At 46.7% G+C, this 576,716-nt stretch overlaps 3 protein-coding genes across 5 annotated transcripts; 1 reads left to right on the top strand and 2 right to left on the bottom strand.

Moving 5' to 3' along the window:
- Nucleotides 1–118,227: 118,227 nt before the first annotated feature.
- Nucleotides 118,228–387,707, top strand: ASTN2 (astrotactin 2). The gene is given in 23 exon segments (XM_030461317.1): nucleotides 118,228–118,413; nucleotides 148,804–149,188; nucleotides 166,146–166,295; nucleotides 174,220–174,327; nucleotides 186,975–187,121; nucleotides 199,636–199,803; nucleotides 207,562–207,646; nucleotides 207,804–207,878; nucleotides 208,313–208,450; nucleotides 235,905–236,055; nucleotides 248,621–248,787; nucleotides 250,678–250,866; nucleotides 269,011–269,135; nucleotides 269,511–269,615; nucleotides 271,083–271,262; nucleotides 293,009–293,282; nucleotides 301,952–301,991; nucleotides 301,993–302,087; nucleotides 303,196–303,344; nucleotides 354,224–354,365; nucleotides 378,879–378,979; nucleotides 380,096–380,279; nucleotides 386,745–387,707. Coding segments are annotated over 23 exon segments (3,582 nt in total). The 3' UTR covers nucleotides 386,983–387,707.
- On the bottom strand, nucleotides 277,184–284,858 carry TRIM32 (tripartite motif containing 32). 3 transcript variants are annotated; one of them, XM_030461319.1, is made up of 3 exons: nucleotides 284,789–284,816; nucleotides 282,846–282,961; nucleotides 279,284–281,995 (listed from the first exon to the last, which is right to left on the bottom strand). In XM_030461319.1, the coding sequence occupies exons 2-3, from the start codon at nucleotides 282,848–282,850 to the stop codon at nucleotides 279,985–279,987; spliced, it is 2,016 nt and encodes a 671-aa protein (XP_030317179.1). In that variant the 5' UTR covers nucleotides 282,851–282,961; nucleotides 284,789–284,816; the 3' UTR covers nucleotides 279,284–279,984. The 3 variants fall into 3 exon arrangements, with proteins under 3 accessions (XP_030317178.1, XP_030317179.1, XP_008497551.2); XM_030461318.1 differs by lacking the exon at nucleotides 282,846–282,961 and having other exon boundaries at nucleotides 277,184–281,995; nucleotides 284,789–284,858; XM_008499329.2 differs by lacking the exons at nucleotides 282,846–282,961; nucleotides 284,789–284,816 and adding an exon at nucleotides 283,042–283,209.
- A 12,434-nt stretch (nucleotides 387,708–400,141) lies between the features above and the next one.
- On the bottom strand, nucleotides 400,142–574,317 carry PAPPA (pappalysin 1). Its single transcript, XM_008499328.2, is given in 23 exon segments — nucleotides 400,142–401,461; nucleotides 412,636–412,734; nucleotides 416,850–416,921; nucleotides 423,434–423,543; nucleotides 426,194–426,341; nucleotides 429,646–429,817; nucleotides 430,412–430,622; nucleotides 433,213–433,396; nucleotides 439,741–439,909; nucleotides 449,345–449,558; nucleotides 453,041–453,176; nucleotides 453,603–453,716; nucleotides 472,071–472,267; nucleotides 484,940–485,031; nucleotides 486,624–486,752; nucleotides 502,426–502,795; nucleotides 502,798–502,932; nucleotides 508,179–508,300; nucleotides 514,598–514,790; nucleotides 517,295–517,588; nucleotides 521,775–521,920; nucleotides 547,400–548,468; nucleotides 573,909–574,317. Coding segments are annotated over 23 exon segments (4,881 nt in total). The 5' UTR covers nucleotides 574,306–574,317; the 3' UTR covers nucleotides 400,142–401,353.
- Between the last annotated feature and the right edge of the window lie 2,399 nt (nucleotides 574,318–576,716).

The following is a 576,716-nucleotide window of genomic DNA, read 5'->3' as shown; positions in this document are numbered from 1 at the left end:
GGCTGGTTTTCAGGTTCTCCCCATGCTTAGAAAGGCAGCAGGCAGCTCTGTATCTGCTCCAGCAAGGACCAAGCCTGTTGCAGTGCTTTGGCCCAGAGGCAGTGAAAAACCTACTTTGATTAGAGATAAGCAGGATGGTTTTAATTCAAAACTTCCAAAGAAATACAAGACAGGATCAGTGGAACAAACTTGTTTTTAAACACAACCAGCAGAAGACAGAGATTCAGAGTTAACAGGAAAATGAGCTGTCTGACACGAAAGTACTGTCCTTTGATTTCATCTTAGCCCTGTGCCAAAGCAACCAGATCTTAGGAGCATAATCCCCTCTCAAAAGCAGATTGAACCCTCCCTGTGCAAGTGGGAGCTTTTGTTTCACGTATTTACAGAGGATGTCTGAAGGAGGGCTAAAACAAACCACCAGAGAACAAAGAGCTTGAGGGCTCTGCCAGACATCTCCTGCTACATGGAGCTGAAGCTGGACCTTGCTATCTGCTGGACACTGCCATCCCACTCCACCCAGTGATCCCACTTCAGATGGCTGCTGGAATCTTCGTTGCCCACACTGCCAGGAGAGGCAGAGGAAGAAACACGAAAGCATCACATGTGAGCTGCCAGCCACCCACTTGTGTCTGCCAAACTTCCCAGCACGTTCCCCCAGCCCAGCTGAATGGTGGGGGCTTGGTCACGCCACTGAGGAGCGTCACTGCTTCACATCATGAGACCAGCTTAAAAATAATAACTGATGGTAAGAGAAAAATCTTTGCTTCCTCTTCATTTCCCCAGAGCTTAGGAGGGTTTTGCAAGCCTTTAAACTCCTGTTTTCAGTTGGGGTTTTTTTTCTGTGATGGCTAAAATGTTTGTATTTGCTTTAGTGAAATTTAAGGATTGTCTTGTCATGAAAAGTCCCAGGAGCAGGATTTATAAATTAATCAAACTAAAGCCCCAAGTATTTGCAATGAAACCCACTGGAACAGGCTACTCTAAAAGGAGCTCTTTGGTCAAGCAGTTTGCTTGCTTGTGTATTTACAAGGTTTAATGAGGTGCAAGAGGAACTGATCTAAATTGACATGGGGACATGGATGTATTTTCAAGTTCTGTAAGTAATGCATCCAACTTCAGCAGGGGGTCTTGCTTTCTGTGCCACCCCCTTTCCACCACAACTTCATCAGCTGAATTGGTGACTGCCACCAGCATCACCTTTTGCATTTGCATAGCATGGTACAGGTAAGGACCCTGGCTTCCCTCCAAGCTCAGAACTGTAGGTACCAGAGGCAGAAGGTATCTGTAGGCCCACACAAGCTGATATACCCTGTGAAATCAGACTGTCCACTGCAGACTTACCAGTTCTAGTCTCCATTAGCCCAGGCACTTTATGTCTCTCCCTGTTTTGTGAGCCAAACATGTCCAAGGGATGGGAGGTCAACAGAGGATGATTTTTCACTGTCTTTTTAATGCAAAAGTTGGAAACATCGAGTTAAATTAATAGGTGATATGCTGAAAACAAAATGAGATATACAGCTTCACACAGGAGAACTGTGGGACTATTTGAGTGAAGAGTTTGTGGATGCTCAAAGTTTGCATAACTTTACAACAAAGGCAAGCTCGTGGAATAAAATTCCAGTTGGAGTTAGGAACCACAAAGATCTCCCTGGGCTGCAGATTTCAGGAGGCTGCTGGAGAAACAGCACTGTACAATTGACCTTTTTCCATCCAGTTCCCAAAGCACACACTATTGGTCACTGCTGGAGACCAGAGTACCTGGCTGAATGCACTTGTGCTCTGACCTAGCCTGGTCGTGCTTTTTCCCTATTTATACCAGGGTATCAGCACTTGAGGGAGGGAAGATCTATGTCAGGGAAGCTGTTTTCCTGTTTCTGAAAAAAAATCCTCCTTTGAGAGCAGGATCTCATCAGGAATCAGGGGTGGGACCTTAGCATAGCAAGTCAAGGGTCTGATGACTGTCTGAGCAGGAACATCCCCAACAGAATTAGCAGGGTTTTATTAATAGACATCACTGTCAGGTAGCTTGGACAGAAAACCACATTCCTGCTATGAGCTCCAAAGGCTCAGCCTGGCAAAGAGTATGACTGCAGATTGTGAGTGTCTGTTTCCTTTTCTTTGTTTCCTTGTTGTCTTTTTTAAACAATCTGCCAATTCATCATTAAGAAATTAAATATTTTATAGCTGCTGTGATGCTGATGACAGGTGCCAGATTGATTGGCTCTGGCAGAGGGAATTTGCTGCTCATTTCTTCCCTTTGCAGCATTAAGTTATGTGCACAGGGGTAAAGGAAGAGCTGAAGTCTCCAAGCTGTCCAGATCTGACCCAATAAAGAGTTTAAAAATAGGTACAATCTGGAAACATTTTGGTGCCAACAACAACAGTAACCAAAGCCCAGCTAGTGTCTGCATTTGCTGGTCCTTTAGACTGTGGGTGGAAGGGGTGAGTGCTTGGCACAGCTAACAGAGAAGTCAAGCTTGCCCTGACTTCCAGTACTGCCAGGATAGTTCTGTTTTAAACCAGCCACAGTGCTCCAAAGGGAGTAACCAGGTAATTATTCCACTAGCCCTAGAGCCAGAGATCTTTATCTCTCTGTCCTCTGCTATGTTTCCCATACAGCACTGTGTGACCCACTTAATCTCTGTCCTAGGGAAGTGGTACACCTCTCTTATTGAACCTGGCTTATTTCAGCCAGTTTCTGATTAGGAATGAGTTTATCTGTACAGCTTCTGGCACATCTGGGAGGCATCAACTGCTGTGGCCCAGCAGACCTCCCCTTCCCACATGCAACCTGCCTGCTCTCCCCTTAGCCTCACCCTGAATGGATCCCTTCTGGTGTCCTGGGAGAAAGTGGTTTAGGTGAGTTTGTGCCTGTTGTTTGGTTACCTCTGCCTCCTCCTTCTTCTCCTTCTCCACTGCCTTTTCTGTAAGCCAAGTTCCCCTGGGGCAACCTGGTTTATGCAGCACTTGGCTGAGGAGACAGACGAGACACATTCCCAGAGATGACACTAACAAGATTTACTACGTGACTAAGGCTTGCAATCAGTGGTGATAACTAGAGAATTACCCTGATAAATATTTGATATGATTTGGAGAGTAATAATGGATTTTTCTTGCCCACACTTTCCATCAGGAAGAAGCAATGGGAAAGAGCTGCTGAAAAGGGGAATGTAATTCTGGCATCCATCTTTCTGGCTGAGGTTACTTGTCCTGTGCAGTAGTTTAGTGGGGAATAGGATGTGGTGAGTCAAAAGGTGATAAGGCATCCCTCAGCCCCACAGCATTCAAGATCTGCTGGCAGGTCTGTGGCTCTGGGAGGATGGAGTGGATGACTCTGTGTATATGTGCATGTGACAAATGAATTGGAAAGATGGAAGGGGAGAAAGAAAATAAGGCCAGAAGAAGAAAATAGGATGGAAATATCCAGGGCAGCAGTGGAATTTCTTTCCAGTGTTTCCTCTGCCTGAATATTACTGTTCCCTTTGGAACAGAGGTTTGACAGTCCCCAGCACAGTGGCACCCGGATCCTCAGTTTCCACCAGGGTATAAATCAGTGTGTGTCCTCATTTCCAGAGAAGCTGCCACTGGTGGAAGCAGCAGATCTCTGTCTCTGAAACTGTGGGCTTCCTTTCATTATGGTGCCCGATTTGAGGCCTCTGACAGTAAGTGTTCTCCTCGTTCTTTATTCCCATCCTTATTTTGCACTCAAGTCATTACTCAGGCTGCATTTAGTGGCATCAGCTAAAGGAGGTTTTAAGCTAATGTAGAGAAAGCAAGAGAGAACAAAGATCACAGCAAGAAAAGTGGTACTTTGGCATGTTCACATAACAGCTACTCCATCAGGTGGAACATGACAGTTATTGTAGGAATGTCTTCATAAACCCTAATACACACTCAATTATATACTCTTAAGATTCCCTTTTTGTTCCATGTCATTCATCTGGAGAAGTGTCAGATGGAGAAAGGTAATAATCCACAGAGACCCCAATTCATTTTATCCACATACTCAGGGATAGTTATTAATAGCAGAGCTGCTGGTTAATTGCATGTGTCCTGTTACAGGAGATCAATCACATATAGAAGAGCTTGAAAACAATTTAGTATCATTTTACACAGAACTGTTTAGTCAGGGCTACCCTTTGTGTCCTTGCTGGACTCGTACAACCTTTTGTGAGAGTTAAGATTTGCCATGATGAACTGTCCTAGAAAATTGCTTCCCTCCTGGAGTTTACAGCTAACTCTGGTCTGTCTGCACAAGCTGGTGATGTGCTTAGATTGTAGTGTAGACACAAGCTGAGGGGCCAGGGCTTGCAGTATTGATATGCACAGCCTTAATGTCTTCTGTATTAAAAGGTAACAGGAAGAAAAAAACAAAGGGATTTTCCTCCACTAGAGGCTGTGGACAACATGGTTGAGTCTTCTGCAAGACAGCAACAGAAGGAGGAAGAGGAATACACAGCACCTAACAAACCACTGCTGTTGATAAATCACTCATCTTTTATTTAGGATCACATAAAGTTGCTAGGCAGGTATAGGGATCTTGTTGCATAAGATTCTGCATGCACATACAGATAAGAACTCAGGCTCATCTAAATTTATTTTTTAAAATAACATCCCCACAATAAAATCAGATGTGAAAAAGTGGATGAGAGGAGCCCCATCAAAGAGACTGCATTTCCACCTCTCTTCTGTGTCAGCAAAACCTAGTCCAGTTTCCATCACCTCCAGCTCCCAACAATCTTTACAGGTTCTTAAAAGGAACAACTTCCATCATCATGTTAGAAAGGTTAATCTTCCCTTCCAGCACTCATCTTCATAAGAATGACGAGTTTAATTTTAAGGGAAAGCTCCTAGACAATAAAGCTACAACTTCCACTGCTGGGCTGAACAGATTCAGACAACAAGGCTGTGTCTCCAATGATGTATTAATTCAAATCCAGAGAGATGAAGTCAAAAGAAAAATTCAATAAAGTCTTCTTGATTTTCCCTCTTCTGCCCATTGAGTTGTTGCCAGATGCCTTAATTAGATAGTGTTATTAACAAGAATGTAACACACAAATTAAACCTATTCTATGCTTTATCATGTTTGACCAGTAGGGTAGTTTTACCCAACTGTGTTCTCCAGAGGCCATGGGATCTGTTTTATGTATTCTCCTCATCTTTGAAATAACTCCAGATCTGGGCCCCAATTCTGCTGTGACTTTGAGCATCAGCCTTGCTCTAAATATGGGACTTGGTGAGAGTCATGTTTCATAGAATTCAGGCAGTTAGCAAAGACTTTTGTATCTCATCTTGAAACCAAGACATCAAAATCACATGGAAAATGTGGCTGCTAGCTCCCTGGACTAAATAATTATTTTTTTTTTATCTGAGTGATCCACATACAACCTGCTTTTGCAGTGCTGACAAGGGAAAAGTCATCCTTATCCTGACATGTAGTAAGATGTATAAAAGCCCTGAAATACAAATATAATTTAACTTTTGCCTTCATTTCATAGAAACATGTTGGCAAAGCATCTTTCTGAGAGGGACAGCATTGTGCATCACTTGCAAGTTCTGTTCTGGCCTCTTTTCCTACTCCTCAGCAGTGGTCCCATCCATGGCACAGGAAAAGACAGGCAGCTAAGCCCATCCCCTCTGCTTTGCAACCTCTGCCCGGATTTGCTTGTGTGCAGCTGGCTAATAGGAGTGGATAGCCCACTTGGAGAAGTCAGACATGGATCTACTTCTTATTCCTCATGTGAAGGGGTGAACAGCTATCCAAGCACCAGAGAGAGGAACACCAGACCCTTGGAGCATGATGAGAGAATGAGTCAAATGGTCTCACAGTGTGTGGAGGAACTAGAGGAGCATTGTGCAGAGAGGGGGAGAGAGCTGGCTGAGTGCTGGTGCAAGCACTCCAGCCACACCACTCAAGGCACTGTCTGTAAATCAGATCAGCACAGCTGAGGAGCTGGCCATAAATATCCATGTGTCTGGGAGACTTTTATGTTCTACCACTAAAGCAGGCTCCTAGAAAGTCTGCCAGCTGCCCTCCTGCCCTGGCTTTTCTCCACAGAGCCACTTCCATCTGTCTGGGCTTTGAAAAGGTCACGGTGCTATGGTTCTGAAGTGCTGAGAACTGACCTTTTCTGGAACCAACAAACACTGACACTCAGAAGTTGGCCATCAACTGCCAACATGGTGACCCTGCAGGAAAAGGAGGAAGGCTTCCTAACCTGGTAGATCAACACAGGCAGGGAGATAAAGGCTGACACTTTACATATGTGTCTGAAAGAGGATTTGGGCCTTAGCAGAGCTGTCTTCCCCACACAGACCTGCTCTAGGGAAAGCTCCTGAATGCCACGACAGGGAGGAGGGTAGGGGCAGGAGTGACAGACACAGAAGCACAAGGCAAATAGCTGTGTGCTGTGCTGAGACACCTCTGATAGAGTAGGAGAAGGATGCTCCTGTCATTCAGACACAGGGATTGGATAACTCAAACCTCATGTCATACTGGACGAAGCACCAAATGTTAAAAGCTCCTGAATAACTTTTACAGCAGTAAGCATTGACTTTGGACCACATTCAATCCCCATGTCTCAGTTTCCTGCTCTGATATATACAGATTATGATGGTTTTTTAAGAGGTGTGGCAAGGGTGGATCCAGGAGAGATTGAGGCATGCTGTGAACACCATCAGCCAGGACAATTGGCCAGGCAGGAGAAGAGAGCAAAGCAGCAAAAGTGCAATTTTCTGCCCTAACTGCATCCCCTTTGAAGCTAAACCATCTCCCTCAAGCCCATCCTGCTCACCAACCCTTCTCCTGTGCTGTATATGAAAACAACTTGGATTAAAAATTCTGGGAAGTGCAGAAAGGGAAAATAACACTGACAATTATGATTTAGTAGAGTTCCCAGCATATAGTGGAGCATGTACAGTAAAAGGAAAAGCTGTCCCTGAATGCATTTTAAAAAGCTGGGGCAGATGGGCAGGCAGAGCCTGTGCCCAAGGCATGATGCAGCCCTCCACCCCCTGCACACAGGAGTCACTGGCAGTTCCTAATCTACAGCTCCTGCTTCTCCCTTCCTCAGGACCCAACAGGTTCTCCAGTGCCTGGCACCTGCTAATGTAATTATCACAGCAGGGGGAAAGACTTGGTAAAAATTTCCCTAGAACAGCTTTCTCCCCACCATGCCAACATCTGCATGTAATTACAACATGTGTGCTGCTGGTACAAAGCTGTGAGAAAACCTGCAGGCTCACCAAAGCCTTCCTCTCTCTCCCTCCCAGCCACTTCCAGGGACATATCACCTTGATTGCTCAAATCTGACTGTTTCCCAATCTTCTTTCATTGCACATTGACCTCCCAGCATGGCAGGCAGCAATAATCAAGGCTGTGACACGTGTGACAGCCCTGTGCCAGACAAGGCATTAACAGTTCCTTTAGATTTAAGCCCAGTTCATATCCACCCAGTAAACAACCTTCCCAGCAAGCTCCTCAAATCTATAGTCAGTTCATCAGAAAACACTTGTCCCAGTTTTACAAAAGGCCTGAAAATGAGGCAAATAAAAAGAAAAAAAAAAAAAAGCCTGTGTTGGTTACAATGACTCTAAAGCAGGAGCAAAAATAGGAGGGGAAAGCACACACTGCGTGAATTTTATCAGCACAACTGATCCCAAATGCCAGCTTACCTTCCTTAGGCATCATTAGTCAGCAAAATGCAGAAGTGATTTTCTCATATCTTGATGTAAGTTAAGAAGAAAGTGTCAAGAAATGCTAAGCCAAGATAGCAAGCAGATCAAATGAACCCTGGACAGAGAGCTTGCTTTCTTGCACCATGATAACTCTGCTGCTGACCTATTTTCCCTGATTTTGTTTTCTGTTCCGGCTATGTTGGACTTGAGATCTTCTTGTGTGCTCTGCAATGATCATTTCAGTTTCTCACACAGATGTACTGACTCCCTAGCAGGAGCCTAAAGGGATTCTCAGGAATGAGAGAACTGTCCAGAATAGTAGGGAAGACTTCAGGGAGAAGCCTGGAAGCACATAAGGGTCAGGGAACTCCTGGGTTAGCGAGGAGAATCCTAGTCATCACAAGTCTAACAGGAAAAGTGCAGACCTGAAAACATTCTCCTTTTTCCTGTATCTTTCACAGGAATGATGCAGGGAACCTTGTGTCTTAACTCTGGTCTGACTGGGTTCCTGGCCTAGTTGCCTCATAAGCAGTATCCTATCAGCTCACGGAGTCGTTTTACCTCCCTGGAACTTCTCCCACGTCAACCTGTGTTCTACCAAATTAAAAATGCTGTTCTTGACTCTTCTGCTCCTCTCTCTGTGATCTGTTTTCCATCTTCTGTATAATTTCCAGCCATCCTTTGCATTCATGCAAGGTTAAGCTTTTTCATTTTGACCTTAAGAAGCCAGACACACAGTCAGTGACACCATTTTGGGTCTATATTTGCTGAAATATCCCTCTGGATACATCCAAGAATAGCATTTGCCTTCCTGTGCCTGACATCTCAGTCAGCCTGCAGTCACTTAGACCACACAGTCCTTGATGATTTGCAGTTCTTAAACTCCTGTATCCTATCTGAGCCTACCACAAGTCTTCAGATTGTTGACCTGTCATCTCAAACCTTTTGTTTTTCATCTCATTTCAATTATTCTTATTCTGAAGGTCACTTAGTTCTTTCAGATTTGTACTCTCATTTTCCTCTGCGTTGCCAAAACTTCCAGTGCTGTGTCACTGGGCTATGTCAGCCTCAGGATGCCACTTTCACTGCCAAGATCATCCACAAGAAGAAAAGATCAGTTCCAAAACTGTTCCATGAGGAACTCTTGATAAATTTCCTCCAGGGAATTGCACCTCACCTTACAGTTTACTAATCCTCCTTTCCTCCAGCTTCACTAATTATTTCCCACATGGCATCTATCAGATACCTTACTGAAGTCTAGATAAAGGGGATCAGCAGCATTTCCTTTGTCTAGAAAATCAGGTATCTTATCAAAACAAAGCTATCATGTTCATCTGACACAATCTACATTTCGTAAACCCATGTTGCATCTTATCTCATTTCCCCTCCATCTCTGGGTATTTAATTGTTCTTTCCTTCCAAATTCACTTTGAAATCTCATATCAAGGTTAGACTAAGAGGCTTGTTGTGAACTGGGTAACTTTTTCTCCACACCTTACTACTACTACTACTTCTCTCTGCTTGTATGGCATGACCTGTACAAGGCATTATTAACCACTTTTCTGCTGGAATCCACTCTAATGTGTCCATCCTTTCTGACTTACAGCTCCATGGAGTTCAGTTGACTCAGGTACAGTCTGACTGGGGCTGTGCTGCCAGAGAAAGGAGGTGCCCAGACAAACCCAGGAGGGTGGTGGGATGGGAAGGACAAAGACAGAAGTCTGTGGGAAAACTATTTTTGGAGTTGGACTCTGCTAAGATTAATCTTAACAGGGAATAGAAAGGAGGCTGGCTCTGCTGCTCAGGCAAACAGGGACCAGAGGGTATTAATGAGGTGTGGCCAGGCTGGTTTGTTTGGGAGCAGCTTTTAAAATGATCAGGTTCTTAGTGAGCGTTGTCAGAGTGCTGCTTGCAGAGTTCCCCACCGGTGCCAGTGACTGCCAGAGCTTTAATGTTAATTGGACAGATTGTCTCTGGTTTTGAAGAGACATTTGAAGATTAATGAAAGAACTGTTAACGAGGCTGGAGGAAAGCAGACCCTTCACCTTCTGTTTTTTAAGAGGAGGTAAACAACAACTGGGTTTGGTTGCCCTTAAGCAGTAGGTGACTGAGGGCTCTCCTTATGAGCAAGGCCAAAACCAAGCTGCAGATGAGAACTCAAGGGACTGAGAGGCATAAAATACAGCTTCTTTTGTAGTTTAATTCCTGGACAAATATTCTGTTTATCTGAGATTCAACTGAATAGAACACACAATCCTTGACTTAGGTACCTTTAGTCCTACACAGGTGCTCCGTGGTCTTCTGCACTCTGTGACTGTGCTGGTCTGGCAGAGGCACAGTTCACTCTCCTAATTCAGGAGTGACTTTTATGATCATACTGCCTGTGTGGTTCCATATTTACACTCACACAGTTGGCCAGAGGATTGGTATAATTCCTCCTTGGCTATAAATCTGAAGGGGATGGGTGCTTTTTTTATTCTTTCTTTATCACTGGATTTCCCTATCCATGGACCCTGGTTTCTCTGCCTACCACTCTCTGAATTTCAGATCTGCTTCCTATGGATTTCTCAAGATGCTCATCAAAGGACATAGAGCTTGAAACAGACAGGACCCTCACCCCCCATTATACACCCTTCCCTTCCACCCAGGGATGTAGTCCTTTAACACACACAAACTAAAGTATTTCCTATTGGTTTCAGAGGGAAAGCACATGATTGTGCACCAATGTATCCAACTCTCTTGACTTCAGTTTCCAACTTAGCTTCTGCTGAAGGAGAAAGTTGGAGCATTTGGTGCCTGAGTCTTCCTGGGAGCATCTCCATGGAGCCATCCAGCCCCATTACCAGCACTCACGTCTTAATCTCCCTCTCCCTGTAGTCAGCAGGAAAACTCCAGGCTGACTTCAAGGGGACAAAGATCAGGCCCCAGATGTCTGCTTTGAGCAGGGAACTAAGAGTTCTCCCCCCTCTCTCATGGTGTGCTTGCACTCTGAGGTCTCTGGTCATTACTCTCCTTGCTGCCTCATTACCAGAATGTGCCATTAAAGTTTCGCTCACTTGAAAATGATCTCTTATTATCTCTCCATGGAAATTGCCCCGGCAACAAGCTTCCTTCAATATCTATCAAGCCAAAGAAAGCCATTAGAGAAATTACAGTGAGCTGCATGGATGCTCACGCCCCTTCCCTGGCAGGTAGGATCCTCTGGCACATGGTGCCACATCTGCACGCTGCTCGGGCTCCATCATGAGGCCACTGGAAGAGCAGACAGTGTCTCTGTCAAGGTCCCTGTGAGGTTGGGGTGAAGGAGACCTGGATCCAAAGCCAAAAGTGGTTCCATTTGAAGTAAGACTGCTCCCCACAGAAAAGGAGATGTGCTGGGAGCATGGGCATCTGTGCCCAGCACCACAAGTGCTGCTTAATAGCTAAAGAAGAGAGGACTGGCCCAGGCTATCTGTACAAAGAGGGGTAGAGGTTCCCAAATAATCCTTTTGTCTTGCTTTCATTTTGGAGTGTTTCCTGGAGAGCCTCCTCTCTTCATTCTGCTTGTCCATATTGCTGTTTCTCTGCCTTCATTGCACTAGGCTGCCTTTCCAGTCCCTGGGCGAAAAAGGGATGTCAAGGGCATGATTCATTTTGCCTGCTTTAGACATCAATGCAGGATGAATTGCACCCCAGAGGTATCTATTTCTCTCTCCTGTCTAGAAAAGAAGACAAAATAGCTCAGTACTGTAGGTATCTATGTTGCCAGACGAAGCAAATTCTCAGTGTGTTATTTCCAGAGGTGCCAAAGCATTGGGATTGGAGACCTTGAAAAAAATCAGTAATATCAAGTGATTACCCATTTCCAAAATATCACCCAACCCTATGCAGAGGGAGGACCTTGTCTCATAATATCTGGATGTCTGACAGGGGAGGTATGGGGTTTCATAAGACTACTCAAGGCTGTATTTGATATTTAAGATGCTACAAAATCCTCTGATTTCAGATGGGGTGGCAGCAGACCAGGTCCCAGGTCTCTCTTTATTCTGTATGCCCTCCCATGGCTCTGAGCCACATTGAAGGCATCTGGTTATTATTTTTATTTCTATTTGTCTCCCTTGGCAGAATAACAGCACTGGCTTGTCTGCCACCTCTGACAACAACATACGTATAAAACACTCAGGGCATTTTCAGAGAAACAAACTAGAAACAAACTGTGGGAGCAGGGCCCTGCTCTGCCCTTTCTATCACTAAACTCTGCAGGTTGCATTTCCACACTTAGGAAAAGGTTTGATTTGCTACTTCTAGCCTGAAAAATGGTGAAGGAAAAAAAGAATAGGGCCATGTCTTCATTGCCAGTGGGAAGTCTGCCTTGAGCATGATTTTTATATTCAGAACTGCATTATAACATGGCCTTGCCAGGCACTGGATAGCAGAAGTGCAATGAGTCTCCAGTCCCAGGATTACATCTTGCCTTTAGGTAAGACATACTAGAAGGGAGGATGGCAAGAGGTTATCTTCCTGACTAGTGACAGGAGCACTGAGTTTGAGTGATCACTGTGCTGGAAGCATAGACTGATCTCCAAGGGGTATCTGCTTCCCTCCAGTCAGTACTGGAGTTCCTTCCCATGCTACCCAGCTCTCAGCTCTGTGTGTATTTCCCACCTCTGTGCCTCCCCTAAAATGACTAGAGCTTGCTTGTCCCTTTTGCCACCAGTTTTTGCAAACAGAGGACACTGGGCCATTAAACAAGGGCTGGTTTATCTGTGGCAGCAACTGGCTCCAGGGAGATCTGTGTTCTGTGCACTGCTTTTTTGGTTCTTATCCTGACTTTATTGTCATCATGTTGGACATTCACCCTGGTACCCACAGCCTCCCCCCAAACTGGAGCAGCTGCTCTGCTCAGTGATGGACCCCAGCATTAAATTCAGGTTCCCAAGGGCTGTAATTATGCCACTAAATATAGCTCAGATTCTGTAACCTCACCTTGTAGAGCTCCCCTTGTCAAACTGCCTGGGCAGAATGGTGTTATGGCTTAGCACAGGAGAGGAAGGAACAGAGAGAAAAAGGGAGATTGAAAGAGCAACAAGAAATTATTAAAGTCAAAGTGATGCTGGTGCTGAAAAGCAGATGAGAGATACGGGCAAAGAGAAGCAAACAATGGGCACGTGTCATGTTCTTGGTCACATCTGTTTGGAGACAACAGATTTCTTGGTAGTTTCTCAGAGCCTGCTGGGTGTGTATGTCTCCAGGGAGCTCCTTCTGGCTGGAGCTGACTGTACTGATGTGGAAGGTCTATGCAGGGGCACTGTTGGGAAAAAATGTCTGCATTTACCCTCACAGAAAGCTTCCAGCCTCAGCAAATTGCATCATGGTTTCCTTTGTCAGTGCCACTGAGAGGGAAAAAAAAAAAAAAAAAGGCTAATCTCACACAAGAGGGGACAGAGGGACAGGTTTTGCTAAGCACAAATCACAGAGAGGGTCTCTGGAGGCTCAAATAGTGTTTATGGGTCTTGGTTTGGGCTTCACAGCCTGCTCAGCTGCAGGAAAGTGATGTGGCTTGAGATTTTTGTGAGCTGGCTTGGTCATAAAACAGCTGATTAAGTCTGAAACTCCCATGAGAGGTTTTCATTTATTTCAGCTGGCCCCCATATGTGCTTTCTTTCTCCAGCTGGCCAGCAGCCAGGTCTGAGAGAGCAGCCTTAGTGCTCCTTGTACCTGCAGAGGTTGTAAGCACTCAGTTGGTTCCCACTTACACTCTATAATGGAGCTGGTAGTCAGGACTCCTCAGTGCCTTTCCTGCCTCTATCTCCACCTTGAGCCATGACTTCAAAGAAGTAATTTCCCTGCCCTGTGCTTGCCACCTGTGAAACACAGCTAGTGACACTCTCCTACCTTTCAAGATTGCTCTGAGATTCCCTACAGTGGCAGTGCTGTTGTAGCAATTGTTGTGGACTGTCCCAGTTCAAAAATGATTTTCTGAGATCCAGTTGTGTTGAAGGTTGGTGCTTGTTGGTCTGAGTCAGAGCAATGGCCAGAGGGTAAAAGATTGAGAGAGCAGATGTGAGAGGTCTGGGATCAGCAAAGATTGGAGCATCTAAGGAAGGGTATGGTGAACAAAAAGAGAGATCCAGCTTGGTCACTGAATGGTGCTTCCAATGTGTGATTCACCACCAAAGGGTTGGGATCATTTTCTGCTTCCTGAACCCTGTTGGTAATTCTGGTTTTGATACTCCAAAGTGCTCTGAATTAGTAAAGATTGTCTAGCAACTTGTTCAACTCAAAGTAAATCTTTACTGATTGGATCACATGAGATCATCAAAATTATGAGAGCAAAAGGCCCTTCAAATGTTTCCCTAGGCATGAGGAGACTGAGTAGGCAGGAATGGTACAGCCCTACAGCTTCAGGGAACAGAAAGAAATCTGATCTTTGGGAACTGGGATTTGAATTTTCTGTGTTAGGTAAAGAGCCACTGCCCATGTCTCCCAGCTGTTGAAGAAAAGATTTGACCAAATTTAGCCTGGATATACTTAGACTCTAGCACAGTATGTTCTGGGTCATTTCACACTGGGGAAGATGTCAGTGTTTAATTGAGATTGAAAAATTGAAGGGAAACAAAGGAGAGTGGAAGCCTAAATGGGATTTGTCTCTGACTACTCCATGCGGCCACAATTCTCAGAAGGTATTTAGCCTGGGGAGGAATGTTAATGGCAGGAGTATTTTAGAATTATATGAGTTATAGTGAAAAGGAATTTATTTCTCTTCTTGCCTTATCTCATAATATGAAAACTATGGTCTCATTCCATTAGATTAATGGTTAGACAAATTTAATATAGGTTAAAAGAAAAAAAAACCCACCACACCTGATGTACTGTGTAGTCAGTTCATGTAATTCACTACTGCAGGAGGTCAGAGGGTGATATGCTGTAGCTGGAGTTAAAAAAGAACTCTGTAATTTTACAGCCATTAAGAGCATGTCATTATACCTGCGAATGGGGAAATGGAAATCTCCAACTTCAGAATGCAGAGAAAGAATAGCCTTAGGAAAGAAATTTCCCCATCTTCTTCCATCACCTTTCACACTACTGGGGAATTGTATTAGACTGCATGATTGCCATTACCCTTGGAGTTGCCTGCTGGCAGCCCCCATAATGTATGCAGGTGTTCACTGGAGCAGTGAGGCACAGCAGTGAACATGGGCTCATTCAGTTTACTGAGCAGCACAACGTTTCCTTGCAGGCTCTGAGAGTCCATTTGTTTATTGGCTTGAGGAAATAACTTGCTGCCTGAACCCTGAAATGCAGCACTCACACCATTCTTCCATCTCTTTGGGTCTGACCAGCAGCACCCAAGAAGAAAGGCAGTGCACTGTGGGTGCCATTTGGTGCCCTTCCATTGGCAGTGCCTCTTCCTGTGGAGGTTCTTTTGAAGTTGGTATCTCAAAGACAGTTTCAGAGGAAGATGGGGGATGTGCCACGTGGCAGTTGTCCTGCAAGGACTCAGTCCTACAAAAAGCAAAACTTAGTGGGCTTCCTAAAAGGTGAAGGGAACTTTATTTCCATCGAGGCAAACAGCATCAGGAGCAGTCAAAGGCCTCCATGTCAGTCATGTCACCTTCTAGATTTTCTCAGGTCAACTTGGAAATCTGGAGCTTCTTTCACACTTTCCTTTTTCCCAGGGAGAACTGTTGGGGAAACAGTTCGGAAATATACAGGTTGTGAGCAATCCTGACTTACTTCAACTTAGGCTACATTGGGTTAATACTTATTGAGGCCTAGTTAGAGGCCTGAGAATAAGCTAATGGGAAAGAGATAACTAATTGGCAACAGGAGAGGAAAATAATTATGTAAGAAGGTTCCGTGAGAATGGTATGTGTGGTTGGAGTACAAGGCCACCTGCTTGATAAGATGGTGTAAACAAGGCTTCTCTATATAAAGTGAGTGCAAGTTGCTAATAAACGATTTCATACAATCATATTGATGTGCACATGGAATCCTTAAGCCTCCGCAGACTGTTTTCCCACAGAGAACCATGGCATTTGATTGTGAAAGTCAGGCCTCTGCTAACTAGCTCCTGTTTAGGTGAGGAAGGCTATCACAGAAGGGCATCTTGAGGAAAGCTGTCATAAATGTGGGAACTACACTCTGAGCAAATGGGATCCTTTCTTGAGTGATTTATCTCCACCTCCCTTAGTTCATGGTTCAGCTGCACCTTCAAGTGCCAAGCTACACCTTCCTCCCAGCAGCTACATGGAGAAACTTTGGTTTGTCCCATTCCTAAGAATTAAGCACAAGTGGGAATGCACTCCCTTTTCTATTTGTCTTTACCTTCAAAAATGGAATTAATCTGGATTTAAATTGGCACTGTTGTCTGTGTTGTGTGAGCAACTGGGGAATAGGTTTGTGTTTTCGTCAGGTTCTAATTTGGCAGAGAATTAAAGCCTCATAAATAAGGCACAGTATTTATTCAGCATGTTTGATGAAGAAACCCTTCCCATAGCTCCAATACAATCCTTCAATCCTTTTTTTTCTTTTTACAAGCAGAACACAGTGAAATGCAAAGTATTTTGTATGCCATCAGCACACAAAACTCGTGGCCCAAGTGTTCAGCTGGTGCAAACCAGCACAGATTAGTGGCTGGCAATGCAAATGCATGCACAGATACTGCACGAAGAGGTGTCAGAGCTGACCTTGCTTTGTTCTCCCATGGCTCTGTAACATGGCTCCCAACTTGTGCAATCACACTTGCATCTCCCTACAGCTTCCCTGTCTCCATGTGGAAGCCTTTGCCAGTGTGCTGGATGTGGAGAAAAGGGTTCACAGTGCTGCAGTGGTGCAGTGTGAGTTCTTTCCTCTCCTGCATGGCTGAAAACTTGCTGTGCCACTCTACTGCCTATATTTGTGGGGAAATACAGTTGATGCTAAGGAATAACAATGTTCTAGAGAGCATTGCCTGGGCAGAAGTGAGAGATCAGCCTTTAAGCCACCCAAAAGACCTTTGGCAGGAGCAGCCAGCTCAGGACCTGAAGTAAATTGTGGTTTGTCCAGCCCCATGACCCCTTCTTGCTTCCCTGGGCTTTCTGGCTCTGCTGGGATGACAAGAGGGACACACACCTCTGCTCTGTGCACTCCTGCTGCTGGCTGCTGGACTCTTCCACCAGCCTTGCCAGCATCCCAGGGTCCAAATGGCCTTTCTCCAGCTCAGCTAGTCTGTCATTGCTGAATCTGTCAGCTGGCAGATAATGTATGTGCACAAGCTCTGAGGTGGGCAGGGATGAATGGCATGGACCCAGGATTTACAATGCATGTGGCCAGGGAAAGGATGGTGGGGGGTAGTTTAAAAAACTGCAAACGTGGCGCTTTTCTTTCCCCATTTATAGCAAGGTCCCCAGCCCATTACAGAGGGAGCAGCCCATGGGAGATTTGTGGTTTTGTAGAGGCTTTTGCTGATACTAAATTAATCCCAGATTTTCACTGCCTGCCTGCAAAGTTCCCCTGCCCCCTAAGCATCCTGCATGGCTGACATCTGCCAGAAAATTAAAAACAAGGGGTTTGGGGAAAAGCCAGATTTCAGGAGTGTACCTTGTGCTCTCCCAGGCTGACCTGGGCAGCACTTCCAGCTCAGTGCCTGCCACTGTGGATGAGCAGATCTGCAACCACAGGGTCCCCTTATCAGATTGATCCCATGTTGTAAACCTACAAGATGTGTGCACTGTGCACCCTGGAGTCCCAGCTAAATCCCACCTGCACAGCACAGAGGAGCTGCAAGACTGGACCATGCATGGCAGGAGCCCAAGCTGGCACAGCTTCGGCTGGAGACCTTCCACCAGTGACAGCCTGGGTTAAGGCTTTACTTCACAGTTTGTGAATCCCTCTCAGTGCCTGGGTGATTCTGGGCTCTACATGGCAACCAAACCCACCACCCCACTCAGACCTCTTCCTTCCCTGTCAGAGCTCCTTATAATTAACCATCTCCAAAAGTCTTGCCTGACACAAGCCAGGCACCACCCCTGCCCTGCAGAACAAGCTGTCCATGTCAAAAGACACAAGTCAAACTCCAGGCAGAACAGTTGCAGAAAAACATATTCAAAATAATGCTAGAGCAAGTAATTATGACGATCTGAGCCTCAGAGATGAGTGACCAGCCTCACAGAGCAGTAAAGCTAATATCTTTGTGTCAGTGGTAGGATGAATCTGAGCTCTTGCAGCCATGTCCAGTTATCTGGGTCATGTTCCACCCTGCCCGGACCCACATGTGCTCCAGGATTTTGCTGGCTGTGTGCTGGTGCAAGCACAGCCTGGTGCACAGGGCAGGAGAGCTGGGAGGCTTGACACTGAGCTGATGAACTAAGCAACATGCAGCATCCCTGCAAACCCCACGTTGCCCAGGAAGACAGAGTGTGCCTTTGTAAGGTGCATTATGATTGCACGGAGCTGTGACAGCTCTTGTGATGCCATCTGAATTACTGTGTCAGTTGGACACTTAGCACCAAGAAAACAATAAACACTTAGGAACAGGGTACAACAGTGCTGTGGATGGCCTTCAAAACATGCTCAGCTCCCCAACCAAAGGAGCAGGTGTTTCTACTTGATGCTCTTCTTGTGAAGCCAGAGAGGCAGAATCCTGCTGCATGTTTCTGGTGACACAGAAAGTAAACAGTAATTTACCACCCACGCTGCTCTCAAGTCCTTGGTAAAGAATTGGGACCTGAGTTACCTCCTGACTGATAGAAATCAGGAGCTCCACAATGGCAATTTGGTTGCTGTAAAGCTGAGGACTTCCTATTTTTTTGTGGTGGCCCCAAAAGCTGTCAACCTTTGTTTCTGGATGTCAGGCCAAGGACCTTTGCTGATCTACACCTGCTGCAGATTTATTGAGGATTTAAATATGGTAATTACAGACAAACCAAGGAGCACCTGCTCCCTCTCTCCAGTTCCAGCACTTTGGAGCAGGATATCTGTGCATCCTCTGCAGGATTGCCTCCAGGCAAGGTTAGATCCTCAGCTGGTGTAGGGAGAACTGACCTGTCTGCTTCACATGGTAGTGCCCTCTCAAGGGAGATTCAGTGAGACCCATCAGCTGGCAAAAAATCACACATTACTATAAACCAATTGTCTGGACTTTTTCTCTGGTCACTGGAGAAAGATTGGCATGATTGGCAGATTTCATCCTGGCCTGGATCAGGAACAGCGTGGCCAGCAGGTCCAGGGAAGTGATTCTGCCCCTGTACTCAGCGCTGGTGAGGCCACAGCTTGAGTCCTGTGTCCAGTTCTGGGCCCCCCAGTTCAGGAAGGATATCGAGGTCCTGGAGCAGGTCCAAAGGAGGGCAACCAGGCTGGTGAAGGAACTCGAGCACAGACCCTGTGAGGAGAGGCTGAGGGAGCTGGGGGTGTTCAGCCTAAAGAAGAGGAGGCTCAGGGGAGACCTCATCACTCTCTACAACTCCCTGAAAGGAGGTTGGAGCCAGGTGGGGGTTGGGCTCTTTTGCCAGACAACTTTCAACAAGACAAGAGGACAGGGTCTTAAGTTGTGCCAGGGGAGGTTTAGGTTAGATATTAGAAAGAATTTCTTTATGGAGAGAGTGATCAAGCATTGGAATGGGCTGCCCAGGGAAGTAGTGGATTCTCCATCCCTGGAGATATTTCAAAAGAGACTGGATGTGGCACTCAGTGCCATGGTCTAGCAACCGCAACGGTGGTTCAAGGGTTGGACTCGATGATCTCTGAGGTCCCTTCCAACCCAGCCAATTCTATGATTCTATGTCCCAGGACAAATTATTGCCTTCATACAGGGGGTGTCTAGGGAAGAAAAGGTTGAATTAGCACCTCATTAAGGCTATGCAAAACAGCAAGAACATGAAACTTGCTTGATTTGGCTAAAAGACCTGGTCTGCCCCTGGGGTAAGTTAGTGAAGCTCTTCTAAACCATGCCAACAGCACATTTGGATGGATCAATAGTCCTGGCTCAGCTATCCTTGATATGCAGTAGTGCTCATCTACAGCAATTACCTAAAAGCCTGGGAAGGGGTGGAGATCAAGTAATTTAGCAAGGGGACAGAGCCTTTGCATTGATTAAAAAATGTTGTGGGATCTTTCAGATGGTTTCAAAATTGCCCCTGAGGTGCTTCATCATCTAGAGACAGAAGTCTCAGCACTGTTGGGACTTTGCCTCTGTTCTCCAGCCCAGCAAACCAGATGTAGCCAGGGGACCTTTTTTAGGTGAAGCCAGAGCTTCTCTGGGAGGGGCTGTCTGGATAGCCCAGTTACAGCCCCAGTGGATTGGAGACTGAAAAACAGAGATGTGCCAGAGATTAGAGAGAACGAGACAAGAAGAGGGGCAGGGCCAGCATGTTTAAATCGATGGAACAATCAGTGGGAGACTAAAGCAATTTTGAGATTAAGCTTCCTTTATGGAAAACAGTGATCTCTTTTTGATGAAAAAGCCATCCCAGACTATTGTTGTCATCTTACCTCTGCTCATCCAGTTTCCCTGTGTCTCATGGCTGACCCATTTCCTTCAGCTCCTTTCCTTGTTTCCTTCAAGTGCAGTTTTAGCTCCAAACCACATAAACACCTTGTTTAAATTGCTTTAATCTCCAAGTGCTCTTTCTATTGATTTGAAAGTTAAGCTGTCAATCAGCACTTTCTCTACACACTGTGGACACCAGGGAGGCAGATTAAAATAACAAACAAACAAGAGGTGGATGGGCTGGGATGTTAGGCTGAATTTCACAGTGGATGCTAACTCTTAGGAGTCTAGAAACAGGTGACTGTGAAGTCTTAGGAGCATGGAATCAGATGGCAATGAGGTCTTTCCAGATGCTGAACACTGTAGAAAGGCCCTATCCAGAATGGATACACACACACATCAGTGTATGGTGCCCTGTAATGCCCTGTCCTTTCAGCTAATGCAGGCACTCACACTGTTAATAGAGGACCTGGATATCTCTTCATGCTAAATCTTGTGCAAATACTTCTAGGAGACAACCTCAGTCTTATGAAGTTTGCAGTCCCCACTGATAAGACAGGTTAAAAAAAAAAAAAAAAAAACAACTATAAGATAAGATGGGTAAAGACATGCATGGAGACAAAAAGTAGTTTTTCCAAGGGCAATGCATGGATCCAAAGGAAAACTGTCTCCTGATGAGGATCTAGCACCTCAGCACAAAATCTCAATAAACACATTCAGAGTTACTTATTTTGTGCAGCATTGAGGGTGACAACAGAAGGAATATTGAGGGACCTGCACTCTTACAGATCCACACAGTGTCTGAAACCCAGCCTGCAGCTCTGCCCCCAAAGGCTCTGCAGGAATGCCACTGAGGAAGGATGTTTGAGCTGGAGCACTGAAACTGGGGATGCTCTTGCAGTCAATAGATAAACCCCCTGGCACCTTCCCTCTCTTGGCTAGCATACCAGGCCATCTGCACTCAGGACAATCCTGATGGCAAGCGTGGAGCAGCAAGCTATTATTTCATCATTACAGCAGGGATAATGACAGGGCCAGAGGAGCTGATTGCTGCTGGAGAGGTCAGTGGTCAAGGAACGAAGAAGGAGAATAAAGATGAGGCACAGCACATGTGGCTCTGCAAGAGGTGTGCAGCTGGCTTAGCTTTGCTCTAGTTAGAGTATTGATCACTAAAAGGAATCTGAGGGTCTCTAGTTAGAGTCTTCAAAGTAGAAATGCACTGAAGTCCAATCCAGTGCTCCTCACACACGCTGAAAATCCATCAATTAATCACATTATGCAAAGCCAATATTAGACAAAGCAACACTCAGATGTTACAAGGGCTTACTCTGCTCTGCATGGGCTTAAGGAGAAGCCTCTCTGGTGACACCCTTGTTTCTGCCCCTCCCATAAATGTTTTTTTTTACAGCCCCATGAGTGTGATCAAGACTCACCCTCTATTCAGCTCATCAGAGAGAAAACCAGTTTCCTAGGACTCCCCCTATTTGCAGGGGAACATTTTCAAGGAGATGCCCTCCTGCACTGGGTGTTGAAACCCTCTGAATGTGGTGGCCTGGGCAGCACAGATCAGGGAAATGACAACCCCAGAGGGACTGGAGGGACCCCAGGATGAGAAGCAGAGCTTGCTTTACTTTCTCAAGGGAAGAGCTGCTGGTCCCAGAGCTGAAGCAGAGAAAGATCCTGAGAAGGGTTAACAGAACACAGAGGCCTGAAATTGATTGAGTCATTCATTTGAATGTGTAAAATAATAAGAATAAAAAAAATGCTTTGAATGAGTTTTTTTCCCCTCAAACAATTCAAGCAGCTGCTCAATTTCCATTTGGCCTCAAGATTCTTTTATTGATATACTATAAAAATTTGCATGTGGTGGAAAGGTTGCTGGGGAGCTTGTGGCCAGAAGGTTGCACCTCTCCAGCCTCAGGGCCTGAGGGGATTTCACTTTCTTCTTCTGGGTGCAGAAGTGGGAATAAAGATTGGGGCAGAGAGGTCAGAGGAACCAGCACAGATAAAAAGAGAAAAGATCACTGTCTGCAAAAAATAAAGCAACTGCCTTACAGACAACAGTCTCCTACACTGCAATTCAGTCATCCACTCTCAAAAGGGGCCAGTGTTGGATACAGAGTAAGGCAAAGGTCCTGGGGGAAAATACCAGGTGGTGAGCAGAATAAAGCTGGCACACTGAATTTAAAGAAAGGGTAGATTTAAGGTCAGGTCAACAACTGGCCTTTCATTGCTGGCCATACAAATTCTTCCCTTTTAAAGCCTTTGGTCAAATGGGAGAAGGAGAAGGAAGACATCAGAGGGATTAACATCATTTGGGGCATGATAGGCAAGGCAGAGGGCAGGGGGAGGAAACTGCTGCTGCACAGGGGAGCTGCAGATAATCCTGACACTTCAGAGCAAACCTTCTGGAGGCTGGTAGAAGACAACCTTACACAGGGAGCAGTGTAATATGGAGAAGGAAGAATATATGTCAGCATTTCCTTTCTGATGATAGAGCAAAGTGTCATTGCAGGAAAGCAAACACCCTTCAAGGAGAGAAAAGAGGCATAAAACAAGCAGATTTTTATTTTTTTTTTAAATACACAAAACCCTGAGACTGGATTGATTTCATGTTTTCAGAGGACTTCAGTTCCATGAATAAAGATGGCTTTCCCCAGCTTCCCTCTTCCAGTTGTCCATGGCTGCCATCGGACAGATCAGCAAGGGCCAGAGCACAGAACAGAGCAGGCAGCACCAATGGGAAGAGGAAAGAATGAGGGCTGTGAGGGAGAGGTATCAACTAAAATAGAAAAGGACAGCACTAGGACAATGACTTCATTTGTGAGTCTGTTCTGCTCTGTTGGGGTGGGCTGATGTGACACCCACGCACTAAGCAACAGCTGGCAACATCTGCCACAGCTCCTCCTCTTCTTCAGCTTTCAAACACTTGCTGTCCTCATCAGTTCTTCTTGCTTCTCCTCCCCTTGCACTTCCTGACTGCTGCAGTTTGCTTTTTTATAATGAAGTCCCATATCGGGGCTTCAAAGGGGAGGTGCAGAGAAGTCAGGAAGAGGAGGGAGTTGTGCCTTCCCATCTTTCAGGTTAAAATTGCAAACACACACATATGCATGCACACTGAGAAAGCAAAACAAGGAGGGAAATAAATAGCCCTGGTCAAAAATAATTTTCAAATCTGAACAAAGTTTGTGATTAGTAGAACCCCACAGAAGCCACCATTTCCAGTCTTGATCTGATTCTTAGCTGTCAGCCTTTGCAGAATCACAGAAAATGAGCAGAAAAAGATGAGCAGGACTTCTAGCTGTTACCTAATCCATCCCCTTGTCCAACAGCCCCATTTGGATGAGATTCACCCAGTAATGGGAAATGAAAGCTCCTTTGTATGGCTTGGTGCTGTGCTAGGACTAGAAAAATGCAACAGGCAGAATCAACTTTCCTGAACTGACCTTACCCCTGAAGTGGGTCCCATGTTCTCCAGCATGATCAGAGTCATCACTAGGTCTGCTGAGGGGCTTTAGCACCTTCCCCACTGGGCTCAAAAGGGGTGGGAAGGGTTGGGAGGGATGATTTTGTATGAGGAAGAGTAAATTCACACAAGTCCAGTTTTGTCCCCAGAATCCCAGTTATTTTTTTTTTTAAACCTGTATTTCATCAAACGACACCTTAGCACCACAGTAAGTGGTGATGGGATGGGAGGGTGGACGACTTGGCAGGAGTAGATGGGGAGATGGGAGATGAGAATGAGAGAGGAAAGGAGGCAAATAAGTTCTGGCCACCTGAGCTCATTTCTGGAGGTGGACATAAGTGGTGATTAGCAAAGTCCAACCACTGCTATCTCCTTCCTTGCTTGCAATGTAAATGTCAGCTTCCTGCAGCAGGGAGAGGACACTGATGGCTGCAGCAAAGCAAGGAGGGGGGTGAGGAACATCCAAATGAGCTTGACATTTTCTTAACCTGAAACAAACAGAGGCTGTGAAAGGCCAGGGAGGGAACCTGTATGAGTGACTGAGAGGGCTGTAAATGAAGCGCAAGACCTTGCTTAAATACAACCATTTGTAATGGGCTGTTGAGCTGTGACAGAGGGTGAGTTGTGGGAGTTTGCTCTGGGAGAGGGTGCCAAGAGGGTGGGTGGAGGAGCAGATGTGTTCACACTCCCGTTTTACAAAGAGTATAATAACATTTGCCATCTTTAAAGGGAATACTGATGAATAGTAAGTTTGGGCTAGGCTGCTTTCCATAGGCTCACGATCTTCTCTGAGGGCTTTTCATATTGGAGGATTTGAGAAGCAGGACCTCTAAGCTAAATAGCTTTCAAAACTCAAAATTCAAAGAAATTTTTCATCCTTCTCAGGGCAAAAATGATCTCAAAATTTTATAGGCTAGGCTGGGAGGGGGACTACGATGAGCAGGTTCCATGATGAGTTAAAATATTGGTGATCAGCACAGCCACTGAGGACATTCCAAACACAGATTCAGGTTTTTGACTCAGCCTGGTTCAGAGTAAAGCTGATGTGAATGATGGCTTGCTTGCTCTCTGGGTGCTGTGTACCTCACCACTGGGACTCAGTTCAGCATCTCTCTGCCTGTTAGAGTTGTCCCAGTTAGGAATTAATGTAATCTGGCTCATTCCCTCAGAAAGAGCTGCTGTCAAGCTGTTAGCATTTTCCAATTGAAATACATTTCAGGGAAATAAGAACATAATAAAGCATCTGTGGTGCTGTGCCAGACCAAACCTTCAGACAGGTTCTAGGATCAGGGCATGTAAAGAATGACCCTTTCCCATCAGCCATTTGCAAGAAGTTATATCTCCAATTAAATGTAGTTTTGTGCCACTGGAAGAATTCTGGAGTTTGAGGTGAAACTCAACCTCCTAAGTCTCCTGGAAGGCAGGAGCACTGAAACTTTCCCTGAACCCACACATAATCACCATATTATTTTTGCTGCACATCAGTGAGTGCATGGTTTGGAAAAAGCTGCTTTTTACAGTTCAGTGGAGAAGGACAGAGGGTATTTTATCACAGATCTGCTTTTAAGGTTCATTATTGATTTTAATGTACCTGTGCCAAGAGGCAACGACGGGCACAGTTTTTTTAAGAGATGGAGGGACGATTAAATATACTCAATCCTTGTCACCTTAGCAAACATTTATCCATCCAGTTCTATGTGGTGAGAAGTCTCTATTCCAGAGAAGGAATTAAATTTTAATAGGACAGAAACATGTTTGTAAGGCTGTCATGGCCCAGGATTGGAACAGACAACAGCACTGCAGGGGAACACCAGAGGCTGCTTACAGAAGAAAACCAGAAAGCGATAACTTATGCCTGAAATGAAAAAATATGTGATGCAGGACAGGACTGATGTGGAGTGTCTCAGCCACAGACAGCAGATAAATTTCCAGCTCAGGAAGTAAGCAAAGCAGCCCCAGCATTGCCATGGCTGTAACTGCTGCTCTCCACTGTGATGCCAAAGTTACAATGAAAGCCAGAAAAATCTCAGCACAGATAACAAGGTTCCTCAGTCATGTACAGTCACTGCCATGGGCTTCCCCAACAGCAAGAATGATGTTTACAAAGTAAGCCTCTTCCCTTCTTTGCAGATGGACTTTGCTCCAGTTGGGGAATATTTAATCCTTCCAGGTACTGTCAGGCAAGCTGAGTGCTAATGAGAAGGTTAATCAGCTCCTTGCTTGGATGGAGAAAGGCTCCCAGCAGGTGAAACCTCTGCTGGCTCTTCAGGTTACAGCCCAGGGTCTTCAAGACCAGAGAGAAGTGGGTGATAAAATGTGTGTTAATGATCCTCCAGTGGAGGCTGGGAAATGGGGAGGTCACAGCTTCTCTGCTCTGGTGAGTTAGGGTTTAGGGTTAGGGGTTAGGGTTAGGATCCATTAGGTTTAGGATTTAGGGTTAGGGGGTAGGGTTATGGTTAGTGTTAGGGTCAGGTTTAGGATGCATTAGGGTTAGGGTCAGGGTACAGAGTGGGCACAGCAGAGCTGCTGCTCTCCCAGGGTCCCAGTGCACACCAAGCTTCTCTCCACACTCCACCAAACAACTGCTTTACCTCCTGCCCTTCTGTGGCCTCCACAGCTTCTTACTTCCAGTCATTACCAGCCACGGTCTGGATTTAATGAGGCCAGAGTTCATTGGATGAAATAAATGCAGGTCCCCAAACCCTCTAAACTAAAGCTAATGAAAAATATATGCTCCCTCACTCCTGCTCTCATTTTCACATCCTGTGAATTATCTGTGCTAATGCACGCGAGTCTCTGCTCCTCTGCAGCTTCAGATGCTGAACTTTGAGTCTTTGTCACATCAGCCAGCACCAAGTAATTCTATACAGAAGTCTGACATTTCCAGTTGAAAAAAATAAATTGATTAAAATTCAACAGGCATGTAGTGTTCAGCTTTTAAAGGTCGGCAAATCTAAGGAACTATCAACTGTAAAATAATTCAGCATTTAGTGGGGAGGGGCAGCTGGGGGTGGGGGTCCTGGCAAGAGGAAAGCGGCGTAGAATGTTCGGATCGTTTGCTGCCTGCATTTCATTGTCAAGAACATAATTACAGGCAATTTAATTATTGTATAATGAAAAGAGTCCATCTTCCTGAACAACACAGCCAGATCCTGCTTTGTCTCCCTGGGCCTGTGCACTGCAGGTGAGGGGAGGGCACTCTGACTGACCGAGTGCTCCTGTGGGTCAGTGGCTGCAAAAGGCACCCAAAGCTGAACATGGGTGATGTTGTTTCTGCTGCTTCTTGTGTTGGAGACTGAATCAGGCTCATCTGAAAGAAACTTCCAGTCATCCAGTAGTAAGAAAGAGGATAAGGCTGTTGGGTGCTATAGTGGCAGAAAATCCCTCCAATGAACTCCTGTCACAGGGAAAGCATGGATTTGCCCAGACACAGGTCCTCTTTCTGTCACACAGATGTCTATTTGGCCCTGCAAGTCTCCTGTGACTTCTCTGTTACTTGGAGGCTCCACTGAATCTGGAAGTTAAGACAGACAAGTACAACCCCATAAGAGAACTGCAGAGCTGAGTACTGCTCCCAAAACAAACCTGGTTATCCATTTTGCTTCACTAGAGGTGTGCCAAGACATAAATCCTGTATCTTCTACTTCCTCTCCAGTTCTGCCAGCTGGATTTTGCTTTTCAAAGTCTGTACTACTCAGTTTTGAGTAAGATCAGATTAGACCAACAAGAGGCAAAGCCCCATGGCACCAGCCTTGGATGACTTCCAACATTTACATGAACAAGAAACCTGGACACAGAAGTTTTCAGCCTGAGCCTTCTCTGACAGGTGGCAAGTTACTACTTAGGACATTGTCTCTTCCCTTCATTGTACTGTGCATGTGTCAATCATATTACCCAACACTTGCCTTCCCCTCTTCTCCCTTATTCCACCTTCTTGGAAAAATCTTTGTTCTTCAGACAATTTAGTGCATGAACTTGAGACCAGCTCTTTCCAGCCTGAAGCATGTTTGGTTTCACTGCTCCATTGAAATACAAGAAATCCATCCCATGGGAAACACCTCCCAGGGTCAGAGAGCAGAGGAGGGGTTGGAGCCCAAATGAGTTTGGTTTCCCCTTGGCTTTTGGACCTAGAGTGTAGCAGGAGGTGCACAGTGTGCTGCTTTGCTTGCTTTTCCTAAGGATGGGATCACTGCCTGCTGTACAATCCAACTGGGACCCCTCCAGGTCTCTGAAAGGAGAAGTTCTGAAAGGAGATCTTAGGATGGAATGAGAGAGAGGGAGCTCCTCCATCTTAATCACTCAGCAGCCCTGCATCCCAGGGCACACTTGAGATGCCTGTGATTTATTATTCCCTGTAATGTCAAGTTCTTCCCTCACTCACACAGGTGCCATTTTAGTGTGGACAGGATCACTGTGACTGAAGGGAAAAACACTGTCCATGAAGTTGCTGAAGAATTGTACTCCCCAGACCAGAAGAACACAGCCCCAGGAAGCAGAAATGCACATCAAAGGAGAGCAGGATGACTCCCAAGACAGGGTTGCTCCAGGGGAAGCTGTGACTCAGCAACAAGGCAAACCAACCCTGAAAAAATTGAAATAAGGGGAAAAGAAAAAGAGAAGGGCTAGCAGGCACGTTGTTGGTGCTCCATCAATTGCTCAAATGCTTCTGTGTGTCACCACAAAAGAGAGGCAGAGGAAAGGGAACAGTGGCCTCTTCATTTGAGCCTAATCTTTGCTGACTCAAACCCAACCCTGCATCTCTGTCTTGCCTTATCTCCACAAAAATCCACTACTATGCATCACTGCAAGCTCCTGCTAAGCTTCTGACCTCACTGGAAAAATCTCCAAGCAGGCACACAACCCACAGCATCTCCCCCTGTTCTTCCATCTCTGTGTACAAGACCTGGACCTTGTTTCTCCATGAGCACAAACAGCCAACCATGGGCTCCAACACACTATGAGCTTGCTCTGGACCACAGTGAACCAAGCCCACCACAAGTACCAGTACCCAACAGCTACATGGTATCTCCCAAGGGATTGAGACTCTCCGGATCCTTCCTCTTCTGGCAGGAAATCCCACGGCCTGAGACCTGTGCTGGGGACAGATGAGGAACCCCTGCAAGCTCCTTATCCCATCACTGTGGAGCTTGTACAGCCTGGAGCAGGGACAGTGGGTGCCTCAACTCCCCACTGAGCAGGACTTGCTGGTGGCAACACCCAAAGCTTGCTGGTGGCAACACCCAGGGCTTGCTGGTGGCAACACCCAGGGCTTGCTGGTGAATCCCCAGCAGCCAGGCTAAACTGCTCTGCCTCTTCCCACCCTCCCACTGATACACAGCAGCCAAAAAGCACCATGTTGATTATTCAAGAGTGGACTCTTAACAGCTCTAATCAGTTGATAATCCAATAACACACTCAGCTGAGCTGTGCTCTCAGCTCCCAGGTCCCCACCACAGAGAGAACATTTACAGCTGCCTCGTGTTGATAATCACTGCCTGGCAGTCAGGAGGAAAGCACAGTGGATGGATCCCAGCTCACTGCCACCTCGGGCCCCTTGGCCAAACTGGCAGACATGCACCCCCTTACCTCATCCTTGCCTTCCCAGCCCCTCTCTGCTCTGAGCAGACTGCAGAGCTGGCTGCTGGGGGGTCCTGTCTCTTCCCTTGCATGCAGAGATATGACAGCTTGGCTCCTGGGATCCTCAAGAAAATGAGTTGCCTGTTCTTTTGAGCTATCCTCCTGGCAAAACTGCTTTAAATGTAATAAATAAAAGGGGAAGCATCAGATCCATCATTTTGAGGGCATTTGAAATGCAAGATGCCAGGGACCAGCCAGCACAGCCTCAGGCCCTTCCCATTCTCCAACACTTCAGCACAAACTGTGAGCATTCAGCTTGGGTGGCCTGGAGCCAGCACACAAGGAGCTGACATTAAAAGCAGAAATATCCTTTCCTCTGCACCACCCCAGCTTTCCATCCTGCACCCCATCCTGAGGCAGGCAGAAAACCCTTAAACATCTGCTTTGTGTTGCTTTCACAGTTTAGTTTCTCAGATAGAGGCTGGCTGAGTCTCCTGGAAAAGTCCTCCCTCTTTGCCTCACCTTCCAGTCATCCATTTTGCATCTTATTCACCCAGACCCCTCTAGGGCATGCTCAGCACCTTCTGCCCCACCTAGGGTGTCCCTGGCCCTGTTCTTATTAGGTCTGCACTGGTAAAAAGGTGTGAAAACCAATTTCTGGGCCTCAATATAGGCTTTCCATTAAGAGATTAAACCAATTTCCCGATGCATTCAAATGAATAGTTAAATCTGTGTTTATGTGCTTGCATGTGCACAGGAGTTTGTGTGTTCAGAGAATATCACCCTTTATTTCCTAAACATTTAGGAAATAAAGCTGGTAAATTTACTAGACAGCAGGCAAAATGATGTCAGAGCTGTAGCCCTACTGTATCTCTTTCTTGGGTACATGAAGAAAAAGAGTCCAATGAAACAACCCAAAGCAGAGTGTTTCTTCATCACCAGCTCTGAAGGTGCCTGAATGACTCCAAACAGGTTTTTTTCATGGATAGCTCTGTGTAGCAGGAAAATGCATTGCTCCCAGTAATATTGAGAAGTTTGGATCTAATGAAAATTTAAATAGGGTTGGTTGTTCACTAGGGTGTGTGAAAAGTAGGAGGGCTGGACCTGGAGCAGAGGAGAGTGGCTCACATGGGTTTATGTTGCTCTTTTTTCTTTCTTCCCATGCAAAACTTTCTCCCACTCAAACCCCATGATGGAGCACACTGGACTCCTCTTCCTCCCTTTCCTCCTCCTCTTGGGATGCTGCTGGTTGCCATGGCAATGCTTCCAGCCAACCTCACACCCAGCAGGAACAGGTACAGTCACCCACCCCTCACCACAGCCTCCTCCAGCCACCCAGGAAGGTTCCCAGAGGGGCTGCAGAGGCAACAGTCACCCCTAATGCCCAGACCATGATGGACCTGCCCCTCTGCCCCCTTTCCACCCCTCCCAAAAATCCAGCTTGCTCTCTTCTCCTGTCTGGCCTTGCCTTCTCCCCTTTCCTGCAGTCCCCAGTTCATTCTGGATGTCAGTTCCCTGAATGAACTGTGTTCTCCTGGTCACAGTGCATGGGCCCAGCTGCAGCATCTCCTGTTTGGGCAGATCTCTGCCATCTCCAACCTCTCCTTGCTCCCTGCAAGGTGTTTCCCACAAAAGATCCCAACTAACAATTCTTTCTGTACCTTTGGTCCTCTTTGCAGTCTGTCTCCCCTGAGACAGACCTCCACGTGAGGCTACCAGGCTCAGGCACAAAGCAGCAACTATTTCCTCTTCCCCTCATGGCTGATTCTTGTCCCTGAAATATCATCAGCATTCAGGACCATGGGAGTGGGACATGAACATCCTGATGTAATGGGAATGCAGGGACCAAAAGAAAAGCTCATCAAAATCCAGAGCTCAAACTTTCTTCTTGCCTACTCAGGATGTGCAGCAAAGTTAGTTCAGTGTTTCCCCTTGTGCTGCTTATTTTGGGTAGAGTGCAGATCCCAACAGACTGTCAGACCCCTGATGGGGCTCTTCTGCCCTGTTGTGTGTGTAATCCCCACCTGAACACTCAGTCCTGACTGATTATCTGCTTAGGCAAGAGGCTAGAAAACCCCCAGGGGCATTGAGATTCTCTACAGAAAACTCTGGGACGAGATGGGGTTTTGGAACTGAAATCAAAATGAAGAAATGCCACTGGCATCACTTCTTCCCTGCTTTTGCAAAAATCTTCACAGCAATGATGATGTGGGGTGACTTCAGACATGTCTGGGAGACATCCTCACTGGATGGAGGGGAGCAAGGGGGTGAGGAGGTGAAGAGCTTGTGCAGCACATGTCCCTGGGAGGACTTTCCTGATGGAGGCTCTTCAGGGCTGCAAAATGCATCTGGCAGCAGCTCAGCACCAAATCTGCACAAATGAGCTCAGGCCAGATGTGAATCTCCCCACCAGTGGTTTCAAGGTCTTGGATATTCACTCCTCCCCAGTCCTTTCCAATTTCACATTAAATGGGTCAGTAACCACAATTTAGCATGATCCCACTGGGCCATGGAAGGTCCAGGTAAGTCCCAACCAGCTTCATTTCATGCTCCAGGAACAGGGATAACCCACAGGGATATGATGAACTGCCTTCACCCCTCTCTCCCAAGACCAAACGTTCTGATGCTTCTGGGGTCCGTGAGGGAGGGGAAGAGCCCCATCCATGCACCAAGATCAGCCCCTGCTTCTCTGACCCAGAACCCTTGAACCTTTTTTGTGGGGCTCTGGAGGTTTGTTATTTTGGCAGAGTATAAAGGGTGAGGATGGGCAGAGGGTATATGGACAGGTGTACCCTTAGACCTTGGCAGGCAGACGCTCTTCACCAGGAGTTTCTGCTGTGAAAAGTAAACAGGATGTGAGCACCTCCCCTGAGATGCCTCCAGATCCGTGCACTGGTTCCCAAAGCAGGGGCAGGGAAGAGCAGTGCTGGCAGGGGAATGCTGGGCATGGAAAAGGGGAGTGTCAGCAGTCAGAGATCAGGCAGCAGCAGGAAGGTTTTTGGGTAGTACCTCGAACATTTGGGCAGTGCCATGGGGACCTGATCATCTTCCAGGAGCTCTAAGTCCTGTGACAGCAGCGTCCCTGCTGCCACCTGCTGCACTGGTTACAGTGAGGAGCCCTGAAGGGACTCCCTGGCTGTCACCTGCCAGGATCGAGTCCTCATCTGGGCTGGGCTTTGTCATGGCCCAACCCACTGGCACAGATGTGGTTACTCCACCACCACACATCCAGGTCTCCCAAACTGATCCCAGCATCACATCCCCTTGCTGCTTCTCTGCCCCCTCCTTCCTGTCATTCGGTGACATAATGGAATCAAATTAAAGCCCCATTTACCAGTTTTATTGCCTATTATTTATAATACTCCAGCTCCAAAGTGCTGTTTTATAGAGTGCTTAAGCTGCCTTTGCTGGATAGAGTTTGCCATAAATGTCTCCACATGCACAGAACATAATGTCCTTGCGACGTGCAGGAAAAGGGAAGAGATTATTCTCAATTATTTCATATAGTCTGTTTTATTGTCTTATTGTAATAAACTGTCATACCCTACAACACTTTAAAATCAATAGTTTGCATTAAAAGTAATGAAAAGTAGTTATTAATCCTGCTCAGTGCTTCCGCTCTTCCGCTCATCGCGAGGCCCTGGAACAGGGAGTGGGTGATAATTATTCATTTCCAAACAATAGGAACATTTCCCAGCTTCTCATGTGTGTATGGCTGCTCTCAAGGCTGTGTGAGTTAATGGTAACTCAGGGTGGGGCTGGAGGTTGGGGCTTGGTCGTGCCTCAGTTTCCCTTCATTATCCATCTCTGTGAGACCACAGGATGTTTTTGAGAAACGAGCCTGGGTTTAAATGGAAACAAAACAGGGGGTTTATTTGGTTTGGTTTGGTTTCTCCACGAGCTGTCTGATTTATGGCATGTGAAGGATTTTTTTCAAACACAAATCAGATAGATGGTAGTGGCTCTTGGCAGTTTTTTACTCATCACTGGACTAACCCAGCTAACATCAAGCTCTCCTCCACCAAGTTGTGTGTCCCACACACTGGAGCAGCAGTGACCGAGTCATTACCAGGCATTTCTGAACCTCCCATCAGTGCTGTCTCACAGGTTCCTGTCTGAAGGGACATGTTGAATTTTCTGAAGCCCCAACATAGGCCCCAGAGCCCCTGGATGTGCTGTGGTGTCCACTTATTTACTCCACCTTACGAAATCTGGGTGTGTTGGGACATGAGAGGAATCAGTGCTTAGGGCTCTGCATGCAGCTTCATGTACAATGCCACAGATCTTGCAAAGATTTAGAGGAGCCTGGGCCCTGGATGTGAAGGAAGTGGCAGCCTGAGGCAGATCCAGTTTCTCTCCAGCACAGTGATGCATCCAAACAGCCAGCACTAGTTGTTTACAAAGCCTTTAGGTCTCCCCAGGATGTCAGCCCCTGGTTGTCTCAGAATCTCGGATTGCTCTGAGACACAAACCTTATCTTCGGCAGGAATGATTCCAAACCTTCATCTATGGAAGGCTGGACCTCTGTGCTCCTAAAACAACAGACTTTGTGCATTGCTCTAGGAGATGTAGCAGCCAGGGAAGGCAGAGCTGAGAAGAGGTGTGATTTTGCTGGTACTCATGGGCAGAGCATGATGAATGTAGAAAACAGTTGAGCTGGACTCCTGGTTTCATTGGGATCCTGCAGGGAGTAGGCAAATCTCATACTAGCTGGGCAAGATGAATCAAATTTGACCTTACTCACATTACTTTTCCTTGCTTCATGGCTCTTCATACTAACTGGGACATGTGCATTCTGATTCAATGCAGCTGCACATTAAAGGTAATGATAAACATCAAAATCATCCATCCCCCTGCACACACCCAGCTCCATGGCAAGCCCATTGTATCAGTATCAGAGCAGCTGCTGCTATAACAGAGAAATAGAGCAAAATAGAAGTAAAACCCAGAAGGGGTTATCAGGGCCTGATCAGATCTCAAGAGATACAATTTTTTTTTATGTTAATATTTTTAATGAGGTCCATCTTCCCCCTTGTTTGTCAGAAACACTTTGCTTTAAATGTTGTATGAGCAGAAGCAGGAGTTACCTGTGTCTGCATTCACTCAGGGAAGAAGACAGAAAACCAGGCACTTCCACTCCTTCTACCCAAAGATCTCAAAGAAATTAGAAGCATTCTTACTCTGGCCAAATGGCTTCATTTTTGTCAACCCCAGAGCATGGATCTGCAAACCCAATGCTGGAGGAGTGGAAGTTGAGGCAGGGTTCTGGAGCTCAGAGGATCTGGCTCTGACCCAACTTGTACAAGGGAGAGACCAAGGGAAGAAGAACATTAAACTGCCACAGCAATGACTTCCAAGGAAGGTGAAACATCCTCTGTGCATGCTGCTTCTCATTAGCTGTCAAGTACAGATCCAGGTGTCTAATTTAAAAGTCTGTTCCATTTGATGATGCCATTCTCAGTGCCCATAATTTCTGTGTGTCTCTGGCAGAGCCAAGAATAAACCCCCAGCTCCATAAGCCTTGTTGACTCTGCAGGCATCCCAGGAAGGGTACTGTGGGGCATCCAGGCACAATGTGGAGCTCTACACTCCTCTTACCACCCTGTTCTTTAATGGTTGACCCAATCATCTCTCACCTCTCCCTTCTCTTCACACACTCTCCCACACTGGCAGCTCATTTCACATTGAATGACAATGCAACTGTGCCTCACATACCCCTTTCCTTGTCCCCAGATCAAGAACCTTGGCACCATTCAAGCATCTTGGTTTCATGTATGTAGGATAAGGGGGCTCTGCTGCTCAGGGACAGGATCTGAGGAGGAGATGGGGAAAAGGGGATCCAACCTCCCATGCAGGAGCCTTAGCAGAATGCCAAGACCCCAGTGTGTTTGAAGGGAGAAGAGGGAGGGATGGCAGTCACCATCCTGGCAGCTCACTGAGATGGGTGGGAAGGAGGGGCCTTTTTTTCCTACCTAGATGATAGGGCTTTAATCTGGTTTTGACATTATCTGAAATTAAAATCAAACCTGACACACAGACAGTGGCAGAAATGAATTACACCTCTCCTGTCGGTAGATAATCCCCTTCTAATTCCCCCTTTTATTCAGATGGGAGGTGGTTTAAGGGAAGAGGGAGCAAGAAATATTTTCCCTCTTTCCCTTGCCAGGCAGCAGCTCTTCCTCTGCCTCTCCCTGGCACAGCCCTCCCAAGGTGCATCTGCTGCCTTCCAGAGCCACACCATGTCCCATCACTCAGCAAATTTCTCCATGTCACCACCATGCACTGACACAGCCCATCTCAAGAAACTGTTCCTGCCATCCCTTCTTCTCCCCATCTCTGCAAAGCTGTTGCCTTGGAGAGAGGACACAGAGGTTGATGGTAGCCCTTATTTCTTCTCATCTCCCTTGTTCTCTCAGGCTTCCTTGAGTCACTCATGTCCCAACACCCCATGTCCTACAGTGACCCTGTCAAATGCTCTCTCCTTCCCACCACTGTCCATCTTCCCAGGCTGTGAAAGACTCAAATCCCAAAAAAGCAAAGCTGAGAGACCTAGGAGCATACTCACAGGAAAGCATAACATCAGTGGGGATTTTCTTACCCTTGGACCCCCCCTTGCAGCTCCAGAGGGACATCAGGGCATGGCATTGAGGATAGACAAGATTGATGAGCTGCTTGTTCCTTGGTCACAGGTTCAAACCCACCTCAGAGCAGTATTGACTGAAAGCAGAGTACAGTCAGAGCTTTTAAGGGCTGTACAGCACCTGTCCCTTCCTCAGCCTGTCTGTGGTGAGAAAATGCTCACTGAACTCCTCCACCACAAATGACCATTGCAGCAGAGGAGATATGAGTAAGGGCAGCAAGATGTCCCCACTGCCCCCACAGCTGAATAGATGCCAGTGGTGCATGCATCAAGTTGGTTTGGCTTTATGGGGTGAAAAATAATTTTTACCATGGGTTCTTTGTCTGCCTGATGAAAGCTTCTGCAAGAAGAAATGATTTTCAGAACCCCTCCTCCCCAGCTGAATCCTCTCCTCCATCCACACTTTTCTTTTCCCCAGGTTTAATGCAATCCCTGACCGTGAGTGAGTGTGGGTAAAATCAGCTGGGAATCTGCAGTGCAATTCAATTTCAGAGTCATTCTAGCCAATAATGGCTCTAAACAAAATATAATATGTAATTCACATAGTAATATCACCTTAATTACATTTTTTTTGTAACAGTCTCCTCTGTCTTGGCCTCTCCACCCTCCAGCCCCAATAAGCATATCCAAAACTAGAGCAAGAAAGTCATCCATCTCTTCAAACATCACAAGGGATGGGAGGGAAATTGCAGGAAGAATAAATTAAAATTGCAGGGAATTTTACCTTTTCTGTGGAGCAGTGTTCTCGGCATCACCTTCGCATGCTGGGTAATTGATTTTCCATGGAACTCTTACAGGCATTTTTTTTCCAATTTAGTTTTTTAATTTTAAATTAATTTCATGGCAGTCAGCTGGATCTACACATTGAAATCTCCTGTGTTATCCTCAGAATAAGCATAGAAAAGAGACAGCATGGGTTGGGTTCTAATCCACTTGTCCTACAGCCAGGCCTGAATCCCACTGAATGCTGTGTAAATATTGATGCTTGCCCATCATCTGGCCCTCAAATGGTTGGGCCATACCCTCCCATGTAGCTCTTTGATATGATCTTCTCATGGAAACATAGATGCTAAGGCCAAAGGGACAAGTTAGTCCTCTCTGATGTCTCTCTATATATACTTTGACCTCTATAAATGGGATTTTCCTGCATCCATGCCTGTCAACAGTATAAACTTTGGAAAAAACGCCCCCATCCAGTCTTGATGAACAGGAGTGGGAAAATCAAGGACTGGAGAGCATGAAGTCTCCTGCACCATGGAAAGGAGCCCAGTTTTGCAAGAGGGATCTAATGTAGCTGTGTCCTGACCTATGTCTCAGCAGCACCCAGAGAGCATGGGCCCAGCCACACAAAGCCCTTCCCAGCAGAGGCTGCTCAGACCTTCACCTCCCCCCCACAACAGGACAGGAAATCCAGAGACAAACCCAGAGCCTGGGGTGCACTGCTGGTGTATTGCAGAGCTCAGCATTGCAAATCTGCAGCATCTGAGCCCAAAGATGCAGCTCCCACAGCAAAAGCTGTCAGGGCTTCAGCAGCAGCTCCGTGTGACCCAGCCTGCACAGCAAGGGGGGAGAGATTACAAATGCACCTTCTGCTGGAACAGCTGAGCCCATCCACAGCGGCAGGAAAACAGCTCCTAACACCTGTTGAGTGAGTGCTGGAAGGAGTGGGGTTTGGCAGCAGCTGCTGCACATGGGCTATTTTCATAACATGGACACGAGTTGTAATCTTGACTGAGATTCCCAGCAAGAAGCTAACTGGGAGGCTGCAGCTACCACCAGACACAGCTGTGCCTTACTGAGAATGAGCTGAGCCAAGAGCAAGAAGCCATTAGAAGGTAATAGTGTGAAAACACTAATGGCCTTGAGCCAGATTTGGATTAACAGTCCAGGAGAGAAGAAACCTATCAACACTTCCTACTTCCCTCTTTGCAGTCCTATGACTGCAGCACTGTCAGAATGCTGGAAGAAAAAGGTGACTTCTCCTGTCAAAGATTCTGCCCCCGACACTGCAGTGCATTAACCTCTGCTCAGAGGCTCCTCTGCTCACTGGTTTTCCAGGCTGGGAGGATAATGAAGAGAGGCACTGAACGGTGGACCTGAAAATGAAAGACCATTAGGGCTTCCCATATGAATCTGCAGGCAACTTTCAAATGTTTTCCTTTTTCTCTCTGGTTCCTCCACACCTTTCAGAAAACATTACCCTCTTTCCTAGACTCCAAAGCCTTCTCCTTCTGCTTCCCACAGTGGCAGTTCTTCCCATGTAGTGTTAAAGAGCCCCAGACAGAGAACCACCAGGGTTTAGCTGTAGAAGCAAAGCACAAGCAGCACACCTCCTCCTTTCCAAACCCCATCCCCATCAGCTTGTCCCTCTTGTCCCTTCCCAGCCTGAGCCACGGGCTTCCCACAGCTGCTCTTAGCATCCCTGTTGCATCATCCCACAGGTGCCAGATATATGTCAGGTGCTTTCTTTCTAACTCAGCTCCCTCTGGATGTGACTCTCCAAAGCCACATACTGGCCTGATTCCCTTCCACAGATGGTTTCTCCCCCTCCTTTCCCTCCTGTCCCCACAATAAATATGAGGCCTCTGTGATTCTGCATTCTGGTGTGACCAACAGCACTGGGGTGAGACCACTTAGCACAGATGGCAAATTATGCTTCCCAGCTGCTCCTGTGTGACGTAGACCTTTTCTAGCTTCAGTGCTCTTCAGCCTTGGGCTCCTCTTCCTCTGTGCTGCCAGTGGATCTCAGTGCCTGGCTGAAACTGGGTTCCGGTCCCACTGTGTCCCAGTAACTCCCAGGGATGTCAGTAGGGGATACACTCGACCTGAAAGGACAAGGTCCCATCCTCAACCTCTCTCTTGGGAAGAGGAAAGGGAGTTTCCATTCTCTAGCCTATGTGAACTAGATTTTACATTCTTTCTCTTCTCAGAAATTCTTTCTTCAATAGGGGCAGTTCACAAAGGTTGTCAGGAAGGACAGTCTTGTAAATACACGTGTGACACCTTGTATCTCTTCATTGAAAAATCTCATTTTACCATCAAAAAAGGTCGGCAAAACAGAAAACATTTCCAAAGATGCCCCCAAGGCCTCCTCATTCTGCCTGTTCTGAATGTTTCATCTCTTGCTGATGCTTTGTCTGTCTTACTTTGTTTTCCATCTGCAAGAAGCTGTTCCACAGCTATGGGCCCACTACAAGAGCACTCTCTGAGAAGATACAATACAGCCTTAAATAGTCTTACTTAAAGTTAAAACAGCTCTTCTCATTTCACTCCATCAATGACCCTCTTGTCATCATTCTGCTTGGAAAAGGTGACTAAACCTCAAGCTGAATGACAGATGAGGGGACAGATAGCTCTGCTTCATGAAGGGATTCATCTGCTGCCCCTGCCCAACATTTCAAAGTCCTCCAGGAAGGAAAATTCAAGGTAAAGGTGCTGAGGGAAGACCTTGGTTAGACCAAAAGTGAGGTTTATTCACACCTGCTGAGGAGCTGCCCTCCCCCTGAGAGGCAGCCTAATGACTGGGCTGTCCATGTCCATCAAGTGATGCTTTCAGTCACTGTTTGGTGCTTGCCATGGCCCAGTATCAGGGTGCTGACACACCAAAGAATGTGTTATCCACATTCAGCTTTTACCTGTCTTTCCTTTTCCAGTGCTGGTTGCATCCCAGAGCCCAGGTCCATGAGCTCTTGGTCATGAACCTCTCCCTAACCCCCCTCAGCACAGAGCTGATGGCTCCCTGGTGTGTGTTTGTGCTAAGCATGAAACAGGCTGCCTTTTGCTCACATTTCCAGCCTCCCAGATGATGATGATCCCTTAAGAGCTGCTTTAAATCACCTTGCAAGAAACAAAGTATGCACCATTCCTCCAGGGAGGGTCTGCATCCTGGCCCCTATATATTGCGGATCAAAGCTCCAGTCTACATTTCCTCAGAAAACTGCAAACCTTGGTAAAATGATCAAGAAATGCCATTCATTATTGAACGAGAACTGGGGAATGGGTGGAAATTGCCAGTAAAATGACTTGAAAGCCCTCCTGTTTTCTGAACATTTCTCTTTGGTTTCTTGCAGATTTAAAAGGTCGCTAGGAGCTAATGAACCTCAGATAGCAAAGCTGTCTCTAGTTTGTTTGTCATTTTGAGTTTTTCTGGTTGATTAAGATCCATGCTGGCAGTAAGGTATAAAATAGCAAGTTTCTGTGTGTAAAGTGAGGTCACGGTTCCTACCCTGAAAAGCTGCTGAATTTACTAGGAAAACCTGTTAGTCCAAAGGACTGACATGCCAGATCTCAGCAGAGGACACTTCTGTGTGGTTCTGTTACCCACATTTACTTTTTTTTTTAATTCCTGGTTCCATAGGCTTTTAACAGCATCCACCAGTGCACTGGGGGGTCAGATAATCTGCACCCTCAGACAGCCTCATTCTAAGCCTATCATATATCTCACAATGGTAAGATGTGATTTCTTTCTCCACCAGAGAACTTCATCTGGGTTTCTGCCTGATCTCTCACTTGAAGTAGCAACAACAGAAGTCCAAATGCACAAAGCACCTCCCCAGGTGCAGTGAGTTCTGCACATCTGGACACATCAGCCCTTTCACACCTGTGCTCTCTAGATGCAGTGCAGTGGGGCCACTCCTTCCACAGATGGAAGCCTGGTTGTAACTTCTTCTCACTCCAAGCTGAAAAATGATGGTACCTGCAAAAATACCCACTGTTCATGGAGCTACTGGATCTGAGAACCAATCCTGTCTACTGAGCCCTATGTGTACAGGACACACTGATCTGCACATACTCTGCATATGAACAAGAAATATGTCACAGCAGAGCTACTGAGTTATGTGAACTAGTAATGCAGGAGAGAAGAGGAGGCTTGAGGACTCCTGGATTTGCCAGATGCATCCTAGTTTGCATTCATGCTAGCAAATGTTAGTCAAAAATATGTTAATTTCCCTATTCACTACCATGACTGATGACTCATGTTAGTCCTGTCCTGCTGGAGAGTCCTTGAAGGCTGCTTCTCTTGCTTTTTTAAGTAGAATTATGCCTCTCCTCTTATAGCTCCAGCTCTGGACCCAAGTGGCTATGGTAAAAATAACAAAAAAGAAAGAAAAAAAAACAAACAGAAAAATCAAACTTTTTTTTTACTTGCTCACAATGTGGTTAGAGCTGAAGGACAAACACACCACTGTTCTCCCTCCTTCATTCTCCATGTGTAGGGGAGCTCAGGGCTGGAAGCACTCAGTGTTTCTGCTGCAACCTCTGGAGAAGCTGAAGGAGATTCAGCATTTGCTGAACATCAGGCTCCACCCAAGAGCTGTTGACTGAAGTGGGAACTAGCTGTTTCCACTCATACCACAAGTGAAATAACCCTGGGGTCAAGAAATCTCTCTTGGTGGAAGCTTTTCTCTCTGTTTTTATACCAACTGCACCAGTTTTGCAGGCACTTCAGTGAATCCTTCAGACAAGCTGGTGGGAGCTGGTTGCTTTCTCTCTGTCAGATGCCACATTCTGTAGAGATAAGACAAGCCCAAAGTAAGTGAAAAAGTGACCTTGCACATCCAGCTTAAAGTGTTTTAAGGGTTAAGAGACCTGTTCTCAGCAAACAACCAAGACTAACCAGCCTCAGAACTTGACATGGTCCACACCTACCTCCTCCTTTTTGGTGGGGAGCTATTTCAGGTTGGACTTGATGATCTCTGAGGTCCTTTCTAACCCAGCCAATTCTATGAATTCTATGATTCTTTGATTCAGGCCCCTACCACCAGCTCTGTGCTCCTTTCTCACCAGTGCCACCCTGAATGGAGAGCACACCTCTGAGAGCACCTGCAGTGCAGCCTGCAATCCACCCACAGCATTCCAGAGCTCCCCACAGAAACACAGGAAAGGTTTGGACCAGGGCACAGCCAACACCATCTGGGCCAGCAAAGCCTGACCAGCTTGTATGTATCTGAATTATACAGCAAAGCCCTGACTTTAATGGGCAGGGATGGGTGTTCTGAAGAGGAACAAGAAGCCAAATGTTAGGCACACAGATTTTGGAGCTTCTATAGAAACTCTTACCCAGCCCAGCAGTGAGCACCATGGAAAAGCAAATCCTTTTCCACCTACTCCATCAACTATGGCCCCATGACTTTTGCCTTTCCTTGCCCTGAGCAGACCTGTGTTGAGTGGCAATACTGCACCAACTCTGACCCTTCCACTGAAATGCAGCCCTGGGAACAGGGAACAGGGAGCAGATGTTCTGTCACACCTCCTGGCACTGCAGAGTGGGGCAGGCCAGGGGACAGGGATGGATTCCACACTCCAGTGGAGCTGCAGGATGGATTTTGGTAGACAGAATGCAATTATCCAGATCATAATTTACTCAAGATGTAAATCTTTTGAAATAATAACAACATTTAGCACATAAAGAATGTTATACATGTTCAAAGCACAAGCAGCAATGTTTATGTCAAAAATATTTGAACTTCCAATAATTAATAACAAGCAAGGAAACAGCAGAGCTGTAAGGGCTTTTTCCCAGCTTTAATTCACAGTAGCAGCATTTCTTTTTTTCCTGGAGAATTTTTCTCAGACTTTCCACTGTCTTCTGCAGATCCCAGCTTTCCTCTCAAAGCTGTGTCAAGAAATAAAAATAATAATAATAATAATAATAATAATAATAATAATAATATTCCCCACCTCATAAAAAAGACTGCTGAATCTTAGAAAAACAAAGAAAATTAAATGAAGATATTAGTCTATAAGTTGGTCACTTTTTAAAACTAAGTGGATATAAACAAATCAGACAAATACACACCCACTTATACACAGTTTTTATATATCCATATATATATATATATATATAAGCATATGTATATAAAATCTGCAAAATCCCACACTTTGGATACAAACCTTTGTCCCAGTGCAACCCCATCCAGCTCAGGTAATAGTATCCAGCTCATGGTGTTGTGTCCTATTTCTCAAGATCTGGGATTCAAAAAGCAACAGGTTGCATCACCCCAGAACTAAAAAACCATGTGGATTTATGGGTTAGTAGGTGAGTTTGTAGGCTTCCCCTCTGCCTCCTGCCACCACCTCTGCTTTCAGAAAAACCTTGGTGTCATTTCAGAAGAACACAAGGGACCAAACCTTGTATATGTGGGGAGTGAAAGAGCCCCAGCCCCCCATCAGCTGATCCAAATGGACACACTCTTGGGGATGCCTTGAGATTTAACCTTGCCTGTTCAACAACAGCTTGTCTGCAATTCCCCCCTCCCCCTTCATATGCAAAATCTGGGAAAGGGAATTTTGTTGCAAAAGCCTCAGCTCCACAGCCAAACACATGCAATGAGCCCTGGTTCTCTGAGCTTGACTGGGTCTGGGCTGAGCAGCCAGTTCTCACTGGGGCAGCTGGGGGAGCTTGGGTTGTTTTTTTCATGAGAACAGTAGTCATTGTGTTAAAAAAAAGATGAAGCCATGTCTCTGGGTAACTCTCAGAGCCAGAATTTGTCTCACTCTGTTCTCCTGAAGCATCAACAGTGGCCAATGTTCTGAGCACTTGTGGCACGTTGGCGAACTCACCCGAGCTCCAGGGCCTGTTTCTCATTTCTATATTTACATAAATTTCCATATGGCATGGAATAACAATAAATAGAGGAACTTTATTTTGTACTTTTCCATGTATTTGAATTTCTTTTCTTTTTCCCCAGCAAGTGTCCAAGCAATCACTGCTGGGACTCAGCACAAGGGCCTCAGCCTTAGCTTTAAATTAAGGATGTGCTGAAGTGTCAGGGGTTGAGCGTGGAACCCTCAGGGAGGCAGCCCAGGATGATGGTGAGGGCACAGGCCTTTTTTAACAGCTGGGTATATCTTCTTATGGATGTTACAGGGATAGGAAGCTTGGAAACAGGCTGGGTGGGAGAGAAAACCTGCTAGAGGAACAGAAGCAGAAGGTGCAGAAGCAGGTGGATGTCTTTTTGAAATACAGTTTGTGCCAGGGCACTGGATATGAACAGTGAGAAGGTCCAGCCCTGCCTGGCATGGAACACACATGTGTGCATACAGACACCACCCCAAGCTGGTTCTCTGAGTTGTCCTTGTCCCTCAGTTTTTATTAGCAGTGGAGATAGCTGAAAGCCTGTAGTATCTCAAGCCCACCTTCCAGACTGGGTCCTCAACCTGCCCCAGGCAGGGATTCAGAAGTAGGAAAGACAAGAGGAAGCCTTCTGGTTGTGGGGAGGAAAGATGCAGTAAGCATCCTGAAATGTATTATTTAGAAATTAATAAATAATGTATATCCAGGGAAACAAACAGAAATTCCAGACAACCAAGGCACAATCAAAGCAGCAATTTCAGTTTAAACACCTTTTCTGAGCACAATTAAACTGAGCAGGCTGCTTGAACTTTCCCTGCAGCAGGATCCCGGTGGGGTTAAGGACTTCTGAACTTGCCCAACTTTCCCCCCTTCTCCTGCTCAGAGCTGAAGGGGAGACTGACTCATTTGGTTAAAAATAAAAACACTGCTATCTAAACTTTAATAGCTTTGTTTCTCATTGCTGCAGGCAGTGGTTCATATGCATTCCAAACAGCACTTTGACTGCAAATGTACCGTTTGGGAAGCTATTCCACCTGAAAAACAATATCTTTCATCTCTCTGCCTTGCACTGTTGGGGGCTGGGAGAACACCAGTGGTGGACACCAGGGAGCTGTGGGGTAGAGAAAGGGAAAAACCAGCTCTGCTGCTCCTCACAGCCTGCCCCTGTCCTGGCTGGAGAATCTGGACAGGCTGGGAATGGAGAGCCCTGTGCTGATGCACTAAAGTGCTGCAAGAAGAGCTTCAACCTGTGCTTGAAGAGAAGCTATTTGAAATACTAGTATTTGGGGTGGGTGGTGGCAAATCCTGCCACAGCCAGGACTGAGTGAAGGGCCAGCTCAGCCCTATCAGAGACATTGCTCCTGCACACCTCCCATCCCCAAGGTTTCCCTTCCCAGGGGCTCCCCTGTGCACCCAGAGCAAACTTCTGCCTGCAGCATGCATCTGTGTCTGTGTACCTCACCCAGGTATTATAGAATCACAGAATTGTTTTGCTTGGAAAAGACCCTTCAGACCATCAAGTCCAACCACTAACCCAGCAGTACCAAGTCCACCACTAAATCAATGGCAAAGAAGAGGGGAAAGCTGGAGCTGGGGATTGCTCTACTAACCAGCCCCCATGCTGCAAGAGCACCAGCTGCAAACTCTGGTAGCCCTTATTGAAGCCTCTTCCATGACATCTTCCATGGTCTGTGGTTTTCTAGGGTCACTTCTGTCAGGAAAGTTGTGTTAGACCATGTGTGTTGTCACCTGCCCAATTGCTACAGCTTCATGTGGCTGCAGAGACAGAGCAGTCTTGCAAATCCACACCTGAGCCACTCTGCTGGGCTCAGAGGCCACCTAACAAAGGCATTTATATTCCCCTTAAACACACAAATCCCACATAACCCATGGGTTTGTCAGAGTTTATGCAAGAGGAAGGCCGCAGGAAGGTCTGGGATGGGTGGTTTGGGCAATGATCCTCACTTCATCCTGTGCTTTAAAAAAAAGCTGTGGCACATTCTTCTGACATCTTCTGATGTCAGGTTGCTCAATTTAAGAGTCTTCTTGCCTAACCAGTGAGTGGCAGATCCCTGTATCATTTCTCCTCCTGTGGCAATCAGAGATGGGCTTCTCACCATTATTCACATCGTAGGGATCTGATTTAAAAGGGACAAAGCAACCTGAGTTGGGGGGCACAAAGGGATGGTCAAATAGCCAGTCCTCCAAGGGGGGTTACATGTTCATCTCGTGCATATCATGGCTTTGTGGTGTTACCCTAGCAACAAAAACCTCAGAGATGATGCAATCAAATTTGGGAAGGATGTGATTAGAAATGACAGGCAAGGGGAAACAAAGGGAAGCAAAGTTGCTGCAGCAGCTGGGATGCAGCGCTCAGTGCGTGATGCAGGGAGCGGGGCTGCGAGACCTTCCCAGCAATTACACTAAATATCCCATTCTATTTGCCAGCTAATTACAGAATCTCATTCAGCACTTGCCTGAATCCAGCCTGTCCCTGTTCCCCCCAACTTTGGTGAAGCCAGGGAATGGTACTCTCATTAGCCTGCCTGTGTTTGATCTGCTCTTACATTTCCTCCTGCCCAGCACAAGCTAATATTTGCTTCCCCCCCATCTCTGAGTATTCCTTTTCTCACACCACAACCTCAACTCTCACCCAGGGATCTGCTGCTCTCCTTTGGCAGCTCTGCATCATAGAATCTTTCATCTTTAAGGCTGGAAAAGACCCTTGGGATCATCAAGTCCAATCATCATCCCTACTCTACAAAGTTCTCCCCTAAACCATATCCCCAGCACCACATCTAAACGGCCAGTATCCCTATCCATATCCCTTTCTTCAAAAGGATCCCTCTGAGGGAGAAGCAGTGCTGATGAGCATCCTAAAGAGGAGTCCTTTGCTTTGGGCTGCATGTGTTCAGCAGCCACAAGTGCTCAGCCAGCCTCTCACCCCATGTGCAACAGCCCCAAGTGATGTCTGCACAACCTGAAGTCTAATAGCACCATAATATAAAGCTTAAATATCATTTGTGTTTGAGCACATCTGTCCTGCTGACTCCACACCTGGGGGTTTGCATTGCTGAGCCATGAACATGCAGCTCCACTGCAGAGTGGGGGGGACACCCTACCCACCCCCTGAGAGACACCCTGTTTGCTGTCACTCCTTGTTGTTTGGAGGGCATGGGGGAGCCAGGGGTGCAAGATATCCCTGAGCTCCATCAGACCTGCACTTTGGGCTTGGTTGTTTACCTGCCATGGGGATGCACTCAACACTCTGCCTCTTTGTTCCTGGAAATAATTGCCCTGGAAAGGAGAGAAAAACAAGTGGAAATATAGGGAACCAGGAGTTGCACTGCAAATATTACTGATGATTCATAATGCCTTTTTCTCAGAATTTCAGGTTTCTTAACTATTATCCCTCTCTCTGGAAGCCCCAGCTGTTCTTCTGACAGGTTTATGTGGCCCAGCAGGCACTTTTCATTCATTTTCACTGAAAAAACAACAGGTTCAGTTCTCTATTGCTCAGTAGCTGGTGGTGTCATTACCTGGCACCGAGGATGAGGAGGGGGAATGGGAAGAAAGAAGAATCACTGCTGCTCTGATGTGACACCTCTTTACCACCATCCATGCTGTCCCCAGCTGTCATATGCATCTGACAGCAACCAAGAGTCACCTCAAGGATGCGGAAAGCAAATGTTTCCAAAGCAGTACTGAGGACACAAAACTGATGCCATTTCTCTTCCGGGCCCTCCAGCCTTGCCTCTGCAGGCAGAAAAATAAAAGGTGGTTTGAGATCTGTATTACCTGACATGTTTTCAGATCCCAGTGGTGACAGGATACCTTGGAAGATCTTAAAGGCCTTTTCCAACCAAAATGATTTTACGAGTCTGTGATAACATCAGTGAGGTACCAGCAGGAACAGTGAAGGGGGGCAAAGCTTGGGCTTCAGCTCCTTTCTGGGACACTTCTCCAGTCCCAGACATTCCTCTGCCTCACTGTCCCACAGAAAGCTCCCAGCTTGTCTCTCTTGGGCTGATGCTGCAGGTACCACTTCCATGCTGTGAGTTGGCAGGAGCTGAAGCAGTGCCATTTTCTGCAGAAAAGCAGCACTTCAACACCAAGCTCCTTCTCCCTCAGCCCTCTCCAGCTTCTCCCCATCTTGCATCCAAGAGCAAGTTGTTTGAAGTGGCTGGAGTTAGGATACCATGAGCCCCAGCGTGCACTTGTGGAGCACTGTGGACTTGGAAAATTCAGACAGATCAAACCACTGTAGGAGAGGGAGAGGGAGACAGCTGAGAAGGCAGCAAACAGAAACGGGGGAGCTGCTATTGCCAGATGGGGCACGGGGAGCAGAATTTAATTTGAATTGCTTGCAGGCTTAGCAGCCAGGCAGAAAGAAATCATCTCAAATCCATCTAATGCAAACTAATGTTGGTCATTAGAAAGCAGTCTAGACCAGCACTGCCTGCATCAGGGAGAAGACATTAAGACAAAAGGTTTCTGAGCCAAAAGGGATCACCTCTGAACAATTTACTCTGTATAGAATCACAGAATATTAGGGGTTGGAAGGGACCTCTGGAGATCATCTCGTCCAACCCCCCTGCCAGAGCAGGTTCACCTTGAACAGGTTACACAGGGTGGTGTCCAGGATCTTTCTTAAAATCTCTACCACTGCTCTGGGCAGCCTGTTCCAGTTCTCTGCCACCCTCAGAGTAAAGAAGCTCCATCTCATGTTCAGATGAAACTCCCTGTGTTCAAGTTTATTCTTCCTTTACTCCTGTTCTTCAACCTGGTGAAAGGAGGGCAACAAAAAAGGAGGAACTTCTTTCTCCCCACAAATTAAAAGTACTCCAGGGTGATTTCACTTGGCCAGCTTTTTAGCAATGCTGGGAAGAAGCCAATGCTTATGGGGTCAGTAAAAGGCCCAGTTTCTCCACATCACTTAAAAGTAGAGTATCTCTTGCCTCCATGTGTGCATCAAGGGGAATATTTGTAACATGGTTTATATGATTCTGGAATGAAAAACAGAACAGCCCTGTCTGTGATTGGTACTGACCACAGCCCTCCTCCCTGCAAATGCAGCTGCCACAGTGGTGATTTAACAAGAACAAAATGCTTTTTGATGGCCATTTGTAAAAAATAAGCAAATTAATGATTCCCTCTCAACTGCAGACCTTGGATGTGTTCTCCTAACCCTCCTGGCTGCTAATGGAAGGCAGCAGCAAGGCTGAAGGGACACCATGCTGTTTAGAAGTTACCTTTCAGAAATAACCTGTCTTCCCTCCAAACAGTCCCTTCAATTACTTGAAATGCCTTCAGTACCAAGGCTGTTTCCAAGCCTTTTTCTACATTTGCTGTCTCATAAACTACAGCTGGTTCATAGATCTTGAGATTGGACAGGACCATCTCCTCCCCTGTCCATCCTGTCCTGTATTCTGAACCAAAGACATCCATCTGTTTTCTCTGCCTGACATCTCACCAGCTTTGCATGTCTCTATATGCCCAGTATGGAGAGGTTTTGCTTTAAACTGGGTGAGCATTTCTTCACTACTGACATTCCTGCCCACCTACCTCCCAAGGAAGGGGGAATCTGATAAATCTTCCTTTCCTACATTAATTCCCAATGGACCTGCAGGCACTCAACAGTTGGTGCCTGCCTTAGATTCAGTCTCTGGAGCCAAGAGCAGCCAGGTAGCCAAAGGGATGCTGGAGAAGCCCTCTCAGAGCCAGCACTGCAGGCCATGGGCAGGACCACAGCTTTTATGGATCCATCTGAGCCAGTTTGAAACCATCCAGCTGGGGAGCTGGTGCAGCTGCAGCAGGAAGTTTCAGCAGGAGTTGTGGAAACCAGTGAGGAAGATCCTAAGGAAGGTGATGAAGCTTTACTAAGGATCACCCTGCTTACACTACCCATGTCAAAATATATAAAGTCTTGGTGGTACTGGGGTATGAATAGAGCCTTGGCCCATGCTGGCTGAGATCCTGAAGCTCTCACCTTGCCATGGCTTTAGGTTTTGTACCCCAGGTACATGTAACTAATCGTTAAGCTGTATTTTCTGATAATGCTTTTGCCATATTTTAAGGGCAACCAATTTTCTCCCTAGGTGTTCTGGTTTTTTCTGCTTGCATTGCACTTGTAGTGTTTTTCTATCTTCTCTCACCATCTTTAACCTGTCTCATAATAATTTGCAGACTGCCAGAGCTGGAGGTGGCAGAACCTTTGTCTTCTGCTGCTTTTCAGTACAAAATGTCAGAAGTCCCCCTAAACCAATCACAGCACTGGCCACAAGTGTGCAAACCCTGACCTGCACACCAGGACACCCTGTCCAGGCTCTCAGTGGGGAAGGAGTTGATAGATTTTCTTGCACAAAGGAGATTGAAGCCAGACTGGGCTCAGCTGGGGAGAACACTTTATCAGGAGAGGTCAGGAGAAAAAGAAACTCTTTAAAGACTGGCAGAGAGGAGAGTTGGGGGGAGTTGTGCTGTTGGGAGCAGGAGCTTGGTGTGATGGCCTTTGTTGTTGGCTTTTAGGGGCAGATTTCAGTGTCTGGAGGTCGTGGGTAAAGGAGGGTTTTGGAAGGTGGTGGCAGGCAGGGGCAGTGACACAGAGAACCATGCGAAACGTTTGATGTCTTCTGATGGAGGGCAGCTGAAAACCTCCATGTTCTGAACTCAATTATATTCCCAGATCAAAAGTGATATTTTTTTTTTTTAATTATATGATAAGATGTAATGATTTTTGTGTTTCTGGTCAATCTGCAGCTTTATTTTAAAATAGATTAAAAAAAAAAAAAGGAGACAGCTGGGCAGGCTCATCTAAGTACTTTTATCTCTTCAATTTTCCTTTCTTTCTGGTGTGATACGTACAAGTAGTGATTCTGCTAAGCACAAAGTTCTTTTTCTTTTCTAATGTAGAAAATTAAAAATTTAAATATAGGTTAAAAAATTCCTAGACTTGAGAAAAAGACTCAGATTGAGTGAGGCCAAGGCTGCAAGCAGAGTGAAGTCTGGGTTCACTACATCCAGGTCCTAAATCTGTATCTTCATGGAGGACCCCAACATAGCTTGTTGCTTCCCAGGAATTGTTGCCATGAAACTCACAATCTTATTTGCAGCCCAGAGTCTCTAAGAGTCTCCTTACCCACAGTCTCTCCTTGCAGCTTCTGTTTAGTCACCCCAAAATGAGCCTGTCTTATCTCTTGTCACCCAACACGGTGCTCCCAGCACCTGAAGGCTGCCTCCAATTGACATTTCCAGACCTCACCCTTTATGTGCAGGGCTCACATGCACTACTACTTTGGCTTTTTCTTGTATTTTTTGACTTAATTTATAACTCTTTTGCAACTACTACTCACCTCCCCCTCCTCCTTTTTTTCTTGATATACCAAAAAAAAAAAAAAAAAAAGGAAAAGAAAAAAGAGAGGAGCTTAAACATATTTTGTGGTTAAACCACTTTTTTTTTTTTTTTTTTTTTCCATGTCAGCTGGTTCCCACTGGGCTGCAAAGCAATAAAAAGTCAGGAAGAAGTATGGGCTCCCCTCTCAGCTTTGTCATGTGGATGAATAGCACAGTAAAAAGCGCTGAATGCTATCGGTTAAAACGAACTCGCTGCTCTTGCAAGTACATTTCACAGAGCTCTGATGCAAAGGGGTGGGGGATTGGGTGGTGAAAAACCTCTCCCTGAGATGGATCTTTTGTCGGGCTAAAGATTTTTGCATTAAAAAGAAATTCTGGTTATAATCACTCTACCCACAGCAACATTTCCAGTCCTCCCTTCCTCTGCCCTCACCCCCCCACCCCCCTCACTTTTCCGTGGCACTGAAATAAATCTCAAGGTAATGTAACTTGCAGCAGGGCTATCTCTGAGCATCTTGGAAGCTCTGTCAATAAGAGGCCAGGCAAGTAGTGGTGGAGTGCAAAGACCTTCTTATTATCTCAGTTTGCAGCCCTTCCTGGGCATTTCTCTCCCTTGTGGTCCTCATCAGGTCCCTGATTGTGCTGATAAGGTGGGGAAAAGAAAGAAAATTATGGGGAGAGGGGGAATAACAAAACTAGATGACATGGCCTTGTACTGTTTCACATGTTCATCTGGAAAATACTCTGGTCTGGAATGTTAATATCTAATTGTTGATAAAAGTAGATGAGCAATTGCTGGAGAATTTCCCATTAAGATGCTCAGATACTTAGAAATCTCTTCTTACTTGGGTTTTTGATCTGCTATTGTTGAGCAAGCTGAAAGCAGTTCAGTTCAGGAGAAAGCAGGCTCCATTGTGTAAGATCCTTTTCCAGAAGCAACAGCCAGACTGGAGTTTTCAATAAAATAGGTCTTTCTTTTCTTTCTCATTTTCTTTTCCCCTACACTCTCCCCCATCTCATACTTTTTTTTTATTATTATTTTTTATTCGAGTAAAGCAAATTTTTCAAACCCCAAACCTTCCCAGAGAATATCTCTATCCTGATAAGGTGGTTTAACATGGCCAAAAGTGATGGCCAAGAGTTAAATCCTCTTACAAGGGCAAAGAGACCTCAGAAAATCAGGAGATTATCCAGGGGTATCAGTGCCTGGTGCTCAAATCACCCTGATGACACAGATGCTGTGAAGGCCACATCTCTGTCAGGTTGATCAAGAGCAGGGATTTCAATCTGGGTCCCTCACATACCCCCAGGTGTTCTGGATGAGCTTCTCAGTGATCTCAGGTTCAGAATGGGATGACATTTAAATTTTAACCAGCTTTAGAGATTGGAGGAACCATTTGCTGCCCAAATCTACCCAGACCTTCTCACTTCTTTTGTGATTTTCTTCTTTTCCTGGAGTTGAAACCTACAAGTCTACCTGTTTCTAAGACAAAGAAGAGTCTCAGTCGAGGTGAAACCTGTTGTTTTATGGACAGAGCTGTGGGCAGGGGCTGGTTTTACTTCCTTACTGCACAGGTTTTCAGCAGGGCAGGTGTGGGCAGCCTCAGCCTGCAGGAGAAGCAGAGCTGTGTGTGCCATGGAGACAAGAAGTGCCTCTCACTGATGAGAATTTGACTCTTCTCCCAAGTTTTTTCTCCCTTGTCTAAATACAGATTTTCACAGATCTGCTTTCACGGGTGGGAGATGAAGGGTTAGATTTCAGGAGGTTTCTGCTGATATTGGGTTGGTCTCATTTCACTGGGGAAACAGTGAGGAAAAAAGTATGAAGTTTTATCCTGGGGTATCCTCCTAGCATATTTCTGTGCCCATCCCATGTCACAAGTCATTACACTGGACAGCCAGAGTAGGGGTTTTCTGGCTGGACTGGGGGGTTCTGACCAGAGAGGCACAACCCTGTGCCTGGCAGTGGCTGCTGTAGCTGACAGCGGGTACTGGAAGAGGTGAAAGGAGCTGACCCTCCCCTTGGCAGCTCTGGAAGAGGAGACACCACAGAGGAGGGATGTAGTGGGGTCCTCAGCCACTCCTGAGGAAAGTGACACATTGCAAAACCACAGGCTGAAGGGACCTTTGAAGCATCCAAGTCCTGCTCAAAGCTGATCTAACCTGGGCCAGGCTGCTCAGGGATGGTCCAACTGAGCTGTGAATACTTCCAGGGTTGGAGCTTCATCCAAGCTCTATGCAGCCACTCCTGTGAGAGTTTTTCCTCCTATCTAATCAAGTTTCCCCTGTTGATACTTGTGACCAATGCCACTCAGCCTTTGCTGTGACACAAGTCTGGCTGAAATCCAGGCAGGAGAAAGGGTCTGACTTGTGGAACTCTGGGCTACAGAAACAACCATGGAGGGCAAGGGCTCTGGAGGATTCAGAGAGTGATGGGCAGATAATGGACATCCAGAGATAAGCGGATAAAATGGTTACAGGGGATATAATCCTTTCTGTTCCTGGTGATAAGCCAGCTGCATACTGACAGAGGCAAGGAAGAAAACCCTTCTGGGAAGATTATTCCAAACCTGTTGAATTTAAGCCATGGATGCTTGCAGAACTGGTTGTGGCAATCTCAGATGCATTAGCAGTTATCTCTGGAAGCACCAGCAGATTGGAAAGAGACAAAAAATGCCAAACTTTTAAAAAGTACTGGGAACATGGAAAGAAGTAGGGAACTATAGAACCAGCAGTTTAACTTCAATCCATGAAAAATCCTGATAGAAACATACGAACACACCATTTAAAGGTGTCTGGAAAAAGTCTCTGTGACCATGGATCTTTCAAGGACAACCTTCTTCAAACACCTCCAAGATAAATGGGAGAAATGGCTGAAAAAAAAATAAGAGGCTGAGATTCAGCTGGGGCAGCCAGAAAGTAATATGCCCAGGGCTGATGGACTGTGCAGGTGAGCCAGGGCTTCAGCTCAGCAGAAAAAGACCTAAGGTTTATTTTGTACCACTAAGTGAACACATCAGTGATATCAAGCTGGTACAAAAATGGCAAACATCATCCCAGGGTGTTTGAGAAGGCAGCTGATGCAGGAGATGTGCATTAATCCCAGGGACTGGTGACACCATAGCAGGGAGGAGTTACTGCATCCCAAGAAAGAGGTGGGAGAATGGGACAGAGATCAGGGGAAAGCAACAGGAATGATGAGAGCTGGAAGAAACTATTCCCAAGGAAAAAGGTAGTCTAGAAAAGTGGAAAGTGGAACATCTCTTAGGGTAATACAAGGCTTGCCTGCAGAGCAAGTTTTGGAGGGAGAGTTTCATGACAATTTCTTTTATGCTCAGGTCTTGGATTGGACTGGAAGCTTTAGCCAAAATCAGTGCCTGGGAAGGGCAGCTCAGAGGAGACCTGGGAGAAGATATTATCTGGGGATTGGTGGGTGGGTGTAAATAAAGCTTGGGATATACCCAGGCTCTGTGTCACTGGACACTGCCCAGCATGGCCCCCAGCATCTGTTGCTCCCCTGAAACAGGATAGCAAACAGGCTAGGAAAATAATTAATTTAACAGTTTTCTTTTTGTTAAATGGCTCCTGCTGCTTCTGCAGACCTGATGGGAGGAGGGGGAATGCCACAGCTGTGGTCACCTGGGAGGTGACACATTGTCAGTCTGCTGGGATGGCATAGCTGAGTCCTCACCCTTGTCAGGATCCTGGCTGCTGCTGGCTGCTCAGCAGCACTGGCTGGGGAGGTTTGAAGAGAGAAGAAGGATCCCTTGTCCTTGGGTTCATCTGCTGCTTTTGGGTATCTTGCTTTTTATTTTTAAAGAAAGAGATCATTCAACACCAGTCATGACTGTCACATCTCACTACTTCTCTGGGTGAAGGGCTGGAGGGGCACAAAAGAAGAACATGCAAGAGTCTGGCAGAAAGCCCAAAAGCAGCATCTCCACCAGAGAGTGGTAGACAGCAGGGAAAAGTCCTGTTGGACCATCCCAAATGGATCCCAGAGTCTGAACAGAGAAACCTTCAGCTGCAAGCAGTCTGCATAGAGCAGATCCTTCCTGGACTCCATCTTCAATGAGTGCCTGGGGGGAAATCAGTTGGTTTGTTGGTTTGTTTTTTTTTTTCCCTTGCAGAATCACTGTTTGGTAGAGAAATAGGAGCACACAATAGCTACTGAGAGATGGGCAGAAACCCAAGAGAGGAGCAAAGAGAGGGCTCAGCCTTTCCCTGCTTCTCGGTCCCCTGGCAGGACTGATGCCAGACAGCCCCGTGCTGCTTCCAAGAGCCAGGCAGCAGAAAATGATTCATGTCAAGTGAGTGCAAAATGGTGTGCAGGCACTCAGCCTCCCATTGTCTGTGTCCTCGGATGGCTGCCAAGCCCTGGTGCCTTGGCAAAGGCAGGGGGAAGGAGCCCAGGTTGGTTGACATCTGCTCTACTCAAGCTACAGCAGAGAAGGTGGCTACAGAGCAAGATGCTGCTCTCCTTTCCTTTCATCAGTCGTTGTGCTGGAGATGTCAGGAAGCTTCTCTGTTCATCCTGAGCAGCTCTGGCCTCCTGGTGACAACCATCTCTGCTCATCTGGTAGATTGCACCATGCTTAAATCTTGACCCCAGGTGTCTGCACTCCACCACAAACCCCACCACGTGCATCTGTAATGGGCTTTCCAGTGGTATGAAATGCAGGAAGGAAAGGCTTCATGGCTTGTGGGGACCTTCTCCTCTCACACCACGAGGCTGGAGGGCTTGATGTCACCTAAGAGTACAGTGGCAACCAGAAGAAACCTCTGGCAAGACTCAGAGAACACCTATAAGAGAATGAGAGATGAGCATGGGGGATTTCTACATTAATTAAGGGCATAATATCCATACTGACATAAAATAAAAAAAAAAGCCTCTAGCACTGTTAATGTATGCTATGCTAACATATGCTAAGTCATCAGAAACATGCCAGTTTAAAAATACCCAGCGTGCTTGCAGTGAATCTCAGCCCATATGATACACACACTTTACCAGAGGAGACTTTCAGTCTCATTTAACGAAATCCAGGAAAGATTCTGCTTTCTGTCACCCAGGGGCAAGCCTCAGTATCAAGAGATAACATGCACGGCTCTAAAACCCTGGGTATATTTATCCAGACACTAAAGGCCATTTTTAGAACTTCAGTCTTCATTTACTTTTCAATACTCTTATCTTTTTTTTGGCCATGTTTTGGAAAATATATAAGGACTGGCTACTGGAACATTCAGCGTTGTGCAAAATATTTAATTGAAGCCCTTAATTGCAAGCTGTAAATGTAGTACTAGTGACAGATTGTAAAGCCAGAAACCATTTGGTCAATACACAATAGCTAACAAGAGGGTTTCAGCAGAGAGAGGGAAAAAAAAAAAAGTCTGTAGACTGTATTTTAGCACAGACATGAGTTTTATTGCAAGAAAATAAACCTTTAGGAGAATTTAGGAAAAAGAAGAACGTAGCAATATGATATCAGATCCATAAGGCACATGATAAAAAATGTGCTTCTTTTTATATAGGAAAAAAAAAAAATCTCTAAATCAGCCAAAAGAAGTGATATATTATTCTTGCTGTAAATAATTTTGTCTATAAACACTTGCAAGACTTCAAACAAAAACAAACTGAGGACTGGAAAAGAGTGTCTGGAAGCCGTTAGTTACTCCTGTTCGACTCATGTTTCCTCTTGTTGCTGTGAAGCTTGGCTGATTTCTTAAATGTCTGAAATGACAAGCTTCTCCTGAGATGTGCAGTTGCAAGTATTGTGGATTTGTGTGCAGACATTCACAAAATAACTTCCCTGCTGCCTTTGCTACCCGACTGCAGAGATGCTTCATGTACAACACAGCAAGGTCAGAGCGTGCTGCAGTTGGGTACTACTACAGCAGGAGCTGAAGCATGGAGTATTTATATTAATTGAGGAATTAACTACCTGTCAAGAGGCATCTCACTGAATGCTGTTAAGAAAAAAAAAGGACAATAACATCTTTAATGACTGCTCAAGTTCAAAGGCAGACTTGAAGAATTAATTAAATTAAGAAAACTGTTTTGAGGGCTTCGAGGGACTTAGGAGCACAAAAGTAAGGGGTTTTGGACTTACTGGAAACAGAATTTCAGTTAGTATTAAAGCCTGATGGAACTAAAAGGCTGATGGAGAAAATTGAAAAGAAAAGAAAAATCTTCAAATGCTCTGAGAATTTCCCAAGGCAAGAACAAAGGCAATTAGAAATGTACTGCACAGGCATGCAGCTGATTACATATTCATGAGCTTGAAGACATTACCAGGTCCTTCCCCCAACACCAGCAAAGGGATGACAGCAGTCAATTTCGTATCAAATGTCATGTTATTCTTTCCACTGAAACCTCTGAACTGAGCTGAAATCCCTGTATTTGTCCCATCCTTTGCTCTGGGGTCTCCACAGGCTCAGTGTTCAGGCCAGACAATTTATAAGAGCCAAGTCCAAGAAGGAGCAGCCACAGCAGGGTCTCTGCCCAGCCCTGTTTCACAGAGACGAAGCCATGAAATCCCACCACAAAGTTTTATTTGCATTTGTGAGCTGATTTAAGGGGCTATAAAAATGCTCTTATAATTCACAATACTGAGAGCTTTCCCAGTAAACAACAAATTGGTTAAAAGTGTTTTCTTGCAATTGAGAGACTGGCTAAATTTGTGTCATGGGACGGGGTAGTGTGGTTTTATTCAGCTGGAAGAATGTTGATATTCTTTGATATGCCTTCCTTAAGGAGGATCTTGCTATGGTTTCTTTTGAATAAGTGACTTAAATATTTGCACTGGCTTCACAAGGTTTACTTAAGATTATTCACGTTTCTTATTACTAGCTTTTTAGATTATCCCTGATATACCAAAATAGGATTTACAAGACTACCCCATACATATAGACAAGCCATGTCTGTGCCTTGTTTTTTATCTACCATTAAAACAAGATTACAACTCATTTTAGGAAAAAGGCATTTAGATCCTCTCCAAGGGTAAATCCACTCTTGCCATATATAATCTCTGTTACAAAGTCTCCTCAGAGAGAAGTACAGAGGAGAGTGTAACTGGAATAATCATCATTTATTGCTTATGATTGCCTCTAGATCAGACTTTGCTTTTGCTCTCTTTGCAATACAATAACCACAAGTCATTGACAAAAAATTGTTGCATTTGTTCTTTATTGAGATAACACTTAGGATGCTACAAATGACAGCATCACATCTTTGAACTGCCATGAAAAGCAATTTTAAAGATGGGGCCCTCCTTGTGCATCTTGCTTTCAGCTTTTAGCAGTTTCTGAGGCAAAGCCCAGTAACTGGAGACATTGTCATGTTGTCATGAGATTGAAAGGACCCTTCCTGGGCAAGGATATATTTTAACACCTACAGCTTAAAAAACCTTCCCCAGCCTTTGGGGTGAATGCCAAGGAGTAGCACTGCTTCTTGTGTTGACAGGAGCCCCAAATACAGAGAACAAAAAACTTCCAAAGCCTGGGTGTGCCCCCTTAGGGGACTGATCAGTCCCTGGGGACAATTAATCTCCCTCTTTGCTGGAGACTGCATTACAGAAGTTATCTGCCAAGCAGATGCCTGTGTGCCCTCTCCCATGGTGTCAGGGCTGGGAGAGCTGAGCAGCAGTGATGTTCTGAGCAGTTCCACCTCCCCAACCTTCACCAGCTCTTTTTAAGCCCAGGCTCAGGTCCAGAGCTTCCTCTGTGCATGGGGTTATCTCTATGCCTCTTGTGGTCCTTTTGCTGCTCCTCTGTGTCCTCTCCCACCAGCTGGTCTCCTGAGTGGGTGCCAGACCTGCCTTGTCCCTCAGCAGCTGTCCCCATGTGCTTGGGCACAGTGGGACAGGCTGGGAGCTGCTGTGGCTCTTGGCCCTGCAGAACCAAAAGCCCTTGTGGCACCTGGATCTGGGGCCAGAGGTGCCATCTGCAGAGCACCTCAGAGGAGCAGGGTGGGCAGGAAGGCAGAGGACAAGGGTTGCCCAGGTGTCTTGCAAGCCATGAGGTGGGGCTGGGTCAGGGCAGGGATCCTCAGGTGGGTCACTCATTAATGATCTGGGTGAAGGGATTGAGGGCACCTTCAGAACATTTGCAGGTGACACCAAACCAAGTCACCATCCCTGGGGGCATTTAAAAAGCTCTTGGACCTGGTCTGTAAGGACAGGGTTTAGAAGTTAGATGATGGTGTTGGTCAAAGGATGGACTGGATGATCTTGGAGGTCTCTTCTAACCTGAACATTCTGTGGTTCTGTGACAAGGGCTGCCCAGGTGTCCTGCAGGTCTTGAGGTGGGGCTGGGTCAGGGCAGGGATCTGCAGGTGGGTCCTTGTGGGTCCGTGCTGCACCGGGGTGCTGAGCCCTCCAGACCACCTCTTCCTGCACAGCTTTCCTCCATGAAGGAATGTGTTGCTGTGATCTCCAGAGCATGAGAACTCCGATCTCAGAGCTGTGAGCCCTCCTTGCAAACTGGAAGTGCTCACCCTTCATTGCCAGGAGACCCCAGCTCACCTCACTCACTGGGGTGCATGGGGCAGGAGATCAGCTCTGTGACCTGTTGGGCTGTGACAACAGCTGTGAAAGGTGACTGCTGTATAATTTTTTTTTAGGTATGTGTTGGAGGAGGTTTGGAGGAGAAAACCTTCATCTGCAAACCCTCTGTTTGCACGTGCTGCAAGACCCTGCTTGTCCTTCACTGCACATCACCCCTCGTGCTCTCTTTGCTCCTCTGTGACTCCTCCTGGAGCTGCTGACAGAGCTGATCCCTACAGAGACCTGCTGCTTCTGAACAACAGGACCTCTGCCCCTGCCTCCACCAAGAAGGATCCTGTGTACCTGGCAAAGTGAGCCCTGAGCATCTGCCTGCAGCCAGAGCAGGACAAGGTAGGAAGACTCTGCAGCTCCCTGCTCTGTCCTCTTTGCATTGCTGTGCTGCAAAGGTTGTGCAAATATTCCTTTTGGTGATGAATTCCTTTTCACCCCTTTTCCTTTAGGGCACTGCTGGCGACTGGGCAAGTGGATGCACAGGGACAAGGTCCTGGCATTTACTTTGTGCTTGTAAATTAGAGCCAGCACTAAAGGCTGTTCCACTCTGAGCAGGATAAAGAGTGGGCAAATTGCATAGATTTGAGCTACTGGTTTGTGTTTCTAATCATATTTCTATAAAATGCCAACAGAGGGCATCTGCTGCCAGACACAGCCTGCAAATTCCCTGCTGCAGCCCTCAGGCCTGGCTCTACATAGAGGAACTCAGGTTTTTTAACCCTCTCCCACTTGGGCTCAGGTTGAGCTTTGTCAGAAGTTCTAAGCGGGTGGGCTTTTTCCTTTTGTTTGCAGAAAGGAGGAGGGGAGGAAGCAATAATCCACAACTGCAATCTTTTTGTTAAAGCAGGACTTTCCTAGCTAGTTTCTAAGGGCACCACACAGCCTGGCAGAGCAACAGCCAGTTTCAAAGCAAAGGTGGATATTCTGTTGTCCTGTACAGCTGTAAACAAAATCAGAAGCACTGCTGTGCTGGGATTGGGGGACATCAGGAGCTTTCATGACAAATGTCCTGGCTTTGGTGGATTTAAACAGTCAGTTTTATTTATAGGTGTTTATTCTTGGCCTTTAATCTCCTTCTTTCATGTCTCTTGTGGACATTCAAAAAGAAATGGAACTTCTAAAGCCTGCTGCTCCCTCTGGTAAATACATATTGATGTTTAGGCTCACTCTGAGCACACTGTCATTCTTATTTTGTTAAGACCTCACACCAAAACATCTGAGATGTTCAAAGGCCAGGCAACCTGTCTGATGGCAAGCTTGCTAATCCAGTTTTAAGTGGGGCAGTAAAGGTCCTGAGGCAAGGACTGATGTTAGGCAGATCTCAAAGGGTTAGGGATGGAAGAAGTCTTACCTGAGGTTTGCTCCCTCTGCACATAAAACCAGCAGAAGTTTTGTATATGCTGGGGAGTTGTTCCTCTAAACAGGCTAGAAAGAAGAGTCAGTGTGAGCTTGATGAGGCTTTAGGTGTAAAGGAATTATTCCAGGTGACAGTTTTTGGTGGAAATTAAGAGGACAAGACAGATATTCTGCTGCCCTTAGTCATGTGTTTCATTTGAATCGGCCTGGATGGAGTGGGACCTCTGAGATCCAGCTGAAGCTCAACAGTGCTGGTGAGTTGCTGGTGATTTGGCTCCCAGAGTATATTCTGGTTTAGATTTTATAGCTGCTTTGCCTACAAAATGGGGCAAACATCTAAAGAATCAGGGTGGCTGGTGGGCCTGGCTAGGATACTCATCTCTGCTCAGAAAACAACTCTCTCCTCTTCATGAAGCTAAAGATGATTCCAAGGTGTTTCATGTCTAGCCTGGTCCAGCAGCATCTATCCTGGGAATGGCTTAACTTCATGCAGGAACATCCTTTATGTTCCAGAGAGTGCAGATATTCTCAGTGGTATAGCTTGAAATAAAGTAATGTGTTTTTTTGGTTTTGTTTTTGTTTTTAGAAAAGGTGCTTGCTGTATTTATCCAAGGTTTCCCAACTGGCCAACAAAAAAATAAATCTGCTCTGTACATGTAGGTCATCTCATATTGTATATTGGATAAGGGCCAGAAACATACAGCCAAATGTGAGTTATGGACTGCCACAGAGATTTAAGAAATTTATGATTAGATTAATTCATCCCATATATCTTTTTTTTTATTATTACCAGTAATTCATGCTATCTATCACCACCTTGCAGTAATTTGGCTGCATGCTGGTGTCTCCTAAGGGTTAAATTCTATGGGGCACCAACTATACAATAAACTGTCATGATCAGCTGGTTAAATGTGTATTCTGCAGTACTAGAGTCTGACTTACCCAGTAGATTTTTTACCAGTTTACCAAGTGAGTTGATAATTAGGGGACATACTACGTGGAGAAGAACATTACTGATGGGGTTGTTAGAAGAAGTCTTTGCAAAACATTTAAAGTCAGGGTGATCAGAGCTTCTAGAAAATGACCAGGCATCTGTAGAGCTCCTAAAAATGTATTCTGAGCCTGAAGACAGGATGACCAGTTCTTGTGCAGGGGGACTGCCTGCTGACATCTTTACTTAGCAGGGTGAGGAGCCTTGGCAGGGGGGCTGCCTGCTGGCAGTCTGCTTGCACTCAGGGAGGTGGAGGTTTGGCATAGGGCAGAGCAAGCAAATCAACTAATTAATTCAATGAGGGAATAAAAAATATTAAAAAAAAAACCCAAACCATACCTCAGATTGAATGAGGATGTGACCTGGGACTGTAGATGCTTTTACTGCTGGTAAACATGTTTTCTGTTTTTCTCTGTGACACTACTGATATTTTAAAACTATCAGACTATTTCAGAGCATATTTAATGAGACTGAAGTACTAGATTTCAGTACTGTCAACTCTGGAAAGCAGCAGGAGGGTCCTAAATTACTTTCAAAATTGTAACAATTTCAAAAAGTGCAATATTTTGCATTTGCCTTCTGTTTGTTTGGCTTTTTTCTTCCAGCTACACTAGGTCACCCAGCTTACCTCCTCTGCTGGGAGCAGGGTTTAAAAAGGAGGAGGAGAGGGGTGATTCTGGATGTGCTGGGGGAAGCAGCGAGCACACACCTGAGAGCCCTGGAGCACATTCCCCATGCAGGATCCAGGTGTGTGAGCTTCACCTGCCTGGCCCTGCTGAGGCTGCCTGGGGGCTGGGGCACCCCTCTCCCAGCCCCTACAGTCCTGGTTCTCTGCTGATGGGGAAGAGGATACCAGTTAGGGGGAGCCCCAGTTTCATTTTGCAGTGAGGGCTCCTGACTGTTGGGGATGGGTGAGAGTCGAGTGTGGTGTCACTCAGCAGCTTTTAATAATGCCTCAGCTCTGTTCAGCTGCCCAGAGTTTCAGCCAGCCACCTCTTTCAGAAAAGCCCTGCATCTTCATTACCTCTTCCCCTCGAGCCATCTGGTCCCCCACCTGACCTTTTGAAAAAAGATTGGGTAAAAAACTGGAGCAGTCCCTGAACAGAAGATCCTGTGTGTCATGTTTGAGCCCAGAGCGAATTTTTACATCCAAGCTGTAAAACTTGGAAAATAAGGATTTATAATTGAGATTCTGGCTGAAGCAGAGTGAACAGAGATGGACTAATTAAATTCTGTGGTGGGTATAATTAACCCATTTATTCATTTATTACCCTTTATATTCAGCTAATGCAGGCTACACCATCACTATTTGTTTGAGGAACCTGTTACCTGGCTGCTTGGCTTGGGCTGTGCAGCAGCCAGGTCTGTGGGAAGCTCTGGAGGTGCTGGTGGTTCTGTAGGAGTAGGGCTGGTCTGGTGGGTGCTTTTTCAGAAGGCACCCCAGCTCTCAAATGAGTTCTCTCAGAAGGAGCAGGATGGAAAGGAAAGAGCTGCTGAGTTCTGCTTTGGAGTCTTGTGCAAAGCTGATGGGTGATTTTGATTAGGTGTGATGGCTGGAGAAAAGGGGTTTGGGGCTTGTCCTAGAACAGAGTGATGTACACAGGTGACACCATGGTACTGAATTCTCCTGATGTGCTGTCAAGGGCTGCTGTAATATCCATGGTGACATATGTGGATTTCTGCTTTCTCTCCTTCATTGTTCCGTGTCCAAATGGCACTTGCAAACCCGTAGCACTAATAACTACTCACACATCCTTTGGGAAAGCCTCATCTGACTAAAAGCCTGGCTGGCTTTTCCAGAACAGAGCTGTTCCTCTTCACCAAAGACTCATTTTCTCTTTTTCTTGCAGCCATCACAAGATAAAAAACAATGAATCAACCAGAGATTATTTTTCATGAAAGTTTAATCAGGCACTGTCCCCTTCCTGTGCCTGTGTGAGCAAGCCTTGATAAGCATGTAGGGCTTGAACATGGAGTAAAAACCATCTGCTTGAGAGGCAAGAAGTGCAGGGGGAAGCCTTTGCTTGCTGGCATCTATGTGTTTGGGCACTGTCCTGCTGCAGATGCAGGGTCTACAGTGCAGCCTCTGGGTCCTTTAGCACATCCACCTCATCAGCAGTGAAAGCCCATACCTCCCTCACCACCACCCTCCCTTCCTCCCCTCCCTTCACTACTCAATATTTCATGCATCAGAGAAGTTTCACTTGTAATGCAAAAACTGATTAATTAAGTAGAGTGCAAGAGTTACATGCTTTTAAAGTTTCTTTCATCTTGGGAAAGAGAGGAGCCATGCTGGAGGCTGTGAGTGCTCAGGAAGGTGTAGAAGGGCAGGCAGGAATGGAGTGGCTACGTTTTACTGACAGAGGCAAAGGGCTGGCCTCATTCCCTAGATTTTTGCCTCAAGCAATAGGCTGGTTTCCATTTTCCCCTGGGTTCTCCCCTCCTCTGCAATGTGCTCTGCCCGATGCCTCCCTCAGGCAATGGGAGGTTTGGGGAGTGGACTTGCCACAAGGCACCTGCCTGACCTCTGGTGCCTAAAGAAGAGTTTGCCTAAGAATGTGTGAGCTCCCTCTTCAGTGTGGCTTTGGTCCTGGGCATGCTCAGCACCCTGCTGATCCCAGACACAAGTAACATCTGGATAAACCCCTGGTGTTCTCCGGGGTGAGTTACACGGCAGGATGATATCACTCAGAAGGAGAAAACCAGAAAATGCCCTAATGAGATTGTGATGGGCACCTGACCACAGCCTTCCCACCTGGGTAAGCCAAGGCTGTTATTTGCACTGTAACCATTCAGTCTGTACCTCCAAATGCTTAACAGCCTTTCCGTGCTGTACAAATTATGCTGCCACTCCTGACCTGAGCCCAGGGGTGGTCTCCCTGTGCCCAGTGGTTCTCCATGGCTACCAAGTAAAAGGTAGGAATCAACTACTTGCATTTGAGAAGGGAGGAAGAAATTCAGCTGCTCCTGGCTGCTAGCTTGAGCTTTCCCTGGGGTTTTTTGTTTGGGTTTTGGGGGTTTTTTTCAGCATAGCCCCTCAGGGTATTTGGAAGTGATCAGGAAGCTCCTAGTTTGATGACAACATCTCCTGCAGCTCTGGGAGCAGCAAGGGGGCTGTTTGCTTGCTATTAACCTGGAAGCAAGAAAGTCACCTCTTGAATTGCAAAGGGCACTTTCTGCATCCCCTCACTCCCCCAGAAGGCATTCTCTGAATTGCTGACCCAGCCTGTCTTGTGCTTTACCTCTGAGAGCTGACAAAAGCACAGCTTGAGCAATGTGGTCGTTGACCACAGTCAGGTACCAGATGGCTGCAGACCAGCATTCGTACACTTTTGTGTTGTTTCCTTCAGAATATATAAGAAAAAACCTTCTCACTTCTTTAGTGGAGTTACTGATGCTGATGTGACTCTGGCAAGGTGAAATATAAGCCTCTGATTACATCATAGCTGTAAGACTTACTTTCTCCTCCACTTGCTAGCAGTAGTTTTTGCAGTGTGCATTACAGACATAAATTGTCCTCTATATTGTAAATACATAGTGCATTTTAATGACTGCTGCTGTATGTACATATCTCTGGTAATAAGGCCAATTGAAAACCACTTCAGAAAGCTGCTATTGATATCTTTGCAATAACCTTCCCTTCAGTGCCAGCCAATAAAAGATGCATTAGTTCTGGGTGTCCAGAAATCCAGCTTACAGGATTGAAAGTCGAAGAATGCTTCATCTGTGACCCTTTAAACGAGAATGGATTTTTTTTCTCCCCATCCTTTTAAAACTCAGTATAGATATTTTAGCATTTTCCAGCAAAATGTCTGCACAAAGTTCTCCGCAGAGTCACAAAATGATGGGTTTGCCTGAATCCTACTTGGAGTATTGTCATGACCCTGGAGCTGAGCTTCTCTGCTTGGGAATAAGAAATAAATAGAAGCGTGCCTCAAAGTTCCTGCTAAAAAAATCCACTCAGGTGAATATTAGGAGTGCATATAGGCAGATAGAGACATAAGGTAGGCATGGTTCAGTGTAGCCAAGGTTCCCAGTTCATATGAAACACAGCATATGCTCTGCCTGCTTCTAGAGGCTGCTCCACCTGATAAGAGCCCACTACTGCTGCTCAATAGTGTAACTCCCAGCTCATGCAGAGCAACTTCTGTGCTCTTTGTATCCAAAATTGCACACTTAGGATGGTTACTGATATGATTTCCACAGCCCTCAGTATCTCTCTTTATCTGTTATGGTAGAGGCTAACTATTTTCTTGAGTTTCTGTATGTAAGAAAGGCTACAGACCCCAAGGGTGGAAAATAGAAAGGATTTGACCTAAACTGCACAGTCAGTTAGCAGCCGAGGTGAAAATGGAGCTGGTGTCTCCTGACAACCTGTCAGATCCCCCCTCCATCACACCCTACCCAGATGGATCTTGTCAACGTAATGTGTCTTCACTTGTAAGATGATTTCCACTTTAATCCTGGAGCTTTTGCTAGGAGCAGCAGGTTTTGCTGATTTCTTAGCCCCAGAGCTACTGAAATTGATGGCCAGGCAGTCACCAAGTTCCCTGAAGAAAGGCTGAATCCATGAAGCCTAAGATATTAAAGTAGGCCTCATTTAGAAATAGAAATCTGTGTTATGGACTATGCATTTGGCTTGAAAATCTGCATTTATATGGCCTTTAAATGCACTAAAATTAAGAAGTTCAAGCCAACTTTTCTAAGGGTTCCTAGACTATTTTGCAAGTGAAACTTTCTCAGTGCAATGTGCTCTGCCTTGTTTGTACCATTCAGTTTTCTGTTGGATGCTGCTTGAGGTGTAGGGGGAGTAATAGGAACCCATTACCTCAGTTGTAAACTGGGATTACCATATTTCCCTTTAGAGTTATGATTGGTGGTGTTCTAACAGTGATGTTTTGTGTTTAACTCAGGTCTCTGAAATTAACATGCAGGTGGAATCCTTTTCTCCCCAAAAAATGAGAACAAATTCACGTTTACAATGGGAAGTGCCAAGACTAAAGTGAAGCTGAGTGTGCCCATTTAAAGACAGAGATTTGCAGAATGTTCCCTTCATTTGTTGTGTCTGTGTTTGTAGAGGAGGACTCAGAGAAAGAAAAAAAAAAAAAGCTTTTGGTTTCTTACTATTCCAGTAGCTGGAAATTGGCACTGTACTTACAATGACACTTACAGCAGGATCTGCAGCTTGTTAGAGCTCTGAGCTGGAGCTGTGGCTGCTCCTGGAGCAGGGTCTGGCCCCCAGCAACAGGGTTTGAATTGTTTGTTTGCTGGATTTCACCTTCTTTGCCATTCTGCTCTTGTTGTGGTTATTCCATTTGATGACCTGGGATCTCACAAAGCTGTTTTGCCTCAATAGGCATGTGATGAATTGATCTTAATTAGCTTGTGGAAATAATATAAGCCTGAGCATTAAGCGTGCTTTGTTAGGGTTTTGACAACTTCTTTTATATGTACATCTACAAATAAAATCAGGTAGATTAGCAATCACTAGGAAATTGTTGTTGTGAGTCACTCACTGCCTCCTCGCTACTGTAGGCTGCCTCTGCTCCCCGTTAGTCATGTCCCACCGTGGGCAGGAGTCCACGCAACTCTGAGCCTGGCGTTATCTGTGTCCACTTTGCCCTAGGGACAGGGGTTGCCTCTAAGCTGATCCCCATCGTTCCCGTTTCCCGGCTGGAAGTGCCAGTTGGCTCTGTCGTGGCTCAAGGAGGAGCGTGAGCCAAAACCGCGGCAGTGGAGACAACCTGGGTTGTCTTCAAGCACGAACTCCAGCCCTCGGCTGGCACTGGGACATCCGTGGAAGGATGTAGGAATCTGCGAGCAGACCTCAGCATCATTTTTTTTTCTGGCTCTGCTCCTGTTACAAACCAGGTCAAAAATCTTTGCTAGAAGCCACCAGGCTTGCCATCACAAGCCATCTCTCTGCGCCCTGGAAGCTAGAGGTGCCTGTTCAGTTACAAATGGGATATTAATAACTGGCAAAAGCTGACAGGAAACGTCCTGCTGTGCTCCCGCACCCCGGGGGGAGCTGCAGGTGTGCGGGGCAGGAGCTATTCGGGGTGTGTGTGTGTGGGGGGAAGGCTGGATATCGGGAACAAGGAGAGGCAGAGGTGATGGACGCAGAGGCGAGCGATGTGACAGCAGCGGGGGAGCCGGGGCAGAGGGGCCGTGCGGGCTGCTGGGCCGGAGCTGAGTCCACCGGGGTGCGGAGCAGCGGGGGAGACGGCACGGGGAGTTGTCGGCCTTCAAATACGGGGGTATCCGGGAGCGCTGCTCCCCCTCGTCCCCGGCCAGCGGGCAGGGCCCGTCGGCCGCCGGGGAGCGGCAAAGGGTCCCCGGCACGGCGATTCGGCGGGGGGCGGTGGCGGGGCGGGCCGGGAGGCGGGGCCGGGGAGCGGCGGCGGCGGCGGCGGGCTGGGGCGGCTCAGTACGCCCGGCTCCGCTCGCCTCCCCTCGGTTCTCCGCGGTTCTTCCGCGCCTGGCTCCGGCCCGGCATGGCCGCTCCGCCGCGCCGCCGCCTCCCCGCACCGCCCCCGCCACTGCTGCTGCTGCTGCCGGTGCTGTTGGGCGGCGGGCCCGGCGCGGCGGCGGCGGCAGCAGCGTCGCGGGAGCCCCCCGGTCCCTGCCGCGTGAAGACGGTGACCGTGTCCACGCTGCCGGTGCTCCGGGAGAATGATATCAGCTGGAGCGGGGCCCCTCCGCCCGCCGCCGCCAATGCCGCCGCCGCCGCCGATTCCCGCTTGCTTCTCTTCGTCCGCAGCGAGCTGCCCGGCCGCGTCGCCGTGCAGGACGACCTGGACAACACCGAGCTGCCCTTCTTTACCCTCGGTAAGCTCCCGCACCGCTCCCCCCGCCGCGGTTCGTCCCGTCCCGCTGATCCGCCCCCTTTCCCCCCCGCCCCGCACCGCTCCGGTTAGCGGAGCATCCCGGTGCGGGCAGCCGGCTCCGGGCTGTCACCCTTCTGCGCCGGAGGTTTTGCGACGTCGTCCCTGTCGTGGACAGCCTGCTTGTGTTTTGGGGCTTCCCAAGGCTGCTCTTGCTGTACCCTGCTTTTTTGTTTTCCTGATGGGGAGGAATTTTTTAGCAGGGCCTGAGGGCTGCTGTGTTTTGAAAGCCCTGGGAGTAAAGCGTCTCTGCTCAGGCTATAAAGTGATGGGTGCTGCCTCTTGTGCTCCAACTTGAACGCTCAGCCCTTGGAGGAGGTACCAGCGAGTCCGAGAGAACGGGAGAGGCTGTTTTTCTAGCCAGAGCCTAATTTTATAAATGCTTCGTCTTAATTGTCGAAGCTCACTCTTGCCTACCAGACAACTCCAGGTCTGTGGTGAACGCCTGCAGACTTTTCTCCTATCTCAGCTTTGATGGGGAGGGGGATGGGACTAGAAATAATTCCGTTGTCATACTTTCGTCTTGATGCTGTCTCAGCTGGGATGCTCGAGCTGCCTCTTGTCACTTTTATTCTTTTCTGTGCTTTAATCAGCCTGGGGATCCAGCAAGGGAACTGCTGAGAATGCCGTATGGACAGAGCAGTGTTTACTCTGCCAAGTCACCCAAGGTTTTTGTTGATCTCTTCTTTATCCTGTAGCTTTCTTGCTACAGGGTCAGTTCAAATACCTGGTTAACTTTGGGTCTGAGATACTGCTCAAAATTGCAGCACCTTTCAGTGCATTGAGCTGTGTGTGTCAGGCGTGTTAAGGTGTGCAGGAGGGCAGCTCACCCCAATTCCCTTCCTATACATTGTGGAAGGGACTGCCTTTCACCAGGTGCAATGTGCCAAGGTAGGAAAATCACTGTCTGTGTCATTTTACTGTCAGTTTTGCTGTCATTTTACTGCCTGTGAAGCTTTCTTGTAGCAAGTGCCTGTAATAAATAAGTTGATGATAGTTCTTGAGCCTCTTGGGTTCTGGCTTTGCAGTCTGACTTCCTTAGGCATGGTTGGTCAACCACAAAAATCCCAAACAAACGAGATACTCTATTTCAAAGAATAAAAGTGAAAAATCAAAGGTTTGATACAGTGGGAATGACATTTACCTTACAGCGATTAAAAGTAACAAGAAGTTTCAAGGTTCACTGAGTTGAATTTTCAGATCAGAACACAGTTTCTTTAGGGACTGGGCGCGAGTTGCACACTGATCTAAATATATCAGACAGCAAAGGAACCCCCCTGTGTGTAGCTTAGGTAATAACTCAAGTTGGAGGAGAGAAATTTGGCTTTATAGATCAGAGACATGATCTTGTATAGCAAATTCTATTTCTGAGAGTGACTGCCAGCCCATGCCTTGGGTCTAAAAAATTCCCTTTTGCTTGCTTGGGATATTGATTATGCCTGTACTCTTGAATATGTGGCATGCCTTGTGCAAAACCATTTTTGTTGCTGCCCCTTCATGGACATAAGACCCCAGAACATTCACTCCTGTCCTCCTGTTCCCCTGAACCTCCAGGTGTCAGGTGGATTGGAAGATAAATGGAAGCTTTGCCCATGGTGGGATGGCTTCATCACCATCCTGAAATTAATCACCACGTTGCCTCCAGAGATGGTAAAACACTTGTCCTTCTCCAAGGTCTAGCTCATGAATTGCTGGGATGCTCTGATATTTCAAATTTGTTGCATTTCTTCCCATCTCCTGGTGTGGCAACTGAGTCTCACAGTTAATCTCTTTTCTGGGTGAGTGCATCAGAGAATTTCTGCTGTCTTGTTGGTTTTTTTTCTAGTGCAGGAAGTGGCACTGGAGGTTTTGATAGTGTTTTTTTTCCCCACTGCATCATTTCTGAAGTTCCTTGGTGGCTGGGAATCTGCGAGCTGCTGCTTCCTGGTAATGGGCTCTTGGAGGTGAAAATGACAGTACATGTGGGAGGTCAGCAGAATGGCTTTGGAGTGACTTGGGGACAGAGACTGTTTTAAACAGTGGCTTCTCTTTGCCAAAATCTCAAAAAATAGCTCCTGTTGTTAGCTGATTTCCGATGCTTCTGGGTACTGATGTGTGCTGCTGAGCATGTTTAGTGGCTTTCTGGGCCTGGTCTCAGGAAGGCAAGAGCTGACATTCTGCTGATTGCAAATGTGTTGAAGGCTCTTAAAGGTCTTTGAGCTGAGGTTCTTGCTGATGAAGACAGATTCCTGACCTCACAGGACTAAGGATGTGGTTAGAAGCACAGACCCCAGGAAAGCCACCTAGTCCTTGACTAGCATGCTGGAGGGATTCTGGGGAGAGAAAAAAATCCAACCAAAAACCAAAACAGCAAAAAAATCCCCTCAAACTGTCAGAGGCAGAGCTGAGTCCTAGTACTGATACTACCAGCTCTGAAGTTAAGTAAGTTGAGACTAAATTGAAGCCACCCACTTCTGCAGGGCTCAAAATTCTTCCCAGGCCAGGAAAATCAAATAAAACATCATCTTCCTTGGTGGAGATGGGTTTGTTCAAGTGCTGTGTTCAAGCAGGCAGCCTACAGTCTTGGGTCTGCTCAGCAGCTCCCAATTTATTGAGTCTTCTGCCACTGGAATGATTCCTGTGCCTTTCCTCTCTCCTTTGCATTAAAGAAGGGTGGGTGATCAGTAGCTAAAGGCAGCCAGTTGTCAGAGCCTTTTCTAAACCAGTGGGAATCATAAAACTATAGAATCATTGAAGTTGGAAAAGACCTTTTAGGATCATTGAGTCCAACCCTAAGCCTAACTCTGCCAAGTCCACCACTAAAGCGTGTCCCTAAGAGCTGTATCTTCTGCTGGTTCATTTTAAGGGCAGCCCGAGTTAAAACAGACCGAGGAGATTGATGCTCTGAGTTGCTGGCTGGTATAAAACAAATCCAGTATTCTGTGTTCCTTTTCTTCAAAGGATTCCTCCTTCTAGGGAGGAAGCAACTTTCTCTGTTCCCTGCCAATAGCTTTCATTCGCTTAAGCGCATACAGCCAGAGCTTCCAGGGCTGCATCCCTGCCTGCGGGAATGCCTGGTCTGCAGGAACCGCTGCGTGACTGAGACAGAGGAGAAGAGAAAGCAGCTCCAGGAAACCCTCAAGCATCTGACCCCCCTGCAGCAGCCTCTTTGCTCGCCCGGCTGAGCCGTGGCTGGCGGGTAGCGTGCGGGAAGCGCTCCGGAGCCCGCTAGAGGGTGGTGGGCGCTCGGAGATGCTCATCCCCAACCCCTCTGCGGGGGGTACGGCTCCCACACAGCTTCCTGCAAGCGGAGAGAAGGCCGAGAGGGAATGGTTTCTTTCTTTCCCAAAAGAGATCGAAAACTTTTTGTTTCCTCGTTGTATCCTTCCCCGACTGTGGCGGGGGTGCTGCTGCCAAAATGCTGATTAGCAGCTCCGGTTTGTTCCGTGTCCCTTCTTCAGCAGAGTGTCTGTTTCTGTAGTTCCTACGCCTCAGTTTATTTTTTTCTCTCTCGCGTTGGAGACAAGAGGGATGTTTCTCCCCCTGCCCCCCACTTGCATTACTATAAAATCACCCGAGTAAGCACAGGGGTGGCAGGGAGTGACAAATGTAACTTTGCCACCGGTGCATTAGGAATTGCTGTGCATCCTGAAAAACCATCCTGCCCTTTCCTTAACCTTGGATACAACTGATGCTTTGCACTATTGCCCACTCCCCTCCCTCCCAAGCCCCTAATTCTTCTAGTGTTACACTGGCAAATGATGCAGCCTGTCATCTTTATTTTTGTACAGTGAGGTCTCTCTCAGGTATCTCTCTTGATTCAGTCAGCAGCTCTGTGTTTTGTACAATAGCTGCTCCAGCCTGCTTTAAGTGCAATTCAGGGAATGAAGCAGTTAGCTTCCCAGCTAATTTAGATGAGCTCTGTCTATGTGTGAGCTGATATATATAGAGAGGAGAGGGAAGGAAAGAGGCAGGCAAATTTTCAGTGCTGCTCTTACCGGTAGTGGTTTACATAAGAACAGTTTACTACACACTTCTCATAAGTGCTTTTAATGGATGCTGTTTGACAGGCAGCTGCAGTGCTACAAGGTGCTTTGTTTTTGTGTCTGTCAGAAAAGGTTTTTGTACATCTGCATTACCAGCAACCTATCTCGACCCCTATGTGTGATTACCCCCAGCTTCTCGATGCTGTGCAGCTCCTTCACCTCCCCAGCAGTTTGGTGCTACTTCTTTTATTTTCTTTCACAACTTTTTGAACTTGTCTTTGGGGTAAGAATACATCAATATAAGAGAAAATACTCAATTTCCTGTGGATTTTTTGAATGTTTTGCTTTTTCTTACTTAAGAGAAGTAAGAAAAAGCATCCATCTTGCTTTTTTTCTTACTTTCTTACTTAAGCAGGGATTTGCTGCCCTTGCTTTTGTTTTTGCTCCTGTTTTTTGCAGAGTGGGGTGGAAAGGCTTGAGGGTTACCTGAGAATCATGGGTACCACTGAAGCTTTTTGATGTTCAGAAGCAGTGTCCACTACCTTGGAACCTGTGAACCCTGAACCTTGTGAAATCTGGAGCAGCGCTGTGCAGGTGGCAGAGGGAGGGTGTGCCTGGTGTGAGATCCCACTCATCAGGACATGGCATCTAAAAACAGGGTGGTCTGTTGAGACATGTTGGTGGGCTCCTTGGGATAGAGACTGGGGAGGATGCAGACCTGAAAATGGAGGCTGCTTCCCTTCTCTTTCATGCCCATCCACAGCTCTGTGTGGCTGGGAAGTCTGGGCCAGGTGCTAGTGGCAGGGACTGCTTGGAGAAAGGGTAGGAAAGAGGGAAAACCTTCTGGCAGCAATTTCCTCCCCTCTTGTATGAAGCTATGTGATTAGTTAAGCTTTCCAGATTGTTTCTTTCTTATTGTTGAAAAGGAAGGAGAGCCCAGCTTGGGGTGGGCATTGTACTGGTGATGTGGGTCCTGAGCTGGAGCTCTGCCCCTGTGGTTGCAGAAGCAAGCTCTGTAACACCCAGGAAGGCTGTCAACACAAAATGCCCATGAAAATGAGTCAGTCCTCAGATGACCTCTTCCCTCCCCAAAAGCAAGGTTTAACGTGGCTTGTTCAGAATGGTGGGTTGTGGGCTTGGAGGGATTTTGCTTTTCCTTGGCTATTTTCTGGGATGCAAATCCCAGTTAATATTGAGAATCTGTAACCGAGTGTCAGGCTGTGCTCGGGGAGTTGCTGCCTTCCAAGAGTACCCGTGTTGACCAGCTAGTGGCAACAGAAGATTAACTATAGAGAGAGGAGCTGGGTTTCTGCAGCTGAGCTGTGACGCTGGTGTAGCAGGAGGAGGCTGATGCTGGGGATCCCCTCCGCTCCCCTTTTTTTCCCCCTGGTGAAGGCTGCAGGTTTTCCATGATGTCAGTGTGCTAGAGACCATCAGTGCTCTACTGCTGGAAGAAAAACCCCATCAGAATAAGGTGAGAAGCTTGTATTTCTCTGAGGGCTTGGAAAGCTAGTGACCTCCTGAGTGCCACTATGCAGATAGACATGACCTCCAAAACATGCTGCCATTTCCTTTCTAATCCCTAAAAGTGTAAATTCTGGCAGTGTGATGGATTTGTGCTGCCTCAGTGATATGGTGTTGATGTGTGGTGTTGGCTGGTTGTGAAATAAGGCTCAGCCCTTGAGCTTTCCTGGAGTAACAGGAGTTTAGACTTTGGTCTGGCTGAGACAGGAGAACAGATTCATGTCCCTTGTGGGAACAATGGGGTCTTGTGCTACCTCAGCAAATCTGTTAGCAGTTGGTGGCTCAAAAAACAGCTCCCATCACACCAAAATACCTTGTAGATTGTGGGGGTAGTCTGGGGTTGGAGACTGAAAGGAGAAGTGAGGAAAATAGAAATGCTGTGATTGAAGGCTTTCATCGCCTGTAATGCCCACAGCACAGCTTGTGTTGCTGAGTGTCCTCCTCCAGCTGGAACCATCTGAATTGGGAAATGATGAGCATCAGTCAGTCTTTTCCTTACTGCTCCCCAGTCCTGCCCCCATCAGTACCTGTGAGGTGGGTGATGGCATTAAACAGAGATGATTCTTGTGCATAACCAGCTTAAGAAATGGTGCCACTTAAAAGAATTGGATGCTTGTGCTGCTGCTCGGGTCTCAGCTAATGCAGTTACGGTTTTCAGTGTCCAGACAGTATGGAGACACTTAATGGTATTGAAGAAGCAGAATGGCACGTGGAGGGGATGAGGAGTGAACTTGACTGCCTGCATCTGCTCTGGCTGGGTGAGGCTTTCTGGTTGTCGCCTGGGAAGGAGACAGGCAGGTGGAGACAAAAATCCCAGAGTAAATTAGTTTGGCCCATTGATCCCTTTGGGCATCTTCCCTGTATGCCATGCAAGAAGCACTGGTCTTGAATGCATTGAGCCTGCTTATCCCACTGTGGTCTGGGAAGAAAGGAGGGAGAAGGCTGAGCTTTCAGTGCCTGCAAGAAGATGGGGCAGATAAGATTTGGAGCCAGGGTTCTGCCTGTGAGCAGAGGCAGCTGGGAGCAGGAAGGCAGAAGTACAAGTTCCATTCTGCTTCTCATTATCTGTTCCCTACCAGTCTTGCACCTCTCCCCCTGTGCTTCCACCTCTCCCATCTCTGTGCATGACAAAGTCTGTCTGAGACCACGACTGGCTTTGAAAGTGGCAGCAAAAGGGGAGAAATTTTCCATTAGCAGCATCAGCAGTAAAAGAGATTTTTTTCCCTGTCACCTGGTAACTGCTGTATTTAGGAAGATTACTGAGCTGATGGTGTTGCTCCCAGGCATATACATGGGAGTGATCCTTTTAAGAGGGAGAGCAAGGACCAGCATGCATGGCTGGGGGCTGGGAGGTGGGCAGGGGAGGTTGGTTGTGCCTCTCTGCACCTCCTGTGCTCCGGCAGCTGCTCTGCCAGGACATGGGAGTGACACAGGAATTGCATCGGGAGCTGCACTGCCTGAGGAGCTGCCACCAAGGGCACTGGAGGGAACGCTTGGCTCCAGCCTCCCTTTAGGGACAGGCTGAGTATTTTGGTGCCTGACACCTTTCTCTCTCTGGGTCTGATGAAATATGTCTATGGAGGGGTGTTGACCTGGCTGCAAAACCCCTGCAAAGTAGGGATGTGACCCTGCTCTTCCAAAAGCTCCTTGGACCACACAACCTGGGGTGCTGGGATGGGAGACCCCAGGTTTGCTCCCAGCCCTGCTTCTGGCTGTGAGCACACTCACAAGAGCTCTGCTGGGCTGACACCTTTGAGGCTTTCATTCTTTTTGCTTTACCCCTCCCTTCTATCTTTTTGAGGGCCAGTGGGGTGGCCTGACCTGCTGCTGGAGCTCTGTCCTGGTTTTGCTGTGTGCTGCTGCGTGTCCCTGGGGCTGGCTGCTGTGTGCCAAGGTGCTTGCCTAAGGAGAGCTGGAAATTCAATGTGTGCCTCCAGCAATTGTGGCTGTGTCTGTCCCACAGCCATCCATGACCAGCATCCTTCCCTTGCTGCTCCTTCTGCTTCTCCAGCAATTGGTGTTCCAGGTGAGCAGTGTATCCCAAAAGGATGGCAAATGACAGAAATTAGGATTTTATTTTTTTTTTTTTCCTTTAGCCAACTGCTCAGTAACATCAGCTTCTTGATACCCCACTCTTATGGCAGCAGCATGCTGTGATGGCAAACCTGGGACAATTCACGTGGAGCCATCCTGCTCTGCTTCAGCCCTGGACCAGGAGCTGCTGCTGATCTGCCCCAGGCAGGGAGCACCAGGTCTGTGTGCTGAGGCTCCCTCTGCTCAGCCTTGCTGTGCTGCCAGTGCTTTTGCTGCCTGGGGGTCTGATGGGGTAAAGCCTGATCCAGTGTGGGCTTCCCTGGAGGTTTCAAGTCCCTTTGGGTGCATCTACCTGCTCTGCCTTTGGGTCCTCCACAGACTGCAGGCAGATGTCTGCTCCACCATGGACCCTCCTTGGGCCTCACCATGGTCTTCACCTGCAGTGAAGACTGCAGGGGAATCTCTGCTCCAGTGCCTCCTCTCCCTCCTTCTTCATTGACCTTGGTGTCTGAAGAGTTGCTGCTCTCACATATTCTTGCTCCTCTCTCTGGCTGCAGGTGTTTTTTCTCCTCTTCTTAAATACGTTATCACAAAGGTGCTACCACCATTGCTGATGGGCTCAGCCTTGGCCAGTGGTGGGTCTATCCTAGAACCAGCTGTCACTGGCTCTGCTGGAAGCTTCTAGAAGCTTCTCACAGCAGCCACCCCTATAGCATTCCCTGTAGTGAAATGAGGCAACCAGGTGCCACTAATTACCAGGTAGTGGGCATGAGCTGGTTAAGCCCACCTGTGCCTGATTAGGGCGGGCCCCAATTGTGCATGAGCAGGATTAGGGGGCCAATAAAAGGTGAGGCTTGAAGCACAGGCTCAGCTCAGTCCTGAGCAAACCAGCAGAGAGGTCAGTTGGATCTGGAGCAGTAGCACTGAGCCAGGCTACCCGATCCTGAGGGCAACAGACTCAGAGCACTATTTGTGCACTTCTGCTGGAACACCTTGGACCTCAGAGCGCCGTTCCCTAAGAGAGGTTTGTCTTTTAACAATTCCCCACTACCCAAACCTTGCCATGCTAACCCAACACACCTGGAATTCCCTCAGCCCCAAGGCCATCTGCTGAATTTGGCAAATGTCTCCCATGATCTGTCTGGAGGAGGTGCTCAAAGTGGGCATCTTGAGGTCTCCCAGGAGATGCCAATGCTGAGTACCACCTGATGAAGGTAGGCTCAACCCATGGGAGCCTCCTGGCCCTTCTGAGTGATGGCTTTTGGAACAGGAGGCTGTGTGGTAGGTCCAGCTGAAGAGATGCTGCAGAGGAGCTGATCCCAGCAGTGGCATTTTGAGCACCTGACAGGTATGCTTGGGAGTGAGACATGGTGCAGGCTGAAGGCACATCCAGCAGCGATGACAGTGGCCTTATCTACACAGCCAGGTCCTCACCTCCTGTTGCTGGAAGGATGCTGGCTGCTCCGTCTGCCATGTTCACATCAGGGGCTTCAGCAGTTTCCATCCCTTGCAGAGTGGAGGGAGGGCAGGAAGGGTGCATTCATCACCCAAAGAGCCCCGGGGCTTTAGCTGAACTTTGTGTTCTAGCAATAAAACCGTGCTAGCAAATGTGTGCTGTAACAAAGCCCATGGATATAATACATCCGTATCAGACTGTACCTTTCATCTTGAAGGATTCCCAAGGAGCTTTACAAACTCGGTGTGCTGCAGCCTGCCAGGGTGACTGAATGCTATCAGGAAAGGCTGCAGCCTAATCTCTGCAGTAGTGTGTGTCCCCCCCACTCCTTGCAGGGGGGAACTTTATGAAGTCTGGTCTTGGACTAGCGCTGCACCAGGTGTTTTCCTCCAAGCCCGAGTTTCTCAGGAGAGAAACGAAAGGCATGGAGCTGTTTGTTATGCAAAATCAGCAAAGAAATATTCTTCCTGGGGCAGTGGGAGCGGGTGGGAATTACTCTAGCGCAGCTTCAACAGCTTTGGATCTTGGCAGAGAAAGCGTTTGCAGAGGAAAGATGCAGCCCCGAGAAAGGGGATGATAAAGTTTGAGTGCTTGAGAAATTGCTGCTGGGTGTAAGCAGGGTGGCAGAGTTCAGGTAACGGGCACAGAGGCTGCTGCTGGGACAGCTCTTGGGAGGGAGGCTGTAAACCTCTGCCTGAAATACTTGATGTGCAAATCTTTTGTCACCCAGCATTCCCTTCTGTCCCTGCAGAGACAGTCCCTGAGCCAGCTGCTGCTGGTGTCCATGTCCTGCAGCTTTTGGCAGTGTCTGGGCTGCTGCTGGCTTTGACTGAACACAAGGTGGGAGAAGGGAAGGGCAATGCAGCCCTCTGCCCCAGCCACCCTTCCTGGTCTCTAGCTCCACTTCAGTTTATTTGCATCTGCTCCTGCCTTACCTGGAGCTGTGGGAGGCATCTGAAGCTGCTGTTGATGGTGGCAGAGGCTAAATATCAAAATTAAAAGTGGGATGAGGGGCACTCAACAAAACTGTTGTCAGAGGCATATGCTTGGAAAGAGGAGTTAGCTAGGATCTATTTTTTTTTTTCTGGAGTGGCACACAGCCTGTTTTGTTTAGCAGTTTGTTTATGGGATGTATTTCCCATTCTGTGTAGTTCCTCAAATGTATGCTGTAAACAAACTGTAAAACAAGAAGCTGCTTTATGACTTCCCATTAAATGCATCTTGGTGCACAGGAGGTGCAGGGTGGGCAGTGCCAGCAGGGCTGAGGTGTGCCTGCCAGCCTTGAGGTCCTCCATTAAGGAGGAGACAACACAGCACTCAAAGAGGTTATTTTGTCATGGGAACTGCTGTTAGCTGGAGCAGGGGCACCTCAGAAGCACAGCAGCCTTTTCACCCCTTTGGTCTTTCACTGGAAGCTCCAAACCTTCTTCTTGGCACCCCCATGGGGTACAGGTGTTGCTACCTGCAGCTCCTTTAGCTCCTAGACGCCTTTGAGATGGTTCCTCAGACACTAGAAGCAGAACACGGTGTTGTGATCATAGTTCATGGATCTTGGCTATTCAGAGCCTTCTGAGCAGTTGGATTTCAAAAAGGGAATTAGAGGTTTGTGGTCATTCTTCCTGCAGTTATTGTAGTTGCAGGCCTTGTACTGGATCAACAGCTGCGTGTTTCTCACTTTAATTTTTCTGAGTGAGATCAGAGGGGCTGGAAGTGTATTTAATTAAATAGCAACAGCTTTGCCTTTCAACACAACTCAAGAAACCAGAGCTGCTTGAAGACACAAACTCCTTTACATTCATTGCTTTACATCTTCTCACATCCCAGTGCTCGCTGTTTTCTCCTCTTTTCTTCTTTGCTCTCCCCAGATAAGCAGCACTGTTCTCTTCACCCTGTTCCTGGCTTCTGCTGTGTTGGAGTTGGAAATCCATTACCCAGTGGTGTGTGGCAGCTGGGAGGGAGGTCGGGGAGGCTGCCTGTAGGGGCTGCTCGTAGCCAGCTTGGGGTCTTGTTGGAGCAGCAGTTTGCACGGCAAACACGCTGCTCCTCATTGTACTCAATTTTATTCTGCTTTTGTAGCAGCTGCCTTTGCTGCTCAGCTGACAAGCTGTTCCTTAACATGCCGTGGCCCAGCGGCATGCAGGAAAGGGGACAGGAGCTGGGATTTGAGCATGATGGAGATGCAGGGATGCTGCTGGCTTCTGCTCCTCGGGAGTGAACGTGCTGCCTGGAATCACGTCTGCTGCCCCAAAATTGTATATACCAGGGGAGGTTTTCTCTGCTGCCTGGACTTGCTTTAAAGACTGTTGTAAAACCTTTTCCCTCCTTGCCAATGAAAGGTTTTACTGTGTGTTGCAATGAGCCACTTAAATGCAGAACAGGAGGTAAAAAATCCCATTTGCAACACTCCTCCCAGTTGATCCAGCATGGCAGTCCAGGGTCTGTGCTGGGGTGAGATACAGGGGGTTTGTAGGAGATGATCAAGAAAAGCTGAACCTGGTCAGAGCCTTCCCTTTGCAGAGCATCCCACTGGGGTTTCTCATGTAACATCTCCCTGCTGCCTTGCCTCCCCAAAACTATGTTCCCCCGTTGCTCACCAGGCTTCTCTTGGGTGTGCCCCAAGCCATGTCAACACAATATTTTAGTAGACCTTGGTCTCCAAAGCTTCTTACAGTAGGACTGGTGCATATTTGTCCTTGGGTCCCTGGCCTGAAGCTGAAGCAGTTCTCTGGTCACCCCCCTGGGAAGGATGTCCCAAATTGTCCCATGTCCCACAGCCTCTCTCTGCAGGGAGCTTATGTGGGCCAGCAGCTCCCCATCCCAGCTAGCAGAGGGAGTTTGGGCCAGCAAGGAAGGTGATGGTTTTGCTATGGCTCAAAAGGCAAAGGTTTTCTATGGCTTTGGGGCTGTAGTTTTTCATCACAGCTTGTTTGGATCTTTTCTCTACAAAACCACTCTGACAGCACCTCAGGGCAGACCAGGGTGTTAATATCTTCCTCCTTTTGCTGTTGCTGGGTGGGGAAGAATTTAGCTTGAAGAAAGGCTGTTATTTATAATGGTGCTTCTTGCCTTGGCTCTGGCAGCTGTGGGGCAGGTGAGACCTGGATAAGAGGAGCTCAGGACCTTGGTAAGGAACAAGCTGCAGCTCTGATTTGGCTGGTAATGGTTGTGCAATGATTGCTCAGTCTTCTCCATGCTCTCATTCTTCCAACTCTATGCAAATATTTGCAGCAGTTAGGGAGCTTTTTTATTCCTGATTCAGGGAGATTTTATTCCTGAGTTGGAGGGAAAGGTCCCTCCAAGTTGGAGGGAATGGTTTAAGGGGGGCACCAAGATCTACCCTGTCCTTCAGCCTCTGCTGTGGTGCCCAGCAGAAGGTGAGGAAAAGGGCACGGGTCCCTGGAGCATCCTTTCAAGATTTTCTTCTGCACTCCTATGGGATGCTTGGTTGCACATAGCTGCAGGAAGTGTCCATGACATCCTGAAGGGGTTCCACAGAGCTTCTGAGGAGCCTCCATGACATTGGCCTCTCTGGGAAGTCCTTCTGATGATGGGGATGCTGCGTTGTGCAGAGCACAGATTGGGCTGCAGTGAGTAAAGGGGAGGTTCTTCTTTGAGGTCTTCTGGACACTACAAGTGTTAACCAGGGGCTGGTGCAGAGGGAGGGATACTTCTGTTAATTAGCACCAGATAAAAGGGAAACTTGTCTTTATTCAAAGAGCTGCTTGTTCCAGTTTCATCACACACCCTCAGTTCTGAGCTTTTAAAGTTCGGTGTATGTGTGAACAATAAGTTTGGGAAAATGTTTTGAAGTCAAAATTGCAGCATTGTTATGAAAATGCTGAAGGGGAGTTGTGACACTGTTTTGAAGATGAAAGTATTTTTACAATCTTAAACTGACACATTGAAAAAAAAAAAAAAAAGGTAAAAAAAGAAAAAAGTTTGCATGAAAGACAGCTCTCAACAAGACTTTCCCTGGCCAGAATCAAGTGTGACCATCCCTGAAGATTGGTGAGGGCACTTTGTGGTGATGCTGGCTATGGCTGTCAAGTAGGTGACCCTGTGTCCAGCAAGGCAAAGTCAGTGGCTCCTATTGGTGTTACTGGTATGTACTGGGCAGGGTGAGCTCCTTGCAGTCAATGTCCCCTGCCCACTGGCTGCTTACTTTCTTTCTGGCAGATGGAGCAGCAGGAGGAGGGTGTGAGATGAGATGCAATGAAACATGGACACATGAGAGCAATGCCCTCAGCTCTGCTGCCCCCAGCAGAGATTGCTGCAGCTGACATTGGTGTGTGTGAAAATGAATTGTTCACAGCTGTTTAGCAAGGATCTGTGTAATGAATTAACCAAGCAGCACAATCTCCATGAGATGTGGAGGGGGGAAGCTGGACTTGCCCAACTCCAGTATTAAGAGAGTCATCTCTGGGCTGGTCCTGCTCCTCAGGGCTGGTGGGTTCATGCTGTTTGAGCTCACCTGCAGGGATGGGGAGGCTGGGATGGGGGCAGAGGCTGCCCAGAAGCACCAGGATCAGGAGGGTAAATGCTGGGGTGGCTCTGGGCACCTTGAGCTCAATCACAACCTCTACCAGTGACTGGCTCTTCCTTCCCAGTGTTGCATGTGTCCAGGTTAAGCTGTGATCCCTTGGCTCAGTCCAGCTGCTCTTGCACCCCACAAAGATGTAATCAATATATCAGAAGGTGACTGGGTGTCTAATGGAGTTGAGCTAAGCCACCTTCCCTTTGCCAGTTGCCTACAGCTCCTTTCAGCTGGGATGGCAAACTGATATTGGTCACTCACTGACCACTTTTTCTTGGAATTTTCTTTTCTGTAACCACCTAAATGCACCAGCTTGTGGTGACAGGTTTTTAATTCCCCTTAAGCTCTGGTTTCCATTATGCTGTCTCAGATGATAACCAGGAGCCTCTGAGAGGGTGCCCTGGAATTAGAAGCAATCTACAGCAATGTCTGAGGAGGTTGTGTGAGTTTCAGGGCCACAAGCCCTGGTTTGCTGCAGAAGATCTGTCAGGCTGTTCCTTCGTTAGAAAATAGACACCAAAAATTCCTCTTCCACCCCCAATTTTGTCTTCCTGCCAGCTCTGGATTCCAGATTTATTTAAGGGTCTTTTCTTTTGGGCTCGAGTAGGTGGAGAGCATGTATTTTTTGCCATGTGAGTCTGACAAGGCCTTGGGGAGGATGAGTGGGTGTCTTGAAATGTTAGGGAGAAACTTGGCAAGTGCTTCAGCTCCAGGGATCTCTTTGCATTTTTGGCTGCATCTGCTTTTTTTATCCTGCTGCTCTTAAACTTTTCTGAACCAGCAAAGTCACACCCCAGCAATGCTACTGTCCAGGAATAACACCACTCCTGTTCCTTGAAGGCCTGGCTGCAGAGATTTGGTGGTTTCTGTGGCTTCTACCAAGGGTGCCAGCCCATGGATGGTGCTGGATAGGAGACTCCTGGGGTCCCTCTGCCCAGGACTCCTAAAGCTGGATCTTAACCATGGATGGGGATGATCTTTCCTTTTCTACATCATGGAGAAGGTCCTCTGCTCTTGGAGCTAGGATGAAAATGGACAGGAAGATGCTCAGAGCTGGCTGCACAAAGGGACAGCCCTGCATGGGATATGCCTGATGTGTTTGGGTGTTGCTCAAAAGAAGGAGAGACTTTCCTGAGCCTCTTGGAGGTGGTGTGCTTTTTCTTGGGTCTTGTTCCATGCTCCCAGCTTGGTTTGTAGTCTTGTATATGAGATCTGGGGTCTGGCTTCAGGAGGTGGGAGCAAGCCCTTGGCAGTGTTGGAGATCAGGGGGAAGAGCTTCCCTCCATCATGATCTTTAGAGAACTGCAGTACAGTAAAGGAAGTGTGCAGATTCACCTGGTGGAAAATACAGGAATTTTGGATCATTCTGGGATTCTCCCCTTAGCTGTGCTGCTGCCTCATGAAGTAACCTTGACCAAGTGAGCACATCTCCCTAAACCTCTTCTTTATCCCACTGTTTAAGGGCCCAGGGGGAGCTCCCTGGTTGCATCACCAAAAGTGGTGTGAAATTCCTGCATGAAGGAAGGAGGGGCCCTCTTGACTCCTTACCTGCTCCCCTGCCTGCAGGCTGATGGTGAAGAGAGGGTTGTGGAAGAACTGAGTGGGGAAGAGAGTGGTAGGAGCGTGGGATCCACAGCTTCCCTGAGCTGGGGTAGCTGCTGCCCCATCCATGGCTCAACAAGTGGCTGGGCAGTGGGACAGCATGGAGTCTGATGGCTGTAACACACTGTCCTGTGAGGAGTCAGGGTATTCTCTCCTCTTTAATGTGCTAACAATGATCTGCATGGGTGAAAGTTCCCCTCTTCTCCCCCTGTGTGCACACAAATCTCTGATCCCTCTGACAGTTTCTCTAATTAGGCAGCCAAGGAGGTAACCTTAGCAACTCCACGCTGCTGCTGGAGACCATCTCCAGCTCCCCTTGGAAATGCCATGTCTGGTGTTCAGGTGGCCTCGTAAGGACAGGAAAGCTTGGGCTGCCTGCATGTCCATCCTCCCTCGTGGACACAGTTCCAAGTGACTGGTGATACCTGCTCTGCAAAGCAAGAGCCAGCACGGGAGGAGGCACCTGTGTCCCATGGCTGCTTGTGCTGCTCATGCTGCAGCTCTGGGGAGAAGTGTTCTGGGGTCTGTGGGGGAATACTGGGAGGAAACTGGTGCAGAAGGAGGTGCTGAGCTTTCTATGCACCTGTGATCATAGAATCATAGAAAGTTGGGGGTTGGAAGGGACCTGGAAAGACCATCTAGTCCAATCCCGCCTGCCAAACCAGGGTCACCCATAGCAGGTCACACAGGAACACATCCAGGTGGGCTTTGAATGTCTCCAGGGATGCCTGATCTGCTGTTAGGGGCAAGCTCTGGAGATCCAGGAGAGAAGGGACTCTACTTCCAAGAGCAAGTTATGGAGCATGAGCTTGACTTGTCTTACTTCCTTAGGTTGGAGGTGGTGGGAGCTGATAGCCTGGGGCTTGGAGGGTGGTTGTGAGTGCAGCAGAGTCTGTGCTGCAGAAGGACACTGGTGTCCTGTGCCCTGAGAGCAGAGACCCTGGCTGTGCCACAGCATCCCTGTTCTCACGGTCCCTCTGTCCTCCTCATCCCTCCATCCTCCCTGCCCAGGCTAACACAGCAGCTGCAGCACGGAAACTCCCTGAAATCTGAGTGTGTCCTGCCCTGTGGGCTTGAAGAGTCCTTGGCTACTCGAAACAGTGCTCAGAAATATTTTTTTATAGCAGCTGGGAACAAGCCAAGGCGAAAATGAGCTGAGGTCGCTGAAGGGAGATAAGCCGAGACGTAAACTGTGATTTTCTGCCCTGTGAGCCCTATGCATGGATTTCATCTTTTAATGGAAGTGCAGTAAATAAAAGCCATTTTCACAATAAGCTGAGCAACAGGTCATAAGCGTCGGAGCCACTGAAATTGATAGAAGTGAGCTAAGCGTAACAAATCTCCCAAAATTGCACCAGACTTCACTTGTGTCTGGTCCCTTCCTGCATCTCACCAATTATAGCAAACGGCAATTATTTCTGAGCCAGAGCTTTCTTTGAATAAAACCTCAATCAAACTGCAGATGCTTTATCTTCTTTTCAAATAGATTTGTAGAGGAGGAAAAACCCCCAGTGGGGAGAAATCCCATTTGAAGGGGAGTTCCCTAGCAGTGTTTGCAGAGAGAGTAGATGCTGGGCGTGCATGGAGGCACAGATCTGACCAATCCACAGTTTGCTGACTCTGGCTGAGAGGGGAATCTGGAAGATGTCAAGAGTGTTCCCTTTGGAATGTCATTTCTGTCTTTGTTAGGATGGAGCATGGGCTGGGGGTGTGCTGGTGCCAATTGTCATGGCATGACCCCCTTGCTGCTGGAATGCTCCTGCTGCTGTCCCTGGGGTCCATTAACTTTTCTCCCCTCTTCCAATTAAATCCAGTAAGTGACTGTCTCTTTCCAGTCCCCACCACAGGGCTCCATGCTGGTGCCTAACAGTGCTTCTGGGAGGTAAAGCCAGACTCTCAAACCCATTCTCAGCTAAATATTTTTGTCCCATATAACCTCTAGGCTTTTTAAATAAAGCATCTCAGCTGCAGAGCCTTGGGGATGCCCCTGCAGCAAGGGGAGCACGGGGAGTGAAACTTCCTCCTCTCTTCACCAGTTTGTCCACTTTGAGGGGGTTACCTGGGAATTTACTTGAATCTATTAGCAAAAGCTTTTAAAGAGGGTTTCATCTGGCAGCCCTGGGTTTGCCTGCTCTCTCTACAGAGTTTAATACCCTGGGCTTCACCACTGCTTCTGGCTTTGTGCTGCTTGAGGGCGATGTCCCCGGGGCTGTACAGACCATAGGGCTCCCAGGCTTTTGCAGATGACAGTGTGGGGATAGTTGCTTCTTGGCTGAATGGCCCTGCTGAGGCCAGCCCTGGTTTTTGGTTTTCTTTTTGTATATAGGAGTGAAGGGGAGTTCAGGAGTTGCTGGAAGCGTGCTCCTGCTGTTAGATGCTGCTGGAGATGCTGACAAAGAAGTGCCACAAGATAGTGGGGGTATGAAGCTCAACTGGCTTTCTGATTGATGTCATTAGTGCTCCCTACTGAAAAATCCCTGGGAAGCTGGACACTTTCTGTCTCTGGATTTCTCCAGAAGTTTTAGCTGAACAGCTTCTTGTTAGGTGCCTCGAGGATGTTAATGTGGCACCCTCCTGAGTCCCTGAAAATAATGTCGAGGTCTTAAATTGCCCAAGGACTGATGTGTTTCATGTCATTAGGTAAGCTGATCTGGGGATATTTTGCAGTGTGGGGAAGCCTGTGGGATGGGATGGGAAGGATGCATGGCCTGCCATGGCCCCAGGGCCACCACTTGGGAAGGGTTTGGGTGAGAAATCACCATTGGGGAGCGATGAGCATCGTTCAGTGATGCATCCCCTGTCATGGGGGAGCAGAGTTTGATTAATTTACTCTGTGGTATCTTTGAATGAAGGAAACTGTTGGTTACTTTTTTTTTTTTTACCTTTAGTCTTGGGAATTACTTTTTTTTTTCTTTTTTTCCTCTCTCTCCCCCTTGGAGGGTTTTTAATGAAAAGCATTGAACCCTCTTCAATTTAATTTGCTTGCATGAGCTGGCAGCACACCCTTCTCCCCCTCCCCAGGCACCTCCCAGAAATATATGTCAAATATTTGTTGAGAAGCTTTCAGGACTGCATTCATACAGGCTGCAGATGTTCTTCACAAAGTTTGCAGCTTGGTGCTTGCAGACAAGTACAAAATACAGATGTGTGTGACTGGAGTCCCTTTTTGGAGAAGGAGTGTGTGTGATGTCCTTGTGGGCAGCTCATGGGGGAGTTGCTGGGGAAAGCAGCCCTTGGAGTCAACATGAGCCCCATTTTTCTGCTGCCTTTCCTCTATTGGCAGTATTGGAGGTAAATCAACTAAAATGTAGGATCAGTGTGGTTATTCAGCACACCCACCTTTCTCTGGCCAGTGGCTTGGTGTACAGAACCTCTTCATTTATTTGCCAGAACAGAATTTCACTGTCCACCTTCCCTGGTGTGTAATGGATCCAGCCAGAGATGCTTAACCCCCATAACTGCAGCAAACCAAAGCTCCCCCAGATCCTCCCCCAACACAGCAACTTGCTCACTGCTTCTTGCAGTGTTTCCATAATACATTTGGCCCCTGCCAACCTCTCTTCAATTTGGGAAGCAGTGGCTTTGTTTCCTTTTGCCTCACCAGCTGTAATCCCTGCCTGGTTGTGCCCCTTACTGGGCAGCCATTTATTTTCTTTAATCTTTTATGAAACACTTTTATCATAAGCTCTCTGAAAATCCGCTGGAATTAGACCCTCTAAATCACCTTCATTTATTTTAAAGGCTTTTTTTTTATTATTTTTTGCAGATAATACTGTCAGGTTGCTTAGCATGCCTCTTCTCTACCATCCCTTAAGGAAGTTGGGTTGCCTTGACCTGTTCAGATTAGACTTAGCTGGTTTCAATATTGGTTTACCTTTAATTAGGTTCTGAATGAAGTTCTTCCTCCCCTGCAGTTTGGCATTTAGCTCTGCAGTCCTGGAGTCATGGTCTTCTGCTTTTTAAAAGGGAAAAAAAAATAAAATAAAAAAAAATATATATATAAATAAATACCACAGCAGTTTTACTGTTTGCACAGCTTTTGAGGAAAAGCATACAGGCTTGGTAAATATTGTGGGAGTTATATCAGTGCTTGGTTCAAGCCTGTACCTGAGCTACAGAACCTTTTCAGCTCTGAAGGGCTGAAATGAGCTTCACAGCCAGGATGCAGAAATTTCACTAAGTAGCTACAACTTCTGAGAAACCTCACCCTGTGCCTCTGATGAAGCTTTGCTGATCCTTCATGCCTCATTTGCCTTGGGGGGAGGATGTGTTTTTCTGGAGATGTTGACCCCTGGAAGATGGAGAGAGTGGTGGCTGAGCTGGTTGCCTGCAGAGAGTGGCCCTAGGTCTGTGCAGAGGGAGGAGGGAGGCTGTGCTGCCAGTGCTGCTCTTGGCAATTATTCTTTTCTTTCTTTTATGGCAAAAAAAGCCCATTCTCAGGCACGTGGCTGTGGCCTTCCCCTGATGAGAAAGCTTGGGGAAAAAAATAGCATTTGTTGGCCAGCTCTGTATTTGGGAAAATAAGGCTATTCAGAGCAAAGCCTCCCACCTTGCAGGCTCGGGCATAACTGTAGCCAGCAGCTGGAAGCTACAATTAGATAAATTCAGGCTGAAAATGAAGCACAAATCCCCAGATGAAATTAGCTGGCCGCTGTCAGGTGGGGGATCATGCTGTGTGATTGCTGTGGTCTCTCCTGCCTGCCTGTGTTTTCAGGAACAGCTGGTTCTGGAAAAAAACTGCTCTGGTGGCAGCAGCCCTCTCCCGTATTCCACCTGCCCAAAGGCTACAACAAGCTTTAATATTGCTCTTCTTCTCCTTTTTTTTTTTTTTTTTTTTTTCCCTTCTGTTTCTTACAAATAAACCAAGCTTCTTTCTTCTCAGGAAGGGTAGGACACAGGAGGGATGTCTTTGAATAGAAATATCCATCCTCCCCTGCATCCCTCCTCCTTATCCCCCATCTTCTTACTCTTTTCCACAAGGTTAAATGCCACAGAAGAGAAGGAAATTGAGTTTTGGTGTCTGTGCTTCCAAAGGCTCCTCTCAGCTGGGGAAATGCATCATCCTGCTGGGCTCATGGTAATCCCTCCTGGGATTGCTTGCTGGCTGGGAGGCAATGATAGAGGTCAAGGGGGTTACAGCCAGTGCTCCTGATGTCCTCGGGTCAATGGGATGCTGGTCACATTGTGCACATACAATTGAGAGGGTATCTGTAGAAGCAAGGATTTATTCAGTGTCTGGCCTGGCAGGGGTAATTTGGGATGGTGAGGAATAAGGAATCAGATCTCCATTTTCTGAGGGCAATGCCAAGTAAAAATGTACGAGTCTGGGGGTTTTTTTAATTATTGTTCAGAAGAAAGGAATCCTTGCACCCTGTGCAAGTGGCTTTCTGCTCAAAATTGAGGTTAAATCCTAGGAGCAGAGCTATAGAAGCCTTGTGAGGAAGAGCCCAAGTCATTTTCCCCAGTAATCTCAGGGTGGAAGAGTTGCTGACTGCACAATGGGCTTGTAGAGAAGGGAAAATCCTCTTGTTCCCCATCCTCTCACCCAGCCTCCTTTCCCACAGGACTCAGTGAATTCTTCTCTGATGGTGAAGGTGGCCACCAGCTGATGGGAGACTTCATCATCTGCATCCCCTTGGTGGGGTGTGGGTCAGGCTGCCTGGGACATGACCTGAAGTGTTGCTTCTTGTGCTATGCCAAAAAAGATGCATCAAAGGTCTAAGTTTTCAAAGTGGGGGAAAATTGAGCCCATGTTGCCCATCAATGCATGTGTGTATGTACACACATATGTATGGGTAATAAAAAAGGCTATTCAGACATATTTGGTAATACATTAAAAATAATTGTTATTGGTTCCACACATTACAAGCAGTGTTGCTGTGGCTGTATTACAGCCTAAATTTTTATTTGATTGCTACCACATAATTTTTAGCAAATAACCAAATCGTTCTAACTTAAATATTGTCACAGTATCCTTTAAGAGGCAAATGAGGTAATTATAATCTCCTTAGATAATAAGATAGCTTCTACCTACCAATGTGCATGTAATGCATTTTGCTGATTTCAAGCAGGCTTTGGAGAACTGTATTTTCTTTAGTGGCAGCTCTGAAAAGCTGGGGAAAAAACCTTCAGCTGGGTCAACAGAGAGGTCTGCAAATGAGCAGGGGAACAGATATGTCCTGGTGCCATCCTTCCTGCTGAAGGGTTGCTTTTGTCCACAGGTAGGGGATAAGCTCTGAAACAATGTGCAGAGCTCAGCCCTGCTCTGAGCATGCTGGTGGTTTGGCTTTGGGATTTGGGGCTGAGCAGAGCTTGTGGCAAAGAAAGAGTTGCTGGCATGGTGCTGGCTTTCAAATATTATTCCACTCTCTTATAGCCCCAAAACCTGAGGTCTCCATAGGGTTGCTTTCCAGCTCTGCAAATTTTTGCATGTGTCAGCCAGCAGCTCCAAGCTGCTGATGGGGTCCTGCGGGCTGCAGGCAACTGGTGGTGGGCAAGGACAGGGTTGGTGTTATAGTTGTCCTTGGTGCCCATCAGCTCTGCAGCATCTGTTTCATCACTTTTCCCTCCAAACACACCCCATGAGTATTTACTGTCCCCATGAACAGTGGGTGTATGGGGATGGGAAGGAGCTGGAGGGGTTTTTGTTACTTGCTCATCTGCCATTAAGTTTTCTTGGCTCAGTCTGAGGTCTGCAGTGAGGGGTTAGAAGTGGCTTTCAGCAGCTCAGATCTTGAATTGATGGAGGGAAAGCTGCAGCTCTGCATTCCTTCTCAGTTCAAAATGAAGGGATGGGTGCTGGGCTCGGCCACAGGAGCCAGACCCATTGGTGTGTGTGTGGTGAGGAGAGGCTGGGTTAAAATTTTACCCAGATTAACTTCAGGCAGGAAAAGGAGTTGGGATGTGGAAGGTGTCTGGGATAGAGGTGCTGCCTGTGCATGGGACAGCTGGCTGCCTTCACACTGCCTGGGGATGGTGACAGCCACAGGGGACATGGCAGGTGGGGGTAGGCTTGGGGTCACAAAACGTTCATCACAAATTTGTCCCTGCAGCAGCCTCTACTCCTTCAATCCTGGAGGTTCAGAGCTTAGGGGGTCCCAGGGGTATCCTGAATTCACCAGAGCAGTGTTTCACAAACCAGGGGCTCCTATGTCCCCCTGAAGCTCCCTCCCCCCTGTGATGGATGCTGACGGGGAAGGAAGTCACAGCTGCAGCCTGAGCCGCTCTGCTGAACCTCACCATCACCTGACCTGCACTTTCTGTTCACTCTCACACCCTGGCTCCAGTGATTGTAGTGAGGAAAACGCCTTGATTGCTGACAGCTTCTCAGGAGTTGCAGCACAATTGAATCAGTTCCCTTTCAGTGCATAGAAGCCCTTCAAATTGTAATCACAGCCCTTTCTCCATCTCTGCATTGTGTTAGGAGGCAGCTGCAAGCCAGTGCTGGACGCCTCCTCCTCTTCTATCCTGGAGCCCCCTGGGTCGTGCTGGCACTGATCCCCTCACTCTCTTTCCCCCACCAGGGCTGCTTCTCAGTGGGTATTTGTATGGCCCTGCAAATAAGACTTGTGATGGAGTAGGCTGGTGTGGCATGGCAAAGCCAGCAGGATGTGAGGTGGCTTTTGGGGACACCAAGCACCAGGCAGTTCAGGGGCTGTAGGTGAGGGATGCTGTGCTGAGGCATCTGTTCCTCTCCCAAGGGGAGGGGTGGAAAGGCCCCGGTTGAAAGCAAAATGAGGAATCTGCCAGGCTCGTGTCCCACCTGCCTTGCAGCTAGAGGCAGAGGAACTTTGTTGTCAGATCTGTAATGCTGGCTTTAAGTTGTTCTTCTAAGTTAAGTTCTTCTCCTAAGAACAATCCTCTTTCCAACACTCTTCTTTTTGGGGGGATAGGAGAAAACCCCAGGAATGAGGTGGGGGTAACCACCTCCCTGCGTGCAACATATCTGATCAAATAGAAACCAGAAGAGAAGGCAGAAACAAGCCCCTACATTTCTGGGAAAAAAAACATCCATGTATTCTCTTGCTGCTCTTGTGGGTACCATGACAGGGCCAGGAAGCCAGGAGCCAGGAAGGTCTCGACTGGTGACACCTGGAGCCAGGAGAGCTTCCCTGGGGTGAGGAAATTACAGCCCTGCTGTCATTTTTCAGTTTTCATCAGTTTTCCCCAAGGAAATGAGCCCCCAGTGTCTCATACTGGTGACCTGTGGCTGTTTTATCACCACGTGTTGGTGTCAGATTTCCCACCCCATCAACCAAAATCTGCTGATTTGGTTCTCCTCTTTCTCCTCCCCTGATCTGTAATTTTCTTTGTGCTATATCTTTTTTTTTTTTCTTTCCTTTTGTTCAGCATCTCCCCCCTCCCATGTCATTCTGCTCCCTTCACAAACTTCCCAGCCTTCCTTCTCCTGCATGTCCATGCCAGCAGGACCAGGAGGATTCTCCTCCTGCCCCTCACATCCTGTTCCATGCCAGAAGCCCAGAGCCAGCAAATGCAGGAGAGGGTCAATGTGTCAATGGAAAATTGAGTGTGGAGAGAATTAGGGCAGCAAGGCATAATAATAAAACCTATTGCTGTTGAAACCAAGCCAGAAGAAACTATAGAGGGAGGGCTGGGTGCCAGCTCTAGGAAAAAAAAGTGTGATTCAGCATGGCCCAGAGCTCATCTCTCTGGAGGTTAGGACAGGGCTGGGGTTGGGTTTTGGGCTTGGGGACAGCAAGGGGCTCCTGCTGGCCATGGCAGAGCCCCAGGACTGTTTCCCTCTGAGCTCAGCCTGGCTGTTGTAGGACTCAATGTGTTTCTTCCCTTGAGGGCTGTGGAGGTAAATAAAAAAATAAATATTCAGTTGCAAAGAGCAGCTTGAAAGTGGTTCTGTGCTTTGGGGAGGGGGCAGGTTTTGTTGTTCTGGTTGTGCTCTCATCGTGTTCTTTCTGCAAGGGGAAAACCCACAACAGGTTCAGCTTGAAAGGCCTGAAGTCCCCATGAGCAGTGGGACCAGGGGTAATCATGGTCATGTCCTGTAAGCACAGGCCAAGTATCCATGTGAATTTGTTCTGGGTCCTGATTCAGCATCACAGCTCCTGCACGTGCTCTGCATTGAGCACCTGCACTGTGAAGGCTTCGGGCCAAGGCTTTGCTGAAAAGGATCCAATAGCCTCAAGCTGCTGTTTGCTTTATGGGGATACTTTTTTTTCTCCTCTATGTTGGGAGAAGAACTATGTCAAGGTAGCAGTCAATTAAAAAAACAAACCTTCAAACCTGGCTGCTGTGATCTGGTGCTCTCCCCCCCTCTAAGCCCCATCAGTTCTTTCCCAATACAGAAGTGATGTTAGCAATGCTGACAACGTTGTTATCACAGCCGGTGTCTTGAAGGCAGCCTGGTTTTTGTCTCCAAGGCTTTCAAACTTTCTTTTGTCCCAAGAAGTCAAAGTAAATTGTAGGCAGCCAGCTAGAACATGCATTCCTGGGGGATCCTCTTTCCTTGACAGATAAGCAGGCTTTTCTGTTACGCATTGAGCCCTCTGCCTGTACAGCTGTCACCATTATTTGCTGCATAATGCACGAGGGGATGTACTGGGAAACCAGGTCAGCAGCCAGGGAATCTCAGGCATCCCTGGTGCATCTCGCAGCATCCTTGTTTGCCATGGTGTGGTGTCTCAAAGCTTCGGTGCCTAATAGAAGCATCCAAGCTGGAAACATAGGGAGAGAGACCTTTTGCCACAAGACAGCCTGATCTCCAGCTTGACACGTGGCTTCTTGCTGGAAGGGGACTGGGTTTCCCTAGAAGGATGCCCAACCCTCTCAGTTAGCTCTGGAGCTGGGGAGAAGAAAGGACCCAACCCCCTTCCTGTGCCAAAGCCAGGGGAAAAAATGGCTTCAGCTTAAAACTTGCATCCTCACATTGGCTGGGGCAGAGCAGCTCGTATATTCTTGTTTTCCTAAATGAAGGATGCACTCAAGCAATTGAAAACAACTTCTGGGACAATCTCGTTCCATTACATCTAATGGAAGGGGGTGTACGAGGCCCGGTGCGTGTGCTGATATCTTAGAGAAACAAAGAGGGATTTTCCCATTATTCAGAGAATGGATGAGACGTGAAATGAACTCCTCAGAGGCGTTTCAGTTTGTCACAATAGAGCAAAGTGAGTCACGTTTGGAGGATTCGGGAACATTGTGTGTGTGATTTCTTGTATTCCCCTGTTTGTGTGTTCCCTCCCGCTCCTGTCCCTCTCCTCCCTTTCCTGTGCAAGTTTGGCAGCAGAAACCCAAGCTCAAGCTGCACTTGCTCATATTCCTATGAGCAGCCACTGCTTCTCCCTGGATGGGGCTGCAACTGAGGACCTTGTAGGGTTGGACATCAATGGATGCTCCTGAAATTCAGTTTGGATTGCAAGCCCTGAGGGGGCATTTGTTTGTGTCCTAGAAGCTGGCAGTGACCATGAGGAGCATACAACCCAGTGAGCCAGGGCAAGAGCATCTTGGCTTTTCCACGTGTGGTAGTTGGAGCATTAATCCAAATATCCTATGAGCTGGAATAATTAATCTCCTATTGATAAGTAAACTAATGGATTTGATGAACTATGGGATGTTGTATTTGCAGCCCTGGGGGTGCTTGATGCTTCCCAGCCAGAGAGGAGCATCCAAAACTTTTCTCACAGTTTTTCCTTCAGAAAATTGAATCTCACTGAAGGAATGGGGGAAGAGAGCAGAGGGGAACACTTAATTTGTATGCTCCAGTCGGTTGAATTAGAATTAAAACTGCCATTTGACTTTTTCATGGATGAATGGCAAGAGGTTTAGGATTCTGCTGGGCAGGTGTCCTGCTTCCAGCTCTGCACTATCACGGATGAGGGCTGTGGGAGGCTGTTTTGCCATCAGCTTCAGCACAGACCTTCTGAACACTGCTTGTTCAAACCCCTTGGCTTTGGTAACACTGCAACCATGGGGCCATCCATGCAGGTGAGGAGCTGTGCCCTTCTGTTACAGTGACCTTGTGCCAACCCAGGCAGTGCTTCTGACCAGCAAGGCTTTACCTGGATTGACACTTGCTGGACACACATCCCCTTCCCATTTTTGGTTATTTATGCTTTTGAAATGGAGGTTTCTTCCTCAAAGCAAAAAACAGAGCTGGTGTAGGGATAGTGATGCTGAGCTCAGTGTGGGCAGCAGCTTTCCTTGGACAGAGAGTACAGATTTTGGAAGGGGTGTGGAGTCTTGTTTGTGGCCAGCATGAAATGCTGCAGTTTGTGTCTCCTTAAGCAGCATGGTTTAATTTTCTCCTGGAAAAAAATGCTGTTCAAAAATAAATTGCTTATGGAAGAAACTTATTTAGAGACCCATGGATATAAATCTCTTGCAGAGCTCTTTGAGCCACCCAGATCCCATCCTGGCCATGGGCACCCCCACTGGGTGAGGGGGGAGAGCCCCACTTTCAAGATTTCCCTGAAGTGGTTCCTGCCTCTAGTTGAGCACCTCTTTGCTGCACCTGGGTTGCTGATTAAGAATTGCCTTGAAAGGCATCTTCAAACCCTTAAAGCACTGTTTCCCAACTTAACAAATGCATTAAGATCTATAAATATTTAATCACTGTTTGCCCTCCAGAGAAGCTGGCCTGGTGCCTCTCCCCCTCTCTGCTCCCCCTCCCCTGGCAAGAGCCTCCCCTACAATGCCCAGAAAATCCCTTTGCCAATGACCACTGCACGACCATGGGCCTTTTTCTCCGGTAGCATGAGGTCCACAGGAAGAAACAGCCCCCAGAAAACCCCTGGGAAAACCCTGACCAGGTTTCCTCTTAGAAGTAAATTAGCAAATGCACACAAGTTGCAAGAGCAACCTGGTCTAGTGGAAGGTGTCCCTGCCCATACAGGGGGGTGGAACTAGATGAACTTTCATGTTCCTTCCAGCCCAAACCATGCTGTGATGCTGTGACTGGATGAAGTGCAAGGACAGGTTGAACCATACAGCTTGGTAAGGGTGTGGGATTTGAAGTTTAAAATGTTCCCAGCTCTGTGAAGCATCTGCCAGTGGTCTGTCCTTTGGGTGAGTCTGAAACCCAGGGTAAGAGAGTCCAGCAGGACACTGAGAAGGTGAAATATCTGCCCCATGGCTGGTTGCTTTGCCAGACACCTCCTGTGCTGTCCCAGTCAGGGTGCCTGTGGGCTGCTCATTTCTGTGCAACCTGAGGTCCTGAATTGCAACACACAAAGCAGTCTCCAAGCAAACTGTAAAATCTTCTAGAAGAGACACAAATAATGTGGCCTATGAAAGGAGTTCTTTATCACTCTGAGCATTTTTTTAATTTTATTTTTTTCCCCCACTGCAATTAAATTCAAGGTCTTGTATCATCTGCTGTCATCATTCCCAGGGAGAAGCTGTGGCTGTGACAGCAGAATCATGTTGGGAGGGGGGAGTCAGGCTGCACCCTGAGCTGGGAAGAGAAGAACCTGCCCTGGGTCTTTGGCCAAACCAGGAGGAGGCTGCTGGGGGAGAGGGCTCTGGGATGTCCTACCCAAACTGGGCAGACATACAGGGAACTGCAGTGCTTGTGTGGGGCTCTACAGGCAGGGGAAGCCCAATTTCCCAGTAAGACTGGGGCAGCTTACATTTCCAGTGCCCACACTAGCTGGGGTTTTGCTGTAAGAAACTGCTTATAGAAGGGGGAGCAAGGCAAATTTATAGGGGAAAATGTGCTTAAGAAGAGGAGCAAAACCTCCCAGGCTCTTTCTTGCAAGAACTTTTCCTCTCCTCTTCCCTGCTCATGAGCTCAGTGGCTTCTTGATATGTGGCTGCATGCCTGCCATGTTTTTCTTTTCCCTGTTACTTGTTTGGAAGGTATATGGGGCTGTTGGCTGGAGTTACAGAAACAGGTTGGTGTTGGAGCAGCTGTGATGCAGGGCTCAGCCAAGCTGGGCACAGGCTGCTGCTCCCCTCTGCTCCCTGGTTGTGCTTCCAAGGGATCTCTTTCTCCTGACTCTCAGCACTTAGCTGAAAGGTGACATTTGAGAGCCTTAAAGATGCCAAAATTAAGCCTTAGATTGGGCAGAAATGGGGATGTAGGTGCTGGCCCTTCTCCAGGCTGTCCCCAGAAGATGCTCCCCCAGACCATCTGCCCTGTACACAGGGGTTTGGGCAGGGAGAGCTCTACCCTGCCTCATGGGTACCAGAACTGGATGCTGCTCTGTGTGCTGGGATTCTGAGGAATTCCAGCAATGTGGATAGGCTTCCCTGTGGACCCTCAGATGCAGTGTTGGGTGGCTGTTAGTGTTGACTGTCACTGGTGGGTGCAGGAAGAGGCTGGATGATGTTTTTTCCACTGTAGAAACCTCAGTAGCTCCCCTGTTGTCCTGTGCTGACTCCATCTGGAATCTGTTTAATTTTTATTTTTGAAAGTGAAAATGAGGGAGAACCAGATGTGTGGAGCTGGATGGGTCCCTTCCAGGAGCTTTTGTGGAGTGCTCCAGCTGAGAACCTGCCATAAGCCCAGGGAAGCTGAAGGCAGTGGCAGGAGTCATCCCATTTTGAAGACAATGAAGTGCAAAATGTCTTGATTTCCTCCTGAAATGGAAAGGAAATTCCAAAAAATCTCTTCATGACAACTCTGACACTTCTGTTCCCATTTGCTCCAAAATTGCCTTTTAAATATAGTTCAGTTCTCTCCAGCAGAAGACCTGTCAGAGAGTGACTCTTCAAGGACAGCTGAGGAAGGAAGAAAACCTTGAGGAAAATCTATCCCTGGTACCTGTGAGGGAACAAAACGTGGCGTGTTTCAGCTCTGGGTACCTCTGCTCTGCTCTCTCCTTCTGCAGCCTGAATCCCAAAGGGAGACAATGTTCTGAGTATTATAATTTGATGATAATAATTCAGCATTTACAGAATCTTCTATTTCTGAATAACAAAGCATGTCAGGAAAAAATATTATCCCCAGTGACAGCTGGAGGGATGAAAGGTGAAGTCGAGTGAGTTGAGCTGAAGATCTGGGTGTGAAACTTGGGATTTCTGAATAGAAGGGGTTTTCTTTCCTGATGCTCTCACTTTGAACTGGCTGCCTCAGCGGGGATGTCACCTGGATGTGGATGGGATGGGATGCTCTGGGTATGGAGGTGTCAGTGAGCTTGCAGCCCCGTGTGCAGTTTGCTTTTACATCACCTTTGCAGTGGGCTCTGCTGGAAGGTGAGATGCCAAGAGTAAGGATAAAATGTCCCAGAGCTTTGGAAACGATGGACATAAAATTATTTGCTTGGAAAGTGAACAAATGTAAATTTCCAGAAAGGATCCTGAGGACGTAAGAAACTGCAAAGCTTCAGAGAGGAGGCTGGGTTTGTGGTCCTGCCCTTGAAGTGCTATTCAGACATCTGTGTGAAAGTGCTATCCGTATTATCATTAGACTTAATTGTTTAAACTCCTTCTTTTCTGCATGACTTCACTCCTGAAATGACCGAATGAGAGGATGGGGGAGCCAAGGGAGAGGGGGGTCTGCAGTAGTGAGTCAAAACCAGGGATTAGAACAGAAATTGTCTTCTAATTAAAGTTATGGAGCTGCTGCCACAGCAGTGTAATTACTGACGGGGATCAGTGAAGCAGAGAGGAGGAAACGTAGGATACCTGGCTGCTGGTGAGCATCTGAGCAGGGCTGGGGAGATAAAATAATGCTGGCTGGGAGGACATTTAGGATGAATTTAGGAGATGAGCACCATGAAAGGAAGGGGATAGGGGAGTGATCCTGTACTGCCACAGCTCCCAGAGGTATTTCAAGCTGGATGTGTGGTAGGAGAAATTCTTTGACTGTGTTTCTATGCACAACATCTGATATCAGAAAATCATAGAATCTGCCAAGTTGGAAGGGACCCATCAGAGTCATCAAGTCCAGCTCCTGTCCCTGTGTAGGGTACCCCAAGAATCATGTGCCTGAGAACATCATCCTTGAACTCAGGCAGGCTTGGTGCCATAACTGCTTCCCTTGGGAGCCTGTTCCACTGCTCAAATATGGGGAAGCACCTTGCTGTTCCACCTTCCTGCTGCTGGAGGGGCTACTGGCACCTGCATGTGTTGCACTCCACAAGCTTCCAACATGATGTTTGTACTAAGGGAACCTTGTATTTGGCCAGTGCTGTCCTCTGCTGCTTCATTCCATGCTTAGTGCTCAGACCTCAATGGCTGTTTCTTTCCAAGACCATTCCCAAATGCTTTGGAGTCAGTGGAGCTGGGTCAGTAGCACTGTGAGGGAGCACAGGGAGGTATTTTTTTCCCACATCCAATACTTGTGGCTGTTTTCTTGCATTCCTCTCCCCCTTCCATGTACAGGCTGCTTGTTTTTATTTATTAATGCTGGCCAAGTGTTGCTCTTTGGGAGGGTTCTCGATGACACAGAACTGTGCCTCCATGAGTGCTCAGAAATGAGCAGTTATCTGTGTCTTCTCCCAGCAGAGGCCATGGAGCCACTGGCCACCAAAATGAGCTTTGATGACCCCAGTTTGGCTCAGGGTCAAAAGGAGTTGTTTTTATTTTTGCCTCCTGTACAACCAATACCATTTCTTCTCATTTGGATGCTCTTCCCACTGTTCTCTCTGCTCGGTTGCTGCCTGTACACTGGAGTGGATGTGGTGATAGTACCAAAAGGTACCAGAACATCCACCACCCAAGACAGGAGCATGGGATCCATGGGCAGGAGTGAAGCTGGTGAGAGCACTGACTGCTTTCTGGGTCGTGTTGGGGGGGTTAAGGTGGAGAAATCCTTCCTGCTGGCGTGTCCTCTGCACCTTGTGGGGACTGAATGGGGCTGGGAGGAGGGGAGAACCAGGCTGTGGAACCTTGTGCTGGGGCACTTCCCTGCAATATGCAAAACGCTTCCAGGAGCAATGGGAATTTCTGCCTGACCTCAGCTGGTGTGATCAACTGATGCCCTGAAGCATGAAAATAAATAGCTCTGACTCATAAGAACAAGTGGTGCAATTACTTTAGCTAGGATAAAATATTTGTAAGTATCTAATCCTCCTCTGCACCGTGTGCAGAAGTGAGTACTTATCTCCCTGCTGCTCCCTCTTCCCCGCAGCCTCACAGCTCCATGCAGATGAGGAGCCTCTTAAACGTCTCATGTCTTGGTACATCTGGTCCTGCAGCCCTTCCTCCAAGCTGGGGTGATGGGAGGGAGGCACAGCCCCGGGGGTTGCTGCCAATGGAAGCTCTTTCTCTGAGCTCGGGGTTGTTTTGGGGCTTTGCCTTAAAAAAGCAGGGCAGGAGAGAATGCCTGGAGGTCTGTGAGCAAAAGAGCAGCTCGGACAGAGCAGGAGGCAGTGGGGTGAAGCTTGAGGAGGGTTCTCTGGTTCCTGGCTGGCTCTGCAGGATGCTGACTGCAGCCACAGCAGCTTTAGCATTTCTCCATAGGTCACCCCCTGAGAAGGGGCTCGTTCAGGCTCAAAACACGGGTTGTCTCAGCTGAGGAACTGGTTGGCAGTGGTGAGGGCTGTCTGCTGGGCCAGCTTCACCCTGAAAACAGTGGAAGGGAGATGAGACTCCCCTGACAGCACGATGTTCCAGAGGTGGCAGCAGTGAACCCCTTACCCAACACATAGAAGGTGGCTTCAGTTGCAGACTTCACTTTTTCTTTTCCCCTTTAATATTACCTACTGGCTGTGTTTCTTCCCTGGATTTGCTGGGCACTGCTTTGTGTCTTCATTCTGACTGCTGATCCCTGCAGCTGATCTCCCACTGAGCAGAGAGCAAGCACCAGCGTCCCTCCTGACCCCCAGCTGGCAGGAGTCTTGTATCCATGTTAAATACCAAGTGCTTGGATGCATTGGTTGGAAAAATAGCCTGGTTCAGAGGCAGGATGCTGGAGCCATGACCAGGATGCTGGGGGTGGTGGGTGCTGGCCAGGAGCATCTTGTTTTGTGCAGATCTTGGTGTGCAGATGCTGCCTGATCAATGACACACAAGATGTGAGGTGTGCTCTGGGAAGGGGGGGGGCAGCACCCATCCATCCATCCATCCCCCCAGTTTGGGTGGTTTTCCCTTTCCTCTCCTGTACAGTGCCAGTGTCATTCCCAGGGACAACACAGTGCTGGAAGTTTTCTGGCTTAAATGCGGGGGTTTTTTGGTTTGGTTTTTTTGGGGGTTGTTTGTTTGTTTGGGGTTTTTCACTGTTGTTTTTTTCTTTTGATTTTTTCTTTTTTTTGTTTTTTTAATCAATACATTTGTCTCAGCAGTGATTTCATAAGAATTTTTGAAATTTAAGCTTTTTTTGCTTTGTTTCAAGCCTTTACTATATCAGAACTAATTGTCAAATGAAACACTATGTTCACAGTAAACATGTGGAGATTTTTTTTTCCCTTAATGCTTTCAGCAAACAGAAAAATTACTTAATCTCATTCCTGTGCTCTGCTGTCCAATCTACCTTTGGTAGTGCAATATCTGAACAGATGTACCTAGCAATACATGGCTTTTTTTTTTCTCCATCAATTTCACAGTCAGCAGGAAAATAGTCCTGACTTCAGCTGTACTCTTACAGGATTAGCATCTTGCAAGGACCTGACCTGAGCAGCTGGAGGTGTTCAGATGTCTGCTGGGGACTGCCTGGGTACTCACTGCTGGCTGCACCCAAGCACGTTTCATGGTTTTCAAGGTTTCCTGCACAACCAGGGGAAAGAACTTGCTGTTGATTGAAGGATCTGTAGCACTGGACAGCTGTGTCCAAACCAGTCCAAGGAAGTCTGAGGCTTGCTTGAAATGGAACTCAAACTGGGGCTGAGGATGTTGTGGTCCAAGGCTGCCCTCACTGGTGCTCCTCATCCTCCCCAGAGCCTGGGTGCTGCTGGGGGGCTGTGGGTTTGGGCTCTCCCTGGGTCTCCAGGCTATTGTGAGCCTGGGGAGATGGTGGTGGTACCTTGGAGCAGGTGAATTCTGCCTGGGGCAGGACATCTCCTGGGGCTGGGAAGTGGAATAAGTCACTCCTAGTATAGAATTTGCTTTGTTTTAAGGAGTCCTCTCTAGTCCTCTCTGTAGGATGCTTGCCCATGGGGAAAAAACCAGCCTGGAGTACAGAGCTTTTTGGTTAGCAAAGAATTGGTGGGACAAAGCCAGTTTCTGAGAGCTTGTGGCTGACTCAGCACACACCATCAGGGCTGGGGCTCTCACTGCCCAGCAGCTCTGAGTATTCCAGCCAGGTTCCCTGAGCAGGACTTGAAACCAAAAGTGCCTCCAAAGCACACAAACTAATTACTGCTGCCTGCCCCTGGAGAGCTGCTGTGATTCGAGCTGCGAGTCCTGTATCTTGATTGTTTCCTTGGAAAGAAACAAAACCAGGCTTGTACCCAAGGTCCCGATGGACCTGGGAAGATGTGTGGCTCAGCCTTGATTGCTTTACTCTGTGTGCCACTGTGTTATTAAAAAAATAAATAAGTTAATACATACTTTTGTAACAGATTGAAGCCTCTGTTAGGCTCACTTTGGGAGCTGAGGGCTGAAGTTCACAGGGAATGTTGTGATTCCCTGGCATCATCTGCTCCTGGCCCTGAGCTGGGCTAACACTGGGAGTTACCACTTTCCCTAGGGAACTGGTTCCTGGACTTTAATGCTAAGGCTGGCCAAGGGGAGACTGGGCTGCCCTGTAGCAAAAAGCCAGGCTTTGATGCTCCTGAGCCCTTTGGACACACACACATGTGTGTATATATATATGTATATATATATAAAAATAAGTTTTTACTCCACTTCAAAATGGTGTGTGTCAACCTACTTGTCTCATGTATCACAAAGGCCATGTTTTGCAGTTTAGTGGATTTTTTTTACTGCTGTCTTTCTGATCAGAAGTGACAAAAGCCTCCCCATGACACCTGACAACCTTCCCACTGAAATGCAAACACCCTGGAAAGGTTTGGGCTTGAGCAAAGGATGTACTTCTGATGGAATCCCCTTAGTTGCTGCTTTTTCTTCCCTCCCTCCTCTCTTCCTTGTTAGAATAAAGTGGTTTGCATCATTTTCCTCCTTGTTTCAACCAACAAACATGTTTGTTTCTCCTTAATTACCTGGGTGTCAATGAGATGCTTCATCACTGTCTCTCCTCAGCCAGTTCCTTTTCATTTCAGTAGGTAGCAGATAACCAGAAGCCTCAATTGCAAATCCTGCAAAATCCTCCAGACTTAAAACTGGAAAATAAACCAAAAATGACCTTGAGATGACTTCCTGTGTCTGTGGAAATTAACATTAACTGGACCGATTTGACTGGCCTGAGGGGAAGAAGGTATTTAAAAAATAAATAAATTTTAAAATCTGACAAATGAGCCAGGAAAGTTTTAAGTCTCTTGGGTGAATGGGAATATTAGAATATGTATTAGATATAAATGTTCTAGTGCAGGGTGCCTGAAATTGTTACAAGAAAATAATCTGTGTGTATGCATAAGGAATGGGTGTGAGATGTGAAGGACTGGGCTGGGAAGTGCCCCTCTGAGCTGGTATCCTCCAGCAGGAAGAGAGCAGGAGCCCAGCACCTTGGGCTCCCTTACAGGGGGCATTGGGTGCCTCAGCTCATTCTCAGGAGCTTGGCTGGCTGGGTGAAAATTCATTTTGGCAGCGCTGACAGCTCTGCCCGAGGCTGACCCTCACTTTTGCTGTGGATGGCACAAACACTGAGAACTGCAGGGGTCAGCAGAGTGATGGGATGAGGGCTGGGGGGGTCTGGGTTCTGGGAGCTGTGGAGCACAAAGTGTCTGAAGCTTTGAGGAGGTTGAGCTTCAGTCCACATCCCCTGAGCTGCTGCTGCTGCACCTCACCTGAGAGGCCTCTTTCATCTGGGCCAACAAGGTGATGGTGGCTGGAGATGTGCATGGGTTTGGTCCTCTTGGGGTTTCTCAGGCCCTGAGCTTTTGCTTTAAGCAATCATGTTCCCAGGGCACACTTCTGTGACACCTTGAAATGTCACCGATTGCCCTCATGTCAAGGGGACGTGTGGGACATCCTGTTGTCTTCTTTGTACTGCTTGAGTGTGCTTCTTGTCTTAGCTGATACCTGGGGAGGTGAGAAGAGACTGGATGAAGGCAAAACAGCCCAAAGTGTGGTGTCCAGAGGGGGAAGGTGTTGGGTGTGTTGACTTGAAGGATTGTATCACCTCACTGACTGTGCAGATGCATTTGGGTTTATGAGGCAAACACTTCTCCCTGACCCCCCCTGTCCCTGGAGAAGGGACAAGAGTTGGGAACAAAGGAGAGCAGGAACAGCTTGGTGGGTGTGTGGCAGCCAACCAGGGCTATAACCCCCTGTGACAGCCAAGTGTGACCTGACACCTGTGTTGAGGTCCTGGGGGTTGCATGTTGGAGGTTGGTCTCAGTTTGGCGCTGCTGGAGAAGGGATTTCCTGTTGTGGCATGAAGGGTCTCTGCTCTGTGATGGTCCCGGCTGCTGCTTGGTCTCCACAACTGCTTTATGTTTGCCTTATGGACTCGTTAGTGAGGCTGGGCAGCAGCATTATCTTGACAAGAGCGAGAGATTTAGAGCTCTGTAATCCATGCTTGTCCATCCTAATTACTTCCCTTATCAGCCTTCAGGAGAGTAACTTTACAGTGGTAATTAGTCTCTTCAATCCCACTCTATCTTAATAATTAACACAGAGTTAGAATAGGAGGGGAGGGAGGGAAGGAATCTCCAGTTTGGGCTGATCTGGGGTGGGGAGAGCGGTGGAGGTTTCTTAAGCAATCAAATGCAGCTCAAAGAGGAGACCCTGAGGGCTGGCACAGGGAGGCTGTGTGCTGAGGACCTGCTGGATGGTGACAACAAGTAACAAGAGAGGGGAGCCAAAAGTGTGTTTATATAGTGTGAGTTTGGCTGTTTTATGAAAGGAAGCACTTGGCAGGCACCAGCGATGCAGTCCCGGAGCGGTGAGCGTCTGCGGTTTGCACGGGCTTCACCTGGACCTGTGAGCATCCAGCTCTGCTGGAAATGAGCCCATTCATCATCTCTACTGTTTGAGACACAGCACAAAAAGGGCAGTTTGACCTAATACTGCCCTATAGCAGCTGCAATTACTGGAGTATAATTCATTTCGAATGGATCCAGAGATTTCTTTCCATTAACATCCAGAGTGGGGAAAAAAAAAAAAAAAAAAGAAGTGGGCAGGATCCACCAGGCAGGAGCTCAGCAGCCCTAGGGTTGTGGCAGGAAGGGAATAAGTTTCATTTTGCAGAGGCAAAGGGCAGGATTGGACCTAGCAGGGGTGCCACCTGTTTCTCTGAAGGCGCTGGTTTTAATTGCTGTTTAAATGAGGATCTTAACCCTGAATGCAGGTGGCAAGATAGGTTGTGATGGGATGATGGAGGTCAGCCAGGGTGGCAAAACTCTGAACTCTGGCAGAAAATCTGGATTCCCAGCTTTTTACAGGTAGAGAAGGGCTTTTTTTTATAAAGCTCAGGTCTCTTTGGGGTAGTGTGTTGGTTTTGGTGATGTCCTCTTTTGTTTGTTTGTTTTCCCAGAATATAAAGGCCCCGGAAACTGCTCTATTCTCATCAGTTTTAGGGTGTATTTGATGGGCTAGAACACACAGAGGCTGTGGGGTTAGGCTGGAAACTCAGTTCTGCCTCAGCATGAAGATCTGGCTGTGTGTATGGTGGGGTTTTTTGAAATCAGTTAAGTGTCAATTCATTCTTGTTATGTGCTTCTGAGAACTAAACTGTTAATCAGCAAGGTGGAGGAGCAGGAAGTGTTTTTGCATGTTGGGCCAGTTCTGGAATAAGATGCAGCCAGGGCAGAGTTGGCCCAGAGCTGACCTGTGTCTCTGAGGAGCCTTCAAATTCATGTAGATAAGAGGAGGGATGGAAGTGAAACCTTTTTTTAGGCTGCTCTTTTAGTTTTCAGACATCTGCTATCTAACCTGGCTCTATGGGAAAATTATATCTAACTTGGCTCTATTATGGGAAAATAATATTAATTTTAGAAGTTGATATTTATTACAAGCCCAAACAACTCATACAAATATGTTGGTTTAGAGCTGACAGCAATAACCTTTCAGAGAGCCTCTGTCAAACTGTCAAACTGTCTGAAGGCTGGACTCTGCCAACAGCTTCTCAGTATCTCCACCCTTGCTGGTTTTTTCCATCCCTGGTCAGTCCCCTTTTGCTGGAGCCCCAAAGAAGATCTGCTGCTGCTGAGTCAACCTGTCCTGTTCAAGCATCAGACCTGGCCAAGAGGGTCTCAGGTCCTGGAGCAGCCCAGGTTTTCAAGTAGGGGTGCAGGAATACGGAGGGAGTTCCATGTCTGAGGAGCTTCCCTCTCCTCTCAGGTCATTGCTGTGAAAGATTTCTTTCCCTCAGCATCTTCCAAAGTTAATTCAGTCCCCAGCAGACAAGTGGTACCAGGCAGGTGTCATGCTCTGATGGATGAGTAGAGATGCTAAGCAGTTGGGTAAGGATCCCGCTTGGTCGTGCCCCTTGGCTCCTTTCCCTGCTCCTATGTGGGGAACATGGCCCCCCTGTGGTCCACATTTCCCTTCCATCATCATTGTGCTAAGCTGAAGAGACAGCTCCATTCAATAATTCATAACTTCACATGGTGTTTGTAAGATTTAAAGGCGGGGGAAGAAAATCCCTTTGGTTTGTCCTTCCACCAGGCTGGATGTAGAGGAGAAGAAGTGATAGAGGCTGTTGGGTTCCTTGGACCATGCTGTGTGTCTGTCTGGATTCAGTGATGAATAGAAATGCCTCATGCAGAGGGTGCAGAAGACCCTCAGAGTGGTAGGGACGTGGGGCAGGCAAAAACCCTTCTCAAAGTGTGAATATTGTGTTGAGATTTCATGAGTGATCTGTGCTGAGGTCAGAGAGAAAGTACCAGCTAAGATTAAGATTGCTTTTCTGTTTGGTTTTGAGTGTGTTTAAATGATTCTCATGTTCGAGTCTGGCTTCCAAATGGGATTTGATCCTCCAGAAACTGGGATGTTACTGAAAACCAGTAAAACTGGCTTTTAAGCAATTTTGTGATGGGTTTTGGGCAGTTGCCTTCCTGTCCATGTAATTTAGCCTCATGCAAGGACAGTGTAGGTTATGCTGCTTCTTTTGGCCATGGAGGGAGATGCTGGATTTATCCCTCACCCATCCAGGATTGTTTTCACTGTCATACAGACATTTCTGAAATCTGAGTAGAGGGTGCTGTGCAAATCCAAAGTGTTTGATTGTTTAGCAGTCACTGGAGTATCTTGTGCTCATTATTTTAACAATTGGAGAGAGGCTTTTATTTTCTCCAGAATCATAAACACAATCTTCAGTGTGTTTTATGAAAATAATAAAGCTAAACTCTAATAACCACACATTTTCCTTGCTTTATGTTCACACATCCTTGGGGAATGGGGCCTCAAGGACTCATCTTGCTCTGGTTTTAATGGAGTTTTAATGGGCTCAAGTTTGTAAGTGACGGAGAGCTAGCTTATGAATTTGCTTTGGTACCTAAAGGAATTTTCTTTACCTTTAAGAATACTCAAGGTGACCAAAAAAGGCACCTCTGAAATAGAAAACCAGTGGTGCAGTGTGAAGATTTTAGCACTGTGATCCAAAAATCAGGCTTCATTTAAATGCTGTATGTTCAAAACTCCTCTGTACCAGGACTAATTAGCTTTCTTGCATCTCTTTCCTATCCTGTGAATAATACTGTTTTCTTTTAGAAGAGATCTGAGGCTCTCAGAGGCAATTTATAAAGGAGGATGCTCTGCTACAGATGGAGAACCAAAGCGGGGAGATGAAGGGACGCAGCTCCTAAAGTATTTAGCCACCTAATGGATTTTTTATTTTTGAGTGCAGAAGTAGGTTAGGGCCTGAGCTCCGTCTGTGGTAGTGATTTTTTGATTGAGAACTCACTTAATGAGGTACTTTTCATCCAGAAGTGATGAGAAATCCAAAATACCATGGAGATGTTCCAGTTTTGAATGCTTTTTTGGGGTGTGGGGAGGAGGAAATCCTATCTTCTGGCATTTCTTTGAAGAAGAGGATGTGTCTAGGTCAGTAGGTGCCCACGTGTGCTGTAGGCATCCTGGGACAGCAAATGGTCATGGGTTTGGCTGGGTCGTGTTTGGTGCTTGTCTTTCACCCTTTCATTGCCATCTACATTCACTGTTTCTGGAAGGGAAAGGTGGAGAAGTTATTTTCTCCTCTCTTTCATGGGGAAACTTACACACTGTCTGGTTTGTTTTGGGCTTTTTTATTACCACAGACCAGGGTAAGATTTGAAACATCAGAATAGCCACTGAGATCTTGATCATTTTGATCTTTTGTTTCATTGAAGTGATTTGCAGAGCCAAGGGTTGAACGGAGGGCTCCTGCATGTCCCAGGAGCAGGATCCCAATGTGTAGGGGCATCAGGAGGGAAGATCTACTTCTGCAGGTCCCAGAGACTCAGTACCATAGGGCTGGAGCCCCATGGGGGGGTGTACCTGTGTTCCCAGCACCCAAATCAGGAGGGAAGAGGAGGTGAAGGGCGGTGCTGCTGCTGACATGCAGAAGATGGTGAGGAGATGCAGGCAAGTGCTTCTCTTCTGGGGAGAGGAGGGCTTTGAGCCAGTGCCAGGCAATAGCCACATCCTAATGGTCCAGGACAGCAGGAGTTAATTACTGTGGGCTTGAACACTGCATGGCTGCTCAGCACTGTGTCCTTTTCGTGGTGTTCTCACATCCAAAGTCCTTTGATGCTTGCTTGAGAGTATCAGGGCTCTCTGGTTTCCAAAAGGAGCTCTCAACAGAAGAGTGATAAATGTGTTTAATTTTTGCAGAGCTTGTAACCTGGTTTTATCCCAGGATCCGTCTCTTGAGGGTTTATTAGCTGATGGGGTCTGTAGGAAAAAATCCAAGCGACGAGACAAGAACAGCCATGGAATTGATGTAGGAAGCAAGAGCATGTTTTGGAGATAACGTTTCTCATTCTTGTCATTACTACGTGCTCAGTTTAGCTGTGAATTTCCCGTTTTGCCATAGTTTGCCAACTCCTGCCTGCCAAAAAAAATCCTCCAGTTGGCCTCCCACTTAGGCAGGGGCTGGGGTTGTGATGGGTCCCCTGATCTGGTCCATGGGAGAGTCCCTGCTGGGTTGGAGCACAGGAACCAGTGACAAGCCAGGTGACAAATGCCCTTCTCCTCTGTGTGTGGCTCTGGTAAACCTGGCTTGGATTGCTGAAAGCCCCAGGTGGCAGGAGGGACCCATCTGCTCTGGGTGTGCTGGTGTGGGGAGGTGCTCACCCCACCTTTGAATATGGGAGAGAGACAATTTGCAAACATGTGTTGATGTGTTCCTGCAGGAAGCCAGCCACTAAATCATCACCTTGCAGCCTGCATGCAAATTCATCCAGGGAACCTATTTAATTAGGGGATAAATTTAGAAATCAATTATTATTTGCAGAAACAGTTTCTTTCCCTCTAATGAGGCTGCAAGGATTCATCCTCCTCTGCCTCCCTCCCACGACCTTTGTGTATGCTGATCAAGGGTGGAAATGCTCCCTGACTCTTCTTTCTCAGTGTAGGGGTCTGGTTTGGGGCAACTGCTGCACAGCTTTCCCTAAGGACAGCTGTTAGGACAGTAAATGAGGGTACCACCATGTTGCTTTGGGATATGGTGTGATAGTGATGGGGGCACCAGGTCCCCTAGTAACAGTAACATGGATTAGCCTTTCCTAATGGGATAGGGGATAGGAAGTGATCTGAAGTGCCCAGCCAGCAGCCAGCTCCTCTCCTCTGCACTGCTAGCTCCTTCCCTTGGAAAAATATGTCCAGCTCTCAGGAGGTGGAACACTTTAGTCTTTTTCTCTCTAGAAAGCACCAAGACCTTCTCTCTCCTTCTCTGCTTTCTTCTTCCCTCCCCATCCTGTCCTAATGTGTGCCCTAATTTCTTCTGGGACCTCTCAGTGCTTACTGGAAGCAGAGGTCCATGGAGGAACTGTGCTAGAAAAATTATTTTGCTCCACAGTCTGAGCAGCACCCTGAGATATCAAGCTCCGTTACCATTTTAAGAGGCATGTTTCCCAAAGACAGACATTTAAAAATGCATGGAGGCTACAAAGCACTTGGCTGGTTTGACTGAAGGTCTGAGTGATGTTCACCCCTCTAGGCTGGAGCTGCTCACCCACTCCCTGATGCACGCCGTGAATGCTGTGAAAGGAAGGCAGCACTCCCTCTGCTTTGCTGGGAACTCTGCCTGGCTTTGCACTGCTCTTTAAGACACTTGAATAGGTCATGTTGCTCTTCAGCTTGCAGGGAAGAGGCATGTGATCCCCACTGCCTGGCCTGTCCCTTGGTCTGTGTGACAGATCTGTCCCTCTGTGCCCACCCCTCTCTGCCCTGCTCCCAGCCCTCACCTCCTGCAGAAACTCAGAGCCAGAGAAAAAGTTGCAGTCACTGCTGTCACCTGCACAGGGAAGAGGACATTTGGGTAGTTTTCCAAAGATTTAATGTTTTCTTTTTGCACAAGATTTATTTAATGCCATATTGACTCCTGGGGCTGCTCTGCTGCCATGCTGTCTGCATCTGAGGAGCTGCTGCCATCCTGGAAAAGGGCATCACCACCCCAGCCTCACTGGCAAATGCCTTGTCAAGGCAAAGAAACCAGGAGAGATGGAGGCAGGCTGGGGCTAGCTGAGCACCTTTGCTCTTTTGCTGTGGGACTTGGAATAAAGTATCAGAAGAACCCACCCAAGCCCATCTCCAGGAGACAGGTGATGCCCAGGGCTGTGCCTGCCTGGCTGCCTCCCTCATGCTCCCCTCACTGCTGTGAAAAATCAAGCGAGTGGTTATCACACACAACAGTTCTTGCTCAGTAGTCTCTCTGGCTGTGTTATTAGACACTTCAGATCCATTCAGGCTCCAAGCAAAGCTCTGGTGTCACTGTGCAGGCAGTCATCTGCTGCAGCAGACGATGGCACTCCAAGCACCAGCACCTCGGCTTAGCTGAGCTGTGTCTGGGCTTGAGGATTAAATAGGGATTTTTTATTTTTTTTTGCCTGTCTGGCTGCTGAAGGCTTTCAAAGGTTGTTGCCTTGGATGTGTAGTAGAAATAGACCCTCTAATGCCTGTAGTGGTCGTGCAGGAGCCAAGTTAGGTTTTTCAGATGTGCTGGAGTCATAGGGAGGACTGGGGCAGGGATGGAGGGATGTCCCATGTGGCTGTAGGTGCAGGCTTGCACCTGGAGTGGGGCAGGTTGGGTCCTTGGAGGACTCAGGGCTGAGCAGAGTTCCCTGTTCTGATGTAGCAGAGCTGCTGGTCCCATGAACGTTCCTGAAATTCTCAAGCCAGGACATCCCTAATGTCTTCATCAAAACCTGTCTCATTTAATCCATCCTGAAAACAGCACCAGGCCAGGGCTGGCAGTGTTGTATGCCCATAACCACAGACACACCTCACTATTAAGGACATTAATTCTTTAACAAGGATTAATACTTGGACCATGAAAACCTGGTACTTGTGAATTTGAAATAGTCTTTTTCTATCATTTATCAGCTCTGTCTCTTGTTGGTTTTGAGGATCTGGGGTAGATGGGGAACAGAAGACTTGCAGCATTCCTCATGCATCTGTACAGCAGCAGTCTCGTGGACCAGCAGCTCTTTCTCCTGTAACAAGGAGATGTCTGGTGCTTCAAGTCACATTCTTTCACCTTATTTTGGATGAAGGCTGCACAGGCCAGGTGGGTGGCACTGGAGAGAGGCTGCAGCTGAGCTCCTAGTGCTGCTCCAAGCCTGGATGTCTCATCTTTCTGAGGAAGCTGCACCCAGGAGCTCTCTTCCAGCTGTTCTTCTAGACCTCATGTGCCTCATTCAAACCCAGATCACACGTTGTGTAGAGCAGTGTGAGTAATTTCCATGGGATTGGCTCCATGTGCAGTAGCACCATCTCCCTGTGTGGGGTTGGCTTCCCACTGCTGGTCAGTGGGAATCTCTGCTGACAAATGAAAATGGAATTGCATGGAAGGGAACTGAAAGTCAAAAGGTCCCTATAATAATTTTAGAGCACCCAAGGTGCCACGCTGCCACGTTTATAATGCCTGGCATTATAAACAAGAGGAATGTACTGGAGACTGAACTGCAATCAGAGCAGCTGCAGCTTCTGTAAGGTGCATGGTTGCAGATTGTGGTCTGCAGGCAGCACAGGAAAATCAGTGTCTGCTCACTATCCCTAAACCCTGTGATTAGGAAAGCTGAAGGGATGTGGGGATAGTACAGAGGTCTCCAGAGCCAGGAGTGAGAGCTGCACTGGGAGCTCCCAATCCTCCAGTTGTCTCAGAGTGTTTCCAGGGGCTGTGTTGCTGTCTCTGGTTTCCCTGCTCATCCTGTCTCATCTCCTGGATCATCTGTGTGATGATGCAGTCTGCTGACCTCTTGCTGCATTTCACAATAATTACATCTACCTAAAATATTCTCTTGTGAACATTGTACAGAAGTGTTGGAGCTGAGTTGGAGGGTTGGGTAGGGATGTTTAAGGGTTGGGGTTAATGCCTGCTGAAGCCAGGCAGAGACCATGGGCCACCCTTGGGAGAGCTGGTGCAGTGGAATGGCTCTAATAGCTCACTGGAATGTGCTTCTCCAGGCTGGTGGTGGGGAGAGGAGGCTTTCTCATTTTTGGGTTCCCATTGAGCTTGAGATCAGCCCTCACTTCCAGCCACGTTGCTCTTACTGTCAGTGATCCTTCCATGGCATCTCAGCTCTTAGCACATTTATGGTGCCTGTGAGGTGGCCAGTCCCAGGAGCACACACAAAACCTGCCTTCCTCTTCCAGATAGTCCAAGAAAACCCTAAAACCAGCCAAACCCACTTTCCCTGAAAGACCTGACTTTTTGCCTGTCCAATATCAGACATGTGATGCTGCTGGCAGAGCAAACGAGAGGGAGAGAGAGCCCCTCAGCCTGCCCAGGGTTGGTGGGCTGCCCCATGGAGCCCCCAAGGCTCCCTGAAGCCCTCCTCCATCCAGACCATCCCTGGACATTCACTGTGTCCCAACAGACATGCACAGCACTGAAGCCACCTCTGAAATGCCCTGCAGGTGCAGCTCTGTGTTCCTCACAGACAGGGGCTTTGAAAAGGGCTGATCAGAGAGAGCTTGTCATCTTTTTTTTTTTTTTTTTTTTTTTCCTTTCTTAAACTTCTGAGCTTCTCTATTACTCTTTACGAGCTGCAGCTGCGTTTGTGTGTTGCCCAAGGGAGTACTGTGGGGGGAGTAGATGTAAAAGGAAAGGAACATGCTAAAAATGAGCAGAGGGGAAGGGGGAAAAAAAAATAATAATGAAGCGGACTAATGACTCGGATAAAAAAACCCACCACACTGACACCAAAAGACCCAAACCCTTAGAACTGATAGGGCCTGTTTGAATGCAGAATAGTTCCCTGGGGAGCATGGGGGAAGCCCCATTACTAGAGTTGTTTTGGAGCTAGTCTGTACAGAGAGTGATAATCTATTCTGCAGGGAGCAATCCTGTGCTGGCAAGGGCACTGGGGAGAGCTCTGTGTTTATGACTTTCTGCATAAATTTGGTTTATTAGCATAAGTGGTAGCTAGCACTGAAGAATCTATAAACTAACACTTCATCAGAGGTTGGTGCCTCTGGAGAATATTAACTCAGGAGAGCCCCTGGACTAATAGCAGGAGAAGTGGGCTTGGAGGATTAGGGGTGACACACGGGGTAGAAGATGAGGACACAGTGGACAGTGCTGGCTTTTTGTACAAGGTGGGATCATGTTTCTGAGCCTGCTGTAAAAGGAAATATAATCACTGAACAGATCTCCAGCTTTCCCCCTGCCAACAGATTAAGATGCTGAGTTGTGCAGGTGAGCTGATGAAGTCTGGCTGCTGGGTGCAGATCCTGCTGGGATGAAGCAGGTGGTGAGGAAGAAGGCAGGAGGAGCCTGGATCCATACATGGAAATTACTCACAGGCTTCCCACACGTCACACCAAGGATTTGGTCCTTGGTAAGAACATGTCCAGCAGGTCCCAGGCTCCCAGCAGGAAGCAGAAGGAGGGTTTGGTGATCTGGGGGGTGGGGAACCATGGAGGGGATGAACTGCTATCAGTAAAATGGCTTATTTTAATAATGACCTTGAAGAATTAAATAAAAACCACAATAATCATTGCAGATTAGCACGAACAAGCCAATTATACACAAAACAGGCTTTGTAAAACTCTGTGACAGACAAGGCAGGGCTGCAACCTCCCGAATAACTGATGAATGTTGAAGCATTGCATAAGGTTGGGGGAGGTTGGGAGGGGGGGAGTAGTGAATAGTTGAAGCCTGGCAGCCTGCCTTGGAGCAGGCAAAGGGGAAAAGGCTCTCTCTGCCTTCTCTCTGCCTTCCATAACACAGGCTGGGAGAGGCAGGAGGTGGGTAGGGCATCCAGGAGCCTGAAGGCACTGAGTAACAATCCTCCAGCTTAAATATCTGCTGTTTCATTTCATATTCATCATGTCAGCATAATCTGCTTTTATGGGAATCGTCTTGGTTCCCAACCAAATGCATTTAGGCCCTTTTGCTTTAAAGTTTGATTGTAATACGAGTTGAAGACTTCAATGAAATGTTTATATGTAAGGGTTGTAGCGACGGGGAAGGGAAAAAATGGAATTAGAGAATGAGTTGGAAGGGATTTTGCTGTGGTTGCTGCTGTCCCTGCCTCTCCTGACCTTGACCTTCTCTGATGGACACTAGCTCAGGGTCAGGGGCTGAGCCCTGAGAAGAGTTTTGTTTGGATCACTTATTTGATTTCCAAGGAAAATACAGAAATTGTGGTTTTCTAGTACCCAGAAAGTACCAGAAAAAGGGAAAAAAAAAAAAAAAAAAAAAAAAGGAGAAAGTTCTTTGTATGCCCTTTGTTTGACCTCAGCACATGGTTGGGTGGGAGGATGGGGAGGCATGGGGGGAGGCAGCGCTGTTCCTGGGCTCAGCTGAGCATCATGATGGGAGATGAAGAGCAGGTGTGTGTAGTTAAGAGCAGGTGAGGCTGGGGAAGACTTATTTATTTCTGTTCTTGTGCTGAGGGCTCTTTGGGCTCTCTGCTCTGGAGAAACAGGACCGTGGGCTTTGGCGGGGAGACGGGGTCTGGCTGGCTGCTGGGGGAATGGGGGACCCTCATCATCATCATCATTATTTCTCTGCGGTCTCTGGAGTGCAGTAAGGTAAGAAGATGGCACGGCAGATGTTTCATGGTCTGTTTGGCTGTTTTACTCGGTCTTTTACCCCCAAAGCTGTGTTTGAACCCTGGCCGAGCTCTCCCTGTCTGTTAGGGGCTGAGTTTTAAAATAACTATTGACTACGAGTGCTTTTGCATTGCTGCCCATTTAAAACCTTAACTGCACCTCATTCTGTTTCCATGCCGGGAGTGCCCTTAATTTGTTCCAAAAGCATTTGAAAGCTCTGCTAAGAGGCAATCTTCCTCCAGAGTGTTGCATCCTCTGATGGCAGGGCTATCACTGCTCTAAGGACTGTGTAGATAGTGGAGTGACAACCCCTGTCCAGTCAAACACAGGCACTGGAATATTTATGGCCAGCATCTGAGGCCAAGAAACTTTTCCTGTGTTTGGATATTGAGGGATTCGGCAGCTAAAAGGGCTTGAAAAGTATTTTCTTTCTTTGATTGAAGGCTCGTGATGTCTTAGCAATGCCTGGCTTAGGAATGCAGGATTCCTGCAACACGAGCTGCAGGGTTGGAGAACACACAGGTATTTATAACCAGGGTGTAAATGGTACCCAGGCTTGGCAAGTTCAGCTCTCGACAGAAATTGCCTCACTGCTGCGTTTGCTTAAAATTGTGAAATGAATGTTAAATTGAAGTTTCTACTTTCGGAAGAGACCTTTTGAAAATGAAACAGGCTTATCTCCAGTCTAGGCTAGAATCCAAAGAAATTGCCTACATCCCAGAAATGTTCTCTCTGATCTTTTGAAATGTCCCGTGCAAAAATGTGTGCTGAAGGGAAAAAAAAAATAAAATGGAGAAAGATTGCTTTTGGAGATTCTTTTGCTGCTTCCCTAAGGTGATGCAGTCTTTGGGGCTGATGCAGCCATAGCAGTGGGGTCCTGGTAGCACCCTGATCAGGTGTGGGTGGTCTGGGAGATACAACCTCCTTTTCCTGAGCTCTCTTGGAAAGGTGCAGGGATGTGTGTGATTAGTTCGTAATGCTGGAGATGATCCTCACCTATGGGTGACTTCCTCTGAACAGAATTAAGATTACTGTGTATAAGTTCCTGTCTCTTGATGCTTCTGTGCTGTCCCATGGCCCCTTTGCTTCTGAGGAAGAGATTGTGATCTGTCCCCAGTCTGATTTACTGTTGTTGCTCCTAAAGTACCATTTGTTGCAATTTTAACTACACCAGGAGGTGCTTTTCTGTACAGACCTTTGAAGTATTGTTAGGAAGGCTGCAATTAAGCAGCCCTGATGTTCCTCTTGTTTTGCTCTTTTACCACTACAAGAAACTTTCTGCTTTAGCCTCTGTGGAGAAAAAACTCTCATTATATTCTCAGGTCTTGCCCAGGCCACTCTCCTGCAGGGTGAGCTGCAGGGCTGGGTTTAATCACAGGTTAAAGAGTGCAAGCAACTCCTCTTGCTACTGGTTTGCTCCAGCAAACTGCTCTTTATATTAAAGGAGAGAAGGGATTATTAGGAGTGACCTCACTGCAGTGACAAAGAGTTCACAAGTCCCCTCCAAAATGCTCATGGGGGCTCTCGATGGATCCCATGCATGGGCAGGGGGTATTTAGTTTTTGAGTGGTCAGATGTGCCCAGAGATGGGAATGAGGATGGGTGCTCTGCAAGTGATGCAGGGATAACGAGCACAGCCCTTTGATTAGATACAGGTGACAGTGTGGCTGCCTCTGGAATGTTCCCGGTGTACTTAGTGAGGTGCTGAATCAAGGAGTTGGTGGTGATGGGGTGACCTTGTCCCTGTCCTCAGCTGGGCTGTGCAGTGAGGAAGGTTTCTGTAGGACCAGGGGTGGGATGAGGACCTGTCTGGGAGCAGGGAGTGGCTGGGTCTGTGTTAATCCACACCAGGAAGCCAGGAGCTTGCTGCTGGGAAATGTATTGATTTCAGGGGTAAGAAAATTTGGTCCTGAGGGACTGAAAGGGTTGTTTGGCTGGTTTGGTTTGTGGGTCTGTAGAAATGCCTGGTCTTGTAGCATCTGTGGCTGCCTGTGAGCCAGCACCCAAGTGACTTGGAAGCATCTTGTCCTGAGAGGTGTGAGTGACTCTAGGACAGCCTCAGCTGGGTTTGTTCATTCCTTCATCTCCACTGGAAGAACTGGAACTGAATGTGCTTTTGCCCAGCTGGGTCCAAGATGAAATGCAAAATTCCACCAGTGTTTCCTGGCCATTTTGCCCACAGGGGAACAAACCCTGTCCCCTCTGATGACCCCTGAGGTCAGGCTGTGGAGCAGGAGGAGGCCCTCATCTCCATTCCCACCATGGTTCCAGGGGAACCTGAACTGATGCTGTCAGCATTTCTGAAGCAGACACACTGTACAGAGGGCAGGTCACAGTCTGCTATAGCCTGTTGTTATTCCCAAATGGGAGGGAATGGAATTTTGATTCTCACACAAAGCAGGTGACTGCTGAAGCTGTGGGCCTGGTGATTAAGAGGACCCGATTTGCTTCCCATTGCCTATATTGCAAATGGAAAAACAAACAGCAAGAAAGCAGTGGTGAAAGGAGAAATATTTTGGCTCATTTTGCACTAGTATGTTTTTTTTTTTAATTTTTTATTTTGATTCAGCTGCTAAACTGCCAAATTGGTTCTTTGCAGAAAACCCTTTAAAACTTGTCAGGCAGCTGTGGAGCTGTCAGCACTCCTGCCTGTGTCTGCTGCTGCCTGCCCAAGCCAGGAGCTGCAGCTGAGCCTCGGAGGTTGCTGGCACCCCCACTTTGCTGGAGACTGTGGATCTGGAACTGGCTTTTTGTTACACGGTTCTGGGGTTGTTGTAGGATGTGTCAGAAGTGGTGGTCTGAATGAGGGGAAGCTGGCACAGTGGATGGGTGTGCCAGGATGCTAGAATCCCATCTCCCAGGGTGCTTAATGCTGCAAATCAAGATGGGGTGGGATGTAGAACAACAGAAGGCTGCAGAAGACCAACAGGCATGCAGCCCCAAGATCAATAGATTTGTTTCAAACCTGGTGGTTTTCTCTTCTTTCTGGTGCTCATCAGTTTGTGTTGGGAATGTCCCAGTTGAACACAGCTGTAGTGCTACCTGGAAGAAGGTTTCTGTTGTAGATGCCAGCACAGCAGGTACTGCTGGTTTGCTTGGCACCAAGTGTCCTGCTGAGCAGCAAATCTCTCCAGGGTTTGGCTGCAGACCTGCAGGGGTTTCTTCCAGCCTTTTTTCTGGAAGGGCTATGGGAGGCTAAAAGCACCTTGTGCTATGGGTTGTTGTTGCTTTCCCAGTCTAGAAATCCCAAGACACTTTGTAGCCCCTTGTTTTTATCAAGGAAGAAATCTGTTAGTGTTCATGTATGGGGGAGATGGCAAACTGAGGCCAAACAGCTCAAGCTCATCCTGTGGAGCAGAAGCAGCACTAGGTAGGGCTGAGACTCTAAAATCCTGATTTCTGGGGCTGCTAAGAATATTGCTTTTTAGGCTCCTGGAGAGAACTGACCCTCGGGTGTATGTTTTGTCCCTGCAGAGATGTCGGGGACTGTGGCTGACATTTCACTGGTGCACTGGAAGCAGCAGTGGCTGGAGAATGGCACCCTCTATTTCCACGTCTCCATGAGCAGCACGGAGCAGCTCTCCCAGGCCACCCCCCCAAGCCTCCAGGAGCCTTCAGAGATAGTGGAGGAGCAGATGCACATTCTTCATATCTCAGTCATGGTGAGTCAAAGCTGCCAACTGGACAACAATTGGGAGGGTGGGGATAAGGAATGTGGTTTTCAAATGTCTACATCCATTCTTGGTTGGGTTTTGAGAGAGGGAGAGCTGTGTTTGGTTGAAAAGAAGGTTGGTGTTTGGATGAAAGAAGACTGCTTGGTTTTTAAGAAAATGAAGTAAAATAAAACAGAATAGGGAAAAAGCTGTTGGGAGGAGGGCTGTGGTTACTCCTGCCTCTGCTGGCAATGGGTGAGGTGTGAGAAGTTTTTTCTCCTTGGTCTGGACATGCACAAAGATAAGATTTTGGGTCTGATCATTTCTTCTTGAAGCTCTCTGAAACTGAATTCTACTGAGTGAGCAGGTATGGACTGTAGTGTGATATCCTCCTCTTGCAAAGGACAAGCCTGAGCTAAAAGTAAAAATGTGATCCAAATGCTTTGAATATCTCCATCTCAGGTGTTTGTGTGACCTTTTTTTAACATACTAGGTATGTGCTCTGTTGCTTTTTAAATGCTTCTTTCAGTGTCTTATGAGGTGGTTGCCTGAAAAATAAGTGAGGGATAGAGAAAAGAGTGAAGACAGGAAAACTGCAGTCTGGAGGGTGAAAATCCCTGTCCCTGGTGTGAGTGTGGGGATGCTTGGCTACTGTGAGCAAACCCACACCTTGGATCAGAGGCTGGTGGGGGGAACAGGACACTGGAGCCTCAGGATTACTGCAGATTTTCTTTAGCAGGGAGAGAGAAAAAGATTCAGTCCTCAGACCTTGCTGAAACTGATCTTTCAAAGAAAACAACCTGATGATTGTAATGATTTGATGCTTTGGAGAAAGAAATGAGTTTCTTTGAGAAATTCCTGTCCAAAGCCTGCACTTGCTGTGCCTCAGAGTGCAGGAGCAGTGATGCTGATGGGATGGAGCTGGAAGCATCTCTGTGCATATTGCAGAATAAATGTTTTTGCAATCTAATCCTGGGTTAGCTGGTGAAGATGTGCTCTGCCACATCTCACTGAAGCCAATAACACAGTAACACCCCTGGCTTTGTTGCGAGACTTAACTCATGCTCTGAGCCTCTCCTGCCCCTCTGCAAAAGCAGGAAGGAGACAGGAGAGCTCTTCCTGCACAGGATATCCAGAATTCTGCATTCCTTGTAGATCTGGATACCTCTCTCAGTGGGAGCTTAAGCCCCAGCAGTGATGTGGATCTCGGATGGAATCTGGGCTGCACAAGTGTCCCTGGGGAAGCAGAGGGCTCTGGCTGTTTCTTCCCTGGGTTAGGATTGCAGCACAGACTTGAAACTTTGCCTGGTCTTTTTTTTTTTTTTTTTTTCCCTAAGAATCATAGACTTTTTGAGTGAAGTTGAGCCAAGTTTTAAGTTAGTAGCAGAAGATAAATGTGTTTTGGTGGGAGTTCTTCCTCCTCAAGACCACATGGAGTTCTGTAGCTAAGGTAAAATGAGGGTGAATGTCCCTGTTTCTTGGGTGAAGCTCCATCCAGGCTGTTTTCCCAAGCTTTTACTTTCCCCCTTGGTCCAAGCTAAACCACCAGGGAGCCCTTATCACTAGAACCCTCCTGCCTCCCTTTCCCCAGCCCTGCCAGGCTGCAGCCCCAAGATCCTGGCATGGGGGGCTGTGTGGTGACCCTCTCCTGCCACATCTGCATCCCTTCTCCTGCCTCCAGATGCAGCTGGACATCCCCATGTCCTCATTTCCAGCTCCTCAAACACCCTTTCTTCTGCTCTGTGCCATAAAACCTGATGTCTCCCATGTGCTCTCTATAGTCTAAACCCCTTCCCACAAGGCAGGAGGAGTTCCAGCCAGCCCAGCACTGCAGTGGCATTTTGGGGCTGCAAGCCCTGTTCATCATCAGCATCTCCTGCCAGGGGACAGGAGGAGATGTGGGGAAGTGTTTCCTTCCATCTCTGGGTGGCTCTAACACTTTTACACTGTCTCCTCATCTTCCTGCTGAGTTACAGAAAGATAGGGAAGGTTTGGAGAATCTCAGGCAAAGCTTTACTGGGCAGTGAGACATCTCCTGAGCTTCTGGCAGGAATGTGATTTTGGATTTCTGGAGATGTTTGTGACTTTGCTGGTTGTTCCTGCTCTGCCTCTAAGGGCAAGACCCCCTCTGGGTTGCATGGGAGCTCTGGGGGTCTGTGTAAATCCTGATTTTATTGCTTCTCCCAGTGATTTTGGCTCCTGGTGTGTGGCTTTGGGGTGGGTTTGCTTCCAGGAAAAGGGCTGCCAGTGTCTGTGTCCCTGGATCCACCATCTGACCCTGTGAAAGCCCTGGACACTGGCTGACCATGACCCTCTTCATACCTCCCTTCCCCAGTTCAAGGCCATCTTTAACAGCAAAATAATAATTTTTTTTTTACTTTCCTCACTGTTTTTTCTTAATCTCTCCCCAATGAGACATAACATTAATTAGTGCAGTTAAAGGGAATTCAGTCTCCATTACTGTCTGCCACCCCTTTCCTCTTGGCTTGAGCATCTGAAATTTGTCTTCCAAGTGAAAAGAAGAGAGGAAGGGGATAAAACAAATATGCAAATACTAGACTTTATTTATTTACCTTTTTTGTGTGTGTGCAGTGTCAAGTAGAAAAGAATCAATATTTTTGTCATTATGCCTGTTGTGTTTTTTCCCCATAATCTTAGCTGTCATTTGGGTTTAATTGTATTATTTCCTCTTGTGTGGAAGTAAATCTTATCTGTTTTGGATTAAAATTCAATGAAGGTCACAGCAGCTCGAAAACTTACCAGGCTGCAGCAATTAATGTTCATTTGGCTTTGATAAATTGGAATGTTCCCCACAATAGGAGTGGAGTGGATTTCAGAAGCAATAATTCTTCCATTAACTCAATGATTCCCTGCATGATGGAGCATCTTGTCACTGCTCTGTTTGTCATCTGTCACTTCAAGGATCTGGGCATATGCCTGATATGATTTATCATGATTATTGGGGCTGCTTGTGTCAAAACATTTTAAACCACTAATTATTCCAGCCTTGTAAATTGCTGAATTTAACAAAACATAAAAGATTTTGTTGTTGTTGTTGTTCCCCACCATCCTGTGTCCCTGTTTAATCACTGCTCTGCCTTGTGGTAAATTCAGACCTAGGGTCACATCTGGCAGCATTTGCCATAGATGAGGGTTATTTGCTGGGATCTGGGGAGGTGGAGGAGTAGGATGAGCATGTCTGATGTCTGCCTTGTCTCACCCTGAAGACCTTTACTGGGGCCACCATGCCCCACAACTCTTCCTGGTCCTGTGATGTAGGTTTGGGAAGGGGATGCAAAACCAGATCCCATCCTGCTGGAGGAGGGAACAACTGCTCTGCTCCTGCAGGTGAGGTGCTGGTGCTTTGGGTTGAGTTTTCCTCTTGTCAGCCTCTGCCAGTGATTCTGGTCAGAAACTTGGCTGTGGGAGAGCTGGAAAGAAGCTGGTGTGATCTGCAGGTGTGCAACATGCTGCTTCTGCTCTGTCTCCAGCAGGAAAACAAGGTTAATTTTTTTTGAGAATGGTAACACACAAAAGCCTTGTTTCATCTCCTGGCATCACCCTGCAAGGGAGCATTTTGGCATCTGGAATAAGAGGTGATTAGACCTCAACAAGCTGCTTTTTAAAATATGTATATATTTTTTTTTATTGTTTACTTTCTGTTGGTGGCTACTGGCAGCAAAAAAGCTAGCTGCTAGTTTCTGGGTCTCCCAGCAGATATTTTTCAGCTCTTATTTATGAGTTTACTTTTTTCTCCTTCTTATGCACCCTGATATTTCCCTGATGATCAGCCAGTGGTGCTGTGCTCCATCAGCCTCTGTGCTGGACATAAAGTCTGCTCTGAAACTCTGCTCTGATTTAGCATCTTGCTCTGGAATGGAGCTGGAGGGTGGAAGGGTCCTGTGGGACAAATATCAGTGCAGGAGGGTTCCAGGGAGTGTGGATTCTTATGACTGCCTTGGGCTGGGGCAGCTCTCCAGTTTCCTTAGCACTGAAGTAACATCAGAAAGCAGGTGAGGTTTTTAGATGCCTTTGTTTTCTTTCTGAAGCTGCCACTACCCAGCCAGGGTCACGACAAGTGCATTCATTTGCTCTTTTTCCCCCTTCTTTTTGCCATTACCTGTGACCCATATCACACCTTTCCTTCCCTCCATGCTCTGCTGCCCATGTTCCCTGTGTCTCATTAGGCTCACAGCTTTCAGCTCTGCTGCACAAAGCATCAGGATGGTTGGTGTAGTGCTTGTCCTACACAATTGCTGGGGTGATGGCAGCCCCTGAGCTTCCCTGAACACAGGACCCACCCAGCACCACGTTGGACAGGACTGGGAGGATCAGCTTCAGACAGCTGCACAATCCCAGTGCCTTTCTGCAGGGACTGGCAGGGGCAGCTTTCCTTCCTGTAAAGGGGAATAGTGTTCTACCAGTGCAACTGGGCTGATCTCAGTGTGCACAGGAAAGGAGAGGGGGCTGAAACCCTTTGCAGAGCTGGGGCAGTTCCTATCTTCCCCAGCAAACAGCTCTGCAACAGATTGTTCCAGGTCCCCTGAACTTGAAACACATTCACATGGAGAGCTCCAGCTCTGATATTCTCCTCTGCTTGGCCACCATGTGAGTGGTGTCAAATTTTCCTACCCAAAGTGTTTTGTCCTTGGTGTAAAGTCTCTGAATGGATTTAATTCCCTCCTGACTGTGTGCTCATAGCTTGTATGGCAGCATATCCCATGGGTTGGGTGGCTGCCCCAGTGCATGCAAAATGTTGCTTGAACCTTACTGTGGCTCCTTGCAGTGTCTTGCTGATGGCAGCATTGGAGTTCCTGTCAGCCAGCAAAATTGGGGTAGAAAAAATAGATGCAACATGAGTAATGAGGTAGTGAAGAAGGCACAACATCTGTGTCATCATTTCTGCACCAGGAGGTCAACCAGATTCATAAAACATGCACTTCCAGCTTGTGATATGTTTAGGAATTAATTAAAATGGGGAGAGAATTGCTGCAGCAGCAGATTTCCTTATCTGAAAGGTATTAAAAAGCTAAATTGATCTCGAATGAGCTGTTTATATTAAAAAGCAAAAGCAAAGCCCCAAAACCCCAGGAGTTGGGTTCAGTGTAAGAATCCCATCTCTGCTTTTTGCTTGTGGGGAGAGGAAAAGGAAGCACCCAACCAGATCAAGCATCCTTAGATCTCTGGGAAGCTGCTGGAAGCTGGCTCTGTGCTGGTGACAGACCAAGCTATTAGCAGCTTGCTTGGAGCAGTGTCCCATCACCCATCCTCCCTGGTCTGCTGATAATTGTCCTAAGCTCTTCCCGAACTTCTTTGGGGTGGCCAAAAGGGGCAGATAGGACCCTTGCTAGCCCAAGACAGTGGCACTGAGCACTTGCAGACCCTGTCAGTTTGGGACCTGAAGCCCAGCACAGTTGGGTGCTGAACTTCACCTTCAGAACCTTTACCTGACCTGTGCTGTGTGAAGCACCTTGAAGGCACTGAAGTGATGCACTGGCACTTGAGCTGCTGGCAAGAGGGCTTAGCTAGAAACAAGCCTCCCAGTCCTCCTGCCCCAGGATGTTCTTTGGTTCAGGTTTCGTTTCTGTAATATGCCACTAACCAACTTTTTCCTAGGCTGGGGGAAGCAGCCTCTTTCATTCACCTCCCTCCCCTCCTTTTCCTCACTCTCCTCCTATGCAGAGATGATCTAAACCAGGGACTAAATGTAGTTAACGATGTGCTCTGGTATTTGGGGAATTCATTTTGGGGGGATTTGTCTTGAAAATGTCACTTCTCTGACAATGACACCTGTTATGTTACTAATTTTTCACTAATCTCTCTGTTTTCTACCTTAGCTGCTGTGAATACATTAAACACTTTGTGGCTTTCTATCTAGCAGAATTTCCCCCTGCCCCCCCCCCCCCCCGTGTTAAAATATGTAACTGGAGTGCTTGATTTGCATCTCTGATAAAGTGAGGCTGAATAAATACTCTTGGTTCATCCAAAGTGAGCATCAAACTAACTTGCTCATCTTGTCCCTAGAGCAATTGAAATTGGTACTGGGGGAAAAGCAGCCCCAGGAAGTGTTGGGAAGGGGATTGCATTTTGCAGATGGCATCAGATGTGTGGGAGGCATCCTCAGCCCTAGAAAATTCCCAAGCTCAGCTTGCTGAGGAAAGAGAATGGAGTGGAAAAAGTAAAAGAGCCTGTGTTGGAAAGGTGGGGTGGTTGGTGTAGTCAGTGGGTACTGGAGCTGGAAGGCGGATGCTGAATGGTGAGGAGATGGAAAAAAATGCAGAAGGAAGGTTCTGGAAATGGGATAAGGAGCACAGGAGCAGCACTAACTTGAGGTGGGACACACAGTAAGGTGTCACTTGTGTCTGGCTGGGCAGCCAGGGTGGGGAGCTCCATGCTGCTGGTGGCAGTGAGCTCTGGGTGTTTTTATTGGGAGGTGCACAGGGGGGGGATTGCACATTTCAGATGCTTGTCTTGAATTTGTTCCCTTCCTACCTTCCTCTTCTCTTCCCCTTCCCACCATCTGTCTGGGAGAAATACTTGTGCATCTCCAGCACTATGGGGTGTAGCTGGTAGCCTGCCCTTTTCTCAGTGCTTTTTCTTGCAGCCTGGGCGAAGCAGATGGCAGTGCCAGGCTTTGGGGCTGTGCTGCTTTGGCTCCTGGTTTGCAGAGTGCTTGGAGAGGAAGAAGCATCCCTGTCCTGCACAGGTCGGGTATCCTGGTGCTGCAGGACTCCTGGAGAGAGCAGTTCCATGCAGGAACCCTGTGCTAATCTTGTGTGTGAAGTGCCAGGGCTGTGTTCTCTGTACCTTTAAAACCTTGATGTAAAGATGGGAATGCCGTAAGCTGCCAGGATCAAAATTACACATGGCCTTAAAAGTGTCATGAAGCTTTAATCCAAGAAAATTCTGGTGGATCCTGAGTTCCCTGGGAGGTGGGGTGGGGACTGAGGAGGGGCTGAAGCCTGGCTTTGGGGTAATTGCTTGGATATAGAGTGTTTCCCAGGGCTGCCCATGGGTGCTCCTGGGCTGGGTGATGGGGATGCTGGCAGGGTCCCCTTGCTAGTGAGGCTGTGCTGTGCTTTTTCTGTTTCAGCTGCAAGGAAGAACCTGTGGGCTGGTTCCCAGACATGGAGTGAAATCTCTTTTCCTTCAAACCTTGTGTTATCTTCATATCTTGCTCTCTCAATAGTTAATTCTTGTTTGCATGCAAGTTGGAAATGTTTGCTTCAGTTAAAATATCAGTTTTGGGCATTGGCTGGCATAGAGGTGAACTATGATGAACTTGGTGCAGAATAGCTTAAAGCTGGTTGTGAGAGATTTTACATTACAGCATTACAAAAGGCTGGATTTTCATTTGGCTGCCAAATCCTAAAGATGGGATTAAGTGTTAACGACAGGATGAAATGCAGCTTGGTGTTCGTCCCCAGAAACGTGATGTTTGCTTTCAGTTTGCTTTTTTTTTTTATTTCCCCCATTTAAATAAATTGGACTTAGTTTCACAAGGCAATGTTACGCTGTGGAAAGGCAGAGAGCTTCTTTTTTTGTTCAGCAAAGTGTCAGAATGAAATGTTTCTACTCTTCCACACTTTCCAAATCCTCCCCAAAACCACTTACGTTTTAGTTTCAGCTGATGTGAAACTGTCTGAGCGGATAAACAGTTTCCTGGAAAAAACTTACCAAGCTCTTTGTGGAGTAACTGTGCCTAACCCAGAGGATTCACAGTGCTGGAGGGGGATGCTGATGGGGGTCTGGTGGTTGCCCAAGTGTCTCCAGCCTCTGGCTCCGGGGAAGGTGATGCTGAAATCCCCACTGGTGTGAAACAAGGGGAGAAAGCTCAACTATATGTTTTCCTCCAATTGTCAGAGAGCTGCTAATATAGCAGAAGACTTTTTTTTTTTTTTTTTTTATGTGTATGTCTAGATCTTGCTGCTGTAGGAAGTTGGGCACAATTCCCACTGGCTTAATTGGGAGCAACATCAGGCCAAGTGTGGCTATTTTTACCTGTCACTGTTCCCACTCCTTCTCCTCCCTCCCATCTCTATCCCCTGGACAAGAGGGAGTGAGCTCCGTTTCAGCCTTCAAAAGCTTGGAGCAGCAGCCTTGAATTCATGATGTACAGCAAAGGAAAAAAAAAAATACTGGATTTTTGCTTATTTAAAAAATCCAATTATCTAAGTCTGCAGGAAAATAATTATTTTTGAAGGGAGCTGTTTGGACTGGCTTGGCTTTGCCCTGGGTGGGAGCTCCCCGGGGTCGGGCTGGATTTGTTACAGCAGCGGCTGGAGAAGGAGTGAGCAGGAGCATCAGCCCAGCTCTGCTCAGAAACACTCTGCTTTCAGAGGTTTGGCACTTTATTTGTTGTCTTGCTCTTTATCCAACAGGGAAAGAGGTTGTTTTTCCTTCTAGCTGCCTTCTTTTTAACTTCTCGGGGCAGAGGAAGCCTTGAGATGGGGAGGCAAGAAACCTGCCTGCAGGAGGACAGCAACAATGGCAACTGATGCTTTAGCAGTGTCAGGTGCTTCATTTCCCTTCCCAGAGGCAAACCTGGTTTTGAACTCCACAGCAGCCACCCCTTAGGCAATTTTGAGCTCTCCTGCTGTCCTGGGCATCATTTTCCTCATTGCACCAAACTCGGGGTGAAACCAAAGTGGTGATGTCAGAGATTGGGGGGTGGGTTGGGTGTTTGTGAAGGAAGCAGCCCTGTGGTTAAATTTAGCACTTGTTTTGCAAACACTGGAGTGTTTTGGGAGCAACATTCTTGCTGAGGTTTGTGTTGGGAGGTAGGCTTGATAAAGGACTGGGCAGCCCTGTGCAGGTGCTGGGAGCTGCAGCTGTGAAGTGGCAGAGCGGGGAACAACTGGATGGAGGGTGCTGGTTACTGCCCCAAAGGCAGTCTCTCCCTGTGATTAAGCTGCTGGTTTTGAGATCCATCATTATTCATGCCAGCATTGGGCCTGTCTGTGCTGCAGAAATGAATGGTTTGAACTCACTGACCTGCTCAGGGGATGCAGCTCAGCTCAGGGAGTGAGAGTCTGCAGGGTGGCAGCCAAGTGGGGCTCCAGGATTGTGATCCCACACAGAATCCTGGGGATGGCCAGGGCAGAGCAGCCACTTCTCCCATCACCCTTCCTTGTGGCAGAGGCTTGGGATGCCTAGATTTGTAGTCACTGTCCCCTGCATCCTTGGAGGACTCTGCAGGTTCAGGCACATCTACAACCTTCTTTGGAAATGGTCCTTCAGCTGCATGCAGCCCCATGTGGTTGGGAGATGAGAAGGGATGAACATTGGGGCACAGTTCTGGAGTGGTCCCTGGGGTGCAGTGGGGAGTTGCCAGCCACCCATGGTGTGGGATTAGTTAAGGAAGAGGCTCATTTACAAACTGCAAACAAAAGCACCAATAGCTGCAAGGCTCAGAGAAACAGCAAGGAAACAAAAGCTCCAGGTACCATGACCCATCCTTTGATTCAGTGCCAAGGATTCCTCTTGCCCCCCAGCATCCAGCTAATGAGCTGCAGGATGCCTCTTGGCTGCCTGGCTGAGGATCCAGTTATCCAGTAGGGTCTGTGCCCTTAGGCTGAGGTTATGGGAGGGAATGTTGGATGTGGCTGTGCCCTCCCTGGATGGAAAGACTCTAAGCTGCCAGTGAAAGCTTTTCTGCTCACCTCTGGAAAAGGGCTGGTGCTGTTGCTACCTGCAGCATGGGGTGGCACAGTCAGCTTGTCACTGGTCCTGTTTCTCACCAAACATCTTGAGAATTGGTTGCCTTGGGATGCTGGTTGGGCTGACAGATGTTAAATCCCTCATTGAGGGCTACCTTGATCCTGTCTCAAGGCATCCATGGACTTTTTAGGATGGCAGGTGATAGGACCAGGGGGACTGGTTTCAAACTAGAGAAGGTTAGATTTAGGTTGGATATTAAGAAGCTCTTCACCTTGAGGGTGGTGAGACACTGGAACAGGTTGCCCAGGGTGGTGGTGGAAGCCCCATCCCTGGAAGTTTTTAAGGCCAGGCTGGACAGGGCTCTGAGCAACCTGATCCAGTGGGAGGTGTCCCTGCCCATGGCAGGGGGGTTGGAACTGGATGATCTTAAAGGTCCCTTCCAACCCTGACAATTCTATAATCCTTAGTACTGGTTTGGGGTCACTGTCTCCCAGATTCTCCTGGGATGCTTTTGGCTTGTGCTAAAATGAATGCTGCAGCACGAGCTGGAGTCTGGAGCTGTTTGCAATTCTCCTCTCCTGCTCTGTGTACTTGAACCTTCTCTGCCACACAGCCTGGCTCATCCTCCTTGTGTCTGGGGACCAAGGGGAGGAGGAGGAGTCAGCCAGGTTGTTGCTGCTTAGCCCTGGGAAGTGGGGAATAACCTTGCCAAACTAGAGGAGTGAAGTGACCTAATTCTTCTCCTCCTTCAACCCTGTGCTCCCTGGGAGGCAGGATTAGCTGGGCTGTTTGCTGGCTTGTGTTTCCACTGTGTCCCTTGTAACAGAGGTGGGAGCTTGTGTGAGGGTTTCAGCAGCCTGGTCTGGTCTGCAGGGATGGCTGAAGCTGGGGTTAGACATGGATAGATTTTTCTGCCAAACTGCTCCTACCTTAGGTTACTGATTGCTTTGGATCTGGCTAGCACACAGTCCCTCTATATCCCACCCTGGACCTCACACCCCTCCCCATCTGCCAGTCCCAGCACCCCTCACCTCTGCCAGGCAGAGCTTCCCTGCAGGGTCTGCAGAGGAATGGGAATTACCTTCCCTAGATGAGATGGGTTGGGATAAAACACTGACCTTGGCAACTGCAGACCCTGGTCTCTGGCTGTGTGCACCCCAGCTGGCCTTGGCTGCTTGGCTAGTGCTATGTGGCAGGAGGTAGTCCTGGGTGATGACCTGTGTTGGCTTTGGACCACTTGTATTCCACAGAGGGCACTGTCATTCCAAGATTCTTGCTTTGCCAAGGGAGCCCTTCATGGAGTGTGTGCTCCAGAGATGTGAGCAGGCTCTGCTCTGCTCCTGGGGCTGGTTCCAGCTTTCCTGGCAGAGCACAGGGGACCTGAACCTGGAATGTGGTGCTCAGCTCCCGGATGTGATGCATGGTAATGGGAAGAGCAGCTTTAATGATAAAGTCCTATGGGCTCTGTCTCTTTGGCAACTGCTCTTTGGAAGTGATCACACTTCATCTGACCCTGCCTGGCCTGTCACCAGGGTGTCTCTGCTGACAGATACTCTCACCATGCTCTCTTTCAATGCCAGGGTGCTCTCTCATCACCTTTTCTGCTGCAGGGGACAGGAGGGTGGTGTGTCCCTCCTTAGAAAACCTGTTAAAAAAAAAAAAAAGGCAATTAGAGATGGACCTAATCCTGTCCTTCCCTTGGAGCTGCTGCTCCTGTCTGTGATGCTCTGGCTGAAGAGGGTTTCACAAGCATAAATAAACCTGCTAGTGAGCTCCTTCCTGCTGACAGAGTGGTCACCTCTGTAGGACTGCTGTGTATGCCAGCAGGAGAGAGAAGGCTTCCTACCTTTTTGGTTCATGAAATTATGGGGACAAATTTTGGTTTTTTCCTTGCTTTTTAAATGGCCTCCATTTCGCTTTTTAATGCTCTTCCTCCTTGACATGCAGGTTGGTGGGGGGAGGAAACCTTCAGCCAAGCTTTCTATCACGTGTCCCTTGATTTTTTTTTGTGTGTTATTGTTTTCCCCACTGCTGCCCTTGCCAAGGGAAGGACATTGTATTGCTGCTGGGACTGGCAGGGGCTGTAATGCTGCCTGCCAATAGCCTCGATGGCTGAAAAGGCTTAGGAAATCCAAGCTCTAAATTAGCTCCCAAATCATCATCTTCCCTGTCTCTGGTCAAAGAGCCCTGCAGAGCAAGCTCCAGCTCCCCTTTTGTCACTGGGCTCCCCAGTGAGCTGCTTGATCTGGGGCAGTGCTGGGAGAGCAGTGTGATGATCCCATAGGGATACCAGGAAATCCTGGGCACAGTGTGGTTCTAGGGGAGCTGGAGCACCCCCTTGGGTGGGGTGGGGAGATGGGGTGCAAATTTCTGGCATGCTTCCTGCCTGGCTCCCCACTCCCAAATAACTGCTTTGCAGTGCTGCCTTGGCAAGCAAGGTGGGGTTCTCAGCTGCAGGGCTGCAGAAAGGAGGGGAAGCATGGAGCTGATGGATGGCTGCATCCCTAGGGAGGTGGGACACCCAATCCATGATTGCTCCAAGGATGCTGCTTGCTGAGAGTGGCCAAGTTGACAGCACTGCCAGCAGCACACATGGCTGGGACATCTGGGGCCAGATGAAGCTGGAGAAAGGGAGCAGGAGGTTTGCTGGCTGCAGATCTGCTAGAGGAGAGGACAACCTGTGCCATGTCCAGCTGTTCCCTCCCAACTCCTCACTTCTGCCCTTGCCAGGTCAGTTGGTGAAGGCAGCAATTGGCTCTGCTGAGCTGTGGGACAGGAGCAGGCAGCAGCTTTGGGGAACAGCTTTTCTTGGCAGTGCCACAGGGTTTCAGTGTGGCTGTGTTGTGGGGCTTTGCCTTTTTGCTGCTGCTTTCCTCTCTGGAGGGAGAAACAGAAAGGACTCAGCTTTGCTGTCTTGCCTGGAAATCCAGGCTTTAGCTCTGCAAATACCTGGTGGTTTAGCATTCCAGCCTTCCCCACAGAACAGAAATTGTTTTCTGAATGTTCCAAGCAAGTCTCTGTAAGGGAGTTTTTGGTGTTCAGGCACTGTAAGCTGAGTGGAGGCATCGAATCTGATAGAGTCTCCTAACCCAAACCATCCCAGAACAGGTTCCTGCACCTCGTGCTTTGGCGTTCTTGGGTTCTCCCTGGGTTTGCCTGTGGGTGAGGAAAGGGATCCTTCCCTGGAGGGCTCAGCAATGCTGGGGTGTGTTGCTGCAGCTCAGCGAGAGTGGCAGAGAGGTCAGATTGCTGCTGTGAGCATCCAACCCCTTGGAGGTGGCATGTGCACAAGTTCTGCAGAGCAGCCTCAGGCATTGAAGTCTACCTGCTTTATCCTAGTGATGGGTATTTTGGAAGAGAGTAGAGGAAAATTCCACTTCTAGAGTCATGTAACTTGGTTTTTGTTTTTTTGTTTTTTTTAAAGGCTCTACCAAGCTCTCTCTCTCCCCCTCCCCATGCCATGCAGCCAGCCCTGAAGCAGAAGTGATATTTTCTGCCAGTACCATGATTAGCCTTCCTGCTAATGACCCAAGAACAGTGTCCAAAATAAATGAGCCCAACCTGCTCATCTTATTAGCCAAATGATTGCAAAGAAAGAGGAAATGTCTGCAAAAACCGCTTAGGCAGCTGGAATTTGGAAGCGTGATGGAGTCGTTGCTTGAAGTATGGAGAGGAGCCATATGTCTGCAAAACGATCATCCACTCCTGGGCTGGGGAGAGCCTCTGTGTTATAAAAGGGGGGCTCTGCTCCCCTTTTTGAGAGAGGCCAGGTCTGTGACTGTCCCTGAGGAGCTGGGGATGGGCAGATGTTTCTCCTGTTCTCTATTTCTGGTTTGTGGTTCCCCATGTCCTTTAGGTGACAGGTAGCAGCACTGGAATGTTGGTCAGGAGAGCAGCTAATGCAGTAACTGGTAGTAAGTCATCCTTCAGGAGGTGTTTTTATGTCCCTCAGGCCCTTTCCAGGGTACTTGTCAAGGGCATGGAGCATCCTTCCTTCCCATGGGGAAGAGAGAGGAGGAAGATGGGGGTTTCTGTGGAGTATGCAGGTGAATGGAGGCTCCTGCATGCCAGTCCCATCTCCTGGGTTGTGGTAATGCTCCAGTAAAATAAGAGCTCATCTCAGGAGGCAGTTTTGGTGTCTGTAAATGGGCAAGAGAAACAGGGCTGGGCACAGGAGCAGGGCTATGTCATGGCAGTGGGTGAATGCTGAAGACCTGGGTGTGACAACCTCCTGATTTTGGGAACAGCTTGACCTTCTCTGTGGGCAAAACCTGATTGCAGAGGTGGGTTGTATCCCCCATTACTGCTTGTATATCGTCGTAGTGGGGATGTCTCTCACCCCCTAAAAGACCTGAGCGTGTGAGGTTCTGGGTGTGTGAAGAAGAGCAGAAGAGCTCTGGGGGCTGAGGCAAGCCCTGAATGCATAACCCTTGAAGCTGTCACATCAGAGGATGCACCCAAGTTGCATGTCTGGTCTGACAGCATAGAAAAATGTCCTTGTTCCTTTTGTCCCCTCAGGCAAGGGCAGCTGGAGGCCCTAAAAATTGCTGAGGAGGGGAAGATCATCCTCCTTCCAGCACTGGGTGTGCATGCCATATGCTTCCCTGACCTCTGCAGCACAGCTGATGTGAGCTCCTGTGTGCCTGCTGCTTGTCCAGCAGCCCCTCAGCATCACAGGGCTGGGCATCCCACCAGGGATCTTCTGCAGGCAAATAGCAGAGCTGATTTTTGATCTTATGATGTCATTATATGTGTTTATCTGTTTGTGCATATATAAGAAATACAAACTTTATGTATTAATATTTTTTGACTGAACTTGAATCTGAACGTGGAATATTCAGAAACAGGGATGGTGATATCTTTATTGTTTTTAAATTCAACTGCATTCCTATATAGCTACTTCATTGCTTTTCTGCATTTCATACAGACTTAAATTGTGCCTTGGATTTTTTTCTTACCTCATTGGCAAGGGAACTGCTAATTTTATGGGTTTTGTTCTGAGAAGTTTCAGGTTTAAATCATTATCTGTGCTGGAAATACTGAAAACTCAAATGTGAAGTGGATAAGCAAATGACCTTTGCTATCTTTGTACCTGTCAATGTCTTTTGATGCCCTGAACCTTCCTGGAAACAGCTTCTGGTCCCTGAGGTTTGGAGGTTGCTGCAGATGGCAGTGTCACCTGCATGCCCCAGGCTGTGCAAGTCTAGCTGGGTCCTTTGTGAAGTATTGGCTTGTGCTAATTTTTCATTGTCACTTTCTTAAACAAGTTTTTCAGGTTAATGCTGAAGCATTTTGGGTTTGGAAGGTGTGGCATTCTGAGACTGCAGGGTGGTTTTTTTGGTTTGGTTTGTTTTTCAATATGAGAGTTGGTTTTTTTCAGTACTTCAGACCTTCCAGATGTGCTTACCTTGCCTCTGGCACTGGCAGCAGTTGGGATGCTCCAGGGAGTGCTGCCTTTCTCTAGGGTTTTGTAGGATGAAGATTACTTTTTCTTAAGATCTCTGGAGTGGAAGGGATTTAGAGAGGTCTTTAAATCCATCTCTCTTCTCCAGGGCAGGATCAATAACCCTTTGTCACTGGTGATGGATGTTTCTCTATCCTGTTCTTCAAGGCTTCCTCATCCCCCAGGGGACAGACACAAATTTGGGCTTTGACTGCAGCTGACCCAGAGAGGAGGAGGAGCAGCAGCCTCACAAACCCCCTCCCCAAACACACTTCCCTTCAGCACCTTGCCTTCAACCCAACTTTACAACAGCCTAATATTTCAGCTAACTTTTACAATGTTTGGACTGAATTAAGTAAGCAGGTGGTTTGAAGTGATTGATGGGATTCCTTTTCCTGTCAATGTTCTCCTCGGAGGATTGAGCTTCAAGTACTTTGCTCCTGGTAGTGAGCAGGAAAGCAGCCTGGCTTCCTCCCATTGCCCTGGCCTTGCCTTCAGCTCCTTGGCCAGAGGTTGCAGGCACCTGTGTGGAAGATGACCATCTGCTTTTGTAGTGGAGGGGTCTAAATGCTTGAATTTTTCTTTCCAAGGTGTGCCTTGTAAAATGTGGGACTCCACGTAACCACCTCCATTCCTCCTACTCCAACAACCAGTCCCTGTGGTTTCTGGGACTATGGCAGGGGTAGTGGAGAGCTGCAAAGATTGCTGAGACCCCTGTCTGGGCTTTTGGCATCTGTTTTTCAAACAGACCCCCCTGTCTGGCTTGTATGATTGCACCTGGTCTTAGATAAGTAACCCAGCTGCCTTCTGTGGTCCCCAGAACAGATCTATCATTGGATTTATGGATTTATCCTCATCTGCTCCCACAAAACAGGGCAGAGCTGTTTCTGAGTGGCAGAAGGGACAGTGGGGTGCAGGCATTCAATGGTTTTTAGAACAGATACCAGTGTGGCAGGAGCTGGGAACTGCACAAAGCACCTCCACAGCCCTCCAGCACCCTGACCCCCTGCCTGCCCTCCCTGTGGCTGGGCAAGCAGAAAGCCCTGAGCTTTGGGGAAGGAGTGACTTTGGGCAGCCTTCCTGGTGTGCTGTTACTCTTTCTTCCATGAGATCTCCAATGCATAGGAAGGTCCTTGTGATAGATAGCTTAGTTTTGTGACGCCCAACAGCCCTAGCTAGGAGTAAGGGCTCTCCTGGAGTTGCAATAGAAACTTCTGTTCCCTGTGCCCTGAGGTGGTGCTCCTGGGTGCTGATAAAGTGGGAGCACTGCTGTGTGCAGAGCAGAGAGATGGAGCTGTGAGGCATTTGGGTTCCTGAGCTCTGCAGGCCCAATGGGCAGAGCTGGTGCTTGGTGTTCTGCTGATGTCTGGGTCACCTCACTTTGGGAGAAGTCCAGAAAGTGTGCCTGGCATGGTGGGATGGTCACTAAGGAGAAGAGTGGAAAGCTGAGGCCCAGGGCAGGTTCTTGACCCTCCTGTGGTGCTCCTGGTCTTGTCTTCATCCATGCATGTGAGCACTGTGTGTCCTTTGGTTCCTACTAATGCCACATGTCCCCTCTTTTTGGTGTATGGGTGGAAAACTGCTCCATGGCACAGGGTTTACTCTTCATGGCAGAAATTAATTGACTTGGTGGCTGGAGAAAATCCTTCAAGTTTGTTTGCACTGTTGAAAATCATCACAGAGATGTGTGAGGAGGAAAACAAAGATGGAAATGAGGAGCTGTGGGCAACTGCTTTCAGGTCCCCTAAAACTTGAGATCTCACAAGAGCTGACCATGATGGACTCGTGGTGCTGCAGCTCAGGGCTCTGCAGCAAATCCCTGTAGAGCTGTCCTGCCTGCTGCTGACCTCCCCATACCTCTTTGGGGTTGCACCCATGCTTTAAATACCCCAAGAGGGTATTAACCCCTCAGTCTTTTCAAACTGGCCTTGTTCCAGGGTGAGTATTTACGAGTGAGACAAGGATGCAGCTGCCAAATGTGTAGCTTTTACTCACCCACTGCTTCTGGGACAGACTTTTCCTACCTCTTGCTACCCAGGGCTATCACATTAAATTGCCTGCTGCAATCACTTGATGTCACTTAGATTTTTATCTCCCATGTCTTTTGGATAGGGAGCCCTGAGCTGTCGCTAGGAATGTTAAAAGGAACGTGACTTGCACCTGGCAATGGGAAGAAGCAGGTTCAGGGCTTGTGACAAGCTGGCTGAGCATCCCAGAAGGGTGAGAAGGACTGACATGTCTGCTCTGGCATGGCCAAGTCCTGTTGGTGGTCAGAGGTGGCCCAGGTCCTCAGCTGTGCCCTGGGATGAGCTAGAGAGAGGGGCTGGGGTGGAAGCAGAGCTTGTGCCACTGCTTGAAACAGGAATACAGAAGAGGGAACAGATCCCTAGCCCTCATTTTCTAAATTGTTTTCTTGCTTGTGGTGACTCTGGCCCCATTTAGGCTCCTGGGGTCCTGTGTGCATGCTGGAGCCTGTCCCAGCTCTCTGCTGGGGGTGCCAGGAGAATTTGCTTTGAAAACTCCTTGATGGAAAACATTTGCCTGCCTGGGAGGGGAGGTTTCCTCTGGGCAGTGCTGGCTGTCCCCTCTGTGGTGTCTCAGATCCCAGGCTTGGCTGTGTCTTGCCACACTTGGAAAATCCCTGCTGGGATGGAAAGCTTGGCCATGAAATCCCAGGGAAGGCCAGGATGAAGCTGTGCAGTAGGAAGAGTCATAGTAGGACCAAACCCCGTTGGTGCTGGGTGCTCAGGGTGGTGGCTGACAAAGAGCTAAGCAGCTTCCTTGTCCTCTTGGGCACTGCTGTGCTGCAGGGACACTTGGGACACTGATTTCACTGCATCTCATATCCAGGTGCTCTCCAGCCATGAGCTGGAAGGTTGCCTTCCCCTTGGGATTTTGCACATTGTCTGGGTGTCCTGGGCTCCCTGAGCTTAGGGCTTGGGCAAGGACCATCTGAGCATCAACCAGAAAGGTTGAACTGGGTTTCCAGTGCTGTGTCTATGTGACGTGCTAAGGATGTTGTTCTTTTTTTTTTTTTTTTTTTGCTTCCTTTGTCCTGTGGGAAATTACTCTTTAGTGATGTAAGCCTGAAAGGAGGTTGGTTGCTGAGGATGTCAGCTGAGTGCCTGGGGACCAAGAGTTTCTCTTTGTTTGAAGGATTAGAAAGATGGAGGAGCCCATGCAGATCTGCACAGCCTCTCAAATAAATCCTCCTCTCCTCCCAGGAGCTCTCTCCTTGCTGCCTGCCCTCCCCTTGCCACCCAGGCAAGCTTCTCCAGGAATATTGCTGTATTTTCATCTCCCATCCATGCTTTCCCCTCAGGCAAGGCTGTTTCTTCTGCAGGAGGTCAGGTCTTCTCTGAAGATGGGAGCATTGCATGGGCTGGGTTTAAATTCCATTAAATCAGATGGGTACTTGTGAGCTCCACGTGGGGGTGAGCTGGGGTGTTGCTGAAGCTGGGGGGGTGGTGGTTTTCTTGCCTTCCAGAAGTTAAAACCAGACTGGAGGTGGGGTGAATGGAGTTCACAAAAAAGTAGTTCAGTACATAAAAAAAAAAGTAAAAAAGTACCAAAAAAAAAAAAAAAAAAAAAAAAAAAGCAAGGTTCAGTACCCACCACCTGCACCAGGAGCAGTGAATAAAGAGTAGAGAGAGGGGCTTTGTGAGCCCAAAGGTGTGGGTAAAAAGGCTTGATTAGCTCCATTTGAAATATTTTATCTCGATTCCCATTTAGCTGTGGAATCTAACTTTATTTGAGCTTTAAATTTAGATTTTCAAAACAGGCCTGTCAAATTAGTAAAAGGAAATGTGATTAGAAAATGGCAGCGGGATTGAGATCTTTGTTTCCCTCTGCATGCAATTTGGCTGGGAGATCACTTTTAACCAAAAATACCCTATTGCAAAGTGGATTTTAGCTAATCAACATTTTCCAACTGGAAAAAAATAGAGAGCAGAGCTGGAAAATTCCAAACACTGGCTCCCCAACCAGTGACTGCCCCTAGGTAGGGACCTGGAGGGTTGTGCTATGGAACCAGGGCTGTGGTGTAGGGGTGGGGATGACTTGAGAACCAGAGGGAACAAGGAATACAGAAGAGGGTGGGATGGCTTCATACCTCTCCCTGTCCCCTACTGCTGTCCCACATCTGAGTTAAACCATTTGAAGTCCCTGAGGACGTTGGTGACCAAGCCTCAATGTGGCTCCAGGAGTCCTGTGCCTGGGTCAGTGAGGGATGCTGAGATCAGAGGGTGCTGTAAAGCAGTTTTGGAGTGGAGATGCAGAGCTCTCCCCTGTTCTTCAAGCCCTGTATCTTGGTGGCTCTGCCATCAGTCCTGGGCCTGGCTGGGAGGGAGCTCATCCCACAGGGCAAGACTCAGGTAGGGAAGGGGGAGGAAATTAAACAATTGAGCTAAACAACAGCTAAAACAGCCATGGTGCAAGGAGAGAGCTGGAGAGCAGGGACCTGCCATGCCCAGGGCTGGCCTTCAGAGCCTTCCTGAAGGGGATGAAGGAATTTTTTTGGGGGGAGGGGCATTTTTCCTCCTACAGAGCCCTAATTGAGGTCGTCTTCCATTAATGAGTCACCCAGTCCCTGTGGTGTGGTTGGCCCTAACAAGCCCTGGTGTCAGTGGGTGGGCAAGTAGATGGAGTGCCATAGAGGGGACCCAGAGCCCCAGTGCTTGTGTCTTCCAGGGGCTGGCAGGAGGTGATGGGAGGTCAAGCTGGCTCCAAAGCAGCCATCCTCACCTATCCCTGCTGGGATGTGGTTACTCCCAGGTGCAGCAATTGTGCTGGTGACACTGTCAAAAACTCGATGGTGGCACCAGCACAGGGGCAGGAGGCTGTTATTAGCTTGTTGTCTGTTTGCCCTGGTATCCCAGCTAATCAGTGTTCAGATGGAGAGAATTAATTGGTTTCATTTGGAGCGCCAGGGATGTTTAATTGAAATGAATTCTTTCCCATTTCTGAGCGGACACTTTCTCAGCTGGTATTGGATGGAGAACAAGGGGGGTCCCATTGCAGACCCTCACAGCTCAGTGCAGCTGGGCTGCAGTAGCAGTGTCCTGAAACCCTCTCTCCATATGGGAAGGACTTCTTAGTTCTCCATGCATGTAGCCAGCTCTGGATGCTCTCCAAACCCTCTATGAGGCTGGGGAGTGCAAGTCCCAAATTGTTTCAGACCCTCTAACCATATAGAGGAGCATTTTAATGGGGACCTTGGCAGGTCATCTTGGTGGCACACAGATGGCATCACTATGATGTTTGCTGCTTCCTGTGCTAAAGAGGTGCATGATGGAGTCAGGAGATAAGGGTCCCTCCCAGGACTGGGTGGGTATGTTGTTTCTGTGTGCAGGATGCTGAGGGCTGTTGCTAGCTGGGGAAGCTCTTTGGAATAAGACCAGCTTTATACCTCTTCCTCCTTTCCATCTTTGTCTCGTATCCATACAGAAAGAAAAGGAAAAAAAAAAACAAAAATAACAAAAAAACCCCAACTTGAATTGCAAGTGCTTCGAGTGGCAAGTGTTTAGGGATATGGACTGTTGCCTGGTTGTCCAGAGCTCTCCAGAGCCAAAGCTGCTCTGGCTACTCCCCAGGACTGCAAAGAACCCCTTGACAGTTGCAAACTCAGCTTTTCCCCTCCCAGCTCATCAGCAGGATGCCCAGAGCACCTCTCTTGCAGCTCTGCCTCCCCAGTAGGTGCCCTCGAGCCCTTCAAAGAACACTTGAAAAACCAGTGAGCAAAACAAAGCTGGTGTATTCCCATCCTTTTTGTATTCTGGCTTTTGATCAGTAAAGCAGGATGGCTGGGCCAACAAGTAGCAGGGTTTTGGTAAGATGGCTTAGCATGGTCCAACGTGATGTGGAGTAAAAAAGATTTCTGTGGATCCACAGGTGTGGAAGAAATGAAGGTGGGAGGGAAAAGTCCAGTCCCTACGGATTTGTTTTTCTGCTGCGTTGAGCCCCAAGGCTGTTTGGAAGCATCACACTGAGGGCTGGGTAATGGGAGCTCCACGTTCTTGGGAAGGGAGATGGGAAAGCCCTGAAACACCTGATAAATTTTATGTATGTGCAGAGTTCTGGTGAAGTTAATGGGAGTTAAGTGTATGGTTAAGTGCTGCACTTAACTGGATTCTTAATAACCCGGTGGGGATAGCTGTGATGGTTTTGGGAAAGAGAAGGTTTGTGGGCTTGCTGAGCTCTTTGATCTTTTCTTTAAATCAGTCTGGGATCTGTCTACTCCATGATGTGTGGGGGGAATTGGTGCATTTCTCAAACTGCACATGTGCAAAAGGATAAAATCTTTTTTCCTTTTCCTGGTGTGCAGTGCCCTGGGTGCCAGTGGAGCCTCTTCCCTGGGCTGGGGGCTGGGTGTGTGACTCCTGCAGAGTGAGTTGTGATGCCAGAATTGTAAAGTGCCTTCAGATGCCAAAAGCTGCACAGCCCCATGCATGGAGCTTTTATCCATTACTGTGTTTGATTGCCCTCCCTCTCCCCCTGGAAAGCAGTGGTTTGTGTTGCTGCTTTTCAGAAAGATGTTCATTATGCTGAAATATTTGCATTTTAAACATGGCAAAGCAGTTTGTATTTTTACACAATAGGCTGGATCGTTCCCCAAACAGCTGCCAGCTACAGGCTCAGTAATAAACATTCAGAACCCCTCCACCATCAAAAAGAGCTCTTACCCTCCTTTTCTGTGTGTACAGTAGCATCTTCTCATCATACTTTGCTCCATCAGTTGTTTTGAGGTGTCCATAAGTAAACCCTAAAACTCTTTTCCAGTGTCTTTCGTATCTTCACCCCGTGTAGATGAAACGTGGTCCATCAATGGGCCTTGGAGGTGTTGGGCTAGTTTGGGTTGTCCCTGTTTCTTAATACTGTGATGACTTTTTCTCTGTTTTGCCACCTTTTCTGGACAACTGTCCAAGATCTGGCAGCCCCCAGAAGCTGGCTGGTTAATTGAGCAGAAAAGATGTTATACTGTGTCACTCACCAACACATGGAAGCTGGAGGCACCATGTGAATTGTGTTCGTGTTCCCTCATCCGGAGATGTGCATCTCTTATTAGATTAATTTTTTTTAATATATGCAGAATATACAGTGGGAACAGAATTAACTCGCACTAATGGCTGTGAGATCCACTGAGAATTAACTGTATTTTTTTTTGGTAAATTAGTAAGGAAGTGGATAAACACAATTACTAAAAAAGCAAGAAAGGTACTTCTGCAACAGCAGTACATGTTCCTCATTTATCTGACAAGTGTTCTTTACTTTTAATTATATTTCATCATTTGTAGCAAGTGCTCTGCTGGTAGATATCGTAATAACCTTAGCAATTTGAGACCTTGCTTTAGCTCTTGTTAAACCTGTGTTCAGAAGGGGGGGTGTATGGCTGTGGTTTTGAAGGGTTTTGTGGTTTTTTCTCCCTGGAGTCTGTGGAAGTTCTGGGAAGCCCCAGCTGATGTCTCAGTGCCCCAGAGATAAGATGTGGACATGAGCTCTGAGAGATGCTCTCCTGCATTTGCTGAACAAACAAAGCAGATAGTCTTGGGGTAGGAACAAGGTAGGATCTGCACTGTGTTTTGAGGGGAGGGCAGGACTGTGAGGTGGAGATACTGAAGGGGTCTGAAATCAGCCCAAGGCAAAGGCTCCTGAAAGCTGTGCAGCTTCTCTGAGTTTTATCCTTGTTTTTAGTTTCATCCCTCCTCCACCTTTACACACGTTTTGCTGTGACAGGTACCATGTTGCTCTGTCCATCAGGGCCAACCAGCAGGTTGGCTTCTCCATCAGCTGTTAAAATGAATATTTTGTGTTTTTTTTCTGGAGAAGGCACAAGCTCAAGCAGAAGCTGTGGAGGTATTTGTGGCCTCCACCAGGTGGTGGCTGAAGCAAGAATGTGACAAAAGTGGCTCCAAAAAAAAGAGTGGTGTGGCTTGGTCAGCTGGGCCAAGAATGTCACATCAGATTCTCTGCTGTTTGTTGGGACACCTGCATGGACAGAGTTTGGTCCACAGCTTAGGGCAGAAAAATCTGGAAAACTCCTCTGAGAGTTCCCATAGACAGTACTTACTGAACAGTACTTAGTCTCTGAAGCACAAAGGGTGAGATGGAAAGTGAAGCTGGTTTGGGCTCCCATGGGACCAGCAGTCCCTGGCCAGGGGTGCATGGGTGCAAGGTGCAAATCCGTGGGTCTGTTGGAGAGGTCTAATTAAGAGGATCCCCCAAGATTGCTGCAGGACAGTGAGCTCTGGAGGCAGGAGAGGTGGGGCAGGGATGTGCTTTTCACCAGCATCAGGCAGAGCAGCCATGGTCAGGCTGCTGTACTGGTTATTTCAGTGATATCAAGCTGAAACTGAGCCTTGGAGGATACCACTGCTCTTCTCTTTCATGTAGAAAGGTGTTAAGGCCACAGACAATTCCTGTGATACTGGATGAATTCCTTTTTGCTTTTTCCCTGGCAGAAGATGTGATGTCAGCACAGCTCTACCAGCTGGGGGGATGCTTCTCACCTGAGCTGGATCCCATGGGTGCTCAGGGTTGGGGCTCTGTCTGCAGAAGGTGCAGAGACAAACACTGTCGGGGTGGTGGCTCTGCACTTGGTTTTGGAGGACTTACCTTTAGCCCTGTCTTTAACTCACTGCAAGGTGATGTGTGTGTTGGCACAGCCCTGGGCACTCACAGCCTGTGATGTGTGGCAGCCCTTGCTCATGAGACCTGGGGTGATGGGAAGGAGTGACTGTGGATTGGGTGACTTGTTTTATTGAAAACCAGATTGTTGATTCTTAACACAAGCACATTTTTCCTCCCCTTTGGAATCAGCTGAAATGTAATCAAGAAACAGGGTGTAAATGAGCCGAGGTGGAGGTAGGTGCCTGGCAGGCTTAGTGGGGAGGAGGGATGAGGCTCAGTAACTGAGGTTCTTGGGAAGAAAAAATAAGCAGCTTTTGTTTTTTCTCTCAGCTTTGCACTCAGCCACCATTAGGGAAACATGAGTGGGAAAGCACAAGTCCTTATGCATTTTAAAATCTTCCCTCTATAAGGGCAAGCTCCAGGTTAGCAGGTCAGTCCATTCAGGTGAACCATTTAGTGTGTGTTAAAATCACAATTTATGCAATCTGCACTCTGGCTTTAAAAAAGCTGGCAATCAGGTGCTTAGTAAAATCACCTCCCCTTTCTGTTCACTGCAAATAAATGCCTTTTTTTTTTTTTTTTTTAACATCATAAAAATGGATTAGGAGTCATTTTGAATTGTTATCCTAGCAAGATGTGCAGCTCAGGATATGCAGGCATGTTCAGTGTGATTGAGGGTTGTGTACTCTGGTGACTGCAGGCAGCCTGTGCCTGGGAGGCCATTCAAATAAACATTTACTGGAACATCACCTTGCATGTCTGAGTGGTGCAGAAAGGCTGATTGGCAGGTTCACTCCATTTCTGTTGTTGTTGTTTCCCTTTTTGGACAAAACAGCAAACCAAAATTCCACATGGCTTAAAAATAAAACAACTGTATGGAAATGTGACTTCTTGTCTGCCAAGCTATTTTTTTTTTTTTTAATGCAGAGGAGTCAGAGGTTTTAAAGTTATGGTTCCCAGAGCAACTGTAACTCTCCTCTCTCGTCCATACATTATACTTTGCAGGACTCTATATGCTATTAATTTTATATCCAATGTGTGTATGTACAGCATGACAAGCAGAGGAGCAGGGTATGAGGGATCTGCAGGGGCCTGATGGAGCCATCCTATGGGTACCCTTCCTGTGAAAAATCTGGGCCAGATCCTGCACTCCTTCACACCCAGAGTAAGCCCTTTCAGAGAGGGTGGTTCATAGGTGCTGTTGGCTCTGGGCAGGGTTAGGTGACACTGCTATGGTAGCAACAGAAGACAGTGTCCCATAGTTGCTGAAGCTTGGTGATGTTGTAAGAGCCAGGGAAAAAGAGAAGAAGAAATAAAAGACCTAATAGAGTTCTCTTCAGGCCAGCATTCAAGCAGCCATCCTTGCTCAGCAAAGCACCGAGGCATGTGCATTAGTTTCATGGACTGTAATGGGAATTAAACACATATTTAAAGTTAAGCATGTGGTTAAGCACCTTGGTGGAGCAGTGCTTGAATGGGGATTTGAAGCATACAAGAGAAAAGGCTGCAGTTTTTTAGTAGATTTGCCTTGTGTCATTGCTGCTTTTTACAGAGAGATGAAGGTGAGCTGTTTTCAGCTCAGGACCAGATCAATATATTTTTGGATTATTACTTTTTTAATCCTGATGTTCATCTCTTGCTAAACTCTGTGCTGGCTTGCTCTCTGTCCTTGGTCTCTTCATACTCTTCCTCAGTTTCCTTGCCTGATGTGGGCTCATGTGCTGACCTTTGCAGTGCCTGGGGGTCTGTGATTCACAGGCAGGGCTGGGCAATGTGACAGATTCTGTCCACTTCAGGAAGAGCAGCTGGAGGAGAAGGGAGCTGGCAGGATCCCTGTACCCTGAGGTGTGCCAGCAATGTTCTGCATTTTGGGGAGGTGACTCCCACTGCCTGAGATGTCCTGGCTCTTCTGGTAGCATCAGGCTTCTTGCAGTTGTGTTTCTTCTGGAATGGTCCTTACTGCATGTCAAGCTCACAACTTCTGCAGTGAGCATCCTTTCATCCTTGGTGCACATTTTCCCTTCAGCTGGCAGAGGCTGAAGGACCAAGCAGGCTTGGTCAGGTCTGTGCCTGCAGGAACATGTCCCAAGGGAGGTTCCAGCACCTTCCCAAACTCCAGGTTCTTCAAGAGCTCTGCTTTTCTCTTGTAGGTTTTCTACCCCTTTACACTTGTTTGTGATGGGCCAGCGTGTACATAAACAAGTGTAAAGAGGGGGATGTGTAAAGTGTAAAGAGTAAAAAGTGTAAAGAGGGGATGGAGATGGACATAGGAGTGGTGTGGGTGCAGAAACCTTGGTTCTGCAGGAAGCAGCCCAAAGTCCCCCATTTTGGGGATGACGGGTGGAGGGCAGTGATGTCTCTGCTCAGGGATGAGCACACTATAGAACATCCTTTCCCCTGCCCTGCTGTTTCTTTAAAAGCCATGGGGATCAAGAGCCACCTGCAGGAATTTCCTTGCACCCTGGGTGGGAGGTGGTGAGGACTTGGCAGGGTGCAGCAGAGGTCATGATAAACAGCAGTGAGCAGGAGGGGGAAGGCTCTGAGAGATGTCAGCAGAGATCAGCCTTATTTTTCATTGTTAATGATCTGAATGAAGGTGCAAACAGCATGTTAATGAAGATTTGCAGAAGAAATATTTAAATAGAGAGATGCAGCAAAGAGAGAGCAATAAGGCAAAAGAAGCCTAGGGAGAAGCCAGTGTTCTGCAGAGGCTTGATCTGGGAAGGGAGGAAGCAGATGCCATGCAGTAAGTCCTTGCCTGGTGAAATGATGTTTGTAGGGTCTCTGCACTGCCACTGGCATTAGTTTTAGCAAAAGTAATTGGAAGTCTCTTAGCTACAGCATGGCTAAAAGCTGATGCAAATGTTTGCTACACCTGCTCATTGAACAAAGCTGCGAGGGCAGAGATGAGCCAGGAGAGGTTTGTGTGCTGGGGTGCAGAGGTCTGAGGTTTGGTCCATGCTGGTGGCTTCTTCCTCTTTGGTCTTCATTAGCTGGATGTGTCTTACCTGCCTGCTTGTGTCCATGCTTCTGGTGGTGTTTCTGCACCCTGCCATGGCCTCATGAACTCAGTCTGGGTTGACCTGGAAAGGGAAGGAATGTGTGAAAGAGAAGATGCTCTAGAGCAGAGCTGACTATGACAACTCATGAAGAAACACAGATGACAAAATAGAAAGACCAGAAGGGATTTTGGGGGTCACCTCTGGTGCCATATAGCCTACAAGAATACCATGAAACCTTTTATTTTTCAGTTGAAGTAAAACATAACTTCTAAAAGCATCCTGGATTGCTTTAAAAATAAAATAAAAAAGATTACAGCGATGGATAGTCCACAGCAACCTTGGCAAATTGTTCTACTGTTTAATTCCCTTCATGTCCAAAAATGAAAAGAAGAAATGCACTGTGTGAAGAGCTCCGAGAAATGTGTGGTTATTGCTGATACCTGTTCTTGGGTCAGCAGAGGGTGATTGGTGCTTTGACACTGGGGATAGTCCAGATCCTGTTAAAGAAGAGTTTGCTCAGACCCCAGAGGAGCAGCCAAATTCCCTCCTTGTTCACTGCTCTGGTAGAAAGAGATGGTGGCTTGTGTTTGTAGGAGCACGTGTGTCCTCTTGCTGCTCAGCAATTGTTCCTGAACAGTGATCACCTTCCAGGCCAGCAGCTTGGCAGCCTTCATAATTTATGTGAGCACCCATCAGTTCAGCTGGACTGGGTGCTGGGCCATCCTGTGATAGACCATTTCTATGCTAAGAAAGATTAGACCAGATGCATTCCTGAGGTCCCTTCCGACCTGAGATTCTCTGATTCTATGATTGGTTTTCCTTCGGTGCTCCAAATAATTCCCAGCCTTGCTGCTTTCCCAGCTGGGGTTTGCTCCTGTGCCACAAGCCCTGTGGTTCTGCACACAAATGTGTTGTCCCCAGCAACCTTCTTCTCCATCCTCCTCCTCCCAGCCCTTCTCCTGTGGGTCTCTGCAACCCTCTGGTGCCCTCTGGCTTGGTTGGCGTGGGGCACGTGGGAGCATGGCAGGAAGGACATTACGTGGGAGAATATGCATGTTCACAGCTCAGAGGATTAAAAGCCCGTGTTCTTATCACTGCAGAACAGAGTATTATAAATCCAGCCTTAGAATACCAAATCCCTGTGCAGCTCGGCCATTGTTTGGGAATATTAAAAAGCTCAGAGACAGAAATAATCAGTTTCCGAATGACACATTGTCAAATAAAGCATTTCTCATATTATCCCTTCCTTTCCCTTTCTCTCTCTTGCTTTCTCAGTTGGATAATTTAACATGAAAAATAGATTAAAATGAGGCTGGCTTGAATACATCCGAAGTTTGACTCATTTTGATTTTACCCCCTTTTTCCCCAGGAAGCTCTCATGGTGTGTGCTCTGTGGTTAAACAAGCAGCTGCTGGCATGGGGTCAGGGATGAAAGGAGCACATAAAAATTGAGCCTTTCTCTCTGAGCCCATGAGTGCTCACCTGAGGGGTTAGCACGGGCACCCCTAGCCTTTCCTGGGCAGAAATGGAGCTGTGCTCTCCATGCTGGGAGAGCAGAGACCTCCAGCTCATCCCCAAAGAGCACAGGAGCCATGGTTGGGCTGGGAGCCCCCAGCTTGCTTGAGCCAGCCTTGTCATTTCTGAGCTGGAAGGGAATTGGCACACTAATAACCTCTGTGCCTTTATGCCTTTTTGTAATTTCTCCTAAGCAGAGAGATCTTTAATTTAATCTGCTGACAGTTTTATCCTCTCCAAGCCGTTTCCTGAGGCTGGATGTGAGGTGAGCCCAGCCAGGCATGCAAGTGGGTCTGGAGCTACTATTGATGCCCAGAGCTCTTCCTGGGGTCCAGCTGGCAAAGTTCCTCCTCATGCAGGGCTTTCATGGTCACCCTGACCTTTTCTGAGCACCTGGGTTGTCTCTGGCCATGCTTTTCCAGGGAGAACCAGTGCCCGTGTGCCTGTGGGTGAAGAGTGGGCAGGAGCAGCCCTGCTCTGCCCAGCAGCCACTTCACCATTGCAGAGAGCACCCAAGCATGAGGGATGGGCAATTGAAGGGCTTGGTGGTGAGGCCTTGGAGGAGGCTTTTCCCAATAGTCATGGCCATGTTGTTCGGAAACCATTCTGTGAGAGCCCTTGCTTTGCTAGAGGGACACTGGCTCACAAGCCAGATTGGAGTTTGCAGTGTGGTTTGCCCTGTTGAAGTCCAAGGCCATGTCTGGCCATGTCACCAGGCACACATCATCTAAACTGGGGAATCAATCTGAGCAATGTCCTGAATCCCTGAGCCCTGCACCTATTTGTGACAATTAGGGAAGAGAGGAGCAAGGTCTGGGCTGTTCTCCTCTCTGCAGTGGGTCACAGTGCTGGAGTGCTCCAGGGAAGCATCTTTCCTCCAGTCCTGCTTCCAAGGCCCTGCTCCCAGCTAACTCATCCTGTGAACTGCAGTTTTCCAAGCCCCCTCTTTACAGCTGATCCAGTTTACAAGTTGGAGCTGCTCTCTCGGTACCACAGGGTGCTTTGTATAGAATGCAGATAAAATATTTGCATGTCTCTGCTTTGTTTGTGCATGCTCTGTGAAGTTCTGGGCTGTGACATCCCCTGTGCCAAAGGAATTCCTGCCCTGCCCTGGCTGTTTCACATCGTGCTGCAAAGCCCCGATTGCTCATGCTGCTCCTGATTTACATGCCCTGCTTTGCTTGTCTGCCACGGCATAAAATTGCTTTGGTGCTGTGGAGATTAAGAGGCTGGAAGCTGATACACACACAGCTCCTGCCTGCACGGGCTGAGAGATGGGGGCTGAATTCTCCTCCAGAGCAGCCAGAGGCAGGGCTGGCTCCCTTCATCACTTCCCAGCCCTGCTCCCTTGAGAGGAGACACCACTTCCATGGACATATAGGTATTTAGGAAGCTTTTTTTTTTTTTTTTTTTTTTTGGCAAAGAGTTTTGGTTGTTTCTTTTTTTTTTTTTCCTAGTAATGTCATTGGGAGGTGCTTTGAATAAAATTCGGAGGTTGGGGAAGATGAGAGCTTTGCAGAGAAGGTCTTGGTCTGGACTATGTTGTGTGCAGTGTCCCCAAGTGAGCTGCTGAAGTCTCATGGAAACCACAGGCAAATCACAGCCAGAGATGATGGAGCTGATAGAGCTTCCCCGTGCCCTGGGGAGCAGCTGTTGTGTGGGGCCATTTGTTGCACTACCATTTGTGTGAAATGTTCTGTGTCTCTGCTGAGGCTTTACTGCTCCTGTGTTGATGACTGAGTTGTTATAATAATGTTGTTTTTCTCTGAAATTGTGGGGTGCCATTGCCACCTTTGCCACCTCCCCAGGCAGGGTGGGAAGAGGTGCTCACCCACCTTGGCCTCCTGAGTGTGTGTGGGAATGGAGGTGCCAGGGGGATCCAAGGGGTCTGTGGTAAGAAAGTTTTGGGAAGATCTAAGCCATTTGTGTCACCGTGCTGTTCCCAGCTAAAGGGCACCTGCAGCACCCTCCTCCACCTGCCTGTGATGTCTTGCCTCAGAGGTGTCTGATCCATGGACAACAGTGTGTGGTTCATGGAGTGCTGATGAAAAGATGCTCTGGGGGTTGAAGAGGAGAAGGGTTCATGGATGTTGGCCACAGCATCTCCTCTCCCTGAGGTCTGTCTATCTCCTCATTCTTTTCTCTCCTCTGCAGGGTGGGCTGATTGCATTGCTCCTGCTCCTCTTGGTCTTCACAGTGGCTCTGTACGCCCAGCGGCGCTGGCACAAGCGTCGCCGCATCCCGCAGAAAAGCGCCAGCACGGAGGCCACGCACGAGATCCATTACATCCCCTCGGTGCTGCTGGGCCCCCAGGCCCGTGAGAGCTTCCGTAACTCACGCCTCCAAGCCCACAACTCGGTCATTGGGGTGCCCATCCGTGAGACCCCCATCCTGGATGACTATGAGGATGAGGAGGAGGAGGAGACACCGCGGCGGGCAGAGCCCAGCACCAGGGAGGATGAGTTTGGAAGCCAGGTGACACGGACCCTGGAGAGCCTGGGCCGGGGCAGGGAGGAGAAGCCTGACTATGAAAAGAAAGGTTTGTGGCTTTTCTCTCTCTTGTTTCCCCTTCCCCATCCTGTGCCAGGGTGTCTGTCCTGTGTGGTGTCACCAAGAGAGGATGGTTCATCTATGCACAGTCCCTGTGGCTGGTGTTTAGCTCTCCAGGCTTTGGTCCTCTGTTGTCAACTACAAGTTGTTTTATGGACCTTGTCTTGAAGTTGCTGTTCTTGAGAAGAGGAATCACCTATGAATGGTGCTGGGGAAACTGAGGCTCGGTAACTGGAAGCCCTCAGCTGTCATTGCCAGCTCCAAGGACCAGGTCCCCTGGTTTCCTAGCACTCTGTGACTGATTTGCTGGTGGTTCAGATGATGTAGGAGCCTGTGAGCTCCATGTAGATGTGGATTCATAGGCTCACAGACCAGTTTGGGTTGAAAGGGACATTCAGTATCACCCAGTTGTAACCCCCTTGCATGGGCAGGGACACCTCCCACTAGACCAGGTTGCTCCAAGCCCCATCCAACCTGACCTTCAACACCGCTAGGGGTTGGGGCAGCTACAGCTGCTTTGGGCAGCCTGGGCCAGGGCCTCACCACCCTCAAAGTGAAGAATTTCTTCACCACATCCTCTTCCTGGAAACAGGAAACAACCAGGTTCCTGTTTCTTCCCCAGTTTTGCCGTAGGCTTGTGTAGCACCGTGCACAGGGCAGTGCAGAGGAGTCCAGGTGCTCCAGGATGAGAACTTGTGGCTCAACAAGATGGAAATACTGGGGTTCATCCCAGCTTGTTCCTGGGAGTCAGTGCTGGCACATGGACATCAGTCAGGCTCTGTTCCTCTCCAGGTGGTAAGGGGGAGATGTTCACAACCTTGCTCTTGAGTAGAGCATCAGTTCCTGCAACAAACATGTTGATGGGCTTGATGCTCCTCTGAGAGCTTCTCCACAAAGCTGTATTTTTCACTGGTGGCATAAGGAAACCTGTGTATTATTTTCTGAGCAACCAGACAAATGATCCTGCAGTCATTGCAAACAAAGTCATTATGCTGGTGGTGGCCCTCAATGCACTGCTGGGAGCTGCAGGAGGAGGCCAAGGTGAAAGCCTATATGAAGCTATCTACACTGGCTACTTTTTATTTCATTCTCCTTACTGCAGATAAAACTGGTGCTTGTGGGCCATGTGGTTCTGCTCTTTGCACTTGGAGAAGTGTTGCTCAGAGGGCCAGGCAGACCCTGGGTGCTTCTCTCCTGCCTGGGCTTGGGGATGGTTGGAGCAGGGGCTGCACAGGTACAACTGTGTGACTCAGGGAGATGTTTCTCCTGCTTGGAGAAGAGCAGCACTTTCCCCCGAGTGTTTCAGCTAATGCACTTTTGATTGCCTGTATTTTTAAAGTCTGTCTCTCAGAAGCTGCAACACCCACCTCTGCTTATTGAAATGTTATTAGAAGCCATTTAATACGTTCACATGCAATGCTCAGTGAAATGCATTTCAATAAACAAAAGTGAAGTACATTAGTGCTAATTGCTGAGTGACTCCAGCAGGAACAAGGAAAGGATGCACTGACTCCCTCCACGGAAGGAAGGAGCTCTTGGGGTGATGCTGGATTCTCTCTTTTTCTTGTGAGTGTGTGCAGTTCCCATAAAAGCTCAGTGATCCCTGCTGGAGCACCCCCAGTGGCAATGTTTGGGGACAGGGATGGGATTTAGCTCTATGGAGACTGCATCTCGGAGCATCCCAGCTGGGGAGAGCCCAGCTGATGCATTGTGGCTGGAAAGCAGGTCCCTGTAGCTGTGATGTTCATAAGTGCTGGCTGAGGTTGTGGTTTTTTCCCCCTTTTTAATGCTTTTTACTCTTTTTTAAGCAAGGTTATTATGACACTGATGATTATCTTTGCTCAGATAAATAGGGAGGTGCCCAGGGGTCCATCTGCCATCCTGGAGTGCTGATCAGAGCCCCCCTGTTGGCATCCCCCTTTGTGTACAGCTGACTGTTAACAACCTGAGGGGTTAAGAGATGTTTCTCCAACCCTCTTCTCAGTGAGAATGAAAAAGTGAAAGCCACCATATATTGTAACTGAGCTACCTTTCTTATTCTTTCATATTCTCTTCTTTGTTTTGCTTTTCTATAAATAATTCAGAGTTGTGTGAGTGGGGAAGACAGCAGTAACTGTGTTTCAGTCCTCTTCAAAACATAATAGTAAACAAGATCTAGGACAGAATATTAAACTCCCTGAGGTCTTCAGGAACTGGCAATAAAGAAATTCTTATACTGACTGAAAAATCCCTTTAAGCCCAGGACTGCAAGCTGCCTGCAGGGCCATGGCTACCCTAGACTGTGAGATATGTTCATAAAAGCCCCCACCAGTTCAGCTTGTGATGCTGTCAGGCTTTGCACCTAGGATCAAGGCAGGTTTGTGCCTTGCCTGTTCTGATCCTACCAAACTGCAGGTTCACTGCATATTTCCTCCCAGATGGGCCCTGTTCTCTCTTGGATGAGGCTTTACTTGAAGGAGTCAGATTACCATATGTGTTAGTTGCTCCTCTCTGCTGAACTGGTCTGAGCCTGGACCATCAAGGATGTGGTTACCTGTAGTTCAGACCTGGGATTTTTACACCAGAAATATGTATACATACGTGTGTGTGCTGACCTGGTTTGCACATGTATTGGAAATCTAGTGATTAGGGAGGTGTTGGATGTTCTGCTCACACAGACCCTTGGACCAGTCCACGAACAACAGATGCAGGCAGGATTCTCATAAGGATGTGGCAGGTGGGGTGGAGAAACTCTGCAGGTGTTGCCAGCAGATACCAAGTACCTGGAGATCCCCAGGGACTGGAAATGGGTTCTGCTCAGGCAGTTTTACAGGTGGATTGAAGATAGATGTGTGCAGGGAAACCCAGCTGGAGCATGGCCCTAGCTCAAGGACAGGTTCAGCATGGCCCCAGCTGCCAGGAGATCACCAGGGCTGGGTGAGAAACTGTGTCCCCATCCCAGGGAGTCCATTAGTGCCCAAGGGAAGAGCTCTCCTTGCTGCTCCCTCAGTGTAGCACTGTGATAAGACATCAGCTGGGACTTGTCAGCAAGCTCCTAATAGTATCATTGCTGGGGCTGTCACTAGTAGCTCTTTCAAGTGTCATTTCCCAGCATTAATTACCAGGGATAGCAAACCCGATTAAGACAGAACATTTGGGCTTTTCCCTCCACCTGTCTGCACTGCTTCTTCCCCCCTCCAGTGCCCAGCAGTGATTGATTTGCAGGTGCCACATTGTGCCACCCGTGGGGCCCTTCCCTCATGTGGGATTCCTGTACCCTGTGCTGTGCAGCTGTTGGGCTCAACTGACCTTTCCATGAGGAAGAATGTGGGGTTTTATTTCCCTCTGTGGAGCTTTTGGATGTATCAGGCAGGTAATTGCACTGGATGGACTCTGCTGTGTACAGCCCTGCAGAAATGGGGAAAAAAATCCCTGCCCAGGAGGTCGAGTAGCACAAATCTCTGCTGTGCAAAACACGGGCAAGCAGAGCATGGATCAGAGAGCCAAACTTTCCTCCCAAGTCCCAGGCACTGCTCTGCAGTGATGAAGGGGGGAGAGCTGCTCCTGCACAGTGCTGGGTCATCTGAAGTGAACCCCAGCACAAACAAAACCCAGGAGCAATGTGCTGAATAATGACATCTAGCAACAAGCTTGTCTGAGTGATAAAGTTAATGAAATTACAGGTTCTGACCTGATACCAGACTCTGCTGTGGGTAGATAAACAGCAGGGCAAAGATGAGATGTTTGTTTCTCCCTAGCTGCAGCTGTAATCTGGATGCACTGTGCAGGGCCATTAACATTATTACTGTTATGCAAAATCATTTTTGACTTGGGAGGGGAGGGAAAAAAAGAAAGAAAGAAAAAAATCCCCAAACTCCTTAGCAAATGGAAAGCTGACAAAATTATAATTGCAGCAGGAGCACAAACTGACCTGGTGACATTGCACAGAACCCAGATGAATTTAGAATTAAAATCCAAGGAAGTTGAAGAGAAGTAGTATTTTTTTTTAGTTTTTATTTTTATTATTATATATAATAGAGGGAAGAAGGAGGCAAGAGCCAGGCAGTCCTAATTAGTCAAAAGGATCCCTTTGTGCTTTTGTGGAAAGGAGGCCAGGCCATCTCCTCGTGGTCTCAGGTTATTGCTGGCAATTAGAAGGTCTCCAGGGGTTTTGTGCCAGGGTGGGGTCTGCTGGTGTGGGGTGCAGTTTCTGGGGTTCTGGCCTTCACTGGAAAGATCCCCGTGTCCAAACCCAGTCTCCAGGTGTACACAATGTTCTGTGATTATCAGGATTTAGGGAACTGTGTCAGTATCCCCCCTGCCTTTGGGCCCCATGCTTTGGTTCTCTGGGCAGTTTCCCAGTCCATGCTCCTGAGGAATACTGCTCTTTACCTTTTCCCAAGCAGATAGCCTCAAACTCCAGTCATTTGGGGTTACTGAACTTGCTCTTACCTTCTAATATACCTAGCTTGTTTCTTTTCTAACATGGTTTCCACCTACAGTGGCCAGAGCCCTTTGCTTTGGTCTGTCAGGTTTCTGTTTGAGGGGTTTGACCTCAGAGCATCCCAGGCAGCACTGCTACATCCCCAGGTGGAATGTGATGGAAGTACAGAGATGGAGTTAGTAAACAAAGGCAGGTAAAAGTCCAGCAAGCCTGGAGGTGAGGTCACCCACGTGTTCCCCAATAAGATTTTGCTAAAGCAAATCTCCTGAGGATCAGCAAGAAGCAGAAGTTCTGCGTGGTGAAAGCTGAGCAGAAATTACGTGTCAGACTTTTAAATCAAGTATCTGCAATTCCAGTCCTGCAACAAAGGTCCCATCTTTATTTTCTCTATTTCTTTCATGTTCAAAAAAAAAAGGAGCTTTCAAGCATACCTTTGTGCTGGCTTCACAGACTCTGCGGTCTGGGTATGGCCTCCAAGTCTAGACAGAAGACAGGACTTATTACTGATGGTACTGATGATTAATACTGTAGGCATATCAAAGATGTGATTGTGCAGTCAGCTTGAATTCATATCTCCTGGACTTTCTTCTCACCTGCTGTGTTAACTTGGGTAAGCCTCTGAAGTTTCTCTTACTTAATCCATGGATGCTTTTGTCTGTAGTGAAAGTGAAAGGCTGTGGAGCATGCCTGAAGAAGGTCTGGCACCTAGAGCAAACCTGGAGATGCAGATCCAACTCCACTCTGCCACTGGCTGCTTTGGTAGCCCTGGTTATGTCATTTAGCAGTTCCAGTCTTGATCTGCAAGTTGGGGGGAGAGCCAAGCCAAACAGCAGACAGGGGAGTAAAAGGAGATGTTAAGAACTGCTGAGGCTCTGTGGTCCTGACAGCCTCACAGCCAAAGTGCTCTGGGTGATGTGCTCCAGGAGAAAGGGGGTTGGTAGGAAAGACAAATGGCTTTGGTTTGAGCAAATGGCATGCAGGAGAAGGATCCTGGTGAGAAATAAAAGGGGTTTCCTAAGGCATGAATGTTGGAGCAGCTTCTCTGGTGGCTGCATCTCAGCCATCATCATCATCATCTCTTAGTGAAGATTCCACTAAGAGAGAGGTAAGACAGCTCCAGTCTGAGGTTGTGGTGTCAGGGCTTGGGAAAAAAGATCTTTGAGGGTAGAGATATGGAAGAGGAGGGCAGGGAGTTAAAGTGGGCTCTGGAGGTATTATCTGTAACAGATACACAAGGTCTGCAGCATTTTGGAGGCGAGATTTAAAGCCAGGGTGTAAGTCAGAGAACTTACAACGGGCAGGGTGATGGAGCTCTCCTCTATGATGGAGAAGAGAATGCTCATGAGCAATGGGACCACTGTGCTCTTGCTTCCCCTGAGCTGTGGGCCCAGCATGCTTGAGGGGACATCAGCATCTGGCTGGGCTTGTGGCTGGCTCTGCCATTCCCAGTGCCAGGGCTGGGAGCTGCTGTCTGCAGCTGCTGCTCACTCGGGTGGGCAGATGAAGTGCCACCCTGAATCCAAGCACTGACCAGAGGCTTTCTAAGCCTTTAATAAATAAAATGATGGCTTAAGGTTTGCTGAAGGCTGGAAGCTAAAATGGGACAGGATGTCAGGCTGGCATCTGATGCATCTTGAGGCTCTGTCTTCTTTTCTGTGACCTGATGGGATCATGACCCTCTTTGTACGTGATCAGCTTTTCCCAGCTTTAATCCCTGCAAGCTCCTTGTGTAATTTGCAGAGACCTTTGAAAATGTATATCCACGTAGCCTGCCCATAGAAAGTGGGTTTTGCAGTCCACTGCTCCTGGCTGACAAACCCAGCTGCTAATTTCAGCTTTAAACGAATAATAAAAAAATGAGGCCCAACAGGGTAGGAATCAGCTCCCAATTCAGGAAAGCATTTAAACACATGCTTGGCTAGTGTTTCTGGTTGTTAGAGAAATTAAACATGTCTTTAAGTCCAATGTGTTTAATTCCAGCTGATTTCAGAGCATTAATGAATAAAATAGGAGCCCCAGTTGCATAGGATGTGACGGGTTTGCCATTGTAATCCTATTGATGCCACCTCTGACTGCAATGTTGATTTGAAAATGTCTATACCTGCCAGGGAAAAGCTTTGCTTTCCAGAGAGAGAAACACAGCCATAATTAATATATTAATTGCCTTTCAAGCTCTGAATGGAGAGCTGCCAGGCTGGAGTTTCAGGTTTGCTTTGATGATCCTATTACACTGAATTGGTTGCCTTCATCCAAAATTTAGGTTGTCCCCATTAACACGGAGGGAGAGAACAATGGTCTCTTGGCCTGGTGGTTCTGTAGGAACCAGTCCCCCTTCCTCAGGCCCTCCCAAAAGAAGAGCTCTAAGACAGCTCCCCAGATGCATGGAAGCCTGTCCAGGAGAGCCCCACCTCAGATGTGCCTCCTGCCTCCAGCTATGGGTCAGAAGGGATGGGGAAGCTCCCAGGGGCTGGTGGCTCCCTCTGGTCCTTCCATCCCTCTGGCCATGAAGCTGCTATGCTGGCATATGTTTGATGACTGATTGTACATCTCTCACATGAGTCAGTAAGTGTTGAGAAAAGTGTGGTAGCTTGGATTTCCTGATGTGTTTTTTTTAAATTTTTTTGCCCTCCCTTTGACTTTGCTACATCCCACTTGTAATTTTGTGAGAGAGAAGAGGGAAGAAGCAGATGGAAAAGCAGCTTCTGCTGGTGCTGTAGGTAATGGAAGAGAAAAGGGGTGCATTAATATGCTAGCATTTTGCTGAGCATCCCGTTGGGATGGTGGTTTTGTGAAGTCCCACTGGTTTATCACAGCTTTATGAGGCTTGGGCTGATCTTGCTCCAACACTGCACAACATCCAAAATGAAGAGAAATTCCCTTGGTCATCCTTTCTCTGAGCCACAGATGGATGACTTGTGGCTCCTCCAGTCAGCAGCAGCAGTTTTAACATAGGGTTTTCTTGGGTTTTGTCACGTTGATGCATGGTGGAGATGTGGAAGTGTTGTGTGCTGTAGCCCTGATTCCCCAGGGGTCCAAAGTGCTTTTCATCCAGGCAAAATCACAAGCTCACAGAAGATAAGCTGTGAAGTTTTGGCTGTCCAAGGAAAACAAGCCATCAGGAGCTATATATAATGGCAGGCACTCGTTGTTCATCACTATGAATGTTTGATAAAGCACTACATAATTTAGGATGTAGCTGGGTTATTGACCAGGATTAGATTCAAGATGACATCTTATTTTTTTTCCTCATGTGGAATCTAAAAAAGTAATATGGTAGGTGCTTATTCCCCTTGGGAGACCCTGGGGGATCTCTGGTGTCCTCCCCTCTCCTGAGTTTCTGGGCTGGGTCACATTGTGCAGCTGCCTTGTGTGCAACATAGAGGACATGAGAGAGCATCAGGGCTGTCCTGCTATGGTGCTGGCTTAGAGAAAAAATCCTGCCACTAGTTTCTGAAGACAGGTTGACTTCAGAAGATGGGTGTGAGGTCTGGAATGAGGGACAGCAATGCCATGTTCCCCATTTTTTCTGGAAAAAATTCTGGCAAGCACTCTGGTAGTCCCTGGGTTGCATGGCTCAGAGCTGAGGCTGCTCTAGATCCTGTCACCTGGATGAGAGTGAGGGGTTCCTCTCTGTCCACAATGCTCAGCTCTTCTTCACTTTGGCTTTTAGCATCACTGGGACTCCACCAGTTGATCAGGATGATCCTCCATCAGGATGTTCCCCTTATCAGTCCATGCTGGGCTTATGGGTTTTGTGGGAGGGGAGCAGGGAGGGCAGCTGAAGCACCAACTCTTCCTACCAGTCATGTTTTACCTGCCCTCAGTGCTGAGACAGTTTTGTCAGCTGGCTTCTCAGGAAGATGGATTAAGGCCAGGCACCTGCACTGATATTAGCTCAGCAGGCACCTTCCAGCCCCATTTATCATTAGGCAGTGACCTACCCAAAGGACCAGTGTGAGAGGAAACTTATTAACAGGGTGCTTTAGATCAATCCTTTCTGACCACCCTGCTGAGTTACAGCACTTGCTGGGACACCCATCAGGTCCTGCAGGCTCTGGCAGAGCCTTTCTGCCTCACCCACCTGGCTTGGAAGTGATTTGGTTTTGGTAGCCAGGGCTCTCTGGATGGTCCCTCAGCTCCAGGTCTTCTCCTGAAGCAACAAACCTCAGGCTCCTGCTTATTTCCTTTCGCCATGTGCTTCCTGGCATGGGAGGTGGTTGATCCCTGTCCTTCCAAGGGATCCTTGGGTGGTGTTAATGCCATGAGTGCATGGTTGAAGCTTCTTGGCCCCATTGCAATGTAGATTTTTGGTGGCTTCTCCTCCAGGTGCACTTGGCTGCCTTGTTTTCCCCAGCACATGCTGTGGGGTTGCTGCTATGAGGAAAGGGAATCACCTTGCCTCTTGGGCAAAGGAAATTTGACTTTCAACCAGCAAATCCATCCTGTACTGTAGTGCTGAGCAGGGACTTTGGGTGGTGGTTGAGACTGGAGAGAGGTCACTGGTCCATGCCTGTGCTCCTCCCTAGAGGTGCTGGGACCTGCTCAATCTCACCCACCTCCTTCTTTAGAGATGCCAGTGCTGCTGTCTCCAGTGGAGGTTCATCAGCCAGGTGTGTGGGTACAGGGCTTTTTCTTGCCCTAAGTGGTCTCTGCCCCAGCTGGCTCCCCAGGGCAGATTTTCCCCTGGTTTTGTGAAGCTGTTGAAGATGTTTGGTGGATGTCAGAGCTGTGCTCCTGAGCTGGCAGCTCTCCTTCTGCCATGCAACATTAGCCTGGGCTGCTTCATGTCCATTAGCACCGAATGAGGAAGTTTCCTCCAGAGTGTTCTTATTTAACTTTTCAATTATTTTATAACTTGAGGAGCATTAGCTGCAGCTGAGGCTCTGCCCATCTTCCCTGTTCCTCTCTGCTCACTGTGTAAGCAAAAAAAAAAGTTATGGAGTCTCATAAAAAAGGTAAGTTAAAGGTTTTACAAAGGTGGAGAAAGTGGGAAGCAGACTCTGGTGGCCTGGATGTTCTTCATGCAGGGAAGGATGGGGCAGCATCCCATGGCCTAAAGCTTTTCCTTGCAAAAGAGGAAATGGAATCAAAAGATAAGTGCCCTGTACACATCAGGGGAGGGTTGTGCTTGAAAAGTCTTTGCCCCATGGGAGAGCTGAGGGTTTCCTAGTGAGAAGGAGCTCCTGGGAAGTCAAACACAGCTGGTAGCAGCCCAAGGAATGCAGAGCCCCATCTGCTCCTGAAAGATGCAAAAGTGCGAGGCGAGAACCATTGGACTGAGACTCTTAAGCATTTGATCTTTTGCAGTGTGTTTAGAATTATATGGCATGATCTTAATTACCAACGTGGGAGGTCAGGAGTGTGGTGAGGAAAAGGAGGGTGGAGGAGTGGAAGGGAAAGTATGGGGTGACAACTCACAGCCTCTGTCGATGGGGCCTCAGTTGTGGCGAGAGTTAGAAACGATGCCATTAATACAATGCTTATTCATTTCCCATAATAAAAAAAAAAAACCTGAAAGGGCTTTGCAATTGCCTAATTCTGAATGAAATTAACATTCTGTGGCATTTTGCAGTAAACGGTTGGTTTGCACACATGAGTGGAGGCAATTAGCTGGGAAGTGATTGAGCTCCGTGACTGGAGAGAGGATGAAGCGGGGTCAGAGCAGTGCTGGGGGCTGAGCTGCCCCTTCCTGCAGGGCTGGGAATTCCCTTGGGTCCTGGGGGCTTGAGGAGCTGCTCACCTGGTTTGTAGCAAGGATAGGAGCTGAAGGTGTTCTCTCCTGCTCTCTGTACATGTAGGAGGGGAACAGCAAAGCTTTGCAATAAAGAGGAAAAGCAAAGTTAGGGTGTGTGGTCAAAGAGGGTGCAGGGTTCCCTGGGGCTCCCTGGGTCCCTGTCCCCATTGCAGGTCTCTGCCCCCCATCCACGCTGCACACCAGCATCTCCCATCACCCCTCCTTCCCTGTCACATGCTCCAAGCTTTATCAAAATCCTATGGCAACTTTTTTTTTTTTTTCAGATTTGTAAAACTACTGAAAACTTCTGATCTTGTCAGGATTGGGGCTTTATTTTTTTTTTTTCTGTCCCCCCTCCCTTGTACCAGATAAGGACTTTGCTGGCTCTGAGCCTGGAGCTGAGGGTGGTGCAGAACAGGATAGGGAAGCAGTCATCTCATAAATATATGAAGGAGGAAAGTACATTTGTTCAAAAGGAGACATCTTGAATAAAACTTTCTCTTCTTCTGCTACCCTCCCCCTGCAATTTGCAATTAAAATCAGACTATGACGTATAAAAATCTATTTTTATAGCAAGAGATTTATTAATGTATGCAACAACCTATTAATGTATTAATAGCTATGTTAAAAAAAAAAAGAGTATACATTTTCTATTTTAAAACTCAACAAAAAGGGCCAGGAAAGAAAAAGTTGAGATGGAATACAAATCTGTATTCAAAATGCTCCCAAGTTCCCATATCCCTCTGTTGCTGCATCTTGAAACCCCCTCTGGGTAAAAGAGCTGCTTGGGGAGAGATTGATCCTCCCTTGCATGGTGCTGGCAGGCTGGGCTGGGGACCAGCTCCAGCAGCACGTGGTGCCACATAAATCACTTCTCCTGCTGGGGTCACCTGAGGATGGCTTGGAGATGTATGGTTTGTAATAGGTGCTTGGTCCTCTGATGTATGGGGAAGTGTGGTTATTATTTGTGCCTTGTTTTGAGGTTTATGTATATGTATAAAATTTATTTTAATAGATATAAAGACGTGTATCTTCTGAGTGGTTGTGTAATGCAGCCAGAGGTGTCCTGGTTCTCAGATGTGGTGTGCCTGAATGTGCCATGTGATGGGGACTAATGGAGAGCAGGGGACTGGTGGGGACAGAGACTCCTGCTCAAGCATGGTAGAGATGTTTGGTGGCTGGAGAAAGAAATGGAGAGCTCAGGTTCTCAGTGTTCCTCGAGTCTTTGTCACATCCTCTGTGCTCTGCTGCAGGACCTTGCTATCCAGATCTGTGTTTTCCTCCCAATACATGTGAAGCTTTTGTACGAATCTCTCCCACCCTCATCACGGAGGCACTGGTGTAATTGCCTCATTTTATGGTAGGAAAGCTCTCTGCTTTCTGGAGCTCAGTACCTTCAGGGTGGCACTGCTGAAAATCAGTCCACATCCCAGATTCAGAACAAACGCCGTTGCTTATTTCATGCTTCGAAAAGCAACAAACAGCCATTATTTAGAGCTGGTGAGCAAACTGGGTTTCCACCATGTGGAAAACTTACAGTATTATGAGATTTATACTCATCTCGAGTAGAATCAGAAAGCTGATTTCTTGAAATACTCTGTAGAATAGAAATTTCCAAGATACCAATCCAGAAGCATCTAAACGTACTTGTTGAAATTCAGGGGCTTGATTTGGAGGATCCAATCATAACGTTATTAAAGCTCATTACACATGGCTGGTGTTTGCATGGAGCATTGTGGACGTAAAAATGCATTACACCTCCTGGGCCAGTGCAAATGATTCCTTGGAGAGCATCCTACCCCGTGCCTAGAGCAAGCAGGTGATTTGCACAGTACTAGAATCAGGACTGAGAAGACAGGAGGTGGGCATGGAGAAGAGCTGGTGGCTCAGATGAGGGGCTGTATTCCACACGTGGCTATAGATGGCATCATGAGTGTCTGTCCAGGTCAGGAGGTACAAATCCAACCAAGCTTGACTTCTAATTCCACCCAAACTTTTCCATTTAATCCTTGATTGAGTTTGATGTGTTCTTGTGAAACACTTCAATTCCAGCACAGCGACATGCTCAGTTGAGCAGCTCTTGAGCTACTCAGCGAGTTACTCCTCTCTCTAAAACTCTGGAACTGTTTTAACCACTGGTGATGTTGTGGAATCAATAACTTGCCTTCTGACACTCAGAAATCTGAGAGGGATGTGAAAACTGGGGGCTTAAACTACTTTTTAAAAAATACTTTATACTCAATACCTAGTGTGGGAAGCTCTAACAGAAGTTGCTGTTGTTTTTCCAGTCTTCTCCCTGCAGCTATGAGTGCTGATGTTGTGTGAGGACAACAAGGACAGTCTTGGCTTCAGGGACTGTAACTTTAAGTTGAACACCAAAGAATGGGAGTCTTGGGCAAGCTGGCACCTTTGCAGACCTTAAGCCACACCACTCCATTTTAATCAGCTGCAGACACCAAGCTATGGGGCTGTCCAGCCCTCCCAGCTGCCCAGTGACACACTGGGATGTTGAACCTGCTTTGGAGAGGAGCAGCTGCCCTTCTCCTGCCCTGCCAGGGGCCAGTGCAGCACTGAGTGGGGCTCATATAAAGTTTGATATAAAGTTTGTGTTGGCTGCAGGACCACTGACTTAGGTGGAAGCAGAGCTGCTCCATTGGGGTCCTCCAAGGCCATGTCTGAAGACCCTAAAATATCTGGGGAAGATGGAGGTCTTGTTTCCAAGGGCTATAGGGTATTCCCATCACCACCACCTCCATCCCAGTTTCCCAGCTTCTGCTGGCAAAACACAGCTTGCACAGTCAAAGGGCTTTTGCTGTTCCTTATCCCTTGTGCTGGATCTGTGGGGATGCCCTGGAGAAGTGGAAGGACCTTCCAAGTGCAACCCATGAAGGTGGGAGGCATGCAGCTGGTGCATCTCTCAGATATGGGGTGTGAGTAGTTGATCCAAACCTGGGACTGTGTTTTGAAGAATCCCTCCTGACTGCTGAAGCAGGTGAGAGACTGGTTTTGGTATGTCATCAAAACAGTTCCCTATATCCAGCCTCTGTGCCTGGGCAAAGCACAGCTCTCAGGGCTGTGCTGGGAGGGCTGGAATGAGTGCTGCCACTTCCCCATCACTGTTGCTATGTATTTTTACCCAAACATGGCTCATATTGTTCAATTTTAACTTTTCTTGTGTCGTTGTTGTAATTTTTAAGCCAAACATCATATTTTCCCACTGCAATTTGTGGCAGCAGGAAGGAAGGAAGAAAGGCTGTTGGTAGGAATTGTTTTGTGGGAGACATGAAAAAAGAAGAGGGGAGCCATAAGGAGAGCAAATTGCTTCCAAAATAGCATATGGGGGTGGACAGGAGGGAGGTATAGGATGGGAACATGTAATGTGCTTTACAAAGGTACATTGACCTTCAGCTGAGTCCTAAAATCACTGCCAGAGATGGGAACTGATTTTTGTGGAGGCTGCAGAGCCTCCTGCTTCCTCTGCTTCAGCCTGTTCCTGGGGTTGTTATGCTTCTGAAAGCCCTTGCTGCAGGATGGGGTGAAATTGAGTTCATAGCATAGTGCCAAACTTCAGGGTGGATCTTGTCACTGCGCTGGAGAAACTTTTAATATAGTGACGAAGCTGTGAGCTCAATAGCCTGGTGACTTTATCTCCTGGAAGCTAGGAATGGGAAGGAAGGCTGTTTGGCAAGCTTCACTGAAATAAAGGATGTATTTGGTATCGTGGGGAGGAGCTGGTGCCTGGGCACTGGGGCTTCAGTGTGCTGGGGAGGGCAGGCAGCATCCTGCAGGGTGCTGGGGAGGGAGAGCAGCAGCTTGTGGGCAGTGCAGCAATGCCTGGAGCTGTGGGTCAAGCCTGTGTTTTGGACCTGCAGTCCAGGCAAGTCCTGTGGGGCAGAGCTGGGGTGTCACAACTCTGCAGTGAGGTGTGTTATGGTTCTTTTCAGAACTGTTTAAACCTCCATAGGAACAGGGATGCCAAGTATCCATGCAGTGTGTGTACCTGTGTTTGCCATGCAGCTGGGTGATGCCTGGCAGGCTGAGCAGTGGGGCCCTACCCCTGGCTGTCAATTCTCAAGTGGCTGGCTATGAAAATCCTCGTGTGGCAAAGCCCAGGAGGCAGTCTGAGGTGGACTGTGTGGATGTGATGGACTCTGCCCTGGTCAGCAGGGTGCCAGCAGCCTCAGCAAGTGCTGTTCCTCATTACCTTACAGCACATTGGGTTCTTCTTCCTCCGTTTTGTCACTGTTGACAGTGTGTGAAGGGTCCTTCCTTCATCCTTGACCCCCGATGCTCATTCAGTTGAATCTCAGCTTACCTTTCATTTGTCAGCACAGGTTTTCTCCATGCTGGCCATGTAAAACTCCACTTGCTGTGCTCATGCTGACAAGGGGTTTTTTTGGTTCTTTTTTTTCTCTTTCCTTTTGCACACAAGCTGTGCAGAGCGGTTCCATGCACCAGCTTTTTGCCCTCATTCCTGCAATGAGTATTTGTAACAACACTGCAAATAACCTGGATCTGCAGGGCCTCTTTCCCCCCAGGGTGATGCTTCCCCCCTTGCTTTTGGCATTCACTCCTCTGCCCAGCAGATGCCTCTGGGTTGCACAGGGAGCAGATGGGGTCCCATCCCTGCGGCACTGATTGCTGAACAAGGACCACGAGACCTGAGACCTCCCCACATTTCATGGCCAGCTGAAGGCATTGGCCTCTCCCCCTGTCCCCTAACCCTCCTGTGCTCTCCTTCTGGCCTCTTTTCAGTAAATAAACCTCAGCCGTGTGCTTCCCAAGCTCTTTGCTCTGCTTGCACACGTTATGGATCACACAGCCCTGAGGTTCAGATAACTTCTTGCCATCTGTTGTCAGGGAGGCCCTGCCATGCTTGCTCCCAGGGAAAGGAGCTGCAGGGATGGGCTCCTCCCCACACACACAGCACTGGGGTGCTGAGCCATACTGGTGCTGCCCCAGCATCCTTCCCTGTACCTTGGTGGAGCCCTGTGAGGGAGGTGGAATGTGTGCTGCCAGGGATGGGACTGGATGCTCTTTGGAGACCTTTCCCTGCTCTTGATGTGTTTTATTTTTAATTCCCTTTCTATCCTCAGTTCTGGGGCATCTAACAGTGCAGGATCCAGCCTCGTCTGCTGTAAATGTCAGGGGCTTTGGGGAGCTGCCTTTGATCTGTGGTGCCTGGGGGAGCCTGGTCTTGAATAATTGGAAGACATAACATAGCAGGTCCCTGAGGCCACTCTCTCTTCTGCAGCTCTTCCAAAATGGTTCCCACCCTGGGTTATTATGCAGGCAGCAGGTTTGGTCCTCATCTCTCCATCACTCAGAGAGACAGCACTGGATGGATGGACCCTCTCCTGAGCCCTCCTGGTGTGCTCCCCAGTGGATTATGGTACATTTTATGCAGCCTGTGAGGGCACCCTGGGGTGATCTAAAGCATCTTACTCCTGGGGAAGCCAAGGGCATCACCTTTGGCATTTGGGGAGAAGGAAGGAAGAGCTGCTCTGTGGGCTGGGGTGACATTGCCTGTGGCATGGTGTTGTTGGGGCTTTTCCTATCCCTTTGCACAGGTGACTGATGGAGCAATCTGTTGGATGCTCCACATTCTGGTTGTCCAGGGCAGTTAGGCACCCCAAGGAGCTCCATGGAGATCTGGGATTCTCTGGGTCTGGGATATGGGGTGGGGTGATGCATCAGCTTGTAACTTTGGGTAGGTTGGGGAGCTCCAAGGCACTCACTTTTCCCTTATTCAAGTGGGACACAGGGTGCCTTCTGGGCTGGTGATCCCTGCACAGGCAGGGTGTGGGCTGGGGGAGCTTCAGGAGCTGATCAGAGAGACTTTGTGGCTCTGGAAACAGAGACAGGACAGAGGTTATGTTCTGCTAATGAGTTGATTCAATGGGCTGACAGAGGCCAAACCATTTGTTAAACCTGGAAGACCTCTGTGGCCTGCAGGAGGACAACTCTTTTGACCTGAATTTCATCTTTACTCTTTGCAAGTGGTGTCACGATTTCCCACAACCTCCTAGTGGTGGGTGGTGAGTTTTGTAGTACAATTCTGGGGGATTTTTTGGCATTACTGGGTAGGGGGGATGTGAGAGCAAGAAGAGGAGTTGTTTAAATGCCAGCAAGCAGTGATGTGCTGGGGTGTTGCAGCAAGCTGTCTTGTGAGTTCAGATGCTGCTGCTCAGCATTGGGATGCAGTCCTGGAAGACCCCAGGGATTTCTGCTGCAGCTCAGAGCACACCTGGACCACCAGTACATCATCCACTTAGCTCCCACCCCAGCCTGGTCCATCACTCTCTAATCCCAAACTTGCCTTTCAGGGAGCACCTGACCTCCCAAAAGGCTGCCAAGCCTGGGGTTAGACTCCAAGCTGCCGGGGCAGACTTAAACCCAACTCAAAGCCAGTGCCTGGGGAGTTTCTGTGTGTTTTGAACTCTTCAGGCTGCAACTTGGATAAGGGCACGATGCTTGCAAGTGTCCCACATGCACACGGGGAACAGAGAAGGAATAATCCAAAATGCTGAAAAGTAGCATGATAAATGCAATTTTTGTAAACTCTCAGTTTTCCAGTTTCTATGGGTTTGGTATGGCTTGGAAAGCACTGGATGGGTTCCTGTGGGTGACTCTACAGGGTGCCCTCGAGATCTGTCACACCTTGGCACGGCTTTTACCCAAGGACTCAACTCTGGCTCAGGCCCAGAGCAAGGAGAGGGTTGGACGGGTGGCTGGGACTCGGCTGAGCTACTCCTCTTTTAACCTCAGTCCCTTTTACTGGCATTGCAGCTCCCGAGGTGACACAGGAGACAGTGGAGTCCCTGATGCAGAAGTTCAAGGAAAGCTTCCGTACCAACACCCCCATCGAGATCGGGCAGCTCCAACCTGCCCTGCGCAGCACGGCCGTGGGGAGACGGAAACGCCGGAGCCGGCCCCGAGGTAGGATCCATGGTCACCTCCTCTGGTGCCCAGGGTATGGCTGGAAGAGTTTATTTAGCTGGGGAGGAAGACAGGAGATCCTCACCCTCACTGCTAGGGGTGGGGATCCCAGAGCTCCTCTGTGACAGCACATCCCCCCCTGTAGCATCCTCCAGGTGGTCTGTGGAGGTGCCTTGGGGTGGTGTCACCCCATGTCCCCCCAGGGATTTATCCAGTTCTGCTCTGAGTACAGGGGCTCTGCCAGCTCCTCCTATTAACTGAGGTTTGGGGGGAGTGAAACACAGTTTTTTTGTAAGCTTTTATTTCAGAGGAAGGGGTGAAATTAATTTTGGCTGTAATATAAATTACTGGTATCTCTCTTTGTTGCACTTTCCCAGGTTTTTTTTGGACTGTGTTTTTGGGGGCCACACAGAGTGGGAGCAGCATTTGTGGCTCGAAAGGCTCTGTGATGCAAAAGCATGCTGGTGGCTGCTGAGTATTAGCTGTGGCTCTAACAGCCATTGCCAGCCATGCTAGAGCAACAGGAGGAGGTTGGCTGGAACAGCCCCAGGAAAAGCATTTAGTCCTTGTGTTGCCTCTTAGGGAAGGAAACTGCCTCCTCCTGTTGCTATTGCTGCTTAAAATGGTAACAAGTGGGGGTTAAGTTGGGGGTGCTGAGGCTATGGGGGGGTTAAGTCCACATTTCCAGCTCGGAAGGAGGAGGAGACATCACTGAGGTCCCTCTAAAGATGGTGGGTGGGGGTTCCCCTTGGCCATGGTCTCTCCCATGCACCACAGGGTTTCTGTGGCAGCTTCTTTCTGCCTACTGTTGGTTTTGTTTCCCATTTATTTATGAGTCTTAAACGTGATCTTTTATTCTGGATATGCCTTCCTGCAACACAGGCCTGGAGAGGATTTTTATTTTTTTTATTACAGCTCTGCCCATAAATTATTCACTTAGTGTGAAGAAAATGTTCTGACTCTTTTAACTGGTTTAAATTATTTGGTTTGTTTTCTAGTATTTATTCAAACACGTACATCTGGATTTTAGCATGTGGGGGGATGCTTTGGGGCCCATAATAATTGTCTGGTGAAGTTTCCCTGATTCCCTTACTCCAGACTCTTTTGTTTGGTTTTGTTTTTATTTCACTTTTAAGCTGCCTTAAGGCAAGAGGCTTTTTGGTCACTAATGGAGCAAATCAATTAATCCTCTCAAACAAGCTTAGGAGGAGACATGATGCCTGGCTGCAGGCAGAGCCTCTGGCTGCATGGGAGTACTGTGTGGCCCTGAGCCAGCCCGGATTGTCCCCCATCCTTGGGGACAGCATCCTTCATCTCCCATGGGCTGGAGCTACCCTCTCCCTGCAAATCCCTCTATGTCCCGTGCTGGAACATGCTTCAGGGCAGAGGGAGCTCTTCTCAAACCTCACTCCATCACCACTGCCCTTGGATCCCTCTGCCCAGCAATGGCCACTGGAATAGTCAAGGGATGCCTGGGCAGGAGACCAACCATGCCCTTGGTTGCTCTCCTTTTCTGTCCAGACCTGTGTTTTCACAACATGAGGGTTGGAGCCTGGCTTGTACCCAATGTCTGCTTGAGCTGGGGAGCTCAAATTCCCCTCAGGCTGCTGTGCTTAACCTGGTGAACATCTTGTGCTTTGTGAAGTTTTCCTCCATCCCTGCTTGCCGTGGCCCCCAGCACCAGCAGTCCTTAGCCCCACACAGGGAAAGCTGGGCTGGGTCCAGCAGGTCCCAGCAGCAGGCTCAGCCAGACCTGTTGGGGGAAAAAAAACAAATTGTATTCCCTGGGACCCCTGTTCCCAGCAGGGAAGGGACTCTCTGGGAGCCAGGGTAAGCTCAGCTTCCTGGCCACAACTCTTTCCTGTTGTGGCTGTAATTTGCTCCTGGCTGTCTCCCAGGGCACTGGGTGTGTGTCAGGTATTCAGGCTGCCTGCTCAGCACCATGCAGGTGCTTGCACACCCCAGTTATGGGGAAGGATGCAGGTGAGGGAGGAGCCAGGCATCAGCACCTTGAGCTACTCTGGTCCTGATCTGGTCCTGACCAAAGGGACTGGTGGATGGGTGGGGATGTCTCACTGCACTCCTTTGCTGTGGGGCTCAAGCCTGGTAAAAGTGGAGAGGGTGATTGGAAGAGCCCAGGTTAGCAGGGGGGGTGACACTGACTGTTCATGTCCACACCAAGAAGAGGATGGGTTTTCATGGTGTTGGTGCACAACCTTCTGTTGTTTCCTTGGGTCTCTGCAGCTCCCTGACAGATGGTTGCATTTGGTCTCACAGATTCTGGGGATCTGTGCATGTCTTATTGTCCAAGGCATAACATATCTCGGGGATTCAGGAGGGGAGTGGGACTTTGAGGACTTTGAATGTCTCCACCTATAGAAGCCCTCACTGGCATTCCATAGAAAAATGATTTTAGGGTCTCAATCATCAGAAATTGGTGAGCAGTCCTGAAAAGCAAGCTAGCTCCAGCATTTCGTGGAGACCTGACTCCCCAGGCCTCATCCTGTCCTCTTTTCCTTCTAATTCAAATTTATTTTCACTTACAAAAGCCGTGGCAGGGGTGATGCTGCTGAGACTGCATCCAGGCCTTTCCCTGGTCCACTCCTGGGCTGGAGGTTTTGTTTTTACAGCCCATGGTTAATTGTCCCTCTGGCAGGAGAGAAGTTGGAGAGCTATTGAACATTAAGGTTAAACGATGATATCACAACTCATGATGTTTGCATTTTACATCCAATTGCAAATACAAACCCTTCGCCTCATTAATCCTTCACAGTCCGTGGGGCTTTTTTTTTCCCTCCCCACTCCCCCTAAATGAAATTGTCCATTTGGGATGCATTTATTTCCCTCTAACAACCATGTGACAGTTCCACTGATGGAGTTTGTGTCCAACTTTGTTACTGGGTAGTGACAAGTCGACCTGATGGATGTGTGTATGTAATTATTTTCTCGCAGTTCGATTTAATTAACGCTTAACCTCATCAGAGCCCTACAGCTGGAGCGCTCTCCCTGCAGGAACCACTCACACCAAAAGCATTTCTTCCTTCATGGTAAAGCTCAGAAAAGGGCTCCTGTGCTGCTGCTGCAGAAAGGAGAGGATAAAACAAACAACCCTGTGCCCCAGCCCGAGAGAAACAAATCTGGGATAAGCTCTGCCTTGCTTCGCTTCCCTGCACTAAGTGCATTTAAACTGCTGCCTATTGCTTGTCATTAAATCTGATTCGGCTCTAAGTGTTTCTAACGGCTCTGGGAAAGGTCGTATTTTGCTGAGAAGATGGACTTAAAAAAAAAACCAAAAACAAACCCAGCCACATCACTCTCTCAATTTATGATCCCATATAGCTTTATTTTATGTAATACCTTCTTCATACAAACTTTCTCCCCAAACACTTTTATTGAGTGAAGAACATTTAGAGTTTATGAATAATAGAAGGAAGAGCAAAGGATGGCAAGAGCCGAGGTATTCAGGAGGGGTGGGCTGGAAGGAGAATATCTCTGCTGGGAGCTGGCACTGAGGAAGGGAAGGATGCTGTGTTCCAGAGGCTTTGGTTTCCCTGAGTCCCAAAATGCAGCCGGGCTGGTACCCGGAGTATCCCAACACAGCTGGAACGGAGCAGGGCTTCAGCCAGGAGAGATCCTCTGGAAAACGGGAGAGACCAGAGCTGAGGGTTTGGGTGATGGGCCACCGTGTGTGCCCACCCTGGGGGCTGGGGTGAGGTGTTGGGGTGCGGGGCTGGAGATGGCCCTGGGGAGGGGGGGAGGTTGGTGTGCGCAGAGAGGGGGTCTGGTGCCCTCTCCTGGGGCAGCCCTTTAAAGCACCCTGCCTCTGAGGAGAAACAAGAGATTCAGAGGTGCTCAAGCCTGAGCCGGGCAGTTGGTCAGGGCTGTGGCTCCTTGTGCTTTAGAGGTTTTTGGCTGTGCCATAATACACCCAAAATCACCCCCATCCCATGATCTCTGCTTTTCTCGGGATACCTCAGCTCCCCCCTTGCCTGATCCAGCTGTCCCACGGTGCTCAAAGAGCATCACATTTTCCTTACAAGGTTTTATTGGGGGTTTAGACAAGAGTTTTTCACTTCATCCAGTTCCAAAGCATCACATCCAGATTCATCAGTTGGTCCTTGGTGAAAACAAAACCTTTCACAACTACACAAAGGCTGAGGTTTGGGATCATTGTGATTCTACCAGGATGGAAGCCAGGCACTCACCTGGTTGTTGCACCACCACCCTTGGGGGTGAGTGTTTTGGGCAGAGGCAGAAAGAAAAGGAAAAATCAATAAGGAGGAAGAACTTTCCTCGGTTGAAGCCTGTGTGTACCCCTGCTGCAATGGGGAACCAGAGCAGAGCCCTTCCAGTTTTAACAGGATTTTATTTATTTATTTTTGGTTTGTTTTGCATCGACTGGGCACATTTCAAAAGAAAATGCTTACATATTTTTTTTTTCCCTTCTGACAATCGCATCCAATTTACCTTTACCTGGCCACACTTGTTTTTTTCAGTTGACTGATGAGCTTCTGGGGGGCAAAATAATTAAACTGAAAATTTCCACTTAGCTAACTGTGTGGCTCTGTGTCACCCTGCCAGCTCTGGGTGCACAGACCCTGCCACAATATCAGGGATGATGAGGAGGGGGCTTTCCACCTGTTTTTTTTTACTGGGCAGCCTGGGAAGAGAGGGGCTTGCTATGGCTGCATTGCACAGGGCACACAAGTGTGGAGATGGAGTGAACTGAATGCAGCCAGCAAGGAGGTGGTTGTGGGTCTTGAATGCTGTGGTGTGTGCAGAGTTTGGCCCTTTTTTTGGAGGGGAAAGATGCAGAAAATAATTTTTCCTTGGCAGGAGGTTGCATGGATGCAAGTGTCACTCGGGGTGACACCATTTGGGACAAATACAAGCTCTCACTTCTATTACAATATCCAGCCTGGAGGAATTAAGTTTCAAAGGTCAACTTGGTTTCACACAGGAGTTCTTGAAAGAGCTCCCATTACTTATTTCTTTATTTTAACTCAGTTTTGATTTGTTTTGCATCCGTTTTGCTTCCCTGAAAAGCTCTGTAACCCCCTGGCTTTGAGGAAGGGATTTAAAATGTCAGGTTGGCTTTTCTTTTAATGACAGAAAAGCGCCTTTAAAAAACACACAAGCTTTTGGCTAGCGAAAAGTCTCTGGGGATGACAGAGCCTCTAATTCCGGAATTTTATTTCCTTAGCCCCTGTTTAGCATTAACTCTACCATCTTTAATTATGCCACGACGAGAGATGTTTGCCTTGGCACCCCGCCTTGCTCCCCACTAAATTAATATCGGGCTCAAAATGAGTGCCCTGCCCCGGCGCGTGGCTGAGCTGAGATCTATTTGAAGGGATTAACGAGCTTGTAAATCTGCAAACAGGATTAGAGGCAAGAGCATCTTCCTTGAGCTCCCCCTCCTCACTCCTGGGCCCAGACAGTGGGGCAGGAGGCAGAGTGGGGCTGGGTGAGGAGAGGGAGCTTCATATTTTTTTCTGTGTCACATCTTACTAGCAGGAGTAAACTGGGTGTAAAGGGGGTGTAACTCCTCAGGAGAGGCACTGCAGAAAGTTACTGGGGTGTTATAGGTACTCAGTGCTGTGAAGCTGAAGTTTTCCTGTCCTCTTTTCTTCTAAGCTTGCAACCAGTTGTGGTGATTAGATTTTCTGCTCATTGGCCTTTTTCTTCCTCTTTTTAAAGAGAAAGAGACCTCTGGCCAAACAGGGGTTTTCTCCCTGTTCATTCATCCTCATCAGGAGCTGCACGTGGGTGCTCTCTGCTGTGAGTGTCCTTGACCTCATCATGAGCATCCTTAGCCCAGTTGAGAGCATCCTTGGCCCCATGCCTCAGAGACCAGCCTGCCTCTGAGGCCAGCCAATGCAGGAAGTATTGCCCCAAGAGTGAGCATCTCACAGGGATGCTTCAGCAAGATTTTTGGTCCAGTTAATCATGAAATCAGGCTCACAGCAGAATCAGTCAAGGATTTGCACTCTTGCATCCTGTAAGCTGCCTCAGCTGGACTCCAGGACCCCCAAAACCACCCCTAAGGTTCTTTCCAGCATCCTTGATAGCATGAAAGGGTGAAAGCACATCCTTTGCAACCGTTTCTCTGCCCTAAGCTTGTGTTTTCAGGCTGACCTGTGCCACCAGGTGTTGGGTCAGGGGAGATGTTTCCTCTGTGGGCTGAGGACCTGCGCCGGGTCTCCCAGCTGCTGTATTTATACATCCTGCACACTGCTGGGTAATCAGAAAATGCAATATCGCTGTCACCAGTTCTCTGAAGACATCCAGCCTGAGTAATTTAACATGTCAGCACCATCCATCATGGAGACACAGCCAGCAAACAAATGCTGAAAGGCCCGAGGGGGCTGGGATGGTGGCTGGTGGAGCAAATGCTGCCTGCACACCTTGGCATGGGATGGCAGAGCAGAGTTGATGTTGCTGCCTCTGTCCAACCCAGCCATCTGTCTGCTCAAAAGTGAGCAGGTCTGGCTCATGGGAAGGTGACAGAGGGATGCACCATGTCCTGTCTGCACAGGCAGCATTCAGATCCCTCTTCCAGGCAGAGGTGCTGGTTCAGCCGAGCTCCTGGGGCTAAACTAAACCTCCTGTAGCTGGTGTCTGTCTCCCAGCATCAGGCACCAACAGCATCAGAAGAATCCATGGCAGCCCCTGCTTGGGGGGAGAGGGGATGTGTGGCAGAGCTGCACTGCTGGCCAGTTGCCCAAGGGCCTTCATTAGAAGCCTGAGTTAATTAAGATTTTCCTCACTGATGTGAATAAGCTTGATTGGTCCCACCACTCTGCAGTTGCCCTCCGAACCCCAGTCCCTGGCTTGCGGGTCTGTTGTGACATTGCAGCACTGAATGCTGCTGTGTTGCAGCCACTGCAGGTTCCTGCTGCTTTCATGAAGAAAGGAGCTAGCAGAGCCTCTTCTTGCCCCCTGTCTCTAGAGATCCACCCCCCCAAGGGCACTGCACAACTAGATTGGGGTGCTGATGGGTCCACATGCCAAGTTCCTGAAGTCCAAGCAGCTCCTGCCAGCCACCTCTCACTGTGGTGATTAAGGATTTCAGAGGGCAGAAGGCACCACTCATTTTCTGTTCTCCTGCCAAGAAGTGGGGAAATTGTGCTTCTGCCCAGAATAAAGGATTTTTTAAAAACAGTAAAATATTTTAATGGCAGTTTAAAGGGCCACTGTCAACCCCCAGAGGCCTCTTTGCTTTAAACTCGGCAAGGATTGAGGGACTTCTGCCAGTTTGAGTCTGTGCTGCTGCTTAAGCATCCATCAGGCCTTGGTGGGTCTGAAGGCTGAGGCAAGCCAGGTTTCTCAAGCATCCCACTCCAGGGAGAAGATCCCACATAAGCCACGAGCCACCCCTGCCATGGTGGTCAGTGCTGGCCACCATAGGGCTACAGGCTGCTAGCCATCATGGCAAGCTGGTGGAGCAGATGGTCCAAAGTGGGTTCAGAGGGGAGGGAAGCCAAATCCTCATCATGGAGCAGGGTCCTGAGTGTCTCTCAAGACCAGGTTTCCTCCCATGCTTCTTGTCTCTGCTGTGTTTGCTTTGAGGCCAACACCCAAACTTCACTGCACTTGACTGTGCAGGTGTCCTTGGGACAGCAGCTCCTACCTGCACTCTTTCCTTGTAACTACATTGCAATGCATTTCTAAACTACATTCCTGGGGGCAGAAAGCATCTTCTTACGTTTCTCTTGGGGTCTTGCTTGTTGATGAGGGCAATAAGAAACCAGTAAATCAGGAGTGGTGAAAATCCCCAGCTGCTTATGTTGAGCACCTGTGGAGGGAGTGGGGGACATCAGCCAAATCCAAAGCTTTATCCAGGAGCTCCCAGCTCACCCCACTGTGTTGCATCCCAACAGCAGCTGCCAGGGCTGATTTTTCTCCCCTCTATTGCTTGCAGGTGGGATTGGTTTTGGACGTGCCAAAGGAAACTCTGGCTCAGAAGCAGATGATGAAACCCAGCTGACCTTCTACACAGAGCAGTATCGGAGCCGGAGGCGAAGCAAAGGTACAAATGACATGGGCACTGGGGGGGCATGTGGGTGGAGGAGGAACAAAAGGACTTGAGCACCCTGACTCTGGGTGATGCTCTTTGATGCTGCATGAGTCTGGCTAAGGACCCCAATACCAGGCTGTGGGGTAAGGACATCTTAGGATTAGCTGTTTGTGTGATGCAGCACCATGGAGGAGCCATAAATAGTGTTTCTCTGGGATGGTGATGAGGTTCTGAGTGTCTTTGATGATTCCTGGTATCAGTTAGATAACATGTGCCCTGTCACATCCTTAAAGCTGCACCAGCATGTGGTGACTGTGTCCATTGTTGTCCTGATGCCAGTGCATCTGTGGGGAATGGTCACCTTGGTAGTTCTTGCTCCAGATTCCTGTTTTCTACCTACTATTTCCCATGCAAAACACCCATCAGATGGAAATTTCCCAGGCTTCCTCTCGGCACAAAGGCAATTAAAAGGAACAAATTCAAAATGAGGACTGGGGCAGGGATTTGTAGCCCAGAGTCCCTGTTCCTTTAGGCTGTTTTTGTGAGTTAGAGGAGCTGAGAATCTGAAACATCATCTGCAGTTTGAAATCAGTGTCCTCATGTTTTCTCTGATCCCATCACACCATAACATCTTCGTTTGGAACCCTTGCACCAAGCTCTCTGTCAAAGTGTGAGCCTTTCTCCTGCACGTGAAAAATCACTGGCAGGAAATAACCAGGTTGGGAAGCAATTTGAAAATTGCACTCTGAGTCTGTTCTCTCCATTTGGTTGCTGTATTAAGCTGGTACCTTGGCAGAGCACAGCATGCCAGGGAGATGCCTTCACCTACCTCAGCCCCACTTGGTCTAATGGTTAAGCACTCTGATAAATGCTTGAAATGTGTTTGTTTGAATATGAAATTACCTCAACACCTATGACCAATGTGCCGGTTACACATGGGAATAAACACAGGCATGCAGAGGGCTGTATTGCATTTGTTCTTGGCAAAAGGCAGGGTACAATTTTTTTTCTCTTCACGTATTCTAGAACCAGGAGAAATTCTCCCTGAGTTTCTGATGAGCTTTTGATGAAAAGGGAAAGAATTCATGCATTAAAGTCACCTGTTGCAGCACAAACATGGCTGCGTCGAGGGGAAAAATAATTTGAAAGAGAAGGAAGAAATTGGTGGTATTGCAAAGAGAGACAAAAGAAATGGTCCCGAAAAGTTGCTGGTGCAGGGGAAAAATTTCTCAAGTGCTGAAGTAGTTTTTTAACAAGTGATTCTGAAATACTGGGCTGGGTGTGAAAGTCATTTGGAAGAGTTGCTGAAGTTTGGAATTTTTTTTTTTTTTTTTTTTTTTTGCTACAACAAGGGAAGGGGTAGACTGTGTGAGAGCAAGGTGTGTAAAACTGTTTTAATGAAAATCAGATAAATCTTTGCTTTCCTGCTGCCTTGATGCCATTCCCCGTGAGGTCAAGTTCTGTCAGTCTCTCAAAACAGGCTCCTGCTGTATGCTGGGTACAAAGATATTCATATTGACATACATGTTGGCTTTGAGTTGTTTGTTTAAGTTTCCTGGTAGGGCAAATATAAAGGAATAGATAAATGGGAAAGATTCCTTTCTTTCTCTCTGAATAAGCTGTTGCTCACCTGGGCAGCTTTGATGGCTGGGTTTGAAGGGAATTCAGGAGGAAGAGCTGCCTCACACAGTTGTATGGAGCTGGCTGTTAGATCTGTGTTAATGTTTGAGTGATGCTGCCAGAACCTGGTTTGTTCATGTTTGGTGGTGGCTAACTGAGGGAATTGTCTTGCATAAAGTCCCCATTGTATTTCCCCTCCTGTCTAGCTAAATGTTGCCATTGCTGCCTCCTTGAAAGGAATTTTCCATTATCCTTTATCCTTCCATTTCCATTATCCTTTCATTGACTCTTCTCTCTCTTGTGGAAGGAAAGCAATAGCTTTGTGGGAAGTCACAATACCAAACTCATAATTACAAGTCCAACAAAGATCCATAATTGGACGAGATCATAACTCTAATAGAGAAAGATGTCTCGTCAGATAGAGTTAATTCTTACAATGATGTCCCTGTATTGATTGCACCAGGGTGGTGTCATTGCAGGTGGTGTGAGTTATCAAGTCCAAGGAAAGATTCCTCAGGGTTTCTCTCCTTGGATTAAGTTTTGTAGGACTGAGCCTAATTATTGGTACTGTCAAGGCATTGATCCCAGCTGATGCTGTAGGAAGTTTTCACTTAGGTGGTGTGTAGGTTCATCTTCCTTCAGGGTTTGTTGAAGCTGGCTGGTTAAGTGGTTGTGAAATTTGTCTCCTGTAGAAGAAAGATTGCAGGTTTTGTAGTGCCTTGGCAAAATATAGGGACATTCCTGTAGGAAAACAGCCAAAAAGAGCTTGTTCTAGTAGCTCAGGAGCAGCAGGCATGTTGATATCTGGTTTTCAGTGCTGGGATACATGGAGAAGTAAAATCTGATCAGTCCAGGCACAGAAGCAGGGATGGCTGAGGCATCACCTTCTGTGGTCCCAGTGCACTGTACCACCATCTTCCCAGATTCCAGGTCTGTGGGAACCCCTCATGACTACAACAGGTTTCTTCATGCCAGGGCTCCACTTTCTTCAAGGCCTGGCTCTCCCTTTTCTCATTACTCTGGGAAAGCTGGGAAGCATGGGAAGCTCATCATGTTTGGATTGTTGTAAGTGCGTGGCTCTTGTCTCCAGGGCTGGTAGCCATCACACCTTTCACCAGCACAAAGCCACCCTTAGAGCAGACTGCCAGTGTTGTGGAGATGCTGAGCCACATCCCCAGCTGCCCATCATGGGTGACATCAGGCTTTGATACTCACTGATTTCCTCTCCTCTCCTGAGCAGTGTGGGATGTGTTCAGTTAGCTTCCCCTTTAAGTTCAAGAAGAAAATGTTAGTGGCAAACCCCCAAACCAGGGAGGCAGAGCCCTGCAAACAAACATTGCTTACAGGGTGCTTCATTCCTGCTCCACCCTCCTTGACCCAGGCTGGTGCTTGCTTCCTGCCCAGAAAAATATATCCTGCTCTGGGACTGAATCTGCAGCTCTGAGCTCCCCAGGTTACATGTGGTGCCTACCCAGGTGTCACTCAGGAAGATGTGGGGGGTGAGGGGTGTCAAAAAAAGGCAGCATTGTAACTCTAAGACCATCTCAGGCTCCCTGTAGCAGTGGGCTGACCACTGTGCAGTTTGTTAAGGACTTGGGGAGCCTACCAAACCTTCTTGCTTGCTGGTGGGGAGCAGGAGGTAATGAGTGAGCCTCTCCTACCTCCATCTGCTTCCTCGGGCCTCCGAGCAGATGCTCTGTAGCACAGAAATGTTCCTGCTCTTGTTCCTGCTCCCTTCTAGGAGAAGGTTTCCAAGGGTAGATGAATAAATGGGCATTGCATCTGGTCTGTAGCTGCCTGTATTAGGGGAAACTGAGGCAGGGAAAGTGATGGCATTTTGCCTTCAAGGGGTTTGAGCATCCTAACTCTGTTCATTCTGCAGGCCTGGAGAGCCCCTGGGGTCTGCTGGGGTCTCCTCAGCTGCTGTCAGGCTGAGGGTGACCTCAGTCCCCTGCCAAGCAGAAGGGGCAGGCACAGGGAGCTGCTGGATACCCAGATGCAAAGCAAGGTGCTGGGTGCAATCACAAATCAATGCTGTTGATAACATGATGGTTGAGGTGCCCTGGAGGGGCCCTGTATAGTGACCCAGCCAGGATCCCTCATCCAAAATCCTCAGGTGACTGCTGCTTTTCAAACAGACTGTGGCAACTGCATCAGCTCGAGCCAGGTCCCCCTGAGCTTGCTCCTCCCTGCTCTGGCATCACTTCACCCCTTACAGCATCGCCTCTAAAAGAGGAGGAGGCAATATCCTGCTCTGTTTTCATGCATAGTTTCTGTTCAGGTGGCACCTTTGCATCCCAGCAACCTTCTCCTATCCCAGGAGAGATCCCCAACACCCCAGGGAAGGGGGGACATGATTTAGGAATGCTCTTCAGCTGAGATCTCCATGAATAAGGCACCTGGCTGTTTCCATAGCATGCAGTGATGGTTTAGACAAATTAGATGAGTCCAATTATGTACCTTGGATTGGTGTCAGCCACACGTGTGTGTGTGTGCCTCGCTGGCTGGCAAAGCCTTCAGAGGGCTGTTAGAGAAATGAGAAGCTGAGCTTTGATCTGTCTCTGTATTCGGTGTTTAAAACAAGGCCTTTTATAAGGGAATATTAGGTATTCGGAGTCTGTTACATATGAGGAAGCTTCTCTTTGATCCTCTCCTGTCTCCGGAGGCAGCAGGCACTTATTATTTCATGGGGAACTAAACGAAGTGCAGAATGAAATTCAGGTAGGGTTCTCTGTGCTCTGATGGTGCTCCCCACTCATATGGGTGGGGGGGCAAACACCTCTGGCACCTCATCACCCTTTCTGTGCTGGGGTCCTCAGGGAGTCGTCCCCCAGGTCTACACTGGGTCTGGCTCACCACACCAGCAGCCTCCAAACTGGAGGACATGCTGTCAGGAATTAAATGTTAGACAAAAAGCAATAAAGCAAACATTGTTTTGGTTGTTTGCACTAGTAAAAAGGATTAATGTGTCAGTCCATACCTTGTGCTGTCTGTCTGTGCTCAGGGAGGGGACCCGGAGCTGCTTGCTGCAGGGACAGGAGGGATCTGGTGAACACCGGACTCATTCAGGGTATTTGGACCTCTCTGCCAAGCCAGGGAAAAGCACCTCAGAGTGGACAACCAGGGTCCCATGGGGCCAGGACATCCCCAGATCTCTGGGGATGAGATACCTTCATGGTACAAGTCTCAGCTTTACACCCTGAAGCACTGGGGGTCCATCTACTCTCCAGGCTACACCTCCAGCAGAGCCCACACTCATGCTCTCGGTGGTGGTGACAATGAGGGACACTGTCAATGGTCACCCTTGCTGGGCTCTCAAAAACCTCCACCAAGGATGCTGTTTTTCCATCCAGCTAACAAAATGTGGTGCTTTCACATGATGGCTTCTTTTGCTTGCAGAGCCAGCAGGCACCACATCAGCAAATGAAACCCACCCCAAGCCCCTCTCCAGCCCTCTCAGACACCTGGGCAGGGAAGCTGGGCTGGGGTGCCCTCAGCAGCCCCCTTGCTCCCCTAACTCCTTGGTGGCTGTAAGTGTGGGGGTGCACAGGTCTCCTGCCTGTGCCTGAGCACATCCTGGGGGGATTCTGAGGTTCTGGGGGTAGGAGGTGCTGCAGGGAGCTGGTTACAAAGTGTGTGCGGGGGGGTTGCTGTTAAAGCAGTCGTGGTGCCACGGCTGCCCCAGGCGCTTTCACTTCCCCGGACTGCGTAAAAGATCGCAGCTTTTACATCTGTTCCTGGAGGCAATATGGGTCTTTTTTTATTATTATTATTATTTTATTTATTTATTTATTTGATTGTATCTGATACAGCCGCAGCGAGTAATTGAGTGTTTGAGAGTGAAAAATTATCTCTCTGGCTTGGCCCTCATCTTGACAGCAAAGCAGCACTTTTAATTTAATTTTGTTCAGAGCATGTGGGTAACAAATTTCACTAATCGCTCTGCTGTCGCCCTCCGCATGGTAACGAGGCTCTTGTTTCCCGGGAAGCGGAACATAAACAGGAGGCTGGATGCGGGCGGGGGTTACCGAGGGCTGGGAAATGAAGCTGCGGTTGGTTTGGGATGCGATGCTCAGCACGCCCGTGCTGCCAGGGATTTGTCTCTTGGAGGAAGAGTGGGAGGAGGCAGAGGGTGGGGGATGTCAGGAGGCATTGGTGAAGCTCATCCTTAAGCGTGGGGGGGGAAACTGAGGCATGGGAGGCGATGTGGGATGTGTCCCAAACCTTGGGGGATCTCTTGCAGAGCAGGGATTTGTATTGCGATCCTGCTGAGCCATTTTGCATCTATTCTGAAAACAACGGAGGGAGGGTAAAGATAGTTTGTTTGCTTTCCTTTATTTATTTGCTTATTTATTTATTTTTCTGCTTTTGTTATTTTGGAGTTTTCTGTTTGGTTTGTTCGGGTTTTTTGTTGGTTTTTGTTTGTTTTCTTTTGGTTTTTTTTTTGTTTTTTTGTTTGTTTGGTTTTTTTTTAGTTTGTTTGGGCTTTTTGTTTGTTTGTTTTTCCTTGGTTGATTTTTTTTTTTTTAATTGTGTCTGGCTTTAGTGTTTGCAGTCCAGGGATAGAGGCAGGGTTGGTTTGGTGAGGGCCCAGTGGCCATGGGCAGCTCCTCATGTGCTGGGGCATCTGCTGGGTCCTGAGCCCTCCCTGGCAGTCTGCTCTCCATCACCTCACCCTCCTCGCCTCCAAAATCAATTCAACTGTCTGAGCAGCCTTTTGCTTGCTGAGTGCAATCATCCCTGGGCTGTGACTCAACTCGAGCTATTTCATAGATAATGATTACTTTTTTTCCTTTTTTCTTTTTTTTTTTCTTTTTCCTGTAGGAACAATGTTTTTGTTACACTGTATTGAAAATTGCTTTCCCTCCTCCTTAAAATGAAGCCTTCCACTCAGATTCACCTCTGTGTTTGTATGTTGTAAAGCTGGTACTCATTTGGAGCCTAAAACTAGAAGGAAAAAAAAAAAAAAAGTGTTTCCATTGATTCTCATGAAGGAAAATTCCCATGCAGGCAATCTCTGCCCTCAAATGTGTAGCTATTTCATTAATGTGACTTTATCTCAGCCAGTTCAGCACCGAGAGCACGAAAGCCAAACTGACTTCATTGATTTTAATTGTCCATGCCCAGAGAAATGCAAAAAATGCAATTGAGCCAGGGGAGCATATTGAGTTGGTACAAATTCTTCCTCCCCCCTTTGCTGTGCTGGGGGAAGTCTGAGACACATCAGGAGGAGAACCTGCCCGTGGTGACAGGGCTGCTGGTGGGTCAGCAGAGACCAGCATGTCCACCTGTGCCACCTTCATCTTCTGTTTCCACCCTTGGCTGCCCCTTCCTTGCCCATCCTTCAGGACTATTCCTTTCTCTCTGTTTCCCCCCCTTCCTCCTCCTCCTCTTCATTTGCTGGAGGTGTCTCCTTGCGAGCTGTGTGGTGGTTTGGTGCAAAGGGAGAGCACTGCTGGAAACTGTATAAATAGGAAGTAAATACATTTATTCAGTACATGAGGCATTAAGACTTTAGGAGCACGTAAAGAGCCAAGGCTTGGGCTGCTGGTGAAGTGCAAGAGCTTCCTGGGATCAGCAGTTCAGGCTGTGGTGAGCACCAGAGCTCAGCTGCTGAATCCTTGACCTTGCCAGGGGGTCCAGCAGCCTGGAACCAACCTTCCCATGGGGGCTCTGCCATCCCTTGGCATTTTCCTTGCCCTGATCCCTGCCCACAGGGCTGTCTTCTCTGCAGTCCCCTGTGCAGTACCGGAGGACACCTCAGCTAATTGGTAACATTCATAAATGTTAATTAATCTGCTTCAGTGTGAGCTTAGCAAGATCAAATCCTCTATAAATCCAGAAGTGTCTGATCTTACCCTTCTGCTACACAATGCAGCTGTCTTTCCTCCTTGCTTCCCACTTATCCCTTCTTGTGTCCACCCTCTCTGCCTTCTGGGAGGTGAGAGGGGTCTCCCCTGGAGTGGAGAGGGGAAAAAACACCACTTTGGAACCTTTTCCCATCCTACTGACTCTGGAGATGAGGCTGGAGACAGCCCTGACCCACATCCAAGCTGTAGATGTGGGCTTCTTCCCTCAGGATTTGTCCAAGGCAGGGTTGGAGAAGGTTCCTGCTGGAGGAGAGGCTGAGGCATAGGGAGGGTGTGCAATGAAACACCCGCTCCTGATCTTATCCCTGTGCTTGGATGCTGCCTGGGAGATTTGTTGCATCAGCATCCGTCCCCTTCTGGGACAAGTGCCTCTGGGGCATAGTGATCCCCAGTGACCAGTGTGGGGATCATGGTGCAGGAGAACTGTGTCTGGCTGGAGGGAGGATGTCCCTCCCGTGCCACCTTTTGTGTCTGGAATGCTAGAGAAAGAGAAACCACGCTGAGGTGGAAGGGGTTGGGGGGGGCAGAGCCGCTCTGCAGTAGGAGCCATCTGCCAACACTGCTGCTCCTCTTAATTGGCGTTTGATTTGATTGGACATGATCTCCTGCTTGTAAAACACCTTGAGATGTTCCTGTGTGTGAGGGTGCCCTGGAAACGCTGCTGTACCCGATTAACGAGCCTCTGCTGGAACATAAAGAAGGATCATTAGGAGCAGCCAACTCCTCTGACACACCAGCAGCCGTGTCGGGAGCAGTGTGGGGATGTGGGGTGGGATGGGGTGAGGTGGGGTGGGATGGGATGAGCTGAGGTGGGATGGGGTGAGCTGAGGGTGTCTGCTCCCCAGGATGCTGGAGGAACTGCTCACCCTACTCCGGGCTCTTCTGCATGCAGCGTGGCAGCTGCTGGTGGCTGTGCCCAGCGTTGCTAAGCAGTTCAGAGGCACTTGGTGTTCTCCTGCTCAGTTTCCCCATCCCTTTCTTCCTCGGGTGGTAGAAATACATTTTAATATCCGAGTAGCCTCGAACCAGGCTGTGTTATGCTATTATCTGCCAGGGGCAGGGTGGGGAAATTGCAAAGCACTCGGTGTTTCACACCCACATATGGCTAACACCACGGGCTGTGTGCTGATAAAGATGGGGTAATTAAAGTTTGTTTTTTTTTTATAGACTAATCTCCCAAGCAAGTATTTATGAGCCTGATTTAGAAACATCGTTTTACCCAGAGTGAGGGATATTTGTGTTGCTTGTAAATCCATGTGTGTTCTGAACATACCTTTTTTTTTTTTTTTCTCTCCCCCCCCTTAATTTAAGCAGTGCTGACAATATTAAAAAGAAATGAGCTCAGGGTTTTGTTGGGTCTTTTCCCTCCTCTTTAGATGGGTAAGGGAAAGTATACAAAGCAGCAAGTAATTAACCACACAAGAAAATGGTATTTCAAAGAAGACAAGGTGCGTTTGGAGGGGCTGTTTGCAGAGTGTTTACACCAGTGGCTTTGAATTTATCTTCATCTTCCAGCAGGTGCAAAATCTTCAGGGGGATGTGGTGTTTTGCAAGCTGTTTTGGAGCTGTCTGCATCTTCTCTGGCAGGATGGAGCTGGGTTAACTGGTGGAAAAAAATCCTGACTGGGAGAAGTGGTGGTGGTAGGAGCCCCTTTGACCACAGTTCTGGCTACTCCTCTTGTCTTCCAGATTAATTAAGCTGTTGTTGATTGGATTGGATTAGTAGGAAGTGTCTTGGGTACAATTCTGCCCTAAAATGGAACAATTTGCCTTTCCTTTCTCATTCTCTCTCCTTTGTTCTTGCAGGCAGAGGGAGAGGTTATTTCTTCCTCTTGAAAAGGAAATAATTTCTTCTTATTCATCCTTGGGTGTCCTGCCTGCTGCTCTGCCTGCTCCTTGGACCATTGCTTTCCCCCTAAGACAGCCTGGCTGAGCACTTGAGTATCTGCTCACTCTGTTGCAACCATCCAAGATGCAACAGAAATGTGTTTCAATTAAAAGCAGAGAGCTCAATATACAAAGGATTTATTAGGGCAGAGGAATATGGAGAGTGAGTTTGATCTTAGCCATTCCTGGTCCCCACCTTCCTCTTTGGCTTTTTGGGCCTCACAAGACCCAAAGAAAGACTTGTGTTGGGTACTGAGGTTCATCATCCAGCTGTGAAGGTCTTGCATTCTCTCCCTAGCTTCCTCCTCTTGGTCGAGGAGGTTGACCCCAGCCTGTTCAGTGGACTTGGGTGTGCAAATCTGTGCTCCCTGGAAGGCTGAAGGGAGGAGGAAAGGCTCAGGCTTCACCCAGGCTGAGCTCCCATCTCCACTGACTCAGGGTGTTGTGGTTTATATGGCACTGTGGTTTATATAGAGACAGAATTGGACACCCTCGGGGCCAAGAAAGGGGTTGGTCATTTTATTTCATCTCTTAAACAGAAGCATGAAGCCCCGTGGGATCTGTTTGAGTTGGTTTAACTAGAAGTGGTTTCCTAGGAATACATTTGTGGATTTAGAGATCTGGCATGGAGCTGCTTAGCTCCAGATGGGTGTTTAAACACAGCACAGGAGCATCAGTGGTCTGAAGAGCAGGAGATGGGACAGAGGATAGGAACCATGTCCCTCTCTTTAAAGAACAAGCAAAAGATTTGCTTTTCCAGCTGCTTCCCATCAAACCTGGCAGCAAACTGGCTGTGAGCAATAAAGAATTGAGCTGGAAATGCAATTCCTGCTCAAGCTGAAGAGCTGTGGTTTTGGTTCAGTTGGTCAAAGTCGATGTTGGGCAGTTCTAGAGGTCAATAATTAATGCTGTGATGGAAACAAATGGGGAGCAGGAGGCAGAGGAGGGGGGAAGGTAGCTGAAGGAGACTTGGAGTGGCTTGTCCCTTTCCTTGGGCAGCCAACCTCAAACTCATTGAGCTGAAATGGGCTTTTTGCCGTTTCAAGTTCATCTCAGTCACAGGGAAAGCAGCAGCTACATGGAGTAATGGAGATGGGAGCTCCTAGATCCTAATTCCTCCAGCTCCACTGCAGCTGCAGGACAGTGAAAGCTGCTGCCATACCTGTGCTTCAGGCTCTTTGTGAACAGGGGATAATACTCATCTAACTTGGCAGGGATTTGTGAGTTAATGTTTGCAAAGCACTTTAAGACCCTGGATTGAGAGTTGATTTATAATGGTAAAATCCAGTGTTCTGTGCTCTATTGTATACTTGGCTGTGTCCAATTATCCTGATAGAGGGGTTTTTCCTCCTTTTTTCTTTTTTTCTTTCTTTTCTTTCTTTCTTTTTTTTTTCTTCCTCCCCCCCTTTTTTTTCTTCCTGCATGACTGTTGTATCTCCAGACAAACACAGGGTTTGTGGCAGGCCCAGCCAGAGGATGGCTTTGCCTCCCAAGGAGGTGCTAACTGAGACTGATGGTATGAATAGAGATTGGGAAGAAAAAAAGCAGAGCACAAGGTGAAGGGCACGGGAGATCAGCAATAAAGCTGTGAAATAGGGGTGGGAAGGCTGTTTAGATGATGTATGCATAAGCAAAGTAAAAACACTTCATAAATAATCAATTTGCTTATTGCTGTTGGTTGCAGTGTGTGTGTGGGGATTTTCCAGCAGATTTCCCTTTGGTCCTGCAGGTGCTGGTTGGAGCATTCACTGTGGAGGTTCCATCCTGTGACAGGGGAGGCTTTGGGGGAGGGCAGGGTACCCTGCCTGGAAAATATGGGTCATGGCATGGGCTTGACATGAGATCCCTGCTCTGGCACCAGCAGCTCTGAGAGCAGCTGTGGTCAGCTGAGAGTGTGCAAGTGTGAACTTGCTGGATGGATTTCCCATGCAATTTACGAACTGATGCTTTTTAAATCTCATCTTTCTGATGAGATGGCAAGGGCTGTGGAGCAAGGGCAGAGAGGTTGGACTGGCTTCCAAGAATAAATAGGTGTCCTTGCCTGAATTCTGAGCAGGGACATGGCTGGGTCTGCTGGGAGCCCAGTCATCTCAGCTGCACTGTAATAGACTGTGCTGCTGCTGCTGGGGTTAATTGGTGGCTCTGCCTTCTTTCTGCCAATGCTCTGCTCCCCAGGTGGGTTTTAATTGGAACCAGTTCCTCTGTGAGATGTTGGTCATTAGCTCTGAGCAACGTGGAATGTTGGTGGGAGGTGTTGGACTCAGTAGCTGTGGGGGATGTGCAGTTATGGGGCCCTTGGAGAGGCTGGTGAGGAGGGACTGGGGGCTCCAAGCTGTGTTCTCCAGGGTTGTTCCCTTCTAGGGCAGTGTGGACTCACTGAGGGGTACAAGTGGCCAGAGGATGGTTTCTCCTGGCCATCTCCATCCGTGGAGGATGTCACATCTGAACACATGGGTGCTTCTGGCTAGTGTCCAGCAAGAGCATCCAAACCTCCTGGAATAGCCAAGCCTCTCCTGTTGACTTTCTATTGCCCAGCTTCACCCCCTTCCCTGAGGAGTTCAGGACTTGCTCTGTCCCACTCAGCTCTAGCTGACAGTGATTTAACACCACATTACTCCATGAGGGTTTCCCAGTGGGTTTGTAGTGGTTTTTTGTCTCTCTAGACCTGATGATGCTCAAGTTTCTTGTTGGCTTGAAAAAAAAAATCCAAATAAAAGAGAACCAAGCCTGGCTTGTTAATAACTCATTAACACATCTTGGTGCTTTATAGCATCTACAGGTGTAGATGCCCCATCTCCTGGATGTCAAGGCAAAGCAAATGATGTCCCAATGCAGGCATCCCTCAGATTTGGCTTAATTGTTTTTTGTGACTTCACAAGATTTGCCAAATAAACCAAGGCTGATGAGAAGTGACAGTGGCTTTGCTCTCACAGGGAGCCTGGCATGGATGGGGAGTGGCTCCAGGGATGAGGGGGTTCCAGGGAGAGGGTCTGTACAGGCCTTGGAGCAGGTTTTCTCCCTCCTCTAGGAAAATATAGTCCCTAAGATGGGTGTAACTCAGTGAGTGGGATGAATGTTAAAAACTCAGCCAAACAAGGCGTGATGGGAAGGATGGGGTTTGCAGACCTTGGGAGCTCCTCAAGTGCTGCTGAGCTGACACCTTTTATCAGTGGCTTCCTTCCCTGGGGTTGGAGCTCTTCTGCACCCATGCAGAGAAGAGAAGTGGCTGAAGAAGCCCCTGGTACAGCTGTGTCCTTTGACCACCCCTTTCTCTGTTTCCAGGTTCAATGAAGAGCCCCATCAACAAGACAGCTCTGACCCTGATTGCTGTCAGCTCCTGCATCCTGGCTGTGGTGTGTGGCTCCCAGCTCTCCTGCCCTCTGACAGTCAAGGTGACTCTTCATGTGCCCGAGCACTTCATTGCAGATGGTAAGAGACCCTTCAGGGACTAAGACCCCTCTGGAGGCCTTTGGGACATGGGGGTCCAATGGGAATTTCCCTGGCTGCTTTCAGCTGCAGGAATCTCCTTTTCCAGAGCAGAAAACTGCATCTGGGAGCCCCAAATCCTCTCCATCACATCTATTGTTATTATTATTGTTATTATTATTATATTACTTTATTATTTTATTATATTATTACCTATCTTGTCTGATGGATATTCCTGTTTTCCTATGAACTCACTGACAAGCCCTGCACAGCCAGATGTCCTCCTGTCCTGCAGTAGCAAAGCTCTTCTCATTCCCGTGCAGCAGTGCAGAGTGAAATTGTGAGGGTTTGAGCGAAGGCAGAGATGCTTTGAAAAATTAGACAAGGGCTGCTGTCACTATTTATTGCTTTCTCCAACTGGGCTTCTCGTGTTTCACTGACCTTTTCTTTATAATGTGCAGTGAGCGTCGAGTGCAAGTTTTTGGTAACACGAGGGCAAATTTCATTTTCTTCCAGCAGACGGGACCCATTATTCAGTCGGTTCCAATTCCTCAGCTCCTGTGCTTGTCTCGCTGCTTGGGGCATGTGGAGAGGGCACCTTTTGTCTGCCAGAAACATGCTGCACAAAGCTGCAGTGTTTCTGGGGTTTTCTAGCACAGCCACCTCCTGTACAGCCCTCCTCACTCTGAGGGCTGGAATGGAGGGCAGGTCCTGGGGGATTCATATTGTGGAGAGAGGTAAATGGTTTAAGAAGTGTAGCAGCGGTGGGGAGTGATGGAGAGGGGCTTAAACCATCACCCTGTTTTGGAGAGGATTTACCAGCATGTTTGGAGAGGGATTCAGCCCTAAGGGTGTTTTCTTCTTGGTCCTGGTACCCATTTGCAGGACGTTACCTGCACTGCAGCACCCGCAGAGGAAGGTGCTCTCCCCACCCCTACCACTGCCCCTCACTGCTGCATTAACCCCACTTGTGTGGCTGCACCTAAGGATGCTGCTGGGTCAGATGTTGGGTGCAGCCAGGAGGTCAATGCCCCCGTGCTGCCTCTGCTCTGATTCCCAAGGATGCTCCTTACCCCTCTCCAATTCTGGAAATTGCAGCCTGGTACCTGGGCTATCTCAGCAACCAAACTTTGTTTCTTAAAGAGGAAAGGTTTTAGTTTGTGGTCTCAGACTGGAGGAACTGAACACCAGTGGAGATTGGAAAAAAGTGTAATTTGAAGCAAGGGACTTGTCTGTGCCTTGACCTGTTTCTCAAAGGCTTTGAGGATTGCATTGGCTGCACATAAATAGTCTGAAAACGTCACAGATTGTTATTCTGAGCAGCCAGAGAACAGCAAGTCTTTTTGCAATTGGGAAATGAGGTTGCTGCAGTGTTAACTCATGTCCCTTTGAAGCAGGCACTGGCCAGTTCATCATTCTGGCTGGGAGTTCACCACTGGCTTGGTACTCACTGAAGGTCACCCAGGAAGGGGATGATAGAGTCAGGAGCTCAGCATCCTGGCTGAGGTTCGGGCCCAGGGAAGACAGCTTGTCCTCAGAAAAGAAAATAAACCAAAATGCAATGTGACTCTGTGGAATTGAAAAGCTGAGCCTGTGCTTGTCACCAGGAAGGGGCTGGCAATGCAAATTATGCAAATACAGAGAACAGTTGAATGGGAATGACAATGAAATACCAATAAAACAGATTAATATCCTTGAAACTGGGGGAAATGGGATGATCTCCAGTCCCGACTTAATGACTTTTCTAAAGAGAAAGTGGCAAGAGGACTGCTAAAAAAGGTTTGGAAAAGAATTAAAATGAGCTCTGTAATGAAACTGTAAAATATAATTACAAAGTGCAAAAACTTTAAAAATATTTTTTATGAGAAACAGTCAAATTCTTCACAGAGGAGCAGCCAAGACGTTTTGCAGTGGCTATCACTTTTACTGAAATCTCATCATTTTATGTGATGGCAGAGTCCCTTGCCTGGGAAGAGAAAAGCTCTGCAAGTTGTCCCTTCTTTCTGAATAACAACAAATCCCAAGGCAGCACCCAACTGGCAGCAAAATGTTATCAAACATTTAAAGACATCACAGAACTGAGCCTGGCTGGGGAATTTTAATGCCACCCAGAAAGAAATGGCTGGCTGGGTTTGCAGAGCCTTGGCACCCAGAGTCTTGATGATGGAAAACATGGGACTTGCTCCTTCCTGTCGATCTCCTGGATGGGTCTGAACCTGCTTTTTGTCATGGACATCCCCATGTGAGTGAAGTGACAGTGGAGCTGATGTTTTTGGCCTGGCTGAGAGATTTCATCAATCCTAAACCAGCCCCTCACGTGGCACCTGCCCCATGTCCTGTGAATGCTGCCATGTACTTCAGCTGTCTCATTCCTTAAGCTGTTCTCTTTTGTGCCTTGCATGATGATAAGGCAGGGGTGATGCTTTCACAGGAGACGTTCCTGTGTATGATAAGATGTGCCCTCTCACTCCTTTGTGAAATGCTGTGTTTCAGTAGATGCTGGTAGCCAAGGAAAAATCTTAAAGAGGAGAAGCTCCCAACACCTCTGCAGGAAAAACCAAACAAAGACAGAGGCTGAAAGAAATCCCTTTGCTTGCAGATGAAAACTCGTCTTTGAAGGAAATTTGAAATAGATGCCAGCCAGCTCCAGTGTGCCAGGAGCCAAAGCCAAGTTGGGAAAACGAAGGGGGGGGGGAAAGCCCCACTCAGGCTCAGAGGAGAGCAGCTCCCTCCCTCTGCAGCCAGCAATGCCATGATCAGAAGCAGCTCCTGAGCCCACTGGAGTCACAGAAAGGGAAAGGGGAGGGGAAGGACTTGGACCAGAAGCCAACTGGCAGCAAAAGCTGGGAGAACATATTCCAAGCAGCAGTATTAATAACCAGCCTGTCTTTATTGCCCTTATTTCTCTCTCTTGGTTAATTTTCTTCCTTTTGTTCATTTGACTGAGTTTCTCCCCTCTGCTTCTTTCCCCTCTGAGCAATTATTGCCTGGTTTGTACAGCTGCTCTGCCTTCATTTCATGGGGCAGCTGAGCCTAGGAGAGCCTGGCAGAAGCTGCTGTGGCTGGTGGGGCTCCTGCCTCTGAGAAAGAGGTTGGTGCCTCTAAAATTCCCTCTTAGGATGTGATGCTGGGAGTATCCTTCCGTCCCTCCTGCTGCTCCAAGGCATCATGTTGAACTCAGGGCAGCCTCTGCCTGCACCAAGCAGAAGGTTTGGTTCTGATTTTGGAGGTGGCTCAGATTTATAGGAAGGCTCATAGTGGCTTTTATGAGGGCATGGAAATATGAAGCATTATTTAGAGCACCCTTTAGCAGTGCCAAAGGGGAGAAGAAAGGGAAAAGAACCCCTCCATCTCTGAGCCATAAAAGCCTTTATGAATATGTGATTTTTTTGCTTGTTTGCTTATTTGTTTTTTCTTTTCTTTCTTGTAAGTAATCAGTCAAAAAAGTAGAGATATGGCAACAGGAATGGCTTGCAGGGAAGGCAGGACTGGAGAAAGATACCCTGGAGGACTCAGCCTGGAATATGTCCTTGCTGCACAACAGTTTGAAATATAGTATCAATTAAAGCTTCCTGTTTTTACAGCCTGCAAAGAGGTTATATATGGTCTGGGTGGATGTTTGTATCTGGATACTTTAGTGGGAGAAGTAGGTGAGATCCTCTCATGCACAGAAGGAAGCAAGAGCTCCATTTGGCTAGGGGCTTGTAGGGCTTTGTTTTATAAGTGGAAATAAAGTAAAGGACATAAAGCAGGTTTCTGTCACTTCAAAGACATCTCAGGGCATCCACAGCCTCCTTTTCTCCTCTCCTGAGAGGCATTCCAAAGGATATGTGGTATCCTCTGTGTGAAACCTCCCTGAGCTACAGCCAGGCTGAGTGATGGGGACCAGAGGCACCGTGTGCGCTGTCCTTGCCCTGGGCTCTGCTCTGAGCCCCCTGTGCTTCTGCTTCAGCCAAACATGGAATTTGAACATTGTTCCCCAAACAACACAAGGAGGAAAAATAACCCAGTCCCATCCCAGACAAAAGCAGGAGAGCAGTGAGAGATGGGATCACCACTTGAGACTGCTGTGGGTTTGTGTGTCTGCTGTGGTGGCAGAGTTGGAGGAAGCTTCTTTGTGGCTTCTCTTTTAGTTTTTTTTTTAAGATTCAAGCATCTGCACCTGCTCAATGGTGTGCTGTGGTTGCCACTCAGTTGATCAGGAATTGTTTCATCTGAAGATCTTTTCCTACCTTCCCCCTCTCTGGCTGTTTCCTCCAGGACACTGGTGGAATTGGATGCTGCTATTAGAAGTGTGTGTTGATTTCCCCTCAGGATTGCCAGAGCTCTGCAAATTGGAATTGTTGGACTGGCAACAACTTTTCATTTTGGTTTTAATTAAATGTGTTGCTTTAAATTGTTTGCTTTTGGCATTTTCTACTCAGTCTCCTGCAGCCCTCAGAGTGACCAGGCATTAGATGGTGTCCTCAGGTGTTTATTCACTTGTGTTCTCAGCACATGCTGTGAACGTGGCAGAGAAATGAGCAGCAGGAGGTGGGGGACTGGCTACCTACCTGTTCCTTTGTACAGCAAGGAAAAGCTGGAGATGCTCTTTAATTGCACATGAAGCACTCCAGGTTTATTCTGGAAGGATAGAGAACAGGATCTGATCTGAAAGGTATCTGAGCTTTCAGTGATGCTGCCACTGAGCTCCCCCATCTTCCTCAGCTGGTCCCAGCCCCACAAGCTTCATCTGAAATCATCAGAGGGAATTTTCTGGCTTGAAATGGGATTTTTCTTACATTGCTTTTTTCTTCTCCTGGAGTCCTTCTGCTGCAGAGGTGCCTCTTTTGCTGTCTGGAGACCTGGCTCAGAGGTTCAGCAGAAGCACTACTTTCCTGTTGCAGATTCTGTAGCAGGTGTGGCTGAGCCAGCCCCTGTGTGTTTCTGGTCAGGTGGCCTGGTTTGGGAGCAGCTTTCCAGATTGCATTTAATTCCATCAGCTCCTAATCACTGGGTCACCTCCTGTGTCTGCTTTGCAGCTCATTCCTGTTCCCCTGCCTGTTTGGCTGGCAAGAAAATGCGAGCAAATGGCTGCAGCATTAGCAGACATGAACTCTAAATATTAACATCAATTTATAAACTGTATCAGCCTGGATCAAAGGGATTCCAAGACGGCTTTACGGCGTGAACACTCTTTGCATGGAGAACTAATAAGATTCAGGAGGCTGAAGTACATCATGTTTTTATCGTGCCTTTGACAGGCTCCTGAGCCTCTGCTCAGCTCTTCCCTTGTTGACCCAGCACCCCCACCCACGTCCCTGCCACAGACTCACACGTGCTGGGGCAGCTCAGGGTGCAAGGAGGGCGAATGCCTCCTCCCTGCCCCTCTGCAGGATTTATCAGAGCAAAGCATAGGTGAGTTGATATTTGGATGGTGTAAGCAGGGGATGGGTTGGAGCTGGGAGTTGTTGCATCCTGAGGGAGGCAGAATGCACCCACAACTGGGGAGGTGGCATCTCCCAGCAGCTGCTGAGCTTCTACCAATGCCATCTGCCTTCTAATTTTGGATGGGTGGTAGGAGAAGGCTAATAAAGGAAAGTATCTTTGACCAACTAACCTGCTCCCATCCATAGAAGGAGAAAGGCAAGAATTCACTTATGCATCTGCAGGATGAGAGCCTGCCTGCTTGAAGCATGGTGGTTGGTCCTGGATATCTGCCTTAGGCTGTGCTTTTGCTTTCAAACAAGAATTCATGGAATACCTGCAGCAGCAATGATGCAGCAATCCAGCAAGGATTTTTGGAGGTTGCATAGGTAGCAATGTGCTACATCACAGAATCATGACATAGTTTGGGTTGGAAGGGATCTTAAAGGATCATGGAGTGCAACATCCCTGCAGTGAGCTGGGACATCAGCAGCTAGGTCAGGCTGCTCAGAGTGCTGTCCAGCCTGACCTTGAATGTTTCCAGGAAAGGGACATCTGCCACCTCTCTGGGCAGCCTGGACCAGTGTTTCACCACCCTCACTGTAAAAAGTTTCTTCCTCTCATCAGTAAGGAGCATTCCTGATGTCTCTGGGTCAATGAGAGGTAGTTTGCCTCAGTCCCGTGGCATATTAACTTTGCATGTTCTGCTTCTTGGTTGTCTTTTCTGCCATCCACATGTACTTTGTGGTTTTTAAAGTGTTATCATAACTCACTCGACATCTACTTAATGGTGTGATCAGATTTAGGCTGGATTTCCCCAAGCTCTTGTCCAGTATCTAGAGAGCATCACTGTGAGAGGGAGCCCCAGGGTGGAGTGTGAGTGTTGGATGTGTGAGATATGGAGCATTAAGAAGCTTTTCTTTAGGAGTCCAATTTCTGTCTCAGCCATTGCCTACTGAGGACAGGGATGTGTTACCAACACCTGCACAATTATATTGTTTAATTACATTAGTGGAGATCTCATTGCAGAATGAGCTTGACCACAAGGCAGGGTGAGAAGATGATCTCTTCCTTGGGTTTGAGAAAAGTTGGCTGAGTACCTGCTGTATAAAATTAAATACCTGCCTTGCTTCTTGGAAGTTCAGCCATGGAAAAATCAAGACCTGACTGCCAAGAAAAGCCATGGAACGAGTCTGTCAGAATTATCAAGAAAGTGCAATTTGACAATTAAAATGTAACCTTGCTCCTCCCACAGGAAAGATGCTTCTTGCCTGAGCTGTAATTATACACAGATTTGTATCACTCATTTGCTTCTGCTTTGCCAGGGTGACAAAGCTCTGGCAGGAGTGACAGCATTCCTCTGGGATGGAGCTCTCTGGGTTTGTTCATCCACAGCCAGGGAGCACTGGTGTGAGCAGCCCATGGCCCTGCAAGGAGTTTGTGTGCTGAAAAGCTCTCCTTGAGTCAAGCACTGCCTGTAAAATTAACTGTATGCACTTCAGCTATGGAAGAGTAAATGAAAGGCATGTGTAAAGGCTTTTGTAGGTTTAAAACATGTTCAGGCATTTCATCTTGGTCAAAGAGAAATACTTTGAAAGAAAAGGTGAATTGGATAGCTTGGATTTTAACCTGTACTAGCCCTGGATTCACATTAGAATATAAACTTAGGAGACTCCTTATAAAGTATAATATATACTTATAAAGTATAATATATAAACTTCTTATTTTGAAGATATTTAATTATTCCAAAATTCTTTGCACTGAGCAGGGGAGGGGTGGGTAAAGCTGAGCACCATGACAGTCTGTGGGACAACCCTGCACCAAGCCCTGCTTGTATGCTTAGGGCAGTGTGCTGGGCAACCAGCACCTCTCAGGTGGTTCTGAGTTTTCTGAAATAAATTGAAGAAGAAGTTTTCAGTCCCTGAGACCATGAGAGCTGATCAATGGAAAGAGCTGATGGGGGAGGAGTTGTCTATTTGGGAAATGTTCTTTCAAGGGTAACCAGGAAAAAAAATAGTCTCTGAAGGAATAAAATAGGGTTATTCTTTGTACCTATAGAATGGAACAAGAGGGATAATCCTTTCTCTGGTGTTAAAAAAGAAAGAAATCTGTAACAGGGTTATAATTGTATGATAGAATAGGAATGGAGACATTAATAGCAACCTGTAGTATGACTTCCTAGAGCTTTCTAACACAGAATACTAATTTTAGATGAAAAGGAATTTCATTGGCCAAGAAATAATGAATGGACCAAAGAAGACAAAAAGAGCAGGGGGAGGAAAAAATAGAAATTCTTAAAAAAATATTTTTTGATCTTTTTCCTTGGAAAAAAAAAAGAAAAAACAAACCCTTTGGGCTGCCTTTTGGACGCTTTGTTCTTTTCCCTTGTTAGATATCTCGTCTGAGCTGTTTTATCCTGTTGTGTTCAGGAAAATGATTTTTGAAATGTCAGAACTTCAAGCCTCTTTTGTTAAGGCTTAAGCAGTTCCACTGAACTTTGAAGGAGACCCCAGCATGAGAGGCTTGAACTTTTGATGCTGCTTTCACTGATCTGACTTTGATCAGCGTTGGAGAAGAAAGGGGGAAGCAAAACACAGGCACACAAAAACCCAAACAAATCAATCCCCCAAAGTGCTGGTGGGATCTCACGGAGGTGGGAGGTGGTTGTGTAGCTGTGTACTGATGTTCTCCATGCACCTGCAATGCTACTCTGTGGTGTAAGGTAGCTCAGGAGGCCAACAGCACTCAAGAAATGTCCTACAACTGAGCTGAGATTCCTGGGAGAAGGTGGTGGTGGGTGAAGAGCTTTGGTTCTGCCACTGGACTCCCTTGTTTGGTTGGGGGTTGGCTTGTCCTTGCATCTAAATGTCTCAACTTAAGGGTAATTTCACCAAGATTTTGAGTGGGAAGCTCAAAACTTCTGTCCAGGAGGATAGCTGGGAGGGGACAAAGTTAGCAGTAGAGTACACCAGGGTGGAAGATGGTTTTGGAGAGTATTTATTTCTGCTGGGGTCTGCTCCCTGGTGTACATCTGACTGTAGACTCTGTGTGGGTGTAGAGTGGTTCCATGGGGTCTGAGTTCCTGAAGACAGGTTTTCAGAGGGTGGTTTAGAGAGGGGTCTTCCTCCCTGTAAAGGAGCCTCTGGGGTCCTTCTTATCCCCATTCCCTCTTCCTTGATCTCCTTCCATTTAGCGAGAAATTGCTAACAACAATTGTTGTAAAAACAACTCTGGCTGATGCTCCTGGCAAGCTAAAGACGTTTGAAATGGCTCTTGCTTAGGAAATGTTTGTTCTAGGTAGTTGCTGAAAGGATTTTGATACTCAACCTGCTCTTGCCAAGCTTTTCAAGGCTGTTTTGATAAGTGCGTGCTGGTGACTTTTGAAAACTGTTTTCTGTATGTGCATTCTTTGAAAATAAAGAGAAAAATTGTGTGAAAAGGCTTTGAAATCTTCAGAATTTTAGCTTTCAAAATATTTGTAAGGTGCCTTTTCCTGGTATTTTTCTCTCAGACAAGCTATAAAGGGATCAAGGATAGGATGTTTGTTTGTTTGTATTTTCAATGAGAGTGAAGGTGATGAGAGTGTCTGTGAACATCTCTCAAAATCTTACCCAGCTGAGCTGCGACACACTCAGTTTCAAAGAGGTGAGATGTTCCCTTGCTGGTAGTTCACAGAATCACAGAATCAGCCAGGTTGAAAAGGACCTCTGAGATCATCAGATCCAACCCTTGAACCACAACCACATTGGTTCCCAGCCCATGGCACTGAGTGCCACATTCAGTCTCTTCTTAAAAACCTCCAGGGATGGAGAATCCACCACCTCCCTGGGCAGCCCATTCCAATGCCTGATCACCCTCTCTGTAAATAATTTTTTCCTAATATCCAACCTAAATCTCCCCTGGCAGAGCTTAAGCCCATGCCCTCTTGTCTTACTGGGAGCTACTTGGGAGCAAAACCCGACCCCCCCCTGGCTCCAACCTCCTTTCAGGGAGTTGTAGAGAGTGATGAGGTCTCCCCTGAGCCTCCTCTTCTCCAGCCTCAACACCCCCAGCTCCCTCAGCCCTTCCTCATAGGATTTGTGCTGGATCCCTTCACAGCCTCCTTGCTCTTCTCTGGACCTGCTCCAGCACCTCAGTCTCCTCCCAGAACTGGACACAGGACTCAAGCTGTGGCCTCACCAGGGCTGAGCACAGGGGCAGAATCCCTTCCCTGGACCTGCTGGCCACGCTGTTCCTGATCCAGCCCAGGATGCCATTGGCCTTCTTGGCCACCTGGGCACACTGCTGGCTCATGTTCAGCTTCTGTCAATCCAGACTCCCAGGTCCCTTTCTGTCTGGCTGCTCTCAGCCACTCTGTGCCCAGCCTGGAGCTCCCCATGGGGTTGTTGTGGCCAAAGTGCAGGATGTCCTGGCATTTGTGTTGTCCCCTCCTTCCTCCAAGGAAGAAAGGAAAGTATTTACAATTAACAAAACCTTTCGTTTCTCCAGGTTTTTTGGTTTTTAACTGAAGTAGCAAAGCCTCCATTTTACATTGAAATTGAATACAGGGATTTTTGGATTAAAATGTCTTCACTTCTGCTTTTTTTTTTTTTTTTTTTTTTTAAGTCTTTCATTATTGAGGGTGATTTCTCAATCAGAAATCAAAATAAACAGTTTATCTTGAAAATACCAGGGCTTTAATAAAAAAGTTACAATTTTTTTATATTTAAAAAGTTCTTTCTATGCACAGAATAAGGCAAAGTTTGGTCAATTTGCAAGTGATTTCAAACTTCCTAAATTTCTGGTGGCCACCAGATTTCTGCTGAAAGAGAAGCTGTGGGCCCCTGGCTGGGTATCATATTTTGGCATTGACTTAGGAAATATAGAATCATAGAATTGGCTGGGTTGGAAGGGACCTCAGAGATCATCAAGTCCAACCCTTAAATATATGTCCATAAGTAGAGATTTGTTGGGGGTTTTGGACATCAGAAGCAAAGGTTTTCTGAAGGAACTGAAAATTTGGCAGCAGGGCTATAAATGTGCTTCCTCCTCCAAGAGATGATCAGCACAGGGAGGTGGTGGGGGAGCTCCAGAGGTCAATCCCCCGTTGCTCACCCAACCATGGTGTCCTCTCAGCATGGATCTGCCAGCTCAAGGCACCTATGTCTTTATGAATACTAATTATATGACTATTTTAGGTCTAATTTGCTTCTGTTCCTTTCAGCCTGGCTATATTTTAACTACAAAGTGGAGTTTGTTAAGAGGGATTTCATGAAGAGCTGGTAGCTTCACTCTTCAGTCTTTAGGTGCAGAGGAGGTTGGCTGTAGCTGAGCCTCCAAATGTGTTTACATGCTTCCCAAACCTCCCTTGTTATTAAGGAACTGCAAAAATGAGGAAGAAAGCAAGATTGGCACGTGCAGATAAATAGCAAGCATCTCCCAATGGGCTCGTGACGCATTTCTGTTTGGTAAAACAAACCAGCAATAGTTATCCTTGGTATTTAAATCAACCTCTAAATATTCATTGAAAAATAACGATAATTAGGAGAAAAATTACATGGCTCTAAGGTACTACTTTGGGCTCAGTGTTCCCAGGCTTTCCACTGGTGCTGTGGAGTTTACCTGGCAATTTACTGCTGCCATGTGTCTGGTTGAGATGTATCCTGCAGGCTCCTGCCTTGCCATGTCTCCTGAGCAGCTGGATCCTGGATGTCCGATTTTCATTTGCTTGGCAGCTTCCATTGGCTTTGAGTGTAGAAATGCATCTGTGAATGTGTTTATGGTGGATAAACTGTGGAGGTGTGGAAGATTTCAATTCATGTGAAGTTAGGGCCCAGGTTTGTATGGTGCTGAGATCTTGGGATGCCTGAAAAGGGGATCACTCACTAACATGCTTTTTTTTATCTTTTGCATGGATAATGTGGCATGGGTTGAGGTCTAGAAGGGCTTCCCTTTGCTTATAGCATCAGTGATTATCTTCAGAGGGAAATCAGGAGTTTGTGTTCATGTAGGTTCCTGGGGGGTAGTTGCTGCTATGGTTTTTTTGTCCTGCTTTTTGATTTTCTTGGCTTTCATTGACCTAAGAACCTATGCAGTCATTAAGAAAAATAATGTCCCAGTCCTTTACTAAGTGATATAAGCCCCAAAGTTTTATGAAGGTACACTCTGGATCTGTTGATTTGCCATCCTTGGGTGATGCAAGTGCTGGAACTGGGTGGAAGGGTGGCTGTTGGTTGCTGGACTCTTTGACGGTTCCTTTTGCCCACTCCTCTTTGAACATTTCTTCTCCCATTTTTAGAGGCTTTTACCCTGGTAACGTTTGCAAAACACCACTTAATGGCAGAGTTTTTTTGGCTCCCCTCTGATCTGTGCAGCACTGTTATGGAGGCAGTCTTATAATCAATGTAATTGAAGATCAGAGTTAATGAGGACCTCTGTGCCTGCAAAATCCCCCAAGTGATGCTGGGCCTCAGATGTTAGATAAGGAAATGATTGGGCTGAACTGAAAATCTATTTGGCTAATTAGATGATGCATATTCCCAGATGCCAGTGGGAAAAAAATACATTTTGCAAAATAAAGAAACATAAGATTTTGTGAGAAAAGGTTTGGAGCAGGAATTGACTTCTAGACCTTTGGAGGGAGAGGGCAAAGGAGTGTGTCTGATACGAGACCTCTCAGATAAGAAGTTGTGTTGGGCCAATTAACTCACATTCAACTAAAGAAATTAAGTTGGAGCAGCCTGTGTGGCCACTGCCCACCCATATCCCAAGCCTGGCATCCTGGCATTGCCTGGATACCCCCTGCCTGAGCTGGGCAAGCCATGGGTATGCCCATCCATTGATCCTTGTTCCTGTAGAGATCTGGGAATCAAATCCAGTATCTTGTGATGCTGAGGAGGGTGGGGACTGAGGAGTATTCTGGGCAGAGCAGTGTCCCAGCTGGTGGACAATTTGTTGGGGTACATTCGTATGGAGAGGAATGGCCACATGAAGTTCTTTGGGTCAGAGTGTTGGTGATGACAATATTGCAGCAACTTCTGTAGAGTGTTCTGGTACTGGGACAAAATACATGGTGGTTGGGGTTTTTTCTGCTTTTTACACTGACCTTATGCATTTATTTCCCACCTTGCAGGAAGCAGCTTTGTCGTGAGTGAGGGGAGTTACTTGGACATCTCTGACTGGCTTAATCCAGCCAAGCTGTCCCTCTACTATCAGATCAATGCCACGTCCCCCTGGGTGAGAGATCTATGTGGACAGAGGACCACTGATGCCTGTGAACAGCTGTGTGACCAAGAGACAGGTAAGGGAGGCCAGGGAAGAGCAAAGACCTTTCAAAGCTTGGAGATACAAGGGGGAAGGTTTGTCTCTGGGTACTTTGATGCCTGCTCAGCTCATCTCTGCATTAGCCTGGTGTTAGGTCCAGAGGACCATAAAATATCAGCAGGGTCACACAGAGGTGATCCTCATCAGCAAAGTGTAAAGGTTGACACAAGGATGGACAGTTGAAATGGACCTATTAGTTATTTTTGGTGTGGTAGCTGCAGGCACATGGAGTTTATCTGCTTCTAAGTTGTGCTATGTTGCTGTCCAGTCTGGAAAGCCTCCTCACGAGCTTGCCTCATCTCCATCCCATGTCTTTTTTGATCATTCCACTACAGAGCACTGTGTTTCCCATCAGTGCCTCCTGCCTGATGGTCACCTAGGCTGAATCTGTCTTTTAACCCTTCAGAATTGTGAGCATGTTTGTTGAGCATCTTCTCCTTGCACACCAAGGCTGCCTCTGTGAAGCAGCAGGGTCTCTGAGATGTGGGGCTGGGCAAAGAAGTGTCACCTTTTCTTCTGTTCTACATGCTCCTGAGTGACAAACAGGGGTCCTGGAGTCTGCAGTGAGCTGGGAGCACTGAAAACAGCAAATGTGCAACTAATGAAGACAGGGGGTGCATGGGTGGGAGGTGAGTACATAACCCCAGTAAGGGCTGGCCCTTAGGAAGTGACATCTCCTCAGCTGGAACAGGTGACAGGAGAAGGTGGCTCAGGGACTGTGCTGGTTTTTCATAGCACAGGGTGTGCTGTGCCCTCTGCAGTTATGAGCACTGCTCCTCAGTTGCTCATCTTGGGTGAGATTCCTTCTTGGTGGCATGGAGACAAGTGGCCCTCTTCCTTTTGGCATGCTCTGCATCTAAAGAGTGTGCAAACCCCCATCTCCTTCCAGGTCAGCCCTGGCTCTCCAAGTCAGCTTCTCTCAGCAATGGGAATTTCTTCACTACATGAAGAAACATCACGTGTGAGATTCCTGGCTGCAAGTAGGGATGCTGGGTGCTGATTTTGCCAAGGGGTTTGAAGAGCAGTGGCTTACAGAGGAGAAGGTTTTCTCTAAGCCTCCCACTGCCACAGACTGTGCTATTAGAACGTGGTGTCTTGAGAGGAGGAAATCCTCCAGTCATTGCAGGGATGACTCTGGGCTTCTCCCTCCCTGCTTGGCTGAGCTGCAAATACCAAACTTGGTCTTATAAATCCATTTTCCTGGTCAAGACAACACTCTTGTCTTAGTACTCCAGTTTCAGAAGAAACTCCAGCAGGGAGACTGTATGGAGCCAGACCAGTGGAAGAGCCCCATGCTGTCCTTGAGAGGTCCAAACTTTGCAAGAGCTGAGCAACCACTCACTGAAAATAAGACCTTTGGAAGTAGCTGACACCCTGCTCAGGATGGAGTCTCTGTGCCAGGCTGGGAGCAGACTGTACCTCCATGATGAACTGCATGTATTTTTAGATTTATTTTTATTAATATCATTCTGTTTTTAAGGGTGATATATTTTTATCATCGTGAGAGAGGCAGGTGTGTGGTTTTACTACAGGATATAAATCCTGCCTACATTTCAACCTTTTCAGATCAGGGATTTTATCATCATTGTGAACATCCCAAGTGATGGGTGCTGGGGGTTTCCCCTGCCCTCTGTCCTCTCAGGCTGGGCAGAATGTCCATCAGGAGGATGCACTGAGGTTTGTCCTGTCTGCAGGATGGAAGCCGTGAAGATTTCCCCTGCACAAAGATCAGGGACAGCTTTGAGGTCCTCCAGCACATTTATATCCAGTCTAATTTCAGCCTTCCCCCTGGAAGCCACTCTCTGGCAGTGTGGAGACAGCCTTGTCCCAAAGCTTCCTTGCCCCCATGTGTGGACAGACCTCTGGGCAGGACTCCAGCTCTGCAGCAGTGCCAGGGGTTCCTGGCACACATCTGGGCAGAGGCCCCCAGGTCACAAAGTTCTGTGGAGTGAGACTGGGAGCTCTTAACCCTTCCCAGCACTGAAGACCTCTTAGGTTGGAGTTTTATGTAAGATCTGTCCATACAATGTGCTGACTCATTACTCCAGCTACTGAGTACTACTTCATTAGGAGTGGTTAATCCACACTGAAAATGAAGGCTCTAAAACTCTATGAAATGCCAAAATACATTTTTGCTTGCCTGCCCTTAATTTGCTTCCCTCATGTCTTTGCTGTGTGACTCACTCTTTAATTAAATGATTGCTGCCCTCCTGACAAATTCCTAAGCTGCACTGCAAAGCACCAGCTCGTCAGAGCTTTTCAGGAGCACCAACACCTGCACATGAGCAAGATACCATCTTTATCCTTCCTCCCTGCCTTGGGAACAGCCAAGCTGATGGGTCTGACAGACTGCAAATACAAAGCTAAATGAATTCTGGTGAGGTTGAGGTTTTCCTCCTGCAGGCATGACACTGGCTGTGCCCAAGCCACCACTTCAGATGGGACAGGTACCCCACTGGCTTCAGGATACATCCTCGGTGTAAAAACTGCATCCAAAACGCCCCATCCTCTTGGCAGGTGCTGATGGTGCTGCTTGAAAGGAGAACAGGGAAAGTTTATCATCTTCTGGGACTTGCAGTCATCTCACTCTCCATATTTTGGCCAGATGTGAATATGTTGCCAGCACTGCTGCTCACACCACTCCCTGGGTTTCCTCTGTAAAACATCCAGGAGTGCTCTTTTTTTTTTTTTTCTGGTCTCCCTTGCCAGCACAGGTAACATTTCTGAGAGAATCCATTTTCAGCAGCATATGCAAATCCTGATTTGTGAGCACAATTACCTGTTTTGTATGCACAAAACTGATTCACTTGCACATTCTGTGGGCATCGCTTAAGAGACCTGCTGGAGAATCTGTCCCTCAGGGCCAAATGCTGGAAGAAACAGCCTCTGATTTTGGGCTGTCAGGCTTGCTGGAGCAGTGGCATAAATGAGATGGATAGCTACCTTGATTAGCAGGTGCAAATGTGTTGATTTTTTTTTTTCTCATCTACAAATCAGGCACCATTGAGATTCCCTCCTTTGCATCCACAATTGATGGCACCCCCCAAAGCAGCAGGCACCAGCTTGTAAGAACCAAAAGAGATGTAGGAGTGAAGGATCTTTTCTGGAAATGGACAGGAGGCAAAATATCAAGGTTTCCATCGTGTTCCAAGTGGGGTAGTTTGTCACCAGATCCACAGCTGGTGTTCCTGTCTGAGCAGGGCAGGGGTCTTTTGGGCAAGAGACAGATAAAAGTCATTTTTTACCAGAGGGGGTTTTAAAACAGCAACTTGTTAAGGGGATTTGGAGGTTACAGAGCTGAGCATGCAAATCAGGAAATGACCAACCATGGTGAGGGTGTATTTGTGGTTATGAATGCAGGCATTTTCTCCAATAGTTCAATTTAATATCATGCAGCTGTTGTGCACATCAAGTAGTATTTGTTTGTTCTTGTGTACTTCTGCTATTTTCGCTGTTGGAAGATGCTTGTGCCTTTATTGACTTAGACTTTTATAAGATGAGGTTCTGACTCTCTAAGGTATGTAGTTTAATAACTTGGTCAAAAAACATATAATATACGATTCCTTTTCACGTGGAGGCACAGCTTGCTTCGTGCACCAAGCAGGGCAGGAGGCAGTTAACTCCCAAGCTAATTTAGCTTGGGGCTAGAAGTGTTATACATAAATAGCAATCAAAATGCATGCCTTCAAGGGGGCTGAGTTAAGGTTATCTGTGCTGTCTTTACACTCTCATTTTCTGCCATTAGAGTGTTTAATCCTGCAGCTGCTAATGTTCTTGTAATAGTATTTCTGTGCTTGTCTAAAGATCCTGGTGAGTGGGGAAGAGGAATGAGCTCTGCTGTACAGGGCTACTCCTGGGCCTGTCTCATTGGATTGACTCATCCCACCAGCACTGGGGGTTTCTCACCTTGCCTTGGGCAGCTCTGGGCCAGCAGTCATCCCAGAAGGTGTTACCTATGGCACTGTGGACCTTGGTCCACTCACAGGATCTCTCCCTGCTTCCTTGCATCAGCTGCACACGTGTGCCCAGGGGGAGCTGCTTTGGTGACTGAGCAGATGATAATGAGAATAAAATCTGTGCAGAGTGTAAACCCAGACACAATCCTTGGACGTTAAGCTTGTGCTTAAGTGCTGTGATGGATCTGGGTGAAGAGGGGAACTTGCAGTGCAGGGAGAGGAAGGATAAGTGTCAAATTAACTGCAGATTTTCCCTCTGTACTCTGTGCCAGGTTGGCCAAGCAGGAACCACCTTTCCTGTCTTGTTCCTCGATAGCTAAGCTGCTTTTACTGAAGTTGCACTTCTTGTCAGGATGAAGCAGAAACCCAGGTTTGGAAAGTGCCATCCCTGAAGGATGCTGCTAGCAGATAGTTTGGTATTTTATTGGTTTTATTTTGGCCAGGTCAAGTCACAACATATGAATGTTCAAGCTGCACAACCTGGAAAAAAATGGCAATAGTTGTTGTGTTATTTAATGATTTTAGGAAAGAAAAGAGAAAAGGAGAAAGTAGGATAAGAAAAGCTGGAGAGATAGCTAGGGGGGCTGGTCCCTCATACTCCAGGATGAAGGCAAACACCAGGGTAAAGGTGCTGCTGACATGGAGGGAATCCTGGAGACTGGCAGTGCCAGGAGAGGGTTGATAGGCCACAGGTTTTCTCTGCTGGTGCCAAAGTGCCTCTGGTTCCTTAAATAAAAATGTCAATGCCAGCAAAAAGCATCTTCCCCAGGAGCACAGGGGACTCCAGGAGCCCCTGCTTTGTGCTGCACCCTGGGCAGGTGGATTAGGGGGAGCTGGCAGCAGCATCACCAGCTATCAGCTCTCTCCTTCATGAGCCTAACAAGTGAAAAACACACCGAAAATATAACATGAGACCTCCAGAGCTGAGCACCAGGCCCTGCTCTCAGTAAAACTGAGTGACCAGCCATCCTTCCTTTTCCTCTAACAGCTCAAAATTTGCTGTGGATTGATTATCTGACGTGGTTTGTGGGTCAGGAATCTGAAGGAAGAGGAAAGGTTGTGCCTGTTGTGTGTTGGCTGTGGGCAGGATGTAGGTTGGTGACTGTGGAAATAGGGTGCTTGTCACAATAGTTTGTAGATCCTCATCTATTTATCCTCATGCGGCATCCAAATGCTGTGCAGGGACGTGCAGCACCTGTGGAAATTACATCCAGCTTCAGGTGTGGTTATTTGTCATACTGGGGGTTATTGGTCAACTCTGGCTTTAAGCTCAGGTTGGATCCTACCTTGGCCCAAGCATTGCTGCACAGGTAATCTCACTCATGTCAGAAGCACAGTATTTAGTAGCTCTGAACAAGAGCATTTTCTAATTTATTTTTTTTTTAATAACAAGTTGAAATCTTCTCTGCAGAAAATGCACTCACCCTAAAGAGAAGTTAGGAATATGGGAACCCCCATTCCTGCCACTCAAGAGATTTTACCCCAGGATTTCTAAATCCATGCAGATTATCCTGGCTGGTTCAGCATCTTCCCTCACTCAACATTGTGCCTGGAGAGGATGGGGACAGGCAGAAAATGATAGAGTAGCTCAGGGAGGCCAAAGGAGGGATGGGGAGAGAGAGAAAGCTCATTAAAACCTGCAGAAGCTTAGCAGGTTCTGCTAAGGATTTTTTGGAAGCTATACTAATTATTTGCTTGTAGGTCTAGATATAGAAATAGATCCTAAATCATCCAGCCTAGGAAGATGGAGTCTGTGCTCCTCCAGCAGGCTGCAATTCTCAGCCCATCTTGTGCTGGGAGAATTCCTATCCTATTTTTAAAACTCTGCCCAAAGCTTGCAGATCTCCTGGGCAAAGCTGGTTCCAAGTGGTCCTGGTTAAGGGGGGTGAGGGGAGGAAAGGGGGAGGGAAGTACCCATGGTCTCCATGCCCAGTGTGGTTTTCCTGGAGTTCCACTTCTCAGCTGCCCCAGTTCTCCTCTCAGCTGGTGCCACCATTTGCCCTCTCACTTAGTGAAATAAACCTCCCAATAAACCTCCCAATGAAGCCTCAAGCACCGGCTGTAGCTGTTGAAACTCCAGGATTGGAGTCGATAAAAATCAATATTTCTGCAGGTTGATAGAGTTTCTCTTTCTGACACCAAACTGCTGGAGCAGTAAACAAACCGGAGGACAAAATAAACCCTCCAGCGTGGTAGGAAAGGGATTCACTGCCCTGGCAGGACAAAATAAACCCTCCAGCATGGTAGGAAAGGGATTCACTGCCCTGGCAGGACAAAATTAACCCTCCAGTGTGGTGGGAAAGGGATTCACTGCCCTGGCAGGACAAAATAAACCCTCCAGTGTGGTGGGAAAGGGATTCACTGCCGTGGCACCTCCATCCATCACTAAAGAGGGGGATGGTGTTGGGGCTGTTTGATGCCAACCTCTGTAGGTGATTTTTCACTACTTCCTCTGATTTCTGCAGCAGGAACTGAGCATGAGCTGGTGCCCACAGACTCCCAGCTCTGCTTTGCAAGCACTTTGGGTTGTCTCTCATTTGCAGAGCATATATTTGTTATGTAATAAGCGCCAGGAATTAATGATCCGCGGCACGGCTGGGGAAACTTGCGTACTAAGCACCCAAGAAAAAAATAACTTTTCTTTTTCTTTTTTAAATCACTGATGGAGTCATTAGAACCAGCGTTGTCTTGCAAAGAGACCTCCCCAGCCTCCGGGCATGGCTGAGCCGGGGCCAGCACTGCCGAATCTCTCCCGATTCTTTCCCTTTGGAGATGCAATGTTCCTGCTGCTCCCCTTATGAATCATGAGGTTAGCAGCTTTTGACAGATCATAAATCAGTGCTTCCAAGTCGCTAGGACAAATCCCAGGACGTTTAATCTTTAATATTAGACGTGTTTAAGGCAGTGAATATTTCATGAAGGTGCTGTTGCCTTTTAGCACATCATTAGCTGTCTCTTCCCCCCCCACCCCCTTTTTCTATTTTTTGCTGTCTCCCCCTTTCCAGGCGTCTCTTCCTCAAAAAATCTCAGCAGCTGAACCACCGTCTCGCTCCCTCCTGACAATAAAGCTCTTTACTGTAATCCCTGCAAGGCATTTTAAGAACTTGCTTAGTATCCTGATGAGCACACAGGTACCCACCAGTCTGCATTACTGCCAGGATGGGGGTATCCAACCCCCCCGCATCCTCCCCAGGTCTCCACCTCTGCTGATGTTTACTGCTCAGCCAAGCTGTTAGGAGATTGGGAGAGGAGGGGAAGGGGGGATGGAAAAAAACATTGGCAGCAGCTTGTAACAGAAACTCCATGTGCAAATCCAATTAATCTTTTGATTTTGCTGTTTCTTGCTCCAGGTTATGTATTTCTACCAAACGCAGAATCGATGTGGGCCAAGCTCAGTTGGGTTTCTGGTGTGGGAAATGTCTTTTCCTGCTGTCAAAAGGGTGTAACAGGGTGAGCCAGCAGGCAGAGAGTGAAGGGAAACAGGAGCCCTGAAGCTGAGGGATGGGGGCATAGCATGGGCACTGCCTGTGGAGGGTGTAGCTCAGGGGTTTCTGTATCTTCCTGCAGGATACAGATCTCCCTGTCTCCTCCTCTGCTTCTCTGCCAGTAAGAGCTTCTCTTGGAGGTTTCAAAATGTCCATGCTGCTCCAGATCCTCAGTGGAGACCACGAATGTCCTTATATGAGTTGAGATGGCTGGCAGGAAGGGAGAGCCTGGTGCCACAGTCACTCTCTTTTCTCTGGGGCACAAAGGTCTCATCTTCCCCTCTTTTCTTTTAGGAGAGTGCAGCTGCCACGAAGGTTACGCCCCGGACCCCGTCCATCGCCACCTGTGTGTGCGCAGTGACTGGGGACACAGTGAAGGGTGAGTGGGGATGGGATGGTGCCTTCACTCTGACATTCTGAGGGGGCTGCTCTCCTCCCCACTGGCCACCACTGGCACCAAAGACCCAAGACAAGGCTGTGCTGCTTTCCTGGTCCCATGACATGCCACAGCTGCTCTTTCTCTCTCTGCCTCCCAGGCCGTGGCCCTACACAACGCTCGAGCGAGGATACGACTTGGTCACAGGAGAACAGGCACCAGAAAAGATCCTCAGGTGAGTGGAAGGAGTGTTTGGCTTGGACATTCAGGAAGAGAGTGCCAGTGAGGGCATCCCAGTGGATGCTATATCTTGGTTACTCCTTGGTGTCTTGTTCTGGTGGTCATTTACCTTTGACAAACCTGAAAGTTGTGTCCACGTTCTGAAGAAGGGAAAGGGTTTCCCTCTCATCCTTCCAGCTGAACACAGCTCAGAAAAGTGGGGACACTGCACACATAAGCTATTCCTGGATTAAAAGATCTCTACCATTCCCATATTCTCCCTGTCTCATCTCTAGCTATTTCTCATTTGGCTTTCAGGACAAGACCAAATGACTGACTAACACCACGATGCCAACACTGCTCTGGTTTTCAAGTGGGCAGATGTAATAGAGGACCACCCATTCACTGTGGGCACTCTGTTCCTATGTGACACATTTGTCCTTATTCCAGGTCCACCTACAGTTTGGGACAAGGCCTGTGGCTGCCTGTCAGTAAGAGCTTCGTGGTGCCCCCAGTGGAGCTTTCTATCAATCCTCTCGCCAGCTGCAAGACAGATGTTCTGGTGACAGAAGATCCAGCAGATGTCAGGTAGGAAGCAGATTTCTCGTTTTCCTCATGCTTGAGTGATTACACTGCTCTTTAAATTGTTATTGAGGATGCAGTAATTTCTGTGGTGATGAGCTGGATTAATTTTATTCCAATAAGAAATCTGAGGTGATAGCTCCCCAGGCTCTTTTGGTCCTGATGGGTGTAGGCCAGGCCTGTGTATATCACCCTGGAGTCTGCCAGTCTAGTCAGGAAAATTGTTGTGAACCTGTGGTGAGGCAGTTTTGAAGTGGCTTCTGTCTAATGGTAGATTGCAGAGATCACATCAGTATGGAGGTGCTGACATCTTTCAGAAACTCATACATTTATCATGTCCACCCAGCCTTTGGGATTCTGCCATGGTGCTCATGAAAGGTCAAGGTCAGACCCTGGTGAAAATGTCATGTTCCTTGTCCAGTTATTATATGTAGAAGTTTGGTTGTTTTGTTTTTTTTTTCCTTCTTGAGTTCAGTAAATGCCTGGAGGTTTCTCTGGCTCCCCCATTTTGGCTGGGTTATATTTTAAACAGATGTTGTTGGACTTGTGACAGTCTGGTTCAGAAGCAGGATCTAAGAGGACACTGCTGGGAGAGAATTGGCTTGGTAGTAGGAGAGGGAGAAGAGGCTGAGAGTTGACAGAGGGGACCCCCTTGGATAAGGAGCCAGGCAGAATCCCTGTCCCTGTTCTCTGTGTCCCAATTGGAAAAGGAGCAGCAGCCTCTGCCTTGGAGCAGCGTGGTGGAGGTGATTGTCCCCCTCTGCCTGCTTGACAAGTGTTTCACTGTTCACTACAAGGGTTTCATTCAAAAGGTATTTATCCACCTCTCTCTCATTAAATTAAGATTGAGCATGTGGCTGTTGGGTACTAGGGAGGCTCTGTGATCCAGCCCTTCCTTCTCCCATTGACTCAAGACACAATTTTCTAACCTGCAAATTCTTGTCTGTGTTGTGAATCATTTTTCTGGGCTCTAGCAGGAGCCTTATGTCCCCCAGCCACTTCTGCCTTGTCTTTTCCTGGAGCAATGGCATGGTGGCTTTTCATTTTTCTGTCCTGTCATCATGAGTCTTGGCAGGTGGATGGTTGGAGCAAGTGCCTACAAAGGCCATAGCAGAGCCAGGACTGGCATCCAAGAAGTCCTTATTTCAGATGTGATTTGTTGCTAATCAGTGCTTGTTTCCTTTCCTGCAAAAAGAGATGGATGGTACATATGTCACAGTTTGGCTATCCTAGGAGCCTTGTTTTTCTTGTCTGCAGAAGACTACTGCTTTTCATTGAAGAAGGTGAAGGATTACCCTGTTGTATGTTAACATTTTCCAAGTCAAAATGCCAGGAAAACATTATTTCTTGCCTTCTCACGTGTTTGCTAGAATTACCTTAGCAAAAGCAGAGGCTGGGAAGCTTGCTTCTGCTCCAGTGCAGTAATTGTCTCTGGGCATTCAACCTCATGGAACAGTCTCAAGATGTACAAATGCCAGGCAGGAGAAGTTGGATTTCTGGCACAGAGGCTGTTACCTGCTCCTCCTGTAAATGGAACCTGAACTGAGAACCTCAGGTATAAATATTGGAGTGACCCAGGTGGAATAAGGAAGGCAAGCTCATGGTGCTTGTATTTTACATACAGGAGAAGCTAAATTATTAAAGCTTTAATAAACGTAATAATAAATATTTGATGCTGAATTATGGAAGGTTTCAGGGACAGAGTGAACACCAAAAAGTGATCTATTATTTCAACATTAGAGCTTAAACACTTCTCAAACAGGGATTAGGCTGCTGGCTCCCATGGGGTGGGTGGAAACCAAGGTGAAACCACCTGAGTGGAGTGGAGTGATGCAGAGGATCTAAAGCTGGGGCTGGTCAGGTCCACTGGGGGCAATGAGCCAGGAGGTTGCTGTGTTTGGACATCGCATTGACCAGTCTCAGAGAAACTCCACAGGAGAAGGTTCTCTTGTGCTTTCACACAAGAAAGGTACTTTTAGAGCTCTTTGTCTTGCAGCCTCTTTGCTTTCTTCCTCTGGATTATCAAGGGAGCAGAAATGCAGTGGTTTTGGTGGCTCAGACACGGGGGTGATAACCTCTAATGTCAAACCCCTCATCAGAGGTGAACATTTGCTTTGCTTTCTGTAGGTGTTCAAACATAGCCATCCCTCTGCACAGGGAAGAACCTTTTCCCTGGGCTGTGGGACTGGGGTGACACTCCTGTCCCTCCATGCTGGCAGTTCCTGTGGGTGATCCTGCAGCAACACTTAAGCCCTAATACAATTAAATCCCCAAGCCAAAGGGCAGCTCCTGGGTCGTATGACAGCAGCTGAAGCAGGGCTGCATCTCAGCCCCTGAAGTGCCCTGCAGCACTGTGATGGAAGCTCAGTTCTGTATTTTTCTTGTCTTTAATAATGAGCGTGCTGCATTCTGCCAGACCTTTCATTACTGTGACACCTTTTGGCTCCGAGATCACTTGTCTTGAAAAGTTTAATGGAGGGAAATTGCAGAAAGCCTGGTTTAGAGAAAACAAGTGATGCAGTCTTTACATCTCTGAGGGTTAAAGGTTTCAACGTGGCCTTGTATTTTTATAAAGATGCTTGAGACTGTGGAGGAGACAGGAAGAGCTCTATTTTTTAGCTGCTCTCCAGAGAAATGCTGGTTTCTTGCTGGTTCTGTGTATACAGAGATCTCTCCGCTGTGTGTGTCACTGCTGAGGGGTGCAGCAAGCTGTCCATGGTGGGTGGGAATGATGCACCCTCCTCTTGCTGCTGCAGCCAAATCATTAGAGAAACTTACTATAGACAGGATCCAAAGGTCTACCTGCAAACATCCCACTGGGATGCTCCCAAACTGGGGATTGAGCTGGGGACAGAACTTTGCGTGCAGAACTCGGTGAGTTTAGAGCTGTGCATCATAAATTCAACATGAGGTTGTTTAGAGTTAATGAAACTTCTCTGTATAATTTATCAGTAACCATATTGAGCATCCCTTTCTCAACCCCTGAGTTTGATCCTCTGCACAATAATCATGTTAGTCACACATCTGGGATTGTGGCAACCATGCTACTGGTGACATCTTTGTTCATTTGATGATTTGATGTTGCCCAGCAGCACTGTGAGCCTCTCCCAGCCTTGGGTCCCAGGACATCCCCTGTCAGGACAAGAAATACCTCCCAGTCTCACCTTATTTTCCTGTTCTCAAGACTCCACCTTGTTTCCCCCTGCCAATTGCTCCCATCCTTTTCTTTTATCTAAACTTCTCCCATAACCTGGTGCTAAACACAGTAGCCCATGTTTAAAACAAGCAAACAATCAAATTACCATTTGGTGTTTAATGTTTCTGCTGGCCTTCCCTGAACACATTGCTATCTCTTTTTGACTCTTCAGGTAGGTACTGCTGGTCCTGTGGGACCAGGAATCACTGTAATTTCAGCAGCAGATGCTGAGATGCCCTGAGACTCCCTGTGGATGCTCACAGGGAGGGCCTGCACCCACAACCCCTGGGACCCACCACAGCCAGCACCCAGGGTCCCTAAGAGAGGGATAAAAAAAATATCCCTGTGGGGGATGATAAAAGCATCCCTTGGGGTGCAGCTGGCTGTCTGGGGCCAAGAGGGGAGGTGACCCGGGGGGCAAAGCACAGTGCTGGGGAACACCTGGTGGTCCTGGTTCACTGTGCCACCTGTGCTGTGGAAAAGTTGATAATTTCTGGTGAACAGGCATAAATCAGAGGCACTGAGCCTCAGCTGCTGCCTGACATGACATATAGCTCTATCATTATGGCAACCATAGAAACAAATAAAAGCCTTGCCTTCGCTTGACAAGCCTTTGAGATGTCCTGATGGAGAGACAAGTGTTCAGGGGCAGAATGAATTCTCTTGAACTCGCTGTCGATTCATCTTCGTTTTGCTCCCAAGTGAGCCCCTTTGCTCTGTGAATTCTTTACCAAAGTACAATCAACCGTAGTCTTTCTTTTTTATTTGTTTGCTATTTCATTTTCAGTTCTCGTGGCAGCAGAGAGCTCAGCTCCCCAGCTCAGCTTCTGCATGTGTCCCTCCTCGTGTTGAGGACAGGAGCTTGGCTGAGCTTTCTCTGGCTCAGCTGTACCATGCCCTTGCCCCAGGCTTCCAAGGGTTTTTCAGTGGTTTCTCTGCAGGGTTTATTTTTCAGGTTTGATTTTTTAGGGTTTTTTTTTTGGGGGGGGGGGGGTTTGGTTGGGGTTTTTTTTGTTGTTTTTTTTTTCAGGGTTTTTGCAGTGATTTGGGAACTCATGATTTTGCAAGTAGGTGCTGAGCACTGTAGTGTGAAGCTCCCTGGGACCAGAGCCCGATGAAGATGAAAAACAAAATGGATGAGAAAGGCAAAGGGACTCTGGGCCAGGAGAGGGGCAACAGCTTTGGTGAGGCCACAAGGCTCACAGGCAGGAGCTGGCAGAGGGTTCCCTGCCAGTTCTTCCTTCTGTTTGATGCAGGAGGTGCCATGGGAACTTGATCTGTTTTCACCCCTTTTCTGTCTCCTGCCCTGATGCTGGAGGGACCCTGAGCCAAGAGGCTGGGGGAGAGGGGAAGATGCTTTTTCAGGCTGTTCCTCAGCAGGAACCCAGGGAACTTTCTGCCGAGCTTTTGGCTCTGTTGTTGCCAATAAAGTGACCACAAGTGGCTGGTCCCATGATGAATGGATGGCTTCACATGAGGGAGCAAATTGATCATTGCATCACCAGGCACAACTTGCTCATTTCTGCAATGAGGGCAATTCATTACTCTGCATATCACAGAGACACCATCATCCCTGCAGATAATGTCCTCACTGCTCTTATCACCCTAACATGCCATCATCTTGCAGAAGGTGGTGCAGAAGCAGCTTGCAGTGCTTAACACCAGGATAAAGGCAGCTTTTGGCTCATCCTTGGGAGAGAAAAGACAGGTGCTTTACATAGAGACAACCACAAACCCCTGCAGCTGTCAATTTAGCATTGTCCTGGCTGCTTACTGGGATTTTTCCTGCTCCCTGCCTCCCACTTTGATTTATGAGAGCAACTTAGGAGGGTCAGGGTGACTAAATGGAGATGTCACCTTGCAGCAGCCACTGAAGAGTGTGAGCAGCAAAACTAGAGAGGAATTACAGGAGTTGTGTGATGGGAAAATAGGAGAAGAGAGGAAAGGGGTACAAAAAACCCCAAAACTTGAGTGAAATCACCCAGTGTTGAGGGGAGGTCTGAATTGAAATGCTGGTCACCCAGCACCTCTGGGAGGGTGCAGGGACCTCATTGACCTTGACTTATCTCTTCCTGGTACTTCACCAGCCATGGAATCTTTCAGGACCAGGAGGAGGACATTTCAACCCTCCTTCTCGGTGGGTTTTAATAATTACTGCTACAGTAATGCTGAGTTTCACTCTTTGTGCTCCCTTCCTTAGTGCAATCCTGCTACATTTTTGAGGTTTTGGTGCTGAGCCATAAAACTGCACAGAAAACCTAGTAGGGGTAGGGGATGTAAATTTGGACCTGGCTTGTAGGCAAATCCATTGCAGGGAGCACCAGCAATAGCTCCAAGTTTGGCAGCTGAGCAATTGCTGTTCCTCTTGTCCATGGAGCTGCAGAGCCCAGGAAGGAAAAACAACTGAAGGAGTGAACAGATTTTGTTTATATATTTATTGAAACAATTAAAATACTCCAGCACCTGCCAAAAATGCAAATATTGTCTCACACCCAGAATTCTTCCCTTTATTGTATCCGGGATCTCCTATTGCAGAGGAGGGTTTGGCATTGGGCTCTAGCTGTCCTGTACAGCAGACCTGCTGCTGGAGCTGAGTGGCCATCCATCCAGCTGCCTGGAGCAGGATCCATGGACTAACAGGATCCATGGAAAGGAAGATCCATGGTATAACAGGATCTGTGGGTAGCAGGATCCTGCTGGCACTGAGACAAGCAGTGAATGAAGTGGGTTTGGAGGGGAAGGGTGCTGTGTGAGCTTAGCAGAAAGGTGCAAAGTGATGAAATCAGACCTTGAGTTTCTTCAGTAGAAGGAGTTCTTCCTTCCCTGTTTGATGGTATTCTTTGTTTTTATGTCTCTGCCATTTCTTTTTATTAAACTTGGGCCAAGGTGTGTTTTGGAGCTTCCTGTCCAAAGGGCAGCACCGTGGTCTCTCTGTTTATCCAGTCTGTTTGTACAGTTTTCCAGGAATTATGATTTGGGTGTTTTTTTTTTAAGCACATCTGAATTTCGTTACCTTTGCCTTCACATGCAGGACATGGGAGATGGGACTGAGCAGTTCATCCTCTGGGCCAGACAAGGGTGGGTGTGTGGCAGGATGGTGCTGGGATGACAGGGACCTGTGCCAGAACCTTTGCTCTCCTCCTCTTTCCCTTCCTCCTCATCCTCCTATGCTGTGGTGCTTTTAGAATAGATCAGGTCACTGGGGGTGGACACAGAAATGCCAGGACAGTGCTGTGGGGTTGGTTTGTAGTGCAGGTACCTGAGTCCCACAGATGCAGAGTGTCTGGGGTCAGCTCTGCCCTCTCCCTGTTAAAAGCAAATTGACTTCTGGTGCCTTCCCCTGGTGCCAGGCAAACTTTGTGCCTGCCTGGACAGTGGGCTGAGGCTTGGAGCTGCACTCATGGGTCACAGAAGACAGGAGAGGGACAGTGGAGGAATGAGGATGATGATAACAGCAGGAGGAACAGGATTTCCTAGGCACCTGGGGAAAGATGCTTTGAATCCTGCCCCTCTCACTCAGGCCTGAACGCAGCAATTTTGTCCTTAAGACCCAGGGCTGGGTGGGATAATGGTCCCAATCCTGTCTGGATGGACATTTCTCCTTCAGCTTAACTGTGACATCGGGCTGGTGGTCCTGAGTGGGTTAATACCTTCCCTTCTGATATTTCTTAATGTGACAGAAAGAGCTGGCACCATCCACCAGCCAATTCTGATGAGATTTCAGTTGCCTTAAACTTGTCCAATGCAGATCGTGTCTGCCCCTCCTTTCTGGTTTTTATCTCCCATAACTACTGTTGGATCACTTCATCCAAAGGACAAAATTAATAAAATTCAGCTGAGCTGAAACCTTCCTGGGAGCACGCCAGGGACCTGCGGCAGGCTCCGCATCTGGCACAGGGAGGAGGAATCATCTCAGTGGAAACAATGGGAACAGAGGTGGAAACGGGCAAGGGAGCTTTGTCCTTCTGCTTTAAGGACACCAAGAGAAGATGCTGTCCCTCCTGGAGAAGATAGACCCCTGGGTTTATTTTTTTGTGGGGTTTTTATTTTTCCTTGATGCACAGGCAGCCTGGGCTGGGCACAGGGGCAGCTGCTGTCACAGCTGGTGAACCAGGATGGCCAAGCTCTCTGAAGACAAATGAAATTAATTAGTTTTGGCTTCTGCTCCTGTATAGCCAGGGTGATGTTTCCATCAGCTCTGGTGGACTCAGCACAGTGCCCCACAACTGTGGCTCCTTCCCCTGTGGGATTTGTTCTGCTCCCAGATGTTACCCCAGCTTTTGGGGTGATTTATTAGGGCAAAATGTCCTCTGTCCCTCCTCTTGGCCTGAGGGCAGCCAAGGGAGGCATCTGTGCAGAACGTTTTAGGGAGCTCAGAGTGACTGCTCGTGCCCTACTGACCCTTCTCATTCCATGCAGTTTCCAGATGCAGGAGTGATGTTCTCCCTGGTCCCCTGACCTTCAGGCAAAGAAGCAAAAGCAGCCCAAAATGAGGTTAGAGGGACAGTACATCTCTGCTTTAAAAACCAGATTAAACCATGGTTTTAAAACAGCATCAGCACTGCACAGTGCAGGGCTTAGTATAAAACATCCCACATTTCCCATTGGCTCAGAAAACCTCCCCCTGCTCCATTGCAGCCTGATCAGACTGCATCAGCTCCAGTTCACCTGCTCTTTGCCTCTAGGTTTTGCATCACTGCTGCTTTGTGTCTCTTTATTTGTTGCTTATTCAGCTTCTCCATTTCTGCTTTAGATACTTGTAAGTATCTGCCAGGTCTTTCTCTGGTCTCCCCAAATCTGGCTTCTGGTTATAGACTCAAAAGCAAAAACTTCCTTAACTTATTCCTGCTGCCCCATGTTTAAAGCCCAGAGGTTCTAGGGGCAGTGATGCTTTCCTGGGCACTACACTGGGTTGTGTTAAGCAGAATGTTGTTTTAAGGGACTAAATCAAGAGTGGTGCAAAGCTGGAGAGTTTTGGAAGGGAGGCTGAGGAAAAAGCAGGGGGGAAAAAAAATGAAGGAAAATTAGGTGAAGCCTTGTAAAAAACTAATCCCATCTTGGGAATTGCTCTGCTTTCACTGCCTGAAAAATTACTGTGCCATAATCAATTCAGGTCTAGACATTTCCTGCAGTGTTTTTGATATAATGAGGTGCTGCTGGCTGCAACCAAGTGCCTTTTATCAAAACACAGATGGGTGCAGTTAGGGACCCACTGATGTGCTGTGCCACAGGCAGCACTGGGAGGGAAGGATGGAGACAAGAGGGTTGGTGAACCACAGGGTCTGTACATAATTTATCTTACTCATGTTTTTCCTCCTCTGGAGGTAATGAAGGTGACTGGTATCGAGCAGTGGCAGGCAAGGGGGTGAAGAACCCCAGTAGCAACTAGGGCAGGTTCAGGTCTGTTGGGACTGTGGCATAGGAGGTTCTGGGAGAGAACGTTCTCATGGGTCCTGCAAACAGGAGGTCTGAGCATTGCACACAAGGATTTGCCCCAGACACCACACAACCAGCTCATTCAGTGCTGGCCAATGTTGTTTCACCTTAGATGTAAGGAAAAGTGGCTCAGGCTGGAGCAGTGTCTGCAGTGAACCCAGCAGAACCCAGCAGACAATTAAACACCACCTAATACTTCCCTGCTACTGCAGAGGACTTACAGTGACATAAATGAAGAAGCTGAGAGTAAGGGTAGGATACTGTGTAAATATGCACTGAGCTTTTGCAGTGAGAAGTCTCTTTATTCAGCTCAGTCCACATTTCCTTTTTTTTTTTTTTTTTTTTTTTTTTTTTTTTTTTTTTCAGCAGGTGCTTATTAAACACAGATGGACCAGAAAAGGAGACATTGGCTCTGAAATATTGGTTCTCTGGAGCTGGACACAGTTTGGGGTTACTGCTGGTGTTGTGGGTGATTCAATAAATAGTCCTAGGGGGGAATATGTTGCTTATAACCCTCCATGCCAGACGTGATCTCCATGTGTAACAGGTCTCTGATGTGTGTGTTATGGCTCATCCAGCCAAGTGGATGCTGTGGAGCAGCTATTCTGCACTCTGTCCCTGCCCTGAGGGGACAGGGCTTGCAGAGAGCTGAGAGCATCCCCACAGATGTTCCAACCCCACCTCATCTTTTGTAGAATCATTCAGGTTGGAAAAGACCTGTAAGATCTTCCTGCTCTCTGGCTCAGCCAAGCCCCATGCCCCAGGGTTTTCACCTGCAGAAGTGGACAAGGTGCTGCTGGAGAAGGGTTGCTGCTGCAGGAGATGCAGGAGATGATCTGGTCACAGAAGGCAGAGGAGAACACACTTTGAGGGGGGGCTGGGACCCTGAAACCTCCATGGCTCAGTGGAATGGTTTCTGTGTGCTGTTCCTTGCTTCTAGGAGCTGAAGCAGGGATAGATGTGTTCATCTTTTAATCACATCTGAGTGCCTGCAACCTCTCCCTGAGCTCACAGCTCCCTGCCTGCTCCCTCTTGCTCTCTGAGCTGGGCAGAGGGGCAACGGGGGGTCTGGGTGGGGACAGTATTCCTGTCCTGTGACTGACTCTGGGAGACTTTGCTGCCAAACTCCTCTCATCCTCTGATGAGAGCACAAGTGCAAATACTAAATAGAATCAATCCCCAAAGGATTTGAAAAATGGTGCTGAAAGTTCCTTGTTGCATCTCCCAGCACTACTCAGAGGCTGGGTGGTTTTTTGTGTGTGTGTGTGTGGGGGGGGTTAATTTTATTTTTATTGTTTTTTCTGTAGGGTCTTAAAGCCACCTCCAGCTTTATGTCAATCCTTAAATCCTTATCCAGGGCCCCTTGGCTTATCATTTCCCCTCATCACTCTTATCAGGTCATCTGCTGAAGTCCAAGAGGATCAGGCATTTCCCTTTCCTTAAAAAAAAATAGAAATTCTCCTCTCACAGAAAGATAAGGAGTAAATCTGATACACTTCAGAGTCAGCAGGTAGGCACAGAGAGAGGGCATAAATTCCAGCATGTCTGGCAGGAGCTGACAACCCCTCACTGCCTGTCCAGCCTGGCTGCAGCTCTCATCTATTGATGCCTGTCCATGGGGGTGATCCCTGGAGGGATGTTCCAGGTCTCCCCCAGCTCCATGACCTGTGCAAGCAACCATTGGCACAACCAAGAACCTCCTGAGCTTCAACCAGTTCCCAGCCCTCCTTGGCTCAGCCCATCCCAAAGGTCTCTGGTCCTTACTGTGTCCCTCCCAGCACAGAGATCCCAACCCTTCCTGAGAAAGAGGGATTCCTGCCTTCTCTCAGGGATGGAATCAATACCAAAGGCCTCCATTTATATTCCAGGAATGGCAGGGAAGATTGACTGCCTCATTAGCAGGCATCGTGTGAAACTCTGACAATAATTAACAACTCAACGTTCTTATTTGCTGGCCTATCACAGAAGTATTCAATCAAAAATGTAATTTGCTGAACGCTCCCATTTACCATAAAGAGAATATTCCTTCAAAGTTTTAAATAGACTAATTAAAAGGGAAGAAATACAGGGGAAAAATTTATTAACAGTATAGTTTTAATGGGAAATTACTGGAGCGTATTAATAATGCAATAACCATTTTTAACAGCTGTCTGTCAGTTTGTGGGCCGGGGTAATTAAATTAGTCACTAAAGGGTTAGTCAAATTAGATGTTGGAAAGCAGGGCTAACGAAGGCTCATCAGGCTTAATGCTCTGGCAGACAAAGGAGGATGAGATCCTGAAGGAGGATGAGGTGCTGATGTCCATGACAGGATCCAAGGTTCCCAGAGGTAGCCCCAGGTCTCTTTACTGATGTCTCATGTCTCCTCACCTTGGTTTGGTGCCACCCATGGTGGGTGATGTGAGGAGTGGCAAAGTGATGCAAGTTGGCAAAAGCTGGGTGACCTCCAGGAAAATAACAATGAAGAGTCTTATCTGAGCATGAGCATGGCCTGGGATGGCCTCTGTGATGTCTGCTTCAGCCTGATGCTGCTCAGGTTTTTAATCTCTGAGATCCCACAGGCAGCTGTGCTGGGGATTTTTTGGAAGTTGCATTCAAGGCTTTTCTATTAAGTGGGTTTCAGGTTTGTTTTCCCCCTTCTTCCACCCCTTTGCCCCTCTTGAAATGAGTAGTAGTTAATTTTGGATGTTGTTGAGCCTGAAAATGCCTCTTTCTTGCCACCAATCTATTAAAAAATGTATTTACAGCTCCATAAAGCAAAGCCAGCTGTCAAAGTATCATCCTGCTGGCTCCCATGTGTTCAGGGCAGAGAATGAGGGCTTGAAGAGGTACTTACTTGAGTGATTACAGTGAAGATTTTAAGCCAAAAAGGAAAGCTTTTTGGCTGAAAAAAAAAAAAAAAATAGTGTCCAGGGACTTGCTGGGAAGCATGGAGTTGGGGTACCTGGGGTGTTTGTGTTTCCTTTCCTCTCCTGGTCCATAAATCAGGATGGGGATACTGGCCTCTGGTTTTGAGTGGGAAAGAATTAGTCCTTTCAGTGTGTTGGTTTTGTTTGGGTTGAGGTTGGGTTTTTTTTTGAGATTTGACACGTATTTTCTGTTTTGTATTGAGGAATTAAGACCTTTTCTGTAGTATGCTCATGTGGAAAAATAAACTGACATGGAGCTGTACCAAAAACCCTCACCAGTCAAGAGGTATCAGACAACGTGGTGGCTGGGGGGTTCAGAGGGCTTTGAGAAACTGTGGCCTAAATCCTGTAGAGTAAGGACATAAATTTCCATACTTTGGCGAAATGTCTGGGCTTTTCTGGGCCATTTTCTTGCTCTGATTTTACAGAAGCACTGTCAAGATTTGAAAGTGATAGAAGTGATGGCAAAGGCTGCATATTCCCCCGAGATGTTTCACTTTTCATGAATCAATGGGGTGGGATTTTTTTACATAATTCTTTCTCCTATCACCTCTGTTTAAAATGTAAGTCAACTCCAGAGACCTGCCTGAAGTGCTTGAGACTTTCTGCTCTTTTTGTATCATTAAGATAGATGTAAAGCTAGCAGTTGCCTGAACTGGGGGATTTTGGGAGGAGATCATGTCCTGCCTGGCCCACAGGAGGCAAATAAATGCCCTGTGAAGGCTGCTGGGGTTCAGCTGTTGGCTCTTTAAATTGCTCCAACAGGAAAATCCCAAAGGAAGGGAATCAGCGGAACACATCAATCCCACTAAAACACCTCATATCCCAAAAACTGACATAAAAATTGTTTTCTGCTCATATTGCAGGGATGTGAGTGGCCAGGCTGGGTGCTGGGGTGCAGGCAAGCCCTCCTCTTTCTCATATGCTGGAGAATTACAAGCCATATAGATTATTTTAATGGCCTTATTACTTCCAACTACGCCTCTACCATCTGTTCCTCCCCAATTACAGATGCAAAAACCCAGTGTGTTTTCTCCACTTCAGCAGTAGAGAATGAAATATAAGCATTGTAAAAGGGTGTATATTCTTCCAACAACGTTGCTGGCACCAGTGATATTTTGCTCAGGCTCCTGACCTGCCTGGGGCAGGAGGTTTCCTCTGCTTCCTCCACACCTCTCCAAGCTGATGCCCAGATCCGTGGTGGCCAAGGGAGCTGTTGATAAAAAGAAGAGGCTGGTGGGCTACGTGGTTTGTCCAAGCTGTGTGGGGCAGCTGAATTATTAATGCTGACCATGTGTCTAAGTGCTACAAAACTCAACAAGAACCTTTTACTTCTGGCACAGCGATAAACAGGATTGAGGCACGGGGGGAGGGAGAGAATTTAAGAGAGGACATCAAAGACTGGATTCCATTGAGTAAATCATGCCATTGCTTCAGTAAAAGAGCCCCTAAATGTTTTATTAGGGATTTTCAACAACTACCAAAATTAAGATGGAAGGGATGAATTATTAAAAAATAGATTAACTAAACTAGGCTCTGAATTAAACATGAAAAATACGTGTCAGGAGCAGTGTGGCCAGTGTGTGCTTCAGGCATCTGAGTCCTGCAACTGGGCATGGAGAGGGGGAGAGGCTGTGCTGAGAGGATGGAGAGCAACAAGCTGCTCTGCTAGGCAGTTCCTAGCTCTGCTAGGGGTTCCTTTCCCAGGGCACAGAAAGGCTGGCTGCAGGGTTGGGAAAACAGAGTACCAGGTCCTGGGTCGGGATCAGAGGAGAGGACTTCTGCCTCAAAGAGATGCAGGCTGTGTGCTTGAGATGGAGCAGAGGAAGTAATTTTGACCTTCTGTTAAATAATGCAGGAAATACAGGTACAAAAAGGTACTTGCCTGAAGTAGTTGAGCCATGAGCTGAACTTTTGCTGTGTGCTAGTCTGATGTTATCAACTCAAAACCATCCATTGCAGGAGAGGGACTCTGCTTACCTCCAGCTCAGGGCATGGGGTTCTTGCTGGGGCCTCTGGATCTGCTGCTCTGGGCTGATGCTCCCAGCAGGGTAAGGAGGGCTTGCAGGGGTGGTGGGTGGGTGAAGGGTTCTTCCACAGTCCCTCCCAAGACCTGGGAGGATGGGCATATGGTTTAGGTAGTGCCAAGAGCTGGGAACAGCTGGTGCTGTCACTGTCAGGTCTGTCTGAGCCTCTGCATAGCTCTGGCACACTGTTCTGTTCAGCTTTCAGTGATTTCCATGTCTTGTGCTATGGTTCTCCCACCTGCCAAACAGAGACAATATTTTAAACACTGTTTCAAGTGGCTGTGTGATCTGAGGGTGTTGCTGAAGTACCCTTGCAGTACTCTCTGTCCTGATGTTGTGCACACAGGGGTACAGCAGTCCCTAAAGGTAAAGCACAGGCAAGAACGGGAGGTGAAGGGATTCTGGTGCCTCTGGTTTGTTTAGTTCCAGCCCCCAGGAGGGTGGGAGAATCATCTCCTGGTGCTAAATACAAAACGTGGTGGGATTTCTATTTGTTCTCCCTCTCTTTCTTCTTCCCCAATGTGTTCAAAGCTCTTACATGTGAATGCCAGCAGCAGCAGAGCTGCTGGGAACAATTCACAGTGTGTAGAACAGCACTGCTTTAAGATAGAACGAGTCAGGGCTTCATTCAGAATAACAATAAACCACTATTTTGCAGTTCTCTGGTGCTTTTCATCTTCACACCTCAAAGGAGCATTAATTAACTGCATGGCAGGGTGAGAGGTAGGGAGTTGGTGTCCCTGGTTTGCAGTCTGGAACACAGACACATCCTGTGTGTTGCCCACAGTCGTGTGGTTCCCCAGCCCAGTCTGCAGCTGGTGCCAGCTTCTGCTTGGGGCTTTCTTCATGGAAATGCTCTCTGCTCATCTCCTGTGGCCCAGCAGCCCCACAGGAGTTTTCAGGGCACCTTCATTTCTTTAAACTGAGTTTGGATTGGGATAGATAGAGGTACATGTTGCTGGGGTCACATTTGAGGCTTTTCATGTGAATTTGGACAAATGCTGAAAGCAAATGCAATGCCTGTGGTGGTGTTTCAGCTTTGTGATGCTCCTTCCATTGAGAGAAAAACTTGGAGAAACAAGTTCAGCTCAGGCTTTGTTATGATCCCTATTTTGTTACAAATAAGCATGGAGAAGCCTGGATGAAATAGAAAAAATTACAACTGTTTTCTTGCTCAGAAATCCCCAGGTTTGCCTCTCCAGTGAGCTGTGCCTCCAAAATACTACGTGACTCTGTCCAAGAGTCACATTTGCAGAGCCTGGCTTCTGCTGCTGCTTATTGGTGAAAAAAACCAAAGGTTTGGCCCACGTGTATGTGATGAGAGTCCTGGCCTGTGTTGTGAGATTTGACTGGGAGGCTTTGAGTAATCTCTTGTTGCATCCAGCATGGGGTCAGTGCAGCTGTGGTGTCAGGCTGAGAGGTCACCCCATGAAGAGGAGCAGGGTGCACACTGCAGGAGGTGTTGGGGAGGGATCAGTCCTCCCTTCCCCCCCTTCTCCATCCACTCTGGTGGAGGCTTCTGGCACCCATCAGATCTTCACCCCTGGCTCCTTGCCCTGGCAGAGGAAGGCAGTGGGGTTCATGGAGGGACACATCTCTACACGTCTGTGGTGCCTTCCAGAGGAAGCAAAATGTATTCTGGGCATCTTCCTCAGTGCCTCAGAGCAGACCTTGGATTAGTGTGGAAGCCACTCCGTTTTATCTTCTTAATTAAGAGAGACACTAAAATAAATGCAGCGAGTGAAATGTGATGGGCAGGAGACAAGAGGGTGGTCCTACAGTGTGCAAATGCTTGTCTTGTCTTTCCTTCACCTCCTCCTTCCCTCCTGTCAGCAGTCTCCTATTGCTAAATGTGCAGCTGAAGAGCAGGTTCCCAGGTAAACTTGTCCCTGATAGGTTTTGACAGCTCTGATCAGGCATGGGAGCATCCTCAGTGATGACCATACCCCAAACTCCAGTGAAGTGCTGAATTCAGATTGAATATCCTTCCCTGTGACACTGGCAGCTGAAACAAACCTGATGGCTGAGATGTGACTGGCCCAAGGGGAGGGATGCTCCCAACCCATGTGCTCGTGCCACGGGCTTGGGCCCTGATGCATCCCTTGCAATCTCTGCTATAGCTCAACTCAGCTAAACACCTGTGATGTGGGGCACTTAGTGCTAAAAATTGAGCTCAGGGAAAAATCTGCTGGGAGGTGTAATCTCTTCTGCCTTTAATAAATGCATATGTTCTTTGTGTTCTGCTTAATAATGCAGTAGCATTGAGGTTGCCAGTTGCAAGGAGTCTGGGATGCTTGGCATCAGAGTTAAACTTCCAAATCTTTGTTTGTGTCTAAGGGTGGTGCTGCCATTGACTGAACGCATCCTCTGTCCTTTAGAGGTGCTTCAGATCATGAGTTATTGCTGTGAGAGAGGAGGCTTGTGAATAGAAAAACAAGCCAACAAAATAAGGAGGTAGATCTGCCCGAGTGGTCTCCTTTGGAAACCTGAGTCTGGGACCAGGCAGCACCCCTGGGAGTCAGCAGCAGATTGGGGTGCTCCTCACCTCTAGAGGCCAGACCCATGGAGATGGTGTCTTCAGAAGGGGTCAGTAGCAAGGAGGATGATGTCCTTGTGACAAGCTCGTCCTCTACAGAGCTGTTCATGGGTTCTGGGCACCCTAGAGAACACCATCTGTACTGGGTGCTAGATAAAAGCCAAATCCTTTCAAAAAATCTGTCCATATGGATGAAAAATCCCTACACAAATCTCTCCCTAGGTATGAAATTAATTGGATTCCAACTTCAAAGACTACTTTAGGAAACAAACTGTAAATAATCTAGTTGTGCCTCAGTTCCTCTGTCTGTGGACATTCACCTGGCTTTTTGAAAGCCACCAAGCATTGCTGATAGAAGGTGCTATATATAGCAGCAGAGCTATGCATATATGTATACATCTGCATAAATTCATCCCTAGTAACTGACCCAGGTGAATGGTGTTTTCTAAAATACAGCTTCTGGGTCTGGCCCTCCAAAAAGCCTCAGTTTTACTTCCCACAGGCTCTTACTCTCTCTCTGTGCAGCAGTTGGGTGCTTGCTTGCCCCATGCCATGTCTGGGAAACAATGTGCCCAGGTCTGTGGGTGACAGGGGATGGATGGGATCTGGTGATCCTGGGGATGTGGAGGGGATGGTAGAGGTCACCACTGTGTGGGTTTTGAGAGGGTTCAGCTGATGGAGTTTTATTGCAGAGCCTGGAGTCACACAGGGATGCTGAGCAGCTGTAGTCTTAGAGGGCTCCCTTCTCCCCAAGCTGTCCCACCTCTGATGAGTGTCTCACCAGGACATAGATCTCCAGTCCCAGCACTTATCCCTGTCTGTGTGGAGAGGGCTGTTCTCTGGCACTTGGTTTTTCAGGGGAGGATCTATTTCCCAGTGGATCAATAAGAGCATCTGTGAAAAATCAGGGCATGGATGTCCAATTTGTCTGGCTGTTTCCTCTTTAGCTAATCTAATTCTATTGGCACTTCTGAAGTGCTTACAATCACTGCATCTAAACTCTTTATATGTTTCTTGAGGAAAAAAAAAAACCATTTATTGTGTAAGGAGAGTTGTTGAGGTTGGGATGTGCCTGGTCCTGGTGCCTGGGTGCAAGTGATAGGCTAAAGGGTAATCATTTTTCTCTCCCAGTTCCTTTGCAAAACCCACCTTTTTCTGGTGATTCTCATGAATTGCTACAAAGTCAGATCCAGAAGAGCCTGTTAGAGCAGATAAGTTATCCAAATTACCCTCAGAGACAATAAAAGGGAAGGAAATCCCCAGGGACTCATTTGTACCTAAGCAGATGCTGAAGGCTGAGCCCCAAGCCAGGGCTTTTTTGCCTTCTTGTTCAAGATGCTCATGATGACCAAAAGCAGATGTCACCCCCATGCCATACCCCATATTGGGTCTGTCCCCAGCAACCCCAGGACACTCTAGGACATCTTGGCCTCCTTGGGGCTGGGAGACAAGCTTGGGCACTGTGGGGGCTGTGCCACCCCTGGGGCTGGGGCAGAGGAGCTCCTTCCTGCTGAGCTCCTTCCAGCTCCTTTCTTCCCTCTTCACCAACAATAAACTTTCTCAGATTCTAGGTGGTGAAATCCAAGTGAATAGATGGAAACTGCCACAGCCAGGACCTCTTTTGAACTAGAATATGTCTCTTTTAAATGGGAAAATCCTTTAGCTCATCCCTTTGGGATGATGAACAAGCAGTGACCTGAAAACCTAATTTGCTCGTGCCTGATTATTTTGGAGGGCCCAGACAAGGGGAGGGGGGGTAGGTTGCTCAGTTCCTTTTTGGTATCTGATCCAGATCCATGTCAGGATACAGGTGAGGGGGTGAGGAGATGCCCAGAGCTTGTCACAGCACTCAGACTGACGACATTTCTCACCATGTCACAGAGAATCTGTGTGAATCTGGGGTTTATTTGAACTATCCCAGGCAGGGCTGCAATCACTGCCTAGTCCTGGGGTGGCCTGATCCACCATCCTGGTGTTTTCAGCTTTTAATAATTTAAGATGAGAGATCCCAAGCCTTCTTTCTAGCCTTTTGCTCGATTGCTTGTTTTTCTAAGATTTCTTTTTCTCCCTCAGGCAAAATCGTTGCAGAGGCTTGAGGCAGATGTTTTGTGGAGGGTCTCTCTTTTACAGGCAAAGAGCTGCCTTAATTTGGCCAGCTTTAAAGTGCTTTTGAAGAACTTGAATCATTGCACACGGTGTGAAGTTTTGTTTGATTTCAGCACCAGAGTAGGCAGCAATCCTCCCTGCCTGAGCAGGGCTGAGCATCCCCCCTCTGCAGTGCTGGCCAAGGGCATGAGGGAGGGCAGCAGCAGCTGGCCAAAAATACTGAGTTTAGATCTAGCAGGGAAGGGAAATTGGAGAATGGAGAAGTATGGGGTATACTGGGACAAAAGGGGAAGAGGATGGTGAATGGGAAGGTAGGATCCTGCTGGAGCCACTTGGCTCTGGGGAGGGCTCTGCCCACCAAAGGCTGAGTGATGCTGCATCCTGCAGCTGCTGCTGCAACATATTCTCTTTTTCAGACCAAACACCTTCTCTTTCCTCCCTGCCCAGAATAAAACACCCGTCAGGCTCTCCTTCAGCAAATGTTATCAAGTTTGCAAAACTCCAAAGCCAGGAGGTGCCAGGGTCAGTTTGCTGTGCAGCCTTCAGGCAGCCCCTCTGTGTGTATCCATTATGAAGCTGCCTTTAATGGCACGATCATATCCTTGTTCTTCACCTTTGCCTTGCTCAGCACAGCCAATGAACCTGCTCTGGGAATGATCTGCATTAATGTGAGGCTGTAAAAATTTCAACTGAAGTCAATGAGAGCTGTACTTTGAGCAAGGGAAGTGTCATTTAATGCTAAGTACTCTGAAAAATCAAGTCTGAATGTCTCAACTTTGGTACAGAAGATGTACTGGATGTTTCTTACATTACCCTTCTTGGGCCTTAGCTCCCCATCTGTAAAATAGGGATGGGAACAGGGAGGTTGGAGACTTAATGACTTTATTGGTTGTGAGTTACTGCTGCTTTCTGCTGTTGAGCAAAGAAGCAGCAACATGAGGAGCTGAGTAACTGTGATGCAGAACAAGATCTAAATAGAGGGCAATAAAGTAGGAGCTAAGTGTCCTCTGGCAAAGAGAGGGCAATATACTGGGAAGCTGCAGATGAAGTTGTTTGTAGGGTGCTGAGAAGTCTGTGAATTTTCATAGGTACCCAGGGGTGGGTTTTGGGATGCCCAAATGTTGAACTTGGGGCTGTTTTAGGCAACCTGAAACACTACAGCTCAGCACCATCACCTTTGGTGTTTTGGGAGATGTAGGTCCTTCAGATAACCCTCCTGGATGTGGTCTTGCAATCAACACCTTCATCGAAGTGCAGAGCTCCCAGAGACTGAGTTGAGGTTGCCTTGGCAGCCTTAGCTCTCACATTTTCTTGAGTTTTAGATATATGACTTTGTAACCTTTACAGATTCCTTCATTATACTTTTTATGTGCATTCAGACCTGTCTGTACCCACCTTGCATGGTGGCTCCCCTTTATGGGCTTTCTGGTGGAACTCAGCAGCTTTGCAGTGCCCAGCACAACTGCAGCCCTGCTAACATGGATTTTCCTTGCACTTTGGGTCTGTGCTGCAGAACAGATGCTCTGCAGGATTCCTTGGCTGGCAGAGATCCCACCAGCCAGGCAGAGGTAGCCTGAACATGACATCCCCCACAGAGGGCTTTAATCTCTGTGAATTTAACTCTGTGGGCTTCTGCAATTGGCAAATGCTCTGGATTTGGGTGTCAGGGCTGCAGGAAGGGAGCACCCAAGCAGTTGGTTGTGGAAGCAAGGAAGGAGTGGTAGCAGAGTCCGTGCTGCTTCCTGGCTGAGCTCCTGCAGGACTGGGATCCCTTGGGAGGACCTGACACCAGACAGGCCTCTCTTATCCTCCTGGGTCATAACACATGGTTCTGGGGTCAGAACTGGAAGTTTTATCAACATCAAACTATCTCACTATCACTCCCCCCCCTCTTCTCCTCCTGAGTTGTGTTGCATTCAGCTCCATCCCTCTGGATAAGCTTGTGGGACTCCTGGTCTGCCAGCTGTGAGGTTCAGGGTTATTATTTAATTAGTATGAAATTAAGAACAATTTCTTCACTGAAAGGCTTCTCAGACCCTGGAACAGGCTGCCTGGGGCAGTGGTGGAGTCACCATCCCTGGAGATATTTAAAAGCAGCGTAGATGTGGTGCTCAGGGACATGGTTGAGTGGAGACTTGGCAATGCTGGATTAACAGTTAGATTTGATGATCTCAAAGGTCTTTTCCAACTGAAGCTATTCTGTGGTTCTATGGTAGGGGTGTTAGGAGTATTTTTGAATGCCTCCATTCCCAGCAGCCTGCAGAAGGTCATTCCAGCAGCATCAGAGATGTCTGCTCAGCTCCGAGCAGTCCAGCTGTGGTGAGCCACAAGCCCTCACTGTGATCTCTCAGGTCTCCTTCTGCACAGATTTTTTCCTTCCTTCTTATGCCTGTCTTACCTCTGAGTGTCAGAAACACCCTCCAGTTAATTTTTGTTTCTAAATTGAAGCCTTTTTTATTTAAAAGTTCACTATTTTGAAACAAATGTTTTGAGAAGATGGGATGGGAGGAAATACTGGGTGAATTGAGCTGGTAAAAACAGTAATTAGCATAGAGAAATCATTTGATAATTTTCATTTATGTATTTCTTAATTGTGCCATGCTGGCTTTCCTGATAACCCCTGTACTGATACTGTCATTCATTCTGCTAGATAAACAGATTACTTTGTGAGTTAATTAGTGTTCAATTACTATAAGTTAGTCTGTACTACTACTACTGATACCATGTAGAACAAGCAGATTCCACTCCTATTAACTGTTTAAATTATTATTTGAAACTTCCTAGAATCCTCCACCTACAGGTGTTAGGGGCCACATCACTCCTCACTTAACCTGGAACTTACTCTTCCTGGTGGTCTGAATGCTATATTTTTTTTATTATTCTTTATTATTCTTTTCTTTTTCTTTTTTATTATTTTTTAATATCTTTAGATGTTGAAACTGTGCTTTTCCCATGCTTCTTGTTTGCCATCATTTTTTTTACTTTGAGAAGTCACATTACAAAGTTTTTCTTAGCTGAAATTTGAAGAAGCAGTGAAGGGAAAGGGACTGGTCAGGCTCAGCTCGGATGGCTTTGTGTGTTTCACAGGTGAATAGCTTCATAACTGAAGTTAATAAAACTGAATTAGGTGTGCCTGGCCCTTGCTGAGGATGCAGTAAACAGAGGGAAACAGATTTCTTTGAAGCTCAAACCATCAGCTGAGATGTTAGGAGGAGCTGTGGTAATAGGAGCAAGGAGCCAGGGCTCTGTGTGGAAGGGGGGAAATAGTTTTGTCAGTACTGGACACTTTCAAAACCAGGAGAGTCACATCCCCAGCTTAAAGAACTGATGCAGGTTGAGAGCAGGTGAAAACCAACCAGAAGTGGGGACATTTGCCCTGTGAAGCAGAGAGGGGCTGAGCCCCTGCAACCTGCCAGGATGTTGGTGTCAGGGCTCCTAAAAGGTATAAAACAGGAGGATAAAGGCTGGGGCCTCAAAACCAGCTGGGAAAGCTGTATCCTAAATAACCACACAACAGGGTGAGGGGGATGTAGGGCAGTGCCCATCCCTTTTGCCTCACTGTGCTGGGGTAGGACCCGGTGCTCAGCAATGCTGTTTCTCCTCCCAGCTTGTGTCCCCAGGTGTTCAGTGTGAGGTTTCTGTCCCCCCAAGGACACTTGCTGTGTTCCAACCCCCTTTATCATCTCATCCCGTCCTGCACTTTGCTCTCCAGGTGCCTGGCACACATCAGGACCACCACCACGAGGGAAATGCAACCTTCCAAAATTTGGGATTATGCCAAGTCCCTGAGAAGAGGGTGCTGATAGGTGTGAATTCCTCCCTGCCCATGCTTTATCATCCTCATGAAGGCTCAGGTGCCTTTCCTTGAACTTCCCAGAGCTAAGGTTGCCTGGGAGACTGAGCCAGCACCTCCTGGGTTTGTGTTTGAATCATAGGGGTTGAAGTGATGACCATGATGCTTCCCTGCAACAGGGAAAAAAGGCTCAGAATTAAAACTTCTTAATTTAATCTGTGACATCCCAGTCCTTCATGACAGAACCATGCTGTCTGAGGGAGCTGTAGCTGGGTGGGGGTCCTGGTGAGCCCTAGAATCCCCCAGGATATGAGCTGTGTGTGAAGGGCTTTCTGATCCTGCTTTTATTCCATTGTGTTTGGTTTTGCTTTGCTTTGCTGTAATTTAATTTCTGGCCTTTCTGGTTGCTGAGGTGAGCTTCAAAACACTCTGGCAGAGTGCTGGTTTTATTGAATCTCTAGCAAATTATTGAACCATGGTAGGGAATTTTTCACACTTGCAACCTCATGGTTTTTGGGAGAGGGTTTTTGCAAGTGTTTATTATAGTATTACCACCAGAAGTGAGACTACCTCTAAAATTCCTATTGAGCAGCTCATCCATCAGCTGAGATATGTCAGTGAAGCTCTGTTGAAGTGCCTCCTCCACTGTCTCTCCAGTAAAGATGAGTTCTCCCACTTTAGGACCTGAGTGATGTTTTTTCCTAAAACCTCCCAGCACTACTAAAGTGGCTGAAAAGTGTCTGTGGGTGTGTTGAGCAGAAACTCAGTTTTTCTGCATGAAAGAATAGACCCACAGTGCAGCAGTTTGCTGGCCAGAGGTGATCAAAATTGCTTAGACAAGCAGCTGTCAGGCTGAAAAATGCAGAATTGAGGTGTAGATTGTTCTGCCCTTGTTTTCAAGTGCATCAACTCCTAAATTTCCTGTTGAGTAGGGTCTTGCCAATAGAAGTAGGAAGCAGCATGAGGTGCTGGACATGAGGCATCCTGGTGGGGATGTACCTGGTGGGTTTGGGTCCTTGCTCTGTATCAGTCCCTTCTTAGGTTATGCAGCGTTGTGCCTTTTGCTGCTAGTGGACCCTGTCTCTAGAAAACTCAAGAACCCCAAATCTCCCCATAATATCTCTCCAAAAAACAACTTGGGCAGCAGATAGAGCAGCACAGGCTTAATCCCCAGCTCACATTCTTTTTTGTTGGATTGTTCTTCTCAGTGATGGTTAACTTTGTAAGATATCATAGTCTTTAACCCTTATCAGGCAATGAAAAGGGGCAGCTGAATTGGATAACACCCACTAATCCCCTTCCAGGATGAGCTGGAGAGAAGAGCCACTGCAAAGCTCAGGAGCTTATTCTGAGATGAGTCCTTTGGAGGCTTTGAGAATTGCACAGTGTTGGTATTTCATGAATAAATAACCCCGAGCAATATTTGTCACTGTTTCACTAATTAGGGCCTGGAACAAAGGAGGAGGATGAAGAAAAGTATTTCTGAGGGAACAGAGGCAAGGGTGGGCACAGGGTGGGATGAGGATGGGTGCTGTGGTCTGCACCACAGGAGCTGTGCCCAGTTGGCAGGAGAACCTTCCTGTTGTGCTTCACACTGAGCATTTGTGGCAACATAAATTGCTAGAAAAGGGGCTTTTTCTAAGGCTTTGGGTCATGGCAGAGAGGGGAAGGCATTTAATTTCCCAGTGTACCATTTGGGTGTCTGTGTTTGTCTTTGGGAGGCCTTTTCCTCTAAATAGAGGAAACCCACGTGTGTGTATGTGTGACTGTAGACATGGATGTCCTCATGGAGAGACTCTAGCACCAGAAATTCAGTTGCTTGGTCCAAAATACCCTTTTTGATGGGCTCTAGAATCTGCTTCATGGCAGTGGTGATTTTTCCTGTCCTCCCATCACGCCAGGCACTGAGCACTGCCTGGTCCTTGGGGCTTTGGCACCTGGGTTTGGCCAGGGCCACTGGCAGCTCCTCCTGACACTCTGGTGAGCTCCAAGCACAGCAAGAGCTGCAGAACCCATCTTCTCCATCTTGCCTTGTCAGAACGGATCTGGGGTCACTCGGTGAAATCGGATGCAGACAGGGAAAAAGGGAAGGAGCTGTTCTTTTGCAGGCAGCTTGTTCCTGCAGGGAAAGTGATTCATCCATCAGGGCTGCTCTAGTCTGGCATGCCTGGGCAGTGGGGAGGGACAGCTGTCCCCAAAGGAGACCTTGCAGGAGTGGCCAGCTGCTGCCATCATTCCTCAAATGTCCCCTGCCTCCTCAGCATCACCTGCTCTGCTGGGAAGGTGGGAGGATCCCTGGGGACAGAGAGGGATGTGCAGGAGCCACCCCTGGAGCTGGTGTGCAGAGAATCCTCTCTGTGCCACGTGTTGCCTGTCCCACTGTCACTGCAGGAGATGGGTAATTAGTTAGTTAATTAATGCTCTTTCCCTCCCTAAAATTTAAAGGTGCCACTGAGGCTGACAGTGCCAAGGGCTGGGCAGTGCCTGTCTGTGCTGAGCCAGCTCTGCCAACCCCTCTGGAGGGAGATGAAAGCAAAGTTTTCTCACTGCAAGCATCACCTCAGCCCTTGTATCTGCTGGCACCACACTCAAGTGATGCTTCTCTAATATAACGATGGCCAAGGCAGCAGAGGTCCAGTCCAGTAGCTCCCCACCATGTGCCAACCTCACTGTCACCCCAAACCTTCCACAGGTGACTTCTGAACAATTCCCTCCAGCTCCACTTCCCCACCTTCCAATGAGGTTAATATTTTAATACACTTAATGGCTCATTCCAGCTTGGCAGCCCCTGCCTGGGTGTTGCCAAGGGTCATCCATTATGCCAGGCACGATTCTGGAAAGCATGCTTTCCATTCCTGTCTTCCACCCTCCAGAGGCTGGAAGGTTGGTTTGTGCTTCCAGGTTTTAATTAAAAGTGTAATGAGCTGCTGCTGGCAGCCCCAGGGCTGTGCAGGATGAGTCCCCTTCTCCTGGCAGCACCTTGGCTCTCCAGAGTTGCCCCAGCCAAAGGTCCAGCCCTGGCTGGACCCCTGGCCCTGGGGTCTTCTCTACAGCACCCAGAGCAGCTGCAGCTCCTCACCTGCTCCCTTCAGGGATGTGGGACCTGCAGGAAGGGGTTTGGTGGCCAAATGGAAAAGTCAGGAAGGAGGACAGGGGCAGAAATCTCCTTGCTGTCTACCTATGATGAGAAGCCCTTTGGGAAGACCAGATGGGGCTGAGCTTTCTGAGTGGGTAGTGAAGGATTTGTCATGATTTATTGTTGTGGGTTTTTTTGGTTTTGTTTTGTTTTTTAATTTAAATTATTCTCTCAGCATTAATAAACAGCATTTTTGGTTAGTAAATAACATGCTCTTTCTCTTCCTCCATCTCTCCAGCAGAAATACGTGCCCTGATCTAATATATTCTGCCTTTCTCACTCCCTCACTTTGGAGGAGTGCAAATTCTGGTGGGAACAGAGTGCTAATAGAAAAGGGCCTCAAAAGATATTTGAAACATGACCAAGAAAGGACAGAGGGAGATTCAGCTCCAAATATGTTGGAAAATTTAGTAGATGGGCCAAGAGAGGGGGAATATCAGAAGCATGATCACCAAGAGGGAAAAGTTAATGGGGAAGCATTAATTGGGGTGAAAGCAGGCAGCACTGACATGAATCTGCTGCATGGGGCTGTGATATGGTGGGCATGGAGCTACCCCAGGGCTGGGGTGACATTTCTGTTCCAACCCATGGTAGCAGAGAAGCTGCCCTCAACCTCCATCCCAGGGAGGATGTGCCAGTTTACCAGTTCTTGCCTGTTTTCTGGTGTTTTCCTTGTTGAATGTCCTCTGTTCTGGACCCCTGTGATTGCTTGGAAAACTGGAATCTGCAAAATCACAGATTCATTATTGCCTAGGGCTTTATTTCTGTGGGTTTGGTCTGTGGGTAGTTTCCAGCCCTCAGGCTTGCAGGGAAAAAAAAAACTCGATTATGCCTTAAAGGCTCCGAAAGCAGAAGTCAAACCTAGGGGAGGAAAAAAACCAACAACAAACCCCCACCCAATGATTGATTTATTTTTAAAATCTCATCATTTAGATGCCAATCTCGTTCTATTTTATATTTTTTTTTTAATGCCTGACTCATGATTTTCTCGAGCTTTTGGTGCTGGCAGGGCTGCATGCGGGTGTGTGCAGGGCCCCTCTGCTGACAGCTGATGCAGCTCGGGTTCCAGGTAGCAGCTCTGTGGTCTGCAGAGGCTGCTGAATATTCCTCCACTGCTCTTTCATGGCCTAGCACACCATTTTCAAATACAAAAAAAAAAAAAAAATTAAAAAATAAAATAAGCAAAACAAAACTAAAAAAGTGTCACTGAGTCATCGTGCAGCTTTTTAGGTGCTGGTAGAACAAGGGAGATGCTAAAGGGGAATAAACCCCCGGTGACTCTTGGCCATGTCCTAGGGGGGATTTTAAGGCCAGAGGGGCCAGTGTTTGTTTGCAGGTCCCTCTGCATGAAGATCTAATGAATAGGCTGTGGAGGTCAAGTCCAACACCATCAGTGGCTTTTTCTGTGACCTTGGGTAAAGTGCTTTGTTTCTCTCCTGTGGGTAAGAGTGTGACTGGATCTGGTGTCCAAGATTGGGTTCAGATTTCGGTTAATGTAGAAAATGTGCTTTGAAGATGAAAAATAGCTTAGAGATGCTTCAAGCTCTTGACAAGCATCTGTTTCCTTTGTGGGAACCCAGCAGCAAGCACAGTGTCTGAATACTTTGTCACAGACAAAATCTGCTGTGTGTGCAACTCGAGGAGGCAGGGCTGGGAGCTTCCCAGGACCTTCCATGCCCACTAAATTCCTACACATTTATACTTCTTGCTTGCTTATGAGAAGAATGTCACAGCACAGCCCTGCCTGGAGCTTTGCAGAACCATCAGAGGCTGCAGCAGTGCAGGAGAGCTGTGCCTGCATCTGTCCCTATGTCCCCTGCTCCAGGTCCCCCAGAGCACAAGGAGAAGTCTCTGCATCCACATCATAGCAGGTGTGAAGCCAAGTTTCTTATGGCTTTCCAGCTTCAGCGTTGTCCCTGGTTGATGTCTGAGGTGTGGGTGCTCAAGGAGGCTTGGCCCAGCCATGTAGTGTTCAGGAGGAGTTTTACTGCCATGGATTTGCTGTTTTCTAAAGATTGGGTTCATGAGCGACTCCAAGTTACTAATAAAATTTCTTGTTTTCTAGTTTGCATGAAGATAGTAGGTAGTATCTTTGAAACCCCATAACTGGTTGGTTTTATTAAGGATGCCAAAGCGATGCAGCAAATTATTACCCATAGCTTAGCCACAAACCCTTCACTTGTTTGGAAAGCCCCTCTTTGACTCCGTTTTTCTTATCAAAAGGCCTTGATTTGTTCAGAGCAGCTTTCCCTATGGATTTGCCCAGCCCGTACCTTGAGCTGCCAGCTCCCCCCAGCCCTAACAGTGCCTTTTCTCTCCAAGGGAAGAAGCGATGCTCTCCACCTACTTTGAAACCATCAATGATTTGCTCTCCTCCTTCGGGCCGGTCCGAGACTGCTCCCGCAACAACGGTGGCTGCACCCGCAACTTCAAGTGTGTTTCAGACCGTCAGGTGGATTCCACGGGCTGTGTGGTAGGTACCACAGGTGCTGGTCCCCAGGGCTGGCAGGAATCTGCTTTGGGGACCAGCCAGAGGGGAATGTTCCTTCTCTAGGGATGTAGCCACGGGGATGTAGGGTGAAACGTGACAGATTCGAGCCTGGGAGAGAAATCCGTCTGGCAGTGGCTCTTGCCCAGTAAGTCTGGGAAAATCTGTCCCACAGTTCATTTCTAATTTCAGCATTTGCCTGTACTTGAGCTTGAAGTACCAGGAAGTTTAAGTGCTGAGAATTATTGGTCTTTTGACTTCTCTAAACATCAAAATGTGAAATATCCTAACAGTAAAAGAGAACTGGATTGGTGCTAGAGGAGAGGTCCTATGGAAAGGGCAGTTCTGTTTATTAACCATATACTTTTCAAACTCTGCTGAGTGCAGACATATTCGTTGCATGTGAGCTCACAAGTCCCATTGTACCTTACAACCACTTTAACAGGACATTTTTCTGATGTTAGAGGGATTGAAAGACCACAAGCAAACCAATTAGAATGAGCTGGGGTGCCTGGTGTCCATGAACAGAGGAGAGGTTGGCTGTGGGGCTGGCTCAGAGCACTGCTCCTGCTCAGCTCAGCCTGGCTGTGATTCTGCCTCCAGAGTTTTGTCAGGAATCCCAAAGCAGAAAAAGAGTCCATGATCATGCAACACTCAAAGTTGGAGTGGGATTACAGGCACAATTTAATAAGAGCATTTCCTAACATATGAATCTTCAGCTTCCCAACACCAGTGGTGGTCTCCAAACAGCTTCTTTGGGTTCCTCCCAACACTGGGTCCTTTACAGCACATCACGTGTGACTTGTAGGACCTCAGGGAAGGAGCTTGGGGGCTCAGATGAGCAAAAGAAAAAGGCTTGAGGCTGATGGTCATTTTCCTGCTTGTCATGAAAGCAAGGGCTGAAGGGAGTCTTGTTTTTTTCCCTTCCTTGTGTTTCCCAGTGTGGGAGAAAGATGAAGCATCTCCCCATCTTTTGACACCTTCAGAGTTTTGATTTGTTTCTGAATGTGCTTTTTTCTTGCCAGACAATCTACTGAGTCCTAGTAGCATTCCTCCTCTCCAAAAGACCTCATAGACCCTAGACCATTAGTTTGGGGCAGAGGCTCTGAATCATTCCCAGTTATTGATGTTCAGAGGGGTTTTGCTGTTCTTCCAGGTTGGAGCAGCAGAGCTGAGTGCCTATCCCAGCTCTAACCCATCTCCCCAACAGCAGTCACCACATCTCTGCATCTGGAGCTCCTGCCAAGTGTGGTATGACATGCAGAGAGGCAGTGGCAGAGCCTTGGGAAAGTGGGATAAATGTGGAGCATCCCTGCTCTGCTGTCTTTTGTAGGAGCTATCTGCCTGCCAGGTAATGGGTGGGAACCCCCAGAGGGGCTGGAGCTCTTCACTCCCTTCACCTGCCCTGTGAACACACCCCCACTGTGCTGAAACCCCCAAACTTCTTCTGCCCCTTCTCTCCCATCACGTCTCTGACAGAGCCCCTGTCACCCCATCCCTCCCATCTCAGCAGAGGTGGGAGTTAAGTGGCTCTTTATTTATTTAAGATGTTTATACACAGCAGCTGGGAAAGGTCAGGCTGGAGTGGTGCTGTCCCGGGGGTGGCATTTTCATCATCCCCTTCTCACATTGCTCATTAATGGCACTGAGCCTCGTGTCACCAGCAGTGCCTGCTGTCCTCACCCCTTACTTCTCCTCTCCCTTTCTTCCATTCTTTTCCCATTGTCATTTTCTTTTTGTTCCCTTTTCCAAGGCACAGTTGCCTTTCTAGTCTTTCAGGGGTTTTTTCCTGTTTGCTTTTTTTTTTTTTTTTGGGCACTATTTGCTCTGAATGCCAACGTGCCTCCCAGACACTGTCAGGAGCAATCAGGACTCCGATCATCCTGTGCTGCTGGGAAGAGATGCCTCTTTTTAAGAGTCAGGATATATTAAGATAGAAATTGTCAATAAATTACAGGCCTAGCACTCACCACACACCAGCACGGGGAGAGGTAGAAATTGAAAACTGTGTCACTTGGGGAAGATAACCCCCTGCTTCTGTAATAGCTGAGATTTTCCTCAAAGAGAATGAGCTGTGCACAGTGGGCAGCTGGGGAGAAGGGAGAAGCAGTAGGAACTGTTCTCCTGGAGTGCATCTTCTCCTTGAGAGCTGTGGGTGAATGATGACACACAGGGACCCCCTTATCCCCCTGCATCCTGCCAGGACCGTGCATCCCATGAGGGCAGGAGACAGCTGCAGTGATGCCCAGCTCACCTCTTTCTGCTCTTTGCCCCATTTTTTTCCCCACTTCAGGAGCCTGAGGCTTCTCTGCTCCTCTGCACAGCCCCCAGTCATGGGGTGAGGTCTCCCAGTCCCAGCAGCAGCCTGAGGGCAGCAGAGCTGAGCTCCCAGGGGGGGAGCTGGGAGATGGCTGCTGCATCCCTGCTGTGATCCACATCTCTCCCTGCTTCCCATCAGGCTGACACCAGGGGCACAGTGCTCCATCCCTCCTGGCTCTCCCAACCCCCTGCAACTTTCTACCCTCATCACTTGCTTGTAGGTGCCCAGTGATGGCAGGGGTGGGCACAAGGGTCTGCCAGGACCCTGTCTTGTGTTTCTGACTGCTGTCTGGGGAAAAGCCTAAGGGGTGGTGCAGGAAGTGCTGCCCCCAGCCCAGATCATGCTCATGGTGCTGAGCAGGGTTGCAAGTGATGGGATCTGAGGTTCAGAGCTTGCCATAGCCCTGGCCTGTTACCTGTGGCACCTTCTGCACCAGTCCCTGCACTGAGCTGTATGTCCCCTCCTCATCCCATCCCTGCTGCTGGTGTCTGCCAGCTGTGAGCTGGGCTTCCCATGCCAGCAGGGATGGGGTCATTTGCTACACATTTGAAAGGATGTCAGTTAGTTTTAAAGCTGAGCTGCCATGAACTCAATTTGCCAATTTGGTAAGTGCTATGGGCAATATTGGGATGTAATTTAATTAAGCCATCCCCTTTTATAGAGTTCAGCATTTATAGCATTTGAGTACTAATTTTAGTGCTAGGTTTGCTCCAGCTTTACTTGGGACACAATTTCACAAATCATGACATGTTGTTAATCTTTACCAGTCAACAGTTTATTAATTTGCTGAGGACTACAGAAGTATATAATCAGTGGTTCATCAATCAAGGCTAAATCCAACAAATGTTCCAGGCAGGTACTGAGCATAAAATATACATGGAGCCTTGTAAGCAATTAATACACAGCAGAGCTGCAGCCTTGCAGCTCAACCAGGGAACAGCACAAATCTCAAAGATTTCTTATTATTTTTATATATAATCATCATTTGTTACCAATTCCTTCATGACCTTAATACAGCTTCCAGTAATTCTGCAAGGACTGGGGATGTATTTATCTTTGGGCTTTTTAGCAGCGTGGGCTGTGCCATTAGTGAATTGTTTGGCCTTAAAAGGACTTGGTGAAAAAGTCAAGGGCAGTGGCTTGCAGCTTGTGGTGGAGTCTCAAAGGAGAAACGAGGACATCCCTTTGGTTGGTGCCAAGTGTCACCTGGAAGATCCCAAAGGCTCTGCAGTGGGTCCCCGCCCAGAGGGGTGACAGCTCTCCAGCTCCAGCCCACACTTCCCATCTGGTGCTTTTTTCCCCTCACCTGGTGGCATTTCTGTTATTTTTAAATGCACCCAGTAGATGGCATTAGAGCGTAAAGGTTTTCTGCAGTTCCTTTCTTATCGGAGGCCTTTTTTGTTTGGGTAGTTTTAATAAGGATGAGCCATAACCTTGCTAAAAGCTTGGCATTGCCTTGCCTTTGAGCCTGACCTTGCAAGACAACAAAGCAATCCCCAGCCTGTAGAAAACCTGCTTGCATTCTGGTTTTCTATATCTCACCCTAGAATTGCTGTCAGGTCTGGGGAAACCACAGGCATTTCTCATGAAAACAAAATCCCAGTGACATTCTCTGCTGGCTCTGCTCTGCACGTTGAGGCTGTTGTACATTTTGTACCACCTTGCAGCCTCACAGCCAGGAGAAACTATGCTGGAGAAATAAGTCAGATTGTTTCCTGTAAATCAATAGGTATTGCTGGGTATTGCTGATCCCTTCCATCAGCACAGTGGTAGCTGGTCAGCCTGGAGGGAAGATGCTGAAGGAGGGAAAGCACTTGGCCCTCATGTGTTGGTGGTTTATAATTGGAGATGAAAAAGTGTGACTTGGCCCTGAGGGACTGAAGGAAACTCCTGTAAGGTGGCTTAAATTCAGGCTTCCCCATCTGTCTCTCAGCTTGGCTTTGCTCACTGTCCTCTCTCATCTGCCTGGGGAGAAGGGGAGCTGCTTCCATGGCCCTGCCTGGTTGGAAGCCCTGACTAGGCAAGATTGCAGCCCCAGGGGAATAAGAGGAGTGAGGACTTTTCCCAGGGAAAGAGAGCTTTGGTCTTAGCACAGGAGCTGGGCAAGGAGGTGGTTGGTTCCCCTCTGGTGCATGTTTGGCATCCTTGGCATTGGTATGGGAGGAGGCAGGTACAGGCATGCAGGGAGATGGATGTCTGAGCCCCATGGTGTCTTTCACGATGGGTTCTCACCATTGTGAGGACCCCCTGGAGATGCTGAAGGGCACATGCTGCCCAGCTGGTGATGGGGAAGGCAGATCAGGGTCCCACACTGAGTTAGCAGCAGAATTAGGCCCCTTGTTTCCTTGCTGCATCAGCAGCTTCACCTCCTCACCAGTGGTGCAACCCTTGGTGATGTGGGCTGCGGGTTCTGCAGCATCTGGGCTACTTGGGGAGTTAGTCTTGTAAATCAGAAGAGAGTGACTTGTGCCACAGAGGCCAAAGACATTGCAGGTGGATGTGGAAGGGCACAGATCATGGCTATAGATCTCCAGGATCCTTGGAAAGCTGTCAGCAAAAGGTAGGAGAGCCCACCAAGTCTGGGCAGTGGGTGCTGCAGACATGAGATGCTGCTGATCATCACCATCTCCCTGCCTGCAGGCTGGGGTTCCTCTAGCACAGATTTGTTTCTAATTTGAGCAAGAAAAACGTAGTTTGGCTTCAAGCACACTGTGAACTGTTCCTCCTCTCAGTCTGGGGCTCAGCCCATCAGGCAGGAGGGAGTCTGCCTGGCTCAGCAGGGTGCAGAAGGGAGAGATCTGCTGAAGAGTCTCTCAAGGAAGCTGTGGCTGGTGCAGTGTTGGTCCCAGTCTTTTTATACAGAGAAGGAAGAGAAATTTGGTATGATCCATGCAGGTGTATAAGCCTTAGTACAGCCTGTCTGGACCTAATCCTCTTTTGCTCTCTTCCACATCAAAACAATGATCTGTTCCTTAGCTGCTGTAGAGCTGGGCAGAGAAAGAGCTTAATTTAAGAGCACAACAGTTTTGGGGAGAAATGGGACTAGAAATGAAGAAGCAGAGAAGTGTCTTCTGACACTGACACAGTGTCTTCTGATCTCCTCCATCCATCCCAAGTCACTCAGGGGTGACTTGGGAACCCAAAGGAGCAGGGAGGGACTGCAAAATGAAGTGGGTGATGCTGAGAACTGATATTCTTGGGGGAAATTTGGGTGTTCAGGAGTTTCAACCCAAACCAGTGTTCTGTGCAGAAATCTCCCACGTATGTGAGAATTCCAAAATAATTTGATTCACAACATCTCCTTTCTGTGAAGGAGAGGAAATGCTTAATTCCAACATTATCATCTGAAGCTTTATGTTATATGTTGTGTTATCCCAGTGTACAGCCTGAAATGGAAACAAAATTAGGCAGTGGAAAACAAAACATTTCAACCTTGTCATAATTACATGCTTGCCTAATTTCTCAATGAATTTTGTGATGCAATTGATGGAATCCCACAAAGCACTTAAGCTTCATCACATCTGTATTTTTCTGACAGATTGTTCTTTGAAAAATAAAACCTCCTCTGTTCCTGCCTTAGGAGGCACCTAGCTAATTATGCTAGAGATGCACATGCAGGGGAGGGTGATGAGGAGAAACCATTCTCTTCTAATCCCTTTAAAGTTAAGTTGGCTCCTTGATGCAGGAGATGACTCCTTTTGTGTGTTATGGTTGGTAGCAGAAGCCCCCTGAGCTCAACAGCAAGCCCCCCTCCAAAGGAGCCTGTGGTTTTTGCTTTATTTTCTCAGTTCAGGTAAGGATCTGTGATGAAAAGGGGATTGGAGGAAGAGAGGGAAGCAAAGGATGGCAAAAGCTGCTGGGGTTGATACCCAGTCATGGCAGGGAGTGGAGGGGCAGGTGAGAACCCACCAACCACCTGCCTTTGCTTCCAGTGCTGCAGAAGGGGCTTGCACCATCTTCGCAAGTGGGGGTTAAATTAAAAAGCAAATGAGATAGCTGAGGAAACACCAAATTGAGCTGGAGGGCTCTGCCTATGAGGAGAACAAGTATTTGGGGTTGTAGAAATCCCATTTTCTTCAGTGTTGGCTTTTTCATTCCTCAGAGGGCTTGGCAGGCACCTGCCCTCACTCCTCTGCTCCCCAGCAGGCTCTGGGATGCTTCATGTGGGATGGTTGGGTCTGAGGGTTTTGGTTGGGTTCTAGAATTTCATGTGTAGTGTGGTGGTTGGGATGTAGCCTGGATGTCAGGTGTGGCAGAGGTGGAATTTTTGGTCTCCTGAGGGTTTTTGGAGGTGCCAGCTTCTGCTATGAATAGGAAGGGAAATGCCTGATAGGTAAGAGATGCCAGTGCACCCCAAAACTGTTGATGACTTTGGGCTGGTGGTTAGTTCTGGGCTGTTGGTGACTTCTAGAAGGGAAACAGCCAGAGGCTTTCCACTGGCTTGAATTTTTTGGTCCATGGGGCTCTGAACACATGCACATAGCATCCCAGCAGCTGCTTGAAACAAGTCTGTCCCACTTCAAATGGAGATGCAAACATAAACATAGTGAATTGCCCAAGTGGGTCCACGTGAGAGCTGTGTGGTGGGTGGAGGTGATGAGATGCTGCCTCATTGCCTGGATCTTCAGTCTCCCTTCTGAAGCCCCCAATCTGCTGTCAGGGGGTGACAGAGCTGAGGAACAGGAGCCACTGCAGCAGGGTGCTCAGGAGCCTGTGAGACAGATGGGTTTGGTTTTCTGAGGCTAAAATAATGATTGATGATCTTGAAAGCAAAAAGGAAGCTGGGGGAAAGAAGGGAGGGGGAAAAGAGTGGGAAGATAGTGACTGCTATTTCAGAAATCTGTTGTGGTGTTTCCCTCGGGGAAGGATGCTGCCCCACAGGGTGTCAGGGAGGGCTCTGCCACAGCTGGGGTGGTGATGAGGAAATCACTGCCCTGATGAGGGGTGGTCTTGGAGAGAGAGGTCCTGGAGTCAACAGGCAATTTAATGACCAGCTTTTGGGTCTATTTTACTATGATCTGAGAGCAGGAGGGATAAATCTCATCTGTAGAGACTGGGCTGTGTGCAGCCAGATTCTGGTCACGCTGCTGCTGAGGAGCATTTCTTGCTGGGAGCTTTCTGGGACAAGAAAGCAAAGGCAGAATAAGACAAAGTTTTCTGAATATATGTGGATGGAGAGGAATTTATTGCATTTGTATCCTTTCTGAGCTCCAAAAAGCAAATAAAATACATGGCAGCACAGAGCTTGAGCTCATTAAAATACCTCCATTTGCTTGTACTTCAGCAGTGCCTGAGATGAATCATTTTGTCTCATGCTGAAGAGGTCCTCAGTGAGGAGTGAAGATGCCTCTGAGCAAAGGAGGGTCATTAGGGACCTAGGACACAGCACTCAGTGCCTCAGCAGCACAGAGCCATCAGCCTTTTCTGCAGCCTCAGGGCAGTGGTGCTGAGGATGCAGCTTGGGGAAGCAAAGCTGCATGGACAATCACCTCTGGGTGCATCCAGACACAGGTATGTGGTACCCAGAGTGGCACCAGGAGATGGGGGGGTGATGGTAATGTCATCATGAGCTTTTGAAGAGACAGGGACAAGCCAGGCTCATCTGTGCTCAGAGCATCACCTCTGACATCCCAGCATGGGAGAAATCTGACAAAAAGGCTGCTGCTGTTGAGAAAGCAGAGCAGTGATAAAAAGGGCAGTTTGTTTTTACAGAAACACTTTCTTAACCATTCTTTGTTTAAAACTTCATAAGAAAAGAGAGAAGCTGAGCTGAGAAGCCCTGGCAGACAGCTCAGATGGAGAGCTGGTGTCCTCTGTTCTAGGGAATCTGTATCAGTAATGAGACTTGGATTCTATTTCCCGTGACCCCGTCACCTGTCAGGCTGCTAATGAGCTTTGTAAATGAGAAAGGGAAAAAAAAAAGGGACCTTTGCTCCCTCACACCAGCAGGGACTTGTTCAAATGCTTATTGTCCTAAGACACAGTCTTGTGCATGTTTCTGCAGATGATTGTTTTCTTTCCCCTTGAAAATGATTGTCCTCCTGTTGCTTTTGCTCTGAGGATGGTGGTGGAGAGTGCAGGAACTGTGCTGAGCCCTGGTGACAGGAGGCCATGTGGTGTCACACACTGTGCCAGGGTGACAGCAGGCCATGTGGTGTCACACACTGTGCCAGGGTGACAGCATTGGTTGGGGCATCTTATTTCATTCCAAACAAGTGCCCTGTGCTTTGGTGGGGCTGGGCTGGTGGCCTCCTGAAGCAGGAAAGAGGGATGTGGCAGGAGGTCCTGCCAGCTCTGCCTCTCCTTGTCACCTTGGAGATGTAATTTAAAAGGGAAAACATCCTATTTGTTGAAAAAAAAATCAAGTAAAAATATCACTTTCTTATTCAAGCATCCCCATGAGTACTTGCATTCCATTTACTGACAGTGATGACAAAAAAAAAAAAAGACCCAGGTGCTCTGCCCATCATGGCTGGGAGGGGACGAGGTGATGCCCAGCCAAGAACCAAACCCCTCCAAGCTATGGTGCTGCTGCCTTCACAAACCTGCAGGGCTGAGGCATTGTAGCTGTGGGTCACGTTTAGTCTGCAGGATCTGTACTATCAGTGCTAATGCAGAAGAAAATAAGAAAGTGAGCTTTCTTTTCCAGTTCTGAGAGCTATTTTCAAGGCTGGCCATCATCACAGAGAAACCAATTCACCTCTGCACCGAGTGGGTGGAATTTTACATATGGAAAGGAACAGCTTCTCCTTGGCTTTTTGGAGCTGACCACAAGCCAGGGTCTCCTTCTACCTCCCTTTTCCTCTCCATAGCATGTGTTAAGTACCAAACCCCCTTCCCAGGCTGTGAGATATTTTTACTTGTTGGATCCATGGAGGATGGTCTGGGAATTCAAAGCAAGTTCCAGAGAACTGCAGGTCTAACGTGGCAAACCACAACCAGCTTTTTCTTTTGAATAGCTAACACTCTGTAGGATTCCCTTTCCTCCCTGGATAAATGGATCCGTCCTGTATCCAGATGAGGGTTTTGCAGAGATGGTTGGCCAGGGGTTACTGGGGCACCACGTCTGACCAGCTTTGCTCCCATCAGAGAGGGACATGTCACCCGTGGTCACCCAGACAGTTATTGGCTGAGTTACTTATTGATTTTCTCATCATTTTCTGACACAGCCCCCCAGCCTGTGTCACTGCCAAGGCAGATTGCAAATTGAACTGCAGCTGAATTGATGGGGGATTGATTAAAACTCACGGTAATTATTGGTTCTCTGCTGCCCAAGCCAGACAAATCAATGTCAGCAAGAACAGATATGGGCATTTATAAAAGCCCAGTGAACACAGAGTGAGCACTGGTTGTGTGAGCCCACCTAGGAACCCAGACCACCCCTTCAGCCAGGGCAGTTGGGATGAGCACAATCAGCTTTTCCCTGGGACATCACTGACTCCGCTCAGCCTGTGAGCAAGAACAGGTCCTGCCAGCTCTGCCTCTCCTTGTCACTTTGGAAATGTAATTAAAAAGGGAAAAAAGGCTGTTTGTTCAAAAAAATGGGTAAAAAAATATCACTGTATTATTCAGGATCCCTGTGAGTGCTTGGAATCTGTTTGCTGACAGTGATGACAAGACCCTGCACCCAAATGGGCTTTAGTTTTATACCTGCTGTGATTCAGCCAGACATCCCAGTTGGGAATCCTCTGCTCCAGGGGCAGGGAGAGGTGCTCCATCCACCTCTTAATCCTTGCAAAGCCCTCTGAGCAGGGGGCTGGTGTTGCCTCTCCTGCCACTTGCTCTTTTGTGTGCTGGTGGCAGAGCTCACCCGTGCCCCCACCTCCCTGTTCTGGCACCTTCATGACCCCCAACCCCACCAAGCAGGGTCCTTCCCTGTGTTTGTGCATTTCTGCTTGGTCCTTGGGGAATTCCTTTCTGCCACTCTCCAGCTGACTGGAGAGCCATCCCTGTGCCCAGCTGGGGATGGGTGCAGGGGGTTGTGCTTTATTTTGCAGATTTTGTGCTGAGCTCTCTGCCTGCTATGCATCAGGCTGCAGTATCACAAAGAGAAAGGAAACATGTTTTGTGGTGATTAAAAGCTAAAATTGAAGGACTGTCCTTAGGGTGGCTTCAAGCAGAGTGGGGCTAAGGGAGGGAGGGCTTTGGTGACCTGCTGACCTAGTTCTGAGGAAGGAGCCATCACCTTCCTCTGCTAACCCAGACCTGGGGAAAGATCCATCACTCTGCAGGCTGGGGAAGATGCTGAGCTCAGCACACAGATGAGTGCCAGGGGGAATGTCCCCAGTGACAGCTCAGAAAAGCTGGAACTGATTCTCTGGCTATGATCCTATAGCTTCTGCTGAGTTAAGGACACATCCAGTTGCCTTCACTTCCCTGGAGGATACCTTGGGAGCTTCAGAGGGGATTTGGGCAGAACTCCAGACCTTCCCATCCCTGTTGGTGTGGGGAGAGCAGTGGGGAGGTGGCTGCAGTGCTGTGGAGCAGAAGATGCTATTTGCAGTTTCCGTATCCCCCAGGGATGTGTTGTTGCTGCTCTGCACTACTTGTTCCTCCAGCCATTCTCCCCCTGCTCCTGTTTCCCAGGCAGCTTGGCAGTGAAAAGCACAGATTGTTCTAAGTGTCCTCTCCTCCTTTGTGTTTATTCTGTCTAAGCAGCTAGAAAGCTTCCTGCTCCTGTCTTCTGCTGTTCCATGCCCAGGCACGGCTACTGTTTTGTAGTTTGCCTGCACCCTGCCTGCTCTTCAGGCAGCCACTATCCTATTCCAGGGCCCTTCCCTGCCAACATCCTTAGGCTAGAAAAGCCTCATGACTTTCATTCTTCTCTGTTCTCCCTGTCTCACCTTAGCCTGTGCCTTCAGGGAAGTGCTGAGGTGACAAGGTCCAGCCAAGCTGAGGGCCAGTGAGGTAGTTGAGGGACATGAGGCTCAGGAATACCTGAGATGTCACAGTAGAAAGTGGCACAAGGTTTCACAGGCTTCTAGGAGGTGGAGAGAAACTTTTCATGGCTCAGATGAGCTGGGCCAGGACTCTCTAAAGTCTCTTTCTGGTGTCCCCTGTGAGTAGTTTGGAATAGGCAAGAGTGAGCAAGGCTGAGCAACCCATCTGTCAGGACCTTGCCTGTGCCAGGCAGCACAGAGTCCAGGCTCTCCTGAACTTTTATTAATATGTACAGCATTTTGCTCACATGGAAAAATTGATTTTCTTTTTTAAGCAAAAAATATAGTGGTTTTATAACCTTTCTTCTGTCTGACAGAGGTCGTTTATAACCTGCCTTCAACACTGCCTGTTCAGGCTCCAGTCTAACTCATCTTCAAGAAATTCCATAATGCAGTTTTAATTGGGAGCTGCTCCTTGGCAAGATTTATTTATTTTTTCAAGGACTGGCCTTTTTGTTGTTATTTGTGTGCGCGTGTGTTTGGCGAAAAGGGATAAATAATGCAAGTGGAGTAGAAGATTGCTATAATCTGGGTGACAATTTCTTAATGGCATTTGCAGCCAGCTGGCTTTTATCTTCTGGGACAAGGAAAGCCAGCTGGGGAACTGAAATTAAAACCCAGAGACAGATCTCCAGCTTGTGTGAATCAGCCTGGCTCCTTCAGCCGTGGAAAACTGGTGTGATGAGCCTGGGTTATGATCCTTTTCTCCCCTTGTCTTGTTTTCTTTCCTACGGGAGACAGCGAGGTGCTTTTGGAGATGATGCCCAGGCCATGTTTACTGGCCTGCCTGCTGTGGGTTGAGGGAGTTTTCTGGGTTCAGATGAATTTCTGGGTCACTCCCAAGTGTTGAGATGGTTTTCTGGGTTAATCCCAGGTGTTGAGTTGGTTTTTCTGGGTCACATCAGACTTCTCTGCATCTCAGAGGGAGCAGGTAACAAATGCAGAGGGTTTCTCCAGCATGTTACTATAGACCATCAGGCTTTTCCCCATTCTGGCTCGAGGCTTCATTGCTGTGGAACTTTGCTGTCTTGAGAATTTCACTTTCTTCTGAAGGGATGGTTGGGAGCGTGGCTTTTGCAGCAGACTGGGTCCTTGTCCTTTCCCCAAAGACTGAGAGGTGGTGCAAAGCCCTTGGGGCTGCCCTATCCATCACTTGAGATGAATTAATCTCCTTTAGGTGCAGATGAAGCTCAGCAGCATGACACATAAATCCCTCTAGCTCACAGGTAGGCCTGAAATGTGGCTCCAGGGATCCACAAGTGACCTTACCATGTCCTCTCTCTCACTGCAGTGTCCTGAGGACCTTCGACCCATGAAGGATGGCACTGGTTGTTACGACTACTCCAAAGGGATTGACTGCTCAGATGGCTTCAATGGTGGCTGTGAGCAGCTCTGTCTCCAGCAGACCCTCCCTCTGCCCCACGACCCCTCATCCAGCACCATCTTCATGTTCTGTGGGTGAGTCCCTTCCAACACTCCCCCATCTCTTTGCTATTAACTAAATAACCAGTGGCCTCTCCCAGCATGCCCAGTGGGGGAGCTGGGTACTGAAAAGAAAGGCTGTTCATGGAGCTGATTTTCAGCAGGGAATAGAGGCACCTGGTTTGCCTGTGGGCAAAACTGGAAGGGAGTATAAGGAGCAATGTGGGCAGATGCACCTTCCTCTCCCCCAGTGTGTGATAGCACAGCTTGATCTGTGACTCAGCATGAAGGGACCCAAAAATCATACATGGCTTGTTGGAGGGGAAAAGAGGAGGATTTGTTTCAAAAATACTACTTTTTTTTTTTTTTTTTTTTTTTTCTCTTCTCCCCTGTGCCTCTCTTAAAATAGTTTCATCCCTGATTTTGGCAGGGATCCTATAATCCTACACAACTTAGCATTTTCTCTCAGGGAAAGCTCCCCGGCTGCAGTATGTGCTAAAAGGAGCTCAGTGAGGAGCTGGCTTTGTGCTGCACAGCTGCAGGGAGCAGCCCTCACCCACCCAGCCTCTGCCCAGCCCTTGCCAGGGCTCCTCTGCCCCATTCTTTGGCTCTCAGGCACATGCAGCAACCTCCTTCACTCCCCCTTGGGAAAGAACAGGGTAAAAAGGGGGAAAAAGAGCCCTTTAGGGGATGAAATACCCACAAATTCTTAACAGTAATCCTGAGGAACATCTCTGGATGCTGCAGGTTCAGCAGATACTTTGTGAAGCCCTGGCCAGGTTCAAGCACCCCAGGGAGCTTTGCCCAAATCATCTTGTCACTTTTTTTTTATTTTTAATCTTTTTGCTAGTTTCTTGTCTTTCCCCCCCCCCCATCTTCTTTTTGTCCCTCCTTATTGTTTAGAAGCATGGAGCAACTGAGTCACTAAGAGAGACCACGGTGCCTCCACTGTGCCTGCAAAAGGGGCACAAGGGACCTTTCTGGGAGGGTCTAGAAAATCTTGGGACATTACGTGGTCTCCATCTGCACCCAGACAGGAGATCTGCATTTCAATCTTCCATCCCCAAGGACAGAGACTGTTTCCCTTTTTTTTCTTTTCTCTTTTTTTTTTTTTTTTTTTTTTTAATAATCCCTCTTCAAGGCAGAGCAGCACTTTATGAACAGGCAAGTGAGAGTGCGACAGACGGGTGGGAGTTTTGCTTGCAGCAGTAAAATGAATGCAGCAGAGGAATGGAAGAGGAAAGAAGCCCAGATGGGGGTTTGCTTAAAGACTGATGTCTCTGCAGCTATGGGGAGGAAGGGGCAGGCAGGGAATGGAAGTTTCCTCGTCAGTTTGGGAATCACAGTGCTGGGACAAAGGCTGGAGGATAGAGAAGAGAAGGAGTGTGGTAGGATGAACACTGGGAAAAGATGTCACAGTAACTGTGCTTAAATCACATCCCTGCTGCCTGCCTCAGTTTCCCCTACTATCTGCTGAAAACAAACACGTGCATTGTGCCCATAGTGTGCTTGGAAGCCGGGCCAAGGAGCAAATGAGCAACCCTGTTATAGGAGGGGATTGCTGGATGGAAATAAGAGCAGGAGCTTGATTTTGCTTTTCTTTTGTCTGGGGAATGTGCAGCAGAGGCACTGCAGCAGATTCAGAGAGCAAAGGCTGCTGATGGTGGAGCAGCACAGGGTCCCAGGCAGAGAGCATGGCTGCAGGCAGAGAGGGTCATGCTAGAAAGAAGGTTGGGTGTTAGGAACCAAGCCCTTGTTTGCTGGTCTCCCAGCTGAGTCTCTGCAGAGCCTCTGCCTTCCCAGGAGCTTCTGTGAGTGTTGTGGATGCTGGGCTGGACACTGAGGACTCATCCTGGGGCACAGCTCATGGGGAACTCTCCTGGTTCTGCTCCTGGCCCATTTGACATACTTCATGGTGCTCTGCAGGTGTGTGGAGGAGTACAAGCTGGCCCCTGATGGGAAGTCCTGCCTGATGCTGTCAGACATCTGTGAAGGTCCCAAGTGCCTGAAGTCAGATGCCAAGTTCAACGACACCCTCTTTGGAGAGATGCTTCATGGCTATAACAACAGGAGCCAGCATGTCAATCAAGGACAGGTCTTCCAGATGACTTTCAGGTATGATCCAGTTCTGCTCCTAGTTTTGGCTATACTGGGATGGGACCAAGGTGTGTTGGTGCAGAGGCAGCATCTCTGATGTTCCCCAGGGGAAGAGAGCTAAAGGACAGCAAGCACCTGTGGTTTTCCTACTTGCTCATCCTGCAGGCAGCAGCGTGGGACCCTCCTGGGTCAGTGCGTGTGTCTGATCAGATGGGTGTTTAATTGCCTTTGATGGGCTTTTCTCAGTGGTGTTGCCTCATCTTTTTCTGAGCACTAAGAGCTTTCATCTCTGTGATACCCTGCGAGTTCCGATGTTTAATTGCATGGAGCATCAAAGAGCTTTTCCTTTGGTGTGTGTTCAGCCTGTGCCAGCTGGTTTTACTCGGTGCCCCAGTCCTGTACCAGGAGGAGCTGTGGGTATAGCATGATAAGAAACAAGGTAAATAAGCTGCAAGTAAATACACCCCCCAGAGTGCAAGCAGTGGGTGGCCAGGGGTGTTTGCAGGCTGCTTCCCAGGTACTGGGGTGCTGAGGGTCAAACGTGGGTGGGGAGAGCATGGACTCAACTGCTCCAGTCTCTGCCCTTCTGTGCTCATGAAGGAGAACTTGCTGATAGTTGCTGAATTCAGGGCTGGAAAATGATTTGTTTCTGTTTCTTAAGCTCTGCATATTGCTCAGGTGTAAACTAAGGTGGGCCTGTGAGTTTCCAAGCACCAGAGCTTGGAAGATCCAGCCCACATCCCACCCAAACACAACTTCTCTTTGGCCAGTGGCTGCCAGTGCACTGAGGGTTTTGTTTTTCTTATGTTCAGCTGCCAAGACATTGTGCCTCCAACTACAGCTGCAGCTGGGGGTGCTCAGTGCTGCTGTTCTTCTGGACACTTTTTCCCCAGCTCAGTGCAAAGCCTTCCTAGCTATAAATTCAAGCTGAACTCTCGCCTTTTGCTCTCCTGATGGCAGATGAATTATGAGATCCAGCAGCACAAAGGCACTCAGAATGGAGTGCTTGGAGCCAAGAGAACTGCAGCCTTTGCTGGAAGTGAGAATTGACAGGACATGAAGGCAATTTTCCCAGCGGGCTCCCCTTTGCTTTCTCTCCCTCCAAAGTTACAAGTGTCAGTGGGTCCAGCAGAGCAGAGCCAAGGCTGCAGAGCTGGAATTTTCCATGAGCTGGTGGGTCAAACAGGTCTGGAGGCTTTAAAAAAACTCCTCAAGCCCATCTCATGGAAATGCCAGACCACAATGGGCTCCCTCCACATCATGTCCAGCCACAGCTTGTGCCATCAATGCCAAGTCTCTATGCACCAGACTCCCTTTTGCAAAGGGTTTAATTTGCTCTTCATCTTATCTGTAACCTGCCCTTGGCTTGCACTACAAGGCAGAAGGGTTGGAAAGCCATCCTTCCCCTGCCTGGGCAAAGGCTGGGATCTAGGGGCTGCTGTGCTGCTTCCAGGAAGCAAACACATCTCCCATCATCAGGGTTGAATTCCAGCTGGAAAGGACACAAGGTTATCTGTAGGTCTGGGAGATGTGGCTTCTCCAAGTTATGCTGACTGGGAGCATCCAGTAGATGGTGGGTTTGGGCAGTCCCAGGCTGGACCAGGAGAATCCTACAGTATCTGCCCTTGGCCTCTTTCCTTTTGGGATAAAACACATGCAGGGTTGGGATTGCATCTTCCAGGAGGCAGAGCCCAAAGCACTCTCTGGGGCTCAAGGTTTTGAAGATTAAAAGTAAGGGCTGAAAGTGACCTGTTCTCTTTCATATGGCTGGCACTGCTCCTGGCCATGTGTGCATGCAGTTTGGGAAAGCTTTTTCTTGTGAGAGTCTGTGCAATGGGAGCCAGATCCTCTGCATGTCTTTTGCCATCACAACCAGAATTTTCCGTGCCCAGCATCAGCTGGGAGGACTGGTCCCAGGTTTAACAGCTGTGAGGGGCAGGAGAAAGCAGGTCTGAAATGGGAGCAAAGAACTGCCCATGTGCTGCAGGCTGTGATGCTCTGGCTTGGGAGAGCTCAGAGCAAGTGGGAGGCATCATGTCTTGCTCCAGAGATGCTTTTAGCAGCCTTGGAAGGTCAGCACGGCTGACCTTTCCCATTTGAATGTAGCCTGGTGGTTCCAGAAGCACCAAGCAGAGATGAGGAGGACTCTTCCCTGCTCAAAGCCTCCTTCCCCGTGGCCAGGCTGCCCACTGTGTCGGAGGGTTATGGAGTAGAAGCACCATTACATCACCTTCTAACAAGGGAAGAGAAGGAGGTTAATGGAGAAGAAATTATTAACTAAAAGATGTAATTTGCCTCTGATTTTCATAGATATTCAAGAACCTCTCTGAGCATTAAGACACCAGCTGTTTGAGAAGCCCTTAATTTGGTGCATTTGAAACATAGCAGGAAGCTGCCTAATACCAGGGATTAAAAGCCTGTTTCTGCAAAGTAGGAGCAAGGACCTGCTATCAGAACAAGGGGCTGAGTATTTTGGAGGGATTTATCACTGCTGGGATCCTTTAGCTATGCAGATGTGACAGTCCTCTGAATGGTGTCTGCTTCCCATGCCGCCGCATCTTCAGTGTCTTTAATAATAGGATCTTCTCAATCCGCCAGGCATGTCAGCGTGGTGCTGGCAGGGAGACTTTGTGCTGGAAAAAAACATCTTGCACACCCTGGCCTGGGTAACACCTATCAGTTACAGCAGTGTTTCAGTCCCATTGGGATGGTCTCTTTGCCACCCAATGGTCTGTAAGTCTCATTGGAGCCTCTGCCTTTCTCCAGTAGCTGCGTGGTCCTCCTGGCCACAGCTCCACACGACACTGGAGTGGAGCTGGTGCAGCACCAACTGCTTTATTGAGAGGATGGGGGGTGTGGTGGGTGCCTAAAGGATGCAGAGTAGGGGTGGTGTTTGATGTAAAAATGTAGCTGAAAATAAAACAGGAGACTTGTCCAGCCTGCAGGTCCCAGACCTGAGACCAGCCCATGGTTCCAGTTGGCTCTAGCTCAGGTTTTGGTTTTCCTCTGTAACCCACAGCATTTTATTGAAGGGAGACAGGCAGTACCCAGCCACTTGGGTGGCATGACTTGAGGAGATGGTAACTCCCAAGGGAAGGATGGAGGAATCAATTACTGGCTGCTGTGACCAGGGATGGGCAGCAGTCAGAGGAGTTCACACTGTGTGAGCTGGACGTGCTGCATACACTCACCAGCACCTTGTTTTGTCACAAAGAGCCTATCCCTGCTTGCACGTCCCTTTGTGCTTGGTGCCAAGGACCCTTTCCCCATCCATCAGACAGTGAAGCCACAGCCCAGCAGGATGTGAGCACCACTCCATGTCTATAGCTCAGCTTAAGTTGTCGTGGGTTAGGAGCTGTGGACAGCTTTTTCTGTACTGAGGTGGCTTAGGAACTGCTAATCATCACTGGGGGGGTTGGGGTGCTCAACTGACCCACTAAGCAAGCAAGTGTCAAGGTTCCTTCATGGAGGAGAGAGCCACAATCTTCTTGCTGTTGTTTTATTGCAAGGATTTAAGTCAAGGCACCGTTCTGGTGATGCTTCTGCCACGCGGTCTCTCACCAGGACCTTTGGTGGGGTGCAGAAGAAAGGTCTTTGATCCCACAGCAGAACCCCAGCTTGCTCCTTTTGATCCAAAAGCACATTCTGAGCTGCTGTCTTACCCTCTCTTGTGAAAACCAAACCAAACCAAAACATTCTTGTCTTTGGTAAAAGGCTGTGCAGCATTAATGAATAGATGGGACTGGGGCTCATCTATTCCAGTCACACCTCTCAGTCAGGCCAGCAGGCTCAGCAGTGGATCCAGCTAGCTAAGGACTAGATTAGAGCAGTTTTGTCCCCGTTGCCTCACGGTGGGGCAGAGCCCAAACTCTGTGCAGTCCCTAAATTGCCTGGGGATTATTTTCCAATTGGAGTGTTTGTTCATTTCTTATCTGTTTTGTGCCATCACTTTGCCACGAGGGAATAGCAATTTTTGTTTCAGAGCTGTTTGTAGTTTCAAAATGTTGCTTTTATACCATTAGTATGGAAAAAAAACCAAATTACTACCCATGAAGCTGACTTTTCTCACTGGATTATCACTGCATGGCAAACAGGCTGTCAGAGCAACATGTGGCAGAGCACTCCCCAGGGAGCAGCCATCTGCCCCAAGCTGGGTCCTTTTTTATCCCTGCCTCTGGCTCTGCCTCTCATCCTGACTCTTGCTTCATCTTGGTCAGCCCCCAGACATGGGGAGCAGCTTGCTCACCCCCACAACCCCCATTTGATCCCCCCTAGGAGAAATGCAATGGGTCCAGGGAGCTGCTGGTTGCTGGGAGCAGATAAGAAGCTAAATTGCTTTGGTGGTTGGAGCAGGGAGAGAGAGGTCTGTGTCTGCATTCCCTTCCTGCAAAACAATGATCCTGCCAAACAATGAGTGTTTTCCCCTCTCTGGAAGCAGGGAGGCTGTGGGGCTGCTGTGCTGAGGACCTTCCTGCAGATTGGGAGCATCCTTCCCTCTGCAAATTGTTCCTTGAAACATGCTGTTTGTCACTTAGTGTGGTTTGGGTTGGAAAGGACCTCAAAGATCATCTAGTCCCAATACCCTGCATAAGCAGGGACACCTTCCAGCAGCCCAGGTTACTCCAAGCCCCATCCAACCTGATCTGGAACACTGCCAGGGATGGGGCAACCACAGCTTCTCTGGGCAACCTGGGCCAGAGGCTCAGCGCCCTGACATCAAAGAATGCCTTCCTAATGTTCAACCTCAGTCCCTCCTCTGCCAGTTTAAATCCATTCCCCCTTGTCCTATCACTGGGATGATGGGACCCAGTCCCTCCCCAGCTTTCTTGGGGCCTCTTCAGGCACTGGAAGGTGCTCTAAGGTCTCTCTGGAGCCTTCTTTTCTCCAGCCTGAACAACCCCAACTCTCTCAGCCTGTCCACACCCCCACCTGTAAAATCTGTACAGCCTTGGGGAAGGGGAAGGTTGGATGGGAGGTGGTGCTGAGTGCCAGCATTGAGGTGCCACAGGGAAGGATGGGCACCCACTGCCCCTGGGCACTGCCAGCCCAGCTCTGCCTCCTCACAGCTCCGTTAAGGCTGTCAGATGCACACCCTGAACCAACACAGGGAATTGTCATAATATTGATGGGGAGTTTGGCAAGTTAATTTTAAATCTGTCACTCACTCCTTCCCCTCGCTGCTTCTCAGCCCTTAATAAACCAGTGGGGTGTGGTGCCAGCTCAGCACCAGCCCTGCCAGGGGGCTGCTTCATGGAATGCCCCCACCCCATCACTTCCCCTGCACTGGAGAAGCATCGTGTGAGCTGCACCCAGTGTGTCCCCAGCTGTGGGTGCTGCTGGGCTTTGGGATGGGCCCCAGCATGGTACAGCATCATTTATGAGTTCAGGAGCCAGGTGGGATCTTCTCTGGTGTCCCTCTACTGGGAGCTGGTGGGCCAGCCTCAGTGAGGACAGCCAGCTCCCCAACAGTGGCACTAACTGCATGGCTGCAACTCCTTAAATTAACTCTATTGATTTTTTCATATTTTTCCCCCCTCTCTTTGAAACCTCCGAGTGCAGAAGTTATAATTGTGCTGTTTATAATTCCTGTGCCAGTGAGGTGCCCCAACACCTTGTTTACCTATTACCCTTCAGGCCAGGATAACGGATGGATCTCTTTTCCAGTGGCTGCCTCCCATTTCATTCCTCTTTTTATTATTTGTTGCTGCAATTCTATTACCTGTTCACAGCTCCAAAGCCTCAGACATACTAGTTGGAAGCAATGATGTCTTTCCAAGCCAGGCTAATGCCCCAGGCCCTGGTCCTCAGTGGGTAAGGGGGCCATTAGCAGTTTAGAAGCAGTGTGGAGCTGTTGTGGGATGTGATGCTTCACTCTCATCCCTGCTCATGGTACCCACTTGGGAGCACTGCCTCCTCCCAGCCAGGGATGCTGCCTGCACAGCAGAGCTGTCCTGATACCCACGTGTGGCTGTGCCACACACAAGGGCTTTGCAGCCCCCAAAGGGCCCCCATCTGAGCTGTTTTTCCTCAATCTCCCAAGGCCCCCCAAAGTACCGAGACATTTTTTTCTCAATCCTATTTTTTTCCTCCTTTCAACCTCGTGGCAGGAACATCCTGGCTGCTCTCTAGAGTCCCTCCAGCCTTTTTCAGAGCCTGAAACAGGTCGCACAGAAACACAGGCTGTGTATTTTGAGCTCATCAGACTAAGCAGAGATTTTTCTCAGTCCATTGTATACCTGACTGGTGCAATTAGCACAGCACCCCAGCAGTTTGGTGGCTGTTGCACTCTGCATGTGTCAGCCCTGCTCTGTTTCAAAGGTAACATCCCTCCGAGAAGGAGAACAGACTGTGGGGCTTTGAGCTGGGATTGCTGGCAGCCTCTGGCCCCACACGTTTGCACGGGGTTGGTAGCATTTTTCATCCTTTTAGCAAAACAAAAGCAAGTCTGGTGCTAGCAATATCCTAAAGGCAATGCAGGGGGGCCTGAGTGAAAGACCTGTTTTTTTTTTTAAATATACTGAGATATTAGTAATAGAGGCATTGTAATTACTGGAGATTTTCTGACTTGTTCTGTGCCTGGTGTGGGAAAGATTTAAGGATGGGCTCAGCATGTTCTCAGTGAGGCTGGGCAAGGCCATGGCAGCTGTGTCTGCTCCTGCCACCCCATCTCTGCTCCAGATACGTTTCTCTGCTGCTCGGTTTTATCCCAGTCTGTGCAGGTATAACCTCACTCAGGATTGATCTCTGGTGTTTGGCCATTGCCCATGAGAGCCCCCTGGCTCCCAGAGTGTGCCTGAGCCCCAGGTAGCTGGAGGGACAGCAGAGTAGAAGCTGCCAGCACAGCTGGAACTCAGAACTAATTCCACATCCATGGCCTGGGCTTTGGGCTCATTCCTCAGCCTCTCCCGTGGGGCCAGGCAGTGTGTAGGTGGCTGTGAAAGATCCCAAGCAAACACCCTACCCTGATCCTGAGGCTGAGGAAAAGCCCAGTTTTCACCTTGATCTGTGCCCTGCAAACAGCCTTTGCAGCCATGCAAATGGAAGAGTTGATGTCTCAAAGGGAAGGCCAAGCCCCAGAGATGGGCAGGGAGGTGACAGACCTGGTGGAGGTGCCCTGGAGGATGGGGACACAAGCTCCAAACCTGTGCTGGTGGGCACGGGTGCAGCCCAGAGCAGAGGCACTGCTGGTGGTAGCAGAACCCACCCAAACCAGTGAAGTGGCACCCAAGGGCTTTTGCAGGGCTCAGTGACCAGTTGGTGGTGGCAGAGCTTTCCTTTTCCCCAGCAGCAGGACTTGTGCCTCCACAAGGAGAGGTGCCCAGGAGCTGCTCCCCCACCCCATACCCTGCACCCTGCTCCCCCCACAGCCCTGGCAGCGTGGATGTGGCTGCACAGATGTTTGTGTTCTCTGCAGCTGATGAAAATATTCATTATCTTGTTAGCTGCTGCAGAGGAGGAAGTGCAGATTTGCATTTCCACAGCTAATCACACAGCACAAACAGAGCCTGTCACCCAGCAGTGCTAATTGGGCAGAGCAGCTCTGTGTGCCAGGCAGGGAGCCCTCCCTCCTGCCCTTCCCACCACCAGGGCTGCCATGGGGGTGGCAGGGGAGAAGGGTAGAGGCTGCATCCAGGAGGATGCTGGAGTTTCTGGGACCAGGAGGTGGAGGAAGGCAGTGTTTATTGGGGCTGGGTTAGTTGGAGGGGTGCCTGGGCTGGATGGGAGCAGGTGGTGGGATACCAGTCTGGGAACACTGTTGGGCAAGACTTGTGTCTGTGTGTATGGGAAGGTTGTGTCTCCTAGCCCTGGCACTGGCTCATCCCTTGGGAAGCTGGTCTGGGACATGGACTCTTTCTGCAAGGTGCCTGCCCTGCTGTCATCAGCCTGTGGTCCTCAGTGAACAACCACATCTGTCAGGGACTTAGTGAGGTCTTCAGGGTCCACCCTGTGAAAAGCTAATGGTGACACCCTTGTCTCAATCCTGAGCATGAGGAGAGGATAGAGGTTTGAGGGAGGGAACACAGCCCCTACAGAAGAGGAGGGACTGTAGGTCAGCACTGGGACTTGCAGAGTGAGAGTTCTGCTCCCCTCCCAGGTTTGGCAGAGTTGTGGTGGCTTGTGTGCTGTCCCCTCTTTGCCACCAGTCCCTTCATGGTGTCCAGCACTTGCCAAGCCTGCTGTCACTTTCCTGAGCTTCCAGGGCACCCTGGAGGTTTCCTTCTTTCCCCTGCTGTGGGGAGCAGCCCATGGGATGGACTGGCTGACCTGCTAGCCTTTCCCATCTCTGACTTTTATGTTCCTAATTATAGCTGGTGTTATTGCATAGTTAATCTGTGTTATTAAGAGATGCGGTGGAGATTGGTTTTATTATAATAACAGCTTAGATTTATAGAGTCCTTTCATCCCAGGGGGTCCTTATTGGCTTTATAGACTTACAGTGATGCACTGGCCTCCAGAGAGGAATAGCTTCCTCTTAGCTCCTCTGGCATGGGATGCAGCCACTCCTGGGGGTTAGGGGGCTCTGCACCCCATCAGAACACACAAAAATAAGGGTTCTGTTCAGCTGAAAAGAAAGAAGAGAGTGAGGCACAAGGGACTGAGGCAGTAATTTGTAATCACCTGACTGTGATTACAGCAGTTTTCCATCCTGCTGTAGGCATCTCTATGGTGGCACCACTAGCACAGGCTGTGGGTTTGTGCTGGCTGCACCATAGGCACCACCCCACAGCACCTCTGGGGACAAGAATGACACTTAGCAGCCTGTCACTGCTCTTCCTTGCTAGTGCCAGCACTGGTTGATGGAGATTCACCATCCAAGGACTAAATTGTCTTGACATTGACTTAGCAATGCAAATCCTTGCTCCAGGCAATGCAGGCACCAGCACAGGGATGTGAGAGCACTCACAGCTCTGCCAGCTGTCGAGCTATACCTGCTTCCCAGGTAGCAGCAGGGCTTGGATGCAATCCTCAGTGCAGCAGAAAATCTTGTCTTGCCTTTTCCCATCCCAAGTGATCTCTCCAGAGATGGAGGATTTGTCCTTCTGCTTGTTGCAGTGTCACTGGTGACTGCAAAATCCTGAAGTGGGAACTTTGGGTCTGGGCCTCATCAGCAGAACCCACTCTCCACCAAAGGAGTGGACAAGCTGTGCTGGGAGCCCTCCTGTCCCCTGCCACATCCTGTCCTCAGCGGATATGTTCCAGGGATAGCTCAGGAGTTCTCCTAAATCAAAACCAGTTTTTTGGGCAATGTGACCCAGCATGGCTCCCTCCTCCTTGCCCCCCAGCGATGTCCCCTGGCTGTCATGCTGTCACCCCGCTCAGATTGCAGCCAGGCAAGGAGGACTCTCCCATGGGCCATTACCTTCAATAACAATTTTCTTGAGCTGAGAGCTTGGGGCATTTGTGCCAGTTCATTTCTCCCCCAGCACGAGCTGAGACAGAGCAGCCCCTGGCTCTCCTGGGGATGGTACCACTTGCCAGCTGTGCCCGCATCTGCAGGCAGCAGGCAAACATCTGGAAGGTGTCATGGCACTGCCACTTGTCATCAGGCAGCCACACAGCCTGGGAGGGATGGCCTGCAGGGATGGGAGGAGGGAAGCAAAGTGGAAGGTGCTCTGAGGCACCTTGCTGAGCCCCTGGAGGGAGCTGGCTCCCAGCACCTACTGTGCTCTGGGAGGGTGACATGGGGTGAAGATCACTGCAGGGGCTGTCACCCCACCCCAGCTCTCTGCATGCATCATTTTGTGGTTTCCATTGTTAACTTCACAAACAGAAACATGATTTTGCAGCTGCAGTCACAAATCCCAGCTAATTCACCATATGCTCTGGCTGCCTGATGGTGCTGAGGAGCTGCTGCTGGTGGCTGTGTCCCCAGGTGCTGCCCTGCCTGGGGCTGCTGTCACCTGTCCCTAGCCCCTGGTGCCACACCAGCTCTGCTGATCTGTGCTGGTGGGTTTGCTGAGAGGAGGGTTGGCTAAATACCTTGTACCCTGAGAACCTCTGGATGCTGCAGCCCTGACTGGTGGGCACTGGGCACTACTGGAGCTGTCCCAGGCTCAATAGTGTGGAGGTACTGGTGTACAGTGGGTCTTGCAGGGAGGGGAAGCCTGAGCATTAACTGTGTTGAAATGACTCTTGGAGTGCCAGCATATGAAATGGGTGGTGATATTGCAGCCCTGCTGCTGCTTGTGGCTGTTTTTCCTCTGCTTCTAATGACTAATAGAGAAAAGACAAAACAATTTCTATTAGTTTCTCCCACGCTGCAGTGGGTTTCTTATTTTCCAAACCTCATTAGAGTTTGTAATACCATGGTGGTAGTCAAGAACAGTCCGAATCACCCTGGGGGGAAGGAAGAACTGAAGAGATATGATGTGCAGCCCAGTATTAACGCTGTGCCTGGCTCCTTTCCAGGGTCCCTCCTGATTCCTTTCCAAACTCTTACACCTTATCTCCATCTTAAAGGTTAATGATGAAGCTTAGGAGAGGAAAAAAAAATAATAAAAAGGCTTAAGATCCCAATTTGTTAAAAGAGAATGGATGTGTGTGCTGAGCAGGGAGCTGGGTCTGCATTTATATTGGAAAGGCAAATATTATTGAAATGGCAGTGCTGGCTCCTTGCAGGGTTGTGCAGCTGGGGTGTGGATTTACCTGGAAGAGCTGCTGGGGCCAGGGGCTGCTGCAAGGCCATGGGCTTCCCAAAATCCTGCAGGAACTGGGTACAAGTCAGGCACCAACCTCATGCCAGTTCCTCGGGAAGTCCCAGTGTGTAGTCCTGGCTCCTCTGAAGTCAGTGGGAGTTTTATCTGTGGCTGTGTTACAGATAATGGTAATGAAAGTGCCTGGCACGGAGCTGCTTGAGCAACGCTCAGGGAATGATTGCAAACAACATCTGAACAACCTGCACGAGAGGAGCAGCCTTGGCTCAGCTCACCACTGAAATAGTCATTCAGAGGAGGTGCCCAGCCTGGCTGCTCAGGCATTTCAAAAATGTTCCCATAGAGAAACCATCCCTAGGACCATCTCACACTGGCCACAGCCCAGTGGGCAGAAGCTCCTGTGAGCTGCTCCAGGAGGTCAATCTGTTGTCTTCTCCATCCAGATTGTTCAAAAGCTGAATGTTGATGAGCTTATGGAAGCTGACAAGGTCAGACCCTTCGGCTGTCAGCTCTGGGGAAGGTAATGGAGGGAGACACCTTGAAGAGCAGATACATGGAGCGGGACACAGATCCTTCTGGCAGACACTAAGCAGTGCCAGCCCTTTGCAGTCTGGTGGTTTTCTCATCTACCACATCAGCTGTTGGGCAATTCTTGGACCTTCCCATTGATAAAGTGTGGCATGTGGCTCAAATGTGTCCTCTCAACCCTACCAAGAGGGTTGCAGGCTCAAGACAAGGTTGCTGAGTCCAAATCCTGTCTGTCTGAGAGCCACATCCTATCTCACTGGTGAGAACAGCTAAGGAGTCAATGCAGGGTCATGTGGGGAGAGAGGTTTGGGCTGCTTGCTCCTTGGTTTTTCCCCTGTGCAAGGAGGAGAGGAGCAGAGAGGTATGGAAAGGCTTTTTCTGGGTGATGCAGGGCAATAGTAAGGAGGTAGCAACATCAAGATGCAAAGTGCTGAGTCAGACATACACTGTGCCTCATCAGCCTCCTTGCTGCTTGCCCAAGCATCAAATGACCCTGGGTCCTGCTCTGTCAGAAGGGAGGGACTGTTGGTGGACTCTGGTATTTTGGATTCTGGTCCTGATGGGGCTGGGAGATGTTACCCAGCTTCAGGGGTTGATGGTGGCAGTTTCTGCACCATGTCTTCCAGCTCACGTGCAATCACTTCCCGAGGGATTTGCTCTCTCCAGGTGTGGGCTTCCAGGAGCAAGCTGTGTCAAAGTTATAGGCAAAGAAGAAACAGGTTGTCACTCCCTTCCCTTTCTCCAGCTGGGAATGTGTCAGCTTTTGGTTTTCACTCTCTCACTCTAAAATGGGGATTTTGGACTTTTCTTAAAACTTCTTGTAGCATATCAACATGCTTAGGTTAAGCACGGGAAATCTCCATCCCAAAGGGCATAATCTGTATATTTGCAAAGTTCTGTAAGGAGTGGAAAGCTAGAGCTTTGCATGGGAGTCCTCATGCAGCCCTGACTCCATAATTAAGGCATAAATCCAGCTTTGCCTGTACAGGCACCAGGCGTTGCTGTGGGAACTGTAACTTTCCAAATTTTTTTTTCCTTGGTGCTTCATTTCAGCCTGTTCCAAACAGGCTCTCTGGAGGAAGAAAGGCAGGATTTCAGCCCTGCTGTAGACACTGGAATAATTAAATAGCTGTATAATGGGGAGTGAAGCAGGGAGAATAATAAAAGGTGATAAACGGGTACTGGACTGGGGGCACTTCACCTGAGCTTTGTTGCTTCTGCTGGCCAGAGTCCTGTGCCAGGGCTGGACCTTCTGGTTCTGCCACCAGGAGACTTCTGCTCCTATCACTTGTGACTTCTCCATCTCCCTGTCTCCAAGCAGATTCTTGTGTCTTTTCTTTAGAAGTGGCTTCAGGAGAGGAGGCAATTTTTCTCTGTGATGGTGTTTGCCATCAGTGGTGGGCATTACTGACGATGTCACTGGGGCTGTGCAGACCAGAGGAAGGCTTTAGGACTTTTTGGGGGTAGTTGGGGATGGTCTGTAGGAAATCAGGTGGGAATTGGTCCTGCTGGTGGAGCACAGGGCTGATGGGGATGGGCAGGCAGGTCTCAAGGTTCTGCAAGGAGGGTTCTGCTGCTGACCTGGGCTCAGGTATGAGTGATGCAGAGAGCTGAGTTCTTGGTTCAACAGCTGAACTAAACCTTCAGCAGCAGCATGGTTTGGGTTACCATGGAACAGGTTTGATGCTCTAGTGAACAGGGAAGCAGTTGCAGTCTCTGTTGCTTTTAGATATCTGGAAAGAACAGGAGCCCCCAGGAGACCCAGAGGTGGTGACAGTCTGGTGGTAGCAACTATTTGCCTTCCTCCTTCTACTTTGAACTTAAAAGCAGCAATGGCCAAACCCATCTCTGCTCAGGTTCTGCAACAATTTCAAGTCAAGTTGCCAAATAGCTTTGGACACACTGAATTTCTGGCTTATGGTGAATAAGCTGTTCACCAGGAATTAATCCCTCTCCCCATTTCTGCCAGCTCCCTGTGCTTCTTCCTCCTCTCTCCCCCCAGCCCAGTATAAATGATGGTTAGGGCTAAAAGCTGGGGAGCTGGACGGGGCTTTGGGGCCTGGAAAAACCCAATCCATCTCTCCATTTTTTAATCCTGCCTCATTATACAGGAGTGGGGCCTCGCCAAAATTAATGACCAGTAAATTTGGAGTAACTGCTGCTTCAGAGGGTTTGCATTAAGCCTTATAATTCACCAGTGCCTGAGGTCATGGAGACACATGGGGGGAGATTTATGGCATGCTTACCTTCTCCAAAGTGGTTGTGGAAAGCAGGACACCCTCTTTTCTATCTCCCAATGACTCTAGATCAATATATTTTTTTTCTTTTTTTTGTGACAGCAAGCTAAAAAGAAGCTATTTCTGAATACCCCTATGTCAGATGCAGGCTGGGCAACCTCTTGTGAAGTTGCAGCCACCACAGCAGGAAAGCTCCTCTCAGAAAAAACGTTAGGTCAAAACCTGGCACTAAATAACTTCAAATCCATCTTGTTCTCCCCAAGCTATTGCAGGACAGAAAGAAGAAAGATTCATAAATTATTCTTGCCAGAGAAGGCGTCCTCTCAGACTTGCAGAGAAGAAAGCACAGTCCTCCCATAGTCACTGTGCTGAACATGAGCACACTGGATGACAATGTGATTAACATTTGTAGCTGTGCTGGCTCAGATAAGGGTAATTAAATCTCACGCTTCAGGGCATCAGCTAATCACTTGCGGGGTTATTTTATATTTCACTTTTTTTTTTACCCCTTCATAAATATATTTGCCCAGTTGCTGTGATACAGGGTGTGCATCCATGCATCCGCTGGTGGTGGCAGATGGGGACAGGAATCCCCGTGCCAGCTCATTCACAGTGGGAGCTGTACCAGGACAAGGAGGGTCTGCAGATGGGTCAGTGGTCAGAGTCCAATCTCGAGACCATGTCCTTCAGGAGCCCCAGATGGCTGAGCTGAAGAGGAGAGGCTGCTCCTTCACCCAGTGGCATTGCTAAAAGGAAGATGACATCAATGTGAGTTGCCAACTGATTGTTTTGTACCATGGGCCAAAATCCCACTGCCAGCTTGGCCCTGGCTTTCAGCACCTTCTCAAGGGGATTGAGTGCCCCCAGGGCTCAACCAAATTGTTGAGACCTCATCTGGGGGGACCACTGCACTCCAGCTGCTCCCCAGCATCTGTATCAGGCTCTCCTGCTCCCCCAAATCCCCCTTTCACTAGGAGGTCTTGTGGGATCTTGTCTGGATGCTTCCGTCAGCTGTGTGAGATGATATCAGCACTGAGGGGCACAGCACAACTACACCACAGTTGTGGATGTGTTGCACAACTTTGGGTGTATTATTTAAGGTCAGATTCCCCCAAAACATCTCTAGTTTGTGTACTAAGTTACAGAGGACAGGAGGACACTGGCACAGTGGGTCTGGCTGCCTGAGCCCTCCTTGTGGTACCTGAGCAGCTGTTAAATTCCTTTACCCCCTCAGTGCCTGGGGACAGAGGGAGCTGCTGTCTTTGTCACCTGAGGCAGTGGGTGGATTTTATGTCTGTGACCCTAGCATCAAAGGTCCATCAAAGCCAGGATTCTGAACTCAGTTTATTCCAGGCACCTGCTTTCCTCCTCAGCCCACCTTGCTGGTACAGGCACTCAATGAAGCCTCATTTGACCTCTCCCTACATCAAGATTCATTTATCTGTTAGTCAGTTCCTTCCCACAGCAGGAACATACTCCAGATCAGATGGTCCTGGGGACCAGATCTGTAAGAGAGAAACACAAAATCTTTGTGTAATGACTCAGTATCTGCAAAATGCCCCTAGAGATCTGCAGCTCCCTTCTGTGAGTACCCAGCATCTCCTCCATTGGTGTTGGGGTGATGCTGGAGGCCAGAGCAAGAGCCAGTTGCAGGACTGGGAAGTGCTGGGAACAGGCGGCTTTGCTGGACTCTCTCCTTGTCCCATTGGAATAAACCTGGCTTCATGGCTGGTAGGATCTGTGAGGTCATGAAGGTTCTGTTGAGCCCCTTGGCAATGTCAGGGACCCCACAGGTTGAACCTTGTGCCTGGTCCTACATCCCCATAGACGTGCTGGTGGCTTGGTCATGGATGTGGAGGCACACGCGATGGCACGTGCAGAGGGATGCTGTCACATCCTTCCCCTCGCCTGTGTCCCTGCCCCTCACACAGAGCCTGAAGGCTTTGATCGGAGCTTCTAGCAAGCACAAAAGCCTGGCAGCAACTCTTTTTTCTGCTTCTGTGGTGAGCAGTGCTGCGAGCTGCAGGGTTATTAATAAGCACAGTGGACAAGGAGCTACAGCCCTCTGCTGGCTGCCGCTCCACCGCTCGCTGCTCTTCGTGCCAGCCCTGCACACGTGGGTTTGGGGGTCCCAGCACCCCCTTCCCACAGCTTCCCCCTGCTCTGCAGCTTCAGCTCACACTTGCTTTGGAGTGGTGGAGAAGAGGGGCCTGGAGGTGGGGAAGAAAGGAAGCAGCAGGAAGGGATTGGTAGCAAAAAACCTGCATCATTGAAGTGCCCTGAGTCCTGCTCTGTAGCACTGCTCCCTGCTGTTCTGGCAGAGCAGTGTAGGCACACACCAGTCTGTACCCCCACACCTTGTTTTTTCTCGACCTTTCTACTGTTACAGCAAGCAGCAGAGCACAGGCTTTTAGTGAATACCTTCTCGTGTAGAACTCAGCTCTCAGCAGCAGCTGCTGCCTGCATGTGCCCCTGCACTGCTCTGCATCTTTTCCAGCTCTCCTGGCCCCTAGATGAGCTGGGTTCAAGCCCAGGGCCAGGCTCATGGCTCAGGTCCTCGGGCACATGGCACAGGTGGATGCCAGTGAGATGGTCCAGGTGGGTTTGTGTGGGAGGAGAAGGAGGAGAGGCTGCTGCATCCTCTCTCCCCTGTGCTCAGGTGCAGTATGCAGGGCTAATGTGGTGGTCTGATGTCTGCTGAGCCACATGTTTCTATCCCCTATGGCTTAGCTCTTCTGGCACTGTCAGGTCTGTCCCTACCTCATATGGTTGGATTTCAGAGGTCCTTTCCAACCAAAACTGTTCTGTGATTCCTGACAAGAGGTGGGGAAGTGCTTGGGTGGGTGGCACTAGCCAGTGTCATTGTCCCTCTGGTCTGGTGGGATGTGGGGATGTGCAGGCCTCTGGTGTCACCCACCTGGCCCTTATGCTTGCTCTCTGGTGATGGGTGTGAAGCTCAGGGAGGGGACGGTCCCCAAACTCTGGGGTGGCAGGGAGGCTCAGAGCAGCTGCATCTCACTGGCCCAGTGTGGCACAGGGTTTCTCCAGGGCGTTGAGATTTGATAGCACTGATACTTTTTTCCCTTTCCTGCTAAGGCAGAGACCCTGACATGCTCCTCTCTGTGGTCCCTGCTGACTTGCCTAATTTTTCAGCCCCCTCTTCCCACCTCCCCACAGCTCCCATCTCCAGAGGTGATTTCAGTTCCCTGGTTGCGTTGCTCAGACAGCGAAGGGCTCCCTGCAGCAAAACCTTCATCTGCCACAGGGACCTCGCAGGGAACTGGCAGCATCCACAGGAGATTTGTGAGCACATGCGTGAGTGAGAGGCTTTTTTCCTCAGACAAATAAACCACTTTTTCTCCAGCAGTGCCTACAGCAAAGCTGCTGAGATGCAATCACGTGCCAGCAGCTTTGAGACGGGGGTGCAGCGGGAAGGCAGGGAGCTGCCTGTGCAGCCATGCTCAATCCCCTCTCTGTCTGCTGCTCATCTCACTGCTTTTTGCCCAGCTGGGGGCCAGAAGTATCCCCAGGCTGGTTGTTTGGCTCTACAGCCTCCTGCTCACCACCAGCATAGGTTGCATCAGCTGTATCCTGACCTTGGAGCAGCAGATGGGCCCCAGGAAAGGGCTCCTCCAGCCCAGTGCCTCACTACAATGGGACCCTTGGTGGTAACCAAGGTGTCCTCACTTGCAAGATGATCATGGGGTGATGGAGCATCCTGCCCAGGAATGGGTCATGGGGTGTAAAACTGGAGAAGGAGGGATCAACAGCAAAAATGGTTAAAGGAAAATCTACTCAGAAAAACACAGCTGGGACAGGCGGTGCCAGCCTCAGCCTGCCCCCAGCTCCTGGGGCTGACCTGATTTTGCAGGAACCTCCCTTTTTTCTGCTTAGCTGCCTTTTTGTTTCTGCACCTGGAGGATGCAGAGCCTCCTGGCCAATGTTTCAGCTCTAAGATCAATATTTAAAATCCCCCCCTCTGCTATTTCCTTTGCGCAGGCGTGAGGTGTTTCTCTTGCTGGGGGAGGCTTGTCTCCCAGAGACCTGTCTGTTCACCATTTCATATAATTTCCCCCGTATCCTTGTTCTAGAAACAATTCATTAGGGGCCTATTATACAGTGTTATACCTGCCAAGGTTAGAAAAGATCCTGCATGTGTGGTAAAATCACACCGTGAGCTGCACGCGCTGGCTTTTGTGTGTGTGTGTGTGTGTGTGTGTGTGTGTGTGTCTTGTCTATAAATGTAATTTTTCCTTCTTCTGGAGAGCCAGACATCCCAGGGCAAAGCAGTGAGAGTGATGCTGCTGCTCAGGATGGTGAGCTCCAGCAGATCTTGGGCTGGTACTTGGTCACAGTCCCATGCTGGGATCATGCTGCAGGTGGTGGAAAGAGGAAGATTTGGAGTGCCGTTCCTCTCCCCACTGTCTGGCCTCTCTCCACTTTGAAAATCTGGACCAAAACCAGTGGCCAGGTTCTCATGTTGAGGGCAATCTCACAATGCTGGAGACCTAATGGAGCCACAGTCCCCAGTGAGCTCATTAAGCATCATCTTGGAGGGCTGCATGGCCAGGGGCAGCTGGTGGTTGTGGCTGCAGCCCCCACCCCCTGTTAAGTTTTGTGCTCTCAGGAGATGTTCCTCACCCTCTGAGCCATCAGTCCCCATGCCTGCAGGGCTGCTCAGCCCCCCTACTCCCCACCGTGGCCTGCATCGTTTCTTTGCAGTTGTCTTTTTCTCTCTGCAGGGAGAATAACTTCATCAAGGACTTCCCCCAGTTGGCTGATGGCCTCCTGGTCATCCCACTGCCCGTGGAGGAGCAGTGCCGTGGTGTCCTCTCGGAGCCCCTTCCCGACCTCCAGCTTCTCACTGGTATGAGCTGCCCCCAGGCTAAACCCCATGGGGATGAGCAGGGAGTGTCCCTTTTCCCACTCTGGATCCCAGCATGGTCCCCAAGAGCCATCCATACCTCTGATGTCTCAGGGTTCTCCATGACATCTCTCCTGTGTACACAAGGCAGACACAGCCTATGGGCTGTCTGTATCTCCATCCCCGTGGGCTTCAGGCAGATGCAGCCATCACAGTGCTGGTCCTGCCAGCAACCCAGGGACCCTGTGGCATGGCTGCAAGAGGACATCACCATCCCTGCTACTGTCCTGTTTCTTGGCCCTGTGGCATGCAGCAAAGTAAGTGCTTGATGTGAGCATCAGTGTTTCCCAGAGCTGAGCCTGGGCTCTTCCTTTGCAGGAGACATCAAGTATGATGAGGCAATGGGCTACCCTATGGTCCAGCACTGGAGGGTCAGGAGCAACCTCTACAGGGTGAAGCTCAGCTCCATCACCCTCTCTGCAGGTGAGGGCTTCTGACAGTGGGGAAATGCATCTGGGTGGGTGGGTGGGTGGGTGGTGGTCTTCTGCTCCGAGACAGTCAAGCTGGGCATCTCACCAACATTTCACACCTCCAGGCTCTGCTCAGGCAGCAACTGGCACTCCCAGCACTGCAGCCTCTGAAGTATCAGAGATTTTCCTCCTTTTTACAGGGAGGGGGAACTGGGGCAGGCAGTTTGTGTGGCTCATCTGCCCAAAGAGCTGGGGGCAGAGCCAGGATCAAGTAAATAAGCATCATTGCCAAGAGGATTCAATGGGTGTATGTATGTATGTAGGACAAAAAGTCAATTCTTGAAAAAACTAAGTGGTTTTAGAAGGACCCAAAGCACTTGTAAATGCAGGTCAGATTAAGCAGAGTCACAGCTGAAGAAGGGGCAGATGGGAGGATCCTGCAGACATCAAAACATTTCATTCCCACATTTCTCCAGCTACACATTTTGTTTCAGAAAGGCAGAAACATTTTGTTGCAGCCGGAAATGTTTTGTCTTTATATTTCAAAACAACACTTTTTAAATTTAAAAATCAACCTGTTTTTAAATGGAGAAAGAGGGGAAAAAAAAAAAAAAAAGCTTTAGCACAGACAGGCTGCACAGTCCCAGAATGAATTTCATTTCATTCAACCTGCTCAGAGCAGAACAAAATATCTGGGTTCAGCTCAGAATGAATTCTTCTAGCTTTTTCATTAAACCAACCTTCTCCTTCAATAAACCAACCAACCAGCCAGCCAGATAACCTCATTTTGTGACAGTTATGACATATTTTCTTGCAGTTTGTTTTCAGTTCCATCAGTCAGCTCTGAAGGGTGCCAACACACCGTGCAGTCACCAATGCTTCTGTGATATTTCATCTCCGCAGGGCAGGGAGGGTTCTTGTCCCATGCCAGCAGTCCCCAGTGTCTGTACCAGCACTGCTCATGAGATACTCCAACCCCTCTGCACCCCCTGAGCTGCCACAAGCCCAGTCCCACGTGTCCCTCTGGGTTGTCTCTGGCTTTGATAAAAGTAGTTACTGGTTGTGCAGAGCAATCTGTGATGAATTTGTCCTTACACCAGAAGAACATCTCTGGTGATGGGTAGTGCAAAGCAAAGGCTGAACACTTTGTCTAGGGAGATGGCTGATGATGTGCCAGCAACCTGCAGAATGGGCCAGAGCTGATGGCAGAGGTGTGGTGGGGGTGTACGTGTTCATGTGCACATCCCTGTAAAATGGTTTGAGAAATCTCCTAGAGAGATGCCAGAGCCACAGCCCAGATGTAAAGGGCAGGTTGTGGATTCTGAAGGATGATGTAGACCATGGAGGCAAGAGAGGACGAACTGAGCTTTGCACCCATGTGGGGACTGGTGAGCAGGGGATCCTGTGGGGCTCCTTCCCCTGGGCTGTGGCTGGCAGCCAAGCCCAGACATCCTGCTGATCCCCTGCCTCCCTCTCACAGGCTTTACAAACATCCTGAAGATCCTGAACAAGGACAGCAGCCGGGAGGAGCTGCTCTCCTTCATCCAGCAGTTTGGATCCCACTACATTGCAGAGGCACTGTATGGCTCCGAGTTCAGCTGCACCATCCACTTCCCCAGCAAGAAGGTCCAGCAGCAGCTCTGGCTCCAGTACCAAAAAGGTCAGCAGGGCAACAGAAGTGGGCAGTGGCATTAATTCATGCTGGGTTTCATCCATCACCTCCTCTTCCCTGGGCTTACACCATCACCACACTGGTTACTGGGCTCAGACAGGAGATCTAGACCTGTACCAACTCGAGTGCTGCAGGAGGTTGTGCCGTGTGGCCATGGGCAGCATTCCTGAGCCAGACAGACCCATCCTGACTGCTCCTGCCCTTCAGGAGCCACACTCCAGTTCCTTGCGGGGGGGGGCCTCCTCACCACCTTCTCCCAGCTCCATCTCGGTGGTCCCTGCATGCCTGGGGATGCTTGGGGTTGGGGATGTGACATAACTGAGCTGTTTCAGAACAGATTTGTTTTATTGCTTGTGACAATGACAGTCTTTAAGGAAGTGTCTCATTGGCTACCCCATAAATAAGGAGACACATCATTAAACAGGGCAATAAACTTGAGGACTTTGAAGTAATACAATTAGGTTATGTTTATAAAAACTCCCTTATCGCTCTAGCCTTCCATTTGCCAATTCATCTCTCTCCTCTAGGGAGCTGGGGATATTTCACAGGTCTGATATTTTTCCAATCTGTGGAGGTTCATCCTGGGGCTGATAGTGACACAGGTGGTAGGGGCATTGGTGCCCTGTCCTGTAGGTGCTGCTGAGAGCAGCCTCGTTTTGTTGAACCTGCACAGAGAGGTTTGCTCCAACCCCCCACTGCTGTTGCTTTCTGAGAATTCTTTATCTCTTCGCAGTGCAGCTCATCTTGTAATTGTTTCTAACCCCCCCATACTTGTTTGTTTGGTCTTTAAGTAGTGATAAATGAAGTTTGCCATGTTGATGCCCCTATTTAGCAGGTGAAAGCATTGTGGCAGTGTGTTGCTCATGTACTCAAAACGTTATTAATCATTTGGGCTCTCTCCCTGCAATCCCCAGACACTCCTGCCAGTGGGGAACAGACCTGGAGTGGTTCTCTGGCCCCAGTACTGACATTGCAGACCCAGAATTTCTCTGGAGATGCTGGGTGGGAACAAGAGGCAGACACTGCAGGCTGAGCCTGGCACAGGCACTGCTGCTGTGTCATGGTGCTGGGACCAGAGGGGACATGAATGGTGGCAATACTTGCCCCTGTGATGAGATCTCCCATTTCTGAGCCTCCACTTTCTCACAGCCAGAGGTGGTTTCCAGGGCTCAACCACAAAGCCCCATGGTGGCACAGGGTCTGAAGGCAAGCAGTGCCTTGCTGACAGAATGATTTGTCTTTCAGTCCATGGTATGCAACTGGCCAAGGCAGCTCCCTCACTCCTCACCAGCTCTTTCCTGCATCCCTGAAGATGTGCTGGAGCTGTGCCCACTCACAGGGCTGCCCTGGTGCACCAAGAGCATCCAGGCCATCCTTCCTCCCTGCCTGCCAAGCACCAGAGCACTTGTGGGACCCTAGGGATCCCCCAGGGGCTTTGTGTGTAACACTTGGAGATATTTCACTTCTGATCTCATGGCTTTTGCGCATCAGGTGCTGGCTCTGATCTCGTCCTTTGTGGCTTCGACTGTGGCTTAGGTAGCGGATGGGGTGGGTGAGGCTGAACTTCAGGGCCATCAGAACTGCAGAGGGGACATGTGTTGTACTTAGCTCCTTAATGGGCAGAAAATGCTCTTGGAAGGACACTGAGGATGTTCAGGGCTTTTGCTGATACTGGGGGAAATCAGCTCTCTGAGTTGAGAAGGTGTTAGTGGAAATTCACCTCTCTCTCCTGGAGGAACCCCAGTGAGCTCAGGGAAAGAGCTTGCTGCTTATGACAGATTTTATTCCCAGCCCCTCCACTCATTTACCATCATGGCAGTGACATAAGGAGGATTGGAATAAATAGCTCCAGCTAGACAGTTCTGGATGTCTTCTCCACTCGGAAACAGCTCTGGCTGGCCGGGCTCCCCGCTGCTAGCCAGCCCATTTCCGAATCGCTCAGCGAGAGCACATATGCATCATCCCTAATAAATACAAAAGTGAGGCCAGGAGAACTGTAATTTGTTAGTGAACAGCACAGGTCAGAGAAGGAGGAGGAGAGGCGAGTCTGGAGCTAATTGGAACGGCACCAAAGCTGATACCAATGCACATCGCCGCGGGTTCGCAGCATCGCGCAGAATTATTTTAATATTTTAATATTTTAATCGACTTCATAAATCAATTGGTGGGCCTCAGAGGGAGGCCTCCGCCGGTAAACACCACAGTCTGCACCCCGAGCCCTAATTGAAAACATGCTTTGGAGGAGGAGAGTGCTCTGCTGGCAGCCGGGCTCACTGCAAAGCACGGGGCCAGGCGCTGGCTCTCTGCCGAGCTGGAGCAGCCTGCACGGCAGCCCCTGCCGTGGGTCGGTGCCTGCAGCCAAGGAGAAAGTGATCCTGCTCTCACCAGGGAGAGGAAAAAGTTGGTGTTTTCTCTCTGCCTGGCCCTGCTGCCCTGTTGGGATGTTTGCTGGCTGCTCCGCCTGGAGAAATGCAAAATGTTCCTCTTGGTCCTGCAAGGTGATAAGGTGTGTGCTGGGGGGAGGCAAGGGAGCTGCCTGCTCCTGTTGCTGAGGATTTGCAGGAGTCAATCCTTCCAATGAGAGCATGGCCACGGCACACTGAGCACTGTGCTCCTGCCAGAGCAGGCATGGAAATATCCCCCAGGCTCCTCTCTAGGAACGGTGTTAGCCTGTGAGCAAACCAAACCAAAGCTCAATTCATACAGAGTGATTAAAAGCCCATTTTGGGGGCTGCTTGCTTCCACTCTGTGCGGCCAAGCGATGCTTTCACTCCTTGGAATGCCCTCTGAGCAGGGACCTTGAGACTGACCCAGGCATTGATCTGTGCCACGGGAGCCTGCATTGGTTTTCTCCCTTGTTAAAGCCAGAATTGAATATTGGCAGCACCTCAGTGAGATTGTGTGAGCATCTCTGTGTGGCAGCTGGGACAAAGGTGACACTCCCATCCACCTCAGGTTGCATGTAAGGATGTGCTGGGGCCTGGCCAGGATGGGTTGAACTGACTTCATGGTGCTGTGCTTTGGATTTGTGGCTAAGCCAGTGTGGCTGACACCCCCAGGCTGCTGGGCAGTGCTTGCACAGCCTCCAGGCTTCCTCTCTGTCCCCAGAGGGAGTAGGTTGGGGTGGGCAAGATGTTAGGAGGGGACACAGCCAGGACTGCTGACCCAACCTGGGCTCTTCCACACTGTTTAATGCCATGGCCAGTGATAAAACTGGAGGTAGGGGCTGGGATCAGTCCACCACAAAGAGATTCACAAAATAAAGAGGAGGGAAGAGAGACAGCTCACTATCCTGCAGATCCACCTGTTCAGGGCCGTGTCCATCCCAGCTACAAGTTTATCAGACATCTTTTTTCCATCTGCCACCTCAGTCTGGCTGGGTGATGAGGAGGAGAGTTTGGTTAGGAAAAAGGAAGAGCTGCTCTGACAGCAAAAGCTGACAGCCCTGGTGGGGTTTCCCCAGGAGCTATTCTAGCTTGCTGGCTCCCACTGCAATCCGCAAAATGTAGAACAAATGTCTGCGAGTGCTTCAGCACTTTGAGAAAATGGAGATGTTATCAGCAGTAATGTGGAGGGTCTCATCTTGTCAAGTGTTTGACTGACAACTCTTTCCCTTCACACAGTGTAGACTGAACTGAGGCTCAGCGTGGGAGACTTCTGTTCTCCAGCTGGGAAAAGTTGGAAAAAGAAATGGTGTGTTGGTGGAGAGCTGCTGCTGAGGAGCACATGGGCTGTGGGAGCTCCTCTCCCTCACCACCAAGGACCTGGAGGAGGGAGAAAGGTCTTGATGTGCAAGGGTGAAGGAGATGCAAAGGTTTCATGCCCCATCTGTGAGGTTGCAGTGATGCTTTATGTCTGCTGTGAGTGAAATGTTGGTTTTCTCACATACCCTGTGATTCTCTCGAGTTTCCTTGGCTGAAGTCACTGCCACATGGGGAGCTCAGCAAGCTGGGCTGGTAAAATGGCTGCTACAGATGTGGCAGATGTTCCCTCCCAGTTCCTAAGGGAAAAGCTGCTGCCTGAGCACCCATGCACCAGTCAGGAGGTGGCAAACACCCCGAGACTGGAACTGCTGGGAGCAGTCCCTTCCTCCTGCTAAGTAATGCTGAACACCCAGGGTACCAAATGGTGTGACATTCTGTATGTGACATTCTGTAACCCCTGCATCCTAATGCTGACTTATTGAGTGATTAATTCCATTTAAAACTTATTTCAGCTAAACATCTAGTATTTCTTAACACAGAAACAGATAATTTATTAGAACAATCCATGGAGGGGCTGTGCCCTGACAGATCTATCCTATTTCCTAAGGCTTTCTGCCCAACAGCCTCTCCCATACCTTCCTCTTCTCTTGGACCATACGTTACTGGTTGTATTTACCTTTAGGAGGTTTTCATGCATTCTTAGCAGTTGATCTTGATAAAATGTGAAGCACTTTAAGCTTACAGCCTTGAGCTCTGCTAGAACAGCAGTCCATGTTCTTCTGAGCAGGGGCTATGGGTCCCTTCTGTCCTCTCAAGGTCTCATTCAGGTCTGGTAGTTCTGTAAAGTGATTACAATAGAACTAGTCCATGGGATCCTTTAGTTTTCATTTCATAAACACAGTCAGGTGAATTAAGAAAGCTGGAAGGCAAGCTTTGCATCTGTTCAAGGAGATGATGGCTTTCCCTTATACCTGCTTGATCAAAAGTAAAACATAAAGAATTTCCCTGTCCTTGAGATCTGCTCCTCTGAACAAACACTCTGTTACCTTCCTAACACTCTCACTGCTTGCCATTTATGTCATTGCATTGATTCCAAAGCCTCAGATTTTGACATTTTGTTCAGAGAAGGAAAAAAAAAGAAACCCAAACAATCTAGTTTAGACTTAAATATGTGCTGTGACTCAGTCTGCTAAACGACCTCATGCACTGCTCATTGTAATCCAAAATTGCCAGGCAAGTTGAGTAATTAGTTGTGCAAAATGAAATAACTTTAAATCCTTGCATTGAGTAATGACCCAGAAAAAATCACTTAAGCTATTCAATAGAGAAGACTCGGGGCATCTGGCTGTATTCTTATTTTTGCAGCTCTGCCCCCTTTGATTCAGGAGCAGGATCTCCTCCCCTTGGAAGCCCTACCCAGAACCAGTGTTCAAAGCTTTGTTGCTGCTACTCTAAGAAACCAGAACTTCTGCTGCAGCAGCAGCAGGATAGGTCTGACAGCATCATCATGGCAGTGGTGCTGCCAGTATAAGATCTCTTTGATAACCCAGCAGCCTGTGTCTGTAGAAGGAGCTGCTCCCTATCTATGATCAGCCCCAAACCCTTCCCCTAGACCAGCAAACCAGTTGGGTGCAGGACCAGGGACCAGCAGGACCTACTGATGCCTTTGGATTCTGAGCAGCAAACAGCTTGGCTCCCTTGGCTCCCCTTAAATACACCACTTCTAGTATGGTTTTTTGCAGCATTTATCAAAACTACCCAGAATCATGGGTGAACCCTTCCACCAGCCCTAGCAGCTGTGTCACCTCCGTGGCCCCTTTCTTAGCCAGGGATGTGAGTGCTGAAGCCCTCAGCCAGGCTTCCATCTCCTGCTACTGAGTGCTTGGTGCCAGTGCATTTGGACCAAACCTTTCCAACACTGTCAGCTAGAGGGAAAAGTCAGCTATAGCTCCTGTAGGACTATCAGCATGAATTAGGGTACAAAAGTCTGGTATTTGTTTATGGGGTGGGTAGGGAAGTGTCAGATAAAATTACGTGAGACCTGCCAGGGAGCTCAGATTTATCATCCACACCCTGAGAGCATAAAAGTGCTCACAGAGCCCCTCTGCTCCCAAGTCAAATCCCCAGCAGCCATTAGAAACAATCTGCCACCAAAGGGAGGAGATGAAGTGTTTTTAATAAGAAAATTAGCCATTTGCAATGTGATTTTAATTGGATCAATTTTTCCTTTATTACACCCTCTTTAAAACCCAAACACATACGTAAAACCAGACAAGCTCTTTTTCCAGGTAGAGAGCAGAAGCCAAACTATTTCATCACAATCCTTAATTACTCCATTTCATCTCATTTGGCAGACGATCACAACATTGTGTGGGGGCATCACAGCAAGAAACACAGCTCTGCAAAAGCAGCTCACAGTCACTTGTTGAGTTTTTTAGAGGATGTGGGTTCCCTGGGCAAGGGACAGCAGGTTTCTTTTTTTTTTTTTTTCCCTTTTTCTTCCTGAATCCCAGGACTAGAGGAAGAGCTGGAGGTGAAACCCCCCCTTAGGTGCTGCTGGCAGTGTCCTGGCCTGCCAGTGCATCACCAGGCAGTGTTATTTTCTTTGAATTTCTGAGTGAGAAACAGATAACAGATGCTTTGTTTGAACTGTGTAACCAGGAACAGGCTGAGGTAACCAGCTGCTCAGTTTGCTGGACTGGCTTTTATGTCCCTTCAAGCACTCCAGGAAATGTTATTGATAGTAGAGTGATGTTTATTAAAAAAAAAAAAATAAATCCATTGGAACAGAAAATGAGAGAGGTACATATTATCACAGATAATATTGCTTCAATTATTCAGGTCCATGGTAGCTTCCTGCTTGGAGCAGTTCTTAGGAGAAATGTTTAAAAGAGATCAGTAGAAGAGGAACTGCCATTACCACAACACTGGAAAAAAATGCCTTGAGTTACAATGTAATTAACTGCAGAAAGGCCCAGTAATAGTTCTCATCTCCCAAAAACATATATACAAGATGAGATCTGCTCCCCAAATTGCTGTAAGGTGCCTTAGGAAATTGTTCCCTCCCACCCCAAAAAAGCAGAGAATGTCAATAATTACAGGCAAACACACAGAGCAGCTCAGGAGGGAAGGGGGGTTCATCTCTCTTGGGCTCCCTCAGCACCATCTTCCATGGTAGTGTCTTAGCTCCTACTCCCTTCTCCACAACCTTTTTTTCCATCTTATTTTTGGTGAGGAAGTACTATATTCTTACCAGAATTATGGTGAGAAATAGGAAGTTGTCCTGATGGATGGGCACCTCCATCACCTCCATTCCCCAGCAGGCTGTTGTGCTGGCCCTCCTCAGCATCTTGGCTGAGCAGAATAGGGAAAGGGGAAAAAAGCAAAATCCCAAGATCTACCCCCAGCACTTCTTCCACGTAACTGCCAAACAACTGGCTGCAGCTCTGAGGCCAGTTTTACTTTTCTGATTCACTAAAGCAGGTGGGAGCTTTAAAAAAAAATTAAAAATCACCTGTTGCATACATGTTGCAGCACAAGCAGCATCCAGTCTTCTGTAACATGGCAGCCACCATAAAATCAGCTTTTCTGTTGCCTGTTGTGGCCCCAAATTTGCAATGACATTGTTGGTAGCAACAAATAAATGCACTGCAGTGTAACTATTATTTGTGGCAGATTAACATGCTACCACTGTGCCCTATTTAAATGCATCTTTTCTTCAATAAACTATTCTAGGCAAGCAGCACCACACTGAGGTACACATTTATCAGCCAGGAGAGTAGCACTGTGGGGGCCTTGGTTCACACAGCTGCAGTTTTGTGCTTCATTTGGCCCAAAGCTGTGATGAACATGAACTCTGGTGCCTGCTGGTGCCATTAGGAAAAAAAAAAAAAAAGTGAGGGATGTAGCATTTTGCTGTGCAAGGGAAAAAATTCACCAATGGTCATGCTGCCAAATATTAAAAAAACAAAAGTAAAACTGTCCCATCCCCACCAGAGCAGGACGTGTAGATGAGTGGAAGCCCATCACTAAATGCAACAGTGTGGAGTGCAGGTGAACATCTAATACATTGCATTTCATTTCATCTCCTGTATTACAACCTCCCAGCCCTTCCCTCCTCCCCCAGGAAGCTTTAACTACCAGACACTTCCCTAAGACAGTTCCCAGGATACATTTAATAACACAACAGTGAACATCAACTGTAGGTTTCCCCTGGTTTGTTTGGTTTGTTCTTCCACCCCCCTCCCTTTTTACCCCATTCTACCTAGCAGAACTCCAAGTAGTAATAAAAACCCTGTTGCCATCAGAGGGCAGTTTTCTGGCTTGGCTCAGTCCCTCATGGTTGCACAGTACTTAACTTCACATTGAACAGACACAGTTCACAAATGGCACAACAGAGGCTATCTCCTGAATACCAGAAAAAAAAGGAGAGAGAAAACCAAACCTTCCCTCACCAGTTTGAAAGTTCCATCTCCCTGCAGTTTAAGAGGGCTATTTTGTTTTATGCAGTGCTACAATCAGAAATTGCTTTCTCTAGTAGTTGCCCAGACAACTGCTACCCAGTTCCTTGTGAGCACCACAGCAAGAAGAGGGTTGCCTCTCTAGTCCTCCAAGGGAAGGTGATTTAAAGCAGTCAGTCAGTGTTTATGGCACAAAGACAGATACAGCTGTTGAAGGTGGAAGCTGTGGCTAAAGGAGGTGAGTAGGTTTATGGAGTGACCAGTCACTAAGCAAGGAACCAGTGCTCCAGAAGGATGGATCCTTTCCCTCCCTTTTTTATTGTACAGATTTTATAAAAGTAAAAATGAGAAACAAAGGAGAAGAAAAAGCAGACTACCACCACAGAAGCTATTTTGTTTCTAAACACAAAACATGATGACCTCTAGGGTGAACCTCCTTCATTTATGGCACAGTTGTCCTGAATGCTCAACACCAGTTCCCATCAGGCTCCAGTGAGGCTGGAAGAATCTCTGCTGCCAAAGCAGGCTTTGCTTAGAGCCACACCTTTAAGGGGTGGAATATCTTCTCAGATGGTAACTGTAGATCTTAATGCAGTGATCCCAACAGTCCAGCACCAGCAGCTGTCCTTTGGGAGTAATGGCAATCCCGACTGGGCAGGTGAGTCCTTCCCGGATGAGGACATTATAGCCACCTCCTTTAGGAAAATGCAGGATTTCTCTACGGCTGCTGTCAGCAACAATGAGGTCTCCCCTGGCATCGACACACATCCCAGCGATGCACCTGAAATCCTCATTCTCAGAGAAGAAGTGACTGATCTGGCGTCCCAGCTGCCCATCCGGGCCGACGGAACCGATGGAAAAACCTCCTTCTAAATGGTGCTCGTACTGCCGGTTCTCCAGGTTGAGCCCCAGCCCTTGGGTGAAGTAGATGGTCCCCTCGGCATCACAGGTGACAAACTTGGGGCGCACAGCACTACATAAGCAACTGTACTTCACCACCCCGACCCCACGGTCCACTGTGAAGCACCAGAGTTTCCCACCTTCCACGTCGGTCACCACGAACTGCCCTGACGGGAGGGCTGTGATGCCCCAGGGCTTGCTGAGCTGGCTCCGGTGACACGCCACGCAGTGTCCATCCATGGTGTACACCTTGACAGAGTTGTCGTAGCTGTCGGTCACACCTATCAGGCCGTGGCAGTTCATGGTGACGGAGAGGGGAGTCAGATTGGGCAAATCTGCCCCAAGGAAGCTCAGGACAAAACTATCGATGCCGCTCGGGCTCCGGCGGATCTCCTTCAGGAAGCCCTTGCGGGTAAAAACCTGGATTCGGAAGTTGCCTCGGTCTGCCACGAGCACCTCACCTTGCTGGGTGACGTGGAGGCTGACAGGGAGATTGAACATCCCAGGCAGGCTGCCCTTGGAGCCCATCTTCTTGATGAAGTGACACTGCTGGATGCTGGTGGCCGCTTCGGGAATCCTTGGCTTGGCTGGTGAGGAGTTGGGGGTGTAGCTGACCTCTTCCTGCACCAAGTCAGGCTCCCGAAACGACACCGATGAGGAGGCTGCAGTTTCCATGAGTGACTCCTCCAAGTTAACAGTCCGGGGTTTCTTTGCCACCTGCCCGATCTGCAGTGGTCCCACGTGGCTCACCTTAAGGAGTTCAACTTCTTGAAGCGTCAGCTCCCTTGGGAGGCTGTTTGTCAGTTCTGGTTCTTCCTCGTCTGCTGCCTCCTCCAAGAGAGCAATATCTCCCTGCTTTATTTTGGCAAGGAAATAGTCACAGCGAGACATTATCTGCACTTCTGCTAAGTTCAGCAGATAAGCTTGCTCCTCCATGACCTGATTATTCACCTTCTCCACATCAGACAAAGAGGTGGTGAAGAATTTGCGTGACCTGGCCAGCTCTTCCTGGATCTTGCGCTCTTCTTTGCTGTAATCTTGCAGAACTGCTTTGTACCTCGACTGCAGGTCTCTTGAAACAGCTTCCAGAGATGCTTTTCTCTTCTGCAGATCACCCATGAGCTCCCGGAGTCTGGCAAGCCTCGTCCCAAATTCCCTCCTACGCTCTTCAGCAGCCTCTTTGATAGCAATCACTCTGTGTCCTTGGGGCATGTGTGATGTCTCCTTGCAGGGTTCACATAAAACCAAGCTACAGCTCTTGCAAAAGTGTCTTGGCAACCTTCTCCCACAGACCTTGCACATGAGAAGACCCACCACCTCCCCCAGGCCAGCAGTGTCTATGATCTTCAGCACAGTGAGATTGTCAGTCAGCTGAGCTAAGCTTGTGATCCGGGTGATTTTGCTGCAGAAGGGACAGCGTATCCCGTTGATGCTGTTTGCCAGGAGTTTCTCCAAGCACTGTTTGCAGATGGTGTGCCCGCAGTGTAAGAGCTTGGGTCTCAGGTGCTCCTCAGTGAAGGATTCCATGCAAATGGGGCACTCCAGGACCTCTCGGAGTGCATCCGAGTTGAGATGAGGAGCAGCAGCCATGGCTTTCCAAGGCAGCTGTAGCTGGTGCAAAGTCTTGCACTTGCATTTATTCCAAGGTGTTCCAATTCTGTCCCAAAAGAAAAAAAAAAAAAAAGGAAATGTGATTTATGTCATCACCAGCAGCTACAAATACATGCAATTTATTTCTGAGTTATCACCCAACCCTGGAAAAAAGAAGCCCAGTTAGCTCTTCCACATTCAGAAAGGATGGATTAGTCACAGCTAATCTCAGAGTGGGCAAACTCCAAAACTAACTTGAAGCTCCTCGTGTGATGAATTATTCACTTGCAAAATTTATAAGTACAACTGAAAGAAGTATAATGGCAGCACTAAGGAAGCCCAATAGATATTGATGACTGACTCATGGTGCCCATCTCCCACTGCCAAGCCTCCAAGTTTACACAATTTACTGAAACCCAGGGAGATGAAACCAACCATTCAAAATGTTGCATATCAAAAGAGAAACCAGATGGTGCAACACTTTAGGACATTAATACATCACCTCTGGAGACCTGCGTTCAGATGTGACATCAGATAGGGACAAAATAAATGTGGTTGTTTTACTTTACTTTTCTAGATAACCAAAACAAGTTTTCAAGGTTTTATATGTTTGCCAGAAAGTGAAACTGGAAGGAATGATTTTTCAGCTTCTACTCCTTCTGGGACTGACTGTACACACTGAAAACACACAGCAAAGACTTTCCTCTAGTGGATTTCATTAACCTCTGCCATGCTACATCATACTTCAGCATGCAAATAAAACACAGCTTAACGCAGCAGAGTTCTAGCAGGCAATAGCAATAATGGAGCTATCAGACAACTCCAATTAATACAGAATACAAGTGTTTACTGTTAGTTCTTCAACTTAGCTTAATTGCATATAATTTCTCCTTATTTCACTATCTTGCAGTGTTGACCTCATTCTTGTCTTCTGCTTCAGTCTCCTACCACTCTGGCTGCTGTTCAGCTTCCATCCAGGTTTCTCCTTCCTTACATCCCTCACAGCAGGGAGCAGATCCCAGCAGCTCTCTTGCTGAAGCAGCCATCCGTTCAAAAGGAACAGAAGAGGGTTCACATCATTAGGTTATTATTCAGCAGACTGGGTTTCACTACCTTTGCTGTCGTATTTCTTAAGCCATTGAAAAGGAATGGGGAAGAAAACATTTCTTCTAGGGGAAGAGGGAGGAGAAGGAAGTTGTTAAGTCTCTAAAATGAAGAGCCAGTCACTGAGGAATGTGAGCAGACAGCTCCTTCTGAATCATGGCTTCGTGCATGCAGCTCTGGTGCTGCCCTGCTGGGTTTGCCTGCTCCATCCTCAGGAGCATCCCAGAGAGAAACCTTCAGCTCTGTTTCAGTTTACCATTTGCTCAAGTGGAAGATGACAGCTGCAGTGGAGTCCTTTATGTTCAGAGAGAGAAGACAAAATCATTTTAATTTATCAGATGCAGTTCAGAGTTCTTTAAAGCCCAATATTTCAGGAGGGGCTTCAGTGGTGGAGCAGCCTCCAAGTCCCAGGCTGGGATCTCATCTTTGGTTTGATGGTGGCAGGAAGAGGATCACACCCCTGGTCCTTGGGGTGCAAGGGCACTCTGGGTGCTGGCATAAAAAGTGCTTCCCTTTTATTATCAGCATATAACTCATCTGGGGAAGCAGAAGCCTGGGCACAGCCACACAGATCAGAAACCTGCCTCTGAGGGACAGAAAACCTGTATTTTAAAATGATCTTTACAAATGAAACACAGAGCACCAGATCCATAATTCTCATTTTCCTTGGAAATGTCAAAAGACAGGGAAGCAATGAGGGAGTAGCAGACACCAGATACTGAAAGTTACATAAAAAGCTCTCTCTAAAACAGGTATTTTCATTAAAGAACAATGGTGGTGGGGGGGTTGTAAGTTATATTTAGGTTTTAGACAGGTGATTTGTACGACGCTCTATTCATAACTAACCCTGTGTTGTTGGAATGCCAGCATGCACCTTACAAATGGGAAATTAGTTTTACAGCTGCACTTGTATCTTTATCTCACATTCAATCATGCCTCCGTGGAAGTTTCCTTATCAGTGAGTTATTCTTGCATATCGTCCCTCCCGAGGCAGTTCCTCTGAAAGCTTCAGCTGAGGATCAAGCTGGAAAACTGCAAATTACACTGGTTTCCCTTCCTTTTATTTAGAATAGAAATAAAACCGCAGTTTCTGTAATTTTTAGGCTTTGTGGACAGGCAAGGAGCTGCACCTGTAATTCCCAGCCTGGGGCATTCACCCCTTAAAATAAGAGGGAAAAGCTGCAAAACCCGCGTCCTGGCTTCTCCTTGCAGCGTTTTTTGACTTTCAGCGTTTCAGGGGCAGCTCCAGGAGCCGCCGGGTCCGGCTCCGGGTCTAGATCCGGATCCGGATCCGGCCGGGCTGGGGATGCTTCGCTCGCAGGCTTTGGAGCAGCAGTCCCGCTTTGCTGTCGCGATTGCCCCGTCCTGCAGGTACCCATTGGGCCGCAGTGGGCCCAGCTGTCAGGACGCGGGGCTGGGTCCAAAAGGCCCCTTTGACCACCAGGACCCCTCCTGCCTCCCCCGTTCCCTCCACCCCGGAGCATCCGCAGCCCAGGGGCAGGGGCTCGGCGGGGCGGGGCGGACCCACCCCGGCGCGGCTACCGAGGGGTTCTGACGGGCGGGGGAGTGCGTACCCCGCCAGCCGGCAGCGCCCGAACCGCGGAGTCGCGGAGCGGTGGCCCGATCCGGTTCGGTTCGGTCCGGTCCATTCCCCCTCCCCCCCCCCCCCAACCTCCCCGGGTGGGCTCCGGACCCGCAGCCCCCGCCCCGCCGCCAGGGGGCGCCGCTGCTGCCGCGGGCCCCGGGCGCGCCCTACCTGCCCGCCGCCGCCGGCACGCGCGCCGCTCCCCGGCCTGCCCCGCGCTGCCGTGGCGCCGTGACGTCATCGCCGCGGAGCCTGCCGGGATATGGAGTCCCCGGGAGGGGGCGGAGTGGGAGGGCAGCGGGGACGGGAGAGAAGGGGAGGGGGGGGGGCAGAGGATGGAGGCTCCGGTAGAACCCTGCGGGGCTGATGGACACAGCTCCTCAGCACAGGAGCAATCATTCCCCTCCTGCCTTTTCCCTTCTGCCGCTTTCCTGACCTCTCTGCCTGGCAGGGTCTGCCCGCGGGGCCGTGGCTCCTCTGCGGTGTCCATTGGGGCGGTGCAAGAGGTGTCAGTCCCTTGGGTCTCGTTCTCAGCTTCCTTTGGGCATCCCGAGCTTTACTGTGACCCCAGGGGCTGCACCGCGAATCAGAGGATGTGTTGGGGCTTGGGGCTCCCTCTGTGGGAGTGGGGAGAAGCCCCGGCCCGGGGGAACCGTGTCCTTCACATGCCACCAGTGCCACCAGCAGCAGCCAGGCAGTGTCCCCGGTGTCAGCAGTGTCCCCGGTGTCCCTGTGTCCCGGTGTCAGCCCAGCTGGAGGTCTGATTGATCTACAAGGACAAGTCTGGAGTGCTGGGAGGAGTTTGCTGCCTGGGGAAGAGGTGAACCCTAAGTTCAGCCTTGTCCCTTGAGCCCTGCAGAACCCTCTGTGCCGGTGTCCCCGGTGTCCCGGTGTCAGCCCAGCTGGAGTGCTGACTGATCTGCAAGGACAAGTCTGGAGCGCTGGGAGGAGTTTGCTGCCTGGGGAGGAGGTGAACCCTAAGTTCAGCCTTGTCCCTTCAGCCCTGCAGAACCCTCTGTGCCGGTGTCTCCGGGTGCCGGCTGCTGTGGGGACACTTCCAGTGAGAGCTGCAGCACGATTTTTCACCTGCTCCAGCAGCTGCCAACCAGCCCTGAGGAAGGCAACAGCATAATGCAGCAATTCTTCCCACCTTCTGTCTTGGATTATTTATTTTATTTTATTTTCTTTACAGTAGAACAGAGTAGTTCAGCTGGAAGGGATCTACACCCAGCCAGCAATGGGGGTCAACAGTGTGGGCAGGGGATGCTCTCAAAGACAACAAGAGCAGATGATGCAAAGCCTGACCAGGGCTGCAAAAGAAAATGAGTGAGATTTATGGACTTTTTTTTTTTTTTTTAACATTGTGCTTCAGACCTTGAGCAGCAAACTACAGTGGGACCCTTCTGGGCATCACCCTGAGGTGATGGTGTGCCTGGGGAGGGAACTTGGGGTTCACTCCCAGCTCCTGGCATCACCAGGGAAATGTTTTTAGTTGGTTGCTGATTTATTTTCAGCACTGACACAGAATTTTTTTCGTATTGCAATATTTTTTCACTAACACAAAAGTGGATGTTGGTGTTGAGCAGGGTGGTCTGGCAGATATCTTGAGGGCACCTACTACTGCCCTCAAGGGCACCTACACTGCAGTGTGAAGGGAAAATAATGATAGGAATAAGGAAATAAGCTTTTAATGGATTCTGGGATGGAACAAAGGACTCTCTGAGTTTGGTTAGAGGTTATAACTGCCCAGCATGTTGGAATACAGGGACCCTGTGCCAGGACAGGCAGAATGGGGAGGCTGTAAGCCCTGACTTCTGGGCAAGGTCTGACGTTCCATGGGGCTGGTTCTCACTGCTGGCCACCCCATGTATGAGATTGATAGATCTCAGACAGCCCATGGGTTCTCTCATCTGAAGCTGAGGTTTCCCCTGAGCCTGCCTGTCCAACCTGACATGGGCACCTCCTGAACTGTCCCTGCTGGTGTCTTGGGGGTCAGCCCCAGGGCAGTGAGGCTCCCAGGAGCAGGGATATGGGTGCCACTGGACCACCAGCACAGCAGTGGCTTTGGCCACTCCTTGTGGTTGGGCAGTGGAGCACTGAGACTCCATAGAGGCTGTGTTTAATTGAGGCAGGTTAATTGGCTGGGAGCAGCAGTCAGAGCACCGCGGGGGGGGGGGGAGTTGTGGAGGGAGGGAGACTGCAGGAGGACAGAGGTGGGTGGCAGCGTGAAGCTCCCGGGACATCATGGAGAGAGGAAAAGGGTCCCAAAGGGTCACGTTCAGGAGATACCCAGTGCTGGAGCTTGGGGGTGTTTGGCTTTGGGGTTGGATTCCGAGGATCGGGGCTTCCCGAGCGATGTGTCCCCGCGGGGGGGTCCCGGCGGAGGGGCTGCGGGGTGACGGCGACAGAAGGAGCGGTGGCGGCTCTGCAGCCCGAGAGCCATCCTACCGGGTGCCACCAGAGGGCAGCAGGTCCTCACGGACCGGGATGGACACAACTGCCCCGCAGCCAGGACCTGGCAGTGCCCCGCATCCCCGCACCCTGCCAGGGTCCCCACCCCGCCTGCTCCGGGGGTCCCACCGGCACATCCCTGGGGGTGCTGACAGCCCCCATTCTGCACCCTTCTGTGTCCTTCCCGGACAGGCTGTGCCCATGGCTTCATCCAACATTCCCAGGCTGGATGCCAGGCTGCATTCTGGGATGTTAGGAGGGATGTTAGGAGGGATTTCTTCACTGAAAGGGTTACCGGGCATTGCTCAGGGCCATGGGAGTCACCATCCCTGGAGGTATTAAGAGTCATAGACATAGTAATTAGGGGTATGGTTTAGTTAAGAATAAAGACACTTAGGAATAAGGTTTAATTGTCTGTGTTAGGTGAAGGGATTGGCTTGATGATCTTGAAGATCTTTTCCAACCAAGGTGATTATTTTGTGATTCCCTAAAGGGTGAAGTTGTTCCTACGTGAGCTCTCTCTTGCCCCAGCCCATGCCTGAGGCTCAGATTCGCTGCATGGCAGCTTGGCACAGCCAGCCTGAGCTGCTGGCAGTGTGGCACAACATCTCCTGGGCAGTGACAGGGACACACAGGGATGTGTGTGACAGAGAAGCAATGATGAATCCTCTGGATGTTGCTTCTATGTCATCCTCACAGCCCCAAGGAGTATTTGCCCACTGTTTAAAGTGGGCAGCATTTCATCTGCCCAGGCTCTTTGCAGCCCTGGTGGTTACTGCACTGACAATATCTCACTGCAAGAGAAATTCCCAGGCAAACACATCTATTGATTTTCTTTCTAACTCCCTTTCGATGGATTTACCAATGAATGGAGCATTTTTATTCCATCAGCTAATAAACAGGCAGCCTGTGCCAGTGGATGTGCTTGGGCCATAAATCCTCTCTGTTCTGTGGTGGCACAAGGTCTGTCCAGGCTGAGGACAGTGTAAAGCAGGGGTGAACCAGAATTACCTCTTCCTTGCATGGTATGTAAAGCCCAGGTCCTAAATCAGGCCCACCAGTGTTGTTGGGGTTAACCTAATGAACCTGGAGGAATCCCCACCTGGGTCTGCTCCTGATGTTCCTTCTCTGGCTCCAGCTGGAGAGACTTCTCTCCTTGTTACAAGCTTTTCTGCTGTTGAAGAGCTACCACATCCTACCCCTGATGTGGCTGCATTCTTGTGGTAAGTGGAACGATTCCCAGTTTTGGAATGACTTGGGATCTTTTGGAAGAGGTGTTGTATAAAATTCTGGACCACTAGCAAACCCATCATCTCCTGGGATCTCTCAAAACAAAACAGCACTCTAATACCAAAGAATTAGGTATTATGCTTTTGTTATTGTTAGTGGTGTTACTCTGCTTCCCTCTTGTCCAGGCACCAGGAGGTGCTGCTGGTAACTCTTGAAGCATTTCCCCACACCTGCAACTGCAGCATCCGAGCAGGGACCTCTGTGCAGTGTGCAGGCAGTCACTTGATGCTGGGGGGCTATTAAATCTTGGTGGAGCACAGAGCCAGGCACCCCAAGAGATGAGCAGTACCTCTGCAGTCCTCATCCTCCCTTTCTTATGCAAGGTTTGACTTCTGGTGGGAGGCTCTTATTTTATTTCTTTTGCTCTGTTGTTGTGTGTTTTTTTTTCTTTTTTCTCTCTTTTTTTTTTTTATATTTTTCAAATACATATTTCAGACAAACAAGCTAATAACTCCCACAAGTTGCTGTAATGCATTTAACCACATCCGCGGCACTCTGCTTCCAAACAGATGTTGCCAGGACTCAGCTGAGTTGCCAGCAGCCTTAGTGAAAGGATGTTCAGATGCAAGGGCTGATAAGGAATCCCTGTGTCCTCATCACTGCAACACTGCAGCCCCTGAAGCCAAGCCTCATCCCCCTGCCAGAGCAGGACTTAAGGAGCACCCTAGCAGTTCTCACCTACAAGTCCTTCCCTAGGAGCCAAGCAGAGCCTTCACAAGACCAAGCTAAGAGCTCTGGGATGTTCTCCAGTTCAGCATGGGGTTTGTACAGTGTGGACTGAATGCTAAAGCAGGGTTTATTTCTTCTGGACTGGACCCAGCTTGCAGTGAAGACAACTGGAGCATTTCCGTTGGCTTCACTGGCAGCTGGAGATGGTATTGCAATGGTACATTGCAGGGTCTGGTTCTGATTCTCTCCAGTTCAACAGCAGAAACTTCAGGAATAGGGTTGGGCTGCCCCTGTTTTCATTGAAGAGGACACCAGTCAGCTGGGTCTCACAAACACTGTACAGTGACTCAGTAAGAGAAGCCAGACCGAGTCTCAGGAAAGCTCAGGTTTTCTCCAGCTCACAGCCAGGTTTGCCATGGGGACAGCAAGCTAGCACCCAGACCTCCTCTGGATAAGCAAAACTCATCACAGGAGCAGGAAAGAGGGATACAGGGGAACCCTGATCCTTCCTCCCTGAGCTCCAGTTGCAATGGCAGGTCCAGAAAGAAAGGAGTGTGTTTTAGGGGGAAATGCCTTGTAGATCTGAATAGCTGAATAATGCTCTGCTGTGAGTGATGGATGGAAGGAGAAGGAAGCCTAGTTCCCATCAGGGAAATGGCTTTTGAAGGACAAGGCACCTGGAGCTGTTACTTTCCATCCCCTGAGCAGGTGCTGAGGAGCAGCAGTTCCTCCTTGCTGCCTCTCCCTGGCTCTAGAGGGTTTGCTCACAAGCTGTGTGTGCAGCTCTTACCTTAGATAGGTTTTCATAGTAGAAACAGGGTGACTGTTTCATTGGGACTGTCCTCAAAGCTTGTTCCACAAAAGCCACCAGGAATTGCTATCCAGTGCTAGTGACTTCCAAGTGCTCGTCTGGATGAGAGCTGGCAATTTGGCAGTGAAGCCCATCTCCCTCTGCTGAGCAACATCCTATTTGCTTTTCCTCCTTTGGAGTTGTACCCAGAGCCTTTGGAACACCACGGATCCCTTGCCAGCTTGCTGAACCAATGAGTTCAGCTGCAGTAACCCTTTACATCCCCAGGAAGCCAGGCTGCACAGCAATTCTTTTCCCCAAAGTGACAAAGTGACAGGGTCTTCAACTGTTATAAAGAGGATTAACTGCAGCCAGACATTTCCACCTTAGCTGTGAAGTCTGGTTTGCTGACAATCCTACCATGAGCTACCAGGCTCCATGGTTCATCTTCTGTGCAAAGCAAGGGGAGCTGCACTGCCCCCAGAGTTTTCCACTTTGCTCTATTTGCAGCCCTCCACACTTTCCCCTGTGCAGCTCCATTTGATGACTGCTGTTCCTGAAATGGCTTTGCTCCATCTGGGTTTCTTTCAGAAGAAAGGAGGAGCCCTCAGTTTCCTGCTAGTCCCTTTGGAGAGCTCTTCAACCCACCACCTCCACCACCCCCAGCTACGGTGCCCTTTCCTGGGAGTGATGGGTGAAGGAGGTGGTGAGTGGTGCAGAACATATTGGATGAGCTCGTGTTCATTTTCTTTTCTTGCTAAAGGAGCTCTGATGTCAGGATAGATGCTGGAGGCTGTCTCTCTGTATTTAGCCCATCATCTCCAGGGAAGCCATATCCTCTCCTTCCTCAAAGTGAGGTGTCTGCTGGACCCCCAATGTCCAGAGTTTCATCAATATCCCTGGAAGGGGCAGCTAATGCAAACACTTGAGTCTAAGCTCTTACAGTGTCCCTCAGCATGGGGCAATGCAGGGAGATGAGTTTGCTCTTTCCTGCAGAGCAAAATTCTTTCTCAGAGGTTTATTTTGCTCCTTACTTGCCTTGGCTTGCTCCTTGCAAACACAGACGGTAACTGAGGAGGACCAAGGAAGGTTGCTCTCCCTGCTTATTCATCCTACTCCTAACAGCTTTTTTGTACTTGAAGGACACCTGAGCCCACAAGCATTGTGTGCACATGCACCGTGTGTCCTGGGCTTCAGAGAAGAGAGGACAGATGACACGGGGGGAGAAGCACAGAGTAAGAGAGCTTGGAGCAAAATCTTTAATGAGCCATTCCCAGATCGGTGCTCCAGCAGCTGGACCACGCTGCCCTGCCTCCAGGTCTTCTTCCAGAGGTTGGTGGAAGACTGGATGTGTGATTTGAGCAATGATTTTCAGAAAGGTTTTTAGAAAGGCTTGGAGCTGTGTGCCACATCTCCAGAACAACCCTTAGCTAAGCTTGGGCTAAGCCACTGCCTGTGCTAAGGACACATCCAGGCATTTGGTGCTGGTGGTCCATAATTCTTAGCTCTAGAGCCACTAATTCAGGGCAGAAGGTTTGATATCCTCTTGCCAATCATGAGATATCTGATTCCACTTTCTCTTCAGCTTTGTGTTTATGTTCTCCCCTAAAGCATGGCTTCAAAACTCCCTTCCCCACGCAGCATTGCTGAAATCTCTGCCTGAGCTCTGGTGAAGAAGCTTTGCATCCCAGACACGTCAGTGTCATCATCTTCTTTCTCTTCTAAATGTAGTCTAGTAGTGATGCCAAGAAAAATTTTGCTCTTACCCAGAGGTGAGCAGAGGCTCGTGGTTCCACCTTGCAGCTTTGCTTTTCCTGAGCCACCCAGTTTAGAATGGCTTTGTGGCTTTCCCTTGCGAGGCTTGGAGCTGCCTGGAGCTGTTCTTCCAGGAAAGAATCTCCCCGAGAACCAGTTCTATCCCTCATTTTCTATGTCTGTGTACTCCAGCATCTCCCTAGATGTTGAGGGATCTCCTCACAGCCGGGTTTTAATTGATCTTAGCAACTGCTCCCCTTTTATCCTACTGAAAGACGAGTTGGTTGTAATTTGTTCCTTCTTCCCGTGATGGCTTTGATCCTGCCCACAGAAGTGTTCCCTGACAGCCAGACAGCAGGGAAGGGCTGTCCCTAGCCTGAAGGGGTTTGGGTGTGATGAATGATTATTGTGTTTACTTGTATTTCTAATTGACTGGTGCCTTGCCAGATCAGCTGCATGTCATTGCAAGCCGATGGCATGGAGACAGTCCTGATTCCTCTGCATCTCCTTTTTGGGATTGGGAAGCTGCTGCTGGAGACAGAAGCTGGTGGTGTTGGGAGCCTCATTTGCACACAAGATGGAGGAAGGCTTTTCTTCTGTAGGCCCATCCCAGGCTGTGAAAGTTGGGCCTTCCTTCAACCCAGGATCTATAGATAAGAGTTCCCCTAGAACTGTACAGGACAAAGACTGAAGTCCTGGCTCCTTTGCTCACCAGGTTCAATAGTTTCTTTGTCCTTAGCCACTGTTTGGCCCAGGCAGAACAAAGTAAGGTTCTCCTGCTTTATCTCCTTGTGGTTAAAACCATCAGGAAGTTTGACAATGGGTTTCAAAGGTCTGAATATTTCCTGAAAGCCAAATGTTGAGTCTGGTTTTGGTAACTCCTCTGACTATTCCCTGTTTGGTGAGGTTATTCTGGGACCTGTTTAACCCCTCTGCCAGAAGGCTTCATCCCATAATGTACTCTCATTGCAGCCTCCTTTGGGTCCATCTCAGTGCCATGGATAATGTGTCACCCAAAAGAGAAAGATAAAAACCTTAAGGCCTGTAGAGGGCTGATGTTTGAGGCAGGGGTGAGGGCACTCTTTGACCTTGTCCCTTCAAAGAGGCTTCTCTTTGGCAGGAAAGATACTTTTGGGTGGTTTTGTTTCATTTTGAAGTGCAGAAAGTGAATATACAAGTTCCAGAAAAGGACACCATGATCAGTTCTGTCAGTCTAGAAGTGCTCAACTGGAAATGCTCACACTTTGTACCCACACCCAACCAGTAACCTGCAAGCCCCATTTTTTTCTCCTCTCTTCTTGACCTTTCTGGTTTCCAGCTCCCCACTGGCCCACACTTTCAGCAGCTCCATTTATCCTGGCTGCAGTAAAGTTTGCAATGGGGAAGACGAGAGATTTGCTTAATGTTGTTTGGTTTCTTCCATCTTCCTAAACCAGAAACAACCGAGCTTGGGAACAAGAAGGAGTTGAAATCCATGCCTTTCATCACCTATCTCTCGGGGCTGCTGACAGCACAGATGCTGTCTGATGACCACCTCATCTCAGGTGTGGAGATTCACTGCGAGGAGAAAGGGCGCTGCCCATCCACTTGCCACTTGTGCCGGCGCCCGGGCAAGGAGCAGCTCAGCCCTACACCAGTTCTCCTGGAGATCAACAGAGTGGTGCCCCTGTATGCTTTGATCCAGGACAACGATACCAGGGAGGTGAGTGAGCCAGTGATGGACCAATTCCACCACTATGATTCTGCTTTAATCACTTCCCATGCCTGCCTTCCCTCAGCCTCTGTGTAAATGTTGGGGGTTTCCTGGAGCCGGGCAGGGTTTTTATGGGCACATTTGGTGGGGAATGCTTTAGAACAGTGCCAGTGGTGAAGCTGGCAGGTTCTGCTGTCCATCACATACAGCCCTTGCAGACCTATGTCTCCCTGTCCTCACTGTGATGATGGTAACACTGTGAGCATCCAGGGCCATGACATCCAGCCACAGCAGACTCCAGGGTGCAGGATGTGTCCTGAGGAGGGGTCTCAGGAGCTCAGTCTCACTCCTGGCTCAAAGATCTCAGCAGTAGCCATGCGAGGGGTGGCCAGAGCCCTGCAGGGTTCCAATGTGGCTTTGTAAGGTGTCAGTGCAGAGAAACAGTCACCAGGCTCTTGGGACGGTCCCACAGCCACAGGAGGTCACTGTTACTCCAGGAGGGACCAGCCAAGCTGGAGGTCACCCTGCCCTGGGGCTGGGTTCCTCTGCCTCCTGCAAGAACTTCAGTGTTAATCCTCTGGAGATTGATTTCCCACTTTCTCCTTTGGCTGCTGCTCCCTGCCCCCCTCTGCAGCCCTCTGACCCCCATCTCAAGTCCCAGACTGACAGACCTGCTCAGAGTCACTGATTAGCACTGAGCCTGCATTTGATTAAGATGCTTGGAGTGAGTCAGTGAGCAGAGCTGTGGGTGGGATGCAGAGGGCTGCAGGTCAGGAAGCAATCCCAGCACATGGAGGTGTGACCACCAGGAGTAATGCTTCCCCACCTTCCCAGATCCATGGGCAAAAGAGCCCTTCTGTTTTTCCTGGCACCTGAGTTCCTTATGGGGACCATCCCTCCTTGCTTGCCTCTTGATTTTATTCCTGCTTCCCTGTCTTCCCTGTCCTCCTGGTTCTTCCAGGCAGCCATGCCTGACTTCCATACCTTCCTTCCTCTCTCTTTCCAGCTCTTTTTCCCAAAATCCCTTTTTCCCACAAGTTTCTCATCCTCCATCCTTTCCCCACCCCTTCCTGCTCTTCCCACTGGGCAATTCTTGTGCAGACATTGACCTGCTGTTATTAGCATGTCCAAGGCACTGCTGAGATGAGCTGTGTTCAGGGTTCAGGGAGAGCAGTGGGGCAGTTGGTGTCCTTCAAACAGGAAAGTTGTTGCTTCCCAGCAGGAGGAGTTTCTTTAGGGGTACAAGAGGTTAGGACAGGCAGCAGGGAAGGGGTAATGGCAAAGGCAAGCAGAACCTAGCAGGATCTCCGTGGATTCTTTTCACCACCAGCTCCCCTTCCTAGCCCTGTGCCAAGGTGGCAGTGTCACCCTGCCTCTCTGTCCCTGGCTCTGAGGTCCCATCCTCCTCCTCACCTGTTTCCCCAGCTCTGCCAACCTCACTTGGTGTGTATCCTTGTCCTGGGGACATTGCTGCTGTGAATGAGCAGCAGCTTCATTCTTCCCTCCCCTGGCTCCTGCAGAGGGATGGCCCCATCAGCTACAGCTGGAGGACAGCTGGGGTCCTTCTGTGCATTTATGTCAACTGTGAAGTACCAGGACAGGTACCAGGAGAGGGCCCACATTGTACCTCCATAATCCCTCTTCTTCAAGATGGTGGGAAACCTTCTCTTGTTTGTGCAGGCTAGACTTATCCTTGTGGCTTTTCAGTCCCTGGTCATGGAGCTGAAGAATCCAATGTATTGTTGGTGATGTGATCCCCACTTTGGTGTTGGCATTAAGACAGTAGATGGCAAGGAGCACACCTAAGAAATCCAGGATCCTGGTGCCTCAAGATCCTATCTTGTTGGGCAACATCTGGACCCTGCTACTGGCTTTGAAATCACAACCATGCTTAGGCATGGAGCCCTTGGTGCTGCTGGGTAAACATTGTCCATGGAGCCATCCTGGTTCAGCCCTTTGGGAAGAAAACCTCCAGAACTGGAGACCAGAGAAACTCCTGGAATCAGTTCTAGGCTTGACCAGGATAAGGAGAAACATAAGTCTGAGGAGAAGGAACAGAGGAGTCAAGGCAGAGGCTGGAGAAGTTAAACTGGGACTCATTTCTCAGGAAAGAGTTTGGCTGTACCCCTTGTATCCCATACAAGAGGGCAGATATCTGGACCCTTCCCATTGCCTTGTATCTCAGGGCCAGTTCTGATGTCCACAGCCTACCTGGGCTTGGCAGGAGGAGGGGGAGGTTGTGTAGCTTGCTTTGGGAACAAGTTTCAAGGTGTCCCCAAGGCCATGGGTTCACTTTGACCCTCATATAGCCCTGCTCAACAGCAGAGCTGCTGGAGGACACTGACCCTCCCTCTGCATAGGCAGCTTCTCCCAAGCACCCCAAAGGTGTTGAGAGCCAGGGGGATTTTATTTCTTTTTCAACTGCCAAAGCTGAATAGGAGCCAGGGTGGATAGGGACAACACTTGTGTTCTTGAGGTGAGGATCTGGGTTTTTTTGTTTAGGTCCAGGATATGTTTGTTTGGGTTTTTTGCTTGGTTTTGTTATTTTGTTTGTTTTGTTGTTTGGGTTTTTATGTTTGTATGTTCTGAGGTATTTTTGTGTGGGTTTTTTTTTTTTTTTTTTTTTTTTTTGGGGGGGGGGTGGCGGTTTGTTGTTTGTTTTTTTGGGTTTTGTTCTTTGATTTTTGGGCTGTTTTAACATCTGCTAATGGGCCCTTCTCCTCCTCCTGGTGCATTTGAGCATCCTGCTGCAGCTCAAGCCCACATCCGACTCGCGTTACCCGGGGAAGAATCGCAGCTTTGTACCCGCCCCCTCCTGCTCGCACCGGGAGCTTTGTAGCCGAGGTGTGAAAGCGGAGCCGTCTCCCCAGCCCGGGACTCTCTCAGCACTGTGAAGCCTTTTCTTTCCCCTGCTGCCAGGTTTTACGGTGTCCTCTGCTGCTCCCTCAGATCCCATAAATAACAGAAACCAGGATGCTGCCCACCCTGGGTCCCTTCCAGCACCCTGACCTTTCCAGCAAACCACTGCTGTGCCTTCCCAGGATGAAGTGCTGCTGATCCTGCTCCCCGGGGACAGGCAGCCGGAGGCAGGGAGGGTGTGAGCAGCACAAGATGAGATCACCTGCCAACAGCAGTGGGGAAACTTCATCCTCCTTTGCTGCAAACCTGGAGCAGACTTTCAGACGCGAACTGCATGATCCTGGAAAGAGTCTCTGGCTTGGGAAATCCTTAGTTTTCCTCCTCCTTTTTTTTTTTTTTTTTTTTTTTTTTTTTTTTTTTTTCTCTCCTACTTTCAGTTTTTTTCCTCCTCTGCTCCCAGCCTTGTTTAGGCTGAGCAGCAGTGTATCATAGAATCATAGAATTTCCTGGGTTGGAAGGGACCTCAGAGATCATTGAGTCCAACCCTTTTACCACCGTTGCAGTTGCTAGACCATGGCACCGAGTGCCACATCCAGTCTCTTTTTAAATATCTTCAGGGATGGAGAATCCACTACTTCCCTGGGCAGCCCATTCCAATGCCGGATCACTCTCTCTGTAAAGAAATTCTTTCTAATATCTAACCTAAATTTCCCCTGGCACAACTTAAGACCCTGCCCTCTTGTCTTGTTGAAAGTCGTCTGGCAAAAGAGACCAACGTCCACCCGGTTACAGCCTCCATTCAGGTAGTTGTAGACAGCGATGAGGTCTCCCCTGAGCCTCCTCTTCTTCAGGCTGAACAGCCCCAGCTCCCTCAGCCTCTCCTCATAGGGTCTGTGCTCGAGTCCCTTCACCAGCCTGGTTGCCCTCCTTTGGACCTGCTCCAGGACCTTGATATCCTTCCTGAACTGGGGGGCCCAGAACTGGACACAGTACTCGAGGTGTATATCTGCTCTGAGCAGCACTGTTACTGTAATGGTACTGAAACCTCCAGTCCCCCTGTCTTCATGGTGGCATCTCCCTCAGGCTCTGAAACCCCTGCATGAGCCCATGTCCCATGTTCTTTCCCTTGATGAGCAGTGGGTACTGCTCTGGTGATCCACAGACTGCTTGGAGATCAAAAATGTCTGGGAGCTCCAGTCAGTGGCCCTGTTGTGTCAGGCACTGGACAGGGTGATGGCATCACTGAGTGACTGGATTTGCTGGAGAGCAGAGCAGGGCAGCAGCTCACTGGGAACCCCCCTGCCCCCACCTGCACATGGGGAAAGGTGGGGATGGTGTGCAGGCATCATCTCCATCCTTCAGACAGGGAGGGACAGGATGTCTCCATTGGCTGCTGCATGGCTGAGCCTGTCCACTGGCACGACCCAGCCTGCTTCCACTCTAACTTTCCTTCTACATTGGGAAGAAGAAAAAACAAGCAAATAAAGATAGGGAGACCTGTATAAAACCTAGAATGGACCCAATTTCCAGCTCCTAGATCATCTCTACTATCTCCAGCACATCTCTGTCCATCCTGCATGCTCATTTGTGGGTTTTTTTTAATCTCCCTCTGTTTAATTTTTCCAGAAACTGTGGTGTGCATACCAACCACAAAGAAACCAGGACTCAAAGAAACCATTGAGCCAGCTTTTCATATCCCTGTAATCTGTAGAGAGATCAAATATTCAGACAAGCACCCATCACATACCCTTTCCAGTATCCATCTGGAAACCCCAGCCCCTGAAGTGCGTGCAAATGCTGATTTGAAAGGTTCCTTCACGTCCTAGAATTTTCCTCTCTGGGGATGGCAACAGAAAACCCACAGTTAGAAACAGCTTAATGCTTCTTCCTACATCAGCCAGGTCTAACAGAGGACAAAGGAAATGCTCTCCCATACTCTGGTGCAGAGTGTCTAAGCTATAAACTGGGGCCAAATGGCCTCCCCCTGAGCACAAATAACAACAGGAGAAAGATCCATATGCAATTGAGTGTAGGATAAATGTGCTTAGCTGATCATTCGTTCCCCTGCTATTTTTTTATTTATTTATTTATTTATTTTTATGAAAAGGCTTAACTTATGGTAAGATGGGACTTTATGGTCCTGTAAGTCTTGCTTGTGTCAAAACAAATGAACTAGCCATCCTATGGGGGAACTATCAATCCAATATATGTGTGTGCCTGGGTGTGGGGAGTCAGACCTATTATACCTTTAAGAGCAAATTAGATGCTGTTCCTATGATTCATAATGCTATATATCTAATGGCATGACTCGTCATCTAGAAAATAAACGTTTTGAGCCAGTTTCTCATCTCATAAATTTCCCCTCTAGCACTGAAGGACATACACTAAATGGGCTGACTCACAGGGAAACAATACAATTTGGATACTTTGAAATGAAAGATAAAATTGCTTTAGGGCACAGATGTCCCAGGGAGAGATTGGCAAGTGCAGGACAGTGCCTTGGGGGCCACTCTGCCATCCCCAGGACTCTGCATCCCCAGCTGCTCCTGGGAACCCACACTTGCAGAGCCTGTTGGGTTTTCCCAGCTTGGTAGCTTGGTGTGACCACCATGGTGAAGCATCTGATGTGGAGATGGTTGTGTTGGAGATGGTCTTTGCTGCTCATTTCTGAGTATGACACCAGGGAAGGACAGGAGAGGCAGAGGTGCCCACTCCAAGGCAGGAAGGGAAGGTGATCCTCAGCCACCATGGACTGGGGAGGTCCCAGTGAGCTGTGGGACCTGCAGCTCTCTCAAAGGCTGGAGCTGTGCATGGGATGGGTCTCGGCACCTTCATGACATCCTTCATCCATTGCTCTTGATTTTCTTGTGCTGTTGGACTCCAGGTTTGGATGGCAGCTGCCATTGCCCTGGCTTTGTGTGAGCAGCCCTGTACTTCCAGGGCTATGTTGTCAGGAGCAGAAAGGGAAGGAGAGGTTTTCGAGTGGTTGCCACCTGTAGAGAAGCATGTACCTGCAGCCTGGCTTTGAGGCTGAACTGGTTAAAGCCTTAGCAGGGGCAGGAAACTGATTGCTGAGCTCTGCCAAAGCTGAGGGCAGCCTCGTGTCACTGAGCAGAGCCTGGAGCAGACTGGGGGGGTGAGGGAAGGAAGGGGGGGCTGGGTGTGAATTGCAGAATCTGTGATTCTACAGCAGAAGCTGGCTTCAGGGCTGAGAGGACCACAGAGTCCCCAAAGCTCATTGAGACCCTCCTCTTGTCCTGGAGTTTCTGATGAAGTACATGTCCCTAGGGAGCAGGCCAGTGTCCCCATGGAGCCTCCAGAAGTGACAGTGAAAATCTTCATGCTGGGAGCTTCACCTTTCTGCACCATTTTACCCACTCCCCACAACCAGTTCACTCTTGCTGCTTCTCCACCCTTTGACACTCACTTCCCAGCACTTAGAAGAAACTCCTGGAAATCACTGGCTTGAAATTCTGATGGAAATTAAGGGTAGGGGGCAAGTCCTGGCAGCCCAGCCCTGCCCTCAGCTGGGACACAGGGCTGGTCCTGCTCCCAGTAACCAGTTAGTGAGCGTAGGTGTGTGCTGGCATTAATGAGGAGAATTGTAGGACACATGGATGAGTTAACCTCGTTTGGGGAAAGGTTGACACAAGGCAGATGACAGCCGGGTACCTTCAGGATCTAATTAAAATGTGTGCAGGGCCGGGCAGGCAGAGCTGAGGGGATTGCTCATCCAGCCTTGTACTCACCACCGGAAGAATGGAAAAGGAAAGAATTGACTATTGATTGGATTTGACTAAAGGGCATGGATGGAGTGGGTGGGAGCTCTTCCCTGGGGTGGGCATGTAGAATTAGGAGCTGGTTAATGGCTGTGGTCAGGGCTGGGGACAGGGGACAGGAGAATGATCCCAGCAGTGTGATGGTGCAGCTCCCCCAGGGATCCCCCAAAGTTCGTCTTGCTCTGGAGTGTGTGCCTGTGCACACACATACCCACAACTCACATATTCATCCTGCTTCCTAGGGAGAGCACACACTTCTCCAGCCACCTAAGTGCTTCATTTGTTGTTTCTACCTTTCACAGACCCGCCGAGCTCTACAGAGGTGCATCTGTACCATTTGTCCATGTGTCAGATCAACTCCTCCATGTGTCAGATCAGCTCCTGTCTTCCCTGGTCTCCAATTACTTTGCAATGCCCTTTCCAGCCCAGTGCTTCAATTACATTCTACAGATCAAAACAAAACAAAGTCACATATTTTCTCTTTCATTGTTTTTTCCTTCTTTCTTTCCTTCCTTTGTTTTTTTTTTTTTTTAATTTTTATTTCCTTCTGGAACCATCCCATTTTGTCAATGCCTTTCCAGGCATTGGACACGAAAATGCTTTGGACACAAAACCTTGAGCTGCCTTGGTAAAGGTGCTTGAGGTGTTTGGGGAGAGCAGCAAAACTTAGGAAATGGGAGCCCTGATGTCAGGCTCTATTTATACCTCCTCTTTTCAGAAACTTCCCCAGCGTGGTGCTTTTCCTAGAGTTTTCTGCTAAATGCTGCAGCCTCTGGAGCCATCCCTGTCCTCCTCAAAGGGCACGGGTTTATCTTGAAGGCACACCCAGGTGGGATCACTGGGGCCAGGCATCTGCAGGCAGCTTTGAATGGGTGGAATGGAGCTGCTGGGAGCTGGGCTGTGTGGACAAGGGTAGAGAGGCTGCTAGATGTGGATGGGGACTTCAGAAGGCATTTTAGACCCAAAATCTGCCTTTTAAAAGGTCTAAAGCACTACAAAGAGGGTTTTTTTAGTGGATGAAGTTTTGGTGTGGTGGTTGTTCTTGCAGGACGTTGTGGTCTGGTTGAATGTTGGCTGTGTGAGTATGAAGGGAGAGATGTTTTCTTCTAAGCTGGAGGTTTAACTAGGTATGACATGGAAAAGTAGGAGAAACCACCATGAAGTCTGAACTATAGCCTGGTACAGAGTGAGGGATGCCCTACCCTGCAGTGCTGGGACCAACACCAACCACCCCAAGCTGCAGGATGAGCACAGGGAAGGTAGCATGGAGTTAAACCTGAAGGATTTGGGGAATTCAGTCAAAGCGTTTCAGTCTCAGACCCCAGCAGATGGGCAGCTCTCATTCTGGGGATCCATTGGCAACACTGGGAGCAGTTGGGAAGGCTCCTAGTGGGGCTGAAGCCAGCCTGCAGAGGGGAGACTGCCCAGCTGGGGAACACTCCACGAGTGTTTTCCTGGATTCTATTTTTTTTTTCTTCCAGATACTGCTTTTAGTTGTGAGTATTCCTTATGCAAGTGAATAAAGCATCAATTTGCTTGCAAGAGGACAGCTCAGATGAGTTAAACCTATGAGAAGGCTGAAAGTGGTCTGTGTTGTTGGCAATGTAGGAATGACTAGGGATAGAGACAGCTATGGGATGGGCATATGGAAGAGTTCCATGGCCCAGCAGCAGTGCAGAGGTTCCCTGTGTACCATCTCCAGTGTCCCAAAGGGGCTGATGGTTCTGTGTCTTCAGGCAGGTTGGTTCTCCATCACCAGAGCTCCTCTCTGTATCAGACATCATGCAGACATTCCCTGTCCCTACACCAAAAGCAGCACCTAGGGAAGAACCAGCAGCACTCAAATTCTTGAGCCAAAGCACCAGCAGGTGAAGGGACACGACCAGGGAGTCGGGTGGCAGAGCTGCGGAAGTCCCTCCCTCCCCCATTTTCCCAAACCTCTGAGCTTCCTTGCACAAACCTCCCACCCTCCCCCAGTTGCTCAGCACCTCTGGCCAGATTTTCCTAAGTCTTAGCACACGTGTTCATGCTTTTTGTTCTCACGTCAGGGCTTTCAAGGGAGCCCTGATGAGCTCATACTGGTGCTCGGGGGAAAGGCGATGTTATCGAAGACTGGTGCAGGTGTGACCTCAACGCCTTTGATGAGAACGGACTCCCGAACTGCAGCCCTCTCCCTCCTCCTGTGTACGTATGGGTGTGAGCCCCTCCCGTGGGTCAGAGCCCCCCAACACCAGCCCCTTCCCCACGGCCACCTCCTGCCTCTCTCCTTGGAGTCCCAGGGCTGCAGTCCAGAGCTCCTCACTGCCTGACTGATGTCTTTCGGATATCCTGGCTCTGGCTGTGGCCCTGGAAGGTTTCCTTATAGATTTTCATCACCTGATTAGCAGGGCCTGGAGAATGGGATTTCAAATGCTGAAAGAAATGGAATTACAGTGCAATTCATTGTGGCTTGTCAGAGCAAGAGCAAATCAGGAGCAAACTGATGGGAAATTAGCTGAGAAAGCAGGAAGACTGGCTCCAGCAATCCACAAGGAGCAGAACACCTTCTCAGTGAGCCAATATCCTCAGAGGGGATTCATTTCCCATCCCGAGTTCAACAAACACAATCATATGTTTGGAGCTGGACTCTCTGGGGCCCTGTGTTGTGCTTTACCCTGATGCACTGAGCAGTGGACACCTTTGTGCCTGCCCAGCCAGGAGGATGAAGCTGCTCTGCCCTTAGCCCTGTCCATGGCATCCCTGAGCCAGGCTGGAGGTCCTGTACAGCTGCCCTGCTTCAGCTTGAGCTCACACTAAGCAGAGCCTTGCTTGCATGCAGCTGGATAAATTCACAGCCCCACCTGCCCCTTCTTTCCCTTTCTCACCTTTCCTCATTGGCAATGCAGACCCTCCCTTCCTGCAGGCTCAACCCTGATGGGTTGAATAAATGTTAAGCTGAATCCTCCCCTTCTCTTTATCTCCTGATCCTCTGTTCCCCACAGAGCTGCTGGAGTAGTTCTCTCAGGAGGTGTGAAGGTTCCTTTAGATGGGATTTTTGGGGTTGTGTGTTTGCAGTTGCATGCCCTAAGTTCTTAGAGGAGCAGGAGAAGGGAAGGATGCACATTGCATCTGCTGCACCCTAATGAACTTCAACTGGAAGTTCTTTTGTGCTCTCCTACCTGCTTTCCTCTTGTGGATCTGTGTCTGTCTGTGAGCCCTGCTTGTGCTTGGGCTCGTGCTGCTGGCAGAGGTGGATTCCTCCCCAGAAAGGGAGCTGATGTCTTACTTGGTTTCTGTCCTCTCTCCTGCCCAGCCTACGGCTCTCCCCCAACGTGGAGCCCTCCAGCACTGTGGTCTCTCTGGAGTGGTTGGATGTGCAGCCTGCTATTGGGACAAAGGTGTCTGACTACATCCTGCAGCACAAGAAGGTGGATGAGTACACGGACACAGACCTCTACACAGGTGGGTGTAGATCTTGGGACAGAGAGTAGAAGGAGAGGTATCCTGCCTCCTGCCTCCTTCCCAGCTGGGAGCTGCTGCTTTTGTGGATAATGGTGTGTAGACCCATGGTGTTACATGAGGTGTTAAACACACTTCAAGAGAAGTTTCTTTATGCTTCTTCAGATGTGGATATCTGAGGGGAAATGGAAATACAAAAATGCAGTATGGAAGGAAAAAAATATTTTCCCTTTTTGGATAGGAGCTGGAGTTTCTGAGTGAAATGACTGACTGACTGATGTGATCAGTCTGAAATGTTGCAGAATGGTGGATGTGAGAGGAAGGTCAGTCCTCAACAAGTTAAGGGTTTTACAAGTCCATTTCAGTAAGTACTGTATTGCATTCCAGCCTCTGAAAGTTGTCTTGCACACCTATTGAAATAACTTGAAGCCTGCAATATTTAGAGGGATCGTTTAAGCAGTACAAAACATCTCCAGGGGAGCCTGAAACTTCCCTGGGCTGGAATTTGTTTCTGCTTGGACTGAGCACTCTGTCTTGCAAAGGCTTTGTCAGCAATTTGAGCCATGCTCCAGGAGCTGCTGGGCAAGGTGGAGGGGTGTGAAGGATGGAGTTTGATTTGGGGGAATCAATGATGGATTTCAGAAAACAGCAATTGAGAGCCTGAGTGATCCTATTGCTGCATGGAAAGCCAAGCAAAACCTCCTACTGCTTTTTACTTGAGGATTTTGGATGTGCTTTGTTATGTCAGGGGCAACCAATGTTGTTGACCAAAACTGAGATTAACCTCTGTACAAAGGGTCCATTCTCCCTGACACTGGCAGGACCAAATTTCACCCCCACCTGCAGGTAAGGGAACATAGGGTGGGGGTTTCCACCCATTATTGGAGCAGAGCTCTGCTATGGAGCTTTGGGTGATTAAAAACCTTATTTTGGGTGATTAAAAACCTTATTTGCTTTAAGGAGGATCCTGGTCAGCTCATGCAAAGTGCACATGGCTGGGCTTCCTGCAAGAGTCCAAACTAAATGTGGGGACAAGACTGACATTGGAGAGGGAACCTTGCTGTGCTCCTGCAGCCTTGCAGGGACTTCCCTGAGCTCCTGGCAAGACATCTGTCCATGTGCTCTGTTGGGAAGGTGATGCTGGGAAGATTATTCAGATCCAGATGGGAAGTTGCCCAGGGGCAGTCTTTCGGTCTTACTTGAAAGCTTTCTCAGGTTGTGGTGGTGGCTTTTTTCTTCTTACTAATTTTGTAAGACCCTCTGAGCCAAGCCCTCCACTTCCAGGAGTTGCTACAGAGCAAACTCCTCTAGCTCACAGCCACAGGGATGTTTTCACTCTCTCTGCTCATCTCGGGCTCATCTATTCCATTTCTGCAGCCTCTCTTACCACCCTATCCAATTTTTTTTCTGCTGGAGGAGTTGGACTTTTTCTGTTGGAGAGAGCAAGAAACCCACATCCTGGGGAACCCAGGCTCTTTGTGGAGATCCTTATAAGAAGGAGCTCTGGTTTCTGGCTCATACACCAGTCCTGTCCCCCAGGAGGTTTCTCCTTAAATCTTGCCAGCATCCATTTCCAGAGCTACCCAATGTAGCCATGGCTCCTGGGTTATGTTTCTAGTTTCCCAGTATGGAAGAAGGCTTGGTCTTTATCTTGGAGGGGCAGCCTGCAGTAACAGAGAAAGAAAACAAGCCACCAAAGGAGGCTTGTTTCAGGGTCTTTGTTTCAGATGGGGATTCCAGATCACTCACACATCAGTCAGGTGAGGCCAGACCAGGGAAACGTGGGGTTTCTCCTTTGAAGTGGCTGGATCTTTGCCTGGCAGACAGAGTAGGAAATACAGATTATTATTATTATTATTATTATATTATTTTCCTTTTATGACTGCCATGTGTTTGACAGGCAATTGAATTCGTTGTGGGGAACTGCCCTCCCCTTTCCCTGCTCTGAGGGACCCACTTGGGACAGAATGACCCCATTAACAATTAAAGCAAAAAGCTAACATGAAATCTCTCCTCTTTTTCTGTGTTGTTTTATTCCATTCTTACCCTACAGGCTCCTAATGCCAGATAACTTGACTCTTGCCAAATGCCTTGTGTAGGTTTGCAGAGATACTGACTACTACAGCAATTAAAAGCTTTGCTTAGTCCTGTGCTTCATCCAGCCAAAAATCCTACCATCCTCTCACCACCATCACCCATGCATCAGGGTGCTGCACACCTCTGTGCCACCTAAGCAGCAGCCACTGAAAAAAAAGTCAACCCCAGAAGAAGGAACCTTGGGATGGGGGTGTGGAATATGAAATTTGAATGGCTTTTGATGTGTATTGGCAGATCTTCCTCCCCCATTTTGGCTGCTTGCAGGTAGGAGCTGGTTGCCCTTGTTACTGGGAGGTGAAGAGCATGGGATAAGAGAGTCCTGCAAGGCTTGAGAGCTTTTGAGGTTAATGCCATTTATCTTTTGGATGTCTTATGTTCAAGTGTCTGGGTAATTTGTGCTTGTACAGCTTTTTGTATGTTTGTTTTATTGAAGCTGTAGCAATTTCTTATTGGAATTCCTGACATTGGCTGTGGGAAGGGCTGTGCCAACCTGCCCCATGGAAAGCCAGATGGGACCTGCCTGCTGCCTTACCTGCCTTCTGCCTCCCTCCTTCAGACACCTTCAGTCTCTCAGCCTTGCAAAACTCCTTGGCCTCTCCCTTTGCTTTTCAACTGGAAGGTGAAACCTTTCCTTTGAGCCACAAACTATTTGTTCCTCTTCTTGGAGTGGAGTCAGGAGGGAGTTTTGAGGTTGGTTTAAAGTGCATCCCCCTGTTCTGCATGGGGTGGTGAAGTTGTGGGACGGGACTAGAGGAGACAGGAGCTCACATGGGTTGGCCACCCCAGGCTGTAGGTGCTTTTTAAAGATGTTTATTACCAGTGCTTATTAAAACAAAGCCCTTGGGCCATCTGAGCCTCCCAGGAGGTGTGCGCAGCAAACTGCGTTTCAACACCCGAGCGCGGGGAGAGAGCGGAGAGGACGGAGAGCGAGCACATTCCCAACTGTTTATTAAAACTTGTGGAAATTACTCTCAAAACTCCATGTGTGTGATGGCTTTGTAGTTGAGGGACTCTTTGTTTGAACGTGGGGCTCTGAATGAGCGGGTGCACGCGTGTTTCTGTGTCTGCCTGTGTGTGTGTGTGCATGGCTGAGCCCGCCAGTGCATTATGTCATGGGCGAAGCAGGCGCTGAGCTTGAGAGGGGGAGAGGGAGAAATGTGTTTTACAGGGTGAGGTACAAACTGAAATGGCTGTGAACATCTGGAACTGATATTAAGCTTGGAAAATGTTTTCTGTCACTCCAACACTCCTCTGGAGGAAGGTTTCTGAAGTTAAGAAGCTCCAAAGGGAACGAGAGGAGGCGGGGGAGGGACAAGGGGATAACATGACTGTGGTGTAAAGTGCTTTTTATGTCTTGGTTCTGGTTGCTGTAGCTAGGCTGTGTCCCCACCTCTGGCAGATGGGGGACCTGGAGTATTGCCATTCATTGTGGTGGCCTTAGCTTAAAAGTTCCTCTGGGTGAGCTGAACTCACCACCTGAGATGGTCCTGCATGGGGAACACTGCATCTTCCAGCCCAGGGGGTCAGGACAGAAGGATTCTTGCCCTAGTTTTAGGTTTGGAAGCCAAGGAGCAAAGGTGGAAGGCTTCAGGTTGAAATCACAAGGTGGAAGCAGGCAGCTCTGTGCCTGGGGTAACACCACCTGAACCATCTTGGGGCCCACCTGGCAGGTCAGACCCAACTGGGGGACGGTACAGGCTGGGGTACCCGCTGTGAGAGTGCAAAATGCAAGGTTGGAAACTCCAAACATTCTTTCAATGTGCTTGTAGCATGCACACAGCAGGTCTGGGAATAGCTGGAGGAGATCAAGGGGCTGGACTTCCATGGTGAGATGGACTGGGGTCTGTGGGCTGACCACCAAATGATGCCTGACCTCTTGGTCATTCCCCACTGCCAAGACACAAAGCTCACTTGTTAGCTGTGCTTCTGGAGTCTGGGGCCATCTGCTCCAGCTTGTGCTCCACAGCAAAGTGGGTAGAACAGGGAAGATGCAGAGAAATGAAGCATCACTTGCTGTCACCATGGTTGAAGATGACAGTGTGAAGATGCCATTGCTGCTTGGTCTGTGTTGCTGCTAGCAGGCCACCAAAGGTGGATTATGGAGCTCTACCTCTCTGCTACCGCCATGTTCTGCATGGGCTCTTTGCTGTGGCTTTGCTGTTTTTGTTTTTTGGTTTTTTTTTCTGTGGTACCACTCTATGCTCCAGGATATTGTGGAGTATTACTTGGAAAAAATCATACAACCAAGCACACCACTCATTTAGGTGGCACTGCTGCTGTCAGTCACAAGGCCCTGTGTCCCAGAAGGTTTCAGCAGACATTCCCAAACTCTACTATTTCTCAGGGCATCCAGGGATCCTGTCTGCTCCTGAGTCTCTTTGGCTGAGCAGTGGGCAGATTCATTAGGGGCAGCCCTTTCCCGGAATCTCGTGTAATCCTCAAAGGAGGAGAGCAGAAACACAGCCTGCTGAGTGAGCTTGTGAGGATCACAGAGACTTCAGAGAATCAGATTCTGGCAGCTTGGTCAGAGTCCTCTGGTATACCAGGGCCCTCCATGGTGTGGAGAAGAGCTGGGGAGGGTGTGTGGGGAACAGAAGGATGTACAGAAGTTGAGGACATGCTTATATAAAGCCTATGCACGTCACTGCGCCGGCGTTACAGGCATCTCTGGAGAGCACTGCTCTGCAGGGGAGTCTCTGAATACACCTCGTGTCTGTAAAAGAAAGTGAAAGAGGTCAAGCCAGAAAGCTTCATGTTTTGTATACTTGCAAGTTGTGCTCTGAATTTAGGCTTGAAAGTATCTTATTTTTAACTTCACTCTACTGTGTAAAGCATCGTTCTGACGTATCTGGGTGGCCAGGGCTGGCTGGATGTAGTTATGGCAACCATCACTCCCAGGACAGCCTCTGGTGTGCAGGCTGAGCTGCTATTGTCATCTGAAAACAGAATCACAGAATCAGACAGGTTGGAAAGGACCTCTGAGATCATCAAGTCCAGACCTTGATCCACTACCACTGCGGTTCCCAGCCCATGGCACTGAGTGCCACATCCAGGCTCTTTTTAAAAACCTCCAGGGATGGAGAATCCATCACCTCCCTGGGCAGCCCATTCCAATGCCTGATCACCCTCTCTGTAAAAAATTTTTTCCTAATAACCAACCTAAATCTCCCCTGGCAGAGCTTAAGCCCATGCCCTCTTGTCTTACTGGGAGCTGCTTGGGAGAAGAGCCCAACCCCCCCGGCTCCAAACTCCTTTCAGGGAGTTGTAGAGAGTGATGAGGTCTCCCCTGAGCCTCCTCTTCTCCAGACTAAACAACCCCAGCCCCAAGCTCCCTCAGCCCTTCCTCACAGGACTTGTACTGGTGATAGGCTGGAAGAAGAGGAAAAATTATCTGGCCAGAATAAATACTGTGCTTGTCTGTAAGGAGTCAGTGCAATCTCTGTACAACCAGGTTACCCTCTGATTACATGCCCTAATATCATCTTCAGAGTCCTGACTTCCAAACAGGGTGGACACCAGAGAGAGCAGCCTTTAAAGCTGTAGGAGCTCTGGGTCCAGCCAAGAGCTCAGTAAATATGTAAACATCCAGGGGTTTAATTTATACCAACAAAATGCAGAGGATGTTAAAGCATGAGTGATGAAACCAGGTGTTGTTAAAGATGTCAATGAACCAGCCTGTGGGTGATGGTATTGAGTACCTCAGGAAAGCCCTGCAGAGGCAAAGGCAAACCACACAGATGGCTTTTGATTTGTAAATTGGCCCAGAGGTCATAGACTCTGCAGCTGATGCTTCATAAGGTGAAACTTGGAAAAGAGCCCCCAGACTCTGTTGCTTTCAGGAGAGCTCATTGTTCTGCTCTTGCTATCTATGTGATCAGACTGCTGCTCCTAGCACCATGATGATGATGGTCAGAGGGGTCAGTCCTCAACCTGGGACACATAAACACACCTGAAAGAGCTGTCTGACTGCTGCTCAAATGAGGTCCTTGAACATCACCAAAGTAGAGTAGGATCTGATGGTCATCAGGAGCTTTTGACCCACCATTGCCAGCCTCATATGGTTGCCCCTACCTGCTCCTTTCATGCTGATCTGCCTGGTGGATCTCAGCTGGTTTTGAGCAGGTGTTTGGCTGATCCATCACCACTCAGTGAAGAATGGAGCAGATCCACCACTCACTTGGTAGAATGGAGATGCAGTAGAGCTTCATCTGTGTGCAGGGAGTCTGGCAGGGCAGGGCTGCTGGTGGCAGCTGCCATTGCTGCCCCCTCTCCTGTAACTAGCACACGGGTAAAGATGTTTTCAAGACCCAGAGGACACTTTTTGAGTGCTGAATCTACTTCACTTTTTAGCAAAAGGAAAGATGATTCAAAAAGAAGCCTTTGAAGAGAAGGTCAAGTTTTTGGAAGCTGCTTTCTGGGATGTGTTGTGTAATAGTACCAAGCAAGTGCTTAATTTTGGCCATTACACTCACTGATTTCTCTCCCACTGGGACACTGTAGTTATTTCCACCTACCAGTGTCATTTTTGTATCCTGGAAAGCAGAAGGGAGGTGGAGGGTTCTCAGCTCTCAATTAGGATTGAGTCAGTTGCTGAAATATTTCATTAATTCACATTTCCATATGGCTGTTCCAAGTTTTTTTTTATTTTTATCTGCCCAGACACCTTTTGGAGAGAACTGGGCATTCTCTTTGCTTTCCCCCAAATCACTTTGTAGGTGGAGAGCTGAGACTGTCTCCCTGTTCCCTGCTGACTGCAGAGGAAGGAGCATCCTGGATGGTGCCATGAGTATGTCATGCACTTAAAGAGCAGGGTGTTTGCCAGGGGCTTTGTGCTGTCTGTTCAGGGCCACCTCTCTTTCAAGTCAAAGGACAGCTTTAGATGCTCCCTTCTAGCTAAGAAGGCTCTGAACTTCTTAAATAGCAGTTAATGAGGCCATGGAGGTGGTTTGTTTTGGGTTTTTTTTTTCACTGGTCTGTAATTTTATCCTCTAGGATTAAGTTTCTCCTAATCTGGAAAAGTCAAGGCCACAAATCCATCTTGTCAGGAAGCATCAAAAGCAAAGGCTGCTAATGCAGTCAGGCGGCTCATGGCATGTGAGTGTAGTGGAACCTTTTTGTAGGAGCCTCTATTGACTAGACAGGATTTTCTAATCAATAAATTGTGGCTGGAATTTGGAGGGAAGCTCAGTCTGGGTTTGCAAAACTGGCGCTTGGCAGCGCAGCCCTGAGCTACTTGGAAAATTTGGGCTGTGGGGCATCTGTGGATGTAACACAACCCTGCTCTAGGAGGAAACTTGGCCAAAAAATCTGGGTCTTCCCTTTGGATGGGTTCCAAATGACTCCCAGACTGGGATTCCCTGCCAGGTTAGGGTCTTTCTGGAGATTTTGCCTGTTCCTCTCATTTTAGCCAGCGCCTGAGATGAGATCCTGAACAGGCTGAGGAATCTCTGCTTTCCACTCCTCTGGCTGCTGCCGAGGTTTCCCATGCATTCAGCTTTGTCAGGTGGCTGAAATCCAGTCCAAAAAGTTAGACAATGTCCCTCCACGCTTCTCTGAAATGAAATAAGGAGAGGAGAGGAATTCAAGGAGGCACAAAGGCTGCCTTGGGGTAGCCTATTCTGTCCTGTTTGAAACCCCTTGGCCTCAGTGCAAAGGATGCTCTGGAACCATTGCAGTTGTTCTGAGCTAGGGTCCTGCTCTGCCCTGCTGGCATCAAGGCTGCTCTAACCCACCCTATTCCCCTGGCATGTCTGTATTAGATGGCACATCATGGTACCAGCCCTTTGGCTCTGCATGTCCTAAGCTTGGATCTGTGTCCTTAGGACCAGCATCCCCTGTTCACCAAGATCGTGGAGGTTCCTTGTGTTTGGCCGTGGCTCAAGGTGGGGCACATCATCTGTTCTCCACATTGCTTTGGTGTGAGGGAAGTTTAACAAAAATGGAGAGGGATTAAACCTTGAGTCAGGGGATTTGCCAATTAAAATAGCTGCTTCTCCTGCAGGTTTCATATGATACAAGAGCAGGGAGAGACCCTCCCCATCTCCCCCTTGACCCCTTCCCAGTTTGTTCAGCTTGATGGATTGAGATCCAGCTCTTAGGAGGGAGGGGGCATCTGGGGCTATGTTGCATTTCATGCTGTTTTGATAGGATAAACCTTTCCTCCCTGTAATTGGGTGATTGGACTTGTGAGCTTTCTCAGATATTAATCTGGAGACCCCAGAGGGGGTCAGATTAGGTTATGGAGACATAATAGGAAATGCTGCTGGGGCTAGTTTGGGTTATGGGGGATAGAGTGGATACTCTGCAGTGTTCCCTTGCTGGGTTCCCACTGATGGGGACTGAGCTGTGGGGTGAAGGAGCAGTCTTATCTCAGCATCAGGTTGACTTGGTCTTTGCTGGGGGCAACTGTCTCTGAACTCTTTCCACCCCTGTAATCCTGCTCTTCCAGAGAGTAGGACCATGAGCTTTCCTTTGCCTGAGGGAGGAGTGGGTGGTGCTGCCTTGCTGCTGGGACTTGTTTGAAAAGGAGAGGAAAGTTTTTTCATCCTTCTTCTTTCATCCATCTTCTTCATCCTTCATCCTTCTTCAGAAAAAGCTTCATATTTTGAACTGCTGTCATTTGAACCAAGATCTTCCTCCTTGCTAGACCATATCATGCCAATTGTGGGGAAAGGGCTGATATATCTCAGAGGGCATAATTTAGAGCAGTGAGTATTTCAGTGGATGCATTCATCTGTCTCATGTGAGAGATGCAATTGTGGGAGGATGTCCTACCAGAGCCAGTGAAATGAGCTTGTCCCTGTGGCCAAATGGATGTTTCACAACTGTCCTGATTAGGGATGCTGCACTGAAATACCATCCTGAGGTCTGTTGGAGAAGGGGAACCCACCATGTTCATACTGGGGACTCTTTGGTGTGGAGGTGATGCTCTGCTGTGTCTGGGAGCATCCCTGAAGTGCTGCTGGACACGAGTTCTGCTGATCCAAACCTGGCTTCAGGCACTGGTCTGTGGAGCTCCTTCCAGACCTCTTTTCTTTTTCATTAACAGTGAGATGATGGATAGGGGATTGTCATTAATTTAATAAAGGAAGTTGCTGATCATGGATACTGTTTTGTGGTGGTCTGATGACTCACTCTGATGAACACTGGGATAGGAAATACCCTACTGGAGCTCAGAGCCTGGCAATGGCTCTTCCTACGCAGCAGCCCAGCTCCTACAGTTGCTCTCGCATCCTTGGCTGAACTGTCCTTGAAACTGGGCTCACAAATATGAGCATTCATACACTGGAAAAGGTTGCCCAAAGAAGCTGTGGAAGCCCCAGCACTGGAAGTGTCAAAGGCCAGGTGGTTGGATGGGGATATCAGCAGCCTGGCTTAGTAGGAGGTGTCCTTGCCCACCTCCTACTAGGGGGTGGGAATGGGATGATCTTTTGGGGCTCTACCAACACAACCCTGTCTGGTATCAGATTCACCCCTCTGAGAAAACCTATATTTCAACTTTAATAGCTTTAATGAGGCTCAGTATTTGTTTCCCTGGTGTTGACCCTGTATGTCTGCCAAGGGTGAGGGTAGAGTCAGGAGTGTTGGGGTAGGGCTGAAGGACCCTACTCTCCATCTCCTCCTCTGTGGCACACTCACATGTGAGACCAGGAGTGTGTGTGCTCCAGGCATGGCAGTGCTGGGAGAGGAGAGCTTAAGCAATCTCAGGTAACACTTGGCTTTGCTTTATCCTGTGCTGTCATCCGTGGAAATGGATAAATTTCATCAACTTCATTGTGCCACTTGGGAAACTGAGGCACTCAGCAGTAACGTCAGAAATTGTGTGTGGTCTCTGAATTGGGATGAGCCAGTTAGGAGCAAGGGGTGTAAATTCATGTACAGTTAATATTTACTGTATTCACTGCTCTCAAGCCTCCAAAGTTCACTCTTGATTGTTTCCAGACCTCTGTTTCTAGTCCTTCTAGAAACCCTTGGTGTCATCTTGGTAAATGGAGAGTGTCAAACCCAGGCAACTGTGCCTCTCCAGCTAGGGATAAAGGGAATGAGGAGCAGTAGCTGAAAGAAGCCATCAGTTCTGCTTCATCCCGGCACCCTGCTCAAGGAGATGGGGAATGGCATCAACTGGGTACCCTGGGGCACACAGGACCCTGCTGGGATGATGTGCAGTGGCCACACGGACTGATCCTTCTCTGTGTCCTGATTTTGCTGAAAGTCCTCCCCCAGCTGTGTGTCTGATGGAGTACTTTGTGCCAGATGTCCCCAGGATGGTGTCCTCCATCACAGTCCTATCTCAGCATGTTACTTTCCAGGGACAAAGGCATGAAACCATTGTGTCCTTAATCAAGCTGAGGAGCTTTCTTTGAAAGCTGTCAGAGCTTTTCTAGTCCTCAAGGGTGAGGTCAGAGAAGCAGCAAGAGCTGTTTAAAATTCGGTGCTGGGGTCCCTGGACCTAGAGAGAGGCTGTGCCTTCCTCTCCTGGTGGATCTGGGGAGGACTTTTGCTACCAGTCCTAGCCCCAGATCCCAGCTTCCCTGCTCCCTCCTGTCCTGAAAGCAGGAGGCTGTGTGGAGTCATTCTGGGACTTGTTGGGAAATGGGGCTGGAGAAGGGAGCGTGTGAGCTGGAGAGACAGCCCATGATGGGAAGGAGATGGGAAAGCTTCCCGGGTCATCCAGGCAAGGTGGGAGGTGAGTAGCTGGCCAGGCACTCCCCAGCTGTGCACCATCAGGCTGCTCAGCATCTGCTGGCCTCCTCCAGCTGCAAACATCTGGTGCCTTCTGTGGGAATGCACTGAGCTGCACCAGGACTGACCCCACTTCAGCATGGCTGAGTCAGCCAGCACCCTTCAGCTCTGGCCCATGGGCTGATCCTGCATCCTGGGTGCTGTGGTTCCTGCAGGGAGGGTCCCAAGGAGGGTGCTGGGGTGATTCTGCCCTCTTCTTGGCTTGGGTGCCAGAGGTGTAGTAGACACAGGAGGTGGGCAGCAGGGTTGGAGGTGGGAAATGCCTTCCAAACCCTCCCTCCTCCCCCCCCCAGCTCATCTCCCCATGCTCATCAGCTGACCTCTTCAAGCACGTGATACATTTCCTTTATCTGCTAATATTGGTCATAAACCAATCCATAATCCTGTTAGAGCCCTTGACTCTTGTTCCTGTGACTCCCGGCAGCTCGAATTATGGATACTCATGCTGGTGATTAATGACTTGATTCATCTTCAGTGGCAGCAGTTCTACATGTGAAGCTCACTTTTCTCCCACAATGATCTGAGCAAAGGGGAAAGAATCCCTGTTTGAGACCAGGGATTCTCTGCCACAGCAGAGAAATGTAGCGTTGGTGTTTTGCCTTCATTTGGTCCTTCTGCATCCTGTCTGTCCTTTCACTCATCTCTCCCCAGCCATTCATCTCTGAGAGAACGACCCCTAATTGCCACACACTCTGATATTGCTGCACTGTAACCCATAAATCACTCTGATGCACGCAGCATTTCCATGCTCCTTAACAAAAGGAGCAGAGTTTTCTCCTCTGTTGCCTGTTTTACATGTGACTAATTGCATCAAGGCATCTTTGAAACAATGACTTCATCAACTGCTCATCCTGCAGACATACTGCTAGTTATGTGTCCCTGATCAGAATCCTACATTTATTAGGATTAATTTATTCTCCAATCGTTTTTCTTCTGCCACAAGGACAGGGAAATTCAGTGATGTTACTTGCTCAGCTATATAAGCACAATTTCTTGCCTCATTACTGAGCCTGAGATATTTTTGCTACATGGCTGAAACTTCTCCAAATGAAGATGAGTAATGTTAATGTCTCGGACAGATCTGCTCACAGGACATTAGAGAAATCAAGTTATTTCAGGGTACCTACAAATTGCCTTTAGATCTTCATCATCTCCCTTCCTAACTTTGCCACCCCCATTTTTCATGGGCTACATGTCTGTGAGTGATGGCACATCTTGGGGCTTCATCCAAAGGAGTCTGGGAGTAGGTCAGTGTGTGTTTTTCCCAGCTAGAGACCATCCAAAACAGAGGGTTCTTGCTCTGAGTTAGCAAATTCTTCCCAGGCTGCTGGCAGGTGTGCTGGGTGTGTGGCTGAGCAGGAGGACTGGCTGTGTGAAAAAGGATGTAGTGACCACAGGCTGAGCATCTCCAAGGAGGAGGTGCTGTCGTTGCTGAGGACAGAGAGAAGTAAACATGGGCAAATTCACACATTTTCTTAAAAGCTGTGGTCAAACTGTTTCATAGGAGTAGTGGCTGACAACTGCCAGAACCCCTTGATGCAGCTGCTGACCTCCCACCCCAGGAAGACTCCTCTTCTGGGAGGGATGGAGCTTGTTTGCATCCAGGAGTTTTGCCTTGTCTACTTCCAATCTGGTGTTCATCTGTCCTTGATTCTTTGCTGGCCCCAGCAAGTGCCTGGTGAGGAATTTTCAGTGTTATCTAATGAACCAAATGGGGTCGTTTTTGAACCAGAGCTGGGTTTAGTGCTGTGCTTTGGGGGAGCTGTGGCAATGCTGGAAAGCATCACCTGGATGATGTGCAGGGCTGGGATGAGGAAGTGCAGAGGAGAGGATGGGTGGAAGAGGAGCACCAGGAATGACTCCTTTCCTTCTCTTGTATTATGAAGCACACCAAAGACCCTATAACCTGGGCTGGGAAAGTGTTCACACAACATTGGGAAGCTCAGGTTTGGCAAGAGACCAGAAAAAAGTAGGTGACTGCATTGGAGAGGTTGGAGAGAGGGCAGCTGTGGACCTAGGGTACCTACCAAAGCCCAGAGACACCCTTGATTTATTTTGCCAGCAGCAGGCTGGCAAGATAGGGGCTGTTTTGATGGCAAATCTGCTGTTCTGCTGCATGTCCAGCCTCGGTTCAGGTCCCATGTATCAGGAGGGGGAGGGAGAAGAAATCCTGGCTGGAGCAGAGCCCCACGCTCCCGTTCTCCTTCCTGCAGGGTTGGGGTGGATGGAGAAGGAACTGGGGTTGCCGAAAATCCCTGTCAAGCAGCAGGAGGTGGTGGTAGATGTGGGTCTCTTGCCTACAGAGGGGGCTCCTGCACTGCCCGAGGCGGAGCGGGCTGGGAAGGCAGGAGCAGGGCTGCAGCGGCTGCCAGCTGACCTTTCTCAAACAGTTCATGGGTTTCCAGAGCAGCCGAGGTGTCAGCGGTGTAGAGCAGTCACAGCTTCCCAGTCGCTGGAGGAGGAAGGCAGGGGGCACTCGAAAGGGGAGGAAAAAAAAAAAAAGCTCCGTCCTGGAAGGGTGGAAACCTTGCAACCCATTAACTGTTTCTCAGCGGAGAGAAGGTGGAAAGCAAACACGGGTCCCGCTTTTCTCCTGCGCTGTGCTCACCCCCTCCCATCTTTTCTGCCCTTCTCTCCTCTGCCTGCCTTTTCCTCCTGCGACCGAAGATATGGAGGATTTAGGTGAATTATCAGCTCTGCCACACCAAGTCGAGCAGACCTAAGCAGAGCAGCAAGATGGAAAGGAAAGGAAACCTCTGCACCCTGGTGCTCCCCAGGGTTCTGTCTTCATGCAGAGCTCCCTGCTTTGATGAAGTCTCTGCAATCAGACTTAATTAGTAAACAGACCCACAGAGACAACTCTATCAGCCCTTTGTTAACCAGCATGTAGTGGGGTGCTCTGTGTTGTCAGCTATCTCTGTGCTGAAAGTGCATTTCTCTCAGGCAAGGGAGGGGGCTGAGATGCTCTGTGACAGCCTAAATCTGACACTGGCTCACAGATGACAAAGCTTGGGAGTAAATTTGCAGGCAGAGTCTGTGAAAGGCAATGTTTCCTTAAACGTTTCCATAAAAGCTAATTGGTTGGTAAGAGCAGTGTACCTGTGGGTGCTCTGCCTCCAGGCTTCAGGGCCTGAGGAATCTGTTCCTGGCTTGGCTAAGAATGTTCAGTGTGACTTTGAGCAGGTCATTTCAGTTCTTTGTGCCTTGGTTTCCCTCTCTCTGAAATAAGAATACTCCCTTCCAGAACACTGATAAGTTTTAAGTACTAAAATTTTATTACTCAGCTGAAGATCCTTGGCAGAGGGATATTATGCAGATAGAAGGTTAATGGTGATGATAGAGAGAATAAAACAAAAGAAATTGCTGTTTTATTTTTATTTTGCTCTTTAAATGATGCTTAATAGCCAGTTTTCAATTCAGGAATAAAATCTAGTCCTCTGTGACCACCAAATTATCTTGCAAACTGTTCTGCATGCTCTTAAAGCTTGCAGAGACAGTGAGGACCCCATCTCCCTGCTCTTAGGAGCAATCAGCAAAATGTGTCTTGCAGCTGATCTCCAGCAAGAATTTTTCTTGTCCCAATTAAGAAGCTTGTCTTAATTATTAGAGCACTTCCCAAGAGTCCTTCACTGGGTGTCATGAGTCTGGTAGGGGCTGGCAGTCCCCATAAGGCTGACCAGACACCAGGCATGGGATTTGTTGGGGCAGCTCCTTGCCCATGGTCTGAGCAGGCAGAGGGGGATGGAGGGACTGGCTCAAGGTCAAGTAGGAAGTCAGGCAGACTGGGCAAGCAGGATTTTAGTTTTACCAGGGAGAATTAAAGGCTGAACCACACCATTAACCCCCCCAAATGAACCCAATGCCTTTCCAGAAGGATTCCTAAGCAAGCATGTCCTCCTACTGTGATGATCCTGAGAGCCAAGGTGCTCCTTTCAGGAAAGAACCTGTTGGTGTTTGCACTGATGTCAGGGGCTGGGAGGGGTGTCTGTAGGGAGGGTGCCCACTCACCCCCTCTCTGTCCCTGCAGTCCTGCCCACAGTGCCTTGCCCTGCTGTGCCCACCCCAGTTTGTCATCCTCACCACAGCCACCATAGGCTGCAAATGTCAACCACAGCGAAACCAAGTGCGGTCTGCGGTCGGGCGTTTGCTTGTTTTTTCCTTTTTTTCATTTGTTTTTTTCACAAACATTAGCTACGTCAAGAATGCCACGTTCATCACCCCCAAAGTATTGCAAAAGTTAAGGTCAAATTCATGGAATTGTTTTGGCTGGAGAAAAGAACAATATAGTCCCTGGTGGATGAAGCGTGGGGGCTGGAGGATGCTGTCTCCCATCTTTCCGCCGGTTGTGGACAAGGGTTTCCAGTCTGGGTGCCAGTGTCTGGCCATGAGGTGGAGGCTGTGTTTGGGAAGATGCATTCTTGATGCTTGTTCTCTCTTTTTCCTGTTTGAATTCCACTTTGGAGGAAAACTTAGAAAGAAGTGGTTTGTTAGGGATGGTAATATGTCTTGTTAGGCCAACTGGTGTATCTAGAGAAGGAAACTGGGACCAGCTTTTGGACTCACAGTCCTCCATTAGTCACCACCTACTCCCTAACACCATCCCCTGACCCTCTTCATGGTCCAATGGCTCACTTGAGAGACACCAGACTACTGCCCATTTTGCCCATCTCCTCATCCCCATGACCCTCTCCCTTGTTCCTCCATCTCCACCTGGGTTGTTCTGACCATGTCTCGGAGGGATTCAGCTCTAGGTGGAGGCTGTAAGCTGCACCGGGGAAAGTGCCAAGCTCCCAGTAACCCTCCCTCCTTGATAAATAAGATCATGGTGAATCTGTTGAAGCTATGTGTTGATTTGGGTGGTTTGGGTTTTTTCGTGTTTTTTTGGGTTTTTTTGCATCTGTGTTTGCACAGAGCTGTTGTGGGACTATGGTAGGGACAGTATTTCATAAAATCATAGGAGATCTCAAGTTGGAAGGGATCCATAAAGTTCATCAAGTCCAACTCCCTGGAGTGGGAGCTGTCTGCTCCTATGTGCATAAAATCTCTTCCCAACAAGACCCAGATCTCTCTTGGGATCTCAAGGTGCTGCTGCAAGAAACGATTGAATGCCATCGCCCAGCAAAAGGTCACATTGCATCATTAAAACTCATCTTTGTAAAGAAGAAGAGCTTGGTCAGCATCTCTGTTTAAGAGACAGGTTCAAGTTGTTGCCAGGTGAGCTGTCTGGGTATTTGGTTTGTGTGATGGATGATGGAGAAGGGCTGGAAGGATGATATTCCAAAAGGGGTGGGTTTGCCTCCCTGCCTGTGTTCCAGGTCCTGCCTCTTGCTTGGTGCTTATTCATACCCGGAATAAACCCAGCCTTTTTTTGACCTTAAATGATGTTTTAGGATTTCTTTTATTTGTGGAACTTGGCTTGGCCTTCTGTCACTATTTGTCTCTCCAAAAAAAGGATTCTGCTCTTTCAATTTCTGCCTCCAATTTGGAGGGGGAAATATTACCAATCGAGGTCAGTAAATAGCTCATCTGACTTCATAATATTTAGCATTTAGATAGTGCTTTCCACCCTCAGAGCCCTTTGCAAGCTCCCAGTAATCCTCCCAGCACCCTTCAAGTTAGGTATGTATAACTAATCCCAAACAAATAGCTTCAGTGTGGAACAAATGCAGAGAATGCCTAGGAGTAATTCAAGGTTTGAAAGAAAATTAGTGGGTGATGTCACAACAAAATTAGGGAAAAAAGGGCATAGAGAAGGCAAAAAGCCTGAGTTATTGAATGTGAAAGTTAAATCAGGCTTGAACAAGATGATAATTTGCATTTCAAGTAGCCAGGTTAGGCTGTAGATACTGCAGCTGCATTTGAAGGTATAAAACACATCAAAGCTTAAATAACACATTTAAAAAAAAATGTAAAATGTCCTCAAGTTTAGCCTTCTTATTCCTGTTAGACCTTATGAGGTTTTTCATATACATGTATGTTTTTAAATCTTGCAAACAATCCTGAGTTCCATGTTTTCTGTCTGTTTGTATCAAATAACTATTTACTCACTAGTTTCCAAGTTTCATCCCACTAGAGACTCTCATCTCTGGTGACTGGCAGCTGGAGCAGTAGTTTCATCAAAGTGTCTTGTAATTTCTGTGTCTTGGTTCACTTTTTCCTCAAGTCCTGTTGCACACTTGCATTGGGTCACCAGCAATGTTCATTAATCCATGGTCCATTTGGGATACGTTTCTGAGAAAAAGGGCTCAAAATCAGATTCCTTTTGGAAATAGAATCCCAGATCTTTGTTCAAGATGATGAGCTTCCCTGCAACAAGTGCAGGGATTGAGGATTTGTCCCTCAGTGAGGAGGAAACCTGCAATTAGAGGCTCAACCCTCCAATTCTGGGGGGTCCACAGGCCACTTCCCATCTCCTCTCCAGTATCAGCTATGAATGCTGGACCAGACCAAAGGCTCCAGAAGCCCAAGTCTCCAGCAAAACCCTATTTATTTGTGCAGGTATTTGTCCATTCAGGAAATCTCCTCACAGCCTGGGTGAAGAGAAGCTGGCAGCTTCCCTGTGTGTATCCTCTCAATGAGTCTTCTCAGGTGTGGACTTTAAAAAGCAGCCCCTGTTTAGAGGCACCTCTTTGGTTTCCTTGCAAAAAAGAAAATAATAATAATGTGTTTTGTAAGATGTGTGACCCATCAGGGTTTTACAGAGCAATTTAGCAGCTGCTATTTCAAATTGCAAGTAGCCATAGAACATGGGGAGGACTTTTTACAGCATTGTTATTGCTCCTGAACATTGCTCTCTGAGCTGGGTCTGTGCCACAGAGTCAGCATTTGCAGCTCTGGGGCATGTTCTGAGTGGCCCCTCTACCCTGGCTGGGGTTGGAGAGGGCTCAAGAGACCAGGCATGATGATGCTGATGTGTGACCCTGGATGAGCACTGGAAGGGCAGTGGCAGGACAGGACTGAGGTGTGCTGGGGGGTCCTGGTGTGGGAGAAACTTAGAATTGTGGCAGAAGAGGTGCACAGGTGATACTGGAGAGCTGGGAATCCTGACTGGGGCATCTTAAGAGTGGAGACCTAGAGTGGGATGAGCTGTGGTTCAGATCAGGCTGAGCTGTGTTAACAGAAGTCTAGAGGATGCTCTCTGGGTGCTTGTCTCTCTTAATCTTACATAAACCCACTGCCTTCTGCCTAAACAATTACATATTTACATCAAACTTCTCTTCCCCTCCATCCTCAGCCCCACTTCTTGAAAGCAGAGCAACTGAAACGGGCCTGAAGAGCACCAAGCATGACTTATTTATCCCAGAGATCAAGCTCAGGAGAGGCAAGGGGGAGCTCACCCCACCTTCATCCCCCCCCTCTGCCCACTATACACCTCTGCCCAGAACTTCTTGAGAAGAAAAAATAACAAAAGTTTGGCAGGTCAGTTCCCACAGTGTAAAATTGAATTAAATGGAGGTATGTGAGGAGCATGGCTCAATTTCCATGGGGATGAGGAGATCTGTATCATACCCCCCTGAGTTACCCTGTGCAGCATAAAGCCCTTTTTGGCATTGGTGGGTGAGCATCATCAGGATAAAATAAAGGTAATGTCCAAGCTGGACTGGGGGTTGAGCCAAAGTGAGGAACTGAAAGGGGAGAACCAAGCCAAGGGGAGCCAAGATGACAGTGAGGGTGCAGGCTGGAGACTGGACAGGTGATGGGACCTGGGAGCCATCCCACGGTTTCCTCTCCTGTCTCTTTTGACAAGGTTTGGCACCTTTTAATTCCCTTTGACAAACCCGTGGTGTTTGAAGAGGTCCTGAGCTGTGGCCAGGCCAGGAGGGACTGCAGCAGGGGCAAGCAATCCAAGGAGCTTGTATCCTAATCTCCAAAATAACAGCACTGCTTGCTGTGTCTGCTGCTGCTGCTGAGCTCCACCTCCTCTGCATTCAGTGGCAGCTGAGCAAATGGCCAGGACATGACCTGTAGAGGTGATAACCCTGTTTTAGAGGGATTATCATCTGTCTGTCCCAGAAAGGTCCCTGCAGACTATCTGAAGACTCACCCAGCCCAGTGCAGCCACCTCAAACCTCAGGGCAGGGCTGAGACCTCAGCCTGAGCGTGGGTGGCAGCAGCAGAGGACGGATGTGACGAGGGAGAGATGGGAAAGCAATCCTGGCTTTCTGGGTTAGGACAGGCTCTGAGTTCTCCCCCCTCAGATGCTGAAGTGCAAAAATGGAAAAGGAAAAGTGAGAGAGAAGAGCCCTGTTTGCTCACACGCCTCAGAGCAGGGAAGCCAAGTGTGGGGCCAGGCAGCTGGGAGCAAGCGGCCGCTTTGCTTCCTCCTCCTCCACCCTGGAGGGACGTGGCTGGGTGGAGATCTGGCCAGACCTCTTGGTCTCTTGCTCACCAGCACGGTGAAGCTGGGGCAACTGGTATCTAGAGCTGGTGTGGTTCTGGTGCCCACAGTGGGGAGAAGCACTATACCTCCCTGTAGTGTGATGATGGACAGGGAAAAAGTCCATGAGTGGGACGGGAGAGTGTTGGGTGCACTGTGGCTTTAGGGTGTGCAGGGCAGGGTTTAAAGAAGAATCCTACCATGTCAGGTGAGAGGAAAATATGTTCTTATTGCATGGACAGTATGGGAAGTGGTACAGGCCAAAGAAAATCAGTTTCTTGGGGCAGAAGAGTACCTGGAAAGAGGAGAAGGGAGTCATGGACACAGAGCAGCATCCCCAAGCAGAGTGAGCTCTCTCTGGGGGATGAGGAGCAGTGGGGTCCTGTGTGGGCAGCTGATAGAGCAGGGAGCATGTAGAAGTTCCTTTGGTCCTCTGTTCATCATCTGGATCTGCCACTTGCAGTATTTTTTTCCCACTTTGGAGCGATTTGTCCTCCGTTTCCTGCGGGAGGGCAGCAGCCCAGTTCTCATGAGCAGTCCTGCCAGATCTGCTCACTGAGACCTGCCCAGCCCAGGCTGGGAAAACTGGGCCCAAAATACCATGCGATGAGCAGATGTTCCCTTTGGGTCACAGCCCATCCTGAGTATTGCAGGCCAGGCTCCATCAGCACTGACCCATGTGCTGCAGGCTGACAAGCCTCTGCTTTATAATTTGGAAAAAACCCGTTTCCTTTAGGTGTGACCCTTCACCATCTTAGAAGTTAGATTTCATATTTTCCAGTGACTTGAGCACAATCTATATAGCTGGGACCCTCCTTGATCAAGTCTAGCTGCTTAGGGCCTCTTTCACACCTCTGTTGTTCTCCAGAATGGCAACCAAGGGCTCTAAACTCTTGTATTTAGAGGAGCTTCTCCCTTCCCAGCACATATGGCTGTTGGGAACCATCTGCTACATCTATACAGCACCTGTCTGGAAAGATCATGTGCAACCTTACTTCTAAGCATCCTCCAAAATGGGTGGGAGGTCTTAAGAGGCCAGTGGGGGAGCTGCTGGGGACCCCCTGCTGTGTCACTTCCCCAGTATCCCCCCTTCTGCAAGGCAGAGTTGCGGTAAACCCGCTTGCCACTGCATGTTTGGGAAGGGGTGCTGGAGAAAAGCAGAGCAGCCTTTGCCCCCACTATGATTTGTGTAGTTCTGTAAGCTGCACTGGCAGCAGAACCAGAAACAAAACCCATTGCTGCCTGTGGGTACCACTGGTGCTCTTGCTCCCTGTCCAAATCAGGTGGCCCTGGATCCCACAGCATCTCAGGACCCCTACTTGATACCCATACTGGCTCAGGTAGTGGCAGAAGTTTGTTTGGAGGCTAACAAAGGGGTAAAAAAACCACCCCATGCCTAGGCATGATGCTGTAAGCCATGGGCAGTGTGGTGCTGAGCCCCTCAGTGCTGAGCCCAGAAGGATGGGGGATGCCTGGCAACAGTGCCAGCTCAAGCCCTCTGTGTCTGCCATCCACTCTTCTTCCCTCACCCCCAGGAAGCAGAGCCCACAGCCCATTTGTCTGGTTGGTTTTGTCCTGTAACCAGCTTGTTTATTGTTCTGAAAAGGTTAAATTGGTCAGAAGAAAAAAAAAAAAAAGGATAGCATTTTTTTTCTTCCCCTTTCTAATGAGAGTCTGGGGACCTTTTCCCTGCTGACGTCAGAGTCATATCCAATAGCCTTTGCAGTGAGGCCTGATTTGCAAAGGACACCCTGGGGAAAAGCAAAAAATCTTGGTGAAACCTTTAAGAAGCGAAAGCACCCTTTGAGATGATTTGCTGCTTCTTTTATGTCCCGATTTCACCTTCTAATTACTAACTCCTTATTGCTTTCCCCCACCCTCCCTCTCCTCAGAGCCAGGGGAGGGTGCTTGCAGCCCCCTGTGCATGTTCCTCAGCTCTCTCAGTGCTTGGCTTCCCCCCCCCCCCCCCCCCCCAGCTGCCATGCAAGGAGAAGCCAAACCCGAGCAGCTGGGCTGCTCCATCCTGCCTTGGCTGGGAATCCGAGGGGGCCCCGTCTGGGTCGCTGAGAACTCGGGCAGCCCCAGCTCTGCCATTCTCCCTGCCTTGCCTTGCTGGCCAGCGGGACAGCATTGGTCACCCCTGAGCATCCAAATCCCAAGGGGCGTGGAGGGTCATCACCTCCTCCCAGGTAGGCATTGCCAAGGTGGAATTGTAGCTCTGCCCCTGCTCCTGCCCAGCCAGGCTCCCAGAGCAAGATCAGCAGCTCCCTTGCTGTGTCCAGCCCTAGCCATGCCCTGTCCCTGCTGCAGGAGCAGCCAGGGTGTAGGTGGCAGGGACATAATTTTAGGTGGTTGAACACCACGCTAGGGAAAGATGCCAGAACATCCTGGCTGGAGCCTGGTGTCCTGTGTTTATGGTGAGGTCACAGAAGATGCCCACACGCTGGCTGGGAGCTGCTGGAGGATGGGAGGGAGCTCTGAGTCGGAGGTGGCATTTCTGAGATGCTGCTGTGGGCCACGGTGCCCTCTTAGAGCCACTGCCCACAGGTGGCTGTGGTCAGGAATTTGACTCAATGCTCCTAATTACCACTTTGACTTGTGGTCCCACATGCCTGGGCTGGCCTGAAACTAATACCCACTGCATGGAAGTTCTGGTTTAGTTGAAACAGTATACACTTACTATTAAAAGTTCAGTTGCCTCCTCAGCCCCTGCCCAGGGATGGAGGATCTCAGCAGTTCTCTTCAAACCTCTGCCCACTGTGCCTGCATGGTAGGGTTGAGCAGGGCCTCCCCATCCTTTGGCACAGTGGTAGAGAGATGGCCTTGTGGTTGGCTGGCCATGAGATGGCTGGCTCATTGCCCCTCCTGCCACTGTGAGAGAGTCTGGAATGCACACAGGTCTCTCAGACTTGTTTCTTGGTGGTTTTCTGGGTCGTTTGTTTGCTGCTTTTGAGAATGTTCAGTGGAAGATGCATCTTGTCCTCAATAAGGTTTGCTAGGCTCAAAGGCTGCTTGTTTGGAGAATGTAAAGTACTGCTGGCCACAGGGAGATGGCATTTGGTTACTCTCCCATGTCCTGGATGTGAATTTCATCTGGTTTGCCCGTGTCAAAATGGGGGCATTTTGGGTGGGCTGCTGTGTGGGTACAGAGTGTACAGCTGCCCTGGGGTCCCACCTGCAAGTAGCAATAGGTGCATCCTCAGAGGACAGGAGAAGTCATTTTTAAGAGTCAAACAAACCTCCCTGAGATTCCAACAGTACAAACTCAATAGAAATTAAGTTCTGGGCCCAAACTTCATGGTCATTATCTTCCTAAGCAATTGAATCTTTTCCCAGTATGAATGCATCCAGGCTTTGAGGGAGCTCAGCTTCTATTCTGGCTCTTAAGCCGAGCTTTGCAGAATCAGTCTCCTTCTTTCTCTTGCTTTGCTCTGGACATGTTTCAGAAGTGGCTCTGGGTGCAACAGCCATGCTTTTCTCATCCTTCCCAAAGCTTTTGCTGCCCATCAGCAGTTGAATCACCCAGGTTTTTTGAGTTGAGCCCAGTGTAACCCCTTTACTCTGCCCTGGTGTGCAGGGCTCCTGATCCCCAGGTGTTTGTGCAGACCCTGGTGTTGGGAACAATTGCACCTCACTGGTGCAATTAATGGGACTTGCTATGAAACTCTCAAATTAGTTTCTTCTTGCCTACTCAGCTATTTGATAGACCTGCTTGTGCCTCTGCTGAGTTCTGGCAGTGGGGAAATTCTGTTGGGAGAAGGTATCTCCTGGGAAAAAAACCCAACCCTCCATGCCCTGGTATCAGGAGGGTCTGTGCCTGGCTCTGCACTGGCACTCTGGTGGTGTCCAGGACTGTGTTGTGCAAACCAAATACTTTTGCAATAAGCACCTCAGGTGGAGGCTTCATAAGAGAGAGGGGACAGGGTGATGTGATGGTGACAAAAACCTCAGGATCTCATCTGCCTATCTGAAAGGAAGATTTCTTTCATCCTTCTCTGGAGTGGTTGAAATAAGTGACTGTCTCGGGGTAGGTGTGTGATGATGAAAGACTTAGAAGTGTTTTCTGTATCTTTCATGCTGTTTGGAGCCCTGAGGATGCTCTTTGGAAGGAGGTCAGGTAGCCACAAGCCCAGGAGTGAGGAAAGGGCTGGTTGGTGAAGGCAGCACAGCCCTGCAGTGGTTTTGGTGCACTCTGTGCTTTGCCACAGTGGCAGCTGGTGGCAGGTCTGGGGACATCCCCATTGGCACAGGGGAACCAAGGGCTCAACACAAAACATCCTGGTGGTTGAGCAAGAGGCTGGAGGGGTGAGCATGTTGGCATGGCACAGGCATGGTGAGGAGGTCCTGGTGATGGCTTGCACCAGGCTGCAATCCCAAATATCCCCTCACTATGCTTCTTGTTGGAAACCTGCTGTCTGGCCAAGAGTGTCTCCAGACAGCCACTGGGGAAGGTTGGGAGCACACTCCAGCTGCCCCTCCTCCTCATCATCCCTCATTTCCCTTTTTCCTTTTCTTCTCCCCTGCCCAGCATCGCTTTCTTCTGCTGCTTCTCATTTTGGAGTTCCCTTCAGCAAACACCATCGTGTCCTACCCAAGCCTGGCAAAAAAAGCAGCTCCAGCCCCGTGGCCAAATGAAGGCTTAGAGGCACAGCACAGACACAGCTCCATTAAGCCAGGCTGAGCCTTACGGGAATCGTTCCTGGCCTGGGCTTGAAAAACAAATATAGCAAGTTGGTTTGCTTTGGCTGCACCAGGGAGGGTCACGCAGGGACACAGGTTTTCTGTTCTGATGGGAGGCAAGGTCCAAAGAGCAGCGTCATAGGCTGGAAAGGCCTGGAAATGGTATGTCATTATTTACATGTCAGGGACAGAGCCAGCAAAGGATGGGCTGGAGGCTCTGTGCTCATGTGGGTCACGTGCAGGAGAGATGTGGGGCATGGCCCAGGCTGGTGGGATCTCAGCTACGTGTTCAACCAGAGCAGGTCCTGCAGGGCAGGGATGGGTGACAGCTCAACCCTGTCCTGCACCCCTCCTCCGCATCCTCCTGGCTCTCTCAAAGCACAAAAGCTCCATGCTGAGGTGTGGTGGTTTTTACCAGAGGTTTGAACCCTCCCAAGCTTGCCCTGGGTGCTTCTTCTGCTTTGAGTGCAGCAAGGGGTGGATGTGGAGGTGCTGGCAGTGGCTGTTCCATCCAGGAAACCTTCTGAGCTGTCTCAGGCACAGGATTTATCCTGCCTTGTGCTGCACAACCTGGGCAATGAGGCTTTTCTCCTAGTTCTGCTCCATCTAAACTGTTTAAATTGCCAGTTCTTTGGGATAGAAATTATTCATCCAAAAAGCATCCAGCATGTGTTGGTTATTATTTGGCTATGTTGTTATGAGTCAAATAGGCAGCAATTATATGCTGGAGCTGACCTTTGTACACCAGGGAAACCAACCTGAAAAGGGAAAACTGTGACAACATCTACTGTGTTTACTGACATTTTGGCTCTTTACTGGAGTGTTTTCAAACACTAAAAAAAAAAGTCAGTTGATTCTCTACAAGGACACAGAGATACAGTGTGTAATCATGATGTGTAAGTACAGGCTTTACTTCTCTCTTTGTTGCATGTGTGATATATGTATTTATGTACATAGAAAAATGCAGGCATCAGGTTTGCAGCATTAATATCAAAATGATTCTCTGTTTGCGTGCTTTCCGTTTATGAGCAAAGCATGATTTCCTTTTCTTTCATAACCCAGCATTGAACTGAAAAACAAAAACAAAAAAAACCCCATAAATCTAGATTATATATAAAAACTTCTCATATCATCTGAAGCTTACGCTAAACTAAGAGGAGGGGGGGGGGAAAAAAATGCCTAAAAGTTAATTTACCATTTTTATTGCTGTGTTTGAGGTGGGGGAAGTATCAACTAGTGCCAAGATTTGGTCTTTTGATTTTATTGCTTTTCTTTACACCTCCTTTTGGGAACTTCAGTGCTGGTTGCTCGCCCCGTCCCGGAGGTGGGCATGGACGTGCCTGCGGGCACACACGAGTGCACACCCCATCTTTCTCCTCTCTTTCATGCTCACATCCAACCCAGCCCATGTAGACAGCTCTTTGACCATTCAGTCATCACCTTATAAATAGCTTTTCCTCCACATACTTGGCCAAAAGCATAATGCAGCAAGCAATACCCAGAGCTCTTTGGATTCTGGTTGCAGGTTTGCTGCTGACCCATTGGGGGAGTTTCAGCTGTTGCTTGGCCCCTTAGATCCGAATTCATCCTTTGGTTTGCTCTTTTTGGGATTGGGAATTGTCCAGGACAGGGATTGTGTCTACTTTCCCTGCACAAACAGGTATTTAATTAAACCTGGAGATATTTGATATTGGGCCTGAAGGGGAGAGGTGTGTGTGCATGTATACATGTATCTATATACACAATATACAAGTAATTATGGCCAAAGGGAACAGTTCCCCTTCTTTGCCTCCTAGAACCATTTGAAATATTCCATTAAATAAAATCTCCCCTTTACAGCCCTCTGCCTCCCCTCCCTGCCCCCTCATAAAACCTGCTTAAGATTAATTTAGAGGTTTTGTTGTGTGAAAGTGAAACACTTTTTCTCTTCCTGACCTTTTAAAAACTTAATATTTTTAAACCATCAGTGATTGTCTTAAAAAAAAAAAAAAAAATTAAAAAAAAATAACTTTGAAAGCTAAAATTGCATCGTTCCATTCCAGAAATGTTGTAATGGGGCACTTTCAACACTATCAAAAGGATTGCCTTACATTCTTTCTCCCAACCCCAAAATTTTTTGACCCAGGTGCCTGTTCTTAAACCTGTTATTTTTAAATAGAAGGACTTTTTTTTTTTTTTGCTGCTTTTTTGACCTAGTATTTCTAACCAGTCCTGCTCATAACTGCAGCCTGGTCTTTTAGGAAATGTTGTAGTTCATTGAGGGTGGTCCAAGCCTTTCCTTGAGGGGGGCAGCTCTTTTGGGACCCTTTGTGTTCCTCACAGGGGAGGGTCTCAGGCTTGGATCCACAATCCCACACACCTGGAGCTTCCCAGCTCTGTCCTCCACTGACTCAAGGCTGAGGTGCCTCAAATGCCATGGAACCCCTTGGGCTCAAACTAGGATTTCCCCATACTGTGCTAGGTATAGCAGACACACAGGTGTCCCTTTGTGCTTGAGTAGCCTCCAGTTATTATTAGATGTTTTTGCAAGCCCTTAGCTCCCTCAGGTCAGCCAAAAATGTTGCCTCCTCCTTCTGCACCACAGCTCCCTGTTGTCTTCTCTCACCAGCTGGTTTTCATGGTTGCTCCTGTGGTCTCTCAAGACTCTCTCTCTTGGATTTCTCCAAGATTGGGATGTTTTGGTTTTGTTTTGCTGTCTTTATTTATTTATTTATTTATTTATTTATTTCTGCATCATCCTTGCAAGGTGAGCTGCTCCAGCTGACATGACACTTTTGGACTTCTCCTTCCCTCACCCATCCCTCCTGTGGAAGCCCTGCTGCTCCTCCCCAGGTGTCTGCAAGCCTCAGGAGCCCCTCTTGGCTGCCCTGAACCCTCTGTGGTGAACGTGCTTGGAAATTGCTCTAGCAGCACCTTTCTTAAATCATGTGTGTTCCACGCAGCCTTGATGTTCATTGGGAGGCCACTGGAATGGCTGGGAGGGATTTACCAGGTCCAAACTCACTTGACAGAAAAACAAAATTCCAGGGTAATTTTAACCAGCTGTGGTGGGAGAGTGAAAGAGAGAGAGAGGCAAGGAGAAGGAGAGCTCAGAGTAGGGGGGAGCCCATGGGAGGGTAGGTGGGAGGGGTGATGCTGCTGATGGGATGCTTTGAGCAGCACTTGGGCAAAGTGGAGCACTGGGAAGCCACCACATCAAGGGCTGGTGGGGGCAATGGGGGCTCAGTGTCTGCCCTTCCCTATGGTGGCTGCTGTTTTTTCACTGTTGCTGGTACCAATTAGGCAGTGCCAGGGTTGGTCTGTGTAGCCAAACCCTGGTGGCATCACTGTTGGGGGTAGAGGAGGGGATGTGCTTTCTCCCACCAGACAGGACAAATCCATACTCTGTTCATACCAGCTTTAGTACTGCAGGATAGAGTGTGTATGAGGTTAAAAACATTGCCTAAAAAAAAATCAGTTGGTGTTTAAAAAGAGAAAAAAGCTTACAGAGAAAAGAGCTACATGAGCTCAATATGTAGCTTTTATTTTTCTAATCTCTGATCATACAGACTACACCACCTCCTCCAAAGACATGTGGCAAACAAATACATTTGGTTTCAGTATGATTTTAACTTTAAATTCAATTTAGATAATGTAAGTGTGTATTTTATAGTGCAATTATGTATTTCATGCATGTATATGTTGTGTGTATTCTGTAGGTATTAGAACAATGCAATTTTAATTTACACAAGCTACTTTTCAGTCTAATTGTGAACATACATGTTCTTGATTTCAAAAGACAGAGAAGGGACTTTTAAGTAGCCTGAAATGCTTTAAGACATTTTTATTATAATCTATTATGTTTCCCATCCCCTGTTTCCATTTCAGACTGCATGTACCGAGTCAGTCAAACATTTGATGGATCTGGGGACTCCTGTTTGAACCCTATTGCTATGTTATAATTTTTCCACGTATATAAACTATAAGCACAGCTTCAGCCTCTTCATCAAGCTGCCAATGAAACCAGGGAGATCTCAGACATACACAAAGCTGTGCTCATGCTGAGATTTGCAGGATCAGGGCTACGTGTTATGATGCATAAATGTTGTTAAAAAGGAGTTCTTGTAGGGCATAAATGGAGGAGAACATTCACACTATTTACAAGAAAAAGCCCGTGTTCATGCTGGTAAAATTACCCAACTGAATGCTGTCCTGTGTGGAGGGACATCCTGCTATATAGAGAAGAAATTCCTTGAATATAAATGACCTGAGCATCCTGAGCTTCCTGATGATAATTTCCATAGAAATATAACAAGTATTTTTACTTTATTTTGTTTTTTAAAAAAAAAATACTAGCACAGGGTTGTAGCTCCATATTCAGTTTTATGAGGACTTCTATGTGTGGCAAATTGAATACAGGCAAGAAACACAGTGTGGTGGGGTGGGCTGGAGCAGGAAGACTGTCAGCAGGAGCAGAAGGTTGGAGAAATCTGTTCCATCTCTGGTGCAAAAGAGGCTTTGGGGGTGAGCAGCTGTCCTGTAAGGGTCCTACAACACATGAGAGTGGATGAGAGTTCTTGCTTCTCCTGGTCTGCCCCCACAATTGTGGTTTCCTGCTTCCCTGGTGCTGTTAAGGAAATGTGTGGAGTGAGACAGCTGTGTCTGCCCATCTGCATGCATGGCAGTTGTGTCTCATGTTCTTGGAGCTTCTGAAGACCCCACTTGTTTGTCCCATTGATTGTGGTCCCATAGTCCCCTTGACTATATCCCTGCCCTACCTTTTCTCTCAAGTCCTTTCCCCCCAAATGTTATGTTTTTGTGAAAGCATTTGTAGGAGGCTGAGTTTTGCCTCTTCTTGAGTTGGACACCTCTTCCTACCCAGGTGCAGCCTGCAGGTGAGCTCTATCCAAGCCATCACCCAGCCAGTGGTGGAAACTTGAGGCAAGTCAACTGTGTGAAAGAGAAACCCTGCTAGGTAGAAGGCAACTCTTCACTGTCTGGTTCCTTATCTTGAGAGTATTGCTTTCCATTTGTGTATTTTTATGCTGAGTGGTTTTGTAGAGCCTGAGTCAAAGAGGCAGGCATTCAAAGGAGCTGTGGGACTGCTCCGATGTCATCCAGATAAAAGTGGTGCCTCCTCTTCCTGAGAGCCTGAAGGCTGCTTGTTCATTATGACTTGAGATCCCTGGAGAAACATTTCTGCATTAAAGATGCCAACAGTGGTGGGTGGCATTTAGCACACAGCCTGAAATGTGTCCTCTGGGCACACTTTCCATGACAGCGCTGTAGTGTTGAGCTGCCCATTGACTTTCACTTGTTCCCTTGACCCTCAGTGCCATCACTTCTCTCTGTGATGCATTATGTGGTTTCTGTCAGACCAAATGGCCTAAGCAGGCATCATACGATTAATTTTTTTCTGTATATACGTGGCTAAATTTGTTTCTATCTGCTTCTTTATGGTTGGAGAAATTGGAGGTGAACTTGGGAGGCCTGAGGAGAGCAGCTTTGTTGTACACCAGCCTGTGTTTTTCCTACAGCAACATCTATTTGACTCCATCCTATTGAATACCAAACAAGTTAGGAGCAGGGAGACCAAGAAATGGCAACAAATGAATCAGGATGTTGATTTCCCACTGATTTCTGAGTTGCCCCTTCCCTCCAGCTGTCTTGAGGACATTGACATCACCACTTCTGGAGATGCTGCTAAGTTAAGTGCGATTTAGCGTGCAACAGCAGAGCTTAGATATAATGTGTCTAAAAGGATCTTCCTTCTCCTGGGAGCCTGGAGGTGTTGAGTCTCTCTGATCACTCAGTCCTGGGCTCTCACCCTTGGATAATGACGTTCTTCCATTGGATGATCCTGAAGGCTGAGTTGTGCTGGAGTGGGAGGACTTGCAGGTGGGCAGTGGTCAGCTTTTCATGTCGTGCCTCGTCCAGCTGTTGCTGCAGTCACTCTTTGGTTCTCTATCTAGGGAGGGTTGGAGACAGGGAAAAGAAAACCTTGACGTAACTGTCCCTCCCTTCCCTGTTCAGTAGCAGCAGTGAAATTCATGATCCATTCCTGCTGGCGCTGAGCTCCCCTTGATGGCTTCTCGCAGGAGCACTCAGGACTTTGGCACAGTCCGAGGGGTGATATTAAGCAACACCTCAGCCCAAAGCCATCCCTGGACTGGGAGCCGGGCTGCTATGGTGACAGTCTCCCTTGAGATGCCTAAATCACTTAGCCAGGGACACGTCGTCTCTGGGCTCTCAACTTTTTCCCCGTTGCCCTCCCCCATCCCATCTAGCTGCATGTTCTGAGCAGGATACCTACCACTCCCAGCCGGTAATGACTTCCACATGGGGCTGGACCTTGTGGACAAATCCCCTGTAACAATAGAAAATGTTCCTTGGTCTCTCATTGTGTCTGTCTTTGGGAAGGAGGAGAAGGCGTTGACGACAAGCTGAAGAGCTCTGATATTCCTCCCGGACAGCTGATTAATTCCATCCTCTGCATCCGCTCTGGACCATCCCGCCCCGCGCCTTCTGCTTTTTATTGTTCTCTCCACCTGGCTCCCTCTGGCAAGGAAACCAATGGGGTTTTGTGCCACGTGGAGTTCCAAATGGAAAACCCGGACAGTGAGAGCCTCTGCTCCCCCCATGCTCCAGGCCCAGTGACTCCTCTGGAGAAGGAGAGGCTGAACCTTCCTCCCAGCCAAGACTGAGCACTGGAACGGGGACACAGCATTCCTCTCCAGCACGTCTGCTGCTGCCTGGGAGAGACAAGTCCCTGCCCTTTCCCACTCCTTCCCCCACCATCAGGATAGTTCCTCTCTTTGAAGATAGCTGCAGGCTCATTCTCATACTTGGACCCTCTTGTTCCTGCTTAGAAATGGGCCAGGTTCCTGCAGGGATGGTCCCACCCTTGCCCTGAAAATCACCTGCCTGTTGCATGCTGCAAAGCCCTCTGTGCTCATTCCATTTGTTCCCTGGCTGATTGACTGGGCTGGTGAGGGCTCCTGGGGGCTGCTGTGGTCACACGTGCCCACTGGGCTACCACAAAGGTTCACACACTCACCCTCACATGGCCCCCACCATTTCGGCACAGCCTGGGTTTGCTTCCAGAATTTGCCATTCCCTTGCTCCAGCCTTGTTGCTTAGCTATGATCCATGGAAGAGAGGGGAGGAAAAAGAGAGACAAGGGCATTTTGATTATGATTATGGAGTTGATTTATTAGAATCATTTTAAAACACAAAGCCATCTGTGTGCCTCTTTCCCATCCAAGATTTATAAAAGACAAAACCATCCATCTGACCCCCAGCTCTCCCTCCCCTCCTCTTCCCCCACCTCATCCTCGCCTTCCATTCTCTTCTGTGGCTCTCTTGCCAAAACACTTGCCCATACTTCATTCTTCTCCCAGAGAGACAATGCTTTGCATTCTTGTATGAGAAGCCAAAAAAAAAAAAAAAAAAAAAAAGACAATTCTATTCTGTCTCTGCTTTGCAGCTTGGTCTGCTAAGTTGCTTTCCCAAGAGTCTGTGTTTAAAACAAAACAAAACAAAAAGATAAAGGAAAAGACAAGTTGGTGCTGAAAGGTGCTGGAACATCCTCGTGGGGGGGTAATGTTCTCATTCACTTCACATATCAAACAGACCCTGGCAGGCCATCCCCAGGCTGAGCACAGGGAACTCAAGACTCTTCCAAAGGGCTCACCTTTAGGGCGGAAAGACACTTTTGGATTCTTTCTCCCATTCTTCCTTTGCTCCCTTTTGAGGGCCTTGGCTCAAACCCCAGTTTTTGAGGCTTGAGGTGTGCTGACAGATTCTCCGAGCAGGATGAGCTGGTGGCTGAAGTCCAGAGCAGGAGGAGAGCTGAGGTCTGAGTTTCCTGGAACCATGTCGTGACAAGAAGGAAGAGGCTCAGCCCTTCTCTTCCTCATGGCTCCACTTGATGCCTGTCCAGCCTCCCTGGGGTGCTGACATCAGAAGAACTGTCATGATTCATGCCTCTTGAGGGTTTGCCTCTCCCCATCTTGGCCAAGCCTTTTCACCTCTTCATGCCTCCAGTTTTTCCAGATCTGTGGTGCTTGAGGCATTTCTGTGGTCATCAGAAAAGCTGAGCCCACATCACCAGCTGGCAGTTAAGGGTTTTGACATAACAGTGCTGTGGTCCTTCTCACAAGGTTGGAAGGTAGGGAGCAGATCTGGAGCTCTGGATCTTCTGGTTTAGATGGAAGGAGAGATAGAGGGAGTATTAGCATGTAATTTGTTTGGACTAGAAGTGGTCAAATGAAGTTTGGGATTACCTAATGCATGTTTAGCCTTTTCTTATTTACACATCAGGGCAGCATTTTCCTCAGTTTCAGCAAATTAATTTGTAGCCAGTGTCCAGCATTCACAGTCACAAGGATGGTGGGAGAAGGTCATAGGCGATGGTGATCTCAGTCCTGAACAGCAGTGTTTTGACTTCAATTTTATTTGTGTGCACTTGGGTACAAACAAAACCTTTCTGGGTTTTGTAACTGTTCTTTTGAACTTCATCTTTCCATATAAATCTTATTTTTATGTTGTTAGTGGTTCCCATATGAGATCTGACATTCGTTATTTGATACTGGCAGAGGAGAATGAAACCTATTAGCGAAAGCTCATGGGTTCAACAGGATCCTAGGGAATAGGAGTAGGGCTTGTGAAAAGACCTGAGGATTTAGTGTCACTGTCATCTGCTCGAGCTCTTGAATCTCTGTACTGACCCCTTTCTATCCACAGAATTGCCTGTCTTCAGTTTCCCTGGTTCCAGGTGTATATTCATTGAAACTGATGACTTAGTCACTTTGTTATACACTAAATCACCCAAGTGCTGAGTGTCCTCCAGGACCTCTTCACAATTCCCATATGTCTGCTTGGAAAAGATAGGCATAACCTCATGTGTTTCTTTTGGAAAGAAGAAAGGAGTTTTATTGAGAGCACAAAACTGCTGTGGCACCTCTTTGCACCATAGTCTTTCTTCCTCCTCTTCAGGAAAGACATTTGTAGAGGGAAGATGTTATTCAGCTGGCCTAAAATCCATCAGGAATCCTAGGAAAGATCTAGAAGCAGTGGTCTTCCAGTCTTACAGCTAAATAACCCTGCTTAAACCATCCCTGATGAGTGTCCTTCCCAGAGCATCCACATCTGTTCTGAAATGCCCTCCCATGAGAAAGCTTAAAGATGATCCTCCAGTCTGGGTGTCCCCAGAGGAGTGAGGACAGTGAATGGCAGCAACTCTCAGACTCTTCTCTTTGGATCAGAGTGCAAAGATCCCTGGTGTCTCCACAAACGCCAACTTAAGAAAGGGAATTTCCAGCCTGTATTCTCAACACTCTCAGCTTCTCCCTTCTGATTTCTCTTGACCACATCATTCATCCCTGTTTCCCATCCAGCGCTGATGTATCATGGTTTAAACAGCTGCCACGTCCCACCCTGGAGGCAGCTGAGCATCAGGGCTGCCCGGAGAGTGCAGGGCTCCTTGCCCCCTTGCCCCAACTCCCACCTCTCTGCCCTCATGTGGTGGGGCCATGGGGGACAGGGCTGGCTGAAGGAGCAGGGCAGGACCACTCCAGGCCATCTCCTGGCCTTCCTTCCCACTTTGTAATCTCGAGCAGAGATGCCTTTTCTCCTTGCTTTTTTTCCTTCTGTTTTCTTTTTGCCTTTTTATTCTTCTTCTTCTTTTTTTTTTTTTTTTTTTCCCTTCTTTCCATTGGTTGTTTGGATTAAGGGGCCTTAAAGGGGACAGACATTTTTTGTGCTCTCTCATACCCTATAAATAACCGGCACCTCTCCAGTGCTCCAACTCCACCCTTCAGTTGCAGATTCCAATGTCTAGCTGCCACCACTCCACATGGCCTTTCACACTCTTCCTTTCTATTTAATATGGAAATAGTAGTAAAAAAAAAAAACACAAAAAAACCCCAACAACTTGCTGTCACCAGTTCCCCAAGACGAAGAAGGGGGGAAAAGGAGAGAGGTAGGAGGTGGGAGGAGAGGATACAACCAGCCAAAAAAAGTATCCAGAGGAATGTTCTTCTGCCTCCCAGGTTTACAGCAATGCCTTTCCACCCAGAGTCATCTGTTTTGTTTTCCTTCTCCCTCCTTCTGAAAGTGCTGCTGCATTATCATGTAATGTTGCTTAATGTGACCAAAGGCTTCGGCGACCGCAAGCATAGCCCAGATTCCAAGGAAACGATGCCTGTGGCGTCTTGTTAGAGGAGAGGACTTGCAGCCCTCTGTGTGTCCCATGAATGGTTGTTTGGGGTTTCAGTTTTTTCCTTTTCTTTTTTTCTTCCCCTCCCCCTGCTTCCCCCCCCCTTTTTTTTTTTCTTTTTTTTTTTTTTCCAGCTATATGCCACCACCCCAAGTGCCAGGCAGGGATTTTGCAACCACGCCAACATATCTGGGAGGTATGTGTGGAATCTTTCAAGTGCTTGGTCCGTTCTCTGTGGTTTCCTTTGAGCAAATGCCCACCCTGCCAGCTCCCACCACCCCTTCTCAAGCCCCTTGACATGCAACTGGTTGCACCATTCCAACCAAGAGTTTCACATGACAGTCATCTCCTCCAGGTTTCTTTCTATTCGTTCCTCTGGGCATATTTCCTGATGTTGGTCAAGGATAAGAGGGTAGCAGCACTGAAGACTCAAACACTCTTGAATACCATGGAGCAGGCAGGGAAAAAGGAGGAGCTCTTGTCTATCAAATGTTCCAATCCAGCTTAGGGTGTGAGATATAATCCACGCTCAATGTTAAATGGTATTCATTTGAATGAGGGCAGTGGGATACTCCAGGAGATGAAGTTCTGATATTTTCCTCTACCTGAGTTGTTATTCAATCAGTATTTTGTGTCTTGTGATTATTTTTTTTTGTCTCACAAACCGTCTCTGGGGCAGGGAAATCTTTTTATTCCCATTTTGAGAAGATAGAATTGAAGGACACAGGCCTGGAGATAAGGATTGACTTCAGCACTGCTTGCTGCCTTTCTAGCTTGGATGGTCCCCACTGGCCAGGGTTGGTGGCCTCTTCATGCACAGTAGGTCATAAATTGCAAGACACCTTTATATTTCTTTGGTACTGGATTTGATTTTCTCCTCTCTTTTTCCCTTGTAAGAGTGGTATCTTACCCCATGGAATTCAGTGATGTTCCCCAGTGTGTTTCATCAGGGTTGAAGCCCTTTCATCGAGGTGTTTCTCTGTGCAGTAAGATCTCTCTCTGCTTTCACCTGAGGGGGTCTTGTAGATCTCATCATCTCCCAGCCCAGCATCCTCTGCAGCCCCAACCCTCTCTGAATTTCCACTGCATTAGTGCTTAGTGCTGCCTCTCCCCTGGGCTCCAGCAGGCACCAGGCAGTTGCTTAAGCAATGTTTTTCAGTCCCTGAATAAGTTGTGAGGAAGGTATAGGTTGTCTTTTGGCTGGGGCACACTCACGCCCCTTTTGGGAGAGATGTATACGTGGTGTGGTCCAGTGTAGGAGCTGTGAGGGGCTGGAGCATCTCAGGAGAAGCAAAAGGACCTCAGTGTGGAGTGTCTGCAAACTGCTGGCCTTGCAGCATGGCCAGTTTGAGTGACATTGCTAATGACAAAGCCTTGTCATTAATGCAGTGACCACCCTGTCTGCCAAGTGCCAAGTCCCCACATTGAGCACTGGGGCTTCACAAGAAAAACTGTAGGTTGGTTTTGGTTTTTTAAGTTGGTTTATTTCTTCACATGATGAAAACTCCATTTTTTTTTTTCTCAAAATGTCTTTTTGGAATTGGCTGGACTTGTTTTATCTGAAAAAAAACAACAAAAAAACCCCAGTGTCGAGGGAGCTGAACACCCAGAGGATACCGGGTCCATGCGCTGCTCCCATGCTACCTGTGCTACGTGGGGGATGTTTCCATGGGTCCCCCTGTCCTGGGTAGTTGAGCACAGCTTTGGCCTCATGCAGAGGTGCAGTGAGGGCTCTTAACATCAGTCTTCTCTGCTCCCTCTTACCAAACTGAGGGTGATCCCAGCTGGTGGCATTAACCCTTCAGAGCTCACATCTGAGACGTGTGCTTCTATCCCAGTTGGACCTCTGCCCATTTGCTGTGCTGGAGGGGCTCCCAGCATGGACATCAGTGCACTCTAAGGGTGAGGAGTTGCTTTATGTGCCCTCCATGGCATCCACATCAAACAGAGCTCTGGTTTTTGCTAGGGGGAAAGTGTCAGGGAGCCCCACTCTGTGCCAGCTGCTTCTCCAAGCCTGGTGGCCTTCACCTCTGCCAGCACCAGGCTCCTCTTACCCTATTCTGCTGTTGGGCTCAGAAAGCAGTTTGAGAGCTCAGGGCTGGGTTTTTTTGTTCTAGCTGTTGTGTTTTTAGTGAAGCCTGCAGCCTTTTTGAGGGAGTGTTTAATCATGTAAGAGCATGTTTGAGATGTTCAGTGGGCGATGGGCTTTTATTTCCCCCAGATTCCCCATGGTGGGGCAGGAAGGGGAGCTCTGCTCTCCTCTCCACACCCCTTTCTGACCAAAACCCAGACATCACCTGGAACCAAGTGCCAAGCCAAGCCTTCAGCTCCCCTTGTCCCTGCCTACCTACCTGCTAGAGCAGATGCACACTGTCCCTCTCACCTCCCTGGTGGCCACCAGCTGTCTGCCACCCGCCCCACCAACCAACCACACACACAGGGTAATGTGTAACTGCCAGACAACCTGAGTGATGACTTTGCTTAATTAGTCTGGCTTTCCTTCCCCTTCATTCTTTTTTTTTTTTTTGTTTAATTTTTATTTCTGTCCCTAGAGTGTGGCAGAGAAGCTCAGACACTGGGAAGCCCATTTTAATGAAAAATGGCCAGGTTGGATCAGGCTGGACGTTAATTCCAGTTTAGTGTCACCACCATCTTCGTTGTCATGGTTTAGTCATGTCCTTTACATGTTAATTAAAATGATGTGTCAGTTAGTGGTGCAAGTACAAACATGGGTAGTGTTTGTTGTGTTTTGTTTTGTTTTTTTTTTCCTTTTGCACTGTTGCTTTTGCAACATTTGTTTAGTTTTCATTCAGTGCATAAAATATGAGGGGAACAAAAAAACTCATGCACATTGTATCGTGTCATTAGATGGGGAAGCAGATATTAATTAATATATGAATATAATTTCTATTTCCAATCGTCTGGCTGTGGTTTGAGCAAACCTATGGCCCCCAGCTGTTGCTACACGAGATGCAGGCAGAGCAAAAAACAGAGCCTGAGTTCAACTGCTCTATCCCCAGAGCACAGACTGTTACCCCAGCTGAAACAGGAGATGCTTTTAGGATGTGCTGTCCCCAGCCTGGACACAGCACTGGGACATTCTCCTTCCAGCCAGTGGAGGGCAACAGGGGACACACTCCCAGCCCCATGAACCTCTCAGTGTAGGTTTGGGGAGCTACCAGTGCTTGGAAGCCTTGGGGAGATGCACCTAGGTCTTTCCTCTTGAACACCACAGCCCAGTGGGGTTTCTGCCACCAAGCAGTGCTTATTTGTACACCAGCTTCTGTGGCTTTTGAAGGAATCCCTGAAGATTTTCCAAACTCACCTAGATGAAGCCCTGAGCAGCCATGCCCTGGCTTTGATGCTGGTCCCAGTCCAAGAGGTTGGATTGGAGACTTTCTGTGATTCCCTGACTGCCTGGCAGGTAGTGGGCCACCACATTCAGCCTTGTGTTGTGGAAAGATTTGGTTCTGCTCTGTTTCAACTGGAAGATCCTTTGTAAGCTTGCCCAAAAATTCCCATTCCTTTTCTCCAGCTCTCATCCACTGGCAATGTGTTGTTGCCCTCTGACCAGCATTTCTCCTTTATCTCTCATCCAGGCTTTTCTTCCCCTCCTTCTTTGCTTCTATCCTCAGAGGTTCCTGCTAATAAAAGAACTATTTTAATGTCCATCTTTAAGTTAATTTGCATTTTTAAATATTAAAATTCATTCCACTCATATTACTATAGCCCTCAAGATCCTTTAATTTCTTTTGACTGATCTTCTGATCTCCTGTGCATTCCACTTCATCAGTGCTAAAATCATTGCTGTATTTCCAGGGAGAAATAAGATTGATTACAAGCCTGATTGAGGAAGACCTCTGCTAGTTATAACTCAGCTCCCATCTCTCTTTCCTCAGCACAGCCTATTTTCATTTGTCCATTGCTGAGCTCCTTCCCTTCTCTGCAGCTCTTCTGCTAATTCTTGGCTTTTCAAGCTTACCTAATAGTTACCTGTGTTGTGTCATGGCCACTGCCTCTTGATAACCAGCTAAATGAGATTGTACCAGGCTTCTCACATCTGGGGAATGAATTAAGTCATTGAAGAAGTACATCAGGTTCATCTCAGGCAGTTTACTAAACCTGAGGCTGCAGTTTATCCTCCTTGTCTCTGGGTCATTAGTGATTCCTTCTTTTCATAGAAAGAAAAGAAAGAAGAGGGCTCTATAATGAGATAATTTTCTAGCTCAAAGCTACACCTGTGCCTTGAATATCAGCAAGGAAGGATTATTCAGCCTCTTTCACCCATCACATGGTCTAGAGATGCACTGACTTTCTCAAGGCATCCCATCTTCTGCTAAGTCAAACCCAGGACTTTCTTTGAATTGCTTGTGAACTCCCTGACACTCTTGTTTTGTCCCTGGTTTTCCTTCTCTCCTCCCTCCCCACAAGCAGCTGGCATGAGAAGAGGACCAGTGGAATCTCCCACATGGCTGTGGTCCCAGCAGGTTTCCCTCACATTATGTCTAAATAAATATTATAAAATAAAAATAAAACAAAAATAAGTAAAATAAATAAGAAAAAAAGAAAAGAATAAGAGCTTGCTGACAAATTGGGCAAATATTTGCCTCTACCTTCCCTTTCCAACCACCTGGCTCCTGAAGGAAAGTTTTGCCCTTTCTCAAGGCCAGAGCATTCAGGAAATAAACCAGGTGTTGTGTTTTTCCTGGGTGGAATTCACTGATTGCTAATTCCTGCTCAAGAGGACAGGATGTGCTGCTATTGAGCATCCTGCTGAGCTCCTTGCAGCCCCTCCAGCCTGGCCTCAGCTGCCTCCCTGCCATGGGACATTGTTCCAGGTGCAAGCCAGGCAGAAAGCAGACAAAAATTGTTCTGGGGCTACCACCTGGTGGAGTTCCTTAGTCCTCCAAGGATGGAGTGATGGATGCCACCATTCCCTTAAATAATTATTTATTATAAAGGAGATTGCTGGAATATGAAGTGGAAACTACTCCCCAGGCCAGCTAATTCACACCTAAGCACACCAGGCTGCTCCTAGAGCAGAGAACATGCTGGAACAGTCAGACCTGCTGCTGGGAGGCTACCAGGAGGTGGGACCAAGGATATTTTATGCATATGTGTGTGAGTGTGTGTGTATATATATATGTATGTATAAGAAGAGTGTGTGTGTGTATATTTTACTATGATGAACTATAAACTGTATGAGTTAGGTATGAATTAGAACCTTATAAAATGTGTTTACTCATTCTGTGTAACTCAAAGCGGGGATTAAACAGTAGGAAAAACTGACCCAGAGAATTTTCCAAGCAGAAAAAAGCTTTACAGCTTTCATTGTGAACTTGAGAGGGGATAAATTGTTATTTTTTTATTTTTTTCTATTTAGGTTTCTTCTTTTTTTTTATTTTTTTTTTTTTAGAGCAAGTTTTTTGTGTTTGAATTTTTACGGTTATTAAATAAAAGTGAGAGGGGGCAGCTGACAAGGAAGGATGGATGGAGGAATAGCAGGAGAGCTTTCTGGCAGGCAGGGTTCTCCCCAGGCACCTGAGCTCCATCCTCCTCTCCCTCTCTTGAGACAAAATGTTTTCTATGCCAGTGGCATCCAGGAGGGCCTCCCCAAGCATGCTGTGCTCCTAAGCAAGCCTTGCTCTTCTCATTGCCCTGAAAGCATCTTTTATGGGGAAAACAGAGTCCTGTGGTAAAGGGATAGGGGCAGGAAAGGAGTGGTGGGAGCAGAGGCAGCAGGGAGGTGAGGGTCCCCTGAGCATCTCAGGAGGAGAGGGAAGAGCAGAGGGTGGGGCTGGATTGAGGTCTTGAAGCCTCTTCATTTCTCCTCTCAGAAAGAAAGGCTGGGCAGAAAACCAAGGGAACAATCTCCCTGCTGTCAGGTGAGCCATCCTGGGAATATTCCACGTGAGTGGTGTTCAATAAAAACCAAGCTGCTGTATGCAACCCAGAACCATTTCATTTCTTAGTTCCTTCTCTTCTTGCATGCAGACTTCTTTCTGCTTTCTCTTTTTGGTCTCTTCTACCTTCTTGCTGCACCAAGTGAATCATCTCTGCCTTCAGGACTGGTGACTCGTGCTTAGTTAGCAGAGCCTGACTCATTCTTCTCCTCTACATGTTATTTCCACAGCCTTAGGAAGGTTGGGGTCTGGTTGTTGGGGTTTGAGTTGGTTGGTTTTTTCCTTTTTTTTTTTTTTTTTTTTTTTCCACTTCACTTTATGAACATTTTCCAGGGCGCAGGGGAAGGGAGGGGAATAGAGAGACTTGAGAGGGTTCATTGTTTGGGTAATTTTCCCTACTGCTAAATGTCAACATCCTACGCTTGATGCTTAGGATAAAGAGTAGTGGGGCTTCTATTTCAAGCTTTGCAAAGGATGGGAGGGAGTCATCTTATCTTTCTAACATGGCCTAAGAGATGTTTGGGTTCTATTTATGGATTTGAAGGAAAGAGGGAAGTGATAACCTTGGTATACGAGCTCTGGGTTGACTACCTGGCACTGGCTTCCCTCATCAGCACAGACCCTGGAACAGCCCTGGGCTCCATTTACCACTTGGCTTAATCCTGCTGGGCTCATTCTGGGAAGCTGGTTTTTGTCCACTGAGTGGTAAGATGTTGCACAGTTGCTGGTGATGACATGTCTCCAACTAACCATCCCAGAGCAATCGGTGATCCTGGGGATGGGAAGCATTCCCAGAGACCTTACTTTGCCAAGGACATCTAGGAGTCAAACAACTGTTCCCACCAGGCCCAAAGAGGGCCTTTGGTGAGATGGGTTCCCAGGGGACATTATCCAGCAGATCTGTCCTGCCTGCTAGCAGCTCTTCTTTCCTGTGGATACTAGGACAGGGTTCTGGAAAATGTGACTTAGAATTAGGAGCAGAAGGAATTCCTTCCATGCCAGCATCCTGCTGTGCTCTTATGGCAGGTAACCTCAGTGTCTGGAATTTGTTGACTGGTAAAAAAGGGTTAATAGTCTTTCAGAGATGAAAGCCAAGTATTAGTGGTTAGGGATCTGGACTGAGGCTCTGGGTTATAGCCTCAAAGTTGCCTTTTGCCTGCTGTCTTGAAAAGTAATTTCCTTTCTTTGTGTCCCTGCTCCTTTGCCTTCTACCTCTCACGATGCTGCAACCTCCTGGGATGCAGGAGGTTGGAATGAAACTCATGGCTTGGCCCACAAACCTCAGTGCTGCCACATTTCTGGACATATTAATGATCTATGGGAGGTGCATTGGGTGCCAGGTGCCTTATTGACACATGTTTTGACCTCCAGGGCACAAAATCAGCTCAATTTAAGGAACTGGAGGTCTTGTTCTGTCCTTGTGAGCCGTGGGACCGTGCAATGGATCAGGAGATCCTGTCCCACCTTGAAGTTGTAGTATAAAAGGTGGAGTCATTGCTGATATGATGATGGATGCTGAGGTAGACTCCTCATGGCCAAGAGATTCCCAGTTCCTTCTCTTCTTCACTGACTTGTGTCTTCTAATGAATTAAAGCTGTAAAGAAAACTATTAACTTCATTATGGCAAAAATATTAAGTGAATGATTCTTTAGCTGTGTTAAGAAAGCTGTTGGGATTATACTCTTGTGACCCAGGTAATTCCTTGTTCAAGAACTGATGTCAGCTCTTGCACACATTAGTCCTGACCTAGTGTGTGTTTTCTAGATTCTGAGTTTGGTCAGATAATTGCTTCTTTTCTCAGGTTTATCCTGATATCCTGCTTTTGGTTTCTCTCATGGTACCTGCTCAGATAAATGGCAAGTTATGAAAAGAGACACACTCAAATGATGTGTTTTCTAGTCTGAATCCAAGCTAACTGAACAGATCTTCAAAAATATTTAGAATTTGCTGTGTTTGCACAAGTTTTAACCTTAGTCCTGCAAGCATATTCATGAGTTTATCTGGCACACAAGTGTAATGGAAGGACTCACGTGAATAAACCTAAACACGTGTAAATGTTTGCAAGATATGGGTCAGTAATTCTTTGGAAATCATAGCAAACCAGCTCTCAATTTACTTACACAGTGGTATTCTCCTATCCATCTTAGACAAGTGATTTGAAATATCTGTAATAATCATTATGGTGTAGTTGTTCCAAATAGCTCACAGCCAGGATGCAGAAACTCAGCTAGTGTAAATTGTTATTGTTCCATTGACTTCAAGGGAGCTATAGGAGATTTTATGAACTGAGGATCTGTCCCCACATTCTCAAATGTCCAGAAACTTCATATTAGGGCCAAATAAATGGTCTGCTTCCATGCAGGTCCCTCCATAAGGACCAATTTTTGTAAGTGTTCATTGGCTAACAGGCTGCAGTTGTGTGTGCTGAGCCTTTGGAATATCCTGGGCCAAAGTCTTATCACTAATTCATCAGCATCTACAAGTTTTACCTCCATTAAGAATAAATGGGGCCAATCAAAGGATATTTTCTTTAAATTGGTTGCCTCTCTAGGTCCTCTTTTCAGCACTAAGCCATGAAGTGTACAGAGGGATCAGGAGCAGGCTCAGACAAAAGTGGCAATAGGGAAGAAATTGGCTGATTAAAGAAGTCAAAAAATTCCACTTTCCCAATAAGTTTGAGGAGAAGTGAAGCACAGACCAGCTGATGGCTGTTCAGCATGGGTTTACATTAATTCAATTTGACAAATCACCTGAGATATTTATGGTTTTAGCAAATAATTGCCAACTGAGTTTCTTTCTAGGAAATTGTCTTTACCTCTCCTGCTAGTCTGGCACTTGCAAATGTGTGTAAGGCTTGATCACCATCAGGGGAAAGTCAGCTAGTGGTGTCTATGGGGCATTAAACTGCTGGAGCTTTCACTCATAAAGAGCTGAAAATAAAGGTAAAATAAAGGCAAGAGACTTCTTAGTAGAGCTGAAAATGAAGGACCTGACCCTGCTGTTTGGCAGGTCTCCCCTGCTTTTTTCATAGACCATCATCTACTGGGCAGGTTAGGAAGTTTGTGTGTCAGACACATGGTAGGAGTATCACCAGGACCTGCTTGGACAGCCCAGAATCACCTTGGCATTGACACTGGCATTTCTTCAGGCAGGATCTCATGATTTGTCCTCTGACACCTCTTATGCTCCCTTCTCACCATTTCTGTCATCTTAATCCCAGCAGAAGATGGAACCTCTCAGTGCTCTGGAGTGCTGGAGCCCTGGTGTTATCTTTGCATCTCAAATTTGGGGTCATTTTTGGACAGTAGCTGATTCTCTAGGAACTGAAAGAGTTGCTTTGTGCATATAAGACAAGAGAGGTTGTGATACAGATTTTGTTGTTGTCTCTAAAGTATCAGTCACATCAGTTTATGGAGTAGAAAAGTGGTCCTGGGGCAGAAGCAGGGCTGGTGGGATTCCTGGTGAACCCTGGATCTGCTCCAGAGTGCCTTGGGGCACCACCTATGGGCCTTGGGGGACCACCACATGATCTGGACCACTGGCCCATTGTTTAGAAAGTGATAATTTAAAAGAAGCTAAAAAAGAAAGGAAGGGAAGAACGAGGGCTGGGATTAGATCTGTGGTTATGAGGCTGAGAACTAGATCTGTGGTGGTGGACAAAATCTTCTGCCAAACACAAAGTGTCTGAGAACAAAGCTCAAGTTTTTTGCTTGGTATCTGCACAACTCCCAGCACAAATGGGTTCCCACTTCACCTTGAAATCAAGGAAATATTTTAACAAGCTGCAGAGCCCAAAGCAAACTCCAAGGGAACAGATAAATTCACTTGGACTCTCCACCATGCTAATGTGAATATGTGGCTTTGAGACTGGAACTGGCTCATGTCTGGATGGCTCCAAGCATAGCAGAGTCAGCTTATGTCTGGCTGTGGTTGACCCTTAGCAACCCAGTGAACCTTGAGAAATACTGGAGAGCTAACAAGACCAAATGACATGCATTAATTCTTACTCTCCTCCAGCAGCACACTGCTGTGGGGGAGATGGAGGCAGTAATGCATTTTTACATGAGTTGAAGCAGGTTTTCTGAGGTCTTAGATACTGACTATGAAAGAACTGGGATAAGCAGTCTGTGGAGAGCTCAAATGAAGGAGCAGCGAGTCCTACTAGTGATTATTAAAGAATACTCTTCTGATTAAACTTGTGATCATGGTTTTAGAACATTGCAGCCCATCCAAAATTAAAATAATTTCCTTCTGTATGCCTGGCTATTCTTGATAAGACTATTGCAAGACAGCCCACCCTTCAGTTGCATGTAGTCACTCCTTGTGGAAGAAGTTCTAGACCTGGAAAGAATCAGCAAAGCCCTTCGAGGAACTTTGGTGGCATTGGAATGCAAGTTGGCTCTTAGCTAAAGCATTGCTCCTTAAATTGAGCCATTAACCTATGCAATCTTCTACCAGCAGAGGAAGTGGAAGGCCCAGAGGAGAGCTCTTCAGTATTATTGGTCTTGTAGCATGTAGACATAGGAAGCAAATTCCCCCAAAAATCAGACCTTAGGCAAGGTGGAGTCATTCAGCAGAGTACTGCAGTTTGCACCTTTGTACAAGTTGTCAAGTGAGACAAAACCTGTGCCTGGAGTTGCACAGCATAGTCACTGGCTTTTCTGCTTCAGCCTGGACAACTTCTGTCCAGCCAGAGAGATTCCCAATGGGATGTGACTGGGAAAAGTCATGGCAAAGAAATTATTTCAAAGGCTGCAGGCTTCTTGGGCATGGGGCTTAGGGTCCCATCTAATGTGAGAGTTAGGCATGCATAAATTCTCCCAGAATGTGGGCAGAAGATATTTATTTTTTTTTAATAACTAGGCCTTTTAATTCTTTTATAAGCTGGCAAGTGATGGAGAGAAGGAGGTTTTGACATCCTTCCACCAGGATCAGTAGGGACAGTTTGCTTTTAATGATGTAGGCAACGAGACAGACCATCTGTTGATGTAAATCGGAACAGCTCCATTGCCTAAAGTGATGTTACACTAATTTAAATCAGCCCCTCATCTCCAAGACAAACCACCTTTCACTGCCTTCCCCCACCAAGCACCAGTTCTGAAGGTGCCTCAAACCCAGGTCCAACCTCCCTGTGAAGGAACCACTCTGCAAATCTGTGCTCCCCATCTCCTCATCCAAAAACCTGGTTCAAGCCTTCTGCTCACAGACTCCCTCTGAACCCTCCCTTCCTTAGAGGCAGAGCCCTGGAGGAAGAAGAGGGTGGGACAAGGACCCCCAAAATGTGACAGGACTTGGAGGGCTGAGCACACCATTTGTTTCCTCATTTCAGGAACCAAAACCTGGCAAAAGCAAAGTGGAGGACGGTCTCTTCTCCCATCTGCTTCTCTGGCATTGCTCCGGAGGTCACTGCCGGGGACAGAGGTCCTCACTGGGCCCCATCTGCTTTTCCCGGGCTCCCTCATTTATGCCCATTTGGGCCTCTGACATTCTACTCTGTTTTTCTTTCCTTGAAAATGGATCGGGAATTGGGAGCCGCCGCGCAGGAACACGCCTGTTCCCCATTACAGCTCCACCGGGGCTGTAACACGATCGTGCCTGCTCCATACCCACACAGATATTTATTTATCCATACAGGCTTTCTCCTTGTTTTCATTAAGTTAGGCAGAAAACGTTAATCTTTCTTCTGCTAAAGCTTCAAAACCGACCAAGCTAAATAAAATATGATTTCTTTAATTTCTTTTTTTTAAAGGACACTCTCCCCCATCCCCCTCCCTCCTTCAGTACCAGAATGAGGTCACTGTCGGAGATGCCACAAGAATAAATTGAAAACAGGTTGAAAAAAAGCAAAAGGGAGGAAGACAGAGAGAAAAAAACCACAATCAGAAGAAAGTGACTGGTAACGCTGCAGGGTTGGGTTCATCCAGACTAGTAAAGATGCTGTCCAGACAGAGGTATTGGTGCCTCCTTATTTTCCCTTTTGTGCTCTTTCTAGGAATCTCAAAGGTGAACTGCAGTGGGGAAGTGTCTGCATTTCCACTTTGGTTTGCACTGCCCAAGTTCTGTCCATGCTGCTGGGTCCAAAGGGACCCAGGCTGGAGGTGTGGGAACACCTGTGAGGGTTCCAGAGCTGCTTTTTTGTTTCTCTAACCACCTGGAGGCCCCCAGCCTTGCTCTCTTGTTTAGTCTGGTTGAACTCAGTGCCGTAACTCTTGTTGCCTTCAGTGGGATGGTTGGTAGGTGATTCACCCTGCCTGCTGTCCACAGCTGCTGGGCATTGGCACAGGTCATGCTGGGAGGAGTGAGGCAGACAGAGGCTCTTTGGATACTGCAAGGGAGCAGTCTGAGCCTCTTCCTATCCATTCTTGTTCCTTGGTCCCCATTCCTGCCCACATGAGCCTCCTGCACTAGAAATGTTCTCACCACCTGAGCTGGGGATGTCCTTCTGCTCCAAACCAGACTTAAAGCTGGGTTCCCAGGTGGATGTCCTAGAGCCATCCCTGGGGGGTTGACCTAGATGCCTCAGGGTGGCCAGAGCTGATGTGACAAAATGAGGCAAGCTCCAAGTGTGCTGTTCTTTCCCTCTGTTTTAGGGAGAGTTCAGACTCACCACAGCATCCAGAATCTGTACAATGTACATGTTTACAAACCCCAAAAGAGGAGGTTTGCCAAACTCTACAGCCCTGTTTGCAGAATAGGACAAAGCAGTAGCAAGGGTTTACACTGGAGAAAGAAGGAAAATGCCAGCTGAAGGGAGCTGCCTCTTCCCAGGAGTCATTAATAGAGCAGAAGCTGATTATTCAAAATCTGCCTGGGGACTTGGATGGCTTGGGACAAACCAGTCCTGAGAAGGCATTGGCATGGAAACAAGGAGGAATAGAGTCTTGCAGGGATTTGGTGAACTGTTTGGAGTATCAGCACCCTTTGATGAGTGTGACTGGTCTGTTACCTATAAGCAAGGTGCAGCAGCCCCCATCTTCTGCTCTGTGCACAGCACTTTCCATAATGATGTTAAATTCAGGTCTGGATTTTTTACTACGGGGAAGTGAACACAGGTGAGACATCCTCACAGGAGCTGGTCATTTGTCCTTGATATCTGTAACAGCTTATTGCTTTATTTAGCATGACATCAATTATTTATTCCTATTAATGAAGGACACAGATGGCTGTCTGGTCAATAAAATATCTCCTACTCCACAGAGATGATCTACTTAGCTATCATTTACTCTGCAAAGAACCTTTGGTTTCTTTCTGAAATTTAATAACATGAGCAAAGATGCTACAGCAATCTAGGTTTGTGCTTCAGGGCTGCTCTGGGAGGTGGAAATCCTTTATATTTGCTGGTGGGGTGCGCAAGAACACAGGTCTAGACAGGAAAGAGAAGCCTCTTTGCTTTCCTTCACGAGCTACTTATCTATATAATCCCTTCTATAAAGTGATCAAACTCCTTCTTAAAAGATGGATTATATACAGGAGTAGGCTGTTCATTCATATCCAATTTACTTTCTCTTGCCATTACTGCCCATTAGCCTAAATATTTATTTTCCATTTGAGTGATGCCTTGTTGCTGTATTCACACTCATGTATCTCTGCTTGGTCTTTTTATGTCTCTGCTTGTATAGTAAAAATGTGGGTTTGTTGTTTCCCTATGAAATCTCCCCTCCTGCTTTCCCTATGCCTTGTTCATAAATACAGATGAGCAATATTGTGCTCTTAGGAGTGCTTTGTGCATCCAGGTCAGTATTCCTCCTTTGTGATAGAGTCCTGAGACCACTATTACTTCGTAGAACAGCATGAATGGTCCATCATCCTCTTGTCATGCCAGGAAATACACCTGTTTTCCTTCATTGCATTTCACAGACAAGGTCTCAATTTAACTCCAGTTATTAACTTGTTCTCCGGTCCTAGGGAAGGGTTAGAAAATGTCATTGCAACTGCCCTCAGAGCACCACAGACTAAACAAAGAGAGACTTCTCTTGTGTGAGATGAATGAATAAAGTTGCCACGTGCTCTGCTTTCCTCAGGGGAGAGCACAAAACAGCAGTGCTCTGAGTTCATGGTGGATTGACAGCTCTGGGTACTCAGTTGGTCCCTGGGGCATCCTTTACCTGACCTCATGTTTGCTGCCTGCTCCCTACAGTCTGGCACCCCCCAGCCAGCTTGCTGCTGCTTAGACAGGGGCAGAAAGACTCCCAGCCTTGGGGCTGAGGTTTCAAGCACCTGCCCTAGCATCTGTTTTGCTGTTTTCATAACAACCTCTTTGCTTTTAATTGTTGCAGGTTCATCAAGAGGGAAAAGTTCCCCAGGGGCTCAGAGTTGAACACAGGGCACCCTCATGCTGTAGGGATTTTAATGCAAGGATTTTGGGTTAACCCAAGGTGATGCTGCATTGGCAGACCCTGAGAGCTTCATTTCTTGCAATGCAGGGGGACAGCAACACATTCCACACCTAGGCAGGTCCTATTTGACTCCATGGTAAACCAGACCATGGTGTGATGCAGCTGCTGATCTGTTTGGGGCATTGCTCACTCCCATCCTTCTCCTCTCCACTCCAAGCTACCCAGAAAGACCATAAGAGATGAGAACTCATTCTGAGTGGATACGTTAAGGAGAGGTATTGGTGCAATTTTAATACATGTTTTAGTTCAGTGGTTGCACATGATGTTCTTTATCCCATTTCTAGTTTCCTGCAAGTCTGGTTTCACCCTCTTCAATCCCTGCCTCAGCCCTTGTAGTTTCCATTCTCGTCCCATCCCTTGGGCTCCCTGGCATGGATGTCCTGATTGATGCTAACTGTGCTTTTGCACTGCCAGGCCAGATCCCCACTTAGTCTTTCCCAGTTGCTCATCACATTCTCTCTGCCCAGCTCATCTTTTCTACCCCACATCAGCTGCCTCTCAACCCTGAGTGCTCTGGAGGAAGGTGGGAGATCACACAGCAGGCACCCATGGGATGATCTATTCCCACCATGAGGTTTCCTCATGGTCAGAAGCTGGTTGCTTGATATCTGAAGAGGCTTAAAAGCTCTTGGTGTAGTTCAGCAATGAAATCTGGTCTTACTTCTTCTATGTTTGTGACTCATCTTCTTTGGAAGTCAAAGCAGTGTCTGAGCGCAGTGACTTCTGATGACAGCAAGTTCCCTGATCCAGCCTGAAGGCATATGAAGAGGAACAGAAATGAAAGTTGGAAATGAGCAGTAGTTTTTTGTTTGTTTGTTTAAACCATAAACCCATAGCTGAGGGCCTTGGTCAAGGTCATTCAGTGCTCATGGCTTCCAAGCAGGGATTTTATGGTTGCCAACCCAACCTGCCTGTTGGATTGACTTGGGATTTGGGACAGACCTGGGGCTTAGGACTGGGGTAAGCTACAGAGACCAGTGACAGAGGTGCCTGAAAAAAAGTTTGGAAAGAACAAGTCGTGCTGGGAGCATTAAAATGAATAATTAAGGCTTGGATTCCTTTAGGGAGGAAAAGAATTTATTGCTGCTCTTTTCTCTGGCCAAGGGGGACATTTGTTACCAAGTTGTGTGTTTTGAGACAAGAGGCAAATGCGGTTTGGAGGGGCTGGAGAGAGAGAGGGTTTATTCTACCTGGGTAATCCAGCCACACAGAGAGATGTTCTGGGCTGGTTGTATCACCAGATTGTTTCTTACTGTCTATACCAAGAAGCCAGACTTGTGCTTCATTTCATCCTCAGTCACTTTGGCTTTTAGAAAAAAACAAAGAAAGAAAAGTGCTGAGAGGGGAATTCTCCTCTCTCTGCTGCTGTGTCTTGACATTTACCCATGCACAAAGTGCCCAGGCCTGCAATCTAGGTCCAGGTTTGCTTATAGCAGCAGAATCCATCACCTGCAGCAAACCTTCCTCTGATTCCCATCAGGGTCGGGGGGGAGGGCACCAGCAGGGCAGCTGCTCTGTCTTTTTATTGCTCGGTACCTTGGGCTTTCAATTACACTGATGCAAAAATGGGAATTGAAGGCAATGAGCTCGAGCTGATAGACAGCCTGGGCAGGGTAAGGAGACAGGCTGCATGGCAGTGGATAATCAAGCCCCAAAAAGCTTAATAAATGGAGTGTTTTCAGTTTCAACTGGGTCATGATCTCAGTGTTTAATAAGCTTTATAAACCAGAAGATCAAAAGAAGAAGAAGAAGGAGAAAAAAGTTTATTCAACATTTTTAATTAGGGTGGTGGTTTTTTTTTTTTGGGTTTTTTCTTCAAATGCTTGTAAAGGGGTGAGTGTTCTTCAGCATAGCTAAAGGAACTCCAGTCAGAGCTCCAGGACCTGGCAGTTTGCACATGATGGAGAATGTAAAGCTTCTGGTTTTCATGCAATGAAAAAAAAACCCAAGAAACAACCCAGCATGTTGACAGCAATTCCATCCAAGCTTTAAAATGTCTCCTTTCCCAATAATCTAACATTGCAGAGACATATATCAATGTGACAGGTGATTTTTGAAAAAAACATGTCCCCTTTCAGAAAGGAATGTGCAGTTTGGGCTGGAGAACCCTGCCTCAGCAGACTTCCAGCTCTCCTGGGGCCCTGGAGGCTGTTTTTGGATGGTGGTCCTGTGAGGGGGGGGTTGCAGTAAATCCATACATTGCCTCTGCAGGTTCCCCTTCTGCTTCCCAAGCCATGGCTTAGTGCTGGCCCCTGTTTCTGTACTGCTCCCAAGTACAGCTGATGGGGTCGGGGGGTCTTTGCTTCTTGCTTTGTCCATAGGTGATTTTCTCCATGCAGACTTGGGGCAATTCCCAGCAGCCAAAGCCAACAAGACTTTGTTGAATGCCCATGCTGTGTCGATGAGTTCCTGATGTGTTTTTGAATTGTTCAGTCATAACTTTGCTCCTGTATTGATGTTTTGGTCTTGCTCATCTCTTTGCTCTCCAGGAGAATCCTTGAGCTTTGCGGATGATTTACTTTCTGGCCTTGCAACATCCTGTGTGGCAGCGGGTAGGAGCCATGGAGATGTCCCTGAAACCAGCATCTATTCAGTCATTTTCAAGTGCCTGGAACCAGATGGTCTGTACAAGTAAGGAGACACGTGGGAAAGAGCAGGGGCAAATGCAGATGCTGTTATTTGTTATTTACCTTTTTGGTCAGCACTGGACGAATCATGAAGCTCTGTGTTGATGAAGTGGAAAACCAGTGTCTTCCAGTGCAGCACTGGAGACACTGGGAGTCTGGGGAAGACTCCACTGGAATAATAACGTGATCAGACTGAAGGAAGTTGCCCACCCTGGCCAAATGCCTGGTGGATCAAAATAGCCATCTGTCAGAAAGGTGATAGGTGTTGTTTGTAGATGCTGTTTGCGTTAGGAGGACACAGCTACCAGATCAGAGAGACACCAGATCAGTCTGTCCACTGCCCAGTTACTTCTGCAGGGACACTGGGACATGGCAGTGCTGATGTTGTTGATTTATATCCTCTAAGATGTCTATGAGAACATGGGACTGGATTTTTTGTTTCAATCCTATGGGGTGATTGGTATCCAAAGCAAAGGGATAATTTCAGGATCAGGATATTAACTTGCCCTTTAGTATTCTTTGAGGAGGGGTCTGGGTTTTCATTAGCCAAGACTTTCTCTGTCTTTGGGGTTATGTCAGGAGAGTAAGAATGAAAAATAAAAAATAAAAAAAAAAAAAAGAGAGAGAGAGAAAAGGCAGGGAAATGGAGGAGATACACAGTAAGCAAGAGAAACACCCAGGGCTTAATGTCAGAGAGACTGTAATAATTAAAACACATTTTGTAGTGAAAAATGAAACTTTTTATGGGACCACAAAAGCATTTAAAGTGAGAGCTGGCAAATGGACTGTCAGAGAGAACTTGTAAAGATCTTGATTAATACTTTCCCTTTGCCTCTGCCTCCACCACCCCCCCAGTTAAGATGTTGACAGCCTCTGAGGAAGGAGAAGCCTTTACAGTATGCATCTCCTTGGCAGAACTGAGGCCAAGAGAGGGCTCCAAGTGATACCCCTTGTCATTTAATAACTGTAAATGTTTTCTTGTTAAATATATATAACACCTAAATATAATTATGAGAATCTCTGGGAACTGGACTTCGCTGAAAAGGTGCCAGGGAGAGTCTGGAGTGACTGCTGAGCTTCCTAATAATCCACTGCCCATAAAATTGTCTGGATGGGAGCTCTCAGCCATTTGGCTGAGACCACCCAGGGGCACCAGGAGAGGGAAGAACCTCTGGATTGGATTTGGAGGCTGCTGCTGAGGTGAATGAATGAAACTGGGAGCCAGAAGGTCTGGCTCTTGGGAAGCCTGATCTGCCATGTCATCTTTTTCATCTTCTGGGCAGGGATAATTGCACTCACCCATGGCTTTAAGGGCTTTGTGATCTAATTCCTGATGTTTGCAAAGAGCTGGGACAGTCTTGGGTTATAGCTGGAAGGTTTTGTCCAGGGTTGTGTCATCCCTTTAGTCAGGTTTCTGCTTCATGACTGTGTGACACATTGCCATGGAGGAGGTCAGCAGAGCTGGTGATCCCCATCTCCTTGGGGCAGCTACTGCTCTTGGTGGCTGCCCCTGGATCAAGGAGATGAACTTTTCTGACTGGCCAGCAGGCAACTGTCCTCTAGCACTGAGGAGTTTGGGACCTCATCCTTCTGAAAGGACAAGCCCTGGGGTGATGCACTCCATCCCATAACAACTGCTCAGCAGGGCTTGGCACACTATTCCCAGGGCTCTGCACACTAAAGCACAGATGTGTGAACACAAGTTCATGGTGACACCTGTGGGGCATCAACCCCACACTCCTGGGCACCAAAACCCTGGGAGTGCAGACACTGCTGCAGACCCCAGCTCAGCAGCATGAACCAAAGCACCCAGTGCACAGCAGCTTTTTCCTTACATACCCAGCACACCCAGGGCCCAACCAGCATGTGTTTACTTACATCTGGGCATTCTCAGCTCCATAGGCACACACATCAAATATTCCTCTGTTCAGATGGCCATGCAGTTGCAACACAGCATGAGGAAAGCCAGAACGGTGAAATGTGAGGCTACCACTCTGTTCTGAGCCCACACAGATGTAACAACAACAGAAACACGGGCACAGGGTCATTTCTTAAGCAGGATTTCTTCTGCTTGCTTCGTTTGTTTCTGTGGGGGAGAAGAAAAAAAAAAAAAAGGCTTTTTTTGAAGGCTCTGGCCTGGTATAATCCTGATTGCAGCTCTCATCAGGGACCTGTGCATTTCTCTAGCTGTGCATTTCTCTACCTGTGCTTTTCTCTAGGCTGTTAGGTGAGCACACAGCGTCTGCAGCATCAGAACTCTTCAGAAGGACTTGGACTTGTTCAGTAGTCTGAGGAGATTGTGCAAACTGAGAGAGGGGACTGTAAGCTCCTGGGAGTCTCTTCTGCTCTGTAAATGTGTCAGGCATTCTGTCCTTCCTCTTCTTCAGGACTATTGGCAACTGCACTCTGCTGTTGACCATTTGCCTGGAGTATTAGCAGCCTGAGATCAAAGCTGGCCTTGGGTATGAAAAAGAAAACCAAAAAATGCTCTACAAGCAAACAAACCAACAAAGTCTGATTGATTCCTCTGCTTTTGAGACTTCTGTAATTTCAAAACACAAGCTAACAAAAGGAGAACTAATTTCTTTGTCCTTGGCAATTTCAGTCTGATGCAAATATGTTGCTTGTCAGCCCTTTTCTTCTCCTTGGTTTCTTGCCTGTGGTACCTTGGGGTTGAGATGCTATTCCTTGCACAGAGGGTTCTCAGAGGGAAAGCAGTTCATGTCAACAGAGATGTGTGTGCTCCATGTGTGGCCCTAGACACATGGACATTCCTGCTGGCCTCTCAGATGTGGGTGCCCCTGGTGGAGATCTCTGCTTGAACCTGCTCACATGCACTCACACAGGGACACTAAGGATGATTCTTGAAGACCATCAAGTATGGTTTAAGCTGTTACAAATCAAAAATATTATAATTCTTGCAAAATGCATCACAAGAGAAGGGATTGTTCTCCCCTGAGGTCAACTAGACTAAAGCAGTCCAACAAGGTTACTCCTGGGTGGATCTGGAAGGGGATGGCAGAGAGAGAGATGTCTACATGTCTAAGTAGTTGTCTTGCATGGCCGAGCCAGTCCAGATAGTGGTTATTGCCAGTCACACTGGTGGTTTGGGAGCTTGGGAGCACCATGCTGTGATAGGCAACTGGTGATGTGCCAAGCATCTAACACAAGTTGAGAGAAAGGTCTCTGGCTTGTCTCAGAGGTCAAACTCAGCCTGGAGGACTGAGCTTACATTACTCATGGCCTTTACATAGCTCAGCACCTTACAAACCCATCCCATCTCTTTGCTGCTGAGATGCCAGCTTCCCCTGCAGATCCTGTGGTCTCCCTGAGCCTCCAGCCCAGCTCAGCCATCTCACAAGCTCATCCAGCTCATCTTCTCACACGTATTGGTCCTTGACTGCCCAGGGATGCCTCTTTGCTGAGCTGTACCTGCTTGGCTGCTGTAAAGCAGCTTTGACAGCCCAGCACGTTCAGTTCAGATACCTGGGGAGACACTAATATCCCTCAGCCAAGAAGGGAAATTTTGGAAAGGGAAATAAACCCCCCCTCCAGCTCCTCAATGGAGCTGCAGTGCAAACACACCAACGTCTTCCCTGCACCATAGATACTATAATTATAGATTAGATTAAATCCCAACGTCTCACTTTATTTACATTCCTGACCTAGCCTATTCATTTCCGGTGTTTGTGCCAAGAATCAGCACAAAATTTACTGGAAATAATATGGAAGTCATCAGGATCCCTTCCAGAGCCTTTCCTTGGAGCGTGTTCATGTGCTGAGAAGGAGCCTCACATTTGCATTCCATTTGCTGGCTCAGAGAGGGTTTCCCCAAGGGTGGCCCTGAACCAGCCCCCAGGCTCTGGGTCAATGGGATTCAGGAGTGTTGGAAAGGTGGAAACTCAGGGCTGAAGGTCAGGATAGAAGGAAATTCACACAAAACCTATCAAGACCTGCCTGGGCAGTGTCACCTCCAATTGCCAGCATGGCCAGGCTTGGCCTCTGTCTTCATACCCTGGCTAACACTGAGCATATTTCATTTTGGCCAGTTATGAGGCAAAGGTGTGGAGCAGGGGGAACCCATCGTGGTGATTGCAACTCAGAATGTGCTAATGGAGCTGGCCCAGAACAAGGCTGATGAATGCTGATTGACCTCTGCTTTCTGTGGAGCTGGGATGAAAAGTGAACTGGAACCCTTGGTGCTCAAGAGCGTGCTAATGCTGGCAGCAGTCCACTGCTCCTTATATGATACTAATTGTTATTGTTGGTCTTCCATCAGGAAGACATGTGAAAAAGTGCTGGAGCAATCCAAGACAGATCCCAAATAGCTCAGTGGCATGGGTTAAAACACATCTGTTACAGCCCTTGGCTGAGTCCTCTGTGTGCACAGGAGCTGGGCTGCTTCACTGAATCCACCTCTTCTCCTCCTCATGTTCTCCAACTTACTGAGGCCGAGTAGTGTAGTTTCTTTTCAGGCATTCCTGGCTTGTGGAAGCTCAAACAAGGCAAGTCAGGAGTTCAACAAGTATTTGCTATATCCCAGGCCTGTACTCATCCTTCCTCATCAGTTTAGGGTGTTATGGTCTGGAGTAACATTAAATTCTTTTTTTTTGTTTTGATCCACGTGAACGAATTCCAACCATCACGGGTTGGATGCAAGCATAGATTTTTATATGAAAATTGGCACGAGCAAAATGATAGAACCCCTTGAAAGTATGGGGAATATGTTGCCAGACAAAAGAGGGAGAGAGAGGAAAATGGAGAAGATACAAGAAAAGAGAGAGAGAGATGGGAGAGAAGAGTAAGAAGGTGGAAGAGTCAGTCACCACCAGAGGTCCAGCTGTCTGGTGAGTTTTTTGATCCTGGACAGGGCTGATGCAAGGTGGTGGTGTGATGACATGCAGCCACAGAATGGACTGCTTTATATACCCTTAAGTTCCTTTGTTCCAAAGGGGAGCTGTCAGTTAGGTGCCAGAAGCCAGGTTCATTAGCATCAGCACAATCAAGTTGTCAGGACTGTGGCCTGGAGGGGACTTCACACTCCAGCAATCAGTTCTTTTTCCCCCTCCTAGCTCTGCTCAGGCCAAGCCAGGTTCATTATAGCATAAATCCAATCAAGGTGTCTGCCCCTGTACCCTAGCCAGGGTTATCATGCCTGGAGGGGACTTCTGTCCTGCTCATCCTAGCATTGAAGGCTGAGCCCCAGAGAAAGGGTGTGGTCACCCCTCAGCCATTAGTTCTTTCCAGAGGGTCCCCCCTGCTCTGCTCTGGCCAGGCCAGGTACATTACCATGTACAATTCTTCCTCCAGGGCTATTCACTTGAAAAATTATCTTTTGAGGCAAATTCCAACAGTGAGATCAGCAGCAGAGCAGAATCTCACATTGAGTTGCTTCAGAACCAAGCTACTCAAATGCTTGCTTGGGTGTGGGTTTTTTGCTGTCTGGACCCATCTGGACTATGTGAAGATCACTGTAGTGGAGGTGGATTGGCCTCATGAGAGATGGTCAGGACAGGGAGGTCAGAGGCTCAGCAGAAGAAGGAAATAATCTGTTTCTGCTGGGATTAAGCTGCATGCACAGCAATCCTCTGCATGGATACCAGCTACCCACTGCTGTTGAAGCTTCCAGCATTAAGGGAGTACATTTATAAAAGCCATGGAAAAGCCATCCATGCTTTCTTTATGGCCAGACAAGGTGCTGGAGGCACTTAACCTGACTGTTTTCTTATGAGTGGTGTAAGCAAATCACTTTGTCTCACTTTTTATCTTCATTTGTTTGTCTGTTCCTTCTACAACTTCCAGCTAGGAATGGTTTCTCTCTATCCCTGTGCTCATCCTGGCTTGGGTGGCTCAGATCAGGGCTCCAGCTCCTGCTGCAGTATTGCTATACCCACCATCTGCTTTGTGCCTGAATCCTCCTTCAAGTCTGTCCCTGCCACCCAGAATTCAGCCACCTGAGACAGAGCTGGAGGCAGGAGGTGCCTTTCCACTCACCTCAGAGGAACCTTCTTCCTTAGTGCCTGCCAAGTATATGAGTATCTCCCTCCTTTTTTTCTGGAAAGACCAGGTTATCCTCCCCAAATTCTCTGCTTCTATTCATGCCTCGTGCCACAGAGTGAAACAGAACAGGCTTTGTTGCCTCCCTCAGCCAGCTCCTCCCCACCCTTTCCTCAGGATGTCTGGACTGAAATAACATTCTGGGTGTTTTTGTTATAAAAAAATCTCAGCATCTGAGTCCCAAACATGGCTGGATCCAGATCTTCCAACCTTAGGCAGGCTGGAAGAAGGCTGGCAGTGGGAGGCTGAGGAGGAGGGAGAGGCATGGACAGGTCATTGTGTAGTAACCACAGTGGTAGTGGATTAAGGGTTGGACTTGATGATCTGAGGTCCTTTCCAACCTGGATGATTCTGTGATTCTATATTGCAGGTGGAGGAGTGTGCAGATATAGGATTCTTCCTAGAAATAGTAATGGGGTGGAGAGGAGGAGTTTGGCCTCTCCTTGTTGGGAAACAAATGGACCTCTGGGATGCCCCCCAGCACCAGATCCCTATCACCAACTCTTTCTAGTTACAGACTTGGAGATTGGTTCTCGTTTCTGGGTGTACAGAAACCTGATGCCACGCACATAGGTCCCTCCAAGTCTTATCTCATTGAGTTATGGCAAAGCAAGTACAAGAGATGGGATATAAATATCAACACAGATGTCACTGGCTTTGGTTTGCCTTGAAGCCAGCAAAAGCTGCATTCTGCTGCTGCATTGGACTCATTTGCTTTGCTCGTTGGTCCTTCATGGTATAGAGCACCTTTTCCATAAATGCTGAAGAGCTGAGGTCCATGGTGATGTGATTCTTACAGCAGGGTCGGAGCCCTCTCCCTTTCCAGGCTCCAAGGATTTCACTGCTTAGAGTGGGTGTTTCTCTTTTCTCACAGCAGAGAAATGGGTCAGGAGAAGGGAAAATGCTTTTGTTCTTTTTAGGTGTGTCCTAGGTAGGGAAACTGAAGCAGAGAAGTGATGAGATACACCTGAAGCTTTTCAGTGGGCTGGAGCTTAGCAGAATCAAGGGATGCCCTTGCTCACACTCCACATAAGCCCCACTTCAGAAGAACACTTCCAGGAACTGTGTTTTCAGTCAGGGGATTAAGCAAAATTTCTGGCCACAAATATGGTCTCCTCTTCCTAATGTCCTCATGCAGTCTGGGAGCCAGCTACCTGTGAGGTCACATCAAGGAAATCCTGACATGCCCTCAAAAATGTTGTGAGCTGGCTTGGTGTCTCACACTCCCCCCTCTCTTATTCTTAGCATGTTGATGTTTGTTGCTTTTTTTTTTTTCCTCCCATCAAAGCCAATGTGGCAGCAAAATGATATTATTTTTTTTTCCCACAGTACTGGAGACAGCAGGTGATGCTGCTCTGCCAGCTGGAGTTTCCCAGAAGATGGGATGGAACTCCTGCTGCTGCACTTCCATGCTGGGACAGCTTCCTGAGGGCAGCACTGGGCTTTTGTCACCAAGAGACAGTGTCACCTCAGGGCTTTGTCACCAAGAGGCAGTGTTACCACTCTGTCTGGTGGTAACATGGTGCATGCACAGCCCAGAACAAGCTCTGCTCGTGTTGAACCTGGAGTTTAAATAATGGGCAGGATAGATGCAGATGGATGTGAGCAGGTTGGGTGTGAGCCAGCCCAAGGCAGATGCAGCCTGGCAGTGCTTGGCAGTGCCATAGCTTCAACCTCTTCTGCCAAAGGGAGAGGAGAGCAAGGGGCTACCAGGGTGCAGCCTGGCAGGGTTGGTCTGCTGCAGGATTGGAGATGATACCTTACATGCTATGGTGCTGGTGATGTTTCTCCTGCTTCAGGTCTCTGTTAGGGTGATTATCCCCTCCCCGTGGGAGGTTGTGTGGATGGATAGCTTTCACACACCCTTGGCAGACTCTGTCTCTGTGAAGTGATGGTTGGATTTGCCACGTGAGTTCATGTGTTGTCAGCCAACATTGTGATGTTCAGATGGGAAGGTTTTGCCTCCTCTTTTGACTGCTTCCCTGCACCCAGTAACAGCTCAAGCTGATGCTTGCAGACAACTCAAGTTTTCAAGAGTTGTCTGCTACTTTTCTAACAACTCAAAGCTAATTCTAGCCTTAAGGAGTGAAGCTCAGCTGTACCCATAGGTACATCCCAGGAGGGATGTGATGAGCTGCCCTGGTGCCCAGATGTTCAGATGCTGCTGCACCCACAGGTCTGAGATGAAGCTAGAGCCATACCCATGGCCCAGGGAATAAATCAGCTTAGGTGGACTCTGGATGGGATCTCAGGGCCCAAAAGCTGGAGATGATAGGTCCAAAAGGTGATGCTGATACAAATAAAAAGATAAGTCTTGAGCTGATCCTACCTGCCCACCATTTCCTCCACACTCCAGAGGCAAAGTTTGGATGCCATTACCTCCAAGATCAGCAATGTCCATGCATCTCATATATGGCCTGAAAGTCCATAAAACAAGTTAAACATTTTTTTTGTTGCATTCTTTCTAAAGGGCACCTGCAGTGCATCCCACCCCAACCTTTTCTTGTAACAACAGCAGCACAGAGTTTCTCCCCAGCTTTGTCTCCTTGAGAACACTTTATCTTCATTTTCTTCTTATTATTTGTTATGCATTTAAAATAATACATTTCTCTTTTAATCTTTGGCTTGTGCAGAGCATTACAGCTGTAAGTATCCACCTCCTGGTCATGCTGTGGTGGCTTTTATCTGCCACCCCTTTTCAAGGTCACAGGACAAGGCTGCTTCCCAGCTGCAGGAAGTTTGTCCTGGGGGAGCTGCCTGGGTGACAGAGCCCCTGCACAGTCAGACACTGAACTCAGCTGCTTTCCAGTAGATTTTGAGTGAACTTCCACTTATTCTTTGGGCTTGGGGATTGTTTTGCCACTGCAAGAGATGTTTGCTTGTGTTCTCCTGGTTTGAGGCTATTGAGTGGATCTGGAATTTTCTGTGCAAGTGTTGCTGCTCCAGCCAGATTTGGCATTGGATGATGGAGTGGAAGTGTTGTAGGGCATGACCTGCAATTTATTTGCTGCAACTGCTGCTGTTTACCTCTTTTACTGAGAAGTGGACTTGTCAGGAGTAGCCACATTTCAATTTCATGTCCTGAGGCTTTAGAAATCCCTCAGCTTTACAGTTCTCATTGTCTGTCTCAAGTTATGTTAGTGCATGGGTGGCCAAGTCCCTGCTACAGAGCTCATATTTGCAAAAGTAACCAATAAATTCAGGCATCTCCATTTTGGGAGCATCCTCTTCAAGGTTGCACCAGCAGAGCCACAGTTCCTATTGACTTCAGCTAAATTAGCACCAGAGTAAGTCAGTGTAAAATGGAGACACTCAAGGTTAGCAAGGAACCTCAAAGGAGCTGTTTTCTTCCTGAGTTTTCCCACCTGTAAACCAGATGTGTTAAAACTGAGCTCCACCCTTTGCTTGGTTTTCTGCACAGTGAGGAGAGCAGCAGCATAAAGTGGGAGAGAAAGCCAAGAAGTAACTCTTGGTTGCAGAGGTGGTATCTACCTGGTGAGGTGGGACTCGTCATGGGTGGTGCTTCCTGCTGTAGCTATGGGTCACTTGCTCTCTTCTTGGTCTCTACAATCTGATGCCACCTCAAACTGCCAAGGTTATTTGTCTGGAAAACCTTCAGAGGGATTGCTTATAGCACACGTGCCCTCCTGGCTCCTGGTGACCTCACACACATGCACAATTCCCTCATCAGGAATGAGATAAATTTGATTATATGGCAATATGGTTTCTGTTACTAAAAAGGGAAAGAAAATACCCTGGCTTTCACTGAAAACCCTTGGAGCCAAAGCTTATGTCATAATTTAAGTGTTTCTAAAGAAAAAAAGGAAGTAGGGGGTGAGGGCTGCTTTTTGTTCAGGAGATGGTGGATGGAAGGGGTGGTGGGGCAGGGTCCTGGATTAATAGCTGATGGAGCTGAGTGTGGAAACCCTCTGCCCTGGCAGGGAGGGGTGTGAAGGAAGCCCAGATTTCAGGAGTCACTGGTAGAGGTTTACCCAAACACCTGGGGCCACTGGCTGGGCTCAGTGAGGTGGGCTTGAGTGCCCACCTTGACTCATCTCTGAGCTGTCATTGCTTTTCTTCCATCTTTTCTCCACTTCCTTCCTGCTGGGGAAGCTGCAGAGCAGTGCACAGCAGCAGTAACCTGAGCTATGTCTGGAGCATGCCAGCCCCTGGCATAATTTTCTGCTTCTTTCTGAACATCTCCCACCTCCCTGCAGTTATGGAAATAGCCTCAGCTCTTAACCTCATTGCACAACCCCAAGCAGAAGGGCCTGCTGCTGGGTTGGGGTAATTTCATCTGGTTTGTGTCATTGCAACATCTCAGTCTTCCAGTTTTTCTGTGGCAGGGTGTGGGGGGAGTACGTGTCCTGCACACAGGAGGCTCTACACATGCCAGTGCCTTGCATAGGGTTGGGGATGCTGGAGTGTGTCTCTTGGTCTCCAGGATACCCACCCCAGGCTGCTGGGGAACCTGTCAGAAGAAGCACTCTGGACCAAAATGCTTCTTCAGAACCTTTAGACATGTCACCACAGAGGTAAAGGAAAGGATTTCAAACTATTTCATGCCTATAAAGCAGCCCAAGACAGAAACAAGGTCTGTAGCATTCCCACCCTCTCTCCCACCTGCACCACTGGCCTCATCCCCATCGAGGTGGGGACCTGAAGCTGACCAGGATTATCCTATTAATCCAACCTTCTCAGCACTGCTATGGTCTGTGATGTGTTTACACAAGTGACAGATTACCTCTGGGAAGCATCACCACTATCAGTCACCTTCTCTGTCCTCTCTGCCTCTTGTGCTTCTCCCCTCTGGGTCTGGCAGCTGTGTAAGGGTTTGTGTACCTTTAGCAGTGCTGTGTCCCCAGGGGTTCTGCCCTTTGTCATCACTTGGAGATGTATGGATGAGAACTGCTGTAGGTGTCTGCCCATCCTGTTCATGTGTTTGGATCTGGGGGGTCTGAGAGACCTCTTTTTGCTGGGGTTCTTTCTAGTACCAGCAGCATGCTCCTTACTGCTACCCAATAGCCCTATAAACCCATGATCTAGTCCATTTGGGGTGAAATCATGGCCAGATCCTGCTCTAACCAGCCTCTGGGTGTGCAGGTGTATTTTGAGGTTTTGATGAGGTTACCTCCTGTGTGGAGCAGTGTTGGGATCATGGTTAGCCCCATGCTCTGGCAGGTGAGGCAAACCCTTTAGACTGGGCTTTCCTCCAAGTACACTTCAGAGAATGGAATATCCTAAATATTGCTGCAGTCCAGCAAATGCACCTTCTGTTCCCCTTGGCCCTGTACCCTGCTCCCCAGGCTGCAGCTTGCAGTGGCTCTTCCATTACCTCCCACCTGAACCCTGCTCCAGCAGAGCTGCCCTGGTGCAGCCCACCCCATGGCATGAAGCCCACCTCATGGTGTGAAGCCCACCTGCATCACCTCACCTGGTCTCTGAGTTCTTGCAACCCATCTCCAGTTTCACCTTAGTCCCTGGCTCGTACCTGCTGCACTGCCACAGGCTGAATTGTTTTCCAAGTGGAAAAATGAGTTGAAGCATTAACTCCACAAGGGCCACTCTGTGCAGTGCGCTGGGATTAAATATTTATGTTGGCAAAAACCATGTAATAGGCAGCTCAAGATCAGAGATAATGAAGTTGAGGTGTGTGGAGGAGAGGGAGGAGGAGGCAGGGGGCGAGGGACCCAAGGGGGTCGTTGTGTGTGTGTTGTGGGTGGTTGCTTTCAGTTTTATTACTACTCCATGTGTTTGAGGGGGGACCTCAGCCCGATCTCTGGGAGCTCTGCAGAGATCACCCATTGCATTCCTTGTGTGCAGGAGGAATTGTCACCAGGAGAAATGGACCATCTGAAGTGAGGTGAAATGGGAACTGTTCCTGGGGAAGATGATGGGGCCAGGGAATAGCAAGGGGTGAGACCTTCCCTGTGTCATCTGCAAAGGATGTACGATCCTAAATCATTACTCATGGTGATACAGGATCCCTCACTCCTCCAGGCTGCTGCAGTCAAGGCTATCTACCCATGACTGGATCCCATCAGGCAGCAATGTGGTTTGGGATTATATGGAGGATTCCTGATCGGGTCAGGAAGATGCTTGTCCTGGTGACCCCAGCACCCTGGGTGGGGAGGGCCTGTGCACATCTCCATGGTGGGCAAGAGCAAGGAGACCCATGAGGATGAGGTGGGCAGGGGGGGGGAGCACAAGGAGAGTGGGCAGAGTTGAGGTGGACAGTAGAGAGGGTGGTGGGTGGCGCAGGAGGGAAGACCCAGTCCCAGCCATCCCTCCTGAAGGAACCCAGGAGTACATGTGACAGCAAAGAACACTTCTTTCCCAGTTCAGTGTCTTTATGAGGCAGCAAGGCCTCTCTCTTCACCCCCAGGAACAAATATCATGGAAGGCAGCACGGGGGAGGGCGTGCGTCCTGCGCCGTGCGGTGGGACCTTGGCCAGTGGTGAGGCCTCCAGGGAGGAATGAAAAGAGGCATGAATGGAGTGTTAGGAGAGAATGGAAACTCTGCACTGGCTCCCAGGCTGGCTTTCTTGCAGGGGGTCCCTCACTCACGATGACAGTGCTGCCTCTCATAAACATGCATTTCCTCATCCCCGGTTGTTTCTCTCTCTTGTGCAATCTCTTGTACCAGACAGGAATGGGAGCAAGTCCCAGTGGTACATGAATGTGTTACAAAAACCCTTCCCACCCTGCCACCAACGAAGTACTGAGAAATAACAACAGGGTTTAAAAGGAAAAAAAAAAAAAAAAAAAAAAAAAAAAAAAAAAGAAGAGAAAGGAGAAAGAAGAAAGAAGGCAGGAAGGAAGGAAGGGGAGAGAGAAAGAGAAAAAGATAAAGGAGATGGATGGCACTGGTCATGAGGGTAAACTCAAGGGCCCAGGCTGGTAGTTTGCAGTGCCAATTAGCATGCAAAAGTCCCTGCTGCATTCAGTGTTGGTTATTCCTCTAGAAGAAGGAAGTGCCCTCCCCAGATTACTTTCTGGGTGAAAAACATGGGACAAAAATAGGGACAAAATATCTTGGCTGAGATGATATAGTGCTCAAACCAAGACCTAGTTTCAGCTCCAGCCTACCAGCCCAGCACCATCCTCTGTGTTGGGTTGTGCAAACATTGGCCAGGCTGCTCTTCTCAGTGATGCTACCAGGACCAGGGTGAGGTGTGTAGGAGCAAGAGTAGGTCCCAACTATCAAACAGAGTCTTCTGGACCATTAGTAGAGGTTAGAAGGTCTCCTGGAGCTAGGTTGGTGGAGCAAGGATGGAGTATTGCTGTGTTAACTCTAGCTGCAGATGAGTAAAAGCTTCTGGTAGCTGCAAATCTTTCCATAAAAAGGGAAAAGCAAGAGAAGAAACCTGCAGGGAGTGATATCTCAAAGCATCATCTGTGGCAGAGCAGGGCTCCAGATGCTCTCAAGCATGGTCCCAGCACTGCTGAGGTGTTCTCCTGGTGTGCAGGGCAGTGAGTCCCTGTGCTGGTGGAGATCTGCTGGGGTAGCAGGGCTCTTGCTCTGGGCTGGGTAGCTGTGTAGCCATCATTTCAATAAAGGAATGATTAAAAGGGGTGGGGAGGGTGGTGAAGAAAAACCAAAAACATCTGTTCTACTTCAAATCAGGGAAGATTCCTTTGCTTGCAAGGAATGTGTAAATCACGCTGGGCTGGGAGATGTACATAACCCTGCCTGAAAGCTCCTCTGCACTTCAAACGAATTCTAACGTGCTTACTGGGATTTTGTTTTTATTACTCATGTTGGATTCCCCCCTCTTCCTACCCTCCTCCCTCCCTGTCTGCCTGTCAGAGCTGTGAGAATCTCCCTCCTGCTGCCAGCCCCTCACCCCCTTCCCTCTCCATTCAGGGCCTGGGGTAACAGGCAGTGGGACCTCAGTCCTGGCTGGTGTCCTTCTGCTGGGGCTTGCTGGCACACAGCATCCCCACCATGCCACCCCCACAGCCCTTGCAGGAATCCCTCAACCATCTCCTGCATCTCCCTGAGCCTGGCACAGGGTGTGGAATTCTCCCTCTCAGTTTGGCACATTTGGATCTTGCTCAGGACATTGTAAGAGAGGGGAGTGGAGGTGTCCCCCTCCTCTGAGCTGAGCCATTCCCCTGTGTGCCATTGCTGTTGTAGGGCTTTGTTTTGCTTTGTTTCAAGCAGAAGTTAAAGCCAGGGGGACAAACCCAACAGAGAGATAGTCAGCCAGACAGATAGCCTCTACTCGCAGACGGGTATGTCCACATCCCCATGCCACCCTGGTAAGGGTGACTTGCACCAGAATGCTCACCCTCAGGGCCAAGGACAGGCTCAGCTCCCTGTGGTGGATACAGCCCTTCTCCTTTCTTATACGGCTGTGGAGGAGGAGGCCCTATTGTGGTGGCTTATATAAGAACAGTCAGCCATTGACTTGCTTGACACGGACCACCCACTACTCCTCAGATGACACTGGCTTTTGAAGTCTCTACCAGCCTGGGCTGGATTTCAACCAGCAGCCCAGATGGAAGCCAAGCCCCTAGGAGGATGAGAACAAGCCCTGCTAAGGGGTTCTCCCAGGGTAGCAAACCGTGGAGTGTCTGGTTCTTGTTTAGAGTGACTGTGATGTTGGGAGGGGCAAACATTTCCCAATTTGCCAGGGGTCACAACCTTCCTCTCCCCCATCTCCCCAGGGCTGGTGATGGCCAAGCCTTGCAGAGCGTTGGTAGGTTGAAGGGCTGGTATGGTTAGCTGTGAATATTTCCATTGTGGAGCTCACTGCAGGAGGCCAGGGCTTTGCTCCTCTCTCCTTTCTCCCTAGCACAACTGGAGGAAGATTTTGATTTATTCCCTCCCTCCTTCTGAGCAGCCTTCTCATCTCCTGCAGCTGCAGCCTTCCCCAGCCCTGCTGTCTCTCCATGGAGGAAGAGAGCAGCTGTCCCAGGAGTAGGAAGGTACTAAAGTGATGGGTCTCTTGGGAGACTCACACAGTGTGCAGGACTAATGCTTTCAGATGAGTCTGAAAGCCACCCACCCATAGATCCAAGTGAAAAGGACAAGCCAAACCTCAGAGTAATGAGCCCTAAACACAGAACCTTGATGGAGCCAGGGCTGGAGGCTTCAGAGTGTCTGTGGCTGAGCGAAGAAGGGCAGGGTTGTCCCAAAGCTAAGGTATTGCAGAGGGTGTGGGTGCTGCCTGGGGGTCCTCTCACCCTGGGAGTGAAGAGGGTGTATTGTAGACATTTGGAGAGATTGATGGGTGTTTTGGTGCCCATGTGAAGGCTGCAGCAGGACCTGAGGGACATGTGGGACATAGAGGCTGGGGAAAGCCCTTCTTGATTGTGCTGCCTTCCAGGACATCTGGAGCCATCATCAGCTCTTGCTGATGTTCAGCAGCCAGAGCAGGACAAGCACCCACAGTTTTCAGCCTTGGGCACCAACCTGAGCTGGGACATGGAGGAGATTGTTCCAGCAGCACAAGGAGTCAAAGACAACCCATTTGACCTTCACCGAAGAGCTTTGTTTGGAATCTTCTGGTGGTTCCCAGCAGAATAGGGACTCTGGTGCTTGATGGACTGTTGCAAGCTGCTTTTGCTTCTCTGGAGACAAAAGTATAGCCCGCAGTGACTCAGTACCACCTCCCACTGATTCTTCACCCAAGGACATTAGGATTCATATCCTTGGTGACTTAGGATCTTCTCTGGCCTTGCCAGACAGAGACTTTTGATCATCACAGCCAGCAGGACAAGAGCAAGGATGAAATTCCCAAGAAATGCAGACCCAGAGCACTCTCTATCCCTCCTCCCCCAAGCTGATAATTCCAGGATGATCCTGCTTTTTTTGCCAGTGTCCTGTTCCTAGAGTTCTGCGACCATCCCTGTGAAGACACCCTAAGGGGCTGCTCTGTATCTTCCAGCTAATAAAAGATGAAGACTTCTTGCTTCTTGGAGCAAGCTGAGGACCTAAACCCCAGGGCTGCAACATGAACTGTGTTACTGTTATCTGGTTTTGGTTGCTTTTGGGGAGTTCTGTCCTGCTGCCACACCAAGGACCTGTTCTCTTGTCCATGTCATCTCAGCTTTGTGCAGTGCAGTTTGGACCCTCCAGAGAAGCTTCCTCCGCTCTTTCTTCATCAGTGCTGGAAAGCTGCTCCTCAAAGGGCCTCCTCTGAGCATGAGCTATGCACTGGGGAAATAAAAACCTTACTAAGGGCAAGCAGTGAGGGCATAATCACCTGCTTTTTTTGCCAGTGGTTGCAAGGAGCAGGTGTGATGAGGAAGGGAGACAGAGAAAATGACAGTGGGGCAGAGAGTTCACTGCTGTGCCCTCAGACCCAAGATGGTAAAAGCACCCAGGGGACACCATGGCCAGGGGGGCTGCATGGACCATCTGGGTGAAACCACAGCCCTGCTCAGACCAGCTGGCATTTTTCCCTCTTTGGCAGTGAAACACATTTTTGCCAAAGGCAGTCTTGGCATTGCTGCCTGCAAGGTGTCTGACTGGCAAAGGGGTTCCTTGTGGGATCTTGGCCCTCGAACACAGGTATCATTCAGGAGTGGGGCTCTAGGGAACAGAAGGTGGCCTGGGTATCAAGGCTCTCTTTCACAGCCATGGTGGTACTGGGAATCACTGTGCTGGTGGGGCTTACTGACAGGGTTTTGAGGGAAATCTTGGGAAGCTGAGAAGTTTCAGCTGAGGCTGGGGAGGTGAACGACCTACTAGTCATCTCTCTAGAAGAGATGCAATGGATCCAGGCAGTAGGTCAAATGGTCAGGAAATTATTTGTAATTAATGTATTTCTTTCCCTTTTCATTCTTATTTTGGATTTCATTCAACAGGGATCTGAAACCAAAAGAGATTGATGAACTGTTGTAAGGAGTGAGAGCTGGGTGATTCTGTTGTAACTTGGCTCAGACACACTGTGTCCTCTGCGTGTGCAAGGGTAGCTGGGAGGACCAGCACTCACACCTTGCCTGCTGTTGTCTCTTGCTCAGAGACAGAGGGCATCACAGAAACCTGACCCAGTGCCAAAGGTCATGAAGCAGCATTTTCCCTCAGCTCTCAAGAATGTATGATTTTAGCCAACCTGCCTCCTTTATGCTATCTGGGGTCAACCTTGTCTTTTACAAGCCTCTCCTTCCTCTTGTCATCTCCTCTGTGCCACCCAGCTTCCAGTGGACAAATCCAGGTGCTGGGTAAGAAGGCAATCTGATACTGCTTTAGTTTGTCTCTTGTTGTGCAGCAGTGCATGGCAGTTGTGGGGTTTGTGGGATGTGCAATGGATGCTGCAGAACACCCATATGAGGTGGCATCCCACAATGGTGGGACTCTGTGACACCAAGGTGGCACTGTCCCACACTGCACCCCTTCCATGAGAAATACCACACTCTCAGTCAACAGTTTTGACCCTGGACGTGGCTTCATCTGCATCTTGGGGTAACCTCATCATGTGGGTAACCCTTGGTGTCTTTGCCAGGCTTGCCACAGAGCAGACTGGCCCCGTGGCTGTGTAGGCCTGTGCTCAACCCCATGACTTCTCCATCTGCTCTGTCTCAGAGATCTCCTCTGCCCTTTTCCAGAGGTCTCCTTGATCAAGCAGCCTCTTACTCTGCAGAGCATCTTCCTCCTGCCAGGAGGATTTGATTGGCGCTGCTTTCTATGCTTCAAAAGCCATCAGACACCTGAGGCATGTAAAGGCAGGTACATTTATTTCTCTCCAGCTGACAACTGGGGTCTGGTATTGTTGGGAGGCATTTGTTGAAGGATAATGATTGTCTAACAGCATTTGTTGTCCTGGAAAAAAAAGGTGTGAACTGTGAGAACAGTTTCCTGACAGGCTTGTGTATGTGCATAGAGGCAAAGCTTCGATGCTCTGATGTTGCTGCTAACCTGTTCCTCCACCTCACTGAGGGAAGCAGAGTCAGCTGCCACAAATGGTTCAAAGAAGCTTGGTTATAAAAGGTAATTTCCTGGATGGTGTAACTTTCTACCAGGAGAGGTTTCTAAAAGATGTTTTGTTCAAGGTGGCACTATTGGCTCTATCCTTATTGCAGTGTAACCCATGGCAGTGCTGGTCCTTTTGCAGAAAGTGTGTGATCCATCAACAGCAATCAGTTGGGTGGCCACAGCAGGTTGGTTTCACCTCCCTTGGGACCACACAGCTGCTCAGAAACTCCTCTTCCACCATGACTTGCCCTCTCTGTGCCACCACTGCCAGAGGTCCCCAGCCCTGCCCTGTGCCCCTGTCAGGTGCCCCCTACCAGTAGCTTTATTGCTGCAATACTTGTGACAGTCCCAGCCCTGGGGAGACAGCATGAGCATGTCCACTGCCCTGTACAGCTTAGCCCAGGTCCCCAACCCCTTCAGGGCTCTCAGGGTCCCACCTCACTGTGTCATCACGGGCACAGGCATGGGATGAGCAATCAGCCAGAAGTAAGAATCCACCAAGCAGACCAAGAAATCCTTTCCTTCCAAAAACCACTCCCTGCTCATTGTCTGCTTGTTATTTGCTGCAGAGACCTGGGGGGTTGTTCTCATTTACCTTTCTTAATTATTTCAAATCACAAGAGTTGCCAATAAGCTAAGCTGCATTCCTGTGGCTTGTGTGGATGGGCTGCTTTTTATTGGATTTGATGATCGCTTTTCTTTTTTTCTTTTTTTTTTTTTTTTTAATTGAAATGGTTTCTGAATTGGAAATGCTTGCACAAAGCACACACACACACCCTTTCTGTGCTTGCCCAGCCTGCTGCTGGCAGGCAAGCCTCTCTCCTGCACCCTGGCCCTCACTGAAGGCTCAGCAGGAGATTTGTGAGCCCACGGGGGGAGTGGGGTGGGTGCCCAGAGAGCTTGTGGACCATGCATACCTTATGGCATGCAGCTGGTGGTAAAACACCCACCCTCTGCTCCACCCCACAGCACCCCTGGGCTCCCCTGCCTTGCAAGAACAGTCCTCAGGAAAACTGTTCATGTGAATTTATTGATGTTTTTAGAGAGATGGTGAGATGAAGGTCTGCTGCTAATCACTAGGCTGATGCTCTGCTTTGAGCATTGGGAGAAAGAAACACACATACCCTCTCAGTCTCCCCATTGCCAGTCTGCCTCCAGCAAGCCCCTCACCTGGGTGTTGGGGAGCTGAAGGTACTAAAAGGCCAGGAGAGGACAGTGTCTGCTTGTGGGTCCCCCAGTACAAGGGAGCTCCAAGGGGTGTGTTGCCACCCACCTGTGTTTGTGGCACCATTCCTGGCTGCTCTGCTCTACACATGCCTGAGCCACAGCACAGCCCTGAGCCTGGGGATGGGGTACAGGGGTTGCAAAGATCTGGTCCATTGAGGGCTTTTAAATGAAGGCCTCTCAATTGTCTTTTGGCTGGAACAGGAAGCCAGAAGGGCTGGAGAAGCAGGGAGTGATGTGTGTGTGTGTGTGTGTGTGTGTGTGTGTGTGTGTGTGTGTGTGTGAGCAGTGGTTGTGTGTCAGCCCTGAACCCTCTGGCTGTGCTGAGGACACAGATAAGCTGTGACCAACCAGAGGATGACAGCAGGACATGCACATAGCACCCAGGTGATGTGACCTCAGCCACATCAGGATTTGTATCTTCATGCTCAGCATCAGAGGTGGTGGTACCTGTGCTGCCAGGGGAGAGGAAATTCACTGCCCTGTGTGGGACACCAGCCAGGTCTGCCCTGAACCAAGATCCCTGGGTCTGGTGACAAAACAGTCTCATGGCCACAGGAACAAAGCATCACACTCAGGCTTATCAGCCAAGCTCCAGCCAAGCCCTGCGGGCCAAACCATTTACAGTTGCACCACTTCAGAAAGCATGAAACTCTAATCCTGTGTGACACTGGACTCTGGAGCAATGTCTCTGCCCTGTCCCCATTCACGTGGCACAGGGGTCCCCATAGCACAGCCCATGCTGGCCCTACAGCCATCACCTTGGTATCTAGCCAGCTCCTTGTGGTCATTCTGGTACTCGACAGCTGCAGGTCTGCTTGGTGGGTTCCTTGTTGGGTTCCTTATTGGGTCCTTTTCCTTGCAGCCCATTTGTGGTGTGGCATCTCCTTGAGCAGCTGCATAAGCCCAAAGGCTGAGGCAGAGCAGGAATGCCTGTGCTATCTCTGGAGGATATAAAGACATCAGCTGCCCAGCTCAGGAAGGTCAGATGCAGAAATATTTATCTCCCTTCCCGCAAATGAGGATCATGAGTAAAGCTCTCAAACATCATGAGCATCATGAGAGGGAGTTAAAAAAACATGAGCTGATGTGGTTCTCTGTAAATAAATAACATGCTCTGGAGTCTCATTCTCAGCTTTACTGTTTCATGCCTTCAGAATTTTGTCTTCTGGTCTTTTGCTTTCTTTTTTGTTTGTTTGGTTTTTTGATTGTTTTTTGTTTGGCTTGGTTTGGGGTTTTTTGGTTGGTTGGTTGGTTTAGTTTGTTTTTTTTTGTCTACATTGAGAAAGGACTTTTTCAAATTCTTTTTTTTTCCAAACACAATTGACAATCTTCCATAGCCACTGGATTCCAGGAACCAAAGCTACCAAGGCAGTAGCCTCCTTCTGCTTTCTCTTCCTCCCCCAAGAAGCCTAGTGATAAAATCTAGGCTTCAGCCAGCATTAGATGGGGTATCTACAAGGATGGTGTTGACATTTTATGAGGCCACGTGTTAATTGCTTTCTCTCTCTCCCTAAAATTTCTTACTGGTCCCAATAATTTTGAATTTAGTAGTAAAAATTTAAGTGGTGTCACTGTATAGCACTTGATATACTGTGTTTTGATGCAGCATTTCCAGAGATGGGGGGGCTGATCTCTGCCAAGAACATGTGTGCTTACAGTGGTGAAATGCTCTTTGGAATCTCTTTGGGCAAAATCTATCTCATTATTTCTAGTAAAGCAAGGAAGTGTTCATGTATGATGTTGATAAAGGTGCAGATAACAGAGGATCAACTCTGAGACAGGAGCAGGTAGGTCCCAGCTCCTTTGGAAGGCACAGGGAGAACATGAGAAAACATTGTGGGGAAAGTTTACAGCTAAACAAAACACCTTCAGGCTATGAAGGAGGCTCTGCCAGATGGTAGCTACCATATGGTATTCCAGGTTGTCTGACATGGCTTCATGCACTGAGTGTGGGTCTGAGACCTTTTCATTTCTGGCTTTGACGTTACCTCAGACACTCTCTGCCTTGGCCAAAATGCTCAGAACCACCCTTTGGCCTCTTTTTTCCTTTTTTTTGAACAGATGATCAGGGTTTGTATAATCAGGTGCAGCTCCCTCATTGTTAGTGGGGATGCTGCCTGCCTTGGTCCTTGGCCCAAAGCACTGTATGGAGACATAAGCATGGCAGGAGGATCTCCATCCAGCTTTGCAGAGGTGCACTCCCTTGCTCATGTTCACTTTGATTTTCCCCTGATTTTCTGTGCAGACATCCCCATCCCTCTTGTGCAGTGGTCCTCCTTCTCCTCTCACCCACTGCCTTCTTCAGACCCTCAACTGGTCCCATCTCCATGGGCAGCCCCTCACCTGCATCTTCTGTGGGGTTTCTCTTAGATGCAGCAAGAGCTGCCTGTTAATGCCAGGTTTACAGTGAGCCCTAGATCCTTGCAGTCTTTTCCCTTAATTGCCTATTTCTGGGAGTTAAAGAAAAAAAGTCATGCCCAGCCCTCTGCACAGTGCCATTAACTGGCTATCAAAGTGTTTTGCTGGGTGAGGCTGGATGGTCAAGTGGTTTGAGAACAAGTTTGGAAACCATCATCTCCCAAGTTGCCAGACTTCATGTCACTGAGCCATGCTTCACCTTGTATGTCTGCTTACCATTGATAAAACAGAGCTCTTAACACTGCTGTGCTTCAGGGTGATCTTTTGGACCATGGTTAATGTTAAAACCTTCTGAGATCACATGCTGGAAGGAGGGCTGTGGAGGGCTGTGTACCACGGGGCTGCCCCCTGCCACCTGACCTGCATTTATTGGTGGTGATTCCACAATATCTCAGTCAGAGTGGATGCAAATGCAAAACTTTCCTCTGAGGATCTTGAAAGAAGACTTTCAGGTGAGGGAAAGCAATTATTTTTTTTTCTAAAAAAAAAAAAAAAAAAAACCAAGAAAAAAGAAAGAAAGCATTTTTTTTACCCAATAACCTTGATTCTGATCTTTCTCCATTTACATTTTGAGTTGTTTGGGTTTTTTCTTGTCATCTGAAAACATGATGAAATGAAAGGCTTGCTTGATTTTTTTAACCCAGGCCTGACTCCTGACTAGTACAGATGCTCTTGCTCACTGCAGCTGAGTGACTTTGTTTCTGTGTGTGCTGGCCAGAGGGAAAAAGTCCAAGGGCTAACACAGGACCTTAACGTTGCCCAAAGGGGTGGATGTGCTTTAGCTTCCTGCCAAGCAGAGCTGCTCCCTCCTGACCCTGCTGGCAATGCAGGAGGTAATGTGGGTGCTAATTGCTGTATATTACAATTGTGTTTTGATGAAAGTCAGACGTTTTTCAAGGAAAGTGTTCTGGTACTGATTGCTTTGGAGCTAATGGAGCTGTCCTGACTGCTCAGCTATAGACAGAACAGAGGTTACACATTAGCTGTGTTCACCTATTTAAAAAAGAAAATATTTAAATATTTAAATATTTCTATTTAAAAAATAAAACACATCACCACAGCCTCTGGAGCTCAGCAGATGACCCCAGGTGGGGATGGAGATCAGCTCACAGCAGTAACCTGCTTGTTAACCCTCTTACAGCTTGTTATGCCTGTACCAATGAGCACCTGGATGGGTAACAGGACCCCTGGGATCTCTGCTCAGATCTCCTGTAGTGGAGTTCCTCATCTCACTAGGGCTGAGGTTCCCACACCCAACACTGGGTGCCCCTGTTGCTTTCTGGACCTGAGGATTCATGCTGCCAAGCTGATCATGGCAGCAGAATTCCTTACTCACCTTCAACCTTCCTCTGGTGAAAGCAGGAGGAGGGACAGTGCCACCTCCGCGATGGGATGCAAAGCCCTGAAGTGAGACTCCTGCCCTGGATTCAATGTTACTCCCAGTCCTGTGTTGCTGTCCCTTAATTATAGCGGGAGAACAGCCTGTGTGTGGTACTTGTGAAGTTGCATAGTTGTGGACATCCTTCCTGAGATGCTCTCACTCTGAGCAACATTCCTTGTAAATTAAGGAAAATGATGTCATGCCAAAGAATTAAATAGAATCTCCTTGGGTGAGCTCCTCACGTGCATCCCCGGCATGCTCCAACTTTATGAAAAATGGGAGTTCTCCATATATGCAAGTGAGTTCCTTGTCAGTCTTCTGGCATCCTTTCAGACAGCAAGTATTGTTAAGAAACTAATGCTAATTGCTTGGAGAGAATATGTCCTGTTCTGGGAACTGCTACCGTGCAAATGTCAGCTCTTATCAGCACAGCGTGGGATGTGCAGGGAGGAGAGGGGGCTGGGAGTGCTCATGTGTGGGGTGAGGAAAAGGGAGGCATTGCTTCTGCCCTTCTTAAAGATGCTGAGGAGTTAGGGCCATTTCTTAAGTAAACATCCCTCGTGGTCTCAATCCTATTTAAGCTTCAGCAGTTTTCATGTCCTCTTTGCACTCAGTCAAAAGAGCTGCTTGGTTTTACCTTAGGATAAGGAGGGGGCTGTGTTATTTCTGAGGAGCTGGGTACCCCACTGGTAGGCATCTCAGACCTCCAAGGGGTTTGGAGCCAGCTCCTGTGCTTTGTCAAAGCCAGCTCAAGTTTCTGTGCCTGGCTCGGGGTGAATAAATATGCTTTTTGGGAGAGTGGATGGAAGATTGTCACCCCTGCTGTGAAGAAGCATTCTCATTTTGGAGCTTTGATACTCTGACCAGGACTCTGAGCTTGGCATCCCAGGATGCCCCATGCAGCCCCAGCCTGTTTATTCAGTGTTTCATCCAGCACAAAACCCATGTTTTACGGTCAGATGCTCTCCATTAGCTTCAAGTGTGAAATTATCATTCCCACCCTTTTACCAACCCCACCCTGGTGAGGAAACAAGGGAGAAAACAACCTCGAGGGCCACTGGCAGGATGTGTATGAGCTGTCACTTGTCAGCACAGAGGTCTCTTACAGCAGGAATTACTGCTTTGCTCTCAGGAGAGACAGAGAGGAACCCAGCTTGCAAACACCCCAGTGTTACAGTGTTTGTACCAGCACACGGTGAAGCAACCCCAGAGTTGTTTGCATCTGTTTGCAGTGGTGCAGCTGCAGCTTCTGGGGATGCTGGGGGAAGAGGGAGCACAACTCCACAGATGCTGGATGGGGATAAGGCGGCTTGGCCTGGCCCTGGCTCCTTTCCCTGTGTTCTGTTCTAAGCTCAAGATGCTCTCACATCTCCTTGAGATGCCACAACTGTCTGATAGGAGCCTGGATCACATTTTCCTTCTTTCCTGTGAAGTCCAGTTCCCATAACAACCTGACAGTGGGACTGAGGGATAAAGACATTATTTTCCTTTTCCTTTCTGCCTTCCAGATTTACCCTGTATGCAGTGGATACACGAGGGAGACACTCAGAGCTGAGCACCATCACCCTGAGGACAGCCTGCCCGCTGGTGGATGACAGTAAGGCAGAAGGTCAGTGTTCAGACACCTCCTTCTCCACAAGACTTTTCCTGCTAATTTTCCTTTTCCCCTCTTTATTGTATTCCTGCAAGCCCCTCTACTCCCTCCTCTCCCAGTGTGAAGGCTCTTGTAAATCCACCCAGTGGCACAGGGATGCTAATCTGTGGAGGGGTGACATACTGCAAGGGTGTCCAGTAGCAAAGTCCCCCCTTGAATGGGCAGCTGATGGCACCCATGGTCCTGTGCCATGACATCTTTCCTCATGCATGGATGATGTGCATTGGATACAAGAGCCACCTGGAGAAAGAGCCACCTCTCCTTGCTGAGCCAGGACAGGGATGTTGTCAGCTCTGGGTGCTTAAAAGTGTGAAGGTGACAGCTGGTTTCATTCTGAAACACCAGTAAAAGCCCAGCCACTTTTGCACATTTGCATTTTCCAGTTTTGAGACCAATCCCATTTGTTTTTATGCCTCGAGTGCTTGTCTGCTTTCAAATTTAAAAAGATTCCTCTAGGTGAAAGGCAGGTTACCTGTTTTCTTTCTTGCTTGCTTTCTATTTTGAAAAACACACAGGAGAAAGTTTTGATTACTGCTTTGTTCCACATTATTAATAAGCATTCCCAGGAAAAATAAGCAAATGGAAGAAAAGGAAGGAAATGAGGGTTTTTTCATTTCCAAAAAGAGAGCTTTTTCTACAGCAGGAAGTGCACCCTCCTACTGAACACATCTGAGCTGCTCCAGTAGGTGCCCACAACATTGATGGGCTGTGTTTCTGGCATGTTGCTTCCAATGGTGCTGGATTCTTCCTACCCTTCAGCATCAGAGCTGTTCAGTGGCTTTCGGTTTGGGGAATTAGGGAGGAGCTTGCCAGCCCTACCTGGGAGGATAAGGCTGTGTCTGCCCATGCTAACAACCCTCCTCCTCTCCTTCCTTCATGGAGTATTGCTGGAGTCTTTGGGGCTGCAGGATTAGCCTGAAGAATTGCTGAGCCCTGCTGCAGGCAGCCCCAAGGGACTGGCAGCATCCCCAGTGCCCGCCTCTCCTGCCAGCCCTGCCAAAGGCTTCGCTCCTCCTCCTGTGTTGGCACCTTCTGGCTGTTCATTAACCCCGTCCCCCTGATCCTTTCCAGAGATAGCTGACAAAATCTACAACCTCTACAATGGCTACACCAGTGGGAAGGAGCAGCAGACAGCCTACAACACATTGATGGAAGTCTCTGCTTCCATGCTCTTCCGAGTCCAGCACCACTACAACTCCCACTATGAGAAGTTTGGAGACTTTGTCTGGCGCAGTGAGGACGAGCTGGGCCCCAGGTATTTTGTCCCTTCCCTGTGTCCTCCTTTGTGCTGGCAACTGGCTTTTTGCCTTCTCCTCTTAGCTGAGAGAAGTCCCTTGTTGGTGTTCACCAAGCTGTACTTCCATGTGCTAGGACCACCAGGTCCTGCTCTGTCTTTGGGTGAATGCTTCTTGGACATCTAATGGTTGTGTGGGCTTTGGATGAATGTGTGTGGAACATCCAGCAACCTTCCTGAACCAGGAGGGGAATACTGAAGCTGAGCTGGGTGCATTGGAGAAGTGAGGAGATGGGGGCAAAGGGTATAAATTAAGCCTGGAACAGAGTGTAAAGGGAGACTGAGTCAAATCCTGTTCAGTTGTAGAGCCATGGGATGGGGCCATGGCTACCCAGGGCTCAAGGATGCCCTGATTAACTGAAGGGTGGATACTGGAAAGGGTGATAGAGGGAATGAAGCAAAAATGCAGCAGGTGGGAATGTTTTAAGTGCTGTGGAACGTGACAAGCATTAGGATCAAGAGCTACAGAACAGAGGCAGCTGTGTTCCTGGGAGGTGTTTGAGGAATCCAGGGCAGGTCCATCCTGATATTGTAGGGTTTGTGTATGGTAAATACCTATGTGAAGAATCACAGCAGAATCCCTCCTAGGTGTTTTTTGGGGTAGAATACTGATTTCAAGGAACGGGATGTGACCTCCAGGACTGTTCCTCTCATAGTGGGATGGATTCTGCATCCAGGACAGATCCATTCTGCCATCCAGCATTTAGACAGCTTCCTCCACACCTTACCAGTATTCCCTGTGGACAGTTGAGGAGAGGGCAGTTTGCCCCACGTGTGGCTTTGGGCACCTGCTACCTGCTGGTGTGGTTTGGGCTGTGTGTGACAATACTCTGCTGCAGGGGGTTATTTGTACATGAAGACACTTTTGAACCCCTGGAAGGGCAGAGCTGAAATGCTGGTCAGCAGTGAAAACTGACTATTTGATATCATCAGAGGGGTCAATCTCTATGTAGTAACCTTGGCTCTTCAAAACTGTATGTTTCGTGGACATTTCCTTCTATTTCTTTCTTTTTTTTTTTTTTTTTTTTTGACATATACTTATTCTCACAGTAGTATATGGTTGCCATACAAACTGTAAATATTTCCAAAATTCCCTTTTCTACCTTTCTTGTCTCCCAAAAGAATAATAAGTTTGCTGATGTAGAAAGATCCTCCTAAATTTTAGCCCCATGGTGCCCTTACACCACACAAGTTTGTCAGCAAGCACACAGCACCTCATTTGTTACCTGTGCTACGAATATTCTCTGCTTGCTACACATTTCATGTTCTGAGGAGAGCTGGGAGAGGCTTTTTTCCTGTGAGTAAGGGACCTTTCCAGAGGGGCTGCATCTGCAAATCCCCAGTGTGCAGTGCAAGACTCAGAGATTAGAGTTATGTGAACTTTATTGTACCTAGATGGCTGGTGGTGTCCTGGCAGTGTCCCAGCAGTGTCCTCACAGCATCCCAGCAAAGGCCAGGCTGTCACTGAGCACCTTGGGAAAGATTCAGCAAGAAATGTTCAGAAGTAGCTGTATCCTTCTGGACATCTTGAGATCTCTTAGAGGATTCAAATAGCCTTGACTTGCTTTGAAGCTTTTAGAGGCAGAGTTCATCCAGCATCTTCATCTAACAAGTTGTTCTCAGAGAAGCTGAAGCAGAGGAAGATGAAGGAATAGGGTCCTGCAGTCCATGAAGAACTGGAAAAGATTTTCCTTCTCTCCCCCTTGCACCTATGTGCTTGTTGGATGTGACTGGGGATCTGTCCATAATGCCAGGATGACAGCTCCCCACAACAGTTTGCATCTCTCCTGGACATAAATCCAGGCTGGCCAGGAGCTTGCCCTCCTCAGAGATGACCTTGATCATAGTTTCTTTGGTAGTTCATCAGCCTCTGTCCCAGAGCCATTCTCACCCTTCCCACTCCTGTCCTCCTTCTGCAGTGACACTGTAGACTTGCTTGTCCTTTTCATTTGTTCTTTCTCTAAATCCCTGAGAACCATCAGCATCTTCTTACACATCCTTATGTCCTCTGTTACCTGAGATCCAGCACTTCTGAAGGATGCATCTAACCTGATACCTGCATCGAGCTCTACCATTTGCAAGGTGACATTTCAGTCACCTAGATCGCCCGACTCTGTACCAAGCTACATCTGGAGACAGTGTTCAATTCAGCCTCTGTCTGCCTTCCTCATCAAGCCAGATGAGCTCCTTGCAGGGCTTGTGTGCCCCTGTTCTGTACTTGAGAAATAAAGGACTTAGAGCCAAGGGGAAGCATCTATAAATGCTGCAGCAGCTGGTGCCAGGCTCTTGACAAGAGCAAAGCTCTGCTGTCCAGCATTGCTTCTCAGGAGCTTGGACAGAAACAGAGGCACTGACGTAGAGGGAGGCAAGTGAGGCTTTGCCAAGGGAGGCCATCTCATAACAGGATTTTAATTGACAGACTGTTCTCCTTCCCAGGGGGACATTCATTTTGGTACCTTGAAATGTTTATCAGATGAGCCTCAGCTCTACAGTAAATGTTCTCTCATAAAACTGAGTGACAAGAGGGAAGTTGATTGCCTCTGTGTAATAAATACATCACACTGGAGTCCTCGTGAGCCCAGTTTCCATGAAAGCCACAGGTTACTGCAAACAGCTGCTTGTGAGAAGCCACGCTGACAGCCAGATGTCCCAACCAGACCGTTTATATTAAGGAGACATTAAAAACTTAGCTCATTGGTGGCCCTAACCCAGGACTTTCTGTGGTCAGCAGCATCTTGGCACCTGGCTTGCCTCATCCTGCTCGTCTCCTTTAGCAACAACAACCCCTTTCCTGCTCCCCCCGTTCCTCTTACAGACACCAAGTGAATCTCACAGAGTTAATTTGTTCCAACAAAACAGAGGAATTTGTCTGAAGCAGTGAAGGTTGAATGCTACTGTGCATTCAGACCTTTGGATCTGAGCAGCCAGAGTGCTTCCTAACACAGCGACGGGGAGATTTCTCTATTATTTTTCTTACTGTGTTTTCAGGACAATTCCAAAGACTGCTGCTAAAACAGGGCTTGGCTTTTAGAAGGAAAGGAGTACAAATAATTAAGTTAAAATCTTCCTTCCATGCCCTTGCTTGTGGCTGCCAGCAACAAGGGGGTTGGGATGTGGCCTCAGCCCAGGGTTTGCAGTCTCTGTTTTGCTTGAGCAAGTGGCCCAGGCAGCCTGGATGCTGCAGAAGACACAGTGCAGCTCCTGAGCCTTCTGGTACTGAGGGAGAATGCAATGTTCTGATGGGAGGCTCTGATAAGAGGCCATCGAGTCCCGGTCTCATTGTCCTCCCACATGAGGGTCTGAGAGACCCAGGTCATTTCTCAGTAGAGGGGAAAAATCTGAATTTATGACAAAATTGTCCCATATGAGAACAGAGCAGCCAGGCAGCCACTCTCTCCCTGCAGCAGTCCCACGATTCTCATCCTTCCCTCCAGCTCAGGTGTCCAGTCTTCTGTGCTTCATCATTCATGTTGGTTCATTCTCATTTATCACCTTCCTCCTAGGTGAGATAGGGCAGGGTTTTGCTCGCTCCAGATGTGTTTTCATCCCACACCAGTACAGTGAGTGATGACTGTTCCCTGTGCAGCTAAGGGACAAATCTAATGTCCCTGTGGGAGCACCCCTGGGGCAGGGCAGAGCAGGAGGTAGTGTGTCTCCTGCTCTTGGATCCTTGCAAAGCTGGGGCTGGCAACCAAGGACCTTGGTGCCCTGTCTCCTGGGCAATCACTTCACCACATTCCTTCACGTGGTCATTGTATGAACCCTCAGAAAGTGCCCTTGCAGCAGATACCCATCACCCTCTCTTTCTTGTGGCACAAAGTACTGCTGAGGGAAGCAGCCTCCTAGAGCCATCACTGTTTTTAAATCCCCCTCTCCATCATTTCTGACCATGGCTGTGACCCTCTTAATCTGTCATGGAAGTGGAGACCAGAATCAGGCCCTGGCTGGTGCCAACTTAAAACAACAGCCCCAGTGGTGGCAGGGGGGAGGGCACTGCTGGCTCATGTCAATGTGGGGAGCACTCCCCAGCTGGGCTGTGGGGTGAGGGGAAGGGGTGCTCTGCATCCCTTTGGGGGCTGAAAGCTTGGGGTCTGGCCACAGTAGAGTGATTCCCCCCCTCGCTCACTCCCCTATCATCCTCTCCCAATTCTTGCCCTTTAATAAGGCAATAAATTACCATTCCTGGCAGGGATGAGGTTGGTCAGCATTTAGGAAGATTTCATTTCCAGTATTTGAAAAGGTGGTCGTTCTGACCCGACAGCCTTCCACAGGGAGCACTTGGGTAATACCCAGGGTGTGATTTATGATGTTAAATTGGCAACCCAAGAACTGCTCCTGTAATTTATTACCCAGCCTTCACCAGAAAGCCTCTCTCTCTTTCTCACCCCTCCCCTCACCCTCTGTCTCTCTTTCCCTTTTTTTTTTTTTTTTTTTTTTTTTTTTTTAAGAGGGAACAGCTGACAGCCAAAAGCTAAATCTAACATTTACACAGGGCTTCATTACCCCACTGAAATAAGTGAGTCAAAGCAGCAAAACCCATCAAAAATGAGGCTTTGGCACAAGACACAGAAAGCAAAGGGCCTGATTCCCATCACCATGTCTCTTTCTTGGCCATGGTGCAGTTTCAGCATCCTCATAGGCAAACCCATCATCTGCTGCATGCCACCCTTAAACATCAGTTCTTTCCTGGGACCCACTGCACAGAACAGACCTAGAAATACAGCAAGTATATGGAAACCATCTCCACGAGCAGCACAGCCTTCTGCACATGAGACATCACCAGGTCTGGGTGGTTTCACTCCTGGACTTTTTGCCAACCTTGAGCTGCTCCTCACAAGTGGGAATGTTTGCCTGGATACAAACCTAAGTATGTAACAGGAAGCAAGGACAGCATGCTAGTTTTTAGCAAAATCCAGAGTATCTTGGAAGTATTCTGGAGAAGGAATGAAAACAAGAAGGCAGAGTGAAACCAAGGCAATAGAGGCAAAGGCAGGTTGTCTGGGAGAGAAGTGAGAGATGGGTGAGGAAATATATGGAGGGTAGCAGAAAGGTGAAGTGGTGGGAAGGGAGAAGAGGAAGAGAAGAGCTTAGGTGTGTAGGTGTGTGCTGGAGAGTCCCTGCCTTGGCACTGTGTCATGTCTGGCTGTTCATGGGAGCACAATGTGCTGTAGATGGTCAGGTGGCTGCTGCAGAGAGTAGAGAGGTGTTCTGTCAGAGCTGGGCTGTCACTCCATGACATCATTATTATAATCTGTGTGTATTGTAATGAGGCTCAAATTGCCCACCTGGGCTTGTCTTTATTGATTAAAATGATACATGGAGACCAAGTAGTATTGTCCAAGAAGGGCCAACTCCAGTTACTCTTTTCTCCCCTTGGAAAGCTGACCCTCAACCCATCACCACCAGAGAGGAGCAGGGAAGTTTTCCATGTGGTTTCTTACAGCCTTTCATCCAGCCTTCCCCCTCTGGAAAGAGAGGTCTGTAGGCAGCTGGGGATGTTGGGATGTCCTCTTGCCTCCTGCCCCTGTCTCTGCCCTCTGCTCTGGTGCCGAGGTGGCTCTGGTCAGCCCTTCCCAGTGCCTGGGGGTGTCTGGACACATTAAGCTCCCAGCACTCCCCCCATCCAGCTGGGAGCTCATAGCCTGGGCTGCACCACCCCTCCACTTTCATAATCAAATAATCCCCATGTTTATCCCTCGCTGACTGACAGCTCTGCTCCTGTCATGTCATTATCAGGAATTTACATTCCTGCAGGAACTGTGAAATCCCCTAACACCCAATCCAGAGCTTTCCTGTGGCACCAGAGGGAGAGGAAATAATCTGTGATCTTGAGACTTTCAGACCACTGAAGTAAACCCTCTTCCCCTCCCTTTGTTTGATTTAGCACTTCGCAGACTCCCACAAGGGGATTCTTGGTTTCTTATGGATTTATTTTGTTTTGTCTTAATGTGTTGTGGTTTTTTTCCTCTCTCTTCTGGTGTCAGTCCTTTTGGGCCATTTGCCTCCTGGACATTTGGGAAAACAAGAAAAGGAGGGCTGGGCTCATTGGTCAGGAGCAGAAGAGTGCTGGGGGGAGGTCTCACCAGGGTTCATGGGGGGTCAGCACATATGCTGGAGATTGCCAGGGGCTATGGTGATGACCATATAGCCAAACAGTGTCCCCAGGGCACCCTATTTGCTCTAGTGTGTCAGACTTGAGGTCCCTCCAGCTCTGTTGACCAGATGCTGTGAAATAGTAGATATACCCCAAACTTTGGGGCAAAACAGCTTCTCTCCATTTGAAACAGGAAAGATAATGGTTTAGGCAACGCATCACATCCTTTTTTTGTCACAATACGGAGCTGGTGGCAGAACTCAAAAGGCCTGTTGCCTGCTTTCCTTTTAGCATTGCTCGCCCTGCTCTGTCTCCATCTCTGTCCCCTCCAGGAAGGCACACTTGATCCTCAGGAGGCTGGAGAAGGTCAGCAGCCACTGTTCCACCCTGCTACGCAGCGCCTACATCCAGAGCCGCACGGAGACCATGCCCTACTTGTTCTGCCGCAGCGAAGAAGTCCGACCACCTGGAATGGTCTGGTACAGCATCCTAAAGGACACCAAAGTGCTGTGTGAGGAGAAGATGGTCTCCATGCTGCGCAACACCTATGGGGAGTCCAAGGGGCGGTGAGAGAAGGTGTGGGCCTGGAGCTGTGGGAGGCCGAGGGACTCCAAGGAGTCAAGGACTCGTGATGTGCTGAGAGGCTGGTGGGATCTTGGGGTCGGGCATTGTTTGGAAGGGGGTGGAAGGGGACAGCGAGGCCAAACAGGACTTTCTCACACAGACAGCAGAGAAACAAGAAATCAGCACGTTGGACTTTAATTTCTTTTCCTTTTTTTTTTGGTTTTTTTTTTTTTAATTTTTCAAGAGGAAAACAAAACAACAAAAACAAAGAAATTACCTGGTTTGACTCTGCATAAAAGCCTCTCCTTTTTAATCTTTTCTTACTGAATTTCCTGGACTACACGCTCCAAAAAAACCTGGGAGGAGGAGATGCCCTCTCGAGGTCAGGGCCAGCTGGAGGGGAGCTGCTGGCCACAGGGTGACCCACTCCCTGCCTACCCTGCCTGCCCTGCTGCTAGGCAGGAGCTGTGGGGCAAGGGGCCCTGCTGCTAGGGTGGCCAGGGATGGCAGGAGGAGGTGGCGCGGGTGGCTGGTGACACCGCGAAGGTCCCAGTGGGGGATGGCAGGCAGGTGCCGGGTTGATGCCAGCAAGCTGGGCTTTTGGACCACCCCAAGTGGCCCAAGTGGAGTGGTTCCATGTGCAGCCTTCGTTTGCAAGGCTCCCAGCAGCTGGTTCTGTGCATTAAAGATTCATATGAAGTCCATCTTTGGTTGGTTCCTTGGTGTTTCTTCCTGACACCATGTCACCGCTGCCGGGTACTTTGAAGAGTTTCTGGACCAGAGAGGACATCACCCCATGGCTGTCCAGAGGTGAGAAGTGGCTGAGATGAACGGCTGTATCTGACACTGGTGCTGACCTCCAGAGCTGCTTAGGGTCCTCTGCTTCCTTAACACCCAGCTTGGCCACCAGCTCTGGTGTGAGCTGGAGGCGTGTGGGAAAGCCCAAGAAGGAAGCCAGAGGCTGAAAGGACATGGAGAGTCTGGTTTCTTTTACTGTCAGATGTGGGTTAGGCTGGCCTGGGCTCCCTGTGGGTAATGGATTTCTCAGCCTGGTAGCCAAACCAGAAAGTGTGGGAGGGTGGGGGGGAGGTGGAGGGTGGAACAAAATTCAGATCAGCTCAAAGCTATCACGTTTTCTTTTTAAAGCAAAACAACAAACCTGGATGGGGGAAAGGGAACTGCATGGCCTCTATGGATCAGTTCAGTCAGCCCAAAGCAAACAGTTTTGTTTATTTTTTCTGGTTATTTAACTCTTCAGCATAAAAGCAAACAAGCAGGAGGTGAGTTTCATAATCAAAATGTTTTGAAACCAAAGGTGCAGGATTTGATGTGGAGGAAGTTCAGCCAGAGATCTTTTCTTCTTGAGCTAAAACTGCCTGATTTGCAACCCCTCAAGTAATTCTAATTGTTTCTCCCAACCTGCCCCCTGCCTTGGTTATGCCTCTTCATTTGTCTTGTGCCACCTTGAGCATGCACATTGGGAAGGCAGCCAGTACCTGATCAAAGTCCTGCTGGAGCTGACAGAAAACTTTACCTTGATGTAGCAGCCTGTGGATCAAGTATTGCAGGTGGTCTTCAGTTTTTAATCTCAGTCCCTTTTTCTGGCAGAGAGGGAGAGGAAAGTGACACTGTGGGTCTGGGCTATAACCACTGTGCCACTTGAAGAACAAGGCTCATGGACATGATACCATGGTCCCATGTGTTAAAACATATGTTAAATCCCTTTGCCTTTTGGTGGCTGCTGGTGGTCACAGAGTTTTGTTGAGGTGCTGAAGGAGGTGACAGTGACTTGCATTTGCTCAGCCAGAGCTGCTGAGCCCTGGCATGGCCCTCAGCAGCATCCATGCCTACAGTAGGTGTGTGAGCTGGAGGGGTGCCAGAGATCATAGACCTTGCACCTCGTGAACCAGGAGACCCTGGAGCAAGAGGGAGGTGAGGTGATATTTCTTCAGCTTTGCTATTGTGTAAAACAAAGTGTGTCAGTGCCAGGCTTGGTGATTCTGGCACTGTGGTGTTATTCTGGCTGCCATGTCATGGTGTACACATTACTGAGGGATCTCTGGAGGTGCTGATGCAGATTTTCTAGGACTGGTCCTCCCCTCCAAGTAGCTTCAGAGAAGGTGGTGGCTCCATCACCCCACAGGACAGGTCCCCCCCACACTTCGGGACCACAAGGGCCAGGAGCACCCACAGGGCATGGCCCAACAGGGAGTTGCTGCTGGGTGCACCTCCAGGTGCTTTGAAGCCACCTTGTGTTCTCAAGTCTCTGGCCAGCAGCTGTGCCTCTCCCTGCATTTTCCAAACTTGGTGTTAGGTTTTGTTTGGGTTTTGTTTGTTTTGTTGTTGTTGTTGTTCAGAGATGATTCATTTCTTGTAAAAGCCCCGAGCTTGTCTGCTGCAGGGGGGACCAGCACTGCAGTTTCATTGCAGGCTGGAGCTGGGGTTGACCAACCTGATGGACATGGTTCATATTTGTTGTAACCCCTCTGGTGGGGCTGAAGGCAGCTGGAGATGTGATGGGGCTGAAGCCACTCATGGGACTCCTGCATATCATGACTCAGGTGCTAGGCATGAGGAATATCAGATGGCACCCAACATAGAAGGCAGCTGGCTGGGTGCCCTTCAGCATGTTCTTCTCCATTCAATGAGTTCCTCCACTTATTTCTGGGGAAAGGGTCAAAACTTGTAGCATGAGGCTATTTGGCTGAAAACACCGATGGCAAGGAGATCTTCAGCTCTGGTAGCCATGACTTCTGGGAACAAACCAGAAGCAGCAGAGGGACAGGCTGGCAGTCAGTCCCCTGGGCTCCAGGCTGCAGCTGTGGCTGCTGAAGGCCAGGGGCTTCACTTCTGCTGCTTACCTTGGAAGGCTGCTGAAGAGTTTTTCTTTGCATCCACAGTGAGGTTGGCTGCTGTACCCTGGTACGTGTACAGAGCAAGCTGTGTGGAAGTCTGTGTTCATGTGTACACAGCAGGTGGAAGAGTCTAGACTCCCAGTCAGGAAGGCTGTGGAGTTTGACAGCTATTAACCTGTCGAGAAGCACACCTAGCTCCCAGATCAAAGCCAGAAGAGCCTCTGGCCAATGATGCTACCTGGCACCATGTACCCAAGCCAAACAAAACCAAGGAATTTGTCGAGGTTACACATCTGCCAGCGTGCAGCTGAAAAGAAGGGTCTGTATTTTCTGGAAACTTTGGAGAATGTTACCCTCCAGCTTTCAAGATAAACAGTTGTAGTCACAGCCCAGCAACACTGGCAGCAGGATGCGTGCCCTGAAGTGCACACACACATCCTCCTCCCCCCTACCATTCCTCTGGCTCCCTTTGGGCAAAGGGATCCTTGCTCCAAAACAATTTGCTGCCACCCCAGGAGTGGGTTCTTCTTGCCACCCTATACCCTGAGCTTGCTGTGCTACCTGCTGGGCTCTGGCACAGCAGAGGCCAACACTGTCCTGAGCAGAAAGGAATACCAAGAAGTGGAGGAAACATGAAAAAGTGAGAGCAGAGAGAGACAAGAAGATGCCATCATCCAGGTTCGGTCGATAAACTAGCCACATCCATTTGAAAAGCTGAAATTATTTGCCTGCTGGCATGAGCAGGGAAGTGTCACTTGGCATCCATGGCTCCTGGGTGGTGTCACCATCTTGAGGGTGAGTTCAGATCAAAAGGAACAACCTCCTCCATGTGCCTTAGCAGTGAGTGCATGTGTGGTAGCACCATTGACAGAGCAGCCATGGGTGTCTGCAGGGTGTCTGCTTCTTCCTGTGCAGCCTGGTCCTGCTCTCACCCTCCATGGGCACCCCAGCACTCCAGAAACTCCAGCTCAGCACCAGGAGGTGGGTTCTCTGCAGGGGCTGCTCACTCTTCACTGTAGGTGTGTTCACACTCTTGCTTTTAACAAACCTATTTGCTGCCACTTTTAGCACCCCTTGAGCATCCCAGGGGGCACATACCCTTCTCAAGGGCACCCCCAGATCTGCCACTTGCTTGGCAGCTCAGAGGTGCCACAGGTCCCCCTCCTGGGGCTGCCCCTTTCAGGGGCCCCTTTCAGCCCTGAAGAATCCCCATTGTCCCCATGGCCATGGTTCCCCACCCTCATCACAGAGGGGCTGATTGTTTGGGTTGCTGTGCTGCTGGTGACACTCTGCTTTGGGACAGCTTCTTCCCACAGCAAAAGCCTCTGGCATCAAGTACTGCATTTGCTCCTTTATTTGGTTGGTTGGTTTCTGCTTTTTGCTCTTTTTTTTTTTTTTTTTTTTTTTTAATTGATTTATTTGTATTTTTTATTTTTTTTGCTTGGATGGATGAGGCTCTGCTGAGACTGGGGAAGGAGCCAAGGGAGTGCCAGAGTGGGAAGCCCAGGGCCTCCCCAGCGTGGGAAGGGGTGCCTGATGTGGACAAAGTCTTGAAATAAGATTAATGCTTAGTCATGACAATGCCTTGTGATGTGACAGCTGTCTTGGTGGCCTGACAGCTCACACTTTGGAAGGATATAAACAGCACATTGTACCTGCTGGACCAGAGTCAGAACCAGCTTTCCAGAAGCTGAGCATCACCAAGGTGAAACATTTCTGTGTGCTGCAATAAACAAAGGGGAAGGTTTTCTAGGTTGTTGCTGTTATTATTGTTGGTTCCTAGTCTAAGCACACTTGGCCTGCCTGTCTACCCAAGTGCTGATGGCCGTGACATTGAGCCAGGATGGACCATGGTGCACAGTCCCACCATGAGGGGCAGGGGACATGTCCTGGGCAGTTCCATCCCTTCAAGTGCTGTTCACAGGGCTGAGACTTGCAGGGCTGTGCCCAGAGGGCTCAAAGTGCCTCTCAGGCACAAGGAACTGCAAAAGCTTTGAGGAACGGGTTAAATGCTTCAGGTTTGGCATTTCATATGGTGCTGCAGGGGTCTGGAGGCTTTAAGTGCTTGGGTGGAAAATTTGAGCATTGCAGTATTAACCAAGTGGGCAATAAAAAGGATTCCCTTCACTGCTCCTGCCCACCCTCCCATCTTTCCAAGTCTGTTAAGCAGCTGCTGTGGCATGGAACATTCACACCTCATGGAAACCCAGTGGCAACTGGGGTTGGGAAAGACCATGTGATTAGGGTGATGTGTTGAAAAGAACCTGCTTATTTTGAGCACGTTTGTGCTACGAGGTGAGAGCCCAAAGACAGAGTTGGGCTTTGAAGTTCAGCCAAAACCATCCCCATATTTCATCTCTTTTATGAAAAATGCCGATGAGCCTGAAGAATAAATCTTTGTCCCTGTGGGCTGAATGATGGTAAAGAGAAGCAGCAATGAGAATGGGTAAGGGGCTGTATGGGTTGGGGAGTGATTTATATATGGGTTAACTGGAAGGGAACACAGCAGGACAAAGGGTGGCTAGAAGTGCCCATGTTCCTGTTTGAACTAGCTGTTCATTTGTAAAATGATCAAAGAGTGGTGAATAACATTTTATCTGCAAAAAGAAATAATAAGTTTGTGAAAGCTTTTTTTAACCACTAACAATCCTCCCCAGGCCTGAGAGAAGTCAGCCAAAAGATTCTCAAGACCTTTAAAACTATTTTGACATAGTATTGCCTCACTTGTACTTAAAAAAAAATATATATATATAAAAATTTAAGACCTTGGCCCTTTGGCTGCATTTTTATCAGAGAATTTAGCCCAGTTGTTGACTTGAATGATGGAGGCAGTGATTATTCCAATTCAGAGCAGAGGGAAAATCAGGGGGCAATGTAATGTTGTGGCAGTTAATAAGCAGCAAAAAAGGGAGAATTCTGGCCTGTGAACTGCTCACTTTTCTTTCCCTCCCAAGTGTGCGCCTTAGAAACTGGAAAACTAAGGAAGTGGAATGGCAAAACCCAGGAAAAGATAATGGACCACAAAGTGTTTATTGGGTTGGTTGTGTGCAAGTGAGCACACAGGCAAACATCTGCCAGTGTACACACCTGAATGATCCTTTGATCTTCAGATGACTTCGCTTAGATGGAAAGAAGGTTTCTTTTATACTTTCAAGTAGCTTCCTTTATATTCCAGTTCTCCCATGGAAGTTGTTTGTAGTTTTGTGTTTTGTTTTGTTTTGTTTTGTTTTTTAAGGCTCTGTGTCTTTCTGTCTAAATTGCTCAAAGTTGCTAACAGCTTCATTTTCCTGTTACCACAATTACCAATGCCATACTTGTTTTGGAAGCTGTGGCTTTCAGCTGGGAGAGGACTTTGCCATATGAATTTGGAGCAACTTCCCCAGCTTTCATACATAATTAATGCAGTCAGCTCTTTTTGATTTAATGCAGCCAACATGAACCACATCTGGTGTCACAAGTGTCTTACAGTCACTTCAGCACGTGGGGCCTTGCAGTCATGGAAGGGTTGGTGGCCCAGTCTGGGTGACTTTGAGTGAGTCATGAGACTCCCTGGGCTGGTCACCACACAAGGTGACCAACACTGCTGGATGAGTTGGAAAGGGTAAAGCTGCTTTCCTTGCTGGGTTTCAGCCAGGTTCAACAGTTGCTGGTGGTCATGAGCCCTGTTGCCATCTGGCAGGGCAGTGGCTTCAGACTTGCTCTATTGTTTTGGGTTTTTTTCTTTTTTTCCTCTTCCTCTCTTAAGCAATTGATTTCTGTGCAGACACAGAAAGGGGACACTGGTATTTTCCCTGTGCACTTCAATTGATGGCACTGGTGCAGAGGTGAGAGGAGCAGAGGGGACAGCCCAGCCCAGCAGGAGCGAGCTGCCCTCTGAACACTGCCTCAGCACTGCCACTGAGGTTACTCCCATCTTAGGGTCCTTTTTAATGTTTCATTGATAGGTCAACACCCAGCCAGTTGATTTGTATATTACTATAGGCACAAACCATTTAATACATTGTTTAAGGGCCTTTTTACTCACAGCATGTTCTGTTGCTAGGGCTGTCTGTGATGTGCCCCATTCATAATGCATGGACTGTAGACAGAGATGGTATAGAAAGCATGATGTGCTCTTGGTCCTGCTCTTTCTGCCTCTCTCTCTCTCCCTGCTCAATATAACACAGTGGATTTTGGCAGTTAAAAATGCAAACCATTTCTTTTACTGACTCTCTTCTACCCATGTGAGAAAAACAAACAAAAAAAAGAATAATTTATTGACATCCTTCAGTCTATTGTCTCCAAACATCCCACAGATCGTGTGGTGTGGACTTATTCATCATTCACTCCACAGGCCATTTATGCACTATAGTAGTAGTGGCACAACTTTAAAAGGCTCCAAGGTGGTTCCAGCCAATCTTGTAGTGACATCAGGATGGCAAATGAAGTTGGCTGGCATTGAAGCCCAGTGCTGACCATAGCAAAGAGAAACCTGTAACAGTCAAAGCTCTGTGGCTGTATAGAGCTTTCAGCCTTCCTTCCCATCTATGTAATACCCCTGATTCAAGGCAAATTCCATTGGGATTAATTTTCTAAATGACTATGTTCTGCAGCTGAAGGAGGTGAGGAAAGACCATGGACACTTTTAAAAAGAATATAGTAAAATAAAAAAGTATTTTTAAAATCAGAATCACAGAATCATCAAATCATTTTGGTTGGAAAAGACTTTTAAGGTAAGATCATCAAGTCCAAATATTAACCCACTATTAAATGATGTCCCTCAGTACCACATCTACACAGCTTTTCAACACCTTCAGGAAAGTGACTCAAAATACATGAAATATTGAGATACCATCACCCAGCATGCTGGTGAGAGAAGCTTTAGGATCTCTCCAGGAATACTACTGTAGCTTTTCAATTGTCAAAGCACTGAAGCACCCACCCTTTAAATAAATGCTCAAGTGTCTGTCACACCAACACCTGCACTGGGCACCAGTCTGTCCCGAGTGAAGGACCTGAACTGCTGTGGCAGAACCAAACCTGGAGGTGAAATGGGCTCCAGGGCTGACACCTGGCTCTGGTCAGCTCTGCCTTCCTCCACCCAATGCAGGCCTCTCCCATCAGGGCTCTGCCAAAACACCAAGATTTTCAAGATTCCCACCTAAAACTGCAGCAGCACTGGATATGGAGCAGCCGTGGTGCCCTCCCAGGTACCTGGTGATGCTCGGGGCCGACTCAACCAAAAGCAAATGAGACATGGCAAGAGCAAGTGGTCCAGTTCAGAACTCTTTAATACAAGCTTATATTGTTTGTGTTTCTGATTCTTTGTTCTCCCAGCATCTGGGGACATTAACCCTCATATGTGTGTGAGCATGTGTATGAAGATATATACAAAATCACACAGTTAAATATTTAAGCATACAAGGTATTATATATTTATATAATATAGAACTTTAAGGTATAGGAATCAACAATGGCAAAATATTTCTGATGAATCTGACATAACTGTCTTTTTTGAGTGAAACATGACCTGTTTTTTGAAAGACCAGAGGAAGCTGTTGTTTATTAAAAGAAAGAGAAAAACCTGTATAAAGAAATTCTGTGAAAAATGATTTAAAAAACCTCATGAACCAAAAAAAAAAAAAGGACAACTGTTAAAAACTGTATTGAAAAAAAAAAAATAAATTAGATGAACAATTGTGTAAATATAAATTAAAAAAGATGACAATCTTAATAAATAAGCTTTACTATTTACATCTTTATATATTGCTTGGAGACTTAAATTAGATCCGTTAAAAACAAACGAACGCAAAATAAAACCCAAAATCGGAGCAGCAAACGTACAGGCGTGAGGTACAGAATTAAGGGTTGAACTGTATTTTGCTTATTTCTTTTTTTTTTTTTTTTTTTTTTTTTTTTTGTCTTTTCTCTTTTATACAGTAGACCAGTAGAATTCTTGTGAAAATAGATCCTCAGCACTTCATTGGAGTATTGGTTGACATGGCTTCCAAAAGGTGCCAAGAAAGATTCCATAATAATAATAATAACCATAATAATAATAATAATAATTATAACAATAATAAAAGATACAATATGATACATAAATATGGAAGAGCAGTTGGTAATATGAATACATTTTTCTCTAGACGAGATCACAGTTTTATTTGTAAATATTACACTGATGTATATATATATAATATTACCCATATAATATTATATATATATCATATATATATATTTATATATATATTTATATATATAGCACGGCTTAATCCTGCTCCTGGTGAAGTCAACAACAACAACAAAACCCCCTGTTGACTTGATGGGAGCAAAATTCAGCCTCTCATCTGCAGACAGGGAAGTAATTACAGAGGCCATACAATGCAAACTCCACAATGGTTCCAATTCCCTCCTTAATTGCTGGTGAAATGTTTCGTTAAAGCCCTGGTTCTTTGCACTCAGAAGATGGAAACTGGTGGCTGAATTGTGGCCTCTCCAAATGAATGAAAAAACCCAAAAGACCAAACCAGAATGGGAACCAAAGACAACTTGGACTCATTAGCTCCATATCTCGACCTAACAGGACTACCACCACCACACCAAGTAGCACCAAGACTCCTCATCTGTCACCTGAAGCCAACCCAAGCTCTTGTTCCTGGCCTCAGAGGAAGTAATTATTATTCAGAATGCCTCCTGGATATGTAGATTAGGTGAAAAGGGAAAAACTCAGTTTGCCAAACTAACAAGCAAAACGTTACACTCCATTTTGCTCCTGCTAAAACAACAAAAGGGAATTTGAACACCACTTCTCCAGGTGGCTGGAACAGCCCAACACCAAACCCCTATTGCCTGAATGGACCATAGCTCCAAGGAAATACATCTTGGGACACCTGGACCTAAGTCAGGCCCTCCAGTGGAAGGGGATTGTCCCCAGGGCTCCAGCGCACACCTGGAGGCATGGATGCTTCTGTGTCTCTGGCAGCAAGATGGCTTTGCCTGAAGGATGGATGATGTGGAAGAAATGCAAATGAAACCACCCCTGTTGCACCACTGAGACCAAAACAGGGCCCATACCCATGAAGATGTCAAGAGTGCATCTGAGCTGGGTGTATGGGCCTCTCCCAGTGAGATGAACAAGTCTATGAACTTGCTCTTGGACATTCAGGGATTGGGCAGGAGAGGGAAGGATACTGCCAAAAGTTTGGGATTTTCCACAACATCCAAGAAAAGTCCAAAGGACAAATTGCCAGCTCTGAAATCTGAGCATCCCAGCCTCTGCTGACTCAGTACCATCCCCTCCTGTTTTCTAGTTTGGCCTTGAATGGAAATGATGGGCTGGAGTGTGGGAAGGGGGTGGTTGACACCCTTCTTCGCACTGTTGGGAATCACCTGTCTGCTCACGTAGCAGCTTTGTCCTTCCATCCCCCCTCACTCTCGGGCTCTCGCAGCTCTTCGGGATTCAGACTGTGCAGTGCTTCTGAGTGCAGTAATTAGAGCACAGTGAAATAGAGGTTAAATGCATATGTACAGTTGGATAATGTAAAAAATAAGCACAAATACACAATTAAAAAAATAATCTGGAAAAAAAAAAAAAAAAAAAAAAAAAAAAAAGAAAAAAAAAAAACCCTGCCCCCCTCCCCCCACAAACAACAATATACTGGGGAAAAATGCCTTAGCTTTAGTTCCTGGACTTATCACAAAGCACAAGGAAAACCAAACCAGACAATGTTATAAAACCTCACGGTACTTCTAGGGAATTCTACATTTAAGTATCTAGCTTTCTACTCAGCTGGCAGAATCAGTGTTTTCCTCTCAAACACACAAAAAAAGGATTTTCTCTTCTTGGATATGGATTACTTGGGTTTTTCTTTTCTCATTTTTTTTGGGTGGTTTTTATATTTTTATTTTGCTTTATTTCTCTCTGTAAAGCCACACGTTATTTTTTCCCCACTGAAATCAGTTGCAGCAAGAAACTTTTTTTTTTTTTACTTGACTACTGGGTTTTCCTTTTCTCACTCTCTCTCTTTTTTTTTTTTTTTTTTCCATTTTTTTTTCTTAAACACAGGTAAAACCTAGAACAAACCGACAGTTACAACCAAGTGAAACCGAAACCAGAAGGGAGGTAGCTGGAACCCGACTTCAAGAGTCCTCTGGTGCCATCCTCCTTTCTCAGCCTGGGGAGGGGACAGCGGAAAATGCAAGAAAAGCAGGAGGACACCAGCTCAGCCCATCTGCGAGAGGGTGGGGAGGGAGGGGGGTAGCAGCTGATAGGAGTTTCCCACCCCACCGGGCACCATTCACCACTTTCTGCTCCACTTTTCTTCTCCCACTGGCCCTGGACACCACCCATGGTTTGCTGGTGGCCCCTGGAAGGGAGCAGCCTTGGCTTGCTACCTGTGAGAGAGAAGATCTTGGCACTAATGTGACTTGGACTTTATGAGCAGTTAAATTTCCTCAGCATAGGCACCCTCACATGTTCCCCTAAGCTTGGATGTTGTCCTACACCACTGATTTGGTGTGGAGATGGTGGATCGTGTCCCTCTCACCTCCCACCCAATGACCCATCAGTTATGGAGGGTCTTTCCTAGGGACTCCACTGGGCATTCAAGGCCTTTACAGTGGTGGATGTTGCAAGACCACACAGGTGGCCTTGCCACAGGATGGAAGGCACAGGAGATAGGAGCTAGGTAGGTGTTCATGCCCCACAGCTCCCCTCTCTGCACTCTACAGAGGACAAGGCTTTGCCCAAAAGTAATCTTTTCCTAATGGAAAAAAAAAAAAAACAACCCATGACTCAGAGCAGGACTACTTTCTGGTCCTGGCTCTATCAGCTCTGTTGGAGAAGGTGAACAGTGCCAATGCAGCAGTTGGAAAGAAAAATCAAATAGCAGCATGGAAAGCCTGCCCATGGGAGAGGGAGTTGGGTCATCCATCCCTTGACTGCAGGGGTGAAGCTGAGGTGTGGAGGTGTGAGGCTGTGCTGGCAAGAGGCTGCTGTCTCCCTTGAGCTAAGAAAGACTCCAGCTCAGAAAGTAGAGGCTGGCCCTGGCCACAAGAAGCACCTCAGCAAGCTCTGAGCTCCTGGGAGCCCACAGTGGCAAGTGGCAAAAATGCTTAACACAGACCTGCCTCTCTTGGGCGATGTCCTAGGTGGGAAGAATAGATGGAAAACCTCCTTCTGAGATGCACAATTGATAAGAGGATTTTTGCAAACTGAGCTGTCATCAGGGTCCATACAAGACCTGACCTCTGGCTCCCTACTCGGGTGAAACCCTGATGGGGTGGAGCAGAAGGAGTAATGCTAAGATGCCAGAGTCACTGAGGACATATGTTGGCAGTCTGAAAGGCTTTTGAAGTTGTGATGGGCTAGATGGCACATGCACAAACTGCCAGCACAAGGAAGGAACCAACCTTTTCACAAAAGTTTCATGAAAGTTTTGCCCAGGCCAAGTTTTTGCCAATGTTCTCTACGCTGGTTGATGTTCAGCCCAACTCCACAGAAGAAGCCCTGATCCCACTGCACCTCCCTTCCCTGTGGTCCCCTGCACAGCACGGTAAGGCCACACCATCTGCATATCTCCCTTGGCCAGACCTTCTCTGGAATAACTAGAAGCTCCACAACAGAGAGCTCCTCACCTTCTTATGGCAACCACTTCTCCAGGCCCTTCAGTTCTAGTTCCTGAGATCCATCTCTGGTCTATTCCAACAGAAAAAACTCCAACAGTGGATGATAAGAGCCTGGCTCCTTGCACCTGCAACTCTGTCAGCTTTCCATTTCTAGATCTCCTACTCATTTTTACATCCTTCTCCATGAGTTAATGACCTCCCATTTCCCTTCTGCCTTGCTCCAGTGCCTAAATGCTCAATTAAGCAAGAGCTGGAAAAAAAAATCTTTCCAATCTGTCTTTACCCAGTAGATTGTACAAGTCAGGAGAGTCCCCAGGAACAGTCAGACTCAACACTTGGAAGGATGCTCTTTTGGATACGTGTTCTTCCTAGCAGGAGCCTGAAGCAGCAGGAGAGAAGCACAAGCCACGGGGGGATTTACATGGGGTGGGTTGTAGCAGCAGCACTAGATGCACTGGGCACCTCAGTGACTTAATGTGATGAACCCTATGATGAAATGAGTCCCTCAGGGTTTGGTGCCCCCCTGGAATGAAACAGGAGGATAGAGCTATACAACAAGGCAGTATGAGGTCTGCTGCAGCTACTGGCCTTCCTTCTGGAAGATTACAAGCAGCTAAGCTCCTGGTCTATTAAAGGTGCCCAACCCCCGAGCCCAGCACCTTAATACTGACAAATATGCCCAAAATTCTAACACTGTCTCCTGCAGTCCTTTTGCCATATCATGCCCTTCCTCCTCTTCTTCCCTGCTCCAGAGAAAACAGGAGCCTGAAGCATTTATTAGATATATACCGTCATAAGAGGCAGATGGAGGAGGTCTAGAGAACCACCTGGCTGGGTGCCAGAAAGCAGATTCTTTTGGCTAGCTGGTGTCCTGTTTTCTTGCCCCAGTGTTGAGGAAGATACCAGAGGGTTTGAAAGGCAGGCTGTAGGTAAGCTTTAAGGCAGACTGTTTGGTTGCGTGGGATTGTTTTCACCCTGTCCTGACACAGTAAGGAAATGAGTTGTATGGGACATAGCAGCAGGAGTAGCAGCAGCAGACATGCTCAAATGACAAGTGTGGGGTAAGTTACCCTCTCTGCTCCTCAGAAGCAATCATCCCCATTCCTCAATGCCAGTCCTTAGACTCCCCCACCACCCCCGACTCCACCATGGGACCACCTGTCCACCTCCACACAGAAACATCCCAGCAGGCTACAAGAGGGCTTTTTGTTGGCTTTTTGAGGGCAAGGGGGAGAAGGAGGAGCTGTACAGAAAGGCCACTGCAGTCTGCTGAGCTCCGTGGCTGGAATTAGCGTTCCTGTGAGGAGCAGATGCATCCCACTTCTCAAGCTGGCTGGGCGTCTGGCAAGTCGCTTGCCAAGAGGCACAGCCCCGTGGAGATCCCATCCCAATCTCAGTGCCCCGAGCATGCGGTACCTTGGCATTCAGCATCAGAAAAGGCTCATCTTGGAGTCCTCCAAGAACACAGCCTCTTCTGTGAATGCTCTGAGTTGTGAGTGCTGGAGAGGGGAAAGTGTTTTTGTGTTGATCAGAATCTCTCGCTCTGTCTCTCTTTCTCTACTTATTTCTATAAATATGTGTACATAAATAGCTTGTTTCTCACCTTGAATCTAGATATGAACTGGTCAAATTAGGTGGGCATAACATGCTGTTTTGATACATGAAAGTCTTCTTGACTTGACTCGTGCTTGTTTGATTCTTGTCATCACTATTTAAGATATAGTTAATTCATAACCCCCTACTTTGAGTTCTTCTTGGACAAAAATTAAAGGCAGACTGGTTGAATTCTAAGGGTCCCTGGTGCAGAATTGCCATCCAGTTGAGCAGCTAAATGTTAAAAACGATACCAAAAGGGATGTGGTGTCTCTCCTAGCCTGCCTTGAGCAGTGTGGTCCTCCATTCCGTGTTGCTTGGCATTACCCAAGACTGAAGCCGTGGAGATCTTTCTGATTGTGCTCTTGGGCATTGGGGTCCCGGCAAGCGCATTCTCCTTGGAGGTCACAGGACATAGGGAAGGGAGTAACCTGGGGAAAAAAGAAAGCAAATACACAAACACATGAAGGAGAGTACACACCTGTACACAGCACCCTGGAGAACAAACGAGGCCTCTTGAATGATATCTTCAGGGATCAGCTGCATTCTTCAGCTATGTTAGTTTTGGTTTTTTTTTTACAGCACATGAACAGAGCTGGCTGGGGAGACATTGTACTTCTCAGTTGAGTCTCGGGTTTTTTTGGGATGCTTACCACTTGGATCACTTTACACTGAAAAGCCCACGCTCTTCTGAGAAGCCCAAAGGATACAGTCACTAAATTACAGCAAAACTAAAACCCCCTCTTCTCACAAGACCAACTCAAACAATCACCAAACAGGACTGGGTCCAGCAGGTCCCAACTCCAGTCTTCCTATAGCACTCCTATCTACCTCCAGCTTGGGGGTTTTGGTGAACTCTACGCCTGGGCCATCATCTCCCTCTCTAGGGTACCACTTTGCAGCAGGACCCTATGGCTTGGGTGCTGCTGCTGTGCCTAAGTCCATCTGTGCACTTCATTATGAATGGTTTCAGTTCCTCGGGGCAGGAACTGACCCAAACCCTACCTAGGAGACCAGGGAAGCTGTAGTCCAGCAGAGAGACACCTCTTGTGTTTAAGGTCAAGAAAAACAGCTAACGTGCACTGAGGAACAGCACAGGAATTTAAATAAGAGACTGCTACCTGCATGATCTGTTGCCTGCCCATGATCTCTCTGGTGAAGCGTGGGAAGCAGCTGAAACAATAGCCTGCAGTGCCTGGCTAGTGGAAGTTGATTTTGGCCTATTGCATCACAGTATTTACATAAAGAACAGCATCTTGTTTGCCCTGAAGTGAATTCCTAAGAATTTCCCCCATCTGCACAGACTGGGCAAATGACCTCATTCCCCTCCTTTCTGCTCCTTCCAAGGGCTGCACGTGCATGTTCTGTCTGTTCCCCTTGGCTTTGCTGCCACATGTTTGCTCTTTCTTCCATAAACACTTTTCTCCAGGCTACAAAGTCTTGGTCTGCCTGTTCCATATGTATCATCAGCAGCACATCTAGGAATGTGGCTCAGGCACCGTTCATGAACACAGAGCTGTCATTTCCACCTAGAACTTTATACGTGTCCCTACACGTCCAGCTCTAGCATTTCTTTCCTCTGACACACACGAGAATGTGGATCTGCATTTTGCAACTGGGGAGCCTAAGGCAGATGCTGACAGATACCCTAAATAGCCAATGCTCAAAACCCAAATCAGGGTTTAGAAAGCCTCCTCCTCTTGCTTTTTAATTTGTTCCCAGAAAATCTGAGCCTCCAGGTAGAACAGGATGATGACTCTTCATCAAGTCACAGCTTTGCTGACGTAGGAACTCAATAAACTATCAGCGAATAAGCTGAATCTACAAATGTGCAAATGTGAAGGTTGCAAAGGGAAGAAATGGTAAAAAAAGTTGAAAGCAAATGGATTGGTAACTAAATAAGTTTATAAACTGTAGAAAACAATAGGAGTTTAAGGGTCATTTAGTCCAACAGAAGCCAGTCAGAGCAGGACTGCCTCACATCAGTGTGTTATGAATATTATTAGATAGGAAAGCAGAGGTGTCTGCAAACAATGGGGCTTAGGGAGGTGGCTGAGGAGGGATTGTTTAATGACTGAATTAAAATACTGGAAAGTAAAAAAGAAAAGATACATGAAAAAGATTGACTTTTTTTGCCCAGTGTAGAAGGAAATATTTGGATTTAGATACACTGCTGCAGCTCATGTTTGACCTTTTCCTCCAAGACATAAAAATAAAAAAGTCTACTTCCAATCAAAAGTTATGTCTTGAAATAAAAACTGATTTCACTCAAAATATGGTCCAAAAAACCCTTTTAAATATGCCTGGAGTTTTCCCCTATTTTAATTTTTTATTCTGAATCATTCAGTTCAAGCTGTATTTGGCAATAATTTTAACTTCCTCCCTGTTGCACAATGAAGCTACTGCTCAGAGGTGAGACCTGGGAACCTGATTCTTTCATTTGCCTTGATCAAGATTTTACCTCTCCCTGGCCTGAATTCACTGTGTCTGTAAGAGTCTAACAAAGGTGATTCTGCATTCTAAGAGGAGGCTCACAGAGAAGGTGGACACACACCTTGCATTGAACACAGGATAACAAAACAGAACACACACCTGATATGGGCGTTTTGGTGAAGTGGCTGAAATTGTCTGTGATATCCTACTGGACTTTGATGCTGGCCAGGAATGAGTGGGACAGTGCAAAGTGTTGCAAGCATGGAGATCCCATCATTTCACTTGTGGTACATCAGAGCCAAGAGTGAAAGTCTGGCACAACTGTGCCTCCAGAATCCCAGCTCACATTCCCCATGCCTACTCTGTGTTGAATTCGTGGCCTTAGAAACCCAAACTGACACAAATATGATGCTCCTTAAAGTGACCTACTTTCTTCATTCCCTCTCCTCCCATTTCTCCTTGTGAGTCCCTTGTTTTCCCCTTTGCTTTCTTAGGTGTCACCGTGAGTGCTGAGTGCTGGAGCAACCTGAATGAAAGGTGACCAGATCACTACTACATTGCAGAGAGTTTCTGGGGAGAAGGAGGCAGTAGAATAGAAACACCTTGCTGTGGGTTGTCCTCTACAAACCCTTTTGTCTCCTAGAGGTCATGGGCAGAAGAGCAGAAGCTCTGTCCCCAAGAGCAGACAGTTTCATGGCTCAGCAGCAGTCCCAGCAGTGGGGAGCCTGAGCGGAAGAGAGTTTCTCCCTGATCAGATCAGCCTTATTCACTTCATATCCCCTACAGAGGTTTCTCTTCTTTTTTATGCAATTTGATTTTTACAGCACTATTGTCCAGATAAATGAATTGTTTTGTTTTATGGCAGTAAGCTCCAGAGATCAGTTTTCTATTATGTGAAAAGACAGAGATTTCTATGGGTAACAAGCACATCCACAGTCATATGAGACAAGACAAAATTCTCCTTAACAGTAATACTGTGTTTCTGCTTCAAACAATAACTCCAACAAATACACATTTGAGTTCCCCAAGGACCTGATTTCCACGGGTACTTGAATCAAACACACACATCACATCTACTGGGATAGTCAAAGGTTTCCAGCTCAGAGACACCATGAAACTCCTTAGGAGAAGGACTGTCCTTTGCCCTGGGCTCAGTGATGGCCCTTGGGAATACTGATCCATGTATAAGCTGCTGGATATACTAGAAATAAGAAATCTTTTCTGAATGATAGCCCATTTATGTGTGGAGCCCAGACATACATATTCCAAGATTAACACCTTATTTTTTAAATAAGTCTGTGAAAGCACAACTCATTAGCAGAATATATGATCTGCACTGAAATTTCCACACATACCCACTGCGAAGCCAGTATTAAAGAATCAGCTCTTCCTTCTTCCACCTGCCAAGTTCTCTGTTTACTATACACCTATCTCCCCCTGTAGAAAACCTGGCCAATATATAGGAGGGAAAAAAGAAAAAGTTAAAAATTAGGCTTAGGGCCTGGCTTGGTCACTTGATGAAATATTGCAGGGTATTGTCTCCTAAGGCTAACCAAAATAGGTCAAAAAAGGCACAGTTCTGTATTCCTGCACACCTCCCTCTACACACACACACACAAAGAGAGATTTCCGGGAGATGATCCAGAACAGAGCCATGGTGTGGATCAGGGGAATGTGGATCACACCTGAATCTCACTGGATCACAGACGATCTACCTTCAAGAGAAACCAGACACTATCTAATTCAAGTCCATCACACCAGAACTGTGCACTGCATGGCACATCATTCTGAAGCTAAAGCAGCAATTGCAGCAGGGGTAGGCTTATGGGCTGGGCAGGAGGCCAGCAGAGACATTTGGGGTGTAACACACAGGAGATCTGAGATACCTTCACCTTGACTAACTCAACAACCATTCTGCACAGCGTATCAACCCATACTTCCACTGTCCACAAAGGAGTGGGAGCCTTAAGCATCCTCTCCCACACTAGGTGATGACACCTTGGATAAAACTCAAGCTCCAGAGTGGAAACAGGGCAGTATTTGTCCTTGATGCCATGCTCTCAACTGTGGGAAAAAAGATGAAGATACAACAGAGCAGTGCAGAACTGGGATCCAGGTCGTGACATGAGTGACAGGACATAAATCCTCGCTATATGGCATCTCTCTGAAGAGGCTGGTGACATCCCAAGACAGATCCCTGCTGAGAAAGGCCAGTCTATAGGCAGCTAGTGGAAATGGTGATAAGAGAAATCCCAGACAGGTACAGGGAAGGATAGGGAACAGGACTGGCCAGGTCAGAGCTCATCTGTCACACAGGCTTGTATCAGGTTGACCTGTGCCTCCCACCCAGCACACTCAGGGCTGGCTCATAGCAGCACCAGGACAGGCAGAACCAGGCTCAGGGAAGGGCCTGGGCAGGAGGAGGGGAAAGCAGGGGAGGAGGGCTGCAAAGTGTTGGGAAACAGCCTGTTGTTAGATTTCAGCCCTGAAGTGTTTGCGAAATCTCCCAGACAAGTTTAACTGGAACTATGGAGGCTCTGCTGCAGACAGGGGCTCTGCGGGTGAAGCCCGACTGTCGAGATAAGCCTGGAAGTGTCACAGCCCCACGCCTCCTGAGGCCCTCCCAACTCAAACACCAGGGAGTATTTTGTTCCCTGACAAGACCCTTGCGGGACAAAAATTCATCTTGTAAGGGTCTTCTCAGAGGTTTTTGGCATTTAGGTCACCAGGACAGTTTTGAGATAATGGAAGAAGAGTGAGCCCCCTTTTAACTCACGGGGCTGGTATGCAGGTTCACACCTAGGGCACTGCTCCAGAGGGCCTGGGAAAGGTGAAGATGAAGCTCAGAGGAAACCTCATCTCTCTGCAGCACACGCAAGTTTCAAGGCTCAAATTTTTGTTGACTGCCTCCCCACAAGCCACGCTTTCCCCCACTGAAACCAGCAACATGGTGTAACAAGATGTAGATCCACAGAACCCAATAGATGTTCCTCTCTCTCTCTCTCTTGGGTATAAACCAGAAGCAGCCTGACCAGTACTGGTGGAAGGAGGATGGCCCAAATCCAGCAGGGATCCCTAGGAAAGCCCTGCCCACACGGATCCCCGCATCCCCGTCTGCCCACGGAGCCCAGTTTGCCAAACCGCACACATCTCAGTTGCTCAGCAATCAGCTGCACTTCCTACCCTCATGCTAATGATTGTGCAAACATGAATATAATTAGTCTAAATAATCATCAAAGATTTAATAGGAGCCAGACCACCCAGAGGCCAAATAGCTGGCAGTGGAGCAGGGAAGGTTTGTTCACTGTTTTTTGTAACACTTGCTAATGAACTGAGGTCGGATAGCAAAGCAAACACCCTCCACTAGCACGTCCTCTGGGAATGCTGTATGTTGTGGGAAACCCCATGTCCCTTGAAGCCAAGAATGTTCTCTCAAGATAGGCAACATGTGCTGCTACCATCATTGCCTTTAATTTATCGCCTCCTGGAAAGCCTCCCTGAACGATTATGAAACCAAGCTCTGAGCCCCAAAATAAGCTCCCATCCCAACCAACTATGACTGAAAATGCTCCTCACATGGCAAACAGCTATCCACTGAGGCCATGACCAACAGCTCGTGGGGGTGTGAGTTCACCCACATGCTTGGGTGAACCAGTGTGCTTGGAGCACGCAGAAGCTCTCAGCTGCTTCCAGAGCCATGAAGCAACACTCTGCATTGTATCCTTCCTTCCTCTGTGCTCACCCACCATTCATTGTATCTCACCAGCTAATTACAGAGCTGACAAACACACACAGCTGGGGACATTCAAGCTGTCAGGAACAGCATCACGGCAGGAACATCAGTTCTTCTGGGTAAGCAGCACTGCCTCAGCTGAGGTGGACACTTAGGTTGTTAATTGCACAAACTGCCTCAAAATCATGTTCTGCCAATGGAACAAGACCTGAGATTCCCCAAGACAGGTCTGTGTTGCAGCTAGAGAGATGGAAGAAGGCACTTATTTCTCAAAAATACCAAGAAGTGGTTATTTCTCTAGTCTTAAGGGTATGAGTGCAGCAGACCCCCCCTCTTTCTTGGGAGAAAGAGTCAGTCTTTGGAAATCCTTTCTGGAGCCAGCAGCAGCCCCTCAGTTCAAAGCTCCTTTCTTTAGGCCTTGAATTCTTGGCCATAAAGTCTCTGAAGAGGTTTTGATAACTTGCCTATCTTTTAGATAAGCAAAGCTTTGGATGAATCCCACACAGTCCTCTATCTACTGCAAGTCCTCATTTGTTTTCCGCCAAGGCACTTGCTGGTTTTCCTCTCCAAGGTGTTGGACAGAAATGTCAAGAGGCTGAAGGGGCAATTTTTCTCTTTCTTTTCTAAGTGCTATGGGGCAAAGAGGCTGATGGAAAAACCTGAGTGATAACTAAGCAAGACAGGTTTTTCTCATGGGAGCTGTAGGTTTACCCCTTCTGCATCAAAAAGTAAGGCAAAGAGGAAAGACAGATGAAAGTTTAACCTTTCAAATGGTTTAAGTTGAGGGAATTTTTAAACCGCAAATTCTGTGTATTTGAATCTGCAGGGACCAGCCTGCAGGATCTTTAGCTAACCCAATCTGTGATCTGAGTCTGGAAAAAAGTACATTAGCAGAGCCTAAAGAAAGACATTTCTGATTTCTGTGAGGCCTTTCTAGGCAGCGTTGTCCAGGGAAAATGGGAAAAGGGAAAAGAAAAAAAGGGAAAGAAAAAAAGAAGTGAAGGAGAACAGCAACTGGCGAGAACATTTGCTGAAACAAATCAGAAATAACCACAGCCTTGCTCCCTGCAATACTGCACACCCCAGGAGCTCCTTGCAGGCAGCTGCCAGCCCAGAGACAGGCAGTTATGCCCAGGTTATTTATTTTTCTCACTTTAACAGTGCCACATAGTTAATGTTTTTTTAAAAAATAGTGTCTTCTTTTATCTGCGGCAGGATACAAAGCAAGAAGCAACTTCCTAGAGCAGCCAGGCAGAAGGGAGCTGGCAACCTGTGCTGGGTCAGGAGGGTAGGAAGATTAAAAGGAGATGGGATTTTGCTTTGTCCTTCACGGAAGACTTTATCCCCTCCAGATACACAACAGAAGCTTTCTCTCCCTTGGAAGTTGGCCGGCAATGGCCTTCCTGTCCCTCAAAGCTGCTCTTGGGTCATGCACAGGGCAAGCTGTGAGGAGCACAGCCCTGTCCTCTGCCCCAAGCACAAACCCTGCTGCCATCCCTTGCTCTCCCCCAGCCCTTCCCTCCCAAAGTCCACCTGCCTCATCAGGCATCACAGGACACATGTCCCTTCTCCCTCAGGTGGCACTCATCCCTGTGCCAGCCCTGGCTTCTTGCCTGCTGCAGGGGGATGCTGATCAATTATCACACAACAAATAATTAAGCTGATGAATGTCTCTTTTTTCTCCATTTGCTGCCTGCAGTTGCCTCAAATTCATGCTGAGAATGTGGCTGAATCTATTCATTGCCATTTGTAGCATTCAGAAGAGCTCTTTAATGATTTCTTTTAAGATCTCTAGCCTGATTGTGAGTAGTGCAGGGTAAATACTCATTATTTCCTATCTAAGCAGAAGTGCAGATAAGTCGGAGGTTGGTCAGATAAGTCACATCACTGTTCCCCTCTCACTGCAGAAATGCACGTGGTCATTTGTTGCTAATGCTCAAATGTAAAGGGAAAACAGGGCTAGGTCAATGTAGCATGGAAGTATCTTGAGCATTTTCAGGACAGCAAAATAGGAGTGTGCAAAAACCTACGTTAATTAATAAGAAGGCTCAGAATTAAAGCCAAGAAGGACTGAGTAATTTTGCTTCCATGCAGCCTGGTTCACAACATTGTGTGCAGCTCACGGTGCTTTTGGGAGGACACTGGGATTACAGTAAAACTGAAGTCTTGACAGTTTGTGGACATTAAAGCTTTGAAGCCAGCTCTTACTTGACTGTTAGCTCCTGAATCTTCACACAATGCAATGCTAATCTTCAACTCTTTCCTAAAATAATGTGCTGGTCTGTTAAATGTGAACCATGTGTCACCTCAGCAATGGCTGCAACGGTGGAAAGGTGATAAATCTAAAGCTTGTAAAATGTCCTGTGACATTTTGCGAGAAAAACAGGTGTTGCATAAATGTTAGACATTTATGGGTAAACTTGCAGGGGCTTTAAAAGACTGACACATATGCCACATAGTATGTAACCCTGAAAGAAAAGGAGCAAAGCAGCCTCTTTAATGTGTCTCGCTCTTTTCTACAGCCGTATGAAAATACATCCTCATCTGGTATTGGAATTAAGAGAGATGGACTTGCCCCCCCCCCCCCCCCTCCCTAGGTCTCCTACAGGTTTTTGGCTTTTACACCCAACGTGTATTTTAAAAATGTGCCTTTTTAAGTAGGTGGCAAAACTGTGCTGGAAGAATTTGGTATGCAGAGTATTTTTATTCAGCTCCCTTTTCTCTCACCTTTCATTGTTTTTCCCTTTGGAATATCTCCTTGTACTGCTCCACTCATAAACCTCTTCAAAGGGAGGGTCGGATTTGAACAGACTTGCCTGAAATCTGGTCCCAGTCAAAGGCCTCAGACTGGAAAACAACTCACAGAGCTGAGACCTCCAGCCCCAAGGCTGCAGCCACAGGTGTCGGCAGCCGCTGTGCAGGCAGAGAGGTGCTGCCTGCCACCTCTTTGGCTTTGATGCTTGGTCCCACTGCCTGGGTTATTGTTCCCCCTTTTCCCCTATAAATGTAATAAACTGGGACTCTGCATCTTGCTTTTGGTGTGGAAGGTCCAAGGAGAAGGTTATTTTCCCAGTAATCCTGAGTGCCTTATTGAGCCCCCAGGATGTTGGTGGTGTATTGGAAGAGAGGAGGGAGAGAGGAGCTTACGGCAGATGAATCCAGGCCCAGGAAGCAAAAGGCTCTGTGGTTTGGCCCTCAAACTGTGTGATCTCCAGGGCAGGGGTTTCTAAAGAACTGAGGCAAGTCTCATTCCCCTGGTCATGAAGATGCAGTGAAGATACACCCAGTGAAGTCAGTGGAAGACCTCTCTAAAACAGCTTCAAGACTTTCCTATCCATAGGGAAAATGCACCAAATATGTGATCAGTTGCCTACCTCTGAATCACCTGCCCTTTGCATTGGGTGGTGTTAGCACAGAAATCAGTAACTGCCTGGGCTAAAAAGCACTTTCCCCCTCTTGGGTTGTCACTTCATTTCTGTAAGGCAGCAAAGCAGCAGATACTTTGATGGTTGCTCGCCTGGATGGTAAGTGTTCACACATGGGGCAGATTGTATTTTGTCTCAACTCCATACTCAGCAATAAATTCTACTCCCTAACCTTAATCCTATCCCTCTACCTCTCAAATCAGCACCCACATCCCTTTTGTTTCAGTCCCAACCCCACCCCAGCAATATGAAGAGCCCTGAGTTCCTGTCTTGGGGTGACTGATTTGGGTCTGTCCCGTCCCAGCCACCTCATGCCCATTCCTCTGGCACCTCTTGGGATTTTTAATCCCAATATTCTCAAGCCTGGTGACAGTGAGATGAAGTTTCCCAGACAGGCTGTTGTAGGAGAAGACCTATGCCATGCTGAGCTGGGCATTTCCAGATCTGCCCTCCCAGCTGGTGAGGCTGTGAGACCAGCAAACAAGATGTGCCTTGGGCTGCTCCTCCCAAGGAGGTGGAAAATCAGGCAAAGATAGGAATCTCTTCTTGGAGACAACACTGAAGATGAGGCCACTGCCTGTCACTCAGCTTGTTTCTGCAGTGGTTATTTCAGCAGGGAGCCCTTTCCAAGCTCTCCATGTCCTAACTCCCTGTTGGGGAACAGGGAATCTCACTTGCCTGTGCTGCCCTCATACCATGTGGTTCACTGAGATATTTGCAGAGGAACCACATTAATACAGGGGAAAGCATCCCAAAAAGAACAGTTAGGAAAACTATCTCTTCCCAAGAGGAGAAATTAACTCCTCCTGCTTGCCAAGACATCCGCTTCTCTTCCCCAGTGCTCCCAGATGGGCCAGAGAAAGCTCACAGTGCTGTACTGGTAAGAGATCTTTGGTTGAATCAAGAAACATCCAGCAAAAGCTGTCTTAGAAAGAACTGTTCCCTGCAGAGAGGTCTTGAGTCCCTCAGCTGCAATAAAGAGGACCTTCTTCCTCAGATGGTGACATGGATGATGTCACATGCTGAGCCCAGGCTCCTTCTGTCCTCAAATTTTGTTATTTATTAATATATATGAGACACTTAACATAGCTGGATCTTCTTCATTCTCATGAACACTCAAATCTTGGAGACAACACAAAATCTCACATGGCAGAGTCTAAAATTTTCTTTCTTCTCTTTGGAAAACATGTTCAAAATCAGCCTTGGTTAGAAACATATGAAATGTTGAACTACTTCAGACTACAAGCTTCCTCGCTCATCTCCTGCTATTAACAGTGGCCAGAAATGAGTGTTAAAGAAGCATAAAAAAAAAAAAAAGAGGGGTGATCCTTCCCTGGGCTCAAGCAGCCAATAGTTTATATGTTCTGGATGCAGAAACTGCACCCAAAACACAATGCTTTATAGCTACTGCTGGAACTAGCCTTCCACGAGCATACCTAGTCCCTTCTCTCCTTTGGATGTACTTTGTTCTTAATACCCTGTAATGCATCCTGTTACTGAAGTACACATTGTGTGAATAAGTTTGGATCCTGCTTCCACATAATTACCCTTTCACCCTGTCATTGCTGTCTGATAAAAACCAACAGATTATATTTTCCTGAGCACTCTCCCTGCCTCAAATAACATGTTTATAAAATCACTGCCAATAACTATGCCCACTGTCTCTTTTGAAAGATTTGCAGGTCCTGCTCTATGTAGTCTGATTGTGAAGAAGATATTTCACATCTCTGCTCAGCCCTGCTCCACATCTTGACCTACAGTCAAGCTGTATTTACACTAAGAAGGAACAAACACCCCTGACAACTTTGTTTAACAACCTGCCTGGCACAGGTACAAGGTTGGTTATGATGGGAAATGCACATGCATATCAAGGGAGAACTTAAAAATGAAGCAACAAGAACTTGGTGCTTCTGGTGAGCTGATGCCTGGGTTGAAGGTCCTTCTGAGACCTTGGACCTTTTTATGTGCAAAGCAGTACTTATCAGGGAGTTCCCACTGAAAAGGGCATCCCTACCTTTTTGGTCTTGACTGTTGAGGCACAGCAGTCCCCACCATCATAGTTGCAGAAGGCCCGGTTGTTGATGGAGTCACAGTAGTTGTCCCCCATGAAAGGCTGAAAAAGGAAAAAAAAAAATTTAAAAAATATGAAAAGGCTGAGAACATGGATATAACCTGGAAACGATATAACAGGAGGAAGAAATGAAGCCTGGAAGGAGCGGTACAGTTTGTAACATTACCAACTGCTTTGAAAAGTAAGAGATAATTATTCCCCTCTCCCTTCAAAGCAAACAGAAGAAAAAAAGACACTAGATGGAAGGAAATTGAGCCCTTGTTGGCTTTTCACATCCCACATGAGATGATGCTTCAAGAATATTAATTTGACTAGGCCTAGAGACAGCACCAAGGCATCTAAAATTGTGGCATCTTTTGATAATTTTAAGCTAACCTTCTGAAACTAAGTGGGATAAGAAGAAGGTTATGTATAGCAGCAAAACTGGCTTGCTTTTAATAGCTGTACTTTCCACCACAGTTCTCCTAACAATGCTACAAGTATCATCAACATATCACAAAGAGAAATGGAAGAGGTCTGAGCTCATCCCAGGGACCACATGCTCTTCTTCTCTGACTGGCAGTGACTAGGAGTGACCTTGGCCATGGCACATAATCTCCCTCCATTCCACAGCTCAGAGCTGGGATAATGGCAATTATTCAGAGGGGCATTGTGGGGAGCTATTAAGTAAAATCCATAAATCATCTTGAAAAGGAAAATGTGGTCACTAGTCTGTGCCATGTGATCACTTGTCTATGTGCTGCACAGGACCTGAATAATAATCAGAATTCTGAAGAACAGGCTTGAAGTCTGGTTCTTTATTACATGTTGGAGCCCTCTTGGTCAGCATGTACAAAGGACTTTCTTGGAAGTCAGAACTCTCCTTGATGTTAAAAAAGGTCCATGCCAGTGAAACACAGACAGCTCTGAAAGCTCAGAAAAATGGATGCTCGGCAGAGATGTTCATAACACTTCCTACACCTACAGGCTCATGGGGCCATTCCCATTTTATCTGCTCTTTGGAAAATTCATTTATTCTGCACTGTGAAAAACACACCAGGGAGTTTCCTACAAGGAACCATCATTGCTGAGTGGGTGGGGAGGTCTGTGGAGGTTTCCAGGGAGGTTTTTGCAGCAATTGCAGTATCTCCCTGATGAGAGAGACCTGAAGAACCAGCAATGAGACCTTGCCATGCTCTCCCCAGCCAGGGCCCTGGCCATGATCATCAGTATTGACATGGAGACTGGGGAGTGGTGCAGTCACAGCCTTAAAACTGATGTTTCCTACATTTCAACAATTCTATCAGTGTCTAGGCAATCCAGCCAGCAGTGACAATCTCAGACCAGAGCAGGACTACAAGTAGGTCACTGTCTCATTGTGTGTCACTTGTTTAAGTACATGAAAATGCCACAAATGCTGACAAGGAAATCAAGAGTTACAGGGTGAAGCTTCTGTCCCTGTAAACTGGGTTAAGTCCATTGACTTCCAGAGAGATTCACTTATTTATACAGGTGAAGACTTTGACTTGCAAACACCATTCCATTTTAATTAATATACTTAGAGTTACAAGGGAATGAGTTATGAGTAAATGGAGAGATATTTTTATACCAACCTGGTGGTAATAAAAAACAACAACTTTGCCCAATCTCCCAACACATTTTGCAGATTTCTGCATGTTTCCCTTGCACTGCCTGGCTGGGCCTACTTTTCAAGAAAGCTTTGCCTTTAATTCCCCATGCCTATGCCTGTACTGTACACCAGTGAGTGCTGGAAAATCAGCAAAAGAAATCTGTGAAAGAGTTTGCCTTTACTCATACTGGCATGGAGTAGGCAAGTCAGTCATTTGGAGGAGAAGAATGGGGCAAATAACATCTATTCAGATTTGGTAGCAAACCCCACATTTAGGAGACCTTGGAGGCCTGGCTGTGGAGAGTGAAGGCTCTTTAGGTCTTCAAGCATATCTTAATGCTCCTATATTTTTGAAGGACCATACAAGTAGTCCAGTGGGACCAGTTTTCTGCTGGAACATCCAAGTTAGCAGCAAAGAAGTGCAGGGCTGACTCCTAAACCTCTGTTCCTGCCACTAGGGAGCGACAAAAAATCATATTGCAGCAGAGTCCAGGTTACCTCTCTGATTGCCTAGAGCAAAAAAATGAGGGATTGTATCAGGTTAATGGCCCAGTATTATTGACCTCCTGGTTTATTAGTCTCTGTTTCCATAGTCATGAAAAACAAAACAAAAAAAGGCTTGGTGAAGATGACATTTCTTCTAGAATCTTAATGCCAGCAAATAAGCACTGGGCCATTTGTGGATCCTGGAAGCATTATGCTCCAAAAATGATGCTAGCAGCCATTATCAATTGTCTGGGCAAAGCCTCCTGAGATGATGGATTGAGATGCAGTGACACTGCTGAATGAATGATGAAAAGAAGAAAGTTCCTATTGCTGCAGAGGGGTCTGGCAATTAACAGTGATGGAAGGGAAGAAAACGCTGAGAAAAAGCATGTCAGTAATAATGGCTTCTGGTAAATTATTGCATCATTGCAAAGTTTGCCTCAGCAACTATCCTTAAACAGCAGGAGAATGGATACCCAATGGTGCATCAGCACCTGAATGGCTTTTCTTAATGGTCACTGGCTGTTATTTTAGCTCTCTTTGGAGAACAGGGGCGCCCAGCCAGCCTGCATGAATGTAATGTGTGAGACGGCTTCTGACATTCAAAGCCCTGACAGCAGAATGCTTTTCATTTAGGGAACAACTAGACAGAAACTATTACATTGTTGGAGAGTTATTACCCTCTTGGGCCCAACATTTGTATGCGAAGGAAACCTGTCTTTCACTTCAAGACAAATTACGTCGCAGAGCAATGTGGTCTAGAGTTTTGTGTTAGATTTAGGAGCTCTGTGCCATATTCTGCCACTCCGGGCAAATAACTTCAATGTGCCTGTAAAATTGGGTTACTGGGTGCTGTGAGTGCAGGCAGGGCTGCAGGAAATCAGGAGATGTGGGGTCAAGACACTGCCTGTCCATGGAAACAAGCAGATGTCCATCTCCCTGCCTGTCATCTGCCCCATTGCTCAGTAGGTAGGAAGCTTCCCAGCCTTACAGCGGATCCCCAAGGATTTAATTCTTGACATCAGTGGTAACTGCATGAGTGCCATGACCCAGAGAGTGGTGCCCCAGCCCTGTTTAACCACCTGAAGCATCTGAAGACTTCTCATACTATTCAAACAGACTGTTGCTAGCAGAAAGAAATTGCTTTTTGTCCAATAACACACAAGACTGCAAAAGTCTATCAAGGCTGAATTGTAACTGCAATTTTCTGTTTCTTTTTTTTTCTGGTTCAGAAGAACACGCATGGTTCAGGGATGTTGATTTGCTCACTGTCCAGCTGTGCCATCCAGCCAGTGGTATCATTTCTGCAGCTGGCTTTCATAGAATCCCAGACTGGTTTGGGTTGGGTTGGAAGGGACCTTAAAGACCATCTCATTCCAACCCCCCTGCCAATGTGCAGGGACCACTCCCATTGGACCAGATTGCTCCAAGACAACCTGGGTTTGAACATTACCAGAGATGGGGCAGCCACAGCTTCTCTGAAGCCTAGGCCAGGCTCTCAACACCCACCCTCACAGTGAAGAATTTCTTCTTAGTGGCTAACTTAAATCTCCCCTTTTCCAGTTTAAAACAATTACCCTTTCTCCTGTCACTCTATGCCCTTATAAAAAAATACCTCCCCAGCTTTCTTGTGGGTCCTCTTTAGGGAAAAGGTTCCCCTTTCCTAAAGTCTATCTGCACAGCCCAAAGCTCAAAGCTGTGGTGGCATTGGAAAGAATTTGCCCTCTAATAACATATCAAAATCAAGGCAAAACAACTGAAAGTTTTCGCAACTTCCCAGAAATTGCCAGATCCTGGGAAATCCTGACAGCCTACGAATGTTGTTGAACCATTTGATATTTAACTCTTGCGAGAATCACCCAACCATCAGCTCTAGGAAAACCCCCAGTTTCACCACTCAGTGTAAGAACCAAGGCTGGAGATCACAGGCATAATAATCAGGACAAAAGCCTTTTTGCCCCACTCGAAAACCAGCATTTACACCTCGGGTCACTGCAGACGACTGTGATCACCACATTTAGGAGAGCAAGCATGGGCCACCTGAGTTAAGGTGAAAACTCACCTCACAGCCTTTGACACAATGGATCAGGGAAGGGTGAGGGTACCATTTGAGTCCTGCCGTGCACACAATGCTCTAGAGGGGAGAATGAAAAGAAAAAACAAAACAGGTTACGACAAAGAAATCAGTGTACATAAAGTCAGTGTGCTGGCTCCTATAGCTCTCCTGAATTTAACCAATGAAGTTCAGCTCCTAACACCTCTTGTGTTCTCAGGGCCTGGCTGTTCTCCAGGTATTTACAAGAAGTGTTGGACTTGCAATAACAGAACATTTGAGATTAAAATAATATTTAAGGTTCTCCTAAAATGTCATGTCCAATATTTCATTCATGGTGCGGGAATGTGGCAAGGAAAGGCAGGAGCACAAGTCCACTGGCTTGCTCTGGAGTAGCAGGGAGATATTTTATGAATTAATTGGGTTGAGGTTTTTGGGGGGTTTTTTTGGTGCTGCAAAACGTAATTCTCTTTTGCTAGTCACCCTATCAGTGTCTCTTGAAGATGCTGAAGGTGGACTTTGAGATACATTTCCACACCATTCTTTAGATCTTAAATGGAAGCACCTCCTACTGCACACCTTCAGAATAACCCCCAGAAAGGACAGGATCATCTTCTATGTTAGATGAGTTTTATAAGACTTTTCTGTATTTATAATAATTTCTGAAGTGCCTCGTTTTGGACAAAAGTGATGACACAACCATCAGCTGTTGTTTGCCTGTAAACATGCAAACAGTTTTTGAAAACTGATGAAGATTTTGGCCAGTCAGTGGAGGTGGTGGTTCAATACCATGGAGGTCCAGGAGACAAGGGTCATATTCATTCAGTGGGACATCAGGCACAACGTTCATTTGGGGTTGCCACCCATGGATGAAACACTACAACATCCAGTTGGACAAGAAGGACATGCAGGCACTTGGTGGGGTCAGGGTTGGATGGAGGCCTGAGGAAGGAAGGTATTAACATTTGGGAATACCTGACACACACGCCATCCCTTCCCCTGTTTATTTGAGGACTCATTTAATCCATCTGCAAGGGAACCTCAGCATGTTTTTACAGTTTCTGTCATTTGAGGCTTACCTGGTGCATGCTAGAAAAAGGACTTTTATACTATCTGACTGGGGCTGTTTATCTTTCCGATTCTCTCGGATTTTCCACTATTAGTCAAGCCCGGTTTGCCCCACCTGCCTCACAACAGGACCCGTCTGTGTGAGTGGAGAAGCAGTGAGGGTGAGGGGAGGGAAGGATGTTTTTTATCTCCCAGGAGGGAGCTGCAAGGTGCTGTGGTGTCAGACGTTCCCCCAGCATGCTCTTGATGGACAGCTGGAGGTTTCCAGGCTGTTGCCTGTCACAAATGGTGAGGTTTTGTTTTGGTTTGGTTTGCTTTGATCCCCCCTTTCCCTTCTGTTTATGCCACTTCAGAAGGAAATGAATGGAAACTTTTCGAGGTATCAAAATAAATAGTAAGAAGGGGAGAGTAAAGCAAGCACTTCAAGAGCAGTTAAACTCAAGAACTGAGAAAGAGTAGAAAAACTCAGGTATTTACTTCCCGTATCCAAGGCCAGCCAAACAATAAATAGATGTGCACTTCCAAAGAGCATCTCACATTCCTCCGATAAGAAGCATCAGTATTTACAAAACCTCTTGATACGTGTGAAATGTGTGTGTGCATTTGGAGCTAACAAAAGGAACCAGACAGCCCTGAAATAGGCTCTGAAGAAAGGAGGTTTCCAAGTCAGAGCCTCCTGGAGAAGAGGCACTGACTGCCTTCCTGATCCTCCTGGTATTAAAAGCCCAGCACCCTCCCTTAGAAGAAGTGATGGAAGGTGAAGCCTCTGCTAGGATGGGGCACTCCTTGGGGCTCTCACTGAAGGTCATGTCAATCCTAAGAGCTGCACAACTTTTGGCTGGACAGCCTCCAGGGAAAGGGAGTACACTGGGCCACTCTCCATAGTGTAGGAAAGTCAGTGGACTTTGTGCTAGATCAATCACCAGGTCAGTGGGTCACTCACATTACTCTTGGGTGGTACCTGCCAACAACATAATCCCAGTTCACTCTCTCCTCAGATGATAATTTGCTAGGCTGGTGGGGGCCAATAGAGTCACTCCAGCTGAATTCAGTCCTTCTAACATACACAGAGCTTCAAGCAGAGTATGCACAGGCCCTTTGCCATGGCCCTGGCTCCTCATGCTGGTCTTCCAGACTCCTTAATTCCCATCACCCGGTTTGTTTGTACCTTGAGCTCCTGCTGTGGTGTGTGTGGTGCAATGGGACAGCAGAAAGGTTACTCATAGAGGGAGAGCCTGAGCTGGAAAATCAAGAAACTGGGGGTGATTCAGGTTGCTGGACATCATCTCTGCCTCTTCTGGTGCTACCAGGCACTAAGGTGCCATAGCATGTAATAACAGCCATGTAAAGGAAGGGTAGAGGCAGCAGGAATGAAGAACATAACCAGGATCTGATGGCATCTGTGTGTGCAGAAAGGAAAGTGGACTTACAAAGCTGATGAAGAATGTAATACAAAGTGGATGGAAGAACCACCCCTGACAAACCCCAGGTGGTACATGGGGGATAAAACTCATCTGTCTGTTGTCTCTGCGAGCCCCATCCCTTCCCTGTGATGCTACATGCTCCAAGCAGCTGTGGTGACAGATGCCACCCTCATGGCTCTGCTCCCCTTGTGCTTCAGCTTCTTCAGCACAGCTGCCCCCCTGCGTGGGCCACGCTGTGCAGCCAGGGTATTGTCCTGTCCCTATTCCAGAAACCCCATCCAGCTACAGCTGTGGTTTGGTGGCTGGGACTCTTTCTGACACAGAGGGAGAGGAATCCAGGACTGAGCTCCCACAGTAGGTAACAAAGAGCCAAGAAAGAAAACCAAGCTGTCATATTCTCCTTGTGAGGGAAGACCTAGTGTCTTCGGTCTTGGTGTTCACCTCCCATGGTGGGACTAACACAATGATGTCAATCATTTGTGGGCTGCAGAAGGGATTAGGTTTCCCCAGGAGAGGGTCTCCTCCACCTTAGATGGGTCAAGTGTCCCCTGGCACTAAAGCCCAGGAACTGGAATTCACTGGTCTCAGCTAACTCCTCAAGCACTAAATGAACATGAGAATTAACCATGGGCTTAATACCCCAATAGTAAGGGGATGTGCTGCTGCTGCTGCCAAGGGAGGGGACATATGGCACTTTGTGTCTGTTTTCTGCTGTAGCTACAACCTGGGTGGGAAGTCCTGAGCCAGGACACGACAATCAGTCATTTCATCACTTTGTGACTCAGTTTCCCTGTCTGAAAAACGAGCAAACATTCACATAAAGAGGAGAGGGGAAGGAAGAAGGAAAACTGCAAAGGTTATGTGAGAAGGGAGTATTTAAGGGGAATTTATATGACTTCTGGACATCCAACATCCCAAAGCTTGCAGTGCATATGGCAAAACTAGGCATGCAGAGGGGCCATGGACATGCTTGGTCCCACTGGAAGGCAGAGCTGGGGCTTGCTGACCCTTTCAAGGTGATCCTGTGCAACCTGCTTGCCCAAGTTTTGGCCTGTTCTTGCTCAGCACAAAAGCAAGGACCCGAGTTCAGACAATCCATGAAATTAGGTGTCTGCCCACTTTCTCTGCAGTCAGTAAGGAAAGAGATGTCTTTCTGAGACATTTCAATTTTTTCTCTCCCCTGCCTGGGCAATCAGCATGGGCAGCTTTAGCTCTTGGTGTCTCCAGCAGCTCACTGCCCCTCGTGCATAGTAAATGGAAAACGATGAGAACAGCAATGGTTGCTCTGAACAGAGCCCACTGCAGAACAGACACACAGAACATTTCAGGTGATTTGGGTTTTTTTTTTTCCCTTGCTAAAAAAAAACACCAAACAGATTTGGAAGTATCACCAGCTTGCACTAGTTTCAGCAAACTGTTTCAGGCCCAACAAAGCAACTCAGCCTAAACCAATTCTGAAAAGTACCATAATATTTAGACATTTATCAAAATGAAATATCTGTTGTTGTTGTTGTTCCTTTGAGAGGCCATTTAATTTCTGATTTGTTTCATTTTTATTAAACAAAAGTTTTTTTTAAAAAAATCCTTTCAAATGAAATGTCAAGTTATGTTCTAACCAACATATTATTTTCACTGATTTTTTGTTCAGCAAAAATCACAACAACAAAAAAGTCACTTTGATTAAGAGAAAACATTTTTAAATTTTTGACAGAACTTCCAGTGAACTGAAAAATCAAGTGATTTGCATGGCTCTGCTCTTAACAACCCCCCAAGGAAGGGACAGTTCTCATTTTCCCCTTTGCTTCCATAACAGCTGTTGCTTGAGCAGCTACACATAACTATTTATCTTTTTCTTGCGGGGTCTCCCTGTTTTATTTGTGCCTGTCCTCTCAAAGGTAAGCTCCAGAGATCAGTCCTGCCTTTATCTGCTTCCCATGCTGCACTCATTTGTACATTATTTGTGCCTGAAATCAAGTAACTAAAAGTGCCTCCTCTGCGTCATTCAAGCACTTGGAGATCCACAAAGATTTGCTGTGTAAATGCAACCAGCTGCTTGCTTCCCTCCTATGGCACAACAGCAAGCTGTCACTGACCATAAATAGAGACACATATTATTAATCATATAGAACACATTGCCATGGGGACCTTCCCCATAGGCAGCCCAGACCCATCTCTCCAGGGTCCCCACGGTGCCACCAGCAGCAACGTTTCCCCCTTTGGCAGCCCGTGAGGCATCGCTCCTCCCTGGGGCTGACATCCCCTTATCTGGAGAGCTGAGTAAGATGGATGGTTTATAGATTCCAAAAAAAACCCCTCCAGCATGTCACAGCATCCTCCCTCTCATCTCCTGGAGGCTCCTCCATCTCCCAACACAAGTTCTCACCCTCTCGTTACAAAGTAGGGGGGTCCAACTTGTATCTGCTCAAAGCCTAAAGCTCTTGCGAGAGTTCACTATCAAGGCAAGAAAAGGTCTTACTTACCACTGTACTCTTGGAAACCATGATTTCTCCCCTCCATTCCTCACTCCTCTTTTCTCCGCCTTTACTACTCTATGTTTTCCCTGCTGCCTAATGAGCCCCCCAGAGACCTGCAGGCCCACAACTCGTTACAGCTCCCTCTGCACAGCCGCATCAATAACCGAAGGAGCACAGCAGCCAACGGGAGGGAAGCTGTCACTTTATTTCACCATGAATTACAAAACCACTTAAAAGTCTAGCAGTCATGAAAGGGCCAGTGAAAAATGGCCCCTAACACAGAGATACGGGGTTTTCTTTATGTTTCATGCCAGAAACTTGGCACAGCCTAGGCTCAGGCAGCAATATAATCTCAGTGTCTGGAGTGAATGGGAAGCTGGGAAGGACACTGAGAGCTTGTCCTACTCTCTGGACTGAGGTTCCCCACCCCTTCCCAGGGTTTATTCTATTACTTCCTGTGAAGTAGGGAAGTACAAAGTGTTGGAGATCTTTGGAGGGGCCCACTATCCACAACCAAGGCCAGATGTCAAAAATCCCAAACCCTGGCTACATATTTATGCCTGGAGAGAAGCAAATACACTGTCACAGAGACTCAGGACACACTGGGGCTGTGCTGGCTGCTTGTCCTTTTCTTAAACAGAGTCTAAGTGCATAAAACAGACTGCTGCAAAGCCAGGGCCAAACTTGTAAAAGCCGACAGTATTTGCTCAAGCACAACCTGTCACCCTGGTGACACGGGATGTGCCAGCATTTTCAAACGCATGCTTGAGCACATCCAGAAAAACTCCTGCACCTGCAGAAATACCACGTGGGCTGGTTCCAGGTGTTTTTGAGAAGGAGGGCACCCTGATGTAGCTGGCATGAGGGTTTTCAGGGAGAGGTAGATGGTCACTGGTACCTGGTGCCACTGTGTGTTACAAAGCATCGTGTGCGTGCAAAGGTGAGCAAGACACTTTACATGGCTATGCCTGTCCTTACCAGGGCAGCCTGATGCTGGTGTGTGCTGGAGGACATGCAGGACAGGGTGGTGAGTGGTTACTGCTGCCTGTGCATTTGCAGCAGGCAGGAGGAAGAAGTGGTGACCTCTGGAAGGGGCTGTGCTGAGCAGGCAGCTCTCGCATGTGGGTGAAGGGGTGGGTGGAGGACTCAGCCAGCTCTACTGGTTCAGGAAATGAAAAACCCTCTGTATCAGCTCCTTTCACCATGCAAAAGCAGTGCAGAAAAAATCCAGCCCTGCCACACAAAGAATACAAAATACTGAACAGGAGGAAGAAAATAAAACCTGGACAGTGCCCTTTCTCTCACTGTCCATCACATCCTCCTGGGCAATGAATCTTGTTTCCAGATCAGACCCACCGTAGGGGCTGGGTTTATCTGAGGACACTGGTTTGGGGTCTTCACCTTGACCTGGCTTTCACTGGGAAACCACAAAGAGGAAACAACTTGGAGAGAAAGCCACCACTTTATCAGGAAAAAACATGCAGAGACACAACAAATATCAGGAACTGTTTTTTAAAGGGCAGAATTCCCCATATACTCCCCTCATTGAATCAGCCCTGGGTAACACTGGTCACTCACTGCACATAAACATGCAAAATGAGGGATAGAGAAATCATCAGGCACTGACCTTCACTCTTTGAGGGTTCATCCAGTGCTGGATGTCTTGCACGGTCTCATTCACACGCAGGAGGATGGGCTCGTGACTGTGATCCGGACAAGAGGTGGTGCACTCAGCACCTGAACAAAACATGGAGAGAATAAAGCTAAAGGATAAAGCAAGCAGCTTCTGACCCTTTCAGCATCTTTTCAGCTGAAGGGCAGGATTAGGGCTCATTTTTTCTAAACTGCAATTAGCAGTCAACCAGAACTATCACGTATCTTCTAGCCACACACGAAATGCTGAGTACAACCCTAAATCTCATCAGGAGACTGTGAAGGTGGCAGATATTCCAGGGCCTTTTAATATGAGCTGCATATCTAGGTATTTGTCTGGCTATCAACTTGAAGATGGTGGTCAGGTTCTGCACTTTCAGATCCTCAAGAAAACATGAAGATTTTCCAATTGCTCTTTCAAGCAGTAGGACTGATTAAACAGAGGCTGTTGAACTCATCTCACCTATGACATGACAAAACCAAACCATTTGATCTGTTAAATTTACAGACCTTCAATAACAATATTTTGGAGGGTGACCAAGCCTAGTGATATTGCAGACCAGATATCACCTAAATCCCACAGTTGATAAGTACACAGAGAGGTAATGATGGCTTTGTTCACACATAAACCTGCTTTTTCTCTGATTAACTGTCATGCCTGGTGGGAATCCCATCCTTTCTTTATTAAAACATGCTGTTATACTCTGCAGCAATATCCCAGAGGCCTGTGGTGACACAACCATAAGCCCTGGTGTGTTGGACCATTACCATTCCCCCCCTGGAAAATCACTCTCGAATGGCACAGCTGCTGCAAATGTGTCATTAGGATTTCTGTACTCCAGTCAGCGCTGGGGGAGGAATTAATCTCCACGCTGGTTTGGGGAAGTGAACCTTTGGCTCAACACACACCTCAGCCTGGAAGGGCAGATTAGGTGTCTGAGGAATTACCAAAGGTGTGTGGGATTCATAGTGACCATGACTGGATGCTATTATTTTCCCCACCTGCTTCTGCCTTCTCATGTGCTCTCACATGGAGGAGTCAGCAGGAGCACAGCTGGCCTGGGATGTCGAGCCAGCAAGACCAGGAGCACTTGGGGTTTGTTTTGCTTTCCCAGAACATGTGGTCATGGCTTCATGGACCCACTGGATGAGGTCTGTTAACACCAGCCCAATTGTGAGTGAGAGGCCAAGCAATGCCTTCTGGGAATCAGTCAGGCTTCCAAAAACACAAAGAAGAGAAGAAAACCCCAACAACCTGACCCCAAAAGGTGCTGTTGGATGAACATAACCAAATGTGTGGCATGTCTCCATCTGCTGAGGATAAGAGCCAATGGCTGCTATGCCCTTGTCAAGCTCTTCCTCCCTCTCCAGCAAGAGCCATGCTCTTGTGAAGGACCTGGCTCATAGGTCCCTCACCTCCATGACAGCTGCCTGGTTCCACCCCAGGATCAGGCCCATCAGACCTTACATCTGGTACAGAGCCCTGCTGATGGCTGCCCTGGCAGAGCTGGGAGGGAACAGAGGGCTGGCAAGCACTCAACTAGGCACCCTCCTGCTTCCATCACTGAGATGCTCCCCTCCAAACCAGGAACTGCTGTTTCTCTCCTTGCAAAAACCTGGTCAGCCGTGGGAGGTAACCTCACATCAAGGGTCAAACACCTCAGCAAGAGTGGCTGCAGCCTGCTCGCCTCTCCTTCTCCCACACTCCGCTGCACCAGTTACGCTTACAGAAAGGAGAGGGTTGGAATTGTTTTGATATATGATCTGTAATTGGCATCATTACAGAGTGGTGATCTCATCCAGGTCCTGTTCTCCTCCCCGGGGAGGGAAAACAAGGAGGCTCGTGGTCCCTCACATGGCTGCGATATAATGAGGGAGCTGCGTAACGAGGAAATGTCTCCAAGTTCAAAGGGGCAGGAGGAGGGAGGAGGGGGCTGGCAGGGGCTTGGAGGGGGCTGCAGGAAGGGGCCTCACATGTCTGTGTGGGCTGTAGCCAGAGTAGCTCCTTTTGCAGCCCTTTGCAGGGAGACCTCAAAAACAGGGGCTGAAAATACAATCCAGTGTGTTCAGTTCAGGGGGAAGGTTACACCTCCCTCTGCCTAGGTGACACAAAGCTGAGCATGGGGCCTCACAGAGTGACCAGACACCCAGAAGGAAAGGGCAAAACATGTCCTTACCCCAGCTCCTCAACAACTGGTATCCCAAAAGCTCAGTTGGTCTCAAATTCTTTGTGGAGAGACCTGAATTACCCTGGTACTGCACCTCCCTTACAGTGTCCTGCCTTTCACTCTCTGAGGCATTTGTGTGTGTGTGTGGCTGAAGAGTGGGATATTAAAAAATGTGACAACAAATGCAGGTACAATTTCTCCCTATGCTTTGAGGTCTGGATGTGTTCCTGGCATGGACTGGTGTGCTGGCTGCCTGTGAAAACCAGCTGGCAAAGAAGGGGTTTGATGAAACTAGAAGCCCTGCAAGGAGCAGGCAATCAGACCATGTTATGACACCTGGCCTCTTAAAGCTTCATGTTCCACAAAAACATGCCCCTGAAAAGCCTCTCATGGTATCCTGTCACCCAGGCACCTGGGTCCAGAGGAGAAGGTGACTTCAAGGACTGCAGGTCCCTTCTTCCTTGCTCCCATTCCCACTCTTTTTCTCATCTCCTGTCTCACTACTCCCCTCTCCTGCCCCAGCTGCATCCCCCCCACAGCAGAGGGCTGGGCTGATGTTCACACACCTATGCCATAGCCACTGGCACACTGCAGCTTCAGGTTGCTGTTGAGCTGGGTGGGCAGCGTGCACTGGCCCTGCATTTCCCTGCAGAGGTGAAAGGAACCACTCCAGGTGCCATCCTTCCTGCAGTGAATCACGTTGCTTCCACGACCCTGGGAATGAGAGAAGGAAATAACGAAGATGATCACAAAACCAACAGCAAGGAGAAGCTGAGAAGGGAGAAGTGGGCAGGGTCGATCTGGGAGCAAAGTTCTGCTGGAGCTGGAAGAGCCCCTGGTCAGGACTGCCAGCCCCCAGGGCAGGGGGGTTTTCTTCAGAAGAATTAAGAAAAGTAAACCTGCACTGCATGCAAACACATACACATCTCTTCTGTGCAAGGCAATATCTTTAACAAGACCCACTCAAGGTGCCACAAAGGTGCATTCACCCCATTTGCCTCTTTCTTCTTGTTGAGAGCTTTGTGTTGCATGCACACAGGCTTTCCCTTCTTCCCATTTTCTAACCAGTTGCATCATCTTTGTCTCAAAAAAGAAAGAATCCCCAATGGCCATCCAAAGGAGGAAGGAAAGCAGGACATGAGCAGGGATGCTTAGCAGGGCAGAACGTGATCTTTAGAGCTTGGCTGCCTTGAGTGACAGCACACAAAGAGGCTGAGACAGGCACGCGTAGAGACAGGTGGAAAAGAAGAAAAAAAAATCCTCTGCTGTGGTAATGGGCAAGGAATAGAATATGACATTTCTCTTACAGAAAAGATTCTCTGTATGATACTGAAGAATGAATACCAAAGTCCGAGGGGAAATATCATGCCCTTTAGAAACAACAAAGGAGTGCACAGGCAATCTTTTGTCAGATCTATCCTCATGGCATTGGGGATTTCTGCACAAGCTGTTCTGCAGGATCTGTAAGTTGAACTGCCATGGGCTAATGTGGGACACTCACCAGGAGGAGGTCTGGTGTGGCTGAGCTCCAAACCTCCTGCGAGGTCCTGGCTGGGTAGGAGAATCATGCAGGATCTCTGCTTCTCCTCACACATTTTACATGTCAGGCATTGTTGCCTGCATTCTACCCACCCTGCTCTTGGAGGTTGGCCTGGATATCTTCGGGGATCCTTAAGTGTTTGATTTATGCTGGTATCTCAGTGGGGATGCTGAACTTTTCTTAGGAGCTCTTCCTCACCACCCACACCCGTTTTTGCACAGGGATCAGCATAAGGCCTTGGTAGCAGTGTGAAAGATTGTGCAGCCTTTCACTGTTATACTGGTCCTTAATACTCTAATGCTATATTTTGTTCAGCTTTGTTGTTGAACACAATGTTTAGTGACATGCAAAGTGGTCTTACTGGCAGACTACTGTGTGGGACCTGCTTGCCCGACTCAAGACATCTGGCCATTGCCAGAAGTCATAAGAAAAGATAATGGACCAGATAGACTCAGGGTGTGATACAGCTTGATGAGTCTCACTTAAGGGCCAGTTTGGCAGAGACTGATTGATTGAGATCTGACTGTTCATATCATTTGTGCACAATATTCAGAAATGGAAGATCCTTGCTCTTGGTGCCAGGGGAGACACCTGCTTAAATGACCACTATGTTCCTGGTGATTAAGAGATGCCATATGTACAGCTGAGATGATCTTTCACCAGGATGACAAATTCACAAAGAAATTGCTAACTGATAACTGAGAGCAGTTTGCTGTTTTAGCAGGTGTGGTGCACATCCATTGCAATTTGCATGCCAGGGTTAAAGTATGATTTTTAAAGGTGAGCCATGAAACCTGATTTATGTTCCTGGAGCTGGCTGTGCTTGAGAGTACTATTGTATAGTTTCTGCAAGGTACTCACAGATCCCAGGATATCCATTGCTATAGTAACATACTGTCCATCATTCCCTGGCCTGCAAAATCTCTTGTGAAAATCCCTGCTGGGTTTTTTACTTGGATGCAACATGCATTATCACCTTATATAGCTGTGAGAGACTTAGGGGGGTTTAATCCTTAAATAATTAACACCTCTCAAGTGGTTCTGGATTGTGCCAGGAGTTCTCCCTCTTTTTCTGTAGTCTATTTTCTGGGATATCTAGAAATGCCTTTTTCTGTAAATCCCTTTCTCAAGATGTTATCTGCTCCTTTGCTAAAGGTGCTCTCACAGCCAAACAGTCCCTGCACTCTTCCTTACAGTGAATAGAGACATAGCTGCATCTCTTACTTTATAGAGCTCACTTCGTTATTGCTGTAACCTTGAGTCCACTACTTGCTCCACGTCACATCCAGCTCATTTAAAAGCAAACACAAACCTGTTACAGCAGTTGGCATTACCCCTCTGGCCCAGGTTTCCCTGAATGGTGGCCATGATGCCTGTTTTCAGCCATCCAGACTACTCCGAGCAAGCAGGAGATACACAAAGCCAAAGACACCACATCCCAGAGCTCTCAGCCAAACAGCACCCACTTGGGCAACTTCTCATAACCTCACATGAGTCTTATGTCAGGTGTCTGATGCAAAACCCTAGGGCTCTGCTGGTTGCCCTGTTGAAGAGTACAGGCCAGCCAGGCAGGGATTAGGGGCAGAAACTGGCTTTGAACATTTGGGGAAGGTATTTTTCAGGTGGTTTTTTTTTTTTTTTTTTTCCAGGTCTGGTCCCTTTATAATTATGTCCTTTTAATCTGGAATAGTATTAAAAGGCCTTTGCCAGAGCAGTCCCTGTTGTCTGTAGTGTGTGTAGTAGCAGCACCTTCTACATTCCCACTTTGTCTTCCCAAGCAAATCGAGAAGCACCAGCACTTCTGGGAGAAGTTACTATCTCACAAACTATAATAACCTCTAGTGAGGAAAACTAAGCATTTCAAACAAGATACTAAAGGCCAGACCTTCTCGTGTTAGTGACTCCAGGACCATAGGGCAGACAAAGGCAATATGCTGATCTGACCCCTGATGCCAAATGACACCTGCACAGCCAGAAAAAAACCATGGAAGTTCAGACACAGTTCACCTGAATAGTTATAATCCCTATAAGGTTAAATTATCTTGTGAAACACATACATTTCATGAGAATAAGAAAAAGAATTGGAGAGACAAGAAAGATAAATGTAATGAACAAACAAGACAAGTGTGGGTAACTCCTATCCTTCTTACTTTCATTCTTTACTCCTTTTTTTCTGGCTAGACCACATCCACTAAGGTAGAGATTTCCAGCCACTTACTGTCCAGAAACAGTCACTCACTACTAGCTTGCCATGGGTAATAGTACATACCATTACTACTGCCATGAAAATATTTCTAGGCTCTTCACAATAGCTTACTCTTTCTCAACTTTAATCATCTATTTCCCTTCTCCATCTCTGTGTCTTTGGTCTCAGAAGAGCTCAGTGGCACTTGGCTTCTCCAAGATCAGGGTCCTTAAGGAATATATGATAAAACCAGGCTTGTATGAGCCAAGATAACTTGGGTAAGAGAGACTCACCGACTGATTATCATCATCTTCACACTTGATCCGGCACTCGCTGTTGAACTGGAAGCCATTAGAGCACTGGTAGAGCCCATGGAACTTGGAAGGTGGAGGATCACAGGTAACAGGCACGCAAGCGCCCGGCAGCCACGTGCCATCTTGTGTGCACTGGATCTTAAAGGCTCGCCTTGTTGTGGAACAAATCAACAGGACCATTTAGTGAGTGGCTGAGTCAGCTAAGACCAAGAGCCCCTAAAACCTCTGGGCTCTGCTAGCAGGTTGCGGGGAATGGGTGTGCTTGAGCTTTTAACACTTAGAGATCAAGTTGTGGATCTGCGTCATGAGGTCTTCATGCAAAAATAATTATTATTTGCAAGAGCAACATCAAGCTGCCCAGCCTAAACTCCTCTTTTGGCTTTGGACACATCTCTGAAAAACTCCACTTCCCAGGCTCGTGGGCTGTGGTTGGTTTGAAGTGGGTTTGTGCAGAGTCAGAAGTATACAATAGCTCTAACCCTTTCCTGCAGAGTTTCAAAGGGGACTCCCCAGGCTGCATATCAAAGGGGAGTTTCTAAGGTAAGGTCTGTTTTTTGAGCACTGGTTTAGTATTTTCAAAGCAACCTAAGTGAGCTAGGTGCCTAAATCCCCTTGAAACTGCACAGCTACCTACATGAAGGAATTGCTCAGTGATATTTCCTAGAACCCATCTTTTCCCCAAAAAGTATTTTAACTCATAGCTTTCTGAATCATGCTGACTGCATGACGTTACTCTTTCACGTACTTTCTTGCTTTTCTGGAGGATCCAGGGACATGGTAACCTGGTTTGCATTTGTACTTGCAAAAAGAGCCCACTTTGTGCTTATCTTCTCGGCAACGAATGGTCTGGAGATCAGCATTAGGGACGACGGAGGGTGCTCGACACATCAGCTCACACAGGGCCTCTGGAAAGGACCACAGCCCATCCTCCATGCAGGTCAGGTTGCTGTTGTTTCCTGAGAAGAACAGTGAGCAAAGTTAACAATGTTCAGCAGGAGTTGTGGTGGTTTTTTTTTCCAAATGTCATTACACTCATAATACCTCAAAAGCCACCTCAGTTGTTTTGACAAATTCAACCGTGTATGTCCTATGCATTTTCTCTTTCTAGATGATGGCATTAAATCATTAAGGAATCTGTTTTCAGCTGACAGGCTGACAGTGCTTATTTCAGGAACTGCTATAGCACTGGGGAAACTGCACTGGCTTTGTAATCTTTTCTATTACTCTTCCTTATTTTGTTCTTCTCTGAAAGGAAGCTTTGCTTCATACATCAAACCCCTCCTCTCCAAAGGCAGGGCATTAACAGCGCGTTTGGTGCCATCATATTCTTCATTCTGCTTCTGTGTTATATCTTTTCCCTGAATCTTTCCTTTTTATTTCAATTCTGAGCCTTTTGGAGCAGCATCTGATAGTATTAGAGTCACTACTCCAACACAATGAGGAGCCATTCTCAGCTGGGGACTCACGGTCTTTGGGGACTACTGTGATAAATACGATTCATAATACTCATTACAGACTTATTTTCCTTTGGAAGCTTTCTTGGCCAGCACCTCAAAGGTAAAATAGATCTATTTGCTTCTGCTATGACCTACTTGACTTCAGAAGGTTAAGCTGAAAGTAGCCTAGTCTCAGTGTATTTTACATTCTTTGATATTTTATATTGTATGTTGAAAAGGAATCAGCTTTTCCTAAAAACAAAGCACACCTATGAGCCACTAACCCTTCAAAAATCCCTAATACTCTATTGAAATCCCTCAGCATTGCTCAAGGAACTCTTCTCAAGCCACAAGGCATATTTTCAGGAGTAAGCCAGCTTTGGAGTTATCCAAACTAACACAGACAAACTGCTAACCCCAGAGCACTGCCATCTCTCCAAGAGGAAAGGAAGGGATTTGGGGAATGAGGCTGGAATTCAAAGAAGAAGAAAACAAAAGGCTCTGGAGGGCTCAGGAAGGTATGTGGAGGAGCCCTCCTGCCCTACCCACAAAGATAAGAGAAGCTGCATTATATCAGCCCTGGCTTTCTCTCTCCCCTCCCCAACTGCAGATGATTGCAGAGGTATTTTGTGCAGAAGGGAGCTCTTTTCTAGAGCACCCGCATGCTCCTCTGCTCTGACTCATGCAGCAGCTCTGCAGAGCAGCCCTGGTGATATCATACTTGCCACTGCAAAATGATAAGCTGTGACATTACCACCAGTGGCTGTCATGACGTCAGTGATTGAATTAAGCATGAGTCATTCCAACACCACTCTCCAGAAGCTCAGTGGCAACATCTATTAGTCATTCCCCAGGGCTGTACACCAAATGGTGTCTTTAGCTCACAGACTTTCTGGACAAAAGTGATGCCACACATCAGAACTGAATCCCCTTGACCTGGGGGTTGGTTATCATCCCTCCAGTTACCCTGCTGGAGTCATTCACCAAAGCTCTTGTTGCTCATGATGAATAGCATTATTTTCACTGCCCTGTCCAAGAAATTCCAGGCACTTTGAATGGAAAACACCTCTTGTTGAAGATGACTCTCTGAACAGAAAAAGGGAATTCTTTGCTAAGAATCTCCCCTTTGAGTAGTCTTAACTTTCACTAAGTGTTGGCTGCTTCTGCTTACCCTTCTCAGTCAGACTTAAAATAATTAAGGGATCTGGAGAAATCAACATATTCTTTCACTGAAGTCAAGAACACTTTCCATGCCACCTCTGGGATTTGCTAGGAATCCTAGCAGAAAAGGTGATACCACATGTATACAAAAAGCCTACACAGCATTTGTACCTGAGTTGGCAATTGCAGCGAAGATTGCTCCACTGTAAGATGACAAGTTAATTTGGCTCTAATGTTCCTTCAAATTAACAATGATTCTTTTCTTGTTTCCTGAGGGCCAGATCAAAAAGGGTAATATGCCAGTGAGCAGAAGAGTTGATGGTGCTGAGATGACGATGAGAACGCCAGCAGAAAAGCAGCAGGGAAGAAGATGGGAAAGAAAATGAAAGAAGGCAGCAGAATGTGTTATTTATAAGATAAATAAATAAAGAAATTTGTAGAGAGTCCCAGACAAGAAGAGGAGAGAAAAATCAGAGGTAGAGAAAGTGTAGAAAAGGAGAGAGGTGATGGCTGGATTAGAAAAATGGTGATGGAGGACTACACCACTGGGACGTGGGACTTCTCAGTCTTCTCCTGCCTTTCCAAATACATAGAGGAAGCATAGAGGGGAGATGGACACAGAAAACAGAGAAGGCATGGGAAAGAAGATGAGAGAGTTTAATTGGTTTATCCCCATGACTTTTCCATGTTTTGGTTGTATGGAAGCAATATTCACTGTCATTACTGCCTGGCCAGTCGTGATCAAGGAAAGGTCAAAGGAAGGTAATAGAAAGATGCAAAGAAACTTAACTTCTAATATAAATAAACCTTCCCATAGAGTCTCATAGTTCTTCATACTTAAAATATCATGAATAATTCTAAAACAACAGCAACAGTGATACATTACTAGGAGCAGGCTATGTTAGCCATGAAGCTATCCCCAGATCACTGCATAGACACTATCCAATACCTTTGAGAAGAGCAGGAGGTCGGCAAGTGAAGGAGCATTTCTTGCCAAAGGTGGTCCCCTCGCTGCAGTTGAAGGTGGCTGGGTAGACATGATACTGGTCTGGGACACCACAGTCCACTGGCTCACAGGTCACCTGCTTGTTCCACTTTCCATCATTGCAAGTCATGGTGATGCTGGACTCCATCTGGAAAAAGACACATGCCTAGAGCCACCACAGTCATCAAGGGAGAGATTGAAACCATTTCAAGCCTAATAACAGCCATTATTTTGGCTCACAATTTAAACAAAACCAGTCCTGATCAGTACCATCATTGGGCCAGCAACTACTTCAAATCACTAAGGTCCCACAAGAAAAAGTGTCAGAACACCAGGATATATTTCTGTCACCTCTGGGCTGAGACACCAAAGTGATCAGTATAGAGTAGAACATGACATAATCTGAACTCTTGTCTGCATCAACTCCTGAAACAAGCTGGGAACCTGCTGCTCTGCCTAGGGTCAGAAAGGAGCTGTTTGGAGCTGACAGCTATCCCCAGTCCCTGTCCCCTTTGCAGTGATGCATCCACTCCCATAGGAACCCAATGTACTTAGGAGGAGTCAGACTCATTCTTGGGTTTGAAGCAGAAGCCAACACAACACGGACCCATTTGGCAATTCCATCCAAGGGTCTCCTCCTAGGTGTCACCCTCAGACTGGAGTAATAAGAGAGGTGGCCTGGGCCACATTAACACTGTGTTCAAATACTGACAGTTGCTGTTGTGACTTCTACTATGCAAGTGTCCAGAAAGTCAAATTACATCAAGGTCCTGCTGCTGTGGAACTGGGAACAGACTTATTCCTGGACAAGTCTGCAAAGGACAAACCCAAGACCATGGTGCCCATACATTCACTTGGCACTTAGAGTTAGTCAGTCCTAACTCTACCATCATAGTTACAGAGAAGCTACACTTCTGTGGACTTAAGGAATAATCCAAACAATGCAGCAGGTTGAAATGTTCAGGTGCTATGAAGAGAGTAAAAAAAAGGGGGAGGTAAAGGAGACACCCATCCAAAGCTAAGCTGAAGTCTATTTGCTTCATATTTACTGGGTGACCAAAGGGCAAACAGATGTTGGCAATGAGAAGCAAATAAGCAACATATCCACTATTTAAATAAGAGAAATTGTTAAAAACTAGAAGAAAAGAATCTAAAAGTAGGACTCATCCCTCCACACCAGAATAGAGGGAAAGAAGAAAAAGAAATGTGAGAAAACATGAGAAGGGGAAGATACCAGCAAGGAATCCAACCAAGCTGTACAGCAGCTCTCCTCTGCCTCCAGGGAATATTTTATTCAGGGCTGGTAGGTTCACAGGAGATCTGCACTGCCGACCATTGATCTGGGTTTATAAAAGGAAGGGGAATTTTTCTAGCACACATCAAAGGGACCTGGATTCCCTTTTTGCAAAAACACCCTAATGGTTTCAACAGAAGTTCAGACCTGTCTCCCTTTGATATATGGTTGCATTCAGAATGGAAAAAGCAGTCCCAGAGCTGAGAAACTGGACACTTCCCAAGCGGGCACACAACCCCTTTTCTAGACCATGGAGTTTATTTAAACAGGGAGCACTGCTGATGGAAAAAAATGCCTCTTCTACACATTTAGAGTAGTACATTCTAGGATTCTCAGAGCACTCAGGTGAAGTAACACCCTGTGCTCCCATTCCACAACATTTTACTCCCCAGTGGCTATTCACTGTGCCTTTTTTTTCTTATCAGAATATCTGCACCATTAAAAAGTATGTATTCTGTGGGCAGTTGGTGACCTGAAGATGCCTGTGCTTCCAGGAAGCAGTGGTGTGATGGCCATAGGAGAAGAAGGGCTAATTCAGCATATTTCTGTGTCTCTATCACACATTCACACAGTAGCATCATCACCACATTTGCACCCCGGGCTGGGCTGCTGCAGCCTGCAACAAAGCTCCCATTTCCTTCAGCTTATGCTATCATCAAATAACACTCAAACAACACTGGGCACCTCAACAGCAGGAGGCTAAATCCATCCACGAATGTCAAGGGCTACCCAAAAGCCAATGAAAAAGATATGGGTCGTGCACTGCATCTTGGTGGGTCCATGGGAAGCTTCTTCAGTGATTGTAGATTTAACTCCAGGAATTCAGTTATGAGTGTTGGTGTGATCTAGTTTAGGAATAGATGATTATTCCTACTAGCTGATCTGGCTGCTGAGACAAAGTATAGTGCACAAGGGAGTCTCTTTAATGACAAGGTTGCACACCAGATGTATCTCTTCAGAGCAGCAAATTAACTGAAAATTCAGAATCTGGAATATAGCACAAACATTTAAACAGAAGCAGTACCCGTGGATGACAGTCACCCATACGGAAAACGTGCAAGAACGTTTGCCCAAGCTAACACTTGAAACAGGATTTCAGCTGCAGCAATGGTCTTTGTAAGGAGAAAGCTTCAGGATACTACAGCCTGCTGGAAACACAGTGTGCCCTCTTGGTTACCCCTTCTTGGAAGGGATCCCTCACTAGACCTATACCCTCACTGTGCTTTATTTCTGCCCCTGTTCTAGCCCTTGATGTGAAAAATAAAAAACAAAACACCCAAGCCTCGTCATATTTTCATCTCTGGGTTTTTCCCTATGGTATTTTCCCAAGAAAAACACTAGCTAAATCTGAAGGAGTCACCTTCTTCCAGACCCATATGACTTCTCCTCTTCCTGGCACACTGGCAAGGCCATCCCCATGCAGAGGAGCTGTGCCCATGTGGGTAAGAGCCTGGCTTCTCAGCTTTTTCCAGTAATTTGTTCCACACTTTGTATGATGGAAGCTGAGGTTTCCAAGGTCAGACATAATAATGGCACATTTTAGAGCATGTCTATCATGTCATCACTTCAAGCAATTGAAGCACATGCATTTCTGCAGCAGAACATAACAAGAGAACATTTCCAGCAATGGAGACAAAGACTGCTGGCTTTGATTGAAAGCACAGAGGAAAACTTTAACGGGGAAACTATTGCAGATGGCACCCACCAGCTTTCAGCCTCTCTCTCTTGCAATGTCACATCTGAAGGTGGGATCATTGCAGAACAGGACTCCAGGCTGCTGAGCAGGAGTCTGACTCTCCCCAGCACCACTCTGCCCCTCGGGGCTCTTTTCAATTGACAGCCTGAGACTTGGGAGCAGGCGCTGGGACTTTGTGGCAGCTTTTGCATCTCCCACCCCAAGCCTGAGCAGGCATGTGCCTGTTTTGCCTGTCTGATCTGACAAGGTCACCCATCTCACAGCAGTCCATACGAAGCACTTGGCTTTCTCATCTGGTTTATTAGCTGTCACTTTGGGCTGCTTTGACTGGCATCACAGCAACCGCTTCCCTTCATGTCCTGCCTTCCAAAAGAGACACAAGGAGGGAGGGTGGGTGAGGAGGAGAAAAGAGGTGGGGGGGGGGAATGGAAAGGGCCTCCAAAGATACAGTGTGCAGTACAGTGAAGAGGATGCAAACTTAAACAAATTTGGTGCCAGAAAGATTTGTTTCTTGGGACTTTTAAGAGCCTGAGAGAATTCATGTCTCCTTCCTGCCGCCCAAGATCCCAGCCAGCTCCTTCTTCAAGCGATGCTTCACGTGTGAAGTTTCCTCTTCTTAAAAATGAACAGCTGTGCCCTCCCCTCTAAGTATTCTTCCACTTCTGCCCACTACTGTGCCTCTAATTGAACCCACATGAGCCGCGTTTTCTTTTCCTGGCATGATTGATGATGCCTTTGCACAACATTAGGGAGCTGCTGGGTTTTAAATAACACCTCTTGACCAGAGCAGCAGTGGTGGTAGCTTCAAGGAGAGATGACAACAAGTAACTGAATGAGCTGAGCTTTCAGCAAAGGACAAGGGGGGGTGAGGGGGGGAAACAGGGAAAGACAAAGGGGGAAAAGAGGGACAAGAGAAGAAAGGGCAATGGAGTTGTCAGGGGGGTGGGACGAAAGGAAAGGAAAACATTCGGAGATCTTTGTGAGAAAGATACATGAAGGATTTTGCTCCATCGTTATGCAAACTCTTTGTTGTTGTTGCTGCTAAAGTCTCTAAATGAGGCTGAGAGTGAGTCCAAGAGTCTGTAAACAACTCGAGGTTTTTATTCTCAAACAGTAAACAGTTTCTACTGCACATAGTGCTGATGGTTTTCAGGATTTGGTGATTTTATGGAGTTTTAGCAGAATCTGGAAATGGGAGCTTCTCAGAAAGCAGAGATGAATGGATTTTTTGCCTTAAGGCTGATTAAAATGGTGGCTTCAGAAGACACAGAGGCCAGAAAGTGCAAAAACTTTTAAGAAAATTTTCAAAGACCCCTTAGATGTAAGATTGATTTGAAATGTGACTTGTGCCCCTGCATCTCTGAGGTGCTTTTGAAAATTTTGCTTTTAATTCTCTGTTCACTTTTTTTTTTTTTTTTCTGCCTTTTGGTGAAATATGGAAGACAAATGTAGTTCAGATGTTAAACGAGGGTGTTTTCACAATTCTGTCAAGCATCTTCATCACCATGCAGTGGTCATGGGCCACTGATGTTCAGTCTGCTCTTTGAGCAAAGGCACCTCACCTCAGTCTTCTTCCTACCCAAGAACATGAAACAACAGCTAGCACTAAGTTCCTTTCCTTCCTCCTCTTCCTCGTGCAATTCCTCCACACTGACATTAAACGAGAAAAAAATATTTCTAGACCCTTAAAGAAACTGAACAAGCAAAACAACCAAGTGACAACAGTGAAACAACCAAGAGCTTTGTGCAAGGTTCCTCAATCCCAGCAGAAATCCTCTCTGCCCATAGATAACAACCCCCATGCCCTACCCTCATCTGCTTGTGAACAGAAGAGGAGCTGAAGTTCAGAAACACATGTAGAAGCAGCACAATGAAATTCAATACAACACAACATGAGGAATCCAAGCCACAGATTCTGGACTTTCTTGGATAATTCATGTCTTGCTTACATGTTCCACAAGTTCTGGCCTGAAGCATTTGACACAAAGAAATAAAACAAGATGATAGTGAAAGAAACTGTCCGTTCCTTTTCAACAGATCTCTGAAGCACATGAATAAACTTTAAAGCACGTGTTTAATATGCTTAGCTGAACGTGGATGTCTTTGAGATGCTTCACTCCTTCCCTGAGCTGAACAGGGAATGCACAGCAGTGAGCAAAACAAAGCCATTGGCCTCAGGGGTTTTATCAGTGGAAAAAAGAAGATGAAGTGCAATAGCAGAGCAGGGTGAGAGGAAACGTGTTGTAATAGGCAGTGAATCACATTGGTGAGGGGTGCTAAAATCCTCTGCTTCTGTCATATGAGTCTGATCAAGGATCTGAAACCAAACTTTGCAGAGCAAGACCATCTACAGTTGGCTGAGCCTCCCCAAAAGGTACTTCTTGAGTTTAAATAACACAGCGCTGGGGAAACATGTTTAGGCTGTTTTATTTGGTCTGGGATTCCTGTGTGCTCAATGTACAGAGCCCTTCCAACAATTTCCAGGTTCAGCCATCCAGGCTCATCTGAGAACTTGTTTTCTGCTCTGTAAAAATGCTCAGCTGGAGCTGGGATTCTGGTGCTGATGCCAATTAGGATGGAAGAGGCCCAGCTTGCGGGGTCCTGTATTTGTTTTGTAATTGAGTTGAAAGGGCTGACTCATTCACCTCCACTCTGTCTCCCCCCTCTGCAAGCTGCTGAAGAACACAGTATTTCACAGACAGGTTGGGAGGGCAGCTGCCTGCCCCTCTCAGCCCTCCCCAGCCCCAAATGTACATGCTGCCCCCACAACACAGGAGAAGGTGATGGGGAAACCACCCCCACACCATGCTTATAGGATCTGGCAGCTCTTAGAGGTAAGAGCACTAACTACAGTAACTGCCCTGCACCCACAGCTTCCCTGCACCCTGCTCTCAAGGCCATGTCAAGGCTGAACCATGTTCACCTCCCCCTGCACAAAGGACCTGCATTATTTTAAAGAAACATGCAGCTCTTGGAGTGAGGGGTAGGTTTGCAGTGCTTTGTTTGGAAGCAAAAACCTTTGGGTGTTTTTTCCACCTCCTTGGTACTGTGAATTTCTGCAGCGTCAGGGTGTGGTTGGGAACAGATGGGACTGAAACACTGCAAAGGAGTTAAGACATAGTTAGCCTCAACCCCAGGAAAAAAATTAAATATTTTGCCCAGAAACTGGTTGTGCAAAAAGCCAAACAAACTACCACTGAAAAAACAACCCAAGAAACACTGTTTGGCTGAGCTAAACCAGCAAGATCAGAGAAGGCCTGAACACACAATTAAACCTTTTGAGTTAAAATTTTCTAAATTTCTAAACGTCTGAGTCTTCCTCAGGAGGAAAAGTCAGCACCTCTTCCTACAGAATCAGATGGCTCCTATTCTGGTGAGAAGTATTTGGATAAGGCTTCACCACAAGGCTGAGCTGAGATTTTGGCATCGAAGCTGGCTTGTTCTCCCATTTCTCCCCATCTTTGCTCCTCCCTTTCTCACGCAAAATCACAGCAGAACAAACCTGGTTCTTTAGGAGCTCATCATCTCGCTGGACTTGCAAGATGTAACCTGTCTTGCAGCTGACATTGCAATGGGCACCATTGTACCATCCACCCCCTGTGCAGCTCAGCACCGCGTTCTCGATCTCCAGCTTTTGGCAGTCGGTGGCCTCGCAGGTGTAGTGGACACAGCTGGGTGGGAGACAAAAAGAAGTGGTCTTTTTATTCAATGCATTTCATGAATTCCACAAGAGTGTGGCTGACAGACTCCTCACTTGCCAAGCACACAGGTTGCACATTTAAGCCAATTTATGTTATGTTATGTCTCTGGACATAACATAGTCTAGTTATGCCTTCTGAAGAACAGGGACAGTGGCAATGGTAATAGCAAGGAAAGAAAATTACAGGTCTTGTGGCAAAAAGGAAGAGTCTGACAATTCTGCAGAATTACTTTCTCTTCTTCAAGGTTCATCAAGGAGAAACAACAGGAGAAACCACACTGTGGCCTTCCTATTCCTGCACGAACATGCATTCACCCATCCCACAAAAGCACTCTCCCTCCAAAAGCAGGGCTTACCCATTTGAAATCTTGACTGAATTCAGGAGTTTCTGATATTGCCAGTGATAAGTGTGCATATGTGTATGTGTGAGGAGGGGTTGCTGCAATAGACACTCTTATCTTGGAGAAACTCGATTGAAATCAACACATTAATTTTACTCCACTTCACAAGGAACACCAAACATCAGCTGTGTAGCTGTGTTGATAAGCTCTTATCAAGCTCAGCAGCCTGCTGTCATTTCAGATCTTTCCAGTTGCTGTCCTGCCATCCATAAAATGTTTCCCTGGATGGAAACTCTCTGCTCTCCCTACTGTGAATTATTGTAACATTTAGCACAACATGTAAAGAGAGGTTTCTGGTTTATTTTTGTATACACAGAGATATCTGGCTGACATAAAATCTTTCACCATCTCCCATGACCTGAGTCAAACGTCTCAGCACATGTTCAAATGTGAGTAGGGAGCAGCTCGTCAGCTAAAGGGCAACAAAAATGCTGTTTTCAAGCATGTGTAAAGACAAAATTAAGGGGTTAAGGATTTCTACAATTGAGATGAAATCTAAAATTAATTTAAATTAAATACAGTGAAATAAATTCTGAGGAGGGAAAACTTTGACACATATGACCAGCTACGTGGGTAGGGAAGAACCTGAACCACAGAAAGTTATAATAAGAAGGAAAACCAACGCATCAATATGTATATTTTGAAATGTATTACAAGCAAGATACTCACATCTCATAAAAAAGGGTTAACAGCCACCAGAAGCCCATCCTCCTTAGTGAGCACAGGACTTAGCATGTGCATGGTGTTTTGCTGTGTTTAACGCACCGTGCAGACATTATCTAATTAATTTTCATGACACCCCTGTGAGACACCTGGGCTGGTATTGTTATCCCCATGTTACTGATTGAGTAGCACATCTGCACATGTCTCTACTGAGCTCTAGATCAAATTAAACGACAGCATTATGTCCTTTTACAACTTATTTCTCTGTCCCAGGCTAGAGCTATATGGGAAGTGCCCACTGTTTGTAATTTAAGGTTTCTTGTTCATTGGCAGCCCTTCCCTGGAGTGTGATGAGCCATAAACAATTTCCACATTCAGAAAGATCTTATTTCCTCATTGTGCACAAAGTATTGATGCTGACAGGACTGAGGAAGGAGAATTCCACCCTACTGGCCAGCTCTATACCCTTGTATGCAACAAACAGCACCCTGTCTCTCAGCACTGGGGCTGTGATCCTCATTACTTCTGCAGAAAGGATGATCCTCTGCCAGAGCTGACCTACACCAAGTGATCCAGCCTTCAGCACGATACCTCCCACCCATAACCAAAGGTTTCACACATCTTTTCCAGTCACTGTAACTCACAGCCTGACACAGAAATTGAAACTGCCATTGATTTCACCTATCAATAAGGCTGTTGATGAGATGGTGGAAGAACAAACAGACAGCATAACCTAGTTCCCAGGTGGTCTTCTGCAGAGAAAGGAGGTGAGGAGGACAGCCATGAGCAATTGCCCTGTAAATGCCCAACATGAATCCCCCAGGAGCGTGAACCACAGACCTAACTCTGTTCAGGCAGCAGCCCCTGGGCACCCTCACAGGCTGCAGGTCTCTGAGCAGAGCAGCACCTCAGTGCTGACCTCACTGCTGACCTCACAGCAATGCTGCCTAAGTCACCAATTAACATCAGCAAGAATATCTGAACACTGATGGGGAGTGAGAACACAGATGACGGATGATGTCTTCTTGAAACCCTCCCTACATGTTCCAGCCACACATACCCAGGCAGGCTGCTGGCCACTGCTCCCCTCCCTCTCCAGAGGATGCAACACAAGCTCCTCCTGTGCCAGGGCTCCAGTGACAAGGATGTTGACTCATTGAGGAAAAAAAAGGGAGCACCATTGCCAAGCCATTCTCAAAAGGACAGACTGTGAACCTCAACTGCCCGTTGCAAAACTCCTGCAAAATCTGAAAACCCTTTTTTTGCTCTACAGTGGGAAAAATTAAAAAATAGCAGACCTAATCCATTTAATATATTATGTGAATCAATGTGCTACACATCAGTGTAGCACTGAATTCAGCCTCAAATGGCTTCAGAAGGAAGGAGAAGTCTAACAAAACCTTTGCAATTTGCACCAAGGGAAATCTGGAGGAACATCACCACGGCCAGTGGCATCACTTTTCATTTCCATCAGTGTAAAAGAGAAAAAGAATCTGGTTTCTTGAGTTCATATTAGGACACCAGATGAACAAGCCTGGGCTTAGAAGTCCTACAGAACTGAAACACCACAGACAAAGGCATTAAGAAACACTTATTGTGATGTTCTTCTCTGTTTACAAGTCCCCTTGTGGTCTTCTTAAATGGCCAGGGAACATTTTTAGCCACCCCCTCCAGGCTCCAGATTATACCTTGGTTAGCAGATCATCTGGGCAGCTCTCTCTGTCTGTAACTCTATATGAATAACTTCAGTGACAAACAATACAGACATTCACTTTTTGTAAAAAACAACCACTGCCACCAAATGTTTCCAATTTAAATACTTCTGGTTCTCTAGCTACTGCTTCCAATTTGGTATCAGCTACTGAATCCAAATGAATTTTGAAGTCACCATCCTGAACTGAGTTCTGCAAATGCAGAATTAAGGAGGAGAAATTAATATCTCCAAGTAGGAAGTTTAGACAAAGAACCCATCACATCCATATTACAGAACTGTGGGTTACAGAAGCTCTTGCAGGGGCGCTGCCATTTAGCAGTGGTTAATCATCACATGCTCCAGAAACTATGCATTCCTTGGGAAAGAAACAATATAGAGTATCCAAGAATGAAATCCTGGCATGGGACAGCTTATCCCATTTTCTTGTAATCAGAATTGGGTGGCTTCATCAAAACTGCTTCTTTCAAATCAGCCCTGGACTATTCTAACTCCCCAAATGCACCTGGGAACTGCTTGCCAGAATATGAGCTGGACTGGATGAAAATTATGGAAGGGATCCAAGGACCATTCTAATGATCTACTGATATATATGTATACATCCCAAACAAGTATCAGGGCCTGGGGTATTTCCAGACTGTTTATTTTACTAAGTCTGCCTCAGGATTCACCTATTCCTGTTCTTGCCCTGCTAGTGTATGATTTCCTAAAGCAACTTTTGTACACCCAGCTGACTGTAGGGAGCTGAGGATTTCTTGCAAACTTTCAACTGCAGCATGTTAAAAACACAGACCAAGGCAGCCCGTTTCAGTGGTGTAAAGAGCCTTGAACTGAATCAGCTTCACATGTAGGCTGAAGTTCTGAGCCAGCTCTTACTTTATTCAAATCCATTCTGCCCATCCCTAATCCAAATGAGTTCAGTCAATAGCCTCTAAATCTTTATTTGTCTGTGCCAATATTGGGCCCCATTCAGTGAGGCACTTAAATATGTGCTTAACTTCAATTGTAAGGTTAAGTCCCACTGATAGACCTGACTACAGGGTGATATAAGCAAACAGCTAAGGGCTTTGCTAAATTGAAGTCTTAGTGTCACAATCCTAGAAACATTTGTATTTAACATGTTTATAGAGAATTAAAACAATTAAGTGGAACTCCTCCTTCCTCACACAAAAAACAATCCAGGACTTCCTCTTTTGAAAAACCAAACTTTCTTTTCCTCACCCTGGGGTCAAGCACTTTTCCAAGAACCCATCTTAACACAGTGCTGTACTTATTTGTTTCCTTTGTGATAGCTCTGACACATACACACACACACATGTAGATGTGCATAGGACAGCATCAAAGCTCACACTATACAATTGTTATGAGAAGAGCCACAATATTATTTATGGTACATAGAAAAAAACTTCATTTTCCACAGTTCAGGACAGCAGGGGCTGCAAATCTGAAGCATACTTTGGTTTTGTTCTACACAACCACACACACACCTCACCCAGAGGTTACCTTCTGAGGGTGTTTCTAACAGATTTATCACAGATCCATAGAATCCCAGACTGGTTTGGGTTGCAAGACACCTTAATGATCATCTAGTTCCAAACTCCCTGCATGGGCAGGGACACCTGGCACTAGACCAGGTTGCTCCAAACTCCATCCAAAGCTGCCTTCAACAGTGCAAGAGATGGGGCAGCCACAGCATCTCTGGGCAGCCTGGGCCAGTGTCTCACTACCCTCACAATAAGGAATTTTTTCTTACTGTCTAACCTAAATACACCCTCTTCCAGTTAAAAACTATTACCATTGACCTGTCACCCTATGTCCTTATAAAAAGTTCCTTCCCAGCTTTCTTGTAGGCCACCTGCAGTAGATTTGCCTTCCCCTACAGGCAAGAGCAAGTTCAGCCTCTTTAATCCAAACACGGATGAATCATATTGAAAAGTAAAGGCTTCTATCCATCTTCCTTCCTGTAGAAGTGAAAAAATATGAACTGCAGAAGTGGCAATGAATTTATCTTCAACTAAAGCACATTTGCCTCTTTGTACTAACACAAAATTTCAAAGAATATCTACCCAAATCCTTGGGGCTTGACAGGGATTGGTGAACCTGTGCTGATTTGGAACCTGTTCCCCAATGGGAAAAGAATCAAGCCCTTTTCTTTTAGGTGTTTGCCTTCATATCTGATCTCTAAGAGTGACCAAAAGTGTAGCATGACCTATGGTCCTTTGGGTGATTTTATTGCCATATCATTGTGCTTGGCTATGATAATGGTCACAACAAAACCCTAATTCAGACTGATAGGGTCAGCCAGCCTGCTGAAGAAGAGAGATTTTATGAGGTGTTCCTGCCCAGGGGGAGATCCATATGAAACCAGTAAAGCTCTCAAAGCCCTGTGGTACTGCCAGCCTGGAAATGGAGCATCAGCAATGGAGCAAGCATGCCTTGGGCATCAGCAGCCCTGCAGGTCGCCCTGCCAGAGTCTGTCCCAGCAAACAAAGCAAATGCATTGCCTTCCACTTTAATAAAAGCCAAATGATGCCATTTGCCAATTACCAAAATGGGGTGAAGGTTAAAATTCCATTGAATTATAACACATGTCATGGACCAAAGCTTCTATGATTAACAATTCTGTGTGAAATTCATTAATTTCACCAGAAGCGAGCTGCCAGAGATTGTGCTTAATGACAGAAGGCAGGGCAGGGGGAAGGCTGCTGAATTGGTAAAGAGAAAGCTGCATTAAATCACAAAAAAAGAAGGAAAAAAATAAAACACAAGCCCCCCCAAAAATAAACCCACAAAACCCCCCAAAAAACCAAGGAAACCCTTTTTACACCCTCCCTTATAAAAAGAAAAAAAAAAAAAACAAAAAAACTGGAGTTAAAGACAGTGGTTGCTTTTGTTCCTCCACTGAAGATTTATCTTCATTATTTCTTGTTGGGGAAGCTGACAGCAGGAGAGAACAAGACAAAGAGAGGAGCTGGAGTGGGCTACATCTCCCTGGGGCAGGAAAGAGTGAAGGTCGGAGGACAACCCTCCATGGAGGCCAAGGTGAGGGCAGGAGATGGTGTGTTGGCCAGGAGTGGGGTTTGGGCCACAGGTTTGGTCCTCCCAAGCTGTCCAACACCCAGATGTGCATGCTTATGGAGGAAGGTAAACCCTAAATCTCTCCCCTCCAGAAGCAATTTTGCAGCCATAACAGTGAGCTTGTGCCAAGATCTCGCCAAACAAAGGAAAGGAAAACCTTTTTGCTGCACTAACTCGAAACCACAAGGAGATGCATGAGATGGGGCACACATACTGGAGGGGCACAGGCAGCCAGAGGTGTTTCAGGGCAGATACTGTTTAAGACTACTAATAATGAATAGTGTATGAACAAAAAGAGTTCTTAAGGCTATACTTTACAAACCTTTACATAGGGAACATATTTTAATCTGTAATGCATATCTTCATTATGAACATGGAGTTAATGGAGGTCTAGAAAGCTGGCAACTCCTGAAATCCACAGTTCTGAAAGCTGAGTTGAGGTGTCTACCTCCCAGCAGAAGGTTACAGCCTCCTGCCTGTAATTTCCAGGAGAGAAACAAATGGCACCATGTGGGATGGAAGAGGGGACAGGTTTTGTGAACACAGCAGAGAAATGCCACCAAGGGCAAGCAGCACTTCACAAGGGTGCCTTGCAGGGCTGGAGATCCCCAACTGGTGGCTCCTACATGGGGAAAGGACAAGGAACTGAGTAACTGCAGTCAAAGGCATCCCTAAGACATCAGATTATCTTGCTACTGGCATGGGAAATCACACCTCTGCACACCCTATTTCACCATCCACTCAGTGAGGCTAAATGGGAAATAACAGAAGTACAGTAATTTGGGCTATGAGGCATGAGAGAAAAACTAACTGGGCCATTACATCTGGTCTAAGGATGCAATGTGAAAATAAAGCATGTCATTTCTACAACACATCCCCAGCAGTGAGGTAAACTTCCTGAAAACAAACAAACAAACAAACAAAAAGCCTGTGATCATCACGAAAACCAACAACTGGAAAAATATAACTGGGAAGTACAGAATTGTGTTGGGTTTGTTTTTCCAAGACCTCTATAAATGTCTTCAGAAAGATGGACTGGATTTTCAAAAGAGCAACGATGACTGAAAACAACAACCTATAAAGTTCAATGGCACTTCTGCAGTTAAGCTCCTTTTTATCTTGTAAAATACTACCTGTAATTCATATTTTGAGAAAGAATAGTGAATGCATGTTTTAGTTTCAATTATTAAGTAGTCACTAAGCCATGGAAGCGATCCATTCACCCCAAAAAGAAAAGCTGTGTTAACTTTTAAGGGCCAATATATTTTTTTTCCCTCACATATTAAAAATCTGCACCCTTGCCTGGAAGTGTCTGCATCTGGCTGTAAGTCCTTTCCAACCAAAATAATTCTCCTTGAAGAAAGAGAAATAATATCGTTTGTAAAGAAAAGCCAAAAAGCAGGCAAAAATATCCACCTTTAACTAAAAAATGAGCGTGGTAAAATTGATGCTTACACATAGGAATGAAAGTTTCTTTTAAAAATTCAATAAATATACTAAAAATCATATTAGGTGAATGCAACCAGTATGGAAAGGGGAGAAGGGAAGGATAGGCAGTGTGGGATTGGCACTCAAATGGGATCTGATGGGGAAACTGTGAGCTTGAGAGGCAGAAACCCCACATCCAGCTGCTGAACTGGTTAAGAATAAATTTTTAAAATCCCCGTTTCTATGTTCTCCTTTGATCAAGTAATATAACACAGGGAAAAGGTGGCAGGTGACAGCAAAGGCATCACCTATTTCCTGTCTCCATAACGTAATGCACAGCTTTCCCCACATCTTGGATACCTGAACTGCTTGGAGTTCCTTGTACAGAAGAAGAAAAGCATACACAGTCACCTAAACCGACCCCACCACAAGGCAAATTGGAGATTTTTCCACTATCAATGGAAAAAATCCCATTGGTTTCAATTGCCTTTGGGTCAGGGCTTTACTTCAGAGAGCTTCCAGTTCCTTGACTGACATGGGAAACTTCATGATCAGTCCAGCGTTGTAACCTGCAAGACCTGAAACCTTCCTTTGAACGAGTGAGGCTCTGATGCACGTTTCTGAGAGCAAAGGGGCTGAGATGGTTCAGTGCATCAGGAAAACAAAACAATGCAAAAAAAAAAAAAAAAAAAGAAAAAGGAAAAGAAAAAAAAAAAGGGGCAAAAGGTAGGAGATTCTTCAAGAAATTTCTAAAGGTTAGTTTGCTGGGCTGCAGAGGCTCACTGAAACTTTGCCTAAGGGGAATGCATTTTTTATTAAGGAAATAACTTTCTAAACACAGAGCCCTTCTAATTTCATAAGTGAACAAATGGTTCAATTCCTACCAAAAACTTGAGAGGGAGGAATGTGGTCCTGTGTCCCAGCCTTCTCCAGCTCCCTATTGCTTCTTACCATCTCTTTCCAGTGGGTCTTTCTCGCTCTTTTTCTGTCCTGCACTGGGATTTAGCCAAACATCCCCAACTAGACTTCTCATCTGAAACCTGATCCTGCTGTCTTTGGGCCTCTGAATTTATACAACCTATTGCACAGAATGATCAGACTCCTTGAATCTAGGTCAGAACACACTGACTGGATTGATTTAGCTATAGATATACTCCTATTTTTTTCTTTTTTTTTTTCTTTTTTCTTCCCTCTCCCCCTTCTCACCCTCCCGCCTTTACTGGAATGAAAGCAGGTCCTAAAAACAAGCCAGAACATTATAAAAAAAAAAACTGACAGCTTGTTTAGGAGGCTGAGCAGAGGTTTGCTGGGATATGCAACTTGTTTTACTATAGCTGCTGCTAGGGTCTGACGACTTTGAATTCACAAAGGAAGACAAAAAAATTATTCTTTCAGGGGTTTTGCTAAATTCTCCCCTCTTCTTTTCACTGCCTTGCTGAAAGGATCCATGAAGCTGCCGCACCAGAGGCCACAAAAGGTCACAATCTCTGTGGGATGCTGTAAAGCAGAGACTGAGAAGGGTTGGTGGTGATCTATTGATGTGTCTGTAATAACAACAAGAATAAAACGGTAGCCATAAACCTTTCATCCTGGGGGGTCCCACAGAGCTTTTCAGACCATGGGCCAGATCCAGAGAGGTGCTGAGGGCCTTTACTCAGCCAGAAAAGCACCGTGAATGCTGGTGGCCAAGCACCCTCTGCACGGGGCTGAGCACCTTGCAGGACCTGGCCCTGCTGGGGCACAAATATCACTTTGTCTCCAAGCCACCATTTCCATGGGAGGTCCCTGTAGCACTTCAGCAGCACAAAGCGGTTTAGATTGAAGCCGGTGTGTGAGTGGTGAAAATTCTGCTGTGCTGGGGAATGTCTGGAGAGTTAACTGGCCCCAATTCCGAGCTCGGGATAAAGGAGGGAGGAGAAAGGAAGAGGAAATAATTCACTAACAGTATCCCATGCAGGTTAAATGTCCCATCCATCCTGATCAATGAGAACACTGCCGGTTTTTAAGCAGCAACACAAAGGGGTCAGCAGGGTTCAGCTGCTGTGCCCCTCCTGCCTCCCCTGAGCCCCAGAACAGGCAGGGGCTGGGGGCCACCAAGCCAAAGGCAGCAAACTGCCAGGCTCACCTCTGCTCCGCCGGGCTGTAGGTCTGTCCTCGCTGGCAGCTGCTGATAGTGATGGGGTCGAAGTTGTGGAAGGAACGCAGGGCCACCCCGGAGATGGCCACAAACTGGGAGCTGAAGCTAATGAGGACAGCCTGGGTGTGATAAAAAGGGTGACTGAGGTCATGGATGACGGGGATAATCAGGGGATTGTTCCTGCAGCTCAGGACGTGGACACCTGCCAGAGGAGAGACAAGATCAGAGGAAGGGTCAGTCTTAACACAATTGCTTCCCAAAGCTGTGGGCACTTCAGAAGCATTTCACCCATAGGAAGGACCCTTTAGAGCTGAAACGTTATGGTAAGCTGCCTGGAGGGGCTTCCCAAATCGCTTCAGAGAGCTTAGTAGAGAAGTATATCCCTCCAGACAGCTGAAGAAAGGCTGCCATTCTCTCTGAGAGCACAACAGGCTCTCAGGGCCATTTCTTTAGACCACAGCTACATTCCTATTGTGCTCTGTTAAATCAGGAGCAACCATCACGGAGGAAGCAGAGTCACACTATTGTAAAATTGGTCTGAGATGACAGTTGGAGCCTTTATACCACGCATCAAAGGGTGCCGGCAGGCTGGGTGGCTTTGTACACTGTGGCCAGTGCACCAGTGGCTTGTTTGTAGCTGTGCATGTTATTAGCACTCAATGTAAAACTTCTTTAGCAGGAGCTCTACACTAAATGTTCCAAATTTTTTTTTTTTCCTTGATGGTTTTCAGCCTTAGGATGTCTTGCTCTGTTCCTCAGAAGTCATGGATCACCCTAGGGAGAGAGATGAGGGTGGTGGACTAGAGATTATACAGGTGATCTCATTTGAGAAGAGAATAATCGTGTCTTGGGAAAATAAAAGCTTCTCAGGATGCTGAGGTGCACAGAAGCATGAGAGGTGACAAGGAGAACACTGTGAGTCGAGAAGAAATTCTCACCTTCAAGTAGAGGCAACCTGAATTCAAATCGGCCAAATCCATCTCTGGGGTAACTCAAAGGACAGACAGCTGTTTTCTGGCCTCAAAATTCATTTACTGAGATTCATGGTTAGCCAGCTGACTGCAAAGCTTTGCCTCCACAGCTCCATGGCATCGCTCCGAGGATCAGCTTGGCTCCAGCTCCATTTGCTTCACTGGAGCTTCCCCAGAAACAGCTTTGGCCCAAGGTCTTTGGCTACCCTGATACACTTACAAATTCAGAAATAAAATAAATTCTATTTGCATGTTTAACTGGCTCAGGGATTTCTGTTATTTCTGTTTTCTTCTAGTTCAGGTTTCTTGACTCAAAAGGAAAGGAATAAAAAGTTTTCATTTTTTCTCCTTAGAAAGTGATTTCCTGTGAATTAGACAGACCTCTGACCACTCTCTTTAAACATCTATCTCCCACTCTCTAATAAATATTCCTGTAATAAAAGAATATTTAAAAAAAAAACAAAACCAAACCTCTTTTTGTTTTGCTCTTTACCTGACCTTGAAATAACCTCCCTGTCTTCTTGCCTCCCACAGGTCTTTTGATATCAGCTCCTTGTGGAACAGTGCACGTTTCTCACTTAGAAACAGGTGCAGTTAATACTCAAAATCCCGGGTTCCCAAATTCCTTGGAAGTTTCTGCCTTCTCTGATGGAAAGCCAAGAAAGACCTTATGGTATAAGGCTGTTTATTCACTTCCATTTAATTCCTCGTGCTCAGGTGGTGCCCACAACAAAACAGATCCACAGAGCTGTTCTGCACTTGTTGGAGTTTTCTGACCCCAGCAAGGTAAACGGGGGCCAAACGGGTCAGGTTCATTTAACTATCCTGCCTTCATTAGCAAAAAAACAGTCAAGATAGTACAGGTGTCCATGGCAGGGGAGTTAGAGCTGTCTCATAGTTTGCCCTTGTTTCTGTAGCTCTGGATCCACTTATTCAACATTGAACAGATTTTGCAAAGTATCCTGTGGCTGACCCTCAATGTCTCTGAACTACCAGAGCTGAGGTGTTTGGCATCCCAACCTCTCCATCTCCTGCTGAGACTCAGAAGAAGCTTCTCAGAATTTCCTGGGAGTCCTTGTGGTAAAAAAGTGTTCTGATCAAGGTGGGAAACCACATTTTGCTCCTAGGAATGTCTTTAGCACTCTGAGGACTCATCAAGCTGCAAATGATTGCTGCTTCCTTCTAGATGTGCTTTTTAATTTGCCACCATGTTCTGCTTAAGGCTGGCTGACCATCTGCAGTCAAGTCTGCACCAAGTGCTTGCCAAAGCCTGCAGGTCAACTGCAGTTTCTAGCTTGCCTCCATGATAATTCAAAAACAATGTCCAGGAGAAAGACCTAATGAGGCACCCAGAACTCAGACAGAACAGGGATTGGGAGCTCTGTCTGGGTGAGGACTGCTGGGTAGCCTACCTACACCTCTTCTGAAAAGGTTAGAGGGTTTTTTCCATGAAGGCAGCATTACAGCTGCAAAGATGTCCTGGCATCAGCCTGAGCCGTGCCAAAGTCATGTTGCAACTTCATCAAGGATTTCAAAACCTCACCCTCAGTTTCCTCTTCACTCTTCTTTCTTGTTCTCTTTCTCTCATAATCTGTCTGTCTGTCTCCATAAAATACCACATTAAGTATTTATTGGCATGTTTGTGTCTCCACCATTTATTTCTCAGAGGGAAAGAGCTATGTGCCACTGTTTTGTGAAAGGAGGAAGATAAAAATAATCTGGCTCTAGCAAATTGGGAGCTATCTTGACTCAACCTGCGTAACTTGCTCTGAATTTTGGTTTGTTCTGGGACAACAGACACCACACATTCCCACCAAATTAGGTATCACCTTGTATAATCCTCTAGCACCTGTCTCCTGTGTGTGTCCCTTCTCCTTCTCATCACTAGTGGTTAAGATCATTGGAGTTTCATTTTGCCAAAATTACAAAGTTATGGTAAAACAGAAAGCTGGGGAAGGGAGTTAGGTTTTCTGAAATATTATTCTCAGGATGATGTGGCCAGCTTTCTAGTCAGAAGGAAAAAAAGGACGGGGACACCAGGAAAGGGATTATGCAAGTCCTACCCTGACACAGAGTTGGGAGCTCCTTGGTCCTGAAGCTTAAATGCAGCCAGAATCAATTGACCAGACAAAACTTTCCTGGATTCAGGGACCTGTGCCCAGAGCAGAGACAAAAATCCTGGCACTTTGGCACAACTGGCAGGTCCATAGCCTGGGTCAGGGACATCTGTTGAGGCCATGCACACATTCTACAAAGGGTCTGGAGTAAGACCTTGGTTAGACCTGAAAGACTTCACATGAAAAATAGTGGCCATTAAATACCTGGGGAAACCTCCCTGTGGGCAGGACTAGAACCAACTACACCTTGCAATGCAGAAGCTTTTCCTATACCAGCTGGTGCAGATCCCTCACTCCCTGCTACCAGCCTCTCCAGAGTGATGCTGTTAGTGAAGCATTGAAACAGTGCTTTCTTTAATGACTACAAAGAAGCTTATCACTTCTGAATGCATAGTGAACAGGTATGGAGAAATATCTTTAGCATGATGCATCGTTTCCAACAAACTAAATGAAATGTGGGTACTGCAGCATTAAAACAAGCACTTTTTTGTCTGATCCGGAAAAAAACTGAGCAGCAGTATTGATCATTTTGTGAATGGGAGTAGCAATAGATTAAGCTAGCAATAAAGAGGGCATTTAATAAAATACAATCTTACCAAGGTCATGGCTTTGCTCTTTGGTGTCAAACAGCTGCACACCGATGGTCTCCTGCTTCTGATCCAGGTAATAGGTCCCATCGGTGACCAAGTGAACTAAGACTGCTGCAGCTACCATAGGCTGGGAAAAATAAGCCTGGGAAAAAAAACAAAACAAAACAAAACAAAAAACCACAGAGGCTGCAGTGAAGAACTGTGGTGGGCTTAAAAAACCCCCAAGAGTAAGTGCAGGACTTTAAAAATAACAATTCCCATTCCAGGTCACACAGAAGTCTTCTCTTCCAGTCTCTCCTACACAAACTAGATAAACTCAAGTCAAACAGCCCTGCAGCTGGAGGCCATAACCTCTCAGAAATTCAATAGCCTTGGCACAGGGGGAGACTTCACCACTGACTCTCCAGACAGTGCTCAGAGACTTTGTTTTGCTATTTTGCACTAAACATACTTCAAAGAACAGAGCAGCTTGGCCCTGGGAAGGCTGTTCCATAATATTTTGCTTGTTGGGGAAACGCTATAGAGGCAGGCAAAGAGGAGGCTTCTGAATGACATGAGCACTTCCTACCTTCAACCAGAAAACGGTCTGTGTAATGTGGGAGTACTGGAAATTGGCTGTGCAGGGATACCAGGCATACTGAGAGACCCCATCGTTCAAGTCGATCACCTTAGTTCGACACATCTGCAGGACAAAAAAGGAACACCAAAACAGGCATAGATGAGAGTAAGGAAGGATTATGACTGTTTAAAGTGGGGAAATAAATTAAAAAAAAAAAAGTCCAGGTGCATTGCTAGAATAAAATAATACTCAATAACAACATTTCTAAATACCATGAGATTATTCAAAAGTGAGGTCTCCAGTTTTTCCACCTCAATTAGATAAACTGAAACATGAAAAGGAGCTACAGACTCACAGCAGCTGGATGGCAGCCAACAGTTTCCTCTGACTTTGGTACGAGGTCTCTGACAGCATGCAGAACAACTCTGCTCCCACCCAAATAGGTCGTCACTCTTCCCACTGGAGTCCCAGTGACGATCACATCCGAGCACACCAACTCCCAGTGCAGCCAGCCTGCAGATGCTCTCCACAGAACTCCAGCCATGTCCTAGTTTAACCTGCATGTTACTGTCACCCCAGGGAAGCCACAGATAGCCATGTAAAGTTGGAAGGAAGTATAACCAAGGTAGTCCTGTCTCTACAACCCAACTTGAGCAGACAAGTTTCTGGGTTTGTTAGCTAGGTTCTGCAAGTGGAATCGCTGCCTTCTGACACCAACAGCCATTCCCATGGCAGGCAGCAGTGGGATTAGAAGCAAACTGCTCCTTCTAGTCAAGAACAAGAAGATGAATCCCAAGGGCTGGCATTGATGAAAAGCACAGAGAAGAAAACATCTGAATTCAAGTAGCAGAGGCCTTGCAGTGCTGTCAGTATGTAAGAGGTGAAAATGAAGCTGCAAACAATGGTAGGATTTACCCTGAAACCACAGTGCTCAGGCAAACTGCTGCTAAAAGGGAACCCACGTGACCACAGCCTTCATTCTCTGAATAAGAACAAAGATGGAAATGTCCACCATGCAAAAGGCTACCACTGCCTAAGGAAGATGCTTCCAGCTGAGGTTCTCAGAGCAGCTGAAATGTACCTGTTAAGATTCAGAAGACTTCGATGAACTCAGTGACTGTTATTACCACAGACACAGGGATGGAGAGAATTCTTCATGGTCAGACAGTACAGGGACAAGAGCTACAACTGTAGCCCAGGAGGCAAAACCATCTCCAGCAGTTATAAGAGCCATAGGAGAGCCCAGGACTGATCCCACAGACCACCAGGTGCTAATTGGAGCCCCATACTCCTGAGGACAGTATTAGTTTTCTTTCCAAGACCAGAGCCTGAACTGAAAGGTCAGGTGGTGACATGCTGTCTGTAAAGCTGTTCCCATGAGCAATTTCCCTGATTCTTAGAACAAAAAGAAACCCTGAGGTGAAACAAGAGAATTAACAGAGAGGTGGTTTAACTATTCAAAATGCTATGCCCACTCAGTAATTCTGCATGGAACTGCCCTCCTGGTCCCAGAAGGCAAAGTCTGGGCAATGCAAAGAGAGCCTGGGATGCCTGGGAGCAAGAAGCCAGATTGGCTCTAAGTGATGTAATCACCTCCATAATCTGAGTCCCTCAAGAACCAGAACAGAGGAATCTATGGACAAAACATAAATCAGCTTTAATGGGCTGGAAGAAGATTTTTAGTTTATTTATTTTTTAAAACAACTGGGACCAAGCTTCATTGAGGCTAGGCAGTGGATAGTGTTACATTTTACAGCAGAGCAAAGGCTTTACATAAACTATCTTTGTCATTTGAAATCCAGGCCAGCAATTTGACATGTACCGTTTCGCAATTTTTTCTTGCATTTTCAGCAGCCTGTCTCTTGTTGGGAGCATGGTTTTTATTTTAATACCTCTCCAGATAGGAAATTAATCTTACCCACATCTGCATTTTATATGGTCGGAGAGCTCTTTGACATGAACAAAAGTCTGATTACTTTTATATGATTTTGGTTTTATTCTTATATATCCTCCTGCTATACTGATCCAAAAAGGTGGTTGAAAGACAGAGGAGTAGTGATGTTTGGTGCATTTTAAGTGCCACTTAATGGATGGATGAAGCTGTGTATTAAGAAATCAGCCATACTTTCACAAAAATTTGAATCAAACCCAAAATAAAACCCTGCTGAGATGGGTTGGAAAACTTGATAACTTTTAAATGTCTTGTTTGATTTGTGTGTATGTTCTGCTTCTGCCTGCCTGCATAAAGAACCTGTGTTTGAGATGTGGGCAACAGAGGTGTGCAGGCTCAGTAGATGGGTCTGGATTGAAGAGCTTAGATAAGCTTCTTCCTGCTGAGGCTGATCCATTGCTACTCAAAGAAGTGCTCCAAGCTGGTTCTGGGGTAAAATGTTATTTTAGGAGAAGAGTATTATTGAGGAGTGTGGGAAAAGTCTGCAAGACATGACATGAGAAGAGAAGAGGCTATAAGAACCTCTTCTACATTAACTAATGGAAAAAAGCTCTTCAAGATTTTGTAATGCCAGCCTTACTAAATAAAGAGTCCCTATTACCTATGGGGTCCACCAACTAACACGTGTTAGATACATCAGCTTTTCAATTCTACACAGTTACTGATTGTCACTACATGACTGCAAAATCTGAGAATTATTTGCTGGGACAGACTTTCTCACCTCTGTCTTTAAGCCATCCTTAGAAAATGGAAGCAGCACTGTAGCGGGAGGAGCCTTTCTTGCTCCTAAGGCTCGATGAGCTGCTGACCTCTCCATTGCCTCGCACAAGAGTGAGCTTCTCTCTGTGGGTGTGTGTCCCACCTTTATTGGCCCCCTGGTAATAGGGGGCCTGCCCTAACCAGGCACAGGTGGACTCACACACACTCTTTGGCAACTCGAGGCACCTGGTTTATCTTGTTTCTCTACACAGCACAAAGGCACCTCTTACTGCAGTACCACCATGATTAAACTACAAGTTCTAATGGCCTGGAAGACAGGGCATCATCTAAATAGTGTTGGCTGTCTCATCTAGATCATGTTCCTACCTAGAAGGGTTGGATCAGATGATCCTTGAGGTCCCTTCCAACCTGGTATTCTGTGATTCTATGAGTCTGTGATCTCTCGTGGCTGTAAACTCACAGCAACTGACATTTATGAGAAATAAATTCTTTCCTACCATCCTACAGTTTGCTACAAAGCACCTGACAGCTGTGGAGGGAAGAAGGAATAAATGCAGTTCTCATTTCAGGGTGTTACCAAGCACTAAAGTATTTGCTTTGAAGAATGACAGCATCATGCAGGATTGAAAACTTCACTCACTGGGGCTTACCCGGGTTCTCAGACCCCCAGAGCATCAGGGATCCACAGCTTAGTATCTGCTCCAAAGTATTCAGGGACTATTTGTGATGACTTACTGGAAGCCCATGTTGTACCCCTCCCTAGGAAGCTGCTTTCAATTAAAAGAGCTGATGTCTGTTCCTCTCAGAGGTTCTAATACAGCTTGTCTCCCACCCACACATTTTGTACACAAACATCGAGAGAGAGAATGAACAAGGCCAGAGAGCACTGTGGGATCTTCCCACAAGAGAGAATGCCTGGAGGATTCCCTTTGACTGATTTATACAACCTCTTGTCAATCATAGGGACAACATGTTCTTCAAACCGCCTCTCCTGTTTTCCTTCTCTTACTCAAGGGGACCAAGGAATGTGTCAGTAGAAAGGGAAAAGTGATATATTGGTAGCACTTAGTTCCTTGCCACATCTAAAACATATTTACTATTGCAATCAACTCCATTTCCTCATAATGTTTTCTTTCAAAGTAATATGAGAAATTGTGCTGAAGAGCAACTTTTGGAAGACAACCCTTGTGAACGATTCCCAGCCACCCTGGGACTTCAAGCAACATAAAGTTGTGTTGAGGGGCTTCTGTTCCAGGCAAACTACAGGTTAAGGATCACAGATCCGGTGAACTGGCACTGGACTAGGTCTCGACCTGACTGTTCCCAGTGCATGTCCCCAGCACAACCTTTCAGGCAGCTCCTGTTTTTCCCAGGCCTGTCAGATGAGGATAATATCCACATCACACAGGTATCTGGAAGGTAAAAGCCATTAGGCACAAAGAAGTGCTTAGTTCTTACAAAGAGAAGGGAAATATATATATATATATATATATATAATACAGGTGTGAAGGATAAACTTCCCCTCAGGAATGGGTTAAATACAAGCAGCTGGCATCCATCTCTGTCCTTCCCATCCAGCAAGCACAGACAGACAGACAGACACCCCAGGCCTTGCCTCCGCTTGTGGTTCTTGTCTTTCACATTGTAACATCAAAACAACTCTAAAAGCAGAGGGGCAAAGCTGCTGTTTAAACTCAGCTGCTGCCCTGCATATGTTGATGCCATGGTTGATGTGGCTGTGCCTGTCTGCATGCTCAGAGGCAGCTGGAAACAGAGAACCTCTCCAGGGCACAGATCTGTCTGTTCCCCAAATCCCATCTGTTGTCCCGCCATGGGGTTTCCTTCAGACCATGTCTCCAAGCTAAGTATGGCTGTGACAGGTCCTGGTGAGCACCTGGCCATCAGGCAGGAGGGAGAAACTTTCTTCTGAGGAAGAAGGGTGGAAGTGGTTCTCCTGCCCCAAACTGCTGCCTTTCCCTCCTTCCTTTCTACCAGGGACTGGGCTCCTGTCACTTTTGCACCAAGACAGACAATACTTCAGGTTTCTGGGACAAAATGGACCATACCCTTTCCCATTTGCAAAACAGCAACCACAGAATGAGGATCTATTGGTAAAATCCCCCAATGTCATCTATTTGAGGAACACACAACATCCTGAAAGAGTCTGCACAAGGGCATGGAAATACTCCTGGACTGATACGAAACCCATTCAGGCATGAATGGACATGTTACCATGCTTGAAGATCCAGCTAAAGAACCAGATTTCAACCATAATGCTGAAACCTAATTAATCCACACTTTTTAGCCCACTGCAATGCAGAATGTTGTTTATATTTAACTCAATAAATCCCAATTATGGGATAGTTGGGAATCCCAACTATGACAGAAGCAGCATTTTAACACATCCCTTAACAAACAAGAACTTTTTCTCTCCATTGCCAGATGTGGGGGCTGGCAGTCACACTGATCTTTTACTCTTAAATACATTATTGTTCTTGCAGACCTAAGGTTAACCTTACCCAAGGATGAGAAACTACAGTGCAATTGCTAAATATCAGAAAGGTTCCTCCTTGTTTATTGCCCAGCACTATAAGGCAGCTTGACTGCCACATGGACACCACCCAGTTTGCCGACTGCAGCACAGATCTCCAATCTGTTCTGAAAGCTGTTGCACTGTTCTTCTCATTTAGTCTGGGAATTGGGCTGGAGTTACACAGAAAAATGAAATTGCTCACATTAGTGAGCACTGAACCATTAAAAAGGGCACCATTTAGGTCTCAACAAATACCCCAAAAATCAGCCAATTTCTAAGATCATTTCTAACCTCATGAGCCCACAGTGTTCAGGTGGAAATTTTACACATGGGCTTACTCAAGGGACACCATAAATTTTACTCTGTGTTTTCTTTTAGATTCTGGTCAGAAATGCTTTAGTATCTTTTCTGGTGTTCTGGATTTGTCCTGTCAGAAGATTGGAGTCACTGGTTGTCTCCCGATGATGAAAGTCAGCATTGGGTCATTTCAGGTTGGCCTCTTAAACTTCAGGAAAAAATTCAAAGTTACTTTTTCAAAACTGGGGACATATATTAAACTTTTATGTGCACCAACAGTGAGCTTAAACTGCCCTGTTGTAAAAATAAAACAAAAACCCATAGTCAAATACCAGATTCAGCAGCATAAGTTATAAGAATCACATGATGAGAGAAAACTGTGTCCTCCCTCTTTCACTAGCCCTCTTACCTTCATGTCTCCCACCTCTTCCTCAGCAGTAACTTTCCCTGACCTCTGATGCTCATAAACTGCAGCTTCTTCTCCTTGTCCTGTTTTATTGAGTTTCATTCTCTTTGTCTGCTTTTCCTTGTTTTCTTTGGGGTACTTAAAGGCCTGATGGCAAAAGATGAAACACTGCAGCGTGTCCTGAGATGCAGGCAGGTGAGCAACAGAAAAATTTTATCAACTGAAAGCTGATATAACTTCTGGGGTAACACACTGATGCTAGATTATTCCCAGATTCAGCTGGCTCTGAAGTCAGAGGAAATCTCATCTGTCAATTTTACCCATGTAATGAAGAACAGGATTTGGCTGTGGGATTGGGAAGGAGATTACATCTCCTGCAGGATGAAATCAAGCCCCACTGCCAGTTGCTACGTCCAGTCTCAGCACAGCCACTTCCCATTTGAATCTGGAGCAGTGGATGGTGTCTGGACCTTGCAGACTTAGTATTCAATTAGCATGTTACAACAGATTGCCTAGCACAGAGCACTAGTTTTCAGCTGTAGGTTTGTCTGGGCTTTTTAGTAATTGCAAAGTGACTTTCATGTGAACGAAAACACAGCAGCTGATACAATATGGCTTTAGGAGCTTGTTTGCAGCATGATGTGATGGTAAATTCTTCTACTTTGCCATAAGAATGGTAGTGTTCATTTCCAAAAAGGAAATTTCCTTGGGTAGAGTTTTGGATGCAACATTAGACTGTGATTCAGAAATGAGTGGGAGCTGCAAGGGCTACTTTGCTTTGTCATATAAATTGGTTTAGTTTCAGCAAAGTGAATAGGAGCTACAGGTATTTCCATTAGATGATGGCCCAGATTGCATGTGTATTCAATATGTATTATTTACTTTAGGTTTCTCAAAACAAGCAGTTATTTCACTTCCAAAGACTCTGTATGAGCAATGTATTTCAATTTTTAAATCATGCAGACCAGCATTCTTTGAGCTTTCCTTTGAATGTTTGTTATGTCCAGATTCAAAGCAAACTTCATTTCAACTCAGTGAGTTCAAATCAAAATCACATAAAACCATAAACTTCACATAGTATACCTGACAAAACTGTAAGCCAGTTCTGACTGGCCCTATCCCAAAACCACAATGGTTTTGACATCCAGCCAGGTGTAATCAAAATATCTAGGATGCTAGCTGGACCTGTGGAAAACACAATATGGAGTTTTGATTTTACAACAAAACCCTAACCAGATGATTTCTGCATGGTTCAAAGGATCAACCCAAAGACATCAGTTGAGCCAGGGCCAGAAACTACAGGGGGGGAAAAAAAAAAAGTGTGAAAAAGAAGAAATAATTATGCTAATGGGATTTAATAAACAGCTCAACATTTGCATAACTCCACAAGTAAACACAAGTATTCGGAGCTCATGACTGCAAGTGGGATCTGTCCCTGGCTCTTTTTACCATTCTGCCATGCACCCTGAAAGGATGGGAAAGCAAGTGATGGCCATGAGTGCACAGCAAAGCAGAGTCCAGCCTCATATGGAGCACATGAAAGTGTAACTGAGCCATTTCCCACGTGCCCCTGGTTGTTCACATCAGACGTTTGCTATTTCTTCAACACAGCAGTAAGACATAAAGATGCTGCTCTCAAACAACAGCCTATTCCACCCCAGCACTGCCAGGATTTACTCAGAAGGCATAATTCGTAGAATTAGCCCTGAAATGCATTCTGCTATTATACCCAAATTCACAAATGCACCTTCCAGGAGAACCAGCAGCCAAACACAACCTGCTAGACAGCCAGCATAAAGATAGAGCTTAAAAAATACCTTATACCCTTCCTTCTGCAAACAGCAGCCTCACTCAAACTGAAAGGCATTTTAAATCTACAGCAAAATCTCCTGTCTCCAGCTTCCACACTGCTGCTCACGAAAGTGTGAAGGCATTATAGACTGATAAGTGCTTTAACAGACTGCCTACCCATCCACTGGAGAGCAAGGTTAAACAAATACAGTAGCCAGCAGATTGTTGTTGGCTGCACACTTGGGTTCCTGAACTGCCTGTCTCTAACTTGAACCATCAAAGTCCACAACAGCAAAGCTCACACATAACTGCTGGCCAAGGTTGGCCATGGGGGTGCTGCAGCAAAGGAAAACAATCCCATCCCATAAGTTTTTACCACCAGTGAGTAGATCAGAAGCTTTATGTTTTCTTGTTGGGTTTTGTTTTGGTTTGGTTTGGTTGGTTTCTTCCCCTTTGCTTTGACTGAAGCTTTACATTTGGAAGCAGCGGGCTTCAAAAATCAATTTGTCAAAGGCTGAATGTGCTGCATACATTGGGAGGATCCTCAATGTGTATTTTAATTGTTATATTACTGGATCCAACTCACTGAATTCATTGCTGTTTTGCTGGTTTGGCACTCCTGCAGGACAAAGCAGGATAGGGCTTGTTAAAATCCACTTGGTAATATCCCCTCCTTCCTTCCCAAAGCTGGTCCTCTAAATTTGCTTGGATGAAGAAAGCACACAGCTACTTAGAGAAACCTAACAACAACAACAACAACAACAACAAATCCCTAAAGAACTTCAGCTCAATGAGTTCTCCACCAGAATCACACACTGGCCGAGGTGAACAAAGATGCTTAGAAGCACTTGGGCAACATTGCTGGTAGGAAGAGAGATGAAGAGGGAAAAAAATTAAGTTACATCTTTTTCAGCTATCAAAGAGGAAAAAAACACAACCCTTTCATTTCCAGCATAGTAGGAGCTGACCCTTAGTACCTCTCTACCTAACCCCACCTCTTCTGAACTACCCCAAGTGCATAGGGGACACAGGAGCAGCTTACAAGAGATGTGACACAACACAGGTGCCACCACCAGCCCTGAGGGTTGCTCCCTGAGCTCTGCCTGCAGCTGAAGCCAACAGCCATGCAGTGGTTAATGTCAGCTCTGGCCACACGATCACATGCAGGAAAGGTCAAAGGAGTGATTTTTCATTTTAAAACATCTGTGTGCTTAAAGAACAAAACTTTCTCATGTGCAGAAAACCAGGGGTTTCCAGTGCTTTTATTTCCAGACTTCAGAGTCATGCTTTTCAGCTTTGTTTAGGGTTATGGGCCATGTAAACACGCTGTGTAAACCACACGCATCACACAGCCTTTCCACATGCAAGGATAACTGGGGGTGCAAACCTCCCTTTCCCTGCCTCCTTTTCCCTTTCCAAGCTCCTCAGTTTCCCACCCCACACTCCCAGCAAGCCAGCCAGACACCCAGTTGTTTTCCCTTCCTATAGGAAGACATACACATGCCTCTAATCCTAAGGGTATAAGTCTGCTCTGGGCTGTCAACAGGCCTTAATTGGATACATCCAGGGAGATGATACATTGGGAAGAGGCCCTGGATTTAACAGTGAGAGGGAAAGCTGTGGCCGGGCTCCCAGGGAGTGTGGGGGGGGGGACAGTGGGGGGCACGGAGGGGATGGGCTGCCATGGGCTGTCCTGGGGAGCTGCCTGCAGCTGCCCCTCATCAGGCGATGCCTTTTGGGTTCCCATCCAAGTAGCCAGCCCTGGTTGAGCATGTATTAATGAATGTAAAACCCTGTGGATTGTTTTTCTTAATACCTGAAGGCCTGGTTTGTGGTATATGATGCAGAAGGCTGCCCCTTCCTTCATGGGGTTTTTCCAGGAGAAACTGCAGAAGAACGAAATTGCTGCTGCATAAATAAATTACTTTGAGTTGGACCATCCAGGGGAGTCCTTAGAGCAGTGACCAATTGCTTCCTCCAGCCCGTGCAAATCTCCACCCAAGTAAAGGTTTGGTTGAAGGTGGCTGGAGAAGCCTCTAACCTCAGAACAGCCCTGATTGTTCTGATGAACCTCAAACTCCAACAAATTAAGCCAAAAGATGACTTGCAACACATCATCCTTGATGTCTCAGGCTAGTAGAGGCATGCTAAGACACTCCCAGCTGCTCCCAAAGTAAGTTACTGAGTGATTAAAGTACAAGCATCATCTCTGAGAGGAAGGTTCCTTCAGGCTCACTGACTTCCAGGAACAGGCTCCAGGAGAATGGGCTGTGGACACAGGGAACTGAGGAACTCACAGATGCCCAGGCTTTGCCTTGCCTACCAGAAACAACCACTGGGAAACAATTCCATACCATGAGGCTTTCCTTTTCCAACTTGTAAGGGTCCCAATGTTAACACAGTGCTCCTGGAACAGATTTGCTCTGATAGAAAGGCAGATTTTTCAAAGCTACTTGGATGTAAAAAGATGGAAAGGAGGTTCTCTTCACCCCATGCTTCAGCTTCTCTCTCTGGAAGGAGAGCTGTCTTTGCTCAGAGCAGTGGTGGTTAATTACCAGAAAGATGGGGAAATAAGATCCACTGCCTAAAGTGCTAAGTGTAAGGATTTTGGCCCAATGACCAAAATGGCTAAGCAGAACTTGATGTTCCCCTAAATGAGGGCTTCTCCCAAGTGAGTAGATACATCCACAGGCAGATCATAGCTCTGATCATGCAGATCACCATTTCCTGGCACACATTGCAATTTTCAGCCAGAGCCTGAGGCTACATTGGAAACCAAGGTGATGGGCAGGCTCCTGCTGATAGCAAGGGAGCTGGGCCCAACTCACCAGACAGGAGAATCATCTCTTCTTATCAGATTCACCACTGAAATGACCTCAGAGGAAACTGTAATCCTCCAACTTTGTAGGAATTATTTCCAAAAACGAGCAAAGATTTGGGGTTCCTCAACAGTGTTCTAAAGTAGCAGAAATTCAGGAGGGCTTCAGAGCAGCTCAAGAGTTTAGCCAAATAATCCCCAGTTCTGTTTTGTTTGGGTTTTTTTTTCATTTGATTGGGGGCTTTGGATTTTTTTTTTGTTGGGTTTTTTTGTTGGGTTTTTTTATTGGGGTTTTTTTGTTGGCTTTTTTGTTTGTTTTTTGTTTGGTTGGCTTTTTAAAGCAGCTGCTTGTTTGCAAGTGGGGGCAAAGGGACTCGAGAGACTCAAGAGATCTTCAGGACAGTGCTGCACCATCCTCCAAAACCCATGCCTTTTAGTGAAATCTCAAGATGAACACCCTAAAAATCATTGGCATTCAAACTACGAGGTCTCTTATGACAATGTGGGCTAAAATGCCTACAGTACTCTGAACAAGTAGTGGAGACATTTAAAAGGAAAAATAAATTCTCCACCCCTGGCATGAGAAAGTTTACTTTCAGGCTTAAAGAAATGATTGTGTGGTTTTGGGGATGGCATTCCGTTCTGCTGAAGAATAGCACCCTGCCTGCCTGTGTATCTGTGGCTTTGTAGCTACATTACAATCCTGGAGAGCTCTGTTTACATATTTTACATGTTTTCTTGTGGAGAACATGAAACCAAATTACATAGTAATGCCCGTGATGGCTTCACTCTTGCACCCTTTTTCCATGCCTTCTTTCCAATCACTTGTTTTAATTCTATCCCAAACAATCAGCTGGGTATTTTTAACTACATTCGATTGACCAGCAATGTTCCAGACAGGTTTATTTGCTGTTGCAGTGGGAAATCATGGAAAAGCTGATGAAGCTACATGGAAGAAGATGGCCAGGGCAGGGCTGGGATGCGAAATGCCGAGAAGCCTTCAGGCATGAACAAAGCAGACGTGGCGGTGCATTTATGCAAAAATCCTGCTCTGAATGGAGAGGCACCCATGACAAACAACCCGGATGGGATGCAGGAGAGCTATCCCACGCTTAGGGCTGGACATGCTCTGCATCTAAACGCTCCTGAGCAGCAAGAGCAGACGGAGAGAGTGGCAGGTTGAGGGGCAAGGGCTGAGGAGGGGGGGTCTCCTTTCAGATGAGTGCACACTAACGAGCACTACCCCTGTCATGGGGTCCTGTTTTTCAGCTCCCTGATGCCAGGGGGGTCCAAGCTGTTTTCTGTTGCTGTGTGTTATCTGGGTGGGTGGCTGGGTATACAGCAGATATGATCATAAAATGCTAAGTTACTTCCTAAAGAAGCATGTAATCCTTATTATTATCCAAGACAATATTCCTTTCTTGCCTTTCTTCTCGCATCTAGCAACAGCAAATGGCATGGAATTCTGCTCTTGTTTCATTAGTGGTAAATGTCTCCTGGTCCTAGGAAGACAGGACCAATTTCCGGCACCTGAGGATTTTTGGTTGACCTTCATCTCTGAAAAGGTCAGACTGAACCTGTCTGAAAGTACTGTTGGCTGCTTTGCTCTCTGCATCATCCTTTGTTTCTTTTATCTATTTTCTCTACAGTACACAAAGGGAACACAGTGTACCAGCCCCTGGTACTCACTGTTCTGTTTCCCTTAGATGACTTGCATATGTGTTCTTGAAAAATTATTCTAAAAACTAAGGGGGGGGAGGGGAATGGAAAGAAAAAAATATCCCTTGAGTGTTTGGCAAAATTGCTTGGAATCTCCTCTGACATCTCATTGTGTTCTCTCTGTCCTCCCCTTACACAAATCAGCCAGAGGCTACAACACCAGCCATGGGGTCTGCTGCTTTACTACTGTCAGGAGCAGAGGAGGACTGGAAGACGTGGGATGGAGGGGTGAGAGGGAAGGAATCCCTGTCCTGTCCTAGCAGGGAGCAGTTATCCATGTGATGGGAAGCATCCCCTTTTCTCCAGCCCAATCTGAATTGACTTTAAGGGTAACACTTTCCCAGCCACCTTTCTGCATCTGAGTCTTTTTCTAGAAAAACTAGAAAATCCCATTTCTCATTTTATTTTGCTTCAGAGACTTCCCCAGAGCATACAGATTATTCCTGAGCAGGAGCCATGGCACTGATGTTAGCACACATCTTTGCAGCATCCCTCAGCCTGGTGTGGGACCTTTGCAGGGATGACCTCAAACGAGGCAAAGCAGCAATGCAAACATGCAGATAAGGATCAGTGGAATTCCTTTGGCTGAAAAGTTACAAACTCCATCTTTCCCAGCAAGACAGGTGGAAAACAAGGTTTCCAGACATTAAAACAAGGAGCTGGTGGAACAGTTTCCCATTTCTTTCACATTGGGAATGAACAGCCAAACAAACCATGCTAGGATAAAGCCTGGTTAATTCACAGATGAGAGGATGTGAGGTGGTTGACAGCTAAAATGCAAATTTAATGACCCCAAGCCCCTTCCAGGTCTCTGTTCCCAGACAGTGACTCTTGGAAGGCCCTGAAGATTTTTCTTTTTATTCAAGATATGAATGTTTCCCCTTCAAGATTTCTTGAATTTCCTGGTTCTGGGGAACTCTACCTTTCTGTGCTCCAGTTTCCACCTCTATTAAATGGAACAAAGATCAAGCAGTGTGGCTGTGATAACGCTTCATTAAACCCTTCACATTGAAAAAAATATGAAAAATATAATCACATAAGCCAAGGAAGGAGCATTCCAGCCTGAATTTGCCTGATGGTTGGGGCCAGACTCATGATGCAACTCTCCATACTTCAGGCAAAAGACCAAATTGGCTGGTCTGTGGTATCCAGGGGAAGGCTGAAATGAAGACAAAGTTTTGGACCCCCTTGAGCTAATTTTAGACTTGCAGACTTTGTAACATAAGCTGAAGCCTTTTGGTGGATCTGCCAGTAATGGAAATGAGCTCAGATGCATACAACAAACCTACATTCCTCTTGCAACAGCCTGTGCACAGTGTCCAGTTCCTATTTTTCCAGAACTGGTTTCAGATCACTCATGGTTCCCCCATTAATGTTTTTTCTTAGTGGGATTCTGCCCTCAACCTCCAGAGCTTAGCGGTTGAAAGCCTGGCTCAGCTATAAATAACAAAGACATTTGCAAAGCAAATCATCTTATTAAAAATGGGGATTTTTTATCCCTCCAACCACAACAGAATTCTTACCACTGAAGAGCAACAGGGCTTGGCTGTGAACTGGGAAGTTCAAAAAGGGCCACTTGCAGAGCCGACAGACAGACACCCTCCCTCTTCTCAGCATGATCATCCCAAAGGAAAGGAATGGCTTCTCCATTAAAAGTTGCAGGTTTCCTCTCTTCCCACTCCTGCTCAAGATTACTCTATCTGTTGGCTTCGCTGAATCTTTGGGGAATTACCTTCAGTGTTATATTTATTAGACAGAATAAAATTGCATGGCAGAGAACTTCATCATCTTTCGCTTCAGTTTTCTTTTGATATCTCCTTACCACTCTTGGAGCTCTTGCTCTACCATGGTCTTTATTCTAGTATTCAGCATATTTGCATGCTTCTGTCTTCTGTTGTGGACTATTTCAAACATACTGCAACTCTAGATATCCTTCTGCTATAGGGGAAGAATAAGTTTGCTGCAGTGAGACTGGATGAGTGCAATTGTGGGAACTCTAATAGGGGCAGGAGGGGGCCTCTGTTTGTGGGAAAGATGTAATAAGAATCCTCTTCCACAACTTCTTACTCCATAGCAGCCCCTGTGGGGTACCCCAGAGGAGATCAGGGTGTGTTCATTAGACCATTAGTCCAGGAATGAAAACGAATCCCAGGACCTGCCTGTGCCCAGCAGCCTCAAGAAAGAGCTCCATTTTAGTTAACTGTGCCTGAGCTGTGTGGCTTTTTCTGCACGGGGGAGAACCAACCTCAAAAAATAGTATAGAGAGAAAAAAATTAAAAGAATTATATATATATATATATATAGTTACTTGGTTCTAAACAACTTCTGCACATCTGGGAGGACATTCAATGAAAGACATAGCTACTGAGGGACTGGCCTTCCAAATTACCAACACACACACCAAGTGCCAAGTGTTGAGCACACATTGCTGTGATAGGAGTAACAAGATCCACAATAAGCCCTGTAAAGACCCATTAGCCTCTTTTTATAATTCTTCATTTTAAAGACCAAAAGGGAAACTGCAGACAAACCAGTTCTCCAAAAGCAGGAGTGCCACCAGCAAAAGGAAAGGAGAAATGGTATCTCCAAGGTTGCTCTGCACCCACCTCCTGCTGCTCCTTGCACCCCAGCCATGGAGCAACTCTTCTGAAACAGACCTGTCAGAGGCTTCCTCCCAGGGCATGTCCAGATAGAAAAGACACTTTAGCAAAATACAGAAATGCTTCCTGCTCTGCACAACATTAAAAAAAATAAAATAAATTAAAAAAAAAAAAGGTTGCTCTTGAAAAAGACACTAAACAAGTAAGCTACTGCATTCACTCTGTGTAAAATGTACCAAAACAAAACTGGTGTGCATTGAGAGTCAACTAAGACTGTGACTGAGTCAACTAAGGTAATTACAAGGCTCTGGTTTCTTGAGCTTTACAGGACATCATCCATGGACAGTGACCTAATCCACACTGCATGTTCCTACTTAACATTCCTCACTGCTGCAGCTTCACCAGGGATGATACAATGGGGATTCTCCAGGCAGGCCATGAGTTCACTTTTTAACTCATGTCTTCTCAAGCCCAAGACTGCTTACCCTGGTGTCAGGAGCATCAATAATCTTTAGCACATGAAATGTCCTGAGAAATAAACAGTGCTGTAGAAAACCCCACACAACCAGTACATCAGCAATGATAATATTTCACACACAGTGGATGGCAGGGAAAGGCTGATTACAAACTCACAGAGAGAGCAGGAGGGGAAAGAGAAGCCAAAGAGCATGCAAAGCCCTTATTGCTGAATTCCTTGTGCAGTCGACAACAGATACTGAGCAGCCTCTCTTCAAGATCTGTGGAGGATGCCAGATTAAAAAAAATCAAACTGTAAAAATACCCTCCATTGGTGCTCACATTTCTCTGCTGCTGCAATGTTGCTGACTGGTCCTCTTTGGCTCTAAATATGATGCTGTCAGTACTGAGAATATTTCTTAATCAGCACTGAAGGGTGGCTGCCAGGAAAGTGGAAGTGGCTGTCTATCAGTCTCGTTTCTGCAGAAAGGATGACTGAATAAATGAGGGGGCTGCTTGACCTTTCAATTTTTCAAATGTGTATCTCTTCACCAAGACCGTGTCATTCTTTGTAAGCATTTTGTTGTTCAAACCAAATCCTATAACATGAGGTGTTTAGGGTTTTTTCCCCTCCCCTATTATGCTCGGTAGCCTCACACTAACAAGTTCAGAGCCAGCAGGTAGGGTCCATCACAAAACAAAAGCAATTGTGTACACCCTGCTCCTAAGGAACAACCAATTCTGCAGGAACAGGCCATGTCTTAGCTGAATGGTGCACACAGGTATGGGGTGGTCAGTCCAGAGAACCCTACAATAACCCTACAATAACAAAGAAGTGTTCTCCAGATTGCACTAAAGAACAACCCTCCAAGACTCAGCAACTGCATGCAGGCAGATGAGAGACACAGTAAGGAACCAACCCGTGATGCCTGTTCCTCAGGATCAGGTGGCAAAACTGTGACAGTCACACAGAAATGGGTGTTGAGGTGTATAAGAACAAGAAACATTTTAAATCATGAAGGATGATTCAAAGGTTTTAAACCACCTGGAGAGCATTGGGGCAGTTAGAAGAAACAGGGAAGGCAAACGAACAGGTAGCTTATGTATTCTGTATATTGCTGTGTACTGCACTCAGATACATCTTTCATGACGTTCTTGATGAGAAGCCAACACAAATGCCACTCTGATTAATTAGGAAACTACCCAGCAACAACACGAAAAGTTTGCACAACACCAGCAAGCATACAAAGCTACCCCAAAAGAGAGCTGGGTGAGGAAAAGTGTTTCTTCCATCAATACAAAAAACCTCTAAGGCTCAGTGTTTGTCCAGATAATGAAGCCAAACATGTTTACACACCAGTGATTATTACAAGCAGTGATTAGAGGACATCTTAGGTTAATTTTCACCTCTGCTAGCTAACAGACTGATGACCTGCTATGCCACCGAACCTCTCTGGAGTGACAAGTCAGGTGCCTTCACAAGCCAAAGAGCCTGTCCTGTTCCTGGGGAACACAAAGACTTTCTCAACATATATGATTAAAAAGGTCAATGAAGCCCATGCACTCAAACTGGTGTAGTAGGACCAGCTGAGCTAAAGCAAAAATTCCTTTTACTGAAAGTAAATAGCACACTGTTATCTCCCCAGGGGCCAGGCAATAACAGGAGGGATGTTCCCATTCTCTCTGCCACTGTGTGATGTGCTAGTGCTCTGCCTATAAATACAACAGCTTTTTTTTTTTTTTTTTTTTTTTTTTTTTTTTTTTTTTAACAAGGCTTTGACAACTTCATTTCATCAGGGTACAACAAACAGGCATGAATTGTGGCTACAGAGCAGAGCTTTCTGCTGTGTGTGCACGTGGTGGTGTTTCTGCCACCACAGGACAAGATGTTACCTACTGCACCACTGCATCCAGAGGAAATCAGGGCAGCTCAGGAGCAGAGTGCTTGGGGAAATGGACATAAAGCAGCACCTGAACTGGAGGCCATGGGCTTTTGACTACTATAACACAGAGAGCTTGAAGTAAAAAAAGAGTTACGAAAGAATTGGTATGGGCCCAGAGGAAAGTTCCTTTTACAGTGCAAAATAATAAATGAGACCATGACAAAAAAGCAACACTGGGCTCAGGATTCTTCATTGGTACTATGCCAGCTGACCACGCTTTGTGTATTTAAAACTGACCTGGTCATTAATTTGTTACAGACTTGTGCAATGTGAACAAGGCCAAGACTCTTGGACAAAGATTTTTTTCTTTTGCAAGCCAACTGGAAATGCTTAGTGTTTACTATTCATGGAGAAATGTGCTTGTCACAGCTGTGACGTGGCATTTATCTCAGCACTGCCCACCCTGTACAACTCCCAGGCAGTTAGACTGTAAGAACAACTTCACTGCATCAAACCAAAAGTCCACCTAAATCCACTGCTCTACTCCAGCAAGGGGCAATGCTGGATGCTGAAGGAGGAACACACAAAGCAGTTCTTCCATATGATGACCCTTCCCATACTGTATCCTCTAAAAACCCAACACAAAGCAACATTGGCTTTTCTTAGGCAGGGAGTTACAACTGGACTGTTGCATCTGCATCATGTACAGATCTGTTTTCCAGGCTTCTATCCCATGTCTTTTTTAACTCATTTGTATTTGATTCTCTCAGGAACACAAAACTAAAGTTATGGTAACTGGACCTATTTATGGTTTAAAAGAGACATGGAAGAAGGGGGTTAAAGCTAATGAATGGCTTTGGGAATGGACAGGACCTTTCTCAGAACAGAACAATAGGGTGCCTTTATGAAACTGGGAGACAGAAAACACAAAACTATAAAAAAAGAAAGATCACTATTTTGTATTACTCAGCATTAGCCTTCAGAACTCATTGCCACAAGATAATGCCCTGTGCTAGCTTCAGAGAGCTGGACTAGTCCTTTAGGTGACAACAGCTTATTGAATCACTTGGGCCATAACTTCAGCCAGCTTTTGGTTGAATGATTGGAACTGAATTTCAATCACTGCTACCCAGGTACACACACAAAAAAAGAGGGAAACTGCTGTCAGGAACCTTTCTTGGAGAAGCAGTGAGTTAACAAGCAGAACATCCCCCATGAACACTGACCATTTGGCTACACTCATGACACTCATGAATGTTGCTCCTTGCTGGACTAGAAGGGGAAAGAGAGTCTCCTTCCTTACCTGGGTTGCTGCTGGCTGACCAATGACCACCCATCCTGGACACTGCTGGTCACTGTGGTGTGAGACAGAGACATTGGAAGCCCACTGATCAAGGAAGCCTTTGGGAGTGTAAACACCACAGTCTTTGATGCTGGTCATTTGCTCAAATTCCTCACATACTCCATCGCCATCGTGGAAATAACATCTGCTGGGTTCATCTGCCAGGAGAAAGCAGAGAAAAGAAATGACAAAGGACTGGCTAAATATCTGCAATCATGTCCTATCTATGACCTGATAACATCAGTGGTCTAGTGACCCAACCAGGTCACTAGAACAGAAACACTGGTCACTTCTAGGCAACAGCAAGGTGATTTTAACAAAGTCAAGCAACAATAGTCAGCTTTTGTATTGGGCATCTCCCTCAGGATATTTCCTAATGTAAGGGATTTTCTGCTTATTTTAAATTCATCTCCATTTAAAAGAGTGGAAACAGAAGAAAGCAGAAACAGGAAATACATAGAGAGACAATGTGGGTGTTGGCATAATTCCACCAACTTGCATGGAAAAAAGCCAACAGAGGGCCTGGTCTACAATGTTTTTCCCTTCTTGTTTTTAAAAGATATCTGCAAAACAACAACAACAACAACTGTGAATTTAGGGCTGGTGAAAACTGCCAAGTTTACAGCCGTAGTGACCAATGGGCCAAACAGATTCTGTTTATCCAAAGCACAGATATATTATACATAGTGTGAGGGTAAGCTTGCCACATACACACACAGCTCCAACCAACATGACTCAGATTTGACCTGAAAGGATCAAAAGCAGCAGGAGACTTTATTATCCTTGTCCATTTATTCTGTGGCTTCTCTAATGAGACTGCCAACAAAGATGCCAAATTTTTGAGGTTGTTTCTGTAACACTGGCCCATTAAAAACTGAACTGAGATCCATCTACTTTTTTCAAACAGACTGTATAGCAATAATGACTTTCAGTCATTAGAGTACTCTGTGAAATGGAAACCTTTGACCTGTTGGTACCCTATTTTGTATTGTATTATCATTGCCAGTCCCCAGAGGTATCCAGTTCTGACAGCCTGTTGTATTTTTGTCTGGCAAATAAGCCTGCTGAAAAAAAAGGTAGGAAATTAGCCAGAGCTGCTAGCTGGACTGATGGAAACAATCCCTAAGGAGAATCCTGTCGGCAGCATTGGACTATCTTGAGCTAGGTGTCAGAAAATCCAACGGATGCTCAATTTTGAGCTATTTCCAAACTACTAAATCCCCTGTTTATTTTTCCTCCTAGTTTACACAGTGAAATACCATCGTGAGCCAGAAAAAAATCAGTTTATTGCAATTCAATTATTTAATGACTTTCACTCCTTTTCCCCTCCCTTCCTCCCAGACCCCTCTGCAGATTTCCAGGTCCTTAAGAGAGTGTGAGTTTGAAAGAATGGAGAAGTCTATCTGGGGAAAATGCCATTATAGTTTCATTTCATTTCTCTGTGAATGTGGATAAGAATAGAAAACTGTGCATTTGCTTGGCCAGTACTCTGAGCTGGCAAGAAGCAGCCAGCATAAACCTGGAAGCTGTTCAGCTTCCAGAGTGCAGCCTTGAATCTGGGTGTTCCCAGGGTGGCCAAACTTCTTGACCCTACGTGTCACATCTTAAAATCTTCATATGGCTGGAAGCCACCAAACATATACCACACACCTCGAAGATCTGGGAGGAGGAGCACTTGGGAGACTGCTTCACAGGCAGAAGATGACAATGGCTCCCCGGGGTGTCTCATTACTCCACAGTGAAGGGGGCTGGGGTGGATGTGCAGATGGGCCCTAAGGCAACCAACTCAGCAGTCCAGCAGCCCAACTGCCTTGCCTCCTCCCACAGCCAGATTGCCCAACAGCCCTGATGTGAGCAGGGCCCTGCTACTGCTCATCTGATACTGACAAAATCACAGGATCATTCTGGTTGGAAAATATCTTTAAGATCATTGAGCACAACCAAAGTCTAACTCTACCAACCATTAAACTAACTCCAAAAAGTCCAGTGCTTAAACTATGTTCTTAAGTACTACACCTACATGGTTTTTAAAGACCTTCAGAGAGGGTGATTCAACACCTCCCTGGGCAGCCTATTCCAGTGTTTGATTCCTCTTTCAGTGAAGAAGTTTCTTCTAATTAGAAGTTTCTTCTAACACTTCTAATATTTAATCTAAACCTCTTCTGGTGCAACTTGAGACCATTTCCTCTTGTCCTGACCCTGCTGGAAATGTGTGCTTGAACTGCTCACAAACCATACAAGCCCTGAGAGCCCCAGTTAGGACATCTCTTGTTTCTCTGCAGGGATTATTAATGCTGGCAGGGTTCTACACAGGGTGGCTCATACCTGGCTAGTGCAGGGAAGGGGCAGATTAAGCATGGAAGGAACTGTGATGGCTACGGAGACAAACTCTTTCTTCCCTCACCTTACCCCCTGCATCTCTTGTTCTGCTCCCTTCTCTGCAGAGATGTCCCCACGTCTACCCCAGCTCTCTGCAGTGCCCAAGAACAGTGGGATCAAGCAAAGTGGCTCATCCACCTCACAGCACTATGTCCTACTTTGAGCTGAGAAATGTTCTCCCCTGGAAAGCTGTGGTCAGAAATCAAAAACCCTCAACAACAAACCCCAGACCTGTGAAAAGAGTGTTTTTGAAATAAAATAAAAAACCCAAACCAACAGTTTCTTGTCATTTTATGACAAGAAGCTTATTTCTGTAAAAAGAGAAAATTTTAAGAAAAGGGGTAGGTTGGAGACCAACTATATCAAAAAGATACAACCTTCAACCCATATAAACCCAGTCAGACAGGTGAAACACAGGTCCTCAGATGCATCCTGATGCACACCAACAGAAACCCTGACACACAGACACATGCACACTTTCAGCACAGCCCCCAGTGCAGCCACCCCACCCCTGCAGACACCTACTCAGCAACTCACAGCCTAATTTTAGGTGTCTGTGATCAGGCTGTGTTTCCCTGGCCCTCCTGTAACTCTGACTGACTTTCACAGCAGGCACTGAAGTAAGCACAACATTTATATAGAAACATACTCCTGCTCTGGCTCCAAATGTTCCCTCCTAATGCGATGATAAACGTAATGGGCTTCTGATAAGATCATGTGCTTGGGATAAAAGAATACTCAAGACCTACTCCAATCCGATGACTTAATTCATACTCACATGGATGGAAAGGCAGCCTTTGAATAGCTGTGATCCAGGCCAATGTGTGATCCTAACAGAGGGTAATTTGTTCCTGATTATGCTTAAGACCCCAATAAATCTGTCTCTTCAGAGTCTGCAAAACCCAAGGGAGGAACTGAACAGAAAGACTGAGATGTCTGAATTAAATGGAGACTGCCTAAATGATTAACAAACTCTTACTGAACTGCACTGTCAGGGACCCTGCCACCGTGCTGGGCCTGGCGAGCTGCAGCACCCTGCCCTCGGTGCTTGGGGACACTGTGGGTGGCTGGGTGACACTTTTCACAAGGGCTGAGAGATTAGGGACCTGCTCATTTTGAGTGCTTTGAGAAATGGCAAGGGGGAAGTGGCTTTACAACTGCAGCTTTCTTTTAAGAAATACCTGCAAGCCCTGGTGCTGACACCATCCTGGAGCGTGCAGTGCCGTGCTGTGGGGAGGACCACTGGTGCAAGGAGAAGACTTTTCCCACCCATGAGCTTCCTACCTGAGTGATGGCAAAAGGGGACTTGTTTTAAATCCTTCCCAGACACTGGTGATGGGACTGACAAGGGCATCAGCCAAATTTGATGCAGTACTGGGTGGCCAAAAGAAAGCAGAGAAAGCAGCTCTGCCTTCCACCTGCTCTGACTCCTGACTCTTACTGTGGTCCTGGATCTCAGTAGGATGGGCATTAAGGCTTTGCCTTTGCATGAGCGAAGTGACAAATAACCAGACACTTTCATCCTGTGACTGCCCTCACAAAGTAAGAACTAATAGGCTTCCTCCCTGTCCACAGAGTTGTGAAGACAGCTCAGTTAAATCCAGAGTCCAACAGGCTGAAAGCACTGAGGGCAGTGCTGGGAGAGGGATATTTCTAGTCAGCAGTAGCTAACATCTTCATTTCTATAATGCAAAATGCCTTTTCTGTTCTTTTCTCAGCTACTGTGACATGAAATGCACCCAGGCCCTTGGGAATATGAGCTAATTTTTGTCTCCACTGGGGTATATAATCACACAAGACCTGGAGAACATCATAGTGTTGCATTGACCTGCATCACAGACTTAGGTTCCTCAGCACTGTGGGCCTTCTTACTTCTAAGTTGAATCTGATTTGAAGGAGATATGGAGGAAGAGAACATGGAGGAGACTTCATTTTAATTAAAATTTAAAAGCTTGCATCTAGAACAGTAAATTGTCTGCAGGCATAGCACTGGACAGCACAAGACAGCATCTCTGGGGGACTGACAACAGATGCTGAAGGATCCTGAGCTGAATTTGTGTAACATGGATTCATTCATGAAGCCCAAGCTCCTTTTCTGTGACAAAGTTCTTACTGAAGGCACAAAACTGTTGGGGCCAAACAGAAATCCCCCTTTTGCCCTTGCTTTGGGAAACAACAGTCTCTGGTTTGGGAAACAGTAAAGAATTCTGTGACATCCAGGAATGCCTGAATTCTCCATGGCAGCAATCAGCCTGGAAAAGGTGGATTTGCTGGGGAAACAGATTGGCAAGACCTGGAGTCCTTACTGTTGCAGCTGGGCTTCAAGATCCAGAACTATCTTGGTTGTTTTGCATGTTGCACTAGAAAATGATGCATCAGTGGTTCTTAAGATGTCCAAGCACAGTTGCCAAAGGCAGCCTTTGGTATTGAAATACAAACCCCTCTGAGTCACAGAAATGAAAGGATGCACATGGTAAGGCAGAGGATTCAGAGAGCAACCGAGGATGTGCCAGACCAGGTCTGGATGAGCAGCACTGTCACCTATTCAAAGCGAGGCAAGAAAATCACCAGCAACAGGACTGAAGTCTGGTAGAGATCAGGAAGCAGACATGCAGGATATACACTTAGTTGTGACAGGCAGCCTTCCACCACCTTAAAAAAAAGTAATAAAAAGGGATGAAGAAATCCAATTTATAGCACAGGGCACATCCTCTGACAAGGCTTTTCATGTTTGAGCTGCATGGTCAAAGTGCTGGGGACAGGCTCTCGGGGTGGCTTCCTGTTTTCAGCTAGAATGCAGTGATTGGCATCAGCCGTGTCTTCTTTTGTGAAATAAGTAATTTTTTTTTTGTTTTAAAGGCCAGACAAGAAAAAAAAAAAGTATTTTTAAGCTCAGCTGTTTACTTAGGGATATTTCCAACTATAACAAGCCTCATGCCACATAACTGTTTGTCTGAGAAAAAAAAATAAGGAAAAAAAAGAGAGGGGGGAGGGGGACACACAAAAATGCAGAAGCATTGTCTTTGAGTTAAAAATACTTGGAACAGAGTGAGTTTTGCATTTTAACCCCAAAAGGTCTGTCCAGAGGTGTACAGACCTTTTTGGACACAGCAATGGCCACATCACAGGCTCACTGAAGTTAGCAACTCTGCAGAAACAGAATTTTACCACTGCATCATGTAATTGGCATTTCTAGCATTGGTGTTTCTGTTCATAGATGAGAAGAAATGTTTCCAGCAGTTTCTTTCACAAAAGGAGCAATAATTCCACTGCAGATCGCATGAATCCGGCAGCTGAGTGACTGCAGAACCTGCTCCAGTAATTTCTGTAAGAGTTTCACCTTTGGCTTGAGTGGGAAGAGAGTGAATAATATGGCCTGCTTCCAGGATATCTGCTGATCTCTTCTTTAATACTGAATAAGTCAGAGACAGAGAGATTGCCTGCTACATTAAAATATCTGAGAGCTATTTTCCTTCCTGGATATTCTGATTTTAAAAGAGGAAAACCATTACAGCGAGCTTGGGCAAACCTTTCCAAATAAAAGTTGCATATCAACAAATTGTGACATTGTCCTCCAATGAAAAAAACCAGACACCTTGGAAATGAAGGCAACATGGGTGTTGCAATCTGCTGTGAAACATCTGGGGGCCTCGCAGGAGGCTTTTTTCCCTGTACAATATGACAATCATGTCTGAGCATCTCCCAAACAGAGCAAGAGGCCATAACACATTTGAGGATCGTGGCTCCCTGGTTATTCAGCTACTTCATGGAAACACATTCCTGGGCTTCTTTGTCTGGCATGACTCCTCTCATCAGTATGATATGGCAGTTGGAGCACAATAATTATGCAATTGATCTGTGTGCTGCAGACAGATACAATTACAACTCCCTCGCAGAGCCTGGCATTGAAATTTGATATTTCACCTCTAAGAACACAAGACCTTGTCACTTAAGTGGAAGGATATTTTCCATCATTGGCAGTGGTAGTAAGACCTTATCTGCTCTGCAGCCAGCCAACAGGAGCCAGTGTGGACTTCCCCCAGCCCTGGGCAACCAGTCTTGTTGTAAAAGCACTACCGTGCTTGTCCTCTTCTCACCTAATCTTGATTCCCTCCTTGGCTGCTTGAATAAATTGGAAAAGCAGTGCTGAGAATGTTTCAGTGTTTCCTCAGAGTTACACAGATGCATTAGCTAAACTTGGAGACTGGGGGACTAAAAGTCTTGAGGCTTCTGTCATGCAAGGCAGCAACTGCCATGACCATGAGAAGACTGGCTAGCATGGCCCTTCACACCTGGCCCACTTGTTTGGGAGGCTGGGAAGAAGCCCAGGGGAAAAAATCCACAGAGGTGCCTTGCACCAAGGAAAACAAACTTGTTTGTGCATGTGGTTGGATGTCAGTGCAAAGGAAGACCTTGTGCTCAGCATCTTCAAGTTGTGACTCAAGTGCTGAGTCACAAAAGATGCTCTAAAGAGTGAAGTGTGACCAGCTATGGAAGTGTCTCTGATCCACAGAGAGAAACGCGTGAGGGATGCTGCAAGCAAAGGACTGATTCTTCTTCTGAGCTCCCCTTGTAGCTGTGTGTCCTAAAAACCAAAGCTGGATTGAGCTGGGCTGGAGTCACTGGCCTAGGGAAAAATGCAGGCAAATACCACTCCAGCCCACATTCTCCCCCACAAAAAAGCATCTGTCCTTTGTGTTTAGCTGCCTGAGATGCCTGCTCTTGCTGCTCTGTGGCTCAGCTGGCCCTGCTAAGATTGCACTATTAATGATGACAGTCTGAAAATCACTTTAAGAGACTTTATGACAATGCTGTGATTACTAACTTGCCAAATGAGTGTTTAGACATTTTAGAACATGTAGCCACACTCCCATGAGCTGTAGGAAACAGCCGGCTTCAAAGTATTTGCCTGAAGCTGAAGGATTCACACAAATATCATCTGAATAGCCCCGGCTCAGGAAATTCACTGCTCTTTGCTATGACGTTCTGCTATAGAACCACAGCTTCTTTATCGACAGCAATCCTCTTTCCCAAGCTCCTTGGTCAATGCTTTAGTCTTATTGATGTGAGATGCTGAGTTTCTCTTGCAAGGTGGCTCAGTTTATCCCATGCTGTTGTTCTACTGAAAGCCCTCGGCGGGGTCAGCCAAGGCCTATTTAATGTTGGTGAAAGAAGGCAAAATCACCATTAGCTGCTGTGGGGGCCGGGGCACTCAAAGCTCTACTCCTGTGCAGGGGTATGGGGAAGGGAGGGGGAGAGGATGGGAGCCAGGCGTGCTCTCAAAGCATGCCCACAATGAATATGGATGGTCATCCATCAATTTATTTTAAGCACATTACTTCTCTGTCAGAAGCGGGAAGAAGGGGGGTTGTAGGGGGGGGGGAAAGAAAAAGAAAAAGAAAAGAAAGAAAAGACATATAAAATTAGGTTTGTGTCACTCATTTAACACTGCAATTTCCCTAGAGGATTATGCACCAAACAGAGATAGCATGCTCATGAATATTAATCATTTCCCTGAATGCAATGCAGCCTGCCAAACAATAAGATTAGGCGAAAGTGCTATGCTTAATTTATGGATAATGGGAGAGGTAAAGGATAGAGCTCCCACAAAGGTAAGGCTCACAGCTGGAGGGAGAGGCCTCAGAGGAGGAGAAGGACAGATCCAGATTTGTGAGGTAGGAAAAAACTATTTGAGGCCAAGAGGGAGAGAAAGAAAAGGTGTTTAAAGATCATTGTCAAATTAAAATCATACCTCTCCCTGAGCAACCACTGGCGACTAATGCTTCAAGCATGCCAGAAATTGGTGGTAAATTCAAGAGCTAGATATATTTACTCTCTCTTTTCCTCTACTCTGTGCCTTTTCTTTGTATTTTATATTCCTGAAGCCCTAACAACAAACCACAGAGATGTGTGTCTAACCTGAAACATTCACATTCTTCAGTAGGACCACTCATACATGGAAGGTAGCCAAAGCACTGCCCCATTTTGCTGTAAAAAGACTTTCATGAAGAGCCCCTTATAAGCAAAGGAGATAAAGTGCAGCAATAATAACACCAATAAGGTCTGACTGAAAACCCATAAATTACCAGGCAAACTTCAGGGTAGATAGAAGTTCTGAAGCTACTTCCCAGCTGCGTCTCAATACATCTATCAGTCTTTCCTTACAGCTTTTCATATTACTTTCTCTTCCCCTCCCTTCTTTTTTTATTGATCTCTGCATCTTTTTTATTATATCCTTCTATTTTCTTCAACATCAGTGAGCTAAATCAATGCATAATGCACAGCACACTCAACAAAAGGAATGCAAATGAAAGCAGAGGCTCTTTTTCACTGTCCACACATATATCTAGATGCATGTGTACAATGCTGGTTCGTGGGAGAGTGCCTATGCCTACCAAGGGCAAGGTGCTCAGCTGCTTGTTAGACACCCATTTCTCAACAGTCTGGTGGGAATGGATCGAGTGCTAAAAAGCTCTGGGTTCCCACAACTGCAAATCATAACTCTTATGAATGGAGCCTGGTTTATACAGGACACCTCGGCTTGAGCTTGGCTGAGATCTGCAGTAATCACAAAAATCAGTAATCTCGGGAGTAATCAAGAGCAAGGTGAAAGAAAAGCAGCCCAGAGGTAGGAGAGGGGGCATCAGTCATAGCGGACATGACTTTGATTCCCTTGTCTCCTACAAATCAAAGTAGAGGCAAAGAGAAACTTTCCCCCTGGGACCAACCAAATCCTGTGTGGAGGAGACAAGATATGCAAAATTCACAATGAAAAATTGGGGTGGGGGGGGAAGTAGAGACAATTAATTTCAGGATGGGGAAGGGTGAGTGTACCGCAGAACTTTAAAAAGAAGAACTGCCAGATGCTTTCATTCATTAATTAATTAATCTCACTGTCACTCTTCAGTATGTTGCAGGAAGAAAACCCTATTAATCTTATCTGCTTTCTGTTACTTGGCTTTGTGCTCAGAGGACAGGACAGCCTGACAGTAAGACCACACAGTTTCCATCCCTGCCTCCCTCTTTCTTTCCCCCGCGCCCCTCCTCCTGTGGCAGAGCAGATTGATCCACTGTTATCTGATTAGTGAGGGAAGGAGGAGGGAAAACAACCCCAAGAGGGAAAAAAAAAAAAAAAAAAAGTCTAATTTTATTACAGGCACTAGCACAAAGTGTTTTGAGAGCCTTGTGCCATTTATTTAAAGGAAAGTCAGATCAATTAAAAAAACTCATGATCCTAAAAGGCAAAGGGAGCAAAAGAGACAGAGGGACACCTGCAGACACCTGCCTCCATTCTTGGAGATGCCCCAGACACAGCTGGATACGACCCTGAGCAACATGCTCCAACTGTGAAGCTGGATCTAACTTGGAAGTTGGCTCTCCCTGGATCAGAGATCTCCAGAGACAACTTTCAACCTAAATTATTCTGTGATTCGTGGCTTTAAATCTGAAGCTTGATGGTGCTTGTGGGCTCTGCTGTATTTGTCTTCTACCAAGTACAGTGACTTCCACGGTCTCTACTTTGGAAGAAGAAAATCCCCCCTTAGGCTCTGCTATCAACCCTCCTGCTATGGAACCCCACACCCGAGAATGCTTCTTCAGCCCTGCCTTTGCAAACAAAACGTTTAGTGATTGTTTTCCTCCATGTGGGACCCAATCCTGCTGACAGTTTGTGACAAGCAATGCATTCACTGTTGTGGTTAGATTTGCTGAGGTCTAAAAAATGCTGTGGGGTAGCTCAGAAACATGCCTGGAAGGAAGCATTTGCAAGATCAAACCCCGAGGCTCCCAATTCAGCAAAGCCTCTGAACATGTGTTTGAGGCTCACTGAATTCTTTGGTGAAGAGGAGTGATTCCCGAGGCTCTAAGAAGCTACATAATACAAGAACATCACTGCAAAAATAACACTGTCTGAAATAATTCCTTGTTGTCCTACAGGACTAGAACATGTGTTAGCTTTGTAAACATGGAAATAAACTACATTTATTTCTCTGTACTCCTCAAACAGGAACCCAGGCATTCTGCATTTTCCAAGAAAACACCCCACCAGTCTCAAAGAAGACTTTTGTTTGGCTAAAGGGAGAGGATCCAGTCTGATAACATCAGACTATGGAGAAAGCTGGATTTCTGCTCTTTTAAATTATTATTTATTATGTAATATGTACAGCCACTTGCTTTCCCAAAATTTTTATGTTTTCTGGTGAGACTGTAATGCTTGATATGTTAAAACAAGCCAGCACAGTTCATTTGAAAGATTAGATTGCAGGTTTTTTTCTAGCTTTCCATGTACTCATTCTTGGAGGTCCAGCACCCATAAGAGCCAGAGGGTTTGTTTCACTACCTTCTGTTTGTTTGTTTCCTACCTTTCCTAGAGACTTGATGAAGGCAGAGTTTGCCCCCCCAAAACAGCAGCTGATCTACCCCAGCAGACCCTGCATTCACCCTGGGGCCATCAGTGCCCCAGCAGTCACACAACCTCTCTTGGGAATCAACACAACAAAACATTTGTCAGGTCATTCATGCACCTTGCCACTGATTCAGTTCATTGGATTCACCCATGTGAATATTTCACAAACACTTTGATTTCATTCACGATTATAATCCAGGAGCTGTGCAAACCCATGAAGTTTCAAGGCCCATGCCAAACAATTTGCTACCTCTGGAATTCCCCTTTCCTTTGCAACAGAAGCAGATCTGAAAAATCCTTTCCTCTGTAACGGCGCAGAAAAAAATCTGTTTGTTTTAGTAGCTTAATTTTCTAATCCTATTGCTGTCATACAGGCTTTTTCCACACTCTTAGCCAGCCTGGTTGCTGATAATGGAGATGAACATGAACACAGGCATAAAGCAGGCTCCTGCACCCACTTGGCAGGATGTACCACCGTGTGTCAAGGCTTGGGACATCCCACTCTTACTCCTGTCCATGGACTTATTTAGAGCATGATGCAGCTGCTGTTCAGCACACACAACCCAGTTTCTTTGAGAACCAGTGTATACTGGGGAGGACCTGGGCAGTGGCCTCATGCAAATCTGGAAAGGCCCCAAAGCACCTGGACCACGGAGCTCAGACCTGCTGCTGAGGAGGGTGATACAGATGCAACCATACATCTCCAACCCAAAGCCATGCTGGAACCAGCCTCACATTATGCCTGACTCCTGGAGAACCCAAAACATTTGCATAAGTGTTTATCTCACTTTCAAAATATTATGACTAATCTTTCAGTGCTTGAGGCTCTAATGGAGCAAGTTACTTGAAACACAAATATAACTTCAAGACCACCAATAGTCTCAATTAGCCTCAACCATAAATACTCTCAGATTTCAATAGAGCAATTTACATATTTACATATGTAAATAACTACATCACCAAATCAGGCCTCAAGCCCCACAGCATGGAATGCTGAAGCAAAACTGTAGCTGTTACAAGAAAAGCAGTCCCCAGCTTGTCACCCAGGGGAAACATGGTGCCTGTGAGGTCCATTATGTCTTACTCTGGGCACAAGAGACAACCATCTGTTTCCAAAAAGAGCAGATCTCAGTCTTGACAACATTATATGATCTGCTTGGACTGATGCCCTGAGCTGAAGGTGTGGGATCACTAGGTGGGGTACGCAGTATTTGCTTGGACAGACAGGTAAGGAATCTCATGGAACCTCTTAACAAAGCCAACCCTTTATACACATCAGCTTTGGATTTTGAAGCTCTGCATGATTCATCCTTCTCCAGACCTCACTGAGCCTTGCTTGGGAAATGCAATCCCACAACTCCAGGCTATCCCACAGAAGGTGCAGCGTAAATTGTTCTCCAGTTCCCTCCAGTTCCCTCCTCTGGCCCAGCATTCCTGGGAAGTTTAATAAATATGTAAAGCTTGCAACTGCAGCCCTGCTATCCCCGATAGCTCGAGCATCTTCTGGCCATTGTGCTTACAGGTTTTGCTAATCAGAGCAAACCAGGCTTGCAAATGAAATCTGATTAAGTAGTTTCCACCTCTGAAAAAGGGGATTAGTTAGACCTTTGATCCTCAGATATTGATTTGCAATTCAAAGGAGGTGTGACCTCAGCCGGACTTTCTTCTGGTCTCAGGCCCTTCCCCTTTCACTCCTCCTCCTGTTTACCAGAAAAAATCAGTTCATGCCTTCTCACGTACCCAGATCTAAAGCCTATTGAAGCCAGTGGAAAACCACCCACTGACTTCAATGGGCTTTGGATCAGTCCCACAATGGCTGACTTAGCCTTAAGTCCCAGGCTGTTTCAAAGCCAGCAGAACCAATTTCCCATCAAAATGACCAGAAGCTGGGAAGATATGTTTGCCTTTCAAACCTACAAATTCCACCCTTTTTTCTGTCTTCCATGACAACTCTTCAGCTGGAAATGCTGAAAATACTGTTCATTTTTTCCCTCCAGTCCACATAGAGTTGCCCGTGGTGAATGGAAGGGCTCTGAGCCAGACTTACCAATGCAATTAAAGGACAGTTCCTGCAGGCAGAACAGGGAGCAGCCATCACCGTTGATCTTGTTCATATCATCACATTCTTCCCCCAGCTCTCTGTAGGCAGGGCACAAACATGCAAAAAAGAGTCAGATGGTTAAGTGGCATAATCCCAAAGTTGTGCAACCCCTCTGCAGAACCCTAAAGCCTTGAAATTTAGTATAGTGGCTTTGTGTGCCCAGCCTTTCTCCTCTAGCCCTCACTTTCCTTGTTCCTGCTTCACAAGCTTCCTTGCCACTTCTCTTCTACATATGTGGATACCACTTGCTGTTCTCTGATGAGGATATGAGCAACTTCCTTCATAGCTGATGTGGCTGCAACTCAGCAGGTGGGGAAAAAGAGAACAGACATCTCTGAAACTCTTTGTGTTAAATCTGGAAGGGCCAAATTGTGACCCCAGCATGGGAATAATAAGGCGTAAAGCCTGGTGCTGGGCTATTCCAAGTGAAAGCACTTGGAGGAGAACAGGCAACAGGGAGCTGGTGGTGCAGGGGATGGGGTCCTGCCTTTTGCCAGCCCACTTGGTTGCAGGAGTGTGGGAAGAAGAATGGGAGCCAGATGAGAAAGGGGCTGCCACAGCTGAGAGTGGAGCCACAACCAACAAAGCTGTGACACAGTCTGGTTCCTGCTTGCTCCTGAGGCAGCTCAGCTATTGTTCAATGCTTGCTGCAAAGCCACAAGTGATGTTTGAGGAATGTGCAAACATAACAGTAGGAGAAAAGTTATGGAAAGCAAAATTAATCTTTCTCCACCTCTCTCTCCAATAATACTCTGGCTTTATATGTCATTCGTTGTTCTCTTTGATTTCCCTGCCTGTTGGGCCTCATCCTGCACATACTTTCTGCCAGGTATATCATCTGACAGAGCTGTACTATGTGATTGCTGATCGACATTATTTCAAACAAATAATACTGGCTGGATCAAGCACTTGCTTGTTGTTACTTCCATTATTTAAATAATTAAATTATCTAATGCCAGGAAGCTTTGAAGCAGGTGGCCTTAAGGGCCAACACAGTGAAAGACTAAACCCTGACATGGTTTTGAACAGTTGATTTATATTTTCAGTGGTCAGGGGATTGGTCGCCAGAGAGAGGGAGCAGCAGATGCAGAAAATGAAATTCTCAGTATTCTCCCTCAGAGGCCAAATCTTTCGCCTCCAAATACACCCCAGCTCCTATGATGGGTCAAACAAAGGGTTGCACCTGGAACCTGGCCCACTCCACCCAGGGGTTTTACCCTGTTCACCATCTGCCAAGCACATGAGACTTCCTGGATAAGGACACCATTAAAGGCTGTGTGAATTTTTCCACCACTCACTTCAGCTCCATATAGGAAATGTAATATCCATGTATAAGGATACAGATATAAAAACAAACAGCATAAACAGCATACAGTGTACTTTACTATCGATCCTGCTGTCTGGACTCCATTATCTGTATCTCTGTCTGTATCTACTGGTGCCAGGATAGCAGGGCCTAAGTTCCAATTAAATGTCATCATCCTGGTAATCATCAAGCATGTGAGCCATTATCTACAGATGAGAGCTGGCCGAAACAAGGAGACATCAGAGCTCATCAATTCCTTTCTAGTCTCAGATTCTGTCTGAGAAGATGTGCCCAGATTTATCTGTTTGCTTGCTCCAGACTTACATTTGGATAATCCCATCTCCACAATATCCACTTCCAGAGACATACACCAGGGTGGGGGAAGGCTCACTCTCCTCTGTCCCAGAAACAACGATGACCTGGTATGTGTAGGTGGTCCTATCACTCAGTTCCCTGAGAGACAAAAGGAAATACTAAGTGGTCAGTAAAACAAAGGCAAAGGGCAGAGAAGGAGGTCCCAGAATTGGGGTTGACTGCCAAAAAAAGAAACTTTTAGTTCAGTCAGGTCCTCAGAATATTCCTACCTTGTTCTGATGGACTTAATTTTTAGTTGGGTGTCTTGTGAGCATGGTCAGCACTACCTAAGTCCATGCTTCATTAATGGACAGCTCTGAAATAGGTGCACTTCTTGACAGCTAAAGTATTTGCTGATGAAGATCACTATGTTTGGTGCGTTGCTGCTTACATCTCTATCCACTGCAGAGATGGCATTGCAGTGGCACCATGGCAGTGTGTCAGTCCTCACCACGTGCAGGCAGACATGAGAACAGCATTAGAATCATAGAATCATGGAATCATTTTTGTTGGAAAAGGCTTCTAAGAGCATCAAGTACAACCATTTACCCAGCATTGCCAAATCCACTCCCTAAATCACTGCAAGGACAATGTTCCCTGCCAGCCTGTGTTATAGTTCATTTAAAGAACTTCAAATACCCTGAAAAAACTGATTACTTTCTGCACATCCCTGAGCTCAATCCAGCTACAGCTAGATGGAATTTGCCTATTGATTTAAGAATTGGACTGGGGATGCTACAGTGATAGATAAACAAGCTGTCCCTTTAACATGAGTATTAAGAGAGTTAAAACAAGGATTTTGTCCCCTTCAAGAAAGCACAAAATATAGGATCCACAGCACTGGCTCACAATATTAGAAAATATTTATATATATAAATAATATCATCCATATTTATGCAAAGCCAGAATTACCTCTGCATCTGTAAAATAGGAGTAAATATTTTATGTGCAATATAAAAATAATATAAGCCAAATATATAAGTTTAGCTCTTTTACAATGTTTCTTACATTACCAGAACTCAAAACCTTACACAAAGAAGCTCATTACCCTTCTCCTCATATTGCCAATTTGTAAAGCCATGGAGTGGCAAAGACAAAATGATTTCCTCAAAGTCATCAATCAGGCTAATTGCAGAGCCCATAATGCAACCCAGCTCTCTCCTAACCCACACCAGTCCCCCACTTACTCATTCATACTGCCTCAACTAGTGACAGTAATATACATGTCTTTTTGTCACAGGAACTTGGTCAAAAAGCATTATTAATGAACTGTGTCCTACGAAGAGATCCATCTCCTACACAGACATTGAAGTAGACATCAACGGGCTGGAGTTACTGAAATCCTCAAGTTCATGAAGTAAGCGTCTCCTTACAACATTCATTAAATTAACAAGCATCACTTTAGCTCCAATATCACGCATTATATTTTAATTAAAAAGCTGTTCCTCATGGACACTACCCCTGCAAAAAAAAAACCTGTCACTGACCGAATTGCCTGCGGGCAGCGCTGGGGTTTGAGTCTTTGTTACCACACTTGAAACGGGGAGGGAAATTCAACCAGACAAAAGCACAGCACAATAGACTTTCTCACTTCTCCTTCACCTGATTCCTGGCAGCAGTAGCCTGTTGGTCCTACTAGCTAAATTTGGAGTTCACACACCACGAACATCAGCACAAGTACCCTGGTTCACTTGCAGACTGGGGAGCCAGCTCCGCAGATAGCGGTAAGAGGGGTTATTCAGTCAGTGTGAAATATGTCAAATTGCAATCGTTGAGACCTGTTTAAAACACCTATTCTGAGAAGAAAAAAGTACAAAATTACAGGAAGTAACTTAAGTGACCGTTGATGTAGAATACTGAGGGTTTCCTCTTGATTTCATTTCTAGATAAATCCACTTACTAAGACAGGAAGTTTCTGATGTATACTGACAAAATCAAAGCAGAGGCAAGCTATCATTACTAAAGAGAAGTTATTTCTCAAGTTCTTTCTCAAAACCATTCATAAAATATTTAAGATTAACAAGTTTACTTGCAGAAATGTGGATTTTGTCACTTGGGATCTGCTAACCACAAAAAAGGTTCAATTCTTAGAAAAGACTGTTAACAAATGAACACTTTGGGCAACTGTAACAACTACAAAACAAATAAATGCATGCTGCTTGTTGTGCACTGAGATCAGTCATGCTCAGAGGAGATCAGAAACGGGAGTATGTGCTCTCCAGAGGGCTCCTCCAGCACCAAGCAAGCAGAGCTGGAGATGTGCCTGGGCTGGAGCAGCAGAAAAGCCACCTTAGAAATTCAAAACTCAAGCCACCACACTTTCAGCTTGCCCTGGCCTGGGACAGCTAGTGGCAAAATCCTGATTGAGCTCTATGTGGCATTTCACAAGTCAAGAGCTTCAACCTGAGATACTTATGTCCTTCTGAACTGTGAAATACATCATATTGACAGCTCCTAAGAGTTTTAGCATTCCTTCAAAGTACCCAGATTTTGGAAAAATAAGCTGCTAAAGAGATGATGAGTGTGATGCTTTGGGCAATAATCCAGTACCAAAGAGAAGGAGAAAAGAATGAAGGAATGAAAGGGTAAAAAAAATAACAAAAAAAAGGAATTTGTTCTCTCCTATATAGTTATAGGGCACCAAGGTCAACAATACAGACTATATCTGAAGATGTCAGCAAGTCAAGCTCAAGCTCTGCTCCAAGTGCTGATAAAAGTGTGGGGTTTTTTTATTATTTTTTTTTTACTATTTATTTTCTCTCCCCCTTCCCTGGGAGCTGATGGCACACTCAGAGTGGTCCTGTGCTCTTTCTGCTCTCCTGGCAGACACATCAGACGCGCGCCGGCTTTGTACGACGCTGCTTAAGGAAGTGAGAGAGAGGAACATCTTTAACATTAAGGATGTGAACAAACACTCTTTTAAATTTATATCTATGGTCTTTTAATGACCTTTTCGAGAACTGAGTAAGCTTCATTGATCGCCACAGCTTCCGCCTGTGGGGAGGCTGTCTTATTAAAAAGCAATGACTCAAAGCCTCTGCTTAGAGGGGGAAATAGGATGCACCCTGTGAAACACCACAAGGGCAACTTTCCCGTCTGCTGTGGCAAGTGATGGTCAGAAATATAAAACCCTCTAATTTCTTTTCTTCATTTTCCTGGGAAGGCCAGGCAGTGAAGTTAATCTTGCTGTGTTCCCCAGGAAAGGGACCTCTGCTTCCAGTTTGGGTGTTCCTGTAAAGCTGACGAGAGAAAGTGCATCTCTGGGGAGTTGTTTTCCACTCAGACCAAGGTGGGTTTAGAGATTCACTGAATTTACAGAAGAAACACACACGGTCTCAAGTGCCAAGACATCTGCAAGGGCTGACACTGCCCCAGCCACATCTGCTCTGTGCCCATTGTTGGTCTGCAGCATCTAAGGACACCACACACAGACTCAAGATGCAGAGAAAGTACCAGGGAAAAGCAAACATCCCACATATCTCTCCCCACTACAATGGCATATATGTTTTTCCTGCTACAAATACTAGCAGGAAGACTTGATTCAACAAAGACTTGATTCCAACAAAACTGAAAATATACCTAAGCTTCTGCCCTATAAAAACATAAATGGCCAGAAAACAATGAAAGGAGACAGTGTACCTATTATTTAAGGACAAGAAAACAAGCATCCCAAATTAAATTATGGCCATCACAGGCAGTGTCATATGAAACAGGCAAATTCCACACCTCAGTTGTCCTCGTGAAGGACCCATCAGTCTTTAACCTTAAATAGCCACCAAACTCTTGAGCCCGAAGACAATATTTCCTGAACAGCTCTTGACAACCCAGAGTGAGCCCCAGCCTGCCAGCAGGGATTCTGTTTCCCTCTACCACTGTCATCTCTTCTTCTCTAGCAAGCTGAGCAAAACAGGAAATCTGCTGGCAACAAATATCAGTGACCCCACACCTTCACTTGTTGCAATGCTTTGAATCAAGGTGGTCTTAATGCAACTTAAAGTCCACACCATCTCCTGCCCTGTCCTCCACAGCCTGGAGCTGGGGAGCCTGTCCCCATATGCTACTCACTGCCACTGAAACATCCAGCATCCTTTACAGAGGTGCTGAAAAAACCCTAAATATCCACTAACTCTGCAAAGAAGCACTGCACTGCTCAGACATGTTTAGAACTTCCCAATCCTGGGCATCAAACTGGAGCTCAGTGTTTCTAGATCAGAGGAGTTAAAACCACTCTCATCTTTTTCCCTGCTCCTCTCCTCTTTCCTTCATTACTACAGACTAAAGGGATATGACTGTTTTCTTCTTTTACCTCCTCTCTTGCACACACTTCCCCTCTCCTTGCCTTTCCTTCTTTTAATAAAAATGGCATGAGAAGCACGGCAGAAGATAATGAAGAGAATTCCTGCCTGGCTCTGCAGTCAGCAGAGAGATGGGGTGGGATGCTGTAAACAACAGAAGGACGTCAGACATCCTGAGCTCTTACGCTGGGCTGTTTTTTCAGCTGCTGTCTGATCTCTGGCTGTTTGCATAAGCCCAATGACATGGCAGGTGCAAAGACCTCAAAACAAGACTCTTGCCTCTCTCTCAGACACTGAGCTGACTCAGAAGACATAAATACCAAGGAAATAGTCTTGGAGAGGGTTTCCTCTCTGTCCATGATGAGATAGGTTCCAGTAGGGACGGTGAGTTTGCTCTGAGCCCTCAGACTTTTTAATGAGTTGTTTGTTTACCAGCAAATGAAAACAGGGCAGATGAATGGTTGGAGGGAAGAGTGAGAACTGTATGGTGAATTTCTGCTCCTAAACCCAGCTTAACCCAGAGCTGGGTTTCTAAGGAAGAATGTCAGAGCAGCCATTAACCTGAACAGATAGATCTCAGCTGAATGCTTGGTAGGGTTCATCTTGAACCATGAGGTGTCTCTGCTCTCTGAAATCCAGTTTCCCCATTCAAATCTGTGGCATCCAGCCAAACCCCAAGCTCAACTTTTGATTGTATCAGGAAAGTATTTCTACCCGAACCAACCACCTCCACTTACACAACACCATGGAGATCCCACACATTTGAGGTTGAAGTCAGAGGTTGAGGGATCCAATCTATTATGAAAAAATATGTATGTCCTTTGCTCCATAAAATACTTCTATGAACCAGTCACCACCAATGCTCATAATCACCACAAGACCCAATAGGCCATCAGTCTACATTTCTGCTTTTGCCCACGCTGATGTATACCTCAAGAAGGTTTAGAGACCTCAGCAAAATACTCCAGGTTCAACAGCAACTTAGCTGTTGCTCTGTTCCTCTGAGCTGCAAACATGTGCATTTGCTACTCAGACCAGACCTATGCCTGCATAAGATGCCCCAGTGCACAACTACACACCTGGCTGCACCACCTCTGCTCTGAAACCCAGGTCCTGTTTAGGATTTGATTCACATTTGGTTTGGGACATTTGCTTTTTACCCAGACCACTCTCTTCTGTCCTTTGTGCAACAGCCATAAGATTTTAAGCAGCAAATATACAGATATATGTGCAACTGATTAACTCCAGAAGACTTTGATATAATCATCCAGCTATTTGACCTGGTACCAATTTAAAACACAGTAGCACATTTAATATAAAACAAAGTTTGCAACAAAGGACTTAAAGATATTTCTTGATATTTTTTTTTCTCAAACGTAAAAAAAAAATATCAGAAAACAGTTTTCTACAACAATTACATATTTTTTAAAGTGGATGATATAAATGGAGGATCTAAATGAGACTGGGTTACAAATCTTGGAACAAAGCAAAGCCTTGAGGCTCAGGGCCTCACATGGGTGTTTGCACTAGCTGGGCAATTTCACAGCAGCACACAGGTTAAGTGACAGAGCACCTGGTTCCTATTAGAGCAGGAAAGGAGGGAAAAAAATCTATTGTGTTTGCTTCTTCACTGTGGCCATCAGACCCTAAGCTGAGACAGGAGCTTCTCAACATGAAACTGAGGTGGCTGTCACAGCAGAGAAGGCTGTTACACTTTGAGGAATGAAAAATCTGGGGCAGGAAGCCCTTTTGCCACCTGGAGGGAGCCAGAACTTCCCTATGGATTTCAAAGGAACCGTGCTAGTATCACCACCTGAGGACAGTGCCCTGATGTACCAACATGGCAGGGAGGAAACAGCAACACAACGGGTAGGCAGGTTAGGACAGGTAAAATGCTTTATAGGGCATCATCATCATCACTGGAAACCTTTGCCTGCTGCACTTTGATGAGCACTGCCTGATTACTCACAAAGATTGTGCTGTGGCCTCTCCATATAGGACTGCCAGCAGCAGGATCTGCATGGGCTCCAGTGCTGCTTCAGCTCACACTGCAGGAGAAACCCATGCAGAGGGTCTGGGACCCCAACAACCACCCCTCAACTTGTTGAAGCTGGGAGCATTTAGGTTCCAACCCCTTTTGTCAGGTTCAGCTCTCCCCACGGTTACTTCCAATTTAGGGTCATCAGCTTGGCAAAACAATATTCTTCAGCTTCTCTGAACCCAGACCCGATCTCTAGGATTTCCTTTCAACAGGCATGAGCCAAGACCCAATTTTCAGAATTTAATACCCTCCTGTTTCCATGAAATCTCACCAAAATGGTAAACAGAGCCCAGGGAGCAGACCGTCACGGTGCCTGATCCAAAGGCTCCTGAAGCCAGTGAAAGTTATTATGTGCATTTTCAATAGGGCCCCAAGTGAACACAGATGTCTGCAGTTTTCTCTGGTTTCACCTCTACCATCCCACCCCTCCAAAACTCCACTTTGGAGACTAAAGGGATGGAGGGAACCGTGGCACTCTTGGGGTGTTGCTATTTGGGGGGGATCCTGTGTGTACACGTGTGTATGAGTGAGAGAGACGTATGTGCTGTCAGGCAGAGCAGAGACCTGGGTGAGGAGATGAGGTGATGTTCCAAAGGAACATTTTGTCATTTCCCTCCTTAGGGGATCTGTGTTTTGCCTTAAGCCACTTCAGATTATGAGAAATCCTACTAGCTGGTCTCCAGTGGGACCTTTAATGGTTTAATAACTGAACATTACTGAACATATTTCCACTAGCTTCTTTCTAAAATCCCATCATGAGCTAATTTCCTCTATTGTCATTACATCTGCAACTGGTCTTACATTAAAAAAACAAACAGAAACCTGTACCACTGTGAATAAATGATCTGGTTTGCTGCACTGAGCTCTAAGCACCAATATTTTTAGTAGTGGCTGATAATTTGGGATGTCCAGTCCAAGTATCCTCTCTGCCTTTTACAGAGAAGAATGAGCTTTATTTCTACCTTGCCCCTCCTATCACAAAAAGCTCCAGGAAAATGCTGGCACTGGGCCACCAGCAGGGAGATGCCACCCAGCTATAAAGATCCTGGCCAGAAAGTCTAAGATGAATCCTGAATGAAGCAACCACATAATGGGTTTGCTGGGCCCACAGCATGCTCAGTGCATCACTTGCCAAGCAAGGATACACCTAACAGGCTTCTGCATTGGCTGTCACTGTACCTATGGACTGCACAGGTGTTTCAGTCCTATTGTAGAGTTGTTTTCAAATCCTTGCCTGGTAGAGTATAGTTCCAAATTTAACAGGCTTGGATTTTTTTTTTTTCCTAAGAAACTATATTAAAAGAAAATGCCCAGGAAATGATCAGGCCAATAATTCAGTAAAATTTACTGAAAAAAGTTGTATTGGCTGACACTGCTGATAAAAAGGCAGGTAACACATTTCTGCTCCCTCTGCAGTATTTGAGGTTCACTCCAAGTTTTACAAGATAGTTATTTTTAAATTGTTGCATAACACACGTCTGTCCAATATGCCTTCCCTCAATCAAGCAAAGAAAATGCATTTGTTATTCTTGGGAGGTTTCTGGGGCTTATCTTATTTAGAGCCCAAAATAAAGATACACACAAGAAGGCAAACAGCAGAGAGAAATTACTATCAATGAGATAATGCACAGCCTAATTTAACACATATCTGAGACTGGTTCACCTGCAATAAATTATTTTGCCCAGCAGGAAAAGTCCTGTTTGACTTTCATTTATTTCTTTATTTATTTCCCTGCAGCTGAAAACTCTGCTACTACTTCTAGGTCAAATTCTGAGTTCAAATTCCAAGTTTGACTTCTAAGTTCAGATTCTACCCTGGCTGGGGGTGATTAAATATATCTATTTCTAATAGTATCTATTAATTATCAATTTCTAATATATATATCAATATATATATCAGTTTCTAATAGTATCTACTAGGACAACCATTATGGATCACTTTTTCAGGGACATTTGCACATTTCTAACTTGCAGTCTACAGGTCTGATCTCTCTCCAGCCTCTGTGTATCACCCAGGTGATGGGAGATGTGAATCCAACACAGCAGAAATCCTTTGGGAGTGTCCTGGCTGGAGCTGAGCTTGCAGAGCTGATCTGAAACAAAATGTCATTCCTCAAATGAATCAGTCCCTCTTCTCATACTCTCCTTGAGCCATATCTTCCAGACAGGCAGCTGGAGGTCATTCAGGGCAATGCCACCCTTCAAACAGAGACCTAGGCTGAATAATTTCTCTGGGCTGCCCTGTCTCAGGATCAGAAACTCACAAGGATACCAACCCTCCTGTACTACCTTATTCTTGCATCATGTGAGACTGAGCCAGAACAGGAGCTATGGATTTTGTCAAGTGCCAGTTCCAGCATTACATAAGAAACCGCAACAACAAAGAATCACAAATCTATCACTACAGCTGGCACCAAACACCATCTTTGCACAAGCTTAGCAGAAAAGCTGTCTCCTGAATGGGCACAGACAGCCTGATTGTTCTTTCTCTTCTCCAGGGCAGGGTTAAGGGAATTTGGCACAGGGTGGTAAGGGAAAAAATTGCTCTATCTGTTCTGTGTGGGGGGCCAGGAAGCAGGTTTTACTCTTTCACAAAGATAACCTGGCACCTTTCATGAAGAAAGCAAGAAAGAAAGAAGAAAAGCCATCAGAATGTGGCTTCCAGATGTCAAGCCACATCAGCCAAGTGGAGATGCACCATCCCCCAGACCAGGGGCACTGGTGGCCTCTGAAGTTTAACTGAGATCTTGGAAAGAAAGCACCCAGTGTATTTCTCCTGTAAAATGCTGGGCATGTTACAGTAACTATAAATAATTACAACTGTTACCTCGGTATTTAGCAGCACAACATGTGTGAAAGGAAGGTGCAGGAACAGTAGATGGAAAAGAGGGACTCTCTGGAAAAGCTTTCCCTGGAAAGCTTTTCCTGGCTTCCCAAGCCCTGGGTGTAGAGCAGGGATAGTGCTTCTGTCTGGCTTCAGAAGCAGAGTCAGTCAGCCCCAGACCCCCACTGCCCTCCAAGCCAGAGGCTGGGCCACAAGGTTTGGAAAAGAAAAGAATTCCCTTAGGGGGGAATTGGCAGTGAAGATGCTCCTGGCTGAAGGATTCTCCCTCCTACCAGCACTTCACCTCAGTTAGGGTCAGATGAGCCCATGACCAGTTTCTTACTGTTTGAAGGGAAGGCACTGGACAGGTAATTGTTCCATATTTTTCTGTTCTTTCATCATGGGAAATTTCCAGGGTCACTAAGCAGAAACGGGGCAATCAATATTGGCTGCACGAGGAAAGAGCTGACAACACAGCCAGGGTTTGAGAGCACCTCAGAGGGGCAGGAGGAGGGATGGTGCTCAGATCCAGCATCTTCACTGAGCTCCAGGTCTGTTCCTCTGCCCTGCAGCAGCTGGACATTAAACTCCACAACTTTGACAAACCTGACCACAGGCAGCACCGTTACACTCCAAGCTCTTGGGTGACACATGGAGACATATAGAGGGTGACAGCATAGATGCTTATCCAGCTGGGAAACTAGGGTCAGAGAGGAACAGCTGAAACACTTACTCCTTAATGCAGTCTCTGAATAAAGAACTAGGCAAGAGCTAGTGGTGCTAGTATTGTATCTGACCCTGGAAATTTTAGGGTAAAGAGAAACCTGGTGGAACAGAAGGGGGGGTGGCTTCTTGGGAAAGCTCCAGATAGCTTTGTCCGTACAACACTGCAGACTAACATTAGTTAAGATCTTAGGAATGAGCAAGAAACCATGAATAAGAGTAAATCTGTTCCTGTTGATGCTTGGTAAAAGTGTTTTAAACAGAGATGAGCTATAAACTTGCCTAGGAATACAGATACAGATCTCATATATTACTAGAGAGAAAAATGTGGAGACTTGTGCAATTATGGAATGAAACCTCCTGGATGCAGACTAGAGAACAAATGCTTTGAGAAATGGCAGGTCTGTGGTGCTGAGAGCAGGCATCAAATTCCTTGGGACTCACAAGAGATGACACTACTTTGTACTTCCTTCTCATAGCTGTAATGGATTGAATTGAATGAGAAATCTAAATGAAAGCGAAAATTCACCTTTCAGCTACCACTTTGAAGTTAACTAACACACATTTCCTGCAAATAAAGATCTAAACCATAAAAGTCCAAATATCTGAAGACAGCAGAGAACTGGCTCAGTCCATGCAGAGAAGGATGGAGTTATCATGTAGAAATGACTAAATCACACGATTGGATATCTCAAAATGGTGCACGTGTTGGTATAAGATGATATTATGGATATAGGTTTAAGAAATTCAGAATAAGGTGGGAGCTCTTCAATGCAAGTGCAAGAGGAAGAAGCAGTTGGTTGTATTTATGTATTCACAAAAAATGAAACCCGAGGTCCTTGCACGCACCAAGGCAAGGCATTTCCAGGGTAAGTATTCATACACAGGACATCTGGAATATCATATACAGTTCTAAAGCCTGTTGGGAATCCAGATGTGAAGCACGTTGATATCACGTTGATATCACACGGGCAACCTAGCAGTTCTTGCAGATAAATCTGGGCATGTAAAGTGCTTTCTTAACATTTCAGTCCTATCTTGGATACTCCCCAGTGTTTCCTGGCATATCAAGAGTGGTAACTGTGGAGGAGGGGTAAGCAGAAGATGGTGATAATATGGGCTTCAGCTTTTGGTGTTGGGAGAACATCCACAGAATGATCTGTATCTTGTTTGGGTGGAAATATGGCGTTAATTATCTTCATGACAGATGGATCTGGCAATCCATTTCAGCTGCTTTAGATCATGCATTCCTCTGGCTGGTAGACCTTCAGAAAATAGAGAAATAGATCTTCAAGATGAAGAAAGGAATGCCATAATAAGGACAGATGTTGCCATGAAATTTTAGTGTTGCAGGGACCAGGTTTTACATATCAGCATTGTGATATTCATATTTTTCCAGTCCTCTGTTCAGCTGGGCCTGTGTCATGTAAATGCAGCCTTGAGTTCAGAGGCTAACAGCACATCAATAATTGCAGTAATGAATTATTGCTCATTATAAATAGCCACAGCTGATTCTCCAGCCTCTCTACTTGCTCGTATTTGTAGGGACCTTCAGTCTAAGCATGGTTTTCCATCCTCTTCAACTGGTCATCATCTGGGGTTTCTGACAAATCACCTGCCATGTGCTCTTTGGACTGGATACCAGTAAAAAATGGGAAGTGCATCAATAACACAGATTTTGAAACAAAAGTTTTGGATAAAGCATAGGGCTAAAGAACATGAAATTCAAAGAGCAACCACACAGCAGCCCTGTAATCTTGAGGACTGTCACTTCTTGCTCATTCTGCCACCACTCCAAGAAGCCTGAGTGAGATGTGCACCCCACAGTCACAGGTGTACAGTTAAAACACAGTAAATGCCATAGAATTTGCAAGTTTAGTGCTGAATGCAACAACAACAACAAAAAAATCCTGTTCTTACTTGAACAACAACTGCACACAGATATTAAACAGTCACTTCCAACTATTATTGAGCAATAGAAAAAGTTTAGCCATTGATTGGAGGTGTAAAGTAGCCAAAACTGAGAAGACATATTCTCTATAAAGGAAAATGCAAGTTTCTCTCTCAGTCTCTCTTTTTTTCTTTCTTTTTCAAGCATGAATGTAGCATCTCAAGGTGTCACTTAGGTACTAAAGCTCTAGTTAGTGTAGGAATGGCTCAGATTGATATATCACAGGAGAGCAGTAGTGGCTGCTCATCTCTGCTAAACCACAACTCTCACCAGGGCTTCGTGCTGGGATTCTTTCTGAGGTTATTTCAGTCAATGCTTTTGTCTTGAAAAAAACATACAGGTTACCAGCACAAAGGCAACTCGATCCATCGCAATCCACCACATTTTGAGGTTTCCTACAAAGTCTGTGGCAGAAAAGTTGGGAAAGTTTCCAATTCTTAGAAACTTTTCCAGTCATTCTGACAACTTTCCAAAACTAACCTCGGTGTCTGACAGCTCAGCCTGCCAGCGGGGAGAGCACAGATCCCACCAGCACACCCGGCTGCTCACAAGTCCCAAATTCAGCTACTGAGAGCACAATGGGGAGAACAGGATGCTCACCCCTGACTCTCCTGGTGGCACTGACACCTGGCTGTACCTGTGACACCCTCCAGAGAGCATATCGTGGGCACTGGCTTCTCACTGAGCTCTTAAAACATCATTGGTTGCTACACAGAGCAAAACATGAGAGTACAAGGGCCAGAGTAAGGGCAAAGCAACAGCTGTGTTTGCCATGGTGGCTCTCTTTGCATTATTTCTAGAGAAGAGACAGAGTGAAACCCTCTATATAAAAGCCAAACCCAAAGTTTGGATTAAATAGTGAGACTGTGAAGCTTACAGATGAGGCTCCTTCCTTATCGCTTGCTGCAGTGTGAAGACTCAGCAGTTCTGTGCTGCACCTGGCCTGACCTCACCTCTTTTTTTCCCCCCACTGATTTATTTAGCTTGCTGCTATCTTCCCAGACTCTGATTCTCATTTTGTATCACAGATACCAGCCATTCTGGCTGACCATACTCCATGGAACTGAGTGTTATCTTGCCTGGTTTCTGTAAGGTCCATGGATAAGGTCCTGTGCCTTAGAAATCACTGCTAGACTCAGCTTGAACCACGAGCTGAGATTAAAATTCAGCTTGAGAAGGGAAAGTCTGATATTATTTTGCATTTCTTAATAAAAAGTTTTCACTGTAATAGTTATTTACTCTCTTCTGTGGAGCACCCAGTGCTGACTAGGCAAGGGTTATCCATTAAAGGCCCTTTCTTTGGTGGGAAGAAGGTAGGAGAAATTATTTTCTTTCAGCATCGTCACATCTGGGGAAAGGATCTTGCTCACAGATAACAGCTCAAGCAAATATTTTCTTTGGGAGAAAAAGAGAAAGTGAAGATCAAGGTAAGAGGAGGCAAGATTAAAGATATGCCACTGCCTTCAAACTAACCTTCCATAGAACGTGTGGGGGGGTTATTTTGTTTAATATGGAAAACATGCAAAAGCATAAAGGAGGGGTAACTGGCTTGGGGCTTAGAGAGAGATAAAGGGGCTGCAAGGTCTGGCTGCACAGATAAGCTGAATTCCATCTGTACAGAACAAGACAAACAGGCAGATGCAAACAGTCTGAGAGAGATTGTCTTTACCTCTATACATGTGTGCATGCAGGAGCACAGCCCAACATCTCTATCTCTGACTTCACTGAAGCATCTTCCCTTCCTTCCTCCTTAAGCAGTGTAAGGACTGTGGCCACTCTTTGCACCAGGTGCTAATGGGAAATTCATTTTGCTTTTTGCCTCTACCATATACACACCACCCCATGCAGAGTTTCAGTGACTTTGATGCACCTCAAGGTATGGCCCAGCAGTGTGAGTCTGTGTGACCCACCAGCAGAAGGACAGTCAGTGTTGGGTGCATAGACAAGTTAGGATTAAAAAAATAAATAAATAAATAAAAACATTCCACTTTTAAAGCTTTAAAACACATGCTGAAATCTTGAATCCAAACCAACTCAGTGCTAAGGAACCAACTAAGTGCTAAGGAACCAACTAAGTGCTAAGGAATCTGCATTTTTGACTCCTCATCCAGTGACTAAAAACTTCATTTTAGTTTTCCTAACACCTCCTGGAAGCTCACTGGCTGGATTTTCCTCATACTCCTTGGAAAGACACAGATGAGCTGAGGCCAGCTATATAATAGGGTTTGGTTTGGGTTTGGTTGGTAGGCTGGCTGGGCCACCAAGAGCATCCATTTCTTCCTGCTGATCACAGGTAGAGCCCAGAAAGGCTAATGTAAAATTTATGTCTGATTTTAAGCTAGATATGGAACTAGTTGAGACATAGAGGCAGGTACAGTAATGTTAGCTGATGGGATTTATTCAATGACGCACAGGAAAATTATCATTAATCCCTGGCTACTGGTTCAAGTATTATACAACTCTTTCACTATACAGCTGGCTATAAGGTAGAAGCCACCCACAAAATCATAGTAAAAGAAAAGGGATAGACCTCAGAATACAAGTTGGTTTTAGGCTTTTCTTCTTTTATTCTTCCACATTTTGTTATAAACTCGAAACTGGACCTGTTTCTGTGGGAACTTCTGCTAAGGTATGCAAATATTTCAAACCATACTAGTCCCATTTTCCAAGGAGAGTGGGCCAGGTTTCAGGCAAAGATGCTTTCACAGCAAAACCCTGGGAAAATTCACCATTTTCCATGTTTCCATTATGCCAATATTCATCTCATGTTAAGAGCCAGCAATTGTTGGAACAAGGCTACAACCCAAGAAAGCACTTAAGCACATGCTTAACTTTCAACACATGAGTAACTTCAGTTCTTCACTTTCAGTGATGTCCTAGGTTTTGGTTTTATATTCACTATTGTTAATTACCTTGAATTGTTAAATCCATAGGGACATTTTGCATCTTCTGAGCTGTATAATTGGGACATGAAAGGGATGGTAGCTCATGATTACTGAACTGTTAATTAATACTTTTTATTATATTTAAATATGTTTTAGGAAGCCATAATGATGTACACTTCCTTGATATTAGCTGTACTAATTAGATCATCTTTTCTAAATTAGCGTGCAGTTTTCTTAGCAGATTTTCTTTTATCTGGTATCCATTTTTTGAAAGAGCTTCAAGTTGTCCCTGCAGATGAGTAGATCATTTCCAGAGAATCATGTCATGTAAAAGATGTGTCTCTTACTACTACAGAATGTCTATGAGTAGATTATGGATGTCCTTGATATCATCAACAATTTTTATTTCCCTCAACAAAGAATAACTGCATCTGGGATGAAACAGTCCCTGCAACCAAGTAGCACATTTGGTATGTTTGCTACATTACAGCAATCTCATTAAACACAGTTTGGTTTTGTGACTCCTGAAAGCAGAAAGTGGCTGAAATACGTTCGTACACCTGAACATGCAAGTGTATTTCTTGCATCCTTAGTTTAGCCTTTGTGGAGCTAATTGGTTCTCCACCACTGAAAGCCATTCTGTCTCTTTCTCCATCAAAATATTACTTTCAAAAAACTCCTACAGAAATTACGACCACGTTACTCCTAAAGTCTTCATTTAGGTTATTGTAAACATCCACTTTATCATAGCTTGGGTGGTTTGCAATAACCTTTCTGGTTCAGGAAAGCCTGATTTTCACATTTATGCACAATTAGCCTAGAAATTTCTCAAAAAAATAATCCACAAAATCTCAGGGTACTTCACCTGAGTGGGTGATGGTCCTGGTTTCAGAGAGAAACTTTGAGAATATTCTCTGTTGGTGAAACCTGATACATCTACTTAGCTCAAACTCCAACAATCTATCGTGATGCTGGACATTAAAAGAATGAGAAGAGCAGATTCTCACTTTTCCCTGAACAAGTCTATTCAGCTCTCTAGAAAGCAGTACTTACATGTCAATGAATCTTCTGCTGAGGTTTGAGATGACAACTGGAGACCCAGACTGGAAAGGAGGGTCCCGAACCACTTTGTACTGGATGGGTTTGCAGTCTGCACACAGTGTGCTGTGGGGGACGGAGCTCAGCATGGCAGCATCAATTTCCAGGTGCTCATCCAGGGTGTAGATCTGGATTCCATACACCTCCTCACCCACTTGTCCTGCATCCAGCATGATGGTCAACGGGATGTCACAGAAGATGTTCTGCGGCCCAAGAGAAATGTTCTTCCCACTGATGGTGAGCAACTTGATGTCATTCACTGCTCCACTGGAGTCCCAGTCTGGGGAAACAAATGTCACCCAGACTGTAAGGGACTCTGGAGTCAGGGATAGCGGAATTCCAGCTGCAGGTAGCAGCCCTGAGGCTCAGGACAGGCTGGGGGCACTGTGTGTTGGTTGACTGCTGAGTTGGGGCTCCATGTTCTGACACTGGATTTACAGGGCTGCTCAACATCAGGATGGCCTGGAAACAAAGGAGGAAGAAAAGACAAGGCATAAAAGAAGGTAGAGGACATGGGTTGTCATTGTCACCAGTGCTGAAAGACTAATTGGTGGAAGCAAAGTACCAGGTACTTCACCCAATAAACAGAGTCACTTTGCATTCAGTTTACCTCTGTGCTCCAGCTTACTCCCCTGCTTGTCATTTTAAAAAAAAAGAGAACCTTTTTTTCTTTTCTTTGATAAAGAAAAGTGCTTTTGCTTGTTCCAAGAAGCTGTTGCACCATGCTGTTGACTCCTCCTCTGTCATGTACAAGCTAAGCTAACACATGGTGTAAGACTCCTTTCTCTGGAGGCACATGGAGCACAGGTCTGAGCTGTCTCTTTGCACTCATTGTAAGAAACAACAGGCACTTGTGTTTCTACGTTTCTCACTGTTGGCTGTGTTTAACTACATGGGAGGTATTACTAAAAACTAATGAAAGCCACAATGCTTGCTGGTTTCCCAAATACTATGGTAACACTCCAGTTTGGCACAGAGGCATGGACTGCAAGATCCAGAGAGGTCAGATGGGTGGAACAGTTGATAACAGAACCCAGTGAAAGCTATAAATTCCCTCTTCCTTCCCAAATAATCACACAAAAAGGGAGCAGACAGGACATGGAGAAGGCAAAATACAGAAAAGGAGAAAGGGAAAAGATAAAGAAAGGCAACAAGAGGAAAGAAATGGAGAAGACAGAGGTAAAAAAAAAAAAACATAAAAAGAGAGAGAAAGCACAGCTGTTTGCATCCAAGGAAGAAAGCAAGATAAAGCACTGGGCAAACATGAACAAACAGGACATCACTGCTAATTCAAAGAGAAAAGGGCAATGTGTGAAGGTTATTCTTATTGTCTGTGATCCAATGAAGTGTTAGAAATGTGCCTCTTTTGTCAAGGATAAACAGCACAGGGAATTCTCCTGTCCATACCAAGTGAACCCAGATGCAGAATAGATTTCCTGGTATCTCAGGCAGTGCTCCCCACGATCCCACATGACTGTCCTGCAGATGCACAGCTTTTAGCACTTCTCCCTCACCAGCACAGACCCCAGAGCTCTCCTCTCCTCCTCCCATGCCACAGAGCAGCAGGAGTGCCACCAACCCCAGCATCTGGAGAGATCACACCAGTGAGAGATTTTGAAGAAAGACAGAGTTCCAATTCACATGTTCAGTTGGTTTGGGTTTTTTTTTCCCCCTGGCAAGCTTGCAAGGACTGTGTATAGAATCATTTGGAGTAGCAAGTACCCCGTTCAACTCACGTTACCTGACAGCAGTCACTGCTGGGCCCACCAGGGACTTTCTCACAGTGAGCTCCTGGCTGCAGCCCTAAGAAGATGGTTTTTAACTCCAGTATCTCAGAAGGTTTTGGAAAGATATGTAAAGCTTATCACTGCCATCTCACAGATAGGAACATGGAGGTGATTAACAGCTCACAGACTTGGATGTTTTCAAAGTGGTCTCCACCTGGGTTCCAGCTCAAGGCCTCTGTAAGATGTGAACAGTGAATAAACCTACATGTCTTGGTAGAGCAGGGCATGATCCCCAGAGTTAGGTGGGCTGAAGTCAGCATCCAGGGATTTTAATGCAGAGCATTACCCAAAATGGGAGCTTGATGGTAGTCATCCATAGACTAAAGACCTTAATGAAGTTGAGATAAAGAGTAGTTTTCTTAAATATTGTCAGACACTTAGATCTGAGTACAAAATACTCATTTAATTGTGGAAGAGGATGGGAACTTTATTCTATGGCATTCTAGGTTTCTAGAGAATGGTAAGTAATATGCAAATAACAAATATTTGCATTTTTTAAATAATGGTATAGTAGCCATATTGCCCCTGTGCATTCAGGTTCTAAAATCCTTAAGGTTATGAGATCATCAGCAAGATCAGGCATAGAACAGCACCTCATCCAACATCATGACTTGCCTGGCACAAACCAACTGTGAATCCGATGTTTGTGGGGAGAAGCCAAATCCCTTCACCAGTTAGAGAGGAAGAATGGTATATGTTTGGAGGGAGGCTTCCCCAAAACATCAGCTGCTGCCTGGTGTGTTAAGTGAAGTGGTTGGGATAAATGTCCCTCCCTTGACCCATCACATGGGCAGAAACTTGAGACACCAGCTGGGGTCAGCAGCTTCTCGGTGTGTGACCACTGTCACAACTTGCTGAATTTTTTACATGTTCAAGACAACGGGACCATTGCAGTGAGACTCGAAGGTCCAGCTATGACAATTCCACTTGAAAACACAGAACTAATCACTCATGAGTGAAATACTGGCCACTGGGAAAGACAGGGCACTAGAGCAAACTAAGGCATTAATATTTTTTTAAATTGTATTCTCACACTTCTTCCAGTCAATAGAGAGCCAGGCAGTAGGAATTGACTGGTATCTGCATATATTGCATGGTAAGCAAAGGTACTTATTTGGGTTTGAGCCAAAATCACCTTTCATATATATAAAAAAACCCATCAACCAAGTTGTAGAGGTGCTGTGAGGTTTGCTGGTGAGAATCCCAGGTAGGTCAGAGCTTCCGTGCTCTACAGTGAAGGCAAAGAGTAAATCAAACCAAGCTGATCTTCATCCAGTGCCTTCCCACAGCTCCTGCCAAGCAGCAAAGGGCTTCTCATGCAAGGGGAACAAGTGGCTGGGAAAGAACCACAAACTATCTCATCCCAGTTGGACTCCACAAAGCTTGTATGCTGGCAGGGCATGAGGAAGGGCCCAGTCCCTGTTACGTTATCACCCCCAAGATGTCAGGAAACCAAAACCAGACAAACCAGGTTCAGAGCCACTTCAGAGACATGGGAGAAACGTGGATTTCTGGTAAGAAGCTGGATGAGTAGTACTATGAAACATTTTCCATGAGTGTGATCTCAGATTTTAAAATTAGTTCATTTTGGTTCCATTTGCACCTCTTCTGTATCCACTTTCCATGACCATTCAAGCAGTGGAGATTTACACACATGAACACTTGCAGAATTTCAATTTGAGCTTACATGCTTGAGTACTCACAGAGAGACAATCAAAGAAGCCAAACAATGATCTAACTGTGCTATTTGTAACTCTGACCAAGTGCAAATAAGCAGAGATCCTGAATCTCAGGAAGGGTGGTAGCGATGACAGAAAGTTACAGAGCAACAAACACCATACATGTGGTATGTTTCCTACCCTAAAGTGGGGACAACTTATTACATAGTTCAAGGATAGGTATCCCAAATTTTCTTTCCAGAGGAAATGGCACAACAGCAATTGAATGAGACAGATAAGGATCAGACTGCACCCTTCAGAGTTAAGAACATGCAGGCACACACTGTAAGAAGAGGAAATTAAATGCAAAACGCAGCTGAGTAATAAATCTTTGAGTAGTTTAGTTTCTCTAGGAATGATGCTGCTGGCAAGACGTGTGAGATCTAGACATTTTCAAATCAGAGCTCATTGGAGAAAATGTTGATGGAACTGTGTATCTCAATGGAATATGCAGTTCTTCCAAAATAAAAACACTTTGCAAAACTGGGTTTATTTGGCCACAGTTTTATTCTGGAAGAGAAAATGGGAAGAAAGTTCTAACAATACTGGAACATCATGTTTTGGTATTTTTGGAAGAAGTAATTTCATTTTGCATTTTGAAACACTTTTCGTTTTCATATTAGAAGTAGCTTTCGCCCTAGATTAGATTTGCCCTAAATAGAGATATTTTCAAATGTCATAATTTAACCCAAGTTCATGAAAGAGGAATTATATGAGCTAAACAAAACATTTTGGCCAGCCTCAAGAACTTATTGTTTTTAATTTTCCTTCATGGAGAATTAAAAAAGTTTCAGGTTTTGTTCCAAACAAAACCAGGTTTCGAAGCCTTGTAATCCTTGGCTAAGTGGAAATTCCACCTTTCACCCCACACTACTACTGCAAGCAATCCAAATTTCGCTAATCCTGTTTACTTGCTAATCCAGTCACACTCACAGCCAGAATTCTGCTTCCCAGGATGGAACTCTGGAACATCAACCACCCACGGGCAGGTTGCAGTCTGTTGTGTGCCTGGCAAACTCTGCCCTTGGATGGCCAAACTGGGGGGGTCAGTTGAATCACAACAAGGGTTGGACTAGATGATCTCTGAGGTCCCTTCCAACCCGGCTAATTCTATGATTCTATGATTCTAACCTCTGCTGGGTCCCCACCCTGGGAGATGCTTGTGCAGGGCAGAAGACACTTTCCCACACACCTTGTCTCATCACACAGTTGGGGACACAGCTGACCTTAAAAGCTGAGAGGGCTCTTGGGTGCTAGCACACGTATCACCATATGATCTTACAAATAATTCTTCTGGTCCAATAACTCCCATGTACTCTAACTGCAGGACAGGGAAGCCCATAATATTAGAAGGAGTTTGTATAGTGAGTTTGTAACATCCAGGGATGGGTCTTTTGAGTTCACTGAGCCCACTTGTGCATTGACAGTGAAATCTGGGCCCAGAGTGTGCTGCTCCTGAAGGAACAGATTGTGACCAACAGATAGAAATAATATCCTGCTCTTTCCAAACCATAACTTGTGATTACTGAGCTCTGTCTGGTATAATCTCAAATATTCTCTGACACATCTACCTAGTCACATAATGGAAGGTACTAATATGGAGTGGTTAATGATGGAGATCTAATGGCATTGTATGACCAGCTCTGCAGAACATTCTCCCTACCACATGCTCCAAGAGAAGCAGTAAGAATGACACACAAAACACCCTGAATTAGACAGGGCTTGACATAGTCACCTGAATTAATGCTGTAGAGTACTTGCCAAAAGGACCATCTCCACTCCATGAAGCCTGCCTGACTGTGCAGCCTGCTACTGTCCAATGCAAATAAATAGGCCCAAATAATAACATGCAATTCTTCACTTTCAGAGCTGGAGTAGAAGTAGTAATCAGCTCCCCTGGGGAATTCATCTGGCAGATGTGAATGGTCAGCATTTCTTGGCACTCAGCTGCTTTCTGAAATTCAGGTTCAGCTCCCAGAACTCATTTAATTCATGGGCAGGGTCAGGACATAGGGGTCAGCACACAGGTATTCCAGGCAGTGGCATTACTTTGGGGCACAGTGCATCCATCTCTCCTCTAGTTTTCTTACAGACAGGCATAAACAATTCCTCTCTTCCAGATTTTCCCAATTGCTTTGTGGCTTTTCCTTTCTTCTGGCCCAACTTCTCCCCTGCCACATCTTTGCCCCATCTCTGAACTCACCTTCTGCTTCCCGTGGGCTCCAGTGCCCGGAGGGATCACAGGGCATCGGGGAAGAGGCGCTGAAGGCGTATTGCACCAGGACTCTTCCTTCCACACACAGATCACATGCTGATCCCACTTCTCTAGGAGGCCAGGAAAACAGGAAAACACACCAACTTAGTAACAGATGAATGAGCTGCTTATTCAACTAGACGAAAAGCAATAAGACTCAGAATTCAGTTCCACTTAACCCTCTTTTCTCAAGGTGCTGACAGGAGTGTTTTCTGAGGCTGACCCTCTGTAGGTTTGGGCTAAAATCTGGGTAGACAGCATCTGTGAGAAGCCACCCAACAAAACCTGACAGCACCCTGTGAAATCACACAAATCAATCTCTTTTTCTATTTGCCCCCTTCACTGCACTAAAGCTGGATCAAACCTTGTCACAAAAAATAGGTCTTGCTTAGTAGTCAGAGCAGAGATACCAGCCACAGGTGATTTGGGATCTGTGTCTGCTCCCACCATGGATTTATTGCAGAAACTTGTAGTGTCTTCAGGATTGTGAAGGCCTTAAGCTCACTGGTGATTGGAGGAGGTAAAGTCACAGAAATTAGACAGAGCTGGTCTGCAAAGAAAGGCTTTGCTATGTATGCATGGGCCTGCTTTTGGAGGTGTATGGCCACAGCCCAAATCATTACAAGCCTAGAAAAGAGGTGGGTTGTGAAACACTTTTCCTAAATACTTTTTTATAAATACTTTTTCATAAATACTTTTGCTAACACATGATCAGGGTTTAAGCTGATGTGAACTGGTGTAACTCTAATGTCTTTTATAATGTTAGGATGATTTATATCAGCTGAGGATGCAGCTAGCACAGTTCAGCCTTACATTCCTTCTGGTGGCAAAATTAGAAATCGTGTATGACCCACAAGATGTGGTTACTCATCCCAGTAAGTGGCTTATTAGTCCAAATTCATTGTTCTACTATAAGGAATACTACCCACTAAAATAAAAAGAAAAAAAAGAAGAAAAAAAATTACTAAATGCATCTAGGAAAGAAGTTTTAAGCAAAACTTTTGTGTGTAGTACCTGGTGCACTCTCTGAACTACCTAAGTAAGTGAAGTAAGTGTGGAATGAGTCACCAACATTACTGGTGACTCAACTGGATGATGGCCATTGGCCAATTATTGGCCACCAATAATCCAATGGTGGCCACACAAATTTTAACCATCTCCCATTGCACAATTTATTTCAGCACTGCTTTGTTAAGGGCACTGTGATCCTCAGGAAGAAGTTATTTTGGTTCCTCAGTGAGGACACTGGGACTGTACTTTTACCCTCACAGCCCTCCCAGGCCTCGTGACCTCCTTTTCCTTTGGTGTTACGGATGCCACACGCTCAGCTGCTTCCCAGCTTAGCATCTCCTGCTTGTTGACAGGTATCTATTTGAAAGTCAACTTTCTGTTGGCTTAATTAGGTGGAAGCAGGGATTGTCAACAGGGGGGAACTGGAATGGAATCAGTGGTAAAACTGGTATCCATTTCAGTATGGCCCACAGCCACCCCTACGCAGAGACAGTGAATGATTGAACTTGCAGACAGTGCAGAAGGGGATGCACCTGCTGAAGACCTCTGAAGAATAAAATGTGGCAATGGGGTAGAACACAGAAGAGAGAGGCAAAGGTGGCCTCCTCTTTCCTGGATGATCTGTAGTGCTGGTAGTGAATAAATCTGGACAAGTTGCAAATAACTTCTCCCTCTGTCTCACTTCACCCACCTGCACTATTGGTACAACATTGCCTGCCTCTCTGATTTCTCCACTGCCTAATAAGCAGTGGGGTAAGTGTCTAAATCTGATATATTAAAAAAAAAAAAACAAAAAAAAAACAAAAACAGAATAAAAGGTACTGAGAAATCAAAATGTAGAATTATTATTGTGCAGTTGTTTTTCAGACACATCCACCAAAAGTCAGGCTAGAAGTCCCTGTAATAATAATCTTTCAGATTCTCTACAAAGAGACTTCTGCACTAGCGCTTGGTCCTGGATGAGGAGAGGGCTTTGAAAGCCAAGTTTCCACAATTAGAACTGCTTTTTACTCAAATTAGCAGCTATACAATTTCATCACAGGCTGCCATGGTGGAAAAAAACTGTAGGCTTATGGGCAAACATTTCCTTTTACCAGCAAGGACTTGGAGGTAAGAGAAATCACAAGGAGCATCATGTGGGAAAGACTATGAGCAAACTTTCTCTTTTTACTTTTCCAGTCTGGGAGCCAAATTCTACCCTGATGTAACTCCACTGACTGAGGGGAATTGCACAGGGGATGACTCCTGGGGTAACGTTTTTGGTCTGGAGACTCTTGGACACAAATCCTACAAACAACCATGAATGTCAAAACTAATTATGGAACTGCGTTTAAAGGCTTATGAAAAGCTAAGCCAGCTCCTTACACCTTATGCAGCCACTGACATTGAGACAAAATGAATGTAAATTGGTTCAAAACAGTATTAATTAGGAATGATAGCATATCTGACACCTTCTACACTGGGGCACATGATGCCCCAAAGTGCAGGGTAATGGAAAATCTAGACTTCACTGTTTTCTACTAAGCCAAGTACTGGGAAAATTCCAGCTTATGAAGTTCAGAGCACAGAAGGAATTCATTCCTACAGCATGATATTTCAGAAGTGGATTCAAAATCTAAAGATTACTGCTGAAAAACGCTCAGTTCTCTTCTGGGCCAGCACCAGTTCAATGGGCAAGTCAACACTAGTAAACCCTCTGTTTTCTTTCAGTTAAAAAGTACCTGTTCTTAGACTAATTTATCTCCTTACTTGAAATTCAGAATTAGTGCTCTCCCCTCCAAGGCACTGAAACTTTGCAGCAAGGTATAAGCAAGTGATTATCAAGCCCAGCCATCTAGATCTGGGACACCATCCTGACCAAAATACTTGCTTGCTAAGAATGAGATAGTATCAGATTCATGGAAATTAATGTAGTCACCTCAATGAAAACTCAGAAGAGCAGATGCATTCCAAGTTTTCTGTCCAAGCAGAATTTGCAGCAGAGCCCTATCACAATAACTGTTTACATCCTGCCTGTGCATATCAAACAGGAGGCACATGAATGGATGCTTAGCGACAGCAGATGAATGCATCTCATAGATGCAACCAGGAAATGAACAGAGTTTTCTTTTTGTCCCTTGTTTTCACTTGTTTTGTTGGCTCTATTATTATTTTATTATTACATATGATGCAACATTTTTCATGTGTTTTTTCTTTTCTTTTTTTTTAATGGGAGGACAGGGAAGGGGGAGCATTCCAATCCCTTGTGTAGTAGCAACAAGAAGAAATGCTGGTTCTTGATATATGTGATTATTAGAGATGTTTAGAAGCTCAACTAGCTGCCAGGAATTTAGGGTCAAACACACAATGGTAAATTTATGTGCAGGTAAATGACTCTTTAGAGCAATTAAACAGCCATCAATTGAATACACTAAACAGGTAAAGGAGGGTCAGCCAGAAGGAAGCTTTTAGTCCTGTGCACAGCTCATGTAGTTACTCTTACCAAGTTGTGAGGACACAGGAAAGCCAACCCCAAATTTACAAGAACTATGAGCACAACTCTCTGTCCCCAGATCCACATAATTAATAATGTAATTCCTACAACCTAGCTCTTAAGTGAAAAGCACCTAGTAATGTGCCATCTGTGCCAAACACCTAAACAAAGAGAAGGTTTACACTTCCATGGTCCATCTCCCTTCAGCTGCAGACCTGTCAGGACCTCAGCCCATGGATACAACCAGCTTAGCATCACACTTTTGAAAACCAGGCTGAGATTTCCCTTCCTGGCCTCCAATAAGCAGAGGCCACTGCCTAGGCACAGCTCCAGAGAATAAGAGGGACAGTGAGTTACACTGAATGTGCTTATGGCAGCACTGTAATTTGGATCAGAAGTGACCTTTGGAAGTGAAACTCTTCATCTTCTCACTTTCAGCACTTGGAGCAGTCCTAGAGCATGGAAGCTGGACCCAGTTTTATCTGGAACCACTGTGGAGAGGAGACCCAGGACCACACCTGATGTGCTCCAACTGCTGATGTTATGGAGCCAGGCTAGAGCCAGGCTGGAAAACCCCCCAGAACTCCTCCCACATTATGTCAGATCTTCATTAACAACCGTTTTCTGATAGAGATCTACTTATATTGGGCCACAATACTCACTAATGTATCCAGAGCCATTCATCCTCTTAAAGCCCTTTTCCACTGTCAAAACAGCACGGAAGGGGCCTCCGTGCATTCGAAACCAGGCCCAAGGCACTCAGCAGTTGAGTATCAGTCTTCTGGTTTTTTTCCATGAATAGTCCCATTGAAATGAATGAGTTTATTCATTCAAGTGAGGCAAGCAAAATTTGGCCCGTGGTGTGCACTTTGTGTAAAAATATCTGCAAAGATTTACAGTATTCCCACACACAGATAAGATTATCCTTGGCCAATTTTGCCTCCTACTTGTCTTGCACAGTGACCCAGTTTTAGAAATTGATACAGGCGTGGGTCTCCCTGAGCAGTGCTGGGCACATCAGTGCTCAGAGTGCAGCACGTGAGCTGCTCCAGCATTAGTCACTATCACACTACTACCGTCCTTGCTTGATTATGATATCAGAAATCTGGGCATGCTTTAGGCAGGATCATTTCTGTATTTCAGTGGCATTTTGAAATGGTCACGTCAGCATTTCTCTATTTGTTAGCATTGGGAATCCTATTTTAGCAAATAATTGGACTCAAAATTATTTGAAGCTGTCTCTTTAAATCTTTTCAGTCACACTGTGCACACAGATCTGAAAACCCAAAGGAGGGCTTTTTTCCCTTGAAATTCACTATTTATTTAACATATGATAACTTTGTTATGAAATTTTAGATTTATCAGGCTATCAACTGCATGTTATTTAAGAAGCAGCTAACTAGGGGTTATTAAGAACATATTGATTGAGTTATAAGAAATATGTAATAAAGACATATTTGGTTACATATCAATTAACTCTGCATCAATATGTTTTAAGAAGCAGATGGTATTTATTTAATACACAATAAGTGTCTTCTGAAATCTAAATTCAATTGGAGAAATTTAATTTCCCTAAAAACGATTATGGACTAAAAAATTCTGAATTAATTTTCAGATCTTCACGTAAGCCCTTTCCACAGGTAGGGAATAAAAGGATTGAGTTGCAAAGCTGCAATTAAAGCAACACTTTTCAGAGCATAAGACCTCTCTTTATAAGCTCCTAATATGACTTCATTGCCCTCCTTTTACTAATCTGCAATAAAGGTGGAAAACCTCATCTGAGCAGAAAGTGGCAGCTCTCTGCCTCTGCAGGGAAAGTGTGAGCTGGCTACTGAAATGGCCATGGTGTCCTAGCAGTGCTGGAAGGAATTTCATCCCTGATGGAGGCAGTGGCTTTCAAGGTGCTCTCACTGAGCAAAGCAGCAGTGCTGAGGCAGCTCTTTGGGTGCTAATTTGCTTGTAAATTTGACCTCCTGTGATATGTACTCAGTCCTGAAGGACAGGCAAAGTTTGTTCACTGTGAAATAATAAAACAAAAAGTAGAGAAGAAATGCAACCAGGGAAGGGGAGTTAACAGCAATGCAAGAAGGTCAGACATTTAGGAAGTTCTCTGCCAGGATTCCCAAAGCTCCTGTGCCTCATCCAAGTGCTATGTTCGAGTAATTAAATGAACCACTCAGTTGCTCAGGTCATCCTGGGCTAGAGTTGCCCTGGCTACGAACTGCAAAATGGTACAGATCTTGTTGTATTCACATTTCTATTGGTACCACAGAGCTGCATGCCTATCAGACAGACCCACACACATACTCTGACCTCCATGCTCAGCTCAGGGTGCAGCAAGATGTCACTTGCATGACACTCAGGGTCCTAAACCCCTGACTCAGCCTGTCTCAGCTCCCAGCATCTGTCCCTCTCTCTGGCCCTGTCACCTCTGTGCCTCCTGCCCACCTCTGCTGCCCATCAGCTCTGTGCTGTCACAGGAGCAGAAACAATCTTCACCTTGTCCTTGCACAAGAGAGGTGCAAGAGGAGGAGGCTGAACATGCCAGCAGACCCAAGGCCCACAGGTATTTGTGAGGAGCAGTAACAGCAGGAATCAGAGAGCCAGAATCATTGAAAACTCCTCCCATAACATATGGAAAAAGCTTTGCCCTTTACGTGGCAAATCAATGGCCCTCAGCTGAGTGCTACAGGCTGAGAAAGGAAGAGCAGAAAACAGATCAATAACCTCCTCAGTGTGAACCAGTTTAGGAAAGAGTCTTCACCCAGACTGAGCACAGCACCCAATAAATCTGTGCTCCTGGGGTGGGGCCCTGGGCCCCCTTCTCCTGTTCCTCCCCTTCCCATTCAGTTCAGTGCATGAGTACAGAGCAGTGTTTGATCACCTTTCAAAGAAGTGCCCATCAATGGGTGGAAACCACTCCAGGGTGACAGAGGTGGAGGTCCGAGCCACTATCTGGGGGGCAATGGCAATAGGAGCTGGTTTCTTCACAGGTTGCCAGCTCTGATAGACGAGGTCCAAGTAGCAGTGCATCCTGGCCACCTGGTTGGGTGTGAAGGAGTCGGTGCAGTCATCATCTGAAATTAAAGAAGTCACATCAGCCATGTGGGAAGAGAAGGTGGGAGCAAGTAGAGAATTACAGCCTGGCAAATGGCAGCAAAGGGCAGGATGGTTTCTTGGAGCCTTCAAAAGTCAATGGCCTGTGAACAAATCAGTGTAGTCATCACTTGTGAAGGCAGGTGAAAGGAAACAAAACTTTAAAAGAAAAAAAAATCAATAAATGTTCTCTCCCTCTGGTCTGAGATACATATGAAGCACCTAGAGATCATACCTAGGTGAGACAGAGACATGTGGAGGTGAAGAAATGGAATTCAGCACCTTCTAGTCAGAACTGGGGCTACCAGTCAACCTCTGGGCTTAAAAGATTTTCATGCCTAAAATAATACCTCTAAGAGAGGTTGAAAGGGCAAGGGACAGAGAGTGTTGGGATAAAGCATAGGCTAAGATTCATGCAAACTGTGTGCAACAGACTTTGACAGATTTATTAGCTCAAGAGAACAGAAAAAACTGATTTTTAAAAAGTTCAGAAATTTTCTAATGAAAAAGTAAAAAAATTCTCAAATATTAATTAAAAAAACATTACAAACACTGATTAAAATTTATAATTCAATAGTGCAGTAAAATACCTTGATTTCTATTATAAACCTCCCTTACTACCATTATGATTCCAACCCCTCCTGAGCCCCTCATAAACATTTTTGACATTTCAGATTTCTTTTTCATTCAAAATGGAAAAATCCTTTTGCTGGATCATTTCCCATAAAACACACAACTAGTGCTCTTTGAACACCACACAGCTTTGCAACTCCAGTGTCCCAGAAAAGCAGATAAATATTTCTCTATTGTGCAGATCACAGAAAGAATAAATACATTGTACAAAGTCACCCAGAGGAGCTGTGATGAAGAACTTACTGCTACCACTTTAACCATTTTTCTGGTACTACTCCCATCAGATGAAAAGCTCCAAAAAACACAGTGTTTCTTCTCATGTGCCTGCAGAGTTCTCAGCCCAGCAAAGCTCAGTCCTAGATGGGACCTGTGCAAGCTGCCACAGCACAAACAACAATGACAATTTTGCACAGGTCAAATATTACACATTCCTGGGAAGATGCAGGTCACCAAAGGCTTTTGGGAGAGTCCCACGTGTACATGAAAGTTGGCTGTTCAGTAGTGCAAGAGCATTACTAGATGCTCTGATGTCTGTGGAACTCAAGAGGAGGAATAAAAATATGAATTTGTTCTAATGAGAAGTGTGAATTTGCTGGCTAAATGAAACCCTTACTGCATCTTCACTGAGCTGCAAGCAAAAGGACACAGCTCCAGTTGGGATCCTGCTCAGATTACAGCCCCAGGTGCATCCTACCACAGTAAGAAAACACCAGTTTGTGTTATCCTGTGTCTCTCCTAATCCAAATGAGCAGCAAACCTCCTCTCATCAAACACACACTGCAGATAGACAGACACCACCAGGGTGAAAATATCTGCATACACACAGGAATTTGCAAAAAGCTGCTTTAATATGACATCTCTGGATTTCCTCAATGGTTATCAATGGTCTGCCCCTAAGCATGTTGTAAAAGCCATAAATACTCTTCCCAGAAGCCCAGAAGGAGACAAAGGCCCTTAACAGCCATCATAAAGGAACAATAAAATACATGCAGGACAAAGGAGTGAGACTGTGACACAGGAGCAAGATGACCTGCATCCTGTCTGCTCAAACATCAGCACAGGCTGTGTTCTGGGGGAGGAGAAGGGAAAAAGGTATTTCACCTGCTCATTCAATTTGAAGAAAGGTTCATGATCCTCAGATGAAGTAATGATTAGAGAAATTCAAGAGACTTTGCTGGGATGCTTATTCCAAGAGAATTCAGAGGCAGAATTCCTTGCTGGTTTCATGAAGAGTCATCTAAAAGGCCAACTTATCTTTTTATTTGGGAACACCATGGCTATTTGAACTTGTAAAAACAATTTACAAGTCCAGCTCCTCACACATCTTGATCTTCTAGACATAACTTGTTATTTTCAGGAAAAAAATTACCCTTTCAGTTCGTGCTTTGCTACAGAGTTGGGGGTAACTGGACAGATGGATGCTTGACAGACAAACACAATATGATCCAAGCCCAATCCAACCTGGCCCTGAACATTTACAGGGATGAGGAACCCACACCTTCTCTGAGCAACCTGGGCCAGGGTCTCTTCCACCCTCACAGTGAAGAATTTCCTCCTAATGTCTAACCTAAATCTCCCCTCTGCCAGTTGAAAGCCATCACCCCTTGTCCTATCACTACATGCCCTAGTAAAAAGTCCCTCCCTAGCTTTCTTACAGGGCCCTTCAGGTTCTGGGAAGGATGCCTGAGGCTGTCAAGTTTGACCCCTCATTGAGTCTGGTCCTGGAGCAAAGGACACACAGGTCAGCATAAAGCTCCACATGAAATGGACTTTAGAACCCACAGGTAACACTGCTTCTCTTTTGTCCCACCCAACTACAGACACCAGGAGCAAAGCAAGGAAACTGATGTACCTGCATAGCTCATGAAGTTACTGAATGGTGTGTTTAGGAAGCTGTGAAAACCACACGTGTCATTGCCAGGTCCTGGATCTCCACACAGCTTGTGCTTAGGAGCAGGATTGGTGTCACTGCAGAGGTCCCCAGTCTCAAAGGAGGGCTCAGTTTCCATGCACGGGTCGCTGCAGGAGAGGATCTCAGAGATTCCCCGGAAGACGTGGTAGAGCCCCAGGCTGTGCCCAATCTCATGGATCATGGTGTGTGTGTGGCCAGGGATACCATAGAAGGAAGGATTCAGCACAATGCCACCTGCAAGGGAAAAAACAAAGAGCTTCACTTGCCTTGTCTTCCTCAGAGCAGTAAGAAAAGGGAAAGGAAAACAATCCTAAGGGCAGATCCACCAGCAGCTGATCAAATCCTCTACAGCACAGTCTGCTTTTTGTACCATTTCCTGCTCAGAGAAATTGCACAGCAAGGGTTAATGTCACCCACAATCTGGGGCTCTGAGGATAAGGAATCATGGGACAAAGTCCAACACCCTAACCCAAAATCAGTGACAATAGGTCTTTCCACTGAATATGGTCAGTCTGGGTGGTGTGTTAAGTCAAGGAAGACTACTACGTGCCTTTACCCCATACTCTGCAATTTCAAATCATTTTGCCTACTTAAATAGAATGATACTGCTCAGATAAGTGTAAGTGATGCATTTGATACCAAGAGACAAACAAAACACACCTGGAGCACTCTCTATATTATTCCACAGTGGAAAGATACCATAGAAGCCATTTATCTTCTGAAACACCCTAAAAATTGGAGTAGGTTGCACCAATAGTTGCAAATTAACAGCTGAGCAAAGAAGACCAGAATATAGCCAAGGCTGGAACAGCTTTTGTGGGGTGTGCTCTGATCACACAGACAGCTTTGATGTAACTGTCAGAAACAGACTCTGCTCATGCACTCAGAGGAGCTGAGTGTGATCAGAGCTGCACAGTCCACTAATGAATATGCATAAGTCAAACGTGTCATAAAAAATGAAATCCTGGAATGTGGTAATAGATGGTTGCTAAACGTGCACAAAGAAAACAAATAGGGTTTTTTTGTTGTTGTTTTTGTATGTATTATGTGTAGATAAACAACTAGTAAATTAGTGAGGATATGCAGTGTATTGAATTCATAATAAGAATTGTAGTTTTAGTTTGGCTAGATGCACCTTTGGATTTATGATGTGCTTCACGTATTCTTTATTTAGCTTGTTGACCTCAACTCTTCCAAGCCTTTTATTTAAAACCGTTTGTGTATATTGCTTACCATGAGAACAGGAGAGTGCTATGTAGAAGCTATAGTGGGAAAATAAATCTTGGTACACTAATAATTTAGAGACAACGAGGAAAGAAAAAGTTTTGGCAGGAGGAACTTTATCATTGACTGTAGCACAGGAAAGATGAGATCACCAGGTTCTGAGACATCATAGGCTCTTCTTTCTCATCTGCCTGGAGACTTGGTTACAATAATCATGGAATGAAAAGAAAATAAGACTGAGAAGATCTTAAGAAGTTATCTAATTCCTCTCTCATGCACCATAGGAACAATTAGGACTATACCAACCCTTTACACGTATCGCTCTAATGCCTCTTTACAACCCCTGATGTCATGACTGCCCCAGCAATCAATGTCAGCACTCAGTATCCTTATGGCTGCAAGGATTTCACTCACATCTAATCTGAATTGATTTTTTGGCAGTTGAAGTTCATGACTTCAAGTCCTACCTCACTTGGATAAGAAGAACAGAAGATTCTCCTCCCCTTTCGTCAGCTTTTATGAGATTATCATCATCCCCACTTCTTTCAGTCTGCATAGCTGTAATCGATTCCTCCTCTCCCTGTAGCTCAGTCCTTTTGCTAGACCCCCCTGACTGTTGTTCTGCTTTGTTTCTTTCCCAGTTGTTTCACATTTTCCTTCAAGTCCACACATGATACAATGGTCCAGCTGAAACGTTATTGATGCTGGAGGGGAAGGACCACTTCAGATGGATGAATGCACTCATAGTGACAGAGACTTTCCCTTTGTGCATGCACGTGTGGAGAGGAGTCAAGTGGGCATGTACAAACACACATATAGGACTAAAATGGAAGTGAAAAATTAAATACAGACACAAAAGGGTAAATGTAATCAGTGACACTGCAGCATCATACTTATTACTCCATATGCAGTGTCTGCAAATCCTTTTCAAAGCACTGAACTGGTCCTTACACCAGTTCTCCACAAGCCCAATTGGTTCTGTTGGACAGTTGGACAACAGTCCTGAGACAGCTGGAGAGGGAGATTTTATTTTTGCCTTTGTAGAAAATTTATATTTTTCACAGCTGTCAAGAATCTAAATCAATTGCAGTTTTACAGAAAAGATAAACTCCCTCATCCAGGCGATCTCTATCCAAGCCTTTAGATCTGCACCACGGGACATATTTCATATTTTTTATTAAGTACATATTTGATTTACAGAAGAGAGTGAAAAAGATTAAAGATGAATTCTTAGAGACCAAGCACAGGTCTGGGAGAGCTATTGTGACAGGAAATTATTTATTTATTACTTTTTTTTTTCCACTGCAAGTCAACTTTAAACAGTTGGTAATGTCTTTTTTCTCGTGAGATTTTTTTTTTTTCTTTTTTGGTCAATAAATTCTGTCAATACACTGTAGGAGCTGAATTTAAATTATTATGCTCAGCCACAATGTTGACAATTAGCTTAACAAAGTGACAGTAGAAGTCATCAGGGCTTCGGGCAAGCCCCAGCCCTCTTGCAGAAGTTTCTTCATGACACTCTGGAGCTCTCTCCTTGTTCTCTGTTTCCTCCCATGGCAACACCATGGGAAGATGTGGAAGTACTCATTTCAAGAAGGACTGGCTACATTGCAGCTCTAGTTCACCCCAGCAGTGGCATTAGGGCTAATGTTTCCCACCAGTGACCCACACTGTTGAACAATCAGGAGCAAACAGAGTTACTACAGGGCTGGTTCAGGAGTGGGGCCGTGGTATTACAAAGTGATGGAAACAACAGCAGAGTGGGCTCTGGCCAAGGAGGGGGTTAATCTCTCTCTTTGTTTTTGCCAGATGTCGCCATGAGGAATGCTTGCTGGCAGGCACTCCCAGCATCTTCTGGTTTGGGTGCTCCCAGCAGCAACCCATGGAGATGGAGCTGGAGACAAGTCAAAGTGGAAGTGTCTTCACTTCCAGCCTGGCTCAGCAGGAGACTGGATGTGTGTCAGTGCTGGGCCTTGGGAAGGGAAGTTTGCTCACACTTCTTCCAGCACAGCTGCAGAGCTGGATGTCATAATAAAACATTTACTAACTGAAGTAGGGCAGCCAGCTCCAACTCTTTGGTCTGTCCATGGAGCTTCTCTCAGCTAAGAAGACAAGTGACTATAAAGAGCTGTTACCTTCTAGGTTTTGAGTACTGCATTTCTGAACATGGAAAAACCACCCTGACTGATGGATCAGGCTGTAGTTCAGCATTTTAAATAAATTATACAGGGTATGCTTTAGAGCAAACACTGTATTTGCTCTCCTTAGCTGGGCATTATATATTTACCACATCTTTTTTGCTTTGGTCAGTGTGGGGGTAGGTAACTATCTGAAACAGCCTGAACTTGGCTGAAAGCAGATTTCACTTGTAGCCTTGGAAGATCTGGACAGGCTAGAGAAAACTTGCAAGATCTGGAAAACTTGCAAGAATCTCTGTTCTGACAAGATGACCAGAACAGGTTTGCAGCCCCAGGGAGGTTTGTGCAGTTAAGAGACACACAGACTCCCTTGGTGCCTCTGAGCCTTTTGGGTTTACTTTGACATTTTGCAAGGAGCACAGGTCTGGTGGCACTGCAGGTATCAGGGAAATGAGTCATTTGGGAGGTTGCACAGCTTTGTCTGGGATCCCTGGGTACAGGGCACTACTCAGAAACTTAGTTATGAAACACACAGGGCAATCTGCAGGGTGGTGAACTCTTTCCAGTCCCACTCACATCAACATTGGAAATACAATCTCTCAGCAGTTTGCTCTTTTGCAAATTGCTAGAGAAAAATAGCAACAAATTTTAACAAAAGTCTGAAAAGAAAATTAATTGAACACTTACTAAGTAATGAAATAAGGATCAGAACGTAACAGGCTAAGGTTAAAAATTCACCTCTGTCTAGCATTCTCCTACCTATTCCCCCCCCAAGTCTTCTTTACAAAGTGGAGTGAATGCCCTGTAAAGTAGCTTCACTTAAAAGGTGAAATACTTTCAGCTTGACATCATCCACAAATACCATAATATGCTTTGGGTTTATAACCTAATATTTTCCTGGTTGTGAGCCAGTATCTGGGAAATCATGAAATGCTTTTTTTCCCCTGACTATATATTAGAGGAATGATAAGAAATCAGAATGGAGCTTAACACATATTTGTCTTTCTTTCTTAGTGACTCAAAGGAATGTTTTACAGAGAAACATCTTTATCACTCACCTAGATGCATCAAAGCTTCCTTATCCCAGGGCCAAGTTGCCACTCCAGCCAGCTCTTCCTCAGAGGAATTGGCAAAGAAGATGTTGAGGTGTGTGGATCCATCCAATTTGAGTATGTTCTTCAGTTCATTGACATCCAAGTATGCCCTGTAGAAAAAGAAAAGCTTTTTTTTGTTTCTCTTTTTCTTTTTTTTTTTTTAAGGTAATACAAAAAGCAACAAAGTATAGAAGAAGTGCTGCAACCCAGGCAAAAATCTTGTAATGTCCTATGTATTAATTACCTGAAATATTTTAATAACCCACTCCCAAACCTCAATTGCTTTGCGTTCATATAGTGAATCTCATTTGAGCATGTCAGCCCATCGATTAAATAAGGCCACAAAAGCCAAGGTAAAAACATAAAGCTTCCCACATTCCTAAGATAAGTGTAGGAATCTATTTATTGTCAATGGAATTAACTGTGTGCTATGGTGAGTAAATCTTTTTTCATCAGCAGTTACCTTGCAGATTTCCTCTAAGCTGTTTATCATTGTTACCTCTAATTTTCCTTCACAAAACCAAATTTCACATCTTCAGATTGGCTCAAGAATTAGCACCAGCTCATAAAGGTACTCCTTTAGTTCCAGTGGTAGTCCCTTGTATATGGTTGAAGTCTGACACAGGATGGGTGTTTGGAATGCTATTTTTATTTGCTTTGCTATTTTCAGCAAAGTTAGGCCAGGAGATCTCCCTGCAAGAGATCTCCACAGCAGTGGTACCATAACACAAGATAAATTCCTGAAGGATACTTAAGTTGCCCCTCCAATATGAGCAGCATTTCTTCTTAGCTACTGGGATGTCTGGAGGTTATGGTGCAATCTGCTTGCAGGCAAGAAAAGTCAAGGCCTTAGCTTGATGGTCATGGGAACTACCTCTAGCACTCCTGTTCAGAAGCAGACTTGGTTAACCCTGGAGTACAGGAGGAGCTACTTGCTGAAGCATGGACCATGGTGCCACGCTGGTTCCACTAGCACCATGATGCTCTAACTCAAAGTAAAGCTAGAAAATGGGAACCACAAGAGTAAATCCATTGCTTCTCTGTCTCCTGCTTCCCTTGCCTTTTGATGTTAAGTGCTGTGCCAACACAACCTAAATCCAGGACGAGTGACACTGTCACTGGTCAGGTGAAAACAATGGAAAGGGATCACACCAAGTCAAGGTTGTAAGGAAAGGACACTATGACAGTCTTGAGCGGGTTGATTTCTGCTTCCTAAAGTCCCCCTATTCCTATGTACATGGGTGTGCAGAGGGCTCACACAACTCTCACAAACCAGAAGCCCTGAGATGCAGTAAGAAGGGTTCCCTCCATACTTTGCAAGGCTTTCATTCCCAGGAGGGCGAAGAAAAAATAGGGGAGTTGGCTCAGCACCGAGATCTTTCTGTCCTTCCCTGGAGGACTCCCCAGTGGAAAACACATTCATATTTCCACAATAGCTTCCCCTGCCACTTGCTGAAGTCATTGCCCCCAAAATAGTTCATGGCTGGGTGTCCCCAGGCCCTCGCTGACTCATGGAGGAATATGTGCTCTTTGGGGACACCAGTGGAAGGATATGTTTCCATCCCATATAGTGTTTATCTTCTGATGGATGTGGATGACATCCTGAAGCAAAGGTCAGCACTGTGACCCTTTACACATTTCTCATCTCTCCGCTGTTCCCAACACATCTATGGAAAATACACAGACCTTCCCCTTGGCTTCTTAAGCTTCTTCTGCATGCATCTGCACAGCATTCTGAGGCTATGCATAATCTAATTCACAAACCTTCTTGAGCCCAAACATGGGCTCATACTTACACATGTCCACAAGCAAAAGTTTGATATTATAAATATATATATATATTATATATGAGAACCAATGTGCATTTCCAAATGAACATGTAAGGGCATTGGGTGAATGTGTAACATAGGATGGGTGCATGTGAAGGAGATGATGTGTATTTCTTCATGTCAGGCAACATCAGTAAAAACAGTGAGAGAAAGTGTTAGAGAAAACGTTGGAGTGACATAGTCCACGCAAGAGAGACAAAAGGACAGAAACAGAAGCATTGTGTACCTCTGAGTAGAAAAATGTTTGTGTTTTGTATTGCAGTGGGAAGGAAAGGTCCAATGTCTGTGTTTAGACTGCTGTTGACTCTGGATGCAAATGCTTTATGGCCCATCCAAATCCCTGTAGGAGTAACTATAATCACACACTTCTATTATGGTTTCAAATAATCTAAACTTCTATTTCTTCATTCTCAGATGTTGCTTTGCTTATTTTTTACACAGTCCAGTCCCCCTTGATACCCTCAGCTCATGGCCATAATCACTGCCTCCCTTGCATCCAGGCTACGTGCTTCAAGATATTGGGCTGTTTTGTACACAGATTATTACTGCAGACAACATTAAACTAATTGGCCAGTGATGTCAGATGAGCCTGAATTCAGATTTTAGGTAAATCCGCTGAACTTAGTCAATTGGACTCAGCTTTAGAGTATTTCTCTGACCACCCATTCCCTGATGGCCAACCAAAGCCTGTAAAGGAGCAGAATACATTCACATGGTGTAAGAGCAGAGGATTTTTAGCAACAAGTCCACACAGGAGGAGGTGTAACCAGCTCGTGTTCAGATGAGTGTAAATGCAAAGCACTTTACAAAAGCCGTCAGCAACCCCCAGCACACAAACATCCATGAGCACTCAGCCCAGGTAAAGCCCTGGTAAGTGCGTGAACATGTGCCTGCGTGTGCATGCATGAGCAGAGGTGTGAGTGTGCAAGCAAGGGCTTGGATTGTGTACACATGAAGGCAGCCAAGAGTTTGTATGCAAAGGAACCAGTGCGTGTGTGTAAGAGATAAAAACACAAGCTGGAATTCCATCCTCTCCTTCCCCCCCATGTTTCTAATAACCTCCCATCCCTATCCATCATCGCCACATTCCTACACTCAAGAAGGCATAAATTAACTACTTTTGTAGTTCATGTCCAACTACATAGCTGCAGGCAGCAGACCCAACAGTTACCAGGTCAGTAGAGTTTTCAGTTGTGTTGGACTGGGCTGACTCCCTCCTGCTGCAGCGGCTGCTTTGTTATCAGCCCAGACTATCTGACCCAACACAATCTGTGAGTGTTGCTTACACTTCTCAAGGTTATGTGGGTCCCCTGATAGAGGACATAATGTCTGTCACATGGGCTCGTGCCAAAGAGAGCCAAAGAGCCCAGCCTTTCCAGCACTGCCAAACTCGCATTTCAAAGACATGAGTGCAGTGTTGGAAAGGGATCAAAGCCTTTCCAGCTGTCATTAGAATATTTCCTTTATGCATCTCTCCATGAGTGCCAACAACATACTTCATAAAATTCACTGGCTTGAGATGGTACCTTCAATATAAACCTGAATGGGGGAACTGTCACGGCAAGTCTATGTGGAAAACAAAACAAAACCCAAAGCACAACAAAACATGTGTAATTCCTGTAATGGAAAAAACATATGATGCTGTGAGTGTGCCATGCTCAAGAAAGACTAATGAGCCTATTAGTGAATCATAAAAGGTCTCCTTTGCTGGAATCTTTTTTAGAGGTAGAAATTCTATGGGCTATTTAAGGCCATTTGGGACACCAAATCGTATCAGGCAATGTGTGCATTCCCACCTAGAGCTTTCCATCAACTTATTTGTCTAATGAACAATTTCAGTTTACTGTTTTCCTCTGCTGCAGGGTAAGCAGCCCTCTGAAACTGCACCACACAACAGCTCACTCTTAGCCAGTAAGCCCCAAGTCTCCAGTACAGTGCTCCAGTCTAATTGAGGCTTTAGCTGACCCAAACAGCATCTCATGACCACCCTGCCCATCATGCAGCCTGCCCCATCGCTCACACAAGCCATTATCCCCATCTCATCTTTCAAGCCTGTCCCTGCCCATTTGGGCCAAAGCTTTGCTGCTGTAGGACTCATCTCCAGGCAGAGATGTCCTGAAGCAGCCACCCCACCAGTCTGGGGGACACTGCCTGGAGCTCCCTTCTGCTGGCTCTCAACTTCAAAACCAAGCCCAGCCACAAATCTGTGTCACTTTAGCTACAAACATGTTTGACAATGGCTTTTAAACTCAGTTGGTATCAGGTCTAACTGTATTAAATCTGGCCTTGGTGACTCGAGTTGAGCAGTTTTGTAACTGGGTTGGAAACCCTTCCCCATTTTCTTACAGGTCAGAGAATTGTTTTCCCTTATTTTCCTAACATGGTTTGGGTGCTGTCGTTTGCACTGGTGGTTGTCTTTGCAAGCAACAGGAAGCCTTCCAACCCTTATTGTTAGATGTTTTCTATTGTTTGCTCTGAGTTATTCTCCACTTGACTTTGTGTTTTTTGTTTTTTTTTTCTTCAAAGACAAGTGTCACTTTACAGCAAGAAAACAAACAGAGTACTTAAGGGATTATTTGCAAGACTCCACCCAAACAAAGAATAGGAACTTTGCTATCTGCTTACTGTGGAGTGTGGTCTCCGACTGCCTGATGAGTTTGTTAACAGTAAAAGACACTGCATTTCACCATTAAAACAAAACAAAACAAAAAAACCCAAAAAAAACCAAACAAAAAAACAAACCGCACAAAAGAAAGCAAAAAAACACAAACAAACACAACCAACAAAAAAAACACAAACAAATAAAACCCCAACACCAAACAATAAAAACCCCCACAAACCCAAAACACCAGAATCTTTTAAACTAGGAAGTCAGCTTCACAAAGTCTCCATTTTATCTCTTAACATACAAAGTCCCAGCCTTTACCCAGCAGGCTCAGCATATGGCAGGACAAAGTAATTCTGCTGGAATCATAGGAACTGAATACATCACTCTCCTTTCCAAAACTCCTTGTTTCTGCTTTTGGTGCTCTCCACAGAGCTGTCAGCCCAGCTGAAACCACGGTACACAGTGTAGGAGACACAGAGAAAGCCTTTCTGAATTGCCCTGGCAGATCCAGGTGTGGTTTCCAATGTGGTGGGGCTGATGCATCCCAGTGCTGTTCCCTCGGTCCCTCCAGCTCTCATCTGGGCCCCAGGGTGGACATGAACTCATCAGAGCTGCAAACACTACAGCAGTGGGTGTGTGGACATGTGTGGACAATGTCTGTCCCATTAGTTCAAGCAAAATGGGGGAAGAGGGGGCAAGGTTTTAGGGTGCAGTGTCTACCTAGAGATTTCCAGTATCTGCAGTGAATAGCAAGGATAGTTTTGAGATAAATTATATTCTTCCTGAAGATAATGGCAAGGGTGGTGACTTGAACAGCACTGAAAGCTGACCTCAAAATGGGGCCATTTGGCAGATGTGCACAATTGTAATTTAGCTTTTCCCTCTGATTTCTCAGTCTGGGGTGGTTAGACATGGAACTCTCGTTTTGGAGATGCAGTGTGGATGCCCATGTGTGAGCTGCCTTTCACCTTCTGTCATAAACTCACAGAAAACCAAGTCTGCAAAGGATTTCAAGAGACCATCTCTGCTAAAGCATGGCCATCTCTATTGTATCACACCAAGCAAATTTTTTTTCTAGCTCACACTACACATGACAAGGACTCTGCCACTGCCCCAGCAACCTACAAACCTACAGCCCAAGTTTCAATACTTTAATGTTTGGATGTTCTTCTGAAGGTCTGTATTTTCTGCTGCAAACAATGCACATGACTATTTCTGCCATTCCCCACAGATAGGGAGGTGAGATGATTCCCTTCTGCTTTACCAAACCTAGAACTTATTGAAAGCTTATTTGAAAGTGTAATGTATCCCCTATAAACCACTTCATATTTAGGCTAACCCCACCTTATTTCTTTTTCCACTGGATATATTTTTTAAAGTCCCTGATCATTTCTGATGTTCCCACCTGCACTCTCCACACCCTTCTCAAAGGCAGGTCACCAAAAGAGCACACAGTGCTCAAGATCCTGCCTATAACCTCCAACATGACATAAAGCACATAGCAGAGATTTCAGGCCTACAGACATTTCTGATAATTTTTTTTTTCTTTTTGCCTAAAATGCTGCAGTTCTCTCAAAAACCTGACCAAAAAAACAACCAAACAAAAAAGCAACCTGCTACAAACCCTCTTGAGCAGTGGACTTGTAATAAAATTTTTGTCTGACCTGATGTTAAAGATTTGCCTTTGCTGGCAAATTTAATTTAATTTTGCTCCTTGTTTCAGACAGATTGCCATAAATCATGTGAAGCAGGAAGCGTGCCTCATCTACATTTAGTTTAGTGTTAATTTAAGACACTGGTGTAAGTGTAGTAAAAGTCATGATAATTTATTGATACAGGTATAAATCTTTCAGTGATTGGGACAAAGCCTGAAATAGAGTGAAGCCAGAATATTACAAGTAAAAGGCTTCAGGTCCCAACTTAGATCCAGATCACTGCCTGGGTTCACACTGAAATCCAAATATGTAACTGTAATTCTGACTGCATCCAAACCAGGCAGTCAGCAGGTCATGTCCACAAGCATAAATTGCAAACACTGTCAGCACATGTAGGCTTGGCAGCTGCTAAAGCATTCTGGTTTATCCACTGCAGCAAAATGTCCTCCACAGCCCCCCAAATCTGATCTCCCATTACAAGAAAGGAAAAATGCTTTGGCAAAAAAATAATAATGCTAAGGATCCAAGAAAAGACACTAAGGAGAATTGTTCAAAAGTAAACTAAGCTTCTTGGGTCAGTTTGGTAGCTGGGCTGAACTCAGCCACCCTCTGTGATACTGCTAATGCATTCAGGTTAACTGGGTAAAACTGGAAGAGTTTTTTTCATCAGTCCTACAGTTCAGACTGACCCTAAGCAACACATGTTACAAAATAAAAACCCACCCAGATACAAAAGTCTGGGTGCCATTGAATCTAGGGTACCTTCTTTTTCAAACAATTTATTACCCCAGTGATTTAGGCTTTACTCATCCTGTGGAAAACAAAATAGTAAAAAATTATAAGCATAGGAGTTTTCTTGTGAAAAACATCAGTGTCCTTAGGGTCTGGCATTTCTTTATTCTTCACAGAGGCTGAGAGCAGCTCTTGGTATAAGGTAGGAAATTCTGACAGCTGTCAGATGATGAGTTGCATTCCATTTGCTCTGAAATGCTGACTTTCCAATAGGACAGTCCTAAAAACAAGCACATCTACCGAAATACTTTTCCCTACAAATCTACGGGACTGTAAGTAAAAGACTCCACCCCAGGCATTAAGGATATTTTTTGCTACTAAGATCTAAAATTCAGTATAATCATCTATAAAAGCCTTAATAGCACTCCCCTGCTCTGCCCTATCTCATCATAGATCTCCAATAAGTGATACAGCCTTCTTTCATGCAATAAGTCACACATAATTTCTGGATGTTGTAACTCCTATATGTCTACTTAATAGGCTGAACCACAGCAACAGGTTGGAATAAACCTGATGGTTGGACTATTCCAAGCCCAGCTCTGGGTCCTCTTTGTGTTTGGTTCATATGAGTTTCACTTTGAGCCAACTTCTGCTCTCACTGGGCTGCACACAAGTATCAGCTGTGACTGTGATGTATTTGCTTCAGTGAAAATCTAGAGTTAGGCAGAACAAAATTTAATTCTCAAAGTGCAGCTTCAGGTTCAAATCCAAAATCTCAAAGGAAACCTCAGCTGAAACAACCAATTTTTGCCCAATTTCTGGCCAACTCAGCTTGCTTTTTTAAGGAGGGAGGCGGGTTTCCTCAGATCTCCACACGGATTCTCTCAAAGGTTTGTAAATCCTTGCCAAATCCTTCACAAGCCTGGGCTGAGATTCAGAAATACAGTAAAAACATATTTTTTTCCCCGGCACTTTTGCTGCTGGTTCTGGCCAGGATACGAAGGAATAGAGGCTCAGGGAAAAAGAATGGGGAAAAAGATTATGCAAAAATTTTCAGATGTCAAACATGTTCTGTCTGAGCCCTGGGCAAAACTTTGGGGTGGCTCTGAATGTATACAGCATTATTTGTTCCCTCTCTACCTTTAATCTCCCAGGCTTTGCTGCTGATTCTTATACCAGACACCCCACCTCTACATAACCTTTATGTAGGTTTATACAGAGTACAGTGTTACAGACCATAAATATGTGATCAATGAACCTTCTTCCTTTACAAGGTCGACATCCAACGTTGGAGCAACATTTGAGTTTACTACTGCAGCAAGAGCTGAAAAGCCCCATTTCCTCACACAGCCATAAAGAGTAATGAAGTTAACCAACTACACAGAATTAGGAAAAGATAGACTGGCTGGCCAACTTGCAGGAAGAAAAAAGAAAACAAAGGCAAAGCTTTGGCAAAGAGAATTGTGATCTTACTGTACAATTAACTTCTGAGACAGGGAGTGGGATTAAAGCACAGAACATTTCAAGACGATCTCTTTAAGAGAGCAGAGCATTCTGAAGCTTACACACACATTTCACAGACCTCTGAAATCAGCAACGCTGGCAGGTTTATTTGTTTTGATTGTCCCTTTCTTTTTACTACTTTGGAGGGTTGGATGGGTTTTTTGTTTGGTTGCTTTTTTTCTTTTCTTTCTCCTTTTCAAGACTAGAGCCAAATGACCCATGAGAAATGTACTGTAATTTGTCTCTTATCCATCCCTTCATCTCCATCTGATATTCACTCTGCCCTGTTTACCCTGATGTTTTTCCAGACTCTTCAGGCTGAACCATTGTAACAAGGAGAAAAGTCAAACAATAAAGACAGAAGTGGGGTAAGGACATTTTCAGGCACCTGTTCTGTTAAAATAGACTTTGTCAGTTTTTGAAAACCTCTTTGGGCTGCAGCAGACCTCATTCTTGGGTACTCAAGAATTTAAATCAGTATAGGAAGGTATGTATATGTACATATATGTGTCTGAGGCTATTTCAACCACCAGTTACACTGCTTGGCACTTCCACAGTGCTTCCCCTCTGGGCCTCAAAATGCTTCCTAAACATGAAGAGAGAAATTCCACTCTGGTCAAAGCCCTGACACGAGCCCTCTGCACTGCTCCAACCCCATCCAAGGGTTTTAGTGCTACTGAAGGGGAACAACAACCCTTGTGCTGTGCCATAAGAAATGTTGCCATGACTAAAGAAACCATGAAACAAGGCAAGGGAGTAATGTTCCTTGTCCTCTGAATGGGAAAAGTAGTGAAATGTTCAAAGTAACAAAATTATTTAGTGTGACAGTGAGGATTTTGAAACTAGATCTCTTGAGCCCATATGCTGTGATAATACAGATCATCTTTCTCTTAAATAAGCAGCAGCTTGCATTGCTGATCCTTTAAGTTTTCTGCTGGTGGCCACTAAATCATATTTTACAAGCCTTCACTCATATTTTACAATCTTTTACACATATGTTATAATCTCAAAAAAAGTTCTAAGGGTCTGGTGCTTAGCAAAGTCAAAAATCCCTGCAATAAGCTGGTCCTCCCTAAATCCCCTGGCTTCACAGTTGCTGAAGACACTGTAGGACATTTACTTCATAAATAGATTTTCTTGTGGAATCAGGGCTCTTCTTTCGATGAGCAAGCAGCCACTCTTCTAATAATATCTGGCATTTCCATACTAGCTCTTATCCCAAAGCTTCCAAGAACAGCCAACAGACACAAGCAGAGCACTCCACACAACAGTTCAAGCAAAGGACATTCTGGTTTCAGTCACCAGAGCAAACCTGATTTTTTTTATGAAAAGCACCAGATACCAAGAATGAAGCTGCCTAAGAGTCAGGTCTAGAGTTAGGTAGAACATCAGTTAATTAGACTGGGAGTAAGAGATCAAGACAGAACTTAAGGCTTTGCCACAGAATTTACTTTTATAATTAAAATAACTTATGAAAACTCTGTATTAAAGTCAACTAACAATTTCCTCTACTAATGTTCAGCTCCAGCCTTGTCTTTCTCTTGTCCATCCATACCAGTGACTGTGAAGTCAGGTTTGAGGTCACATTTGCAACTTGCCCAAGGAAGTGTCTAGCTGGCATGACCCATGGGAGTCACTGCTGGAGTGTCCCAGGCTTTGGCACTTCTGGAGCACTGGGAGATATTTTGCATCCTCCTCTCTTTATAGTCCCCAGAAAGCAGGGTGTCACTTCTGTATAGAGAACTGCTCTGCCCCTCAAGTAGGCAAGCACAGGTAGGCAGGATCAGGACCCTGCCTGGGTGGGCTCTGGTGGGTCACCTACCATGGGAATATTTGGGATTTTTAAGAAGCCAAAGACAGGGCAGGGTAAAGAGCACTGAGGCCTTGGGGTGCTCTCAGATTGCAGCTCCTGCAGAAGGGTGACACGTGGTACCCCCCCTACCAGGGTCTGTGGCTGGGACTTTAAGGGGTTGGTCCTTCAACATCTTTCCTAATTAATAAACGGGAAAAAATCTAGAATGGGAAAAGAAAATTATGAAATTCTTTGCTCTTTTCATCTCACTTTTTGACACTAATCCTCCCTACACACAAACCCCATGCCACTAAGTGAGATATACATTGCTATTGGAATGAAGAGAGACTTGGAATCAGGCCAACAGAAAAAAAAAAAAAAAAAGTAAAAACCATATATAACCATAAAGGATCTAGCATTTTTATTACGCTAATTCTGGAGTTGATGGGCCAAAGTAATCAGACCAAATATGCATCTTGCAAAACATCACTTTTGCTCTGGAGATTCTCCTTTTCTGTTTCTCCTTCTTTTCTGTTTCTGTTTTTATGACTTCCAAGTCTCATTTCTTTAACTGCTGGCAGGGTTGTACCTGAAGTTGATCCTGCTGCAGTTGGCAGGTCATTGTTTATGGCAAAGATAATCCCATTTTTCCTCTTTTCGGAGAAAGAAAAGAAAACCTGATTCAAATAAGACTGGTTGAAATTTCCCTCTTATTTCATCTGATGCAGGAAAGGGTAGGGGACACCGAAGTCAGATCACAAAGAACACAGTCTAATGATGAAGACTTCCATTTAGGGAAGCCAAGAAAAGATTTTGCCCCTGGCACTTAAAATCCTCACATTTTCAGAATTTGTAAGAATTTTTCCTCTGTGTTAAAGCAAAGCTTTGGTATGTTGGTTTATTTGGTATATTTAGTTCTTTTTATTTTCTGTTTTGGGTTTTTTGGTTTTTGGTTTTTAAGATGCAGATGATGGATCATACCAAAAAGCCTTTATCTTCAACAATGGATTCTTGAAGACATTTTATAAAGGGAAAAAAAGCAGAAAGTAGGATAATCAAAGAACTGCTAAATATTATGAGATCTTCAAAAGCTGGTTTCTCAGCAGTGAAGAGATTACAAGGAAACAGAAAATACCAGTCCTGAAACAGAAATTTCCTGTAAGAACATTGAGTTTTTAAGTTCCCAGAGTCCACAATAAATTGCCCAGTGATCTGTCAGAAACACCAACACACCTGCAATGAAAATAGTTCAGATCTGCAGAAAAAAATGTATTGTGGGCAGTGAATTTTCTAAATAACTTTTTTTTTTTTTAATTTCTATTCCTTTTCACTAGGAAGACAGAAAGAGAAGAGAGACAACTTAGTTGATGATGACTTTGTCAAGCAACTACTGTTGGGAGAGGAAACATGGCAGCAATGGCTGCAGCCAATACTGCTAAAAGAAATAAGTCCCTCAAAATCCTGCCCCTTCATTCTCCCTGTTGAGTCAGAGACAAGCAGCAGGAGGAAAGATGTACAGGTTGCCTTTCCCACACACTCAAGTATTTTCAGACTTCTGTTTTTTTAAACCTGTGCAGGACATCCAGCTTCTGCAGAGGCACAATGTAAGGCAAATATCAAGGAAGATGTGTCCTTCTGAGAGTGAATTTGTCTTGTACTGAAGGGTGTATCAAGCAGAAATGTCTTCTACCCCTTAAGGAAACAGTGGCTAGCAGACACATCAAATGCCCAGGTTATTAGTTGGGTGGAAGGATATTTGGGTTGCCTCACATATGGATCTGCTAATGTGTACCAGAAAACAGGCACTATCAGTCTAAAACATAAGGCTGATTGTAAGCATTCCCTGGAGGACACATTTCCCAAGACCCTACAAAATTGGACTGGCAGCCTATGAAACGCACAGTACTGATCCAGCATGTAACAGTAAACTCTAGGAAATCATACCCATATATTTGGCCTTCAGACATGAGCACAGAAATTGCCTGTTTTGGCACCACAAGCCTTGTGGATCCACTTGAATCAAACACAGACCTCTAGGAAGGAGCTATGAGAATGCAAAGATCTGTTCTCCATTGCTGAACACTTACACAAAAGGGGAGAGGACTCTACTTTTCCTTTATGACAGATTTCTTGACCAAGTTTTGCCCCACATTCAACCACTATGGCCTGGCCATGCAGCTTCATTTCCCCATAACATTTTCGCTCTATTTTCACAACATTTCCACTATTGGCATCCCTCAGCTACACATCAACTTTGCTCTGGTTTGCTGCAGTTAATTTATTGGTAACATGTTCTTAAGAGCTACTACAGGACTTAAGACCTTGATGACTACAAAACCAGCTTTGCAAAGGGTCCAGCAAAAGTTGCAGGTTGTCATTTTTGTCCACTGTTTGCCACACTTAGAGCCTGAATTATAGAAATTATAGAATTACAGAAACCTGCACAAAATGTATGTTAGCATGAAATATCTTGCAGCCTCTTGTCAAAGACAGGGGGGAGCTGTTATAAATTCCCTCACTTCTACAACTCCTCTCTTGCCAGCTCAAGGACACCTCAAGAACTTTACAAAACCTGACATCTTGCCTTAGTCAGCTGTGGGGGAAGATAAAGCACCCCAGAACCACCTCTTAGACTATCTCGTCCTGACGGTTTTCTAGATCAAAACTAGAAATGCTTCAAGGATTGTTGCCAGATGGATAAAGAAAGAACTTTGCATCTGATGAAGATGAGGATAGAAATAGGTTTGAGGCTGCATTTTTAAGAAAAAAATAAGATATTCTGAAGCAAAAACACATGAATCAATGTATCCCCAGAAGTTAAATTATTAGAGGAATTCTGAGTGTATGAAGAGGGAGCCAGGAACTCCTCATGCTTTTCAGATTTTTTTTTTTTTTTTTTTTGGGGGGGGAGAGGATAAAACAGCACAGATTTCTTCAGACAAACTAGGAAAAACAACTTGATGTGTCTGACAGAAGCATTTGACTCTGTGTTTGGAAGTTTATCATGACCGATCAATTCTGGAAGAATTAGTGAGTGAGTTCTGGGTTTTGGCACTGACACAGCTGTGGTAAAAAGGCTGGAGGCAAAAGGGAAGTAATTTTCATAATGCTGTGAACTGTTGCCATCAATCCTTACCCAAAACATTTCTTCTGCTCACTCTAGCACAGTGCTGTTCTGTAGGAGCTTTCCTCTCAGCTATTGTCCTTCATTTCAGGAAGGCTCTCGACCTCACTCATGTTCTGGATGTGGAGATCCAAGCCAAAGAGCAAAGTATTTCAGAGTTCAGTCTTTCTAAGGACTTCAAAGATCTTGGGATATGTAACTCAGTCCAGACAGAAAGCATCACATAAGTTTCAAACAACATTACATACAAAAACATAGAAAAGATTGAGTGATTGCTAAGGAACATGATATGATGGGGAAGCCTGATGTAAATCTTATGTCACATTTATATACTTCTTTTCAGCTTCTAACTTCAATGCCCTGTGTCCCAGTGGAAGAACCTACCTTGTCTCCAGCAATTATAAAGTCTTTAAGATTGAATTCTCCAAATCATGCCAAATGCTGCCTGTCTATACCTGCTGTGAGAAGATGGCACGACTGGAACTCTAAGGAACCAACAGGACAACAGCCTACAAATAGCCCATAGTTATCTACAAAACTTAGGGCAATAACATTGAGATTACACATATTGAGAGGAATCAGCAACACACAGAATTAGTCCTTAATAGAAAACAAGCCAAAAAAAACCCCTCTTAACTAGAAACTCCAAGCTCAAAAATATTCAGGTATTTTGAACAACATAAGTTTATGTAATTCTGAAGATTTCTCAGGCATGCCTATGTTTGTCTCTATTTGGGCTCACTAGGATTGAAGACAGGAAGAGAGCATCATCAAGCTTGTGAAAATCAGAACATCCCAGAAACTGCTGGTTTGTAATTGTTCTCAGCCAGTTCTGCAAATCTAAGCAGTTCAGACTGGAAACATTTCCACCCTCCCTGATGCTCACATGAAGCAAACTAAACTCTGGTCTCTTTGAGTTCTACCCATGTTCTCTTAATGAGTGTAACCTATTTCTTTATTTACTCAGATTTTTTTCACCAGTTAATCTCTCCCTGACTCATTTTTAATTACACTAAATGAATATATGAATCAAGGAAGCTCAATACAACTTAAGGCAAAGCTTTTCAAAGAGTAAAGGGGATTTTAATACACGCTACTGAATAGTCACTGGGTCTTGTCTTTGAAAGGTGCACAGAAAACATACAGATGATTACAGTGATGGGTCTGCTAACTGATATCATCTAGATTTTATGTGATTTAAACATGGTCTGAGCTCTGATTACAAAAGAAGATTGAATTGACACCCTCACTCCTTTCTGCTCAGTGCTCCCTAGCCTGTCTTCTTCTTCAATAAATGAATATAATTTACAAGTCTCATTACATTGTATGAAATGTGCAGAAATTAGAAATGAATCAATAAACAAGGAAGGAAACTTCTGATCAGCTCATTCCTATCACACACTGTGGAATTCTTGACATTTTACCTCTAATCCCATGTCTGATCAAACTGAAATGTCTCCAGGGCCAGAAATGCCTCTGCATCTCTTTGGTATTTCTTTCACAGTTCAATCACATCTCAAAAAAAAAACCAAAAAACCCAAAAACAGAAGGTGTTTTGTGTCTTATCTTTATCTTTTGTATAATTTGAGCTGCTTAATGCTGAAGAAATAATTTAGCAACAACCTTCATGTGATGGGGCAGAGCCTTAATGGAGGAGAAATGAAATGCTGGCATGGCCTGAGTACCAGATTAAATCCCCTTCATGGCACTTGGATTTTTACTGTGTCTTTCAGTACAACTTTGACATGGAATTTTCCTGGCATAAATCACACAGGTTTCCCTCTTCCCCTCCACACCACGCTGCGTAGCTCTCTGTTTTGGTAAATCTCATCTATTAATAGTTGCCTTCTGTGGCTATAAAAAAATAGCTCAGTAGTCAAAAGCCAACCCTTGCTAGGGAACAGCTGCAGATGTCTGAACACACACAGGCCCCAGCATCACACAGCAAAGCCCTTTCTTGGCTCCATGTCAGAGCAAACCAATTAAATAAGGCCATAGTCAAGCTAAGGGAAAAGGAGCCCCTTCCCTGCACCAGAGCAGGAGAGACCAACTCTAGCACTAGGCTGGAGAAACATCAGGGTATTTCCATTTCCTCACTGACATTTTCCTTTTTTAAACTTATCAAATCCCCTCCACTCCTTCTGCCAAACCCCAATAAATTCTTGCACTTAAAGAAAGAGAACAAAGGTGTCACCACAGTGAGTATCAAAGGTCACAGGGTAAACTTTAAGGTCTTTTTTTTTTTTTTTTTTCCAATTGATATAACTGATTAAAGCATTTCTCCTCTTCCTGTGCTTTCAGTAAGGTCCTGGGTAACTCAGGGGAAATTCAAACCAACCAGCTGTGATCTGTGTTACAAAGTTGGAAATACAACACAATGTTGATGGGGCCATACTGGAAAGGGTGAAAGGAGAGGAATCTGATCCCCTGGTAAAGCAAGAAAGTACTTTTATGTGTCAAAATGAGCAGTATTCAGCTTAGCAGAGGATGCATCCTCTCATCACTGAAGGGTACCAATCCCAATGGGGCTGGCTGATGATAAAGTACTTGGCTCCAAGGCAGCAGGAATCCTCCTCAGATTTCACTTTGCATTTTCCTTGGCATTAGCTAAGGTTCTTGAAAACCCTCAAGAGTTGCTGAGTTTCAACGACGTCCCATGCAAAGTCTGTGCAGTGCCACAGCCATTGCAAGGGTGAGCAGGGAAACAGTACCAGAGCCTCAAGTTCTCTGGAGACCAGGCTGAGGTCCTCCACACTTAGAGCAAACCTGGGCTGAAGCTGCAGGTGCATTACACCACCAATGTCAAATAACTTCAGGTCTTTTCCTATTTCCCTCAGGACATTTCACAAAGATAAATTCTTTTTGCAAAGCTGATGGGAATAACTTGAAAAAAACCAATAGAATCTTGTGTTGGGGAAACCAACTACATCTTCCCACTGAAGTCTTCAATTTATTGACACAACAAGGATATAACATGAGAAGCAAGTTTCTTCCATATTATCTACTCACAGTATAGTTCAAAAGATGCCTTTTGAGGTGGCAGAAATAATTTTTTTTTCCTCCCAAGTCTTGTAACTCAACCCTGCTGAAGCTGTCCTCTAAGTGCTGACACATCTTTTCAACATCTAGGGCTAAAATTATTTTAAAAAACATTGCAGGTAACTGCCACTGCTGTCATTCCAAACCTCTGCTGTTTCCACTATTTTACTGTCCCTGATGTAGCCAAACAAGTGTCAAGAGGGCTGCTTCTGCAATTATTGAATTAATGGAAACTACACATTTCACAACAAACTGCTCACACATATCAGTGGCCATGACCAGACCTTTAACTAGAGTAGACATGAGATGTTCTCTGTTTCCAAGGTTTGTTACATACAATTCAAACATCTGGGTAACTTCTAGAAGAGCTGGTGTACAGGATGTAGATTTTATCCATCTTCTTCACTGGGGTGGATTGGCCACAGGAGTCTTTAAAACAACGGGAGAAAAAAATTTCCTGAACGTAGTTCTCCCAAAGAATTTTAGAAAGATCAAATTAAACCCAAAACTCTAATCTTTGTTTCAATGGGGTCCGTTTTTAGCAGGGGTTCCTCTAGCAGTGTCCCTACTTTAAAAGAAAAAGGAAATTAAAAATGAAAAACAGCACTGGGGAAAAGTTAAGCATGTACTTCAAACTCACACATGCCAGGAAATTTAGAGTTAAAGGTGAAACTCCACCCTAAAGAGCTCCATCCTGCAGATCTTTCAGTGAACAAACTTAATGTGTTATGAAATACAAAGACCCAGTAGGGTGCACTACGTATGGAGTTTCAGCCTTCACTCCAAATTTCCTGACTTTTCGGAGGTTTATTAGAGTTTCATACATCAGACTTTTAAGTACTCCAAGAAGTCTCCTCAGAGCAGCTCACCCAGATCCCTTTTGGAAGCCAGCAACAAGCACTCCACTGATGCAGCCACCCAAGCATTGCTAATGAACCCAAAAGCATTTTCTTGCAAAATTATGTTAATTTAGAGGGCTGAAATTATGTGCAGCACTAGGTAGCTTCAGTTGAATTAACTGCAAATCTCCTCAGAACAAAACTGAAGGACAGGAGTTTCATTGACCCCAGCAGAGCAAGTGCCCCTAACCTTCCTCCACTCTATGTGGATCCTGTAACTTTGCTTCAGCCAAGGCTGCAAGCAAGCAAGCACATAATTGCTTTTGACAGCAGTGGTTTGTATTCCTGGTTTAAACACTCTCCCAGGCTGTGAGATGGGGATGTAACCATCCTACTTCTCAATGAATCTGGCCCTAATGGATGAAAAATGACTACGACTATCAGCATCAGGCTTTTTCACGACACAGCTTTTATGAACACATCTTACTGAGATTGAAGTGGTTCCAGCTCATCTCCACAATCTTAAAAGATCTGTTGTGAGGCTCTGCATGATTGCATTTCCTGATATCTCTAAGGAAATTATTACCAGCAACTCTCTGTGCTCCCACTCTGATCACCCACACTCTTCATCTGTCTCAAATATGCACAGAGAAAGTCTGAGGACTCTGTAAGATGATTCTGATGGGTGTCTTGACATACAGCTAATGGAGAAGACACCTAATTTGAAATTGGCCTCAAAAGTCACTCTGCACAAACACCTTAGTGCTGAACAGGTGGAAAAATAGTGGGACAGCTCCACACAATCCTGATACTGGGTTCTTTGAGGAACAATTCAGTTAAGAGAAGACAAACCAAGACATTCACTTCTTGGGTTTGCCCCGTCCCCCAAACTGGGCAGAGGAGAGCACCAGTATGAAGGGATGACCTGTCATGGGGAAAGAAGGAAGACAGAACAGGGAGAAGGCAGACAGGGACTTAAAACATTAGGAACTGCTGCCAAAGAAGTTCATACAAGGGCCAGTAGACACAGATTTTGCTTCATGCTTTTGCCTACATATCGGGCTCTGCATCCTTTCTCCATTTATCTTTTTCAAGACCTTTCTCTTTTCTCTCACCTTTCCATTTAGTTAATCCCCTCCTCACTCTGTTCCAACCATCAAATTTAAACATACCTCCATCTCCAAATCCTCTGACATGCACTCCTTTCTTATACCTCTGAAATTCTCCATCAGGCCAACAAAAGGAAAAAAGCAAAGCAAACAAAAAAACCTACAAGCAATTATGTATTATTTTATTGGAAGAAATCTTAAGTTTTTGGGTTTTTTTTTACCAGATGCTCTGACTAATTTTGGGGAAAGACAATGAGTTTTTAAGCTTGTAAACTCTTCTTTGCATTATTCTAATTTATTTTTTCCCCCTTAACACCATTAACTTAAGAAAATACATCCCTCTCCTGCTGAAACCTGCTGTACTTGGTAAGCTTCAGCTCTCCCAACTACATCCCAGACACCACTGCTCTGTAAACCACTGGCACAGTGGTTTCTGTTTCTTCTGTTCAGAACTTGCATCCCTTTTCCCAGTCTTTTCATCACATCCACTGAGACTGCAGGCAAGTCCTCTGTGGCATAAAGGTATTTTCCTACCCCAAAATACAGCCTACTTGTAGAAACTGCTTTTTTTTTTCAGTTATGACACTTCTGAGTTAGCTTTCTCCCCTGACATTAAGTTCAAAGATGTTGGGTAAAGGCAGAGTTGCTGGGCCAATTCATGGCTCTGTTCACACTGACATTTTCAGCTAAGACTATAGAAAGAAAATTCACCCCCATTCTCCTGAACCCTGCAAACCCACTATGTGGAGGCAGTTTGAAGTGTGGCTGCAAAGACCAAACTCCCTCAGGACACAGCACAAGTCAGCACCATCCCTGCTGAAAGATTTCAGTACATTTCCACAAGCAGCAATAGCAAAGGGATCACTAGGAAGGTTAAAAACCACCCAACTGGAGCACTGTTTGCCCAAGACCAGCAATCCATGTGAGAGGCCAAGTTAAATGCACTATGTCTGTGGATGCTGGGAATGGAGCAGGGTAGAGGTGGCTGCTCTGTGCTTCCCCATGGGCCAGCTATTGCTTCTGAGAATTAGAATTCATTTCCTATCAGAAAAGAAGCCTAAAATACAGAAGGGGAGTTGCAGACATAAGTGTTGTACCTGGTTAAGCTTGACACAGAAATAACCTGTGCTTTGCATCTTTCTCTACATGAAAGGTGCAACCTCTGGAATTTACAGGAGGTCTCAGCTGCTACTAATTAAAAATGCAAAGACCACCTCATCCCCCTGCTGAAGAGAGGGAGGACACAAAGGGAGGAAAACATAGTGAGTAATGCATGGCCCCACAGCACTTGAAAGAAGGATGTTGGACATCATCAAACTGTGGGTCCATGTGTGAGACAGTATAACTTGAATAGATCAGAGAACAAAATGAAATAAAATGGAAAGAGAATAAAATAGCTTTAGACACTGCTGCTTTTCTGGACATGAAGAGATGAGCTCCACCTTGTTTGCTCCAAGAGAGGCTGGAGAGTGTCTGTGAGCCTGGGCCTGGAGGACACAGTGCTGCAGAGCAGCAAGGGGAAAATTCAGCCCTTGTCAAATCTTCAGACTTTGCACTTGCAAATCTTCCATGTGGGGTTCCGGAGCCAAATGGGTCCGCATTAGCACTGGAGAGGATAATAATACTTTAATCTATTGTCTCCCATAAGGATTCTTAATGATCTCTGAAAGTTTACTCCATAGTTTTTATAGGCTGTCTTCATTCCAAGCATCCTGCAATTTGACCAGACAGTAATCTATTTACATAATGGATAACATCCATGAAAGAAACCATGAGTCCTATGAGTCTTGGGGAAAAAATGTTTCTTGAAAAAAAAAATTGTTGGAAAAGATGACTGTGGGTCAAGCTAAATAGAGCAAACTCCTACTGTCCCTAGCATGTGCAACTGTATATGTAGAAATAGTTTCTTTAGTACTGAAGGTCTGTCTGTCTATATCAGAATTCAAAACTAGACTTATAAATGTCAGATACTAGCATGGGAACAGATGCAACTCCTCCCAGCTGATTAACATCCCTGACATCTGGAATAGAGGACAAAAAGAACAGAGGATTTCCTGTTGGGACTTGGCTTTTGGGTGACAACAACCAAGATACAGCAAGTCTGCCCTAGAGAGTGTTACCTCTCCACCTTCTAAATATCCCTGGGGCTGGTAATTAAAGAACTGGACATTTAACACTGAATCCCTAGACAAAAACTCAGGTATTTGCTGTATGTCTGCCTGATACCTGTGTGAATGAGGGAATCCTTGATGTCAAGAGCTGCACAATGGTCTCTTCCAGGCAGGGGATTAAGTTCTCAAGCTTCCTGAATTGAAGGGCTTTGACGCATTTCTTCTGTTCTTTTTAGTGTTTAGGATTAGGTGGAAATTAATCCTTTATTGGGAATCAAGGAGTATTTCTTACAACTCCTAGAAAAGGGCATTAAGTACGCTTGCCTCCTCCAGAGTAATTTGACCATATTTTGCAAGAAGCCTCATTGAAAGATTTCTAGTGGAAGGAAAAAATAAAAAGAGTTCAGGCTGATCTGATCAGATACCCTGTGGAGAACCCTGAATGGACACACAGCTCAGGTATCTGCACCAGGTTGACATAAGCTGTGGATCAGTCAGCCACATCCTTCTTTTAACACCACCATTGCCATCCACATGGCACAGCACAGTGTTCTCTTCCTACAGGCTCTGCCATACCCCTTGCTGTTCAAAACCACTCTAGGAATTTCCACAGATTGCTCTGCCGTGCACTCAGAGCCCCATTTATCTGTGCCTGGAATGTGCCCATGCCCTTAATACTGAGCCAGTTGATGGGATGCAACGTTAAGCTTTGCTGAACTGGACAATATATGTGCTGGAAAAGGCCAAGAAATAGGTGAGCTCAGCAGGGGACTAAGCTGGAGCTGGAGCTCTTTGGCTCGGTGTCACCTTGAGTCTGCAGGCAGATGCTGCTCACAGACATGTACAGCTCATCCCTGTCCCTTGCCTGGGCAGAGCAGAAGGTTTGCAGGAGCCTTCAGGGCTCACATGTGGATGTTGAGAAAGTCTGTCCCCAGGGTCAGTTATTCTGTGGGGATTTCCAGCAAGTATTCAGCTGACTGTTTGAATCCAGGGAGTTTGAAGAGACTCCAGTAGCTTTTACTGTTTCAGGAATTTCATCAGCATTTTCCTAAGAAGGCATCAAGGGGAATGCTTTCTTATCTGTCCGTGTAATCCTGTGGTGAATCCTGATGTGCAAGCTCAATATTACAAAAAAGGAACAGCACAGTTAGCCACGGTATGGTGCAAGAATTTGCCACATCAAATGGTACTTACAGAGCATGATTTCCTATGATCCCTTGCTGTTTGTTTCAAGTTTGTTGAAAAGGAGCCATGGTAGGTGTCATTAGCTCAAAATCTTCCCTATTTTGTAACCAGTAACATCCCAAACAACACAAGGAATTTGTCTTTCTGGCAAGTGTTTATCCTTCTTCCTTCCCTTTGTATTGGGCCAGACTGTACAATCTTAGCATATTCTAATTTCCCAGAATTGCAGAAATAAATAAAAGCTGAACAATATTTGCAAATCTTGTCCTGGGACTAAATATATTTTGTCTCAGTCTCATGAAATGAAACAAAAAAACCAAACCAAAAAACACACACACAAAAAGAAAAAAAACAAAAAAACCACACACAAAAAAAAGTGAGGCGGATATTCTTGGATAAAGCTTGCTGTGTGGCTAATGATAACCAGTCCTTGTGTTTCTCCCTGTAGGCTATTAAAAAAGAGAAGAGATGATGTAGTTGGTACCACAATGTTTACAGCTTTTCTGCTGAGCAGCTCTGAAAGTCCCCATCCATCAGTGTGGTCCCTCTGAACTGTCCCTCCAGCAAGCTTCTTCATGGATAAACCACTGTACTCGTATCTCTGTGCACCAACATTCCCACAACCTGACTAACAGCACAAAATTATCAGCACAAATTATCAGGTCTTTAGAGGAAAATATATCTAGAGAAGTGTCAGAAAGAGAGGCTGGAAACAAAACAAAAATTAAAAAGATCAGATAACTTTGCTGCTGCGATTAGCTCTAAAGTAGCTGAAGGACACAATGAAAACACCTGAGCAATTTTTCCAAGGTGCAAACATCATCACAAGAAAATTATAATGCAGATCAGAGGTGTCTTCAAATTGTTCCAATGACAGCACAATTGTGGTTGCACTTAGTCAAGAATCACAGAATCACAGAATCATTACACTTGAAAAGACCTCAAAGATCAAGTCCAACCATCAACCTAACATCACCATGTCCACTAAACCATGTCCTGAAGTGCCATGTCTACACACTTTCTGGACACCTCCAGAGATGGTGACTGCACCCCTTACCTGGACAGCCTGTTCCAACACTTGACCACTCTTCAGGAAACAAATTTTTCCTAAAAAAGCATCCATAGAGTTTTTTGTAATAAGACTCACAGCAGCTTTGTCCCAGGATGGAGGCTTGATGGACTGGGACTGACAGTCAGAGGAAGTAAAGTGACCAGAAAGAGATGTATCTTCTTTTGGGGATGAAGAGGGTTCTTATTTATAACAGCATTAATTCAGCATTAGCACTTCATGCTTGGTTCCAAAGGACAAAAGTATTTCAGGATTAAAAGCTGACATGCTGAACAGCTGGCTACAACTGCTGACACTACACATGTAGGGAAAACAGAACCCAGTAGCATGTGAGGGTCCCTCCAGTACCAAGGAAAGCTGTGAGGAATCTTTATGGCCCAAAGCTCACAAAACCTTTTATTGGTACCATCTCATCTTTCCCTCCCTCTCCCCCCCTTTTTATTTCATGCCTCAGAAGGCTGAGGGCTCTTTTCTGCCACTGCTAGACTGAACTTGGGCAGAGGAAATACCTGGAATTAGATGTGAGCTCTCAGTGGTTGTGGGGATGTCTTCATTGATGTGGTGCAAGGCCTTGCACTAGAGAGGAATGAGGACTCTTTGCCAATGAAAGTTATGACAAGAGGGACTGGTGATGTAAAATGGGCCCAGATGGTGCCAACTGAGTCACAGATTTTGACTGAGTCACTAGTTGGCATGGAAATCTGTCTCAGGGGATGATGCTGAGGGCAATACCAAAGCCAAACATAGGTGCTGAATCTTTGTCCTTTTAGTCAATGAAGGCTTTGCTGCCAAAGTCACTGCCTTAAACCTGCATTTGCTAGCAGTGCTCGGCCTTACAAGCCTCACAGACCAAGTCCCCAGGCTTAACTGCTTTATGTTGCCATTCTGAGTGCAAAAATTCATCAGAGGGGAGGCTATAAGCTCAGCCTAAGCACATCAGCCATCAACGTAAAGGAGTATTCCACATAGAAGGAATACTTTCTATTGCCCTTCTTGGACTTGCTGCCAATGACCAATACTGCATCAAAATTTCTGTGTAAAGACAAATAAGTGAAAAAAAAATATTGTGGGGGATCCATGGACTTTCTTAGGCTCTACACTATAGAAGAGTATCTTCAGGCCTCCCTCACTGGCTTAGGTGTGTCAGTCATGAGGAGATGCTTCTCAGACCAAAATGGACATGTAGAAGGTCTGGGAGCTCAGTGCCATGAAATCCATACCCTCCAACAAGTTCAGCAACGTGGATGTCTCCAAAGAATCATACAACTGCATATGCAAAGCAATTGTGCTGCATTAAGGTAGCTTTAGATTTTGAAGCTAAATTCCTTTCCTGGGCTTCTATGAGTGCAATCTGTACTGCAAAAGACTTCATTTGAAATAGAAATATCTCTCTATATCAAAATAAGATTAAGGTACTGTCTTAAATCTGTCAACTCAAATCTACAAGGCTTTCCTTGATTCATTTTGTATGGGTATTATGCTGGTCACAGAACAAGTGATAAAAGGGTACTATCAGATTAAAAATATTGCATTTTTCTAAAAATTGTCATAGCTGTTATAACTAGCACTTCAAGTTCTCAGAACTACTGTGTTAAAATATTCCAATTTGCATTATGCCTTTGAGGTTACTTGCTTAGTTGTGCTCCTCTCCAGTTGAACAGTATTGAAAGATTGGTATTTTTCCTTTCAATATTTTCAATCATTAGTATTTAAAGTATTTCCCCATTTGAGCTTTGTTCACTGGTAATTGACTGAAGTCAAGCTGAGCTATAAGGATTTTTTTTTAAAACCAAACTCACTGGAGTTTAAAAAACAAACTGGAAAGGAAGCATTTCTTTGCAGCTTAATTATGTGTATTTAAAGCTCCAGTAGAGCTGCTAATGTTGTTTTAAAAATCCTCTTTACTAAGGAAGTTACAAATATAGCCTGGATTGCTATAATGGAAGAGACCCCAGAACAGCTCGTACTTTTTTTCTTAACCTGAACTTTAGTGTTGACAACCCAGGGTGTTCTGACCATCTAGAGGTTTCTGACTCCATGAATTGCTTTGAAAAACCTGTAACATGGGATAGAGACAACAGAATTTCAGCTTTAACCTTCACCTCCTGTGTGTTTATATTTCTAATCCATTCACACAAGGAACACTTTTTTATTTAAACATACTAATTCTTATCTGAAGAGGACAAAAAGCAACTGGGAGTAATTGCAGTTATGTAGTACTCAACTGATGTGAGTTATTCAGGGATGCCACCATTCAAGCTAAAACACAAAGAAGCCTTGAGATGAGGATCTCAGACTTCTATAAACTCACATCCACCCACAGAATGTTGCCCTGCCTTTTGCAATGAAGTGGCATTACCCCCGTTTTCACATATATATAAAGGGAAACAGAAGAGTTCAATTACCCACCCAAACATGCAACAGCCCTGCCAGAAACTTGGTATCCACCTCCCTCCTCATAACCCACAGACTCAGTACCCCCTCTCCAGCAGTGCTTACAGAGAGCTGCACTCATAGCAGGAAGAATATAGAATAACCTACCTACCTTCAAAGAAATCTTGCAGAATTAAAGTTTAAGACTACTCAAGTTCTGTTCCATGCCTGAGGGGCTCTTCCCTCTCCAAATACACACAAGCTTTCTCTGACATCCAATCCCTACTCTTTAGAGCCTGTGGTTAAATAAACTGTGCAGTGCTACACTATACTGCTCATAACCAACAACTAACGGGTCTCCCAAAGTTGGCTGCTTTGGTCATTAGCACGGACTTTCTGCAGCCATTATGGGAAATATCAGTTCAGTGTTATGATGCTGTTGGAGATGTGACTGAGACTGCATTAATGAGAGCTAAATATTGCAAATAGAATAAATTAATGAACAACACCAAAACCCATAATGCAAATAACACAAGAGTTCAATAGCAGGAGGCTGATCAACACCTAGACACATTCACTGATGTGATCATAAAAAGTTTGTTTTTGGAAGAAATCGCCTACCTGTAAGGAGAGTATGGGTCAAAGCACGTCTTGGTGACTTCTGTTATCTCTGGGTTACAGCATTCCCCACCATCAAAGTTGTACCTCTCATAATTACAATCCATGTCACACACACCATTCTGCTTCTTCTTGTTGAAGAGCGTGTGGCGTACGTGCCGGCAGTCCCCACCATCGTACCCCGTCAAGGTGTGGTTGCACTCCGGGTCACAGTTCTCATCCCCAATCTTGCTGATATCACAGTTGGCCAGGATGAGTCGGTGGCGAAGGGAAGAGTTCTTCACATCCAGCACCTCCAGCTCCCAGGTGATGTTGTAGCGGCTGAAAGCCTCATTTAAATGCTGATGCTGGAACTCAATCTGCTGCTGGCTGACGGTGGGGTTCTGGTGCTTGTCATCGTAGAGATTTACCACACGGTAGCGAACGATTTTGTTGCGGCGGAAGCTGGGGAGGTTGTTGTAGCTGGCAATGACGTCCGTGTTGTCACAGACTGTCTGTCCGCAGAGAGGAGGGTCTAGGCTGGTATCCAGCAAATAGCCATGCTGATAGCTGAACTTGCTCTGAGGACTGCTGCCATCCTTCATGGGAGACCAGGTGTTTTTCACATTCAGTAAACTGTCTTGAAGAACTAGCTGAGGTAGAGGCGTGTCTTGTCTGTGAATTGCCTGGCCCATGTCCAATAAGATCTCCTTCTGAGACCGGGCTGTCCTCCAGAGGCTTAAGTGCTCTACGTAACCCCGATAGTTCTGGTTCAGGGCATTTCCTCCAACCATAAGGACCTTGCACTTCAAAGTCAGAAGACTGAAGATGCTGCCCACTTGCTCTCCGCTTGTGGCCACCTGGGCACCGTTCACATAGAGTTTCATCAGGTGCCCATCATAGGTGGCAGCCAGGTGCACCCACTGGTTGGGGAGGTAGCTGCGATGTGCTGCAATGGTGGTTACTTTGCGAGCACGATCCGTCTTCAGCGAGAAGAAATAGCGGGGGTCTCTATTCCCCTGGTCACTGATGGTGTTAATCCCCAGGACCCATCCTCGGTCACGGGAGGTGTAAGAACATTTGTCATACAGTCCTATGTGCCCCCGAAAAAGAAATATGAATAAATAAGGATGACAGAATAAAGAAATTAGTTTTTAACTTGTATAAATCTCTCGCGCTCTGTGTATATCCATACACTCACCAAGTGATAAAAAAACAGCATGCAGGAAAAACATTAAAACACCTAATGCATGATTGTGGAAGGTCATGTGAAACCTTGCTGTTGAAGGTCAAGATTTGACAGTGGTGTTTATAAATGGGATTCCCTTTTGCTGACCAAAGACCAAAACTTCTTTGCGAATTCCCACCAGCAAAATGTACTGTGCATTCGGTTCTTCCCTTCACCCAAACCATACATCAGTGGTTGAAAATAAGAACTGTCTTGAGAAGTTGCCCTTGTTGATCTCACTTGCACATCACACCCCTGAACCCTTTATTTAATAAGGTCTAGAGGTGAAATAAGTATAAAATCTTAGTACTGAACAGTCTGAGAGACACTGAGCACCTGCAATCATCTTGACAGGTTCAAGCACCCAAACCCGAAGGAGAGTGAATGGAATGAGTTCAGGCTACCTTCAAATTCATACCCAATAAAAACCAGTAAGGAATTAGCACATATCGGTATGCTGGTTGTGCTGAGCAAGATATATGCAACACCAGGGAAGGGCAATAATCATGCAGAGGTGGACACACACATTCAGAAAAATCCCTGTTCCCTCGTACACACTCTTACTAACAATCTGGTGCACCTCGGGGCATATACATTAATTTCTCTCAGAGATAAAATGTGAATCCACACCTAAATCTCTCTCTCACTCAGTCATCAGACAGCTCCAAGGGATGGTAAGACCCTACTCCTGCTCAGTTTGAGGCATGAGGTTCAGCAAGATAAAGACACATTTCCATCTTTCAGTTCTCAAAGGCCAAGGGCTGCAGGGCCACACCTCAACTGTAAAAGCAATCACTGGAGCCTTCAGCACCAAACAGCCCTTCTGCTATCAGCACACACAAAACAATCCTTCCCCCAAGCCTTCACTTCCAAAAGCCTAAATGAAAATCATAAACCTGACAGTTTGGTCCTCATGAAAAGACTAAATATCCCCTTACCTCAGCCCTGCACCCTAACCCTCCCGACATTACAACCAAATAACATTTTCTGCTTCTGACTAAGTTGCTCAACAGCCATCTGTTAACAATCACTCATTAACAGTGCAGTCTTGTCTAGTATCAACAGAGCAAAGGTTACAGGAGCATTCACTGTATTTTTCCTCCCCTCTCCCAGCATACACCTTCCCCTTCCCCCTTTCCTCACACCCTTCCCCTCTCCTCCCTCTTTACAAAAAAAAAAATTAAAAAAAAATCTTCTGATGGGAAAGTTAAAAAAAAATAAAATTGAACAGGCCTTTTTTTCCTGCACACTGATATTTTGCTAGGGACTCTGAGCTCCCCCTTTTCCTGTTTCCTTTGGAAGAGAGATCCCAGGGTTCAGAAGGTAATGTGTTTATTCATCTGTAGGGCGCACTCAGTTCAAAACCTTTTCGAGACCAGTTTCTAGTTTATACTGCTACTTCTGATCATGAGAAAGTAGAGTAGGAGAACCAGGAAAGGAAAAAACAAATATGCTAAAAAAAATTTTAAAAATTTTTTTTAAAAAAGTAAAAAAAAACTATTTGCTGGGATAGTTATTTACCCAAGAACTTCAGATTTGAAAGCCAATAACCTCCTGAGGTCTTTTTCTTAAGCATTTTAAAATTTTTCTTTATGGAATAAATACTTTTACAAATCATTCATTTTCATATGTATGAGAGCCCATAAACATCTGCATTTTATGAATCTCAAATGAAAGTATTGTCCAGCTATAGTGGGTGGATAGTACTGCAATGAACAAGAAGACAACTCCCTCTTCCAAATAAGTAATAAAAAAATAAGTTATAAAAGTCTCAACTTATTGTAATAAGACCATTAAGGGCTCGTCAGACATTTTGTAAGAGTTTTTGCCTGTCCAGAAATGCCAACATGGTGAGAACAGGAACATGATGCAGAAATTGGCTAGCCCCAGCAATTTGCTCTGAGAAGCTGCAGGTTTTCAACATGGCCAAGAGAACCCCAGGGCCTCCCTCAACTCTTTTGACTGTAAGCAGAGAAGGTCAACCCATTCCAGACACACTCCCTACCATCTCCTGCCACCACTGCTGCCCAGCAACCAAATTCTCCAGGCTTGTGGACCATAGGGCAGCTGCACACTCAACAGCTGTTACACCTTTTTCTTAGAGCATCCAAGACCCCTTCTGTTGGATGGATGGATGGCTGCAAGTTCTGGAACAAGTTCCTGGGGTCTCCAGCTCTGGGGAACTCCACCATGCAGTCTTTAAGGGTCAAGCTTTTTTGGCTTTTTTTACTGACTGGGGCTGGAAATATTCCCACAAAGACCCAATAAATTATTGTGGCATGGAAATCCTAGCCAGCATTAAAGAACATCTTCCTCTCTCTCTGAAGTGCTGTATGATGCTAGTGATTGACCTCAGCTGAACAGATGGAGCTGCAGGAGGAATACTACAGAGTAGTAGCAATCCTTCCTTGCCTTTGAGCATTTATACCCTGATGTGATGCAACGTGTCTTGAGTTTGGCTCAAACAGCTGCAATCAATTCAAGAGTTACAGGGAGCCAAAGGAGGGCAGAAAAAAAAAAACAAAACAGTGACAATAGGGACACCACTGAACATGCCAATATGAAAGTTGCTGAACTAAAACAGTCTACTATTCCAGTTACTTGCATTTTCTAGTTTATGGCAAAGGTCATCACTGAATCCATATGCCATGTACAGTATTCTTTTCTCAAAATTTTACTATTACAGGCATCCAACTCTTGATGAAAAGATGGATTGAACACAATCCCTTCAGCAGCAAGACTTATTCTTTACTCTCTTTATTCTTAAGAGAAAGGAAAAAGAGTAAGAAAATGGGTAAGAAAGCCACATTCCCTCTAACTTGCAAAGTTGTACCAGTTCATTTTACAACCTTCTTTTGCTTGTATGCTGTACCTACTTTCCCAGTCCTTCATTTACTTTTGGCTTTAGACTAAGAATCTTCCAGCTAAGGGAGTGTCACTTTTCCATTTTGTCCCCAGCACAATGAAACTAATTTCATCTGGGACTTTGGATGTCATAATAAAAGGATTCGTTACTTCTTCTATGACAACTAATAAGGGCAAAGCCATTGGAAGAGGGACATGTGAAATAATTGCCAGAACTTCTGAAAACTAAATAATTTGATGTTTTCACAATTTATTTCAATTTACTAAAAGGTTCCATAGCCATGATTTTTTTCTCAGATATAATTAAGAACATTTTAAACCAGAAGAGGCCTCTTTTACCTCAAGCAAGGCTGTTTTTGAGAAAAATCACCCCTTACAATGGCTGACACTCTGAATTCAAAATTCAGCTGTGACCACAACCAACATTCTCATGAAAAACATACAGAGTTTAGATTCTCATTTACACTGAGAATTCTTTACAATAATGTGGTAAAGGACATTTTTAGTTACTTAATATCCCTTTACAAACCAAAAGTGGTGTAAAGAGGCCTCATGGTAAACGAGACTCAAGCCAGTGACTGCAAAACCACAATTAGGTGAATATGCCTGAAATTTCTGAGTCAAGAAATGGTGTGAAATAAAACTGATGTTTCTTTTCCCCACAGCAAATAGATTAAAAAAATATGTACACGTTTCATACAGCAGCAAACAGTTTCCTTACTTCTGCTTGCCTTGAGTTGCTAGAAAGGGATGGAGCTACAGCTGATGGAGCTTATTTCTTTGTAGAGCACTAAGAGATTAAAATGGAATTTTATCTTCTATCACCAAAAAAAAAAAAAAAAAAAAAAAAAAAAAGGTGCTAGTTCAGCTTTCCAGTAGGAGGAATTGGTAACCTTCCTTCCCCACAAAGGAGTCAGTCACTTTCCAGACAACTCTGGAGAAGCACATGAACAGAGTAAGACACCACGTTCCTTAGCCAGAGACAGACTTTGATGGTCCACAAGACTCCTTCCAGTCCCGTGATGCTTGTCCCTTATAGGAAAAGTAAATTCCTAGGAATCAAAAGACAGGGGAAAGCTGGAAAGTTAAACTCCAAAGGCCCAAAGCCAAACATGGAAAACCATAAATACAGTCTCTCTTTTTTTTTTTAACAAGTGAAATCTCAGTTCTCTGACTACTGACCCACAACTGCTCCAGTATACAACTGTCCATCTGACCTCTTCCAGAAGGAAAGAGGCCAAGTGTTTGCTTTATAAGCCATTTTTTTCCCCAGGGCTTTGATCTTGACTTAAATAAAGCCACATCCTCACATGGGCCCTGTGTGCTGGACAGGGCTGGGCAGCACAAGCACAGAGCACTGCTGAACTTCTGGGAGAAAGTCCTGGGTGAGGACACAAGGCACTGATGTAGTCAAGCCCACAGGGCTGAGATTGGAGGAGATGTTTATCAACAGCAGCCACAGGGGAGAGGGAACTCACAGCTACAGGCTGGAGCTGTAGGAGTCATTAGTAGCTCTCTCTTTGTGGACAGAGCTTGAAATAAGAGAGGATGATGCAGTCCATTCAGGCTGCTGTAATCCACTTTAATATTATCAAATAACAGACTTCAGGTCTCCTTCTCTCACTTCATGCAGATTCTTGCATCTTGCTAACAGCAGTCTTCTTTGGTAATCAGCCCAGCCATAGAATTACCTAAGAATTTAATTCTTGATGCAGAATAAGTTTCCTTGCTTTGCTGAGGAATGGGAAGAGGGGGAATAAAAGAGGGGCTGGGGGAAAGGGAAACAAGGAGGTCAGTTTGACTTTGAACACACCAGGTGTGCTGCAGAGCCCGTCACAGCCAAGATAGGCAGGACAGAAAGCAGTGCCCTGCACTTCTGAAAGTTGGCGTGCCTGTTTTGCTGGGAGACAACAACCAGAGGTGACAGGACTCAGTTATGAAAGGGGAATTTAGGTCAACAATCAAAGCTGCAGTCAGGAGGCCCAAGAACAGGGAGCTAAAGGTTGGGGCTGTTTTTTTCTTTAGCATGCTTTAATCGTTTAGTATCAAAGCACAGAGGAACGCCTGAAAGAGCAAATATTCTACAGGAACCTATAGAAAGCTTTTATCTGTCCAGAGGAAAATAATTAAAACCGACAGATTTGGGTTAAGTATCCCCATGTTCCATGCAATTGGATAAGTCAGCGAAGATCCACTGGAGCAGTTCTTGAGTTCTGCACTGGATATTTCATGGTATGATGTTGAACCCAGTAGAGTTCTACAAAGGGGAGAAATAATCTCTCCTTTCCTCTGCCATGCTTCCCCCAGCCCCCACTTCCTTCTGCAATAGTTAAATAATTCAAAGTCTAGAGTACTTAAGGAAACATCTCTGTCTATACCATTTCCAACACAGTTAAGAGGCCTCTTGAGGTCACCCCCTGAGATGAAGAGTGGCTCAAGCAAACCACTTGAGAGTTGCTCAGGTGGCAACATACTACTTAAGCAAGCAAAAAGGGGATGCTTGCTGCTGCTAGCAATCTAGCCAAATTCACACCAGATATTACCATTTACAAATTAGGATTCAGATCTGAGACAGAAGAACTGAGTTATTTTGGTTTTGACATGAAAGACTATCTTCATCATGTAGAAATAGAAATGAGAGAGCTATGCCAATTTACTGTTGAGGATTCAGCCCAAGTTTCTCTGCTATATCAAAAATCTTTGTATCGTTGCCATTTATCATTAAGCTTGGCATAAATTCTGTTTCTCCAGTTCCCAGCCATTCGTATGGTCAATGAGATACCTGGAAGTCTGAAAGCGGGACAGTGAGAACAGCTAAAACAGCAAAAGGTGAATTTGTGGCTGGTTAGTTATGAATATTACATAAATCCTTCCCTTCTGATAACCATATCATGTAGGCTGCAACAGAGCAGCCACTGGCATGGACAATCATATTAGTGACACTTCAGTGGGCCTATTGTAAGAATATAAGCACTAACAGTATAGAAGAGCTCACTGCAAAGAGATCGGGCAGGCTGGGGTTAGTATGAAATAAAAAGATTGTGAGGATTTTGTGGTGTAAGAGAACACACAGCACTGCAGAACCAGATGACACAGAAAAGTGAGCTTCAGTCCTTGCAGCACTGCAGCAGGGTCATCCTTGGACTGGGAATTGCTTTTGCAAAGGCTCCTTTGTATACAGTATCAGCGTAAACAAGTATTAGTGGGAAGTTTGGTTTCTTATCTAGATCTCCCCAAGCATTTCACAATAAAGCTGGAGAACCAGTGGAGACTGGTACTTGGTTAACAAACCGTGGTTGTTTATGATCTAATAACTAGGTTTAGGCAGGCTTTCAGATGGCTTTCAGCAAAGAGCACATCCTTTGCAAGGGTCAAACTTCTGCCTCTGCTATAAAGTCTGAGAGCAAAGAAATATTCCAGAAAACAGGGGTAAGGATTTTCCAATATCCACAAAACAACTTATTTCTCCTGCCTTACTCTCACAAAAAATTGAATTTTGGGGGTTGAAGCCTGGAAAACCAGTGTGTGTCCATGTTATTAGAGGTGATCATGATACGTGAAAACACAGGGACAGTATTAAGGTAGTGAAGGAAGGCTTTGTTTGAATAATACTTATTTTAAAGTCACCAACTTTGCAGCCATCAGCATGTTCCTTCAGAGAATCACTGGTGTATGTCATGAATGGAGAGGCTTTGCATCAGGCTCGATTCAGAAAAGAATTCAGGTTGGCGACTCCCAGTTTAGAGACTCCAGCCTGGCCCAACGATAATAAAACAGAGTTCAGTGTTTATGAAAACTTGGATATCCTTCAAACACAGGGAATGGAAAACCCTCGGTAAGTTTGTTGGTTTGGCTTAAGAGGTCCTTAACACACCTCTCAACTTCCAAGCTTATCTATGCTCACTGATCAGCAGAACCAGGTTACAAATTAACCTCCCATTGTAGCTGAGACAGAATTCACTCTCAGAGCCATCCAGCATTAACACCACTCACACTTTAAAAGCAGATGTTGCAAAACACACAGATACATATCAAGGCATTCATGAAACTCATCCATCTTTCACAGACACATACACACAAAACTGGAAGTACACACAGACCAGCAAAAAGGGCCATAAATACAATGAGAGAACAACAGAAGGGTCACTACACACACAGATGACTGTACCCAGCAATGGGCTTGGTGGAACATACCTCTGCTTCCATGTCTCCTCCTCTTCCCTGCAATATTAGCCAAATACTGATTAGTTATCAAAGCTCTACAAAGAAATTTATTCTTGTACGTGTTAGCACAGAGTGGCTTCCTCCCCCCTTTTCTAAGAGTTAATGCTTGAGAGCAAACACAGACAGTATCTTCTACGGAAGGGGCAGATATGTAAGTACCATAACTTCCAGACAATCTAAATGATAAAGTGGTATTTCTGGGCTCCTTTTAGAAAACAGCGGAGAGAATTGATCATAAACTGGGTCAAGATAGGTCAGCATACCTCAGTGCAGATCAGATGGCCAAAACATCCCAGGAGGAAACATTCTCCTGGAAGGATTATTAGGGGCACATCTGTGCCATCAGATGACCGTGCACAATACCCATCAGCTCCCTGGGAGTTCAATATGGCATTTCCTTTCAAAACGTGCTTTGTGCCTGACAAGCACTGCAAGTCAATCAGCTGCAGCAGCAGCCAAGCCTGGAGTCATGCTGGAAAACTGCCTGATGTGCTGCCCCACGGAAGCCCTCCGTGGCCAGAAAAGTGGAGCAGTGAGGAGTGGAGGTCTGTGGACGAGAATGCGTGTGGTGGTGATCAAAATACACAGCAAAGACTGAAGGTGAGACGAAAACACAGCTTGTTTTGCTTTTCAGAATTCCCTTGTCTCTGACCTTTACAGCAGCTTTAGGGCAGCACTGAAACCAGCTGAGCAGTTACTACTCCCAGCTGCAGAGAGATTTTACACCATTGCACAACACATAAGTGTTTGGGGGGGCGAGGCTAAGGCTAGAGAACAAAGAAGGAAACCTGGTGGCACCTAAATCAAACATTATAATCAATGAGTGAGTGGGAAGAGGACCTGGGGAGCAGGGACAACCTTAGAACCCTTTCCAGGATCAGACAGATGGCCAACATCCACATTATTACAAAAAGAAAACAATAACAAAAAATTCCATGAATGCAAACTAGGGCACCCTGCGAGGAGACTGTAAAAATCACATCATGATAGCTTAGACTTGTCTTTGTAATTGAGAGGCATTTCCACATGAAACGATTTTAATTATTTGATTGGATTTTGAGAACATTCTTGGGCAGATACTTTGTGAGAGCAAAACTGGGTAGTTCCAGTGCATTTACACTGATATATACCATTCAAGGTCTTTGCCTTTGTGAGAATTCAGTCTCTCGTTGAATAAATATCTCAGATCTTATCCAGACTCATGTATCTTATTGCATCTAATTTTCCCATATGACTGCACCTTCCCCATACTGATATCAACAATGGAGGAACTTAGCAACCTTGAAAACAATGTCTCCCATGCAAGACACAGAAGTGTGCAGTAACAGCTGGCAGGAGGGAGCTGATTGTGCCCATTTTCTGCTGTCACTTCTCAGAAGGATCTGGGCATTCTCTAATCACAACTGTTTCATGCCTCAAATTCCCAGCTCCATACTTGCATACAAGTTCCAAACCCATACACAAACCACAGAGATATTTCTGCTTTCTAGGAAACAATCTGCTGAAAAAACCTGACTCTCAAACATGATATAACTATTACAGAATGCATACCAGATAGGCTGCAGTCACCACACACTAACCAAAGTATATAATTTTAAAGCTCTATTTTTCTGCTCAATTTGAATTAGACTGCATTTGTTTTGGTATGATTTTTCTCCTGGAAATACCTGAGCCTGTATTTCTCCTCTACAACTATCAGTGGTCACTTGATCTGTGAGCACAAATAAATAGACATCTAATAGAAAACTCTCACACAGATACTCAGGATGTCTTAGAAGTGTACAGAAACAAATTCACACCTATTAAGCTGAAGGCTGTAGCTGAAAATTCAGCCTTTAGTTCTTAAAGAATACAATGGGACAGCAGTGGGCAAACCTCCAAAAGGTTATAACTCTACTTCACTTTCCATAAGCGTTGCCAAAGTCAAATGCTTCTCAAAAGTAATTGACCTTCTCAAGTCTGCAGAACTGGGAGAAAAACGTAAAAGAAACAAGCTACCTTGGAAGATTTTTGGCAATTCTTCTGTTTAGCTGAGCAGCAGGAAATATCATATGTCCAACATTTCTTATGTTATTTCAGCCCTTCCACTTCTGGTTAAATTTGGAGCAAAAAAAAAAAAATCAACACTAACAAAATAGTATGTACATATAACTACTTTCTCAGTGCACATGGTTGGAGGGAGCAGACCAGGGCATTTTGGGCACTTGGCCTTAATTTGAATTTTGAGGAACCGTCTCCAGCTTCAGATGGCTCAAGTGTAATGAAATATCATCTCAGAACACTGATTAGCTAGGAAAGGTCTTTGTTGTTGTTTCTTTTGTTTACCACTTGGCCTAAGTCACAGGAATAGGTCATTTCAGCATATACCTACAAACCCTTCAGGACTGCTGTTCTGCCCTGAGACAGTGAGACAGACCACCCAGCAAGGGGAGGACAAGCAAAAGTCACCCCCCAAGCTTATTCTCTGCTGTATCATTCACTTCATTGTTTTTCAGGGATGTCTGCTGCATTAGCTTCACAGTCCTGACATTGCCAATGCTGCAGTTTTCAGTGGAGAACCTTGACTTGGCTCCCTGAAGGTTGTATTCTGGAGGTAAATTCTCCTTGACTTCATTTGAAGTCAATGGTAAAACTCTTACTACCTTCAATGACAAAAGACTTCAGTCTTGTTTTTCAGCTTGACTTCAGACTAGCAAGCTGGACTGTTTTGAAGGGGAAAAGTTTAGTCATTGCTAAACTCAGCACCCTGGTTAAGTGACAAAATCTAAAGAAGATTTACAACATCATATGAAACTGAGCCTGACAATTCAACTACAGGAGACTCTACAAAGAGCTGGCAATGTTACAGTGAATAGAGATAAGCACCAGTGTTGAGGCCAATCCATAGAAATACTGGAAAATTCAAAGATTTTGAACTGCCATCCCTGTGTTACCTGTGCTTTACTACTGCTTTCAATTATTTTTGCAGAAATAGCTGAAAACTGCAGAATAATCTGGTGTAAAAAACACTCAGACAATATTGGTGAGGACTGACTCTTTGAAGAAGTTTAATTTGGATATAATTTATAATTGGGAAAAACACTCAAATTTAAGTGGGAAGTTATGGTAACAGATATTCCACAATTCTAGTCAGATAAGTTTTTCTGTGACTGACTATTCTCAAGGCTAATATACTGCATTTTCTTTGTTTTGAAGTTGCTTAGTCTCTATGAGCATCCATTGGATTTACTCATATCCCCAATTATCAGATTTTCAGCTTCCAATGATCAAATATTCCCCAAATATGTACTTAGAGAACACGATGATCACCACTTCTTAACCTTCTTGAGTCAAATACTTTGACTTGTTAAAAATCCTGTAATTATTGTCACGGATAACTTTTTTTCTCTAAATCCTCTTTCACACAATATCCTTCTTAAACTGTGGACATCAGAACTAAACAAAGCAGTTCAGCAGAAGCTACTCCAGGATCAATACAAAAATAGCACAACTTCTCCAGTCTCATTCAATCCTTCCCTGTTTACACAGACAGCATTGACTCTAAACCTTTGGCCACAGCATCACACTAGCATCTCACATTTACATGTTTTATCTATTCCTGCACATAGTTCCTCCTACACATTTAGCTTCCAGGTGAAAAAACCTTCCCCCACCAGTCATCCTTCATGTAGGACCTGTCACCCATCTTTCTATATGTATGACTTCACATTTGGCTTTATTTAATTCATACCGTTTGCATGTTCTCAATTTCTGAAAACACCCAAATGAGAGCCCTGTTTTGGTCATTGTTTACCACTCCCTGAACTCTGCAACATCTGCAAGTTTTATCAGCACTGATTTTATGTTTTCTTGCAGGTTGTTGACAGAAAATATTAACTAGTGAAGAGCCAAGATTGTATTGTGCTGAATAGGAGGGAATGTGGCCAGAGTCATGCTGTTCAGGCAACTGCTCTGTTTTTCAGTAGAGGAAAATAAATACCTGCGATACTCATGAATACGAGCTTACACAAGTCAAGAGACAAAAGATGGGACAAATAGATAAAGTATGAGATTGGCGAGATATACCTCTGTCTTCTGGCTCTTTGGTATTCTACAATTTCAGACTTCTCTTTGTACCAGCATAGCGTTGCAGGGACCCATTTATAGCCCTGGCCAACAGGACTTCTTGGATGAGCATTTCCTCCTTTTGACATTTACAGCATCATACATGATCAAAATGTTGCACTGGTGTTACTACCTCATCCTTATAGCAGGTCTCTGAGGGCTGCTGAGAACCTTTACCCCACCTTCCCAGATGGACAGAACAGAGCTGCAGGCACCTCAGAGCAATTACAAAGTAGGAAGTCAAGTCCCAGAGCAACCTGTGCACCTCCAACCACTCGGCCACAAAATAAGCAGTTTGAATTAGCAGAAGAGGGAGCTTGCCTCTCTCTCACACAGCAGTTTCATTGCTGCTGAAACAAACACACTTTCTTTATCCCAGAGCATCTAATTTATCACTGTAGGAAATCTGTGCTCTTTTCCTGAAACCACCAGCCAAAAAGAAACCTCTACCCATTGCAACTGCCTGTTTTCTCCTCTGCCAGCTAGTCTCTGTCTCTCCTTTACTTACAGAACATGATGTTGCAATGCCATTCTGTAATCAGTTTCACATTAAAAAGTGTGCTCTGTCAAGCTGGCCCTGTCACCAGTGTTTGATGAGTGTCAGAGAAAGCCCATAAAAGCCAGTCTGCGAGCTCATCAGTACAAAGGACACCATGTGCTGAACATATTGGCAGTTCCCAATAAATAACATCCCTGCTGAACAGCTGGTTGGATCGCTTGGGTTTGGAAAAATGTTGGCCACAATGCCTACTTACGTGCATCCTCCTCAATGATGCACAGAAGATGTGTGCATGGGGAGCGGAAATACATCACTTCCAGAAGATACTTAAGTATTTAAAGAAAAAAAAAAAGACAACCCAACTGTAACTGAACACAAGTTTAGATCCTGACTCAAGGTTTATGGACCATTTCAGACATAGAGATGTGCAATAAAGGGTTGGTTTCTTAATAGAGCTACAAGAGATGTTCATCCTGAGAGAGGGGGGGTGACAGCTGGGTGGTGTCAGGAAGAGCTATCCTAATCTCATGCCCTTCTTCCCTCTGTCTCATGAAATCCAGGGATACCATTTCATTTAGTTCCTTCTTAAAGATGAAAATTCAGGAACTATTCATCAATTTGGTCATTGCAGTGTGAAACAAAACACATGGATGAAGTAGGAAGACCCTTGCTCCTTTGCCTCCCTCATCAGAATTTGAAGCAGAGGGAAGCGTCTGGTCCAGCACTCATCATCCCACCACTGCAAGGTGTCTTGTGTCTTCCTCCAGAAGTTCAAATCGTCCTGACCCACCTTTGCTGCAAATCCCAACCCTGTAGAAACCTTTGGAGAAGAAACACAGACCCCTTGCAGTATCATTCACTTCTGTGAGATGCAGCTGCTGTTGCCTCTCCCTGGCCTGTTCCATGCAACCTGCAGGTGTTTGGATACAGCCATTTCCTAGTAAAACTGGTGGTATGCTGATGTTTAAAATAAAATAAAATAAACCCCTACTCTTACAGTGTAAAGCTGAAGACCACCCCTGTTTGAGCATTGCCTCTGGTGAGACACAGAATGTAAACAGTATGTTTGATAAATACATCTCTAGCAAGAGGACTTCGGGGAATTCCAGTCTTTCCCAGTGCAAAGAAGAACATATTCTGCTCTTTATTAATTCAGAACTCTTGAAAGGGCAAGAACAAATCTCTCAACTTTCCTTCTAAAAACTGTTCAGTTATCCTGAAATTCTTGGAGGAACCTCACAGGTATAAATCAGGTCCATTTCCACCACCATCTTGCCTCCTTCCTTATTTAACCTGTTCACAGGCAAAAGGATTGTGCAACAAGTGATAAACTTTGTCCATGCTGCAATACCAAATGCTGATTGATTGACTTTCTGTTGGGGTGGGAAATGGACTTCACTGGAACAGTCTTACCAATAAGGCTATCAATTACATGCCAGAAAATATTTGTAAAATAAGAGAAACTGCTCTTTCAACAAAAAGCTACATATAAGACGATTTTAAACCATCCCATTTTAAGGTACAGAGATTCTGTCAACACTGGAAACTTTTTGTAATGTATCTAAACCTCCAAGGCTCTTAGAACGAGAAGTGGGACCACAAGATTCACATCTATTATATCTCTAAAATCTCCATTACTCCCAGATTCCAAAGATACTCCTTATAGAAGAGGGGTAGCCTGTGATGGTGGCATGAGCTGTGCATTGATAGTACAACTTTGCACAAGTAAAGAAACACAACCCTGACCCGTGCTGCCTCCCTCACTCCCAGAGCTTTTCTCTGTCTGATGATTTTACCCATGCATTTTGAGAGCCCCAAAAGGCTTTCTCTAGAAAGTATTATCTATAATAGGTATTATCTATAATACCAATGCCTCCTGGAAGGAAACACACATACAATTCCTGCACCTTCTGTCTGAGACCATCAAGGTGAAGTACTAAAGGGAAGACCCAGGAGCAGTCACAAAAATAAAAATTTAAAAGAACTTTTTTGTTTGCATTTCCTCTGTGCTCTGAGGGGCTTGGGGGACCTCTGGGGCAAGTGTAAGAATTTTCAATTTTCTAGATGACAGCACTTTCACCATGCCTATCTGTCCCTTCCTCCAGAGCTCATGGTGACTACACAGTCCTGTGTTACCTGATTCTTAGGTCCTGCTCACTCCTACCTCTTTACATTGGTGGCTTTGCAAGAGAGAGATGTGACAGCAGATCTATCAGCCTATACATAATGAGATAATAACTCCCATGAAATTATCACCGTTGCTCAGACTCCAGCAGGACAATTATCCTTTGGGTTATTTTAGTCCTTTTTGCAGACTTTGCACAACTCAAGTGCAACAGTTTTGCCAGGAGCCATAATCTAGGTTTCAGTGTTAAAATTAAAAAAAAAAAAAAAAAAAAAAGAAAGACAAAAATCAGTGGATTTATTGACCAGTACTTCTACATGAATCTATGTGAGTTTACTGAAGCTACCGTCCCTGCTCAGGCTTCCCACATGCTGTCCACCCTGGTTTTAAAGCAGACTGAGACTATAATTTTACTCCCTCTTTTTTCATATTTTCCACAATGAAGAGAACAGAAGAGAAAATGTATAATTAAACAGACAGGCTGACATCTCATCAAAGAAACTCCTACAAAGAGATGTAGAGTAGGAAATATCCAGCAACACTGCTGGCTCCAACCCACAGCCTGGACCTGGTGGATTTTCATTACCTAACTTTTCTTCCTGTGAACTTCCTCTGGGGGTGTTTGTTTATAAACAGAGGAGGGGATATTATTGCTGGAGATGGGAGAGTATGGGAGGGGTGAAGGAGTTTGCTGCCACAAGATTGGAGAGCAGAGTTCAGAAGTGTTTGTTGCCAGGAACACAAAGAGCTCACTGTATATGGCCTAATTTCACAGTCTAGAGGGATTATGATAGGTATACGTAGAAAATGCTCCAAAAACTACAAACAACCCCACATTGTACAAATGTTTCCCACTGCATCACCATAACCATTACACACTCAAATTAAACCAGCGACAGCAATGACGGCGTTTGGAGGTTGCTCCCTATGACATCCACTCCTCAGCTTGTTCATTTTCCCCACTGCATGCACAGTCCCTGCCCCACATTCTACACGTCCGCTGCTCTAGAACAGCCCCTCTGACTTCCTCTCCAAAGGAGTTACTCTAGGTTTACATTGCTGTGTTCAACAGCAGATTCTGGCTTGTACTGCTCACCCTTCCCTCTGCCAAGTACATGTTTCAAAACCGTGTGCGTAATGCATTTAGTTATATTTGCTTTTTCTCCCAGTACTCCTTTTCTCCCTGAGCATCTCCATACATGAACTACAGCACAAAAGGCTTCCAATTCTTGTCTAGTTTACATTGAAAATAATCCCCATTAAATTATCACTGGTGAAGGATGCTGTTTTGACCTCAGAGGCTGCTCTGCTTATCCACCAGACAGATGCAATGTAAGACAGTGGTAATGCAAGCTCCAGATTTCAGCCTTAGCACCTGAGTCTTTACCAGCAGAGATGCTGCTGAATTCCAAATAAAACCACATGGACTGTATGATATGCAGCCTCCCTGCTGACACTTCTGACAGAAACACCAGGTATTTAACCAGGAGAGTGTGTGCTAGATGATGACCTCTCTCCAGATCAGTCTGGGGTGCTAACGTGCTGTGTCCAAAGTCTCTTCTGTAACCACTCACCTGGTCTGTATTTAACCATGGGGTAAATGAGTTGCTTTTACCCCTAATTAATAACATGAGACATCCAGATAAGGGTTTTTGGCGTTTCCTAGGAAGATGATTAGCAGTTACATATCCTACGAGCTGTTCAGCAAGTCAAAATATTAATCAACATGCAGATGTGTCAAAAATATCAGACTATTCCAATTAAATAAGAGCATTCTGAACCAAGGAGCTTCAGTGATATTTGCTTTTCTCTTCCATCATGGATTGCACATGCTGTTTCATTTGAGAAATCCAACAGTTCACACTGATTCAAACATCACCAGCATGTCTGGGGCAGAGATAATAATTCAAGACCATCTGACTTTCTACTGATTCCAAAGAGCTCATGTCACAAATGCCAGCTGCCTTCTTCATCTGTCCCCCATTTTTGCCAGTGCTTTCAACAATGGGACACCAGCTGAAAGACTGGTGCCACCAACTCAGCACAATAATTATCCAACAAAAAAACCCAACAGCAGCAACAACAAAACATCCTTCAGGAACTAGGGTGTGTTGGCTTCTTGGGGAGAACAACTCAGGCTGAGGAATAACTATAACAGCTCCTAAAAAAAAGTTTAATCAAAGCCCAAGCCTGCCAGGCTCTGTTTCTACCTCTGACACCAACTCACTGCCAAATCTTGGACAAAGCAGAACATCCCCTCCTTGTTCCTCAGTTTCCCTGATTTTAAGAACTATGTTCTCTCACACCTGAGAAACTTATCAGCACGATTGGTTGAGGCAGTTATCAGGACTGCAAAACCACAATCTTACTGTTATAATAAAGGAAAATAGCAGTAGGATACATCAGGACAGGAGAAAAAAAATCCTGCATTCAAAATTGAGTAACACTGGTAACAGCAAAAGCCTTTCCTTTGTGTTTCTTTCCTGGTTTTAAATAAAACAAAAAGAATAACAGTGATAAGATCTCTTTCCTCAATCCAGTGGATGATCTCTGGGAATATGCAGCAGAGCATAGGCTAGGAAGAAAATGAAGGAGAAAAGGAGTCTGCAGCTGATACTCCGTGTTGGGAACAGGGCTGCTCTTCTCCCAATTCCATGATGACAGAAGACTCCTGGGAATCAGATGAGGGAGGGGAATATGGGTAAGAGGAGAGAAATCCATACGGGAAAGTGACTTAAAGCACATAAAGAGACAATAAATTTGATAAGGAATAGGAGGAAAAACACAGCCAAGGGAAGGAAGGAGAGATAAAAGAGCCATAAGTATCACTCAAAAGGAAAACTCAAGGAAAGTCTACCAGGCCCCAGGAGTTAATCAGCAAAGAACAGGGTGGTTTTCTTCTCAAACACAGCAATCCTTTTGCTTTCATGAGCTGGTATCATATCTCTCAAATGCTGCTTTACCAGGCCAGTTCCAGATGCTTCTCAGTTTCACTTCACCCTCAGTCTCTTATTTTGAGAACAATGGCTAATTCCTTGTTTGTGTACTGCTCAGATGGATATTAAACAGAACAGTATCAATAATTCCCAGAAAACATGCATGAGCATATGCCTGACCAAGTACACAAACACACTGCCTGCTAACCTGCTGAGCCCACACAACTTCCACCACGAGCTGGCTGAAGCCAACAAGCTGGCACCAACCCTTTGTCTGCAAGGAGGGGACATCACCTTCCTGTGGTAAGAGAAGATGAGAACTAAAGAGAGCTTAGAGTTATCCACAGCATGTGCTGGGTAGGGAAAGGAAAACCAGCAACTGTGCAGAGCAGGATGCAAGGAAAGACAGGGGAATCAAGGACAGCAGATAGTAGAGGAAGAACCAAGACTAGGATGGTGATAAGAGAGGGTGGAGAAATTGGATGGGGAAGTTACATGCTTACGTTACCCAGCAAAACAGAAAACTGGACAGAGCTCATTTTCACCCCAGGAAAAAGAACAGAAAAGAAAAGGAAGAAAAAAAAAAAAAACAAAAAAAAAAAAAAGAGAAATGTTGAAAGAGACAGAAGCCAAAGTGGGATCTGGAGTATAGCAAAAACAACTTAAATAAACATGTCCCCTTCCCCTGGCCAACTTCTCTGACGTTAGGGCTTTGCAGTTTTTCTTCTCTTGTATCCAAAGCAAGAAAGGACAGCAAAATAAAGGATGTTAAAGCAAGGACCTTGCAAGGGTCCAGGCTGTAGAGGGGGGACGCAGAGGACTCTCTAGAATCAGAGCAAAAAGCCAGAGTCAGCCAAGGTCAATTGGGGGTTTTGATGATCTTGAACAAGTTTAGGATCAAATCCATGCTGCCTGCATAAATCTAACATGGACAGTCCAGCTCCATTCTCACCAGGGATTAACCTGACTTGTATTTGTATGTGTTCCCAGTTTTAAGCTGTGATACAGACTGAACCTTCACTTAGTGCTGGCAACTGTATGGATGTTGACTGGTGTTCAACTAAGGAAATTGGTCTGACTACTGTGAACAAAGACAGTAACAAGCAAAATTCTGGGATAAAATTTTCACTCTTGTTCTCTTTTAGCTTGCCTTTCTGGGTGCTGCTCTGCTCACATTCAGACAACTACAAACACATTTTTTACTACTTTGAGCACTTTGACTTCATGGATGGCTTTGGGAAGAATATACTTCATAATAGGCACTAACATAAAATCAAAGCAGTTTACAAGAGCTGCCACTTGTGTCAGAATATGTGGGGAAGTAAACAAGCTGCTGTTCCTTGATCATTAAATGCTCTATTGATCTGGGGAAAAAAAAATCAAAGGTGCTTTGGAAATCATGTGGGTATGTGCATGCAAGCTCGCACCAGAGAAAATGAAGAGAAATTGAGGGGCAAGTAGAAATTACCATAAGAACAACCCAGCATTTATTCTTCCCAGAAAGCTGAAATAAAACAACAAATCATATCCAGATGGCACCTACCCCACAGTAGGAAAATGCCCACAGAGCCAAGGAAGTATCAGGTCAGAAGAAAGGTACACCTTTGTTTTTAGAATTCCCATTTGGGGGAAAAAACAAGCAAACAGGATAGCATAGCCAATGGTTCTGTGCTCAGAACAATGCATGAAGCAAATGTCCAGAACCTAGGAAACAGAAAACCCCAATATAGTTTGCATATTTTAAATAGAAAGATTATGTGTACTGATCATGTAAAGAGAGTATGTGAGGAAAAAATTGGCAGTATTGAGAGAGGTGATTAAATAAAGGAAAAGATTATAGTAGACAAGTTAATATACTTGAGAGAAAAATGTAAAGGGTTTTGATCAAACGAGACTTTTCTGATCCATTTTCAAAATAATCTGGAATAGAAGATTTAAAGAAGTAAAAAAATGTTAAGCTGTTTGTTCTTTCTATAATGGGATGTAGGAATTGCCACATAGACTAAGACCAGAGAAGGGTGGGAAATGTTTGATAAAATATTTTTCTCAGGAAAAAGGGAAATTAATCAAAACAGACTATCTGTGGGAAAGGATCAGTTTTGGCAAATATTCGAACTTAAAATTTCAATAGAAGTTTCATAACTGTCAAAACACCTGATTCTTTCTTAGCTTTCTGAAAATAAGAAAGCTGATATCTTTTCTGGGCAAGTGTTTTTCTTTCTCATACTTAGCACTTTCCTAAACCAATGCTTTGGAATTTAGGTACTTAAGATGTTGTCAGTCTGTCCTTCTCTTTTCCTATCTTACATTATAGGGGTGACTCTTGGTCTTAGCTAAAGGTCTTTGGTTTACAGTATAGCACTGGGAAATGCTCTGTGGCCTGTGCTATATCAGAACCTATAAAGTGGATGTTCTGTGAACATTTGGACTCATTTTTTGTTGTTATAACCCTTCTCTGCTTTTGGTCCTATAATTTCTATCAAAGAAAAGAGGAGCTGGAAAAAAATGGCTAAAATTGGAAGCAAAACTATTACATGAGAACACTTCAGTTGACTCCAGCCATAGAAGGGTTTATTTTTGTTTTTTCAATATGTCTTTTTGAAAAAAACCTCACTATATTTTGGATCTTTTTTCTGCCTCAGACCAACAAGAGCAATGGAAATCTGAGGTGAAAGCACTCAGTTAACCTTCTGATTTTGAGAGCCTCTATAATCTGTTGCTCCTGCAGTGCATTTTCTCCTAAAGCTCAGGCAAAGACCTCTTTTGTGACAGACCTGAGAAGCCTGGTACCTATGTTCTGCCTGAGACAGATCTGGGCTCCAAAGAAGGCATTTCCCCACCAGAAATCCCAGCTCCACCAGCAGTGTTCCTCTGCTCTGCTTAACCAGGCTTGGGCCCCAGTGGCCAAGGAGGTGCCTGCTGCTGGTTCAACACTTTGCTGTCAACACATCCAAGGATCTTCCCCTTCCTTGGCAAAGGCTGATGGCCACACAAATCTTTGAAAGCAGATAACTGTTCTCTTCATGAGAAAGGTGAGAGCCACCTATCTTTCAGAGGGTGATTGGGGTTAGGGTCCCTGGGGAGCCAGTGTCACCCCTCCAGCTGTTCCAGTGCTCAGTGAGACTTCTGGGATTTGGGATTTAAGCTCATCCCTCTACACCACGTGTGGCTAGGACTGATGGTGGGCACTTCTGCTTGGTTGTTCCTCTGGTGCCATGCAGAGAGGTGACATGGGGACTTGGGGAGCAACTTCAACCTGATGTGACAACTTTCAGGCACTCGAACCAATGACCAGGTCTGTCTTTCTGTGAGGGCTTAGAGTGTGATGGGTCTCCAAGGGCTCTTGCCTCTTGCCCTCCTGCCACAGCTCTGCTCTGTGCTTTTCCAGACATCTTCAGGAATCCCTGAGGAGAGCCTTGCTCTCTCTCCAAACAGCATCCCCTCAGCTTGGTTTCTGCCTCACGTGAGTTTTTCTAACTGAAATAGGCTGGTTTGCAATAAATCAGGTTGAAACAAAGCTTGGAGAGGTAAGCTCAGCCTGGAACACACTGCTGTGCCTAAAGGAGACCACCATACATCATTTAGGAATCTAAATTTGCCATCCTTCACACATGAAGGCAAATTTCCCTCTTTCTTTTATTGACATGTAATTAATTAGAGCAGCCTACATGTAACTACTAGAAAATAAACCCAACAGCTTTCTTCTAACTATGCTGCTCCAACTCTTAATGTGTAGCTGGTCAAAAGATCAGTTTAACTTGGAAATCTTACAGAAAAAAAAATTCTTTTTCTTTTCCAGTTTCTGAGTCTTGTCCTGATTTCTGCAGGCTGAAGGAAAGGTGCTGTTCAAACACAAATATTTAATAAATTACAAGCTATGCTGTATTTTTTCAGTGGCCTGCTAGTCTCACCTTATCCAGATCTATAGTCAGGAAATGGCTGATCATTTGAACCCATGTACAGGGAAGTCAAAACCCCACAGCTCCCTGGAGCTTTCAGCAATGGTGTATTGGAGACTTGTCACCCTGAAGGAGCATCAGCTCCATCAGTTCAAGCTCCTGTCACTTTGGTCTCATTGTTAGTCTGCTCCATCCATCATGCCCATCCCTCTGGGACATGGCACATGCCAGTGCCAATTAAATGACAAAATTACAAGATTTGTTTGACTTCATTCTAGTACTTTGTTACAGCTCAAAACAAGAAAAGTCATGCCATTAGAAGACAAGAGGCTGTTAAAGAGGAGAAAATGGTACAGTACCTACCTAACAATTATTTTAATGCCAGTGAAACTTCAACTCTCTATTGAAAACATCTTAAAGGTCCAACACATTGTCTTCCAGGATAAGCTCTGAGGACAGCACCCAGCTCATCAGTTTTATCTGAAGTGTAATAGCTCAGTATCAGGCTCCAAAATTTCAGAAAGGAACCAAATTAATCCCTCAAAGCAAACATATATTCCTAAACCCTGTGGAGGGAACAGACCTCTGCATTGTCAATTACGTCTTTATAAGTGCCCAGTTATTGGACCCCGACACAGATGTTTCTCAGTCTCTTGTATGCAAGAGCTGTGGCTTTAAATGAGCTCCACTGTGCTGATTTTGGCATTTCTTTCCCTTTGGATTCTGCTGCAGTGTTATGTTCACCAAGGATTGAAGTTGGGAAAACATAGGCACTTCCTTACATACAAAGCTTTATTAAGCGGGGATCATGCTCACTGTTGGCAGGCAGAGAAATAGGGAGATGGAGGAGAATGGATTTGGGGAAAGAAGAAAGAAGAAAGGAAAAAGGGAAAAGGGAAAAAGGAAAAGGGAAAAGGGAAAAGGGAAAAGGGAAAAAAAGAGGAAAGAGGAAAAAGAAAAAAGAAAAAAAAGAAAAATGAAGAAAAAAAAGAAAAAGAAAAAAAGAAAAGATAAAAGAGAAAAAAGAAGAAAAAAAGGCACAGCAAAACACAAATAACTTTCACTCTCCAGAGCAGACACGCCTTCTACTCCAGCTCCCACTGCTGATCATTCATCCAGTTCCTCTCAGCTCGCAGCCAGTAAAGAGTCAACATCTCCTTCCTATGAAAACATGAGCTATCCCGCTGCTGAGCCATATACCAGAAAACACACTGACAGGGACTCAGGAGGATCCTGTTTCTTAGGACAGGGTTGCATTTCCACAGTAGAACCGAAATATCTTTGATTACAACATAAGCAAGGTCAACAGGGCTTTGAAGCGTCTTGTTTTGCATGGCATGTGTATTACCTAACTGGAGCCCAGCCTGGACCTTAACTCCTTCCTTCACAACTCCAGATACATTAAAAGACTCTGCAGGGGAAAGTGCAGACTCGCATGATTAATACCATGTGTACATGTGTGTGTTTGTAAGAGGGATGTACTGTGCTGTGTGGTAGGTACGCACATCCAAGGAGTGTTTGTCCAAGAACTATGTGGCCTGGGGAGGGAGGAAAAGTACACACGAGTCGAGCTGCACTGACCCAGCTCCCCAAACCCTCCTGAGTCTTTGCATAACACGGATCAATGGGTCAGACTTCTAAGTTTCCCAACAGCTTTTCCTGACAAATGCCAGAAGAGGTATCAGGCCAAGTCAGAGGGCAGCAATAACATCACTGCCAACCAGCGTGAAAATTGGCACCACTTGGCACCAAGGGCTGCCTATCATCAGAGGCAGGGCATGGCCCAGCACAATGACAAACCCACTTAACAACACTGTAAAATTAGCCCTTTATGAAAACAAATCAAATACTGCAGCAGAGGGTGACGTAAGGAGAGTTGGCTCCAGACAGAAACAGAAACTCCTGTAGCTTGGATTAGCAGAGGAGCTCCGTTATATCAGGGCTCAGACAGAGAAGCTGATAACAACTGGGGTCCTCTGTGAGATTTTTAACAGCCACAACAAGCTTCCCCTCTAGGCACACATGTGGCTGCTCTGACCTGCAGTGACTACTCGCATCCTAGCAAGGAGGGATGGAAGGGCAGCAGTCAGGCTGAGGACAGGGGGCAGAAAGTAGATGAAGGTACAAGGAGGACTCCGAAAAAGATCTGTACTCCTGTCAATCCCGCCCTCTTCCTGTGTACAGAGTTTCCCCCTGTGAAACTGGGATGGAAGTTGGGGAGAAATCTACTTCTGGCACTGTCAGCAAATTTGACCCAGATCCCAGCGTACACCACACCCCCCCAAAACACCCAGAAGGGCTTTTGACTTCAGTGGGGTCCTAGAGATGCAACTTCAACTGTAGAACAGATTCTGTCACATCCCAAAACAGTGAAAATGAGAAAGCCAAGAGTTTTGGCAGCCAGAACCCTTGATTTCCTCATTGAGGGAAGCGTAATCTCTTCCTAAGCTTGCTGCAGGTCTGGGAGGCTGTGGTGTGTGGAGGATCCTCCAAGTGAGTTCCTCTTGGATCCCTTCCAGGTGTTTACACACAGAGCCAAACCTGGCTCCTCTTCAAGAGTGTGTGTGACGGGGGAGGGGGAGCTTAAAAATAAAATAAAAATCACAAAGTCCTCCTGAGCTGAGCTGCAAGTTCTACGGTGTTAAACTGGGGCATTTCTTTTCATTTTTCACAGTGGAATGTTATTTCCATGCATAAAATGGGTCAAGTGTTTTATACAGGCAACAACCCAACCTCCCCCATTCAATTACAGTATTTTACTACAAATGATCTTTGTGTGTGTTTGTCTAGGTTCCCTATTGTGTGAAATAGAGATTCTTGCACCATTGAGAAACAAGGGGTGTTAGGTGTTGCATTAAAACCACTAAAAAATACAGTGACCTTGTTTTGTCCCTTAGGAGACTCATGTAAACCTAAATTCTGTCTCTTCTACCTTGAAAGGGAAACACTTTGAGCCTTGGGGTTCAAGTTAAGATTAAACAGCAGAAGAGTGGAGTATGAGGATGCCAGAGGAAACCAAGTAATAATCTATTTCACCTCAGAAATCACCCATCTGCTTATCCTCCTAAAGGCAAAAGGGACCAGCCCCTGCCCAGCCCCTCCTGCCCACCCCAGCAGCCACACACACACCACGTCCCCTCCTCACAAGCGAGCAGAGCAGCTGGGATTGGGGAAAGTTAAGGAAAAGAACCTCCGAGTTCATCTTAGGTTTGGGTTTTTTGTCGTTGTTTCCTACGGACAAAGCAACTTTCTTGTGAGAGGACAGTTGTGCAGGTCAGGGATGGGGCAGCAGAGCTTGAGGGAGGGTGGCAGGGGAGAAGCTGGGCTGGTGGGAGCAGCCGCGGTACCACCGGCACCAGCAGCCACTGCCTTCTGGTAGGAAGTGACTCCAGTTAAAGGGAAAGGGGAAACCCTCCCTGTCTCTTTAAAGCATCCTAGGACATGGAAACTTTGTACATTCAGGGAATCTCCTTGCCAAAAGAACTGTAAAACATGTCTTCCTCTCTCCCCTGAACCCCAATTGCCAGTTTCTCTTCCTGACTTGTTTTCTCTTTTTTTCTTTTTTCTTTCTTTTTTTTTTTTTTTTTTTTTTTTCTTTAAAGGGCATTTCCATTTTCTATGACTTCCTTCAGAGCAAAGATGGATGTGGCGACATTTATAAGGGCTTGTAACTCTCTGAAAAGTATCCGATTTCACGGCAACTTCACTGCACTTTATCACTACAGCAAGGAGAGGGCGGGAGGTGGTGGGAGGGAGGGGAAGAGGGAACAAGCGCAGCGAAAAGGACACAAATTCATGATGGGCTCATAAAATTTAAATAGGAAAAGTGCAATATTCCTCATTATTGTTCAGTTCAGACAGCTTAGACTGGTAGCTGCTTTGAGTACTAAATGATTTTATAGGGTTATTTGACCTTACAATCATTCGTGTTACACTTGCCATTGCTAAGGGGAGACAAAAATACTCACCACATCCTCTAGCTGCAGTGCTACTCCCAGCCCAAGCTGAGTGGTGAGGGATTGGGAACTTTATAAACTCATTTGATTCATTTGAGGTTTCACAATAGCCAGAAGTTCCTTTATAGCTTTTTGGAAACCACACGCTAACACTGCATCTAAAAAGGTAACAGTGAAGTACACTAAAGAGCTAATAAAACTGGGGAACTCGTACAGGGAACTCAGATATGCATTTCTTTGTAGCCACACACTAGACACACAGGTTTCTTTTCATACATACTTATGAGCTACTTTCAAATGCTCTGTTTACTCCTTTCCAACGTGAAAATCAGGTAAAAACCCTGTAACAGCACTCTCTCCTATCTGCACCTTCATCTGTACACCCAGAAATAAAGCAACTACCCAGGATACTGCTGTTTTCCAATGCAAAAGTTTACATAACTTTTCCTGCCAGCATAGACTTCCAGCCAGTTCGCCGAGCTCCAGGATTTCACGGAATATATATATAATAAACTCACCCCAGCATGTTTCCACATGCACCCGCATACATATGCATGTTGCAAGGCACACACACACACACACACCTCGGAGTACACACACGCGGATACCATACACACGCACGCCTACAGCTGGCTGCTCTGCTGGCTCCCGAAACCTAGGAGGGATGCTGCAGCCACAGGCACCACCAACTACCTACCTGCAATGACAGCCGGAGATCTCTGTCCTCCTTCAGCTTTCAGCCACACTTGCAAAGTGAAGGCATCTCGGGGCAGCTCAATATCTGCCTTCAGCCGCAGCTGATCACCTTGTCCACTGAAATAGAGCGCCCTGCTCGGGGTAAGGGACTCCTCTTCGTCCTTTACCTCCCGCTGTTGCCTCCTGCGGGGGACATGCCCAGGCTCCAGCCCAGCCGTGGAGCGCCTTCCTCGGGCTAACCTGGTGGCACAGGTGCCCGGGGCGGTGTAGCGGAGCTGGCGGCTGTGCCTGGTGTCCCTTCGCGCCCTGCGGGAGCGCTCGTCCATCCCACATTCGGGTCCACTGGCGAAGGCTGTACAGAGAAGCGCAAGAGGCAGCAGCAAACTCCAGAGCTGCATTTCCAATCTTCCCCCCCCTTCTCCCCTGCAAATCCTCCCGATCTGCCAGCTTTGGGCTCCTCCTTGCCTTGACTTTCTTCTCTTGTTCACCCTTCTTGGTATTTGCTCTTTTTATAACCCTTCTCAGTTGCTTTTTCTTTTCTTTTTTTCTTTTTCTTTCTTTTTCCTGCTTATAGATTTTTTTTTTCCTTAAAACAAATAAAAATAAAATAAATCAAAACTCCTTCTTGGTTGAAATGTATTTCTGTTCTTCCTCCTCTATCTGTCTTCTTCTCCTCTATTCCTCCACAGCTGGAATTCCTCTCTCTTCTTTTCTCTGCTGGATTTTCTTGCCTTTATTTTTTTCTTCTTAAAAAAACCACACACACACTCTCACACACACACACACAAAACAAAACAAAACCCCAAAACAACCCCCCCAGCTTTCTCCAAGACTCAGACCCACTGATTTCCCTCCCCCCAAAAGATGCTCTAATCTATTTATTTTTTGGCCTCCTTTATAACATAAGCCACAACCCCCTCCTTCCCCCTAACCTCCCCCCCTCCCTTCTTCTCCACAAAAAGAAAGAAAAGAGAAAAAGCCCCTCAGAAGATGAGTAAACAAGAATATGCTAATCTACTCTAGGGTGCTCCACCTTCCCAATTGAATGATTCCCATTAAAACTGCAGGGATCATGACTAATCAATCAGCTTGAAGGAGCAGATAGCTCCAGAGGTTCAAACACTTTTGCTGTTTTCTTTTTGCCTCTTCTTTTCCTCTCTTCCTTTTTCCCCCTACCACTTTCCTCCCTCTTATTTATTTTTTTCAAGAAGACAATCAAGATGAATGGATCAATGTGACAAAAATCCTGCACCCCTCTTTTTGCAATCTCCCCAGATTTCTTTCTCAGTCCAGTCCAAAACACACATTCCTTTTTTTTTTTTTTTTTTCCTTCTCTTGGCAAAAGAGAAAGCTATTTCTCCTCTCAGACTCCCCGTTGCACTTTGCTGGTAAACCTTATGCTCCTCTGCAGCACATAACGAGTCTTGAAACTTGAGTCTCAGATATTTTTTTAATTGCTTGCTTGCTTTCTTTCTCCCTTTTTCACTCTGTCTCTCTCTTTTTCTAATTCTTTCTTTTCCTCTTATTATTTTCTTAAAGTTATGCAATCAGCCAGGCTCCCCCTTTTGTGGTCCCCCTCAGTGCAGTTGTGTGCAGCTAATCCAAATGTTGCATCAAAGGTCCCCATCGAATCATCAGGAGCTAAAAGGAGAGAAGCTTTTTGAAGAGCATTTGCCTTCCAGAAGCTGTAGCAAGAGAGCAGGATTTGGCTTCTGAACGCTCCAAAGACTCCTGGTTTTTTGAAATAATAATAATAATAAAAAAATTAATTTTATTGGTGGAGTAAGTAAAAAAATCTTCTCTCAATATTGGTAATTTTTCAGCCTAAGAAATTCAGCTCCCCTGGTTTCCTTGGCTTAGTTGTAGCCACAGGTAAGAGTCTGGCTGCTTGCTGGTTTGTAGATCTCTGTTTCTGAGCTGGGACGGTTTTTTTTTTCCCTTTTTTTTCTTTTCTTTCCTTCCCTTTTTTTTTTTTTTTTTTAATTTTTTTTTCACTCTTGAAAGATCTCAAAAGCTCCCCCTGATGGCAACAAAAAGGATTTTTCGAAGTACTTAAAATAAATGGGAACGATTTAGCAGTAGCACACTCATAATCTATAGGCCACTATTCCATTCAGAAGAAGTCCAGCAGAACCAAGTTAAATCACACCAAATCACACAAACCCAGTAACCTACATCATCCTCTTCTTCCATCTCAAAATTAATGATTGGTGCATCACTGTCTTAGAAACTTTTAACAACAATAGCACAAGAGAGCTTTCCTGGGATTATAATCTTTCTGCTTCTCCAGATTACCCTATTAGTTTGGGTTTGGTATGATTACTAACACTGAAAATACACATGATAAAATCAATGAAAGTCATTTTTTTTCAATGAGAGTTGTTGCATGCTTGCAAGGCTTCTAAGAGGTCTTTTTTTGTTTGTTTCTTACTAATTTGCAAACACTGAAGAATGTACAATTGGCATTTTCAGAGACCACATCCATACATCCACAAAATCCCACCAGAAGTCACCAACTCCAGCTGAGCAGCCTCACACAGACCTTCCCTCCACAACAGCTCAAAATAGTGGCAACAGCTCCAAAGATTTTAATATGGGACCTCCCAACAAACAAGAGAAATTTGTTGCCTAGGAAGAAAACTATAGCATGGCATGAACTCCCATGTCCCAAAGAACTCAGAAGGATAAAAAACAAATAAAATGAAATGAACTTGTTCAAAAAAGAGCTAACCCAGATAGAGTCCTGCTGCCAGGGTCACTGCTTCCTCCACTTGACAACTCACCTGAAGTCCCTGAGAACTTTGCCCAT

Source organism: Calypte anna, chromosome 17 (genome assembly GCF_003957555.1).
Source record: "Calypte anna isolate BGI_N300 chromosome 17, bCalAnn1_v1.p, whole genome shotgun sequence".
In the NCBI taxonomy this organism is placed as follows: Eukaryota; Metazoa; Chordata; class Aves; order Apodiformes; family Trochilidae; genus Calypte; species Calypte anna.
Note: the sequence above shows the minus strand (reverse complement) of the source record. Positions and strands in the feature narration are given on the sequence as shown.